General features: G+C 43.1%; 2 pseudogenes; both read right to left on the reverse strand.

The window, feature by feature from the left end:
- Positions 1–114,010: 114,010 nt before the first annotated feature.
- LOC124723448 lies at positions 114,011–114,128 on the reverse strand (annotated as a pseudogene).
- A 267,705-nt stretch (positions 114,129–381,833) lies between these two features.
- LOC124723459 lies at positions 381,834–381,951 on the reverse strand (annotated as a pseudogene).
- Positions 381,952–576,716: the final 194,765 nt, after the last annotated feature.

Genomic DNA, 576,716 nt, shown 5'->3' on the forward strand with positions numbered 1-576,716 from the left:
CTTTGATCCTCTAAGCTGGTTTGTAAATTGTTATCACACTCTGCGCAATTTACAGTCGATTCTGTCTGACATCCTGAGGCTCTGTGGCAGAAAGACCGTACCCAACATTTCGTTTTCCGAAATTTAAATCCTCCGAATATTAGGTTTCGTGACAGTTCTTGCACAACTGGTGAAGTATCCATCACTTCTCAGAATGTTTTCCAAATATTGCATCACGTGTTAAATGTGCTGCGGCTCATAAATTCATCTATCGGGCATTACGAGCGTGTTAAACATCCCTTATATCTGGCTGTGATGATGGTTTGACAGTTTGTGCGAGTATCGGTCCCTGTGTGTCAGCTTTTGATACACGCTGTGTCCCAGGTTCTCACCATTCCCCGCAACCGGCACATCTACACTGGGTAGCTGTTGGTACATTTCTGTCTCTATAGCACATTTTATATTGACACGGATACTTCCTTAAACATCTGAACAGTCAATACAGACACAAAGCTAACTGGACCAAGACACAAAACCAGATATATCAACTCCATAACGAGCTGCCGGAGACAATGGGACGAAATAAAATAAATACTCAGAAGGTATCTCTGAACAACCTTTGAAAGTTTGTCGATTTGGTTCTGGTTCATCCTGTATATAACTGCAAATAAGTTATTAAATAAAAGAAAAAGCTAGTGCTACACTGTTCATTTCTGAACGCCGATCACTGCACTCATTCACTATTCATGTTGTTCAATCTGTATATTGAGCAAGCAGTAAAGGAAACAAAAGAAAAATTCGGAGTAGGTATTAAAATTCATGGAGAAGAAATAAAAACTTTGAGGTTCGCCGATGACATTGTAATTCTGTCAGAGACAGCAAAGGACTTGGAAGAGCAGTTGAATGGAATGGACAGTGTCTTGAAAGGAGGATATAAGATGAACATCAACAAAAGCAAAACAAGGATAATGGAATGTAGTCTAATTAAGTCGGGTGATGCTGAGGGAATTAGATTAGGAAATGAGGCACCTAAAGTAGTAAAGGAGTTTTGCTATTTGGGGAGCAAAATAACTGATGATGGTCGAAGTAGAGAGGATATAAAATGTAGGCTGGCAATGGCAAGGAAAGCGTTTCTGAAGAAGAGGAATTTGTTAACATCCAGTATTGATTTAAGTGTCAGGAAGTCATTTCTGAAAGTATTCGTATGGAGTGTAGCCACGTATGGAAGTGAAACATGGACGATAAATAGTTTGGACAAGAAGAAAATAGAAGCTTTTGAAATGTGGTGCTACAGAAGAATGCTGAAGATTAGATGGGTAGATCACATAACTAATGAGGAAGTATTGAATAGGATTGGGGAGAAGAGAAGTTTGTGGCACAACTTGACCAGAAGAAGGGATCGGTTGGTAGGACATGTTCTGGGGCATCAAGGGATCACCAATTTAGTATTGGAGGGCAGCGTGGAGGGTAAAAATCGTAGAGGGAGACCAAGAGATGAATACACTAAGCAGATTCAGAAGGATGTAGGTTGCAATAGGTACTGGGAGATGAAAAAGCTTGCACAGGATAGAGTAGCATGGAGAGCTGCATCAAACCAGTCTCAGGACTGAAGACCACAACAACAACAACATTATTTGATAATGCCTGGATAACTCAGTGGGTGGAGCATTTAACCCCGAAAAGAGTTTGGGGTTCAAGTCCCAAGGAAGTTTTGAAAATCTAGTGCTACATGGTTGATCCATTTCTCAACATCAGTCGCAGCACACACACACACACACACACACACACACACACACACACACCATCAACTAACATTAGAGCTATTATGATGATGATGTTTGATTCTGTGTACTATCACTTCCCATCTCCGTGCCTGAAAAACTAACTTAGCAGTCAGCGGTGAGTAATGTGTTGAGGTGAGAAAGAGGATAAGATGTTAGTATAATAAACTATAGTGCAAAGACGTGCTGTGAATTAATAGAAGTTTTTTATAATTGTTTACATACGATGGTCGCAGATGGAATGCTGTTCAGTATTCTGCAAAATGTGGTCCTCTGAATTTACCTAAAACGGTTTCACCCAAAGATTGTCATTTAAGTTGCTCGAGCATCTCCCTGTACTGGCTGTACCGGTCTGTTATGGTTCTAATAGCGAATTCCAAAATTCCATGTCTGCTTTCATGACACCTTGACAAGCACTCGAGGCTCTGCAAAAATATTCTATAGCTGGTAGCTCTAGCGTCTTGTATGTAATTTCGCTAACAGATGCGGTGTACTTTCAAGCCTTTGCAACAAATGTAAACCATACCTTCTTAGTATTACCTTTAAATATTTAACCGAGCTAGGTGGCGCTTTGGTTAGCACACTGGAGTCGCATTCGGGAGGACGACGATTCAATCCCGTGTCCAACCATCTTGATTTGGGTTTTCCGTGAGTTCCCTAAATCGCTTCATGCAAATGCTGGGATGGTTCCTTTGACAGGGGATGGCCGACGTCCTTCTCCATCCTTCCCTAACCCGATGAGACCGATGGCCTCGCTGTTTAGTCTCTTCTCCCCAAATCAGCCCAATCCTAAATATTTAAACGACGTGACGCAATCCAGTGATTTATGCTAATTTTCTAATCATATACTGTCTCTCTATGTGTTTTTAGGCTTTAATTTCCTTCTATCCACGTTTAGCCAATAGATATGCCAAGCCGAAATTTAATTCCATTCTTTCTGCGTTTTCTTAAGGTCTTCCAATGATGATATTTACGTATTAACAACAGCATCGCCAGCGAACAGTGTTGCTGACCTTACTACATAAATCATTTGTGAGTATTGAGAACAAGAACTGAAACTGAAAAATGAGACCTACGATAAACAAAAATGAACAACAATTTTTTAGAACATTCAAGCATTCAAAGCCATCAGGGTGAGCGTTGCAAGATGTTGGTCAGAGGAGCAGAAATAACATCGTTTATGCTACAGTGCCGTGTTGCTTTTGGAAGTTTCTACTCCGGATACACTTCCCCAGTGGCCAGCTTTCGCTGCAACCAGTTGGTCGCTGCTCGGTTGCTGTCATCCGTCTACAGGAATGTGTTGTCTCCAGTTCCCACAGTCGCAACCTTGCTTTTCAGGTAAGACGGTTACAGCTTCGCAGGAGACTTTCCGGGATCTCAGCAATGGGTCGATCCCTGGATGAGGACAGGAGTGCCAAAAATGGTTCAAATGCGTCTGAGCACTATGGGACTTAACTGCTGAGGTCATCAGTCCCCTAGAACTTAGAACTACTTAAACCTAACTAACCTAAGGACATCACACACATCCACGCCCGAGGCAGGATTCGGACCTGCGACCGTAGCGGTCGCTCGGTTCCAGACTGTAGCGCCTAGAACCGCTCGGCCACTCTGGCCAGCCAGGAGTGCTAGTTAAGTGTTAGGAGGAGGAGAACGTCATGTCAGACCACACAGACTACTTACTGCAAGATCACAGTTTTAACTGTGAAAGCACTCACTAACATTTAATAGGGCGAGCACTCCAAGCCTCAGTGCTATAGAGGAACGAAACGAAGTTAGTTCTTTGTTGTTAAAGTTTCCAAAAGCTTTTGATCCTTTTAGAAGAAAATACGTTCCTGTGGGATACCAAACTATTTTTGTGACTGGAATGAAAGTATCCTGGGAGAAAGAACGAAGTACGTTATCTTGGACTGACAATTACCTACAGATACTGACGTAATGTCTGGTGCGTTACAGGAGAGTGTGACAGGACCGTTGCTGATCGTATTCCACATTAATTCCGTAGCGGATGTTATTCTTAGGGTTTTCACAGATGAAGTCCTCTATGAGTATATTCTATCCGGTACAAACTGTAGCAACATCCAATTAGATGTCGAGAGAAAGCGCAGTTTTTCTGCAAACGAGATTGTACACAAAACACTAGTGTGGCGCATACTTAGATACTGCTCAACCGTTTGGAACCCATACATGTCGGACTAACTGGGGAGAACAAAGAACGGCAGTGGCAATGATCACAGCCCTGTTTAACTGCCGAGGGAATCTAACAGACAGTGGAAAAATCTTTACTGCCAGACACTCGAAGAAGCCCAATTTAGAAAACCTGAAGGGCCTACTCTCAGGGCAGATACCAAAAACTATTGATCAGACCCTCATCTGTTTATCGCGTAGATAAAATAAGATGAACAATAGAGGCGTTAAAGCAGTTGTCCTGCTCTCACTGTCAGTGAATGCAACTGGAAGAAAGCTAATATATCGTACAACACAAAGTACCCTCTGCAACACGTTTCAGTGATCCAGTGAATATAAATATGTGTGTAGAACACACAGCAGTGCATGTACTGGCAAAATAAAGTTAAGGGTGCATCTAGGGACACGGAGTGTTAAAATGATTTAATTCTTACCTAGATCCAGTTACCGTTAAAACAAAATTGTGTTTATTTTCGCAATAGCAAGCAAATGAGTCTGGAAGAACACACCCAAACGGACGACAAGATAATGAACTTCAATTATGATTTTTGAAAGTAATTTTTAGAAAATAACGGGGGAGTGCTCCAGGAATCATGTAGGAAGGAAAAGCGCCAGTAAAATCAGAAACCTTTTTGCTTCATTTTCGAGTCAGTGTTGCATCCATTCAAGTCAGTTTCCATGCAGTATCAATGCTTAATAAGAAATGCTATATGAAGGATGGTTTTACAAAATCCAGGAGTTATAGAGGTGATAAATGCTGCCGCTGCGATAACAAAAGCAGATAAGTCAATTAAACATGGGATCTAAAATGCATACCTTAACTAGTGTGAAACACATCTTTTCAGTGCTCATAGCTCTTAAGATATGCGTTTTAGAGCTCATGTTTACTGGACATTTTTTCCTGTTTTGGTGTAAGAAACCTGTACCTAACGGTTCTCTGTGTTTTTTCTGGGACATAAAAAAAGGTTCAAATGTCTCTGAGCACTGTGGGACTTAACTTCTGAGGTCATCAGTCTCCTAGAACTTAGAACTACTTAAACCTAACTAACCTAAGGACATCACACATCAATGGCCGAGGCAGGATTCGAACCTGCGACCGTAGCGGTCGCGCAGTTCCAGACTCTGGGACATCCTCTGTACCTAAATCAGGGATGGTGCAACTCCCTGGCCGGGATTTCTGATATACGGGTTCTCTGAACTCCCCAAAGAACTTCGTATACTGGAATAATTCGCTGATCACGGATTCTCTAATTTTTGCCCAACTGAATGAAGGTTGCACCACGACTAGACACACTGAACACCGTGATTCAGTGACTGTAAAACTGGACCTATGCTTAATTACCCGTCCAGACGTCCACATTCAGGTTTTCTGTGGTTTCCCTCATTCGCTTACGAAATATACCCTGATGATTGTGTTGAAATGGATACGTTTCCTAGTCCTTTCCCATTCGTAGTTTTTACTCTGTCTCTAATGATCTCATCGTTGACAGGACATTAAACCCAACGATTCGCTGCTTGCTTCAACTGAGCAAGATGTCGGAGGAACGCTGGATTCTAAATTCCTTTCATAGAATGGCTGGTTTACACTGAGGTGACAAAAAGTCACGGGAAAACACATATACAGATGGCGATAACATCGCGTACATAACGTATCAAACGGCAGTGCGTTGGTGGTCATTTGTTCTCGGGTGATCCATGTGAAAACGTTTCCAATGTCATTATGGCCGCCCTACGCGAATTAACAGACTTTGGAGCTGGAGCTAGACGCATGGGACATTCCATTTCGGAAATCGTTAGGGAATTGAATACTCCGAGATGTACAGTGTCAACAATGTGTTGAGAATACCAAATTTCAGGCATTACCCTTGACCACGGCAACACAGTGTCGGACGGTCTTCACTAAACGACCGAGAGCAGCGGCATTTGCATAGAATTGTCAGACAAACAACAATTCGTGAAAGAACTGCAGAAATCAATGTGTCGCAGCAAAATTTTACATTAAAGGACTATGGCAGCAAACGATCGACGCCAGTGCCTTTGCTAACGGCACGACATCGCCTTCAGCGCCTCCTGGGCTCGCGACGTTATCGGTTGGACAGTAGACGGCTGGTAAACCATGGCCTGGTCAGATGAATCCCGACTGCAGTTGGTAAGAGCTGATGGCAGTGTCTGAGTGTAGTACAGACCCCACGAAGCCATGGACCCAAGTTGTCAACAAGCCACTGTGCAAGCTGGTGGTGGCTCTATAATGCCGGCCGGAGTGGCCGTGCGGTTCTAGGCGCTACAGTCTGGAGCCGAGCGACCGCTCCGGTCGCAGGTTCGAATCCTGCCTCGGGCATGGATGTGTGTGATGTCCTTAGGTTAGTTAGGTTTAATTAGTTCTGAGTTCTAGGCTACTGATGACCTCAGACGTTAAGTCGCATGGTGCTCAGAGCCATTTGAACCATTTGAAATCCATAATGGTGTAGGCTGTGTTTACCTGAAGTGGAGTAGATCCTCTGGTCCAACTGAATCGATCATTGACTGGAAGTGATTATATTCGGCTACTTAGAGACCACTGCAGCCAATCATTGACTTTATGTTCCCAAACAATGATCGAATTTTTATAGATGACAACCTGCCACGTCACCAGGCCATAACTGTTCGCGATTGGTTTGAAGAACATTCAGGACAGTTCGATTGAATGATTTGGCCACCCATCGAACATTTATGGGACATAGAGGTCAGTTCGTGCACAGAATCCAGAAGCGGCAACACTTTCGTAATTATGGACGGCTATAGAGGCACCATAGCTCAATATTTCTGCAGGGGACTTCCAACGACTTGCTGAGTCCATGTCTCGTCGAATTGCCGCACTATGCTGGACGAAAGGAGGTCTGACAAGACATTAGCAGATATGCCATCTCTTTCGTCATCTCAGTACAGAGCGACAACCCATAGCCACGTGAACCAACTTCTGAGAAGCAAATGGAGAGTTTCGATGTAATTTTTTTAGTGCTGCGTCGGGTGTTCCTCAGGACTGTTCCTTGGTGCAGGATCATTAGGTTCAGGGGTTAAAGCTACGGCAGAGTTTCGGTTTTCCATCCAGGTCGAGCTGGAGATAGAGTGATGGGGAAGAAATTTTTACCATTGGATATTCGGCTCAAGAGAACACGAAGTAACCACACAGGGGTGACTCGGCTAACACCTAAACCCCACACTTTGCGAATTCCCCTCGAGTGTCTCATCCTTGATCGGTGGTATTCACTATTACTGAAAACGTAGGATGGAAAGTCACGCTATGATTGCTGAGGAGCGAGCATTTGACAAACTTCGTAGATAAATGTGACAAATTGCGCATTAACAGCTGAAGAGAACCATTGCTGATCAATAACACTATTAGCAATAATTCAGTCGAAACACTGTGAATTACCTACGTCGGGACTAATCTAAAGTGGAATGATAGCATAAAACTGTGTGGGAAAATTATAAGCCAGGTTAACAACCATTGGAAGAACCCTAAGGAAAACATCCACGAAAGAGAACGCTTAAAAACACTTGTTCGAGCGATTGTTGAGTACCACAAGACCGTCTGAAACCCTTACCAGATAAGATTAACAAAAGAGGTAGAGAAGACCCAACAAGGAGTGCCGCATTTCGTTACATATTCGTCTAGTGTGCGCGACAGCCTTGCAGAGACGCTTATCAACCTCCACTGGTAGATGCCACAAGAGGCGTTGTACATCACGATGAGGATTTAAACTTAATAGTGATTTCATTCTAAGAAGGGTCATGTAAAATATTACTACCTCCCACACACATCTCGTGAAATGTCCACGAGTAGGAAATCAGAGAAATTAGTTCATACGGAGGTTTTCAGACCACGCATCATTCTGAAATGGAACAGAACAGGGGAGGTGAAATCATAGGGGTATGTGAAATACCATCCGTACGGTGGCTTATAATACGGATGCAGATGTTCCTCGAAGAGCTCATTTGAATAAAAAGAAATTTTACATATAATCCGTCTTGAATGCAATTTTTTTTTTTATTCATATGACTGGTATCGGTTCATTCAGAACCATCTTCAGATCTGATATTTCAGTTACAGGAGTAACCCGTCCAAATCCAGCAACTTTCACATGCTTTCACAGTAATTATATTCGCAATAGCGAGAAGATATTCTCTAAAAATTGCGAGTAAATCAGCCAGGAACCAGTCTAGACGGGCGAATGTCACAGGTGAGACTTGTCCAAATTATTTTTATGCGAACAGTAAGACAGTTATAGTCCAAGAAATATTTAGGGATGTTTAATTTTGGCTGTTCTGCGCACGGATGGAATACGTCGCGAGGGAATTGCCGAGTACATTAGCTCAGTTAGTGATTCATGAATTTAGACAGCGAAACGATGTTGGCAAAGAGTCGAACCACAGGAGCCTTCCGTGAATAAGGAACGCGAGAGTGAGATTACGGATCTCCGTGCCCCATTTGTCGATCGACGCGAACTCGTCGGTCTTTTGGCATCACCGATCTCGTCCAGTTTGACAGATCCGGTGGGGCTCTCAGAAAATACAATTTGGAATTATTCCACGAAAGGCAGGTCACATCGGCGATAACCTGTCTCTACGTTGGCTTCGCGGCCCGATTAATTATAAAACGGACAAGCGGCGCGGGCGGTCGCTTACTTTGTGACAAATCGGAAACCGCGGCGGGAGGCGGCGCCCGCCCCCGCCTGCGCCTCCTCCCACGCAGTACAGATTCGCGTGCGCCGCCTTCCCGAAAGAAAAAATGAGGAAAACCAGGCGCAGCAAATTCGGTGAGTGCGGCGCGGCGCGGCACGGCACGGCGGGGTGCGTCGGCGTCGGCGCGGAGCCGGCGGCGGGGGTAGCAGTGGGCGGGCCCGCCGACGACGCCATGCTTCCTGCCGCCCCCGCCGCCGCCGCCGCCGCAGCGCGCCAACTTCAAATGCACCGCGCGCGCCGACAGCAGCTTCACCGCGGCCGGGGGCCGGCGGACGTCGAAAGTTTACGTAACACTGGACTGAATCGTGAAATACAAAATAACCCTAGGATTTCTACACCCATAACAAAGAGAAAGAACCGTCTGTTCCAGGATCTAGGAGGGTATTTTAAGCTCGAATTATTCACACTCGATATCTTTCAAATGGTATGTGCAAGAGAAAAAGGACATTCACTACTTACGTATTTGCAAACGGCATTCCAGGCGGTTGACTAATGTCAGAGATTCGATCGTACAGAATATTTTCATAGGTATGTGACCACGCGAAGAAATTTTGAGTAACAGAACTCATCATGTAATAGTGGGCGGAGAATGTTCGTCCAGAATATCAAAATCGGCCAAGGTAACTGGATAATTAACGTATCCACTATACATAAATGATTTATCAGATAGGAGCAGTAGCACTAAAAAATTGTTCGTTGACGATGCAGTTGTCTACAGAATCCTTGCACGATCGTACAAAAATGCAGTAAGACTTGGATCAAATAATGACTTGGTGTAACAAATTGCAGCAACATTTGAATGTGCATGAGTGCAAGAAAATTCATATAAAAATAGAACTCGTTAGTATGTGAGTACGAGACTGGTGGCGAACAACTGGAGCACGTCACGTCGTATAAGGATTCTGGGGTAACGGGATAATACTAATGCAATCCGATGGTCTTGTAAAACCAGAATTAGTGAAGGTGAAAGGAAGACTTGGATTTCTCAACTGGTTCTGGAATAATACAATGCATCTGTAAGTAAATCGCACACAAGACTCTAGCGTGAGTATTGTTCCTGCGTTTGGAGGTCTCATTGAGTGGACATAACGACAGGCGTCGAGCGAAGTCATGGATGCGCTGCTAGGAACGTAATATAGCGGTTTGGTGCATAAAATGGCAATCCCTGGACTAAAGACGACATAATTCTCACGAAGGCCCGTTGGATGAATTTAGAGAACCTGCATTTGAAAGGGATTATGCGATTATCACCCTGCCGTCAGCTACATTTCATGTGGATATGGGCGTAAGACAAGACATTTGGTTAAGTGTTTCGCGGATGGGCTGCAATACAAAATCTTTAATATTGGTACAATATACCCGCCGCCATGCACTCATGCACTGTACAGTGGCTTGCGGAGTATTCTGTACGCACATAAATTTTAATGTAGGTAAATATATAGACACAAAGCTCCAACCCTTTGAATATGCGACCACTGAACAATAACTTGAACCAGTCAACCTTCAAGTATCTAGGAGACTCTGTGCGGGTTGATTTAACGTAGAATGACCATAACATTCGACGGAATAATAGAATACAGACAAACGTTAGCACTTCTCAAGCATATTGTTGTTGCCGCCTTGGTGACTTCCTGTCGGAAAGGTAACAATTCGTAATAATTGATGAGGAGTCATCGAGGGAAGCTGAAGTGATATCTAACTTTCCCCAAGGAATTGTTATAGGCCCTCTACAGTTTTTACTCTATGTAAGCGATTTCGTAGACAGTTTGAGTATCCCTCTTAGACTGTTTGCAGATGATACTGTCGTTTAACACGTAATAAAATTATCGTAAAATAAAAAGCAAATATAAGATGTGGATAGTGCTGAAAGTGGTAACTGGCTGAAGACAATAAAAAGTGCGAGGTCCCTCACATGAGTGCTAGAAGGAACTCATTATAATTCGGCAAAGCGATAAAGAACACAAATTTAGTCTGACGAGTCAGCTAAATCCCTACGGATTACTATTACAAACAACTTAAATTGGATCATCACAGAGAAAACGTGTGGAAAGGAAACCAAAGACTGCGTTTTAGTGACAGAATGCTTAGAAGATTCAACAAATCTACTAACCGTCCTCTTCTGGAGTATCACTGCGCTGTAGACCCTTACCATGTAAGATTGACGGAGAACATCGAAAAAGTATAAAGGCAGTCAGCTCGTTTTTTATTGTCGCGAAATTGGAAAGAGCGTGTCACAGATATACGCGAATTAGGATGGCAATCATTAAAACAACGGCGTATATCGTTGCGGTGAGATATTTTCACGATATTTCAATCACCAAACTTCTCCTCGAAATGCAAAAATATTTGGTTGTTGAAACCCACCTACATATGAAGAGCTGACTCTCGTAATAAAATAAGAAGAATCAGAGTTCCCGCAGAAACATTTACTTGTTCGTTTTTCCTTATTGCTATCGAGAGTGGAACGGTGGATGAAGAGTCTGAAAGAGGTATGATGAACCCTCTGCCAAGCCCTTACAGGGGTCGGACAAAAGTATATAAACACCGCGATTAATGAGTGCTTGACCATAAATTCAAATGGTAGCCAAGCCTGCAGGATGAGCTGTTGTATTCGACCACGAATGGCACCTGAGCTATGTCCACGCAAGTGTCAAACGCGGTCAAAACAGTATTTTGTGTATTTGTGAGTGCATCAGTAAACAAAGTAGCCGAAGTGTTTGGTGTTTCATGAGGCACGATACCGAAGATTTATACGACGTACAAGGAAAGTGGAAAGAAAACATCAGCCACTAAGCGTGTGGTGAGTTATAGTGACAGACGCTCGTTGAAGAGGACTTTCGCGAAAAATAAGAGGACAACAGCTGGAAAAGTCACTGCAGAACTGAATGTCGCACTCTCGAACCCTGACAGTACCAAATTAACATGCAGGGAGCTCCATAAACAGGTTATTTCAGGGCAAACTGGAATTCCAAAACACTCATCAGTGCTGCAGATGCCCGTCAGCGGAAAACGTGTTGCCGATGCCATAAAAACTGTACTGTGAAGCCATGGCAGAAATTCATTTGATCGGATGAGTCTTGTTTCACATTGTTTCCAACTTCTGTCCGAGTTTATGTCCCAGGAATGGAACATGGCAGAGGTTTGGTGATGAATTCGGCAGCCATTCTGCAAGGTCGCATTACTTCCAAGTGATCATTTGGGCTGAACAGGTCCATTCCACGGTTCAGTGTTTGTTCCCTACTGGTAATGTTGTGTTCTAATGCGACATGGCCACAGTTCATAGAGCTCTCATCGTCCAGAAGTGATTCTCTGAGCGTAAAGATTTATTGTCCCACCTCCCCTGACCACCAAAGCACCAGGTATCAGTATTATTAAGCCTTTGTGTGCTAGTATGGTGGGAAGAGAGCGTGATAGCTATCCACCTCCATCATCGTTACCTGAACGTTTTGCTATTCCGCAGGAAAAATGGTATAAGATTCTGTTGAACATCGCACAGGACCCGTATTCACCCATTCCAAGACCACAGAAAGCTATTTTCAACGCCAACCGTTTTTCTACACTGATGATGTGTTGTGTTTTGACGTTTCCATATTTTTTTCCACCCCCTGTAAGTGTGAAAACCAGAGTTGTCATGCCGATGTGGATGCTGATACAGACTGGTCTGAAGCAACTCTCCAAGTTAGTCATTTCAGTGAAACCTTCATCTCTGCATAGCTACTGCATTCTACATGAGTCTTCTTACTGTAGTCAAGCCTTCGTCTACCGCTACAGCTTCAACTGTCCTCCCTTAACACACACACACACACACACACACACACACACACACACACACACACACACATACCAATTTAACTATTTCCTTATTCCTCTCGATCTATCCTAACAGCCAATCCCTTGTTGCTGTCACTATCTGCCATAAGTTTCTTTTTTCCTCTTTTCGATTCTGTATCCCCTCATTAGTAATCTAATCCACTCATATAACCTTCAGCACCCTCCTGTGACACCAAATTTAAGAAGCTAGTATTCTCTTCTTGTCCAAACTGTTTATCGTCTATTTTTCACTTCGAGACGAATATCTTCAGAAAACATTTTCTAATACTTTACTTCCAATTCCCTGTTGAAAAATTATAGATGTAGATATAGAATTGCTCTTTTACAAAACTAATTTTTACTATAGTCTGTTTGCATTGAATATACCCTCTACTTCGGCCATCGTCGGTTACTTTACAGCCCAAACAGCAAAACTCATCTATTACTTGCAGTTTTTTTTTAAATTTTATGTTCTAATTCCCTCAGCATCGGCAGTTTTAATTCAGATATATGCCATTACCATTGCATTAATTTTGTTGATGTTCAACTTTTCTCAAGGCACTATCCCATAATTTCATCTGATCTTCCAAATCCTTTTCCATCTCTGACAGAACTACTATATCGTCGGCAAAGTTAATGTCTACTCGCTGAACTTCCGTTCCCTTTCCAGATATCACCTTAATTTTCTTTCCTGTACAGTCGATTAATAGACTGAATAACATCGCGGTTACGCTATAATCCTGTCTCACTGCCTTCTGAAATCCTGCCTTCTTTTTATGCCCAGCTACTCTTGAAAATACAGTTTGATTTCTTTATAAGTAGTAGATGACATGTCGCTTCTTATATTCTTTTCCTCTACCTTCAGAATTTTAAAGAGTGTATTCCCGTCAACTGTGTCAAAATATTTCTCGAAATGTACAAATGTTATAAATATAAGTTTGCCTTTGTTCAGTCAATGTTCTAAGATCATTTGCAGGGCCTACAGCCTCGCGTCTCCTGCATTTCTCTGGAAGCGAACTTGATCTTCCCCCATATCTAAGATATGATACCGCCTGAATACGCAATCCGAGGCCAATAAATAATTACAACAATAGTAATAATGATAATCATAATAATCATAATGACACATAATTATTCATTCTTAGATCATTTTTTTAGTTATGTGGACAAGTCACTTAGAAAAATGTATAGAGAATATAGATAATGTAACATGTTTTCATCTTATTATGTACACACAATGATAATCTTAATTTCTAACTTGTATCTCCTCACTTCTAGGGTCATGTACGGGGCAAACCCCTACGCCATTGACAAAATTACAAAGATTGTTCGGAGATATTTAATGGTATCTTGATATAATGGACCCGTGATCTCCGGTGACTCGTTTCCACAATGACTGCGTTTCGTTTTATTTCTCGCCCCATTATCTTTATGTCCGTATTGCACTCAAAATATCTGCGCACAGTTCATAGGCCGATCTTACGCCCTGTGCGTCTTATTTGGAAACAATGTTGTATCATCCAGTCATAGCAGTTAATGCTGACAACAGCAACGCCCACTTAATCTTCGCCCTCAACCTTACATTTCAGTAATACCAGGTGATGACTCTGTTTTGTTTTTCGGGCGGGGTTAGTTGCACGTGAACAGTGACACACAATAGAATGGATAGGATTACTCAAGAAGAGTATGCCAGTGGTCACGTCTTGTATGGGTTCACTACATGCGATCAAGAGCAAAACAAAGGCGCTATGCTGAGCTATTCCTGCAGCATCAATCATGCCACATCTGAGGAATGTTACATTTATAGTATTATATTTTGTACGTTTTAGTGATTGAATAGATTGAATATTACAGGTTATTTTCACTGTTGTGAAGTTTTTTTTTTACAAAAGTTAAGGCATATGGGGATACAAACCGAATAAATAGTAACTACATTATTTATCTGTAACAAACCAACGGCCTCTGCTAGTCGACTATGCCAAAAAACTCTGAAAACGTCCCCGAACAGCATCTGGCATTTTGTCGAAGGAACTCGGGTTCTCACATACACACTCTCTCTCTCTCTCTGTCACACACACACACACACACACACACAAACACACACACACACACACACACACACACACACACACACAAAGAACACTGACGCCTCTCACACTTCTTCCCACGCAAAACAGCACTTACGCAATAACTACTGCTCTTCTCCAAGCTCATTTCAACAGCTTTCTTGGTGCCCGTCGTCATCAAACTCTCAAACTAAATTAGAAACACCAGATAAGTTCTTTTTGCGAAAGACTCAGAAAACGCATAAGATGTGTTCTTCAATAAGGCAGCACGCTTCTGTCAGTGTAATTAATTTATAATTTCCTCAGTGCAATAAAATCGATTGAATATTATAAATATTAGCTGCGTTTTCAACACTTTTTTGGATATATCTTATTTTTATATTCCTTTCTTCTGCAGGAAACACATTTGCAAATACACTCCTGGAAATGGAAAAAAGAACACATTGACACCGGTGTGTCAGACCCACCATACTTGCTCCGGACACTGCGAGAGGGCTGTACAAGCAATGATCACACGCACGGCACAGCGGACACACCAGGAACCGCGGTGTTGGCCGTCGAATGGCGCTAGCTGCGCAGCATTTGTGCACCGCCGCCGTCAGTGTCAGCCAGTTTGCCGTGGCATACGGAGCTCCATCGCAGTCTTTAACACTGGTAGCATGCCGCGACAGCGTGGACGTGAACCGTATGTGCAGTTGACGGACTTTGAGCGAGGGCGTATAGTGGGCATGCGGGAGGCCGGGTGGACGTACCGCCGAATTGCTCAACACGTGGTGCGTGAGGTCTCCACAGTACATCGATGTTGTCGCCAGTGATCGGCGGAAGGTGCACGTGCCCGTAGACCTGGGACCGGACCGCAGCGACGCACGGATGCACGCCAAGACCGTAGGATCCTACGCAGTGCCGTAGGGGACCGCACCGCCACTTCCCAGCAAATTAGGGACACTGTTGCTCCTGGGGTATCGGCGAGGACCATTCGCAACCGTATCCATGAAGCTGGGCTACGGTCCCGCACACCGTTAGGCCGTCTTCCGCTCACGCCCCAACATCGTGCAGCCCGCCTCCAGTGGTGTCGCGACAGGCGTGAATGGAGGGACGAATGGAGACGTGTCGTCTTCAGCGATGAGAGTCGCTTCTGCCTTGGTGCCAATGATGGTCGTATGCGTGTTTGGAGCCGTGCAGGTGAGCGCCACAATCAGGACTGCATACGACCGAGGCACACAGGGCCAACACCCGGTATCATGGTGTGGGGAGCGATCTCCTACACTGGCCGTACACCACTGGTGATCGTCGAGGGGACACTGAATAGTGCACGGTACATCCAAACCGTCATCGAACCCATCGTTCTACCATTCCTAGACCGGCAAGGGAACTTGCTGTTCCAACAGGACAATGCACGTCCGCATGTATCCCGTGCCACCCAACGTGCTCTAGAAGGTGTAAGTCAACTACCCTGGCCAGCAAGATCTCCGGATCTGTCCCCCATTGAGCATGTTTGGGACTGGATGAAGCGTCGTCTCACGCGGTCTGCACGTCCAGCACGAACGCTGGTCCAACTGAGGCGCCAGGTGGAAATGGCATGGCAAGCCGTTCCACAGGACTACATCCAGCATCTCTACGATCGTCTCCATGGGAGAATAGCAGCCTGCATTGCTGCGAAAGGTGGATATACACTGTACTAGTGCCGACATTGTGCATGCTCTGTTGCCTGTGTCTATGTGCCTGTGGTTCTGTCAGTGTGATGATGTGATGTATCTGACCCCAGGAATGTGTCAATAAAGTTTCCCCTTCCTGGGACAATGAATTCACGGTGTTCTTATTTCAATTTCCAGGAGTGTAATTTAAAATGATACATCATACGTTTCGGACAAAGGACGCTGCTAGTACTTCTCTGTGAAACTCACTTCTACTTCTAGTTTCATAATTGTGTACACGGTTATTTAATGCTAGTTTCATAATTGTGTACACGGCTATTTATTGCTGAAAATCCCCTATGTCGCGTGCGGTATCACACACATCAGCATACAGAGGTGTGCAAAACCTTCTGATGATGTCTCACTGTCAAGTAAAAGAGCTCGATGAAACTTGGACCATACATAGAAAGAACTGCTGCAGTATAATACAGAAGGTGTCTGAAAGATATATGCGGTGAGACGAACAGAAACGGCACTTTTATTCAAAGACGGTAATTACAATTGAACTCACCGCAATTCGTGATGGCTCCCTGGAGACTACAAAATGTGGGACACGGTTCTTAATAGGCTACTTGACCACCACGGACAGCAGCGTACGTTCTGTAACGTGATCCCACGCTGGCCGTCAAGCTGGTACGGAGTTCTTACGGCAGGGAGTTCCGTTCCTCAATCAGCGCGGTTGGCAGTTGTTGGACAGTCGTTGGTCCGCTGCAATACGTATACACAGCGCATGCTAGATGGGATTCACGTCAGTTAAACGAGCAGGCCAGTCGATCCGCCGAAGATCCTCTCGTTCCAGGTGGTCCCTCACGTACGCGGTTGCGCTCTGTCGTCCATAAACATGAAGTCAGAGTAAGTTGCACCCCTGAAAAGACGCACATGTGATAGGAGTACTGTCTCACAATAACGCTGAAGAATGAGTGTACCGTGTTCAACGATTTGGTGGTCGGTAGGGATCAAGCAACATTATGCCTCCCCATACCACAACACTGTCGCCTGATAAACAAAGTAAGAGCCTACGGAATATCAGACCAGCTGTGTGGCTGGATTGAAGAGTTTTTAGCAAACAGAACACAGCATGTTGTTATCAATGGAGAGACGTCTACAGACGTTAAAGTAACCTCTGGCGTGCCACAGGGGAGTGTTACGGGACCATTGCTTTTCACAATATATATATATAAATGACCTAGTAGATAGTGTCGGAAGTTCCATGCGGCTTTTCGCGGATGATGCTGTAGTATACAGAGAAGTTGCAGCATTAGAAAATTGTAGCGAAATGCAGGAATATCTGCAGCGGATAGGTACTTGGTGCAGGGAGTGGCAACTGTCCCTTAACGTAGACAAATGTAATGTATTGCGAATACATAGAAAGAAGGATCCTTTATTGTATGATTATATGATAGCGGAACAAACACTGGTAGCAGTTACTTCTGTAAAATATCTGGGAGTATGCGTGCGGAACGATTTGAAGTGGAATGATCATATAAAATTAATTGTTGGTAAGGCGGGTACCAGGTTGAGATTCATTGGGAGAGTGCTTAGAAAATGTAGTCCATCAACAAAGTAGGTGGCTTACGAAACACTCGTTCGACCTATACTTGAGTATTGCTCATCAGTGTGGGATCCGTACCAGATCGGTTTGACGGAGGAGATAGAGAAGATCCAAAGATGAGCGGCGCGTTTCGTCACAGGGTTATTTGGTAACCGTGATAGCGTTACGGAGATGTTTAATAAACTCGAGTGGCAGACTCTGCAAGAGAGGCGCTCTGCATCGCGGTGTAGCTTGCTCGCCAGGTTTCGAGAGGGTGCGTTTCTGGATGAGGTATCGAATATATTGCTTCCCCCTACTTATACCTCCCGAGGAGATCACGAATGTAAAATTAGAGAGATTAGAGCGCGCACGGAGGCTTTCAGACAGTCGTTCTTCCCGCGAACCATACGCGACTGGAACAAGAAAGGGAGGTAATGACAGTGGCACGTAAAGTGCCCTCCGCCACACACCGTTGAGTGGCTTGCGGAGTATAAATGTAGATGTAGATGTAGACTTGGACAACCAAAACAATCATGTTAGATAACGTTCCTGGCTGCGTTACGCGCTCCCACCTCTCGCCTTATGGGTATACACACAGAATCACTACTCAGAATGAATCTCATTTCACCCGAGAAGAGCACGCGACATCATATCCTGTCGGTCCAGTGCCTATGTTCTTAGCACCATCGCGAACAATGCCGTCAGTGTGCTGGTGTCAACAGAAGACTACGTACTAGTCGTTGGGCAAAGAGACCCCTGGCATGCAGTCGCCATGCCACTGTGGAGCGTGAGACTGCGAGTCTTGCAGTGCTGTTAAATGTGGGTGGAACTGCACCGGCTGTTTGATGTGGGTCCCTTCTTGCCTGTTGCACAATGCAGCGGTCATCTGCTGCTGACGTTGATCACGGTCGACCAACGTTTCTCCTTCAGGCAGCAGTGTCTGACGCTCAAACCGCTCCCCAAGCCAGCAATGGTGTGGGCAATAACGAACTCCTCGGCTGTGCTCGACACTCTCCGTCCTTCTTCCAGTTTCCCGATGGTTCTTCTCCGTGTCAGGTCATCCAAATGCTGTCTCCAGAGAATGTTGTGATGAAGAACACCACCACAGTTAGCTGTTTGACACACACTGTCTTTTTCCCCTTCCTTCAACTGCTTCTTATTGTGGAGCCTGTCTCATTTGCGCTTTAGTCGCGCTGACCTCACTCCATGTGACGCAAAACTTCCTTTGCACCGAGCGGTTTTAGGCGCAGTCTGGAACCGCGCGAACGCTACGGTCGCAGGTTCGAATCCTGCGTGAATGTGTGTGATGTCCTTAGGTTAGTTAGGGGACTGATGACCTCAGCTGTTAAGTCCCATAGTGCTCAGAGCCATTTGAGCCATTCCTGTGCACGACTGGTAGACCTCTGGCAAACTGCTCCCACACTTTCATTTCCATAGAGTTGTTAATATGTCACTTACTTTATCTGTCTCGTCCTTACATTTTAGAGAGGATTGAACGCACGGTTCCGAAGAGACAAAATTTTAATTTATTTAACAATGTTCCTACACGTGCCTCTAATGGTAATCTTCTTTTATTGTTCGTACTGCTCATTTTTAATGCGTTTTTATTTGGTTGCTTACTTGATCGTCTGTCTGTATGGTGCAAATTTTGAAACAGATTTTAAACTAACTTCCCGCTGTGCTAGGACTTGGGATTTTAATCACAGCTCGGATCTGGATGACAACGCAATATTAACTCTCTATGTTGTCGGTCTGCTGGATAGTGCTGGGATGGGGAAGAAGCCGATTGGTAACACCTGATGTCGAAACTACCCTGCACGACCAGTTTATTGCGTGGGTGGTATTGGAATGTGTTTCAGGGACACACACGCAGACAGGCATGCCTACAAAGAGAGAAGAGCGAGGAGGAGGTGGATACTGAGAGGGGGAACACGAGATGGGCAGAAACAGAGGGAGTTAGAGATGGGAGGAGGAGTTTGGCAGAGTAAGAGGGAGGAATGGGAGAAGGACTGACAGAGTGGAGAAGGAGGGAATAGACAGACAAGGGGGACGAGGAGATGGACAGAGAGAGGGCAGAGAAGGGGCTAGGCAGAGAGACGAGGAGGAGATGTGTATAATATTGTGATGTACACATACAGGCCGAAACCACGTCATAAAGCTGAAACTGCAATATAAAGCCTATGAAAATCATACAGAGTTAATTTTGGTCACTTCCTTACTTTATATTTTAGAAAATTAATAGTGAAACCGACTGATGTATTATTAACAGCTAGGTATAATTCTAAACAGCTAGGTATAATTCTATTTCAGATCGTGTGGAAAGCCACTGAGATACATCTCCTTTTCCGACCTTTCTCTGTCCATTTCTTCGCGCTCCCTTTCTCCCTAGATCTCCTCCTCCCCCTCTCTCTGTCCATCTCCAGCTCCTCCTCTCTCTACTCTACTCCTCCTTCCCCACCCTCTGTACTATTCTAGTCGCCCCTCTTTTCCACTACCTCCGCCCACTCCCTCAATCCATCTCCTCCTCCCCTCATTCTGTGTATCAACTCCTCCCATCTCTCTGTCTTATCACCTCCTCGCCCTCTCTCTGTCCATTTACACCTTCCCCTCTCTCTGGCTATTTGGTCCTCTTTCCTTTCTCTGTCCATCTCTTCCTACCCCTCTCTCTGTCCTACATCTCTTCCACCCTCTCTCTTTGCACTTCCTCCTCCCACTTCTGCCTGTCCATTTCCTCTTACCCTACTCCATCAATCCATCTCCAACTCCCCCCTCTTTATGTCCATGACCTCCCACCCCTATGTGTGTCCGACTCCTCCCACACCATCTCTGTCCATATCATTTTCCCTCACTCACTGTCCATCTCTTCCTCGCCCTTCTTTATGCTCACCCATGCACATCCATACATATATCCCACGCCAGGAAACTCATTCCAGTACTACCTGCACAATACGCCAGTCGTGTAGAGCAGCCTAGATGTCAGAGTTTATCAATCGGTTTCACCCCCACCCCACCCCGAACAAAGAGACCGACAAGAAGAAAAAGAAAGAAAAAAAAAAACACCGTTGAAACAGGCCTTGAAGATCCAACCGTACCGACTCGCTGCCGTGTCATCCTCGGTCCTTAGGCGTCACCAGATGTGGATACAGAGGAGCATGTAGTCAGCACACTGCTCTAACAGCTGTGGTCAGTTCTTGCGACCAGTGGCGCTGCTTCTCAATAAAGTAGCTCCTCAGTTGGCCTCACAAGGGCTGGGTGCACCCAACTCGCCAACAGCACTCGGTAGAGCTGGACGGTGACGCATCCACGTGCTAGCCAAGCCCGGCAGCGCTTAACGTCGGTGATTTGACGGGAACGAGTTTTAGCACTGCGGCAACGCCGTTGTCAACCGACAAAAAAGCGAATTAATGTTGCATTGCAATCTAGTTCTGAGCTATGCTTACAATTTCGGGTCTGTACCTCATCGGGAAGTTAATTTAAAGTCAACTGCAAGATTTGTACCAAACAGACGGACCGGGCGGAACGTGTTAAAAATGAACATTTCGTTGATGTCCTGCAATGTTTCTGTCTATTCACTAACGACTTTAGATGTATTAGGTCTTTCAGAAACGACTGAAGGGACATAAAGTAGTAGCGTAATGATAATGACAACTGAGATAGTAGCCCTGTATGCGATTTACTACCCGTAAATAAAGTAAGATGGAAATGATATTGGTACCCTCCGCACATGGTACAGGTGTCGACGTAGGTTTCTTTCTGCATTACCTACGAAAAAGTAGAGCAAAACCATGTTTCTTAACACTTTGATCAGTTTCTTTTTAGCCTATCGCTGCTGGTGACCTAATGCAGAATGTTTCTGGTCCTACAACCACATCATACAATATTAAGCGCCGGGCACTGTTTCAGAAAGGGTACTGGATACAGAGCGCATCGCCTTTTTCACTGCAAATCTTTATGAGACAGCATGAGATGCCACATACATTGGTACTCAGATTTTAAAAAAGTTCTCCGGTAACAAGGTGCAGCTGGAGCAGCCAGCTGAATCCCAAGGCTGCAGGAATTCTGCTGAACTGTTTCTGATTTACTACAGAAATGAAAAACGTAGTGGCGTGTCCGTTTCACTATTGCAGGCAAATGGTAAAAGCGTTAGTCAAGCTGATGAGGGTTCCTTGACTATTCTTACCAAGAAACTCCGTACTGCATTCCTATGTGCAGTTCACTTTGGTTACCCATCGTTTCCCTGTAAACGTAATTGTGGATTATAATAACTCAACTGCGTCTGAGCTCCAGACCAGAAAATATGAAGGTAACTATAAACCCTCATACTGAAAATTATTTTTTATTGTCGTTTGGTCTACTTCACATGTCGGCATGTTACTACAAAGTGGTGTATCTTATGGTTATATAAAAAAGTTTTAGTACAAAAGGACCACAGAATAACTGATAATAGGTCGTAACAGGACATCATGGTAACTGACAGCAAAAGAATCTTTTAGACTTTTGAGTGGAAGACAGACAAAGAATACTACAAATATGTGTCCAAGGCCTCTTTCCTAGTGATTCAGTTCAATACAATCCTCTCGATTTTAAAGTTCCGTCAAAATCCCAGATTATTTTATTCGATACTATAAACGCACTAATTGGGTTTGAAATGTACATCGAACTAAGATTGTTTCTAGCGCATTTTAATAAAGCATTCCACTTCATTTTGGAAATCCCGGTTTAGTCAAACAGAATAGGTTCTAAGCGGTTTCCATAAACCACTTACAGTGAATGTCAGGCTGTTCCCACTTCCCCATTCGTCAGCAGATTTGAGCTTGTGCTCTGTTCTTAATAATCTCATCACGGGCGGGGCGTTAAACCCGAGATTGACGTCTGTTCCTTCCCTCAAATAGTTCATGAGCAATAGCTGAACGATAATCTGAATAGTTTATAAAAGATATGTGTGTCATAGAAAGGAAATTGTTTCAGTATCTGCCACTGTGAAGTCCGAATTACGACTATGCTGTCTTGTTGAATTGACCACAGTCTGTTGCCGAAAGTTCATTTCTGAGGCATTGTTCAGAGAATTTGCACATACTACGTTTGTTCCATAGCGTCTTCCGTAATCACACTGTCACAAGTGTCGTAAAAAACAACTTTTTCTCTTCAACAACGCCCGCGATAAATTCGATAGCAACATTCCAAATTTCTTCCAAATCATCTTTCGAACAATCTGCCTTCTTACAGTAAAGAAGTTACATATTTCACTATTTTAAATATAACAGTTCATCATGGATCCCGTGTACAAAAGTAACAGCAGTTTCTCGTAATACAACAGCCTACATTAAGTCTGACACGCCTTATACCCGTAAGCTCATCTCTCTGTCCCCACTTCCATATCTCTCCCATTTACTTTCTTTTTTTCCAATGTTGAGCTTTTTTCTCGTTAGAAATCATTTTCCTGTATGAATATAATTTCCATTTGAAAGAAACACTTAAATTGTCGATAGCTAATTTAGTCTCCTTGGACATGACGAATAGAAAGATCAACATGTAATGGTGTCACATACTCCCGCCGAATGGCGTAATAATGTATAATATCAGGTGTGAGGTTCTGTATCTAGAACAAAATAAGTACAAGCCACCACATGCCGTGGTCAAGATCCAAAAATCAAATACCACGAACGCCAACGACCTGAGGAACATGCTGACGAATTTTAACGCACTTTATGTGCTGGTGGGCTACACTTTTTTCGTTCTAGATATACGAGCGAACTTCAGAAAGTAAGTTACGCATGTCATCCCACGCTGGGACCATTTCGCAACAAGAGTGGCGTATTTTCACACGACAGTAGATGTTCTGGGTTTCTGCAAACACAGATCTGCTTCGGTACGGGTAAAAGTGCATCACAATATGGGAGTGAAACGTACTCTAAAGTGGAAGTGCATCGGGCAGCACGATTCTTGCGGGCAAAACGTCTAAATTTCACACAGAAACTCGGTATGACGCTGATCTCCCATAGAGTCCAGATCGTCCACCATAAGATTTCCATCTTCTCAGCTAGCCGAAAGAACATCTGTGGAAAGATAATTTCCGACGACGACAACAGATACGCAGGAGTTCTCTAATGGTTCCGTGAACAGGGAGCGGATTTCTAACGTCTAGGAACTGCACGTTTGCTAGAACGGTCCCAGCGTTGTCTACAAAGACTTGCTGTTATTGGAAGATAGTGTCACGTATCTATGTGACTTTGAAGTCAAGAGCATCGTTCCACAACAGTTACTCGGTCTGCTATAATAATGTGTAGCTTAGTTTCTGAAGTCCTCTCGTAGAACTTCACGTCTGTGATTATACTTTGTAGTATTCCGTTCAATAATATCATAGGTTAAAATTACGTGTTTATTGTCCTACAATGCTGTTGTGTCATTTTGATGAACTGGAGCACATGACCTCACTTTTGTGTCATGTTTCCTGATAATCTCAAAGAAGGAAAATTTAGTTAATCTCCAGTTGTATACAGTGCTTGTTTTAGATAAAAATCACTCTCACGCAAGAAAATTACTTCTTTCATGAAACTTAATGTAGCTTTCGTTTTCCTTTACCATCTTTCTACGTAAATGGACAGTAAAATCTTACTCATATGTCTCGCTTTTTGTTATTATGTGAGAGTATGTATATTGTCATTTTAATCTAAACTGCCTGGGTAAATAACCGGATAAATAAATCAGCAAGGAAACATATACATGGTCAAAATCGTGACCGATTAGTGCAAGCAACATGAAGCAGTTGTAGAAACAACTCTACTTCATTCTGCCAAATTTCAAATTTCTCTTGACATGGTGTCTGGGAAACTGTCAGAGATCTGTAGAAACTTGTTAAGATTTATGTGTAATCTTAAGTCAGTAAATACAAAGTGGTGTTTCGATGGTATCCAGCATAAAGTCTACAGTAAAATTTCCAAATCGAGAAATTATAGCATACGCCTAGCTTTGTGCAGAATGTTTGTGAGTCACGTTGTTTTATGTCACATCGTCACGGCTGGCCTAGTTGTTATCATATACTTGATATAAAAAAAAGCAGGGGGATACCCAATGTCTCACAGACACGGAAGTGGAATTATTCGTACCTCGTATGGCAGTGATCTTATTATGAAAAGTTTCGGTTTTGCATTAAAATGTATCTAACCCTAATTTCAACCTAACTGAAAGATTACGGGGTGTATCGAACGGCTATTTGACTTTAGACTGCCAACATCTATACCGATACTTACAACCGCTACAGCACTTTATGAGTAATGGATAGTAACCTACATTCAATTTTAGGGAATAATTGTTCTAATGTGTAAAGAGTTTTAAAGTTCTGAAAATTACCCGGATTCATGTCCACAATATTATGTTCAAAATAGTTCAAATGGCTCTGAGCACTATGAGACTTAACATTTGAGGTCATCAGTCCCCTACTTAAACCTAACTAACCTAAGGACATCACACACATCCATGCCCGATGCAGGATTCGAAACTGCGACCGCAGCGGTCGCGCGGCTCCAGACTGAAGCGCCTAGAACTGCTCGGCCACACCGGCCGGCCACAATATTAGGTACCATTAGCATATTTTAATGAGTTTCAGGACGGGTGGTTAACCATTCCTCTCACTGACGATCAACCATTTTAATTTCAATTTTTTTACGTCTACTTTTCTTTCGAGTCCTTTTGTAAGAGTTTCAGACAAAATACAGTCCTTACGTGATGCAACGTAAATTGTGAGTGCGATGCTAGTGACTCAGATGTCGTGGGCACTAAATTCAAATCTAGTGCCATCATTAGGCTCCCTTTCTTCTTACAATGCTTTATCACCTGACCGAGATCATGACTGCCTGGTCACTACAAGAGAAAGACCAAAAATATTAAATTAGACTTCATTTCGGAATAGTTTTGATCAGTTGGTGCCAGTGTCAAATTAAAGGCAGTAGAAGGCTATAGTGAGGAGCGCCAGTGATTTGTTTTTACCCGCAAGAAACGTCTGTTATAATAATGATACTATTCCAGCCTGTTTCTACATAGAGTGAACTGCCCTAGTGGACTAAGAAAAGTATATTACCTATCGTAGAAAAGTAACTAGAAGCTGAAAAGATTTTAATAGATCGACTGTTTGTTGCATATATACAAAACAACACAAACAAACAAACTGATTTTAAATGTTTCGTGACAAAATATAAGAAGAACACCCTCTTGTAGTCGAAACGGTTTGATTTATAAAAAACAATAACTAAACAGCTAATTTCGATAACGGACGACATTTTGCATTGGGACATATCACTGCATCATATTTTTTAAATGTTTATTTTTACTGTCTAAGGGGCACATATTGACTAAAGGTGATGTGTAGTTTCGATCATGCAGAGCATCATCTTCAAAACTATAAATTAAAAACAAAAATAACAGTAAGTGCATAAATAGATAAGCATGAATGCCGAGAACCTTTGAAGAATTTTTTCTCGTCCTTTCCCACTAGCCTTCTACCCATCACCCCTTGATGCACACTTTTGTCCCATACGAAATCGTTTTAATAACATTTTGTGGGCCACTAGTATCTGTCACTAAGAATCTGAGGCTGGTGTGGTGGGATTATGTAACTTCCGGATAAGTTCTCTTATTTCGAAGACTTTAACTGATCACGATTTGTGACTACTCAGGTAAAATCATAATTTCAAGATGATTCAGAAGGTTTCATCTTATATTTAGCTTCTTAAATAAGTACTATTTCTTATTTTAAACTTTGATCTGTGAATCTGAAGAGGGGCTTAATAAAAAAGAAGAAAGCAAAGAAATACAGTAGTATACAGAAATGAATGACAGATCACAGAGAAAGGCATGTTACTGCGAGAAATATCTGCACAGTGGAAAAAATGCGTGCTGCAAGGCATTGTTTCAACTTTGATTTGAAATCTTGTTATTGTTTTCCAAGCTATGCAGTTCTATAGAAAGTATATTGAAAACTGAGCCTGAAAACTTGTACAGAAGTGAAGAAAGTATTAGCTAAGTGCAGAAATTTGTACTTAGTCTTATTACTGAGAGGAAGTTGATGCAAATAACACCAATCTGTGAACGTTCATCCTATCAGTGAAATTTGGCGCGTCAAGAAATTCATTATACAGATACTTGATTTTGCACAGGGTTTCAACGAATTTCTTGATCTTGCTTTATCACATGAAACAGCAGAAAATTTTTTCTTAAATAGAATAGTATTAGAAAATTAATGTAAACATTATGTTTGCGTAGCTCACGTTATCCGTTACATATCAGCTTATTTCCTCCTGCATTTTCAGATACGCTTACTTAGAGAAGCAGAGAAGACTTGAGAGCTGAAATAAATTTTCTCTCTGCTGATATCACAGATTAGTGGTAAATTCTCCCAAATATGTTTCAGTAGCAAGTGATGAACGTGATCTCATACTGTAATTTAACTGATGCCCCCGACACGTATAAAATGTTGGATGAGCCAACTCCAAATGTAACGTTCCTTTTACCGTGTGCATTTCTTTCTCATTTTGCCTGAGCAATATGAAATGTACCAGCACGTTACATCTGTCCTCGTCACCTGTAACGTACTGGTAAATTTAACATCAGTAAATTTAACATGAGTAACTTAGTTTAAAGAGAAAGGGTTGTATCTGCTACCAGAATCCATATGTTCTTGACAAGAGATCGTTGATACTAAATAGCTAAGCTACTGCATAGGCAGTCGACTCCATATGGGTGTTATGAGTGGGAATGAGCTGTCGAGTGCAATTTTAACCCAGAATTTCACTTAGTTGAAACATTACATTGAGAGGGATAATCATTGTATAGCACTAACATTTCTTTTTCCTCTGTTTCCTTTTATTTTCCACTTATTGTTATTGTTAGTACTAGAGGCATTTAAACAATTATTTACCCATACTTTCAAAGTTTATCTTAAAGGAACAAGTGGAAAGTTATCAGTACCGCAAAAAAGTCGTCTTCCAAAAGTATAGGAGTACGCAGTGAAAAATTTATTTAAAAATTTCATTGTGTTCATGTCATTTGTGTAAGTAAACCCAATTTAATTTTGTCTCATGTTTGTAAATGTTGCGCTTGGTTGTATGGGATATTTCTCGAAGAAATTAAAAACAAAGAAAAGTAATGTTACCACAATCGAGAATAAAAATGTATGTGCATATTTCGAATGTATTTAGCTATTAAAATATCTTTTTAAAATGATACAGTTCATTTTTAACCAACAGATGGACTAATTGCAAAGACAAATACGTACATAGATACTGTATTCTTGACCAGTGACCGCGGACTGAATCTTCATGTTGTCGTTTCACTGAATACTTCTGTAGACAACTCGTCAGTCAAATATATCACTGATAACGTCCTTTTGCCAAAGCAATTGTTCTTAACGACGCGTCGTAATTCTGTAGAGAAAGCCAGAAGAGCAAGTGAGTTGGATGATTGTTAATCTAGTGTGGCACAAATAACCTGGTGAATTACCATCGACGAATGAACAGGAAAGGGAAATTTCCAGGTTTTGTGGCAAAGGGCTTTTGAGTTCATCACGCCAGCAGAAATCCTCTTTTCTTTGATAGTAAAAGTGGAAAGGAAATTGAAGAAATTTGGAAGGTACTGTTTCGTACTATCCAAATAAACACGGAGTTTTGAGATGCGCAGTTACGAGTTATTCGTGTTTGACGCAAAGGGAGATTCGTAAAAGCCGTAGAGAGCGGCTGAGTAATATACGGGACACGCGAGGGCGCACACCTGTGCGCCTCCTGCAGCCCGGAGCACTTTCTGAAAACAGTAACTCGCCGCAATTTTCTGAAATTGAACGGGCGACCCACTTAGCTGTCTGAGTTACACAGCTGTGGCATAGCGGTAAGCACGAGCAGCCTTTTATTGTACACGACGTCCAGCGCAGGCCCTATTTGACTGTTCTAAGGAGAGCCGACCAAACAACTGCACCGAGAGCAGCTCATCGGAATAAAACATACGTTCAGCTTTCACGAAAGCATCTTCAGAGAATTCATCAAACTGGCTTAGTTCTAAAATCAATTTTATGAAGTAGCAGAAGCCCTAACTTTCGTACTCATTTACGTAGTATTGGGTTAAGCCTTCGATGCATTTAAAAACATTTTTCATGTTGCTACGAAAGTATTTTAATCCTACCAAAAGTAAACTCTTGTTCGTGTCTATTACCTGGAGAACAGTAACGCAAGCACAGTAAATTAAGTTAGTGCAATAGTCTATTATAAATACTGAGCAAGACACTAAACAACTGCTATTTACAATAAAGGAAACTATCCCAACATCTTGTGTCTTCATCGTAACCCGAAAAACCTTATTTTCACGCTAAATAAATCACACAGTTCCGTTTACATACTTCAGTCTCATGACGAGAGAGGTAGTAACGCCATTGAGTATTTGCATAGTCACTTTGTTCGCAAAATGTAAAAATCCGACAACATTCACTTGAGCTAAGCGACCAGTTTTGCACTGTTTCCCATATTAGATATAGATTCAGCATGGAGCAGTTTTTTGGTCATAATGAAACTCGACTAAATCCGACAGCTCTAGCCACCTACTGACCTATTCTTACACAGTGAGTAGCTTCGGTCTCTGGAACGAACATGCCAAGAACTACCAGATAACTAAACTGCGCAAAATAGACAACATTTATGATTGTCAATTATTTGTACCGTGGAAGGTGCCAGGATTATTCACCTAACAGAATCTGCAGGCCAATATTTTCCAGTGTAAATTATTACATGTATCAAAATCTGAATTTGCCCTACCGCGTGAACTTTTCAAGGTATAATTTTGTGTAAAACTGAAGGTAGCAATACTGTTATGTTTACTTTTAGGAGTAAGCAGTAATAGCCATTCCAGAAGCAAGTTAATAAATTCTGCGGGATGTAAATATACTTCTACCTAACAATTCATTACTTTTATTTCGTGGATAAGAAAGACTAGCTGCAGTGCTAGTCTCGTACGTAGGTAGTTAAGTACTCGTGGGTAGGTAGGTAGGTAGGTGTGTGGGTAGATATTGAAAGATGATTTTCGGGAAAATCTTTAGAACAATTAAAATGCTCACAGATAAAATATTACACTTTATAAAAGATATAGTTGCACAAGCGTCTTTACCCACTGATGAATCTGATTTGTTTGAGAGTTTAACTCACAGTGGTTTTACCTTACGTCTGTCTTCTTTCAGCAAGTGAGTAGATTATCTCTCGTGTAAATGTACAAACACTCAAGAAGGGCTGAACGCCTATACTTGAAATGAAATGTGGTCTTTCGTTCACATCCCAGAAGAGAAGCAGTTTGCTTCCTCTCAGCAGCTTCTCAAGATTTTACGACAGAATTTACCATAGAGATAAACTACTCAGTTTCTGAAGGAAGACAGCCAGAAGGGAGGACTTTTTCTTAGAAAGAAATATTGGAATTTTACTCTCAAAAGAAGCAGGGACGTTGCTGGAAACACATACTGGTGCTATTATATCTTTTATGATGTGCGATATTTAATTTGTGAGTACTTAAACTACTGTAAATGCTCTCCTGGAAACCTCCTGTCAATATCTTGTAGCATTATTAACGAATAAAATGTGTTTCGTTCAATAAGTTCTTAAAATCACGACGAGGATAAAAATTATCAGCACCCTTTCACGCCTGCTACATCGCTCAATACAAGGGGAGGTACTTCACCTTCGAATAAGTTGTCATAGCAATTGCGATTTATGTTTCTAATATTATGTTTACGCTAGTTCAGCAACGCCTGTAGTATGAATCTATTTCCGCAGTTAGACATATTCTCTCCAGCAGCTCATCGAAGTATTTTCGCAGCATGATAGTTATCAAAGGGTATGCGCACAGATATATCAAGAAATTTGTGAAAGTGAAAACTGGCAGGTGTTTCAGGGAAGTCAGCATTACATATACTTCCCTAATAATATTCCGTTACAGTGCGGATACTATGTTAACCATTTTTTCTTGATATTTTGTAACGCAAAAAGTGTATCACTGTCAACTTAAAACCTGTTGTGAGTATTTACAAGTGTTGCATCATACAAGGAGTTTACTCTTCATAGCAAAATGATATGAGAAATTTGGAATGAATTATATATTATGGGAGATTAGAAATCATAGGGAATTCTTTTTAACCTGAAGGAAACAGTAAACGGAACAAACTGTGGAAAATATTTCAGAAATCTCCCATTTTCTCAGATGCACACAGTACGTGACGTGATCTCTAACACAAGTTTTTATTTGTTGCACGAAATGATGATGGTCTCCCGGCTACGCGTAGACAAGTATAGAGATTTACGCACACTCTGTCTCCCCCACTATCTTATTAACGTACGCAGTCGCTCACATCTCTACTTGACCCTAACGCTCTTGTTTGAATAATAAAGCAGGAAACACTCATTCTTGTCTGAGCAGAATCCGTTCCCGGTACTGAGAATTTTACACCACCATTTGTCAAATGTGTGTCCCATTATCAAATCCCATAAAACAAGGAAACTAATAAATAAATCTCAGTACCACACGTTCTGACAACCATCCTGTAATATAACATAATTAAGGCTTCGAAACTATTAGACACAGTAAAAAATAAAAACCAGCAATAACCAGACATTGTCAGACATAAAACTCTTATTAGAACATGTCATGTTGGTGTGCTATACTCTTAAGGCACAGTTGTAAACTAAAGGGAGCCGGTTTAACCTATCACAGATAATACTTTCCTGCAACGCATATGACACAGACCCCAACGATGCTACCGTCTATATCAAATCTATGAGCATTAAATGTCAAGTCCTGGCTTCTTAAGCGATGTCCTCCTTGGGAAGCTGCCACCGTCTTTTTCGAATTAGTGGTGTCATGGTTAATGTTTTCTACTGGTCACGCTTTACGGGCACACACGTGTAGCAACATAAGTATAGTATTGGTATTTTCAGAATTTACTGGGACTTGACATATAAAGTTCATAGATTTGTAATAGGCAGTAACATCGTTGGGTGCTGTCACATATGGGTTGCAGAAAGTACTATCTTTGGAGGATGAGAGCGGCTGCCTTTATTTTACAACTATGCCTTGAAAGAATGACACCCCAGCATTATATGTTCTAGGAAGTGTTTTATGTTTGACAGTGTCTGGTTATTGCTGGTTTTTGTTTTTTGCTGTGTCTGTTAGTTTAGAAGCCTTAATTATGTTATATTACAGGATGGTACTTTAGACGGTGCAGAATGGCATAGAAGCTTTAGGATATGTTGTACTACAGGACAACATAAACATTTTTATATGGGTTTCAGAAAGTGCAGTTTGCGATTTATTGATTGGTTTCCGTGTTTTATAGCACTTGATGGAACAACGTAATCTCGAAACACAAGGTGAAAATATCACACATTTGACGACTGGTGAGGTAAAATTCTCAGTACTGATTCATGGTGATTTAACAACATAGAATCGTTGCTGTTTCACTCCATCACTCGGCACCAGGAACCTCTTGAATGGCCTCCTTCATTATTCAGATGAAAAAAATCTGCGCTTCAAATAGCAGTTAATGACATATTTATTAAAGCGACAGTAATGTGTGCCACTGTTTCTATACGAACTCCTTATCTCATTGCAGCTAAGTAGAGTTCATTCCAACCAGACCTTCTTCATTTCCCGAAACCTTTAGCTGGTGCAGTCGATCTAAATTGGTCTCCTTCAGAACTCATTATGTCGGAAAATAGTATTAGTTTTGTACACCTGTAAATACATGTTATATTTCCTACTATCACTATTATTATTATTATTATTATTATTATTATTATTATTATTATTATTATTATTATTAGTCGCTGAGCAGATTGAATAGTAGTAGTAGCAGTAGTAGAAGTAGTAGTTGCAGCAGTACCGCTTGTATCAATGTAATTGATTATTGGTAAGTACTTTTATTCATATTAAGATTATTGTTAGCTCTTATGTAGCTATCGTATAAAAGTAAGGAATTTGTAAACCTTGGTACGATGCGAGAGAGAGTCTGAAGGCCTAATACGATCAGGTTAAATAAATAAATAAGTAAATAAAGTAAAACTGAATTGATGGGGTTTATCCGTGGATATAACAATTGGTTCTGTACCCATAATGAATCCAGACGGCTGGCTGTTATATTCACCCACAACTTCCTACTCAGTCACAGTCCTCGTTGTCACAGTAAGAGGTTGATTTATGTTGTTTTGCGCAACACAACTGTTCAAATTGTTCATACACGTTAGAAGGATGTCGATAGCTACAGCTTGACGGAGCACGGGTAATAAACACGTTACTTGTCATCTGAACACTTCCGTAACACATTCTTTGAAAGACTGATTTGGATATTCGCAACAGCTTCTTCTTCTCTGTGTAAACAATACTTGATGAATCAGAAGTTCTGAAAACCAGTCAAGTTTTTACATGGCGGTTTCTAAATTCCAATATACCTTCACCGATACTTCACAGTGAGATTTATTTTACTTTTTGCTTTCATTTCTATATATGTTAGCTAACGTAGGCATGACTGCCACATCAGTTAGCTATATAGCTTCAAGTCAGCCACCTAGAGTAGTGGCGGTCTAGCACAAGAAACAAATTTTCTAGAATACTTTTGTAAACAACTGTAGTACATCTTTGCTAACAGAAACCTTTCTTGATTAGCTAAGGAATTCTTGATTTGAGGCAGTTGTATACAGTGTGTCAGACAAGCCACACGTCACTGAATAGTCTTGGACATCTGTATTTTCTGTAGGCATGTAGCATTTGACAAGAGCGCGGAGAAATTGTCCACATCTTAGATGATCGTAAACAGCAATGTTATGGCACAAATCAAAACTAGTCTCCTCAGCTACTCTCTGAGAAACTGGTTTAGAGGTACGTGTAATGTCAGGCTATTGTGTTCAGACTTAGTCCAAGTTCCCTGTGTTGAAAGTCATCTCAGTCTAATTGGACCATGCCTCTTCAGTAACCATTCAGTAGTCTTAAAATTGTTCCTCTACTTCCACTTCTTTTCGTGAGGTACTTTTTAAATCATATTCAGTAGCATAATCGTCTTTTTATTGTTTTAATTTCAGACAAGCGCTACCTTTGGCAGTATTATAATGTTAATTATTTCATTAATATAGCTCGTCAACAATGTGTGTTCATATGCTCATGGTGTAGTTATCCATGTTGCATATGAAATTTTTATTTGTAGTTTTTGCGACAGCTAGTTTCTTCTCATGTGCGCTGTCCCCGTAAAACGGCAAGCTAAGCTGCTATTTCCAAACGTGCACAGATTTTCACACTGAAAGCTGATAAGATATGGACGTTGTAAATTTATACCATCTGTTTAATTGGGAACAAGAATAAATTAGAAACGGCGCTGATTTCCCTTTTAATAGTAGTGAACTGAAGCGATAAACGTCTTTTTTATGTCAATGATAGTTTTATACGAATGTAATGTGATCCCATGCATGTCTTTATACAATGGCAAAAGAAACAGTATGTCGCTAACTATGAGATTTGTGGCCATTATAAATTCAACAGTTACTTGGAAAATCAAACATTATTCTTAGTGCTAAATTACGAACGACACACAAAGAAGGAAGAATTATGTCACAGCCGTAGAAGTCGGAAAATTGAGGAACGTAATTATGTATAACGACGCTCAGAAAAATAATGTAAAAAGTAAGAATGAGGCATTTGAATAGAAACGGCGGCATTATACTAACGAAGTAAAGTGAAGAATTTAGCTATATGACCTTAAAGACGTGTACTAAGAAAGGATGTAAAAGAAGGATTAGCAACAGAAAGGGTAGTTTACAGAACCAATTTTTAAACACACAACGGCATCAAGTTAGGATAAATGAGAACTTGGGCAGTAAAGTTCAAAGCGAGATGAAAGAGAAGCGATTATAGTGGACGAAGTCTGATTAAGAACTGGAAAGGCCTTGAAATTAGCACATAGTCCCCGAAGACCCCTAAAGAAACGTGAATGATAACACTATAAATAGCGACGAAAGCAGAGACTTTTACATGCACATGTGTCGGAGGATTTTAGTCTGATATCTGCTGAATCAAAATCTTCTGCACTATCACTTGGTAATGGCCCAAAGGCCGGAATTTTAATTGTGAAATAAATAATTTCCCTACAGTCAACGATGAATATGATCCCGTCTACAAAAATTCTGCATGACGGGGAACGCCGATCATGAGACGTTAAAAAGCAGAGAAGTTGCTCGTATGCACAGAGATTGCCAGAGGCGTTGATTTAAAACATATTAAGGCAGTTTATGTATTAGATTATGTTCAGTAATGTTTAGGCAAAATATTGGAGAAAAGCGCGTCCGTATTTTCAGATAAGATCATCAGATACGTGGAAACCTACCCTGTCAGTTCACTTCGCTCTACATTAAACTTACATGGAAATTACCCTGAAATTAAAAATATAATTATAATAATTTGTTTCAACTGAGAGTTTCCGTAATATCTCAGATGTATCCTTTCTTTGCTCCACGCAGCGGCCTCGCAACGGCAGGAGGCAACTCATGGACATTTCCCACCATCAGATTTAGCTTTTCCGTGGTTTCTCCAGATCACTTAAGGAAATTCCCAAGCTGGGTCCTTTGCAAAAAACATTGTCGGTTACCTTTCCCAACCCGAACAAGTGCTCGGTTTCTAATGACTTCGGAACGCTCGCCTGCTTGCTTTCATCTGCTGAAATTACTGTTCTGTACAATTGTAAACGCACTTATCTGAATAAATTCGTTGCTCTGTTGGTCACACATTGCAACAATCTATGGAACACTGCTGATGCTACGTGACCGTATTCGCGCATTTCATGACATACTATTTCTTTCTGTGTTACTATCGCTTTAGCTTCAGCAAGTTTTTTTTTCTTTTGAGTATGGCAGGAGCGACATTAGAGCAATGTCGCGCTTACTGATAAAATACGCGAGTCATGTGTGAAGGTTTGAAGGAACTGCCCGCTAACTCGGCGCTTATTTCCAGAATCGTGCTGCACGCAGGTACAAACTACAGCTGCAATGCTACTTTCCTCCGCATTTATCCACGAGAACAATACGACACAGCTGCGCCAGCAGATTCTCATCTTATGAAGCATTTTCCACATAAAAGTCCAACTGAATACGCATATATACAGCGTGTGGTAACTTTGGCTATTTTCGCGAGACATTTAGTGGTTACTCCTGCTTTCTGCAGTAAAACTGTGTAATAGAAACTTATATGTTCCTTTGCTAAAAATAGTAGGCAATTCGAAACGAATATAGTGACTACAAAGGATTATAACTAATGTATAACGATATTCGATCCGAGTTGCGGGAAACATAAAAGGAAGTTCAATATTTTTACATCATTTAGAAGTGTTTTATATACCTTTCTTTGCTCACACGGACAACGTCTAAGTGATAACTCATTTCACGCCTAACATTATATAGCATATGTGAAGCCACCCACACGAACGCATCATCCACATCTACATCTACATCTACATGGATACTCTGCAAGTCATACTTAAGTGCCAGGCAGAGGGTTCATCGAACCACCTTCACAATTCTCTATTACTCCAATCTCGTGCAGCGCGCGGAAAGTGTGAACAATTATATCTTTCCGTACGAGCTCTTATTTCCCTTATTTTATCATGGTGATCGTTCCTCCCTATGTAGGTAGGATGTAGGTAGGTGTCAACAAAATATTTTTGCATTCGGAGGATAAATGTGGTGATTGGAATTTCGTGAGAAGATTCCGTCGCAACGAGAAACGCCTTTCTTTTAATGATTTCCAGCTAAAATCCTGTATCATTTCTGTGACACTCTCTCTCATGTTTCGCGATAATACAAAACGTGCTGCCTTTCTTTGAACTTTTTCGATGTACTCCGTCAGTCCTGTCTGGTAACGATCCCACAACGCGCAGCAGTATTCTAAAAGAGGACGGACAAGCATAGTGTAGGCAGTCTCCTTAGTAGGTCTGTTACATTTTCTAAGTGTCCTCCCAATAAAACGCAGCCTTTGGTTAGCCTTCCCGACAACATTTTCTATATGTTCTTTCCAATTTAAGTTGTTCGTAATTGTAATACCTAGGTATTTAGTTGAAATTACGGCGTTTAGATTAGACTGATTTATCGTGTAACCGAAGTTTAAAGAGTTCCTTTTAGCACTCATGTGGATGACCTCACACTTTTCGTTATTTAGGGTCAACTGCCACTATTCGCACCATTAAGATATTTTTTCTAAATCGTTTTGCAGTTTGTTTTGATCTTCTGATGACTTTATTAGTCGATCAACGACAGCGTCATCTGCAAACAACCGAAGACGGCTGCTCAGATTGTCTCCCAAATCGTTTATATAGATAAGGAACAGCAAAGGGCCTATAACACTACCTTGGGGAACGCCTGAAATCACTTCTGTTTTACTCGATGACTTTCCGTCAATTACTACAAACTATGACCTCTCTGACAGGAAATCGCAAATCCGGTCACGTAACTGAGACGATATTCCATAAGCACGCAATTTCACTACGAGCCGCTTGTGTGGTACAGTGTCAAAAGTCTTCTGGAAATCCAGGAATACGGAATCGATCTGAAATCCCTTGCAATAGCACTCACCACTTCATGTGAATAAAGAGCTAGTTGTGTTTGACAGGAAAGGTGTTTTCAAAACCCATGTTTACTGTGTGTCAATAGACCGTTTCCTTCGATGTAATTCATAATGTTCGAACACAATATATGTTCCAAAATCCTGCTGCATGTCGTCATAAAAGTAAATTTTGAATTCCGAAACTGTTTTCGGAATAGGAGGCAAATAAATTGGATCTTTCACATAATCCCATAACAAGAAATCCATGCGTGTCAGGTACGAAGTAGTGTCGCTATGTCCATTAAGACCGATCCAGCTGTTTGGAACACGTTGATTAAAAAAAAAAAAAAAAAAAGGTTCAAATGGCTCTGAGCACTATGCGACTTAACTTCTGAGGTCATCAGTCCCCTATAACTTAGAACTAATTAAACCTAACTCACCTAAGGACATCACACACATCCATGCCCGAGGCAGGATTCGAACCTGCGACGTAGCGGTCGCTCGGCTCCACACTGTAGCGCCTAGAACCGCACAGCCACTCCGGCCGGCTTGATTTAAAAGTGTGCAAACCTCAGTGCCCCCATTTAGGGGTGTCCCATCATGTTGAATGACGTAATCCTTGAAATCCGTGTCAAAATGTGACATCAGTCATTGCTCGAATATGTCCAGGTAAGTGTTTGTTGAAACACTTGACACAATGAAGGAAAGCGGATAGTAAGAACAAACAATTTTTGTTCTTACTTCGCAGAGAACACATTAACCTGCTGTGAGTCACACGGATGCTCAGTTACACATGTACGCTTTTCTGACTTCATATTCGAATGTTGTGCCGGCTAACCACTACACACGTAGGTTTTTCTGACTTCATATTCGGATGTTGTGACGGCTAACGATAATTCGTACGTTAGACGTAGTCTTCGTATTTCAATTCCTGTAAAATTTGAGTTGCCGGCCGATGTGGCCGAATGGTTCTAGGCGCTTCAGTCCGAAACCGCGTTGCTGCTACGGTCACAGGTTCGAATCCTGCCTCGGGCATGGATGTGTGTGATGTCCTTAGGTTAATTAGGTTTAAGTAGTTCTAAGTCTATGGGACTGATGACCTCAGATGTTAAGTGCCATAGTGCTAAGAGCCATTTCAACCATTTTGAAAAATTTGAGTTATGCAAGGTGTCATTTTCATCTTCGTTTCGAATAAAACGACGAACAGTTGTTAGCAGCATTTGTAGCTCCGTACTGGATTTGTACGTTTAAACGACAGGCTAATTATTTCAACGTTTTTACTGAGACACTTGGACGCACCGATACTTTTTCCTTCCGATCCACGGTGGTTGCACAACGATCAAAATTTTATACTTTCTTTTATAGCGTGTGTAATTCTTATCGTTGTATAGTTATTCATTAAGTAACTGTGGCCTTTCGTAAACCCTATATTAGTTCTGAATTATCCTGTATAATACCGAGTTAGCCACTATAGTCTATATATTTTCGTTTGCTCGAAAGATATTTTTGTATTTCTGAACACTTGGTGAACGATTGCTCCACATCCTTGGTGTTAGAATGATCTTTCGTATTTACTGGCCCAAGCCCTTATTATATACGCCGAGCGGTTCTATGATCTACAGTCTGGAACCGCGCGACCGCTACGGTCACAGGTTCGAATCCTGCCTCGGGCATGGATGTGTGTGATGTCCTTAGGTTAGTTAGGTTTAAGTAGTTCTAAGTTCTGGGGGACTGATGACCTCAGAAGTTAAGTCCCATAGTGCTCAGAGCCATTTGAATTTGAACCTTGTTATATACGCGCTTCATCTCTGGATTAAAGCATTGCGTAAGGACGTGCAGTGGTGGAGACAAAAATATGGAAACACAACACATAATCATGACTAGTACGGTGTAGGAAACCTGTCGGAATACAATACAGCTTCCAGTCATCTCGGAATGGATAAAAACAGGTCCTGTATGGTTTTCAACCGAATATTATGCCATTCTTTCTATGAAACAGTGACTAGTTCAGGTAATAACGATGGAACTGTCACCAACCTTCTCACCACACTAGACCATAAAGGCTCAATAATATTGACATCTGGTGACTGTGATGGACAGTGGAGACGGGAAAATCCATCCTGCTGCCCACAAAACCAGTCCTGGACGAAGAGAGTGAGTGAACAGGGGCTCTGTCCTCTTGGAACACTGCATCACCAATAGGGAAAAAAACACTGAGCCACGGAATGGAACTGTACCCGGAATGGTTACATAATCCTTGTCAGTAATGCTACCTTGCAGAATAACTGTGGGGCGTATTGAATGTCACGATATGGCAGCCTAAATCGTAACGGAAAATCTGTCGATTACCAGTCTTGGGACGTAAACTCGGAGAGAAGTTGGAAACAATGCGAAACAAGTCTCATCCTATAAAATGACATTCTTACATCGCTGCATAGTCCGGGTTTGATGGCCTCGGCCCCACGTTTTACTATTACGGGCATTAGTATCACTGATGAGTGCTTTTTGATTCCCAGCTCGCCCTGCAATGCCCTTCTTATGAAGCTCCTTTCGTGCTGTTTTGTTACTGTCAGGGTTCGCGAATGAGATATTTAGTTCTGCAGTGATTTTTACAGATTTAATCCTCTTATTTTTCATCACAGTCCTCTTCAATGAGCGTCTGTTCCGACCACTCAACACATACCTTCTTCCGCGTTGTGACTTACCGGATGATGTTTTTCCGCTTTACCAGTATGCGGTATAAATTTGTTCTGAAATGGAAATACTACATAATATTCTGTTTATACGATGACTCCCATAAGATGAAGATTGAATGATAATTAAATATAGAACTTTCTCGTCATATGGTACAGCTGTTCTCCGTGGCAGTATACTCTCTGATATAAGTGCATATTACAGTCTTTTAAGAAGATCAGAACGACTCTGTAACGTAGTGGCTGTAGTAGTGGGTTGTTGGTGTCAGATTGCTTCGTCTCTCGCAAAAAATGATGACGGGTCCCTCTTGCCCACACAAAAAGAGTATGTGATAATAATCGGCTTTCGATGTTGAATAAATAATAGTGTGATATATTACTTACTATTTTCTAGTCTGAATTTATTCTTAGTTGCAAAAAAATAAAATAAAATAAAAATAATAAAGAAGGAGATCTGATACCTTGAAACTATACGGACTACAGATTGGAAACGTAAGAATCAAATACTCGAATATAAATTATTTACTCCTTAGAGGCTTTGCTAAACATCAAGTTATTTTCAGTTCAAATGTTAAGGAAGAAAAAACTGTTTCGATTCCAGTTGTGCCTATGCAAGTTTTCTTGCAGTCCAAGTGGTTTAGAAAAGTTAATCACAGGAGGAAGATGCGTAAGGTATTGTTTTCTAACATTCAGATCACGGTTAGGTGTGAATTTTCTGTTGTTACAATCGAAATGTTTGACGTCGACTTGGAACCTGCAACACAAATATTTTCACAGTGTTTAATTCATTTGACCTGCCCATTTTCTAAGAGGGTAGAATGCGAAACGAACAGACTCTTACATCAAAGGGTACGTACTCGAGTATTCTGAAACGGCAGCTTATGGCCTAATGCTTCCACAAACGTTGGCGACGGCCAGCACAAAATGTAGCTGCGTAACGCCGATCAAATATGAAACAATATCTGCTAGCGTTACACAAATCTCTAAGTGCAGCAAATTTACGTTTTGAACAATGTGCTTGACGAATATTCGATAAAGAGAAGCCAGTGCCGTATTACTGTCGGTATCACACACACGCCATTAACAAGACCGGCATTCTACAGGAGTTGCATGATTTACGGTAAGTAATGCTGCCTCGCCCGTACGCTCTAGTACAATGTCTGTGGAACGTATGTAAAGGTTACATAACTTGTATTAGCAACTACCATTGTATCATATAAAATATATCTTGTTATTACACCTTAATACGCATTAATGATGGTAATTTATTTGCGAAATCTTTATCGTTAATGGCTCATCTTTAGTCTTACGTAAGAGCGGAAGTCTACACCGCTCACATCCAGTTTTCAGCTTAAACAGGTTTAGTGAGTATGAACTGTTCTATGGAACTTTTAAGAGAAATATTGACGAATCAAATGCAGCACTTCCAGGGTACGCCTCAATATATTTCTCGTAAGAGATTCAGTAATGGAAGTTCTCTAATCGTTTTGTGATGTAGACTTTCATGCTTATATACCACTGAAGATGGCCATATCCGATATTAATTTGGTAAATGAAGCGCAATCAAGTGTTCTTACGAGATTCCCTTTATGTAGTGAGCACAAGCTGCACTACAATGAACAGAAACGTTTTCTTTTTACGCTTGAATTACTCAAGCACTGACTGGGATCGGGTTGTGCACATTTATGTGTGGCAGCAGGTGTCTAAAGCTGTGTCTGTTTCCTCTCAGGAACCGCAGCTCTCGGTCAATTATTTTATCTCCGTTCGCTACGTAAGGCTACACAAGAGCAGTTTAAATCTGCTAAATGTATGTTCCTGAGATGTTGTAGGTTCCTGAAAACGACGACCTCTTTGCTAGAAAGTTAAAATGGAAAGCTGTTATTAATATAGAGCGTATGTACTGCAGTCCAAAACAAGGATGTAGATAGCTATTAAATTTGTAGAAGAGTCTAACACATTTATTTATAACCAAATTCGCTATTTAGCAGATTAGAACTTCGCAAAAATAATAATTAAAAAGCTGAAATATTTTTATTGTGTTATGTGGCAATATTAGCAAAACCGGGAAAATTAATTTGAGGTTCCGTCGATGGCGAGAGCAAGGAAAGTGATTTAGGGATACACGGTAAACCAAAATCTAGATGGTTGGATGGGATTTGAACCACCACTCTCCCGTATGCGAGTCCGTTGCCTTACCACTGCTCCAGTTGACTTGTCGGTAATATTTCATTGCACAAAAGAAACTAATTAGAATTAGATATGCAGTTTTAATTATGTACATTTTGTATGAATCTGTTTGTGCAGTGGAAATATTAGCGAAAAATGAATTTTATGTAAAAACGCGATGCTCGAAAGTAACACAAACATTCCCCAAAATAATAATAGAAGTAGTTGCAAAACGCTCTATTTGACTTACGTATGAGTTTTAGAGGAGTAAAATAAACGACTATAAAACTCCTTAACAATATATTTACAGAGTAGCAGTGTCTTAAAATAGAAACGCTTCTTCTTGAAAATTTCGTCCAAAATATAAACCAGTTATCGAATAATATGACTCAGTCACCTATAAATAAGTAAATCACTGTTAGTAAATTGAAGCATTTCGCATGCTAACGCTTATAGTGACCGTTATCTTTGGAACACGTAATGAACTTAGTGATAATCTAGATCTAGCGGGTAACGGCAGTCAAATATTGTGTACTATTTCCCTGAATGTTACACAAACGAGAGCTAAGTTATTTCTGAACTGTGAGTGGTGTCTGAAAATAATCTTAATAACACAGATCAGGGATTTAATTCAGTTTTAGATCAAAAAGTAATACAGTGACAATCAAGAATATTTTTCGGGGATCGATTTATTGTTAGTTCCCATCCTTTCGCTGTGTAGAACAGATTATCAGGGAAACAGAAATAATTTATTAAATACGAACTACGTACGACAATGTGCATTTAATACTTGTGAACGGCAGTAGTGTTTCAACATCTTGCTATATAATTCTCGGTGAAGCAAGTGAAATTACCTAGCAACCGGATGCATCTAATATAACGAGAGTAACATTGTGAAACGAAAATTAGCGGAAAACAGAGATATGAACGAGAAAGACTATATAGCAACAGTCATTCCTCAAATATTTTTTATCATTCAGTTCCGTACCAATCAGGAAATTCAAATGAATACAGGCAAACACAAAGAGACTATTTTGACAGTACAAACAAAACACCTCTAACCGATTGCATTGTAGGTAGTGAAGGGAGTAATGCAGAACGAAAATTAAAATTACAATATTAGAGGTAATTGAGAAATTTCCTTGTTAACGACGTCATCTCAAACAAGGTAAATGAAAGATTTGAAATCTCTATGAAGGTGTTCTCTTACACTAGGCGAACAATCGAATAGACCGACTACCTGTCGTATTCTCGTGCTGTTCCTATAATTTAGAATTGTGTAAATTAATTATTTTATGCCCTCGCCAACGTATTTTGACAATTGAGCCGTAAGTTCATCAGTAAAATACAGACCTTAGCGTCCAGTTTGTACTCCCACACAGCTACTGCCGTGGAAAATAAAATAGGCTCACTTTCGTAAATGCGAAAGTTGTCTACATGGTTCATAAGAATAGCTAACGTATTATATCGATTAATGTTGGAATTACGTAGTTACCACAGCATTGTAGTGTAAGGAAAAACAATTATGGTTCTTTTAAGTGTACGCCAATGTTCCATACTATCTCCGCAAAATGAAGAAATCCAGGATACGTAGGTAACTTTTTTCTGTTCGCGTTTTTAATTTTATTATTTTAATTTTTTGCTGGTGGGTGCTATTTGAGGTTCCATATAACAGTAATCGAACTCCGTTTAAATAGTGTAGACCTTAGGAACATGTTCTATAAATGAGTAACTTTATACATTCCCAAATGTACATACCCATCACCACAGCAAATAGTTCTGTTACACATATCTAATCATATTCCTACGAATAAGGAATGCGCACTTTTTGAAGCATTAATCATGCTACTGTAGAAGGCTGAGCCATTAAACGGAACTCAACAGGACAAAATTAATACGTTAGATGTGCAGTGAAATGCACTGGGTCGTAAGAGCCAACCAAGTGTGAGGGTTATTTTCCTGAGAGTAAAAATGCATGGACGCGCTTTCAGATTTGTGTCGTTTTCTCATAAAAATGCAACTGTATTAGTTATCTTTAGATCTGAGTCATGAAAATCTGAAACTTCCAAATGCATTTACAAGAAGGAATCATTTGAATTGACTACGACCGGTTGCTTTATAATGCTTTTTAAAATTCTCTTATTCTTCTATATTATTAAACGAATCGTTGCAGAGTCAATAAACAGCTTCTGATGTTTTAATGTCATTCGCACGTTCAACATTCACAAATAATTTCTTGCATACGATAATACTGTAAAATGTAGATGTTTTCTAGTGCCTTCACTACTTTATGGTAGGTCATTGCCGTAAATTATGTTCCAGAGCAAAACGTACATCAAACAATAATCCATAATCGTTACTTAACTGTAGACTTTCAAATAAGGATTATTGCTGAATAAACTTAGTAGCTGAAAACAGTGTACAGCTGGCTACACCGTAACATCTTAGAATCTGTGATACAGTTTATTCATCCAGTTTTCGGTATGAACTTCAGTTCCAGAACTATTCATTGTCACTCTACGCATGACATACTATCAGCGCAATATTACAAACAAGAAAAACAACTACATACTTTCTCATTTTAAGGCGTAGACGTAATGGGTGTGACTCATTTTAATGACATGCAGATATGTATGCAACACGCACCGAAGCTTCTTATGGGAAATGAGATAAAACTCTACCGCTGAACTGATCCCACGAAATACATCACTAAGAGTCGTAAGAAGTAAAGCAACTGAAAACACTGGACCTGGTGTGTTATTTACACATTCAGAGAGATAGTAAGTGAATGTACATTATTTTCGTTACAACTAGAAGTGAAGTTAGGAAAGTCAAAGAATGAAATAAGAAAGCTGTAAATATTTACTGCTACAGAACATTCTTCTCTAAGTGCACGCCATCGATTCCAATAAGTAAGAAATACATTTCTCTTTCTGCGCCACCTGGAGCTTTAGTTGTTAAAATAGTGCAAGATCCGTCAGTCTCGTCGTTCTGGCCTTCCAATTAATCAGAATTAGCTCGTAACGATAAGCATTATAGTAGATCACAGAGTCCTTTGTAAGGTGCATTACACATGTTTTACGTTACATCGCATTGCATTTCTCTGACAATAGGGTCACATATCTTAATGATGTATTGAATTGCAGACCCATTAGTTTATTCCGTATAGCAATGTGAGCATTGTGGCAAAAATAAGTCCATATCACACCTAACTGACGGAATGAAAACAAAATAAAGAGTTACTTCCCAGAGTTTATCATAATTAATGTGAAACACAATAAAATATATGCGTAACAGTTTTATACACAAAGGATATCCAGTATTTATTCCGTATCATTATCTAAATTTTCTTATTGCTAATAATAGTAGTATAGGCTCAGAAACTTTAAGTTCTTTGGCTCTGTCTATACAGAACACAGTACTTACGTTGATGTTTGTAGGAAAAGATCTCCACTTTGCGACGTCATGGCAGCACTGATAAATGAATCGCATGTAAATATTTATTTAAACCTTCGTAAAGAGTTTGGCAGTTTCTATCCAGAGTTGAAACAGTTTTTCCGACTTGACGCTAACACCAAATGGAACGATACAGAGCGCGTACGGTCGGAAAATCTGAAGCACTAAATGAATTGGAATGTAGTGAAAGTGAAAACTGTAATCATATTTCTGATCACACTGAACTTAGAATTATGAAACCATTTTAAATCTGTCTTAATAAGAACCGTTTAGATTTTTTGATTTTATAGTATAAATACTGATTCCGTATTTTTATAGAAGAGCGAGACACATCTGGTGTACTATAGAAGTTCATCATGTAAGAAACAAATAATTTACACATCTGCTGCAGAATAATGACATCCAAGAATTTATTAAACGAATCGTTGCAGAGTCAATAAACAGCTTCTGGTGTTTTAGTGTCATTCGCACGTTCAACATTCACAAATAATTTCTTGCATACGATAATACTGTAAAATGTAGATGTTTTCTAGTGCCTTCACTACTTTATGGTAGGTCATTGCCGTAAATTATGTTCCAGAGCAAAACGTGCAGTGATGAAATGTCCTGATGATTAATCTTGAAAATCGTGGCACAGATTTTCTTTTGTGTTATAGTGTACTAGAAATTGATAATGCTCTACTGAATGCTGAAACTCAGTTTACTTTTCCATATACTAAACAAAACATTAAATGTTTTAAGCAATCTCTCAAATGGAAAGCAAAGAGTAACAAAATCTTTGTACTGATATAACGGTAACAGACTATGTATGCCAGGTAAAACATCCTGTCAGCCTATGTCTTTCGCGCAGTGCTGTATTCTTTGAGATGCAACGCTAGAGCACCGCTCGCAAAAGGCAGCTACAATCGCGATCTCCCTTCCTTTTCCCAAAGTCCTAAAGTGTTCCACATTCAAACAAGGTAAACAAGAAGGAAAAAAGTCATATTTTAAAACCACCCACAGCTGATGATAAGAAATTCTTAATTTACTACCAATTTCCGTGATCTTCAGGTACCATAATATTATTATACAGCATTCTGCATGTCATCCTTCTTTATGTGGCCTCAAATAAAATAAAACTAATCATGCGTCACTGCTGACAACATTAAAATACAGTGCACAGTCAATAGTGCAATGTACTGTTATAATTAATCACGCCTTTTGGTGCGGTGAACTTTACATACGTATTATTTGGCGACATAAAAAGATTGTTCCCCTGTGGGCTGTTTTGAAATAATTTTATGGTTCTTGAAGAGTATTACATGATCATAAGCGGTAGTGAATAAAGAATTATTTTATCAGTTGCTCTATGCGGTTTGGGAACATGATTCCTTCTGTTGGTCACCACCTACACAAAGTCTATAAAAAACAAGATTCGCATTATTTAAGTATTCTTGTGTCCAACCATGTTACAATTTTCATTTCCAGGCTAGATTTGTGTGTTACTCCTCATGAGTACTACAAAAATTCTGTTAAATTTCGTTTACGCGATAAACCACACAAGTTTCAAGTTTGCCGATTCAGTTAAACATATGGGGATTACTATTCTCAACACTTTAAATTTGAACCAAGACATAGAAAATGTGGGGAATGTGAACCAAAGAAAGTACTTTATGGCGGAAACTTTAGAAGGTGCAGTAATGCTAGTAACGAGCCTACCTCCACTACGTTTGCCCGTTCTCTTCTGGAGTGTTGTTACGCTAAGGGATCTTTACTGGTCGGGAGGGAGGGAGGACGTCAAAAAAGTTCTTAGGACAGCTCGTATCTACTGCCATGAAATGAGGGAGAGAATCACGTATATGGTAATGGAGTTGGAATGGCAAACAGTAAGACGAAGGCGTTTTTAATTACTGTGAGGTCCAAGAGATTTTCACCAAATTTCTCCATCGCATGTGAAAATGCTATGTTGACCTCGATCTTTTTAGGGGGAAGTAACCATCACGGTAAAAGCTTGGACGGGAAGTTTCAGCTGCTCATTTTTCGAGAGCGTAAAGGCGCAGGAAGAGACTGAACGTGGCTCTGTGTACCCTCTGGCAAACATTATCAGTGTGAATTATAAAGCAGTCATGTAAACGTGCATGTAGATAATAACGCGGCACGTTCTGAATTACCGTAACGAAGTTCAAATGGTTCAAATGGCTCTGAGCACTATGGGACTCAACTGCCGTGGTCATAAGTCCCCTAGAACTAAGAACTAATTAAACCTAACTAACCTAAGGACATCACACACATCCATGCCCGAGGCAGGATTCGAACCTACGACCGTAGCGGTCGTGCGATTCCAGACTGTAGTGCCTTTAACCGCTCGGCCACTCCGGCCGGCCGTAACGAAGTATTTACCGCCTAAATAAGAAAATTCGTAACGTAGTTTTCTTAAAAAGCAAAACATCCTCTGTCTTCTAGGGCCTCCCGGCTTACTATCTGATGAACGAACCGTTTCATACATATTAAAGTTGGCTAACAGGAGAGTCGATTTATTTTCCCGCCAGAGTTGTGTGCCATCTTGAATTCTTTTACAAAGCCGTGGCAGTGGACTGTTCTGCGTATTCTAAAGTTATCAGGAGACAAATTGTAATGACGTGAAGCTAATGCGCCGCGCCAGTGCCTCGCAAGGAGCCGTTACCTACCTAGTAAGCGGCAGCGGCGGCGCCGGCAGACTGCGCGTAGGTTTTACTATTGTGCGCTCGCTATGATCTATGACGGAGGGGCGCGCCCGGTCTCCACGTGTGCTCTAGGCGCGTCCTGCGTCTTTGTCTCGCGCACCCTATCTTACGATCCAGCTAGCCAGCTCACGCGGTAACTTCTAATGCGCCACGCCGCTGCAGCGTACAGCCGAGCAATTCACTCTAACTTCGTGGTTCGCTCTTGTTCTGAAACTCCGCTACACGTTCACAGATACACTGAAATCCAACCTTTTTTGTCTTGTTTCAAGGCTTTAGGCAGTACTTTAGCCCATTTCAGAACAGAAACGATCGACAAAACATTCAGCTTATGGGCTCTTTGATAAAGTACACTAAAGTAATTTTTCCATGAAAATATCGAGATGGACATCTCCATCATTTCTAACTCTTCTGCAATACTTAGACAATAATAGGACTTACAAGGAGCCCTAATGTGGTCTGTAGCAAAGAATTAAAAATCCTGCATTGCATCTCATTCAATTTTAAATTATATTTGCAGAACGTAGAGGTATTATAGGTGGACAACACTTTCTACATAGCAGACTATCATTTTCATTGTCTAACAAGAATACAAAACTTCTTGAATTTTAAGCATTATAATGATTAGTAACACTGCTAAACTGAATGAAGATTACGAACACAATTTCGTGGAATGTACAGTTTAGCTGTGACTGGGTTTTAATTGAAGCCCATCATCAGATGATCAAATTAAATATTCTTTCTCTGATGCTATGAAGAGATACAGTTTGTTACTAGTATACACGAACTTTCATGAAATGTGATATTATTGATTGTGCTAGAGTACACCTTAATTTTATTTTTTATTTGTACAAACATGGTACCCGTAGTTGCTACATAAATACTTTATTAAATCTTACGCTACATATGAAAGTATTAAAATCGTTTTATTTATCGTCACATGCGTTTCGTCTTTCGCCTAAAAACGTGGTCAGTGCTTCGAATGTTGCACATTTTTACACGTGTTTTGTTTGAAAAACGAAAACAGTCTGCGTGTTATATTATTTGAGTGAGACTCTCTTATTTACTGTGTTTCTCGCTTGCGTTGTTACTTATTGCCTGGATACAGATTTCACGAGTAGTTTCGTCTTTGATACAGATTTTACTGCCCCTTCTCCATCTGCAGAGTTATGTGTCTCCTACACGTTTTCGTACACTTTTAAATACGTCTGACTTTGTAACATTCGCACATCTGTGATCTTCATACTGAATGTCTGAGCTTCAATTAGCTTTCATTTCAGATAAATTCGCTATCGTTTGTCAAAGCTGTACGTTAGAAGGCACGCCGGTCCCGAAAGTTGACTATTGCTCGATGCCAGGCGGTTCTAAGTTGCAATAAAACAGCCATATAAACGATTCCAGTAGTGTGCGTGCAGAATTCGTAACTGAAATGCTGAGTCCTTTAGTGAGTAACGTGTCTTGTATTTCGCAGTCCAGAAAAGGAGGGTCAGGCATATCTGCAGTGTCAGTTCGTGAACTTCGTGTAGGTTGATGTTTAGGTGTGTTAGGATTCCACCCCTACCGTCCCTGTACATACACTCTGCTATGGCTTCACAATATTGACTCCTTCAGGAGAATCTGTAACATTCATCTAGTGGTCACTAGACTGAAGAACGTTTTGCACTTCCGTAAGAATCATACGGAAGATCTGCATAATTCAGTAGCTTACATTTTCAGTAGACTTCCATCAGAACTGGAAAAATTGAGTGATAATAGAGTTTTCAAATCTAGGTATATACGGTTTCACGTGACACACTCATTTTCTATACAGGAGTTTCTCACAGTAACTGAGAGCTTTTCCCTGTAATGTGTTATCTATTAGTATACTCTCTCAGCATTTTTTCGTCTTTCATAGATTATTTAGTTTCCTTTACTTGTAAATTTTTTATCGGCATTCAGTAACTCGCTCCATGAACAAGTAGCTTTGCCCACAGAATCTGATATATGAAGAAAATAACGTATAAGCATCTTTTTTCTCTGAGGTAGACCAGTAGTGAACGAAAAAAGTCATCAAGAATCGCAGTAACAACGCTATGCTTTCTTCGACATAGTTCCGTACTAGGTTATATTCTGTGAGTACTTTCAATCACCGTACGCTAAAACTAAGACTTTTGCAAATAATCTGCTACGAATCACTTGCTGAGAACAGCTTAATACTGTACTACTAGTTTCACTCTTGCGCGTACTGGCAGGTTCATTTATCTGCAGAATTACGTGTAAACACTAACAAAAGCATTGAAATTATGAATAAGAAAAATATTCTGCAAACCTGTACATCCTCTAATTGTGCTTAGTACCGCACCTCCGTATGTGGAACTGTAACGGATTCTACGGCCTTACACTATTTGTCAGTAAGTGACTGTTGACAAAACCGTTTTTTTATCTGAATTGTTGTCATATCCTTGCCTTTGGGCTGTTCATTTTGAGGAAGCGAGAAGGGCTACTTCTTAACGCGGAAGCCAAGTCGCTGTTAAAATTGTTGTAATATTGTCACGGATTTGTCACCTAACGAAGAGGAAAATATGGAAAAATAGCTTCAGAAACCAACGGGTATTCAGCTCCAGTTCTTTGGCTTTGAAATATGAAAATGAATCATTTGGAGCACTCAAAACTGAATTTTAATCATTCTATAAGATATTCAGATACTTTGTCGAGGAGTCACCTCATTTGAGGGACGAATGCAGCTATCAGAAGAGAAATTATCAACTAAGGCGTACAAGAAACGGAAGCTAAACTCTGTAATGAATGAAGAAGATGGTAGTCTATTTCTCGTGGCTGTCGGTGCAAAGTACTGTGCTATGAAATAAATAGGATGTAGCGCACCTCTTTCTGTACCCGAGGGAGACGTCTGATTCAGTATGGCTGAGCAGTCATTACCGCGCTCGTAATAACCGTCTGCATTTTGTTAATAATGACGTGATTTAGAGAGAAGACTGGGCGACAGTTTCGTTGAGATAACTCATCTGATCGTTCGTGGGACTTACTCGAATTGTTGCGAAACTGACTGATCAGTGGTCATGCAGAAAGTAGTTGTGCTTCTTTTACATTTTATTAATTTACTAGAATAAAAAGAAAATACATCATTTTAATTAATGCATTTCCTGCAAGAATTTGGAACTCATGTCAAAAATCTGAAGCTTCCGCGAGTGCTTTTACTGTACTTCAGATGGAAAGAACGGAATCTAGTAGATGATAGATATGTAATGCCGTATAAAAGTAGATGTTCCTAGTGTCTTGTTCGTGGCAAGAATCTTCTATCAAGCTATAAATAGAGGGGAATATAGATGAAGGCATCTTAAAGTTATAGATACTATCATTCGGAGGAAATGATGAATTTTTTAAAGTACCAGTTCAATGACAGTTATACGATCACAGATACTTATATTTTTAGAGGCTTTAATATTTCAATGAAATGCTCCTAATTCACAGTCATGTATTTTTATGTTTCTCCTGTTTACGTTTCTGAATACGCAGAATGAAGTGAAACACAGATCCAGCCAATTTATAAAAGCTTACAGAAATTCCATATCAATTTGTGTTTCAGGTATTCATACAAATTTATACATCGGAGGGTAACAGGATCGCTATGAAATCGTCTAAAATATAGTAGTTCAGCAATCCGCGATCAGCTTTAATAACGAAATAATCGCAAGGAAAAAACAATGTTAAAAATGAGGCAGTTAGTGCTAATCATCGATTACCTCCCGGTAAGTATGTCATTGCGACCATAGAGTGGGGGAAGCTTTGACTATTTTCATTCTGGTTGGCGACATAGGCGTATTGTGTTGTAGGACCTTTAGCCGGGAGACCAGAAGGGTTATCTTGTCCAACCTGTTTCACATTAAGTCTCCTCTTTCACAACATAATGAGTAAGGACATATCAGGACTTCGATCATTATGAGAGCAATCAACTCCGACAGTGTCACACCGTTTCCGTTTTAAATAATGACATGCACTTAGGTGCGTCAGAACCACATGAAAGTTGCATACATGGCGAAGTAGGCAGCGTAATAAGTTGGACACCATCATATTCTTTACAGCCGTCTGGAGGACAATACTCTCGTCTCGTAACGGTTTTATTTTACTTCCTCATATTCCTGACAACGAATGATAAATGAACTGAAAATCTTTAGTCCTTCGCCTGAACACAATTTTAGTTCTTCTGTTTGGTTGTGAACTTTCGAAATATGCTTTCTCTCCTACCACTGACGCTAACTAAAGTAATACATATGATACTAAACCGAATTTACATATAAACATTGATTTCGATACATTATACTTACATTTCAGGGTAAGAAACCAGTTTACATTGCATAGTAACCTGCTGCTTGTACTATACATTTAACAAGCCATCATACAGGTTTATTCGTTATTTTGGAAATCATTATACTGTTATTAACATAGTTATTTTTCTAATAAGTCACGATTGTAAAATATTGATAAGAATTGTTTACAGAAGTATGGAAAAACTAGTAAAGCCGAAGTCGGATAGGATCAGTTTGGGTTCCGGAGAAATGTAGGAACACTGCGATTTATCCTAGAAGATTGGTTGAAGAAGGGTAAACATAGTTTTATAGCTTTTGCAGATTTAGAGAAAGCTTTCGACAATGTTGACCGAACTAAACTAGTTGAAAAGTGTAAGATATAAAATGCAGGAAGCGAAAGGTTGTTTAAAATGACATTTGGAAAAGGAATTAAGCTTCAGAGAGAAGAAATAAAAACTTTAAAGTTTGCCGTTGCTATTGTAATTCTGTCAAAGACGGCAAATACTTTGGAAGAACAGTTGAATGGGGTGGATACTGTCTTGATAAAAGATTGTAAGATGAACGACAACAAACGTAAACCAAAGGTACCGGAATTTAGCCGAACTGAATCAGGCGATCCCTGGGATAATTAGATTAGGCGGTAGATGAGTTTTGCTATTTAGGCAGGAAAATACTGATGATGGTCGAAGTAGAGAGGATAGAAAATGCAGAATGGCAATAAGAAGAAAAGAATTTCTGAAAAAGAGGAAATTGTTAACAACTAATATATATTTAAGTTTTGGAAAGTTTTTTCCGGAATTTTATCTGCATCGTAGACCCATGAATGGGGACTACTGGCAGTTCAGACAAGAACAGAATAGGAGTTTCTGAAACGTGCTGCTGTGGTAGAATGCAGAAGATTACATGGGTAGATCGAATAACCAACGAGAAAGTACTAAATCGAAAATAGGAAAAAGGAAATTTATGGTACAACATGATTAAAAGAAAGGTTTGGTTGACAGTGTCGCTTCAAAGAATTGTAAGATTATTATTATGGATGGAAGTGGGAACTAGTGGTGACGGAGATTGTGAAGACGGACCAAATCTAAACCACAGAAAGCATGTTGAAATGGGTGTAGGTTACAGCCGGTTTCCGTGGACACTACCGCTCCCTTTCAGTTTTATCCCATTCATCAAGTTTTAGTATTCGGCATCCTTTGTCCTGCAGTCATCGATTACAACAATTACTAGGGTTCTTCGTAAGAACTGTCAACAGACTGTGCCATTTTCGATGTTAAACTGCACAATAAATGTGTTTAACTGAGCCAGTGCTTGCCCTATTAGCTTAGTCTCAGCAAAACTTCCTTTTCACGTTGCGTTTCTTACATTCTAAGACTACTAATTTTGTTGTGTTCGGAATAGCGCGTCATTTCGTTATTGGTGCCACCTACGTCGGGATTACCACTTTTATATTTGTTGCTCCATGTCACCTATTAGATGATACACTGTTCTTAGTCTCACTAAGAGCCCCCTCCGGGAATCTTTAAGTAATGCTTCTTTGTGTGTTTCATTCATAATTTTAATCGATATCACTTTTTTCATGCCATGTTTCAAAATCAACAAAGCTGGCATTAAAGAAATGATCTTTGTGGAATGAAGTAACAATTAATTTATTCCTACTCTTTCGATTTTTTAGATAACACTTCTGCTTTTAGTAAACGATATCTGCATTGCTACGCGTACCCACTGTATGCATTACCCATAGTACCTTTCCAACTGTCTAGGGTCTACCTAGAATTCGGCTCAGAGTATATGATCCGCATCTTCCCTCCCATTCTGAGCTTTCTTCTCTAAAGAAATGAATTGGCCATTTATCTCCGCCATACGGTTCGTAGTACAGTTGTCCCTGTTCCTGAACTTTCAGTGTAATTATTTCTGCCAGCATAAGACGCTTGCGGAGAGTAAATAACGGACGAGTCATATGGCTCGTATGTCTTCACAGACGCTGACAGTTTGTGAGTAGTTAGTGGCAAATGAGGTTATCTTAAGTTGCACGCTACAGGGTCATGAAATTTTTGAGGATAAATTGAGAGGTGTGCACCTGATTGTGACTGGTAAATATCGAGAAGTGGTGGTGGTTGGGTAACAGGAGTTTGTCGTTCCTCAGCTCCACATAATTTATATCAACAACGTGACTGACAACAACGGCGATAACGGTGTCAGGCTTTCCAGAGCAGTATAATTATTTTTCTGAATAGTTAGCTTCCACAATGAAACACAGCTCATGAGGTCGTCTCTTACACCTGGCCTGGATAGACAAGTATTTTTTTATATGTCAATTTATCTACTTCAAACTGCTTAACCATGATGCAAAGCTAGAGCATAATTTGATTATTTCGATAGGTTAATATTTTGGACAAGCTGTTGAGCCCGAATCATTTATTTCAGCACCTTCGTAGGTAAAAACACAGTCGGTACTGTGCAGCAAAGCAGCAAATTCGAATTTCGAAAAGAGTGACGATATCAACTTCCTGAATTGTCAATACATTGCTTTAAAATTATTAAACGTTTGTGAGAGAGTAAAACCTTAACCATTATGTAGCAACGTTACATTTACTGTTGACTGGATCGAAAAGCGATCTCAGCGGGAAAATGTTAGTTATTTGCATTCAAAATATATATTAAATAATGGCGGAAAAGTGAACAGTGTTTATGGACTGCGTGAAGCGGTCCGGTAAGGCAGAATATGTCCTTTGCGAAAGTTAAATAGGAAAAGGTTCGCCATTAACGCCGTGGCAGATTTTGGGAACTAGCGAACTAGAGGAACGCCAGACAGACCGAAGACGACTCAGCCACATGCGCAGATTTACAATTATTGATCCATTGTCTCTTGCGACACAATTTTACGTGCGCCGACATGCTTCCCGGGCTGCTGTATACACGTGTATCCCCAAAGCCCTTCTTAAATGAAGAAGTGTCTTAGTGCTGTCATAGAATTTAAAAGTATATTTCTTCCTCACTTTCATCTTCCGAGAGTCGTTATTTAGAGATACGTTCATGTTGTGCGCGAAAGGTGGAACCCTCTATGGATTCGATTTGTACCTTAAAAAAAAAGCAAGATGACTGTTATGTGGGCACTTTATCTCTGAAATAGCTTAAGAATCCATGGCATTCATATGCGTAAAAGAGCGTAGCATGTATCTTTGTAACTGAAAAACTGGAAGCAGAAGGTGAAGTTATTTACCATTATAATGCGAATGATGAAGGTACATTGCTACGAATTACCAAATTCGACTCTAAAACAAAAAAAATTAAAACGGCATGTATGCCGGGGATAGTTATTTACGGTATAAATGAGACTATAATTAATTCGTTAGATGACATATTCTTCTATATGTCATCAAAAATGGTAGAATGCAGGTCAGCATTAAACAAACTACAATCTTATAGCTAAACGACATTCTGAACTCAATGTTCAGTCATACAGGAAGGGAATTTTGATTTTAAAGCCTGATTGACAACGCGATTATTAGCGACGGAACACTAGGCAAGGATGGGGCAGAGAAATGGGTTGTGGTCGTGTTGTCGAACCATAGCGGCAGTAGCCCGAAGCTATCTGGGAAAATCTAATACGAGATGCGCGGAAGAAAGTTTCAACTAGATAGTGTTAGTAGCCAGTAGAGACATGTTTTGTAACTGCCTATCACCTTTGACAAAGATGGCGACGGCAAGTTATTTCCAGAAGATGACAATGTTCGTGAGCGTGGATTCTAAACATCGATGAACGCCACACGATAATTCTCCCTGTTGTATTTTTATGCATAAATATTTAATTTACAAAGTTACAAAAGCCTCGCGACTACGATTGTAAATAATTTGTATCTGTGCACCATTCACTTATTTCAGCTACACAATATAACACAAGTAAAAACTATTCTGCCTTTAAGGTATGCCTGGCAAACGTTGGTACCTGTGACAAATAGCCATGCACACCAGTGTAAAAACAGTGATCATGATATAAACAGTTGCCCTGGGGAAGCAGTGCACATGAAGGTCAATAAGACAGGTTTGGTTCCGAAGACGTGCTAAATATGCGGAAGGACAACATTGCACAACCAACGTGTGTAAATAATGGTTTCCAAATGGTATGGCCGGCCGCGGTGGTCTCGCGGTTCTAGGCGCGCAGTCCGGAACCGCGCGACTGCTACGGTCGCAGGTTCGAATCCTGCCTCGGGCATGGATGTGTGTGATGTCCTTAGGTTACTTAGGTTTAAGTAGTTCTAAGTTCTAGGGGACTGATGACCACAGCTGTTAAGTCCCATAGTGCTCAGAGCCATTTGAACCATTTTGAACCAAATGGTATGCAGGGCTAATTGTCGCAGATGTTTACTTTTCGCCTCGCGTCTTGGACTTGTAGTCATGACCTCTTTAGCCCGTTATCCACGTTACGGTACGTTTGGGAAGTACTTAGTGTACCACTATCATTTCCTCCTGTCCATTTGCATTCACAAGAAGACAATGTCCGTATGAGCTCTACTTACTATGGATTTCCTGTCGTCATTCCGCAACATTTATGTGGTAGGAATTAACTTATTGAGTGATTCTTCTCTGAGATAACGCTACAGAAATTTTAACAGTAATCCTCTCCTCTCTTGCAGCGTCTGCCGCTTGAGTTTGTCAAGCATCTCCGTAATGCTCCCACGCTTACTGTGCGAACCTGCGACGAAACGCATATCTCTTCTTTCTGTTTGCTTCAGCTTCTTCAGTAGTTCTTCCTGGTTAGGATCCGAGACCGACGACCAATACTGAAGAAGCCGCTGAACGAGTGTGTGTAAGCCACTTATTTCGTGGATGAGCTCCATTTCTTCGAATTATTCCAGTGAAACTTAGCCCGGAATCTGATTTTCCCAAGACTATTCCTACGTGGTTGTTCAATTTTAGGTCGCTTCGGACGCGTAGTGCTGATATTTTACGGTTGCTACTATTTCCAGTGACTGATCGTCAATGGTGTAACCGAACAATACTTGGTCTTTCCGCCCTTTTATGCTCAACAGGTTACATTTATTTATGGAGGGAGGCAATGCCAGTGGCTGTAGTAACCGTCAAATTTCTGTGATTCTTCCTGCATTTTGACATGTTTTTTGTTATTGTAATTTTCCTATATACAGTGTGTCAAGCGCGAAATGCTTGATGGAGATTACAATAATACCTACCAAATATTTTTTTTTTTTTTTTTGTTTCTTGTCAAGTACAATAACGGGCCAACAGTGTTCTCTTGGGATACGTCGAAACTTACTGTTGCGTCTGACAATTTTGCTCTCTTAAGAATGACGGGCTCTGTTTGCTACTTAAATCTTGAAGCAAATTACAAAAGTGATCTGATAATCTCCAGACTTGTAATTTGTTCTGTAACGATTTCATAATACCACTGGGGAACCATTACAAAGGAAATTTCCAGTGAACATGAGTCCGCGAACGAGCCGTTTGCGAAATAATTGCGAATGCGTGGTTACTGGCTTCGGTGTGAAATATTGACCTAGTTAGTTCTGTATTTGAAAAGTAAACATTTCGATTAAATACGAGTTTAACTGGGATCAAATTTCGGACATGGCGTACTTTAAAAAAACAGCACCCTACTTGTTGCAATATACTTAACACTGATATCTATTGCAGGCCGGCCCTCTATAGCCGAGCGGTTCTAGGCGCTTCAGTCTGGAACCGCGCGACCGCTACGGTCGCAGATTCGAATGTTGCCTCGGGCATGGATGTGTGTGATGTCCTTAGGTTAGTTAGGTTTAAGCAGTTCTAAGTTCTAGGGGACTGATGATCTCAGATGTTAAGCCCCATAATGCTCAGAGCCATTTGAACAATTTTTGTACCACAGCCCCCAACGCTGATTATGTATGATATATGGACCCAGTAAGATGGGGACGTGATCGAAAAGTTTACGTTTCAAATGTATTTGTACTAACTAGGATATTCTTTCATACTCAAGTCACCGGCACCTCGTAAACACACACCCACAATTCTCTCGCAAATAGTCTGCTTTCGGGCCGATGTTTCTCGAATTGTGTTTGCTGCTACTACCGTTGGCTTATACTCTCACCCTGTCAGTTTTCGCTATTATAATTCGCGGTGTATACTAGCTCCCTCACTGATGAGTTTGAGTTTCCAGGCGCCCCAAATATTTAAGCTGCTTTGCGACAACACCGCGCACACACAAGAAGCATAATTCTCCAGTTCGGCTCTTAATTCGCACGCAGAGTTGGAGTGTACCTCTGCAGCAGTCGTCCCTCTGCGACGCCACCCACGTGCGGGCAGGGCAGTAATCCTACGCTCCGAGCGCAATCGTCGCCATCGGCTCTTCAACCCCGCCAGTGCGACCCTCAGCTGCTTCGCCGGCAAATCATTTTCCCACTTTTTGCGAGTTGCCTCCTGTAAAAGGACCGGGCTGACAATGGCTGCGTTCTTCCTTTGGAAAGCGGAACCGTTGTCCGCAGATGTCTCTGCCCTCGTTTGTCGGTGCTCCTTTTGAATCGGAAAGCCCGCGTGCTCGTTCGACTCGAAATTGTAAGTAGCCAGCTCCTTTATTTCTGCGCCGTATGCACGAGTAGCGGTCCGGCTAAATGGCACCGTTGTAGCGAGGCATCTCGCCGGCGAATGGCTGCGCTTCCTGTAATTAGGGCGAGGGCGATACGAGCGGGCCCCGTTAGCCGCGTGTGTGCCGCGCTTCTCACGACTCCGCCGACGAATCCCGGAGCCGTGGGGTCACATCTCCCGGGCCCCAGCTGCTGCCGCATTGTCCGCCGCAGCCTCTGCGCCCGCCGCCCAACACGCGGCTCAGCCCCACTCTCTCCGCGAGCCAAGTGATGGACAGGACGTGTCACGTAATGGGCTCAGTCACAATCGGCATCATTACTCACTAGATATCCACTGTTCGCTCGAGGCCTCCTCCAGACTTCCGGTCTTCATCTATAGGGAGAACCGAAGCTCCACCGACAGCATTCCGAGGTTTTCAGGCGTAAATGCAGTATTTCTTCACTTCCGAAAACCATTTGATCCTGTACTGCACAATCGCTTATTATCGGAAGTACGATCGTATGGAATATCAAGCGAAATTTGTGACTGGATTGAGGGTTTCATGGTATGAAGGACGCAGAAAGTTATCTTGGATGAAAAGTCATTGACAGATGGAGAAGTAATATCAGGTGTGCCTCAGGAAAGTGTATTGGGTTCAAATGGTTCAAATGGCTCTGAGCACTATGGGACTCAACTTCTGAGGTCATTAGTCCCCTAGAACTTAGATCTACTTAAACCTAAGGACATCACACACATCCATGCCCGAGGCAGGATTCGAACCTGCGACCGTAGCGGTCTCGCGGTTCCAGACTGCAGCGCCAGAACCGCACGGCCACTTCGGCCGGCAGTGTATTGGGCCGCAGGGAAGTGTTTTGTTTGGTTTGTAGGGCGCTCAACTACGCGGTCATCAGCGCCCGTACAAAGTCCCAGTTTTCTCACGGTCCGATTTTTTACGCAGTCCAACCGAGCCACTGTCACGAATGATGATGACGAGGAAGAAATGAGGAGTACAATACAAACGCCCAGTCTCCGTGAGAGAAAAATCCCCAACCCGGCGCCGGCCGCGGTGGCCGTGCGGTTCTAGGCACTTCAGTCCGGAACCGCGTGACTGCTACGGTCGCAGGTTCGAATCCTGCCTCGGGCATGGATGTGTGTGATGTCCTTAGGTTAGTTAGGTTTAAGTAGTTCTAAGTTCTAGGGGACTGATGACCTCAGATGTTGAGTCCCATAGTGCTCAGAGCCATTTGAACCACCCCAACCCGGCCGGGAATCGAACCCGGGACCACTCAAGGAAGTGTGTTGGGCCTTTTGCTGTTCATTTTGTATGTTGGTGACCTTGAAGACAATATTGATAGTAACCACAGACCTGACGCACATGGTGCGGTTGTTTACAACGAAGTACTGTATGAAAAAAAGCTGCGGAAATATTCAGTCAGATATTCTTAATATTTCAGAATAGTGCAAGAATTGGCAACATGCTATAAACATGCAGAAATGTAAAATTGTGCACTTCACGAAATGAAATAGTGATTCCCATCGAGTAATAGTGAAAATGTATTGTGAAACATGTTTCTGGGTCTGTTACCGCCTCTTACGTAGCCATCCACGTGGAATTTTTACCTTGGACAAGGAACGAAATGATGTGGGAAATTCTGTCTCTCCATCATCTCACTTCTTTTGCGTTACTTACAATTTCTCTGGACGCGAATTAAGTTTGAACTCGGATTAATTCTTCTTTCTGTTGATGTATCATTTCGACCGCCTCTGAAATAACAGCGCTGAGTTTCTGTAAAACTCCCATGACAGTATTATTTTTGGACAGCATGCTGTACCGAGCAAGTATGGAGACCCTTAGGAGCGGGCGCGATGTCGGCCGGTCGAAGTCCGAGGCGTTTGTGGTTTGTGCAGGTTGCAAACCGAGGCAGCCCCCCAACCAAACCGCAGCAGACGCTGGTATGTGCCAGAGTCAAGCCAGCACGTTGACCGAGCGAAACGATCCGTGACAAACCTACGAATCAGAAGGCAGCCATGCAGTGCATGTGATGTAGTCCGCCACGGACTCGTCGCTATGTAACACCTTGTTCTATTTATTTTTTCTAAATTACCGCAATATTTCTTTCCTCTGGCCCCACACGGTCGGAAGATGCGGTCTCGTCTGTACCACGTCCTATCTTCAGCCAGAAAGACCTAATTTTAGTTCACAAAGTTAACTGTTTGAAATCGAGATTTATTTTCTGAGGGTTTCTTAAAAATAGGACTCACTCTTTTTTGTGATTATAAGACGAGCAGCAGGTGATGAAGATTTTTGTGCAACAGTAATTCGGAAGGATGTCAGATTGACATAAATGGGACTACGTTTCTACACATACTGTTAGTAGGGGAGAGTGGGGCGAAGATTGAGATGAAGAAGAGTCTTGACATGAAGAAGAGATTTTTATTCTATTGAATATGGATGGATGGGTAGATCTTAGGGTGGATTTCGCCGTCAGGTGGGCGGACGCGGTTCAATTTTCGTTTGGGTAGGATAAATGTAAGGCTGGTGGGATGTGCTGGTACAAGCGTGGCAGAGTACCAGTGTTAGTAACGACTAGGTAACAGTGACCAAATTTGTGGAAAGTGAGAAAATGAGTAAGTGTTCAATGGTAAAGATGAGAGGTGGGGGAGATTAATATTTTCGTATGAAGTAAGAGTGAGGGGGATAGACAAATACGGAAGGCGAGGTAAAGTGTATGACATTCGCGAATTTTGAAGGAGTAAGCAGAAATCCAGGCGAAATTGCCGAAAGAGAGAATAGATTCGATTAAGGCTTTGTAGGCATGGAGTATGGTAGAGGGATGCATTTCCTATGTACGGATCATTACAAGTTTTAATAGTTTTTAGTTATGAAAATAAATTCCTGTCAGACAGAATCACACTAATTTTGACGAAGTGAGCGATTTCGTCTGGTATCGGCCATCCTCTTTTCTGCAAGGTAAATAAGTTTAAAAAGGAAAAGATAACTTATGGAGATTAAGTCAAAATCACAACAAAGAGAAATAAAGTGGTGCAATACCGTAAGGTACATGCCGTGGTTTAGAGAAATCCCAAGTAAATTAGTATACATTAGTAGGATCATGGACATAAAAGGAACAAATCACTTTAGTACAGAAAAATTATTTTTAACAAGAGCGAAAAATTAAAAGTTCTGAGCAGAATTGGTAACGGAAGACAGCTGGACAACCTTACGGAAATCAAATTTGCGGTGCTCAATGAATAGAAATGCATAAATTATTAAAGGGTCAATTTTAGTTCGCGAGGGATGCTCTCCTTTACCCCATGAACAGACTCTGAAGACCGCTCGATAGTCGACCGACCGCCGTGTCATCCTTAGCATTCATCGCTGGAGGCGGTGCGGAGGGGCATATAGAATACAGCGCACTCCCGGCCATTGTCGGAGTTTGGATGTTGGAACTCTCAATCAGGCAGCTCCTCCATTGGCATCACGAGGCTGAGTACACCCCGGTCCAGTCTTACCACCAAGAAAAATCCCTGACTCTATCGGGAATATAACCAGGGTCTCCCACATGTAGGTTTGTCGCGTTAACCACTCGCCTCAGCAGACAGACCACGCAAGTGATCCTAATTTAATATTCTTAAGACATTTTATAGACACACGATTCCACCTCTCATTTGGAGCTATATGTGAACTTCGCAAGTGCACAACGGGTCGAGTTCGCCTGCTGGCCGTGCGATCTGAACGAGAGTGCTGTCGACAAGGAAATGAACTCGGGCGAGGTGACTAGGATGCCAGACTCGGATACCCTCGGCTGGGCAGAAGCGAAGTCATCTGCATCACACTGGTCACTGAGTATGCACAGTGTTTCCTTCTAACATTGATACTTATGTATAAGATACTTCGTCTTAAATATGAACTCGTAAAGGACGTTTAAAATATTTGAAACTTAAATGCAATAAGCTTGTTATCGTACTGACATAACGTTTTACAAAATGTCTGCTTGTTACAGGCGCTTCGCTTTTCTGTCATAAAATATGATAACTGCAGGCTTTGTAATGCAGTTTTATACATTTTTTGACTGAAGAACTAAAAAATACCGCTATACAACTAAGACTTTTTTATTGACAGCATTGGTGCCCGACTGAACCTGCATGTGTTACTAGTTAAAAATAGTCAATTTTCATAGGGTAAAGGGAGTGTGTGAAAACTCTTTTATGCAGAAATTCGTTCCTTTATAACTTCTTGATCCAGGCTATATTCGTGATCTGAGTGTTGTTTTTCAGTTATCACGTAAAAGCACATCTCGCGTAGTGGGTCGTACACTGACTACAGTAACACTTTTTTTTCTTTTTTTTTTCTTTTTTTTTCATCGATCTTCTGACTTGTTTGATGTGACCCGCCACTAATTCCTCTCCTGTACCAACCTTTTCTTCTCAGAGTAGCACTTGCAACCCACGTCTTCAGTTATTGCTGGATGTATTCCAGTCTGTGTCTTCCTCTACAGTTTTTGCCCTCTACAGCTCCCTCTGGTACCATGGAAGACATTCCTTGATGTCTTAACGGATGTCGTACAATCCTGTCCCTTCTCCTTCTTGGTGTTTTCCCCATTTCCTTTCCTCTACGATTCTGCGCAAAACCTCCTCATTTCTTACCTTATAAGTCCACCTAATTTTCAACATTCGTCTGGAGTACCACATCTCAAATGCTTCGATTCTCTGCTTCTCCGGTTTTCCCACAGTCCATGTTTCAGTACCATACAGTTATGTGCTACAAACGTACATTCTCGAAATTTCTTCCTCAATTTAAGGTCTATGTTTGATACCAGTAGACTTCTCCTCCTTATTGTCAGTGCTCATCTGCTTTTGATATCTTCCTTGCTCCGTCGGTCACTGGTTAATTTTCTGCCTAGGTAGCAGAATTCCTTCACTTCACCATCAATCCTGATGTTAAGTTTCTCGCTGTTCTCATTTCTGCTACTTCTCATTGTTTTCGTCTTTCTTCGATTTACTCTCACTCATTATTCTGTACCCGTTACACTGTTCATCTCATTCAGCAGATCGCGTAATTCCTCTTCACTTTCACTCAGGATAGCAGTGTAATCAGCGAATCGTATCACTGATATCCTTTCATCTTAGATTTTAATTCCACTCCTGAACCTTTCTTTCCGTCATTGCTTCTTTGATGTGCAGATTGAAGAGTAGGGGTGAAAGACTACATTCCTGTGTTAAACCATTTTTAATCTGAGAACTTCGTTCTTGGTTGTCCACTCTTATTATTCCCTCTTGCCTCTTGTACATTTTATGTATTACCTGTCTCTCTCTATAGCTTATCCTATTTTCCTCAGAATTTCGAACATCTTGCACCATTTTATACTGTCAAACGCTTTTTTCAGGTCGACAAATCCTAAGAACGTGTCTTGATTTTTCTTTAATCTTGCTGCCATTATCAACTGCAACGTCAGAATTGCCTCTGGTGTCTTTACCTTTCCTAAAGCAAAACTGATCGTCATCTAACACATCCTCAATTTCCTTTTCCATTCTTCTGTGTATTATTCTTTTGCCTTATTTGATTGCAAGTTCTCCAAAGCTCTTTTAAATTCTGATTCTGATACTGCATCTCTTCTAAATCGACTCCCGTTTCTTTTTCTATCACATCAGATAAATCTTCCCCCTCATAGAGGCCTTCAACGTACAATTTCTACCTATTTGCTCCCTCTTCTGCACTTATCCGTGGAATTCCCGTTGCACCCTTAATGTTGCCACTGTTGCTTTTACTTTCACCGAAGGATGTTTTGTCTTTGGTATATTCTGAGCCTCCCCCCCCCCCACCCCCATGAACCATGGACCTTGCCGGTGGTGGGAAGGCTTGCGTGTGTCAGCGATACACATAGCCGTACCGTAGACGCCACCAAAACGGAGGGTCAACTGCTGAGAGGCCAGACAAACGTGTGGTTCCGGAAGAGGGACAGCAGCCTTTTCAGTAGTTGAAGGGGCAACAGTCTGGATGATTGACTGCCCTGGCCTTGTAACACTAACCAAAACGGCCTTGCTGAGCTGGTACTGCGAACGGCTGAAAGCAAGGGGAAACTACACCAGTAATTTTTCCAGAGGGCATGCAGCTTTACTGTATAGTTTAATGATGATGGCGTCGTCTTGGGTAAAATATTCCGCAGGTAAAATAGTCGCCCATTCGGATCTCCGGGCGGGGCTACTCAAGAGGACGTCGTTATTAGGAGAAGGAAAACTGGAGTTCTGTGAATCGAAGCGTGGAATGTCAGATCCCTTAATCGGGCAGGTAGGTTAGAAAATTTAAAAGCGAAATGGATAGGTTAAAGTTAGATATAGTGGGAATTAGTGACGTTCGGTGGCAGGAGGAACACGACTTCTGGTCAGGTGAATACAGGGTTATAAATACAAAATCAAATAGGGGTAATGCAGGAGTAGGTTTAATAATGAATAAAAAAATAGGAGTGCAGGTAAGCTACTACAAACAGCATAGTGATCACATTATTGTGGCAAAGATAGACACGAAGCCCATGCCTGCCACAGTAGTACAAGTTTATGTGCCAACTAGCTCCGCAGATGACAAAGAGATTGATGAAATGTATAATGAGATAAAAGCAATTATTCAGATAGTGAAGGGAAACGAAAATTTAATAGTCATGGGTCACTGGAATTCGATAATAGGAAAATGAAGAGAAGGAAATGTAGAAGATGAATATGGAATGGGGGTAAGAAACGAAAGAGGAAGCCGCCTGGTAGGATTTTGCACAGAGCATAACTTAATCATAGCTAACACTTGGTTCAAGAATCATGAAAGAATGTTGTATACATGGAAGAGGCCTGGAGATACTGGAAGGTTTCAGATACGTCATATAATGGTAAGACAGAGATTTAGGAATCTGGTTTTAAATTGTAAGACATTTCCAGGGGCAGATGTGGACTCTGACTATAATCTGTTGGCTACGAACTGTGGATTCAAACTGAAGAAACTGCAAAAATGTAGGAATTTCAGGAAATGGTTCCTCGACAAACTGACAGAACCAGAGGTTGTAGAGAGTTTCAGGGAGAGCATTAGGGAACGATTGACAAATGGTTCAAATGGCTCTGAGCACTACGGGACTTAACTTGTGAGGTCATCAGTCCGTTGAACGATCGACAGGAATGGGGGAAAGAAATACAGTAGAAGAAGAATGGGTAACTTTGAGGGATGAAATAGTGAAGGCAACAGAGGATCAAGTAGGTAAAAAGAAGAGGGCTAGTAGAAAACCTTGGGTAATAGAAGATATATTGAATTTAATTGATGAAAGGAGAAAATATAAAAATGCAGTAAATGAAGCAGGAAAAAGGAATACAAACATCTCAAAATAAGATCGACAGGAAGTGCAAAATGGCTAAGCAGGGATGGCTAGAGGACAAATGTAAGGATGCAGAGTCTTATCTCACTAGGGGTAAGATAGATACTGCCTACAGGAAAATTAAAGAGGCCTTTGGAAAAAAGAGAACCACTTGTATGAATATCAAGAGCTCAGATGGAAACCCAGTTCTAAGCAAAGAAGGGAAAGCAGAAAGGTGGAAGGAGTATATAGAGGGTCTATGCAAGGGCGATGTACTTGAGGACAATATTATACAAATGGAAGAGGATGCAGATGAACATGAAATGGGAGATATGATAATGCGTGAAGAATTTGACAGAGCACTGAAAGACCTAAGTCGAAACAAGGCCCCGGGAGTAGACAACATTCCATTAGAACTATTGACAGCCTTGGGAGAGCCAGCACTGACAAAACTCTACTATCTGGTGAGCAAGATGTATGAGGCAGGCGAAATACCCTCAGACTTCAAGAAGAATATAATAATTCCAATCCCAAATAATGCAGGTGTTGTCAGATGTGAAAATTACCGAACTATCAGTTTAATAAGTCACGGCTGCAAAATACCAATGCGAATTCTTTACAGACGAATGGAAAAACTGATAGAAGCCGACCTCGGGGAAGATCAGTTTGGATTCCGAAGAAATGTTGGAACACATGAGGCAATACTGACCCTGCGACGTATCTTAGAAGACAGATTAAAGAACGGCAAACCTACGTTTCTAGCATTTGTACACCCAGAAAAAGCTTTTGACAATGTTGACTGGAATACTCTCTTTCAAATTCTGAAGGTGGCAGGGGTAAAATACTGGAAGCGAAAGGCGATTTACAATTTGTACAGAAACCAGATGGCAATTACAAGAGTCGAGGGGTATGAAATGGAAGGGGTTGAGACAGGGTTGTAACCCATTCCCGATGTTGTTCAATCTGTATACTGAGCAAGCAGTAAAGGAAACAAACGAAAAATTTGAGTAGGAATTAAAATCCATGGAGAAGAAATAAAAACTTTGAGGTTCGCCGATGACATTGTAATTCTGTCGGAGACAGAAAAGGACCTGGAAGGGCAGTTGAATGGAATGGATAGTGTCTTGAAAGGAGGATATAAGATGAACATCAACAAAAGCAAAAAGAGGCTAATAGAATGTCGCCGAATTAAGTCGGGTGCTGCTGAGGGAATCAGATTAGTAAATTAGACACTTAAAATACTAGATGAGTTTTGCTATTTGGTGAGCAAAATAACTGATGATGGTCGAAGTAGAGAGGACATAAAATGTAGACTAGCAACGGCAAAGAAGGCGTTTCTGAAGAAGAGAAATTTGTTAACATCGAGTATAGGTTTAATTGTCAGGAAGTTATTGCTGAAAGTATTTGTATGAAGTGTAGCCATGTTCGGATGTGAAACATGGACGATAAATAGTTTGGACAAGAAGAGAATAGATGCTTTCGAAATGTGGTGCTATAGAAGAATGCTGAAGATTAGATGTGTATATCACATAGCTAATGAGGAGGTATTGAACAGAATTGGGGAGAATAGCAATTTGAGGCACAACTTGAATAGAAGAAGGGATCGGTTAATAGGGCATGTTCTCAGGCATCAAGGGATCAGCAATATAGTATTGGAGGGCAGTGTGCAGGGTAGAATCTTAGAGGGAGACCAAGAGATGAATGCGCTAAGCAGATTCAGAAGGATGTGGGTTGCAATAGGTAGTGGGAGATGAAGAAGCTTGTACAGGATAGATTAGCTCATTGGAAAGCTGCATCAAACCAATCTCTGGAGCCGCACGGGATTAGCCGAGCGGTCTAGGGCGCTGAAGTCATGGACTGTGCGGCTGGTCCCAGCGGAGGTTCAAGGCCTCCCTCGGGCATGGGTGTGTGTGTTTGTCCTTAGGCTAATTTAGGTTAAGTAGGGCGTAAGCTAAGGGACTGATGAACTTAGCAGTTAAGTTCCATAAGATTTCACACACATTTGAACATTTTTGAATCTCTGGACTGAAGACCACAGCAACAACAACATATGCTGAGTCAGTCCTTCCGATTATCATTTCTTTTTCGATTTCTTCACATTTGTCATGCAGCCATTTCGTCTTAGCTTCCCTGCACTTCCAATTTACTTCATTCCTCAGCGATTTATATCTCTATATTTCTGAGCACTGTCTAACACAAAGTAATACCAATAAAAAGGTAGATAAATTTTACTGTTAGTTAGTTAACTAACAGTTAAATAAGTGCTGAGAGCTTGCTTTAAGCGAAAAAAAAAAATAACTTTTTATGTTTTAACATACACCTGAATCGCCTACCTGCAGGCCTAATTGTTGCAGCTCGTAAATTACAAAAAATTGTGTAATGTTAAGAGTGTTAAGAGATTTAATTCTATTTTTACGTTTAATCTCTGTCGCAGTGCGTGTTAAGTGAAGATGCTCTCATAAGATAGTCATAGTGGCCGTGTGATGGGTGGAAAGGGGGGGGGATATATGTAGACTGTGGTCTGGAATTCGCGAGAAGTATTTGACGAGGTTCTCCCATGGAATTGTAGGCTCTGCAAAGAAGACAAGAGAATCTACGAGCAGGAGGCCAGGATTTGTACCGTTCAGGTTGAAGAGGATTGCGCGATATTTGAACTAGATAGGTTGAAGTGGGAAAACGACCGTGAGAGCTGAGTAAAGGTAACAAGCGCTAGGCGAAAAGGGAAAAGCTCTGAAACCTCATCTACACTTGAGCTCACAGTATCCAATAAATATGATTTGTTACCTGAAGTAGCGTTGGAAGAGCTTCATCAATCTGTAGGTCATAGCAGGGAGCAACAGACTTCTAGCGAAGAAACATTTCAAATTAGGAACAGGCTTCCAGGTGCATTGTGAAACCAAGTGCGAGTCTTAGTCTGGTGAAAGAGGACATAGTGATTCTTTGTAGGAATTGTGACAAGAAGGATCAGGTTATCATAGTAGGGGGAGCAGGGTAAGCCTGTGTGAACAAAACAAAATCAGTATTAGGGGTGACCAGGATGAGAAGTGTGAGTTTTGTGGAGGTCCTGCAGCGCTATGGCCACTGCTGTGAGTCATGTGAACAGATTTAAGCAGATTGCTGCTGACTGGAATGAAATTGTACATGAGTGCAGTGCCTGTTGCTTCAACTGGAAGATTGGGGTATACCATACACGGCCTAAACCTGAATAAAAGAGAAAAAGATAGGCTAGTTGAGATTGTTGCAGAAACTGTACTGCCCACCCCCTCCACTCCCCCCTCCTCCCACCCCCTACCCCCTCCCACTATCACACAAAGCAATTTGGCTGTGGTTACAGGTTTCATAGATGTACTTCTTTATGGTTAGAATCAGCATTCAGCCACCTTGTTATGTAAGAGGTTAAAATAACAGCAGACAAAAAACGCTTGAGAATGTACAGAAAAGTAAGGTTAGCTTGATTCATCAGGATATTAGACTACTAAGTAGTAAGGTAGAAGGCCTTCTTGTCTGTTTAGAAAATTTAGAGAACTCGGAAAAGATATACCTCCTGTGCCCATATGAGTACCAAAAAACCACAGAGATAGAGAAGCTAAATTTAAAAGTTTACGCTCCCGCATCTTACTTGTGTAGACCTAATACGGAGAAAGGGGGAGTTGTTACATAAATTAAGACACAACACAAGTTCTAAAACCTTGAGACAACTAGAAACTGTACTGTTCAGCACAAAGAGTATGTGCTTGTGAATTAATATTGAAACACAGTTCACTTTGAAATTGTATATAAATCCCTACTGGGAAATTTTGAGTTGTTTATGGGAAATTTTGATTCCTTACTGTGCTTACTGTCATACAGCAAAAAATGGCTCTCAGCACTGTGGGACATAACGTCTGAGGTCACCATTACCCTGAGACTTAGAGCTACTTAAACCTAACTAACCTAAGGACATCACACACATCCATGCCCGAGGCAGGATTCGAACCTGCGACCGTAGCAGCAGCGCAGTTCCGGACTGAAGCGCCTAGAACCGCTCGGTCACAGCTGCCGACGCTATACAGCAGCAAGCAGTTGCTAGTCTGTGGTGATTTCACCGCATATTTTCTAAAGGGTTATGATAGGAAAAATGGTCTGGAAAGCTTGCTTGGATCCTATAAGTTAATCTCAGTAATTAATTTCCAAGAAACGAGTAGATAAAGATAGTAGGTCCCTAATTGATTTGATGTAATTGCTTTGATGTAAAAAAATTCTTTCCCTATTCATGACACACATTTAGTTGAGATAAATGAGACAGCACCTAACAGTGTAGATTCTCCTCGGTGGAAATCAGTTAAAACAATTAATGAATCCAGAACAATGTTTCTAAGAATAGTTTACAAGGCATGAGCTTGGATGAAATTTATAATGATGACATAAAATTTATTCAGTTCCGTGATAAATTCATAATATTATTTCAAAATAGGTTTCTGTATATAAGCTAATCAGAAACAAAATCAAACAGCCATGTAAAAGCCATGGATCACTAGTGGCATTAAAGCATCTGGCGAAAGAATAAGGGAATTGCATATGTTGGCAACAATATGTAAAGAGCCTGTAGTAGTTACACAGTACAAATACTACTCAGAATTACTAATGAAAGTTATCAGAAACAAAGAAACATGAATATTACGTCAGAAATCAGTAACTTCAACAACATAATTAAGGCTATATGGAATGCAGTGAAGGTTGAGACAGGATAAAGGGACAAAGAACTGATAACATCACTTTTTAATTAAATGGAAGGGCTATAAATGATGAGTCGTAGCAAATGGATTAATAATCATTTCTCAGATATAGTAGAAAATAAAGGGATAAACAGTTCAAAATAAAAATCACAGCAGTTTGTTGAAAAAGAAACTCTAGTAAAATTCAATCACATGACTGTATCACCAGCTTCTCTCTCTGAAATTAAGAAAATTATGTATTCTCCCAAAAACAAAAGCTCAATTTTATTTCATGATTTTCCCAAAAAATGCTAACGATCTTTTCCCATATAGTAAGACTTGTCTTATCCGAAGTATGTTACATATCACTTACTTGATGTGTCATTGAAATATGTCATTGTTTAACCGCTTTATAAGAAAGACGATAGGAGACATATTAATGACTATCAACCTGTTTCACTAATGGCATCATTTTCCAAATTTTTTGAGTAGGTGATGTCTTCTGGAATAGTATCCTACCGGAACCACAATAATATTATCAGTAAGTCGCAGTTTGGATGTAAGAAGAGTTGCCGTACTGTGAACGTCATTTAGACATTCACTCGCCAAATTTTACTAGCATTAAATTACAAAATAGCATGCGTTGGTATTTTCTATCACCTATCTAAGGCAGCTGACTGTGTGAACGACACTATCCTTGTAGGTAAACTGAGTTTTTACGGAATCGATGTCGTAGCCAAACAATGGATAATGTCATATCTAACCATATTCATGCAGGAAGTTGTACTTAGTAATTCAACCAGTGGTATCAGGGAGATTTCTCTCGTTAGGGAATAATCACGTATGTGGTTCCCCAACGCTGTCTTAGGTTGGCTGGTTGATTGATCTGGGGGAGGGGACCAAACAGCGATGTTAACGGTCTCACAATCTTAGGTCAACCACTGTTTCTCATATACGTAAACGATCTTCTGACCAGTATACAAAATGCAGAATTTGTTCGTTTCATAGATAACGCTATTATTGTAATCAGACCAACGAAATGTAGGGCACCAGAAGAAATTATAAGCAATTTCCTTGACAGTGCAACTGACTGTTTCTCTTGGAATGGTCTCACTCTTAATCGTAAAAAAAAGAAAAAAAGTATTCATTTTTGCACGTCTGCACCATTGATAAGTGTACAGATGGTGAGTAATTATAAATATTGTGGAGAATGCAAAACTTCTGCGTGTCCATACTAGTGAGAATTTAGGCAAAAAAGTCACATTTATGAACTCTTAAAACAAGTTAGTTTGCTACACATACCTTAGAATCATTACAAATCATAGAGAGAGACAAATCAATTAGTTGACGTAATTAACATGTTTTCATTGAGTAATGTCATACAGAATAATGTTACGGGGTAACTCATCTTTAAATAAAAAAGTATTCATTGCTCAGAAACGTGGTGTAAGAATAAATAATATGTGGTGCCCACACACGATAAGCTTGTGAATATCTGTTTAAGCAGTTGGGGATTACGACTGCTGCTTCACAGTTGTTTATTCCCCCATGAAGTTTGTTGTAAGTACTCCACTGCAGTCCAAAGGAATAATGATGTACATAATTACAATAGCAGAAGGAAAAATGACATTCATTACTCCGTATTAATGTTACCTTTGGCAGAATGAGGGGAGAACAATGCTGTAACTAAAATTTTTGATCACTTACACCGTAATACAGGGTGTTGGGAAATTATTCCCGTTACATACGTCTAGGACCTGCAGAGGTGGGTGAGTACATAATATTTTGAATAGGAACCCATGGGCAGAAGCGTACTGTTTGCGTCCTACGATGGTTTCAGTTCAGTTATTAAACTCATCTAACCGTGATACAGTACCATTTTTAGGCAACAATTCGAAAGGCAACATAATGAAATGTCCATCCATCACTTAAGCACACTTGTTTGTATTAAAACTTAAGCATTCCGTGTTTGCATTAAACCAGAACAGAAAAGAATCTAGCATACTGTACGTACAGAACACTACCGATGTTACAAATGCGGTTCGATGTGGCAACCACCAACGTTGTTACAGACGCTGTACTTAAGACACATGTTGTGGTACACACTCTCCAACTCACCTGGTGTCTCTTCAATTTCTAGTGCAACGGCCGGTAGATCTTTCTCTGTCCCTACGGTAGTCTCGTAGCGAGACCGACGCCGAGTGACATCAGGTGACCGTCTGACGTAGTACACGTCATCCTATATACCCTATTGCATACCAGAACAAGCAGCTTTGAGACTTTTCTCTTTCCCTCAGCAGACATGGACGCGTCACACATCTGAACAGAAATCGTCGTAGAACGGAAACGGTACGTTTCTGGGCATGGGTTCCTATCGAAAATATTGTGTACGCACTCCCCTCTACAAGACCTAGAAGTTTTTAACGGGAATTTCCTAACACGCTTTATAAAATTTCTGAGAGGCAGCAAAGAAAAAACGGAAAATAAAATGAAATAATTTCTCCTTGACCATTTCCTTTATAAGATTTTCTATTTTTGCTGTATGTGAAAGGTAGTGGGTGGAATTACTAACTAAAAAAAACTTATAAATGTCCAGCATATAGCTATATTTACAAACCAATTTTGTGGTGTGCATGTAATAGCTCGGTCCACAACTAACTACTAATTAACTGTCTGCTCTTTTAAAATTTTTATTAAAAAGCTTTTTATTGAAAAATGTCAGTAGCAAGGGAATACTTTGTCATTTGTCCCCTAGCGAACTGGCTTTTATATATATGACCCTTATCATGTATATTTGTTGACAACGTTTTTTCACAGCGGTGGGATTGAACCATAACATGTATTTTATGGTATGACATAGATTTACTTTACTTTAATTTTCACATAATCTTCATAATTTCTCTTTTAATTTTTGATCACCACGTGGGCGTTGACGTTAGACCTACAACAATTGCCTGGGTGTTAAAAGGTGGCTTGTTAAAGTCCAAGGCTCACGGTATGACAAACCCGTTACCAGGAAATACGTCGGTTTCTCCCGTTCGAAATAAGGCACCTGCTGATATTGCACTTTTCGACTTTCTTTCAAGCAGCCACTTAATTGGACAGATAGGAAGAAGGAAGATTAGCATTTAACATCCCGCCGACTTCGAGGTCGTTAGAGACGAAGCATAAGCCCGGACTGTTCTAAGGATGGTGAAGGAAATCGGACGTTTCCTTTCAGATGTACCATCCAGGCATTTTCCTGGTGCGGTTTAGAGAAATCACTGCACACCCAAATTTGGATAGTCGGATGAATATTTGAACTGTCGTCTTCGCTAATGCGAGTCCAGTGTGCTACGTACTACTCACCTCGCTCGATGGGCTGGGAAGGAAGTGCTGGCGTGGACTGGTGTTGCCGCCGTGCGCGCCATCTCTTATTCCAGGTATACACTTCTTCACATCCTCCGAGCCTGCCTGATGCGGCTGCCTCTCTATGAACGTTGCAGTTTTCACAGACGCTTGTGTTTTTCAAGCCTGTGAGTGTATTCATGTTGTACAGTGTTTGGTATAGTGATCTGATAGAAATCTAGGTAGACCAGCTTTTATGAGTGTGGTATTTTCCGCACGTCTTACCCAAGGTGTTACATTAACAACTAACGTTCAAAGCGGTGTCTCCATCTTCATTGCAGGCATGGCATCGACCCGGTAAGGTCCGAACAATCTCACAGGCAGCGAGAATCCTTCTCACGTGGTGTTCTGCAGTCTCTATTGATGTCTCGTACATATGGCCCCACAAGAAAAGATAAAATACGCTGATGCGAACAAGGTGGCTACACTCTGGGTATGGCATCACGTAGACGCTCAACTGATAGAAGGCTGATTGAAAACTTGTCATTCTTACGACAAAGCACCGTTTCTTCCTATTCGGTAGTCCACACAATTCCTTGTCCTCTTCGTTCATTGTATAGGGGTACAAACTGTGTAGATCTAGCCTGCATACACGTGCTGTACCCCGGATAACGGTATACGAGCTAAAGCAATTGGTGGCAGCCAGAGACTTCACCGAGGTCACTCGGCTAGCATACGCGTGGACACACAAGAGCAATAGAACGATTCATACTAGAACCAGCAGACCAGAAATACCAGACCTATCTTCTGTATTTCTCAGTTTTTTTTTTTTTTTTAATTTTCATTTTGTTCGTTTTAGTTCGTTGCATCTGCTCGGGGCGGACGTCGTAAGACATCCATATAAGTTCGTTGTTGATCTGTTGACTCAGTTTTTTTTTTATTACAGAGGTTCAGTTAAATATAGAACGACATACTAGGTCAAAATGCGGATATACGAGGGCCATTCGGAAAGTAAGGTCGGATCGATCGCGAAAATGCAAATGACACCGAAAATCCGGTAAAGCTTTGCAAAGATGTGTTGGGCAGTGTCTCTAGTATACCTGTCGCTCGCGTCACGTCGCTATTTTAAGTTCTGAGCGCACAGTGAGCACGTAAAGATGCCCAGAAAACAGTGTCTCCCGCCAAGTGGGAGGGTCTGGTGAGAGATTTCGCCTGAAGCTATACAGCCCACATAACATGACGGTCATGCGAATCCTTCTTCATGACAATTATCGTCCTCACTCTGCAGGAGCAATGAAGATCCTCCTGCGACGTTTTCTATGGGAAGCGTTTGATTACCACCAATACAGCCCGAAATTGGCTCGCACTGAGTTTCGTTTCTGCTCAAATGAACCGCTGACTATGAAGATAACAATTCGGCACAGACAACGTGCTGTAGACCAACGTAGAGATTTGGCAGAAAGCACAGGTGGCGGCGTTCTATGACTAGGCATTGGAAAGTTGGTACAACGCTACAACAAATCTCAAAGTCTGAGCGGCGACTATGTAGAGGAGCACATGTTTCAAATAAAGCATTTTTGAATTTCACAGTGGTTTCCATTTCGCTACTGATCGTACCTTACTTTACGAATGGTCCTCGTATATCAAAATTATTTCTAGGCTATAAGTTTGACACAGCTGCAATTCAAGAGAAGAATGTGGATGACAAGGACAAACTGAAGCCAGAGGGGAGAATACAGGGATGTGAAGTATTAGGAGCCGCATTTCGTCATGTTTATGATTATGTTACACATACAGGGAGAATCACTTGAAACGTGCAACGCAAATATTGCAGAAATGGAAAGTGCTATTGATGGGCGGTAATCACAGAATGGATTGATAGTCAGGGGCTCGTATTGTTAGCCAATAAAAAGATTGTAATAATACTTAAAAAGAGTATTTTTGTGCAAACATTCACTTCTTTAAATGGAACAATGCTTATTCACATTAACAAACTAACAGTAGTGTAAATTAGAATGTCAGCGATATTTGTCGCAGGATTCTAAAGTGAGTCATTTACGATGTACTGTATTTTGAAAAGTTCCCACGCCGTCACTTGTACAATACATATGGTTGCACACACTAAAGAACAACACAAATGCATACACTATTTGTGCGAATTCTGACCAGTAACGAGACAATTGACCAACACAGATTGTGTCCATACTGACTACCACCAGCGGCAACAGATGCGTCCAGTCTGGCATGGAACGACTGCTTCACACGAGCTAGCATTTCAGCGTAGGTATCCGAGCAGGCTGCACCAATAAGCCATTGCATATCATCGGTTGTAGTTTGTATGTCCTCGTAGACAGCATCTTCCAGCTTTCCCCACAGAAAAAATATCTACAGGGGTCATATCTGGGGAACGGGCCGGGCAAGGTACAGGTCCTCTGCATCCAATCTAATGATTTGTATACAGTTCGTAAACACATGCTGTAGTACTTCATGCACTATGGATTGGACAGATATCATGTTGATACCACAAGTTTCTCCTAGTCTTCAGAGGAACTTCTGGCATCCGTGGAAGATGGTCTGTATGAGACTACGATACTTGTGCGCGTTCAGTGTTCTGTCAATGAAACATTGGCCTATGAGCTGATGGTTAACCATCCCACACCACACGTGTACACTCCATGGACGCTGACGTTCCACCTGACGAAGCCAACGGGGACTGTCAACAGACCAATATTGCATGTTTCTGCGGTTTACCTAGCCTCGATTGATAAATGTGTAGCCAGCCGCTGAGGCCGAGCGGTTCTAGGCGCTTCAGTCCGGAACCGAGCGAATGCTACGATCGCAGGTTCGAATCATGCCTCGGGCATGGATGTGTGTGATGTCCTTAGGTTGGTTAGGTTTAAGTAGTTCTAAGTTCTAGGGGACTGATGACCTCAGATGTTAAGTCCCATAGTGCTCAGAGCCATTTGGCCCATTGTTTGATAAATGTGTCTTCATCACTAAACAAGATATGTGATACATCTGGGGTGTCCTGTCTTAACGACTATGTGCAGAAGTTAACACGATTCTCACAATGGTTTCCATGCAGCTCTTGATGGAAAGAGATGTGGTAGGGAAGGAACTTATGTCGATGCCTGACTCATGTCACTTCCTCGTGCAATTATGTGGGAGGCAACGTGCGAGTCAGCTGCAACAAATTTTAAAAGCGCTAATTATATATTTATATCACACCTTTCGGAAGACTTATTTGGATAATCGATGGTTCAGCATAATAAATAGTATTTTTGTCTTCGGGCACAGAGTGGCTGTGATTGTCAAATCACCGTACTGACTAGTAGTAAACTGTTTTCTCACAAGTATTTCGGCTTTTATTACTTCCAATGGGTTCCGACGTTAGGCGACTCTATTTACCATCAACTGCTCCATTTTTCAGTTTGCCATCGCTACAATAACAAAATTAAGAACTGAAGAGACTGTAAGGATGAGACCTAGAATTTTTAGTCCTGGAAATGTAATTTGTCCACAGCACGCTCATAGTGACTAACGTAATGATCTAGCAAGTGACAAACAGGTTTACATGAAAATACTTCATTTTACGTGTGCATTTATTTTATACTGAAAGATCAGGTCCACTAGCATTATCACATGTTCTTCATCATTTTGCTGTACATAAAATAACACACAAGATTAAACGATCGAGGAAGAAGTTACAATCAGTTTCAAGAGAAGTCTTATTGTCATGATATTATACGGGGTAAGTATTTGTAGGTATTTCGGTAAATTTATTGTCATTCATTTCCCTCGTGGTTAGACTGAATGTAGCCTATAAACACGATGCACCCTGCTCCGTTTGCTCATAGACATTCTTTGCAACTAACAATATAAACTTCATCGAAGACGGATGACTTCTCTGATCGGCAAGGCTTAACATTGCTGACGTATCATTCATGTGAGTGAATACTTCTACATATAATTGCTCATGACAGTTCTGAATGTTCGAATGGCGTTGTGGTACGGTTTCAACAGCTTCCATAACACATTACTGATCTCTAACTCAATAACTTTAGTTGTCACTGTGGGTGTTACTCCAAAGGAGTGAGAATTTGCAGTTCATGGAATTGCTTCTCCGCTATATATTCATCTGTTTTAGTAGATATTATCTACTAGATATCATCCAGTGCTTGGTGATGTATGGCAGTTTAATGTCTAGCCGACTGCGTCACTGCACTCGTATGTAGGTGGATATGTCCATCGTGATCGGGTTCTGTAACACCGCAACATAAAGTAATTGGTACAATATAATTGAACCCTTATTTACTGCAATACACACATAAACCGTAATATCCAGTTCCGATTAGACACATACGAATCTGTCCAGGCTGCGAATGAGTCCCATAACAAAACGGCCGCTTCCAGAATTAAACACTCGTCTAGAAACTAATTACGATACCAACTTCGCGGTGCTAAGGGTAGTGACAGTTGGTATCCTCGTCGGCTTTTTACTGTAGGCAACTAATTACAGGCTCTCAGCTGCTCTCGTCAGACTGCTGCTAAGCGAGAGCTCCAGATTTCGTAGTTGACGCACTGTCGAACGTCTCCAGCGCTGATCGGCGAAGAACTGCCGCTGACTCGCATGGATATGAGTTATAAAACCGCACAGCTTCATAATCTGAGTCTATGTGATTGGCTGTTGCTGGTGGAGATAACACAGGCCCTAAACGTGTCGATGACAAGGTCTGGGGAAATAGCGCAGCCGCTGCTGGCTGTCTCCGGGGACAACCGCCGAAGCCTGCATGTAGGCTACTCCGACACGCCTCTGTGACGGAGCGGCGGACTACCGAGCAGGCTCGTTGCATGGGACACAACACATTTCGTCCAACGTATCACTGATATACTCTGTAAGTAAAACACGTGTGTACAGTTACTTGTCTGTAGCCAGCACCTGCAATACCTCCGGGACAATCATATTGAAAAACCATACAGTCACCTACAAATTCATTCAACACATTGCTCTTAAACTGCTATTGGTGTCTTTATCGCAAGGATTTTCCACGATAAAGAAATGGTATTTGAGAAACTTGTCTGTTTCATCAACTACAAATGTTGCCTCTTCTGTAAACAAGACTGATCGTAACAAAATAATGCCTGACAGTTTATGCAACAAGCGACTGACGTAAGTCCTCTAGTTATCAGTGATCAGTGAGCAAAGCTCAAACCACGACTGAGATGATACAAACAAATGAACTGCCTGCGAACTACCTTCTGTGACATGTATCAGATACTGTGGCGAAGTGTCGTGGGCTCAGAACTGGATCTTCTTCAGCTTGCAGAATGTGTTCGTTCTGAAGGTGGATCAGAGTGAATCAATGTGTACGTCATTCCAACATTTGTAGTGCTACGGATCCTTTCACAGCAACGGAGCGCTCAAGCGGAGCAATGCTTGTGTTGTGTCTGCAAATGCACTTTCGCACAGTTATGAATACTCGAGTCCCTCAATATTTGTGCTCCCAGACGTAAAAATAGCCGGCTGCTGTGACCGAGCGGTTCTAGGCGCTTCAGTCTGGAACCGCGCGACCACTACGGTCGCAGGTTCGAATCCTGCCTGGGGCATGGATGTGTGTGATGTCCTTAGGTTAGTTAGGTTTCAGTAGTTCGAAGTCCTAGGGGACTGATGACCTCAGATATTAAGTCCCATAGTGCTCAGAGCCATATGAACTTAAAAATATCTGTCTACTCACAAAACTAATTTCATGTCATAGTTGAACTGAATATTTACATGGCAACGGCCTAGTAGTAGACGCATCTGACATTCAAGTCAACCTACCCTCTACTGTACACAAATATCAATCATAATAATGTTTGTAGAAAAATCCATTTATTGCATTAGTAGAGTGACTTTTATCGGTAATATAACACTATTTAACAAAACGAATTTTAACTGTTGGTCGGATTCCGAAGCACAGTGCCGGATAACTTTTTTATAGAGGGACAGGAGTAGAGTACGATAAGAAGATAGGTTGTCACTGAGTGGTTCCGAGAAAATCGGTCGAACAATGAATGCAAGCGAAATAAACCACTGCTACTGAGTGTGAACGGAGTATACAAATACACCATGTGATCAAAAGTATCCAGACAAGTGGCTGAAAATGACTTACAAGTTCGTGGTGCCCTCCATCGGTAATGCTGGAATTCAATATGGTGTTGGCCCACCCTTAGCATTAATCATAGCTTTAATTCTCCCAGGCATACGTTCAATCAGGTGCTGGAAGGTTTCTTGGGGAATGGCAGATCATTCTCCACGGCATGCTGCACTGAGGAGAGGTATCGATGTCGGTCGGTGAGGCCTGGCACGAAGTCGGCGTTCCAAAACATCCCAAAGGTGTTCTATAGGGTTCAGGTCAGGACTATGTGCAGGCCACTCCATTACAGGGAGCCGGCCGGTGTGGCCGACCGGTTCTAGGCGCTTCAGTCTGGAACCGCGCTACCGCTACGGTCGCAGATTCGAATCCTGCCTCGGACATGGATGTGTGTGATGCCCTTAGGTTAATTAGGTTTAATTAGTTCTAAGTTCTAGGGGACTGCTGACCTCAGATGTTAAGTCCCATAGTGCTCAGAGCCATTCCATTACAGGGATGTTATAATCGTGTAACCACTCCGCCAAAGGCAGTGCATTATGAACAGGTGCTCGGTCGTGTTGAAAGATGTAATCGCCATCCCCGAATTGGTCTTCGACAGTAAGGAGCAAGAAGGTGCTTAAAACATCAATGTAGGCGTGTGTTGTGATAGTGCCACGCAAAACAACAAGGACTGCACCTTTACCGTGATTCGTCACTCCACACAACGTTTTTCCACTGTTCAATCGTCCAATGTTTACGCTCCTTACACCAAGCGAGGCGTCGATTGGCTTTTACCGGCGTGATGTGCGGCTTACGAGCAGCCGCTCGCCGGCCAGTGTTGCCGTGCGGTTCTAGGTGCTTCAGTCTAGAACCGCGTGACCGCTACGGTCGCAGGTTCGAATCCTGCCTCGGGCATGGATGTGTGTGATGTCCTTAGCTTAGTTAGGTTTAAGTAGTTCTAAGCTGTAGGGGACTGATAACCACAGATGTTAAGTCCCATAGTGCTCAGAGCCATTTGAACCATTTTTAGCAGCCGCTCTATCATGAAATCCAAGTTTTTTCACCTTCCACTTAAATTCATAGTACTTGTAGTGGATACTGACGCAGTTTGGAATTCTTCAGTGATGGCCTGGACAGATGTCTGCCTATTACACATTACGACCCTCTTCTACTGTCGGCGGTCTCTGTCAGTCAACAGACGAGGTCGGCCTGTATGCTTTTCTGCTGTACGTTTCCCTTCACGTTTCCACTTCACTATCACATCGGAAACAGTGGACCTAGGGATGTTCAGTGGTTTGGAACTCTCGCGTACAGACGTATAACACAAGTGACACCCAATGACCTGACGACGTTCGAAGTCCGTGAGTTCCGCGGAGTGCCCCATTCTGCTCTCTCACGTCTAATGACTACTGAGGTCGTCGATATATAGTACCTGGCAGTAGGTGGCATCACAATGCACCGAATAAGAAAAACGTATGTTTCTGTGGGTGTCCGGATACATTTGATCACATATTGTATCTACATCTAAAAGTACACCTGCATTCACAGCTATATTCCGCAAAGGCCTGTGAATTGAGTGGTAGATGGTACTCTTTTTTTTACCACGTATTAGACATTATGGTTTCTACCTTTTCCATTCGCGTAGGGAGAACAGTGCCTGTGTGAGCGATGTCATTAGCCTGCTCTTGTCTTCACAGTCCGTGCGAGAGGGAAACGTACGAGGATGTAGTACATTCCTAGATTCTTCACATAATACTGGTTCTTTAATCTTTGTATGCAGGATTTCGCGAGATAGTTGGCTTCTATCTTGAAACGTCCACCACTTCACGTTTTCCAAAACCTTCTTGTCGCTCACTCATGGGCCAAAGAAATCTGAGAGCATTTGTTCTTGCTTTCTGTGTATAAGTTCAGTGTTCTCTGTTATGGATCCAACACACTTGAGCAGTATTGTAGGATGCGTTTACAACTGTTTTGTAAACAACTTACCTTGTGCACTAATTGCCTAATGAAACGAAGTCCACTATCTGATTTACCTGCTACTGAAATCCCACAAATCGTCATACCTGTGTATTTGTACTAATTGACTGATTCCAACTGGAACTCTGATAATGAAGTTATAGGATACTACGTTCTTTTAGTTTCTTGATGAGTACCAGTTCACATTTCTGAACATTTAAAGCAAGTTGCCAACTTTTGCACTAATTTTAAATTTTATCAAAATCTGGCTGAATATCTGTGCTCCTGTTTTAGATAATGGTACATTACAAATAACTGTATCATCTAAAAAAGTTACTGTTAATATTGTCTGCCAGGTCATTAATATACAAAATGAGCAGCAAAGGACCCAAAACACTTCCCTGCGACGTTTGTGAACTTACTTCTACAGTTTCCAATAATCTCCATCGAAGATAACGTCCTGCATTCATCTAACAACTGTAGCCTCTGTTTAGTCACAAATTTCATTTGACAGCCCGTGTACTCGTTCGTCCAGTAATAAGTGGTGCTCTGTTACTGAGCCAAAAGGTTTGCGGAAATCAAGAAATACAAAATAACGCATAATGCCGCAGAAGACTGCCTAGCCTTTGCCCATGACATGCCATTGCAACATGTGAATGCAGAAAATCCAAAACTGGCGGTAACTTTTTTTATTTCAATTGAAGGTGGTCTCATGATAGCGTACAGTTACATTAAGGTGCTGAATGTAGGAGATGGGATATAATCGTTAAACTACGGACGGGAAATTGTGCGAGATGGGTCCCAAATACGGCAGAAACTACGACATGTTGAAAAGATGGAAAGATCGACCTCGCGACAAACACCAAGGTGAAAGTTATCTTCGATAAACGCTTTACGGAATTCTTGTAGCGTTAGATTTGTATATGCTCTCAGCCATTCAACGGCTGATGTCGATGTCTGTTACAGAGGAGTATTGGTCGAGGTGCTGGTATCGGTAGGCGGTGGATAACTCAGCTTGTTTCTGTATAGTCTTCTAGCATCAAGCGGCCGTTGACATTCATCACTAAGGATAATGAAACGAAGCCAGGAGGAAGGATAAGGGGGGGTTGGAGACTAAGTGAGCTGTTTTTCTTGGACACAGTGGTCCCTAAAGGAAAGCCACTGAGCTCTTTTCAAAATTTATTTTAACACCAAAGCATACAGTACACACATCGGTGCTTGAGTAATACAGGAAAAGAAATTCACAATTAAAAATATTTCTTTCCAATAAAGCAAAGCATATACATTATTATTTCCAGATAACAATACAATCAGAGCTCTTTCATTAGAAAACGTGAGTTCAATTAAGTGTGTGCTTGTCTTAAATATCCTGACTCAAATGAATTCTGGACCAAAACTCTTATCTTAGAAAAATTTAAGTCTACTAATTTCAGAGAGAGCCAATGACCATGCTGCAGTGGTAACACCGATTGACGGATTGTCGAGCTTGGGATGGCTGACTACTCCGGTCTTCCGAGCACTGTTGGGAAGCGGGGTGCACCCAGCCCTTGTGAGGCTAACTGAGAAGCTACTTGACTGAGAAGTAGCGGCGCATGTCACGAAAGCTGACAACGATCGGGAGAGCGGTATGCTAACTGCATGCCCCTCCACATCCGCATCCCTTTGCGCATATCGACTGAGGACGACATGGCTGTCGGACGGTAACGTTGGGCCCTCCGAGGCCTGATCGGACGGACAGTCAATTCCAGGGAGCCGTCTCAATTCCATAGCCTTGAAAATCATTTTGCAAGAATTCTTTATCTCAAACGGTCGTGACTAACCGGTAAAAGTTACAAATTAAAAGGAAAATTAACGTAACATTAAACAAGTGGCCGTTATTGACCAATACTGAGTGGATAATACAAATCGTATTGAGCAAGAACGGTCGTAACTGAACAGTTAAAGGAACAATTAGATTAAATATTTAAGAGCAAAATACCATAACGTAAGCAAGTGGCCATTACTGCCTAAGCGGATAAGTTACTTACACAATAAAACACGTGATGTTAGCAAGAGTACATACGAAGAATGGCCGCAACTGACTAGTAAAAGAAAACAGATTAATTATTTAAAAGCAAAATAACACAGCACTAAACAAGCGCGCGTTATCAATCAGCAGTTAAGCCACTTACAAAATACTAGGAATAATTTTACTGAGAGCGCTCGTGATCAATTGGCAGTATGAGTATGTGAATACGCAAATTTTCATACTTAACTGACCAGAAAGAAACATTTAAGTTCAATCGTTATAAGAAACATAACACAGTATTAACCAAGAGGCTGTATTTTAACCAACAGCTAAGCAGTCTAATCTTACAAGGTGAAACGGCTCTAATTAGGGGCTGACAAACACTAGACTATTTAAATGAATTGAGACTGGAGTATTATTTAAGCAATAAGAGCGGCCGCAATAAGTCAAAGGAGTCCAGAAACATTTAAAAGGTCACATTTCTGCAACAACGTGACCGTGCGTAATCAAGGGAAATCTGTAACCAGATAGTTAAACACAAGTTTCTGAATAGTCGCTAAACGAAAAACAAGAGAGTTAATAATGTAGAACAACCTCAAGAAAACACATAAGAGCTTTTCATACAGTTATCCAGTGGTACTCATACATGCACGCCAAACTTTAAGCAGGTCGCACACAGAGAAAGGTACTGTTCTCGTCACCTTTTCCCACTGCCATTTTCTCCACACTGTACAAGGTGATTTCAGGAGATGACAAAATCACACAGAGCACTGTAAAAGACAGAAAAATGCAATTAGATACAGAATAATTTACGTTGCACGCCCGCCACTACGCCAGATTAACGAAAGGCACTCTAATACATCTATGCTTATCATAGAAACTGCGATTCAAATCAGAGCTTTCAAAATGTCAACACTTACTTAAGCGTGGGAAAACAGCGCACACACTCAGTTTCGCTCTCCTCCGCCCACCTTTCGCCCCGTCACACAACCCAAAGCAAAACTTTAACTCATAACCAGAGAGTAAAGTTACGGCGAGTTGGGCGGAAGTCAAGGAACTCGTTTGTAAAGTTCGTGAATATACAGCCTAGTTCCTCAGGCAAGATGTACTCGATGTCAGAGCACAGCATCTATCACAACTCGGCACCAAACCCGGTGCCACAGCCACAAGTCTCGCACCAACACACTTCCTCGCTCTGCAGCATACGCTTCCGTTGACACCGTCCACCAGTCTCTGTACTGCCACCACGGGCGTGTACGCAACACCCATCCCAAAGCTGGTCCTTCGCAGGGTACGCTCCGTTGACTTCGCCGGCCCTCTCTGTCACTCTCCAGGTCTCACTTCAAACTCTCTACTCAACACCGCGGATTGCGCCTTCTGGTCTGGAGCCATACGTCAATATCTTTGCCTGTTTCAATCGACCACGGGTCAAAATCAATGGGCACGCATCAGATGTAACTGCTCTCCCAATTAAAGTTACGCATTATGACCTCTAAGTCCTATTTGATGACAGATTCGCTGTAGGTACGAGGGTTGGAACTTTAATAGTGGCAACTACTTATTTACAGCTCGTACAAAATAGATACGTGTTTCAAAGTTTTACTGACCTTCAAAGTAGTGGCCAGCATTGTGTATAGCGCGTTGCCAGCGATGTGGAAGTCGTAGGATGCTCGTAGGAGTGGCAGTTGCGTTGACAGTTCGAGCGGCGCGGTCTGTTGCCCGACGAATTTGTAGCAGTTCTGAAGTGAATGCCGTGAAGTGTTTCCTTCAGTTTAGAAATCGAGTTGAACTCACGAGGGCTTAAGTCAGGGGAGTGCAGTAGGTGGTAAAGCACTTATCAGCCCCATCAGTCAAACAAATCAGTAACAGCTTGCACAGTACGTGTCTGAGCATCGTCTTGCAAAATGATGGTCAGGTCCTGCAGAAAGTGGCATCACTTCTGTCTCTAAGCTAGTAGTAGGTAGTGTTCCAAAAATGAACAGTTCAAACCCTCGTAGATACACGAAATAATATTTCCGTTTCGTAAGATACAATCGTGCACTGAGGTGACAAAAGTCATGGGATAGCTAAATGGACAAAAATAGATGGTTGTAGTACCGCTACCTCTAGAGCCGTCCGTAATTGAGGAAGTGATACCGGTGCAGGAAGTTGTACACTAACTGACCTCTCGACTTCGTCTCATCAATGTTCGATGGCTGGCTAAATCATTCGCTCGAATTGTCTACACTGTTCTTCAGACCAATCGCGAACTGTTTTGGCCCGGTTGACATGGCGCTTTGGCATAAAAATGAAGTCCATAAATGACTGCAAATGGTCTACAAGTAGCCGAATATAACCATTTTCAGTCAATGATCGGTTCGTTGAACCACAGGACCCATTCCATTCCGCGAAAACACAGCCCACAGCATTATGGAGCCACTGCTAGCTTGCACAGTGCCTTGTAGACGGCTTGAGTTCAAATGGTTTAAATGGCTCTGAGCACTATGGGACTTAACATCTGAGGCCATCAGTCCCCTAGAACTTAGAACTACTTAAACCTAATCAACCGAAGGACGTCACACACACCCATGCCCGAGACAGGATTCGAACCTGCGACCGTAGCGGTCGCGCGGACAATTCGGGTCCATGGCTTCGTCGGGTGTGCGCCATACTCGAACCAATTAACTCTTACCAACTAAAATTGGGACTTGTCTGAATAGGCCACAGTTTTCCAGTCGTCTAGGGTACAACCTCTGCGGTCACGAGCCTAGGAGAGGAGCTGCAAGTTATAACGTGCTGTTAGCAGAGGTACTCGGATCGGTCGACTGCCGTCATAGCCAACTAACACCAAATTTCGCCGCAGTGTCCTGAGGGATACGTCCGTGGTACGTCCAACATTGATTTCAGAGGTTATTTCAAGCATTGTTGCTTATCTGTTGGCACTGGTAACTCTACGCACACGCCACTTCTCTCGGTCGTCGCCCACTGAGTTGTCTGTGGTGAGAAGTAATGCCTGAAATTCGGCATTCTCGGTACACTAGTGACTCTGCGGATCTCGGAATACTGAACTCCCTAACGATTTCCGAAATGGAACGGCCCATGCGTCTAGGTCGAAATACCATTCCACGATATACGTCTTTTAATTCTCGTCGTGAAGTCAAAATCACGTCTGAAACCGTTTCACATGAATCACCTGAGTACAAATGACAGCTCTGCCGTCCGCCACCGTAGCTGAGTGGACAGCGCGCCGGCGTGTCATGCCGGGTGGCCCAGAGTTCGATTCCCGGCTGGGTTGGAGATTTGCTCCACCCAGGGTCTGGGTGTTTGTGTCGTCTTCATCATCATCATTTAATCTTCATCGACGAGCAAGTCGCAGAAGTGGCGTCACCTCAAAAGACTTGCACCAGAGGATCAGGCCTACCAGCCGGGAGGCCCTCGCCACACGACATTTCATTTCAATACGGCTCCGCCGATGCAATACGTTGTGTTCGCCATACTATAGCCGTCTGTATATGCGCATAACGCTATCCCGTGAATTTAATCACGACAGTGTAGTGTGCATACTATTCTTATGATCACGGAACATGTGAAGAGGTTGGCCAGATAGTAAATATAACGAAAGAAGCATAATGGACGAAGAGGAGCTGAGTTTAACGCGTGTTATTTGAACTGCCGCATAAAGAAATTATCCGCTACCGGAGACAATGGTTACTCGTGGCTATTGCAGCTGTACTTTCATAAAATTTACCCGTATACTAAAGGTAAAAAAATGGTTCAACTGGCTCTGAGCACTATGGGATTTAACATCTGAGGTCATCAGTCCCCTAGAACTTAGAACTACTTAAACCTAACTAACCTAAGGACATCACACACATCCATACCTGATGCAGGATTCGTACCTGCAACCGTCGCGGTCGCGCGGTTCCAGACTGAAGCGCCTACAACCGCTCAGCCACAGCGGCCGGCTACTAAAGGTAGGTGGTCGTTAAATTACACCTACATTCAGATACATACTCAGTAAGCCACTATACGGTGCATGGCGGACGGCAACGTCTACCACTACCACTCATTCCCCCCGCAAATGGAGTGAGGGAAGAAAGACTATCGATATGCTTGCGTGCGAGCTCTAATTTCTGTTATCTCGCATGGTAACAAATCTTGCAGCATGCCTCTGAATTGCTTCGAAATCTTCCTTTAATCCCACCACCATGGGGATCCGTAACAATCGATTAGGACTCAAGAATGTGTCACACTAGTTTTCTATACGTGATCTTCTATATAGATGATATGCACTTTCCGGAATCTCACAGTAAAATGAAGTTAACCATTCCCCGTACCTCCTGCCGACCTTACGTGTTCGCTCCATTTCACATCGTTTTGCAACGTTACTGTGTCGAGCAGCACGCAACTAACACTAGGTTCGAACATTACATGATAGTTTTGCTTCCTCATCTGCATTCACTTACATTTTTCTGCTAGAAGTTCCGTCTAAGTCATCCTGTATACTCCTACGGCGATTCAACGAAGACACTATTCCGTACACTACAGCGCCATTAGAAAACAGTCGCAGACTGCTGCTCACCATATCATCAGATCGTTTGTCTACACTGGTGCGTGAAACGTCAGGACGAAAGTAACTTTCGCGTCATGTGTAAAAGTGGGTCTCCGTTTTCATTGTGTTACAGTTAAACAATAACCACCAATCAAAGTGATCCGACAGGCGGCATCGCTAAGGAAGTGGCAACTAACGTCGACATTAACCTGTGAACGTATGCTTCAGAACTGAGTAACCGGTCACCGCACGAGCTGTGGCACTCACATACGTGAGTGTGAAACTGGTGGATTTCTGGCACACGTGAGAGTGTTGCGTTAGAAGTGTCGGTGGCTTAATAGGCTCGGAGGGTTTTCGTTGATCGAAGGTAAAGGAAGACACATCCGTATGAAAACATTTTATGCACCCCCGCGATTTCTAAACCATAGTAACGATTTGGGATAGTGTCTTTTCTCTATTTTCACACTGATGCCCTCGTGGAGAAAGCAATAAATAGCCTGGCTCTCTCTATTTCTCTTCCTCTCTCCTCCTCTCTCATTTTTTTTTTTTTTTTTTTTTTTTTTTAGAATCTTACGTGGAATTACTGGTCTGTTTAGAGTCTTGACATGCAGCAGACTGGAATTATTAGGTTTTTGAGACTGACCAACTTTGGGGAGACCGTTGGAGTATGTCAGATGTTTTTACCGGCCACCCGATTCTGCTGCGACAGTTCTAGAGACGTTCAATGGAAGTCTACGGTCATTATGGCGCAAATACCCAGTTCATGCAATACTAGTTGGAGACGACTTTAAACCACCGAGTGTAGACTGGGATGTCTATGGATTCATTGCGGGGGATACAGACAGACACTCACGCGAAATACTTTTGAACACGTTTTCTAAAAACTGTCTTGTACAGTTATCTCGGAAGCCCACACGCAGTGGAAATATCTTAGGTCTCTTAGCTACAAATAGGCCTGACCTTATCGACAATGTCAGTATAGAAACGAGGATTAGCGATTGGGATATCATTACAGCAACTATGATTACGTAAGTCAATAAATCAGTCAAGAGAGCTAGGAGAGTGTATCTACTAGATAAAGCAGATAACCAGTTACTAGCAGCTCACTTAGACAGTGAACTGGCATCACTTAGTTCCAGTAATTTGGATGTAGAGGAATTATGGGCAAAGTTTAAGCAGATTTTAAATCGCGGTCTGGAGAGTTATGTGCCTAGTAAGTGGATAAATGATAGAGAAAACCCACCATGGTTTATTAACGAAATTCTGAGGATGTTAAGGAAGCAGAGGCTGTGGCACTCTCGGTTCAAAAGGAAGCTCTCAAATGCCGACAAGCGAAGGTTAGTAGAGATTCGTGCGTCTGTGAAAAGATCTATGCGTTAAGCTTTGGCCGGCTTTAACTTACGCATCCCAAAACAGACAACAGGGCCGGCCGCGGTGTCCGAGCGGTTCTAGGCGCTTCAGTCCGGAACTGCGCGACTGCTACGGTCACAGGTTCGAATCCTGCCTCGGGCATGGATTTGTGTGATGTCCTTAGGTTAGTTAGGTTTAAGTAGTTCTACGTTCTAGGGGACTGATGACCTCAGAAGTTGAGTCCCATAGTGCTCAGAGCCATTTGAAATTTTTTTTTTTTTTTTTTTTTGTACAAGATACGTCACAGAGAGGAGATACCTTCTGATTTCTGGAAGGATTACAAAGAAGTCAGATGATGACAGGTGTGAATATTACAACCGGTACGATCAGTTTAATAAGTGATGGTTGCAAAATACTGACACGAATGATTTACCGAAGAATGAAAAAAAAACTGGTAAAGATCGGTTCAAGTTCTGGAGTAATGGTGGAACACTGGAAATGGAAAGCTGTGTCAAGTCAGCCTTTGGACAGAAGACCACAACAGCTAATAAGCTGTTTGAAATGACACACACACGTAAAATCTGTAGCAGAAAGGGGGATGGAAGACTTAGGTTGTTTTGGAAGGGATCTGGGAAAGTGCAGCGCATCTTTGAAGCAACTATCACGAAGCTGGTGTGACATCTGGTCCACACATTGGAATTCTCGTCAAGCAGGCGTGACAGAAGGTATCGGACAAATTCAGAGCGATTGTGCTAGGATCATAAGACACTGTTATTACGCATACTAAAGAATAGCAGAGGGCTGACATTTTTTAGAGAAAGTTAACGTTGTTCTCGTGAAACCTTGTTTGATAAATTTAAAGAACCGAGAATGACTGGATGACAATTCTGTTGTCTCTGTTGCATAAATTACGCAGGTACCTTGAGAAAAAGTAAGAGAGGTTGGTGCGTATACGAAGACATAGGGACAACGATCTGTCTCTCCACTACTACGCGAATCTACTACTATTACTAATATGGATCTAAAAAACCTCAGCCACTCGCTTTACAGGGCTTTCGGCTTATGTATGTAGAGGCGGAAGTGTGTTACTGCACTGTGGCTACTTGAGAGAAGGGTATAGGCACTTCGATGCTTGATGACGTACAAAAGACTCTGAAAGTGCGCAGCAGACTTTCATCAACTCCCATTCGAGTACTGGACAAAGGGGAAAGTGCCCCAACATTACTCATAAGACATGTCATACACAGGGTGTATCAGTAAGAATGTGACAAAATTTAACAGGCCATAGACGATGCCAACTGAACAATCTCAGGCAGGGAACCTGAGGTCGGAGAAGCCAGCTTAAGGAGATAATACACTACTGGCCATTAAAATTGCTACACCATGAAGAAATGCAGATGATAAACGGGTATTCATTGGAGAAATATATTATACTAGAACTGACATGCGATTACATTTCCACGCAATTTGCGTGCATAGATCCTTAGAACTCAGTACCCAGAACAACTACCTCTGGCCGTAATAACGACCTTAATACGCCTGGGCATTGTGTCAAACATGGCTTGGATGGCGTGTACACGTACAGCTGCCCATGCAGCTTCAACACGATACCACAGTTTATCAAGAGTAGTGACTGGCGTATTGTGACGATCCGGTTGCTCGGACACCATTGACCAGACTTTTTCAGTTGGTGAGAGATCCGGAGAATGTGCTGGCCAGGGCAGCAGTCGAACATTTTCTGTATCCAGAAAGGCCCGTATAGGACCTGCAACATGCGGTCGCGCATTATCCTGCTGAAATGTAGGGTTTCGCAGAGAATGAATGAAGGTTAGAGTCACGGGTCGTAACACATCTGAAATGTAACGTCCACTGTTCAAAGTGCCGTCAATGCCAACAAGAGGTGACCGAGACGTGTAACCAATGTCACCCCATACCATCTAGCCGGGTGATACGCCAGTATGTTAATGACGAATACACGCTTCCAATGTGCGTTCACCGCGATGTCGCTGAACACGGATGCGACCATCATGATGCTATAAACAGAACCTGGAGTCATCCGAAAAAATGACGTTTTGCCATTCGTGCACCCAGGTTCGTCGTTGAGTACACCATCGCAGGCGTTCCTGTTTGTGATGCGGCGTCAAGGGTAACCGCAGCCATGGTCTCCATGCTGCTGCGAACGTCGTCGAACTGTTCGTGCAGATGGTCGTTGTCTTGCAAACGTCCCCATCTGTTGACTCAGGGATCGAGACGTGGCTGCACGATCCGTTACAGCCATGCCGATAAAATGCCTGTCATCTCAACTGCTAGTAATACGAGGCCGTTGGGAACCAGCACGCCGTTCCGTATTACCCTCCTGAACCCACCGCGATAGGCTACAATCCGACCTTTATCAAAGTCGTAAACGTGATGGTACGCATTTCTCCTTCTTACACGAGGCATCACAACAACGTTTCACCCGGCAACGCCGGTCAACTGTTGTTTGTGTATGAGAAATCGGTTGGAAACTTTCCTCATGTCATCACGTTATAGGTGTCGCCACCGGCGCCAACCTTGTGTGAATGCTCTTAAAAGCTAATCATTTGCATATCACAGCATCTTCTTCCTGTCGGTTAAATTTCGCGTCTGTTGCACGTTATCTTCGTGGTGTAGCAATTTTAATGGCCAGTAGTGTATCTTTGGTTAAAGAAAGGGGGCGCTTGGATTGTTCTATATCTACATACTCCACAAGCCACCGTACGGTGCGGGGCGGATGATACGTTGTACCAATACCTATCATTTCCCTTGCTGTTCCACTCACAAACAGAGCGAGGAAAAAATGACGTTCTGTGTGCCTCGGTACGAGCCCTAATTTCTCTTACCTTGTCTTCGCGGTCCTTACGCAAAATTTTCGTTGGCGCAATAGGATCATTCTGCATTCAGCTTCAAATCCGGTTCTCTAAATTTCCTCGAAAGAATGCCGCCTTTCCATCAGGGATTCCCATTTGAGTACCTGAAGCATCTCCGTTGATCGAACGTACCGGTCGGTAACAAAACTAGTATCCCGCCTCTGAACTGATTTTGTAGCCAGACACAGTCGTTTTCCTTCTCTTTGTCGTAGGTTTTATCCTCCGCTTATTCACACTTAAACACAACTGACATTTATTACACAAAGCGGAAATTTTGTCAGAACTATTCCACAGTTACTTACGCTTATCCATCGATGGCTGTACACAGCAGCATCGTCAGTGAACAATCTCATAGCGCTGCTGACCCTGTGTGATGAATCATTTGTCTATATTGAGAACACTAGAGGCCCTTTTACGCTTCCATGAGGCGCACGCAATGTTACTTTCGTTTCTATAGAATGAATTTCATATTTCTTTTTTCTCTGTGCTATTTTCAGCTTCAAAAACAGACGGTCCACGACACATTGAACGGAAGGTCTGGACCCATTCATTGACTTCACGTATGAGCAGAACTTTTTATGATTTTGTGATAGATCTTCCTCCAGGATCTGACTGTGAAAATTATTATAGATATCACTAGTTGCCCTTCTTAGGAACACACGTCTCACTATTAAATTTCCCCTATCAGTTTCTTTACAGTCTCCATTGTAGTGAGAGTATAGTGGTCTCCGTTTTCACGCCGTTCTCCAAATGAGACCTTTAAAGCAGGCTAGTTATTTACCGTCTTTCATTATTTTACTTTTAACGTACTTATCCAGAACATATTTATAAAATCTTTCAACTTATGTGTTTGCCAGATCTGAATTAAATGTTCTTAGTTGATAGTGACTCTCTAACACTAATGCTCTCGTACCATTCTTGATAACCTCTTTGCCTTTGGTGACCTTTGTTCTTGAAATAGGATCACGGTCGCCTACCCCTCTCTCACTGGTGACAATGTCGAAAACTTCGGGTCTGTCTTTTGCCTGTGGCTCGTTAGAACATTTGTTCGAAGCAGTTAACAGTAAATGTTTCCAGTATTATTTTGCAAGACTGTCCTTACCACCGATAACGTATGCGTTGTTTTGCCAGACGATATTAGGCAGATTAAAGTCAACTCCTGCTACTACTTTATGCATGACCTATATATGTGCTATCGAGTCGGGTTTAGGACGTCTTTGAATTATTTTGTGACAAATTATTCTCAGTATATTTCTCTTAATGATAAGACATTTGGAAATCCCAAAGATGAATCAAATTAACTTTTTCGACAGTCTTGCTATTTATTATCACTTTTGTCTCAGTGTGCGTTCACCGTAAATTTTTTGACGAAACCGATATTTTTAAATCTGTCTTTTCCGAAATAATTTTTTTTTTTTTTGAAAATGGGTAGGTTTCTGGCTAATCTTCAGATTCTGCGAGGATAGTAAAATAAAACTGCATTTATAAACCGTTTACCCAAAGATGAACTAACTAGTTTCATTCTTCAGGGATAGCTTCGTGAGACATTGTGTTTCATTTGTATAGACGTTGTAACGCTTTTATTTCTTGGAGCGAATATCGTATATATTTGATGATTCCCATTAGTATACTTCCAAGTAGAGTGACTAACACCTGTGCATTTCTTTCTCTAAAATATCGGTTGTGTCAAATCAGGATTTCTCTTCTTCCTGGACTATCCGAAAATAGGGAGTTTCACCTCAATAGTCGGCACATCGCGTCGCAGGTGTGACGACTATAACTAGTTGGAACGAAAAGCTGAGCAGACAGCATCATTAGCAGGATATCGCACTTGAAATGTGGGACTTGGCAGTAAAGCTGCACTCTAACGGTTTCTCCCAGAGAGAGTAACGCTACCTTCGTCAAAGTTTGCCTTCCTGGAGAGAGCAATTTCCTCAAGGCCGTTTCCCCTCTTGCTGTTTCATCGCGAAACCAGTTATTGTTGCTACTGTCATATGGTGTTCAATGCCGTCATCCTGCTCTCAAATATTACTTATTTTGGTTGAAAAAGTCGCTAAGGTTGGAATGTTAGGTGCAGTTTTTCTGTCGGGTTATAGATCTTCCTTCTGTCAAGAGGCTTCGAGAACCGATAGGTTGGAACGCCTATTTCATCTCACATCAAGAAACAGTCACCATTTGCTTACTCAAACGAAGAGCATTTTTATGATATTTACAGAAGTGCGAATAACGCACCTATGGTTCCTTAATCCTGGTCTCATATAGAAAGTGACCATCACTATTAATAGATTACAAAGAACATGAAGTATTTGATAAAGTTAATACACTATAAGAACTGAGGTCACAGCGCAGTTGAAACGGCTTTTATTATTGTGAGTGTTAGGTCCAACAAACATTGAACAAAAGCATGAAGTTCTCGGTATTACTGATTATTTCTCACTCCGATTAGTTATAAATTTTTTGAATAATCAAGCCTGTAAATGTATTTGTAAATTCATTAAAGTTGAAGAACTTAAACGTTGGAATTGAATATTTGCTGCTTACCTACTTTGTTCTGTCATTTGAATATTTTATATTATTAGGTATAAAACATGTTACACAGTACTATAAGTTTTAAGAATGTTCAAGCATTGCGATAGTAGAATACACAATTCAATAGCTTTTATTACCCGTGGGAGGTTTTAAATCAATAATCAGTAATAAATAACTATGCCTGCTGCATACTGTAAAACGCAACTCTAAATATTCCTCAGAGCTTTTCAACACCACCTACACAAAATATCTCTGAATAAATGAATTATCAGCATTTCGTCTTCTAACAAAACCAGGACCAGCATATCGCTTGAAATTTTAAATACCCATTTTTCTGAAGGAATAAAATTTTGCCAAATGCAGTGCATTTGTCGATCAGTTCCTGCAGTGCGCTCTCTAGCAGCAGCTACACCACAAAATAGACACCGAAAGGAAAAAGTAGAGGATGAAATATTTTGGCAAAATGTAAGATTTATTCTCACATGATCTACGTTTTGTGTGATGCACGAGTTTTAGTGCATACCGGTCTCGACAAACTGCAGGACATCGAAATAAAGGCTGTCTTAAAGAAGATAAAGTTTCTGAGAAAATTACTCAAAAAATATGCGAAAGACATGTAGCTTCTCTCAATACATCTAACAAGACAAACAGGGGAATCAAGCAATATTTCTGAACCGTACCTCTAATCCAAACGCCATCACAGAAGTAGAAGTTTATATACTAACTAGTTCCGCAGATGATGATGGTATTGACAGAAAATATGAAGAAATAAAAGAAATTATTGAAATAACTAAAGCAAACGAAAATTTAATTATGATAGGGGAGCAGAATTTGGTAGTAGGAAAAACACAAATAGCAGGAGAATATGGACTGGGAGAAAGGAAGCCACTTAGCATAATTTTGCACAGAGCATAGTTAATCGTTGCTAACACTTCGTTTAAATATCAGGAAAGAAGGTTGTATACGAGCAGGAGACCTGGAGACAATGGTGGGTTTAAGACTGATTAAAAAATGGTAAGACGGAGATTTCAAAACCAGAGTTTAAACTGTAAGACGTTTTCAGGGCACATGTAGTGGTTCTGGCCACAGTTTATTGCTTTGAACTGTAGAGTAAAAGTCATGGAATTTCACAAACATAGTAAATTAAGGAGATGGGGACCGGTTGAACTGAGAGAACCAGAGGTTTTTGGAAGTTTAAAAGGGAGCATTAGGCAACAATTGACTGCAACATGGGAAAGGAATACAGTAGCAGACAGTGAAGGCAGCAGAGGATCAAATAGGTAAACCGACAATACCTCTTAGATAATTTTGGATATCACAAGAGATACTGAATTTAATTGACGAAAGAAGAACACTTAATAATCCCGCAAATGAAGCAAGCGAAGGAAATAAACATGTCTTAAATATGAGATTGACAGAAAGTGCAAAATGGATAAGCAGGAATAACTAGACCACAAGTACAAGGCCTCAGAAGCACGTATACCTACGGGAGATATAATACCGCCAATAGGAAAATATAGAGATCTTGCGAGAGAAGAGAAGCAGCTGTATGAATATCAAGAGCTCAAATGGAAAACCAGTAGTAAGGAAAGAAGGCAAAGCTGAAAGATAGGATGATATATTCTGGATGACCACACTCATTAAAATTCTATACTCTTAAAAACTATGATGGTAGCAGGGGATAAATGTAGGTAGCGAAGGGTTATTTACAATTTGTATTGAAACCAGACGGCAGTTATGAATCGAAGGACGTTAAAGGGTGGCCATGTTGGAGAAGGGAGTGAGACCGGGTTGAGCCTACCCTCGGTATTATTCAGTCTGTACAAAGAGTAAGCCGGAACAGAATCAAATTTCAGAGAGAAGAAAAGAAATTGAGGTTTTTCGATGACATCGCAGTGTTGTCAGAGACGCCAAAGGACCTGGAAGAACAGTAGAAGAATGGATAGCGTCTTGAAAAGATGTTGTGTGATGAATAACAAGGAAAACAAACAAGAGTAAAGGAATGTAGATCGAATTTTTAGGTTAGAAGGTCTCGGAAAACTACAGAAATGGCTTCACTCCAAAAGGGTGCAAGGCAAACAAAGGACGAGTGTATACCTAGCAACAATCGGTATTGTAGTCGTATACTGTAGGAGCTGTGTTGGGAAAGGAACAGAGCTCCAAGGGCTAATACAAAGCACTGAAGTTCAGATCGTTTCAGGTACATAAAACTGACTAAACCCAGGGAAAAGTTCAGTCTACATTTTTACAGAGGACCTAGCCGTGTTCAGAAAGAACAGATTAAACACAGTTGGTGGTGGGGTGATTATTTCTCCTTGTAGTGAAACATAAGTAGGTATCTCTTGTGAGTTAGTATGGGTGCATGCTATACTTGATAATCGGAAAAAAATTAATAACTGGTTCCCTTTGCCGACCCCCGACCCAGATAACACAATTGCTGAAAAGTTCAAAGAAAACTTGAGTCGCATTTCAAATAGGTACCCCACTCATGCTATTGGAGTTTGTGATGACTTCAGTCCACCGTCTCCATCTTAGCGAAAATACATGTTTAAAGTCGGTAAGAGGCGTTAAACCCCATCCAGAATCGTGATGAATGCTTTCTCAGAAAATTATTTTAAACAATTATTTCAGGAGCCCAATCGAATTGCAAATGGTTGCGAAAACATACTTTTCCACTTAGCAAAAAGTTTTCCTGCGCAGAGGAATACCATAAAATCCAAATCCACCAAAATAAACGCAAAATATATCTATTTCAAAAAGCAACAAACATTGTCTCGACGCCTTCCTAAGAGACAGTCTCCACTCCTTACAGTAGGCTTATTTAAGTATATGCCAGATGTGGTTTAAATTCAAAGAAATAGTACCGAAGGCAAGTGAGAGATATATGCCAAATAAATTAATAAGAGACGGTACTGATCCCCGCGCAACACAAAGCAGGACATAACACTGTTGCAGAAGCGACGAAAAAAGCATGCCAAGTTTGAAAGAATGCAATATCCCCACGAAGCTCGAAATCCAGTGCCAGCTTCATTGCGAGATGCTTTTAATAGTTTCCACAATGAAACTCGGAGGAGAAATCTGGCAGAAAACCCAAAGGGAGCCTGGCCGTGTGTTAAATATGCTAGCGGGAACACGCAGTCAATAATTTCACTGCGCGATAGTATTGGTAATCTCACTGATGTCAGTGCTACTAAAGCAGAATTAATAACTGTTTTTCGAAATTCCTTCAGCAAAGAAACCGGGGTGCAAGCAGAGGTCACAGTTTACAGCATTTTTGCCAGAGCTGATCGGGTTCCTCTGGTTTGGAGCCGCGTGGAGAGTCTCAAGCAAGGTGTTCATCGGCTCTGTGACAGTCTTAGCTGCAGAGTTCTGGACCTGCGTTATCAGCCGGCCGTGGTGGCCGAGCGGTTCTAGGCGCTACAGTCTGGAGCCGCGCGACCGCTACGGTCGCAGGTTCGAATCCTGCCTCGGGCATGGATGTGTGTGATGTCCTTAGGTTAGTTAGGTTTAAGTAGTTCTAAGTTCTAGGGGACTGATGACCTCAGAAGTTAAGTCCCATAGTGCTCAGAGCCAATAACCTGCGTTATCGGATGGAGAGCTGTAAGTCTCCCCTTGATAGGTTAGGGGTACACTACACAAAGGAAGCAGCTACTCGGGTAGCGAAACAGTTGTGAAGTACACATGGTGTTTTCATGGGCTACGTGGTAGTTTGAGGTACTCTGATGAACACTCGACGGTCGACACACAGATAGCGAAATCAGACCGCGTTCGGAGTAAACGCACTGCGACTGACAAAATTTTATCAGTAAATTGTCGAAGTATTCGTAACTAAGTTCCCGAATTTACTGCCAGCCAGGAAATTTGTCGCACGCAAGTAATTTGAGAATAATTATTTGTGGATAACGAACTGCACGATATAGTTTGCCATATTTAAGCTTCACAGATCTTTTATATATGCCCACAGGTTCAACTGAACTAACCAAAACACATCTGGTACATGAAAGAAAATTTGTCGTAGGTAAGGACAAGCAAAATACTATAATGGTAATGCCAAAACAGACATCCGCAACGAAATTTCGAGAACATAAATTTCAGAGATCGGATAATAAACAAAAAATTCAATTCAGACGATTTTCTAACATCCCTCATGTTTGCAGATGACATGGTGTGCTAATATAAAACTGTCGCTGATTTTAGTTGGCAACCACAGGACACAGACAATGTAAAATGAAAAGTAAAGTGCACATACAACTAAATGGCAACAAAATCTGATGTGTCATATTCCTTAACGTAAAACTAACCACTATCTATGCATTTCAGGAAACAATAGAAAAAACCACAGAAGATGCACAACTGTGGTGAAACATATTTAGGTGATAACACAAAACAATAATTTGTGTACTTGCGAAACGGCGGACCCACCGTAGTTATTATTTTTCTGCAGGCACGGGAACTGAGCTCGTAACTCCGATATGATGAATTGCAAATCACGCTCTGGAGAAGTATGTGCCAAGTAAGTGGAATAAGGACGGAACAGACACGCCGTCGTTTATAATTCGGAAAATTCTGAGGAAGCAAATACTATTGCACTCTCCGTTCAAAAGGGAACGCCCAAATGACGGCAGGCAGAAGTTAACAGCGTTTCGTTCACCTGTAAAAAGATCGATGCTCGAAGCATGCATCTACCGCCGTCATACTAGCCGAGAACGCGAGAAAATACTGATCGTTTCTAAAATAGTAAATCGCGTCGAAGACTTCTATCCAGTCACTAGTTGACCATTCTGGTGTGGCAACAAATGATAGCAAAAGGTGAGCGCAAGTTTAAATTTCCCCCTTAAGAAATCGATCACGCAGGAGGATCATGCAAACATACCGTCTTTTGAGCACTGCCCGGACTCCTGTACGGAAAACACAGTAATAGGCATTCCTAGCGCAGAAAAGCAACTGAAAGATTTGTAAACAAGTAAGCCGTCAGGTCCGGATGGAATCCCAATTCAGCCAGCCGTTGTGGCCGAGCGGTTCTAGGCGCTTCAGTCTGGAACCGCGGACCGCTACGGTCGCAGGTTCGACTCCTGCCTCGGGCATGGATGTGTGTGATGTCCTTAGGTTAGTTAGGTTTAAGTAGTTCTAAGTTCTAGGGGACTGATGACCTCAGATGTTAAGTCCCATAGTGCTCAGAGCCATTTGAACCATTTGAATCCCAATTCGGTTTCACAACAAGTACTGTACAGCATTGCCCCGTTACTTAGCTTGCATTTATCGCAAATCTTTCGCTCAGAGCAAAGTCTTGAGCGACGGGAAAGCTCGCAGATGACGCCTGTATACCTATTGATACGCACTTTCGGCAACTACCTCTTAAAAATTTAAGTGCAGTGCACACAACGTCAACGAATCTGTGCGGCGCTCTTTAAACGTGAACGTGAACGAGTCCTACCACGCAGCACACATGATGGCGCTGGTCATTGCGTGTTTTGCATTCCAACAGTTAGGGTCGAACTGTACAATTAATGGTGATACCTGTTATTCTACATATTACTAATGACAGTATTTGGACATCTACATCAAAGTCTCGTGGGTTTTTCTCTAAAACTTTATGTATTTCTGTACAAAAAAGCGTTTCGTTCTTGAATATTGTTCGTTTAGAACTGATTTTTATAAGAAATTTGCATTTTTGTAAGATTTGTTAATTTTTTGTCCAGAGCATTTGATAGAGTATGTTCCAAAGGGTTTTTGTGCAAATGGTTGAACCTTGCTGTCAAGAGTTCCTACGTTCTGCTCTTGGCGAGCTGTCTTCAGAATTATACTCCCGTTATCGTAGTGTGTGATGCGATTTCCACCATCAGAGGCGTGCGCGCAGGGGTGGCACACGATCCGTCATCGGCCCTGTGCTGTACTCTGTGTGTACGTCAGACCTGCTGGTAACATCTCGCGTCTCTGCAGTACACGCTGATGCGTCAAAACAGTATGACAGCTGCCCACCGCGAGGTTGTATGCTGCCTGGTGGCACGAGACGTAGTAAGAGAAGTACGAGCGGAGCAGAGACGAATCGGGAACCATTCTAGCGACGATAATTTGCAGATATGCGGAAATCCGCCGACTTAAGCGACTTCGACAGAAGCCCAGATTGTTGTGGCCCAGTGCTTGGGAGCGAGCATCTCGGAAACGGCCAGGCTGGTCGGCTGTTATCGTGCTACTGTCGTGAGCTTCTGTGGGTATCGTCCCAGTTGTGCGACTGGATTCGTGATTTCCTGTCAGGAAGGTCGCAGTTCGTAGTAATAGACGTCAAATCATCGAGTAAAATTGAAGTGATATCAGGTGTTCCCCAGGGAAGCGTCCTGGGACCTCTACTGTTCCTGATCTATATAAATGACCTGGGTGACAATCTGAGCAGTTCTCTTAGGTTGTTCGCAGATGATGCTGTAATTTACCGTCTAGTAAGGTCATCCGAAGACCAGTATCAGTTGCAAAGCGATTTAGAAAAGATTGCTGTATGGTGTGGCAGGTGGCAGTTGACGCTGAATAACGAAACGTGTGAGGTGATCCACATGAGTTCCAAAAGAAATCCGTTGGAATTCGATTACTCGATAAATAGTACAATTCTCAAGGCTGTCAATTCAACTAAGTACCTGGGTATTAAAATTACGAACAACTTCAGTTGGAAAGACCACATAGATAATATTGTGGGGAAGGCGAGCCAAAGGTTGAGTTTCATTGGCAGGATACTTAGAAGATGCAACAAGTCCACTAAAGAGACAGCTTACACTACACTCGTTCGTCCGCTGTTAGAATATTGCTGCGCGGTGTGGGATCATTACCAGGTGGGATTGACGGAGGACATCGAAAGGGTGCAAAAAAGGTCAGCTCGTTTTGTATTATCACGTAATAGGGGAGAGAGTGTGGCAGATATGATACGTGAGTTGGGATGGAAGTCATTAAAGCAAAGACGTTTTTCGTCGCGGCGAGATCTATTTACGAAATTTCAGTCACCAACTTTCTCTTCCGAATGCAAAAATATTTTGTTGAGCCCAACCTACAGAGGTAGGAATGATCATCAAAATAAAATAAGAGAAATCAGAGCTCGAACAGAAAGGTTTAGGTGTTCGTTTTTCCCGCGCGCTGTTCGGGAGTGGAATGGTAGAGAGATAGTATGATTGTGGTTCAATGAACCCTCTGCCAAGCACTTAAATGTGAAGTGCAGAGTAATCATGTAGATGTAGATGTGGAAAGTGGCTGAAGAATGCTGAATGAGTAGGCGACAAGAAGTTGGACGACTATACCTCATAACAGAGCATAAGGATCGAAGGCTTGCCCGCCCTCTGAAATAAGATAGGCGGAGATCTGTAGTTGATCTGAAGACAAAATATCGTTCTGGCGCAAGCGCAATGTTGTGGAGCACACTATTCAGCGTACAGTGTTGAGCATGGTGTTCCGCAACAGACGACGCGTACGTGTTCCGATTTTGACACAACAGTATCGTCAGTTGTGGTTACAGTGGGTACGGGATCTTCGAGATTGGACCACGAATCAATAGAGTCGTGTCGCCTGGTCGGATGAATCCCGGTGTCCAGATACGCCGTCTGCTCAGAACACGCAGCGCAGGTCGGAGGGAGCAGTATTATGCTATAGGGCACATTCACCTGTGATCCCATGGGACCTGCGGTAGTAATCGAAGGCACCGTGACAGCTGTAGACTGAGCGAACTTTATTACGGTCCACCTGTAGCCCCTTGCGCTTGATGTCTTCCTCAACGGCGATGCCATCTTCCACCAGGATAACTGTCCGTCTTACAAGGCCAGAATCGTGCTGCAATGGTTTGAGGAGCATGATGGTGAACTCACGTTGAAGTCATACGACAACAGAGACCGCTACAAGCGGCCAACAGCGTTGTACGACAGATAAGAAATCCTATTCGAAGATGAGCAGCATGTCACACGATTAACGCACCCTCTGTGGAACAGTTTAATCCTAAAGTAACTAGATGGCTACCAAATGAAGTTAGTAGACAGTGACAGTGCACGCAAATCTAAAGAACAAATACGAGAAGACTACGAGGATATCCTGTTACTTCTGTCTATTTATAATAGGTCATCAAATGATAGGTTAAACACGAAACGCAATAAACTAATTCGGTGAAAGCCAGTGACCGTTTTTAGCAACCACGCAGCATTTTTATATTCTTCTCAACAGTTTGTGGCGAAACTGGCAGTCGGACTCTCCCGGGAGCAATTCCCAAATCACCAGTTAATTCGAACTTCCTAATTATGTTCTTCAACCTCGATATTCTTTTAATGTGTTGATAATCGCGAAGACCAGCAACACTGTTTCTGTTCTTTCGATTAGCCGACCGGGGTGGCCGATCGGTTCTAGGCGCTACAGTCTGGAACCGTGCGACCGCTACAGTCGCAGGTTCGAATCCTGCCTTGGGCATGGATATGTGTGATGTCCTCAGGTTAGTTAGGTTTAAGTAGTTCTAATTTCTAGGGGACTGTGACCTCAGAAGTTAAGTCCCATAGTGCTCAGAGCCATTTGAATTTTGTTCTTTCGATTAAACAGCTTTACGAGTAAAGCCCAGCTCACCTTGTCCGGACCCATGTTGACTGCTCACTGACGCTTTGGTTTACCCTACGTCGCCGTACCATTACCGGCGCCTAACGGTAAGTCATGACAATATCACTAGTAACTAGGGTGAAGCCTCGGTCTTAATTTATGATCAAGTTTCATGTGCCATGACCAATCATCACGAGGAGATTGGTGCATCTGAAGAGCAAACTAACGCACGTGCACTTACGTGTGTTGCTGCTTACTCTGTGGCTGCAAATTGGATACAGAGTATTCGAGAGGAATACTGTTGCGATAATGAGACACGATAAACTTGAGTTAAAAAGAAAGGAACTCTTGGATTAAAAAGAATGTAAATTTATATGTGTGTGTGAAATCTTATGGGACTTAACCGCTGAGGTCATCAGTCCCTAAGTTTACACAGTACTTAACCTAAATTATTCTAAGAACAAACACACACACCCATGCCCGAGAGAGGCCTCGAACCTCCGCCGGGACCAGCAGCACAGTCCATGACTGTAAATTTATAGACGTGTATCAAACACAGAGAATGTGTTCTGCTGAAGGAACAGGAAAAAAAGACTGCAATTGTACATCATTCTTGTGGCGAAGATTCGCTTCCAAAGACGACACACTACGCTTAATTTGCCGTAGTACCACGTAACGTTTGGAGTGGCAGAGTTATCATACACGTGACATCTTTACAATGAAACCCATAATGAAACTGACAGCGTTAAATAGAAGTTAAGCACGGTAACAGTGAGCCTGAAACAAAATTGCCCCGTTAGTTTCGCCAAGAACAATGGGTAAACGTCGTTGGCCAGAAATGCAGCTGCGTAATAAAGGCGTAATATAACCACCGTCAGAAGTACTTCATAGCTCCTTTGATGGTTTCTCGGAAATATTTCTTTTCAAGTTGACTACTTCTCTAAGGACACCGAGCAAGGAACATAGAGGTTTAAAAGTGCGGCTGAAATGGCAGGGGGGAGAGCTGTGGGTCGTCTCGCAGAGGTCTGCGAAAGGTGCTGCCATCTGGCGGTAGCAAACTGAAGCGTCGCTCCTCAAGCAGCAGGCAGCAGAGGCAGCTCACTCCGCGCGCTGCGTAGCTGGGGGCTAACTCAACGCGGCGGAGCGAACGGAAACATCACATAGCCTCCACTAATGTCCGAAACCAAGCGTGGAAATCCCAGTCCGACGCCGCAGTACGGGGAGAGTAACCTGCGATCTGACTGTACCTATCTCTATACTCCGTAAACCATTCTGCAAAGTTCATACTGAAAGGAATACTGAAACAAATTAGAATATGCTGAGCTGTGGAAACGCTGGTAAAATTTATTGCGAAACCAATTTTCCGTGCTAGCTGTTTTATTGTAGTCACACGGAGACTGGTATAACTGGTTTCGTACCACGCCGGTATATCCTCGGGTGTATTTCTGCGTAAAAATTTTTTATACGAAACTCTATAAGAATCGTACTACTGACTTACTAAGTTCAGAATTCTTAATACTAAAAATTAAAAGCATGCCACGTGAACCAGCAACAAAAGGCATGAGCAGCTATCATAAAATTACTTACAAGGTCTAATGTCCCATGTTATCGAAATGGTTCAATGTGTGTTCCCAGTTGCTATGAGGGGCAGTATTGACGCAACCACCAACGGAAGTCAAACGTAATAAAGCCAGTTATCACTGAAAATTTACATTTGGAGAATGCCAGACGTCCCTAACGCAAAAGTGTTAAAAAGTAATACTGAGTGAGGTCCAACAGGGGTTATTTTTTAAACAGACCCAAATGAAAAAATAATTAAAACAATACTGTCGGACTTACATGTGGTAAAGTGAAATCGTTGAGACTGTTGAGCTTCTGAGTATTGAGACGACATCGGAGAATAAGACACTGTGTGCCCCTCCCATTTTGATAAATCTGTATATATTTCGTCAGAAATGATAGGTGTCTTCCTAAAATGAAAGGGACATATCTACCATTTCCGATGATGTATAGGTGTTGTCAGAATGGGTGGTTATGGGAGTCTACGTTTCTTTCATTCCATGAAGTACACAGTTTTACATTTCTGAACATTTAAAGCAAATTTAAAAATTTTATTAAGTCTGACTGATGCGTCTGTGCAGTCTTTCTCAGACAGTACTTCATTATAGATAGCTATACCATTTGCAAAATGTTTTAGCGTACTACTAATAACAGTCTACCAGATCATTAATTCACAACATGAACTGCAAGGAGCAAACACACTTCTCCGGGGCACTAGGGACTTTGCCTCCGGTGACGCTGCATACAACATAATACGCTGGGTTCTTCAAACTAAAAAGTCTTCAGTCTCGTCGAAAATTTCGTTTCGTACCCCAAGTGATGGTATTTTCAATTAATTAGCGGTGGTTTGGTACAGAGTTATACGCTTTTCAGAATTCAAGAAAAACTGCATCCACCTGTTTGAATTGATCCGAGTCTTTCAGGATGTCCATATTTACATAATTAATCTATGACCCGCACTTCAGCGTTCGACAGAGGGTTCGTAGAATCACTTTCTGTTTCTCGGCCGTTCCACTCTCGAATAGCACGTGGAAAAATGAACATCCAAATCTTTCCATGCGAGCACTAATTTTTCTTCTTTTATCACGATGATCCGTTCTCCATATTGGTAACCGACTAAATAATTTGCCATCCGGAGGAGAAAGCTGGTGATTGCAGTTTCGTGAATAGATCTCACCGCAACGAGAAATGCCATTGTTTTATTGATTGCCATTCCAACTCACTTATCATGACCTATTTACATATTTCGTGACAGTACAAAATGAGCTACTATGCTTTTTAACTCATTCACTGTCCCCTGTCACTTCTATCTGGTAAATATTTCATACCTCGCAGCATTACTCTAGTTATTTAATTGAATCTACAGGATTTACGTTTTTGTGATTTATACTGTAACCGAAATTTAACGCGATTTTGTTAGTACTTATGTAGAGCACCTCATACGTTTTATTGTTCAAGGTGAGTTGCCACTTCTTGTATCAAATAGGTATCATGTCAAATGAGAAAAGCGTGAGGCGAGTTTCCTAAATTCCGATGTTTGTAGAATCCATGTTGATTGGTATGTAAGAGGTGATTCTGTTTGAGATACTTCAGTATGTTTCATCTCAGCTAAGATTCTACGTCAGATGCGCGACAAATATTTTGGACGGTAGTTATTGGAGACAGTTGTGACCTGTGATCTCTTCCAACAATTGGACAAAGCGTTTTATTCGTTGGCTTTGTGATATATTACGGTTAAAAGGGATATTATGAGCTTAGTGGAAAACTTTTCAGGCTGGCAAAGAAATTATTAAACAATACATCTATACTACGAGGCTGACATCTTGCCGAGAAGCAAAACTTCGGCTTGTTCTACTCCAAATTAGCACTTAGCGCCCTGAGCGGTGTTCAGAAATGGTGTTAAAATGCGTCCAGTCCATATCATTTACGTTGTCCATGCTTTCCCCAGACAGATCTCTACATAGTTCTTTGATAGTTCCTCAACCGATTTGCTTTCCCATCCGTGGCCCAAGGAGTTTGTGCTCTGTCTCGAATTTCGTCGTTGTCGAAGATGTTTTGAACCCGAATCTTCCTTTTCCTTCTGAATCTGAATCTGTACCACTAAAATACATCCAAAGCGAGCGATTCAGTCACATGGTAGCACACAGAATAATGAAACTGATGTCAAAGTGTTCCCCGGCAGATAACAGCTCGCCTATGATGGAGAAAGGTTTAGCACACAATATCAGCAGCAGTGTTAGGGAGCGGTGGAGTGGTGATATTCCTCCAAATCTAAATCCCAGGTTACACGAGAATCAGACTCACTCAAACATCCAATTTTAGCAATGAAGTCTGTTCAATCTCCTTAGAATTCAGAACACTATATGCTATTTCATAGTCTCAATGACAACCACAATAGAAAGAATTTGGCCACACAGTCTTTTTTTTGTATTTGAGCTTTCTTTGGGCACTGTGAATTTCTCATTTAGCTTACTTTCTATTCACTATTCCTTCACTCGATCAAAATGTTATTTCGGATATTCTGACCATAAGGCTTCTGTTTTTTTTTTTTTTTTTTTTCCTCGTGTCTTCTGGAGATGGGAATCTAAAACCTTCTCTCGAAAAGTATCTTCGTTCGTGTTCATCAGTCTTCAACTCTTTAAAATTATTTCTGATATGTTACAACTATTTGAACCAGAGAGATTTTCTTCTAGTTGACGTACTTAAAAATTCTCTTGCACAGGCAACATTCAATCGTCCGAACTAGATGTCTGTTAAATATCTGCATTTTATTGGAATTAAAATAATATGATTAAGACAAAATTTCAACAACTGTGATTCGCAATTGATATTTACATTTAAAATATTTCAACTGTCCTACCGTTATCAGATCCAAATGATTACAGAGTATGAAACCTTTGGTCACCGTTTCCATTGAGGTGACAAGCAACTTTGTTGTTTCAGATGTCGTTCTTTTAGATTTCAAATAGTGGTTGAGACAACGCATTCACCCTAAGCAAGCAATATATTGTCCACCATTTTTTTTTCATTTTTGAAACAGTCGACAAGAAATGAGTTCATATAAGAAAGCAAAGGATGAAAAAGTTTTAATGGTTTTATAACTTAATAAATGTTGCTAACTGCGTGCCAAATACAATAAACTATTAGAGTAAAAAGCACACGTAAGATAGTTTCTTTGCTAGTAGCACTAATCCACATACTACGTTTCAGAGGGAACAGTAAAAACTATCGTATGATGATGTTTGTAGTTAGCAACAAGCACTGTGTTTCAGACATCTCAATGACACGCATTAAAGAATTTTCACAAAAATGACGAAGAGAAGATAAATAGCTAATAGTTGCACTTACTGCTTCAAAAATGTTCAATACTTTTCTGTAATCTAACTAGGGTTTTGCATGTAGTTACAGCTTCGTTCGAGGAGGTACTAATGACATACGAGTAATCAGTTACTTAACAGAGTTCCCTTACGATACAGGCTTCGCTCTTCGTACCCATCAGGCAATTTATAAAAAGGGACGAATGAAGGATGAAGGTTGGGGACACGGAGCTAATTAGAAACGGAAGAGAATCCACAAGGACGGGTAAGGAAACCATTCAGCTGAAATAATTTACAGAATCCTTGCGAAACCTAAATCTCAATGTTTGAACAATGATTTGCAGCCACGTCCTTTAGAACACAAACTCATTATCTTACCCACTGGCGACCCCCTTCGTCTTAATATGGGGACTAACATATCAGAATCAGTCAAGAAACGGGTCTACGCTGTAGTTACGACGTTCTCTTCTATGACTGCACGCGGGAGAATTCATGTGGAGTTTGGAGATGTAGAAGGGATGTTCTACTGGCTGTTCTTTGGTTTGGGAGTTACGACTCGCTCGACTGGATCAGTTGATGGAGCACCTTCTGTAAAGGCAGAGCACTCGGTCCGAGTGAGGAACTGGTATAAAATTATACCTGTCACAGAAGTTGCCAATGAGCAGAGAATACGATGTGCTGGCCTTCGCTGAAACTTTCATCCACGTGGCCTATAGTTAAGCACCTTGGAGAGGGATTAAATTATAATTTAACGGAAGAAATGACTCATGAGGGCTGAAAATAATGAAATGTTCTTCGACGAGAATAGGATTTATCTTGCGTGTATTGCAAGGCATATTTTCCTTTGTCCTTTTGTGATCTGTTATAGATGCAATAAACATATGTTAAAGCAGCGTTCAATAGACAGCCACCATTCAGTGAGAACTCATGTTACATTAGTCATTTTCTTTTCATTGATAATTTGTCTCGAGATCGGAGTTTTACATATATGCCACGGGCAAAACAACACCGCCAATACTGGATAAACTTGGACGTCACCGATAAAATTTCGACGGAATTTATGAACATTCCTTGAGTATTTTTTATAAGGGACCCGTGGTATTCGGTGGTTCGGTGAAGAATATTAATTTAATTATAATTTATTTGGTTTGTTATCCCAATAACCGTCGTTTCCATGAAACTACCGTAATAGCAGTGAAAATGCCAGTAATAATCAACACAAATCACAGAGTAATGCAGTAACCCTCAGGTAGATGTGATGAGGCTGCCTTCGGTGCAGGAGTAGCTCTTCCGTTGCTTTCAGTGAACCCATACACGAGATGCATATGGACCAAGTCTTCATCCGTAAACTGCCCTACACTGCTGTGAATCACTGTTAACGTACAACTAACGCTCCCGGGAAAACAAACTCGGGGTAGAGCCAAACAGTGAATGCAAGCTGGAGTGCGAAGAGTAAGATGGAGCATTACGACCGTCAGCGGCAAGTACTATTAGTGAATGGGACGAATTTGGCTCTAAGCAAGACACACAGCGTATAACCTCGATGCCTGGACTTTTCTGGAGATATTTTTATTGCAATACATACACAAAGAGCAATGTGGGAAGAACACAAACGACATGAAGCGGCTCTACACGAGCCAGCAGGAAGTAAGCGTCCTTAATACCGAAATACACACAAAAATCTCTAAATACTCTCAGAAACTTTTTAGGTGAAGCACGGGTTCGCGCTGTATAGGCAATAAAAATTGTACATTTGCAGTTTTAAAAAAGTGTAAAGTGGTGTAGCCTTTAAGCTGGTGAGCATATTCCTGAGAGTAAGCCGCATGTTCACTAGATGGCAGCATCGTGCAGCTGCACAAACACCAGCACAGGAGCAGTATGATGATGCCCGCTACACAATAAACTTTCCCCAGGGCGAGTAGCGTTCGGTCATTTGATTTCTGCGTTGCGTTCTGCGGTGCGAGACCAATCTAGATACGTCTCAGAATGAAGGTTCAATATGTTGATCTTTATCTGTTACAGCAGATGGTCTCCGGTTGGAGATGATACCTGGCTCCACAATAACTAGCGAGAAACGAAGAAGGAGACTAATGTATGGGATTCTTATTCATCACCCAATCCAAACAAGCTGCAGACAGAGTCATGGGCCGGTAAAGTCCTGCTAGTCCTCTTCTGGGACGAAAATCATGTCATTTTCGGACCCTACATCATGTTGAGAGCTCCTATAGAACCATTTCCGGCCTGCAAAGAAAGCGAAAAGGCGTATGCTGACGGAAAAATATCACCAAGAAGGAGTTGTGCGACATAACCGGAAGTTGGCAGGCGTGTTTCTACATCTGAAAGATGATTTCTGTTCGAATTCCACGCCAATCTCATAAGAAAGGCGCAATGAGAAAGCAAATCAGGTTTGCTCGAAATACACGCTGTAACGGACGTAAGCGTTAGTTGGTATTGAGAATGGACGTCGTGAATTGATGTTAGTCAAGAATGACTTTAAGACGACAAAGATGGCATTATTAACACCTCACTGAGTTTGAACAAGGTCGTGTAATAACGCTACAAGAAGCTGGATGATCTGTGTGCTATATTGCAGAAAGACTTGGCTGGAAGGGAGCCACTGTACATGGCGAGAATGTCTGGTCGCAAGAAGTGGGACCAGGCTCCGGAAGGTTACGTCGAACTACCGAGAGAGAGGACCATCGTGTTCGGCATATAACTGTGGCGCATGGTACTGCATCTGCAACGACAATATGTGGCCGGCCGGAGTGGCAGAGTGGTTCTAGGCGCTACAGTCTGGAACCGAGCGACCGCTACGGTCGCAGGTTCGAATCCTGCCTCGGGCATGGATGTGTGTGATGTCCTTAGGTTAAAAATGGTTCAAATGGCTCTGAGCACTATGGGACTTAACTGCTGAGGTCATCAGTCCCCTAGAACTTAGAACTACTTAAACCTAACTAACCTAAAGACATCACACACTCCATGCCCGAGGTAGGATTCGAACCTGCGACTGTAGCGGTCGCGCGGTTCCAGACTGTAGCGCCTAGAACCGCTCGGCCACTCTGGTCGGCTGTCCTTAGGTTAGTTATGTTTAAGTAGTTCTAAGTTCTAGGGGACTGATGACCTCAGAAGTTAAGTCCCATAGTGCTCAGAGCCATTTGAACCATTTTTAAACAATATGTGAGGCAGTTGACACCACAGTGATACAACGAACTATTACAAAAAGGTTACTTGAAGGACAGCTCCGAGCCAGACGGCCTGTAGCGTGTATTACACTGACCCAAAACGAACACCATTTGAGACTTCACTTCCATCAAGCGAGAGTTCTTTGAAGAGCAGGGTTAGTTTTTCTGATGAAAGTTGGTTCTCCTCTGTGCCAATGATGGCCGAGTGTTGGTTAGAAGGAGACTGTTGTGGATTGGCAAGACAGCCAACCCACTATGAGAGGAAGCCGAAAGGCACGCGTTTTAGCTCACGCAGGCTGGCGTGTGCTCTGGAACAGGTCAAGGAAATGAGACTAACAAAAAACGTACGTAGCTGCTGGAATATTTAACTTTAATCCATAATTGGCGAACATCGCTCTTGACGGTACATGTTTTACAGCATCAATAGTAGCTGGCAATGGCGCCTTGCTAGGTCGTAGCAAATGACGTAGCTGAAGGCTATGCTGACTATCGTCTCGGCAAATGAGAGCGTATTTTGTCAGTGAACCATCGCTAGCAAAGTCGGCTGTACAACTGGGGCGAGTGCTAGGAAGTCTCTATAGACCTGCCGTGTGGCGGCGCTCGGTCTGCAATCACTGATAGTGGCGACACGCGGGTCCGACGTATACTAACGGACCGCGGCCGATTTAAAGGCTACCACCTAGCAAGTGTGGTGTCTGGCGGTGACACCACAGAGACCACTTGAGGGAATGCAGCCAACCTGTCTGCGTGTTAGGTGCACTGGACTTACACCTGGAGTTATGGTCTGGGGTGCGATCTGTCTGGTGATTAGACGTGTTGTGCTGCCGCTCACGAATAGCAGTCCAGGAGGTGTTTTCTAACAGGATAACGCTCGCGCACGTACCGCTGTTGTAACCAACTTGCTGTACTGAGTGTCGACATGTTGACTTGGCGTGTTAGATTACCAGATCTGTCTCTAATCGAGCACATGTGGGACACCATCGGACGAAACTCCAGCATTAACTGTCCTCGTACTGACCGACGGCAACAGGCCTCAACTGACATCCGGCACCTGTGCAACACAGTACATGCAGGTTCGTATCCTTGCATTCAACATTGTGGTGGCTACACCGGTTATTAATGTATCAGCGTTTCACATTTGCAGTGGATTATCTCGCTCTTACATTAACCTGCGATCTTGCAATGTTAACCACTTAAATATGTCACCTAGACAAATGTATTCCAAAAATTTTCTTAGCAGCACTCCGTCTGCAGGCCACAAGTGGCCCATCGGGACCATCCGACCGCCGTGTCATCCTCAGCTGAGGATGGGGATAGGAGGGGCGTGTGGTCAGCACACCACTCACTCGGTCGTTACGATGGTTTTCTTTGACCGGAGCCGCTACTATTCGGTCGAGTAGCTCCTCAATTGGCATCACGAGGCTGAGTGCACCCCGAAAAACGGCAACAGCGCATGGCGGCCCGGATGGTCACCCACCCAAGTGCCGACCACGCCCGACAGCGCTTAACTTCGGTGATCTCACGGGAACCGGTGTATCCACTGCGGCAAGGCCGTTGCCAAAATTTTCTTACTATACATTAATTATTTTCTGATGCTGCAATGTTTTTTCTGTCAATGTATACTGCTGTCTGCTGGATCTTTGTTGAAACATAACACCATGCCCCTGCAACTGCTGCGATAATTACAGACCTGATATCTGAACGTCTTCCACGCTCATAATAATCACCAAACATTCCCCAGTCGCCACCAGTAAGTATGGAGCGCTTAGATATTCGGTAGGCTGGCGATTCCTTCTCGTGAAGACGTACTCCCATACGAATTCTTTTCTATGGAGTTCAAGTGTTTTGTAAGCGCTGGAGAGCTTGCGTTGAGCGTAATGGAGATTATGGTAAATTGACACAATTCGTCCCACTAGGGTACAATAAATAATTTTCAAGTTAAAAAGTATTTAGGCTTTTCATTTGACTCGGCCTCTTAGAAATACAGAAACCTTGTTTACTATTAACTGCTAAAACCGTAAACAGAAGGACGATTACTGAGGAAGAATAGTCTGTGTACTGAGCCAAGTAGTTGCAGAAACTGGAAATAAGATTTTCGCACTGATGGGTGTTAATGCTCTTACTCTTGGTACAGGCAGTCTCTGATACCAACAACACATTTCGCACATTCAGGGCATAGGTTTGAATTTGGTAGGGATGGTGTAAAATTGAGGACGCTGCTTTTCTTAGTATACGTAACTAATCTGGTCTCCATTTATAAAATGTATTAGTGTATTCACCGATCATTTCTGAGTATTTTGGTAAAAGAGATCTGAGGTCCCCGGTGACGTTTTGTTTTATTTCTTATCCCATTTATCTTTATACCCGTATTACACCGAAAATATCAGCACATCGTTGTAAATGACGACGATCTGATACACAGCTATGTGGAAGAAGCGGCCGACGTGCACCTGGTGTAGAGTTTCACCGAATTCAATGTAAGAGCGGCAGAATGGTGCCATGCTCACCTGTTCTCGCAGCGGGGCCAACAACATCACAAACTTGTGCATCTGTCTGGGGGTTGTTGCATTACTCGCTGTTTCGTGTTTTACGTTTTGGCGATTGTATGTTACACGCTTTTCACTCTTGTGGATGTATTTTTACAGAAACAATAGTCACTGGAATAACGAAACGAATAGCTCACAATTATATTGCAACTCCGTACCAAGTCACTGGATACCACGGTTCCCTTACACCAAAATACTAGTTAAACGTGCCTAAACAACTACGCAAATTTTGTCGGCGAAATTCAGATTCATACTGTACCTGTGAGTATGAGGTTCCTTGTTTTAATTTCTGGGTATCAAATGTTACTATAGTATATGAGTGGCAATAAGTCACCTTCACCTTCTTCTAAAGAAAATCTTTGCCTGAAACTTTTCCTTCAGTACGTATTTTAAATTAAATGAGTGTTGACTCAGCCTGTTTTTTATCACTTCTGCTGTGATATGCAGAGGTTTTTTGTCACAATAATCATATAGCTCTTGCTCAAGCAATTTACTCTTCATTCAGTCATTCGCAACTAGCTGATTCCTATTTTCTATATTTGTATTTCTAGCGCTTCAAATTTATTCATTTACTGTAACTCGAGTGCTTAAGACACACCCAAAAATATTTCAAATGATATTTTTTCTGACGGAAGAAGGCAACAAGCCATTTGTTCAACACAAAGGACCGTTAAAACCCATCCCGTGATATAACCATACACGCATATTTATGTATGGTAAATTTGGAAATGAAATCTGCCGTTAGTGATCACAGTTATGAAGTCAGCTAATGGTGTTGCGTTAACGTCAATATTGTGAACAAAGAGTTCGCGACAAAACCTGGCAAGTAGTACACGGTTGTACGATCCTACGCAGCAGATTACATCGAAGTATCTTCACCTCAACAGTAAAGAAAATGTCGATACGCCAAATCTTCTATGTTATTAGGAAATGGACGGTGGGATCTAGCATCCAGGTGGAAGATTACAGAGAACGCGGCGTTACTTTCTACCAGCAATTGAAGTACGCTCTGGTGTGTGATTTAGGATTCCAACAACTGCAAACTGTATGTTATAATATCTCTTCGTGGAGACTTGCAGTGATGTTTACCGCTGCCGGCCGTATGGCCGAGCTTTTCTAGGCGCTACAGTCTGGAACCGCGCGGCCGCTACGGTCGCACGTTCGAATCCTGCTTCGGGCATGGATGTGTGTGATGTTCTTAGGTTAGTTAGGTTTAAGTAGTTCTAAGTTATAGGGGACTGATGACCTCAGAAGTTAAGTCCCATAGTGCTCAGAGCCATGTGAACCATTTTTTTGTTTACCGCTTACAACTTACATGTTTCTCACAGGCCCGTTGCCACACTAACGATATTTGTCTCTGGAAGATGTATCGAATAAACAGTGTACAAGCAACATTAAATCGCAGATCAAAGATTAGAAGAGGAAATAACTGTCGACGACGAACTGTCCAGCATGATTAAGAAACAGTCCTTTGTGGGCAGGTACATGCTTATTAAACGATCGGGGCTACAGATAAAATGTAAGGTCACCAGCTCTTCGTTAAGAAGAATGCATATCCGAGTGCGGGTCGTATAGATCCCTAAGCATTATTTGTTTTTTAGTACGTACGAACCCCTTCTCCCTCCCCCCCCCCCCCCCTCCACACACACACTTATAGCTTTTCTCACCTCTGACACTGACATGTTAATGTGAAAAGTTGCGGAGTCAGGGATTCGTGCGATATTATTCTCAATGTCTTGTCCGAAATTTGCTTCGAGCAGATAATTAGAGAACCAACTCGAGAAGGATACGTCTTACACTACCTAGGTGCAATCAGACCTGAACTTATCGAATCAGTTACCGTAGAGGAAGGTGTCTGTGGTTGTAAGGCTATGGTAGCAACTACGACTACGGGTATGGAAATCAGTGTTAAGAAAGGTATAAATACTTTTGCTTAGCTAGAAAAACCGGATACAAATTGGAGAATATCTGAGCAGTCAACAACAAATATTCAGTGCTGAGGACAAAGATGTGTAGCACAAATGGGAAAAATTGAAAAGAATCGTTCAATATTGCTAAGACATGTATGCTCTAAGACAGGTCTTAAGGGATAGAAAAGACCCACCGTAGCTTAATAGCCGCGTTAGAAATGTGCTACGTAAACAAAAAGAGCTTCATCACAGATTCACGAGAAGTCTAAACTTAGTTGACAAACTAAAGGTTAACGAAGCAGAAATGAGTTTAAGAAGAGCAATGTGAGAAGCGTTCAGTGACTCTGAAAGTAAAATTTTGCTAACGAAACTGGTTAAAAACCCTAAGAGGTATTCGTCTTACGCAAAATCAGTAAGGTGTTCGAAACCATCTATTTAGTCACTAAGTGAGTATACGGTCACCGAAGGTGAAGATAAGGGATAGAAGGCCAAAATAATGAATTTGGTCTTCGAAAATGGTTGCAGTCATCGTACTAACGGCGAAATGGCAGATACTGAGATTTCGGGAGCAACTAAGGTTACCTAGAGATTGGAAACAAGTGCACGTCATTTCCGTTTCCAAGAAAAGTCGTAGAACAGATGCACATAATTATAAGTCTATATCGTTGACGCCAATCTGTTGTAGAATTATGGAATATGTTTTAAGCTCAAGAATTACATTTTTGGATAACGAAAATCTCCTCTATAAAAATAAACGTACATACGTACCTACTCCTTGGCGCTACAGCCCATGTAGGGCCTTGGCCTCTGTGACGATCATAGCCCAGTCTTGACAATCTTCTGCTCGTTTCCTCCATCTTCTTACTCCCATCTTTCCCAGATCATTTTCCACGTCCTCTAGCCTTCGTTTCCGGGGTCTCTCCCTGCTCTTTCTGCCACCTGGGTTTCCTTTGAAGACCTTCTTGACAGATATATCCACCGACATTAGCTCTACATGGCCCAGCCATCTCATTCTGATGTACTTGATTTCCGTAACTAAGTCAGCACTACTGTACGGTTGTCCCAATTCCTCGTTTCTCCATATTCTCCACTGCCCCGCCTGAATCACAGTTCCAAAAATCTTTCTTAACGTTTTCCTCCCCCATCTTCTTCAGAAATCCTCTTCTATACACCTCAAAAAAAGTTTTATATCACCTCGGTTCCGAGCGTTCCGGAACCCGTACAGAAAATTGGAATAGAGATAAACATAAACATCATTTCCGCCCTTTTTATTGCTCATGAAAACCACACATTGCATGTTGTGCCACCGTACAGCGAGACCTTCAGAGGTGGTGGTCGAGATTGCTGTACACACCGGTACCTCTAATACCCAGCAGCACGTCCTGTTGCATTGATGCATACCTGTATTCGTCGTGGTATACTATCCACAGGTTCATCAAGGCACTGTTGGTCCAGATTGTCCTACTCCTCAACGGCGATTCGGCGTAGATACCTCAGAGTGATTGGTGGGTCATGTCGTCCATAAACAGCCCTTTTCACTCTATCCCAGGCATGTTCGATAAGGTTAATATCTGCAGAACATGCTGACAACTCTAGTCGAGCGATGTCGTCATCCTGAAGGAAGTCATTCACAAGATGTGCACGATAGGGCTGCGAATTGTCGTCAATGAAGATGAATGCCTCGCCAATATGCTGCTGATATGGTTGCACTGTCGGTCGGAGGATGGCATTCACGTATCGTACAGCCGTTACGGCGCCTTCCATGACCACCGTCGGCGAACGTCAGCTCCATACAACGCCACCCCAAAACAGCAGGGAACCTCCACCTTACTACACTCGCTGGACAGTGTGTCTAAGGCGTTCAGCGTGACCGGGTTGATTCCAAACACGTCTCCGATGATTGTCTGGTTGAAGGCGTATGCGACACTCATCGCTGAAGAGAACGTGATGCCAATCCTGAGTGGTCCATTCGGCATGTTGTCGGGTCCATCTGTACCGTGCTGCATGAAGTCGTGGTTGAAAAGTTGGAATTCACCATGGATGTCGGGAGTGAAGTTGCACATCATGCAGCCTATTGAGCACAGTTTGAGTCGTAACACGACGTCCTGTGGCATTATTTAACATGGTGGCGTTGCTGTCAGGGTTCCTCCAAGCCATAATCTGTAGGTAGAGGTCATCCACTGCAGTAGTAGCCATTGGGCAGCGTGAGCGAGGCATGTCATCGACAGTTCCTGTCTCTATGTATCTCCTTCTTGTCTGAACAACATCGCTTTGGTTTACTCCGATACGCCTGGACACTTCCCTTGTTGAGAGCCGTTTCTGGCACAAAGTAACAACGCGGACGCGATCGAACAGCGATACTGACCGTCTAGGCGTGGTTGAACTGCAGAAAGCATTCCTCCTGGTGGAATGACTGGAACTGATCGGCTGTCGCCCCCCCCCCCCCCCTTGTCTAATAGGTGCTGCTCATGCATGATTGTTTACATCTTTGAGCGGGATTAGTGGTTAGTGACATCTCTGAACAGTCAAAGGGACTGTGTCTGTGATACAATATCGCCAGTCAACATCTATCTTCAGGAGTTCTGGGAGCGGGGGTGATGCAAAACTTTTTTTGATGTGTATATTACCAAAGTTGTCCATATTTCTGAGCCATATATTACCTCCGGCCTTATGACCGTTCCCCTTCGATTTTCTGCTCATGCTACGTGACTGAAAGATCTCAATCACAACCCAGTAAGCTCTATCTACAGCAATCCTTGCTTTAATTTCTTCTTTTTTACTGTTATTCTACATAACCAGCACTCCCTCATATTGGAATTTCTCACACCTCTCGCAATTGCCACCATTCAGCTTAATATATTTTACTTTAACAAGAGTATTTTTCTTGACTGCAACGAGATACTGTGTTTTGGTGTTGTTTACTCAGAGTCCCTAATGTTCTGCCTCCTTTTCTATTCTGCCAAGTCCTCCCAACTCTTTCAGTCTTATAGACAGGACACACACATCATCGGCGTATGCTAGATTTTGGTTGATACGGTTAAACAGAGTGCCAATCTCCACGCTTCGTATCACTCTCTTCAACACGATGCTGACCTCAAATTCTTCAGAGAGTTTTCCTTCGACTTTTACTTGATATTTTGCGCTGGTGAGGATCATTGGTACCAGTGTGATTAGTTTATATGGGAAGTACATCAGGGTCTCATATGGCTTTTTCCTTTTAACATTATCATTGGCCTGTTTGGAGTCTACGAAAAGCTGATGTACTTCCGCATTGTATTCATAACATTTGTCCATTATTTGCCTTGTAGTGAAGATCTGGTCAGTTGTTGATCTGTTTCTTCCAAACACTGGAAGTCTCCAAGTACTTCTGTAAGTGGAGCAAGTCATATAGCAATGACTTTGGCTAATACGTATACGACATTGACTGAAGCGATACCATGGTAGTGCTCACAATTTGATTTGTCCTTCTTATGAATAGGAAAATTAATGGCCAAGTTCCACTCGTCTGGCATCACTTCGTTCTCCCATGTTTCATCTATCACTTGATGGAATGTCTTGTTAGACGATCTACTTCATATTCATCATTTCTGCGGAAATGTTATCATTACCTGGGGGCTTATTATTTTTTATTGCCTGTTTAACTTCCTCTGTTGTTGGTGTGAGTACAGGTACTTCATCCTGACTAACATTTTGTCGAGGTTGGTCGTTCTCTGTTTCACTTCCTTCCAGTACTTCTCCCTCTGTAGTGAGGATCTGCAGCTCACTGCAATATTCAGCCCACTGGTCTAACATCTGTTCTCCCCCTCCTATAAAATTTCCTTCTTCTTACCCCTACAGAAGACGGGACGTGATTGAAAGACTTTCTTCAGTTCCTGAATTCTCTTGTAGAATTTCCTTATTTTCGGTCGTTATATTCTTCTAGCTCCATAATCCATTTCTTCTCTGTTGTTTATTTCTTTTACAATTTATGTCTGTATCTCTCCCTTTCTTCATGAATTCTGTATTAGCTCGTGTTGCCCTTTTATCATTTTCTTTGTTACCTCACTCCTCTCTGCCACCGACTTTTTACAGTCTTCATCAAACCATGCTGCCCTTTGAACCATTTCTTTTATGCACTGCTGGCCACCGTAAATGCAACACCCTGAAGGAAGCATCCGAATCAAGTGAAATTTACACCATGGGTTTGCAGCGATGAGATATGCAACTGATTAGAATTTCAGCGAAGACGCACATCACGCGCGCCTGTGGCGCCACCTCATAGCGCCATTTAAGGCTTGGCGATTTCGACGAGTGTACGTTCGGCACGTGTGTTTACCTTGTGGTTGTTTCACAAGACGATCAGTTATGCCTCGTAGACAACAGCGAACATCGTTTGATCAAGTATCCGAGTTCGACAGAGGAATGATAGTGGCTTACCGAGATTGTGGATTATCATACAGAGAAATCGCTAGTCGTGTTGGACGAAACCAAACAACTGTAATGCGGATATGTGACCGTTCGATGCAGGAGGGTACGACGGACCGACGTGGTCGATCGCATTCACCTCGGTGCACCACTGAACATGCTGATAGGCAAATTGTGCGCATGGCAGTGACGGATCGCTCAGTGACATCCCGAACCATAGCACAGCACATTGCGTCTGTAACGCATCATCCAGTGTCTGCGCGTACCATTCGACGCCGTTTACAGCAGAGTGGTCTGTCCGCAAGACGTCCATTGCTTCGTCTACCATTGACGCATAACCACAGACGTCTCCGTCGCCAGTGGTGTGATGACAGACGGATGTGGACGGCAGAATGGAATGACGTTGTCTTTACTGACGAGGCACGCTTCTGTCTGCAGCACCACGATGGTCGGATTCGAGTGTGGAGACACCGTGGAGAGAGGATGCTGGACAGCTGCATTATGCACCGCCACGCTGGTCTTGCACCGGGTATTACGGTATGGGGCGGTATTGGATATTACTCTCGCACGCCTCTAGTACGCATTGCCGGTACTTTAAATAGCCGGCGCTACATATCCGAGGTGCTGGAGCCAGTTGTCCTTCCTTACCTTCAGGGCTCGGCCACAGCCGTATTTCAACAGGATAATGCGCGATCACACGTGGCACGCATTGTCCAAAGGTTCTTCGTCAATAACCAGATTGAATTGCTTCCCTGGCCGGCTCGCTCTCCGGATATTTCGCCGATAGAAAACATGTGGTCCATGGTTGCTCAAAGAGTGACCCAGATTACATCCCCAGCTGCCACACCAGATGATCTTTGGCAACGTGTGGAAGCTGCTTGGGCTGCTGTACCCCAGGAACACATCCAACGTCTCTTTGACTCAATGCCGAGACGTGTGGTAGCGGTGATCTCCAACAATGGTGGCTACTCTGGCTACTGATTCTGGCAGCAACCACGTCACAGACGTCTGTAAACGTAATCATTTGATACTTGGTCAACATGTTATCTACAAAATAAATTTTGTTGTGCTACCTCTCGTTTTTCTTGGTGTTGCATTTACGGTGGCCAGCAGTGTACTTAAACTACTTCTGCAGTTTCTTGTAGAAAGTACCGGAGCGAAGTGGAGTATGACGAGAGATAGAAATAGAGATGGATTACGCAAACAGAGATCTTACGAAACTCAGCTCGCTCTGTTCAAAAATGGTTCAAATGGCTCTGAGCACTATGGGACTTAACTTCTGAGGTCATCAGTACCCTAGAACTTAGAACTACTTAAACATAACCAACCTAAGGACATCACACACATCCATGCTCGAGGTAGGGTTCGAACATGCGACCGTAGCGGTCGCGCCGTTCCAGACTGAAAAGCCTAGAACCGCTCGGCCACATCGGCCGGCTAAAGAAGATGACTGACCACTTATGTTGGTGTTGTGTTAACTGATGATGGGAGTGGAGGAAAAAGGAATGAGGAATTAAACAGATTGGTGAATGTGTTAAAAGAGTATGGAGTAACTGTGAAGCTGTTCTCCCAAACTCCAGCTTCTCCAAATCAAGTCTATGGAATTCGGATGCTTAACCATAAACTGAATTTGAGTGGATGGCATGTCAGTCATTCCGAATAAAATGTTTAGTTTATTTGAAGTGTCTACAGACACATTTGTCCTACAGCAGCTGTTTTACCTTTAAGAAGCATTCAGGCGCCTCCAGGCAAAGGTTAGTCAAGTATTTTTCTTTAAATCTAAGAAAATTAATACACTGGTTTCTTCTTTTATGTGAATAAGGCTGCTTATCATTACGAAGTACGAACGACCGACACTTCTGTATCGGCTTTGACAAGTAAACAGCAACGGCGATGGTTTAAATGGAAAGCTGCCTGACGAAACTATAGTTGTTTCCGAAAAAACTTGGAAACGTACATACATTTGAAATAGTTTTCCTAAGCCCCATCTGTTGCGCCAATAGCCGTCATATGCCGTAGTTCCACATGCAAAAATCGTAACTGACCCTGAATATATGTCGTATCGGAAATGAGGTTTTATCTTTAAAGCGAAGACCTGTCTTGCTGCACGTAACGGCAGATCATGGCATGAGAACTCCTCTAGGCACTTTTTACACCGCAATAGCCGACTCAGGCAGCATTGCTTTCCAATTTTGCTACGTTCTTCGGATTCTTTTATGAAAGGTTTCAGTGTCACTATTAACAAGCACTATGTCATTGTAATTATCTTTGTAAGAGCTATTGAATGCAGTTATGAAAAGTATACAGTTCCATTAAAAAGCCGCACTTGTTTCAAAATCTCGGTTGATACCAGAATTGAGATCGTTATCCATACAATACGTTAGCTTCGCTTAGGATTCTGTCACGTGCGTAAAATTCTCGTCTTGATGTATGAAACCGTTCACGAAATAAATTGGCTGTTACGTCTTATGTCACTCATCCTCTTATATATAATGAAAAATAAAGGGCCTGTAACATTCCCTTGGGGTACACCCGAAAGTTATTTTTATGTTTGAAGACTTCTATCCGTTGAGAATGACATGCTGTGTTCTGCTTGCTAGAAACCTTCTATCAATCACACAACTGGTCTGATGTTCCGTGAGCTCTTATTTCGTTCATTAGGTTCCAGTGCGGGATTGTATGAGGTTGTTTTTTTTGTTATTTTATTTTTTATTTTTATTTTTACTTTTGTTTTTTGTTTTTTTGTTGTTTTTTTTTACCGGTAAGTAACTGAAACTAGTAAGTACACTCATTGGGTCGAGTTGGGGACGCACATAACAAAAAACATGCTTATAGTTGCAGCAAAGGGCATAAAGAAAGAGAGCAAAGTGTGAGGCTAAGGAAGCCATGAAACAAAACGTAAGGGTGGAATCCATACCACCATTAACCGGTACTACATCTTGCACCGGATGGGAAACAAAAACTGCGAAGAACTTTTCGAATTGGGGACAAAAAGAGGAAATGGGGTAAATACTGCTATAGAGTGCGAGGCGTCACGACGAAACTCTCCATCTGCTGTATCATCCAGGTATGACTTCTCGTAATGGCCAAGCTAGATCCCACGTCGTACCGTGTAGCGTTCTATCATCGTCTTGCAATTTTAGCTTCTCTTACCTGTGATGTTCCAGCTACGTGGAGGGTCGTGGGACGCACTCCACAAATAATTAAAAAAATATTGTCGATACCTTGGGTTACGGAGAATCTTGCAATGTCACTCCTGCAAATAGTTCCAAACGTCTAAAGAGTCCTTAGTGCCGTCATGAAACAAATAATGCACCCTATGTCCACGGAGCTACGTCATGGCATTAGTTTTCGTGCTTGGGTAATACGTCTCAACCGGGAATAAGATAGTCTTGGGGTCGATATGATTCGGCGTCACTAGAAGGAAGTATGTTGACATTTGCTTCACTAAGTGCCACTCTGCCGTAGAATCGCCACAGCTAAGACGGTGTTCATCGTTGTCTTGAACTCCATAGCTCGTGCACGTGGGTGAGTCTACCATATGGATACCAGGTAGCCTCGATCTGGTCACCTGCTTACCGTTGACAGTGATATACCACATCGCCGTGACGTCAGTGTCCAGTGTTACGTGGTGAATTGTCCTCCACACTACTCGCCAGTTGACGTTCTGGTGCTTCCTCTCCACGACGTTATCGGTTCGTCCACGTTGTAGGACCCACAAACCGTCTTCGCTGTCTCCAGTTTACTCGATGGTAAGGCAAGTCGTACGTAACTGAGTTCGAGGTAAAAGACCGATGTAGAAGAGTGACGAGGGGACGTTGTATATCGGCACAGATGGCAACGGAGAGGGCGGTGCTAGTTCTTCTATCAACAAACTCGTCAGACCGTCCGGACGGCGGTGCCATAGTTTGACTAACGCGCTCACAAATAGGGCGACCGCTCTGTCATGAACGTGATAAAGACCAAGCCCTCCCCGATCCGGGAGAAGGGTGAGAGTCTCATATTTGATCTTGAAAAGCATTCCTGAACTCACGAAGGACCCAAAAGCTGCCAGTATACGGTGAGCTAACTTCACCGGTATAGGTAATATCTGGGCGATGTGCGGAATGCGTGACGCTAGATGTGTGTTGACATACTGGGTCCGTTGGACGCCCGCATCTCGTGGTCGTGGGGTAGCGTTCTCGCTTCCCACGCCCGGGTTCCCGGGTTCGATTACCGGCGGAGTCAGGGATTTTCTCTGCCTCGTGATGGCTGGGTGTTGTGTGCTGTCCTTATGTTAGTTAGGTTTACGTAGTTCTAAGTTCTAGGGGACTGATGACCATAGCTGTTAAGTCCCATAGTGCTCAGAGCCATTTGAACCATTTTTTTCCGTTGGACGATATCCAGGGCTCGTAGGCTATTGTTGGCTATCCCAGTCCGAACATTTCGTAAAAGTCGTCGAAAGTTGTCGGCAGCGGTTCGTCGTATATCGTCTGTGAAATCAATACCGAGGCATTTCGAAGCATCTCTGAGCTGTAAGTGGGTGACGCTGTCCTCAGACAGTCCGACCCCGATGTTCATCGCCACCGATTTTGCGACGTTGATACGACTACAAGTGGCCATGCTGTATGTCGCTATCCAATTCAGTACGCTGGCGGTGTCGTCGCCGTTGCGGATGACGATCACCAGGTCGTCAGCGTATGCATTGGAAAGTGTGGCCTCGTAACGTCATACCCATTAGTCGCTGGCGCAGGCCGCATAGGAGTGGTTCCATGGCCACAGCGTAAAGTAAAGTGGACAGAGGGCAGCCATGGCGTATCGATCGAGAAATGATGAGGAGCTGCGTAGGTCGGCCGTTGACGATCACCTTGGACGTCGCGCCACGGAGTAGTCGCATGACGACAGTGACGAATGGCTGTGGGTACCGCATATGTTGGAGGACCGCTTCAAATAGTCGTGGTCCACGCGATCGAAAGCTTGACTGAAATCGATTGCCGCCAGCGCACCCTTCAGACGACATGCCCTCGCCAGTGAGATCAAGTCACAATATTCACTGACTGCTGTTTGAATATTATTGTCGCCTCCTAATGACGTTTGATCGGGTGAGATGACGTGTTGTAAGCTCTGGTGTATCCGCGCCGCCAACAGTCGAGAAAAGATCTTAAGTCGCATTTCAATAGCGTCAACGAGCGGTAGTCCTGCAGCCGTGAGCCACCGGGCGGTTTGTGAAAAGGAATAATCATCCCTTATACAAGGGCCGCAGGGAGCGGCACTTCCAAGGATAGTAGTTTGCGACAGATGTCCGTCCATCGAGTGGCTAATAAATATTGAAAAGTGCAGTAAATTCCTAGTGGAGGCCATCAAGACCCGGAGACTTGTTGACAGCTCCTTTTCTAATGGCGTCGATCATTTCATCTACCGTAATTTCTTCCATCAAGGCCACTTCCATTGCCAGGGTGACGGTGCCGTAAATCGTCTGAGAGACGTCTTCCGGTACTGTCGGATCAGGAGTCTGACCTGAATAGAGCTGGGAATAATGACAGTAGAACGCTGTGTTTATGTCTTGCTGCGTTGTGAGGCGATGACCGTCCTCCGTGTCGATGAAGCGTATCAGCGCTCATTGGCGTCGTTTACGTTCACGAAGTAAGTGGAACATCGACGGGTGTTCGCTCGGTATCCGATCCTGCGTCCTTGAGCGGATGACCATCCCCTCTAGCATATTAGCGATGATCTGAGCCTTAGCACGGTGGCCCGCCTTTTGTCGTTCCAGAGACGGCGCCATAGCATCGCAGTCGTGCAGTACCCTGAAGTAAATATCGAGTGTATGTCTACGCCAAGCAGCGTGGTCGCGACCATAGGTTATCAATGATCGCCTCAGTGCCGGTTTGGCGCAGTCCAACCACCAGCGGATCGTTGTGGGATATGCACGGAGGCGATTTTCACACGAATGCCACGTATCCTCAACGGCTTTGCGGCAATCCGGGTACGACAGGTGAGCAATGTTTAATTTCCACGGGCTGCGGCTTCTCCACACTTGTTGCTGCCGCAGGATGACGGCACAAATGTAAGCTGAGTGGTCCGAGAAAGATGCAGGCCACAGTTCCGCATCCTGTGTCCCAGCGGCGAGAGAGCGTGAGACATAAATCCGGTCGATGCGACTGGAAGAGTGATTCGTGAAGTGTGTGAATCCCGGTTGGTGGCCGTGAAGATGTCCCCAAGTGTCCACCATCTGTAGGTCTCGGATTAGCGTCTCGAGTTCCGGGCACGGATTATGTCGTGGGAGTTGCTCTCTGGGCGCCAGTATGCAATTGTAGTCACCTCCAAACACCAGATGGTCGTGGCGGCCTTGGAAGAGCGGGGCGATGTCTTCCGCAAAGAATCGTGAACGTTCGCGACTTTTGTCCGTCACCGGAAGGAGCGTAGATATTGATAAGGCGGACACCTAGTACTGTGAATGCCATTCCTCTTGCCCCAGGCAGAAAGAGGATATCCTCCGCCACTATCCCTTCCCGAAGAAGTACAGCGACACCGCTGCCTGTGGGGGAAGCTGGAGAGACGCAAGCATCGTACAGTTGCTGAAGAAGGGCTATCTCGATGGAAGCAGAATTTCAACATATCCTGAAGCAAGGATAACTCAGCGCGCGTCCGTATAGCGTTGATGTTTATAGTCGCAACGCGATAAGTTTGAGGTCTATCCATAGCACCCGTGTTGGCCATCAACACCCTTGTAAGGCTGTCTCGTCGCTGTAGCTGACGGTGGAAAAGGATCAACACTGGTGGGGTAAATTCCCCCGCGTGTCGTCCGACACGATCGCCAAGGAGTTTTCCTCACCGTCGTTCGTCCAGTCGCCATGAAATACCATCGGCTGTTGGTGGCTGTTTTGTGGCTGCTGCGGCACTCGGCGCAGACTCCTTCGGCGCTACAGGCCTGGAATCGGCAGCGGCTGTCTGCTTGTGATCCTGCTGTTCCGTCGGGTCGGAGGGGCTGAAGCCGCCACGACGGTGATCTGTTGGGTAGGATGTTACTGCGGCCTCTGTACTGCCGGTATCGTCGATGGAGTGTCCACAGTCCATGTCAAACGATCGCCGCCGTTTTTTGTGTTTCCTCGGGAAACGCTGTTTACAGACGTGTGTTTCAGTATCCCAATGTTGGTAGATTTCTTCAGCTGCTCCGGTGCCTGGAAGAAAAGCCACTGTCGGCACAACCCGTGGGTCAATGTCCATCCTGGCAGATGTGCTTTCTTGCAAGGTCGGTCGGTGATTATGCGTAGGAGGAGGCGCGGTTGTAGAGGCCGGATCCGGTACTGCAGAATCCATCATGGCCTCGACATCGGGGGCCGATATCGGACGAATGTGGTCAGTATCGCAAAGGTTCCCTAGAACTTAGAACTACTTAAACCTAACTACCTAAGGGCATCACACACATCCGTGCCCGAGGCAGGATTCGAACCTGCGACCGTAGCGGTCGCGCGGCTCCAGACTGTAGCGCCTAGAACCGCTCGGCCACTCCTGCAGGCTATCGGAAAGGGTTGGCGCCCGTGCTGAGCGGTACGCAGCGACCCAGTACACATCTAACTGCAAGTCTAACTGCGAGTGAGAGTGCCTCGTCGCTATCAAAGCTGGCGTATTTAAAGGAAGCACGAGCGACGTCCTGACGTCATGCTCGTTTGTAATGACCGCATTCGTTCCACTTATACTGCTGATTCATCTGTCGTACTCGCCCTTAGGTGTTCTTGCGACAGAGTTACGTGTTGTTGCGGCAGACTTACGCGAAGTTGTGAAATGCAGTACAGCTGACGCTATACCTCTGTCTTGCACTCTACTAAAGTCTCCGTCTAACACAAACCCGCGTGTTAAGCAATTCTCTCTCGCCTGCTGTGTGTAACCAGGCCATTGCCTCTGCGAGACACACATTCCGATATATGTACAACCCTCCTACGTCTGGCTCTCGGCATAGGCAACGAAACTGTGACAATATTCCACGTTTCCAACTCTTTACTATTCCGCGACACTACAGATCCCCCTCCTTTAAGAAAATTCGTCCCGAATTTTACAATTCTGGACTTACTGGTTGTGCACGCCATACTTCCTTATACTCAACAGGTATCTTACAACTACTCCTTCAACACTGTGAAACTTTTCTTTATCCGCTAATAATCTATTTACACTTAATACTGATTCCAATCTTATCATTGGTTATCTGTTTATATTACGTTCCACTATTCCCGATCAATCCAATAGGTATTTGATGTACGGTTGTTATTTCAGAATGAGACACCTTTTTCCGTATACAAAAGTAAGTTGCACAAATAAACACTAATACTAAGATTATACTAGTCGTTGACACACCAAATATAATTGTGTTTTGCTTACGTTTCTCCCGATATTGCTGCACGTGCTGCAGTAGTTGATTAACTGAGATCTGATCTTTTTCTGCGATAATCAGGCTATCTAAAGATTGTAGCACTGTGGGATCCAAGGACTCGTTAATAAACGTTAGGTACTGGCGAGGCAATATGTGTGTTGGTACCTCTGGATAATACAAGATAGGTTCAAATGGTTCAAATGGCTCTGAGCACTATGGGACTCAACTGCTGAGGTCATTAGTCCCCTAGAACTTAGAACTACTTAAACCTAACTAACCTAAGGACATCACAAACATCCATGCCCGGGGCAGGACTCGAACCTGCGACCGTAGCGGTCTTGCGGTTCCAGACTGCAGCGCCTTTAACCGCACGGCCACTTCGTCCGGCAATACAAGATAGGCTGTGTCACGTTAATCATTGTTGTACCCGAGAAAGTGCTGGTAGGTGAAAATGCTTCCCCACTATTTCACATCTACTGCCATTAATCAATAACCTACTGCCCTGCAATTCAAGCTTTGATATATCTGTCAATCTGCCATTTCTGTAACCGGTGGCAACTACGGTCGCTAGTTCGATCACAGAGTAAATCCAATGTTCCCCGATTTTCTGAAATTTCGGTCTCGGAAGTAACACCTTCTTTTCGCAATCTAAGGTTCCCATATTCCCCAAGAACAACTGCATCTCACGCGAATGATTGTGGGTTGCCACCACCTCTGCTGGACATATAAAAACACTTCCCCTGAAACAGTCTGTCAAATCTTTCGTAGACATTACCACATGAGCACTCCTTCGTATTGACACTAACAACACTTCCCGAGTTTGCAATTGATCCTCCTCTCCTCTCCAAAAGTGTAGCAGTACCTGACTGACGAAAAGTTTCCCGGGCCACATCCTGGCACGGCACCTGAAGGAAAAGGAAGCCATGTCAAGCGCTCCCTCCCTTACCACATCTAAAACACACAAATGACAAATAAAAACTGCCTAATAACAATAAACACGACATGTTCCTCTCCGAGGACACTTAGCCGGCCGCGGTGGTCTAGCGGTTCTAGGCGCTCAGACCGGAACAGCGCGAGTGCTACGGTCGCAGGTTCGAATCCTGCCTCGGTCATGGATGTGTGTGATGTCCTTAGGTTAGTTAGGTTTAAGTAGTTCTAAGTTCTAGGGGACTGATGACCAGAGATGTTAAGTCCCACAGGGCTCAGAGCCATTTTTGAGGACACTTAATCTACTTATCCCTAGACCTAAGTGCGTAAGGAACGTTCCTCTGCTGTTCTTTTAGCGTCGGGACCCTCACACCCTTTGTTATTGCTGGAGGAATCCGCGGTAACGCATCCACTGCGCCCTTAAACGGCTTAATCCTATTCACGTGAACTACTCACGATTTGGTTGGTAACTGCAACTTTACGTTCACTGGAGACACTATTTCATTGCCGGCCGCGGTGGTCTAGCGGTTCTAGGCGCGCAGTCCGGAACCGTGCGACTGCTACGGTCGCAGTTTCGAATCCTGCCTCGGGCATGGATGTCTGTGATGTCCTTAGGTTAGTTAGGTTTAAGTAGTTCTAAGTTCTAGGGGACTGATGACCACAGCAGTTGAGTCCCATAGTGCTCAGAGCCATTTGAACCAGCCACTATTTCATTTACCTGATACGGTCCAGAATATTTCGTCAAAAACTTCTTCGTTTTACCCTTCGGAACATAAGGATTAGCCAATAACACCCATTGACCAATTCTGTATTGCGGCAGTTTACCTGTTCTTTGCCCAATACTCTCTTGTTTCTCCAAAGCTTTAGTATTAGCACGCCGTACTCTTTGCCAAATCTCTCTCAATTTTTTGGCGAAATTCTTCACTGACTCATCCTGTGAACCTACCTGATGTTTGAGCACATCAAATGGTGATGGCATTTTCCGACCATAAATTACCTCTTACGGAAAGAGCCCGTTCCTGTATGAACTTTCGCGTTATATGCGCTTGTCAACAGATTTAAATACACGTCCCAATCCGTGTGTTCTGAATTTACGTAATGACTAATCATCTTAACTGACGTTCTATGAACCCGTTCTGTTCGTCCATTCGACTGAGGATGAAATGGGCTTCTCCGCAATTTCTTAACTTTCAATAAACGGCATAACTGCTTCATCAGCTCCGACATAAAGTTACTACCCTGATCTGTAATTATAGTATCAGGCACACCATACTTCAGTAACCAATTATTTACTAAGGCTTGCGTAACAGTGCTTGCCTTCTGATCTGGGATAGCTATCATTACCAGGTATCGGGAAAAATGATCTAATATTGTTAATACGTATCGATTACCCGCTTGGGTCTTGTTAAATGCCCCGATTACATCTAATCCTATGAATGTGAACGGACGATCCGCTTCAGGTAGTCTCTGTAACTGAATTATCTGATGACTTACATCTGCTCTCTGCGCACACGGTATACAATTTTGCACATACTGCTCTACATCATTGCGACGCGTCTTCCACCAAAACCTTTCAGCTACTCGTCTATCAGTCGTTCTTTTAGCACCATGACCCGACAATACATGGTCGTGCGCTTGTTTCAACACTTCTTCCCTCAGCGACTCCGGTACTACGACGCGTAGTTCGCACTTCGTCTTCCTGCAAAGCAACCCATCCCGCATTTCAAACTGCGGTTGCGTTCGGAACAATTGACACTCACTGTTAGTGGCTTGCGCCTTTATCCACTCCTTCTCACTTATGCCCACAACTTGTACAGCTGCTATTTTTCTACCAAGCGCATCTGCATTCGTATGTTTCACCCCTGGTTTGTGAATTACCTCGTAGTCAAATTCACTTAGTTTTAGTGCCCATCTCGTTAAACGACTTGAAGGATCTTTCAACCCCAACAACCACTTCAATGCTGCGTGATCTGTAATCACCTTGAACGTACGCCCATATAAATAACAGCGAAAATACGAGATACCGCAAATCACTGCTAACATTTCTTTCTCTGTAGTTGAATAATTCTTCTCTGCCTTATTTAGTTGCCTAGAAGCATAAGTCACTGGATGTTCCCGTCCATTGACCCTCTGAGAAAGAATACAACCTACAGCAATATTACTAGCATCACAAGATAGTATTAACTCTTGTTCGAAATCAGGAAGTATCAACACTGGGTCTGATGCTAGTATCTGTTTGAGCTTCTCGAATGCGTCCTGACACTGTGCTTTCTTTAACAATCTCGTTAATGGATGTGCAATTTCCGCGAACCCCTTTACATATCGTCTGTAGTAATTACATAAACCGACATATTGCTGAACTTGTTTAGTGGTCTGTGGTACTGGAAAATCACACACAGCCGACGTTAGACGAGGATCCGTTCTTACCCCATCCTGACTGATAATATGCCAAGATAAGTCACTTGCGTCTGAGCAAACTGACATTTCTCGACATTAAGCGTAAGATTTGCCGCTCTTAGCCTACTAAATACTTCGTTCATTCGTTCCACATGCTCTTCTATATTACGCGAAAAAGTAACAATATCATCGAGGTATACCATAGCAATCTTCGGTTTCAGTCCCCGAAGCACACCATCTAACAGACGCTGGAAAGTAGCAGGAGCGTTTTTTAACCCAAATGGCATTCTGCGATACTGAAAGTGACCAATGCTTGTTGTAAAGGCCGTCTTCGGTCTATCCTCGGGACTTACTTCTATCTGATGGTACCCACTCTTTAGATCTAGTGTCGAAAAATATTTACATCGACCTAGGTTGTCCAATGTTTCCGCGATGTTCGGTATTGGATACGCATCTGTTACAGTTCGTGCGTTCAAAAAACGACAGTCACAACAAAACCTATACTTTTTAGTACCGTCTAATGACTTCTTAGGAACTACCACTAGGTTGGCAGACCACGGGCTTTCACTGTTCTCTATAATACCGTCCCTTAGCTGGTGATTAATAAATTCTTCCACTAGCGGTTGTAGGTGTTTCGTTATCCTGTATGGTTTTCTATAGACCGGCGGACTATCGCCAGTCGGTATACGGTGCTGTGTAATAGAAGTTACTGGAAATGGACCTTCTGAACTAAACAAATCTAAATACTCTAATAACAAAGCTTCCATAGCTTTTCGATCACCATTCTCCAAATGACGAATCTTATCACGTAGTACAGATGCCTTGACAGTTTGCTTGACGTTATAATCACCTTGGGATTCACCTACATCCTCATCGTCGAGTATTTCCAAATTCGCTACCACTAAACCCTTTGGGAGATCCACTTCATCTGCCCCAAAATTATCTACACTGACCGGAATCATCAGTTCCCCATCTACGAGGTGTGGCTAGAAAAAAACCGGACTAGTACTGGTGAAACAGCAAAACGAATGCAATAAGGCTGAAAGTCGCGTGGCCTGTCACGTGACTCTCGCTCCGCCTACTGCTCGAGTTTCATCTGCCTCCTGCACTCAGTCTGCCCGTGGCGTCTGTTCTAAGTAGTTGACGTTTTGTCCGTGCGTCGGAAAATGTTGAGTGTACAGAAAGAACAGCGTGTTAACATCAAATTTTGTTTCAAACTAGGAAAATCTGCAAGTGAAACGTTTGTAATGTTACAACAAGTGTACGGCGATGATTGTTTATCGCGAACACAAGTGTTTGAGTGGTTTAAACGATTTAAAGATGGCCGCGAAGACACCAGTGATGACACTCGCACTGGCAGACCATTGTCAGCAAAAACTGATGCAAACATTGAAAAAATCGGTAAACTTGTTCGACAAGATCGCCGTTTAACAATCAGAGCAGTGTCTGGGTTAACAGGAGTTGACAAGGAAAGTGTTAGGCAGATTCTTCATGAAAGTTTCAACATGAACAAAGTGTGTTCAAAAATGGTTCCAAAGTGTCTCACAATTGAACAGAAGGAACGCCGAAGAATGATTTCTTCTGACATCCTGGGAAACATTGAAAGTGATCCCACCTTCTTACAAAATGTTATTATTTGCGATGAATCGTGGTTTTTTACTTACGATCCCGAAACTAAACGCCAATCGATGCATTGGAAAACTCCTGGTTCTCCACGACAAAAAAAGCACGAATGTCAAAATCGAAATTCAAGGCAATGATGATTGTTTTTTTTTGACATCAAAGGGATTGTGCACATTGATTGGGTACCAGAGGGACAAACAGTGAATCAGCATTACTACATTAGCATCCTGGCTACCCTACGTGAGCGAGTACGGAGAAAACGGAACGATTTGTGGAGAAAAAAGTCATGGATCCTTCACCAAGACAACGCCCCAGCTCACAGTGCGTTGTCAGTGAAGACGTTTTTGGCAAAACACAACATTCCAATCTTAGATCATCCACCCTACTTACCTGATTTGGCCCCCTGTGACTTTTTTCTTTTCCCTAAAGTCAAGTCAGCTTTGAAAGGAACTAGATTCGAGACTGTTGAAGCAGTAAAAGAAAAAGCGACGGGAGTAATGTATGGACTTACCGAAAATGATCTGCAGCATTGCTATGAACAGTGGAAAATTCGTATGGAGCGGTGTAGAGACCGAGGAGGAGAGTACATTGAAGGAGATAACATGAAATTGTAAATAATTGTAAATAAATGTTTTTTTTCCAGCATCAGTCCGGTTTTTTTCTAGCCGCACCTCGTATATCCGTTACGCGCGCAACGCTCCTCCTAATAAAACAATGCATTTCATCCAGTGCTTCATTGCTCTGCAGTGGCTCCACCACACATAATCTCTGCTGTGGCACATCGGTACCTACTGACAACCAAACTTCCCTGTACCCGAAGGCACTTTGACATGCGTAATCATCTATAATGCCCTTGTACGCGGTTCAGTTGGTGACATCTTAGTAACGGATGCACCTCGCGACGTAGAAACATTTACAGCTGTTGTACACATTGAAAACAAGTTTCCACTAAGTTCAACTGTACGCTGTGAAAGATTAATTTTGGCATGGTGTTTATCGAGGAAGTCCAGTCCGAGAATCACAGAATACTCTTGTCCCACAGTTGGCAACACTTCCATTTGCTCTCCGAACTCTACAGTTCTAATCTTAAAAACGAGCTGTGTTGTACCCAATGATTGCAACTCATTATTCCCTACTCCACGTAATCTATACCTAGGGGTACCTAGTCTTCTCCTGCCCACGAGGTCTAGACTAGCAACAGATACATGTGCCCCTGTACCAATCAAAAACTTACATCTGTTATTCCTTACAACGCCCATCAAGCAACAATCCGCCTCTGTACTAGTTTTCACCGTACTTCGGCTTACTGGGAATGTCTTCCGACGGACGAAACACTCCCGTTCCCGTTTAACGCTTTTTCCTATTTATTCCCGTTACCATTCTGCTTACTACGACATTCATTCGCCTTGTGACCGTAGCGTTTACGAGCATAGCACTGTGGCTGTCCGCATTGAGCCTTCACGTGACCTTTCCTCCCACAACGGTAACAATTCCTCTCCGAAGCAAAGATTCGTTTATCATTGCGAACCCTTGTTGCAATGTCTATCTCCTGCAGATACGTTGCAATACGCAGTGCTGCAGCTAAATCCTCAGGATTCTCCATCCTAACCCTACGAGAAAATTCTCCAGGAATTCCCCTGAGGAATACATGGAGGACTCTGTTTTCTGCCTCTCGTAGTAACACACGAACCGCTTCATGATTATCCGATAATTCATAGGTCTGCGAATTAATTTTCCGTATCCTATCTGAAAAAGACTCCACTGTCTCATTGACTTTCTGTATCAAACTAGCTAACTTCTCCCTAAAATATCTTGCACTATTCTGCTTACGATATCTCTGCCGTAACCCATCTGCTAATTCTTCAAACGTGCTCGCCTTACTAAGCGTCTCATGGTACTTCACGAACGTCTTGGCTTCCCCTGTAAGTCGCAAATTTGCCATATGTAACGTAGTTACGTCCGACCAGTTGCTCATTGCAGCTGTTGCCAAAACATCGTTAATGAACGCTGTGACATCCTCTGTTGTTTTACCCGAGAAAGGCGTGATCAGGTTAGCTACTGAAGGATCTATTGCAAGCGTGGACATTGCTACTGACTTGCACTCACTTGAACCCGTTCGCGACTCTTGGTCCGAACGCAAGGCCTCCATTTGCGTCATTAATTCTACATGACGTAACTTATGCTGCGCATTCTCTTCTAACATTGCTCCGTCAGAGCAGCTATACTCACTTCAGTACTAACGGATCTTGTTTCCGGCATGATTTGTGCAAATTACTAACAACTTACTCTATAGTGAATTTACTCCTCATAACAATAACTACAGTAGCTACTCAACTCCGTTGTCACAGTTGAGCACTATACACACGAAGACAAACATGACTCACAACTAAACAAAATTAATCCTTCCGCTTTGTTATTGCCCAGCGACACTCTCTACAATTGCGCGCTGTGTGACCAAACCGTCTACAAATTGAACATTCTACTGGTACAGACTTCGTGCATGGCTCCCCATGCCCCGTTAAATTACACACAGTATATCTGACTGGTACTAAGTACGGTTCCCAACTGTTTCCCTTAAACTCAGATAAATCTGCTGTTTCCGCAGGTCTCGCAAAGTGCACTCCCAACAAAGAACGTGCATCCATAGTTATTAACAAAAATCGCCTCGTACACTAACCACTACACCAAATCTGCAGGTGGTGGGCGCGAGGACTTCTGACACCAAATCTGTAGGCAGTGGGCGCGAAGACTTCTGGCACCAAATCTGTAGGCAGTGGGCGCGGTCACTTCTGCCACCAAACCTGTAGCAGTGTCGAAGAATTCAGATGCCAGATCTGCAGGCCAGTGCTGTAGTGGGCGGTTCGAACACTTCTGACACCAAATCTGTAGGTGGTCCCGGTCGCCTACGGTGGACTGGATGGCCGAGCGGTGACCTCTCCAGTTGTCAGGATGCTAGGAAATGGCTGTAGAAGCGTCAGAAACGCCAAAGAAACATTATTAATTCATAACTCCTTTATTCCTGCCGAGTACAATGTGGCTTGGTGATATCAACGACCTTCCCCGAGTCCTCGCTGACTCGTAGCGATGACACCAGATCCGGGCCGCACCAGTCTTGCTAGCGCAGCGCCGCGTGCTGTGACGTAGCAGAGGAATGCCCTTACTTCGACCGCGCGTGGCTGGCGGCGCCCGGCTCGGAGGCTGGCTCGGTGGCGGACAGCAAGCAGCTGCGCGTGAAGGCTCCTGGTGGGAGTCCCGGTGCTGTCGACACGAGAGGCGTTCTCGTAGTGCGGGGTGTACTCTATCCCACCCCGTCTTCTTCCCTGCTCCTCCTGGTGCCTCGTCCGCGGTGGACGGGCGGAACGGGCTGCAATCCCTCAGCGTCGTCGGCTCACCCGGTTGTGACGGCGGATGCTCAGGGCCTAGGCCCCGCACCATCTCAACGACGGCTCACTGATGTCAGCATTGGCGGTGAGCGAGTCTGTCGCGATGTCTGCTAATCCTGGCCAGCAGAGAGGACCAGAGCTGGTACTGTCCCCTCACGTCTGCTGCTGGATGGGCCGCCCTTACTGCAACATCTCCTTAATAAAGATTAACATGTCGATCACCGAGCTGAGCGGTACGCAGCGACCCAGTACACATCTAATTGCAAGTCTAACTGCGAGTGCGAGTTCCTTGCTGTTATCAAAGCTGGCGTATTTAAGGTGCTCCGGAAAGGCTCAAAATCATGAAAAGTTCAATTTTTACTTTTTTGCGTTTTCTGAATCTGCAGACTATTACCTTTTAATAGATATATAATTTATTCAATTCCGAAGACTACAACTATTTTTAAATTTTTTTTGAAATGTGTTCTACATGGGCGTGACCGACTGTGGCGCTGTTAAACTGCTGTCAAATGGTGTTATTATTAACGTCCGTGTTCATCAGGTACATTTTAGTGATGTGAGATAAAGTATGTGTTGTGGCTAACCTGTGATGGTTCAATATATATCGCTGGTGTGATTGTCGATTGTTTCATGTTTATTTATTTTTTTATTATTTACTCTGTCGTTATCTCGAAAATATTCGTAATTAATTCTGTTTCGTGAGTCTCTGTTTTGTTGAAGTATAATAATGAGTAAAAGTAAAGTTATTAGAAATCCTCTGAAGGCTTTTAAGAAACGGAGAAATGTTGGCATCTTTTTTTTCATACTTCTTCAACCGATGAAAATCCCCAACATAGCCTGTGTCCCAAAGAAGAAGACAGTTGGTGTAAATATAACAAAGGATTGCTAACTGGTGAAGTGTACACTCATAAGCATAGTCTGCCTCATGCAATAATGGAGGTGATAAAACCTATTTTCAGAGACTTAGCAGCACCTGAACTGTTGAAAAAGTGTAATCACGGAAAAACTCAAAACCCCAATGAAAGTGTAAATAGTGTTATATGGTCGAGAATCCCCAAGACTGTATTTGTTGGAATAGAAACACTTCACTTTGGTGTGTATGATGCTGTTGCGACTTTCAATGATGGCAACATTGTAAGGTGCAAGGTATTTAGAAATATGGGAATGAAGATAGGTTCTAACATGGTACGAGCGATGCTTGCTTTAGACAAGGAACGTCTTCGGGCTGCATACAGGGCTGTAAAGAGTCTAGAAATACAAGCAAGAGTAAACAGGAGGAGGAACAAGAGGAAGCTGGAGGAGGAGTTTGCAGAGGATGAAGATAATCAATCCTATGGACCTGGAATGCACTAAAAAGTTAATCCAATCTTTGTCGCTCGATTCCCAAAACTTTTATTTTCTCATACTAATTACATGTTTTCTAAGGATCTTCCAAACATATTTGTTTCAAACTTTCAGTAAATGTTACACAGTACCTTCTGCATAATTTAACACAGCCTTTTTCCAAAAAAACTGTATTTTTTGAATATATAAATAAAAAATTGCAAAAAAATGTTGTGAATTTTCATTACAATTGAAAAAAAAAATCATCTTTAATAACTGAACTAAAATTTTGTAAAATCCCTGTGTTAAGGTGTAGCCCATATTCCAATAAATAATCTGTAAAAAGTTCAACTTCCTACCTCAAATACTTTGTGAGGAAAGATGTAATTTATGAGCGTTATTTTAACATTGCAAGTATAGGGCTTTCCGGAGCCCCTTAAAGGAAGCACGAGCGACGTCCTGACGTCATGCTCGTTTGTAATGACCGCATTCGTTCCACTTATACTGCTGATTCATCTGTCGTACTCGCCCTTAGGTGTTCTTGCGACAGAGTTACGTGTTGTTGCGGCAGACTTACGCAAGGTTGTGAAATGCAGTACAGCTGACGCTATACCTCTGACTTGCACTCTACGAAAGTCTCCGTCTAACACAAATCCGCGTGCTAAGCAGTTCTCTCTCGCCTGCTGTGTGTAACCAGGCCATTGCCCCTGCAAGACGACACATTCCGATACGTGCAATCCTCTAACCTCTGGCTCTCGGCATAGGCAACGAAACTTTGACAATATTCCACGTTTCCAACTATTTACTATTCCGCGACACTACACTTCCTCGAGTTCAGAGTCAGATGGAGATGAGACCAATCGTCGACCCATCGACGACGTGGAACAGGAAATTGCAAACCACGACATTGAAGCCTCAACCTCAACTTCTGAATCCATGCAGAAAAACAAACGAACAGGGCGTCGTAGAAAAACGGTATCTGAAACTAACAGCTCTACCATTACGTCACCTCTTGTGTCACCTGAGAAGAGTGAAATTCTTAATACCTGGAAGGGTGGTAGCTACAGCTGGAAGACAACACCTATCAAACAACCGGGAAAAACGCCGAAGAGGAATGTGATTCACTTCACTCCAGGTCCTGCAGGTCACGGGGAAAATGCACGGGAAAGTCCACGTCAGTGCTTTCGTTTATTGTTTAGTTCAAATATGTTGGACGCAATGATTACTTACACCAACGATGAAATAGAAACACAACGTTCTCAATGCAAAGATTCGCCTAGCTTCACGAAAGAAGTAACAAATGCTGAATTCGAATCCCTGTTTGGATTGCTTGTAATGAGTGCTGCTAAAAAGGACAATCACATGCAAGTTGAAGTTCTGTTTGACACAACGAGGTCTGGAGAAAGATATCGAGCCGCAATGTCAACATCAAGATTCAAGTTTCTCATAAATTGCTTGCGATTCGATGACAAAGAAATGAGAGCAGAAAAGCGAAAGATAGACTGATTGGCCCTCTTGTCTGCCATATGGGACCCATTCCCTATAAATTGTAAAAGCAACTACAGACCAAGCCATTATGTTACTATTGACGAGTAGCTGGTTGGATTTCGAGGCCATTGTCCTTTCAAGATCTACCTTCCATCGAAACCCAATAAGTACGGGGTTAAAATGTTCATGATTCGCGATCATTCAACAAGCTACATGCTCTATGATGAAATATACACCGGCAAAACAAAGCTCCCAAGAGAAATGTCCTTTAGCGAATTCATCACTACTAAACTTGTGGAGCCTCTGAGCAATTCTAACCGTAACCTGACGTGTGACAACTGGTTCAGTAGCATACCTCTTGCAAAGACCTTACTCACCAGTCATGGAATAACTATGCTTGGGACAATAAAGAAAAATAAGCGAGAACTACTGAAGGATTTTGCAGATCCCAAGTTCATGAATAGGGGCCCCGGCTCAAGCTTCTTCTTGTTTTCCGAGGACATCACCTCAGTTTCGTTCAAAGCAACCAGGAAAAATAAAATGGTTGTTCATATTTCTACGATGCATTATGACAACAGCATAAATGAAGAAACTGGCAAACCACAAATTGTAATCAATTATAATTCTACAAAAGGAGCGGTGGATACCGTGCAGTAATATGATTTGTGGTAGGAAAACTAGACGTTGGCCTCTCTCCCTCTTCTATAACATGTTGAACATAGCTATTCACAACTCCTATGTCATCTATGTTGCCAATCTTCCGAATAACCAAAGAGCACCTACAAAGTTTGCATTCGGCATGACATTGGCTTCTAGGGGACTGATGACCATAGATGTTAAGCCCCATAGTGCTCAGAGCCATTTGAACCATTTTTTTGACATTGGCTGACGAATTGATGTTGCCTTGGATGCACATTCGACTCACACAACCAATCCCACGATTGCTCAACAGTATGATATGCTGATGCCCGAATGTGATGCAACCAGCTGATAATAGCCACCAATAACCTATCCAACAACTTAGTCGTCTTCATGCCGATAGAAAAATACGTGCATACTGTCCTTACAAAAAACGAAGAATGACAAAATCAATATTCGAAAAGTGCAATAAAAATATTTGTGGGGATCATAAACACATGCTCTGTGGAGATTGTTTGGCTTCTTTGTGAGCTCTGATATATATATATATATATATATATATATATATATATATATATATATATATATATATATATATAAACGTGTTACTTTTATTCTTACTGTATTACTCTGATTGTTACAGAGGAATCCATTGTAATGCTTATTGTTACGTAGTTATATTGTTCTTTTCTTACAGGTTTTCAAGTGATTGATGCCCAAAAGAAAGAAGGAATTTAATTGTTTGCTCTTACATTAATAAGCATCGAACCAAACCTACTTCTGAAATAGTTCTTTACCTATATCCCCACACTAGTCCTCGTTTCAACTCTACTTATTTTGAAATTTTGATATGTTATTGACTGTAAACGAGTATTACATGCATTCCGAGGCTCAAATCTACATAAACTGCTGTTATTGTTGATTATGCACATGAAAAGTGGTGGTGTTCGTCGAATCAACGAATGGGTAGCAGTGATCGTCAAAAATTCTTGGGTAGCATTCCAGGGTTAAGAACCGGGTACGTTGCAAAAGTGGACCATTTTTCGGCCATGTGGCTGACCACTCTGCCGTAAGGCTGGAGAGCCGCTATCACTACGTCCAGTGATACTTCGAAAGGGAGTTCTTTGATGCGTATCGTACAGAGGCCAAGCCCCGCGTGATCGATAAAGACCACCCCAATATGGTCATCAGAATATTTGGATTTAAGATCGTTCGCATGTGCGCGCACGAATCTGTTGTACACGCCGTCACTTGACGTAGACAACACTGCCCGTGATAGAGAGACGGATACTAGTTATGTCCGTTGCGGTTCAATTTTAACGTCGTCACGTAGAAAACGTTCCACTTCAAAAGCTCGCGGTCATGCACGATCGGGTTGAAAACTGATCTTGATGGTGGTTTGTATGAATGTGCCATGTTGCGTCGGTAGTGATGGACTCTAAACTAGCGGCGACGAAGCAGTAAACAACTACGGGCACTCGTGACCGCGCGGACGGGACGTAAACAAGACGTCCTCGCCGCAGCGCTGCGGAAAGCAGACAGATAGATTAAAACGGCGTGGCGGACCGAGACTCGAACTCGGGATCTTCGCCTGTCGTGGGAAAGTGCTCTACCATCTGAGCTACCCAAGCACGACCACGGCACCTCCTCACAGCTTTACTTCTGCGAGTACTTCGTCTCCTACCTTCCAAAGTTCACAGAAGCTCTCCTGGTAGAGCACTTGCCCATGAAAGGCACAGGCCTCGAGTTCGATTCTCGGTCCGCCACACAGTTTTAATCTGTCAGGAAGTTTCATCAAGGGATGTGTTAACTCGCCGATGAAATTCACATTTACATCGAGAGGTTTGCAGATGACAAACTATCAGTGCAATACACCATAAAGTTGGTCCTGCAAAACCATGTGATGTAAAATCACAGCAAGTAAAATATGTTCACTTTTGTAAAATATGTTCATTTTTTACAGTTTTCAATAAACAAAAACCCTCTGATGATGGCACAGAGGTGCTGAAACATGTTTGGGTACAAATAAAAAACAGTGTGTCGGCAAAAAGCCGGAACCCATGTCCTACAATTTAGCTGAATACGCGGAAAGAAACTACAAGAGCTGCAGTTCCAAAAGATGAATACAACTGCACTGTATGCGACAGAAAGCTGCGATCCTTATCTATCAGGTGATTTTTATGGATCGCCAACAATACGGCTCCAATCTCACTACTCTGAAGTTGACCGTATGGTGATGATACTCCCCCCCCCCCCTAATCAAGCATTACTTTTTTTATAATCAAGCATCTAACTGATGTGATGGTATCACACGACCCTCCACTTCCGCGCCTCTTCAACGTCTTCATCTCAGGGTATGACTTACATACAGCATCCTTATTTGTTTGTTGGATATATCCCAATGTTTGCCTTAGCCTACGGTTCTTACCCCTTACATCTCCCTCTAGTACCATGGATGTTATTCCCAGACGCCTTAACACAATTCCTGTCACTCTGTTCCTTATTCTCTTCAATGTTTCGCACATACACTGTATGACAAAGAATGTGAAGCACCCAGAAGACATGATCGGATGTCAATGTAACTTCGTACACGTACACACCATCGGCGGGTATGAAAACGATTGCAATTCTCTGTGACAAATAGAACGGTTATCAGAGTGAATTAGTGTTGTTCATGTTTAGTATTGTCAACAGACCCGGTAGAGTGTATGAATGGCGTGAACAGTGTAAGAAGGTGAGTGACCACTTGGAAGGACGCTGATTTGCCGGGTACTCGAGTGGGACTGTGTTATTTACACCTGACAGGCCTCGTTGTGGGTCTCCTGGTTGAACTGTGCAGTATCCACATTTGTGGGTCATTCTGGGGTGACAGTGACCCGATGTCGGACAGCCTGGCATCATGAGGGCAGGCACACTCGTCGCTAAGTTTCTGGTCTGCCACATCTCACCACCACTAGGGAGGATCACCGTATTGTGCACCAGGCACGTCATAAATCCTTCACACCTGTGCTGACACCCTAAACAAAGTAGTAGACTCCATGCAACATTCTGCGTCGCCCTGCAGCGCCGGACGGAAACCAGCAGCAGACGGAGGCTGACGTAGACGTGGGCTGCTACACCGCAAACGACTGCGTTTGGAGTGGTGCCATGACCAGAGAGCATGGACTGCCTATGACGACGTCACATTGTGTTCAGCGATGAATCACGGATCTTCACACCCCGGATGACCGTTGTCGGGAGTATGGTGGCGACCTGAGGAGATGTCCAATTTCGCCAATGTTTTGAGATGCACAGCGGTGTTACTTCTGGCGTCACGGTGTTGGGAGCCAAGGGGTACGTCTTCAGGTCACGGCTGGTAGTGAACCCTGACGTCACGGACATACTGCGCCGACATGCGTGACGTCCCGTGTGAAAGCATCGTGCCGGCACTTTTCCCCAGGCAATGCCCGTCCAGACATGGCACTTGTCTCTATGAACTGTCTAAGTGATGTTGAGGCACTCCCGTGGCCAGATAGATCCCAATATCTGTCGCTGATAGGACTTGCGTGGGACCAGGTCGGATGTCAATTCCGCTCTAGAGCTAATATCTGGAATATCAAGGACCAGTTACAACAATTGTGGACTGGCGTGCCTCAGGAGAGATTTTACGAAACGCTTCCCAACCGAATCTGCGCATGCATCCAAGCCAGGCGGAAGGCAACGTCGAACTGAAAAGTGGGCTCATACTTTGAAGTTCTTAGTAAATCGGGCAGATTTTGTAATTGGTACAATAACACCACAAACCCTCTCAACCCGTGAATCCTCTTTTTGTTTCGTCTTCTCCTTCCTGATGCTTCACTTTCTTGTCAGGCAGTGTATTTCTGTTCTGTTGTCTGTCTTGTCAGGCCACCTAATTTTCAGAATCTTTCTGTAGCACCACATCACAATGCTTCGATTTTATTCTTCGCCAGTTTCCCAACAGTCCGCGTTTCGCTTCCATACAATGTTGCTCTCCAGAGGAGCAGAAACGTAAATTTATACCTCAAATGATGGCCTATGTTTGGTACCAGAAGACGTCCTTTGGTCAGGAATGCCCCCTTTGCCTGTGCTTGTCACTTTTGTATGTCTTTCGTGCTTTGTCCGCCATATTCTAATTTACTTACAAGATAGCAGGACTCCTTCACTTTGTCTACTTCGTGGTCCCAATTCCGATGTTAACTTTATAAGCGCTCTCATTTCTGTTAATCCTCATTACTTTCGTCTTTCGTCGGTCTACTCTAAATTCATTTCATGCGCTGAATGGACTGTTCATCCCAATCAGTACGTTCCGTTATTCTTCCCTACTTTCAATGAAGATAGCAAAATCATTAGCGAATCTTGTTGTTGCTGAACCTATTTTTTTTATTTTCAACATTACTTCTTTTGGTTCTTCGATATACAGAATAAAAATAGGGGAGAAAGGCCGCATTCTTCCCTTACTACCTTTTCAATCCATGTACTTTGTTCTTGGCTTTCCATTGCAATTGTTCCTTCTTGGTTCCTGTACACACACTATATTGCTCTTTCCGTATAGCTGACACCCATTTTCCTGAGTGTTTCGAACATCTTCCATCGTTTTATAATATCGAAATATTTTTGCAGGTCTTCAAGTCCTATGAAAGTGTTTTGGTTTTTCATGTGTCTACTTTCATTATCAAGCGCAACGTAAGGGCTGCCTCTGTCGTGCCTTTACCATTCCTAAAGGCAAATTGATCTTCGTATACGAAATCCTATTTCTTTCCATTCTTTAGCTGGATATTCTTGTCAGCGACATGGATGCATGGGCGGTTAAGCTGATTGTGGTACTATTCTCGCAAATATATGTCCTCGCTATCTTCGGAGTTGTCTAGCAAAAATTTTTCGAAAGGCTGGTGATAAATCTCCAGTCTCACAGACACTACAAACCAGTTTGATTAGTCGTTTGGTTGCCATTCCCCCCCCCCCCCCCCAGTTATTTTATAAATTCCAAAAGAATGTTATCTATGCCTTCTGCCTCATTTGATTTCCAGACTTCCGAAGCCCTGTTAAATAATGACTCTAATAATACTCTCCTATGTTTTCTAAATCGACTTCCATTTCTTCTCGTAGAGGCATTCAGTATATTCATTTCACCAGCCAGCTCTCTCCTCTACGTCTAACAGCGGGAAGTCTACTGCACTCTTAATATTGACACTTTTAATCTCGCCGAAGGTTGTTTTGAATTTTCTCTATGCTGTATTCGTGCTTCCGACGGCAAATATCTTTTTCGATTTCGTCACATTTTTTCTGCAGCCATTTCGCTTTGGCTTCCCTGCACTTACAATTTATTTCATTCTGAAGTGATTTATATTGATGTGTTCCTGTTTTTCCTGATAATTTTTATATTTGCGAGTTTTGGTGATCAGCGTAAGTTTTATTCTATTACCCAAGGTTTCTTCGCTGTTATCTTCATTGTAGCTATATTTGTCCAACTTCTGTGGTTGCCCGTTATAGAGATATCTACTCCTCTTCAACTAAACAGATTTCTGTGGTTTTTCATTGCTACAGTATCCACAGCCTTAGAGTACTTCAAACATAGATTATCATTATTGAATACTTCAGCATCTCACTTCATTCCTCGCTGATTCTCCCTGATGATTCTCTTAAACTTCATCCTACTCTTTATCTTACTAAATTGTGGTCTGAACCTTTATCTTCTCTTAGGTAAGCCTTACAATCTCTGTCTCACCATAATGTAATCCACCTGACATCCTCACGTATCTCTGGGCTTTTTTCATGTATATCTCCTCGTCTTGCGAATTTTGGGCATTGTATTCGCTGTTACCAGCTGGAGGTCGTTGCAGAATTCTATTTGACTCTCCCCTCCCCTCTCCCCCCCCCCCCCTCATTCCTACTACGGAACACATATTCTCATGTAACACCATCTTCAGTTCCTTCCCTTAACACAGTGTTCTAGTATCCCATGACTGTTAGATATCCTCTCCCTCTACATACTGACTTACTTGTTCAATATTCCCATACATTTTCCCTATCTCTTCACCTTCTGATTGCGCGGTCGGCATGTGTGCCTCATGGAATTTTCTTGGCGTTGTCGATTCAGATGAGTAATTGTATCACTGAATCACTCAAAGTAACACACTCTTGAAGTGCCTTTCTATTCATAACGAATCTTACTCCATTTACACCATTTTCTGCTGCTACGATATTAACTTAACCCCTCTGACCGTAAGTCCCACTCTTGTTTCCATTTCACTTCACTGACTCCCAATATATACAGTACAGTCTCCCTCGAAGTATGAAGTGCCTGCTGCGGGATTCCGTTCGACTTCATGCAGCCCTCTTAACATAAATGTCACGCGTTTCCTGTTTCTTGACAATGCTTGGCAGCACACTGCAGGTTAACAACGACGCTCCTGCAGCGTTTCCGATGGGAAGTGTTCGTTCATCCTCCATACAGTTCGGACTTGTCTCTCTCTAATTTCCATCTCTTCGCTCGCGTGAACCACTGGCTATGAGGACAGCATTCTGGCACAGACAGCGAGCTGCAGGCCATCGGCTGTCTTTTATGAAGAGAATATTAGAAAGTTGGTACCACGGTGCGACAAATGTCTACGTCACAGCGACGACTATGTAAAGAAGTGGCTTTAAGTCGTAGCTAAATGTTACAAATAAAACATCTTTAATTTCCACTGTGGTTTCCATTTCGCGATCAATTTGAGCTTTTCTTATTAAAAAAAAAAAATAGTCCTCGTATCACTCACCCTATTTTCTTAAACTATTTGGATTACATTCCACGTGTCTCCTATTCAAATTTGTGTCATACGCAAATAGAAAGACATTTCAGTTTCCTGCACTACTTAGTGCAGATCATTCGTGTGCCTTAAGAAGAAATGGGGACCTAGAACAGAGCCCTTTTGGAAACCATTCACCCCCCGCCTCACTACTGAATTCTTCTGTTGTATCAAAAAAGATAACTACAATCTTTAACTTACCATTTGGTGTTACAAATTGAAGAATAAGTTGTTTTTCCTTAAGATACCCATTTCCTGAAGCCAGACCGCAAATTGTGTTCAAATGGTTCAAATGGCTCTGAGCACTATGGGACTTAACATCTGAGGTCATCAGTCGCCTAGAACTTAGAACTAATTAAACCTAACTAACATAAGGACATCACACACATCCATGTCCGAAGCAGGCTTCGAACCTGCGACCGTAGCGGTCGCGCGGTTCCAGACTGAAGCGCCTAGAGCCGCTCGGCCACACCGGCCGGCCCTCAAATTGTGATGGACGATGTACACTGACGTGAAAAAAGTCGGTATATTCACATATACAGATGGGAATATTATCGCTTACACAAGGTATATGAGGACAGTGCACTGGCGGAGCTGTCCTTTGTATTCAGATGATTTATGTGAAAACCTTTCCGACGTGATTATCGCCGCACGACGAGAACTAACAGACTTTCAGCCTGGAATGGTAGTTGAAGCTAGACGCATGGGACGTACCATTTCGTAAATCATTAGGTACTGCAGTTCAATATTCCGCGAAGCGCTGTGTCAAGAGTGTGCCGAGAATACCAAATTTCAAGCATTACCTTGCACCACGGGCAATGCAGTGACCGATAGCCTTTATTTAACGACCGAGTACAGCAGCGTTCACGTGGAGTTATCAGTGCCAACAGTCAAGCAACAGAAATAACCGCAGAAATTAATGTGGGACGTACGACGAACGCATCCGCTAGGACAGTGTGGCGAAATTTGGCGTTAAGGGGGAACAACAGGGTGACGATCGATGAAACTTGAAATTTGTTTTTATTACGGAACTCAAATTTATAAACATTAATGAATTATTCCCCAAAATATTGTGGGCGAACTCCAAAAAGTGACTATTCTGTGAGCGTTTGAAGCTGAGCGTGAACGACACGCTTCGGAGTTAGAGAAACCTTTCCGCGCTCACGCTCCCTTCGTTGCGTGTTTAGCATTTTGAGTATATCTGATATTCTGGACCGTTGTTTGGTCGATTTTACTCAAAATGTGAACGAAAGTTTCAGTAGTCTCATTTGGAGATACGCTCCAAAAATAAAATCTGGTCGAAGCGAAATTGTAAACGGTGCTACGATGTAGGCCATATTGCATTAATGCACGTGGCAGATGCCCCTCAAATCAAAATCGGCGATGAAATGAGACGATTCTGTCAAGATACAGACGCCAACGGCAATGCCCTCAGCGACGAATAGGGCTTTGAGGACGAAGATGAGGGCTTATCAAGTCAGAGAAGCAGAAAGCGGCCATCCACTAGCCAGGACGGTAGTTATTATGGACCAGTCATCGAAGATGTCCCGTAAGTTTCAAGTTTTGTCCCTTTTTTATATGAGAAATACTTGTTAAACTTTAAACACGTTTTTCTCAAAACTATGTTTTTTTGGCACGGGTGCCATTGCCACTCTACAATTTTCGTCCGATTTTAATGATTTTTGGTCTCCCTTGAAGCAAACTGAATTCTCTACAGTTCATCGCAGCCGATTTTTTTATGTTGACGTTCAGTATTTCTTTCGTTCACAAAAGAGAGGTCCAAAAACGGCCATTTTTTTCAGACATCCGTAATTTCGCTATTTTTTTTTTCATACCGGTACGATGAACTAAAATTACATCTGTAAGGATCAGGGTGATATGTTAATCTCGTGTTTCAGATAACCACAACCGGAGTTACAGCGACAACCGTCGATCTTCCTCCTTTCAGAGCCGCGTAGGAAAAATCCCAATTACACAGTGAACATAATAGTATTTTCCAATAAAACATACCAATAAAAACTCCAATGTATGCTTTATTCAGTGCAGCAAACCTCATTTGTCTACAACAGCTCACTACGGAGAACAAAATATCTCCCTGCCGTTCCCTTTAATGGGCTATGGCAGCAGACGACCGACTCTAGCGCCATTGCTAACAGTACGATATTGCCTGCAACGCCTCTGCTGCGCTCGTAACTGTATGGATTGGACCCTAGACGACTGGAAAACCGTGGCCTGGTCGGATGAGTCCCGATTTCGGTTGGTAAGAGCTGAAGGTAGGGTTCGAGTCTGGCGCAGACCCCACGAAGCCACGGACCCAACTTGTTAACAAGGCACTGCGTAAGATGGTGGTGGCCCCACAGTCGTGTGGGCTGTGTTTATATGGAATGGACTGGGGCATCTGGGCTAACTGAACCGGCTATTGACTGGAAATGCTTCTGTTCGGGTACCAGGAGACTATTTGCATCCATTGACGGACTCCGTGGTCCCAAAAAACGCCGAAATTTTTATGGATCAAAATGTACCATGTCACCGGGCCATAGTTGTAGGCGGTTGGTTTGAAGAACATTCTGGGCAATTCGAACGATTGATTTGGCCATCCGGATCGCCCGACATGAATCCCGTCAAACATTTATGGGACATAATCGAGAGATCAGTTGGTGCACAAAATCCTGCACCAATAACATTGCCGCAATCATGGACGGTTATAGACGCATTACGGCTCAGTACTTCTGCAGGCGACTTCCAACGATTTGTTGAGTCAATACCTCGTCGAACTGCTGCACTACGCCGGGCAAAAGGATGTCCGACACGATGTTAGGAGGCATCCCATGACTTCTGTCGCTTCAGTGAATACTTTGATGTTGGAGTTAAAATTTCATATTCCGTAACAAGGTAGCTACAAGGTAACTGTGGGTGAACACCATATATTATTCGCATTGCGCACTTTTGTGCAATCATTACCTTCTTTGCAAGATCTTTTGATGACACTGAAATTTTTATGGATGGCAGTGTGTCATGTCACGGGTTCTGTGCTAGCTTCCTTTTTACATCCTCCTTGCTCCGTCCATCGTGCGTAAACCTGCATCTCGCCGATGAAGACGGTTTGAAAGCTACTTCAGAAACCCACAGCTGCGTGTTGTCTGCTGGAGCGAAAAGTCGTTCTGTGGTTTTCTCTGGAGTGTCACAGCGCTCCTGGGGCCATTATAGTTCTCCTTGTATGTAAATGGTATGTGGTTGATTCTGTCCTCTTGTAAATACACTACTGGCCATTAAAATTGCAACACCGAGAAGAAATGCAGATCATAAACGGGTATTCATTTGACAAATATATTATACTAGTACTGACATGTGATTACATTTTCACGGAATTTTGGTGCATAGATCCTGAGAAATCAGTATCCAGAACAAGCACCTCTGATCGTAATAACGGCCGTGGTACGCCTGGGAATTGAGTCAAACAGGGCCTGGATGGCGTGTACAGGTACAGCGGCCCATGCAGCTTCAACACGATACCACAGTCCATCAAGAGTAGTGACTGGCGTATTGTGACGAGCCAGTTGCTCGGCCACCATTGACCAGACGTTTTCAATTGGTAAGAGATCTGGAGAATGTGCTGGCCAGGGCAGCAGTCGAACATTTTCTGTATCCAGAAAGGCCCGTACAGCACCTGCAACATCCGGTCGTGCATTATCCTGCTGAAATGTAGGGATCCAATGAAGGGTAGAGCCAAGGGTCGTAACACATCTGAAATGTAACGTCCACTGTTCAAAGTGCCGTCAATGCGAACAAGAGATGACCGAGACGTGTAACCAACGGCACCCCATACCATCACGCCGGGTGATACGCCAGTATGGCGATGACGAATACACGCTTCCACTGTGCCTTCACCGCGATGTCGCCAAACACGGATGCGACCATCATGATGCTGTAAACAGAACCTGGATTCATCCGAAAAAATGACGTTTTGTCATTCGTGCACTCAGGTTCGTCGTTGAGTACAACATCGCAGGCGTTCCTGTCTGTGATGCAGTTTCAAGGAAAACTGTAGCCACGGTCTCCGAGCTGATAGTCCATGCTGCTGCGAACGTCGTCGAACAGTTCGTGCAGATGGTTGTCGTGTTGCAAACGTCCGCATCTGTTGACTCAGGGATCGAGACGTGGCTGCACGATCCGTTACAGCCAGGCGGGTAAGATGCCTGTCATCTCGGCTGCTAGTGATACGAGGTCGTTGAGATCCAGAACGGCGTTCCATATTACCCTCCTGAACCCACCGATTCCATATCCTGCTAACAGTCATTGGATCTCGACCAACGCGAGCAGCAATGTCGCGATACGATAAACCGCAACCGCGATAGGCTACAATCCGACCTTTATCAAAGCCGGAAACGTGATGGTACGCATTTCTCCTCCTTACACGAGGCATCACAACAACGTTTCACCAGGCAACGCCGGTCAACTGCTGTTTGTGTATGAATAATCGGTTCGAAACTTTCCTCATGTCAGCACGTTGTAGGTGTCGCCACCGGCGCCAACCTTGTGTGAATGCTCTGAAACGCTAATCAATTGCATATCACATCATCTTCTTGCTGTCGTTTAAATTTCGCGTCTGTAGCACGTCATCTTCGTGGTGTAGCAATTTTAATGTCCAGTAGTGTATTTTTTCTATGCTGATGGCCTCCAGTTATGTTTAGGCGAGAAACCTAACACTTCAACTAATTGGGAAGAAATCAGACGTATTGTTAGTCCCATCGAAAATTAGTAAGTTCTGGATTCCGCGAAAAACTGCGTCCTGTTATTATCGACGATATCCCAATACCTTATCAGAAACGGGTGACGAATTTGAGTGTAACTTTCAATGAGCTCCTCAGCTGGGCCGAAAATCCTGATGTCACGTTTATGAGGAACTCAGTTTGTCACTGTGTTCCAGCAGACGTTTAGGAGTATATTTCCACAGATGCGAAATGTACATCTGTGCGATTACACGGTCCGCCGAGCCTCCACTGTTGTGATGTAATCTAATACGGTATGGAGGTTAGAACGAACCATCAATGTCTGCGCTACATCTGCAGTACTTATTGAGCTTCAAACGCCCAGTTAGGGTGTTTCCTACCAGTCTAGTTACGTAAAAAGCAGACACTAAGTCTATTTCATCAACTTCTCACTGTGCGTGCAACCCAGTACCTTAAATCAGACATAAAGTACTTGTCATTTTATCATAATCACAGCATAAGTAAGGTCTCACTTACCAACCATTCTTGCTGTGCCCATTTATGAACCAAAAGGGTTGGCAAACCCCTCCGTTTCCGCCGTCGGTCTCTGGAATAAACTACCATTCACTTTGCACAAAATTCATAGCTCTGATGCTCTCTAAGAACACTGGAGCACTTTACCCTAAAAAACTAACATATGTAGCCATCTTGTCTCTGATAAACAGTTAAGCCAATTATTTCTTCTCCTAGTTATGTTTCTATTCTCCATCAACAGGTTACCTTTTTTAGTACTTCATCACATTCCATTTCTCTCTCTCTCTCTCTCTCATATGTTGCAGCAACAACTTCCGTCCAAATTTTGCATTGCGCCGAGAGGCGGGCAGGCGATCCCCCTAAGAAATCCAACTGCCAGTTGGCCCACCACAATATAGTTCTTAATTATATCGCGCTGTGGCACAGCGCAGTACTGCTGTGTTCACTTGCACGACTGGAGCCAAGGCCCTGCCGCAGCGTAGCTGGGCAGCGTCTCTGCTCAGCCCCTAGCAGCACCGTGGCTTCGATTAAAGCCAACGGTTGGTTCCATGTGGGCCAACAGCTTCATCTACACTACTCGTCATTAAAATTGCTACACCACGAAGATGACGTGCTACAGACGCGAAATTTAACTGACAGAAGGAAGATGATGTGATATGCAAATGATTAGCTTTTCAGAGCATTCACACAAGGGTGGCGCCGGTGGCGACGCCTACAACGTGCTGACATCAGGAAAGTTTCCAACCGATTTCTCATATACAAACAGCAGTTGACCGGCGTTGCCTGGTGAAACGTTGTTGTGATGCCTCGTGTAAGGAGGAGAAATGCGTATCATCACGTTTCCGGCTTTGATAAAGGTCGGATTGTAGCCTATCGCGATTGCGGTTTATCGTATCGCGACATTGCTGCTCGCGTTGGTCGAGATCCAATGACTGTTAGCAGAATATGGAATCGGTGGGTTCTAGAGGGTAATACGGAACGCCGTGCTGGATCCCAACGGCCTCGTGTCACTAGCAGTCGAGATGACAGGCATCTTATCCGCGTGGCTGTAACGGATCGTGCAGCCACGTCTTGATCCCTGAGTCACCAGGTGGGGACGTTTGCAAGACAACAACCATCGGCACCAACAGTTCGACGACGTTCGCAGCAGCATGGACTATCAGCTCGGAGACCGTGGCTGAGCTTACCCTTGACGCTGCATCACAGACAGGAGCGCCAGCGATGGTGTACTCAGCGACGAACCTGGGTGCACGCATGGCAAAACGTCATTTTTTTCTGATGAATCCAGGTTCTGTTTACCGCATCATGACGGTCGCATCCGTGTTTGGCGACATCGCAGTGAACGCACATTGGAAGCGTGTATTCGTCATCGCCATACTGGCGAATCACCCGGCGTGATGGTATGGGGTGGAATTGGTTACACGTCTCGGTCATCTCTTGTTCGCATTGACGGCACTTTGAACAGTGGACGTAACATTTCAGATGTGTTACGACACGTGGCTCTACCCTTCTTTCGATCCCTGCGAAACCCTACATTTCAGCAGGATGATGCACGACCACATTTGCAGGTGCTGTACGGGCCTTTCTGGATACAGAAAATGTTCGACTGCTGCCCTGGCCAGCACATTCTCTACATCTCTCACCAACTGAAAACGTCTGGTCAATGGTGGCCGAACAACTGGCTCGTCACAATTCTCCAGTCACTACTCTTGATGAACTGTGGTATCGTGTTGAAGCTGCATGGGCAGCTGTACTTGTACACGCCATCCAAGCTCTGTTTGACTCAATGCCCAGACGTATCAAGGCCGTTATTACGGCCAGAGGTGGTTGTTCTGGGTACTGATTTCTCAGGTTCTATGCACCCAAACAGCATGAAAATGTAATCACATGTCAATTCTAGTATAATACACTCCTGGAAATTGAAATAAGAACACCGTGAATTCATTGTCCCAGGAAGGGGAAACTTTATTGACACATTATTGGGGTCAGATACATCACATGATCACACTGACAGAACCACAGGCACATAGACACAGGCAACAGAGCATGCACAATGTCGGCACTAGTACAGTGCATATATACCTTTCGCAGCAATGCAGGCTGCTATTCTCCCATGGAGACGATCGTAGAGATGCTGGATGTAGTCCTGTGGAACGGCTTGCCATGCCATTTCCACCTGGCGCCTCAGTTGGACCAGCGTTCGTGCTGGACGTGCAGACCGCGTGAGACGACGCTTCATCCAGTCCCAAACATGCTCAATGGGGGACAGATCCGGAGATCTTGCTGGCCAGGGTAGTTGACTTACACCTTCTAGAGCACGTTTGGTGGCATGGGATACATGTGGACGTGCAATGTCGTGTTGGAACAGCAAGTTCCCTTGCCGGTCTAGGAATGGTAGAACGATGGGTTCGATGACGGTTTGGATGTACCGTGCACTATTCAGTGTCCCCTCGACGATCACCAGTGGTGTACGGCCAGTGTAGGAGATCGCTCCCCACACCATGATGCCGGGTGTTGGCCCTGTGTGCCTCGATCGTATGCAGTCCTGATTGTGGCGCTCACCTGCACGGAGCCAAACATACATACGACCATCATTGGCATCAAGGCAGAAGCGACTCTCATCGCTGAAGACGACATGTCTCCATTCGTCCCTCCATTCACGCCTGTCGCGACACCACTGGAGGCGGGCTGCACGATGTTGGGGCGTGAGCGGAAGACGGCCTAACGGTGTGCGGGACCGTAGCCCATCTTCATGGAGACGGTTGCGAATGGTCCTCGCCGATACCCCAGGAGCAACAGTGTCCCTAATTTGCTGGGAAGTGGCGGTGCGGTCCCCTACGGCACTGCGTAGGATCCTACGGTCTTGGGGTGCATCCGTGCGTCGCTGCGGTCCGGTCCCAGGTCGACGGGCACGTGCACCTTCCGCCGACCACTGGCGACAACATCGATGTACTGTGGAGACCTCACGCCCCACGTGTTGAGCAATTCGGCGGTACGTCCACCCGGCCTCCCGCATGCCCACTATACGCCCTCGCTCAAAGTCCGTCAACTGCACATACGGTTCACGTCCACGCTGTCGCGGCATGCTACCAGTGTTAAAGACTGCGATGGAGCTCCGTATGCCACGGCAAGCTGGCTGACACTGACGGCGGCGGTGCACAAATGCTGCGCAGCTAGCGCCATTCGACGGCCAACACCGCGGTTCCTGGTGTGTCCGCTGTGCCGTGCGTGTGATCATTGCTTGTACAGCCCTCTCGCAGTGTCCGGAGCAAGTATGGTGGGTCTGACACACCGGTGTCAATGTGTTCTTTTTTCCATTTCCAGGAGTGTATATTTGTCCAATGAATACCCGTTTATCATCTGCATTTCTTCTTGGTGCAGCAATTTGAATGGCCAGTAGTGTACGTCTGGCAGCGTCATCGGCCAGATCGGCTCATCTACATACATACTCCGCAAGCCACCGTATGATGTTCCACTCACGAACAGAGCGAGGGGAGAACGACTTTCTAAATGCCTGCCTAAGAGCCCTAGTTTCTCTTATTTTGTGGTCATTAAGCGAAATGTTTGTTGGCGGCAGCAGAATCGTTCTGCAGCCAGCTTCAAATGCCGGTTCTGGTGGGCACCCCCTCGACGTCCAGGGATGTTGTGAGCCTTCGCGCCTGCCCCACTGCTGGTAGCGGCTTCCCACCCGGGTACGCCGCTGCCTGCCGGACGCGGCGTCACCAGCCGTGCTCCACTGCCGCCGGGCGTACTCACTCCAGCACGCCGCTACTGCGCCACCGCTGCCTGGGGTGACCACGCCGCCTAGACGTCGCCATCGACTTCTGTACTGAAGACTTTCAGAATAAACAACTTTCTGCTAGTTGATATCTAACAGTTCCACGCTCACCATGATACTGGTGGTACGTAACCACTATCGTTGCACACACCATACTGGGGCAGTAGCGACCATCCAGCATTTAATGGTGTCAACACGTCCAACTCCATTGCATTAGGCAATACAAGAACGTTAGTAACAAAGAGCGACGGCGGGGAACGACGATCAACAGCCTAATTTGAACGTGGTGAGTGGAAACAAACTGTTTCTTACCTTGAGAGGTGGCATGAGCCCCCTCTCAGATTTCTATCTTACTCTCAGTAATTCGATTTTTCTCTCTAATTGCATTCGGTGAGAAGTTGCTATTCCTTCACACGCGGACTTCCCAGGCAGCGTCTCTAGTCACCCGGGTGGTCCGGTGACAGGAGTGGTTCTACTGATCTTGAGAGGGAGTGAGGGAGTCGAGTGGATGCTTTCCAGACGCCGACATTGTCATAAGAGCGGGGGCGACACGCCCACAGGGGCCTGACGGAGCGGCTGGGCTGGAGATTCCGTTGTTTCGCTGAAACGTAGTGAAAACACTTTCTGGCGGGCTACCAGCGAGGCGTGGGAATGACTTGTGTTCCCAGGCAGTCGTGGCGGGCAAATTCCCGCGTTTTCTGCAAAATCGTAACTGTGATTGGCTTGCTCAGGGGATAGCTCCGTGACGTAGCAAGATCGTCGCAGAAATTGGCGCCAAGTATCTCCATTGGTGGAATAGTAGTGCTTCGGCAATAGAGTGGAATTTTCCGCCGGTTGTCGAGTTACTGATTGGATCGTTTAACCATGGCCACTGTCGTGGGGGCGGGAATGTTCTGTGTTTGGCTTTTACGGGTGCTCTTGAGTGGGGTCGGCTCTCGCCTTTCGGTCAGAGTAGGTTACAAGACTGAGCTCTCGCTGCTCTGGACAGCCTGTCTTCCGTTGCCTGTCTAATATACTTTCATTCAATTGTAACTGTTTGACGAAGTTGCTGAAGTTTCGACTTCAACCTAACTTTCCGAGTACAGTTGGCAATTGAGCGTTCTGCGTACAAGCGGCCTATGTTGTCCGTCTTGAACAGTATTGGCTAAAGTTGACTGTATCGGAGTTACTGTGTGACTACGCTTGTTAAAATCAATCACTGGACCGTCAGTGATTGTGTAGCGAGCCTTCTTCGTCTCCCTCAGAGGCGCATTTGTATTGATAGGAAGTCTTCAGAGTGGATAATTTGTTTCGGGCTGTACTCGCGACATTTCATCACCACGAAGGGACGTCGAAGCAACCAGCCATCGCCTCCGGTACGCCAGATCTTGTCCTTGCAGTTAAGAACACAGCTTGGTAATGTATGTCCGCAGCATTGGCAGATTAGGGAATTTTGCTAGGTGATAATCAGAGCTCAGCAGAGCACGGATGTTCGTCTTTTCTAACTTCGTTCTGTCTTCGGTGTTCATAGTCAGAGTTCTCACTACTGTAGCAGCGATGAATGTTAAGTTGGCTGGGTGTTTCTCTTAAGCTCTGAGTTGCAAGGAATTGGCTCCACATACCACTTCGTCATAAATGTCAGAATCTAGTTTATGGACAACTTCACCTTCACAGCATTTATTTGAGTATCCAATTTGACATACTGTAAATGTTTCACGTGTTTTGTTTATTATTTTGAGTTAAGTCATAATAAATCAAATTGTTATTTTTGGACAGAACTTTCATTTTTTGATCGGTAGAGCAACCCTTTCATTTCTCACTACGTGAATGAAACTTTCCTTTATCAAATTAATTTCTATCACATTAAATTATTGCAGGTGCCAAGCTCTTTTCTACTCCACTTGCAGCATCTATTACAGTCAGTTCGCGTTTCTTCTTAATCCATGCGCAACCGCAAAAGTCGTAGTTAGAAAAGGGGGGCTTAGAGCATCATTTCCATATGAAGATTCTAGAAGAATTTAGTGTCAAATACACTGCTAGCCCCGGCACCTCGCAATCTGTTTTTCGTGCAAAGTTGTTAATCATTACTCGTCTGAATTTGGTCTCTTAATGGAAAGTTCGACTGATGGGAGTGGAGTGAGTCACTGATTTGAGTGATTTTAGCGGACACGCGAGGGGGACAGATGACGGTTTTCGCCGAGTTCGGTATGGGCAGTGCGACATGTTTGGGCACAGTACTCCAGCAGCGATTTGTTTTAAATGTAGGAGGCATAAGGATTAGACGTGTCTGTAATAAAAGGCGTACTGGTGAAGTTCTTTTCTTTTTTTCTCATTTTTTTAAAGTACGGTCTTCACAGTGAGCGAACCAGGTATGGAGGAAGTTACCAATGAGGAGGCGGTTCAGACCTTCATCAATCAAGTGACATAAGTGCGGGCAACCAACATGGATATTCGTAATCAGTTAGATAAATTAAGTGCGCCTTGCTCGAACCCTACCGTCGGCTCTTACCAAGTGAAATCGGGACTCATCTGGCCAGCCCGCGGTTCTCCACTCGCCTATGAGCAGCCGATGTGGTCACGAGCCCAGGAGAGGCGCTGTAGGCGATGTCGTGCTGTTACCGAAGTCATTCACGTCGGTCGTCTGCTGCCATAGCCCATCAACGCCAAATTTGGCCACCGCACTACTCTACTGTTATTTCACGCAGTTTTGCTTGTCTGTTAGCACTGACACCTCAACGCAAACGCCGTTGCTCTTGGTCGTTAAGTGAAGGACGTCGGTCACTGCGTTAGTGTGGTGAATGATAACGCCTGAAATTTGGTATTTTCGGCACATTCTTGGTACTGTGGATCTCGCAATACTGAATTCCCTAACCGTTTCCAAAACAGAATGTCTTATGCGTCTAGCTCCAATTGCTATTCCGCGTTCAAGACTGTTAATTCCCATCATGCGGTGATAATCACGTCGGAAACTTTTTTCACATAAGCCATCTGAGTAAAAATGACACTTCCGCCAATGCACCAAATTTTTATATCTTGTGTACGCGATACTACAGCAATTTGTATACGTGGATATCGCTGTCCCGTGACTTTTTGTCAACTCAGTATATTTTGGTATCGTTAGTGCTAAATGTGAATACACGGATGGAGTTTCAATTTAATAGCGATTAACACCGAAAAAGTGGGAAAGGTGTTCTAGTATTCAAAATATTAAGCAAAAACGTGAACTTTCTGTTTAAATTTCTTTCACATCCAATTTAAATCAAAATAAGTGCAAGGTCAAAGCAAAATTTAGCGTTCACAGTGGGACGTTGTGTGTTACAAACTGAAACATGGAGAGATATGTAGTCTAACATTACACTCGCTGGAGGCATATTCTCAGATTAATGTCTGATTTACCTGTAGAGAATTCTTAATAAAAACACTATCTGTGAAAATAAAATGATAAACGTAAGTAGCAGTTCGTCTTCAAAAAACCCTAGAATTACTACTACATTACGATGGTGTGTAGTCTGAATCATGATCAAATATTTCGTTTTAGTCATCTGCAGACTCACCGACTTCGCAAATTATTTTCTCCAAACGTTTCTCTTTTTCGCCGCACATTTTCAGCAGGTAATCAACAAAAAACGCACGCTAAACGCATGAAACAGAGAAAACTCCAACATCATCTAGTGCCTGTGAAACAAGAAACGTAACGAAGGTTTCAAAAACAATTAATTTTTACCGCTAGTAGCATCCAGCGGCCACAGCATAACTACGGATCACGCTGACCTAACAGACGTTTACGGGAGTCTTAAATATACCTTCGACACTGTAAAATCAGCATAATTGGTCTGACGTAATATTACGTTCGCAGAAACTCTCCTTTCCCCCAAGCGCCGTAATATTACGTAGACGCACGGCAAGTGTAAGTCTTTTATAGTATGTGTGTCAAATGGCTCTGAGCACTATGGGACTTAAAATCTGTGGTCATCAGTCCCCTAGAACTTAGAACTACTTAAATCTAACTAACCTAAGGACATCACACACATCCATGCCCGAGGCAGGATTCGAACCTGCGACCGTAGCAGTCGCGCGGTTCCGGACTGAGCGCCTTAACCGCGAGACCACCGCGGCCGGCAGTATGTGTGTCGCTACGAACGTAATCCAAGATATATACGAAACGCCTGGTTATATGTAAGGGGGTCACGATGGCATTATCCTTTCCGTCATAAATAAATACACAGAAAAAGTCGGAAACGGTACTACACTCTAATGTTGTCACACTTCATACTGACCGGCCAATGCAGCAGGAGCGATACGCAGGACGTGTGTGACTGCACACACCGTCTTCGGGTAACGCAAACACTGGTTAGCCGTAAACGGTGGCCCGTAATTACATCGATTCCTTGAAAACCGCCACCGCTTTCAACTGTCCTGAACAACAGTGTGCTTAACCACCCTTTGATCTACCTCCACACTGCGCCAGCTACTTTACGGACTGTGCCGGAGAGCACTTCTAATACCGCTATCTCAGCCCCGTCCTGTTCCATTCCCGAATGCCGAGTGGTAAGACTGATCGTCAGTAAATCCCTTCATTAGCTCCGATCGCTCAGATTTTTTTGTTGTGGTCATTTCACGAGACGTATTTGGACTGAATAATATGTTACCCAACTCTTCCCGGAACGTAGTCTCTCGGAATTTCAGCAGTAAATCTCTTCACGATGCACAACACCTCTTTCGTAGCGTCTGAAATTGGCGATTGTCGAGCATCTCCGTACCGCTCTCGCGCCGACTAGACGCTCCATGAAAAAATACGCCACTCTCCATTCGATCTTTCCTATTTCTTCTATTAATTCAAGCTGGCAAGGTTCCCGCAGTGATGAGCAATACACAAGAACACCCACTTCTGACTGCATGATGTCATTACTAACCAATGAGTAATAAGTCGAATTACAATTTAAAATTTCTTAGTTAAAAGAACATTGTCAAGAATTAGAAATAAATACACACTAAACTGAGCTTATTAAACAGCTATTGTCAATTAAGCCACATCATTCTTGGGCAAATTACATTTTGTTGAGATTCTTTCAATGAATCGCAGCCTGGCATCTGATTTTCCAGTAATGTGGTCATAACACTTTAGATCGATCCGGATAGTTACTGCTAAGTATTTTAAGGCAGTAACTGTTTCCACTGATTTGTCGCCAATAATTCAGTACAGTAGTATCGGATTCATTTAGCTATTTATGCGCAGTAGGTCACATTTATTTCCACTCAGGGTCAACTGCCAGACCCTGCATCAGTCATCGACCTTTCGTAGACATTGCAGCAACTCACCAAAAATTTCTGGCTTTGCTACCTACGTGTATGCAACTGCATCGTCTGCGAACAACCTCGTCGAGCTTCCTACGTTATCGACTTGAACATTCCTAAACTCTGTTGGACCTACCACACTCCCTAAGTGTACGCCTGACATTGTCTTTACATCCGTCAATTTTGTTCCGTTTCGTGAGACGCAAGGAAGTACTGATTCCAAACTAAGTCTGCTCCGATACTGTGTAAGCTTGTCTTTTGTTCGATAAATGACAGTGTGGAACTGTGTAAAATGCGTTTTTGATATCAGGAAATTGGGCATCAACGTGGCCGTCATTTTCTTGGACGATCTAGATCTCATGGAAGAACCTCCTTGTTACGCAGTACAATAGTGACGTGTACCTCTGCTCACCACAGATCATAGTGCTATATGTCTTACCAATACTACGCGTTCCTCTTAAAAATGAACGTGAAATGTTAAATGTAAATAACAGTCTTTCGCGTCCGGAAAGATAATACTTATTAAAATACTCCCAGATATAATGCCGTGGTTGAATTACTTTCCTGGATACCCTAACGTTTTATCCCCCATGGCGGAGGATATCTTCATGAGTTACTTTTGAATGCATTATGGGAACAGCAGTGATCAATGTCTTATAAACAATTACTATTAAAAACGGTCTTGATCACGATTTATTTAACAAGGTGACCGGTTTCGACCACTACTGTGGTCATCTTCAGACCTATAAGTTGTATACAAAGCTCTAATTAGAGGGCTACATACATTAAACAAAATACATAAAGTTATAAAGCTATAAAACGTTGAATTACCATTGAGTAGGAACCTCTTTCTGTTGGAGAATCACTGCTGGAGAAACCAGTGCACGTCTTACTACATATAATGGAGGCTCCACCCACTTCTGACTGCATATTGTCATTACTAACCAATGAGTAATAAGTCGAATTACAATTTAAAATTTTTAGTTAAAAGAACATTGTCAAGAATTAGAAATAAATACACACTAAACTGAGCTTATTAAACAGCTATTGTCAATTAAGAAGCTTTAAAATATTTAAATATGTAGAAAATGGACTTCGGTTTGGCAGTACATGGGTTGCCCTCTCAAGGCCTATCAGCGAACCATTTGGAACCAGTGGTTGCTATGGTGAAGTTCGACGCCGTTGCAAAGATGAAGCAGCAGGCTTTTTTCACTGAAGTTGTTGTAAAGTCGATAGCCGAACTAGTGGTTGCCATGGTGAGGACAAACGTCGGTGCAAAGATGTGACAGCAGGCTTCTTTCCAAAACAGTATATTGGCCAAACTGGCCGTAACTTTTTAACACGTTTCAAAGAACATACTACTGGTACTGCACGTATCAAATCAATATTTGGTCAACATCTTGATGGATACAATCATTCTGAAGGTTGCATTTCTAGCAATTTGGAAATATTACATATTGTGCCAAAAGGACCACTGCTAAATACCTTAGAAGAAATTGAAATTTTTTCACTTCACAAAAGTAATCCATTATTTGTTTCAAATGAACAACTTCAGTTCAAAGACAAACATTTCTTTGAGCTTTTTGATGATCTGCTTTAGAATGTTTACTCTTCCGTCCTTTGTTTTAAAAGGTTAAAGAAAAGAAATTATATATATATATATATATATATATATATATATATATATTAATTATAAAAACTTTTAGCAAATATTTTATCTTTACATTGTAATTGTTTTTACCAAACATTATTTTATGATTGACTATCTGTTTTAGAATTTTTGCTTTTATGCTTTTAGACTGCATATTGCTATTCACATCGTTTTATTTTTGACACTGGCTCATAATTTTATAATTTTAAGTTCTTTCATTTTTATTTGCTTATATGACTGGCATATAACTTGAGGAATAGCAATGCCTTAAATGAAAAAAAGGCTCATGTAATCTACATATCAACTTCATAGATAATATTTAATATATACGGACAACTACTTCGTATCGTATTTGGGCAGCATGTAGTATACATGTCAGCTACAGATTATTGTAGCTTACTCTTTTCGTTTTAATAAAGACAAGTTGCTGCTCAATAATACATCGTCTGACGCCACAGTCTTTGCCATTCTACTTCGCAACAATTTCGCTGGAAAGAAGCCTGCTGCCACATCTTTGCACTGGCGTTTGTCCTCACCATGGCAACCACTAGTTCGACTATCGACTTTACAACAACTTCAGTGAAAAAAGCCTACTGCTTCATCTTTGCAACGGCGTCTAACTTCACCATAGCAACCAGTGGTTCCAAATGGTTCGCTGATAGGCCTTGAGAGGGCAACCCATGTACTGCCAAACCGAAGTCCATTTTCCTACATATTTAAATATTTTAACGCTTCTTAATTGACAATAGCTGTTTAATAAGCTCAGTTTAGTGTGTATTTATTTCTAATTCTTGACAATGTTCTTTTAACTAAGAAATTTTAAATTGTAATTCGACTTATTACTCATTGGTTAATGATGACATCATGCAGTCAGAAGTGGGTGGAGCCTCCATTATATATAGTAAGACGTGCACTGGTTTCTCCAGCAGTGATTCTCCAACAGAAAGAGGTTCCTACTCAATGGTAATTCAACGTTTTATAGCTTTATAACTTTATGTATTTTGTTTAATGTATGTAGCCCTCTAATTAGAGCTTTGTATACAACTTATAGGTCTGAAGATGACCACAGTAGTGGTCGAAACCGGTCACCTTGTTAAATAAATCGTGATCAAGACTGTTTTTAATAGTAATTATCTTCATGAGTGTTTGTGTCTTCTGTGAAGAACCGATTCACGCCAAGTAAAATTTCGTTTCTGCGAGTTCCTGCACTGAGTAGTGACATCACATGTTTTCAAAAGCTTGAGTGTAACTTGTCCACAGCAACCAAAACAATCAGTTGGGCAAGTTGTTGTGGCTGCCCCCTGATTTAGTCACATGCATGGCACAGACCCTCCTCTTACGATGGTTATGGCTGATACCAAAGCCATTGAATGTCTCCAGAGCAAATAACCAAAAGATTGAGGCCCTGTTATATGGGAGGTCGCGCTGTGAGATCTACTCAAGTAACCCATTGTTCATGAAGCCTATGTTTTAGGCTAGACATACTGGTGAAAGTTGTTCACTCTTAGAAAGCTTTTTCGAGTATGACGAGTCGTGTGGACTGCTCCAAGAGTGAGCTCGCCAGCAGTGTCCGAGAGTGGGCCAAAATCACGGATAGTCGTGTTCTGCGAGTTCAGACCTCTTGAGTAGACGGCAACCTCCATCTCTCGGAGCTGCTCGGCGTAGCTCTCAGACAAGAAAAACTATAACGGCATTGTCGGGAGAGCTGAAAGTACTTGGAGAGTGCTGAACGGTCATATTCCGTCCCAGATTTGAGCCTTATTCACATTTTGTACACTACCACATCTTGGTAATATATTTTGCCGTATTTATGCACACATTAAACACAAGTACCCACGAAACTGCTTGTTTCGAGCCATAAGAAGAAATCGCCCGTTTTCCCTCCTAAGCGAACAGCACGACCAGCTTGTCTAAGTAGAAATCTCTAGACTTAAACAATGCTGGGCAGCAAATAATATATAAAACGATAGAGTTATTATGTAAAATTAACACACGTAAACAAAAAAAAAATTGGCAGTGAAGTGAGCCGATCCAGTATTGAAGTGAATCTATGAATGCTACCCACTATGCCAAATCGACACTGCAACAAGCTGCCCTTCAAACGTATCCGTTATTGTTGGGACAGTTGAGACTAGTTAATGTCAGTGATGTGTCTCAAAAGAGTAATAAAGGAAGCTACCAGGAAGTGGATTCAGGACAAAATTGTGCATTTAATTAGTTTGTACGAGGAAATATCAGCATTATGGAACGTACAGTTAATGGAATACGGGAACTGAGATAAGAAGCAAAATTTGTTGGCTGAAATGCATATAGTTTTTAACATCTTCACAGAAGAAACTTACCAGAATATTCACAATTCGAGGAATCGGGCAAAATAACTTTATTACACAGATTAATTAAAATAGAGAAACAAGTGAAGTTATAAGAAAAAAGTACCACCAGAGCTGTATCTTCAGAATGTCTTTATTCCACCACACGACTAGTTTCGGCGACACACTGCCGCCAACCTCAGGCCCCGCAGACAAAACAGCCAATGCCCAAAGACAACACGATGTCGACTATAGAGTCCTGCTAGAAGCTAGCCCACGTGTGCTGGCAAAAAGGATCCCACAGTAAATGCACCAAGAAATCAAATACTGCCGGCCGCGGTGGTCTAGCGGTTCTAGGCGCTCAGTCCGGAACCGCGGGACTGCTACGGTCGCAGGTTCGAATCCTGTCTCGGGCATGGATGTGTGTGATGTCCTTAGGTTAGTTAGGTTTAAGTAGTTCTAAGTTCTAGGGGACTGATGACCACAGATGTTAAGTCCCATAGTGCTCAGAGCCATTTGAACCATTTTTTGAAATCAAATACTATTTTGGCAGTGGTGGGGCCTTAGGATGCGGCCGAAACTATCCGTGTGAGACAATAAAGACATCCTCAAGATACAGCACTGGTGGTACATTTTCTTATATATATCGTCAGCTGAAGTTCCTCACCCATGCAATAAGATGGACATCCATAAATTGAAGTGAAGTTATGTTTGAAACTAACTTACATCTTCCATGGATGAGTAAAATTTCTACCTTCTCATTGTTAGTGTACATTTTACTGACCTGAGGATTGTTGACTGAATGACCGGTATACATTTTCTTCGTGTTACTATACGTTTGCTGTCAATTCCAGCAACTGTCCGAGATACGTTACTCAGGTACCAGCGTTGTGTTCTGGTACAGAGCAGTAAAAGTCAACTTTGATTTACGTTGTTAATAACGTAATTTTTACTTGAATGTTCTTGAGAGAAGAAAATGGACTAGCAAATGAATAATACAGCCGGATACTTGAAAAAACATTCACTGCTCTTCATATCCTCGTAACGACTGACGTTACAAGAGACGCTAACACGCTGGTTAATTTCCCCCTGCCAAATAAAAAATTTCTGCTTGTTTTATATTTTCATTTTGCCTCTGGACAAAAAGTTATTTGAGGTGATCAAGGTAAATGGGACACCCTAATATTAATATTGCGATTACCGACTGTTATTGCCAGTTGGCATTTGTGCGTATAATTATCAGCTAAAATGGAGCGATACACGATGGATCAACGCATCCAAATTTAGAAAGTGCATTTCAAGTATGGTGAATGCTATGCAGAGACCATTCTAAGACTTCGTGTAATTTTTGGTAGGCTAAATGCGCCTAATGTGCCAACACTGCAGAGACTAATAAAAAAATTTCAAGATACAGGATCTACAGTGAACATCAAATCACTTGGACGTCCTCGCTCTCGTCGATCGGTAGAGAATGTCGCTCTCGTTATTGAGAGCGTCTCTAGGGTCCGATGCAGTCGATTCGCCTCAACACTCAGCAATTCCGAGAAGGAGCTTGCATCGAATATTTAACAAAAGATCTGCATTTGCATCCTCTTACGATGCAACTAACACAACAGCTGAAGCTGGCGATTGGATATCAACGAAGCTATAATTCGATAGTGATTTTCATAAGAAAATAATCTTCAGTTACGAGGCACACTTCCACCTTAATTGTTATGTGAATAAACAAAACTGCCGGATTTAAGGCACAGAGAATCCCTCCATGATCCGTGACAAGTGTGTTTGTGCACAACGAGTCGCTGTTTGGTGCGAGTTACAGCTGACGGACTAATTTGGACATAAGTTTTTGAAGACGAGACTGGAAAAGGAGTGACACAGACTGATGATTGTTACAGCCACTTATAACACAGCTTTATGGCCGCAATTGCGAGAACTGAATGTGGAACTCGTGTGGTTCCAACAGAATGAGGCAACCTACGAGACTGTCGTTGAAACAAGACGTTTGCTGAGACAAAGATACCCTGCTCGTCTCACCTCTCGCAATGGCGATCAGAATTGGCCACCTAGATCGTGTGATTTGACACCATATGACTTTTTCGTGGCGTATGTCAACTCTTGTGTTTATGTGAGCAATCCGCGGACCGTCCCTCATCTCAAGGCAAAAATTAGACGTGTCATGGGTCAAATTCAAATAGAACTAATCTCTAAAGTCGTCGAAAGATCTGTCCACAGAGCGGATGCGTGCAGACGAAGTCGTGGAGGACATTTGCCCGATATTTTGTTTCTTGTTTAATTGCATTATTGCGCACATCTCGTGGTCTTGCAGTAACATTCTCGCTTCCCACGCCCGGGTTCCCGGGTTCGATTCCCGGCGGGGTCAGGGATTTTCTCTGCCTCGTGATGGCTGGGTGATGTGTGATGTCCTTAGGTTAGTTAGGTTTAAGTAGTTCAAAGTTCTGGGGGACTGATGACCATAGATGTTAAGTCCCATAGTTCTCAGAACCATTTGAACCATTTTAATTGCATTATTTGTGTTTCACATTGACATAATAGTACTAGCAATATTCTAATAATTTGCGTGTATTATTATTAAATTAAAAACTGCGCTCTTTATGGGACACCCTATAGAATGACTGGTTAGATGTGAGAGAGGACCCGATGCTTGCCATGTTAAATAAATCGATAAATAAATAAATTCAAAGACTCCTTCCGTCAGTTTCGCCGTACCGAGCGTGTTAAAGTGATTTACAAATTTTTAATATGAGCAAATTCGGGTAGAATATTTGCGGATGAAGGAACTGCGGATGCGAATCTCATTTCTGATACAGGCGCAGACCTGCGGTTATCGGGCCTGTACGGAGGGATTGGGACAGTCGTCGTTCCCGCGAGTGGTTCGGGTGCAGTTCGCGCCCGCCACACAGGGCGCGGCGTCTTGCGGCGCAGAGGTTTTGCGCGCGCCACGTGCGTTGGTCAGGACAGCCGCCCCTCGCCAGCTGCACCAGTGACCAGCCGCTCGCTATTTTCTTTCGCCATTCTCCGCGTTAATTGTGACCGCGCAGCGCCGGGGAGGAAAAAACACCGCCGCCTGATAATTGAGCGCGTGAATGGCCGCGGGTCAGCTGCCGGCGCAGCCCCGACCTACCCCAGTTTGTCCCCCGGCGTACACAAACAATTGGCGCAGAAAGGAAAGGCGTGCGGCAAAAACGCTGGACGCGGACGCAGGCGTGGCCGTGGACGCGCCGCCCGGCTCCCAGTCGGAGTCGCTGCCGCCGCCGGCGCCGGACCGCACCACCCAGGTAACTCCTCTCACACTCTCTCTACGCATCCACTCGGATTAGGCACCAGATTCGGTACTTAGCCACGGTCTAGCGGAACCTCCACTCACTCAGAGGTCGAACGTACAATGCGACTGCGCTCTTCCGCGTGTCGTGCAGGGCTGTCGCTTCCATTTTCGGCGCAATATTTCGACGACCGATCCAGGCGTCTTCTTGAAGTGCTGATAGACTGGGTATTATGTGTACCCGCTGCCCGGACTCCAACCAGAATATTCGGTCTCACATTTCTTTCGTAACTGACTTAGACTGGCGACGACCACAGCGCCCTTTGATGTTCTTTTGTCTCAAAGAGCACGCGCTGATACTCAGTGAAACGCCAGCTCCCTCAGCGTTTACGATATCCGGTGGATGTCCTGTTCGTCGACATTTTGGTAAACCGAGAGCAGGGCCCAACGAGTTATTTAAATCGAAATTTCCGTCCCTCTTTATTATGTTAATGATGTTTTCTGACTTCTTTAGAGCGGTATAGTCCTTAGTAACGTAGTCCCAGAAACTTGGCGTTCTCACCATGATGTTGTTGTTGTTGTTGTGGTCTTCAGTCCTGAGACTGGTTTGATGCAGCTCTCCATGCTACTCTATCCTGTGCAAGCTTCTTCATCTCCCAGTACCTACCGCAACCTACATCCTTCTGAATCTGCTTAGTGTATTGATCTCTTGGTCTCCCTCTACGATTTTTACCCTGCACGGTGCCCTCCAATGCTAAATTTGTGATCCCTTGATGCCTCAAAACATGTCCTACCAACCGATCCCTTCTTCTAGTCAAGTTGTGCCACAAACTTCTCTTCCCCCCAATCCTATTCAATACCTCCTCATTAGTTACGTGATCTACCCACCGTATCTTCAGCATTCTTCTGTAGCACCACATTTCGAAAGCTTCTATTCTCTTCTTGTCCAAACTATTTATCGTCCATGTTTCACTTCCATACATGGCTGCACTCCATACAAACACTTTCAGAAACGACTTCCTGAGACTTAAATCTATACTCGATGTTAACAAATTTCTCTTCTTCAGAAACGATTTCCTTGCCATTGCCAGTCTACATTTTATATCCTCTCTACTTCGACCATCATCAGTTATTTTACTCCCTATATAGCAAAACTCCTTTGCTACTTTAAGTGTCACATTTCCTAATCTAATTCCCTCAGCATCACCCGACTTAATTTGACTACATTCCATTATCCTCGTTTTGCTTTTGTTGATGTTCATCTTATATCCTCCTTTCAAGACACTGTCCATTCCGTTCAACTGCTCTTCCAAGTCCTTTGCTGTCTCTGACAGAATTACAATGTCATCGGCGAACCTCAAAGTTTTTACTTCTTCTCCATGAATTTTAATACCTACTCCGAATTTTTCTTTTGTTTCCTTTACTGCTTGCTCAATATACAGATTGAATAACATCGGGGAGAGGCTACAACCCTGTCTCACTCCTTTCCCAACCACTGCTTCCCTTTCATGCCCCTCGACTCTTATAACTGCCATCTGGTTTCTGTACAAATTGTAAATAGCCTTTCGCTTTCTGTATTTTACCCCTGCCACCTTCAGAATTGAAAGAGAGTATTCCAGTTAACATTGTCAAAAGCTTTCTCTAAGTCTACAAATGCTAGAAACGTAGGTTTGCCTTTTCTTAATCTTTCTTCTAAGATAAGTCGTAAGGTCAGTATTGCTTCACGTGTTCCAACATTTCTACGGAATCCAAACTGATATTCCCCGAGGTCGGCTTCTACCAGTTTTTCCATTCGTCTGTAAATAATTCGCGTTAGTATTTTGCAGCTGTGACTTATTAAACTGATAGTTCGGTAATTTTCACATCTGTCAACACCTGCTTTCTTTGGGATTGGAATTATTATATTTTTCTTGAAGTCTGAGGGAATTTCGCCTGTCTCATACATCGTGCTCACCAGATGGTAGAGTTTCGTCATGACTGCCTCTCCCGCAGCCATCAGTAGTTCTAATGGAATGCTGTCTACTCCCGGGGCCTTGTTTCGACTCAGGTCTTTCAGTGCTCTGTCAAACTCTTCACGCAGTATCTTATCTCCCATTTCGTCTTCATCTACATCCTCTTCCATTTCCATAATATTGTCCTCAAGTACATCGCCCTTGTATAAACCCTCTATATACTCCTTCCACCTTTCTGCCTTCCCTTCTTTGCTTAGAACTGGGTTTCCATCTGAGCTCTTGATATTCATACAAGTGGTTCTCTTCTCTCCAAAGGTCTCTTTAATTTTCCTGTAGGCAGTATCTATCTTACCCCTAGTGAGATAAGCCTCTATATCCTTACATTTGTCCTCTAGCCATCCCTGCTTAGCCATTTTGCACTTCCTGTCGATCTCATTTTTGAAACGTTTGTATTCCCTTTTGCCTGCTTCATTTACTGTGTTTTTATATTTTCTCCTTTCATCACCGTGATACTGGTATCATTGTATTTCAGCTGATTTGCTTGCTTGTTTTAGTCGGGTGTGTTGCTGATCTTCCTTGCGCCTCTCCTCAACTGTTCTGATACTCTACACAGCGTAAGACATGACACATTCGTATGGAATGGAAAGTGCCATCCAGTGTATTGCGCCCTCTGCAACTGATATAAAAAGTGTTCTTTGTAATGTTAAAGACGTTATAGATCTCCGAAAGCCGGGTGTGTATCGAATTCCATGCGAATGTGGCATGTCTTACCTCGGGCAAACTAACAGAACAGTCGAAGGAACATGCAGAGAACATCACCGACACACCCGACTAAAGCAACAAAGCAAATCAGCTGGCGCCGGGCACTGCCTCGAATATAGTAATGAATGAGATACAATCACACCATTATTGTGGTGCAAACGCCAAGGGACAGCATAATTAGGAAATATATAGTAATAAAGATGTCAGAAAACCTAATATACAGGGATGAAGGTTTCAGGTTAAAATTACGCTTCGGTTCAAATGGCTCTGAGCGCTATGGGACTTAACTGCTGAGGTCATCAGTCCCCTAGAATTTAGAACTACTTAAACGTAACTAACCTAAGGACATCACACACATCCATGCCCGAGGCAGGATTCGAACCTGCGACCGTAGCGGTCGCGCGGTTCCAGACTGTAGCGCCTAGAACCGCTCGGCCACTCCGGCCGGCAATTACTCTTGGGGTCCGGCATTCGATCTATTAAAACCTCTCCGACCATTACATCCATCGGAGTTGGAAAACACTGAGGGAATTTGCGATTCACGCAGTATCGGTGCGTCATCTACAAAAAAAAAAAAGAGCATCAAAGGGCGCAATGGACGTCGAAAATCGAATTCGACTATAAATAGGGGCGTGAGACTAACAATAGCGGACAGTCTGGCTTGAGTCCAGGCAGCGAGTACACGTAATACCAAAACTCGAAGAACCTGAAGAAGATGGCTGGTCGGTCGTCGAAACATTATTCAGAAAATGGAATCAACAACTCGACTGAACATCCGGACGCTCGTAATTAACCAATCATGCCAAGAAAACCTGAGAGATCACATCTACTGTAACATATACTTTGGCCTGTATCCTGCGCCTGTTCGCTATCGTGAACCCCAAAGCCAGTTTCCGTTAGCTAGGGGAATGGGTCTTTCTTCAACCTCAGGATGATGTGCTGGCGATTCTCTAGTCCACCTAAACAGGTAGTAGTCAAAGCGTATTAGGATCATCGCAAGGTCGTGCAGTTTTGCCCTGAAGGCCAACGTTTTCCAGCACTTGTTGGAACGAAATTTCTAGTAGTCCTGGTAGGGGTCAGCACCTTAAGTGCTACCAGCGGGAAAGGAACTGCTCAATGAAAACGCCTACATTCCGCTCGTGATTCTGAATGGCTGAAAGTGACAGATGTTAAATAATTTCGTGGAGCGGTTCGGAAGTCCGCAGATCGGGGTGCTGGACGGTAGCCCTCGTGGGTCCTGTAGTGTGGAGTTCGTGTCGTTAACGGAAGTCAGGAATTGGTGATCCTTCGTTACTATTCAAACGAGGAGTGGGTCCAGCAAACGGAAGTGCGTTCCCGTGCGCGGGCGTGGCATTCTGCTTAGCTGTCTTACGGTTCCCTGGACTCAGATTTATTAGACATTTGCCGAAGTAATGCGATGCAGCTCAAAAGGTAATTACAAACAAGGCGCTAGCGTGACTATGTCTAGAGTATTATTCCTGAATTTGGAATCCTTATATTCAGTGACGCGCTGCTAGGATCATAAGAGATCAGAATATCCGATAAGAAAGTATAACAGAAATACTCGGGGAAAGTAACTGGGAATACTTGTAAGAAAGACGACCCAGTTTTCACGGAACCATGTTGAGTGGATTCGGGTAACCTGTATTCGAAGAAGGCCATTATGCTGCCAGCTTCGTGTATCTCGTGTAGGGCTATTGCTCTCTCGCTTAAAATTTGAGTAGAATAAGACAGAGAATTAAGGTTGGTATGATGTGGCAACTGCCGTGATTGTACAGTGACTTGCGGAGTATATATGTAGATGTAGATCTACATATTTCAAAGTTCACTCTCTCCTTTAATAATAGACTGGGAAATGCGGGGTGGCATGCTGCCATTGGAAGAAGACAGGACGATATTTGTCAACATGATGTCTGAAACTTCTGACAATCTTTGCTTGTTTGTTTTGAATCGATTGACGACAACGTGAACCTAATTTCATGAGAATACTTCATATACCTGCGCTATCTGCTAAGAACTGAAGTTATTACGAGGGCGTGCTGAAAAGTAATGGTTCGGAACTTTTATGTGGAAACTCTTAAAGCTTTTTAAATGAAACAAATGTTATTAACATTCTGCATCTTTACTCTTTATTTCCACATATTTTCAGTCCTCTGCCGCTAGAGGGCTCCTAAATGTAATATGTAACCTGGCTGTGTGCAACGTAACTACGTCGGTAATCGAATTTCTAATCGTAGAACAGTAGTTCATTTACTCATGGAGCACTCTCTCCTTCTCTTTCAAACTGCACACGAGCGCTGTGACATCTGCAATAATCCAACGTCTTGTGTTCACTGCCATGGATTATCCTCCGTACCGTCCCGACATGTCCCCATCCGATTTTCATCTGTTTCCTAAACTTAAAGAACGCCTTCGAGGACTTCATTTGATAATGGTGAAGCAGAGAAGGCAGAGGTGACGCTGTGGCTCCGTCAACAAAGTCAAACATTCTACAGTGACGGTATCAACCAATTGGTCTCTCTTCGTCGCTAGGGTGACTGCGTTGCGAAATAAATATGTAGATATGAAGAACAAAGATGTAGAATATTATAACTTTTGCTTTATTTAAAAATCTGTAACAATTTTCACATAAAAAATTCGGAGGAATTATTTTTCTGAATGTCCTCTTAATTAAATGACTTTTTGTAGACAATTATGTTGCGAGCCTCATATGTATCAATACAGTTTCCTTATTTTCCAGTGTTCGAACAAGTGGATGTATTCAAGAGCAGAATCTGAGGCATGACGTTTCATCTCATTCCTTTTTTAAAAGGAAGTATAATGAAGTAAATCCTTTTACAGGAGTTCGGTATGCTGTAGTTAGTATGACGATGTGTCCTCCCGTGAATGCGATCGTATCGGTCTGATTGCTTACCACCTTTGTCCGAAATACGCAGCAAACGCACAAGGTGTCGCGCACTGCAAATGTGCTGTAAACTGACCAGCAAGTGTGTAATGTTTTCTGCACTTCAGTGTTTGTAAGTTTAAATAGCAGGTACAGTAATAAGCTGTATCTGTTTGATCATTTCCTCGTTTCTTGTGGCATTTATTTCGAGTTTCAGTATTTTGTTCTTACAGGCAGGAAAGCAGGTTGAGGCTGGAGAGGCTAGGAAGAGGCTCTCCGGTCATATTCTCCTTACGAATTCTTGCTCACTTTCCATTTCATTTGCAGTTGCTTTCGACCAGGTAAAATCTACATCATGATGGGACCCGTTCGTTATTTTTTCATTGCAGGTTCCCACATTTGTGATGGTTTCTTCTTAGCGCTGCCCTTCGCTCACAGATCCCTCAGTTTCACTGTTTATTTATGTTATTAGATTAATCGCTGTTCATGTCTCTCAGCTTTGGTTAACTGTCGATCTACGTTAATATCTTAGGTATAGTATCTGTTTTTTTTTACACTCTGGTCGAAGATGAGCATATTGAACATCTATACTGCAGGTTTACGCGATGATGCTGCCAACTTTATGGGGTGACGGAGAAGGGAAACGTGTCGGTTCGAGATAAGGAACCCTGGTCCGGAGACGATTAAGTCAAAAGTTACGAAATGAAACTCGTTTTGCGGTAACTCAAAACTGGTTCAAATGGCTCTGAGCACTATGGGACTTAACATCTATGGTCATCAGTCCCCTAGAACTTAGAACTACTTAAACCTAATTAACCTAAGGACATCACACAACACCCAGTCATCACGAGGTGGTAACTCTGACAGTGGAATTCCACGACCTAAGTATCTCCCTCTGTTCGATGTAACAAACTGATTTATTATGTACGTAATTGCCAACGTTATAGCTTAGGTAATTGCAACCTACATGTAGGCGCACCTGAGTATGGATGGGATCGGTTGGGGACGAAATATCCTATATGTAGCTCATGCACCTATGTGATTCCAACACGACGGATTCCAATTTCACATTGCACATGTTTCTGGACGCCTATGTGAGACGTTCCCTGAACGGTGGATAACAAGAAGCGCTCCTTTTTGGTGGCCAGCTCGCTCATCTGAGCTCTGACCACAGCTACGCGTCTGGTGTCTGACACACTCGTCGAGACTAAAGAGGGCCTACCGGTAAGAATCCTCGCTCCATGATCTCCAAGCTTTTCTCTGCACTGTTGATTGATGGTGCGCTGATGGGTCATCAGCCGTGCTGTTGATTTCGTGTTTCTACACGATATTTCGACGACCAGCCCTGCCGTCTTCTTCAGGTGCTGCGAGCTGTGTTATGCTTGTTCGGCGCCTGGGCTCCAACCAACTAGAATGTGATGTATAGTATATACCTAAATAAATGGACTACCATACACACAGACTTGCTGAAACTGAGGCCTCTGTCTCATTTAGTTAGTTTTTCCGACATACTTATTTCGTTAGTCTCCTTAGTCTATCCGAGAAACTTGCCGTTTACCAGGTCGTAATTCATGTCTTGATTATGCCTGAGACAGTTCTCAGCGACTGCTGATCTGTGTGATCGTTTTATTGTTTTAGTCGTGTGTGTCGCTGATGTTCCGTGCACCTCTCCTCGACTGTTGTAATAGTCTGCTCCACGTAAGACACGCCGCATTCCCATGGAACACGCTACACGCACGCATTTCTGAGACATACATCAACTTTAACATTACAAAGAACGCTTTTCATCTTTGTTGAGAGGAGCGAAATAAATCGGATGCCATGTTTTCGTAGGAGCCTACAGATCTTTCCGGAGATAATATATCCTTGGCTTCTCTCTTTCTTTCTCGTTTTCAAAATCTACGTCAGTCATTCTTGATTTTGAGTGCAATGCCTGTTTAATTAGTCAGTCTGAATATAAACTGCTTCCGAAAACTATTCACAGATGCAGCTTCATATTTTCGTTGCGTATTGATTAATACATTAGATAACTGGCATACAATTCCATTTCAGACATTTCGGCCGCAGCCGGCCGAAGTGGCCGTGCGGTTAAAGGCGCTGCAGTCTGGAACCGCAAGCCCGCTACGGTCGCAGGTTCGAATCCTGCCTCGGGCATGGATGTTTGTGATGTCCTTAGGTTAGTTAGGTTTAACTAGTTCTAAGTTCTAGGGGACTAATGACCTCAGCAGTTGAGTCCCATAGTGCTCAGAGCCATTTGAACCATTTAGGCCGCATATCTTACGACCATCTTCCGAGTGAGCAAAGGTACTGAGGCTTCAGCACTGGCAACCGTTAATTTAAACACGAGAGTAGCGTAATTGCGCTTGCTGCCACAGAAAACATAGCGGCCAAAGATGCTGTGCGGCAGTGATGAGTTTTGTATGAACTGAATATATAGTTGGACACTTGATGGGAGTTGAGCTATCGATCCATGAATAGGAACTCAACTGTAGCGAGGTCTCTGCGAGATTATCCAGGTCGGATCGAACACCATCACAACAGTAACATGTATCCCTCGTTAAGAGACAGATGTTTTGAGAGAAGTTGCATGTATGAGATTATATGAAGGGCTTATTTCAATAGTGGTACAAGTCCATAACCTCCACTTTTCTGTCTATAATGCTTCTGAAATTAATGATCCAAACAAATAGAAAGAATGGTTCATCTCTAGCAAGAAGCAATGTGCCTGAATATTTCTGGTATCTCAACTACATATTTTTCAGCTCTCATGTAACTTTAGGACTCTGTATCTCAAGATGAACAAAAATGGACTTGTACCACTATTGAAATAAGCCCTTCATATGTATGGTGATATTAGTTTTGATTTATAGCTATGGATACAACCACGTTTTTTTTTACTTCTTTTGCACACTCGATGTATCCTTGACATGTCTTGCACAAGCACAGCTGTTATACAAAAGCCTAGTTGTTATATGCCAGAAAAACGAATTAAAAAATTTAGTACAATTTAAAACCATGTCAAAGGTTCTTGGCTAACGTGAGAATTTCAGAAAATGATCCTGTGGCGCTGATATAGCGGTAACTAAACAAATATGGGCGTTGATAAAACGGAATCATTCCTCCCAGACGATGAACACGTCTAACATGATCAAGCGAAGAAAAATAAAAATCTCTAGTCTACTTGTGATATGATCTCAACTGTCACCAAAGGACTAAATGTGCTAGTGCGTGCTGAAAAGTAACGCCTCCGAATTTTTAATGTGAAAACTGTGGTGTCACCGCCAGACACCACACTTGCTAGGTGGTAGCCTTTAAATCGGCCGCGGTCCGTAGTATACGTCGGACCCGCATGTCGCCACTATCAGTGATTGCAGACCGAGCGCCGCCACACGGCAGGTCTAGAGAGACTTCCTAGCACTCGCCCAGTTGTACAGCCGACTTTGCTAGCGATGGTTCACTGACAAATTACGCTCTCATTTGCCGAGACGATAGTTAGCATAGCCTTCAGCTACGTCATTTGCTACGACCTAGCAAAGTGCCAGTACCAGTTACTATTGATGCTGTAAAATATGTACCGTCAAGAGCGATGTTCACCATTTACGGATTAAAGTTAAGTATTCTAACAGCTATGTCCTTTTTTGCTAAAGTCTAACTTCCTTGTCCTGTACCAGACTTCACGCCAGCCTGCGTGAGCTAAAACGCGTGCCTTTCGGCTTCCTCTCATAGTGGGTTGGCTCTCTTGCCAATCCACAACAAAAACTCTTAAATCTTTTTAAATAAAACAATCGTTACTAACATTCAACATTGTCGTTTTCATGTTTACATATGCATTTCTTAACACAGTCATTCTGGCAACGAACTCATTTCTCCCAACGAAAGATCAGTTTGTTAATACCGCCACTGTTCAGTGTTTGGTTTTGTTGGCGGATCCACAACCTCACCTCCGATAGCACCGCTTCATCACTATCAAGTGAAGTCCTCGATAGTGTTCTTTAAGTTTTGGGAACAGGTGAACATCGGATGGGGCCAAGTCATGACTGTATGGAGATGATCGAGGACAGTGAGCCTAGACACGCTCGTGTGTAGTCCCGCACTGCCATGCTGAAGGAGAGGCTGCTCCATGTGTGGACGAACTCTTCGATTTCGAAACTCGGTTACAGCACGTTGTTTCTCACGCACCGACACACTTACGTTACACACCACCACGTTAAACGCTACAATTCGGAGCCCTCTAGCGGCAGAGAGCTGCAAACAAGTAAACATGAATAATAAAGTTGTAGAACGTTAACAACGTTTGTTTTATTTAAAAAGTTTTAAGATTTTTCACATGCAAAATTCGGCGGGCCCTCGTACATTGTGTGTCAGTATTTTTACTGCAAGAAATCTTTTTCGTGCGTTTAAACAAGGCTAACGTCTACAGCCCTGCTAAGCATAGTGTGTGTCCAAACAAATATCTAGATTTGTAGTCCTCAAATCAGCTTACAGAGTTTGGCAGAGAGTATTTTAAGTACGAATATCGTTTCGCCATTTCCTTTACCATCTGCGGGAAGCACACGAGAAGAACAACTGTCGGTATATTTCCGTATGTGTTGTGTCCCAAGATATTACAGCACGTAAAGAAGTAGTTTTTGATAGAAGTAGCGTTTTGAATGTTACCACCGACAGGCCTCAAATCTTGAAATGAAACAGCTGCCATACCGTATCATAAGCGTCGATTCATTGCAGGCCTATGACATTTAACTACAATTTCCTCGGATTGCTGTTTTTCTATATATGTAGAAAGAATGTTTCGAGATCGGCCTCGTTGTGCTTGCATTCGACGTTACCCACTGGGTTATTGGTATATACCGTGGGCAGTTATGGTCCTATATTGCTTCGTAGAAGAGTACCACTTATTCCACGTTTGAAAACCTGCCCCTCCCCCTTCTCCTCCCATCTTCACCCGTTTAAATCTCGGTTTTGAGTTCTCGTTGCTAGGAAATACGCGTTCCAATCACAAAGATACTCCAATATTCCGTCAGTTGGTGTTTCGTTCACTAGATGGCAGTGAATCAAACCCTTTTCGGATGTCAAGGAAAATTACACCGCCATAATTTACTACCTTCTGAATCTCATGGAGGAACGGAGTAAACTGAGACTGCGGAACCCGTACCGATTCCTTCGGACAAGATTTTCGCCTCCAAGGAGGAATTTATATGCGTGTCCCATAATTCCACATCATATTGACGTTACATTGCCTTATACTTTTACTCATCTGTCCGCTGACCCTTCTTGAGGACTGGAATGGCATACGGCTTTCTCTACTCGCTTGGGATGTTGCGTAGCTCCAATGACTTGAACTCTGCTAGAAGAAAAGCAAGTCAGTTCTCATAATCTAAAGCGAATCATAAAGGCATCTCAACAGTTCCAGTCAGCTTTCCTGCACCGAACGATTTCAGCTGATTTTCTATTCGGCTATCGCTCACAGATAGCCGTTCTTCCTACGTAAAATTCTTGAACGATGAAAGAAAGCGGGGAAATGATAAGTAACCTACGCCACATATTATAAGGCGGCGTGCGAAGTACGGATATAAATTAATCACGCTCGAAGAAGTATTTGTTATTTGGCGTCTGAAGCTAGGGTAGCCGTCTTGTGGCGCGGCCCGGCTGTACGGTAACTGTATTGGCGGGTAATACGAGCCCTCATTAGCCCGCGGCTAGCTCACTGATCGCATATCTGCCGGCTTTACTCGCCATACTGGCCACATTACCGGCCTCGTTACGGCATTACGCTCCAGCTGTCCGTCTTATTTCCGTGCTTATTACACCGAACACTATTCATGCGTTTCTCTTCCTTCGCCTTAAAACCAATTTCACATACAGGGTGACAATTACTGAAACTAAATGGAAAAAAAAACGCAAAATTAATTACAAACTACGGCGTACACACACGTTGCTCAATATGTAAAACGTCACTAGGTATATTCGGATTTAAGTTATGAAATGTTCGATACTCGCACCATCATTGGCTATGATGTGGTGCAGACGAATAGCGAAATTCTGCGTGACCCGCTGAAGTGTTGGAATCGATGCTGCCGATAACCTCCTGAATGGCTGTTTTCAGCTCAGCAATGGTTTTAGCGTTATTGCTGTACGCCTTGTCTTTAATATAACCCCACAAAAGGGAGTCCTTTGTGTTCTGATCCGAAGACTATAGCTGCCAATCGAGGTCCGTGCCAGTGGCGGTCCCCAAAGTGCTCCTCCAGGACATCAAAAACTCTCCTGCTGCGATGTAGTCGAGCTCCACCTTGCATGAACCACATCTTGTCGAAATCAGGGTCACTTTGGGTAATGGGGACGAGATCATCTTCGAAATCCTTCACGTACTGTTTGGTAGTCACCGTGCCACCAAGTAATATCGCACCGATTATTCCGTGACTGGACACTGCACACCACACAGTCACCCGTTGAGAGTGAAGAGACTTGTCGATCGCAAAATGCGGATTCTCAGTCCCCCAAATGCGCCAATTTTGCTAATTGACGAACCCGTCCAAGTGAAAGTGGGCATTGTCGCGCATGCGCATACTAATCCCCATGATGACCGCGGCCAGTCGTGCAGTTTGAACGTCCTAACGCAAACCGCTCAGAAACTATGGCGATTTCATTTCATATTGATCAGTAATCGTCACCTTGTAGTTGCGTCAGCAAGAGTGTAAGAGAGTGCTCATCTCCTACTTTTTTTTTTGTCTTTAATGATGGGTTCTCCCATTCCCTACACACTTCGTGAAAGCAAAAAGTAAACTTACCAGACAGAACGTTAGCCACAGACATCACGCTTGTATCGTGTGGCACGCCTCTAACCCTGATAATAACGTAAATTCGGCGAAGAAAATAGTTCATAATTTTCTTCAAGAATGTCATATGCACCTGAAAGCACTCTTCGATGATTAGAACCCAAAGAAATATTAAACTGCGGGGTTTTGACTGGTGTATTTCACCCACTTTTCAAAATAGTTGCAGGCATATTTATGAGAGTAAGAGAGGATGATTTAACAGGTCAGGCGATGTTAGACAGGTTAGCAGAGTGCTCGCCAAAATAGGGACGGGACCGTGCAGCCCTGGGAACGCGGCTGTTATCACCCTGAATGTTGAGAAAAGTCTGTTTCATGTTCACAGTAATCTAAATGAATGGACTCAGTTCATGATACGAAATGCACCCCGAAAAGTCACCGAACCACCTCCAGCCTGCGGACTGCGAGTTAAACACGTCGCCTCATATCATTTGATAAGAGGCAACATTGGGACTTGCCGGACCACACTACAGGGCTCCAATAAGCTACCGCCCTGTTTCTGCGTTATTTGGGCGATCGAAGATAAGCAGCTTCGTGTACCGCTATGAGCAATGGCTTTTACCAGGTACCCGACTCCAAATATCGACTGCATGCAGTTCCCTTTGCACGTTCCGTCGGAATCTTGTTGAGGTCGTCCTCTGTTCATTGACAGCAGAAAGTCAGGACTGTTGTGAAAACTTGTCACTGATGAAGAGTGACACTTATCCCTGGCTCTTGTACTTTACGAACTTTTTACGACTCCTCTTACGCCGAATTACATGGCAGCTATAGCTCCACCATTCGTTGTAAAATGTTGGACAGTTCACGCTGATACTGCTACAAATCTTGCATCATAATTCACGGTGCATCATTAGCATTACAAAACACGATAGCTCCTTTCTGCCGTTCTGTGACATATCCACGCCGAACTGTCTTCATGCGCTGATTCCTTACAATCGACTTGCGTAACTTCGTGACTCACGTCAGCGGTGAAGGGTTACACGTCATCACCTGGTACCAATCCTACATATCTACAGCACTCCGAAGTGACCAGTGTCGTAGTCTGAAGGAATGAATTATATTAATAGACAAAAGTATTCGACATCGTCTGATTATGCAATCGACGATGAGTCACTGGAATTATTCACAATAGTCAAGTATCTGGTAGTACGTCTCCAGAGCGATTTGGAGTGGATCATCCATATAAATCTAGCCATGCAAAAGTCACATGATAAACCCAGATGTGTTGGTTCAAATGGCTCTGAGCACTATGGGACTTAACTTCTGAGGTCATCAGTCCCCTAGAACTCAGAACTACTTAAACCTAACTAACCTAAGGACATCACACACATCCATGCCCGAGGCAGGATTCCAAGCTGCGACCGTAGCGGTAGCGCGTTTCCAGACTGAATGCCACCACACAAACTACAAATGGAGATGTAGATTTAGAACACTATAATTAAACATGAAACACATGAATAGGCAAGTTTTTTTCTGACCAGGTGCTGTACATGGTAACGGGTAATAATGGTCAAAATTTATATTGCTTTCTACTTTTATAATTTTAACTTAGCCTCAGGCAGCGGCGTGAGCAGTTACGTAAGTACTCCGCAGTACTTGAGGCGCTATTACGCTGGGCTAGGGACGCCACCACGGTATTGCTGAGTGAAAGACGCCAACATTCTGCCACAAACCCGCCAATGGGAGGACCGGGTGCCGTCACGTGAGGTATGCAAGAGGGTCTGAGAGGTAGCGGCCGCTACACCGGGTCGCTCTCCTGGTTGCCAGCTTCCTTATCCTCTGGACGCGTCCATCAGTCTTTCCTACTGACGGCAAAATCCTCTTTCCGGAACTTGTACGGTTCACTCCGCGACCGTAGCCAGTTTCCGTAAATATTGTACCACCTAGTGGTAGTTCTTGGGAATAAAACCCATGTTTCTCTGAATCTTAGTATTCCTCATTTTTGATGTCAGCTGTAAGTTGCTGGTTCATGGGGTTGCCTGTAGGACATGGGATTACCTGGTGGAGCTATCTCACTTGGTCGCTAACTCTTTCCTTACGGGAATCACTTACATGGGTATTTCGCAGATCTGATTTTACCCATGACACGAGAACATACCGAAAATTTTGTTTTTGGATGAGGACGGAACACCATTGCTCTCGCACCAACTTGTGACAATATACCTTCAAAGTAAGATAGTGCAACGATGGATCGGTCCTAAAGAGCGTAAGGGTCTCGCTTTGCACCATTGGCTTCCTAAGTTGCCTTATTTCATGGTATGTCTGTTTTCTTGTGGGTTTGTGAAAGAATCCGTATATACGCAGCAGCAGTGAACGCAGTAACATTACACTGGATTGCAAAAGTATGGGACGAGTTTCAATACCGCTAGATTCACTATGTCCATTGTAGATGACGAACTGGAACTGTGTTTTAAATTCTTAGCTTAGTAGATTGTATGCAGCCAGTGGAGTTTTGAATTTGATACTATTTATTATACCACTAACTAGTTTTCAAAAAATGGTTCAAATGACTCTGATCACTATGGGACGTAACATCTCAGGTCATGAGTCCCCTACACTTAGAACTACTTAAACCTAACTAACCTAAGGATATCACACACATCCATGCCCGAGGCAGGATTCGAACCTGCGACGGTAGCGGTCGCGCGGTTCCAGACTGAAGCGCCTGGAACCGCTCGGCCACCCGGGCCGGCGATGTATTGGAAAACTCCTACTGATATGTACGAAAGGCGTCGCATATAAAAGCATCTTGTATCCAGTTGCTCAGTGTTTTTCGTGATCTGAGACCCCTACTAACTGGGATCTCAAAGAACAGTGACACGATTCGTTATGAGCGTAAGAGTGTCACACTATGCTCAACAGGCCATAGTGGGAGACGTCTTAATTAAGATGTTATGTCTGACAGAGAGCCTTACCCAAGCAGTTCCAACAGATCAAGTTGCAAAACTGGTAAAAAATATGTTACTTCTTCCAAAATTCGTCTAACATACTAACAACGTTGGTAAAATTAGAGAAATACAGTCTTATACACAGGACCGTCTCCCACCGTACCATTCACGAATGGAGTAAGAATGGAAAAATGAGAAAACTCTATACCCTCCCAACTAACCACGTGGTAACTTAAAGAGAACAGATGCAGATTTATGAGCCTAAGTCTAAACATACCGAGCGAAGGTTACTTATTTCTTTGGCTTACAGTACGACTTTTCGACGACCCAAGACGCACCCTAACTTCACAATGGTAGTACTAAATGTCTATGGTTGGATGATTTGTTTGGCGTAGAGTAATTCATTATATACACATACCTTCGTTGTGAATGAACGTATTATTGAAAACCATAAAAAATCCCTAAATAGTTGCTGAGATAAGCATTCACATACAGATCGAAAAACGCGACTGCAGACTTTAATTTATAATGTGTATAGGAATTCACAAAATCCTAGATTCTCTGTGAAAATATTGCAGTTCACCATAGTACAAGCCATATACAAAATGGAATCAGTCAGCAAGAGTGAAAAAACGAACGAGATGATGCAATGACTAAGTACTGGAAAGGCATTTCGGAGGAGAAGTGTTCAGATCCATGAATTGAGACTTAACTTTATCGTGGTTTTCATAGATCACTTAAAGTGAATTCTGGAAATCTTCCTCTAACTACGATATGGCTGATTCAGTCTCTCATCCTCACCGAATGAGCTAGTACTCTTTGTCTAACGGTCTCACTATTGACAAGATTTTGAGCTCTAACGTTTATTCATCGAAAGAGAGAAAATTCAAAATTGACCTGTCCGCAAAGATTGTGGCTTTTAGTGGAAAGTACAATTACTATGGCCAATTTACTCAAAGATGAGAGTACTGTAGGCACAGGTCGCTGTGAAAAGCCACAATAATTATAAGCGCTGTTACTGACTTCTCCCCGAAATATGACTGTAGCACCTATCAGCTGTCTCGTGAGCACATCGTATTGATCCTCTGTCATAGCTGATTAATCGTGCAACCGTCTAAAATGAACAGTCCCAACACATTCGCACTTAACACGAACAAAACAAAGCAAGAAATGGCTCTTGGAATTTCTTTAAAAATAACTAGAAAGAAGGAAGGAAATTAGAGTTTGTCTCGATTTTGGCAAGACAAGGACAAAAATTACGACGGTAAAAGATAAAGAAATCAGGACCTTTTTATGTAAGAATAATCTTCAGAGCATGAAGCAAAATATGAGCTGTGACTATACGGAAAACTATCAACGTTGCGTGCGCAGCTCCGGCACGAACTTTCTTCGTATCTGGTGTTCTCCACGGCCGTGGATATCTATCTACCGTTCTTCTTTGGACGAAATTTAGCGTCAGTTGTTTACAAGCTTTCATAGTAAAGACATTGATTTTCCTTTCAGTCAACTGGAACGCACTCCAACGAACACGCTGTAAGTTTACAGTTAGAGAAAACAATGTAGTAGCACTGTCCATTAAACGTTCGTATCTGTGCGGACAATTACATATGACACACTTCTGTTCCTAAACTCAACCAGAGCTTTCGTCGTAAATTAAGAATAACGCATATCAGGAACGTCTAACTTCTTTATTCCACAGAAATGAGTCATCGTGTCCCTATACACAAAAAACTAACAAATTCCTGCACAAATATTGTGTTCCAGAAGATTTTTTTTAAAAAAAATGTTGATCCATCATGTCAGTCAGATATTAATCGTAGCTTGCTGTGCGCTGCCTATGATAACAATCATTGCATGATAAAATAGTTCTACTCATTTCATCAGATCATCGTGATGCTACGAAGGCCATCAGAAACTGTTTACACTTTGGCTTCAGGAGTATGTTGTTTTTAAGCAAGGAGAATTTTGTGCTCCTTAAGAACTGTGAGCGTTTCTACAACCTCCATACTGCGAAACAAATCTCTTCTACTACAATCTCTTTGCTTTCCATATTTAAGGAAGAGGCAATGTGGACCAAAACAAGAAAAAAACGTCCTAGTAAACATGGGCTATAAAAAGCATACTTTAAGAGCTATGATTTCGTCGTCATTGGAAGAGATGTGTTTCACAGTAGCGGAGAGGAACAACTGCTCATAGCTCTTAAGATATGCACTTTAGACCCCATGTTTAGTGGATAATTTTCTTGTTGTGGTCCATGCTATCACCTTGCAAAATATGGAACCCAAAGAGCTTGCAGTAAAAGAGATTTGTTCCACGGTAACGAAGATGAAGAAGTGCTCATTGCTCACACGGTATGTATTTTAGAGCCCATGTTTACTATACTTTTAGCCGGCCGGGGTGGCCGTGCGGTTCTAAGCGCTACAGTCTGGAACCGCGTGACCGCTACGGTCGCAGGTTCGAATCCCACCTCGGGCATGGATGTGTGTGATGTCCTTAGGTTAGTTAGGTTTAAGTAGTTCTAAGTTCTAGGGGACTAATGACCTCAGAAGTTAAGTCCCATAGTGGTCAGACCCATTTGAACCATTTTACTATACTTTTTTCCTTTGACTAATCGTTCCTCTGAATCCCTGAACAATGACCATTTCGCATAGGGCAGCCTGTAGAATGTTACCTTCATTTATGTTAGCATGCTCTTGACCAAATCCTTGCCGATTCTGATGTGTAAGAGATAAACATTCCCTTTCTGCGGATCAAAATCTCATACAAGCAGAAGAAACGCAGCGCCTACTGCTACATTCACAATTACAAATTAGTTGCGGGGCACCGCTCGAAATGTCTGCATTAAAAGGCATGTGTCGCGTCTTGTACTACATTCCTTCCAAGGGAGATGCGCTTTAGTATTAGTCAATACGGTAGGAAAAGCGTGTGGGGTTACTATAATTGATACTGATCCTTTATACAGACTACTACTTACAAGGGATTAGGCTTACGTATATATATCATTCTGTGGTCGGTAATAGGCAAGGAGTCCGTAGCCGAGCGATTAATAAAATGCATTGTTTCATAAGCGCAAGGGCTCTGGATCTAATCTCGCTGCTTGTGCTTTTTTCCTTTATTCTCATGTAAGTCTAACAAAGGATTTATTGTGACTGTCCAAATTACCAGTATTTAATGATTCTTTTGTTATTTGCATAATATTTATCCTGAAAACTAGGTAAGCAAAATATTTTTGTGAACACATTGGAAATAAAAATGGATACACAGCCGTTCTGAATCAAATCACTATATCCTTTTTATTGACATTATTGTACCTAAATTCGTGACACGTAGGGGGTACCGCAAGAATCAGCATGATACCGATCTTGGAAGCATGTAAAACACTTATTATTGTGGCATACATCACACGTTATGAACGCCGAGTTTTTGCATGAACATGGTTTTTTCGTCGTTTATACTGCGAAACGTGACAGTTTCGCGGCGTACCACGCATCTCTAATCATATCTCCGAATATTGGTGGTGACAACTGATGGGGTACGATTGATTGAATTTTTATGCATTCTTCTACGGAAGCTATCTGTCTATTGTGTTCGACGATGTACCAGCAATTTATACTCGCTTTATAAAGTTTTTCACCTGCCTGTAAAAATAAACGTAGTACATTTTGGAGGAATCACTTTAGTACTGCATGTTGGCAGACTATCTTGAAAAATTTCGTTATACAAAACCGCGTTCCTTTGCCCTTCCAAATCGAGGAGCAAACATTTGTTGGTCTGTCACGTATGGCCAGCCGGTGGTGGCCGAGCGGTTCTAGGCGCGTCAGTCTGGAACCCCGCGACCGCTACGGCCTCAGGTTCGAATCCTGCCTCGGCCATGGATGTGTGTGATGTCCTTAGGTTAGGTTTAAGTAGTTCTAAGTTCTAGGGGACTGATGACCTGAGATGTTAAGTCCCGTAGTGCTCAGAACCATTTGAACCATTTTGTCACGTATGGGTTCGAGACGTCAACTAAAAATTTCCTGTATAGTACTGTTGTCAGTTTGTTGGACTTCGAAGATTTTATCAAAAGATTTTTGTATTTGTGTGTGTGTACTCATCAGCTGCTTTTTGCACACTTGGTCCAAATGAGCTGTAAGTAGGCTGTTTAGGTTTTTATGTTGGTAACGCCACGTAGCGCTCTGTATGAAAATCACTGGCTGTGAAGTCTGTGGCTAGTTTGCATTGTTGCAATATTTGCTATTGTAGTGTTAGGCAGTTGGATGTGAACAGCGCGTAGCGTTCTACAGTTGGAGGTGAGCCGCCAGCAGTGGTGAAGGTGGGGAGAGAGACGGCGGAGTTTTGAGAGCGGATGATCTGGACGTGTGTCTATCAGAGAGAGTAAATTTGTAATACTGGATATCATGAACTGATATATATATATTATGACTTTTGAACACTATTAAGGTAAATACATTCTTTGTTCTACATCAAAATCTTTATTTGCTAACTATGCATATCAGTAGTTAGTGCCTTCAGTAGTTAGAATCTTTTATTTAGCTGGCAGTAGTGGCGCTCGCTGTATTGCAGTAGTTCAAGTAACGAAGATTTTTGTGAGGTAAGTGATTCATGAAAGGTATAGGTTATTGTTAGTCAGGGCCATTCTTTTGTAGGGATTATTGAAAGTCAGATTGCGTTGCGCTAAAAATATTGTGTGTCAGTTTAAGCACAGTCATTTATAATTTTTCTAAGGGGACGTTTCAGAGCCAGTGGCCTCTTTCAAGCAAACGAAGACCATTGGTAGTAATTTTACAGATAAGGTGACGGCATACACTGATCAGCCAAAACATTGTGGCCACTGCCCACCGCGCGCTGGTGGAGTTGCGGGCACGTGACGCGGTAACGAAATTACGTAAGTGGAGCAGACACGGGCTGGGAATCACCATAGCGACGGTATGAGCTGCAAATGGGGAAATACATTGAGGCAAGCGACTTTGACAAAGGGCCGATTATTATTAAGCAGAGCCTGTGAACGAGTGTCTCGAAAATGGCGAAGCTGGTCGAATATTCACGTGCTACTGTCGTGAGCATCTACGGAGAGAGGTAGAAGGTCAGTGAAACCACCACTAGGTGCTAAATGGTTGGACGTCCGTGACTCTTCACAAGACGACGGGTTCGGAAGCTTATCTGCTCTGTAAAGTAGGAGAGATGGTAATCTGTGGCATATCTGTCGGTGCAGCACAAGTGATCCGGAGCGCACCGTTAATCGTGCATCTTAGAGCATGGAACTCCGCAGCAGACCACTCTTGTGTTCAGACGTCGGCCCAGCGACATCGTCAGTTATGATTGCAGTGAACACTGGGCCATCGGGATTCGACCACCGATCAAAGAAACCGTGTCGATTCTTTGGGTGAAACATATTTTTGCTACACCTGGTCGCAGGTCCTCCCTACAAACACCCGCATCGAAGTGAACGGAGGCTCAAAACGCCCAGCGCCCCATGGACGCTGCCTGGTTCAAATGGTTCTAATGGCTCTAAGCACTATGGGACTTAGCACCTGAGGTCATCAGTCCCCTAGATTTAGAATTACTTAAACCTAACTAACCTTATGGCATCACACACTGTAGGGAAGCAGCCTACTCACGCCGTATAAAATTCACATCAGTCTTTCCATTGTGTGCCAGCCTAGTCCGCTGTAACTAGCTCTGACATCATAAATGTTGCGCAATACTTTAAAAATCAAGTAAATATCCTGAAACGTTTCTAGCATGTCCGGAGTAATACTAAATCAATATGTGTTGAATATCAGTTCAATAATCATTTTCGAAATTTGGACTTTTTTCTGTGAAAATTATTGGCGCAACAGAAAAGAGCTAGAAACTTAAGAATTTATATTTAGATTCCTTTTGCATAATAATTTAGTAGAAACAGTATTCTGGATCTCACAAATTAAAATTTTAGTTGAAATTCATGATTTTCTGGTTTTTGTCGTAGAAATTAAGGAAGCAAGATAGATTAAGTAGGCGAATAAATAAAGCTAGGATGTTTAAATTTAAGTAGAAGGGAGATCAGCTATAATCATAAAAATGTGAGAAGGTTCAACTGAATAACTATAAAACTATAGCTATTGCGTATCTCCAAAGAGCAACTTCAGAGCTCGTCTACTGCGTGTAGTGTAATTAAATTAATTCTCTCGCCCAAAATATTTGACTTACCCACGTCAGACTTTTATTATGATTACTTACCTGTGTGCTGATTGCACATTTAAATTGAGAGCTTCATCGGCCATCAGCAAAGGAAGCAATGATTTATTCAATAACTTAAAGTGGTGCATTACTAGCCCAGCGGCTAGTCGAGAGAGCCGATTTGATCAGGCGTTCCCTTAGCCGTCCGCACCGCGGCTTTATATATAAGAACGCTGCGCGAGAGAGGAAGGCCCCAGTTCTCTCCAGAGTCCAGACCCTGATTAGCGCACCACCTGTACCGGGAGTCGCGTCGCGTCGGTATCATTGCTATAAACAGCCTCGGATGCCGTAATAAGTTACTCGGGATATGCGTAACCATGAAATCGTTTTCGAGTGAACTGTTAATTCTGGGATGACTTTAATGATCTATCTTCAGTTTGCGTATGTCGTATTTTCACGTACCGCCACGGGACAGACATTCTACCATTATTTTGCGTGCCGTTTGATGAACATTATCATCAAATTATGGCGAGCATTCACTTAAACATTTAATTTGGACAGTTATAGTTGCATCAGCGCATTAGACTCTGAACTGCTCTGGTAGTTGGATTGTGTGGATTCTTTTTGGTCTGTGGCTTTCAGAATATAGTGAACATTATAGAGAGAATCGTTTTTGATTATGAATCCCAGACAATCTCCTAATTCCTCAGAGCTATAAACTGTAGCTATAAATGCATTTCTCAGATGAAGTGGGCACTTGGAATCCTTATTACAGGCTTCACGTTTTGCTAATCACTTTCTGGTTGCCAATATTGTAGTTAGAGAGCCAGTGTTGAGAACGGCAAACAACAGCATTAAATAAATAGTAGAAACATCAAATAACAATTATTCCACCAGCCGCCCCACAACACATCAATGCCCGAGGTAGGATTCGAACCTGCGACCGTAGCAGCAGCGCGGTTCCGGACTGAAGCGCCTAGAACCGCTCGGCCAAGGCGGCCGACGCTGGCGAGTGGGAACAGTATTATGCTATGGGAGACATTCTCCTGCGCTTGGATGAGACCTGTTGTAGTAATGGAAGACACGCAGACAGCTGCCAACCACCTCCATTCCTTCGTGCTTGATGTCTTCCCCGAAGGCGATGTCATCTTCAAGCAGTATAGTTGACCGTGTCTCCTAGCCAGAACCATGCTATTGTGGTTTGAGGAGCAATAAAGTGAACTCACGTTAATGTGTCGGCGACCAAATTCGCCTAATGTAAATCCTATGGAACCCATCTGGGTCGCCATCACCGCGTACGCAAATTAGTGGCCCGTTATTTACGCTAACTACATTACCCGTTTGTAGACATCTAATGCCACATACTTCCACAACCCTACCACAAAACTTTCGGATTCCTAATACGTACAATCAGTGCTGTATTTTGTTCCACAGACGAACAAACGAGCTATTAATCAGGTTTCCATAGAGTTTTGGCTCATCAGTGCACTGTGCAGTAGGCGAATGTGCACCTTGTGCATATCCTTTCGCTGCACAAGAGCTACCAATTTTCCGCGTTCGGCAAGAGTTCGGTTATAAGTTGACTGATATTGGCACCAAAGAACAAACATTCACAAATTAGCATCGCATGATCTATAAAAATAGTATCGCAGTTGATGCAAATGAATAAGGTACTTTTATATCTAATACCTGTTTGGTAAGTGTTAATAACAAAATCAGTGTAGTATTTTGCTATGAAGGCTCGAGTCTGCATTCAGACATTTGCTGCGGCACCATGAACATGCTGCAGTGAAGCGCTTTCCTTCTCTGGTACAAATCTGGTGATTTTTCTCTGACGAATCCGATGTCTTCGTTTGAAAAGCACGACTCACGAGTAAGAAATGACTAACGGCAGCAAGAGCCCATTCCTGCAGGTTTCTCGTCGCCACCTGCTCATGAAATTCTCGATCGCCTACGAAACGATCATAGGTCCACGAATCAAATGTTTTAAGTTGGTCATGCCTTGTTCCACCTTGTTTGATGTGCTCTTCCCATCTTTTCAAACGCGTGAAGCTCCCCTTCTACGAAGAGTGGCCAAACTCCATCCTGGATGCTCTCTCGCTAGACTGAAGACCCTAATCTTGTAATACTGCGGAACGTAATCACTGCCCATATCCGACTGCTTCTCTTCGGCCTTGTAATCGTCTGATGAAGATTAAGCGACTTCTTCACATTCTTCAAACTCATCCTCTTCATCGATGTCTTGGTGGGCAATTAGTTCGTTTTGTGTCACGAGTTGTTTCGCCGCTAGCATTTCGAAAATTCTGCGAATTATTTCTTCTCCAATTTAATGTGTTATGTTATTACTGTAGAACGTTTCGAGGTGATGACGCTGTTCTGGAGTAATAACTGTTCACTGTACACAAGTGCCGTTTTTAATCTTGCAACTTCGCTGTAAAGTGATCCGGCTTCACAATTACGTTCACGTTCCCTTAATGTCAAAGTACCAGGCACATATATTTCTAGTAAAATCAGACTTCTTGGCCCGTTGACATGTAACTACCTCGGAGGCTAACATACGAATGAAGTATTCTTCGTGTTTGTAAATGCTGTTCCCTTTCTCCCTCCACCAACCAATAGTTGCCTGTGCACACGCTGCTGTTTCTGGTCGGTCGAACCACCGCGAAATGGGGCTCATGATGGGTTGAAATGTAAACGCAGAAATACGGCTATAATGGTAAACTACAAAGGTGAAGATTATATTAACGATAAATGATTCCTCAGACACTGATAATTTGCACCATCATAATAAACATTTATTAGGATTATATGAGAGCGAAGAAAAAAAATATTAGCGGGACCACGATTCGATCCAGAGTCCTTCGTTTTGTGAAACCAAGCACTTATTTGTTTTTCGGTGTCTCATCGGGATTATTCGATTCCCTGGCCTTACAGTTTCGGCTCTCGCATTTTGCCACCTTTTCTTCCAAAGAGGGCAGTGGTTGTCTTCTGAGGCCTGGTCACGATGCCCCATTCTCGCCCTCCCAGAGCCAAGGAAGGAAAGGCGTCTTACATGATCAAGGGAGCTTTATTTGAACAAATTTATTTAGTTATTTATAAGTATATATTTTTTTGTTTTCTTTATTTTTAAAATTTTTATTTTTTGTAACCGGATCCTTCTACTGCCACCAGAAGCTTCCAAGTCGTCTTCACGCAAATTACATGGTTTCCTCAGAGGATCAATCATGTGCCGTGAATCGTCTTCAAGTGTGCCTTGTAGTACTCGGAACGCCCCAATGAGCAGGAGGATCCCCGAATAATGCGCCTAAATAATTCGACAGCCATGTTCAGTACAATGCATGGCGGCGGAACGCCTCATGCGTCGTCGTCCTGTGGAACCACAAGTCGAGAGCGCTTTCGGGCACAGCTTGCAAAACGCAGTACAGCATCACGCCCTTCAGCCATCTGACGGCGTTCGTTCTGGCGGTTGGAAAAGAAATAGTATCTCGGAGTAGGAGTTAGTCCGGCGTAACAGACTCTGTCTGTCGTTGCAACAGGAGCGCCAGCATACGTTGTATAAGATCCCAGCAGCTGCACGTCGCGGCATATGTCAAGCGATGCGCGTCTGAATCGACGACCGCGCAGTGCGGGCACAAGGGGTTCGTCCGTAAGATGGATGGAATGGAGGCGTTGGCGTGTGGCTAACTTGCCGTTCACCACTGCTACCACATGGAAGGCGCGTATGTGGGTAGGTACGGGGTGTGGACGGCCCGACACACACTGGACCAGCAAATTGTCGGGTTGTGCTGTCTGACATTGTTGCGCGGTTGTCGTGCTCGATAGATGCGATGATAGTCTCTCGTGCTCGGAGCCCTCGTCGCCAGTAGATCCTCGGTCAAGGGTCATGTAGCCGACCGGGAAATCTTGGACGTGGGCCACAGACGGAGCTATGTGGCCCACAGCGGCCGGCGCTCGAAGATCTCGAGAAGCGACGATCTGGAGCAGCGTCCCCCACAAACTGCTGGCCGAGCTCCATGCAAGTCGCGTCGTCCGTAGGTATAACTCCCGCGTGTGGTTGTGGACACGAGTCAACTCCAGGCTTCCCGCCAGTGGAGGCCTCGTCAGAGTAGTGTAGCGGACTTTGAATATGTGACTACGCTCACAAAATGTCTGTACGACGCCTGAAAACTATGGGCTATGATGACAGTTTGGGGAAGAATGTGCGCAAAATAATTAAGTTTGGACGCCAGGTAATGTTGACGTAACGCGTCCGGAGAATCATATCGGCAATGCGAAATTTGCTGTCACGAAGCAGCGCTCGGGTCCGTTGTAGTAGCTGGCGTATGTGGCTATCGCAGTTAGGCGACCTGCACTTAGAATGCGGTCCGTGTAGGAACCTCCTGGTAGGGGATCGCTGCCGGCCGCAGAGGGCCTCTCCTGACATCCATGTACGTCGTCTTGTGCATGTTGACGACGCTGCCTGATACTGCGCCGTAGCGACACAACCACTGAAGCGTCGGTTGGATTTCGCCGACCGACGGCGCCAAGAGGACCCCGTCGTCAGCGAAGGCACCACACCGGAAGGTCACGTCTCGAATGCAGATGCCTTCCAATCGTTGGCGAAGGCAGTGCAGTGCGGGCTCGAGGGCAGCCGCGAATAAGACTCCTGATAAAGGACATCCCTGTCGCACCGACCGTCAAAGAGTGATGTGTTCGGTCTGGTGGCCGCTGACCCCAATCCAGGAGCGCGCCCCGTGGGTTAAACGTAGGATCAACCTTGCCGACGCCTGCGAGAGGCCCATGCGTTGAAGCACGGCGCGAAGGAAACGGTGGTCGATACGATCAAAGGCGTGATCAAAATCGACGGCGACAAGGGCGCGTCGAATGAGGCAGGCCGCCGCCAGCACCGTGATGTCGCGGTAGGCGCCAAGTATCCTGTGGATGTATTTGTCGCCGCCTAAGGCTGTCTGGTCGGGATGCATCATGTGTCCGATTGTGACCTGAAGACGTGTGCCAAGCATACGGGCGAAAAGTTCATAAACCGCGTTCAGGGCTGCAAGAGGACGATAGTCGTGACAACGGTGAGAACCCCTTGGTTCTGGAACTGTATCATGAAGCCTTCGAGGAAATCCATGGAGACACGTCCGAATTCACTGAGGTCCCACCAGGGGACAGAAGGCGCCGCAGGATTCTTTCGGTAAGCCGTCTGGTCCCGGTCATTTTTTGGGGGCGCCACGTGCCAAGACCGCTGTTAAGTCTTTAGCAGTTATGGGAGCCAGGTGGGCGTCGCCCTTGGCCACAACTTTGGGGTTGAGCAAATCGTGCAGGATGCCTTCATACTCTCGGACGGTCCGCGGGTCCTCAGCATAAAACGTCCTGTAATGCTGGACGAATGCTGCAGCGATGGCACACTGTGTCGACGCGTCCAACCGCTGCTGTGTCTAATGATGTTATAAACTGGTGCTTGCAGCGGCGTCTCACTCTGATGACGTGATATACGGATGCCATTTCGGTGGGGATGGTATCCTGTGCTCTCGCCCGGTCTTGCGCTCCGTTAAACTGTTCCGAGGTGAGACGGAGTAGGCGAGATTTCAGACGATTAACCGCTGTCCGCCGGTCTCGTGATGGCGGCTGTGTCATTAGTTCCCTCAGCGCTGTGCAATAAAATTCTAACGCCGCCCGACACCAGCACACTCTGTCACGACCATATCCCATGGGCGTCCGTCGCAAGGCCAACTTGGCGCGGTCGAGCCGCCAATGAAAGTTAGAAGGATGGACATGTAGACTCCGGAGACAGCTGTCCCACGGAACAGCGATCTCCCGCCGCCATGCGTCCTCGTAGAGGTAGGAGACGTTCAGCGTCCATGGACAGCGGCTTCGGTATGTCTGTTGTCGGGGGAATGTGACTGAACAGATATATGCCAATGGTGAAGGCTGTCGGCCACAATTCCGCATTCCTTGTCGCGGCTGTGAGTCCTCTGGAGACGTATATCCGGTCGAGGTGGCTGGCGGAGTGGTCGGTAGAGTATGTATAGCCACGGTGGTCACCATGTAGAAGAAGCCATGTGTCTTGAAGCGCCAGATCCCACACAAGTTTCCGTAGTGCCGTGCAGGTAGAGTAGCGCAGCCTTTGTGTGCTGCATCCAGGACGCTATTGAAATCGCCGCCTATGGCGTTGTGTTCTGTATTCCCATTCAGAAGTGGAGCAATTTTGTCGAAACTAATGTTGATCCTTTCCTCGCTGCCAGGTGTCCCGGAGGGCGCGTATACATTGACAATACGGACTGCTCCCGCCGTAATGGCAAGCCTCTTGGAGATGGCAGATACGTGACGTCCGATGCCCCGATGACGTCGCGTAAGTGGATGGCGGTTCCACCGGCATCGTCGCTAGATGGGATGCCGTAGGCCATGTGCCCATGAATGTTCATTCAATTGCAGCTCCGGATGGACATCTAGGAGGAAGGTTGATATCCAGGTCCTCTTCCCGGAGCATGTCATGAAACATGTGTGTTTTGATTACAGAGTGTATATCGTTGACGTTGATCGTACCCACACGGGAGGATTGGGACATCTTAATGCGGAGTATGTAGATGCAATTGGCGGTCCCTCGGTGGTTCTGGGGCCGCTTGCGTACCCATCCTTGTGGCAGGAATATTTAACTCTGTCCTTCTGCGGGTGTTTCGGTCGGCTACGGACCCTTTGGCTGCCGGAGACCACAAATTAGTATACACGCGCGCCTAAAACTTTTAAACTCGATTTTGTCGAAAACGGGCGAGAGTTGTCCTTTTTACAAGTATGTTCAGGTCCTAGCCATGATCTACACACCCTATAATATTTATCAGATCGGTGAGGGCATCTATTACGGTCCCCTTGTTGGTAAGAAAAAGGCTGTCTTCGCTGAAGAGGCCGCTAACAAAAGCGTGTGCGGTGGTGCTCAAATATGACGCAATCGGTTCGAATGCTGGTGGTGGAAGAACGTTTCACCTTGAGTATTTGGCGGCAAGGAGAGAGAATAGGTGTTGGCGAAAATTTTCCCGATCGGCAGAATTGCATCAATGTCCCGTATTGCCCTACAGACATCAGGGCACTGTCTTTTTGCCTAACTGGAAGTGATGCTGTCAACGGTGGTCTGTCCGTCTAATGTGGACATTAAGCTCAGCGTTCACCTTGTGTTGTTCGAGTGGATTGATCTGTGTGCCAGTACCCGGTTTCGCCTTGTCTCGTAATCATATAACACAAACATTCCACCATACTATACAAATATCCATTACGAACATTGAAACTCGTCAGATACACTTAGGACAAACCTCTTACTCGCTGCAAGGGAAGAGTCACTATACGTTGAGGAAGAAACACCTTTCCGAATAGGCAGCTGAACTCCCTCCTCGGTGTTTACTAGCCGATGTTGTTCAAAACAACTTACATTTCGTGAAGATGTAATAGTTTCGTCTCCTGAATGACCGTATTTGTATGACGAAGTTTCCTGGCGAACTGAAGCAAACATTCAAAAGGATTTCATTTAAATTTTTGCCCTTCTACTTCAGCGGAGGAGGGGAAACAGAAGTGCTCCAGTATATTAAGATACAAGATCGCTTGCTCGGTCAGATACATCCCTAACTGGTACACAAAAATTTACTACGTACGTATAAAGTATTAGTAGCTCTTATTGCTTCTCCAGTAGACAGTGCTAATGTAGTAAGTGCGTCCTCTGTTATTCCATAAAGCTCGGATTCTGATTCTACGATTATTGTATCTATCTCTGTAACAGATGGTCGTCATCTCAACGTCCAAATTACTTGAGAGTTTCTGCTATTGTGACACTCTACCTCAGTATGCTGTTTCTTTTATCCCGAACAATGATACGGATACTTTTCTCTGCATGTCAAGAGAGTTGTTTGGTGGAAGAGATCAAACAGCGAGGTCATCGGTCTCATCGGATTAGGGAAGGAAGTCGGCCGTGCCCTTTCAAAGGAACCATCCCGGCATTTGCCTGGAGCGATTTAGGGAAATCACGGAAAACCTATATCAGGATGGCCGGACGCGGGATTGAACCGTCGTCCTCCCGAATGCGAGTCCAGTATGCTAACCACTGCGCCACCTCGCTCGGTCTCTGCATGTCAAGAAAAGCAATATGATCTGTGTACATAGCAAAATATTAAGTTGTGGTTAACTGCTTCAGACTAAACCGTCTGTAGTTGAATTATCATTTGCTCCAATTATTATTCCCGTAACTTATTACCTCTTTCACCTCTGGTAATGCTTTTTATTTGGAAAAAGGCAAGTTGTTGTGCGGTTCTGACTCTACGTTAAAGTATAGGCTTCCCTATAACTGGCTAACAAGGGGAGGCCGCCAATTGTGAAATTCAGATTCGATTCATACTGCGCATAATAAAAGCTCATGGCCAGAGGTGTAATGTGGCAAAGCACCAAGATGCACTTCTCAGCCGTTGTCGAGAAAATCGACAGTTAAAAGAAACCGTTGCGGTGAAATACTCTCTACGATTAATGACTTTCTACAGCGTCGTGGCGCAGCGGTAAGCGCTCGGGTTCGTAATGCGAAGGTCGCCGGATCGAATCTCGCGCCATGCAACATTTTTTTTATTATTAGTTTTTTGTAATTCAAATATATATATATATATATATATATATATATATATATATATATATATATATATATATATAAACTATTAATGAATTGCTTATGCATGTTGGTGAAGGCGGATCGCTCTCCAATTGAACCGGCTCCATTTTTCCGTTTGTTTAACAGGGTGTTCCAAAGCTCTCACGTCCGCACTGATTTTCGACAATGTTATAAGTTGCGCTAGGGACCGCATCTGCCTTCTTTCGAAGTTAGCGGGCAACTGCGATGTTATGCGGTGGCTCGTTTCGGCCCATTCAACATCTGTCCTTCAAGTGTAACAAGCGAGTAACGGAGTTTATATTTCATACCTGCCACAGCAAATTTGTGTTCGTGGGGTTTCTATTCTAATTCGAACGTTTGACTTACGCTATACGTATTCGTTTCGGAATATCGTTTCTACGTCTTCCGTTAACTATACGTGGTTAACATTATGAAGACAATTAATAACATTTGTGAAATACAACATTGTTTGCGGAAAACATAATGATGTTCGAAGTCGCCAGTTTTTCCACGACAAACGACTTTCAACAGCTTATTATATGCATAATTGTTGCAACTGATTGCCGGGAATTATATATATATATATATATATATATATATATATATATATATATATATATATTTGTGTGTGTGTGTGTGTGTGTGTGTGTATGCACACATTTGAATTACTAAAAACAAATACTAAAAAGAAAAAAAAGGGTTCATGGCGCGAGATTCGATACGGCGATCTTCGCATTACGAACCCGAGCGCTTACCGCTGCGCCACGACGCTGTAGATAATTATTAATCGTCGAGAGTTTTTCACCGCAACGGTTTCTTTTAACTGTCGATTTTCTCGACAACGGCTGAGAAGTGCATCTTGGTGCTTTGCCACATTACACCTCTGGCCATGAGCTTTTATTATGCGCAGTATGAATCGAATCTGAATTTCACAATTGGCGGCCTCCCCTTGTAAGTATATCAATTTGAATATTGGAAGAAGACAAGGGCATACCACCTCCAATAACACCATACCTTGTCAAACACTGCGGTGCACAAACCAACCTTAGGATCGACGACAGCTTTCCTCGAGAGTGACGGCCGTAGTTAGGTTGTCTAACTCAATTACTGAAAACGGAGATACACTATTAAAATTGAGTTCACCACTCTTTCTCAGTAAGGAAGCGAAGACATGGCCATGGTGCTCAGAGTTAAACAGATAGCTGTGTGATGCGAACGGTTTGCGTGAGGCAGAAGTGACCAGCCGATGGGTAGTTGTCGGGAATTGATGATTCGCATATCGCCTGGTCGCCAGCAGGATGGCTTCTAGACCGGGAGCGCGTTACACGTTACTCTACCTACTTACTGACTGCAATGGATTCCACTACCTAGCGAATTCTAACAAATGTTGCAGAAGATAAAAAAAAACATGTTATCATTGCTTGTCAAGTAGCCTGTCTCTTTGAACCGCCCTGATCTGCGACTTAGCCGAAACGCGTCAGGATTTCAGCACTCAGTACAACAGTAACTTCGTTAGATTATTTATGTTTCAGTGAACCATTTAGTGAGGTTTGCAACTGTCTATCAGACTGAGATTCGAAACCAAAACCCTGCCGCTGTCTGTCGGTATTATTCTCGACTGGACGATCCAGGCCCTACTGACGATCAGTCCTCATATGTTTAATTATTGTATCAAAATTTGACAGTTCTGATACACTGAAGCGCCAAAGGAACTGGTATAGGCCTGCGTATACAAAGTTATATAAACAGGCAAATACGTCACTGCGGTCGGCAACGCCTACATAAGACAAAAGGTGTCAGGCGCAGTTGTTAGATCGGTTACTGCTGCTACAATGGCACATTATCAAGATTTAAGTGATTTCGAACGTGTTGTTATAGTCGACGCTTGAGCGATGAGACACAGCATCTCCGAGGTAGTAATGAAGTGGGAATTTTCTCGTACGACCATTTCACGAGTGTCCGTGAATATCAGGAATCCGGTAAAATATCAAATCTCCAACATCGGTGTGGCCGAAAATAGATGCTGCAAAAGAATCGGTCACCGTCACTGAAGTGCAACGCTTTCGCAAATTGCTGCAGACTTCAATGCTGGACCATCAACAAGAGTCAGCGTGCGAACCATTCAACGAAACATCGTCGATATGGCCTTTGGGAGCTCACTCGTGTACCCTTGATGACTTTCTAGCGAATGGCTTTCTAACGAACTGAAGCAAACCTTCCAAAGAATGCTGTGGCTAAAGGAATTTTATATAAATTTTTGCACTGAAAAATCATGGGACAACACTCTTTATTGACTATTCCGATGGTGTTGTAATTACTGTACTGATGGTAGATAACCCTACGGCAACTGAGGAGGGGAAACAGACATCTTCCAGCATCTTAAAATACAAGATACAAGTCAGATACATCCCTATGTGATACACTAACATTTAGTAAATGTAATGTATTAGTAGCTCTTACTGTTCCTCCAGTAGACAGCGCTAGTATAGTAAGTGTCTCCACTGTTGTTCCATAAGGTTCGGATTCTGAACTTACTCTTATTGCATCTATTTCTGTAACAAATGGTCGTTATCTCAATTTTCAAATTACTTGAGAGCGTCTCCACTTGTAAGTGACACTCTACCTCAGTGTCCAGTTTCTTTTAGCACGAACAGTGATAGGGATGCTTTTCTTTGCATGTCACGAAAAGAAATATGATCTGTCTAGATAGCAAAATATTAAATTGTGGCTTGCAGCTTCAAATTCAAGGGTCTGTAGTTCAATTATCATTTGCTCCAATGATTATTAACCGTAACTTATCTCTTTCACGTCTCGTAACGCTTTTTATTTGGGAAAAGAGAAGTTGTATTGTCATTCTGACTTTACGTTGAAGTATAGGCTTTCCTATAACTGGGTAGGTATATCAGTTTGAAGATCGACGGAAGACAAGGGCAATAGCACCATACCTTATCAAAAACTGCGGTGCGCAAACCAACCTTAGGATTGAGGACAGCTTTCCCTGAGGGTGACGGCCTTAGTTAGGTTGTCTTACTGAATTACTAAACACGGAGTTAAACTATTAAGGTTGAGTTCGCCATTCTGTGTTAGTAAGGAAGCGAGGATGTGGAGACAGTGCTGAGAGTTAAGCAGACAGCTGTGTGATGTGAACGGTTTGCGTCAGGCAGGCGTCTGGGACTGGCGATTGGCATAACGCCCAGGGGACAACGCGATGGCTAGTGGACCCCGAGCGCCATACGCGTCACTCTGCCTACTTACGGACTGCAATGGATGCCAATACCTAGCGAATTCTAAAAACAAAAACAGGTAATTAGTGCTTGTCGTTTATCTCGTCTGTTTGAACCGGCCTAGTTTATGTCTTAAGCGAAAGGCGTCACGATTCCAGCACTCAGTACAATGGTAACTTTGTTACACTATTAATGTTCCAGTGAGCCACTCTGGGACACTGCGACTATCTTTCCGACTGAGATTCGAAACCAGAACCCTGGCGCTGGCTGTCAGAATTATTGTCGACTGTACTATCAAGGTCCTACTCACGACCTGCTCTCATATTTATAATTACTGTACCAGTATTTGAATGCTGTGATATATTGAACATGAGCAATTATTCGCTCTGTCGATGATCAGACACGTTTTACCTGTCTGACGGTGTGTATACTACCCAATCATCACTTTAACAAGTCAAGGTTGCAAAATCATGAAGCAAATTATTTACGGAAGAATAGAGAAATTGGTAGTAGCCGACACTGGAAAAGATCAGCCTGAGGCCCAGAGAAATGCTCAAATAGGGTATAAGTAGTGTATACGAATTTCGTGAATTGCAGAGAAAACGAGGAACAATTAGTCACAACACATTCACTGACTCTAGAGCTTTCACTCTGAATTACGATCATCCATGTCTACAAAATGTGCAGCTGCGTTGCACACGAAAATGATGAGGAGCAGATAACACAATGAACAATAAATTGCAACGCTATTGAAACATCCCCTTAGAAAAATTTAAAAATCACAGTGCTTGAAAACCTCTTACGTTATTTGATTTTCAAACAGCTGAGCAAAACTGAACGTACTCAGACATTTCTCTCTTTACTTATTCTGATCATCACTAAACTGACACAATTTTTTTTTTTTTTTTTTTTTTTTTTTTTTTTTTTTTTTTTTTTTTTTTTTTGGCGCAACGCAAACTGACTTTCAATAATCCCTACAAATGAAAGGCCCTGACTAACAATAACCTATACATTTCATGAATCACTTACCTCACAAAAATCTTCATTACTCGAACTACTGCAATACAGCGAGCACCAATACTGCCAGCTAAATAAAAGATTCTAATTACTGAAGGCACTAACTACTGATAGGCATAGTTGGCAAATGAAAGATTTTGGTAGAGAACAAACAATGTATTTACCTTAATAGAGTTCAAAAGTCGTAATATACATATCTACCAATTCATGACATCCATCTTTACACATTTCCATTTCTGGCGGACACACATCCATATCGTTCGCTTATAGCAACCTCTCAAAACTCTGGCATCTCTCTCACCACATTCACCACTGCTGGAAGCACACCGCCGGCCGGTGTGGCCGAGCGGTTCTAGGCGCTTCAGTCTGTAACCGCGTGACCGTTACGGTCGCAGGTTCGAATCCTGCCTCGGGCATGGATGTGTGTGATGTCCTTCGGTTGGTTAGGTTTAAGTAGTTCTAAGTTCTAGGGGACTGATGACCTCAGATGTTAAGTCCCATAGTGCTCAGAGCCATTTGAACCATTTTTTTGGGAGCACACCTCCAACTGCCCAATGCTACGCGCTGTTCACATCCAACTGCCCAACCCAACACTTCATAAGCGAATATTTTGAGTCCAACCAGCCACAGACTGCACACAGCACAGTCCGCGATTTTCATACAGAGCGCTACGTGGCGTTACCAACATAAAAACCTAAACAGCCTACTTACACTATCATCAGGAAAGGTCTGTGTATAAGCTCTTTATGACGATCTTCGTGTCTGACAAAAACGTACAAAGCCCGTAGTAGTGCTGTACACATATGTCGCGAATGGCATTGTAGGAAAACTAAAATAAAGTGCAGCACGTCACCGGACAACAGCTTCCCACAAGCAGAGACGTTAAAGCAGCTGCAGAGCCGTCGTCAGCCTAGATTTCCGTCTCACCTCTGAGCCATGTCTCCTACGGATGAGGACAGCAATCGTGCTGGAGGGCAGAGACGCCTGCTGATGGTCCTATCGCAAGCCGTCAAACAACTGGTGGACGGCAGCGGGTCGTCTACTAAGCAGATACTGGCCTCGCTGGAGCAGAAGAACACCTCGACTTCCAAAATGGTGAGCTCCTCGTTAGCTAAACTGTGCCTTAATGAGTCGCGGCGTGAAGTGCACATCTGAGGCTAGGGGGATGCTTTTGCGCTGGTGGACGAGGCACGGGTATTGCATACCCTGAAGAGGGGCTCTCACGACGGAACGCTGACGGTCCGCAGCGGACGCTACAAGCTAGCGGCACGCAGCGACGGCCCCGAGCTGTGCGGTCTTAGGCGCCTCCGTCGCCGCAGCTGCAGCAAGAGGCGTCGCGTCAACTGCTGCACGCGGCGTTAAGTGTAGTAGGAGTAGGAACAGTTGCCGGGGGCGGCGTCGGCGTTCCTGCCGACGCGGGAGGCGAAGCTGCCGCCTAAGCTGGCGACGGTCGTGCAGGAGGCGCCGCCGACGCTGCAGCAGCGGTTCGGAGGCGGCGTCCCTGGACAGCGGAGACACGAAGCAAGCCTGGCGCCTGCCTCTGCAGCCAGCGACGCAGCAGAACTACACTGAAGCGCCAAAGGAACTGCTACAGACATGCGTATTCAAATACAGAGATATGTCAACAGCCAGAACAAGGCGCTGCGGTCGGCAACGCCTATAAAAGGCAAGTGTATGGCGCAATTGTAGGCTCGGTTACTGCTGCTGAAATGGCAGGTTATCAGGAGTTAAGTGATTTCGAACGTGGTGTTATAGTCGGCGCACGAGCAAAGGGACACAGCATCTCCGAGGTAGCGATGAAGTGGGGATTTTCCCGTACGACGATTTCACGTGTGTACCGTGAATATCAGGAATCCGGTAAAACATCAAACCTCCGACATCGCTGCTGATGGAAAAATGTCGTGCAAGAACAGGACCAACGACGACTGAAGACAATCGTTTAGCGTAACAGAAGTGGAACCCTTCCGCAAATTGTTGCAGATTTCAATGCTGGGCCATCAACAAGTGCAGGGTACGAACCATTTAACGAAACATCGTCGATATGGGCTTTCGGAGGAGACGAAGGCCCACTTGTGTAACCTTGTTGCAACGCTTTACGCCTCGCCTGGCCCGTTAACACCGACATTGGACTGTTGTTGACTGGAAACATGTTGTCTGGTCGGACGAGTCTCGCTTCAAATTGTATTCAGCGGATGGACGTGCACGGAATGGAGACAACCTCATGAATCCATTGATCCTACGTGTCAGCAGGGGACTGTTCAAGCTGGGGGAGACTCTGTAATGGCGTGGGACGTGTGCATTTGAAGTGACATGGAACCCCTGATGCGTCTAGATATAACTCTGACAGGTGACACGTACATAAGCATCCTGTCTGATCAATCTGCATCCATTCGTGTCCACTGTGCGTTCCGACGGACTTCGGCAATTCCAGCAGTACAATGCGACACCACACACGGACAGAATTGCTACAGAGTGACTCCAGGAAAATTCTTCTGAGTTTAAACACTTCGCTGGCCGCCAAACTCCTCTGACATGAGCATTACTAAGCATGTCTAGGATGCCTTGCAACGTGTTGTTCAGAAGAGATCTCCACACCCTCGTACTCTTACGGATTTATGGACGGCTCTGTAGGATTTATGGTGTCAATTTCCTCCAACACTGCTTCAGACATTAGTCGTGTGACGTGTTGCGGCACTTCTGCGTGGGGACCTACACGATATTAGGCAGGTGTACCAGTTTCTGTGGTTCTTCATGTAAATCTGTCGTTATCTCCCATTAGAATTCCCTGTAGCACAAATTTGAAGTGTCAACAAAATTTTAAATATGAAAGTATTATTTTTACTTACCTGTCTAAAACACACTGCTGTCAGCAGTATCTACAGAAAAAATAGTGGCATCACATCATTTCACAAAAAAACATTGAAAACCATGTTGAAAACCCAAAACTCAGAGGCACACTCTAAGGAATGTGCCTTCTGTCCTATTGGCACTAGGAAACATCCAGTTTTCGCAATGACTTTTTTTAAAGAGCGTTACTATTTGTACCTCTATTACCACTTTCTCTCTGGTAAGAATGAAAAAAATTTTAATTGCATGCTATTAAGCTGATATCCGGTTTTGGATTAGCACTTCCTTTCCCGTACTGTTTTTGAAGTGGATGGAGTAGCTTCAAGACGGATCAACCTGCTTCGTACCGATATTGCGTAGCAGAAGGCGCTTCACATCAGTGTCATGAGGCAAAGGGTGCTTCGTTCTGAAGTTGGTTGGTGGAGGGAACTTCGGACCAGTGTTACACCTCAGAGGGTGTTTACTGATATTGCGTGACAGAGGGCATCATTCATCAGTGTTGAGTGGCAGGAGGTGCTTCGTATCAATGTTGCGTAGCATACCTGGCTCCTTGCCAATGTTACGAGGGCGTGATGAAAAGTAATGCCTCCGAATTTTTTTACGTGAAATCTGCTCAAGCTTTTAAAATAGAACAAAAGTTATTAACTTTCCACCTCCGTATTCTTCACGTTTACAAATCTATTTCTTAACATAGTCACCATGGCGACGAACACATTTCTCCCAACGGGACACCAATTTGATGATACCGTCACTTTGGGTTATTTGTGTTGACCGAGCTACAGCCTCATCTCTGCTTGCACCGCTTCAACAATAGCAAAGTGAAGTCCTCGAAGGTGTTCATTCAGTTTTGGAAACAGATGAAAATCGGATGGTCCATGTCGGGACTGTACGGAGGATGATCGATGAAGGTGAAGAGCCGGATTGTTTCAGATGTCCCACTGCTCGTGTTTTGTCTGGTATCCATGTTAAAGGAGAGGGCGCTCCATGTGTAGACGAACTATTAAAATTTGAAACTCAATTACCGCACGTTATTTCTCACGCAGCGACGTACTTACGTTTCACACCACCACGTTAGTCGCTACGGTCCTCAACCCTCTAGCGGCAGAACTCTGAAAATATGTGGACATGAAAAATAGATATCTAGAATGTCAATAATGTTTGTTTTATTTACGGTGCAGTCATGGACTGTGCGGCTGGTCCCGGCGGAGATTCGAGCCCTCCCTGGGACATGGGTGTGTGTGTGTGTTTGTCCTTAGGATAATTTAAGTTAAGTAATGTGTAAGCTTAGGGACTAATGACCTTAGCAGTTAAGTCCCATAAGATTTCACACACATTTGAACATTTTTTTGTTTTATTTAAAAAGCTTTAAGAGTTTTCCTATAAGAAATTCGGAGACATTATCTTCCACCACGCCCGCGTACACGGCAGAGAGGGCTCATTACTACTCCAAGAGGCAGTGCTCACAAGGTTGTAACATAATTTGGGGCATTGGTGCAATCATAGTGATCGGTAAAGTTTTCGCCACCACTTTCTCCTTGCCAGCGAAATACTGGCGCTGAAACTTTCTGCCTCCATCAGCATTCGAGCCGAATACGTCAGAGATGAGCAGCACCACACAGGACTCTTTTAGCGAACTCGTCGATCAGGAGGACCTTTTTCTTACTAAGCAGAAGCTATATCAAGAAACAATACCAATTATAGTAACCCTACACATTAATTTCAAATATATTCAAATGATAACGTAATGACTAATTTTAGTCTGTATCTCCACTGGCGGGAATGTAGCAAACAGTCGATGAATGTCTTTTAGTGCGGAGGTTTCGAACAGTGCACCTGGCTACGTTGTAGACGTTAATATAGCAATAGATGTTTCTTCCGCTTGAATGAGACTGTGACCTGCAAAAAGGGAATATTTACATCTTACACATCAGAATCACAAGGACTTTGTCGAACCGCTGCTAACATAAATGGAGGTGAACATCTGCGATCAAGCAGTAATGGCCACTGTTCAGAGATTGACAGGAATATCCTTTCAAAACAAAAAGTCTAGTAAACACGGGCTCTAAAATGCACACCTTAAGAGCTTTGAGCACTTCTTCATCTTCGATACCGTGGAACAAGTTTCTTCTACCGCATGCTCTTAGCGTTCCATATTTGCGAAGCTGCAGGGCTCTAAAAACATACATTAAGAGCTATGAGCACTTGTTCATTTCCGCTACTGTGAAACACATATCTTTCACTGAACACGAACTCACAGCTCATTTTGGAGTCCATGTTTACTAGACAATTTTTTCTTGTTTTTTCCACACAACCTCCTCCCAGTATTTGGAAAGCATAGAGCTTTCAGTAGAAGAGATTTCTTTCGTATTATCGAAGTTGTAGAAGTGCTCTTAGCTCTTAAGGAGCACAAACTTCTGCCGGCCGGTGTGGCCGAGCGGTTCTAGGGGCTTCAGTTTGGAACCGCACGACCGATACGGTCGCAGGATCGAATCCTGCCTGGGGCATGGATGTGTGTGATGTCCATAGGTTAGTTAGGTTTAAGTAGTTCTAAGTTCTAGGAGACTGATGGCCTCAGATGTTAAGCCCCATAGTGCTCAGAGCCATTTGAACATTATTTTTTGAACCTGATACCCGTTATTTTTAAATTCTTATATCTGTATAAGCATCCAATACCGCGTAGCACGGACTAGCATAGTGTTGGCGGTCTCTTTAGTAGACGTCTTGCATCTTTTAAGAGGTCTGCCAATAAAATGCCGTCTTTGATTCACCTTCCCTACAATATTCTTCGAGTGATCGTTCCAATTTAAGTTATTCGTTGGCTAATTGTAGCCGCCAGGTATTCAACTAGTTTGACAGCCTACAGATTTCTGTGATTTATCGTGTAACTGAAAGTCAACAGATTCCTTTTAGTACTCATGTGGATGACCTGGCACTTTTAATTATTGAGAATCAGTTAACAGTTATCGCATCCTACAGAATATCTTATCTAAATCATTTGGCAATTGGTTTTTTACCTTATGATGACTTCACTGGACGGCAAACGGAAGCATCATCTCCAAACAATATGAGAGAGCTGATCAAACTGTCCCCTAAATCCTTTTTTTATATTCTAGGAAAGGCGAGGCGCTTGTAACACTTCCTTGGGAAATGACAGATATAACTTCTGTTTTACTCGATGATGTCTGTCTATTACTATGAACTGTGTGACCTTCCTCCCAGGAAATCAGAAATCCAATCACAGTACTGAAATTTGCTTAGAAGTCGTCTATGAGGAAAGGTGTCACCAAAACCTTCTGTAAATCGAGAAATATGGAATCATTTTGAGATCTCTTGTCGACAGCACTCATTACTTTGTATGAATAAAGAGCTAGTTGTTTGCACAAGAACGAGATTTTCTGAATCCAAGCTGACTGTGTGTCAGTATATGATTTTCTTCGAGATAATTCGTGTAACATACTATATGTTGTAATATCCTATTACAGATCGACGACAGTTAAATGTGCCTGTAATGAAGCGGATTACTCTTTTTATCTTTCTTGAATACTGATGTGACCTGTACTACTTTACAGTCTTTAGGTACTGATCTTTCGTCGAGCGAGCGGTTGTATATGATTGTGTGGTGATGCGTACTGTAAGACCTTCGGTACACGCACCATCAGATTATTTGACTTGTCGCTCTAACGAAGTAGGCGAGTGTCAGCAATATGTCTCGTGGTCTTATCGTGGCGTGTTTATCTTCTGCCATTTAGGTCTGACGATAGCAATGCCACTTCCACGCTTAGTGTAGCAGATTGACGGTGACCAACTTTAAACAGAACTTGATTAATTTTCAAACACATTTATTGAAATAATAACAAGCATAAAAATAACTTAACTTGGTTCTGGGTGCTATTTACAATTGACATTCTGAAGTTCCTTTGGTCTTGGTACGTTAATCTTATTCTCACATATCTCTGATACTTGACAAAGTGTCTATTCATTTATCTTCATGGCTATGTACAGGAATATGGTACTCTTGTTAGGCGCAGACTGAAACTTGACTACAGACTAATGCAGACAAATGCAGACTAACTACTCGGAGGTCTGTACACTCGTTATAATACCTCACGCGTTCAGGTATCACTGCGCGAGTGTGATCCGCGAGGAGAAAAGGTTCTACGTTAGCAGCAATCTCATTGGCTGCGTTACATATTAATACGCGGATCGGCGGAAGCAGAATTTGGTCCGTCTCTAAGACAGCGCCATCTCGTAATGCGGAGACGGACGAGCGCTGCGCCTGCGCTGTTGTGCTTAGCGAGGCGCGCTCTAGTGGGAAAGTTGTGTACGCGCTGACTATGCGGAACTATGTACACAACAGATTGTTAAGTATGGAGCTATTGCACCGGCATACTCTGAAAGGAACCGAATTGGTATTAAATCTGTTACGATGACGACAAACGAATCGTCACCATTGTGAATGACTGGTGGCCAATGCTAAATAGAAACATACAGATCTCTTCTTTGCATATACAGCAGGTTTGTTAGTGAAGTCGATAAGGAGCTGGCTACATGGTCTGGGTCCACAACGACTAAAATAATTACAAGTCGTTGGTAAAAAATAATATATTGTACTTAACTGGTGGTACAAGAGCTTTCATAGTCAGGAGGGATATAATTACAAACAGAGAGCTATAGGTGCATCATATAGGCCATACTTTAAATAAGCGCCTTGTTATGGGTTACTTCCTATCAGCTGAAGGCTATACTATTTTCCTACTTGACGTCCCGAGCAAAAGTGGCCGAGCGCACCCTAGAGGCTTATTGCAAGCCGTGGAGCGGCGCTAGTCTCGACTCGCAGGTCCAGCGATACTAAAACGGTCCGGGGTCGATAACTGCAACCCCTAACAAGTGTGGTATCGAACGTTGAGACCACAAAATCTGGACCGGAAGACTTGCTTTTATTAAGTGATTTAGGTTGCTTCGCTATTCCGAGGATATCTGTTTCTAAGTTACTCATGTTGGCAGCTGTTCTTTCTCCGAATTCTGGAATATTTACGTCTTCTTTACTGAAACAAACTGAAAACCGTGTTTAGTAATTGCTGTTTACTTTCGCTGTCACATTACCATTGGTATTGGACAGTGAAGGTATTGATTGTGTATTGCCACTGGTGTACTTTACATACGACCAGAATCTCTTTGAATTTTCTGTCAGATTTCGAGACAGTTTCATTGTGGAAACTATTGAAAACATCACACACTGAAGTCCATCCAAAATCTGGAGCTTCTGTAGAGCATCGCCAGTCTTGGAGATTTCACGTTCCTTTGAATTTGGTGTGCATTACCGCTGCAGCAGCACCAGTGTTCTGACCTGTCCTGTGTACTATGGGGAATCAGTTCTGTCTCTTATTAATTTATTTAAAATAGTTCAAATGGCTCTGAGCACTATGGGACTTAACATCTGAGGTCATAAGTCCCCTAGAACTTAGAACTACTTAAACCTAATTAACCTAAGGACATCACACACATCCATGCCCTAGGCAGGATTCGAACCTGCGACCGTAGCGGTCGCGGGGTCCAGACTGTAGCGCCTACAACCGCTCGGCCACCCCGGCCGGCTCCAGAAGAGTGACGAATATCTTTTACGTTTTCCTTCTGCCATCCCTGAGGATTGAAAATGAGTCGGAAGTAAAGATAAATTTGCTCGAAAGAAGCACGAACGAAAAAGTAATAAATCAATTGCTACGTAACCACCACAGACTAAACGAACCATGTTTTGGGGAATGTGAGATTTTACAGAGGGAAGTTATGACATTCACTTTTGTGTCCACCGCTGGAAACAGAAGATTGAAATCCTTCTAGGAGCTCGTACAATTAAAATGGAACTGACCTCTGATTCTACAGATTTTTTTTTTTTTGACGTTTGCATATAACAGGCGAAAATACGTTTGTGGAGATATCGATGTATCTTATTGTTCAGATTTTTCTAAATTTTTACGCAATACCATTTCGTTTTTCCGGTTTATTATTAATTCTGTTGTAAACGGCTGACCCATCTCTCAAACTATATAGGATAGACAAAGAGACTGCCCCTGTCTGGCATTCATCTGAAGATCTATGTTAAAAGTCAATGACCTATTTGAAATGTTTAGATACTGAAATTAGCACAACTCTAAAAGACTCTTACTGTACTGATCATCAAAGGAAGAATTACAACAGAAACGTACCGTGTTCTATGAAAGTGGATGAGGTCTGTGGGGTTTTATAAACATAGGTATGTGGAAATGTAAGCCGTGTTTTTGGTTTTATTTAGTGCTCTATGTGCCTGAAAATGGACTGTGCATTTTCATCAGGCACCCTGTGTAACATCTCTGTCTAACTTCAGTGGCACACACTATAACAACACGTGTCTTTAGTTGCTCCGAAAAACATGGAAAAAAGCATAATATTTCTCTGTGGCGGTAATACAAATAGGTGGCGTAATATTTGAGTTAATAGTGTTTCCTGGAGCAGCTGAAGATGACGAACTAACATGACATGGTGTATGTGGAGAAACGGCAACAAACTTAGAAATTGTGCAATGAATTTAAAAGTAAGTGAATAAAGAAACCCGCCTGAAGCAGGCAATATTTCGCCGAAATTAATTTGGGGAATTAAATAAACAAAACCTGTTTGTATTAAGGTGGACCCACGATGCTACTCGTATATTGTTGTAGGAGACACGGAGCAGCAAATAAAAAAAAGCACAAGCTGCAGTGATTGTAAACTGTTTTTGTTTCAAAACAAACAACTGCATGCCGAATCAACTTTGATTTCGTTACCATGGTGAACAATAATTTCTCGTCTATGCAGAGTTTAGCACTGTTTACAGATCATGACTGGCTGTGGTAGATGGAACTTTGTAATTAAATAGCCGGCCGTAGTGGCCGAGCGGTTCTAGGCGTAACAGTCTGGAACCGCGCGACCGCTACGGTCGCAGGTTCGAATCCTGCCTTGGGCATGGATGTGTGTGATGTCCTTAGGTTAGTTAGGTTTAAGTAGTTCTAAGTCCTAGGGGACTGATGACCTCAGATGTTATGTCCCATAGTTCTCAGAGCCATTTGAACCTTTTTTTTTTTTTGTAATTAAAATACTCATCAGTCTTGATCACAAGGATTTATTAATAACTAAAAAATCACATGTCAAAATGGTAATCTGTTTCGGTTTGATCAAAAATCATCTTCAGGCCATGCCTCATTAGGTGGTGGCCAGGGACGACGGCAAGTGTCGGAGGGCACCAGAGGGGGAGGCAAATAAAAGTGGTCCGGAGAACACAGTTCCGTGGTGCAAAGAAACACAGCAGAGGTCAGGAAGTACAGCAGATGCTGCTCGGGCCACGACCAGACTGCAAGTCCAGTTTGAGTATGATCGACGTGATGTGCCAGTCTCTTGCGACAGGCGTCGGATTGATTTGGTAGCACTATGAAGCACTTTCTCGTGAACTACAGCCACATTTTCGGGTGGTGCGGACATGTTTCGGAATGGTTTCTTTTATTTGTTCAAAACAAATCCCGGCTGACGTCATTTTCGGACTAAGCCACGCATGGCACTCTTTGCTGGCACCTTGACACCATTAAACTTCTCAGGAAGCAACTGACCACACAGTTTGCATGACTTTGTTGTTAAGTAACTTCCACAACGATCACCCACTGCCCCACTCTGAGTGCCTTCGTCCCCTTTGCACTGCTCCACTCACACTAGTTCTAGGGGACTGATGACCATAGATGTTAAGTCCCATAGTGCTCAGAGCTATTTGAACTCAGCCACTCACACTGAAACAGCCCGCACTACGCTCTGAACAGGTGTGAATCACGTGGCGTACGTACACGTGGTGTGCGCGTCAACGGGTGTGGTTATACGCATACATTCACGTCGAATCGCAGCCACTTGTCCGAGCAACTTTTATTTGCCACACTCTGTGTAACTTTATAAATTTTAAGAACGTGAAGGTGTACTCAGAGAGCCGAATGAAAGAACACAACTGGCCATTAGAATTGCTGCACCAAGAAGAAATGCAGATGATAAACGGGTATTCATTGGACAAATATATTATACTAAAATTGACATGTGATTACATTTTCATGGTGTTTGGGTGCATAGAACCTGAGAAATCAGTACCCAGAACAACCACCTCTGGCCGTAATAACGGCCTTGATACGCATGGACATTGTGTCAAACAGAGCTTGGATGGCGTCTACAGGTACAGCTGCCCATGCAGCTTCAACACCATACCACAGTTCATCAAGAGTAGTCACTGGCGTATTGTGACGAGCCAGTTGCTCGGCTAGCATTCACCAAACGTTTTCAGTTGGTGAGAGATTTGGAGACCGTGCTGGCCAGGGCAGCAGTCGAACATTTTCTGTATCCAGGAAGGCCCGTACAGGACCTGCAACATGCGGTCGTGCATTATCCTGCTGAAATATAGGGTTTCGCAGGGATCGAATGAAGTGTAGAGCCACGGGTCGTAACACATCTGAAATGTAACGTCCACTGTTCAAAGTGCCGTCAATGCGAACAAGAGGTGACCGAGGCGTGTTACCAATGGCACCTAATACCATCACGCTGGGTGATACGCCAGTATGGTCATGATGAATAAACGCTTCCAATGTGCGATCACTGCGGTGTCGCCAAACACGGATCGACCATCATGATGCTCTTATCAGAACCTGGATTCATCCGAAAAAATGACGTTTTGCCATTCTTGCACCCAGGCTCGTCGTTGAGTACACAATCACAGGCGCTCCTGTCTGTTATGCAGCGTCAAGGGTAACCGCAGCCATGGTCTCCGTGCTGATAGTCCATGCTGCTGCAAACGTCCTCCAACTGTTCGTGCAGATGGTTGTTGTCTTGCAGACGTCCCTATCTGTTGACTCAGGGATCGAGACGTGGCTGCACGATGCGTTACAGCGATGCGGATAAGATGCCTGTCATCTCGACTGCTGGTGATACGAGGCCGTTGGGATCCAGCACGGCGTTCCGTATTACCCTGCTGAAACCACAGATTCCATATTCTGTTAACAGTCATTGGATCTCGACCAACGCGAGCAGCAATGTCGCGATACGATAAACCGCTATCGTGATAGCCTACAGTCCGACCTTTATCAAAGTCGGAAACGTGATGGTACGCATTTCTCCTCCTTATACGAGGCATCACAACAACGTTTCACCAGGCAACGCCGTTCAACAGCTGTTTGTGTGATGTCAGCACGTTGTTGGTGTCGCCACCTGCGCCAACCTTGTGTGAATGCTCTGGAAACTGATCATTTGCACATCACAGCATCTTCTTCCTGTCGGTTAAATTTCGCGTCTGTAGCACGTCATCTTCGTGGTGTAGCAATTTTAATGGCCAGCAGTGTACAATTCAGTTCTATTTATTAGCACAAATTTTGTACCTGGTCTCTTAAAACACTAAAACAGGTCGCACACGTTCAGTAATCATGGTAATAAACAATGGTTTACGAGCTTCACAAGGCTAGTATGTATGTCAGGTCAGCCTGCCCGGCTAGCCGCGCTGTCTAACGCACCGCTTTCCAAACAGGAAGGCGTGCCTGTCCCCGGCACGAATCCGCCCGGCGGATTAGTGTCGAGGTCCGGTGTGCCTGCCAACCCGTGGACGGTTTTTAAGGCGGTTTTTCCATCTGCCTCGGCGAATGCGGGCGGGTTCCCGTTTTTCCGCCTCAGTTAGATTATGTCGGAGATTGCTGCGAAAACACTGTCTCCACGTACGTGTACACCATAATTACTCTACCATGCAAACATTGGGGTTACACTCGTCTCGAATGAGACGTTCTCGGGGTGGTCCACGGGGGGCCGAAACGTACAATAACCCTGGGTTGGTGTGGGGCGGCGGTGGGGTGAGTGGACTGCTGTAGCCTGTTGTTGGGTTGTGAACCACTGAGGGCTACGGCGGGGACGAAGCCTCTCCGTTGATTCTAGGTCCCCAGTTCAATACATACATGGTCGAACGACGTGTCTGGCAGTGCAGTATTAAATTACCTACACAAACTTTAGCATCATCGGCGGAATCGGACACTGTTATCTAGATGAGCGCACGAGTATTGGCCGTTCGGAGTTGTACGGTTCCACGGCCACACCGCGGGCAGCGTGAACACTGTGCGACTTGGGAACACAATCTGGCGGCATAGGCAACTGGAAAAGTGATCACGTTTTCCTCGGCCCGTTGTGTTTGTGTATCTTAACTGAGATTGACGAACCCTATTTATCTTCTTAATTTGTCCGTTTTCAAGCGCTAGACGCGTGTGACATTGTATTTCGGAAATTGTTAGGGAATTCAATATTCCGAGATCCTCAGCGTCAAGAGTGTGATGAGAACACAAAATGTCGTGTATTATCTCTTACAATGGACAACGCAGTAGCCTACGGCACTTACTTAACGAGCGAGAAGAACGACGTTTGCGTAGAGTTGTCAGTGCCAACAGGCAAGCAACACTGCTTGACATAACCGCAGAAACCAATATTGGACTTCCGACGAATGCATTCGTTAGGACAGTGCGTCGGTATTTTGCGTTAATGGGCTGTGGCTGCTGACAACCGACGCGAGTGTCTTTTGCTATTTTTATTGTAGCTATGAATGAACTGTTTTCTCCTATTCTTTCTCCACACGTTTGTTGAGGCTCCTCCCGTTTTTAATCTTTTAATGCAATTGGAGCGGTACTGCATTGATACCGCTCTTCGTAAAATACTTCCAGACTAGGGATGGCGCCATTCTGTAATATAGCTGATGTCCAATGACGAGCCACCGACCGAGCGAGGTGGTTCAGTGGTTAGCACACTGGACTCTCAAATCACTGCAGGCAAATGTTGGGATGATCCCTTTGAAAGGGCACGGCCGATTTCTTTCCCCATGTTTTCCCAATCTGAGCTTGTGCTGCGTCTCTAATGACCTAGTTGTCGACGGGACGTTAAACACTAATCTCTTCCTCCTCTTCCACCGACGACAGTTAAAGACTATCATGTGGACCAGATGTGGCAAGTCCTGCACGCTGTATATTCATGCATCTCATATAATAGGCCGCGCCGCGTAAGAAAAGATACATTACTATCTCAACAATGCTGTACCAGTTATGTCACGTATTTGTTGCTCGTTTCTTTCGGGTATTGTTATTAAAATAGAACTGATCGCTTTTCCCATTTTCTATAATAACACAATATTTCAAAGCAATGCAAATTTTACGAAAAAAAAGACTCGTTCTTTAAAAAAGATATATTTCAAAGCGAAAAATTTTAGCCCTGCTGCAATGGCTAACTGATATCGATATTTTTACCAGGTTATCAGTAACAAATAAAAACACCTGTTATAACCGAGATCAAACAAATATCGAAAAATACCGAATATTCGGAACTAAAATACCGGTTTCGGTTTTAAAAGCTGTCGATCGTCCGTCACGTCTACATGACTACTCTGCAATTCACACTTCAGTGCTTGGCAGAAGGATCATCGAACCACTTCCACACTATGTCTCTGCCGTTCCACTCTCGAACAGTGCAGATCTTCAGCGTTTTGTATCTCAGTGGCTGAATGTTTTATTGCACGCCGGCACCTCATGTTGCTGCAAAGTGCCGTTGCGCGCACAGTGTGTAGCCGTGGGCGGCGGGGGGGGGGGGGGGGGGGGGGGCATGCAGCCACGCTGCACAGAGAAAACAAGCCGCAGTGTCCCGTTACGAGCGGGAGATGAGATGCCCTCTACTGAACATCACTGACAATGCAGGTTTACTTTTATGTTCACACATCACGTGGCATGTAGCGGTTTCTTGTGATCAAACAAATATTGACAAACATTTTCCAATCAAAATCACTTTTGACCACTTAATTAACACTGACTCCTTCCGCTTTACATTGATGTCACATCTGTGATAAATTCTACCAGTTAAATCAAGCAATATGGTTTCAGAGACCTTTTCATGTCTCAAACACCTATGATGTATGTATGCCGGCTGAAGCGACGGACTAAAGGCCAGGATCCGAACCGTGGTCTCTTGCTCCCTTTTTCTACTTAATTTTGTTCGTTATTTCTGTCATTAGTTGGTCTATGCGGACGTCACATGACACCCCTTCATGTGAAGCGTTGAATACTTCACTCAGTTTTTTTTAATACCTTTCGAATCCCGACCTTGGTAAAACTTTTCATTCGTCGCTTCTATCTGCATATATACGTTCTACCAGTTACGAAATCCATACTCGTCTGTAGTGTATTTGTAAGCTGAGTCGAAAGCAGAGAAGGTTTTCCACATGTTTGCAGCCCTTTATAGATGTTAAGCCTCCCTGGGTAATCAATAACTGTAATTAGCGTTCTCTAACTAAATCAGATTTTCCTTTTAAAACTGAAAATGTCGAAGTAAATAAACTGTGAAAAACCTCAAGGAAACAGCAGGCCGTTTGTTTTTTTAGCAGTTTCGTTCTCAGAAACAGAATGTTCAGACGACCGAAAAAGAGTAACTTGTACGAATGGCGAGAAAGCTTAAATATGTATTGAATTTGGCGTTGGGATATTTAATACTTGAGTGTTAACTGTTCGAGGGCGTTCTCTTGCCTTTTAATAAGTAATCGCTTTAATAACTCATTCCTGTGAACTTGATTACTTTTTTACGTTTTTTTCTTTTATCCGTAACATTCAAATAACCGTGACTCAACCATTTCAAATATTAAATATTTCTTATGACGCACACTGTAGTTATGTAAGTAGAGGAGAACAGTACAAGCTTGAATTTCGTGACTAGGAAAGGCGGCAATTACACACTCACCGCCCTCCTACCACAGAGTGAAACTCGTTCTACAAACATCTTTAAACAGAATGTTAAGAACACCCCACAAAAATTAGCCACGAGGACACATCAGGTTAATACTGTGTAACAGCGCATATAACTTTGCTTATGACATCGGTTCGACTAGCAAGATAGTTCACAAGTTCGTTCATGTAGGTCGTATTCACCTGAAGCCAACCGTCGGTCATTAGATCCCGCGGAACTGCCAAACTACGAGGAAGTCGTTTTCTACGTTTCATCCGCTCTTGAAAATACTCCCAGGCAGTCACTGTAGGATTAAGACTGGGCCATTTAGCTGACCAGACGAGTATGATAGTGTCAAGGTGTTACTCAAAGCAGGAGCGTATGTGTGCAACAATATGAACACGGCTGTTGTTACCTTGGAAGGTGGGAGTGTTCGTAGCATACTCATCACGATGATGTAGAACAGAGGGCGAGCCTTGATCATCAATAATCTTGAAATAAAGAGCCCACGTGATGGTACGAAAACATCACAAATCTACATCTAATCTGAACCATCGAATAATTTGGAAGGAAGCAATATCGTCGGATGTCACTACACGTGTCCAGTCAACTACAGTCCAGTTTCTGAGTTTTCTGGTCAACTGAAGACATGCCGATTTATGAGTCCCTGTAAGCACTGGCCTCTTGCAAGGTTCTTCTCTCTGACAGTTCTTTTCGTGCAGTTCCCTGGACAGTTTTCTGTCGATAACTGGTTGAAATGGACTTGCATTCACGAGCAGCAGTAATTCCTGACAGTCTTGACTCTTACCGTCATCGACTATAATTGACACTCGCCTCCGATCATTGTCTGTTAGGATCATTGTAAGAACACCATTCTTACGTTCTGTTATATGGCTGCACGTGGTACAGGTTGGACAGTCCGAGTTGATACAACAGCAAATTGGACGTTTATATTCACAGAGTACTTATGGGCACTCTCAAACACGACAGCTACTGTCTCTAATTCTGTCACGTCGACCTGTCTTGCAACTCTGATTTCATACAATCGACCAGCATATCCACACCACTTCACTGCCACGATTTACGTTAGCGGAGCAGGGTAACATGACCGCCTGATATGATTTCTGCACCATCTACAGATCTCCGAAGTAACCAGTATGCTCTTTTAAGGAGGTAACTATTATACTGTCTAGTCAGGTTACTTAAGTTACATATTCGTATCACTAGTTAAACAATCCATTGATTGTATTTAAATGTTCGAGTCTTTTTACAATATTAATAGGAAATGGCATATCTCTCTTCCCACAAAGAGTCCCAGTGTTTCAATTGCCGGCCGCGGTGGTCTAGCGGTTCTAGGCGGGCAGTCCGGAACCGCGCGACTGCTACGGTCGCAGGTTCGAATCCTGCCCCGGGCATGGATTGTGTGATGTCCTTAGGTTAGTTAGGTTTAAGTAGTTCTAAGTTCTAGGGGACTGATGACCTAAGCAGTTGAGTCCCATAGTGCTCAGAGCCATTTGAACCATTTTTTTTTTTGTTTCAATTACTGAAACGCTTTTCTACGGATACCAGATTTAACAGTGTAAGTAGTAAATACAACGCGAATCCGACCATCTGCCGCAATTCGCATCGTTTTTTTTTTTCAAGTACTGTAGTCAGTATACTATCTGATCGAAAGTATCCGGACGCCTGTTAGTAAACATTAATATGAGGTGTGTCCACCTTTCACCTTAATGATGGCTTGAACTCTGCTAGCGACGCTTTCAATGAGGTTCTTGAATGTCTGTGGAGGAATGGCAGTCCGTTCTTTCTCAAGAGGCGAAACCAAAAAAGGTAGTGATGTTGCTCGTAGGGATCTGGAGCGAATTCGACATTCTAACTCATCCCAAAGGTGTTTCATCGGTTTCAGGTAGGGATTGTGGGCAAGCTAGTCCATTTCAGGTGTGTTATTATCCATAAACCATCGTCCCATAGATGTTTTTTTATGACAGCGTGCGTTGCCATGCTGATACAAACAATCATCCTGTTCGAGTTGTAGGCAGTATATAGTTCTGTAAAATGTCTTACATCCATCCGTATTTAACGTTTCCTTAAGCGCAATAAGGGAACCACACCCGAACCAAGGAAATCACCCACATAACGTTACATCGCCTTTTGCGTTCAAAAAAAATGGTTCAAATGGCTCTGAGTACTATGGGACTTAACAGCTGTGGTCATCAGTCCTCTAGAACTTAGAACTACTTAAACCTAACTAACCTAAGGACATCACACACATCCATGCCCGAGGCAGGATTCGAACCTGCGACCGTAGCAGTCGCGCGGTTCCGGACTGCGCGCCTAGAACCGCGAGACCACCGCGGCCGGCTGTTGCGTTCTTGACCGTTGCCACTATGCAGGATGGTAGTTAACGTAACCCAGGCATTCGCCCAACCCAAAACCTTCCATCGAACTGCCACAGACTGCAGAGAGATTCATCACTCTAAAGCAGTTTCCAGCCATCTAACGTCCAGTGACTTCGCTCTTTACACCTCATTAAGTAGCATTTAGAACTGACTACAGAAATGGGTGGATTATGAGATTCTTTTTACCTCCTCATTCAGTCACTGCGCTAGCTACTGGTACCACTCTGGAACTCACGAGTGACTCGTTCCGCTGATTTCGTGCGATTCTTTGCAACCTGCTTAATCTTGGTTTAGTAATGATTGTTCCTTTGCGTTTCCACTTCACAAGCGCAACGCTGAACTGAGAAGCTTTAGAAAGATTTAAACGTCTCTGATGGATTTGTTACTCAGGTGAGATACAATGACTAGTACACGTACGAAGCCACTGGGCTCATTTGAACCACCAATACTGCTGTTACTTCTTTCCTACTGACAACACAATGCTTTCCGCCTCCTTTTCAAGTTGCGGGTCCACTGTCGTGACATCTACTGGTCAATCATGCATTACCTAGGGGTGTGCGGATACTTCTCATCAGATAGTGTAGTTTCGGCACTTAATATTAAAGTTATGGACACGTATTTCAAGCGTGTCATTTAATACTGTCTTTCTTTGCGTTACACAAACTGAAAAGTTGATTCCTTTTACGATTAATATCTTGACGTAGTGACGACATCTGACCACTACTGCCCGTCCCACTAATCCGCTTCTCTATTGTTATTATTTAGTTAGATCTTTCACGGGTCACTTTCACGATGTATCGAAAGGAGGTGAAACAAGTTAATTTTTAAGATTATTAACTTAATTTGTATTTAAATATGTCTGCTTTCCGACAATTTATAGATGAGTTACGCAACCGAAAATAATAATTAATTTCAAATAAGTGTAGGTGCAACAGTGCGTGTTACCATAACCAGTAAAGCAAAATAATGAGCATGATTAGGTTCAGTGAAATCCGTAATGGTATGTAATTGACAATGTCAGTAAAAATGTGTTCCCTAGAAACTCCACCTTTTAGACGAAATACACAGCTGTATACTAGGTAACTGTATAATCAGTAAATCGTTGCAAAATGCAAGACGACCATCGAAAGCATCATTCGTTTGGAGAAAATACTGATAGCTCATAATCTACATAAACAAAAATACTGAAATGCACTTAAACAGGCAAAAAGGCTCGATACTGTTTACTTAAACCAACAATTATCATTCACTGGTATCATCTAAAACTTCAGATATCTAGAGATATATGCCTGGGTATTTTAAGGTTGAAGGAGATTATAAATTCAGTTCTCGTGGTGGCAGATGTTTCTCTGAAATTTGTGGAAGAACAATAAAGAACTGACATTCGTCAACCAGGGGGGTCACTTACAACAGGTACCGGCTTGCTGATAGTACAATATCATTAATGAGTTTGGTTGCTTACCAACAAAGTTTGCCATAAGACAGAACAGTTATTTACAAAGTACTAGTTCCGTTAGTGGTTTGTTTAGTTAGAGCGAGACTCTAGGAAACAGGGAACGAATTCAAAAAATGGCTCTGAACACTATGGGACTTAACTGCTGTGGTCATCAGTTCCCTAGAACTTAGAACTACTTAAACCTAACTAACCTAAGGACATCACACACATCCATGCCCGAGGCGGGATTCCAACCTGCGACCGTAGCGGTAGCGCGTTTCCAGACTGAAGCGCCTAGAACCACTCGGCCACTCTAGCCGGATTTGTGAATGCCACCACACAAACTACAAATGGAGATGTAGATTTAGAACACTATAATTAAACACGAAACACATGAATAGGGAAGTTTTTTTCTGACCAGATGCTGTACATGGTAACGGGTAATAATGGTCAAAATTTATATTGCTTTCTACTTTTATAATTTTAACTTAGCCTCAGGCAGCGGCGTGAGCAGTTACGTAAGTACTCCGCAGTACTTGAGGCGCTATTACGCTGGGCTAGGGACGCCACCACGGTATTGCTGAGTGAAAGACGCCAACATTCTGCCACAAACCCGCCAATGGGAGGACCGGGTGCCGTCACGTGAGGTACGCAAGAGGGTCGGAGAGGTAGCGGCCGCTACACCGGGTCGCTCTCCTGGTTGCCAGCTTCCTTATCCTCTGGACGCGTCCATCAGTCTTTCCTACTGACGGCGAAATCCTCTTTCCGGAACTTGTACGGTTCACTCCGCGACCGTAGCCAGTTTCCGTAAATATTGTACCACCTAGTGGCAGTTCTTGGGAATAAAACCCATGTTTCTCTGAATCTTAGTATTCCTCATTTTTGATGTCAGCTGTAAGTTGCTGGTTCATGGGGTTGCCTGTAGGACATGGGGTTACCTGGTGGAGCTATCTCACTTGGTCGCTAACTCTTTCCTTACGGGAATCACTTACATGGGTATTTCGCAGATCTGATTTTATCCATGACACGAGAACATACCGAAAATTTTGTTTTTGGATGAGGACGGAACACCATTGCTCTCGCACCAACTTGTGACAGTATACCTTCAAAGTAAGATAGTGCAACGATGGATCGGTCCTAAAGAGCGTAAGGGTCTCGCTTTGCACCATTGGCTTCCTAAGTTGCCTTATTTCATGGTATGTCTGTTTTTTTGTGGGTTTGTGAAAGAATCCGTATATACGCAGCAGCAGTGAACGCAGTAACATTACACTGGATTGCAACAGTATGGGACGAGTTTTAATACCGTTAGATTCACTATGTCCATTGTAGATGACGAACTGGAACTGTGTTTTAAATTCTTAGCTTAGTAGATTGTATGCAGCCAGTGGAGTTTTGAATTTGATACTATTTATTATACCACTAACTAGTTTTCAAAAAATGGTTCAAATGGCTCTGATCACTATGGGACGTAACATCTCAGGTCATGAGTCCCCTACACTTAGAACAACTTAAACCTAACTAACATAAGGACATCACACACAGCCATGCCCGAGGCAGGGTTCGAACCTGCGACCGTAGCAGCAGCGCGGTTCCGGACTGAAGCACCTAGAGCCGCTCGGCCACAGCGGCCGACTAAATAGTTATCTGGCCACTTCAGGCTCATTATCAGATAGAGGTGTTAGAGGAACAATATTTTCTGAACCATGTGTAGCTAGACGTGGTGGCATTTCATTCCGCCCCCCCCCCCTTCAAAAAGAAAAAAAAAACAAAAAAAACAACACAGGATTCAGATGAACATGGCTGTCTTATAGTGAACGAACACGTTTGTCGTGCTTCTGGTGGAGGATGCACTGAAAACTTTCGTAAGATAAACGAAAACTTTGATCCTAAATGTAATTCTAAAAAGCACCTCAAGGCTGTACGTATGTGCGTATTAAAGCTATATCCTTGTAAAATCGGATTGTCCTTTTCAAAATGAAGACGGTGCGTTACTGTGCGTAAGTTAAAATTCACGCAAAAATTTCTGCCTCCTTTCATTTAGAAAATTTAGTCTTGCGCAGCCGGATGAATCTTTTTGAAATATCCTTAAATTTATGAAAGCATCACGCATGTCGTTGTTACTTTACGTTACGAAGCATAAGGAGTTTGCAAACACGTGGCACACACACACGGTACCTCGTACCACTTGAGTTACTCATTTTCAGTCAGTGCTCCATATCTCATAACATCATGTGTCGTCTGCATGGTTTTCTCCCTGCAGATTTATGACACTTCTAGCGGTCTCCCCCCCCCCCCCCCCCCCACTAGTTTACTACGTGGGTGTGCTGAAAAGTAATGCCTCCGAAGTAATTACTCTTAAAGCTTTTTAAATAAAACAAACGTTACTAACATCCTACATTTTTTCTTTATGTCTACATATTTATTTCTCGACATAGTCACACTGGCAACAAACACATTTCTGCCAACGAGAGACCAGTTTTTTGATACCGTCGCTGTAAACCGATTGACTTTGTTGACGGAGAGACAATCCGACCTCTGCTCACACTGCTTCATCACTATCAAAGTGAAGTCCTCGAAGGAGTTCTTTAAGTTCTGGAAACAGATGATAGATGACTGTGAACACAAGGCGTCGGATTTTTGCAGATATCGCCGCTCTCGTGTCATGCTGAAGGAGGTTGTGTTCCATGTGCGAACGAACTCGATTGCAGAACACTGGCCGGCCGCGGTGGCCGAGCGGTTCTAGGCGCTTCAGTCCGTAAAAACGCGGCTGCTACGGTCGCAGGTTCGAATCCTGCCTCGGGCGTGGATGTGTGTGATGTCCTTAGGTTAGTTAGGTTTAAGTAGTTCTAAGTTTAGGGGACTGATGACCTCAGCTGTTAAGTCCCCCCAGCCCGCATCTCGTGGTCGTGCGGTAGCGTTCTCGCTTCCCACGCCCGGGTTCCCGGGTTCGATTCCCGGCGGGGTCAGGGATTTTCTCTGCCTCGTGATGGCTGGGTGTTGTGTGCTGTCCTTAGGTTAGTTAGGTTTAAGTAGTTCTAAGTTCTAGGGGACTGATGACCATAGATGTTAAGTCCCATAGTGCTTAGAGTCATTTGAACCATTTGCAGAACATTGTTTCTCACGAACTGTCATAGTTAAGGTACACATAGCTATGTTACACGCTGCAATTGGGGCCGATCTAGTCGCATAGGACTGTAGACATGAAGAATATAGATGCGAATGTTAATTAGATTTGTTTTACTTAAAAGCTTGAAGAGTTTTCACATAAAAGGTTCGGAGGCATTACTTTTCAGGACGCCCTTGTAAAATCGTTTCAACCACTGTCTATCGCTAGTACAAATTATGTCTGACTGTAATCTATTGTAAGCAGTTGTTGAGCTCCAGACTCCACAGAAGCACTCCATCGCTCCCCGGCCCGCAGGCGCGCCCTGCAAATATTCCCTGTGTGTCGCGGTGGGGCATTGTAGAGGAATTTGCCGCCTGGCTACCTGGCTGGAGGGGACGCTCCCTTGTTCTGAAGGAGCATCTCTTTGCCGGCTCGCTTCGCCCCGGTCTCTCCGGCTGCTTAGATGTGGAGACACTGCCTAACGACTGCACTTCCTCTCAGTTGATGCGGTTATGAACAAGTAATCCGCACTCTTAGATACATTAAATGTATTCGCAATTGCGAATATGTACAACCGTCGGCTGTGCCGGACCGGAACTGGGACAGGGATTTCGAGCTTATCGCGAGCGCTCACCATACCGTTTGGCTATTCGCCCACGACTTACAGACAAACACAAACTTTCATGTGTCATCAACCATGTGCCTATAACCTTACTCGTACATCCATTATTATGTCCGCGCGGTAGCCGAGCGGTCTCAGGCGCCTTGTCACGGTCCGCGCGGTTACCCCCGTCGGAGGTTCGAGTCCTGCCTCGGGCATGGGTGTGTGTGTTGTCCTTAGAAAATGGCTCTGAGCACTATGGGACTCAACTTCTGAGGTCATTAGACCCCTAGAACTAGTTAAACCTAACTAATCTAAGTACATCACACACATCCATGCCCGAGGCAGGATTCGAACCTGCGACCGTAGCAGTCGCGCAGTTCCGGACTATAGCACCTCGAACCGCTTGGCCACCGCGGCCGGCTGTTGTTCTTAGAGTAAGTTAGTTTAAGTTAGATTAAGCAGTGTGTAAGCTTAGGGAGCGATGACCTCAGCAGTTTGGTCCCATAAGACCTTACCACAAATTTCCATATTTTTCCATCCATTATGTATATTTCCGTACAGGGGAGACATTTTACTTGAATGTCTCTTGCCCGGAGTCGGCGGATAAATACCATATTGCAGTGCCTGTGTTATTCCGAATTACGGCGTGACGTTCCTTCAGATAAGCGGGAAATCCGGGTTCGAGTCGCGGTCCGACACAGATTTCCATTGTCATCATTCCATTATACAGCTCATGTAGACGCTGCATCAACATTGCATCGTAATTCGGAATAACACAGACACTGCAATATCGCACTTTTGTTAGATGTCGGTCTGCCACATTTCGTAGCCTCTGCGTTGCTTTCCGGTTTTCTGTCTAAACCTGCTCTATTTGATTGGTTGATTGGTTTTTAGGGTAAAGGGACCGAACAGCATGGTCATCAGTCTCTTTGTGCTGTAGTACAACAGACAATCGTTGATTGGCAAGATGAGGCGCTACACAAGACTTTCCTTAATTGCTCCGATAATAAGTACACCGCGCCCAGGAGGTTTTACGCTAATACTGTGAAAAACGGCCGACAGCCTTTATAAATTGTAGAGAGTTCACGAACTTCTTCAGGTGTTTCATACCCAGCTGCAGCCACTCATCGATGAGTACGTGACGTACAGCTACCCCAGTTTCCGGATGTCTATGGCTACGATCCATCCCCAGTCCCAAATCGTCCGAGGCGTTGATAACGGATGATTTATCGCGCCACTCCAGTTGCGCTATGGTGATTCAGTGTTTGCGAATCCAGGAATGTATGCGTGCAGCCTCCTGAACGTCTGTAGTCATATGGGAAGTCAGAAGGGTCCACAGCATGAAAAAGTATAAGAAATGGCAACGCTTAAGACAGGATGAGGGGGTAAACATCCTAGGTGATGTTAACGATAATCTGAAGCGGTTCTAGGCGCTTCAGTCCGGAAAGACGCGACCGCTACGGTCGCAGGTTCGAATCCTGCCTCGGGCATGGATGTGTGTGATGTCCTTGGGTTAGTTAGGTTTAAGAAGTTCTAAGTTCTAGGGGACTAGTGACCTCAGATGTTAAGTACCATAGTGCTCAGAGCCATTTGAACCATTTTTTGATAACCTGAACGCATGGGCTCAAATGACGGCACGAAAAAGTCCCTCAAAACGTCAGAGAACTACCCGTAGGCCGAGCTATTCCCTCCACACTTTGATCGAGTGAGGTGGCGCAGGCCGAAGTGGCCGTGCGGTTAAAGGCGCAGTAGTCTGGAACCGCAAGACCGCTACGGTCGCAGGTTCGAATCCTGCCTCGGGCATGGATGTTTGTGATGTCCTTAGGTTAGTTAGGTTTACCTAGTTCTAAGTTCTAGGGGACTAATGACCTCAGCAGTTGAGTCCCATAGTGCTCAGAGCCATTTTTTCGAGGTGGCGAAGTGGTTAAACCTCTCGCATTCAGAGGACGACGCTTCAAATCCTCTACCGGCCACCCAGATGTAGCTTTTCCGTGATCGCTCGAGGCAAATACCGCGATGTTTCTTTTGTAAAGGGCGAGCTGGTTACACTCCCCATCCATTCGTAATCCGAGCTTGTGCTCCATCTCTAATGACCGCCCTCTTTAATCACCTCGTTGTCGACATGACGTTAAACTGTGCTCTTCCTTTCTTTCCGCACATCGGGTTTTAAACGCCTGATTGGACCGTCGGCGCACTCTAATACTTACACGAACAGAAAATAGGCAAAATCGCGACTCATCAGTCCCCACTAAAAGCTAGGAAGCTAGTGTCCATTTTCTGTGTTTTTTGGCTCATTGAAAACGTACAGGTTTAAGTGCCGTTGGAAGCGATGGTCTGGTACTAGGTATTAGACTGCAGATCTTCATTGCATGCAGTAACTTTAGCGGTTTTCACTGCAAGCTGCTATACATGAATTTTTAACGACTGAAAGTAGCAATTCTCATTTGGTTTGAAACTGATTGTTGTTGACAAGGCATGACACTCATCTCTGGCCCTTGTTTGTTAGTATCTTATTACAACAAATTTTCTTGCACTGTGTTACATAGCTATATGTGGAACACTATGCCTTTTAGACGTGTTTTAAAATCCGGGTTGATAAACAAATCAGGCCATTATGTCCACGGTGTGACGATAAGCACGTTAAATTCTTCCCGTCGTTAGATCATACCACCACGTGGACTCTGTTTTTGTGTGTTGGTTCCATTCATGCTGGGACACAAACCTGATTGGATCAGTACAAACGACTGGCAAGTATATATTGCTTCAGTGCCACGGCTTAAATCAGCGGCAGAGGGACGCCTGACCACCTCGTGTCAATTCTGTACTATATATAGCAATATGAAAGGTCTAGTGCAGTCTTCTAAGGGTGACAAATATTTTGCCAGGGGAGCTTGCTATCATTATGTAAAGAGGCTATATTTAATACAATGACATTCGCACTTCAGTTCTTTAGTATCAAGATGAGTGTACCAGCAGCCACAAACTGGACGAGGCAACGCGCTGGCTGAGGTACTCGACTGTCTTGAGAGAGAAACGCGATTCAAATCCACGTCTGGTCGCATATTTTGACATTTTCCGTGATTTTCCTATACGGGTTATATTAATTCTCGGAGGTGTCGTTTGGAAGAAATGACACGGTGAAGGCCCTCTTCCACCTTGTCCTATCCCGTCTTTAACGACTTCATCGTCGACTGGAAGTTAAACCCTGTCTTACTTCCTTTCCTGTGTACGCAAAGCCATGGAACAGTTTCACTCTCAAATAGAGCTTCGGTTGCGTACCACTAAGCTAGTTGGCGTAGTTGTTAAAATGGTGGACACGCATGTGAGAGGAACTGGATTAATATACCATAAGGAGATGGTGATTCAGAAACCACCTGGACTCGAATCTGGAATGTTACCTTCCGTGGATAATGCTCTTAACGACCGAGCTATCCAAACACGACTCGCATCGTCAAGGTGAGGAGTCTTTCAGCTTCAGGTACCTCCCACGAAAGGCAAGGTTCTGGGTTCAAGCCCCGGTATACAGTTATAATATGTCTGAATGTTTCAAAACAGAGTACACTCCGTTGCAGAGCCAAAGATTCGAAATGCTTATTTAGGTTTTCCACTGTTTTCCTAAGTCGCTTAAAGCAAAATTCGGGATGCTCCCTTTAAGGAGGTAGCGGCCAATCGCCTTCCGTCGCTCTGTGAATTCGACGCATGATATTCGCCTTTAATTATTTCTCAAAGGGTGATACGTATACTGTTAATCTTTATTTTTTGTTTGTTTGTGTGTCTCATTAAGTTCCTGTAAACCCTGGCAACAACTTGCGCTGCGTTTCCAGTAGAATGAGGAAAAGTCTCAATTACGACAGAATTTAATGGGAACACTTCCCAGTAGTTCTAACAGAGAAATGCTAGGAAACGGAGGTCCTGCGTACTAATGACGATATGACTGGTGCCCTTAACCGTTTCTGCAAGTGGGTGTCTGGAAATCTTTGATCGGAAAGCGGAGTATCCAGTTAGATGTCAGGAAAACATCGGCATACTGTCAAACGTGGCTTCTAGCCTTCAACGTAGAGAAATGCAAAATTGGTGCACCTCCTGAATGGAAAAACACTTTATCCTTTGGTTACTGTGTCACTGAATCACAACTAAAGCGTCTTTTCATAAAAATAATTAGGTGTAGCGATGTGTACACGTAGGAAGTGGAACGATCACACAGATTCAGATGCAGAAAAAAGCAAACAGACGGCATTGACTCAGTGGCAGCAATTGCACTTCCCTTACACAACAGATTACATAAAGGCACGTGTACCGTCCACCTTAATTTCTATTCGAATATATGTGACGTGTATCGAGTGAGGCTAATAAGTTAACCGAGCGCATGCGAGGAAGAACAGTGCGGATGATGACAAGTTCGTGTCACTGCTGGGAGGGTGTAACTGGCGGACATTGGAAGAAAGACGCTGCAGGTCTGGTAAAAACCTGCTTCTAAAACTTCGAGAAAAGTCTTTCAGGGTAAAAACTACGAACATTCTTAAACAGCTTACGTATGTGTCCCGTAGAGGTGGTGTGGATAAACATCTCGCACAGCTCTTCTCATGATCCACCAGTAAAGAATCTGTGTCCTCTGTCGCTCACATCATAGTAAATCCCACTGTCTACACGAAAATATAGATGCGCGATCAAGAAACATAACGGAGATGTGCTAAGCACAATCTACAGGAGAATAAGCCACTAAAATTGTGACGTATGTTTCAGTATGCAGTGCAGATTGGCATCAGGAGTTTCATAAGTGAATGTAGCGTTGCTTTGCGAATAGTTTCTAGTTGAAATGAAGCGACTGAATTTTATATCTGGATCTATGTTGAGGCATACTTAATCACATCCCTTTATTCTGAAATTAGACGTGTACGCACTGAGTAGGTGCTAGCGGGTCGGAAATGCAAAGGGAAAGTTTCGCCGTACAGCATGCAAAATGCGGCATGTTCCTCCGGTCCTGATTCAGCACTTGGAGGTACCTTCGTTGGGCCGTGGGTTCAGGTTTTTTGATCCGCAAGTGTCCGTGGTGATTACGACTGGGGGCGGGCAGTGCATTAGCAGCTTTTTAACCGCGGGGACTGCAGAGCGCGGGGTGTCGTAACTCTGAGAGGGCGCGCTAAGACAGCGCAGGCTTAATCCTTGTGAGTGGCTCCTCCCTCACCGGCTCTACTTTTTTGTTGTAGGCAGCAGCCATTTCCCTGTCAAAATTCTTCATTTCCTCTGTTTCACCCTTCATTTTTCTTTTTCCTCGCCGCAAGGTACTGTCGGAGAAAAAGGCGTCGAATGACCCTGTAATACTATGTGAGGATATACGATAATTTTCTAAGAAACACACGCACCATTACACCCACTCCCCTACTTCCCATATTCGAGTTCAATAGTGCAATATTATAAAATACCCTGTCCCATCCTTCCACAAGTTATTTTTTCACGATTTTCGTAAACCGTCTGAAGCGAATGCAGGGTTGGTAGTTTCAACGATAATACCGTCTTTCTGCAAAAGAAATCGTGTTACATCTCTTTATGCCATTTAACATTAATATTAACCTTCCATCTTTCACAATGATAAAGTACTACATTTCGGCTACTATATGCGATTGCAATCTTTCTCGGCGTATTCCAATGATGAATTTTTCTCATCTTCTGTCATAGATGAAGGGTACGAAACTCATCGAAACGTTGCGACGAGACGACGCCACCACTCGGCTGATAACCCGACGAGAATTCATCATTTCGGCTACTAAACACTTCGTCTTTCAGTCTCATTTTATTTAATTCTCTCATACAACAACGGCATTTTTCCTTGATACATTCTCGCGAAATATTTTCTCTTAATATCCGAATCGTAGCTCTATTCACTGCGAGAAGCCGTTTTCGGTCGTCCTCATATCATTTACTGATTTATCTCTGACGCTGAAATATAATTAGGCGGCCAAGAAAATAAGATACCCATTCTTTATTCGAGAGGTGTGTGCTTTAAATTCCTGTCCGTCTGTCCAGATCTACACCCGCAAACATAGTACTGTAGAGTGCGTATTTTTCTTGTGCAGGCATTAAAGCCATGTTGCACTAATTCAGTAGGTGTTTTACGCTTATCGTTAGATTTCAAACTTAAGACTGCATGTTTTTAAATTAACTCTGATCACGTTAGCATAATTTTCAGCTAGTGTTACGTTAATATATTAGTGTACTGCTGGTGAGTATATTATGTTAGACTCAGAATATAGAAAATCGCGAAGTCACCGAAATTTATAATGGAGTTTAATGGTATCACAGGATTTCTAGTATGAACCACGTCACACAAATCCCTAGATTCAGAAGATTCAGTTGTACCAAAAGGGACTCAACAAAGGTTTTGTCATGAGTACCCAATAAGCAGTCTGATTTGCTTTGACGAAACTAAGGAACTGTAATTCCTTTGTGAGAAGTACTACTCACGAAATCCTGTTAAGCTGAACCTCAGAATGTGCATTGCCTGTACGGGGAGGTAAGTTCGGTTGCACTAACAATGTATTCTGAATGTGAAGACATAATGGACTACACATACGATCATCGTCTCATTCATTTAACTGTACGTTATTCCAACAATCATGATGGCTGTCAAGTGTTAAGCACCGTTCCTAGAAATTATGGGCTAGTGTCTTAACCACTCTGCCACCTCACGCTTAACAGATGCGTGAATCAATGTACTCCACACTGGTTAAGATTCACACTAATGGGCTTGCTTCACAAGCTGGAAGATTGGCAAGTACTACATCGTCCAGTTGCCTAACAGTGGAGTGGTTAAACCTGCTGTGGACGTAATTGGTGAGCACTTAGAAATCCTCGCACGGGACGTGCTAGGAGTCACGAAGATCTCTGTACTTCCATTAAAATAACTTGCTGACTGATTTTACTGCGAGTCGAATGGTATGAGTAGCTGCAAGCCAATTTCAGCTCCTTCTCGAGCGGCACATATTCGCCGCGTTGTTTCATTTGTAGGTAAGCTCATCGGATAAAATAGCACTCACCCCCATTTCTTAAGGTGGAAAAACTAGAGTCCACGAATCAGCACTGTATTAGAAGACATCATTTGTGCGAAACTCAGCTTGCCCTTTTCTCACATATTATACTGCGAATAATGGGTGAAGAGCAACAGGAAGATTCCATAGTTCTAGATTTTCGAAAAGCTTTCGATACAGTGCACAACTGCAGACTGTTAACGAAGGTATGAGCATATGGAATAGATTCCCAGATATGTGAGTGGCTCGAAACGTCTGGAGTAATGTAATCCAGTCCGTTGTCTTCGACGAGGAGTGTTCGTCGGAGACAAGGGTATCATCAGGAGTGCCCCATGGAAGTGTGATAGGACCGCTATTGTTTTCTATATACATAAATAATCTAGCGGACAGGGCGGGCACCAGTTTGCGGATTGTTTGCTGATAATGCCGTGGTGTACGGGAAGGTGTAATCATTGAGTGACTAGATGGATACAAATGGTTCAAGTGGCTCTGAGCACTATGGGACTTAACATCTGAGGTCATCAGTTCCCTACAACTTAGAACTACTTAAACCTAACTAACCTAAGAACACCACACACATCCATGCCCGAGGCAGGATTCGAACCTGCGACCGTAGCGGTCACGCGGTTCCAGACTGAAGCGCCTAAAACAGCACGGCCACACCGGCCGGCTTAGAAGTATGCAGTGACTTAGACGACATTTGTAGTTGGTGTCATGACTAGTAGCTAGCTCTGAATGTAGAAAAATCTGAGTTAATGCAGATGAGTTGGAAAAGAAACCCATAATGTTCGAATGCACCATTGGTAGTGTGCTGTTTGACAAAGTGGCGTAGTTTAAATATCTGGACGTGACGTTATTAAGTGGTATGAAATGGGACGAGCTTGTGAGTATTTTGGTAGGGAAGGCGAATGTTCGTCTTTGGTTTATTGGGAGAATTCTGCGAAAGTGTGGTTGATCTGTAAAGCAGACAGCATATGGGACGCTGGTGCGACCTAATCTTGAGTTCTGCTGGGGTATTTGGGATCCGCACATTGCCGAATTAAAGGAATTCAGAGGAGGGCTGCTAGATTTGTTACCGGTAGGTTCGAACACGCAAGTATTAAGGGGTGGGAATCCCTGGAAGGAAGGCGACTTTCTTTTCGAGGAACACTACTGAGAAAATTTAGAGAACCTAGATTTGAAGCTGGCTACAGAACTATTCTACTGCCTCCAACGTATATTTCGCGTAAGGGACACGAAGATACGAAAAATTAGGGCTCATACGGAGACGTATAGACAGTCGCTTTTCCCTCCCTCTGTTTGCGACTGGAACAGGAAAGGAAATGACTAGAAGTGGTACAGCGTACCGTCTGCTACGCACCGTACGATGGCTTGTGAAGTATGTATTTAGATGTAGATGTAGATGTGGATGTAAAGAGGTACAATGGTCGCACCAGGGCGCTGTAAGGTGTAGAACTGATACCAGGCTGCCACGTGAGCTTCCTCCGCTGATGTACGTCAGGGCAGTGATCTGGTGTGCATGTGTTAGTTGGCTACATGGGATCAGGCAGCAAGTAGTGCCGTCGTAGAGACGTGACTGAATGGCAGAACGGACGTGCCATGTTCACACCGTGAATTAAGTTGCCCGATTTATCGGTTTATAAACGTGGAAGTTGTGACGGGTACTGCATGCGATGGACATTTGGACTCTGGTATCTCATAAAATGCCATTGTTCACAGCGGCACACCAAACAGCACGTCTTCAGTGGGCCAAACAACACAGAAAGTGTACTGTAGCTGAGTTGGGGCGAAGTATGGTCCGACGAGCCGCTATTTTCTACATCCACATCTACATCTACATTTATACTCCGCAAGCCACCCAACGGTGTGTGGCGGAGGGCACTTTACGTGCCACTGTCATTACCTCCCTTTCCTGTTCCAGTCGCGTATGGTTCGCGGGAAGAACGACTGCCGGAAAGCCTCCGTGCGCGCTCGAATCTCTCTAATTTTACATTCGTGATCACCTCGGGAGGTATAAGTAGGGGGAAGCAATATATTCGATACCTCATCCAGAAACGCACCCTCTCGAAACCTGGCGAGCAAGCTACACCGCGATGCAGAGCGCCTCTCTTGCAGAGTCTGCCACTTGAGTTTGTTAAACATCTCCGTAACGCTATCACGGTTACCAAATAACCCTGTGACGAAACGCGCCGCTCTTCTTTGGATCTTCTCTATCTCCTCCGTCAACCCGATCTGGTACGGATCCCACACTGATGAGCAATACTCAAGTATAGGTCGAACGAGTGTTTTGTAAGCCACCTCCTTTGTTGATGGACTACATTTTCTAAGGACTCTCCCAATGAATCTCAACCTGGTACCCGCCTTACCAACAATTAATTTTATATGATCATTCCACTTCAAATCGTTCCGCACGCATACTCCCAGATATTTTACAGAAGTAACTGCTACCAGTGTTTGTTCCGCTATCATATAATCATACAATAAAGGATCCTTCTTTCCATGTATTCGCAATACATTACATTTGTCTATGTTAAGGGTCAGTTGCCACTCCCTGCACCAAGTGCCTATCCGCTGCAGATCTTCCTGCATTTCGCTACAATTTTCTAATGCTGCAACTTCTCTGTATACTACAGCATCATCCGCGAAAAGCCGCATGGGACTTCCGACACTATCTACTAGGTCATTTATATATATTGTGAAAAGCAATGGTCCCATAACACTCCCCTGTGGCACGCCAGAGGTTACTTTAACGTCTGTAGACGTCTCTCCATTGATAACAACATGCTGTGTTCTGTTTGCTAAAAACTCTTCAATCCAGCCACACAACTGGTCTGATGTTCCGTAGGCTCTTACTTTGTTTATCAGGCGACAGTACGGAACGCCTTCCGGAAGTCAAGAAAAATAGCATCTACCTGGGAGCCTGTATCTAATATTTTCTGGGTCTCATGAACAAATAAAGCGAGTTGGGTCTCACACGATCGCTGTTTCCGGAATCCATGTTGATTCCTACATAGTAGATTCTGGGTTTCCAAAAACGACATGATACTCGAGCAAAAGACATGTTCTAAAATTCTACAACAGACGACGTCAGAGATATAGGTCTATAGTTTTGCGCATCTGCTCCTTCCTGATGATGCGAGGCGTCGGGTGCACCGACTACCCAGTGAGACATTTGACCCGCACGCTGTGAAGAGCACAGCATAGGCCAAAGTTGATTCTGTGACGTTTTAGAGCTGGTTTTATAGCACGACTTGTACTCACTCGTTCAAGTTACCATATAAATGAAGTAGAGTATTTCTTTCAACATTATTAGTGACCGGGGTTTGCTCTTTCTTCTACATCCTCGCGATGAGTGTGCTATGGACAGTCTCGTCTTACAGTACAACAGCCGTGTTGACTGCGCTGCACGCAGACGTTCCTGCTTTGAATAACACTCGAGAAACCTATTCCAACACGACTGGCGCGCTAAATCACCCGGTTTTAATGCCATAGATAATTTTTGGGACTTTCTAAAACATCGGGGACACGTATTAGTCCAAATCTCCGCAGTTGTTTACCTCTTTGAGATTTAATCGTCAATGAATGACTCCAGCTGGATACGGCGTACCTGAACAAACATGTGGACTCTCCTCCTCGGCGAAATGAAGCCAGTTTCAAGGCTAGAAGCTGTGTCGCCTGAGGGTGACTACTTTTTGTACTTAAAGACTTGTCTAGAGTTGCTTGTGGCACGCCACAACACTGCTTCCCGCCACAGCCATCTGTTCAACAAGAAGTTACTTCTTTCGAGCTATAGTGGTGGTGCCAAACTCACAATTTTTGCTTCCAAAACTGGACACGCTTATATAGCTGGCTTAAAGGCATAACCGATTTTCAAAGATGCGCGGTGAAACTCGGGAAGTAGTTTCTGGAGTTGTCAGTGAATTCAAAGGAGCCTGACACGTCGAAAATAGATCTTTAAAAACCATCCATTTCCTCCTAGACAAAATTCCGTTGATTTGAAGGTGCCAAGATACCAAGATACTTCACCAAATAAAGAACGTCGTTTGCTCCTACGTGTTCGCATAACACCAGTTTCCTCAAAGTTTGGATTTTTAACTTTTTTGCCTCCACACATTTCAATGTTCATTTCAGAGTTTTCATTTGCACACTACCAGCGCAGATGCTTACAAAGACTGACTTGAGTAAGACATCGGGTGAAGTTTATTTTCCCAGTCTATGGATTTACCTCTGCGATTAGAGATGTGGTAACTCTCCTAAACACAAGCATACTGCTGTCCAGTATTTTGTGATAACAAATCGTGCTGAAAGCTACTTTTTTTAATGTTACAATATGGAGACTTCTCGGTTCAGCCTGTGGCGTAGGCAGTGACCACGAATCGTATTGGCTCGCGTTTCGTAGGTTGTTATCAAACTCCAACAGAACGTAATGCGTTTTATTCGCAAAGCTTTATGTCACAAAACTAACCCATTGTGAAGTCAGACATAGGCTGAGGCTGTTGTCCTGCCATCCGCTACTTAGGATATAACGTCACGTCGATCCGTTACTTGAGTTGGCATGTTTCTACTTTTCAAAGGAGTGTGCTCTGCGATTCCTATTTTCAACTAGTTGAAACTGTTTGTCAGACCGGGACTCGAAGTCGGGGCCACGCTTTTTACTGGCAGGATACAGTATCCATTAATTCAAAGTTCTGTTTTAAGTTGTCACAAATACGCGTTACTTCGTACGTTAGTACGTCTGCCTCAGCATGTGTTTTCTCCATCACAATAGCGCTTTTCTGTCACGCTATGAAATGTGACGGGGTTTTTCCCATAAACGCTGCCGCCGGGTGCAGCCGTTTACATTCGCTCGTATCAGGGACTGCAGAGGTATCGCTATAAGGAAACTAACACACTTGTCCGTTATTACGGGGGTGTAACACCTCACGTTATTGTCCATTAGTGCTGATCACGCCGCAGCCTAATGGATTAGTCCTTCCAGCACTGGCGGCCCCTGGCTCCATCTAAAACAGCGTATTTGCCGCTAGCGTGCTGTACACTTAAATGGACTCCATACACGTTGCCCACGTTGTAGCTCGGTATACTTGTTACGTTCGCGCTACGGATGTACTATACTGCTCTCGGTTCGAGATATTGGCTTTTGTAGGATTCCAATTTCCACTTGGGAAAATTCGATTCGACCCTTTCCGTGTTAGAATGTTAGAAGCATTCTGCTGCTACAATGCGTTTGTGATGATTATCGAATCTTTCGAACCTGACGTATTTCCGGCGAGGGCAAATTGTCGCAGTCCACTTGTTTGGTGCATTCATAACAACAGAAGCAGCAGCAGCAATATGTCTATAAGACCGATGTGCTTAACTATAAGTATATCCCGATGACGTCAGTTTCCTCCAGGATGGCATTGTCCTATCTTGTCATAGCTTCTCTAGAGACCGAACAACATTTCGGTAAGCGCGGATCATGTAAAACCCAGTATACTCTGTGTATTCGTGAAACCAAGAAGGTGGTAAATAGAGGAGCTCAGGCTGACGCTGTGTTTCGTGACATTCAGGAAGCCTTCGATAAAGGCTCTCAGCACTATGGGACTTAACTTCTGAGGTCATCAGTCCCCTAGAACGTAGAACTACTTAAACCTAACTAACCTAAGGACAACACACACATCGATGCCCGAGACAAGATTCGAACCTGCGACCGTAGCGGTCGCGCGGTTCCAGACTGTAGCACCTAGAACCGCTCGGCCACACGGGCCGGCCTTCGACAAAGCTCATATGGTAAATAAAATTCGTGCATGCGGTATATCCGAAAGGGTATGAGATTGGATTAAAGACTTCCTAGCGAAGAGAACTCTGTGTGTCTTTTTTAACATGAAAGTGCGGCCAGATGCCAAGGTAGCATGTGGTGTATCGCAAGTTAGCGACACAGGGACTTGGTGATATGTATAAGGGGCAGTGAAATGAAAAAGTGGCAGAGGGACAAGAAATAAGTAAACAGCTTGTTATTTCAAAAGTAATCTCCATAACTCTTAATAAATCATCGCAGTGTGAGTCACGATGATCAGTTCCGTCATGGTAAAATGTTTGCGGTTCCCTACAGAACCGTGATTGTACCCACTCTTGTAGCTCTTCGCCCGAAGCAAATCTACATCCTCGAATGTCTATCTTCAAAGCAACAAAAATATAGAAATCGCATGGGGAGGGATCGGAACTGTTAGAGGTTGTGTAAGGCCTTCCTACTACGAGAAACTTCTGCAGCGTTGTCGAAACAACCCGGGCAAGCTCACGTGTTGCACACCCTCCATGCAGTTCCGATCTTTTCCCATGCGATTTCCATATTTTTGTTGACCTGAAGGAAGAAGTTAGTGGCCGTCGATTTGTTCTGCCGAAGATGTGAACGTCTGGGCACAATCGTCGTTCTGTAGGCAACTGGAAACATTTCCCAAGAAAGCACTGACCACCTATGCTCACAGTGTGATAAATTTATTAAGAGTTGTGGCGATTACTTTAGATTTAATAAACAATTTACTCATTTTTTTCCATCTGTCTCGTTTTCGTTTGAGTAACGGTTATATAAAAGGCCTGGCGGACAAAGTCAGTCACCCTTAGACTGTTGACAGACGCTTTTATGTACAAGAAGGCGATAACTGTAGACATTTATCACTGATTAAATAGGAAGTTGCAGGTGAGCAACGTTCGGTACAAAGATTGTCAGCCGTCCTTAATATAAATAAATGGAATAAAATAGGCGAAATATTCGATACTGTTTGGCTACACTGTTGCCGGTCAGTCATTAGAATCAGTCTCAAGCTTCGAGTACTTACAGGTTTCTGTTCGGACTGATTTAAGCAGGAACGACAAAAAAAAGAAAAAAAAGTGGCTGTGGGCAGACATATGTTGAACTCAGGTTATGTAACTGGTCGCTTACAAAGCACTTATTCAATCAGTTTTCGAGCGCTGTTCGCCAGACTGGGGCCATTATCAATTGGTACTCACGGAAACATTCAAAGAAGAACAGCACGATTCGTAACAGATTTGTTTAGTTAGCGTCACACTGACAGAAATGCTCAACCAGCTGCAGTGGGAGACGTTACAGGAAAGACGTGCATCACTGATGGTCTTACCAACCTCGAAGAGCACACACTCCAAAATGAAACACTAAACATATTAATGCTCCAACATATACTACCCATAATGACAACCAACATAACATTTGGGCTTTTACAGAAGGCTATGATCTGTCTAAGACATCGGACTATGTAAATCACATTTTCTTCTGGAGAAACTTACACCTCCTCGCTTTCGAGTTACAATACGCAATGGTTCATTTCATACTTGACTGATAGGAAGTAAAGGGTTATTTTAAATATCTCATGCAGCTCTCATGATGAATTTGTTCTGAGTAAAATGGAGAAACTTACACCTCCTCGCTTTCGAGTTACAATACGCAATGGTTCATTTCATACTTGACTGATAGGAAGTAAAGGGTTATTTTAAATATCTCATGCAGCTCTCATGATGAATTTGTTCTGAGTAAAATGGTTCAAATGGCTGTGAGCACTATAGCACTCAACTGCTGTGGTCATCAGTCCCCTAGAACTTAGAACTACTTAAACCTACCTAACCTAAGGACATCACACACATCCATGCCCGAGGCAGGATTCGAACCTGCGACCGTAGCAGTCGCACGGTTCCAGACTGCGCGCCTAGAACCGCGAGACCACCGCGGCCGGCTGTTCTGAGTAAAGATGTATACATGTGGTGAGTGACGTAAGACGTAACACCTCTTTTATTTCGTGAACGGTTACACATATCGAAAAGCGGTTTTCGGCATATGTTAGAGCGTCGAGGGGCGCGTATTTTTTTGTTCAGTTAATGTTTTTTTGTGCTGGTATCAACAGAGATATTGAAGCAAGAACTTTTTTTGAATGGATTCGTATACTTTTTATAGCCGCATTCGAAAGCTCTTGAGAAGACAATTACAGTGATATAGCATTTGTTAATGTTGACGTTGAAACCTGGCTTAAAAATATTCGAGAAATGCCCTAGAATTAAGCCGGCCGGTGTGGCCGTGCGGTTCTAGGCGCTTCAGTCTGGAACCACGTGACCGCTACGGTCGCAGGTTCAAATCCTGCCTCGGGCATGGATGTGTGTGATGTCCTTAGGTTAGTTAGGTTTAAGTAGTCCTACGTTCTAGGGGACTGATGACCACAGATGTTAAGTCCCATAGTGCTCAGAGTCATTTGAACCATTTTTTTTTTTTTTTTTTTTTGCCCTAGAATTTGAGAGGACGGTCGCCGGAATGGGCATTGGCGGTGCAAACACCGCCAAGCAGAGCTCTCGTGCTACGCTGCATCAGAATATCAACACATCTGCCTGTTTACTTCTCTGCCCTGCAGGCCGTTCATTTCTGCTTCTTGCAGACATGTACAGCAATGAGCAGATGTTGTATGTACTACTTTTATGTGGTGAATATAAAAGAAATGCCGTAAGAACAGTACAGTGGTATAGGGATATCTATCCTGATCGGCAATGTCCGACACGCCATGCAACTGTAAGAATTATTAAGACGGACAGACTTCTTGAACATGAAAAAGAGGACAGGAAAGAAGACTGCAACTGACAGAGGATACGAAGAAGTTGTTCTGGCTATGACACTAATGATTCCGCACGGTGGTACGAGACATATTGCCAAGGAATGTGGAATTAGCCAGACGAATGCCATTCGCATCTTGCATCGACAGAGTTTCCATCACTATCATCTGTCACTACATCGGGCACTGGCCGACCGTGATTTCGAACGTCGCACAGAAATTTGTCGGTTTGCCTTTCAGCAACTGAAAGAATACCCTACGTTTCTCCAAAGTGTGCTCTTTACCGAAGAAGCAATGTTTACTAACCACGCTATTGTAAACTTGCATGAGATGCGCTACTGGGCAGCCAAAAATCCACGCTGGTTTCGTCAGGCGTAACAGCAACTGCGGTGGAGCGTAAACGCACGGTGTGGCATCATAGGAAATTACATTGTGAGACCTCACTTCATTTTAAGCATTCTAAATGGACATTCTGCCGGTTCTTCTAGAAGAGGTACCACTGGATATTCGACAGTGTATGTGGCTGAAACACGACGGTTGTCCAGCTCACTCGTCCCGCGTTGCAACGCAAATACTGAATGAGAACTGTCCTGGACATTGGATAGGACGAAATTCTGTTGGCAAATGGCCTGCGAGGTTCCCCAGTTTGACTCCTCTCAATTTCTTTCTTTGGGGAGCACTCAAAGATGCAGTCTATGACGAAGCCCCAACTACGGCAGACAATATCTGTCGTCAAATCGCCATTGCATGCTCTACCATATCACCCACTGTAATTGCATTTGTTCATCGTTCACTCGAACGGCGATTACAAATGTGCCTTTCAGTCCACGGTCAGTAGTTTGAACACACGCTTAAATTAAGGATAAAGCTATTTTTCTGGAAGACAAAATTTATGTTATGTGATCTGAGTGGTTACCAAATCATTATTAGTAAACTGTTTACTTCATCTACGTACGTACCAAATTGCTTTGCAATCTCAAGTAAGTCGACAGCGTGTCTCATACGTAGCTGGTAACATTGTCATTACGCGCGTAGATACAGCATGAAACGACATTTCGTTACGAAGAATATTTATTTTGCGGTCTATAGGCCGTCACCAAATTATTTTAATAAAATGTCTAGTTCAATGAATGTAACAAATGTGATTTGATTTAGAGCATTGCGGATAGAGACAGTTGATCGACAGCATGCATTTTACCTCTAAGAAACACACAGCCACGTGTAGGAAAAGAGAGGTCAAATCTTCCTTCTAACATTTACATATTTAACACAGTAGTTGCTTTTTGTAGCGTATACGATCTCTTTATTTTTGAAGAACAAATAGCTGATTTCTCTATTTTAGCTCACGTAAATTTGGGAGGATACACAAATGTGAAATAGATTTCCTAAGCCCTTTGTGATACACTAGATTCCAGCCTTGTCGTATTTCCACATACAACATTCATAGGTGAACCTGCATGTAGATCGTAAGTAGGTTCAAGTGGATCTACGGCTTTACTCTCGTAGTGCTGGTCTGCCTTACGATACACAACTACGCAGGCTGATCCGAGATGCCTGCTTGGCAGTGTTTACACCGCAAATGCCGTTTCCGGCCACTGTGCTCTCACATTCTAAGAGATTTTTCGAAATTTTTTACGATAGGTTTCAACATCAACATTAACAAATGCTATATCACAGTAACTGTTTACTCAAGAGCTGTCAAATGCAGTTATAAAAAGTACACGGTTAAATTTAAAAATCGTACTTACTTCAGTATCTCAGTATATACTATCGCTGAAAACATTAACCAGATGAAAACATACGCACACTCTATGCTCCAACATTTGCCGAATACCGCGTTTCGATATGGGTAACCGTTCACGAAATGAAAGGTGTGACATCGCAACGTCACGGCACAGGTAACCTGCGATCTCTTAAGTTACCACTCACGCAGACGCGAATGCATCCTGCCCGCATCTCGTGGTCGTGCGGTAGCGTTCTCGCTTCCCACGCCCGGGTTCCTGGGTTCGGTTCCCGGCGGGGTCAGGGATTTTCTCTGCCTCGTGATGGCTGGGTGTTGTGTGCTGTCCTTAGGTTAGTTAGGTTTAAGTAGTTCTAAGTTCTAGGGGACTTATGACCACAGCAGTTGAGTCCCATAGTGCTCAGAGCCATTTGAACCATTTTTTTCGAATGCATCCTAGTGCCGTTTTTCAACGGGACAACGCTCGTCCACATACGGCACGTGTGTCTATGAACTGTATGAGTGATGTTTAGGTTCTTCTATTGGCAGCAACGTCCCCAGCTCTGTTTCCGATAGAACATGTGAGGGACCGGCTCGGATGTCAACTGCGTCCCAGTGCTAGTATCCGGGATATCAGGGATCAGCTACAACAGTTGTGGGCCCGTGTGCCTCAGGAGAGGTTGCAACGGCTTACACACCCTCTGCATCCGAGACAGTGCAAGCAGGGCAGAGGGAGTGCTACCTCAAACTGATAAATGGGCTCATATTGTAAGTAGACTGTTTAGGTTTTTATGTTGGTAACGCCACGTAGTGCTCTGTATGAAAATCATTGACTGTGCTGTGTGCAGTCTGTGGCTGGTTTGCATTGTTGGAATGTTCGCTATTGTAGTGTTGGGCAGCTAGATGTGAACAGCGCGTAGCGTTGTTCAGTTGGAGGTGAGCCGCCAGCAGTAGTGGATGTGGGGAGAGAGATGGCAGAGTTTTGAGAGCGGACGATCTGGACGTGTGTCCGTCAGAAAGAGGAAATTTGTGAAGATGGATGTCATGAATATATATACAGGGTGTTACAAAACGGTACGGCCAAACTTTCAGGAAACATTCCTCACACACAATAACGAAAAGATGTTATGTGGACACGTGTCCGGAAACGCTTAATTTCCATGTTAGAGCTCATTTTAGTTTCGTCAGTATGTACTGTACTTCCTTTTCACAATCAACATGTGTGGGCTGACGAGAATCCGCACGCAATTGTGCTATCACGTCATCAACACAGATTTTCTGTGAACGTTTGGGCAGGCATTGTTGGTGATGTCTTGATTGGGCCCCATGTTCTCCCACCTACGCTCAATGGAGCACGTTATCATGATTTCATACGGGATACTCTACCTGTGCTGCTAGAACATGTGTCTTTACAAGTACGACACAACATGTGATTCATGCACGATGGAGCTCCTGCACATTTCAGTCGAAGTGTTCGTACGCTTCGCAACAACAGATTCGGTGACCGATGGATTGGTAGAGGCGGACCAATTCCATGGCCTCCACGCTCTCCTGACCTCACCCCTCTTGACTTTCATTTATGAGGGCATTTGAAAGCTCTTGTCTACGCAACCCCGGTACCAAATGTAGAGACTCTTCGTGTTCGTATTGTGGACGGCTGTGATACAATACGCCATTCTCCAGGGCTGCATCAGCGCATCAGGGATTCCATACGACGGAGAGTGGATGCATGTATCCTCGCCAACAGAGGACATTTTGAACATATCCTGTAACAAAGTGTTTGAAGTCACGCTGGTACGTTCTGTTGCTGTGTGTTTCCATTCCATTATTAATGTGATTTGAAGAGAAGTAATAAAATGAGCTCTAACATGGAAAGTAAGGGTTTCCGGACACATGTCCACATAACATATTTTCTTTCTTTGTGTGTGAGGAATGTTTCCTGAAAGTTTGGCCGTACGTTTTTGTAACACCCTGTATATATATATATATATATATATATATATATATATATATATATGACTTTTGAACACTATTAAGGTAAATGCATTGTTTGTTCTCTACCAAAATCTTTTATTTCCTAACTATGCCTATCAGTAGTTAGTGCCTTCAGTAGTTAGAATCTTTTATTTAGCTGGCAGTAGTATTGCAGTAGTTCGAGTAACGAAGATTTTTATGAGGTAAGTGATTCACGAAAGGTATAGGTTATTGTTAGTCAGGGCCATTCTTTTGTAGGGATTATTGGAAGTCAGATTGCGTTGCGCTAAAAATATTGTGTGTCAGTTTAGTGTTGATCAGAATAAGTAAAGAGAGAGATGTCTGAGTACGTTCAGTTTTGCTCAGCTGTTTGAAAATCAAATAACGTAGAGGTTTTCCAGCACAGTCATTTATAAATTTTTCTAAGGGGACGTTACAATACGTACAAATTCTTTGCGAATTTGACTCGATTTCCTTATCACTGACATACCATCACACTCGCTGTGATCACGTGAACTTTCATTTCGTTTCCCCTTTCCCTTCTTGATGTTTCACTTTTTTATGAAACTGATTCTTCAGAGTTCTTGGGTGTGCGTATTGATTAGAACTAGAATTGTACATCACGCATTGTAGATCTTTTGGAACGCTTGAGTTCAGCAACATTTGCTGTATCTGCTCTTGCTGACTTTTGTGATGAAATCATTAGTAAATTACATTACTTAGCATACTTACATTCATTGATGTGATTTGGAATAATTTTCCAGGTTAATTCCAAGCATAGGAACAAAAGGATAACATACCGATCCCCGAACTTAAAGTAGGTAGTTTTAAAGAATTACACACTAACAAGAGCCTCACAATAGATTTTCTCTCCTACTTTTTTCTGCGTGGAGTGTATTTCTCTTGTGTTAATCAATAAGAGTGGTTACTTATGAAATACAATCAGACATTCATTTCGGCCATGGGTTCAAACACACAAGACATTTCACGACTGATCTGATGACGATCCTCCCTGACCCTCACAACTTCGTCTGTTGCGTATCGTATGTGTTCGTTACTGGGTAAAAAGTATTCCTCGAAATTCGAAGTACCGTTTGGTTACTGCCTGAAACTTCTCGTTACTCGCATGTTGTCTTCACCGCACGAAGCTCGTGCCCGATTCGGCCGCGTCGGTAGTTTTCGTATTCCTCAAACTAGTTACCCTCAGCAGACTCGGAGTAACGGAAACGTTTCGTTACTCGTCTTACTTCTTTTTCGCTGGTTAGCGCCAGCTCGGTAGTTTTCGTATTCAGACAGTTTCATATTTTCAGCGGAGGAAATCTTCAGTGATACGAAGTACAGAATAAATTTCTTTCACTAGCCATGTTCTCTATGCGACATCCAATTCTTGTCCGACTCGGGCGGAATAAGCAGTATTCATAATACTCCGGCTCCATCTTTCCATACGTTACAGGTCCCGCCGTACGGAAAATCGCTGGCCTTTCGATATTTCACAGCGTTAAATTGTGCTTTTAACAGGGCTAAGACAAGTGACTGGAAAAAAGGAATCGCTGTCTGGTGACCGTGTGTAGCCGTGCCTTGCCACTGCAGAGGCGCCGGCCGGAGGGGCCGAGCGGTTCTAGGCGCTACAGTCTGGAACCGCGAAACCGCTCCGGTCGAAGGTTCGAATCCTGCCTCGGGCATGGATGTGTGTAATGTCCGTAGGTTAGTTAGGTTTAAGTAGTTCTAAGTTCTAGGGGATTGATGACCTCAGAAGTTAAGTCCCATAGTGCTCAGAGCCTTTTGAACCACTGCAGAGGCACACGGCAAGTGCAGCAGAATTGCAGTGTCGACCTATAATGACCTGTGTCAAGGTGGCTATTCAGTTCGGCGTGTACGCATATGAATACGGGTTCAACTCAAGCAAATTCATCTCTAACGATTAGTGATAATACAGCCATGATGATTCTTCTTCAGTATGTAGAAGACAAAGATCTGTTCAGGAGAGAGATACCTATGAAATGAAAGAGCACAGCTATGCGCAGAGCTTGGTCGGTGGGCAAAAAAGTACACTACTGGCCATTAAAATTGCTACACCGCGAAGATGATGTGCTACAGACGCGAAATTTAACCGACAGGAAGAGATGCTTTGATATGCAAATGATTAGCTTTTCAGAGCATTCACACAAGGTTGGCGCCGGTGGCGACACCGACAACGTGCTGACACGAGGAAAGTTTCCAAGCGATTTCTCATACACAAACACCAGTTGACCGGCGTTGGCTGGTGAAACGTTGCTGTGATGCCTCGTGTAAGGAGGAGAAATGCGTACCGTTTCCGACTTTGATAAAGGTCGGATTGTAGCCTATCGCGATTGCGGTTTATCGTATTGCGACATTTTTCTCGCGTTGGTCGAGGTACAATGACTATTAGCAGTATATGGAATTGGTGGGTTCAGAGGGGTAATATGGAACGACATGCTGGATCCAAACGGCCTCGTATCACTAGCAGTCGAGATGACGGGCATCTTATCCGCATGGCTGCACCGGATCGTGCAGCTACGTCTCGATCCCTGAGTCAACAGATGGGGACGTTTGTAAGACAACAACCATCTGCACGAACAGTTCGACGACGTTTGCAGCAGCATCGACTATCAGCTCGAAGACCATGGCTGCGGTTACCCTTGACACTGCATCACAGACAGGAACGCCTGCGATGGTGTACGCAACGACGAACCTGGGTGCTCGAATGGCGAAACGTCATTTTTTCGGATGAATCATGATGGTCGCATCCGTGTTTGGCGTCATCGCGGTGAACGCACATTTGAAACGTGTAATCGTCATCGCCATACTGGCATATCACCCGGCATGATGGTATGGGGTGCCATTGGTTACACGTCTCGGTCAGCTCCTGTTCGCATTGACGGCAATTTGAACAGTGGACGTTACCTTTCAGATGTGTTACGAGCCGTGGCTCTACCCTTCATTCGGTCCCTGCGAAACTCTACATTTCAGCAGCATAATGCACGACGGCATGTTGCAAGTCCTGTACTGGCCTTTCTGGATACAGAAAATGTTCGACTGTTGCCCTGGTCAGCACATTCTCCAGATCGCTCACCAATTGAAAACGTCTGCTCAATGGTGGCCGAGCAACTGGCTCGTCACAATACGCCAGTCACTGTTCTTGTTGAACTGTGGTATCGTGTTGAAGCTGCATGGGCAGCTGTACCTGTACACGCCATCCAGGCTCTGTTTGACTCAATGCCCAGGCCTATCAAGGCCGTTATTACGGCCAGATGTGGTTGTTCTGCGTACTGATTTCTCAGGATCTATGCACCCAAATTGCGTGAAAATGTAATCACATGTCAGTTCTAGTATAATATATTTGTCCAATCAATACCCCTTTGTCATCTGCATTTCTTCTTGGTGTAGCAATTTCAATGGCCAGTAGTATATTTAGGTGTAATAGTTACTCCAGTAACGACGTTCAGTGAGTAGAGTAACTAGTACGGAATACATAACTGATCAGAATTATACGGACACCTGTTAGTGGACATTAACATGGAGTGCGTAGACCATTCGCATTTGTCACTGCTTGAACTTTGCTGGGGACACTTTCAGTGAGGTAAGTAAATGCCTGTGGAGAAATGGCAGCTCATTCTCCGTCAGGAGGCAAAACCAGAGAAGGTAGTGATGTTGGACGCTTTAGTCTGGAGCAAAGTCGACGTTCTGACTCGCCCCAAAGGTGTTCCATCGGGTTCAGGTCCGGATTCTGCGCAGGATGTTCCATTTCAAGAATGCTGTCGTAGACCAGTCACTGCCTCACAGATACTGCTTTATGACAGTGTGCACTGTCATGATTATATAAACAACCGATGGCAGTTAACGGTCTCCAGGCATTCGCCTAACCCAAACCCTTCCACCGGATTGCTACAGAGTCTAACGTGATTCACCAATTAAAAGTCATTCGTTTCAAGTCATACACTGTCCAGTGACTTCGTTCTTTGCACCACCTCAAGCAGCACTTAGCATTGACTACAGAAATGGGTGTTTCACGAGGACATGCTCGAACATTGTACCCCATTCTTTTTACTCCCTACTCAGTCCTCTAGCTTGTCTGCTGGTTCTACTTAGGAACTCAAGAGCGATTAGTTCCACATTTCTTGCGATTTGTTACATCTTTCCGCAATACTTGACGGCCCCTGTCCCTCAGCACATGAGAGTTGCCTGGTCTTGGTATAATTATGGTTTTTCCTTCGCGTTTTCTCTTCACAGTCACATCTACAGCAATCGACATGGGCAGTTTTGGAAGGAGCACAGAAAGGCAGTCTTTGTCAGTCAGGGAGCAGTTTCGGTGTGCTGTGGTGGTGTTATTCACTGCACCATGGCCCAGTGACTTCATTGGAAAACTGGAAGGAGGACTGAGTGTGGCGAGTGTTGACCAGGAGTTTGGTATTGCTCACAGCATTGTTTCACGTGCGGCTTCAATTGCAAGCCCGGTTAACACCATTGCAAGGCATGAAATCGCGCGTTCACAGTGGCACGGTGAGTGCATGGGGTGGTCTTCTTGTCTTATGAACAGTATGTTGTGTTCCTTTCACACCCGCACATCGACGGCATCGTGTGCGATGGTGTCAAGAGCATATGAACTGTACAAACGAATAGTGGGGTCATCCTCGTCCCCGATGAGAGTAGTGGACGTACCCTCATATGACGAGACGTAGGAACATGAAATGCACACAAGAACATTGTCAGACATGATCCTGTTGGTAGTCCAAGTGTTACGGTGTAATGTTGCATGCATATAGAGATCTCCAAATCTGTGGCAACTGTACACTCACAGGTAATGTTATTGTGACACACTCACAACAAAATTCTCCTCGCCTTCTTTGTGACCGTCGGATCCTCACCTCGTAGCATCTAACGGTAAATTATACATTGCGTAGGGATATCAAGATACTTCCGACCAAACAACTTATATTGTAACGGGTATGTATCTCGACAATACCGAATAGGTACAGTACAAAATGTAATCGTTTCTGCCACTGCCTATATGCCGTATAATGGCACCCTATCGGGGAAAGTAGGATGAATACTGAGGAAACACCGAGTAGGAGCTGTCTTTTGCCCACCAAATAAAACGCGAGCATTATTGGGAAGTGACAAAGACGATCTTGGTTTGCGGAAGGCCGGCATATACCAGATTCCGTGTCAATGTGGGAAGACTGCGCACCATTGAAGATCGTTGCCGAGAACTTTGGGTGCGGCTGATCCCGGCGGAGGTTCGAGTCCTCCCTCGGGCATGGGTGTGTGTGTTTGTCCTTAGGGTAATTTAGGTTAAGTAGTGTGTAAGCTTAGGGACTGATGACCTTAGCAGTTAAGTCCCATAAGATTTCACAAACATTTGAACATTTGAGAACTTCGGAGGCACACTTGACTTGGGTACCTAAACAAGTCGGCGGACACAGAGCACTGTTTGTCCGAAAATTACTAAATGAACTACCAACATATCAGGGTCTTGGCACAGAAATCTAAATAGTGAGACAGCACCGTTAGAGAGGCTATCGAAATTCGTACCTGGGACAGACTCATCAACCGAGATTGCGGCTACTACCTCAGAAGGGCATGGGAACCAGCACTGAGTGTAATTAAAAAGGCGCCCAACAAAGGAAACAAATGGGCGACCAGGGCGGACGAGGCAATTACAGCGCCGCCACCACAGACGCAGAAGCCAGCGTCTCAGCGACCGTCGACGAGGGGAGGGGATTTAAGACGGCCGTCCGCCCTCAGGAGCTCAGTTCGTCAGCGCACCTGACGATGGCGACATGTCTGATCGCCGAAATATTGTGCCCGTTGGATACTATGGACCGGCAGTACACCCGTGGACTGTACGAGCAAGGTCACGAATATTTGAACTGGTGTACCCTCTTGAGCTTCTAGTCTTCTGTCTCAAGAAATTCTTCCTGCTCTTGTCTTCTTCCTAATTGCATGAACTCTATTTTGTCTCGATTCACATCGAGCCCTACCTTCTGTGCATGATTGTCCATTTTCTGGTACATTCCTTTCCATTTCTGCTTTGATTCACTTAGTAGTACTATGTCATACGCATATGCGAGACAATTGAAGTTACCGTCCATCTCTACTCCAGCCCACTCCTGTTGCCTACACTCTTTTATTACTTCTTCTAAGGTGACATTGAACAAAACACATGAGAGAGCATCCCCTTGTTTGAGGTCTGTCTCAGTCTCGGATGTTTCTTATGTGGCTCCTCGGAAACGTACTGCTGCCGTTGACCCTTCCATACAAGCTTGCACCATTCTCACTAGCTTCCCAGGGATTCTGAAGTCACGCATTGCATTGTATAGCCTCTTCTTTTGGTTGCTGTCATATGCACTTTGAAAATCAACGAAGAAGCTGTAGATATCTTTATCATATTCCCAGTGTTTTTCAAACAATTGTCTTAGTGTGAAAATGTGATCTATTGTCGATCGGTTTGGTGAAAGCCAACTTGGTACTCCTGTATGTTGTTCTCTATGAATGGTTGCAATTTTCTGAGGGTAATGATGGACAGCACCTTATACGTTACATTCAACAAGCTGAGTCCTCTGTAGTTAACACATTCCATTTTGCTTCCCTTCTTCCATATTGGACATATTATAGCCAACTTCCATTATTCTGGCAGCGTCTCCCTCTCCCATATCAACTGGATCAGTTTATATATTTCTAAGTGTAAGCTCTCACCTCCCTCCTTCATTAATTCTGATGTTATTCTGTCCTCCCCTGAGGCTTCGTTGTTTCTGAGGCCTTTGATAGCGATCTTCACGTCTTCTTCACTAACTTACCATTCTTCTTCATCTTTCGTTTCCTCCGTAGTGTTTTCAGGTAATATCTCATCTAGGTCTGGGCGGTTCAACAGCTCTGAGAAGTAGTCTTTCCACCTTTCTACAATTCTTTTCTTATCGTTTATCAAGTTGCCGTTCTTATCTCTAATGAAAAAAGTTGGGCTCTGAAATCCACGTTTCCTATTTTTATGTGTATTGGAAGAATACAACCATTCCCATCATAAATCGCAGTTCTTCCTGTGTTTCTACAAACACTGTTCGTTTATCTTCATACTTCATTGTCTTTATTCTTACTTCTCCTGTTATTATGCTTCTTGCTTTCCCAGATGCTTTATCTTTTTCTTTCTCAGTAAAAGTGTTGAAAATCGTTGTGACAAATAAAGTCCCTGCCGAACAACTCTTCCAATACCTTCTCATATGTTTCCTCACCGACAATTTCTCGTGGTACTTTTTTCGATTTGCGTGTAACTCTTTTATCATTCTTCTATTCTTCCGCTCTATATCAACATCTTTCAAGGACTGCAGGAAGATACCCAGTAAGCTTTATGAAACGCTTTTTCATAGTCAACAAATCGAATGTATATATATTCTTGTCCACTTTTAGCATCCATCACGTCCACGCACCTAGTCTGGTTGCCACATTATGTACCGGAACTCAACGCTTCATAAAAACATCTTTAATGCTGTTCGCGTTACGCTCTTGTGATAAGTGGCTTCTGGGCAACAAGAAGATCATGTAAAGCGAACCCTATCGCCTCTCGAAGGATGACTCTGCCACAGATCTATGAATGTGATCTGAATCAGATGCCCGAAGCAGTGACTGACAGTGTTATCCAACAACTCCTTGCCGCAATTCAGGCGTCTCCATAAGTTAATGTGGTTGTCTTACAAGAATACATTTTCGATTCGTACTCCACTGATTCTCCATTTCCACTTCAAAATAGCTCTTCCGAAATGACTCAGATTAAACCCCTGAACTTATCTAACTTAACAATAATTCCCATGTGCACTAAATGAATTGTGTGTCCTCGATGTCTTTCACTGCGGTTTGCGTGAATAAAGCCTCCTATCGTGGATAGGAAGAAATTTTACTGAATCAGCGATATCAGCCATTCTGAAAGAAGATACTACATGTTTCTCAAGCATTGTGCTTGCTCGTATTCAAGGTATACTAGAAATTCTTTTACTTCTAGAAAATTTTGGGGCAGATTACACATACAATAACATAAAGAATGTCCACACGAGCTTATGATGTCCGAAAACCCTCCTTTTTTAAAATGTTTTTGAAATCATTTTTAATGAAGAACTCAAAACAAAAATTCATAATAAATTTCCAAAATTTCCTGCTGTGCTTCTACACAGCCATGCACTTGTTGGATTCTTTAGAACACCCCACGACACAGCCGAAAGCGATCACGACCTTCAATGACACTGTGATGAAATGCCTCTGAACTGCGAATGTCGTTTTGATTGCCTAGATACTCGAAGAACTAAGCTCGGAAAATGATGTAGGTCATAGAACGGCTCATCCCATATCATTCCAACTGTAATGGTAGATATCATTCAGTATACCTCGAACGATGGGAGTGAAAAATGCTAATGTTATTTCATCCTTTAAACGTATGCTCCCTGTTATTTACGGGAACACATCCCACATCAAATAGGAAAGATTGTTCTCCAGTGATCCATACTCAGAATGCGAACGACTTTGCACACATTACGATCCCCCTACCAGGATCGTCTCTGGTCCCACGTAGAGTCCGTTCTCTCTTACCACGCCTACCAGAGAATCATGGTCTACATAGATTCAGCGTTCGTAGTGGAGCCGATCCCATCTCATCAATGGGACTATACACAGCAGCCAATATTGGAAGATTTGCCTGTCTTATGTCGCGCCTTGATAAACCTCTGTAAACTCACGTATATTACAACTGAGTAACCGGCGTTGCCTGGGTATTTATTTATTCCAGTCTTCTATTAGTCCATATCCTCCTTCCAGGTCTCAGTCCATATCCTCATTCACTCCCTCTCTGTCCATCTTCTCCATCCCCTCCCTCCCCCGCCCACCCTCTCTCTCTCCATTTCCTCCAGCCATCACCACTGTCCATCGCCTCCTGCCCCTCTCTCTACCCATCTCTTCCCCTCCCTTCTCTCACCGTGTAATATATGCTCACCCCAATAGGAAGCTCGTGATTCTTACCTCCATAGTATTTTTTTCCAGAGTGTAACTAATAAGTGTACCGCAATTGGTTGAAATCCTTCCAGGAGTTTAGGATGAGCTTTTTATCCGCGGCTTTGTCCGTCACACGTGTCAAATACTCGTATACTTCACAAATATTTAACATTTACCACACGTATAGTATACAGATTTCACCTCTGACTATAGCGAATTTCGACCTGCAGAGTTATGTTTTACGCAGCTCAATGTTTATGCCATTCTGTCTCTTGACCTGAGATCAAAAGTATCGGGACACCCCCGAAAACAGACGTTTTTCATATTAGGTGCATTGTGCTGCCACCTACCGCCAAGTACTCCTTATCAGCAACCTCAGCAGTCATTAGACATCGTGAAAGAGCAGAATAGTGCGCTCCGCGGAACTTACGGACTTCGACAGTTGCTGACAGCTGTCCAGCGAGCACGCATGTATGTAATAATTGTTACAAGACCAGTTAAAAGTGCTGCTATATTTTCTAACACGAAGGTTACTCGATTGAAGTCGACCTGTGTATCGTTGAAACTGGTACCCTAGAAATAAACCTAAATATCGGCGATTGGTATTGTTTCATGGACTTCGAACGTGATCAGGTGACTGGGTGTCATTTGTGTCATACGTCTGTACCTGAGATTTCCACACTCCTAAACATTTTGTGGAAATTTTGTCGCAAATCTCTAAGTACTCTCGTTCTCAAATATAGTATGGTTGAAATCTGTCCAGTGGTTTAGGAGGAGATGCGGAAGAGAGATACATACATATACACTACTGTCCATCGTTTTGGGTGGTCATGGTGTTATGGTGCATGGAGGTATAATTTTGCATAGGCATACTGACCTCCAGATGTTTAATCACAGTACACTGACGGATCAACGTTGTGTGAGACAGTATTCCTGCTCCATACGCTTATTTTCGAGGCGTGCGTACGGTCATGTCTTCATTTTTATGGATGACAATCCACGACCGCATCGAGCATCGCAGGTGGAGAAGCTCTTGGAACGAGAGCATCTTCGGCGAATGGACTCGTCTGCCAAGTACCGTAACTCAAATCCTTTCGAATACTCGTGTGGTACGTTGGATAGACGTACTGCAGCATGTTCACATTGCAAACGGTGCCACCAACGTCCTGGCGTCAACGGAACACTACGTACCGGTCGTGAGGCAAGCAGACCACCCGATGCAGTCACCGTGACACTGTGATACGTGAGATTGCGTGCCTTGCAGTCTTGTTAAACGGGGTAGCTATTGCATCCGCTGTTTGACGTGGGTCGGTTTTTTGCATGCTGCACAATGTAGCGACCATCTGCTGCTGTAACTGACCAATCATTCCCCAACCTAGCAGTTACCTACCGTTCTGGCGGAGGAATGGAACGCCCTACCACCAAACTTGTAGCCAGCATGAGAACACGTTGCAGGCAATGCATTGCCTTCCATGGTGACCACACACCCTATCAAGGACCATGCCCCTCTATTTGTAATGTCGCGGTGACTTGTAATGATTGTCTCCGAATAAAAGTGTCGCTTCCCATCGTCTCACTGCGTATTTCTTTCAGTTACCTTCTGCGCTATGCAGTAGCAGTTCTTTCTATGTATGGTCCAAGTTTCATCGATCTATATTACTTGGCAGTGGCACATCACTCGAAAGTTACTTTCGTCCTTAAGGGGGGTAGGACGTCAAACGGGCCGACGTGGAGCAGGAGAGGCATCACAGGACATTTTAATGTCCAGTGTCTATACTTTTACAAATAAATTCATAAAACTTTGTCAGCATCACCAGGAAGGATTCAGGATTTACAGTCATTGCAGTGGAAGTTCGAAAACATAACAAAATAAATGTTTTTTTCGTGTGAAATTTCATCATTTTTTCACTTACTAATGGCTGCATTTGTTGCTATAGGTACACTTTTCTTCACAAGTTAGAGAGAGTCTTCGATGAATTTTGCACAGCATACATACCATACTTACAGTTGTATGAAACTCTAGAATTTATTTAATTTATGATAAAACGAATGATCTGTCTATTTTAAACTTCATGTTTAGAAAAAACACAAATTTTGTAGTTCATTTTTACCACAGTTTGTAATAGATTTGGAAAATTCTAGAGTTTCATACACCTTTAAGTATGGTTTGTATGCTGTACAAAATTCATCGAACCATCTCTCTTACTTATGAAGAAAAGTGTACCTATAGCAACAAATGCTGCCATTAGTAAGTGAAAAAATGATGAAATTTTACATGTAAAAAAAATTACTTCGTTATGTTTTCGAACTTCCACTGCTATGAGTGTGAATTCTGAATCCTTCCTGGTCATGCTGACACAGTTTTATGATTTTATTTGTAAAAGTATAGACAGTGGAAATTAAAATGTCCTGAGGTGCCTCTCCTGCTCCAAGTCGGCCCGTTTGACGTCCTACCCCCCTTATGTTTTTCCCACCAGTGTAATTCTCCACACAAACATATCACATCTGTAGCAGAAGTATAAATGTGGTGCAAGCTTTGCTGGCACAAACGATTTCCAACTTCGCTACCAGTTCCAAGACGGCATAGTATTCCGCATTTTCACCTCATCTGAAGGTCATCGAGCCTACATGAGAAGTGAGCCTTATCACCTCTTTACTGAAAGTGTGTCCCACCAGGTCTCTGAACGGAGTGCCACCAAATGTTTGATGGAAGTGAGAGAGAATCATTGGTAGACGGTAAGCTCCCCGCTCTGCTCGGAAGCACTTCTTGAGAATCGCAATCCATCCTCTCACGCTACCTAATTTTGATGTTATTTTTCAGTATTTGCTTATGCTCCTGTTTTCTTGTATCAAACACTCTTCTATCGATCATAAGCTATTACTTCACTTTTACATACTTTAATCGTAATGACTGGTGTATTACTCTTAACTATCTCTATTTTATGATTTGCAGAGAAATTATATGGCGCAAACTTCAGGTAGCATCGTTAAGAGTCGCTGCTACTCGCGAAAGCCCATCTGTCCGTGTTCTGGTCATCTGGTTGGCCAACTGCCGAGAATCTGCTTCGTCTTGATCTACAAGATTTACTGCTCACCAGCGACATCAGCATTCAGAGACCCACAACAGGGAATTCTAGTCTCTAATATCTGTACTTTATCTTAATAGTTTCGCGGGAGGACTGTGTCGTTACAGTAGGCAGAGAGAGTAAAGAAGAGTGGGAAGATAAATGCTGCTGCTGGACGTGTTTGAACCAATAATAAGAAAATGTTGTGAGAAAGTGTGAAGGAATATTAAAAGGTTTAAGAGCGACGTGTGAATTGCGAGAGAAAACAAGGATGGAAAAGGAACCAGATGCTGGATGACCTCTCAGTGGCTGCAGTTATAAGAAACATGAAGTGGGAAACGATCGACGGTAAAAAACGGAGACAGTAGTGGACCTGTTTACATAACATTTAAACTACGATGAAGAAGTATGGTATTGGGTCATCTAATAAGGTAAATATATAACCTTTGTACTCAGATTGATCTTCATGTGTGACCTTGAGAACCCATACATAATATAAAAGCGGATGTACGTATACACTACTGCCCACTAAAATTACTACACCAAGAAGAAATGCAGATGATAAACGGGTATTCATTGGACAAATATATTATACTAGAACTGACATGTGATTACATTTTCACGCAGTTTGGGTGCATAGATACTGAGAAATCAGTACCCAGAACAACCACATCTGGCCGTAATAACGGCCTTGATACGCCTGGGCATTGAGTCAAACAGAGCTTGGATGGCGTGTACAGCTACAGCTGCCCATGCAGCTTCAACACGATACCACAGCTCACCAAGAATAGTGACTGGCGTGTTGTGACGAGCCAGTTGCTCGGCCACCATTGACCAGACGTTTTCAAGTGGTGAGCGATCTGGAGAATGTGCTGACCAGGGCAACAGTCGAACATTTTCTGTATCTAGAAAGGCCCATACAGGACCTGCAACATGCGGTCGTGCATTATCCTGTTGAAAGGTACGGTTTCGCAGGGATCGAATGAGGGGTAGAGCCACGGGTCGTAACACATCTGAAAGGTAACGTCCACTGTTCAAAGTGCTGTCAATGCGAACAAGAGGTGATCGAGACGTGTAACCAATAGCACCCCATACCACCACACCGGGTGATACGCCAGAATGGTGATGACGAATACACGCTTCCAATGTACATTCATCCGACGTCGCCAAACACGGATGCGACCATGATGATTCTGTAAACAGAACCTGGAGTCATCCGAAAAAATGACGTTTTGCCCTTCGTACACCCAGGTTCGTAGATGAGTACATTATCGCAGGCGCTCCTGTCTGTGATGCAGCGTCAATGGTAATCGCAACCATGGTCTCCGAGCTGATAGTCCATGCTGCTGCAAACGTCGTCGAACTGTTCGTGCAGATGGTTATTGTCTTGCCAACGTCCCCATCTCTTGACTCAGGGATCGAGACGTGGCTGCACGATTCGTTACAGCCGTGCGGATAAGATACCTGTCATCTCGACTGCTAGTGATACGAGGCCGTTGCGGTCTAGCACGGGGTTCCATATTACCCCTCTGAACCTACCAATTCCATATACTGCTAATAGTCATTGTACCTCGACCAACGCGAGAAAAATGTTGCGATACGATAAACCGCAATCGCGATAGGCTACAACTCGACCTTTATCAAAGTCGGAAACGTGATGGTATGCATTTCTCCTCCTTACACGAGGCATCACAACAACGTTTCACCAGGCAACGCCGGTCAACTGGTGTTTGTGTATGAGAAATCGGTTGGAAACTTTCCTCATGTTAGCACGTTGTAGGTGTCGCCACCGGCGCCAACCTTATGTGAATGCTCTGAAAAGCTAATCATTTGCATATCACAGCATCTTCTTTCTGTCGGTTAAATTTCGCGTCTGTAGCACGTCATGTTTGTCGTGTAGCAATTTTAATGGCCAGTAGTGTACATTACATGACCTTACTTCTCGTTGGTTCAGTCCGTACGCCCTTAGCACCACCGTAAACGGTGTCACCAACGTCCTGGTGTGAGATGAACACTACGCACTGGTCGTGAGGCAAGGAGACCACCCGATGCAGTCACCGTGACACTGTGATGCGTGAGATTGCGTGCCTTGCAGTCGTGTTAAACGGGGTTGCTATTGCAGCCGCTACCTGACCTGGGTCGCTTTTTGCATGCTGCACGGTGTGGCGACCATCTGCTGCTGTAATTGGCCGTGGTCGACCACCTCCTCTGCTTCAGGCAGCAGCGCTTGTTGCTCGGAACTCTTCCAATGCCCGTGAAACCACGCTGTAAGCAGTTTCAAATGCCTGGGCTACACGCGTCATCCTACGTCCTTCTTCCAGTTTCCCTGACCGAGTGAGACAATGTAGTCGTTAGTATGCTGGACTCGGAAGGACGACGGTTCAAACCCGCCTCCGGCCATCTTGCTTTACGTTTTCCGTGATTTCCCAAAATCACTTAAGGCAAATACCGGGATGGTTCCTTCGAAAGGGGACGGCAGATTTCCTCCCCAATCCGACCTTGTGCTCCGTCTCTAATGACCTCGTTGTCGACGGAACGTTAAACGCTAATCTCCTCCTCCTTCTCCAGTTTCTCGATGATTCTTCCCCGTGCGAAGTCATCGAGGTGTTGTCTCTGGGCCATGTTGTAATGAAGAACACCATCACAGTGCACCGTAACTGCTCCCTGAGTGACACACACTATCTTTTTCCCATCCTTCAACTTCCTCCTCTTGTGGATCCAGCACCATTTCGCGCTATAGTGACGCTGATCTCATGTCATGTGACGTCTAGCTTTCAGTGCACAACTGAGAGGCCTCTATCAACATGTTCCCGTACTTTCATTTATTTCCACCTATTTGTTACTTTATCTATCTCGTCCTTCAGCTTACAGACCAGTACACTATGTGACATATGAGTCTTACCGAAAACGTAACAAACGATCTGGCGTTTATAATAAAGTGCTAAAATTTTGCCAAAAGGGTTATTTATGTAGATTTAATCAACTGAAATGTATATAATAACATGCCTCCTGATACCGGGCCATAATGCATGCACTTGTCGATAATTTTTAAATGAGACTATTACTGGCTGGTCCGTCGTTCCAAAGCTACAGTTTGTTGTATTTTTACTTATTTATCTTTTTATCGTTAGAACTAGTTTCGTGGTCGATCCCCATTCTGAAGCGTGATTGCATAGCACGCAATTTAGTTTGACTGTGAGCATCGATGATTCCAGAGTCCATCCTGATGGCTTGGCTTACAGCAGAAATGATTGCTTGAGATCGGAGTTGCCACCGTGTACCTTGTCGCCGAGAACGAAAGATAAATAAAGAAAATAAAAACAATATGTAGTCTATTTCTAAAACAAATAATACGTAAATACTAATGTAGGGGTCGTATTTTCAGCCAGCTCGTTGTGTGTCTGCTGTTGCGTGTAGCGGCCGGCTCAATCTTAAGCAGATGTACTTAATATCAGAATCGTGCAGTATTCAGGACTACTACCTTTTCATTGTCAATGTATCGCCGTTGTGCAATATGCAACTCCAACAAAACATTTTCCCAGCCTTTTGTATACCGCTACAGATCCTCCGTTTCTAGGAGAAAGCCACTACTATTCTCGTATTAATAATGGTGCTGCACCACCTACGGCTTTCTATTTTACTTCCTGCGTGTACGAAGTCTTCGAGTTTCTCTGCAATCGGTATCATATACGTTTATTTGCGTTCCATAATATTTTCAGGTAGTTTCGATCTCCTTCACTATAACTGCCACTACACGCATTGAACGTTCATGGTAGAATATCTTCAGATCTACAGAAATGTCCGATGTAAATAAGTCTCCGTAGGAACATAACATCATGAAGTGAAGAATGCGTGATTGAGCAGATTTACTATTATGGCTCACATTACTCGATTATCACAGAAAATTAATTTTAAGAGTTACTAAATTCAGGGCCGGCCGTGGTGGCCGTGCGGTTCTAGGCGCTGCAGTCCGGAACCGCGTGACTGCTACGGTCGCAGGTTCGAATCCGGCCTCGGGCATGGATGTGTGTGATGTCCTTAGGTTAGTTAGGTTTAATTAGTTCTAAGTTCTAGGGGACTGATGACCTAAGATGTTAAGTCCCATAGTGCTCAGAGCCATTTGAACCATTTGAACTAAATTCACTGGTTGGATTCCACATTGAAACGTGTAGGCTAGATCTACACCTGTCTACAATTACATCTGTATTCATCAAAAAAATGGTTCAAATGGCTCTGAGCACTATGGGACTTAACTTCTGAGGCCATCAGTCTGCTAGAACTTAGAACTACTTCTGCCTAACTAACCTAAGGACATCACACACATCCATGCCCGAGGCAGGATTCGAACTTGCGACCGTAGCGGTCGCGCGGTTCCAGACTGTAGCACCTAGAACCGCTTGGCCACTCCGGCCGACTACTATCGTCACTTTGTTCGCGGGAAGAATGATTGTAAGCCACCTTGCGACCCCAGATCTCACTAACTATAGCTTCAAGGCCTTTTCGCGAGACATACGCAGGAAGAAACTATTATATACTGCTTGACTCTTCTAGGAAAGTACGCTCTAGGAAATTCCATCAATAAACCACACCATACTGATCAACGCATCTTTCGGAGTTTGATGAGCCTCTCCATGAGGCTTTCGCCCCTACTAAACGAACCAGTGCTGAAACGCATTTTTCTTCGTTGAATCTTCTGTATTTCTATTACGAAACCTGTCTCGCAAGGTTCCCAGACTGACAGACAATTTTCAAGTATCGGTCGGAGAAGAGTTTTGTAAGCTACTCCATTCGTGATCGGACTACTGTTCCTGGAGTTTCTTCCAATAAATCTGATTGTGCTATTTGTCTTTGCCCCGATTAGTTTTATGTATGTGTTGCACTTTAAATAACTATGTACACATACGCCCGCTTATTTATACGTTCGTTTATGTCTAGAGTCAGTCCTAGCACCAAGCGTCCGTCCTCTTCAGGTCTTCCTGCATTTCGCTATAAATTTCTAGCCTTGCGACTTTTCTGCGAAGATGTTGTGAAAAGTAATGCGTGCGAATTTTTTATTCTGTTCTCAGTATCGGTTGAGGTATTACATGTCATGCATACTACGTTCCGCCCGAGCTGATGCAAGTTGCAACAATCTGCCACTAGAGGTCTCTGTATTGTAACGTGCAAGGAGACGCCCGTAAATTACGTTAGCTTAAAACGGAGGGGGGAGGCGGGGTTGTGGTAATGCAAAATCTCACCAAATCTCATTTAAATGCGTAGACAATGAAAATCTAATGTCACCTTCATAATTCAGAGACTAGACATTCTTATAACGGATAACATTTTGTTTTATAAAATTAATCTCGAGCATAAGCGATATTAGCCGGCCAGTGTGGCCTTCTACACGTTTCGCGGTTAATGTAGTACAGCAACCTGTACGTACGATCCGGCCGGCCGCTGTGGTAAAGCGGTTCTAGGCACTTCAGTCCGGAACCGCCCTGCTGCTACGATCGCAGGTTCGAATCCTGCCTGAACCGCCCTGCTGCTACGATCGCAGGTTCGAATCCTGCCTCTAGCATGGATATATGTGATGCCTTTAGGTTAGTTAGGTTTAAGTAGTTCTAAGTCTAGGGAACTGATGACCTCAGATGTGAAGTCCCATTGTGCTTAGAGCCATTTGAACTATTTTTGTACGTACGATCCGTTGGTCTGGTGCTCCCATGTCCTTCAGGCCAATGATTCGACGTTCCTTAGACTCCGAATAGTTGCAATGTGCTATACATCAATGTCCTCTTTTAATGCCGTGTTGTGATATTCACCTAAGAAGTTCCAGTAATTTTAGATAACCCAGTAGCCCATATTGATGGTTATTAGGCTTTTTCTGTACTGAACCCAAACAAGCATAAGCATCAAATTCCAACCTATATGTCACATAGCCACGGATAGACTGGAGTATTGGTTTGGTAGCGGTCGTCCAAGATGTTCAAGATTTAGACTTCCATTTATCTACAAACATCTCGCGAGATGACCATAATGATGAAACATGAGAAACTCAAGCTCATACTCAGTTTCACCAACAGTGGTTTTTGCCACCCCCAGACACAGCAAACTAGACTGCGGAGTATAGATGAGATGTAAGAGAAGTCGTAGTTTAGAGAAGAAGTTTTTTCCCGCGGGACGCTGCCGGCGTCGCGGTCGGCAGCTCCAGCCACACGTGTCGGTGGAGCGCCGACCGCTCGTGTGAGGCGAAGCAGACCGCGACACCTGTTGCGAGCACACTTGTTGCGCGCCGATCTGCCACGCGACACAGGTAGGCAAACACACGATACGGCCAGTCTCTGGCGCCTCGTATGCTGGTCGGCGCTGTTCATCGAGATGCGGGCTCCCATAGGTCTCCGAACACCACATCCGACTACTCCGCTGTGTCAGATATACTTCTACAAACTGGGGGGATAGATACCGCAGCGTTTAAACGAGAAATGTGTCGTTAAAAACTAAACTCCGGAAGTACATCTTTTTCAGTTTTTAACGAAATGAGGCTGGTCGCGGATGCTGCCGCTGTAAATACTAGAGCGTGCTAACAGAAATGCCTCCGCATTTTTTGTGTGAAAACTCCTGAAGATTGTTTAATAAAATGAACGTTGTTAACAGTGTACATCTTTATTCTTCACGTCTGCATATTAATTTCTCCACATAGTCACTCTGGTGATGAACACATTTCTCCCAACGACGGAACACTTTTGTTGATACCGTCAACGTACAATGACAGACTTTGTTGACGGAGCCACCTTTGCTTGCACCGCTTCGGCCGGTATTACACTATCAAATTTCTTTGTCCAATATCTTTGTCCAATATCTTTGTCAAAGATATTTGATAGTGTAATAGGGACTTTGTCAAATGTCGTCCAATATTTGATCAAATCTAGGGCCTCGCTGTATATTTGATCAAAGAAATCGCTTGTCTTCTGTTCGCTGCAATGTGACATGTTACCACATAGAGCGCTAGCATCGCTGCATTCTGTCGTCTGTAGTGTTTTTATAAACATTGCCGGTAAATACAATTGGTGTGCGCCGACAACTACAAAATTAATAGAGATGTCTGAAGCTGATGCGCTTAACAACGTGAGGCACCCTGAATACAAAAATAGATTACGAAGATTGGAGACCTGACCTGACCTGACCTAACCTAACCTAACATAACATAACCCTCTCCTGTAGCAAGGAATCGGAGTGCTACAGTGAGCCTGTCTTCTGAGGATGTAGCAGTTCTTAAGTGAATATTGTGCTTTGTGATATGAGGATACACTTCATTCAGCACATACAGAAATGTATGCTCATCCGTTCTTAAGTAATTGATGTACGACTTGACGTCTTCCACTGTAAGCTCACGTAACAAGTTTTGTTGAATGCTTCTATCGTGTCGTCGTAAAACCCACGGCTTCATCCAGATTTGATTAGTTTTTCGTTCCATAGATCCGTGCTGAGGAGATCCTCGTGGATGTGTAAAATGTCGATTTTTTTTAAGCTGAAATAACAATACTAATAGTATGAATAAATACATCATTTGTTTCTATTAAAAATTTCGCCAATGGAGTAGAAGGAGTTGGCCAGTAGTAAGTCTTTCAGGCTCCTTTTAAACTGATCCTTATTTCTAACTAAATTTTTTATGTTTGCTGGCAAATTATTGAAGATGAGTGTTCCTGAGTAGTGGACCCCTTTTTGAACTAAAGTAAGTGCTTTTAAGTCCTTGTGCAGATCATTTTTGTTCCTGGTATTCTATGTATGAACTGAGTTGTTTGTTGGAAAAAGAGATATATTATTTACGACAAATTTCATTAAGAAGTAGCCGGCCGAAGTGGCCGTGCGGTTAAAGGCGCTGCAGTCTGGAACCGCAAGACCGCTACGGTCGCAGGTTCGAATCCTGCCTCGGGCATGGATGTTTGTGATGCCCTTAGGTTAGTTAGGTTTAACTAGTTCTAAGTTCTAGGGGACTAATGACCTCAGCAGTTGAGTCCCATAGTGCTCAGAGCCATTTGAACCATTTTTTCATTAAGAAGTAAATATACTGAGAGGCAGTAGTTAGTATACCCAGTTCTCTGAAGAGGCTTCTGCAGGACGTCCGTGAATTTACTCCACAAATAATACGTATTACAAGCTTTTGGACTCTGAAAACTTTTGTTTGACTTGAAGATTTACCCCAAAATATTATCCCATATGACATTATGGAATGAAAGTAGGTAAAGTATGCAAGCTTTTTCATTTTGATGTTGCCTATGTCTGCTAACACTCGAATTGCAAATACAGATTTGTTAAGGCCCTTTCTGCACTTCTGTGGTGTGCTCCTCCAAACTGAATTTATTATCAAGTTGTAATCCCAGGAATTTAAGACTGTCAACCTCGTATGTATGGTTCCTGTTTTTCCCCCACTTCTTTTCCGCTTGTGCACACAATGCAATTGCGGTACGAGCAACTGCTGCGGTTAATAACAAGTTGTTGTCGGCCATCTTGAACTTTGACGAAAAATTTGATGGCAGTGTAATACCCCTTCTAGCGCTACGTCAAAGATCTTTGTCAAATATATTGGACGGAATATTTGATCACATCTTTGATCAAATCTTTGACAAAGAAATTTGATTGTGTAATACCGGCCTTCATCACTGTCAAAGTGAATTCCTCGGAGGCGTTCTTTAAGGTCTGGAAACAGGTAAAAACCCGATGGGGTCAAGTCGGGACTTTATAGAGAATGGACGACGATAGTGAACTCAAGGCGACGGATTTTTGCAGACGTCACAACGCCCGTATGTGGCCTGGATATGTCATACTGAAGGAGAGAGTGTTACAGAAGGGGTATGCCGCGAGCAGATCACAGGATTGTCCGACTGGCTTTGACGAACATATGGACGTTAACAGCTGAAATCCACGCAGAGGCTGCAGGCTGAGTGTCACCAGAGACTGTCGGCGACAGATTACTGGAAGCTGGGTTCAGATATCTAGTTTACTACTCACAGCATATTACATGCCAACTGAGACTCGCATGGTATAGAGCCAATCAACTGCGACTCTGACAAGGAAACATCACCAAGCTGACGTCTAACATACGTTCAAGATATCAGCTCCAGAAATTAATTCCTCCTGAAAATCAGGTCCATAATTCTAATAGCTCGCATTTATGACCGTCTGAAAGTACAGTTTTTAAACTTCGCGGGCACCCGCTGTTTGTCACTCTCTTCGCCCCACTGCTGCCACTTAATGCCCGAGCGCGAAGTACTGTGTAGTGGAGTAACGACCACAGCCGTCCTATTTATGGAATGTTGAAGGCGACGGTATAGGACGTGGGTGGTGGATACATCCGCCCGACGTGAATTGAAATCTCGGTCGAAAACACGTGTCTTTGTATGCAAAAACTAGTAAGTAATATGAGTACCTGTGTAATACAGGGTGATTCAAAAAGAATACCACAACTTTAGGAATTTAAAACTCTGCAATGACAAAAGGCAGAGCTAAGCACTATCTGTCGGCCAATTAAGGGACCTATAAAGTTTCATTTAGTTGTACATTTGTTCGCTTGAGGCGCTGTTGACTAGGCGTCAGCGTCAGTTGATGCTAAGATGGCGACCGCTCAACAGAAAGCTTTTTGTGTTATTGAGTACGGCAGAAGTGAATCGACGACAGTTGTTCAGCGTGCATTTCGAACGAAGTATGGTGTTAAACCTCCTGATAGGTGGTGTATTAAACGTTGGTATAAACAGTTTACAGAGAATGGGTGTTTGTGCAAAGGGAAAAGTTCTGGACGGCCGAGAACGAGTGATGAAAATGTAGCACGCATCCAGCAAGCATTTATTCGCAGCCCAGGAAAATCGACTTGCAGAGCTAGCAGAGAGCTGCAAATTCCACAATCAACTGTATGGAGAGTCCTACGAAAAAGTTTAGTTATGAAACCTTATCGTCTGAAATTGGTTCAAGCACTGTCTGTAGCTGATAAGATTAAAAGAATCGATTTCTGTGATTTTATCCTTGCTCAAATGGGAACAGATGAATCTTTCGTTTCAAAGATTGTGTTTAGTGATGAAGCAACTTTCCACACTAACGGGAAAGTCAACCGTCACAATGTCTGTATATGAGGCACTGAGAATCCGCGGGAAACAACGCAGTATGAACGTGACTCGTCTAAGGTGAACGTTTTCTGTGCCATTTCAGCCAATAAAGTTTTTGGTCCCTTTTTCTTCGAAGGTGCTACTGTAACTGGACTACAGTATCTGGAGATGTTAACGAATTGGCTGTTCCCTCAGCTCGAACAAGAAGCACAACAATTCATATTTCAGCAGGATGGAGCGCCACCACATTGGCACTTATCTGTCCGTAACTACCTGAACGTCAACTACCCGAGGCGATGGATCGGCCGCCAGGCAGCCCGTGACAGAGCACTTCATCACTGGCCTCCAAGAAGCCCTGATCTTACCCCCTGCGATTTTTTCTTATGGGGGTATGTTAAGGATATGATGTTTCGGCCACCTCTCCCAGCCACCATTGATGATTTGAAACGAGAAATAACAGCAGCTACCCAAACTGTTACGCTTGATATGCTACAGAGAGTGTGGAACGAGTTGGAGTATCGGGTTGATATTGCTCGAGTGTCTGGAGGGGGCCATATTGAACATCTCTGAACTTTTTTTGAGTGAAAAAAAACCTTTTTAAATACTCTTTGTAATGATGTATAACAGAAGTTTATATTATGTTTCTTTCATTAAATACACATTTTTAAACTTGTGGTATTCTTTTTGAATCACCCTGTATGTCAACCTATTCCACATATATATTCAGTATTATTTTAACATTATTCTCGTATTGATATAATGCAGTTATTTATTCGTCTCAAAATGAAAATGAATAAACCGAAGCAACTACAGAGTTATTATGAAATTAAGTTTAATGATTTTCGATTTATAATTTAATTACGTTGAAGAATAATACATCTCCTGCAAGTGTTCTTGATTTTAACAGTGCTGGCTTTAAAATCCGAAGAAAATAACGCACAACAATGATGTTAATGATGCAATAGCGCTACGCCACTTCTTTAATGACACACTAATTAGTTTCATTCATTCACACTGCATTTGTGAATCACAACGCAAGAACGTTGACAGCCATCAGATCCCCGGTACCATTTACGAGTTAGACACTGCGCAGTTTCACAGAATGTGCAAAGCGTGTTATCAATCTCAAACTCCAAATGATATTTCTCAAACCTTTTACTCACTACGCTATACTGTACTTCGCGCTCCCGCGTTAGACAGCTGCAGTGGGGCGGCGTTAGTGACAAACAACCGGTGCACGCGGAGATTTAAAAGCTGTACGTTCAGAAGGTCATAGCTGCGAAATGTTAGGGCTATGGAATACATATTCCACTGGAATCGATTGGTTCAAATGGCTCTGAGCACTATGGGACTCAACTTCTGAGGTCATTAGTCCCATTGAACTTAGAACTAGTTAAACCTAACTAACCTAAGGACATCACACACATCCATGCCCGAGGCAGGATTCGAACCTGCGACCGTAGCGGTCCCGCGGTTCCAGACTGCAGCGCCTAGAACCGCACGGCCACTTCGGCCGGCCTGGAATCGATTGCTTTGGCTGATACTTGCAAGCGTGCTATTTTCTCCTTAAAATATGGTGTCATATTTGTGATGTTCCCTCGTGAGTGGCATTCTGTGATTTTAATATCACTTCTTCTTTCGGCGGTCAGATCAACGCCACCGTGTTCGTAGACCAGCCGGCGAAAGGCTACAGAAAGCAGAGATCATGGTTCAAGTGGCTCTGAGCACTATGGGACTCAACATCTGAGGTCATCAGTCCCCTATAACTTAGAACTACTTAAACCTAACTAACCTAAGGACATCACACACATCCATGCCCGAGGCAGGATTCGAACCTGCGACCGTAGCGGTCACGCGGTTCCACACTGAAGCGCTTAGAACCGCACGGCCACACCGGCCGGCAGCAGAGATCATCTCCACAGTGTGCGGAACTACTGGATATGACAACAGGACTGTTTGGTAACTGTTGTAGGGAGGCTAAATGCTCACCATTATGTCCCCAGAATGGCTAACCTCTTTATGATACACTTCATGACAAAGGGTACCAAATGTCATATTCCCACAGGAATGTAAATCTAACACAGGAGTTTTCTGAGCACCTCTGTGGCACTCTCGGCTTACTGAGCACCCATCCTGCTTCAGATCTTCTCCATCTCCTCTACTACTCCCGACAGGTAAGGTTTCCAGAATGACGAGGCGCTGCTTAAAAATCAGTCGAACAAAGGTTCTGTAAGCTAACTACCTTGTCGATAAATTATAGCTCCTTAGGATTCCTCTAGTGCATTCCAGAATAGCATCTGCTTTTCTTACGATTAGTTCCATTTAGACGTTTCATTTGAAGTTGTTCCGTACGGGTAGGCTACTCCTAGATATTTACGATTGTTGCTGTTTCCAGACATTTATCAGCGGCCCTCTAAACGCACAATAGGTCATTATTTTGCTTGTGTGAAATAAGTTGCATTTCTCATACTGAAGCTCTACTGTCTGTCTCCTGCTCTTCAGATGTTCCTGAATTTCGCTACAGTTTTCTAGCTCTGCGACTCTCTTCTACTCACAGACAGCCTCACGGACTCTTCGACGCTGTGCACCAGATCATTTATTTACGGGTAGCACTCCATTCTCCTACTCCTCAAGTCGATTTTACGTCTGATGATTTAGCCCTGTTAAGAAAGGCGCGTTGAGTTCTGTTTGCTAGGAAAATTTAGAATTTTGTGTTGCGGACTATGTGACCAAACTCTTGAGGTCCCTAGGCTTAACGTTACTTAATCTAACTTAAACTAAGCCGGCCGCAGTGGTCGTGCGGTTCTAGGCGCTCCAGTCCGGAGCCGCGCTACTGCTACGGTCGCAGGTTCGAATCCTGCCTCGGGCATGGATGTGTGTGATGTCCTTAGGTTAGTTAGGTTTAATTAGTTCTAAGTTCTAGGGGACTGATGAGCACAGCAGTTGAGTCCCATAGTGCTCAGAGCCATTTGAACCATTTTAACTTAAACTAACTTACGGGAAGGACCGCACACAATCCCATACCCGAAGGAGGACTCGAACCCCCGACGCGGGAGGGGGGGGGGGGGGGGGCTCGTGAACCGTGACAAGGCGCGGCTCTGCTAGAAAGTCCTGAGTCTACTCACAGGGCTTGTCCGATATGAAAAACCTTCAGGCAATCAAAGAACACGACATCTAATTTTATCTTTAAATATTAATGTCTGTAAGTGCTCTTAGCAGTTCTCTCTCTCGTTCATAATTTGTTGTACAAAGGTATGGTTTCTGTTTCATTGAACAGCAAATTTTTTTTCCTTCTGTCAAATTTCTAAATTGTAAAGATAAAATTTCTTTTCTGTATTATCATCAGATCACGAAACTGAACAGTCTTGCGAGAGGGATTTGCGTATTGGTAACCGTTTATTGGTAGCAAAAACGCTTGATAAACCTCTACTAGCTGCTCTAGAATGTACATGCAAATTGTGTCTTCGTTCGGAATCCACCAGTTTCTCAATGTGTTGGTGATGAAGTGTCTCCTGCCAGTTAAGGTGTGGAAACGAAGCTCTGAAACGAAATCATCATCCAAGAGAGTGAAGATCCTGGTACGTCCAGTGGCTGTTCAACGTGATCTTACATGGTCCTACTGTATTGGATGGAGAGTAGAGACTACGCCAGCAAAACAATCAAATTATTAATTAGAAATTCCATATGTAACCCCAGACAACAGAGAGTTATGAGACATTTGCGTGACTAGTCGCCACCTCGTATATGGAAATAACGAGTGAAGAAACCTTTCTTTTTCTCAACATGTCTGGTCGTGGTCATGTGGGTAACACAGTAAATGTTTGTGAAAATTTCTGCACATCGAAAGAAAGGCACAAACGAATCGAAACGCTCAGAGATGAGTGCAAGAGTGGCTGTTTCTAATGATGATCTACTTTCACACAGTTGTTTCGACCTGACGCCAGCAGCAAATTCTTTGGAAAGATTAAGCGTCACTGGCGGGGAATCCCAATAAACTAGATGTAATACGAAGCTTGTAAAACTGTTCAAATACCGGAAAATTGCCGAAAATAGCATTACTTGATAGAATATCAACGTCGTGACTAGAGCCCAGATCTTTTCAACCGCGATTCTCCGTGTGAGCGGTAGCTTCCCATCATTTTAACTACGGGAAGTTTAATAACTACCTAAAATGCAGAAATCTCTGAAAATTAGTAGAATATAGAGTGTAGTTCGAACTTACGACATTCAAGGTGTGAGCCCCAATAGGTGGGAGTAAATGAAACAATTTCGTAACTGCCAAAATAACGGATACTTTCCGAAAAGTAGGAAAAACTGTACCTACAGATAGGAAAATTGCGCAGGTCGCACCAGTGTTTAAGAAGGGTAGTACGAGTAATCCATCGAACTACAGACCTATATCATTGACGTCGGTTTGCAGTAGGGTTTTGGAGCATATACTGTATTCAAACATTATGAATCACCTCGAAGGGAACGATCTATTGATACGTAATCAGCATGGTTTCAGAAAACAACGCAGGTAGCTCTTTATTCGCACGAAATAATGGCCGCTATCGTCAGGGGATCTCAAGCTGATTCCGTATTTCTAGATTTCCGGAATGCTTTTGACAGCGTTCCTCACAAGCGACTTCTAATCAAGCTGCGGGCCTATGGGGTATCGTCTCAGTTGTGCGACTGGATTCGTGATTTCCTGTCAGGAAGGTCGCAGTTCATAGTAATAGACGGCAAATCATCGAGTAAAACTGAAGTTGTTCGCAGATGATGCTGTAATTTACCGTCTAGTAAGGTCATCCAAAGACCAGTATCAGTTGCAAAGCGATTTAGAAAAGATTGCTGTATGGTGTGGCAGGTGGCAGTTGACGCTAAATAACGAAAAGTGTGAGGTGATCCACATGAGTTCCAAAAGAAATCCTTTGGAATTCGAATACTCGATAAATAGTACAATTCTCAAGGCTGTCAATTCAACTAAGTACCTGGGTGTAAAAATTACGAACAACTTCAGTTGGAAAGACCACATAAATAATATTGTGGGGAAGGCGAGCCAAAGGTTGCGTTTCATTGGCAGGACACTTAGAAGATGCAACAGTTCCACTAAAGAGACAGCTTACACTACACTCGTTCGTCCTCTGTTAGAATATTGCTGCGCGGTGTGGGATCCTTACCAGGTGGGATTGACGGAGAACATCGAAAGGGTGCAAAAAATGGCAACTCGTTTTGTATTATCACGTAATATGGGAGAGAGTGTTGCAGACATGATACGCGAGTTGGGATGGGAGTCATTAAAGCAAGCACGTTTTTCGTCGCGGCGAGATCTATTTACGAAATTTCAGTCACCAACTTTCTCTTCCGAATGCGAAAATATTTTGTTGAGCCCAACCTACATAGGTAGGAATGATCATCAAAATAAAATAAGAGAAATGAGAGCTCGAACAGAAAGGTTTGGGTGTTCGTTTTTCCCACGCGCTGTTCGGGAGTGGAATGGTAGGGAGATAGTATGATTGTGGTTCGATGAACCCTCTGCCAAGCACTTAAATGTGAATTGCAGAGTAATCCTGTAGATGTAGATGTAGAGTAGACTTGCGAAATTTAAAAAGTACTTACGTCAAAACTGAGAACTGGAAGTTCTCAGGCTGTGGGGGTATGGCTGCCGTTTTAACATTCGACAATTACAAAGCCTTTCCCAAAAACTAGAAATAATTACCAGTGTCGGAGATCAAATCCACAACCTCCCAGGCACAAATATTTGTGTGTGGATTTTTTCTTTTGTTTTTCCCATTCTCTACACCAAGTTACAGAGCAGGCTCAGGTTGTTACTCCAACCCATTATGGAGAAGCTATGCTTTTCTTTTTTCAGCCAAATACTTGTGGAGCTGGTAGTAGGCAAAGGAGTTCCCGAATGAATAAGTTGAAACGGGGCAAATTATTGGCCTACGAGAAATGATGTTGGGTTTACACGCGTGGTTTGCACCTCTAGATACACGGCTGGCAATCAAAAGTGCAACACTATGAAGGTGCCATACAAAAGTAAATACGAGGGTAAAAAGTAAAAAGAGGTACAAAGTAAATAGGAGGATTGCCCAGAAAGTAATGCAGCGCATTTTTTTCTTCAACTATTCTTTGTTGAACATAAGGAGAATTACACACGAAAGAATAGTGTTTTATCTACACACTCTATTTTTCCACGTAATCTCAATCCCATTCTATGGCCTTCCTCCAGCTCGACACAAGGGCGTGTGTGCCCTTCGGTACCAACCTTTCTCCTGGTGGCGGAGCCAGTGCTTGACTGTGTGAATCACCTCCTCATCGTCCTCAAAATGTCTTGACGGATGTAGCGCCAACTGGCGAGTCGCAATGCTTCTGCCTCGCGAATGACAACATCAGTTCGCTGCAATATGTCATGTGTGACAACCAGGATGATCTCCCTGACCGCTGCAAATCGTGGAGCTCCGCCTTCGATGACCTCACGCTCCGTGCCCAGCGACTAACTGTACTTCTATCGACAGCAGATGCTCCATAGACTTTGCACAAGCGTTTGCGAATATTCCCCACAGTTTCGGTCTCTGCAGTGAGAAATTCAATGACGGCACGTTACTTGTAACGTACATCACCTACAGATGCCATTTTGAAACTGTCCTGCAGCTACGCTATCTGTCGGAAATGACGGTAACTTGGAGCGCTCACTCAAGAGATTTCAAATAATACATATGTAACGTTTCGCATTCGTAGCATTGTTTTCGGCTGAGAAAAAAAATGTAGTTCATCACTTTCTGGGTAGCCCTCGTAGTAGCAACACCATCTACATTCTGAATGTATGGAAAGATAACGCAGCGGTCTGGTTACTCCGATATCGCATACAGCTTCAGTTGTTTCTGAGGAGATCGTGTTACATCTCGTAAAAGAAGGAGAAAAATCTTCCTCTACTTGTTGGAACTCGACAGTGGTAAGTGATAGGATTAAAGCGTATCGAAACTGTGGTTTATCATTCCTCGATACTGCTGCTCGCACCGGTTGGGTGCCCTCGACTGCTGTGTGAACGTGGAAGCTATATGTTCAGGAGGGCCACCAGTGTAGAAGCCACTGTCGGAGACTGGACAACGTAGCAGGACCACTGCCGCGTCCCGTTCTCGTGTCGGTACAGCTCCGTGCTAGCCATGTACTCGAGGTCTCTCAGCAAATGAAGGGGCAAAAATTACACTTTCCAACGCATTATAGCGAACACAGGCGTCAGCGTGCAGGGTGTTTCCCTCTCCAAGTGGCCCTACATAGAATTTACGAGCCACCTGTGAGTCCAAAATATGGCAGTTGATAATGTTTATCGGGATAACGGACAAGCATAAGAAGTTATGATGTCAGACGTAATCGAATACTACATGCGATTTCATCTCCTACGTGTTGACCCCAATCTGAACCGAAACCGCTACATCAGGGAGGTTTCAGAGCCCAAGCCTTCCACATGCCACATTGCAGTACGACAGGGCCTCGCCCCATGTGGTGAGGAATTTGCTTGGCATCTGCAGGGATCGACAGGCACCGCTGCTTTCGTGACGTGGGTGGGATGTGGTTGCTCGCTACGGGCTGTCCCCTCTCCTCATGCTTTGTCTACTCGCTTCACGTGAGATCTCCGGCCCTTCTTTAATTGCATACCATGATGTGTACGTGGGACCTCACACTATATAGCTTCGTAATCCAAATCATCTGTTCATTGCTAGGTACCTAAGTGAAGTTGTCGTATTATAAAGAATATCTTCAAGATATTCAAAGGGTTCGATGCGTTTATGACTATAAGAACCCCGTACCTTATATTGAACGCCTAATGCAAACAAGAAACTCTCAGGAAACGTAAAACGACGTCTAATTTTTGCGATACTCCTCAAAAGATTTACCATGTAACATCAGGAACATTATCAGGTTCTTTGCCGATGGCGCTGTTGTCTGCGGAAAAGCATCGTCGTTGAACGACCATAAGAAAGTGAAGAGAGACTTGGACAGAATTTACACTCAGTGTAATGAATGCCAGCCTTCCTTAAATGTGGATAAATGAGAGATAATACGCCCAAACAAGAAAGAACGCAATAATATCCGATTTGAAAATTATTGGTGAATTTCTGGAACTCTATTCATGTGCAGTCCTAAAGCATGGGTTGCACACCGACCGGTGCAGCGCTGCGAAGCGGCATCAAGAATGCGCTGACCCGCTCGCCAATGGAAAGAGCGGACAGCGCAACACCTCCAGGAACATAGAGTTCATCTCCTCCTGTCAACGCTGATTTAACCAGCCGGCCATCTATGGCCGGCCAGTTCGATCGCAGTCTTCGAAAGCATCAGTACTGAGTAATAGGAACCTGACACTTGGCCTGTGCTCTGCAAGTTGTTGTTGTTGTTGTTGTTGTTGTCTTCAGTCCTGAGACTGGTTTGATGCAGCTCTCCATGCTACTCTACCCTGTGCAAGCTTCTTCATCTCCCAGTACCTACTGCAGCCTACATCCTTCTGAATCTGCTTAGTGTATTCATCTCTTGGTCTCCCTCTACGATTTTTACCCTCCAATACTAAATTGGTGATCCCTTGATGCCTCAGAACATGTCCTACAAACCGATCCCTTCTTCTAGTCAAGTTGTGCCACAAACTTCTCTTCTCCCCAATCCTAGTCAATACTTCCTCATTAGTTATGTGATCTACCCATCTGATCTTCAGCATCCTTCTGTAGCACCACATTTCAAAAGCTTCTATTCTCTTCTTGTCCAAACTATTTATCGTCCATGTTTCACTTCCATACATGGCTACACTCCATACAAATACTTTCAGAAATGACTTCCTGACGTTTAAATCTATACTCGATGCTAACAAATTTCTCTTCTTCAGAAACGCTTTCCTTGCAATTGCCAGTCTACATTTTATATCCTCTCTACTTCGACCCGAATAGCAAAACTCCTTTACTACTTTAAGCGTCTCATTTCCTAATCTAATTCCTGCAGCATCACCCGACTTAATTCAACTACATTCCATTATCCTCGTTTTGCTTTTGTTGATGTTCATCTTATATCCTCCTTTCAAGACACTATCCATTCCGTTCAACTGCTCTTCCACGTCCTTTGCTGTCTCTGACAGAATTACAATGTCATCGGCGAACCTCAAAGTTTTTATTTATTCTCCATGGATTTTAATACCTACCCCGAATTTTTCTATTGTTTCCTTAACTGCTTGCTCAATATACAGATTAAATATTATCGGGGAGAGACTACAACCCTGTCTCACTCCCTTCCCAACCACTGCTTCCCTTTCATGCCCCTCGACTCTTATAACTGCAATCTGCTTTCTCTACAAATTGTAAATAGCCTTTCGCTCCCTGTATTTTACCCCTGCCACCTTCAGAATTTGAAAGAGAGTATTCCAGTCAACGTTGTCAAAAGCTTTCTCTAAGTCCGGAAATGCTAGAAACGTAGGTTTGCCCTTCCTTAATCTAGCTCCTAAGATAAGTCATAGGGTTAGTATTGCCTCACGTGTTCCAACATTTCTACGGAATCCAAACTGATCTTCCCCGAGGTCGGCTTCTTTCAGTTTTTCCATTCGTATGTATTTCACTAGCAGTGCACCCTTTTGTGGCTGAAAAATGTTAATATGTAATGGGAAACGGGAACCTATGTGCCACTGATATCCGTGAACTGTCTGCCTTCCTGAATAAGGAAGGTGTTCAGGATTGCTTCTTTAGGTTCATGCCTAGATATCTGTGGTTACGATCCATCTGGAAAACATTTTAATTATTTCTGAGCTTCTAGTGATGATCTTCATCTTTTATATTCTCCATCGCCATTAATAAGGCGAAATACTAGAGACTCGCGAAGCTATTGGCGTTTTTATATCTCTCCGGCGCCAGTTCAGCGACAAGTGCCTACAAGTGGCAAATTTGGTATCCCGTGATCGAGGGGGGAATTATGGAAGATAGAACAGAGCGGGAACTAGAAGTATGGCTCTGAGCACTATGGGACTTAACTGGATGTTACAGAATGTGTTAGAAATGATAATTATAGCTGCAGGAAACATTCGGCTGTAACAAATGGTTCAAATGGCTCTGAGCACTATGGGACTTAACTGCTGAGGTCATCAGTCCCCTAGAACTTAGAACTACTTAAACCTAACCAACCTAAGGACATCACACATATTTATGCCCAAGGCAGAATTCGAACCTGCGACCGTAGCGGTCGTGCGGTTCCAGACTGTAGCGCCTAGAACCGCTCGGCCACTCCGGCCGGTGGAACTGGAAGTAGCAGACACAAACATGTTGCGTGAAACAAATCTGGAACTGATATGTACACGGAGAAAATGTCTTCGTGAATCATATGTGACGCTTCACAGAGTGATGTCAATTCCTTAGTGACTGTTGAAAACTGAAACCCTGTTACGTTTTTAGTATCATCTGGACCATGGGAGGCAGCGATTACATCAGTTGCATTTATATATGTAGACCGATAATTTTAGATCAGCATTAGCACCCCACGAGCCATCGTACTTCTTGTGATACACTGTTCTAGCGCTATTTGTCAATCTTCCTGTTCTATACGTGGATGATAAGTGACAAGAACGAATGTCGGTACTTAAGCCAGAATCCTTCAAATTTTTCTGTCAAAAACGTTTAATGAAATTTAAGTTGGAACAAACAATATTTTTCTCCAGTCATAGACCAACGAATAGTCTTGAAATCTGATGTGTTACGGCCGAGCCGGCCGGAGTGGCCGAGCGGTTCTAGGCGCTACATTCTGGAACCGCACGACCGCTACGGTCGCAGGTTCGAATTCTGCCTTGGGCATAAATATGTGTGATGTCCTTAGGTTGGTTAGGTTTAAGTAGTTCTAAGTTCTAGGGGACTGATGACCTCAGCAGTTAAGTCCCTTAGTGCTCAGAGCCATTTGAACCATTTGTTACAGCCGAATGTTTCCTGCAGCTATAATTATCATTTCTAACACATTCTGTAACATCCAGTTAGACTTATTCGACATAAAGGTAGAACATTCATGGGAAGTGGGTTCAAGTAAGCAAGTCTGTGAAACAAAAATAAACTCACGGTTTTTCTGTGAATCGCAGATTCTGTCTTCAATGCAACACGGCTTTCGACCTACTTTATTCATGTTCAACGGTGGTAAGTGTTGTGTATGTCTCGTATAATTATTATTAGAACGTAGCAAGATGATAGTGCCAGTAAGTCCGAATACACCGGGACATAGATCTTTTTTGATTTGTATTACTGTAGACAAAATATACGTTCGACACTAGTTGATAGGTATCCATTAAAAACTACAATTCAGTAGGAGCCTAGTAGCTTTCTGTGTCCTACACCAAAATGTGACGTATTACGGGATCCATACGTTACGTATAATGGACGTGTGACATCTACAGACTTCGGAGAAGGAAAGTTAAATTATTATTATTTCCATTTAGTCACATTATCTCATTAGAAAGACTTATCTGTTGATTATGAACATTGTAAGGGCTTGCACAGAATTCAGATTTCTTAGATCTTTGTTTGGGAGCACTGATGTTGTAAAGAGAAAGTAGAAGACGAAATGAACTAAGGCCGTGCAAAAATTATAAGGTATCTATTAGATCAAATCCGTAGAAATTTACGTTAAGAAAGGAATTCATTTGATAAATATTGAGGGAGTAATAAGTAGGGAACGTCAACAAAAACCAAAAGAGATAACCATAAAATCAGGAGACAGATGTAATGAGGGGAAGCTGCAGACTACTGCAGTTGGAGAAATAGCCAAATACGAACGTAAAAGAAATCACGGAAATGAAAGACAAAATAAAACGAATTTGACTACAACATATGCACATCTTAAGTAATGGAGGAGAAAATGCGACCTGTAAAATGATATGGAATTGTGTCTCTTCTGAAAGAGAAGATGGGAGAGATAGAGGGGACAATGTGAGCAGGCAAGAGTGCGGCAACGATGTAGATCTGGATTACATACCCTTTTGGTGTAATGGATGCGGGAGACGACGAGTGCTCTTAAACCCTTCTAAAAATCATGGAGCATTTTGATGGACCGGAGCCACCAAGTAGGGTAAACGAAATGTTCCACAGAATTGCAATTTCACCGAAACAGTAAAAGAACGGTTGTTTCTGATCGTCGCTTATAATGGGCCTCACATTAAATTATCGTTAATAATGGTAATAATTTTGTGTGGTATAGAAAAACAGAACTACATTTAAGAGGACATTGTACACCACTAAAAATTTATGATAAAATGATCGAGAAGCTATTTGCTCAATATCGCCGATGTTCACGCGAGAACACTGAACCTAAGAGCAGCAGGTAATTATAGACAATGAAACCACTACTGGACGTTTGAATAATTTATCTTTGATCAGCTGACGTGACTCCGGGAGTTGTTAAGGCGTATACGCAATGTATCATAATTAATAGTGGGAACTGCCACGGGAGAGTGTACACGATGATAGAAGCGAAAAAGGCCTATCAAACACGGGTCTGCAGACGAGCCGTTTGCGAGGTAATTGCGAATGTGTGGTCACGAGCTGCCACTGATTCCAGTATGTGGCTTACGTCAGATTCGAGCTGAGGTGAATGGGGACTTTAATGGAATAGCTTAGATTTCAAGTACACTGCCTGACAAAAAAGTATCAGACATCATCGGATGTCAATATAACTTAGTGAACGTATCTCGCATGAACGTACATGATTAATTCTCTACGACAGGTTAAACGGCCACCAGAGTGCATTAGTATTGTTTGCGTTTAGTGTTGTTACCGGGCCTGGTAACGTGAATAAGGGACCTGGTCGTCGTCAGATGTCGAGTAACCGACCTGAAGGACACGGAGATGTTTCGAACTCGTATCAAACGGGGTTATCACTACCTGACAGAGTTTGAAGGGGGACACGTTATAGGTCTCCATCTGGCCAGTTGTTCGAATTGTGCAATATCCAGATTTGGAGCGCAGTCGGATATAATAGTGGCCCGATACTAGATTGCATGGGAGCGTGAGGGAAGCCATACTCGTCCTCAAGATTTCCGTTGACCACGTCTCACCACCACAAAAGAGGATCACCATTTTCTGCCCCAAGCGCATCGTAATCCCTTCATCTGCCATCCGACAACAAGTAATGGCCTCCCTTAACATTTTATTTCATCCCACGCCATTGGTCAGAGGCAGCATCAGGCGGACAGAGAATTAGCGTGCAATGCGCAGGCTGCCGTTAACACTACAAAGAAATGACTACGTTTAGAGTGCTACCGGACCAGGAATTATGGGACGATGATGAATGTCGTCGCACTGTTTTTAGCGATGAATCGTGAATCTGTGTTCCGCGGATGACAGCCGTCGGTGAATATGGCGGCGCCTGGGAAGACGTCCATTCTAGAAGTGTTTTGGAGAGGCACATCGGTGTTACACCTGGCGTTACGCTGACCATCCAGGATATCAAGGACCAGTTACATCGGTTGTGGACGAGCTTGCCCCAAGAGTGGATACAACATCCTTATGACTCCCTTCCTAATTGTATCAGTACATACATCTAAACCAGAGGAGGATCAACGCCATTCTGTTAAATGGTTCCGTACTGACAACTCGTTTGTAAATTTGACTCTATTTTGTAATCGTTGAAATAACATCACATTCCTTCCCTGTCTCTGAAGTTTCAGTTTGTTTCCTTCTTCTTTTCTGGATGCTTCACTTTTATGTCAGGCTGTGTATGTTTGTACTAAGTAAAAATTTATTTCATACTGGTGGCTCCTAACCAGACATTCGCAATTATCATGCAAACGGCTCCTTTCTGAACTTACGCGTACTAGAACGTTTTCGTTTCTATTATCGTATACTTTTACCCTGTCAGTTTTGTTCTGTATAACAGCATTAAGTAGGTAAATGTGTGTTTTCTTTCAATTGCTTATGGTTGTTTTACTGGTGGCTTACCAATGTCTGCTGAGTTGATAAAAGATAAATTATTGTATGTCCAGTAGCGTTTTCATAAAATACACATAGAGATCTCGCAGCGTTTGGATATTGTTCACGAGTTCCGCAGGATGCAGCGGTTGTCCAAATCCCCAGATGGACATCCAGATTTTGGTTTTCAGTAGTTTCCCTAAATTGCTTAAGGCAAACGCCGGAATGGTTCCTTCCCGAACTCCAGCTTGTGCTGCATCTCTAATGACCTCGACGTCGATGGGACCTTGAATCGTAATATACGATCTTTCTTTTGTTTTAACGTTCTTCACACTCACCCCACTCCCCCCTTCATAGTCAATCTACATTTGTATCAGCGTCTTTGTGTGGCCCGTTTGTAAATAAGAAACACACGCATTGCCGGTAGGAAACAATGATTAAAAAGAAATGTTCAAATGTGTGTGAAATCTTATGGGATTTAACTGCTAAGGTCATGAGTCGCTAAGCTTACACACTATTTAACCTAAATTATCCTAAGGACAAACACACACACCCATGCCCGAGGGTGGACTCGAACCTCCGCCAGGACCAGCCGCACAGTCCATGACTGCAGCGCCCTAGACCACTCGGCTAATCCTGCGCGGCGAAACAATGATTAAATAAATTGCGACAGGGTGTGATTAGAACACAGTGGGGCGTGTTATAATGTGTTCGTTTAGTAGGTGCCAGTCCGTCACCGAGCTGCTCACCCAACTCCAGGGGCAAACAGAACAGGAACTATCCTGAAAGCCATGGCTCAAAGGAATCAGAGAGCTGCAGTGTTTCTGAGAACAGCTGCAAGATTATTCGGTCATATTTTGTGGTTGTCCACTTTCTATCAATGTTCTTATCTTTGAGTCTCATATGGAATCAGCCATGTAACAATTTATTGGGATATGAAACGCAGTCATCTGATTGGCTCAGTTATAGGTATAGTAGGTAGCAGACTTCGGTTCATTGGCAGGAGATTGGGAAAATGCAGTCCATGTACAAAGCAGACTGCTTACAACACACTTGTACATCGTCTCCTAGGTACCTTTATCAGATAGAACTTAGAGGAAACAAAGAACGATAGCACGAATGTTCACAGGTTTGATTGCCACACGAGGTAGTGTAATGGAGATGCTGCAAAAAGTGAATTGGCAGGCGCCTGAAGATAGATGCATAACATCCCGTGAAAACTTAATTCCAGCGTTACAGGAAGTAGCTTTAAAAGATGAATCTAGGAATATACTACGATCTCCTACGTATCGCACTCGTACTGATTGTAAAGACAAAATTACAGCTCGCACAGAAGCTTTTAAGCAATTGTTCTTCCCCTGCTCCGTACGAAAATGGAACAAGGAACAAGCCCTAATACGTGGCATAATTGGAGGTAATCTCTTCCGTAAACATCACAGTGGTTCGCAGAGTATAGATATATATGTAGATAACAATGTACCTCATTAATCGTTCTGGAGTGGTCCCTAGCCTTTGCAGGCAATAGTAGTGAACAGAAGTTTAATGCACCCTAGCCAGAGAAATATGGTTGAGTTTGTACAAGCGTTGTCGACGAATGGCAAATATTTATATCCGTGGCATGCTTTAATGTGGTTCAAAATGGTTCAAATGGCTCTGAGCACTATGGGACTTAACTTCTGAGGTCATCAGTCCCCTAGAACTTAGAACTACTTAAACCTAACTAACCTAAGGACATCACACACATCCATGCCCGAGGCAGGATTCGAACCTGCGACCTTAGCGGTTGCGCGGTTCTAGACTGTAGCGCTTAGAACCGCTCGGCCACCCCGGCCGGCTGCTTTAATGTGTCAGGGAGTTTCATTACTTGCGATTCGAATGTTAAAACTGGTAAAACGTAGTCTTCTCTGAAGCACCTTCCGCTACACATCGTGACGTTTCTTGCCGAGTATAGAGGTAGATGTATATGTGCTGTGCAGTTTCATTCTCCTGAAGGGTAAACGCCGCGTACCATATGCAATCATTAAACTGTGAAAGCTGCTAATTGCCAGATCTCTTGTCGCAGGAATGTTTTGGTGGCAAAGCATTCTGGAGAATTTGTGTGAAGTCTGGAAGATATTGAGAGGCTACTGGTAGAATGTGCTCGGAGCGGTAGGTAGACATAAATCTCGGTTGGAATTTCCAGTCTGACACACAGTTCTAATCTTTTTCCACTAATGAGCCATAAATTCGCCTGAAGAACCTGACGGACACCATCAGAGCAACCGTATACAATGTCCGGCGTTTTGACTCACAAAATACCAGTGTTACTCGCAACACTTCTGCAGCAACACAGGGACAGTTATAGATGAGATTGGCAAATATTTGGACTGCACTCTTTAGCAGCAGCAAACGGTTCTATTCAGACAGCTTTCCAGAAAGCGATACTTGGCAACTGACAGTCTGAATCGACCTTGAGCAGGTTATCACCAACCTAAAATTATGTAAATTTCTATGCAAAGACTTCGGTGCGCTTTTTCGGAAGACTCGGAATACTCTCTTCTTGTGAACTGGGATTTCGGGTGTTTGGAGATTCAGAAATTAGTTTCTATTTTGTCAAGCAGACGAAAAATACAAGAACTTCTACGGTCCTTACGTAAGTACTGCCAAGTGTATACTGCCAATATCAGGGCCAGCTGACAGCTGACAGCATGTATGATGAATGGCAGTTCGGAATGTTACCGGTTTGAAAGACGAACGAAAGAGTATGAAAGAAATGTTAGCAAATCCTAACTGGCAGACATTCGAAGGAAGAAGACGCCGTACATCTCATGAGAACCTGCTTGGAAAACTTCAAGAACTGTCTTTCAGGGCAGAAGAACCTTGAAAAACTGTCTCTCAAACTAGAAACTACCCATATTCTTCAGATCCCTATACACCTATCCCGTAGGATGAAATTAGACACTTGAACCGTAGATCTGGTATCCCCTGCCATAAACTTCATTGTGTTCGCAGCGAATATAGGTATAGATTTCGAAGAAAGACAGAGGAACTACTCTCCGGCTCACTTACGCCCACCCACGACAAGCGCACCTTGAATTTACAACTACGAGGCAGAAAAAAAATGAAATAAGGAGGGTTAGTGATTTCAGTGTCGTCAATGTCGAAGTCATTAGAAACACAGCCCAAAATGAGACGGGGAAAGGTGAATCACAAAAACATCCGTTCCTTGTTTAAGGACAATTAGCAACATTCGCTTCAATCACTTCAGAAAATCCATCGGTACTACAGAGTGCCTTACTGGGATTTGAACTGCGCTAGTCCGAAATATTATTCAAATATACTGCCTCAAGGAGAGAGGAAGAGAGAGAGAGAGAGAGGGGGGGGGGGGGGGGGAGCGAAATAGCGAAAGATTTTTTGTTTTGTTTTTCTGGGTAAAGGAGGACTTAAAGAAATTTTGGAACCGTGTAACTGAAAATGCTTTCATTCTTAGTAAACGTTGGCTCCTATATTTGGGGAAACTTATCTGTGTAAATGGTTGAGTTGAGAGCGTCTACATCAGCAAATTTAGTTTCAAATATGAGTAGAGCAGAGTGGGCACTGAGCGTATTGTTGCTTTTGTGTTGTTGTTGGAAGACAGGACAATAAGAAGCCTGGTGCCGGAATGACACATACTTCCCAAAGAGGCTACCAACCTCAGCATTCTAATTCGTTGGAAGTATATGTGAGAAGCATTAAAGAGCTGTAGCAGGTAAATTTCTAACACTGTTAAGCTGATCTGTGCTGTTTAAAAAACAAATGTTGTTCCGTAATCTATTATAGGAGAGTGCTAAATGACCGTTTCAAAATCGTGACGATCAATTGATTTCCCCAGCTTTCTGCAGCTGAGCCATTGGGCAATCTCTAATGATCCCATTGTTGACAGAACCAAACTTTAATATTACTTCTGTCGATAATCATCATTATCATCTTATAACTTTCATAATTGGCTATGCAGTTCGCTCCAACTTTTCTACGACTAGTCCCTTTGGGGAGAAAGCTCCCTTTAGTAGACCTTTTGTCTTCCATTCGCACCAATTGTTTTTCTGTTCCCCTTCTCCTATTAAAATATCAAAAAACGTGCATTCGTCGTACCTAGTTCGTGGGTTGCCAAATGTTGAGATACGCCATTTAAGTTCGCTTGTTGAAATGTACGCGATAGAACTTCTTTCTAATAATGAATTTGAGCTAAAAATTAATGTCATTTCTTTCTTCTCGCGACGATTTTTGTAAATTTGACGACAGTCTAATGGGAGCCTGTCGACATCAAAGCTATTACGCACACGCAGCTGTATTTTAAGAAGGCGGAGTAGGTTGCCGTTAAGTGTAGCCGTTTTGCTAATTTAAGGCTGGAAACAGAAGACCAATAACGGCTCGCATCGCTTCGGCACAAGTTCCCCCTTTCGCCGGCGCCTTTTATTCCAAAGTTTACGCTTCGTTTGAGTGAAAAAGTGTAGCGCCAACTCGGGAGAAGAAGCACATACAAGTGGCGCTTTGATTGGTAGCGGGCTCGGCCTTTATTTACAGCGGAAGACGCGGCAGCTGATGCTCGCCAACCCTTCTGTGGGGGAGGCGCCACCGCCACCGCCACCACGACGCTTTCTTCTTTTTATTCCCTCCCCACTTCATGCCGAAGCGGGTCAATAACCTACGAGGTCGCGACTCATTGCTGCCCACCCGCCCCGTGGCCGGAAGCTACTCACATCACGCCGCGCCTCACGTTTCATTTACATCTTTCCTCGCGGACGCGTTTCACTCGATCACATCTACCTCGGTCGTCCTATGCTAAGGTGCCTCTGTTGCCGTACAGAATCACCTTGCTTTGTTTATTTGCTTCTTTATTTGATCATTTCAGCCGTATATGCTCTACGGTCAGACAAAATTTCGGATGTTATTCGGGAATATATTCTGAGTATTTTGGGGGTAATGGATCCGTGATCCCTCGTGACTCGTTGCAGAGTAATGATATAATCGTAATTTATTAGATTTGTGGCCGTAATTACCTTCGTTTCTGTGAAAATACCCACGCAACAGTGCAAAAGGGTGTAATACGCAACCGCCAAAACGCATCCATGAAACACTGTTGTAAAGACATTTGATATATACTATTACACCAGGACGCTGCTGCTTCATGAAGCTTTATTCAAGAGATGTACAGTTAGGCGACAAGCTTATTTCGGCTGTATTGTCATTTTCAAGCGATTTTCATATCTCATCGTTGACGGTGCAGTTGTCAAATATTTCTGCTTATTGTACTTGTAGTGCAGATTGAGTTGCTTTTGTTTATATATTTTTTTCCCAATAGTAGATGTTGTTGCTGAAATTTTCGTTTTCTATAAATCTGACAGCTTTACTTGAAGTACATGAGCGATGTTAATTTCAAAAATATCACTCAAAATTAGCATCTACTTTTGAGAAAAAATATATGCAAACAAAAACTGCTCAATCCGTGTTACAGATACATTATGCAGAAATATTTGACCACTAAAACGTCAACGATGAGATATGGAAATCGCTTGAGAATGACAATGCAGTCGAAATTAGCTTATCTCCTAACTGGACAACTCTTGAATAAAGCTCCATAAAATAGCAGCATCCTGCTATAACAATCCGTATAAAATGTTTTTCACGCGACTGCTACGGTCGCAGCTTCGAATCCTGCCTCGGGCATGGATGTGTGTGATGTCCTTAGGTTAGTTAGGTTTAAGTAGTTCTAAGTTCTAGGGGACTGATGACCACAGCTGTTAAGTCCCATAGTGCTCAGAGCCATAATATGTTTTTACAAGGTATACACTATGCTGCAGGCCATGAGACATACAAAATGGAACACTGTGTTATGCAAGAATGCGCCACGTACAGATGCAAAAGTCTTGTGCTTGGCCTCGCTACGATAACAGCTCAGAATTGCGTGGTTGTGCCGCACTTCCTTTGCTTTTAGTAAACCTCACACGAGACGCATATCCGCCAACTCTTTATCTGTAAACATACCCACAATTCTGTGTATCACTGTTAACGTTCAACTAACACTTTCGGGAAAAAAACACCCAAGTGGAACCCAAAAGTACTGAATGCAACCTCGAGGCCGAAGAGTTTATTGGGCGTTACTGTTGTCAACTGCAAGTACGATATAGTTAGTGAATGAAATAAGTTTGCATCCGAACAAGGGATGCAATGTGTACCATCGACAGTTCACTGTTGTGCTGTTAATTTCAGTGCAGTACAGATGGAAAGATAAAATGGGATAAGAAATCAAGCGAAGTGCAATTAATCTGTAACGAGCCTCCGAAATACTCGAAAATATCCCTGAACAACTGATCCATTACATTCCAGGCGTGCAGACGAAGACACTCAGTTTCTGCAAGTGATAATTTAGTCGTATACTCTTCGGCCACCTTCCGGGTGAACTCACACCGAAGCCACACGAGGGACACGTCACTGCGCTTGCGGTCAGAGATGTTGTTCGGCGGCAAAGAACCGTATGTGAACTGAATCTGTGGTTAGGCGCTGGGATAGCGATGCAGCAGTAGGAGCTCCACTGCAGAGGCGTCCTTGTCACTTGATCAAAGAAAGCGCCCGATTCCATCCTTTGTCCAGGCTGAAACCGTTATCTGCCCACCCGAAATCTAATGCATCAGTCAATATGCCGTGAAAATACTATTATGGACCTCGATGAACAAAATCTGAAATAATAATGGCGATGTTGAAGTTCATCCGGTATTTTCACTGAACCTCTCTTTATTTCCTAAATCATATTCATTGACCGCATACTTCCGTAGAACCCGATGAACTTCTTTCACTCGTGTGTCTTCCAGTCTTGCTGGTCGGTCAACATCTTAGCGGCTACTTTTTCTTTTTTTAATGTGACCTTCGAATCTTATCTTTATTGTGGTTGATTTCTTTTCAAACTTTTCATTCAAATCCTTGTTTGATCTCAGCTGAAATGTAAACTCATCTGCTGTTACTATTTTCGCCCTCAGAACCTTTCTTAGGGCTTTCCTTTTCTTCTCTGCATTTCAGTTAGTTCATTTATGGCATTTATCTCTGGTGCATATAACATTAATATTTTGCTACGGTACTCTACTGCCTGAATTTGGTGTGATAAGAAAGGGGGGGGGGGGTTGGTTGTTTGGGGAAGGAGACCAGACAGCGAGGTCATCGGTCTCATCGGATTAGGGAAGGACGGGGAAGGAAGTCGGCCGTGCCCTTTGAAAGGAACCATCCCGGCATTTGCCTGGAGCGATTTAGGGAAATCACGGAAAACCTAAATCAGGATAAGAAAGGGACTTACATTTGTAAGTGTTCTCTGCGGCTCTTTCTTGGACTATTGTCTTCTCACTGTTGTTGGGCGTGATGCTAGGGCAAGCAAATTTGCCAAAATCCAAATGGTTACTGTCTGTTTTTGCTGTGCGAATGATGAAATTTGTTAGACCGCGCCGACGGCTTATCTTATCTGTCCATCACACTCTTCTTGCATCAGTGTTTAGGCTCGAGTTATTACTTAACACAATTTATGGTCACATACATACAGATGATGTAGTTAGTAACTTGCTGTCCTTGCGCAGAATGTATCATTGCCTAACGGTGCACTCATTGTAATGTGGAGGTCAGGACACGTTAAAGCCATAACCAAAAATGTAAACAAAAATGCAACAGATTACCTTGTTACTGTTCATAATACAAAATTTACTCTTGAACACTATCTACAGTCATTTAGAGTTGTTATTCCGATTAAAAATTACAAATATTGGTTCCGTGGTGACCAATTTACACCTTTCTGTTATATGTTCTCACCCTAGAGACTGAAGCAGGTCTACTTTCAGTAATGGATCACAAAGATGACAATGACTCGTAATTTATCAAAAGCGAAAGAAATACTTGCATATATAAAAACGAAATTGCAACTGAATGAATGCAGTACTTAAACTGTTTGTTAAAGGTTTCTGTTGTAAAATTAATTAAACATGGGTTTTTAAATATTATCTGAACAATTCATTTATTCTGGCCATCAGGCCTACAAACTGTGTAACAGGAACTAAACTGTAGCATGATGACCAGTTCCTGTATGTCTCAAGCTACAACTACTGTTTTTGTTGAATGTCTGACGAGTGACTGCGGTAGTATCCTTTGTATGAGTTCATATAATTAATTGCGAATAGTGTGAGGAAGTATTATTTACTACCACAGCAGTCTTATAACTTTTAAATGGCTCAACAGGGATTATACAATGTTCGTGAAGTAACACTGGAAGTTGTTATTATAGTCGCTTTCTAAGCTAATACTGTCCATTACAAATGCGTAGTTTTACCCCTGTGTATGGTAGTACATGCCACTGCAGCATAAAATCAGCAAATACTTTCCTTTTCTTTTGTTTATTTATTGGCTTTCGGTACGTGTCCATATAACCATGCAAATAGTGGAACGTCAGTTATGTAGATAGGGACGTGAGAACAACACGACATCCAGACCCCGAGCGGAGAAAATTGTCGACCCGTCCGGGAATCGAACCCAGAAGTAAATACCTGACAACAGAGACTAGTCTTGTAGAGGCAAGTCGGAGTACTAAGTTTCTATACTGTACCTGCGCTTCTATACAGTACCTGTAACTATTCTGTGCTTCCGCGACCAACATTTGTGCATGTGGCCTTAAATGTAGGTGAAAAGTGACTTGATATGCCGCTGATTTTATTTGCGTCTGATACGATTCGATAACTGTAGACACTCTGTATGATTCTGACCACAATATTAGTTCGTGAGATAGGAACGCTTACAGCTACGAGAAGATGAGTGCTTCAGCAAACGGTCCGTTCATTGTTTCTCTGAGCTCTAGACCACCCACTAGGACACAGCAAACGTTCCTGTCTGGAGAACGACTGTGGCAGTGTGGAGTAATTGTACCAGAGGCACTATCAGAAAACAACTAGTCGATGTGAACCTGTCCCTCCTAGAAGGAACTCTCTCACATCCAAAAGCAAGTACCCACACACGGAAATCCAGCTGCAAAAGTGTATCTCGGAGAGTCTGTTTAGAGGACGTACAAAGTGACACCAAGAATACCTGTTGCAAGTCAAACCCCATAGGCAGGAGAACGTACCAAAGACAAACTAATGAGAGTACAGCGTGCGACAGAGAACAGCACGGGAGGAGAACACTGTTCGGTTGGAGCGCTGCAATAGATCACTTTGCCACAGAGTGCTGTTTTGTTGAAGTTTTGAAAGAGTCAAGATGGATGCTGTTTTGAGACGGCAGCCCCGCGACTGTCGCCTTTTCCAGTTCCAGACTGCTGCTGTCAGCAGCGAGCCTTCCATGCTCCTGGTCTCCATCTAGCGGAGAACACGCGCCGTGCTTCGTTGGACACCGGTGAACTCGCTGCTACTCCTCCTACAGGCGCATTATGGTTTTGTTTAGACTTGTCCCGCTGTAGACCATAATTTGCAATCCTACATAACATGTTTCTAAAATGTTACCCAAGTAGAATGTTCCTGGGAGAACCTCGCACCTTGGGAGATGTATTGTCGGTAAATTTAAATTGCTTTCCACTTTTCTCTTTAGCCGGTATTCGTTATATTTCTTTCGAATTATTAATTATCGAATTATTTATAGATATAAAGATGCCTCCACCACCCGTGTCCGGTATACTATTGAGACATCTCCATAGTAAGTTTTCCTGCTCTTCACTTCTAGCTTCAGGCAGCTCTCTGTTGCTATTACTATGTGGGTATTATTGCCGATTACAAGCGAGACTAGGTCTGGGAGTTTCCCATGGGGGCTCCGACAGTTAACTAACCAATAATAGGGCTCCCCTCTCCGATATCAGATCGTAATATTGCATCGCAAATATGGAGTATTCTCCATCCTGTATATATCGGGTGATCAAAAAGTCAGTATAAATTTGAAAACTGAATAAATCAGGGAATAATGTAGATAGAGAGGTACAAATTGACACAAATGCTTGGAATGACATGGGGTTTTATTAGAACCAAAAAAATACAGACGTTCAAAAAACGTCCGACAGATGGCGCTTCATCTGATCAGAATAGCAGTAATTAGCATAACAAAGAAAGACAAAGCAAAGATGATGTTCTTTACAGGAAATCCTCAATATGTCCACCATCATTCCTCAACAATAGCTGTAATCGAGGAATAATGTTGTGAACAACACTGTAAAGCATGTCTGGGGTTATGGTGAGGCATTGGCATCGGATGTCTTACAGCATCGCTAGAGATGCTACTTCAGGTAATCCCAAAGCCAATAATAGCACGGACCGGCCCCTGCCAGTGCCGTAACACAGTGTGGACAAAGAGTGCAGAAGAGCGTGCCCGCACATTGATGAGTCCGAGGCCACCTTTTGCAGGAGGCAGTGTTAGAGTGTTGTAGTGGACTTTGAAAAGTGCCCCTGCTGACACGAAATATCCAAAGGCTGATTGGATACGGCGGCCAAGGAGTAACGGCATTGGGAGGATCTGGGCGACGTGTACCAGTTTAGGGGCGACATAGATGTTGACATAGGACACACGTTGGAATTGGTTTAAGTTACGGTGCACTTGACCGCGGACATGGTGCCGAATCGACTGCAAAAGCCGCTGGTAAGCCAGGGCCACTGTGCGGTGTGTGGAGCTCGTAAATTCGATACCCGAGTAACGAAGGGTGGCACTGACTGGGAGTGGGGTCGGCACCATAGCCGGGAGGCCGCGCCCAATGTGCATCATAGTCGATTTACGGACATTAAGAATGCTACCAGAAAGACGTCCATACTGGTGGATCCTTTGGATGGCGTCATTGAGTTCCGTGGAGGAGCAGGTGAGAAAGAGGAGATCGTCCGCATAAGCCCTACAGTGAAAGGTGTGGTCACGCAAAGTGAGGCCCTGCAGTCTAGAGGTAAGTCCAGTGATGAGGGGCTCAAGTGCAATGGCATATAGTAAAATAGACATAGGGCATCCTTGACGCACAGAGCGGCGTATAGGAATCGATCCTACAAGCCTCCCATTGACTTGTACCATCGAGACCGCGGGAAGTAGTAACCGGCGAATGGCATCGACAAAAAGCAATGGGAACCCCATACGTGTCGCCACCATGAGGAGGAATGGGTGTCGAACGCGATCAAAGGCACTCGTGAAATCGACGGATACCAGTGCTTCACGAAGGCGACAAACCGACGCCAGTGCAATGAGGTCACGGCATTCTCCTAGGGCTGTTTGTAAGGTGGTCCCACAACCACGTGCAGTCTGCTCAGGTGGAAGGACCGTAGGTAAGACGGTGCGTATGCGCGCTGCTAAGAGGCGTGCGTAGATTTTATAGTCTGCATTCAGTAGTGTAAGGGGGCGATATGCAGAGACATGAGACCCTCCCTTCGGTTTAGGCACAGGTAGGAGAATGCCAGTGACGAATTCAGGTGGAATTGGGAAGGACGGAGTAAAGAGTTCCTGAATCATTTCCGTCCAGCGAGGAAGCATTAACGTGGTGAACGCCCGGTAAAGCTCCACTGGGAGACCATCTGGTCCGGGTTATTTGTTGTTGGCCCCTTTGTTGATCGCATCTACCATCTCTTCTGCGGTGATTGCAGACATCATGGACGTTGACTCCGCTACGGTGAGGGTCCGATCAGGGGAAGGACGGAGATCAATAGGAATGGGCGTCGCCATCGGTTCATCATCATAAAATTGGCGATAATGTTCAGCAAAGGCGGACACGACTGCCGCCTGTGTTGTGTGGTGAACACCATCGGAGGTCGTGATGTTGGGGACGAAAAGCCGACGTCGACGACTATGGTCGGATGCGGCATGGATTGTGGATGGGGTTTCGTCGTTGAGGAGGTCTTGTCGTAGGGAACGCACCACAACACCATGCAGTCGTGCACGTTGAAGAGAGAGGAGACAAGCTTTAGTACGTTGTCGTTCCCTGTGGGTGTCAGGTGATGGAGGGAGCGCATCGAGCTCACGGAGGACGGCGTAGTGAAAATTTGTGGTGTCTCGATGCCATGCTGCTGCTTCCTTGCCACATTGTATGAAGGCCTTTCTGATCGCAGGTTTGGCACATTTGAGCCACCAATGGAACGTCGATGTGTACTGCGGAAGGCGTCTTTCGCAAGACGCCCATGTAGTGGCAATACATTGTCGGCAGTGTGGATCATTAAGGAGGGAGGTATTAAGCTTCCAGTAACCTCAGCTGCGCCACACTGACTGAGGTGGCAGAGCCAGGGAGCAAATGACGGCGCAATGGTCCGAAAATGCAAGGGGCCATCGTTCAGCTTGGGCGACTTCATTGCCGAGGTGAGCAGAGACATAAAACAGGTCCAGTCTGCTCGCAGAATGTGCTGTATAATGGGTAAAACCGGGGGTATTGCCATGAATTTTCTCCCAAACGTCCACTAGATGAAAATCTTCGATTAAGGTGAGCAGCGCCGGGCATGGCGAATAACCAGGTACTTGGTCCTGCGGATGGAGGACACAGTTGAAATCGCCTCCCATGATAAGGCGATCATAGCGTCCAGAAAACAGGGGCGCCACGTCACGTCCGAAGAAAGTGGACCGCTGCCGACGGTTCGTGGAGCCAGACGGAGCGTAGATATTGATGACGCGCGTGTCGAATATGGTAACAGCCATGCCTCTTCCACAGGGAAGGATTGTCGTGTCCGTGAGTGGGATTCCTTCGCGTATGTAGAAAGTCACTCCACGCCCTGATTGATCACATGTGGACGTGTATGAGTCGTAGCCGTAGACTGGTGGTAGTGTGGCAACGCGTACTTCCTGAAGAAGGGCGACGTCGACGTCAGAGGCCCGAAGCATGTCACATAGGAGTTGCAGCTTGGGTGCAGTGCCGATCATGTTGATGTTCAGTGTGGCAAACCGGTATGTTTGTTTCAGTGGTGGTGGACGCGCATCTACCATCACCAAGGGAAGTAAGAGGAGGGCACCGACAGGAAGTCCCGTCCCATCAGCTGCAATGCCTCGCTTTTGATGTTAGCAGGCAGCCTCGTCCGGCGGAGGCAACTCATCCGGAACCATCTGAGCTACCCAAGCACGACTCACGCCCCGTCCTCACAGCTTCATTTCTGCCACTACCTCGTCTCCTACCTTCCAAACTTTACAGAAGCTCTCCTGCGAACCTTGCAGAACCAGCACTCCTGAAAGAAAGGATATTGTGGAGACATGGCACTGCTATTGTTGTTTGACTGCTCAGTAGAAAATCGGCTTCTTTGTCGTTCTGTTTCCCCTCTGGATCACTGGTAGAATCTTCTCGCCTGCCTTGTTCTGCGTCTTAAGGACGGTAGAACAGAGCACCAATGAATTTTAAAAACTTATGACTGGTGAACAAATACACTGAAGAGCCAAAGGAAATTGTACAGCTGCCTAATATTGTGCAGGCCCCCACGAGCACGACGTGGTATGGACTCCACTACTCTCTGAAGTAGCGCTCGAGGGATCTGACACCACGAACCCTGCAGGGCTGTCCATAAATCTGTAAGAGTACGAGGGGGTGGAGATCTCTTTTAAACAGCACGTTGCGAGGCATCCAAGATACACTATGTGATCGAAAGCATCCGGACACCCGCTACAACATACGTATTTCGTATTAGGTGCATTGTGTTGCCACCTACTGCCAGGCACTCCGTATCAGCGACCTCAGTAGTCATTAGACATCTTGAGAGAGCAGATTGGCGCGCTCCGCGGAACTCACGGACTTCGAACGTGATCTGGCTTTTGGGTGTCACTTGTGACATACGTCTGTACGCGAGATTTCCACACTCCTAAACATCCCTAGGTCCACTGTTTCCGATGTGACAGTGAAGTGGAAACGTGAAGGAACACGTACAGCACAAAAGCGCACAGGCCGACCTCTTCTGTTGACTGACAGAGGCCGCCGACAGTTGAAGAGGGTCGTAAAGTGTAACAGGCAGACATCTATCCAGACCAGCACACAGGGATTCCAAACTGCATCAGGATCCACTGCAAGTACTATGACAGTTAGGCGGGAGGTGAGAAAACTTAGATTTCATGGTGGAGCGGCTGCTCATAAGCCACACATCACGTTGGTAAATGCGAAACGACACCTCGCTTGGTGTAAGGACCGTAAACATTGGGCAACTGAACAGTGGAAAAACGTTGTGTGGAGTGACGAATCACGGTACACAATACGGCGATCCGATGGTATGGCGTGGGTGTGGCGAATGCCTGGTGAACGTCATCTGCCAGCGTTTGTAATGCCAACAGTAAAATTCGGAGGCGGTGGTGTTATGCTGTGGTCGTGTTTTTCATGGAGGGGGCTTATATCCCTTATTGTTTAGCGTGGCACTATCACAGCACAGGCATACATTGATGTTTTAAGCACATTCTTGCTTCCCACTGTTGAAGAGCAATTCGGGGATGGCGATTGCATCTTTCAACACGATCGATTGCTTGTTCATAATGTACGGCCTGTGGCGGAGTGGTTACACGACAATAAAATCCCTGTAATGGACTGGCCAGCACAGAGTCCTGATGTGAATCCTATAGAACACCTTTGGGATGTTTGGAACGCCGAATTAGTTCCAGGTCTCACCGACCGACATCGATACCCCTCCTCAGTACAGTATCTGTGAAGAATGGGCTGCCATTCCACAAGAAAACTTCCAGCACCTGACTGAACGTATGCCTGCGAGAGTGGAAGCTGTCGCCAAGGCTAAGGGTGGGCCAACACCATACTGAATTACAGCATTACCGATGGGGTGCACCACGAACGTTTAAGTCATTTTCAGCCAAGTGTCCGGATACTTTTGATCACATAGTGTATGCTCTATAACGTTCATGTATGGGGAGTTTAGTGGCCAGCGGAAGTGTTTAAACTCAGACGAGTGTACACACAATTGCAAACGTTTACAAAAAAATTTATTGCTGACAACCCTTACAAAATAATGAAACGAAAAAGTTTATCGCTTACTACACTTTTGCTATTCATGCAGTAAAACTGCCGCATTAAGCATGATGTTTTAACGTATTACTTGTTTACAACTGTATTTGCCACATATTTTGTAAACGGGATTCGCATATAAAATTGAATACACTGGCAAAATTATGTCACTGTATAACACAATGTTCAGAAGGTATGACGTCAGAAACACTGGGGGTGATCGCATGAAGAGAGAAGGCTAGAGGAGATGGGAGGACAGAAAGGGAGAAGGATGAGATGGATAGCGGGGGAGGAGAAAATATGCGGACAAAGGGAAGAGGAGGAGGAGGAGGAGGAGGTGGACAGTGAGAGGGGGAGGAAAGGCTGGGCGGAGAAAGGAAACAGGAAGAGATAGTCAGAGATAGTCAGTGATGGGGGGGGGGGGGGGGGCTGGGGAAGAGGAGATGGGCTGACAGAGAGAGAAGGAGGGAATGGATAGGATAGAGATATGGAGAGGAGGCAATGGACAGAGAGACAGAGAGAGGAGGAAGGACAGCACGGACAGAAAGGGGAAGGATGAGATGGACAGAGGGAGACGAGCAGATAGACGGGGTCGAGTTAGCTCTGTAGTTCCTCTGTGTTTGTAGGAGGCGGCCGCGGTGGTCTCGCGGTTCTAGGCGCGCAGTCCGGAACCGTGCGACTGCTACGGTCGCAGGTTCGAATCCTGCCACGGGCATGGATGTCTGTGATGTCCTTAGGTTAGTTAGGTTTAAGTAGTTCTAAGTTCTAGGGGACTGATGACCACAGCAGTTGCGTCCCATAGTGCTCAGAGCCATTTGAGCCATTTTGTTTGTAGGAACGTTGTATGATCAGCGTCCTCCGTAACAGGAAAATTTATGGTACAGCCATTTAGAGGAATGTGTCTAACCAGGTGTCTTATCGTCATGGTTAACACATGCAATCTAACTAGTCCAACTGTGTTTTTACACATTTCGTAATTAGACATTTTGCTTTTTCTGATCAAAAACTTCTTCCGTTTCTCATTCTATATCCACCACTGTTTATCCTCTCTTTGTAATTCCTATAGTCATCTGCAGATTCTCCTATGATCTCTACATTTTCATTAACTTCCTCCATTAGCTGTCACGTGCTATCACACTCCGATTTTGTTACGTGTTGCTTGCTATCACTCCCTGCATTCGTTACATTTTCAGCTTGTTCTGAATTTGACAGTGTGTTCCTTTTTAAGTCTCCCTCGTCCGTAGGTAGTCATCCATTCCGTTCCTTGCTTTGCTTTCTTCTTAGCCAATTCCAGAAACTCTACTCCTTATCTCTATTATCATTCGTTGAAATGGCTCTGAGCACTATGCGACTTAACTTCTGAGGTCATCAGTCGCCTAGAACTTAGAACTACTTAAACCTAACTAACCTAAAGACATCACGCACATCCATGCCCGAGGCAGGATTCGAACCTGCGACCGCAGCGGTCGCTTGGTTGCAGACTGTAGCGCCTAAAACCGCTCGTCCACAGGGCCGGCCCTGACTCTGGTCTTTTCCTTTTTCGCACCAGTTAGCTGTATGAGAGGCATCTTTATATCTTTTGAGCCTTTTTTGCTCTTCATTTTGAGGAATAGCTTGCTACCTTGCTTGGCTTGGGTGCTTTCAATGTCTGATTTTTTAGCGGCCGTGTGAGTGACTGGAACAGTAGCTGCCACACTAGTGAAAGACCGGACTATTTCGTTTTTGCATTTTATTTTTCAGTTGTTGTATGCTCAAAGGCATGACCAAACGCCCAGGAAGAATTCGTCACGTACAGAGGAATAAAATGTTTTGGCCGGCCGCGGTGGCCGTGCGGTTCTAGCGCTGCAGTCCGGAACTGCGGGGCTGCTACGGTCGCAGGTTCGAATCCTGCCTCGGGCATGGGTGTGTGTGATGTCCTTAGGTTAGTTAGGTTTAAGTAGTTCTAAGTTCTAGGGGACTTATGACCTAAGATGTTGAGTCCCATAGTGCTCAGAGCCATTTGAACCATTTTTGAATAAAATGTTTTACATGTACATGGATCCGGAAACGCTTCATTCCCGCGTTAGAACTCATTTTCTACTTCTCTTCATAATCACATTAGTCGTGATAAACAAATAGAAACAGATCGTATTAATATTACATGAAAAGCTTTGTTATGCTTGGTTTGAATGTACAATAAGTTGTAATTCCAGTATTTGTTGTTCCACAGCAACGAAGGTAGCGTTGATGTGTGACTCACTTCATTGTTTGTGTTGACATGCGAATAACCTCTTTGCTCAACTAGGGCTGCGCTCGTAGCATCAGCTGTTTAAGTGTTAATCGCGGGCTTGGTTTCCATTGCAGTACAATGGAAGCCTACTCAAATGCGAAGTTAGTAGATGCCCATTTTCTGTACGGATTATTAGATGGTGATTGCCATGGCGCTCAATGTTTGTATTGGGAGAGGTTTCTAGAACACGATGCCCCGACAGGAGGATCTTTGAAGCAACTGATCGTCGTGTTAGGGAGCATAGGACGTTTAAGCCTACTACTCGCGACAGGGGAAAGCCTAGAAAGAACGAGGATACCACAAATGGACGAGAAACTTCTTCGTGCAGTTGACGGGGACCTGGTGGTAGCGCAAGACAATTAGCTGCAAAAAGTAACGTTGAACACAGCATTGTCTGGAGATTGCTTCTAAAGAACAGATTCCGTGACAGATGGGTGGGTTGGATGTGGGAAATTCATTGGCCTCCACGCTCTCCAGACTTAAGTCCACAAGTATTTTATGTCTAGGGCATTTGAAAATTCTTGTCTACGGATCCCCTGTACAAGAAATACAGAGTCTGCGGCCCCGTATTTTGGAACACTGTGAAATAAGCATTTCTCTGTGGGCACATCAGCGCATCGGGGATTCACTGTGATGGTTTGCTGATGCAGATATCGTTGCTAACGGAGGGAATTTTGAACGTTTCATTTAAGAAAGTGTTTCGTACTACGCTGATACGTTTTTTTACTGTGTGAATCCCATTAAGAATGTGTTGAAGAGTTGCAGAAACTGAACTCTAACATGGGAACAAAGCGTTTCCGGAACAACGTCTATGTAACGTATTTTCTTCCTCTTGTGTGACGGTATTTGTGAAAGTTTGACTAGACGCATTTGTTACACCCTGTATACCCAGTCAGCTTTGCGTGTGATATTTCTAGAACGCATTACATTAATAACTTTCGTGGTTACGCGGAATCCTTCATCAGTATAATTTATTATATGCTAAAGTTCGCCTGACTCTACATTACTAGTTGGTGAAAACTAGAAAGTTTTTGTTTTTGCGGAGGGCTTATTGCACTCTACGAGGGGCTTTTAGCATTATCCAGATTTCAAATTCCATGGATAAAATGCCTAGGCGTTGTTGTGGAATCTCTTTGCCTTTTGGTACTCATATATATGTGCAATGTCATGACAAAGGCCAAGGTCTACTCGTAAAAGCGGTTTTCGAAGCATAAGCCATGGACCCAGAACTAATTTTCGCCTTCCGATCAGATATTCGCCAGTGTTCGCCATTCAGCCACAGTTAAGTTTGAACCGGACAAACCGTGCGTATCGCTAGATAAATCTTTGTAAGTACTGTTTGCGGCTGTCACAGTGTCGTCATGGTCTGGGGCGCTACCGACTATTTTTTCAGTGGCAGTTAATTCAAACTGAGTGGCGCTTTGATAGCGTGAAACTTCACTGGGTCCGATAACGCTACACTACCACTCGCAAAATACGCCAGTTAGAGAAATGAAAAGCACTATTCATGACAGACAATAAATAAACAGCTGCAGATCACTTCCAAAAAGAGGCACGACATGAAACGATTGAACTAGAGCATAATACACCAAATATAACTTAGAAAAGTACTAATTGGCAGTATTTGACCAAGATAGACAGTTACCGTTGGCCGCGCGGTTTGAGGCGCCATATCACGGATTGCACCGCCCCTTGCGCCGGAGGTTCGAGTTTTTCCTCGGGAATGGGTGTGTGTTGTTCTTAGCATAAGTTAGTTTAAGTAACTTTAAGTAGTGTGCAAGTCTAGGGACCGATGACCTCAGCAGTTTGGTCCCTTAGGAATTCACAAACATTTTAACATTTACTTACTCTTCACGTCTTTGTAGAAGCACGCAAAATAGTGACAAAACTATGCGCTGTATACAAGCTAGATTCAAAATGGTTCAAATGGCTCTGAGCACTATGGGACTTAACATCTGAGGTCATCAGTCCCCTAGAACTTAGAACTACTTAAACCTAACTAACCTAAGGACATCGCACACATCCATGCCCGAGGCAGGATTCGAACCTGCGACCGTAGTGGTTGCGCGATTCCAGACTGAAGCGCCTAGAACCGCTCGGCCACACTGGCCGGCATACAAGCAAGGCACAGCTGCTACTGGTAGTTTCTCGCTGCTCTGCGACTGGACTCCTACTGCGCCTACAAAGAATACACAGCAATCGCAGAAATGTTGTATGAAAATTCTCTTCATACAGTAATGTTTGAAAACATTCCAGTTGCAACAACATAAACTCAGATTAGTCGGATTTAAAAAAAAAAAAAAAGAAAAAAAAAAGAAAGGGGAAGAACTGAAACTGGGCACATTATGTTGCACCTTCCCGGGGCTAATATGAGTCTAGTAACAATTTGTTTTTACAAAGCATGCTATATCACGTAAGTTATATTTATAAGTTGAGACCTATAAATTTATAAAGGTAGGGTTGACGGCTTTTGGAAAACTGTGCACTTACGTACAAAATATTGGTTCAAAATTTTGTGCTGTTTAAAATGCTGTCATTAATTAAGGAACATTGAATTGACACGCTACGAAGTGACATCTCCACAAGACGCCAATGACAGCGCTAGGTGAAAGGTAATAGTCAACCAGGTGGACTCTGTCCTAAGGCGCGACAGATGATAAAGAGTAAAAGTTTATATCACACATATAGTACGCGAAGTTTAATGGAGATAAAACATTATTAGACCTACTACATAATATTTTTATGGATTTCGAAATGTAGTTAACAGGTAACCAAATTTTTCGTACTTTTGTGTGTAGGGGGCGGGGACGGAAGAGGGATTCAATTTTTATTTCACCAGGGAGGCCGACCTAGAAAGTTTCTCCTGTGTATTCGCTTGCTATTGCGAATGTTACCTTACCTTAAGTGTTGGTAGACGCAGTGTAACACTCACAGAATGGAATAGCCCAGATGCATACAATAATAACATGACAGACACACCACCTGTTGCGGTAACAGCGCCCAGGTACATCAGAGAAGGAATCCCAGGTGCGGCATTAGGAAACGGAGTGCTGATCGATACAAAGGTGACAATGTTTCGGAAAGCTTCTGAAATAGCGGTAGAGCACTGGTGTAGAAAAGACCTGACATTTTACAACAAATCCAAGAAGCACTTCTCGTACACGTCATGTCTGAGTCGTAGTGTAAGATTACGTCCTATCATGACGTGCGGGATTTTAATTGTAATTTTTAATTAAATATCTTAATTTGACCATGTATATCTGTAGATAAAGGTCTCAGTGAACTCCGTTTTATTATACACGCATGTAATCAAATTCATAATAAGGAAATGTAACGAACGTTAAAGAGATTAACTAATGTCTTGATAGTTTGGATAGGGGATGGGCAATGTGATTGAACAGAACGCGTATCTGCCCAAAACATTTACATTCGTGTAAGTCGCACCCTGAATGCCGAAGGCTACTGCATGGAAATAAAAAATACTACAGAAGGATGTGCATGTGCATCTACTGTCAGAGTTGAAAGCATGTGCAAACAAGTCTTCAGAATGAATATTAAAGTTACTGAACATCGTTACCAATGATTCTGTTCTCCCTACACTTCTCATCGCTGTTGTGGCTGCATCTCACCATACTCAAAATATACAGGCGGCTGCTGGCGTGGCTGCGGAACCACTCACTGACTCCATACCACGAACTCCCTCGCTCTCTGCGTCTGAGTTCATCTCAGCCGATGAGAAACTCTCGGCCGAGACGAGCCTTGGAGACGTCGTCCAGCAGTGAAGTCTGCCCGTCGAGAAGCCTGCTAGAAGTCCACTGCCTGAGAAAGAGTCCACCCCAGAAGACTCCGGCCTAATAACAAGTCTCCGCAGTTCGCTTCCAACAAGGAAAACTCTGTTCTCTGCATTTTTGAACATCACATAATTTTTGATTGGCTGAATACTAAATCTTGTGAGTGTTCAACCGTAAGAATTTGTCTTACAAGACGCTGGTCTCTCTCTTTTAGTCGCATCTCAGGTTGAAAAACTTGAGAGGCTCAGCGCTCCAAAAAGTGTCCAACTCACGCCCTCTGTCTGTCTACGGTTATGCTCTGGCCCATATTGAAGAACCTCTGTAAGCGTAGTTGCACTCCTGACCCCCACTTCTAAATTATTTATGTGAACCAATGGTAGCCATTGTTACGTGGCTTAAACGTACAGTTTTGGTGAACCAATGGTAGCCATTTTTACGTGGCCTCAGACATACAGTTTTGATGTTACCTGCACGAGGTGTAGACGCCTCGCAACCTTCAAAGGAGTCGTGATCTTTCTGTTCCACTGCTACTTGCTAAGATGCTATTTTAACAGCCCGTGTTTTTTGGCGGATTCTGATTGGCTGCTCTTCTCTCCACAATGGCAGTTGTTCCGGGACTTTGCTGTCTAATGGCACGCATTCTGTGATCACACAGCTTACGAGAAACGGACTGCCGCCCCGCACATTTTGGAGATATACCTTGCATTATGTGGCTTCAGATACTTGGAGCCAGGGCAGCTTCCTTTCAAAACACATGCTGGCCCTATGCTGTACCTGCCTGCTGTTTTCCGTCGCACAGAGGCAACCGGCAGTTCTGCGAATGAGGGGTGGGAGAGTGTCTCCATGCAGTTTGTGGCCCTACCGCGCTTCCGTTGTTCTCCACAGAGGCCAAGCTGCTTTCACAGTGATTTCTCGTTTAGCTACTCATGCAGTTTAACATAGCAAATTTCAATCTACGTAGTACTCTTTGGTTCAAAATGGTTCTAATGGCTCTGAGCACTATGGGACTTAACATCTGAGGTCATCAGTCCCCTAGAACTTAGAACTACTTAAACCTAACTAACCTAAGGACATCACACACATCCATGCCCGAGGCAGGATTCGAACCTGCGACCGTAGCAGTTGCGCGGTTCCGGACTGAGAGCCTAGAACCGCTCGGCCACCGCGGCCCGATTTGACTCTTTCTCACGGGGTTTTACATAAGTTAAAAGACAGTTTGGTAAAAACTGTCATGCAACAAAAGAAAAAGGAAAATCATATCTGAAGTTTATTGCGAGATTTCCAGTCCAGTACATTTACATGCAAGCTTGAAAACCTTACCTTATTTCATTTTACCCATTATTTTGTTTAACCAGTTTTGTGTTGTAGTGATAAACTTGCAAGTCTAAATTTTTGGATTAGATACTATGATTTTATTATACTTCAGTCTTATTGTAATGTGGGTGTTAATTATTAAACCAGTTAGTGTTGTCATGCAACGAAATCTGGTCAGTATACTTCGAGCAAGTCGTTCAGTATAATATTTCTCTATTTGAACATTCATTCTCTAACGACAACCTGACAGTGTGTGGTTGAAGGTACTTTGGGTGCCACTATAATTTCCCCCTTTGCTGCAACATCGTAAATGAGGTGCACGAAGACCTCTGTCTGAGCTGAGATTTATCTCATTTAAATTCATTATTATCTGAAGAGCTATGCACGGATTACTAATCAAGATGTCCTAAGAAGAATGGGAAAGGAAAAAGAATTAATTAAAATTATTAAAGTAAGGAAGCTACAATATTTAGGCCATGTTATTAGGGGAGTAAATTACAAAATATTGCAAATAATACTAGAAGGGAAAATTTGTGGGAAGAGAACGAGGGGTAGAAGACGGACATCCTGGATTGACAATTTAAAAAATTGGTACAACTGTTCAACGTCAGAACTCCTTAGATCAGCCAAATCAAGATCAGAAATTGCCATGATGACAGCCAACCTTCTTAGAGGAGACGGCACATGAAGAAGAAGAGATGCACGGAAGGTAGTAATATGTTACCTGAGCCTTCTTTGACCATACGCTCTTGGAATACTGTAAAGTGACTTTAATGTCACTACACGTCATCTTACAATTGCAGCTCGATCTCACCATAGTATTGCAGGTGTAGGCTGAAGTGGCTGCAGAATCGGTCATTGGAGGAAGCGACGACCCTCACCAGAGGCTAAGTGCAGATCGGAGAAATATTATTCTAAGTCTCCAAAGCACCAGCTCAGGCAGCGCAACAGGCTGGCATAGTCGACAGAGACTCTCAATTTGGAAGTCTGATGGAGGAGGCTCCTCCAGATCAAGTGATTTCTAATCGAATGTTAATTATACGGAAACCTTGCATTGCTGCGTTTTGCATCTCGTACAAAATTCAGATTGGTTGGGCTCTGTATCCTCCAAGGCCTGATCACTAAAAATTCTCCTTAGAAAACACGAATCACTTTTCTCTACCTGGTAATTAATAACATCCGTCCTATCATCTTCCACAGAAAAATGTCATTTCATTCTTTCTCTCTCTCTCTCTCCCTCTGTAACCAATGAGGCGGCCTTTGATTTCACCATCACGTTTCTCTCTCTATCCTGTAAATTTTACGTTAGTCAGTGCTGGTGGTACATACATTGTGTAAACATTTGTTTTTTCTTTTCCGTAGTTAGTAAGTTCAGCATTTTCAAACTGTCGGACGCCAATCCACCTTCGAGAGGTTGACATCTAGTGCTTTCTGGAGAAACAGTCAACTTTCTACTTATGGGGATAATAGTGTAATAGTGCCTTCTGCTAAAAAAAAAAAAAAAAAAAAAAAAAAGTTCCCTTAGAACTAGTTAAACCTAACTAACCTAAGAACATCACACACACCCATGCCCGAGGCAGGATTCGAACCTGCGACCGTAGCGGTCTCGCGGTTCCAGTCTGCAGCGCCTAGAACCGCACGGCCACTTCGGCCGGCCTTCTGCGAAAAAGCGAACCTTCTCAGACCACTCCCAGGTTGTAAAATCTGTTCACCAGGAATTTTCTCGACGAGAGATCCCATCTTGATTCTTCAGAATAAAGCTGGATGTCCCAGCGTGGAACTATGAAAACATTGCTGACGCCTGAGGGCTATTGAGCTTCACCTTTCCTTCGCAGGCTTTCTACATCTACATCTACATGGATACTCTGCAAATCTCACTTAAGTGCCTGGCAGCGGGTTCATCGAACCACTTTCACAATAACTCTCTGTTATACTAATCTCGTACAGCGCGCGGAAGCCATTTGAACCATTTGAACTAAGTGTATCGAAATTGTGCTTCAGACATCTTGGACTCTCTCTACACGTTGTTGAGTGGAATCGTGTTTATACTGACTATTTTTTTTTACTCGAAATAGGTTACTCTTTTCTGCAGCAACTTCGTAATTTTTACGTGTTCATTACGAAACATTCAAAATATTGGTTTTTGACGTGTCCTCTTCTAGAAGTGAAACGGGGCTGGCAGGAAGTGAAGAGGAGGAGAGGAAAGAATCGTACGGTGTCGTTGACTTGAAGACCTCGAGGAGTACGTTTAGCAGCTTAAATCGACAGATTTTTCTCCCTTCATCTCTTCCATTTCTCTCGAACATTTCCAAGTCGAGCGCAGCGCTTAAACTCCCCATCCCGAAAACATAGCCGGCCGCAGTGGCCGTGCGGTTCTAGGCGCTACAGTCTGGAACCGAGCGGCCGCTACGGTCGCAGGTTCGAATCCTGCCTCGGGCATGGATGTGTGTGATGTCCTTAGGTTAGTTAGGTTTAATTAGTTCTAAGTTCTAGGTGACTGATGACCTCAGAAGTTAAGTCGCATAGTGCTCAGAGCCATTTTAAAACGAAAACATATTACGATCAACAGTGTCACATGTCATTCCATGATACGCTGCCGAGGGATATGGGAATTGAATCCTGGACATTGGTGTCCTTTACACCGCTGTCTCTCACCATTGTGGCCGTCAAATATTAGTGACGAAAATTTCCTCCACTACCAGAACTCGAATCGATTGCCACCGGCAGGCGTGCGGTAGCGACATCGGCTCCGACAGCGAAGGGAAGATGATCAGACGGCAGCGGAGCAGGGAATACAGCTGGTTGGCTGGCGCTTCTGAGAAGGGCTGGCCAGCCCTATTAGTACGCCCTCGTTAGACGCTGCCTAGTAAGTGGAAATAATTTGGACGGGTTTGCGCCTGCCTCTCCAGATACGTATCGGCTAAGTCAGCGTGTAAGTGGTTTCTCAGTAAAGTATTTGTACGCACAAAGGAACCAAGGTTCGGAGCTCTTGCTATCGCAAGATAGAAAAAGCTTCATGTAGTAGGTCGAAGGATGTGATGTGATTATGTGGCCGTTTTCCGTCTCGTCAGCACACGTGTCAGAAGATGATTGGTACGGGTGAGGCTTGTTAACATCTACTTTCTCTTTTCATTGGGACGAGGTAGAAAACCGGTAAAACAAATTAGTGAGTTAACTTGTCGGAAAATTAACATTTCCTGAGTGTGTTTAGCTACCTTAGTCAGACACCTATGTCCCAGAAATCCGTCGTCGATCCATGCGCCCGCAACAAGCTTCCCAGCAAATTTGTAGTTACTTCCTTCTCCCCGCGTTCGTAACCCTAGGAAACACGTTCAAAAACATTTCCGTTCGATTTTAATTCGTTTATTGTCGCATTCAGATGTGAGATAGTTTCATTCCGTGATGAAATTACATTGTGTATCAGTCAGATGCTAGCTTTTTGCACGACTTCTATAAAAATGAAACTTTCCAGTTCATTCAGATCGCGGATAACATAATAATTTTAACGACCACGACATAAAAGGCCCAAGGCTTCGGTTACTGGGTGCTTCAATTAATTCTGTCACTTCTAGCTCAGTAAGGAAGTGCCCGGCCTGGGGTTCAGGCCCCGGTTGGTGCTAGGATTTCTCTCTCACTTATTGCTTTTTCGTCTTTACTAAGTAACGTGATATCTATCTCTTGCGATGTTTTGTGTATGTAGAAGATCTGGGTGAAGGTCTAGTCAGGGCTGTAATTATCACATGGCAACGGGACTTGATATTTTAATGCGTTAGTACGGAACTGTTTTACACTAAAAAAAAAGAAGTTTTCAGTTTAGGCCACTTGGTGCAAATCTGGCGCCGTGAATGCAAGAAAGACGTACACAAATGTTCCCTCACCTAATGGATTAGGAACGGTATGTGGGAAGAAAAGGTCAAACGAGTGAGAAAGGCATAATGCTGATTTTATTATTAACCACCGCTTACACGGTTTGTTCAGTATGAGCACCGGTGGCTTCGACGAGATTCAGTACATCTCCAGATTTGTACCTGGTGACAAAAATTGGAGGTATATTTTCCGGTGTAAATCTGTTCCGCATTAACGCATTAGCGTTTTACCAAGTTTCGCTGCCATAAGATAATTACAGTCCACACTGGATCTTTGTAATTGTAACCACCCTGTAGATTTCTGAATATTTTTTTTTTCCTGGTTTGATTTTCAGTCAAAGCTTCCAAATAATTTTGTATAGATTATTTTTAGTGTAAGATAAAGTTGTCATCAAACCGAAAGTTGGTTTGAACACCGCAGTGCTATACTGGGCATGGTCCGACTGGATGCAGTATCCCCTTGCCCTTCCTCAAACCTCTCAAGTGGCTTATCTATCCAGTTGTAGGAGATCTACAGTTCAACGTGCACTATAAACCACATTGTAACTCGCCGTTTTTCTCATTAACATACAATGCCAGAGGTGAAAGAAGAACTGATAAAAGTCATAGAACTGACTCGTGATGAATCCCAGATCTTGGCAGCCGGCCGATGTGGCCGAGCGGTTCTAGGCGCTTGTCTGGAACCGCACGACCGCTCCGGTCGCAGGTTCAAATCCTGCCTCGGACATGGATATGTGTGATGTCCTTAGGTTAGTTAGGTTTAAGTAGTTCTAAGTTCTAGGGGACTGATGACCTCAGATGTTAAGTACGATAGTGCTCAGAGCCATTTGATTCATTTTTAGATCTTTGCAGCCGTAATCTGTCAGTTAAACGATGGCCTACCAAGCGTCAAACACAGGAAACGTCAAGAAATAAAAGAGATATATGCCCCTAAGATGAGTTCAGATAACAGAATATGTTTAATGCATCCGGTATGGTACCAAACGACATGTGCGAATTACAGGATGGTCCATCTGGAATGGTACTACACATTTCCTACCCCATTCCGACCTTGCGTTCGGTCACTAATGGCCTCGTCGTCGACGAGAGCTTAAATTCTAGTCTTCTTCCTTCCTTCACAATGGGAAGACAATAGCAAACATTATGCCTACTGCTGGCACCAGCAGTTGTTGGCGAACCTTTGACGATACTGGTAAGATAAACCACCAAACAAATGACGGCCAAAGATACCGAGACGCGTGCCAGCAAGCAATGCGTAAAGAGGTAGCCGCCTAAACCTTCGCCAATTTGTATTATGTGTGCTGTGGGGCCGTTGACATCATACTTGCTGTATTACTGTGTTATTCATCGCGAACAAGTCGCAACCCGTAACACGCCCTAGAAATGACTGTGTGAACCGGTTCTCAGGTGTTGGGGAGGAGGGTTGGGGAGGGAGTGGGGGATACAAGCGAGCACCATTTCTAATACGGCAGCGCGTAGTAAAACACTGTGATGTTGAAATTAAATATCGAATTGAGCACAGATTTGCTTTACAAGAAAATGAGTGATATATTTGCTCCTCGCGGTCAGTCACCTTGACGACCGATAACATAGATACTCGGTGCCATTGAGTCGAAGGAAAGAGTCGGTTGAGCGGTGTTTCGAATTTCCTCGATGCGGCAGAACGGTACAGTGGCGAAGAATTTGTGCACCGGAACTAACGTAACGGTACCTAGGGAAGGCGGCAGATGCGCGGCTGCACGCTTGACTCTGCCGGCCCGAGAAATGGGAGCGCCGCACAGCGATACCGGAAGTGGCAAGGGAAGGGAAGGCGAACGAAGGCGCGGGAAGGCGAGGGTCGGTGGGCTGAGGGCGGGGGGCGGGGCGGCGCGGGGGCCCAAGGGCGGCTGGGGAAGGGCGGCAAGGGCGGCCCCCGCCCAGTGACACAAAATGGCGGCGCGCACCGGGTCAGCGGGGCCCATTCGACTCCAGCCGGCGCTGGCGCTGCCGACACCTCTAACCCCGGCTACGTCACGCTACGACTCGCCGCCACCGCGCCGCGTCCACTCTCAAGCCCGTTGAGAGAAGCTACGAATTTGAGCTCTGTGCGGCATTCGTCGACAGTAGCACGGTAAATGCGACGTTTTGGCAAGCTGACTATAACACCAGATTTGTATTCGTAGTTCATTTTGTAGAGAGAGACATTCGCTTGTCTCTGAGAGCGACACCGCTGCATCCACAGCCTGCCCCGACCACCCTACAAAGCTGCGTCCAGTGTGATTGCGGGGGGAGGGGGGGGGAGGGAGGGGAGAGGAGGGAGGGTCGCAGGGGCTGCGTGACAGTTGGAACGATAGTCAGTCGTTTCATACACTGTAGCTCATTGCTGTAACTCCGTAACCTGTATTGACGCTCCGCGCGTCTTTAGGCCATTGTTTGGAAAACATTACCATTGTCATCTTGTCGTATGCCACCTGAGGCACCCATCGCCGTTTTCTTCTGGCCAAACATTCCCAGTCTCTTGGCTTGAAATTCAGCTGTTTTCTAACTCAACTCTGACTGCCTCTCACATTCTATCGCTTTTTGTGAGATATCTCATTTTTGAGGCTGAGTGAAGTTCTGTGTCGATTATTTATAACCACCAATTCACCTCCATATAATAGCTTTGGAACCTCTGTCATTTTATAAAATGTCACCCTAATTTGTTGAGGTATTGTTTCTGTAGTGCATGTTCTTTCACATATGTTCAGTTCTGATTTACAGTTCCTTATTTTCTTCACTTCATGGATTTGGCTTTAAAACCGCTAATTGTCTGCAGAAGCATTCGTGAATCTATTTTACCACCAGGTAAATTTGGGGTCATGTGTTTTCATTTCTGCTCGTCTGTGTACCACGTGTTGCTATACTGAAATATTTTACGTTCGACTTGTTCCAATGTTAGAACATATCATACTGTTTCGTATCTTTTACGATACATGGTGATCTCCATGAAAGTGAAGTGGATGAAAATCGATTTAAAATGTTGATGTCAGTTTGAGTATGTTTCTGACATGTCACTCTGTCCTTCAGACTCGAATGTAATCAACATTTTTTCTGGGGCAAAATTCTATAACCATTGTTCTGACCATCACATATAACTAATCAACGTAAAATAATTCGTTAGTAATATAGATGAATGGTTGTCTAAAGTTGAACTTCTAAACGCATTGCAACCTTTAAAAATTAAGAGATATGCAATTCGAGACAGTGTTGGGTACAACGACTTAAACCGAGGTAAGTATCTCCGTTTCATAGGGGAACCGGTGCGTATGAAGCCAAAAGCATACCGTTTCCGTAGGCAGATATATAATTCCGACAGTGACAAGTTACGAATACAGCCTCAAAATGTGATGTGCTATATCGTTTTGAGGAACAATTGCCCTTTTACGTTACAATACTTGTGTTACTCCATACGAGGGTTTTTTCACCAACTTCATCATCGTCTAATTCGTACCCACTGATTTTAATCGATTACCACATACGTATTTAATTATAACAATATCCGGAGAACCTGCTAGCACTACAGAGAAGCTTGCGACTATGGTAATCCAAGAGATCTCTTCATCACAGTTTCAATATGTTCCAGGATTCATTCAAAAGCAATTTAATTTAACCGTGGTCGTTTGGATTAATTCCATGAGCTCCCAGTCATCGCCGTTTATACATAAATGGACAAATCAGTCGAGTACCTCCCACATGAGATGAATCTCGTTTGCAATCTGATACATTTCGCAACAAAATTTCTGACACAGCACTCATTTAAATTTTTTTGTTCATCTCAATACCTCAAACGAAAGAAAGATTTAAGTGAATAGTTTGCTACCACTTCTGGTGTGATAATACACCTTTTACTGTGGGCAAGCCATATACCTGAATAATGTATTGTTGGTCACCTTCATACGATCTCCTCAAACACTTTCCCTCAAAATCACGTTTTTTTTTAACACTAGTTAGATTCGGACGACGTTATGAGGTATTTTCATAAGGCATTTGACATGCTTCTTCAAACTTCAGCCGTGTTGTCCTTCCTTTCATCTCAGTCTTATGTTTCCACTGGCATCTGGCAAAGAATTTCCAGGGTACGCCTACCATCATCTGCAGACTCTTGCCGCACGAATACGAGATGCCTTAGAGGCGGTGACTGATAAGATGTTGGCAAAAACATGGAGAGAAATTGAGTAGCGCCAAGGTGTACTACAGGTAACAAATGGGGTACATGTGAAAGTGTAGGCATTAAAAAATGTCTGAGTTAATCTAAACTTTGTAATAAATCACGTAGCTGTTGCATAGTTACCTACAGATAAATTTTTGTAATCAGGAAAAGACTTTATGCTCATTCTCCATGCTTTGGTAAATAACTCAGCAACTTTACAGATGAATGATGGGATTCCTACTCCCCGATTCGTGTACGGTTCGATTTCTTCGAACAAAGCGCTATACTTGTCAATTAGGTTGTAATTTTATTCAAGTTGCGTTTTAAATGAAGTTACTGATCATACCCATGTGTGTTAAGTGATTAAGCACGGCCACGTACTGAAGGTATGAAATCGGAAGACATGCGTCATTAACAGCTAGAGTAAAAGTAGGCCAATTTTACTTAGCTTCGTGGAAGAGCTCCGGCATCGCGTCTTAACGATTGGTAGCTCAATCAGTTTCTCATGAGCAAGACTAAACGATACGAGCGCCAATCAGCACTGTGTTCAGATTCCACCGTAAACTACACAACATCCCACGCTATCGGGGCGCAACGCCACAGAATACCTCGAGAAAATTATTACTATTACGAAACTGCTCAACTCACCTGTAGGATTTCGAACCAGTCAGTGAATTTAATGTTTAATTTTCATTAAAACTGAGTTATAGCTACAAGAAATCAAGAAAACTGAAAAACTGTCAACAGATAGTAGCTCCAGTGGAATGATTAACACAGAATTTGGACTGACCGCAATGTTTTTTTTTTTTTTTATTCTTTATGACGCATTTCCAGCATAACCATCATATGAGAAAGAAGCAATCCGTTATGAGCTAATGCATAAACTGGTTAGCACGGAACATCATGACAATATTAATAGATACCAAAATAAAAGCAAGGTTATATTCAATAAACAGGGTTTTCCAGGACGAATGATCAATACTCAGGAAGGTGACAGCAACGATTTTCGAAGCAAACCAGTCTAGTAAACATGAGCTATAAAATTCATACCTTAAGAATTGCGAGCAGTTGCTCAGTAGAGGAGATGTGTTTCACACTAGTGAAGAGGAACACGAGTGCTTATATCGCTTACGGTATGCTCTTTAGAGACCATGTTTACTAGATTTTTTTGTTTTTGTCCGTACTACCACCACCTCTCAAAATATGGAAAGCAAAGAACTTGCGGTAAGAGAGATCCGCTTCACATTTTCGAAGATGAAAGGAGGTTTAGGTATGCATTTTATAGCCCATCTGTACTAGGCTTTTTTGCCTCGAATGGCCATTCCTGTCATACCCCTGAATATTGACCATTCGTCCTGGGACACCTTGCATAGCTAGTCACCAGCTGTACTGAACACCACTGTAATGTTCAGAACAGCTCTTGACAAAATATTTAGATCTGATAAAGAAACGGCCCAAGCCCGTCATTAGGAATAACAAACATATGACATCTAGAAAAATTCGGTGCATGACTGCTAATGAATGATCGCCTACGTTTATAAGGATTTCCTATTTTGTGTATTGGTATAATTAAGAAGAAGCAAATACGCAGTAAAGGATTCACATCTACACAAATACATCGCAAGCAATGCATAACGCAGGGTAGTGATGACCGGTATTAGCCACTTCCTGTTCGACTCCGTCTGCGAATGGAGCGAGATTTAAGGCACTATTTTGATGCTTCTGCATGAGCTGTGATATTTTTTCCCTTCAGATATATTCGAAACTAAAAATTACTATTTTTTTTTTGCACAATTTGTATCCAAATTGTGCAGAGCTAGATGGAGAAATATGAAATGGAAGTAGTTCAACATGGACGATCTGAAGTTTGAAAGGTAGGAGAGAGATACAGTTGGAGATGAAGTTCTGAGGGTGGGTCATGAGTCGTGGCCAGATAACTGAGGCGGGACGGCAATTGCCCGCTAAAGGCAAAAGTCCCAGGTTTGTGTCCTGTCCGGCGCGAAGTTTCAAAGTGTCTCAGAGCGGAATGCTCAAAATCTACAAATATACCCCGTATGCTCTGCAGTATATTTCGGAGAGTAGTTCACATCAACGTGAGCGACTTTCTGTCCTATTCCAGTCGCGTATGAAGCAAAGTGCACGCCCCGTAATATCGCTTTTCTTATTCTCGTCGTCCCCGAAGAGGGATACGCTGCAGGCAGTAGAGTTGTTTCACAGCGTAGTTCTCCTACTGTCACATGTACCGATGAATCAGGATATTACTGGAGTAAAAGAGGAGGGGAAGTGTGCTCCCTGGAGAGATAAATGACTGCTCTCCTTCTAACACTGCCTCTCTAAATTTACAGAACAACTTGGCCTTTCTTCCAGCTCTATTTAATGATCAAGCCTTTTTTTTAGCGGACCCGCAGCATGCATGAGGTCGAAGTACGACATATTTTATTTTTGGTACGGGTTTCTGCTACACTATTGATTAATTTGCTCGTAATGATTACAAAGTTACGGGCTCGTCGTGTAACTTTGTAATCACTACGAGTAAATAAATCAATAGTGCAGCAGAAACCTGAACCAAAAGTAAAACCATTTTATAAGTCATACGAAACTGTTACCACCCAGAAGCGGGTCTCTAAATTCTATCAGCCCCTGGTATTTCGGCCTACTGGATACGGAAACCGAATACTGAAGCGTCTTCTTTGGCGTTTCCATGAGAGGTGCACTACACTCCCGCAGAATCCGTCCAACAAATTTAAGTCTTCCGTTCGCCCTCTGTAAAATTGATTGCTCAATATCATTCATTCCGATTTCAGAGTAATGCATTTTCTACACTAATGAAGACAGAAACTTGGGTTGTGTATTAACTTATGTGTAGGACTAAAAGTTTTTATTTTCAAAAACCATACGATTGTACAAGGGCTGCTATTCACGTGCATACATACAACTTTGGGAAACTTCTTGCAAGTAAGTTTACGATCAAAGTTTTCAGTATGCTCTCCAGTGGGCCTACGACATACATGCAGATGATATTCACACTCGTACGTATACTTTTGCGAGCATGTCTGCAGCTACTGCATTCTCTGCTCCTTTCATGTGGCGTCACAGTACACCGAAAGTTGATGGAAGTGGAAGCACATGCGCCAAGTGTTTCACGAATCTCCACGCTTACCTATATATCAGGCGACCTTGGACGCCAGTGGTCCAATGCGAGATCCATACACCACATATAGCAAACCATCGTTGGGGTGGATTATTTTTAAGAAATACTGTATGGGTGTCAGTGAGGTGGTATCTCATCTGTTGAAACATTAAATCTTACAGCGTAGTCTAGCAATTATGGAAATCGCCCGATCTCCGACACGTCCAGGTACATGATTCCTGTAACCTTGTGAACGAGCGAGCTAACTACGGGAGACTCCTACCAGCAACAACATCAGCAGAAAACTTGCAGTTGGCGCCAAACTTTCAGTTTCGATTAAAAATTTAAAATCCATCTCAAGTTTCTACTTCCATTCAGGTAGAAGATACAGTACTGTGAAGTATGATAACTATTTTTGAGGCCGCGGTGGTCTCGCGGTTCTAGGCGCGCAGTCCGGAACCGCGCGACTGCTGCGGTCGCAGGTTCGAATCCTGCCTCGGGCATGGATGTGTGTGATGTCCTTAGGTTAGTTAGGTTTAAGTAGTTCTCAGTTCTAGGGGACTGATGACCACAGCTGTTAAGTCCCATAGTGCTCAGAGCCAGCCAATATTTTTGAAACGCCCTGTATTACGCCTAATCTGGTGCGGGTGAGAAGACAAGAGAAAGTAAAACGACTCCTAACTCCTAATCTAGCAGCATTCGTACTTTATGCTCCTTTCAGTAGGGAATGACACGTCTAGCAACGATTAACGAGAAGCTATCGGCTATTGGCCTACGCTCATGTCGTCATGAGTGATAGCATGGATGTCTAAGCTTCCATGGACGTTAAGTCTCGTCAGTGAACAGCATGGCTATCTGTTCTGGCGCTTTCGTGCTCACACCGACGAACTATGCGGCATGTGCTCTGTTTCGTCTCTAGGCCGATCACTCCACGGCGCTAGTAATACATGTATCGCCCTGGAACCGGTAGTCATTTGTACCCGTACAAATTGCACAGAGTGTAACAAGATGTTTGGAAAATCATACTCGTGGTGGACGATGTACATAATGCAGTGAGCTCTTATTCGGGAGGAGCAGTGATCGAATCCCCGGACAGTCATCTAGATGTTGATTTTCCTGGCTTTTCTTAGATTAATTAACACAAATGACTGTGTAGCTTTGCTAAAATCGACACCCCTGATTTCCCTTTTCATCCTTATCCTTAGTAACAGTGGATTCTGACGGAAGCCAACATTTTTTTTTTTTTTTTTTTTTTTTTTTTTTTTTTTTTTTTTGAGTACCAGTGTCTTTCGCATGAAACCACCGATGCTATTGCAAGACAGTGACATCTAGTGGCTGATTAACGTACTTCTAGAAATGTTGTGCATTATAGCAATCACAGCGTTCAAACCAACTGTCGACACGGAGATTGTGCTGTATTTTTAGGAGATCGTTTGTACTACTGCTGTTATCCGTGGTTTTGGAATGATTTGTTTCGAAGGGAAACCACTGGAGAAGTAAGTAGTTTTTGTATTAATTTATTAAATTTTAGGCCCATGTTTGAGTGTTATCTAGAACTATAATTTGTTTTAGACATTACATGTTCATGGAAGTTTCGATACGTTGGATTTTGTGTAGGAAAAATGCCAAATTACTTTCAAATATATCTCATGAAGTGACGGGTGGTTGAAAATTTTGTGTCCCAGTGGTTGCAAATTGAAACAACACCTTCAAAATAATTGAGTGTTTACTTTTTGCCAACTACTTCTTGTTTTCATTGCTTATTATGAAGATAAAGGTGAATTTTGTGAAAAATTGTGCTCCTTCTACACGGCCTCGTTTTCAACTCTAATCTGTTTGCAGTCCTTTTCGAAGGAAATAAGAAAAAATGAAACTTTTTATCTATATTATCTCTGAATATTAGTGCCCTTTTGAAGTTCAGGATAAATGTATGTGTGGCTCACCTCGGTTGTTCTGTTCGTCCGCAAGTATTTTACCTATTTACTTTCACCATTCTCAGTATTGTACTGTTGGTTTCATTGACAGAAGCGTTAGTGTTAGCTCTAGCAAAAGCTCTCTGCATTTGTACAGAATGTTTGGTGTAGAGTAGGACAGCCCTATTATTTAATTAATGTTCAAGGTACTGAACCAAGGTTTTCGAGAAATAATATTACATAATAGGTCTACCTAACATGGTGTATGGTTAATCATTTCAGCTTTATTAACTACCGAGCTACTGAAGTAGATCCAGTTCAGTGTCAAAATTTACTTTTCTTTTCGAAGTTCAGAACAGGTGGCTAAGAAGGAAGTTTGGAATTTAACGTGCTCTTTGATGTCGAGTTTATTAGAATTGTTGAAATACAAACCAAAATTGTTGCCCGGCCAGATATGTGCTGGAAGCTGGTTTCCGTTTCACATACTGCTTGAGCAACTCCTGGACACCACATCAGTGCCACATTTCTCAACTTAGCATCAGAGAAAGCTGAAAAAGTGAATATTTAGATTAATTTTCTTTTGTAAAGGATCTACGTTTATTCAGAATATTCTCAGTGACAGGTACAGCACACACAAAATAACGCGCGTGATTCAACATACTGTTTTATCAAATTTTTAATTTTCTTTCTCTCACTGTGCAGTATAGTAACACGAAAGGCTTCGTGCTATGTCCTTGATTCATTTAGCTTTATTGTTATTTTTTTATTATAGAGATTAAGTTAGCCGACGATCTGGGAGATTCTGTGAGCAGTGATTTGAACTCTTAGTTATAAGAATTGCTATTTATACTAATGACCTGAGCCCTTGTGAATTACTATCCTCAGTTTCTGATATTTACACACTACGTACTTTAACTAAATGTAATTATCTATCTAGATTTACAATGTTCTTGCGACTATAAATCTTGGTCCTTATTGTCAAATAAGAGTAAGTCTAGTTGGAAAAAAGGAAGAGGTACTCTCATAGACGCACACTAGCACTGCACTTCTATTTACCTGCCTTATAACCACTGTACTACGCTACAGAATACTTTGGTTCTTAAAAGTCGATTAATCAATTTTCTCAAAAAGAAGCCATACCCGATTAATTAACGGGTGTCTCCCTAATTTACATACACGGTAATTTATATGCAACGTAGTCGTTGCACATTTATAATAGAACACTATATCGAAACAAATTATGGTACGAAAGAGGAGGATTATTTTGTAGCATGATAAACACATTTTTTTTTATTTTCCGAAATTCTGAAGCAAATACTTTTTCCCGAAAGCATTGTATGTTTCGTGACATCATTGGACAGCTGATAAAATCTTAAAAATAATGTAACACGTGATAGATTTCAGAGTAGTGCTTGTCTCAGACGAAACCTAGGCATCCGGCGTAGCGCAGTTTCAACTCCCTATCCTTGCAAACATCGCTTATCACTGCGCTGAGCAAGTAGATATTGGCCTCAAATCTACAACACTTTTCCAAAATGTTTCACAGCAAATATTAACAAGCGTTATGCCAGTTTCCCTTCATTTGGACAAATAACTAACATCAGTAAAGTAAAATGTTCTACACGGGCATAAAACAAAAGCTAAACAGGATTACATATAATAGGCGTCAAGGGTTAGGAAAAATAATTATTACATCCTCACATTGAACTACGAAGATAGAACGATCGTTTCACACGATCCTGAATCAAGAAATGACAGTACTAATTATTTACACGTAGTTGAGAAATTTGAATGAAACATTTGAGTTTTAAGTGTATTACATAAAACTGAGAAATTTGAATTGAGTATTTGAGTGAAAAGAGGCAGTAGGGTGAAAATGGCATGTGTGGTGTTAGTTTGGGTCACCGAGCTGCCATCTGCACTAAAGCTTCTCTGGTGTTGTGCATCAGGCTTAGTTGCCATCTGTAAGCGAAACTGAAACGAGCTATATTACGGTCAATTCTTTTTTGTTGGCGTCCTGTTTAAAAAATGGCTCTGAGCACTATGGGACTCAACTTCTGAGGTCATTAGTCCCCTAGAACTTAGAACTAGTTAAACCTAACTAACCTAAGGACACCACACACATCCATGCCCGAGGCAGGATTCGAACCTGCGACCGTAGCGGTCTCGCGGTTCCAGACTGCAGCGCCTAGAACCGCACGGCCACTTCGGCCAGCAGTCCTGTTTAAATATGCATGTGAAATCACTATACAGAATACTGGTTTAGGTCTCATTTAGACCAAACGAATTTAATACACGCGTGAAAATAAAAAATAATACACACACACACACACACACACACACACACACACACGCACGCACGCACGCACGCATAAGCATTTCATGTGTACTGTTCACAATGAAAGCCGTGATGTGTCTGACAAACTCCATCACGTCGCTGCTCCTTCGCGGAATGTCACACGCCTTTTGTATTCTCCTTCGCATGTTACTTACGTAAAAAATCTCTTCTTCATAAATTAATGATCCAGTGAATTTAATCTGGCGCTCTGTCTACGGGAGCCAGGAAAGTAACTATCTGTGTGAAGTATAACGCACAGATCAGGGCCTATCTACCACTTATTCCAATATCTGCGCTAAAGAAACGTCCGGGTGGTAAAAATATTATTCTCCTGTCAGTGTTGATGGTAGCTCAGGAAGCCCTGTGAGATATTCATTGACAATCCTACACATGACATCGACGCCGTATTTTTATTAGAACCCTCGGCACGCGTTCTCTGAGAGCCTATTGCAGCCGACTCGTGCGTGCGATCACAGTTCAGACGGTACTTTGGTCAAGAGGATTTTCCCACAAAAATTCTACCCTTTGTCTGATGACTTAAAGTGAATAATGGTTACAAATGAGTCCACAGCCACTAAAAGACAACATTTTAACACACTGGCTGTAGCTGGATGAAGTAAAATTTCCTTTTACTTTGTTTCCATTGTTGTAGTATAAGTCGCGGAGAAATTTTAAAATGTATGTGTAAATATAGCCCTTCTGAATGTCCATACTGCGCTTAGAGTCCAAGAACGTGGTTGGCCACATTACCAGACTTTACAGTCAAAAGCGTAACAACAAGTTCAAGCCGGCCCGGAGTGGCCGCACGGTTAGAGGCGCCATGTCACGGATCAAATTCAAATGGCTCCAAGCACTATGGGACTTAACATCTGAGGTCATCAGTCTCCTAGACTTAGAACTACTTAAACCTAACTAACCTAAGGACATCACACACATCCATGCCCGAGGCAGGATTCGAGCCTGCGACCGTAGCAGTAGCGCGGTACCGGACTGAAGCGCCTAGAACCACTCCTTCACAGCGGCCGGCTGCCACGGATCCCGCGGCCCTTTCCGCCGGAGGCGTGTGTTGTTCGTAGCATAAGTTAGTTTAAGCAGTGTGTAAGTCTAGGGACCGATGACCTCAGCAGTTTGGTCCCTGAGGAATTCACACACATTTGAACAAAAAAATGTTCAAATGTGTGTGAATTCCTATGGGACCAAACTGCTGAGGTCATCGTTCCCTAGACTTACACACTGCTTAAACTAACTTATGCTGAGAACAACACACATACCCATGCTCGAGGGAGGACTCGAACCTCCGGCGGGAGGGGGCGCGCAGTCCGTGACATGGCGCCCTAAACTGCTCGGCCGCTCCGCGCAGCACACATTTGAACAGCTGAACAAGTTCAACTAGTACAGAAGTTAACTGGCGTACCGCTTAGAACTGTATACACTTGTAGTCATATCATTGAATGTGAAGTTCTATAACGTGGAAAGTCACAACTACATGATTATTCCGCAATTCACACTTAAGTGTTCGTCAGAGACAGCATAAAACCTCTGTCAGAGTGTTTCTCCACCTTGCCGCTCTCGCCGCGCGGGATAGCCGCGCAGTCCGGGGCGCCTTGTCACGGTCCGTGCGGCTCCCCCCAACTGAGGTTCGAGTCCTCCCTCGGGCATGGGTGTGTGTGTTGTCCATAGTGTAACTTAGTTTAAGTTAGATTAAATAGAGTGTAGGCTTAGGGACCGATGACCTCTGCAGTTTGATCCCATAAGACCATATCACACATTTCCAATTTTTATTTCCACTCTCGAGCACGACGAGGAAAATTTGAAACCTAAATCATTCTGAAAGATCTCTGATTTCTTGTATTTTATTATGATTGTTATTTCTCCTTACGTAGGTGGGGGTCGACAAAATATTTCGGTCTTTGGAGGAGAATTGGTGATTGGTATTTTGTGAAAAGATCTCGCCACAACGAATAACACCTTTGTTTTAATGATTGCCACCGGAACTGATTTATCATATCCGGACACCGTCTCCCTTATTTGGCGTTGATACCTTTCCCCTGTCAATCCTAGGATCCAGAGTTACTCTAGAAGACGACGAACAAGAGTAACGTACACAGTCTCTTTAGTAGATTTGTCGCCCTTCTAAGTGTTTTGCCAATAAAACTCAGTACTTGCTTCGTCTTTCACACATTTTCTATGTGTTTTTTGCAGTTGAAGTTGTTAGTAACTATAATTAATAGGTATTTAGTTGAATCAACAACATTAAATTTGCTCGATTTTCGTGTAACCGAAAGTTAAAGTACTTGTTTTGCAAATCAAACTGCCTTTTCCTGCTGCTTGCAGTTTGATTTGCAAAACAAGTATTGATATACTTGCTGAGGAAGATGGCCACTCCAACAAACGTGAAAGTTAAAGTCTCTTTTTTGTGTTGACATGCCGCATTTCACACTTTTTTATGATTCGGAGTAAATTGCTGCTTTTCGTCTCGACACATTGCCTACATCAGTTTGTAATCCAGTCAGAGTGAGGTGCTCAGATTGTCTAGGAATCTGTCGTAACACTAATCGTTGTGTGGCTTGATGTTGTCCTGGACACTGACCATAGTCGACTCATTTCAAATAGCTGTACTTGAGCATGCATTTGAAAAGGCTTCTCAGCAGAAACTCAACAATAATGGAAACAAAGTATCGGGCAGTTTTACTTGTTCCAGTGACAGCCACAGAGGTAAAATTACGTAATACAGATTTACAGTGAAGACCCAGAATTTCGCTCTGTGTTGGTTTCGCCCGGTAGCAGAGCTTATACAATCTCAGAGCAAAAGTATCAGTACACCCGTATGTAATGTGAAACTGACCACCGGATATCACGAGAGACGGACATACCAGTACAAAAGGAGGCAGGGAGGACTGTGTTGTCAGAAGAGAAGCAGTAACGGCAGGATGAGTCACTTAGGAGAGGCCAGTGACTGCTAACGTGGACTAGTCACTGGATGTCGCGTGAGTAACAGATATATTAGTGACATTATAGACTTTCTAAACACGCCCAAATCGACTGTTGATGATGTGACTGTGAAGTGGAAACGCGAAGGAAGAACTACAGCTGAACCAAGACAGGTCAAACCTTATGTACTCACAGACAGGGACCGTTGATCATTGTGGAGGGTGGTTGTACACTCCTGGAAATGGAAAAAAGAACACATTGACACCGGTGTGTCAGACCCAACATACTTGCTCCGGACACTGCGAGAGGGCTGTACAAGCAATGATCACACGCACGGCACAGCGGACACACCAGGAACCGCGGTGTTGGCCGTCGAATGGCGCTAGCTGCGCAGCATTTGTGCACCGCCGCCGTCAGTGTCAGCCAGTTTGCCGTGGCATACGGAGCTCCATCGCAGTCTTTAACACTGGTAGCATGCCGCGACAGCGTGGACGTGAACCGTATGTGCAGTTGACGGTCTTTGAGCGAGGGCGTATAGTGGGCATGCGGGAGGCCGGGTGGACGTACCGCCGAATTGCTCAACACGTGGGGCGTGATGTCTCCACAGTACATCGATGTTGTCGCCAGTGGTCGGCGGAAGGTGCACGTGCCCGTCGACCTGGGACCGGACCGCAGCGACGCACGGATGCACGCCAAGACCGTGGGATCCTACGCAGTGCCGTAGGGGACCGCACCGCCACTTCCCAGCAAATTAGGGACACTGTTGCTCCTGGGGTATCGGCGAGGACCATTCGCAACCGTCTCCATGAAGCTGGGCTACGGTCCCGCACACCGTTAGGCCGTCTTCCGCTCACGCCCCAACATCGTGCAGCCCGCCTCCAGTGGTGTCGCGACAGGCGTGAATGGAGGGACGAATGGAGACGTGTCGTCTTCAGCGATGAGAGTCGCTTCTGCCTTGGTGCCAATGATGGTCGTATGTGTGTTTGGCGCCGTGCAGGTGAGCGCCACAATCAGGACTGCATACGACCGAGGTACACAGGGCCAACACCTGGCATCATGGTGTGGGGAGCGATCTCCTACACTGGCCGTACACCACTGGTGATCGTCGAGGGGACACTGAATAGTGCACGGTACATCCAAACCGTCATCGAACCCATCGTTCTACCATTCCTAGACCGGCAAGGGAACTTGCTGTTCCAACAGGACAATGCACGTCCGCATGTATCCCGTGCCACCCAACGTGCTCTAGAAGGTGTAAGTCCCTGCATTGCTGCGAAAGGTGGATATACACTGTACTAGTGCCGACATTGTGCATGCTCTGTTGCCTGTGTCTATGTGCCTGTGGTTCTGTCAGTGTGATCATGTGATGTATCTGACCCCAGGAATGTGTCAATAAAGTTTCCCCTTCCTGGGACAATGAATTCACGGTGTTCTTATTTCAATTTCCAGGAGTGTATATTGCATCATGAAATCAGCGGAAGGAATCATTACTGAGTTCCAAAGTGCTACCAGCAGTCCAGTCAGCACAATGATTGTGCAGAGGGAGTTAAAACGAACTGGGTAGCTCCTTATAAGCCACACATTTCCGTAGGCAGTGCTATGCGACGCTTGAAGTACTGTACAGAGTAACGGCACTGACTGTAACCGAATGATTTGTAGTGATTAATCACGCTATACCGATTAGTGATCCGATGGAAGAGTTTGTGTTTGGCGAATATCTGGGGAACGTTACCTGATATCATGCACAGTGACAATAGTGAAGTGCGGAGCAGATGGTGTTAAGATGTTGTTTGGTTAGGATGAGATCCCCTTATTACTCTAAAGAAAACGCTAAATGCGGAAGAATATGAATATATTTTACAGCACTCAGTACTGCTTACAGTAGGGGGACAATTCGAAGACGATGACATTATGTGTCAACATGACAATACACCGTGTTATAAAGCAGCATCCGTGAGACAACGGATTGTGGACAATAACATTCCTGAATTGGACTGGTCTGCCGAGAGTTCCACCCTGAACCCAATGGAATAGCTTCGGGATGAGCTAGAACGTCGACTTTGCTCCACAGCCCAGTGTCTAACACCAACATCTTGTCTGATGGTTGCCATTCCTCCACAGACATTCAGATACCTCACTGTTGTACCCATCAGAACTCAAGCCGTCATACAGTCTAAGGATGTACAGGGTGATTATAATTAAAGTTAAACTTTCAATAAGCTGTAGAAATAACACCACTGGTCAGAATGACTTCAATATTATCCAAGAAGGGGGAAAACGTATGGCTGAAGAAAAATATGTAGCGTGAAAATTGATCAATAGATGGCGCTGAATGTGTCAGAACACGTAAATGAAAACGCATATTTTTTTCGAAGAGACAGGTGGTCCCGGTCCTGTTACCAGTACCGTCACTGGCGAACGCTGTGAGTGTCTTTGCCGCAGCCGGCCGCGGTGGCCGTGAGGCTCTAGGCGCTGCAGTCCGGAACCGCGGGACTGCTACGGTCGCAGGTTCGAATCCTGCCTCGGGCATGTATGTGTGTGATGTCCGTAGGTTAGTCAGGTATAAGTAGTTCTAAGTTCTAGGGGACTGATGACCTCAGCAGTTAAGTCCCATAGTGCTCAGAGCCATTTTTATTTTCCGCAACCACGTCATTTTAGCTCTCCAACAGCGTGGATGTGTGGATGGGATCGTTTTTATGCAAGATGGCGCACCTCCCCACATTGCAAATCCAGTTAAGCAGCTGCTGCAGCGCCATTTCGGAAATGCTAGACTTCTCAACCGCCATTTCCCTACAGCCTGGCTGTCCCGATCACCTGATCTTAATCCGTGTGACTGTGGGGCTATCTGAAAGATGTGTTCAGTGTTCCGATTGCAGACTTAGTTCCATTGAGGGCACGCATTGCGCAACACATTCTGAACGTGACCCCGTAAACACTTCGATCAGTTGTAGAAGATGCTGTGTCTCGATTTCAACTTCTTGTAGAAAACGGTGGACAGCATGCTGAACATTCTTTGCGAAAGTCACACGGAAATTAATAATTCGATTTGATTCTGACTGCGGCTTTTTAATGCGGTTTTTTGCCTCAGGACAATTAAAAACCACTGTGAGTTATGCTTTTTATGCAGTTTTTTGGCCTCAGGACAATTAAAAACCGATTTTTCCCATCCGATGTAATATGACCTTGCCGTGGTGGATGGGCTTACCTAACTAACAGTATCACACCCGTACACCCATGCACACTGAGTAGCACAGTTTGTTTAGCGTCAAACGTACACTTAAGCTTTGTTGTATTGGTAGTCGACCACTATTAAATTATGATGCTTACAGCGCCATCTATTGCTACATTCTGGAACTATTTATTTTTCTTCTGCCATACGTTTTCCCCCTTCTCCGATAATATTCCGTTGCAATTCAACGTCATTCTGACCAGTGAATGAAATGGCTCTGAGCACTATGGGACTTAACATCTATGGTCATCAGTCCCCTAGAACTACTTAAACCTAACTAACCTACGGACATCACAGAACACCCAGCCATCACGAGGCGGAGAAAATCGCTGACCCCGCCGGGAATCGAACCCGGGAACCCGGGCGTGGGAAGCGAGAACGCTACCGCACGACCACGAGATGCGGGCGGAGAAAAACATCATCCACTAAGTCACAACGCAGACGAAAGTGTATGTTCAGTGGTTGTGACAAATGGCCAATGAAGAGGATTACGACGAAAAATAAGAGAACGATAGCAACAAAAGTTGCTGCAGGAATGAATGTTGGACTCTCGAACCCTGTCAGCAGTCCTCGTGGTGCAGAAGCAATACTATTTGGACTATAGCTCGATGGAAGAACGTCATTTGGTCGGGTGAGTCTTGTCTCACACTGTTTCCAATGTATGGTCGAGTTTCCGTCCCAAGAGTCAAACCTGACGGAGGTTCGATGGTGATTTAGGCAACCACATCGTGGTATTCCACGGGCCTCATGGTCACTGCGAAATTTCATTACTGCTAAGGATTATGTGACAATTCTGGCTATCAGGTCCATCCCAAGGTTCAGTGTTTGCTCCCGTTGACGCCGTTTTCCAAGACAACAGGGTCCCTGTTGAGACAGCTCCCATTTCCAAAACTGGTTTTATAAGCATGAGAATAAATTTTCACATCTCCCCTGGCCACTACATTCATCTGGTCTCAATGTTATTGAGCCACTGTGGTCTACTTTGGGGAGAAGGGTGAGCGATCGCTACCCATCTCCATCATCTTAGCTAAACTTGCCGCTATTTTCTTCAAACCATACAGGATCTGTAATTTATTCATTCCGAGACGACTGGAGACTGTTTTGAAAGTCAATAGTTTTCCGATAAGTATCATATTAGACATGGTAATGTGTTATGTTTTTGGTGTTTCCACCCTGTGTACACGTGAAACGGACGGAAATGTTTCATACGCAGCACGCACGTCGCTACTGTAAAACAGAGAGACATAGCCATTATCCTTCATGTCTTCGCTAACGATTGCAACAAATGCTCCTCGCCATTAGCACCATTCGCCAATAGTCGCTCCTGGCGACTAAAACCGACGGGTGCCACAAATGCACCACACAAGTAAATTGTTTTTTGCTGATTAATCGCAATGCTGTTTATAACGCCTCATCTTCTACTGGGCCATCAATCGCTGTATCCATTAACAGAACAAACTTCAGATGATTCTACAGAAAACTTCTATGCAATATGACTCTCTTTCCGCCGGCCAGAGTGGCCGAGCGGTTCTAGGCGCTACAGTCTGGAAGCGCGCGGCCGCTACGGTCGCAGGTTCGAATCCTGCCTCGGGCATGGATGTGTGTGCTGTCCTTAGGTTAGTTAGGTTTAAGTAGTTCTAAGTTCTAGGCGACTGATGACCTCAGAAGTTAAGGCGCATAGTGCTCAGAACCATTTGACTCTCTGTCTCCCTCTCTATCTCTCTCGCCACCTATTCTGTAACATACTTAATATCTACAAATTAGTGGTTTTCATAAAATGACAGCGAGCAAAGAGGCAAGCAGTTTTCCGTAAGATTCTACTCCGCAACGGTTTTAGTTATAGAGTTAAAAAAGCAATGGTAGATTACAAAATTAACCGATGTATTTTCTGTTTGCATTTAATAGTTCGTGGACAAAGTAAAGTCATATAGTGAATGTTCACAGCGAAACGTTTTCCAAAGAATATCTGGAAGCTGTGTCTCAAGCTTTGCCAACATAGCGTAGGAATTGGAGACGAATCAGCTGTGTGTTAGCAGACTTCGGTCAGAGATTTAGCATGGCTTTTTTTTAAAAAAAAAAAGTTACCTTTTGGATATTAACAAATTAACATACTCTGTGTCACAGTTCCATTGTAGACGTAATTCCACATACGGAGACACAATCAGAAAGAAGCACAGCAAACACGTTGTGAAAAAGATTGCATCAAATTATTATAAATCATCTGAAAGAACAGCTTCACAGCATACATCTAGTTAAAACTGTAGCGAGATGTCACATTTAAAGAAATAAAATTTGAAAAATCGTAAGTTACTTTCGCGGGCTCATATATTTATGTGTTTCAAACAACAGATTTCGTACTGTTCCAACAGCGACCTCTCTCTGTAGAGTAAACTAGATCTCGGCTGCTCGCTGACGATGTTAGAGCTAACACCCGACGCCTCTTTCCCCTCCAGTCAAGAAATTACGCATCCTCATTCTCCGGTGTCTGAAAAGATAAGTGCCATTTCTCAAACTATTGTAAAATTTCGTGATTTATAAAACACTTTAGTGCGTCCCTTGTTTGAGGTGAAAAATGATTCTCTGTTTAAAAGTAGATTAAAAAGGCTTTCTCAAAGTTTTTCATTTTCTCGTGATTTATGCGGCGTCTGCTTCTTAAAGGGACAAAAACGTCGCGAGTGAGGGGCTATTACAGACTGCTGGGAACGCAGATAATTTAAGGAGCGAGGCGAACTGGGGGAAAAACGGCGTCTCGCGCTGCCTACCAAATCGAAAAGAATAAAAGACATCTGGTCCGCGACCGTCTCTCCGACGATCTCTTATCTATGGACTGCGTCATCCGTTCGCGCCACGGAGCACGTACGCCAATACATCGGCAGTAAAGAACGCATTACGAAACCATCAAGCCCGTTGCCAGTCAATGGGAACTCTTCAGCAAAAAGGCAGCAGCGACGAATGTAAAAACGTGGTCTCGAGGGACATCAGTGAAATATGGTGACGAAAGACCGAATCAGCCTTTGTTTCGTGACCTCGGAAATTAACCGGCTCCGTTGTAGCGGGATATCGTGGCTGCGTCATAAGTAAGGGGTCGTGGTTGTGAATCACGCAGTATCGTCGGTGTGAAGGTTAAACGTGCCTTTACACTGTGTCAGATTTCGCAAACTGTGGCAATAATGACAGACGTGGTGAAATATTTACGTCTTCAAAACCAATTTGACACTACTGAACGACTACATAGCCGAAAGACAAATATCTAAAAAGATCTAGTAAATGAAGCTTATCTTTAACGGATAATAACACAAGGTGTCTTTATGTCTCTGGTATCTTAGACAGTGGCCACTGCCCACTAACATAGTCCACAAGGCCTTTTCATAAAGGTTCAAATGGCTCTGAGCACAATCGTACTTAACATCTGAGGTCATCAGTCCCCTAGAACTTAGAACTACTTAAACCTAACTAATCTAAGGACGTCACACACATCCATGTCCGAGGCAGGATTCGAACCTGCGACCGCAGTGGTCGCGCGCTTCCAGACTGTAGCGCCTAGAACCGCTCGGCCACTCCGGCCAGCCATAACACAGGCCCCGAGAACACGGGAGAAGGTTTCTTCGAGTTTATAGTGCTTATTGTGAGCTGCAGGTGGCGAGATATGCAACTCTTTCAGGCTGTATGCGCTTTACATGTTCCATTTCCGGATGAGGAAACTTTTTCATTTCACCCATCTCTTCTTTCAAAGACCCGATTCGTAGTGGTAGATTAGGTTAAATGAGTGCTCCTCCTTTGGTTGGTCCACTACCTGTCTACGGAGTTCATAGGTCCAGTCCACCATTCCCCAGCGTCGTAACCAATCATATGCTTGGTTATTCATATCGGAGAAAGAAGCTTTATTTTCCACGATAACGTACTATAAGCTCAATGAGTGGCACTTATTCACAGTTATTTTGTACTTAGGAATTTTCGAAACGACTGTGCAGTACGAATACTCTTACGAAATTCGTGATAAATAATTTATTACAGTTAGGGGTACTCAAAAGCGGTAAATTATGATGTGGAAATTTTTGCCATCATCTATCTAAAATGAGTCACATATAGTAAAGTTACGTTTAAAATCAAACTAAAAATACTTGTATTTGAAAAAAAAATTTCTATTTTGTACCTAATTCTTTTTAAATTTTATTTCTGAACTACAAGCACACATACTTACCAAACGTGAGTGTTTTCCGCGCTCATCTATAGGGTGTTTAAAAGTCAATGCCCCATACGCTTAAAGGAGATGGTACACTTCAAATCCAGACAAAAAGATCTAAGAATAAACTTATCGAGATATTATTTATTCTGTGCTACGGCAGCCATCAGTTTACTGACATTGCAGATGTTGATGTGTTTACCATCGATTCTAGCATGTCGTTCGGAGCTCCTATTCCAGTATCACAAACTCGTCTGGACGCACCTGGTTGCCCTCGAATTTGGTCACAAGTATGGGACACACTGTCCTGTAATGTGTGCACGTTGTCCGTGGGAGTGGTACACACTATTGCTGTTAAATGCTCCATAGCCAGAATTTTGAAAGGTTAACGTCGGTTTAGCGGGGAAGCCATGCTAGCGGACCATCTCGGCCAATCCATCGGTCATGAAAACTTTGTTAGCTACTGTTATGCGAATCGTAGAAAATAAGATACCATCTCGCACCATAGTGCATAAACTACGTTGTTGTTAAGCTCATTGATTATGGATATCGTAGAATTATTTGAATATAAATCTAGTGACTGAGACAAGTCCCTCGTGAAGTATTTGATTATTTCCACAAACAAGTTATCGAGTCTTCTCAGGCTCATCTACAGAAGTATTTTTTCTTTGTTTGACGATAGCTTTCTTCAATACCGCGTATATTTTTTTCGCTTAGAAATTATTGATAAACAGTACTTGTCAATGTGTATGGTAAAGGCGCACGGCCTTCTGAGTCTGTCACCCATAATTAACGCCCACAACCTGATACATAAACGAACATATTATCTTGTTACAGTGATTGCCCAGGGCTTGGACCGGTCCACCAGCCACTATTGTTGTAATTCATTATTACACTCCCCGTGTATCCCAATTCATCCGTAGATAAAATAGATACCCTGAACTGCAGATATTTAGCTCTCAACAAGCCTACCTCTGAATGGAACGACAGATGTAACTGCTGTTATCGTCATCAGCTCAATATTTGGTGGAATGAGTACTTCAACAGTAACATAGCCATAAAAACTTAGCAATCAACTTCGACAGAAAGACAGCCTACACCGCTGAGTGAAAGTAAGGTAAGTTAGTCTACATCTCAAAGGCTATTTTCCCTGGTTTATGATTGTACGACTTTTTTTTGCATTTTACCAATATTATTTCCTGAAAGAATATGGGACTCATTTTTTTTAATACTAACATGTTATGTCCATAGCGAGTGTGCACAAAAATGGATTATCTAATACTGGGCCTATGCAAACTAAGCTCTTATTTTTCTTTCCTGAGGTTTTAAGTTTGTGCTTGTTACATCCTCTCGTTTTATGAATCTATTGTACGTGGGAAATTGATGTTATTGTCTCTCTAACTCTTCCTTAGTCTTCCTAACGAGCATTTCCCTACCAAGGATGTACTTAATGGTGCCTCCAAGAGTGTTAATTATGTATCTGTCTGGGGTCCTTACTAAGTCGGAATGACTGAGGACATTGAAAACTGGTCCAAGACGAGCTACGCGCTTTGTGACAGGACTGTTTGCTCAAAATGAACCTCTAAAATCGATGATTATTGAGCAATATAGCGAGATCTGTGAGTTGAAGTATTGTGAATTGTGTAAAGAAACATATGAAAGGTGTTCAATAAGTAATGCAACATAGTTTTTTTCTGCAGCCAGCTTGGTTTTGTACAGGATTCGAATGCACCATATTGGTCCCCACTATTTTTCAATATAATCTCCGTTCAATGCGACAGCCTTGGGCCACTTTACTGGGAGGGTATGTATGCCCGTATGGTACACTTCTACTGGTCGACGTCTGAGACGTACAGATGGAAATCGGAAGGAGAGAAATCCGGGCTGTAAGATGGTTTACGCGACCTTACTGCGATGACTCACCGTGCTTTTGTTCACTGACGGGGCTCCAAAAACATTCTGCAAGCGCTTGTGAGCATCTGTGATGCTCTGGTTTTCGGCCAAAAGGATCTCAATGACAGCTGTTTGCTTCGTATGTGAATGCAGGCTTTCCCGGTGTATACCGCTGATGAAATCTTCTCGGGATTCCATCCGGGTAGATGCGTCGAAAATCCGCGACGTTTCGGTGAGTGTCATTCTCATCATCTTCTGGCGAAGCTTCTCATCACTTCGCCAGAAGATGATGAGAATGACACTCATCGAAACATCGCGGATTTTCGACGCAGCTACCCGGATGGAAGCCCAAGAAGATTTCATTAGCTGTCTGCTTGTAATGCACTTCCGTTACAGACGGCATTTTGAAGACTACTTATAGCGTCGCCAGCTGTCGAAACTTCATGAAACGGTAGGGCCTGAAGCGGGAATATTCCACCATGTCCCACAACAAATTACGCATTTTTCCAACGGAAATTGGCCGAGGAAAAAAAAGTGTGTTTCATTACTTATTGGACGCCCCTCGAATATGTCATTCCATTTTGGAACTTATCATGCAAGAATCGTAGCGGTAAAGTTGAACCTACTGCAGTTGCAAAAATATTCCGTCTTACCACATTCAAGGTTTGTCTGTCTCCTTCGGTATCAGACTACAAAATGGCTCTGAGCACTATGGGACTTAACATCTATGGTCATCAGTCCCCTAGAACTTAGAACTACTTAAACCTAACTAATCTAAGGACATGACACACATCCATGCCCGAGGCAGGATTCGAACCTGCGACCGTAGCAGTCGCGCGGCTGCGGACTGAGCGCCTAGAACCGCTAGACCACCGCGGCCGGCTATCAGACTACAGAATGAGAAGAAGGTGAGTACAATATAATACTGACACTCAGCTACGGTATACGCCTTATTGCGACTTTTAGCATGTACGATATGTTCTTACTGCTAACGACTGTGATTGCATGTACACCGCTTTTCTCTTTTCCTGTTTCTATTTTTCAGGTTTTATTCGTAGATATGTGTCGTAACCGACAGAATGAACATAAATAGAGTAACTCGCGGAAAGACTTTCGTTTGCAAATCCTGCCTGCATATGACGTTGTTTTGTAAATGGTGTGCCACTGTGTGTACATTTCAGCGCAGAACAAAGCGGTCTTTTTGATTTAATGAAGGTGACTTTGACAGCGCGCGCTGCTAATTAGCTTATTTGGTTGGAGCGGCGCGACGCGCGGGACGTGTGACACGGAGGGCAAGACTACCTGCGAGCCGCCTCTGCCGCCCCCGCGTCGCGTTTTACGCTTTCTTTCCATTAGGTGCTCTCCCGCGCTCTCCTCAAGTTTTCTCATCTCGAGTTTTTCACCCTCCCTGACGCCGCCTCCCCTCCCACAAAACCAGTCATCATTCTTTTTTCTCATTAAGGAGACTTGTTTCTTTCTTGGCAATTCCCTATCTTTCCGAGTGTTACTTCTCAGTGGCTATATTAAAACGCCTCGCCTCCTCCCTCGCTGTCAAGTTTGTTTGTCCGTCAGGCGGCCAAGTGCACGCAGACTTTTCGCGCCGTCAGGTACTGCCATAGTCATACCCAGAATTCTCTTACAAACCGCCGGTAGGATTGCAATATCCCTGGCTGTCTTTACATATCATTATTATTTTCATACAAAGTAATCTCCACTCAGTATGAAACACCCACAAAAACTGCCAGAAAGCTATAGAGTAATTTCATTATATGGAAGATTATGGACTTCCTCAGTCTGCACTTTACTCATGTTGATTATTGATACAACATACACGATCGGTTTCAGAACATACATTATCATATTTATCTGGGAAGCCAGTCATTTCTATAGCGATTCAATGAAATACGTCCACGCGTGGGTAGCCGAAAACCTTCGGAATATTGTTTTACCACTTAATCACGTAAACAAAACCACGTAACATTCTGCAAAAACGTTTTTGGTTTTCATCACGTACGAAACCCAAGCTGACCGACCGTGGAGTGTACCTGAGCTTTGGTTGGTCCGTTCACGGCACTCTGGATTTCGCAAATGCTGTAAAACAAAATTTTTCTCAAAATATTATGCGATTTTACCCACGCATTAAAGTAGAGCGGAAAGTTGTAATCGGTTATCGGCTATCCATGCATGGGCATATTTCCTTGAACCACTGTAGATGTGACTAATTTTCCAGATATGTTTGATAATGTAATGTGTACTCTGGAATCAGTTACTTGTGTTGTATGAATAATCAACATCAGTACTGTGCAACCTGAGGAAGTCCATAATCCTTCACATAGTAAAATACACAGCGGCTGTCTATGTCTGTGATGCCGTCGTCAACAACGACGAAGATTAAAAAATATATGGTTCAACATTTTCTTTCAGTTATTGTTTTCGGTTTTCACATAATGCTCTATGTGACGACAAGCTGTATTTATTTATTTATCTATTCCACTACACACATGATTATACTTGTTATATGATCAGTGATGAAATGTACTTTAAAATACATGACTGAAGGACATAGAATAAAATGAGATGAAATACAGAACATAATAAGATAATAAACAGAACAGAACTTCGCAGTATACAAATTGCGTAACTTTTATTACCATATTCTGTCGTCCACACTGGCGACTCATTCGAGGCAGGACGGTAAAGTGTTAAAGAAGTCAGTCATCAGTAACATACCTTCTTAAAGAATGTAGTTCTCATTTATTTTGATGGCTGTTCGCAGTTGACACAACTACAAGCAGGTATTTGACATTGTTAGGGAATGTTACGAAATGGGAGAGTCTTGAAGGCGATCAGTACCTGGAGCAGATATTAGTTGCTGGCCATCAACATAGATAAATATAATATAATGAGCGTGAGGAGACGAAAAGATCCGATATCATGGGCCTATGCGATGAATGGTGAGTTGATCTAATCAGTGAATGCCGTCAAGTATTTAGGAGCATCTATAGGGAGAGACTTAAGGGGTATGGCAGGCATATGCCAGACTTAAATTTGTTGGAAGAATCCTAAGGAAGTATAAGTCACACCAGACGTCCACGGCGGTATGAAAAGAGAAATCTGGGCTTGTACAGAGCGGTGGCTCTCTTCAAGTGAGGAGTGATAGGTGATTGGGACAGTTCTTCTCACTTGCCGAGATCGAAACGTTTGGAGATCCTGCGGCGTTTTCAAAAGTGTGACTGAAGAACGATCCGATTCTCTCAGGAGTAGGCAGGGGGGAGATCGATAAGAGGTGAATGAGGGGAGGGAACTGGCAGCTGCGAGGAGAGGCCACGATCAGATACTTTCGTTTCGACTGTCAAAAATAAACTCACTCCGCTGTCAGTTGATGAAAGGAAGTTTCGTAAAGACTGTTGAAGCACTGGGGAAATTCGTGTCCAAGAGGAATGCTCCAGGATGCTTGTCAAGTCAAGTGCTGGGCCTAATCTCACACTAAGCGACATAGTGCTATGTGGAACACACAGCACTGGTAGTCAAGCTCAACGGTAAGGTTCGATGACTGGCCACTAATGATGCAAAGCCGGTCGTTGTGACCGAGCGGTTCTAGACGCTTCAATCTGGAGCCGAGCGACCGCTACGGTCGCAGGTTCGAATCCTGCCTCGGGCATGGATGTGTGTGATGTACTTAGGTTAGTTAGGTTTAAGTAGCTCTAAGTTCTAGGGGACTGATGACCTTAAATGTTAAGTTCCATAGTGCTTAGAACCACTTGAACCATTTTAATGATTAAAGGGCAACCTGAAAGCTGTTAGCGGGTTACACCGTGTGTAGGCCGGTGACTCGAACGCGAAACCATCCCTTCCGCGGACTAAGCTATGCAGGCACGACTCACGACCTATTACTACCACAGGTAAAGCGGTATGAGCGGTACGATGATTGTCCACGAAAGGCGAGAGTGCGGATTCGAGTCGCGATCCACTCCACTAAAGTGTCGAAGGTTCCCTCTGGAAGGCACATCTTTCTTTAAACGCATCTATTCTTTGAAAAGCTTACAGCTAAAGTTATAAACATTTTGCAGCTACCTAAAGCAACGTGATACCATATAATGTACAGACTGCCAGCCATCACTACTCACGTCAATGTGAGTTCTCGCGACTAACAAACAGGCTATTGCTTTTTCAGTGTTACTATTTTCTTATTTCATAGTTCCGCAGCTGTTGACGTTGCATAAGACGTCGTGACTTCTATCAAATTTATCAAGATTAGCAAAAGTGAGACTCTTTTCTCATGGTAGAAACACTGACTTTTCTAGACAACCTGTGATGACGAGACGACTGTAGAATTAATTGTCAATTCCCCCGACTCTTTTACAGGGGCGCATTTAATTCGACAACGTGATTCGAAGGAGAGCCTCATTCTCGAGGCACTCCACGACTGTTGAGAGATGTTCATTGTGATGTCAGTGTCATGGAAGCAAGTAACTGTGACGAATTTCGGCGTCCTTAGATATGAAATCACGCTATAGTTAAACTTCTCTTTCTACTTCGCTTTCATACGCTACATTTATACTATTATATAAACATTAAAAAACAACTAATGATATTATCACTTCTAAGATTTTATGTTCGGGAAGATTAAGTGTAGAGCTGGTTTAAGCGAATTCTAGAACTTTAGCCAATCAAAATCACGACCACTAGGTTCGATTCTAATCACTCTTTCTACACCAAGCGCCTAACATCTATTTCATTTCGTTGTCATACATCGACTTTCGTTAATATTCTTGTTGGACTTATCATCTCAGAGCGTAGTTGAAAAAACATAGACTCCGGCTCTTTTTAATCCACACGAGATCGAATGATAGCGTCCCATACAGAACCTGGTTTGAAGTATGGTATCCGATACCGCCTCGTAAATCCTAATTCTACACTTTTGAGCAGCAATGTCCTCTGAGTGTGATAGCGGTTGAGATGGTTCATACGTCCTGGTTTGTTAAGTATGCACCGTGTTTGCTTAGGGTTTATTGAACCTGCTGTTGATGATCCAATGGGTGATTCTGGCGACAGTGCAGGCCGGAAGGGACATGTTATTTATTTACTTTGACGTATGCAACTAAGGGTCGGGAACAGTTTGAAGAACGATTCAACCGATTGTGGTTAAGCTCCCTTCTTAATCTGTTGTAATAACTCACACCGTCCATATTAATAAACTTCACATTATAACGTACTGAAGCTTTATAATATACTCTACCCTTAGATCCACTGCTTCGCTCACATCATTATCGAGAATGTGACACCACTGTGCGTTGGAATTTCTATTCCAGTTAATTAACGTATTCGTGCACTTAATCACACCAACAACAACGTACCGTTTCTAATGACATGCTCGTCGATAGGATGTTAAATCTTTATCTCTCTTTCTTGCTTTTTACTAACAACACTCAACAAAAAATTTAAACGCAGTTCAAATGCTTGTCTTGAGGCCTCAGTTCAAATGGCTCTGAGCACTATGGGACTTATCAGCTATGGTCATCAGTCCCCTAGAATTTAGAACTACTTGAACCTAACTAACCTAAGGACAGCACACAACACCCAGCCATCAGGAGGCAGAGAAAATCCTTGACCGCGCCGGGAATCGAACCCGGGAACCCGGGCGTGGGAAGCGAGAACGCTACCGCACGACCACGAGATGCGGGCGGCCTCAGCTACTCCAAGTTTTATATTGTCAGTGGGTTTCAGCAGCTCTTATGTTGGTGGTGCTTCCAACTGAGATTCAGTGTAAGAGCTGTAGTAAAAATGGTCAACCATATCTCTGTCGCATGGATCACGATAAATCTTAACTCCACTGAAACACGGTGTACTCATTCCATCACACACATAACGCATTACAGAGTCCGTTGACACAATATCGTGACGGAAAAGTGACCATTAAAGCAGAACAGTGGCAATGGTGAATGGGCGAAAGAGACCTTGAAGCAAACAAAGTCCTTTCAACTTTTCAATTAAAATAAAGTCCACTATTATTGAAATCGGTACATAAAAGCTGTTTTAATCTGTTTATTCAGATTCTGCGATGCAGTAAAATATTATTTTCGTAACTTAGTCCTATCATAAATGTTGTCTTTCATTGGAATCGAGCCGTCATTGGAAAATATGGTTTCACGATTGTCTCGTAGTTTCGCGTTCACGAATTTGGGAATTCTTAGGTTATGTACACGTTGCACATACAGTCTAATTATCATCTCAAACTTTTCTTCGAGAGTATAATATCGTTCAATTACAATTCATTATAGCCTATGAGCGCTGTGGGATTGTCACCTCAGCGGTGGTTGCATCTTCCCCAAACCACTTATGAATCTATCCCATATTCACTCGCATGGGTCCACTCTGAGTAGGCCTGTAGTCAATATGAAACATGGGGGAGGAATCTCGCGATCACCGCTAGCTGCCACCTCAAGAAAGTCGGCCCAAGCCTCAAAGTTCTCTCTTGCGCCGACACCCAGCTGGCTAGAGCTGTAATATTCGGGGTTCGCAATCGCAGTGCGATTTCTGAGGCAATCACTTGTTGGTCCCACGAGGACAAGCTGGAGGCACGCCCAGCTGAAACCCGGACAACGAATAAATAAATTACTTACGGTCCGTGAAAGATTTAATATTTTCTTTGAACCCTCGCTAAGGATGGCCACACGTTGTCTACCTTGACACGGCACAGGCTGCACCAGTAGTGGCTTTGTTGTCAAGAGATATTCTGTATTCACTCTTCGTAACCAAATAGAAACAATATCATTTGTTGGCAACAGCAGAAACAGTTGGGTACGAACGGCAGTATTCATAAAGGAAAAGGTAGGGTAAATGGTTAGAGCACTGACGTGGAGATGACTGGATACGGAGAACCAGCTGAAGTGGAGAAAACAATCTCTGTCGAAGGGATTAATCTAAAGTGATTCATAAAAAGAGTAACGGGATGAATATTTCAGCCCCGCTGTTCCCCGATAATAAACTAGTGTCTGTCTATATTCTGTCACAAATGGAAATACAAATCAACAGGTGACATTTTCTAAACTAGTGTCTTGAAAGGATTCTTTTTAGAACTCCACTCTACATCTACATCATATTCTGCAAGCCACCTAATGGTGTGTGGCGGAGGGTACTGTCGGTACCACTATCTGATCCCTCCAACCCTGTTACACTTGTGAATAGTAAGAATGATTGTCGGTAAGCCTCTGTATTGACACTAATTTCTCGAATTTTCTCGTCGTGGTCAATACGCGAGATTTATGGGGAGGGGGGAAGGAATATGTTGTTTGACTCTTCCTGAAAAGTGCTGTCCCGAAATTTCAATATTAAATCTCTCCGTGATACATAACATCTCTATTGTAACGTCTGCCAGTGGAGTTTGTTTATTATCTCCGTAACACTCTCTCGCCTGCTAAACGATACCGTTACGAAGCGCGCCGCTCTTCAATGGATCTTCTCTATCTCCTCTATCAGCTGTACCTGATAGGGATCCCAGAGAGATGAGCAATACTCAAGAATCTGGCGGACAAGCGCCTTATAAGCCACTTATTTATTTTTATTTATTTATTGTTCTGTGGGACCAAATTAAGGAGAGGTCTCCATGGTCATGGAACGAGTCAATACATGAAATTATAACACGATATTAGAAACAGATAAAATGAAATATAAAAAAAACATATTCAGGTGACAAGTCGTAAATTTAAATAAAGAAAATCAACACTGTAACATTGGAATTTACTTAATTTTTTAGCTCTTCCAGGAGCTCCTCGACAGAATAGAAGGAGTGAGCCATGAGGAAACTCTTCAGTTTAGACTTAAAAAGGTTTGGTCTACTGCTAAGATTTTTGAGTTCTTGTGGTAGCTTATTGAAAATGGATGCAGCAGAATACTGCACTCCTTTCTGCACAAGAGTCAAGTAAGTGCATTCCACATGCAGATTGGATTTCTGCCTAGTATTAACCGAGTGAAAGCTGCTAACTCTTGGGAATAGGCTAATATTGCTAACAACAAACGACATCAAAGAAAATATATACTGTGAGGGCAATGTCAGAATTCCCAGACTATTGAATAGGGGTCGACAAGAGGTTCTCGAACTTACAGCACATATAGCTCGAACAGCCCGTTTTTGAGCCAAAAATACCCTTTTTGAATCAGAAGAATTACCCCAAAAAATAATACTATATGACATAAGCGTATGAAAATATGCGAAGTAGACTACTTTGGTGTTGAAGTGTCACTTGTTTCAGATATTGTTCTAATGGTAAGTAAAGCAGCATTTAGTATCTCAACAAGATCCTGAACATGAGCTTTCCACAACAGCTTACTATCTATCCGAACGCCTAGGAACTTGAACTTTTCCGTCTCGTTTATAATATGCCCATTCTGTCTGATCAAAATATCGGTTCTTGTTGAATTGTGAGTTAGAAACTGTAAAAACTGAGTCTTACTGTGATTTAGCATAAAATTATTTTCCACAAGCCACGAACTTATTTCATGAACTACATTATTTGATACTGTTTCAATATTACACACAAGATCCTTCACTATCAAGCTGGTGTCATCAGCAAACAAAAATATTTTTGAATCACATGTAATACTAGAAGGCATATCATTTATATAAATAAGAAACAGCAGTGGCCCCAGCACCGACCCTTGGGGAACGCCCCACTTAACAGTGCCCCATTGGGACTGAACATCACTACCACTCTCAATATTGCGGAGAATTACCTTCTGCTTTCTGTTCTTAAAGCAAGAGGCGAACCAATTGTAAGCTACTCCCCTTACTCCATAATGGCTCTTCGTGGATGAGCTGTATTTCCTTAAGATTCTTCCAATGAATCTGAGTCTTGTGTCTGCTTTTCCCACTATCTGTTTTATATGGTCATTCCACTTAAGGTCGCTCTGGATAGTTACGCCTAGATATTTTTCGGCAGACGCTGTCTCCAGCTGTTTGTCATCAGTAGTGTTGCTGTAGAGTAGAGGATTTCTTTTCCTATGTATGCGCAATATGTCACATTTATTTACGTTCAGGATCAACTGCCAGAATCTGCAGCATTCATCAATTCTCTGCAGGTCGTTCTGCAAATCTGCAAATTCTTACTATCTTCTGGCGTTGCTACTTTGGTATAAACAACTGTATCATCTGCGAATAGCCTTAAAGAGCATCCGACGCTTTCTACTAGGTCATTGATGTATACTGTGAACAGCAATCGTCTTATCACACTTCCTGTGGTACTCCCGATATTACCTTTACATCCGTCGATTTAGTTCCTTTAAGAGTGACGTGTTGAGATCTATCTGCAAGGAAGTCTTGAATCCAATCACAGGTCTGCTCCGATACTCCGCAGATTATCGTTGTTAGGTTAGGTTAGCTTAGTGTTGTTTAACGACCCGTCGACAAGGAAGGAAATCGGCCGTGCCCTTTCAAAGGAACCATCCCGGCATTTGCCTGAAACGATTTAGGGAAATCACGGAAAACCTAAATCAGGATGGCCGGAGACGGGATTGAACCGTCGTCCTCCCGAATGCGAGTCCAGTGTGCCAACCACTGCGCAACCTCGCTCGGTGGATCGTCGTTGTCCACTGCACTGTGGATTTCATAGAGGAACAGAGCGAGCTCAGTTTCGCAGGTTCTCTGTTTGCGGAATCAATGTTGATTTTTATTGAGGAGCTGCTCATTTTCCAAGAACGTCATAATTCTTGAGCATAAAACATGTTCCATAATTCTGCAACAGACCGACGTCAACGATATAGGTCTATAATTGTGTGGAACTGTCTTACGGCGTTTCTTAAAAACGGGAATGACCTGCTCTTGTTTCCAGTCGTTAGGTACCTTTCGTTGCTCAAGCGATCTACGATAAATTGCTGCTAGAAGGATTCCTGCAAAAAGAGAGAAGTAAGAGAACACAATAACTATGTTGGAGTCTTAGCTGGAGTCACACTTCCTATCACGTACTTACTGTTCATTGCAAGAAATTCTCACAGCAAAATATATTTCTCCGGTGGTAGGTATTTTTTTAATGTCAGAGAAGTATTTTAATTTCTTTTGTCTAATTGGTCCATTTAAATATTTAATGGATAAATACACATCAGCTAGAGTGTAGTAGGTTTGAATATTTATGCGAAGTAGGAATTGGAGAGTAGGACGCAGTTTTTTTTTTTTTTTTTACTCTAACGCTGTTATAATGGTGTATTTACTCCACAAATACATATTTACTTAGTCGTATTGAGACATAGCATGACGAAGAGTACATACAAGAAAAAAATAGCAGATAAGCATAGTGTGAGAGACCCCAGACTTCATGTTAAAGTTTAAAGCCGTCTCCTGTTTTCTCAGAAAATTCAAACACCTATTAGACTTCCAGTACGAATACTAAGCTCCGGAAATAATGTACTATTCTGATCCAGTACCTGTGAAAATCTCATATAAATTAATGTTTTCTGGGACGTTTCGCCACGCAGTCAGATAAATAAACCAGCTTAGAGTTTTGACGTGGGTGAACCCGAGAGAAAGAGAGTTTTACAATCCGACGATGTCCATTTCAGTAAAGACAGAAGACTGCCTCGAACTGTAAAAGAAACAAACCTAGAGTTCCAGTGGCCTCACTTTTAGGAACATTTGCAGAAATCTTCGACGTGATTCGGCGAAACCACGCGAAACCTAAAAAACTTTAATTAAAATACCCAGTTATTGGGATGTCTGCACGAAAATTTTGAAGCAACAATCCATCTACAGACTGTCCAGCAATGTACTGTACTTTTATACCACAGCAACTACATTCTGTTAATGAACCCCAGCATCTTGTGTATTGTAAGTGTGAGGTTGGTATATCATATTGACTACAGTGTTAATGTTCTTCAAAATAAGCTATGGTGCTTGGAAATCGATTCCAACCAAGTAAATGAAAACAATAAAAACAGTTGACTAGCAGAACAGCAGTAAGTGATTAGCTTTTACTCTCCATAAAAAAATATTGTTGAGCTGTAGTCCGCAATTTAGATTTCTATGGAAGTAAGGCCACATAGCCCAATAGTCCATCCTTTTGTCGCACAAGTACGTAAAAGGAGTAGTATTATGAATGCCATATTATTACTACTTTGCGTAATTCATGTGACTTTCTGTAGCTGTGACACCCTGGCCAGTGTGTAGTAAACGTAAGCTGCTCGTATCTCTGGAAACCTGATTCGTACGGTGTTACTGTGGAAAGCTGCGAGGATAACAGCACGTTCTGCGAGGAGCAAACTGTCCCTTTTCAAAATCATATCATTGGAGCAGTGGCAGAGTCTAGTGATGGGGCAGCAGATAATGAAATCAATTTTAAAAGAAAATACCCAGTTTAATTTGTCGGGTTTTTCCAGCGAAGAGGGTGCCGAACTCTTATTATTATTCCTAAAAGGGGTCCGCCGAACGGGGATGCGCCTCTCCGAATTGAAATCGCAGGGGCATGTTTGTTCGCGCTCTGCGTCTTCCAGAGCGGAAGTGCTGCGCCTTATACATCACTGCTCGACCTTGGCCGTTGTTACGTACATTAAAATAAACGCACCTGCAACATACTAATTCATGTTGTAACAGTCGTTGAAACGAATTTTTACAGTACAAGCTGTGCCAGTTATAATCGTCCGCTAACCCCGTGGGAAACAGTTACCCGACTGTTGCACATCGACTGAAAGTAGCTGCATTACCCTTTCGGTCAGAACATATTTGCGCCTATCACATATGGAACTTCTTAATCGGATGATCGGTCGTATTTATGATTAATTCGTACAGACTGTTCATTTGTTTCCCGTTATTTCAGGGCTAAGACGGTTCAATTACGATAGCCATCAAACGTCCACAGGCCGGCAATAATGGGTTTTTTGTGGCCGGCCGCCAGCCGCCGCCCGCCGCCCGCCGTCCGCACAGAGCAAGAGATTTTCTTGTAGGAGCAGATGGTACACCGGCGGTCGTTCACCTGGAGGGGAACAGATGTTCTCCAGCAATCACGATCAGTAATTACCCCAACAATATTTGACATCAAGAACAGCGCTGCCGGCCCGCGCGACAGCCGTCAAAGTCGTACACCAAAACGAATTACCCGAAAGGTTTCGCGAAAGCACTGCTGTCCACTATGGATATTCGTCTCTTTTTTCCCTAGAAGTCGACAGAGCATCTGATATCGACTAACAAAACGCTATTCACAATCGGAATGCAGTCTTTAATAAAGCAATACATAAGTAATGACACGCTTATTGACGATCAGTCGCCTGATAAAACAGTGGCATAAAGTAGTTCTGTCCATTATCTTTGTACTCCGGTCGAAAGCATCGTTCGCAGTATTCTCGGACTATAATTTCCTAGAGCGTATGTACTTCTTGTCTACCTATGAGGTTACGTGAAGCTCTGAATTCCACACTGCGCCGGGAAACTGTTCACAGTCGAGAGGGACTGAATCCGAATCTCTGTCCGGCTACCAGGATTCAAAATTTCTGTATTTTCCTTAAATTCTTCCAGATGATGGCTACAGTACCTCCTTTGTATACGCAAAGTCTAATTTCTTCTTCTATGGAAAGAACGTCACTTTAACCAAGACAAAGTGGTTGAAAAATTTTATTTGCTACCCGCTTCAAACACACCAGACATTAAAAGTCAAGCCAGCATACTTAATATAGATAGAAATATATTATTATTATTATTATTATTATTATGCGTATGGACCCTGATGGACAACGCAATGCTTTTTTGTACGTTTCTAATCTTTCGTACTGTTGGGTATTGTCCTTTCCTCAGTCCACATGGTTCGCTTTCATTTTTAATGGCGTTTTACAGTTTTAGTACCCAACAGTTTACAGTTTACCTTAAGCGATTGTCACTATCTAGGCTTTCGTGAGGTTCTCTTTAACTTGTCGGATTCGTGGTATATTCTATAACTTTCTGATGTATTATGACATACATTGTACAATTAAAGAATATACCATCGACCCAAAAATTTGAAAAGGCTCACGAGGAAACCCAGAAAGAAACAGTGGAAGTAGTAGACAGAAATATGTTAGATCAGAAGGTAAGGTGTTAAGTAAGACAGCGAGAGAGTGATACATTTATATAGTATAGAATATATTCTCTGGGGTTTTCTCAGTCATAACAAATAAATGGTTCAAATGGCTCTGAGCACTATGGGACTCAACTGCTGAGGTCATTAGTCCCCTAGAACTTAGAACTAGTTAAACCTAAGGACATCACAAACATCCATGCCCGAGGCAGGATTCGAACCTGCGACCGTAGCGATAACAAATAAAGATGATGTGGCTTCGCAGCTATGACAGTCATGTAGTGTGTATCACAAATCGAGAAGTGTGACTGAAACCATCTGAATACAATAGCTGTGATACTGTATCATATTCAATTGATGATGGTATAGTACTACCGCACACGGTGTGTTTTATTACTGATGACATAGTATTATCTACGTTTGGGATGCTGGGCTGATTTTTTATGTTAAGTGTGCTGTGCGATGAAATCAACAACTTTTTTCCACGACGAGGTGAAATTACGTGTATACGTCAGCGCAAGTGTTGCACCACACCGATATGTCGTCTAGGTGTGTTTCTACTGTGGCTCTTCTTGTACCAATTAGAACTTTACTACTAACGTTGTTGGTAAAAATACACACAATTACCATGAGCACTACCTACGGCTAGAACGCCACCGTCATAAGGATTAAGAGCATTACCTTCGGGCAGAATGCCACAGTCATATGGATTACATTTTAGCCAAAGTGAAAGCATCAGTACGGATCATGAGTGGCATCAGTGCAACAGTAGAGTGAACATCCATGATGCCCTGAATGGTAATCTCAACCAGTGATCCCGTGTGCATCAACATGTTGCGAACAGAAGGCTTGTCAAACAGGGGAGTTGCTCGACTTATGCACCTCAGTGCTGTGGTGTGCACATGGAGTCAGTTCCAGTGGACAGTGGCTGAGGATTTACACCGCACAGGTCGCCCACGTTCGTTAGGTGCACAGGGTGATCGATATCTACGACTTTTGAGTAAAAGGATCCGTGGGCTGAGTGCTCCACAACTGTATTCGACTTTCTTAGACGTTTTCATGATGCGTATCTCAGTTCCGAACGGCCACGGCAATACCATCACGGCGTATACTACTGCACTGTGTACTTTCTGTCTGTCTGTGGCTCCAAACACTATGGGACTGAACATCTGAGGTCATCAGTCCCCTAGACTTAGAACTACATAAACCTAACTAACCTAAGGACATCACACACATCCATGCCCGAGGCAGGATTCGAACCTGCGACCGCAGCAGCAGCACGGTTCCGGACTGAAGCGCCTTGAACCGCTCGGCCATATCGGCCGTCTGTTTACTTCCTAACAGATGGTCAAGAAAACATGCAGAATGGACGCCCCAGGATTGGTGTCGTGTGTTGCTTACGGTCGAAATTATGATCTGTTTGTATCCTGAAATCGCAGTTAACGTGTTTGTAGACAAACGGGTCATGTCGAATACCTACAACACTGTGTCCTACATGTGCAACGAGGCGGTGTTGGAATGATGTTCCGAGGTGGCATTACATGTGGCCACCGTACACCTCTAGTGGTTCTTGTGGACAATATCACGACCCTACGGGGTATGGATAAGATTCTGCAGCCAATAGTAGAACCGTATCGCAAACGTTTTGGTGATAATTTGATCTTGATGGATGATAAATCGCGTGCTCACCGTGCTGTTCTCGCGAATACGTTCCTTCAACATGCTAGGATCAAGAGAATGGAGTGGCCTGCCTGTCCCCGGTCATGAACTAAATCTAACATATGTGAGATCGATTGAAACGAGCTGTTTTGGACGTCGACAATGACCATGTACTCTGCAGAATCGCCGTTGAACGAGATAATTTGAACCAGGTCTGACATGAATATCTCATCGATGGTATGCCATGACGAATTCAAGCCTGCACCCGCGCAAGGGGACGTTCCACCATGTATTCACGTTCCTCAGGACTGCTGTGAAACAGACAATTTTTTTTAACTGGGTGATCTATACACATTGAAAATGATTGTATGTGCATGCCTCATAGACAGATTTTGTGAGCACTCTCTGGCTGTCTTACTTAAGATCTTACCTTTTGACTGAACATATTTCCGTCTACTTCGAAATAAAAGGATGATGCAAAACTCTTATTGATGTTCGTATGTACAGAGTGAACCAGAATTCCACGGACAAAGTTTCAGAGGTTGTTCGTGGATACCTTCTAAGTATTTTGAAATGAGGGGCTCACGGTGTCAGGCGGCTCGTTACAGAGTTATTGCATTACGTTTGGTTTTTCGCCCTATTAATTTTGTATCTGTGTAAGACTGAAAATAGTGCATAGCAGTCCAAATGTCAACGGTGTGCGCTGTGGGTCTCGTTTCTATTCGCTCACGGTACCTTCTGTTAACATCAGTGATGCTCTCCTTACCTCGTTGCCCTCAATTTTGCCTTCCGTGTTCTTCGGTTCTGTCTAGCGTCTTTAAACTGGTGTCTTCTGCTCGTGTTTGTTCACATATGCTGTCTTGATGGTCTGACAGCTTGCCATTTACAAAGAATTTACATTACTCACTGTACTGTCTTTGTAAATGTCAAGCTGTAAAACCAACGAGACAGAATATGTGAACCAACACGAATAGAAGAAACAAATTTAAAGACGCTGCCTTTTCAGTACATATGGCATAGTTTTCCATTACAAAATAACAAAATCACTTCGTAATGGCATAGAAAGCTGAGTCTAGCTGTGACCCAATAAAATTATTACAGCAAAAGTGGGAAGTACCACTTTCTTTTAATTTTGCAGAATTATTCTGCCAGAATGGAGTGAACACGCTGTAATAAAAGTGTACTCATTTCGTCTGAGGGTTATTACAATGCTCTGTGTTGTATGTTTTACGTTTTTCTGATTGCATATTATAAGCCATTTCACTGTTGTGAACATATTTTCATGGAAAAAAGGTGATTGTGGTAACAAACCGAATAAATCTTAACTACATTATTACTGTGTAACCAGTGGCCAGTGACTGTAGCTCCCTTATACCAAAATATTCAGAAGGGCACGCTGAACAACCTCTGAAAGTTTGTTCATGGAGTACTGGTTCACCCTGTATACACAAAGTCGTCAGATGCAGTTTATCTGGTGTTTCGGCAGATATTTTTTATTGCGTTTCCTCCATGTGTAGATGAAGTCAACATGTATAGACGGAGTCAGGCCAAACAAGTACTGCTCATCGCATCTTTCATGCTAGGCCCACTGTCGGTGGAAAGCGACGTTTAGTTTCCCGTTACAAACAAAATATTTTTAAAGGCGAATTTTACGTGCCCATTCAATACAGCAATCCCAAATTAGTCTAGTGTGGTATCTGTTTTATCGACATGTATTGACAGGGACTGTAAAACATGACGAAAATCAATACTCCATCAGTGACAGCACCGTCTGTCGTGCAGCATCGCTGCTCAGTTTCCGCTGGAGTATTGGTTGTTCTTGGTGTTTTACAGCCCCTGTTAATACATATCGATAAAACGAATATCGCACTTGTTAGTACTGGGGCAAGGTAAGTTTCAGCACAGAGTCGTGCAATTTGCTCCTCTACATCTACGTCTACATCTACATACATACCCCGCTAGCCACCAATCGGTGTGTGGCGGAGGGCACAATTCGCGCCAAAGTCATATTTCCCCCCTCTGTTCCACTAGCTGATCGCGCGAGGGAAAAACTACTGTCTGAACGCCTCAGTACGAGCTCTAATTTCCCTTATCTTTGAATGGTGATCATTGCGCGATTTGAAAGTTGGTGGTAATAATATATGCTCTACATCCTCGGCGAAGATCCGATTTCGGAATTTAGTGAGCACTCCCTTCCGTTTAATGCGTCGTCTATCTGCAAGTGTGCCCCTCTTCAAACTTTCTATGAGATTTGTAACGCTCTCGCGATAGCCAAATGTACCAGTCACGAATCTTGCCGCTCTCCTTTGGACCTTCTCAATCCCTTGAATCAGACCCAAATGGTAAGGGTCCCATACAAACGAACAATACTCTAAGACTGGACGAACAAACGTATTGTAAGCAATTTCCTTTGTTGAAGAACTGCATCGCTTCAGGATTATACCAATACACCGCAATCTAGAGTTCGCCTTGCCTGTTACTTGTGTAATCTGATCATTCTATTTGAGATCGTTTCGAATAGTCACACCCAGATACTTGACGGATGTTATTGATTCCAGAGATTGGACATTTATTTTGTGCTCCTACATTAATGGGAATTTTCGCTTTGTTATACGCAGTAGGTTACACTTATTAATATTGACAGGTAACTGCCAGTCATTACACCACGCATTTATTTTCTGCAAATCCTCATTGATTTGTTCACAGCTTTCGTGTGATACTATTTTCCTGTAGACTACAGCATCATCGGCAAACAGTCTAATGCCGCTGTCAATACCATGAACCAGATCGTTGATGTAAATCGTAAAAAGCAGCTGAGCAGTAAGGAGCAGCTAAGACAAAGGGGCTCATTGTTCTCCTTATACCAACCAGCAAACTGGCCACTTGTCCTAGCGTTGTTATGTAAACAAAACAAGTATGGCACACTTAAATTAGGTTTATATAAGTGTAATTTTTGACCCTAATGGAAACAGATCGTTCATTTGTGCTTTTTCAGTTTGCCACCTCCCCCTTCCTCCTCTCGGAGTAGCCCAAGTGAGCTCCTCCTAATGTAAACAATAACATCACTGTTGTGATTATGCAAGTGTAATTTACGATCCTAATGTAAACAAGCTATACATCAATGCTCTTATGATTTATTTATTCAAGTCCCATATGTTCATCCACCTGACTTCTTTAAAGTTGCTGTACATGCCATCCCTCTCCCTACCTCCCTATGCAACACTCATTTATGTCAATGACTAAGTATCAGGCTGAATTACTTCGACTACTATGATTTATAACACAAAAATGACGTCAGACACATTGACAGTACAGCAAATGCGGGAAAGTCAAATGGATATTATCATATTGGCTAACTTACTACTGACCGCCCTGGCAATTTGATGCTGGTGGTCCAATGTGTGACTACCTCACGTTGCTACTTACAGTTTTGGAGCAAACTGTTCCGATTTTCTTGCAGTTCCTGGTCAGTTTTCTCCCCCTATTCAAAATACCCACTTTCTTAAATCGTTCTGCTGAACACAAACAAATACGAGACCAATTAGCACAGTTCGTTTTGAAACTAATACACTCTTACTAGATACCAAAGCTATTTATGTAGGAACGTTCCACTGTAAGGAATTTATCTTTACAACATTAATATGTTAAATGTAATGGCATACACACCGTTATGTCACTGTCAGGCTGCCTTAGAGAGGTGTGGCAATATACGATTATAGAAGACTTGCAAATAATGACAGGATATCTAAAAGTATCCTAGCAGGGACGTTTCTACAGACATGTATGTGCATATACATAAAAAATCGCTAAATTACGCTAATATTCCAGACTTGTACCCCTACCGCTAGTGGGGTAGCAATAGGAGAGCTATGAACTTTATTTAAAACAAGTAAAAATGCCGCTACCATTGTCTTTAGCGCACTGCGCTTGAGTCTTCACGACGGCCATCGCTTCACATCAAGGACGCCGCTGGCCGACCGTCGTCAGTAGCACCCACGTCTAAAATAACAGAATTAAAGCCCCTAATTCCACATATGCATGTCAGCGTCGGACGTACGGATCGACGGTAAATTGCATGACCTGTCGGTACTTACGTGTGCGCTGGCAAGCACTCTGTAAAGAAGATTTGCGCAGTGGAACCATGTGAAGCTAGTTTAAACTCTAAAACTTTTATAGCTTTAATATTTCCAGACATCAAGAGTTTTTAACATTCCATCACCCTGACATTTATCCATAGTAAGACATGCAGAATAACTATTTTTGTGTCAGCTATACAATATTTAAATGAGTAACAATGGCTACAGCAGTGTCGTTGTAGTACCGTACTGCACGTAGCCAGGGACGTTCTGGCTTCAATCACTGTCACGTGTAATTCTCTCAATATTCATCTTTTCTCAATACACCGCAATGCGTATTAAACACGGATCCCCAGCTCAAAGCTCCACACACGCACTTTGGTTGCGAACTTTAAAAACACACAGAAACTCCTGTCAGTACCGACACAGGGAATACAACGACCACCACCAACGTAATGCGTCTCTGATACAGATGCTAGTTGGGCCTTCACCCGTTGATGACACATATCTTTTGTTACCCTCGACCGTCCAAAAATACTTATTTTATAAACAAGCCGATTACTTATATTTCGTTTCAAAGACGGGATGTCTGCTACTAACATTCAACAACCATCCCTGTTCTATTCGCTCAAGGTGCGTGGAAAGAATATCGATCAGTAAGCCTCTATATTAGCTCGCATTTCTTCTTGTAGTCATTTTGTAAGACATATGTGAGGGAAAGCAATATGTTTTCAGGTGTTTTTATAAACAGTAAACCACTTTCCGATGTACAAAACCTCTCTTGTAGCGTCTGCCGCTAGAGTTCAGTTAGCACGCTGCATTGACTAAATGATCCCTTGACGAAAAAAATCTTCATTGAAACTTGTCTACATCTTTTGTTAATCTGACCTGGTAATGGCCCCAAGCTGACGAACAGTACTTATAATTCAGTCCCACGTGTGCTTTGTAAGCTACCTCCGTCGTGGATGGATTACATTTCCTTATGATTCCTCCAACGAACCTCAGCTTGACATCTGTTTTTCCTACTACTTGTACTGATTTCACATCAGATCACTCCAGATTATTACTTACAGATATTTTACGGTTGGAACGGGTTATAATGATTTGTTGTCAATACTGTGATACAACAGCAGCATCTCTTTTTAAGTATGTATACACAGTACGTTACATACATTTACTTTCAGCTCCAACTATCACTCACTGCCACAATCGTCAATCCGTTGCAGGCCGTCCTACAAATCGCTACAGCCTCCTGGTGTTGCAACGCTCCTATATGGAGCTTCATCATCTGCGAACAGCGCACATCCAAACACAATTCTGCAACCCACTACATAATGCATGGGGGGGAGGGGGCAGAGGGACATCATAACAGTATTACCGGTAGCTCCCAACACCATCCTCTCGAACTTTATATTGGTGTAGCTGCTTCACACTTAGTCACGACCAACGAGTTAACACGATTTTATCGGTATAGTGTTTGCAAACCACTTCTTTCGTGGATGAATTACATTTCATTAAGATTTTTCACAGCCAGGCCTCAGCTGTTGCAGTCTGTAACCATTCCACTTCAGGTCGCTCTGGATACTTACTCCTGAGTATTTTACGGTAGTTCCTGTTTCCAGCAACAGTTTAATAGAATAGTACTGGATTTAGTTCTTCTCTTATATACGTAAAATATGTTCAAGACCTGTGGATAATGATATTTGTGGGAACATTAACAGTTTAGGGTGTTTTTTTCGTAATACCTGTGAAATACAAAGATGTACAATTTCCAGTCCACCACATACTCTGAGACACAATAAGGCAGTAATAGACCTCCCAGTTCTGTTATTTAAACGACTGATGTGATAAACTAATTTCATGAAGACTTTAGTTTTAGTAGAAATTTTGTTTCATAGCAGAAATATAAGGAAAGATATTTTCGTCATTCTCCAGAACAAGGTTTAAATTGGCCTGACAAACCTGTTAAGTGCAGAAGAAGAAAAAGTCTTAGATAAACGAGTTCTGAGTTTATCTTCGAGCGTGATGTCCCCATTCACGTTCGTAGAACCATATATTAACCATCTTCGATGCTATGGGGTAATAAAAGATGGGTTTAATCAGCGGGAGAAAGCCAGCTAGCATCTCTAACAGGAGCCAACGATCTTGGCAGTGGTCGCTACGGTCCCTATGTAATTACGGTAGAGGAGTTTAATCTTTTTTTTTTTTGTATTCGCAACCAGAGTGGACGTGTAGAGATCTAAGTGGTGGAACCTTGTTTCCTATGTGTTCCACAAAAGGTGTGTTGAGAAAGATGAATTTTAAGGGAATCACACATTACAGTGTTCGAAGCAAGAACACCCCTAGCTGTGATCAGGGCGCTACCGCAGTGACATTTGTATAGCCATCATTACTTGCTTAAATACGTTACAGCCAATGTATAGATGGCTACTGTATAGGTCTTGCTATATAAGACTAAATGTCAGGGTGACGGCATAATTCCAAATCTTTGGAAATATTAAAGATATAAAATTTTTACAGTCTAAGACTACCTACACACGATGTCGACTGTGCACGTATTGATATCTGTAGGGTGTGTGCCACTGTCTAGGCAAGTAGCGGCAGGTCGTACAATGGTTCATCTGTCTATACATCCGCTACTGACATGTATATGCAGAAGTGGGGGCTTTAATTCCGGTATTTCAGGCATGGGTGCTGCTGGCGACCGTTGGCCAGCGGCATCTCAGTTGTGAAGTGACGGCTGTCCTGAAGACTTAAGCACGCTGCAGCAGCGGGTCTCGCAGAGGTGTGTGGTACCATGGTACGCCCGGTCCCTTTAAAAAAAAAAAATAATAAATGACAAAGCTCTCTTCTTCCTATCCCAGTGGTGATAGCAGCAGAGCCTTGTGACATTAGTGTAATTTAGCAATGTTTTGGGTTTATGTACATTCATGTCCGTAGGAACTTTCATTCTCAGATCTTTTTGGATTATTCTCGCATCTATTGTAATATTATAGTGTCTGATGACTCTAAGGGAGCCTGATAGTGATGTCATGGTGTGTAGGCCATTGTTTTTAACACTTTAATAACGCAGGGACAAATTCCTCAAAGAAGTATTGTATTTAGACGTGGTTAGTAGTACAAATACATTAGTTACAATAATGCACTGTGTTCATGTTAAATATTATAGGGGTCATATTTGCGTGTGTCTTTTGGTGACAATCTAGGAAAGCAGCTATTTTGAATATTGGGAGAAAAATGACCGAAAATTTTAATAAAACTGTAACAGTTTGTCCCACAAATGTAAATAGCAATGGGTGTCAATACCGATATGCCTGAGTAGTTATGAAGTCATTAAGTTACAGCAATTCAGCGAAGGAGGTGACGCCCAATTTAATTTCCCACATCCACTGTCATGTCAAAGTGTTTGAGATGTTGTATATTTATCATAAATCACAGTAATTAAGACAATTAACGCCAACGCAACAATTATACACCGTCCAATTACCCTGTGAAGACAGGGATGAGTGGAGGGGGAAGGGAAGGGATATGTAGAAACTTGAAAGGGATTATGTGAATATAAATACGGGACTTAAATAAATACATGATAAGTGCACTGGGGCATAGTTTGAATGGCTGCAAATGGGTTAAAGTAACAGAACATAACCACATCCAGTCAATGAGCGGTTCAGTTGGACCCTGTAAACATAGTCTAGACCATTTTGCAGCCACCACCAGCTTGCACAGTGCCCTGTTGACAGCCTACATCCATTGTTTCATGGGGTCTGCCCCTCACTGAAACCTACAATATCACTTACCAACTGAAATCGGAACTCATCTGTCCAGATCATAGTTTTACAGTCGTCTAGCGTCCAACCGATATGGTGACGATCCCAGGAGAGGCGTTGCAGGCGACCTCGTGCTGTTAACAAAGGCACTCATGTCGGTCGTCTGCTGCCATTAACGCTATCCTAACGGATACGTTCATCGCATGTCTCACATTGATTTTATTGGTCATTTCACCCTGTGTTTTTGTCTGTTAGCACTGACAACTCTACTCAAATGGCACTGCTCTCACTCGTTAAGTGAAGGCTGTCAGCCATTGCGTTGTCCATGGTGAGAGGTAATGCTTAAAATTTGGCATTTTCAGCATACGCTTGACACTGTGGATATCGGAATATTGAATTTACTAACGATTTCCGAAAATGAATGTTCCGTGCATCTAACTCCAACATCCATTCCGCGTTTGAAGTCCGTTAAATCCCGTTGTGGGGCCATAGTTACGTCGCAAACAACGTCACATGAATCAACTGAGTACCAACGACAGTCTCGCCAACACTTTGTGTACCCGATGCAAGCACCATCTTTTGGTATGTGTATATTGCTACCCCATGACTTTTATCACCTCCATATACACTGATCAACCAGAACATTATGACCATCTACTTCACTGCCGGTATGTCCACCTTTGGCACGGATAACCGCGGTGATGCGTCGTGTCATGGACGCAGTGAGGTCTTGGTAGGTCGCTGGAGGAAGCTGCCACAACATCTGCTCATGCAAGTCAGCTAATTCCTTTAAATTCCGGGGAGGGAGGCGATGAGCTCTGACGCCACATACAATTACATCTCAGATGTGTTCGAACGGGCTCAGATCTGGCGAGTTGGGGGGGGCAGCACATCATTTGGAACTCGCTACTGTGTTCCTCTAACCACTCCATAAAACACCTGGCCTTGTGACATGGCGCATTATCATGTTGAAAAATGCCACTGCCATCGGGAAACATGATCGTCATGAAGGGGTGTGCGTGGTCTGCAACCAGTGTGCGATACGCCTTGGCTGTCGTCGTGCCTTGCACGAGCTCTACTGGACCCGTGGATGCCTACGTTAGTGTTCAGCAGAGCATAATGGAACCGTCACCAGGTTGTCTCCGTCCCGCAATACAGGTGTCAAGGAGCTGTTCCCCAGCAAGGTGGCGGATTTGTGCCCTCCCGTCGGCATGATGAAGAAGCCATCCGGATTCATCAGACCATGCAACGCTCTTACCACTGCGCCAACGTGCAGTGCCAATGGTCACGTGCCCATTTCAGTCGTAGTTGCCGATGGCGTGGTGTTAACATTAGCACATACACAGATCGTCGGCTGCGGAGGTCCACCGTTGGGAGTGTTCGGTACACTGTGTGTTCATACACACTCGTACTCTGCCAAGCATTAAAATCTGATGTTAGTTACGCCACAGATCGCCGCCTCTCCTATTTTCCCAGTCAGCCCAGCCTACGACGTCCGACATCCGTAATGAGAGGTGGGCAACCAACTCCACAACGGCTGGACATGGTTTCACCTTGAAGTGGCCGAGCGGTTCTAGGCGCTACAGTCTGGAACCGCGCGACCGCTACGGTCGCAGGTTCGAATCCTACCTGGGGCATGGATGTGTGTGATGTCCTTAGGTTAGTTAGGTTTAAGTAGTTCTAAGTTCTAGGGAACTGATGACCTCAGAAGTTGAGTCCCATAGTGCTCAGAGCCATGGCTTCATATTGCTTTCGCTACATGTTAAAGACTCTCACCACAGCACTCCTCAAACACCCGAAAAGTCTTGCAGCCTCCGAAATAATCGACAGAGCCTCCGGGCCATCACAATCTGTCCTCGGTCAAACTCACATAGACCGAGCGTCCTCCCCATTCTACACGTGGAGAGTACGCAACAGTTTCAATGCACACGGTGACAATTATTGAACTATACGAGAAATGGCTCTGAGCGCTATGGGACTTAACATTTATGGTCATCAGTCCCCTAGAACTTAGAACTACTTAAACCTAACTAACCTAAGGACATCACACAACACCCAGTCATCACGAGGCAGAGAAAATCCCTGACCCCGCCGGAAATCGAACCCGGGAACCCGGGCGCGGGAAGCGAGAACGCTACCGCACGACCACGAGCTCTGGACTATATGAAAAAAACGTGAATTACTTACAAACTGCTGCGTGTACATACTTTATTCAACATGTAAATGTCACTACAGATATTCGGATTTAAGTTATGACATGTTCGATATGCCTGCCATCACTGGCGATGATGTGGCGTAGACAAATAGCGAAATTCTGCATGGTCTGCTGAAGTGTCGGAACATCGATGCTGCCGATGAGCTGCTGAACGGCTGTTTTCGGCTCAGCAATGGTTTTGGGGTTACTGCTGTACACCCTGTCTTAGATACAGACCACAAAAAGGGGTCGCATGTGTTCATACCGCAGAATATGGCGGCTAATCGAGGCTCACGCCAGGGGCCTCGGGGTACCCCAGAGTCGGATTGCGGTTCCGAAAGTGCTTCTCCAGGACATCAAACACTCTCCTGCTTCGATGTCTTGTATGAACCACATCTTGTCGAAAACTGGGTCACTTTGGATAATGGGGATGAAATCCAAAACCTCCACGTACCGATCTGTAGTCACCGTGCCATCAAGGAATATCGCACCGATTATTCCATGACTGGACATTGCGCACCACACAGTCGGCAGTTGAGGTTGAAGAAACTTCTCGATCGCGAAATGCGGATTCTCATTCCCCAAATGCTCCATTTTGCTTATTGAAGAACCCATCCAAATGAAAGTGGCTTAGTCGCTAAGAGAGCGCATCCGCATACTAATTCCCAACATTCCCCGCGGCCAACTGTGCAGTTTGGACGCCCTAATGCAAACCGTTCAAAAGTTATGGCAATTTTGTTTCATATAGTTCAGTAATTGTCACCCCGTATTTGTGACATATAGGTAAAAGAGACGTCTTATGACCTGTATTTGCAAACGCTGCAATCGAGACAGGTGCGGATGTTCCAGGTGCGACAAGACTACGGGTTTTCCGACTCTTACTGGGACGTGAACACGTTGCTTTTGGCTGTGTAAATGCCTGTTCGATAGGTGTTGCGTAGATGACAATACCTGTGCACACTGGCTTATATATTGATACAGAGAAAAAGCGGTTCCAAACTCTGCAAAAGTGTGGAAGGATGGAAAGAAGCTTAAGATTTAACGTCGCGCCGACGGTGAAGTCACTGTAGTTCAGTTCTCGGGAGGGGGTTACAGTTTGTGACTCCCATCCCCCCCCCCCTCCAATATAAACTGGTGTCACCTCCAGTTTTATCATGACACAGATGTCTAGGATTGAAATAATAATAACAATAAACCATACAAATAATAAACATTTGTTTACATCAGAGCTTAATACATCTCTTTAGCATGCCCAAAATATTTTCATACACAGATGCATACACTTTCCATCGGTAAAAACTAATTATCTAAACCAGAACAAAGGTTCTAAAACATCGAAACATTTCCATCGAGTACCACTGGCATCACAACAAGTTTTTGCGAATACCGTTTGTCAAGCATCCAGAAGGTCTGTACACTTCCATTTGAGTCCAAATTTTTCATAAATGTACTTACCTTTTCCCCGCGCACCAATGACGGCGTCATTTACACCACTAGAAGAGGCGGCATGCAGTCAGAGGTTCCTGGGCTACCACACTACCGACCCCTGTAGCCTCTGTGACTTTCGTCGGTTCTGGAGCTGCTACACGTCTGCTCAACGACTTCAGCAGACTGTCGCGTATAAGTTCCACGATACCGGTCAGCAGTCTCCTTGGCACGCCAGTTTCTTCTCGACGACGGTATAGTCGATGAAGATGAATTTGTGTGGCTCGCGTCCTGATGAAAGATATTTGGTACTGGAATCACTTGGGCGGCTTTCACATCAGGTGTATAAGGGCAAACTGTCTCGAGTAGATGATTGCAACGAGGGAATGTGTAGCTTGATGCTAGCCTCTTGATGTCGGTGATAGAGAGAAGTGAGAGGACTAAAACCTTTGTCGGCAGTCAGTCCCCTCGCCTCCTCCTCTAAAATGGCACCAAGGGGCCTCTGAGCTTAACGTTCTCATCCGACAGACACTTGCCCGCACTCCACGGGGCACTGCGAAGAAATTTGAAAATTGATTCAGGGCCCTGGCGTCTAACAACGCTATATACACTTGCCCAATTTGTGAAGCTCTTTCTCTTCAATAAATTATCTACTTTTTCTGGACTTGTAATTGTTTCTTTGTCTGTACACGTATATTACGTCTACCGATTTCCATACCATTCGGATAATTCCTTCGTGGTGCGTCGTTTTTTTTTCCTTTTTGTCTTACAAGGGGAGGCCGCCAATTGTGAAATTCAGATTCGATTCATACTGCGCATAATAAAAGCTCATGGCCAGACGTGTAATGTGGCGAAGCACCAAGATGCACTTCTCAGCCGTTGTCGAGAAAATTGACCGTTAAAAGAAACTGTTGCGATGAAATACTCTCTACGATTAATAATTTTCTACAGCGTCGTGGGGCAGCGGTAAGCGCTCGGGTTCGTAATCCGAAGGTCGTCGGATCGAATCTCGCACCCCGCAATTTTTTTATTATTAGTTTTTTGTAATTCAATATATATATATATATATATATATATATATATATATATATATATATATATATATATATATATATATAAAGTATTAATGAATTGCTGATGCATGTTGGTGAAGGCGGATCGGTCTCCAATTGTACCGCCTCCATTTTTCCGTTTTTTTTAACAGGGTGTACCAAAGCTCTCCCGTCCGCACTGATTTTCGACAATGTTATAAGTTGCGCTAGGGACCGCATCTACCTTCTTTCGAAGTTAGCAGACAACTACGCTGTTATGCGGCGGCTCGTTTCGGCCCATTCAACATCTGTCATTCAAGTGCAACGAGCGAGTAACGGAGTTTATATTTCATACCTGCCACAGCAAATTTGTGTTCGTGGGGTCTCTATTCTAATTCGAACGTTTGACTTACGCTATACGTGTTCGTTTCGTAATATCGTTTCTACGTCTTCCGTTAACTATATGTGGTTAACATTATGAGGACAATTAATAACATTTGTGAAATAGAACTTTGTTTGCGGAAAACATAATGATGTTCGAAGTCGCCAGTTTTTCCACGACAAACGACTTTCAACAACTTATTATATGCATCATTGTTGCCGCTGATTGCCGGGAATTATATATATATATATATATATATATATATATATATATATATATATATATATTTGAATTATGAAAAACAAATACTAAAAAAAAAAGGGTTGCATAGGGCGAGATTTGATCCGGCGACCTTCGGATTACCAAACCGAGCGCTTACCGCTGCGCCACGACACTGTACAGAACTATTAATCGTAGAGAGTATTTCACGGCAACGGTTTCTTTTTTTAGCTGTCGATTTTCTCGACAACGGCTGAGAAGTGCATCTTGGTGCTTTGCCACATTACACCTCTGGCCATGAGCTTTTATTATGCGCAGTATGAATCGAATCTGAATTTCACAATTGGCGGCCTCCGCTTGTTAGAGTGTAAATCTCGTACGTACCATTACTTATGTCGGTTTGTAACGCATGTAAAAATAATTGGTTGACACAGGTAACCCAATTTACATCATTTGAAATTTGTCTATAAGTGTCAACAGCGTTTAGTTAGTGCACTGAGCGACTCAATTATGTAGGCGCGCCGCTGCAGCCGCGGCGGTAACCTTCATAACTCGTCGGATTATGTTACACTGCTCTCTCTAGCCCAACCGCTGCCTGCATCGACCCAGCAAATAGACAGTCCTCCATCCCGCAGGTGACACTTCTGCGTTCTCTTTACGCCGTGTTTCTTAAGAAAAAGTGCTTTCATCACGTTGTGGAAATACACTAAGGTGTCAAAAGTCTTCGGATAGCCATATGCACGTATGAAGGGCTAATTTCAGTAGTGGTACGAGTCCATTTTTGTTCATTCTGAGATACAGAGTCCTAAAGTTAAATGAGCGCTGAAAGTCTGCAGTTGAGATACCAGAAATATTCCAGTATACAGGGTGATTCAAAAAGAATACCACAACTTTAGGAATTTAAAACTCTGCAACGACAAAAGGCAGAGCTAAGCATTATCTGTCGGCGAATTAAGGGAGCTATAAAGTTTCATTTAGCTGTACATTTGTTCGCCATTTCAGCCAATAAAGTTTTTGGTCCCTTTTTCTTCGAAGGTGCTACTGTAACTGGACTACAGTATCTGGAGATGTTAGAGAATTGGCTGTTCCCTCAGCTCGAACAAGAAGCACAATAATTCATATTTCAGCAGGATGGAGCGCCACCACATTGGCACTTATCTGTCCGTAACTACCTGAACGTCAACTATCCGAGGCGATGGATCGGCCGCCAGGCAGCCCGTGACAGAGCACTTCATCACTGGCCTCCAAGAAGCCCTGATCTTACCCCCCTGCGATTTTTTCTTATGGGGGTATGTTAAGGATATGGTGTTTCGGTCACCTCTCCCAGCCACCATTGATGATTTGAAACGAGAAATAACAGCAGCTATCCAAACTGTTACGCCTGATATGCTACAGAGAGTGTGGAACGAGTTGGAGCATCGGGTTGATATTGCTCGTGTGTCTGGCGGGGGCCATATTGAACATCTCTGAACTTGTTTTTGAGTGAAAAAAAAACCTTTTTAAATACTCTTTGTAATGATGTATAACAGAAGGTTATATTACGTTTCTTTCATTAAATACACATTTTTAAAGTTGTGGTATTCTTTTTGAATCACCCTGTATATACTTGAATATTTATGGTATCTCAACTGCAAATTTTCCAGTGCTCATTTAACTTTAGGACTCTGCATTTCAGAATGAACGAAAATGGACTTGTACCACTATTGAAATAAGCCCTTCATATACAAATGGCGGTAGTATCGCGCTTTCACGGTATCAAGGGCAGAGAGGAAGCTGTCCTTTGTACTAAAGTGATTCGTGTGAAAAGGTTCCGACGTGATTATGTCCGCACGATGGGAGCTAACCCACTTCGAACGCGGAATAGTTGTTGGAGCTACACGGATGGGACATTCCGTTTCGGAAATTGTTAGGTAACTCAATATCCTGAGATCCACAGTCTGATGGACCTGCCGAGAAAACCAAATTTCACGCAATATCTCTCAACACGAACAGCGCAGTTGCCGACGGCCTTAAGTTAACGATAGAGCACAGCGGCATTTGCGTAGTGTTGTCAGTGCTAACAGACAAGCAGCGCTGCGTTAAATAATCACAGAAACCAATGTGGGACGTGCGAAGAACGCATCCGTGGGGACAGTGCGTCGAAATTTGGCGTTAATGAGACAAGGCAGCAGACGCACAGCACGACATCGACTGCAGTCGTTCTCCGGGGTTCGTGACCGTAATTGTTGATCCCTATATCAAAACTATGGTCTGGTCGGATGGGTCCCGATTTCAGTTAGTAAGAGCTGATGGTAGGATTCAAGTGTGGCTCAGACCCCCACGACGCCATGGACCTAAGCTGTTAACGAGGAATTGGTGCAAGCTGGTGGCTAATCCGTAATGGTGTGGGCTGTGTTTACATAGAATGGATTGGGTCCTCTGGTCCAACTGAACCGATCGTTGACCGGAAATGATTATGTTCGGCTACGTGGAGACCACTTGTATCCATTCACAGATTTTATGTTTCCAAACAACGATATCGTGTCACCGGCCACAATTGTTCGCGAGTGGTTTGAAGAACATTCTGGACAGTTCGAATGAATGATTTTACCACTCGAATCGCTAGACATGAATCCCATCGAACATTTATGGAACACAATCTGGAGATCACTTCGCGCAGGACATCCTGCTCCGGCAACACTTTCGCAATTATGGACGGCTATAGAGGCAACATGACTCAATATTTCTGCAGGGAACTTCCAACGACTTGTTGAGTCCATGCCACGTCTAGATGGTGCACTACGCCGGGAAAAAGAAGATCCGACAAGATATTAGGAGGTATCACATAAGATTTGTCACTTCATTCTATATAAGGAACGATCAAAACGATTTCGTTTGGGGGCTTTGGTGCAGCGTATATATGCAACGAACCGAGACTCCGATTTGGGTATCTAAACATGGACATGTAGGCAAGGGATTAGGGAGGTATTTGTGTCCATCCGACGAGCTTGCGGTAAATGCGGAAACGTGAACTATGGCGACTTAATTACTGGATGGCCTCAAACAGGGCCAACGTGCTGCAATTATTTTCTTGGCTGCCGAAGTACAAGCACCAATTGACGTCCTTCGAAAAATGAAGACTGTGTATGGGGCAGCATGCCTGTCGGGAACCACCGTTGTGGAATGGTGCGCGAAGGGGTGCTGGTGCTTCCTGATGAAGTAAGCCCTCATACCGCGAATGTCGCAACGCAGAAATTGCGCCAGTTCAAATGGCAGGCACCAGAGTCCTCCTCTCTCCCCATGAGATTATGATGCCTTAAAAATGGCCTAGAAAGGTTGGCGATTTCCGTCGGACGAGGATGCACAGCAGACAGTTGCGGACTTCTCCACGCAGCAGGGCACCGTGTTTTACCAAATGGTTAAATTCGACCTTGTACGTCGATAGGATGATCGCTTCCTTGCTGACGGCGGTTTGGCCTGACTGGTATACCGATTCTGAACCGAACGGCCTTCGAACGGTAACTTTTCGATCACTCCTTCAAGGGTGTTGTCATCTTGCATTGTTACTTTGCCTATGTATAAAAACGTGTATAAACACGCCGGACAAAAAAATCGGTCATTCCCGGGCGACATGAGGCTAATACCCTGTAACACTGCCTCTACGTGTGACAATGGCATCAGTTTAGTGAGGAAAGGGGCCCACGGGTTTTTTCAGGTAAGCCTCATCCAGGTGAAGTAACTGATTGTTAATTAGATCCCATAGAGCTACCAAATTTCTAGGATGTGGATTGTTACGTTTCACCCACTGATCCCAATAATTTCAGACCTTTCCTATAGGAATGATATCGGCTGATTTTGCAAGCCATTCATGACGCGAAAGGTGCCCGTAATGCTCTTCATATCAGGAACGTATGCACGTATCCCTGGAAACACGGGTATTGTCAACTTGTACGACAGGAGTGCCTAAATATATTCGATTTGTATGAGAAAGAGAAACACTTGACCGTCGAAAATGTTAAAATAAATTTCCTGGTTCATGTTCGTGGTAATCGAAATGAGTGGACCAAGTCGCGAACGAAAAAAAAAAAAAGAAAAACGTCTCAGAACCACCTCTGGCCTACGTGGGTTAATCGCTTCGTTGTGCAATATGCTGTGCTGCTTGGCCCAATGAAGACGAGGAGCTTCATACGCTGCCGTGCGAGGTATGGAAATGTCGTGTGGCTAGGGCCTCCCGTCGGGTAGACCGTTCGCCTGGTGCAGGTCTTTCGATTTGACGCCACTTCGGCGACCTGCGCGTCGATGGGGATGAAATGATGATGATTAGGACAACAGATGACACAGTGGTTAACTCACTGGATTCGCATTCGGGAGGAGGACGGTTCGAATCCCCATCCAGTCATCCTGATTAAGTTAAGGATTTCCGCGACTTCCAAAAATCACATAAAGCGAATGTCGGCACGGCGCCTTCCCGGTAGGAGCTCGTGCTCTCTCTCTCTCTCTCTCTCTCTCTCTCTCTCTCTCTCTCTCTAATGCCTCCTTTGTCGACGGGATGTTAAACTCTAACCTTCCTTCTTCCTTTATATGCTGCAGTGCACAATGGACTTCGGAATGATTGTTCGGAAATCTGCATCTACATACACATTCTGCAAGGCATACTATGATACACGGCGGAGGGTATCTTGAATGACTACTATGTTTTTCCTTTCCTGTTCCAAACGCAAATGGACTGTCTAAATGACTTCGTGGGACCACTAATTTTTCTTGTCTTGCATTCGTGGTCTTTCTACGAAATTTTCGTTGGTGGCACTAGAATCAGCTGCATATGCCGGTTCTCTAAGTTTTCTGAATAGTGCTTCGCGGAAAGAGCGTCGTCTTCCCTCCAGTGAGTCCCATTTGAGTTCACGAAACATTTGCGTAATACTCGCGTGCTGATCGAACGTACCGTTAAGAAATCTTGCAGCACGCCTCTGTACAACTTCTGTGTCTTCCTTTAGTCTGACCTGGTGGGGATCTCAAAAATCGAGCAGTAGTCAAAATTGGGTTGGACTGGTGCTCCGTACGCAATCTTATACACTTTTTTTAAAATTCTCCCAATAAATGAAAGTCGACCATTCGCATTCCCTATTACCATCCTTACGTGCTAGTTCCATTTCATACTGCTTTCCAACGTTGTAAGTGAAGATGGACTTGTATTCACTGCCACAGCTGTTTCTGTTGGGTTTGAAACCGTATGTCATTGACAGTTCGTATCCCTCGACTCCCGTGTCTTTAGGTTACGATCTCTTTATGACGGCTACTCTTGCGAACTTCTACATGACTGTGAGGTGTGCACCAATCCTCGTAGTAACGACGGACAGCCCGCGTTTATCCACCAACTATAGGACAACTGGATTCACCGTGTGAAACACAGCAGCACCTTTCTGCCATCGTGTCCCGTCTCCACGTCGACGCATCTTACTGGTGTGGATATGATCAAGTGGCTGGCACATACACTACACTTTACTGCCAGGCCTTAAATCGGCGGTGGAGTGTTACATGACTGCGCGGTGCCAACTCTACTCTCTTTAAGCTCCCCGAAGCGACCAGTGTGCTCATGTAACACAGAAAGCTTCCTATATGGCGAAATTATAGGTGCAAATGATGGTTATCAGCAAAATAAAACCGAAAACCTATGCGTTATCACTGGTAACATTGATTATGTGCACATATTGCTCCCACGAAATCTCTCTGACAGCTAGTAAACCCTCATAATTACGTCCTCTGGAGAGTCACTAACTTTTGTTCGTCGACTCATTCCGACAGAAAACATTTCTACGTTGTTGATAACTTATGCCTTTGTTTTGCACGCTCTGATGTCACAGAGAGTGTAATCACTCAGGTGACCGGAGTCGTTTTGCGATGGAGTACAAGAACTAGTAAGCATTCAGTATTACCGGAGATCTAGTAAGCTTCTGTAGTGGTAGCTTGATATGTGTTTTACTGATGCTATTGCTCGAAGTCACAAGCGCGTGAGATAAAATTTTATCATCCCAAAATATCTGCGCCAGGTGATTTTATCAATTCAGCAATTCTGAACATACTTTATTTTACCTTCATTTTGGAAATTATTAACATGAATTAACAGTAAAATGTCTTTGTACGTTATTCAATTAGGTGCATTTAATTTCTCGGACATGCCCGTAATGTTTTGTATCTGTTACCCAAATCAGTCTCTTGACGTTTTCAGATACTGACTGATTCCATTGTCGCTCAGGGAATGAAAAAAAATTGTGGAAATTTTGCACATTGACATTCAGATGCTCGACAATTTGCCGCTGCAACATAGCTTGTCCTGTTGGCATACTGGAATGTGTGACATACAACAATACCTAGAGTACGGGAGGTCCCTGCGACGGATCCGAGGTTTGGAAGTTCTCGTTAATGGACCTCGTGGCAGTGAAAACTGCGAGGACAACGCAACTAATTGAATCCCCTCCGCAGCGAGCGGCTGCGTCCTATGTGTGGCCACGCAGTCCCTAAATCGACATTTTGGAGCAGCTTTTGGTCGGCTCCAGCTGGTGGGTCTGCGATGCTTGTCCGTGACAACTCAATTAGCAGCAGCCGTATACAACCGCCGACCCCACATTCTTCCAGATAACCCCTCATCTGCGCCGTTGCGGGTGGCGTGTCAACGCTGCTAACTCGTTCTGCCCAGCAGAAACGAAAATATGGACGTGAATTAATGGATGACATAGGGTAATTTAGAAAACGAAGTAGTCAGTGACGGGAATAAGAATATGATCAGTGACATGTGTCACGGAAAACAAGTTGATCACAAGAGCTTTTCATTCTTGTACGGAGAACACGGAATATGAAAAAGACGAATTTTAGTGTTAATGCTCTGCTGACGTCTACTGAGAACTAGCTGGTCATCGTTCGGAATTGAAGCTCTAACAATAGCCGTGTTACGTGGTTAAATTGTTTCAAGTCCGCCTATTATGTAAACAACTATTTTTAACGCTAAAACGTGTTTCGACAGCATTATCAGTGGGTAGATTTACTCAGGTCTTATTTTCTACAATGTTGGGGTCTGTAGAACCTTCTTTACACCATAATATGGATTGCTATAATCAATTTTCGCGCTATGTTTCCTCAACAGCATGCTTGTCTGTTGTAGAAATACACACGCTACATGTTTGTATTGAAAGACATTTGCAAGTTAAAAGTTGGTCTGTAGGCCATGCCCATAGCAGCCACATAAAAATTAGGTTCTGTGAAGGCTAAGGTTCTAACGAGCGAATGTTCTTCCGTAAAAACATGTATAGTGTTCCATGTATGTATTTCAGCAAAAGATCAGAGTGCCGAAGAGAACAGGTACCACTAAAATAAATGTAAGTAAACTCAAAATAACACACAACAGAAATATGTCCATGCAAAAAGCGAGTTTCTGCAAGCCAAACTCATAGTAACACACTTTCGTTGCAAATGGTAATCCATATGTTAATGTAAAAAATGCCCTACAAAACCTAAGATTCTAGAGAGTATTACCTGAATAACAACAAGCACTAGCTCGAATTCGTCGATGACCTGGAAAGAAATCGACCGAAGCCTTGATGAAAGATTCATCTCTGAATTCATCTCAAGTGACTTAGGAAATTAGGGAAAAACAAAATACAGCTTCGTGAACGGGGAACCGAACTTTGTCCTATATCTAAATACAAAAATGGTTCAAATGGCTCTGAGCACTATGGGACTTAACAGCTGAGGTCATCAGTTCCCTAGAACTTAGAACTACTTAAACCTAACTAACCTAAGGACACCACACACATCCATGCCCGAGGCAGGATTCGAACCTGCGACCGTAGCGGTCGCGCGGTTCCAGACTGAAGCTCCTATCGGCCACTCCGGCCGGCTATATCTAAATACACTGTGCAACAAAATTCAAGGATTACTTTTTAGAAAACTCGTAATTCCCACCCATTCCCATTCCCAAGCTCAAAGGTGCTTAAAACGTTCCTCTGTAATGGTGCGAAGGTGTGGCGCCCTGCCATGTCACCCCACAGTTCGACGACGCTTTAAACAGCAACGTGTCGACACATATACAAAAAAGAGCCACAACTCAGGAGTTCACGAGACGTGTAAGGTGGGTTCATGATGTCACACTGGCACCGACTTTACCACAATTCTGCCCGACGCCACCGTGGACGTGTCACACAATGGGAAGGTCGTCACAATCCCTCTTACCCACATTTCGCCCTTCTTTCGACGGCTCTGCGATGGCTGTTAGGACGGCGGCAACAGCGCTGAAATCACTCCGTTTTATTTTCAGTTGCCGAGGATAACATTCCAGACACACCTGTCGCTCAGAATCGGCACGAAAAGGCCTCGAGGGGTGGCATAAAGAAGCTCAAAGAAACAGTCCCTTTCCCTGGGGTGTTGATTCCCACACATTTCGCGATCGAAAGATACAGTTCGCAGTGTGATGAACAACTGGGTGACGTTCTTGACAAACTTTGACACTGCTGAGACCCCTAGTCGTTTCAGCTCTTCTACAAGGACATTATAGGGCTACATCCCCATTAAACGTTGTCTGACCGCTTTGGAGCGCAGCGCCACCGCAGTTTATAGTCTCGCACACAGGTTACTACCACTAGTGACCGTTCAACATCATTCGATGAAATCTGAACGTAATCAGAAGCAGGAAAGGGTGCTCACGCTTTTTCATCCTTAGTATTTCGCATCCTCCAGTAGTGTGATCACAGGGGCCTGCGCCATTGACACATGCGTGGGTAAAACGGCAAAGAATCCTTCTAAGACCCTCCCCGCCCCTCCCTTCCAGTTCGGAAAAAGCTTCGGTGCCACCCACCCGCCTTTTTTGGCCATCGTAAAAAGGTACCTATGTAATAGAACCCAAAATGTGAGTCCCAGGCGTCTACAGGTAGGCTACGGTGCTGCTGTTTCGCCACTGCACGGCTGCTCTTGCGCCTGACAGTAGGCGAGCCGGAATCGAAGTGTGTCGAAGGGGTTGCCGGTCTGCAAGCGTCTAGAATTTCGTCAAAGGTTGCGCCTCCACATGTACATTTTTAAAAGTCTCAATAAAAGTGGGCAGGTGCTACCGAGGGTTTTGCCAAACTGGGAAGTCTTAGAAAAGACCCTTTGCCGACTATTAGCAAAAGAGATTAACTGTGACCATTTAACCTTCATGAAAGAATTGGATTTAGTGGGCAATGTTTGGGAAAGAAAGAAAGGAGGTTGATAGGCCTAAGCGTCCCATCGATGACCAGGTTATTAGAGATGAAGCAGAAGGTTGGGGAAGAAAAACGACTTGGCCCTTTCAAACGAAAGGTCCCATGAGTTGCCTCCATCTATGTAAGGAAATAACGCAAACCTTAAATCGGGATGACCAGCTAGTGATTTGAACCACCATGTGTTAACTTCATAAAATGAAAATAATGGTTATCTCTAACGAAAAATATTTGAAGCAAAGGCATGTGCGACTCCAAAAATAGTATTATCATGCATCTATTCCCAATCAGAAGGTGTTTTGTGTTACGAACTGTATGCCTGGGACGTGTCCACCATTTGCAGCAAGTGTCGCTACTGTACGAGAATGCCTCTCTGCACTCTGCTGATTCCACTGAAGAACTGTCCTGGAGCCTGGCTGGAAAGCAGTCCCTACCCGCCTTATTCAACTAATCGTGTGTCGTCAAACATTTACATATCTCGCGCCTTATCGAGCTACAATCAAGAAAATGTCACTGTGGTCGAAAGGGCAATTTTAACTATTATTGGCGAAATTTTTATCCCGGAGCCAGAAGCTTCAAAGAGACTTCAAATCCAAAAACTAAATGAGCGTCATCATACTCTTTTATACTGCGAAACAGAATTAAAGGATCACTTTTGCGAAACGTAGTAATTCTCACCCATTGCGTTGCTTAAGTTCGACATTTGGTTTAAAGGTTTCTTATGAATGACTGAGAAAAACGTCCAAACGTACTGCCGCTCAGAATCGGCCGAAAAGGCTGCAAGGATTGGCATAAAGGGGGTTAATAAAACCACGCCTTTTCCTGTAGCGTTGACTCCCACACATTTCGTGGTCTAAAACGACTATTAGCAGTGCGATGAGCAACGTTGTTCACACCCTTCAACTCTCCTGAAACTCTCGGGCGTTTTAACCTTCCTCTGAGGACATTGTGGGGTTGCAACCCCATCGAACGTTATCGCACCCGTTTGGAACGCAGCAGTTAATGGTGCTTACGGGTTTTCAGCGCTCCTATGTTGTGTCCTCCTGTGGCGTGGTCATGGGGGGATGAGACACTGACAAAAAAAAAAAAAAAAAAAAAAAAAGTCGAAGGGTCCTTTAAGTCAAAAGGAAAAACTCTCGGTGGCACCCTCCCACCATTACAGAGAATTTTAAAAATGTACCTGTGCAAGGAGAAGCCGTGACGAAGTGCTAGGTGTTTGCTGACCAGCAACCCCTTCGACACTCTCCGATTCTGGCTGGCCTACTGTCCCGAGCCAGAGCAGCCGTTTAGCAGCAGCGTTGCCTGCCCGCAGGCGCCTCGGACTCTCGTCATGGGTTCTGTACATTTTTAAAGTATTATTAATACGAATCTGCCCAAAATTGCACGCATTAGTGAGATATTGCACACTTTAGCTCTCTATACGGCCTGTCTCTATGTGAACTCCTGTGTCCTATCCATGAAGCATTTCACAACTACCATAAAATATGTGAATTTGGCAGTGTAAGTAGAGGCTAAAGAAAATCCAATTGACAAATTGTGCAATGACACTTACAAATCAATCAAATTGTGTATTCAGCAAAAAAATACAAATGATGTCAGCATAAGAAGAAAAATGTAATTTTTAACTTTTGACCTATGGGCCACTAAACTGAGAAGACTGAAGAAGAAAAATTAAGATTTTATTACATATTTTCGATTTGCAAGTGATTGGCTCGATAAGAGAAGAAGCAAACAGCTGAACTGTCTAGGTGTCCAGCACGTTTGGAATTAAGACCTAACGCAACTTCCCCTTAACAAAGTGGTCACGTTAGCATTTATTTAACTAGCCAGTATAGTTTGCAGTACACTTTAATTGTGATAGTAATTTAGGTAACAGATAATTTTTAATGTAAAATATGAATCTGGCTGTAGATGCTGCATAGAACTACGTTCCTGGAATCTAATCATAAATTGATAACCAAATGTAGCTACATAAGTGAGAGTAAATAAGATAATTTTTTGGAAATACAAGAAAATATCAAGCGAATTTCGTACTGTAATTCTAAACCACTCAAAGAAACAAATCGACGATCTAGCCAGTTCTAAATGTATTCTACAATGTTGCCGATTCTCCGTTAAAAAAGCAACAAGAAGAATACGACTGCACACCCGGTGTGTTTCGTGACCTGGCTAACACCTAGGAAGGTGGCTATTCGATGAAATGTTAGCGCCAGTTGCCATCGCACTGACTGGGGACCGAAATACCTAAACTATAGGATGCGTTTTATTCAAATTTCTGTGATTATAATTAGATCTAATTCATAGTTACGAATAGTATCCAGATGCACCGACTGCAACTAGAATAACACAAGTAAAGAACAGGGGAATTCTTTGGCGGTTCTCCTCTTCAGAAGTTGTTTTAGCAATTTTTGTTTTACATCCTTAAGCGTACTGCAAACAAAGAGCTTTCACCAATAGCAATTCACTGTTTTTCTACATTAACAGACTCTGTTAGCATTATCATTAAATAAAATCATTTTGGAAATTTTACTCTTAATAACAGTTTTCCTTACTGATCTTTTCATTGGCACCACCTGTAACACATAATAACACAAATGAAAAGACAACATAATACTGATTACAAAATGTGGACGCCCACAAAGACATTTCATATGTTGTGAATAACACATAGTTTGAAATCAGGAAAGCAAACTGTGCAAGGAAATCTTCCACAATGGCCAATAAATAGGACTCAAAAAGCCATGAAGAAAATGAAACAAGTGAATCAGTGCAGGGAGTCTTATTCTTGTTAATTGCTCCCCTCTTCTGCCCAAATGGTACTTATAGCCCCAGACAATTATTCAATTATCTATTCGCATCTATCCACAGCTTGTGAAACAATTCTCAGAGGACGTATAAAGAACGTTTTATTGTTAATTTAGATCTGTACTCAGTAATGTATGCTGAACTGGAAAAATCCCAAATATATACCAACGTTGATTTATCATTTCTTCTTGTGTGAGCGGTAAGATTTTTATGGTATCCACTGTTTCATTTTTGTCTTGCTTACTTCTTTTAGTGCACTCCAATTGTAAAAATTGTTTTGTATCGTATCAGTCCTTTGTTCATCCTCTGTTACATCGTACTTGGGTACGACTAAAAATAATGTCCATGATGAATTTTCAAAACCAATTGTAATATAACATTTCCTGTGTTTGGGTGGCTGAAGGACAGGATCCGAAAGCCAGTAAATAAGAAATAAAAATTAGTGGAGGGCAAGTTCAGAAGGGAGAAGTATCAACGACTACGAAATGATGACGAGGGCTAGATAGATATTCAGTCCTGAATGGAGAAAAATGTCCAACTCACCCAGGAATGGAACCCGCAGCCGCATGATCAACAGTCAGCAACGCTAACTACAAGACCACCAGTTGCTGGCAGCTCCCTGCAGGTGGTCCATTTTGCAAGTATTTTATTTACTGGCTGTTTCACACAAACGATGCCTCTGAGCTATTAGAAGTGGTGTGGAAGTACTGCAAGAACTCAATATTCTACGCGCGGGTGTGGATTTACACCAGCAGTTTCCCGAAACTATATCTTTGCTGCACTTTCCGATGAAATTTCATGATGCAAGTCGGTGGCTATGTGGAGACCGGTAGTGGTATGTGTTTCTGGTTTAGTAGTACGAATTTCGAACTTAGCTTCAGAGATGACAGTGATACAAAACTGATGACTTGATAACCCTCGCCTCACAAGACTGCTGAGGCTTATCTAAAACGTTTCGTTAGTACCAAAGTGAAGGTAGTTGTCCGGGGTCAAAAATGGTTCAATGACTCTGAGCACTATGTGACTTAACATCTGTGGTCATCAGTCCCCTAGAAATTAGAACTACTTAAACCTAACTAACCTAAGGACATCACAGACATCCATGCCCGAGGCAGGATTCGAACCTGCGACCGTAGCGGTCACGCGGTTCCAGACTGAAGCGCCTAGAACCGCACAGCCACACCGGCCGGCTGTTCGGGTTCCGCCTATAAATTTTCCCAGTAATTATTATTGCATCGGATAGCGAGATCAAAGGCTGCAACGCACCGGGATTGTAATGATAACAGGAGTGAGTACCGTATATCCTCAAGTAACCAAAATAAGTGTCTAAAATAACTCGAAGAGATCTTTAGTGAGGTGTATTTATCATTTTGTGCCCCAGCTAGGAATGATTTCAACATGGGAATGCTTACGGAATGCAATGAATTACGTTTGCTCCCGAAATTAGCGTTTTCGACGGCGTTAGATTCAGCCGTGTGTACCATAGTATTTAACGTAACCGTCTGTTCTAAGAATTACACCACGATAATTGTCGTATGAATGTTCTGACAGCTAGAGGCGTCGTTAGTGTGAGACAACAACGAAATAAACTAACATCAAAATGCACCAACTGTGAGGAGTTGCATAGAAACTGCATCCCAAGCTTACCTACCTGAATCTCTTCGAGTTACTTTGTTTTTCCTGTGTCTTAAGCTCTCTGAAAGCTGAAAAACTCATTCATCAGGTTGTAATTGCTATGAGTACATGATACTGTACGTGCCTTCGGTTTTTATAGACTGAATGACAGTTCTGCTTAAGTATAACGTCTTCGACACATCATCGTCAGCGTTTTGCATTCCTTTTTCCGTATTCTCATCCCTACTGCTTCTCTTTTCACGTTATCTCAAGCTGTAATCGAACTTGCATTGTACTCCTTCACTTCTTTCATTTTTTCCACGGTTTTATGAGTCCTATGTATCGGCCGTTGCGTAAGATTTCCTTGCACTGTTACCTTTTCTGATTTGAAGATGTGTGTTCCTCAATATGACATTTGTTAGTATTCACATTCTTTAGTCGGTGTTACTTTGTCTTTTCTTTGGTGTTATTAAGTCTTAGAGGTGGTGCCAATGAAATGATTCTTAAAGAAAACTGTTAAGTGTGTAACATTAAAAAGAATGTTATTTACTCATAATGTTAATACTATCTTGTGATGCTAAAAAGCGAATCGCTTCCAGCGAAATCTCTGCTTTTGTTTGCAGGACGTTTGAAGTCGGAAACCCAAAAACGTTACGACTGCTATTCAAGAGGAGGACTCCCCAAATAATTCCCCCTTCGGTGTTCGAGTTGCAGTCGGTGCATCTGGCTATTACTCGTAAGTACACTTTGAACTCAAATTATAGTTACAGAAATGCTAATCAAGCGCATTGGCCTCTACTTTAGACATTTCGGTTCCCAGTCCATGGGGTGGTAGCTGGCGCTAATGCGTGTTCGCAGTGCGAGCTTCCTAACTGCTAGCCAACTCAAAAAAAAAAAAATCAGGTGAGCAGTCGTATTCTCCTGTCATTTGGGTAATGGAGAAGTGGCAACATTGTACAACATGTTTGGCGGCTTTGATGCCATCGATTTACTTCCTGGGGTGCTTCAGAATTATCCAGCAAAACTCCCTTGATATTTTCAATAAATTATCAGATTCCAGAATGAGATTTTCACTCTGCAGCGGAGTGTGCGCTGATATGAAACTTCCTGGCAGATCAAAACTGTGTGCCCGACCGAGACTCGAACTCGGGACCTTTGCCTTTCGCGGGCAAGTGCTCTACCATCTGAGCTACCGAAGCACGACTCAGGCCCGGTACTCACAGCTTTTCTTCTGCCAGTATATCGTCTCCTACCTTCCAAACTGTACGGAAGCTCTCCTGCGAACCTTGTAGAACTAGCACTCCTGAAAGAAAGGATACTACGGAGACATGGCTTAGCCACAGCCTGGGGGATGTTTCCAGAATCCTTCATTAAATCCACAGAGACCAAAATATTACAAATTTTAGACTTTTTCCGTATCACGCTCCATTTTGTAACGCTTAAATGACCTTCCTCATCAGGATTAGCTATGTCACATTCAATAAGTTACCCCAAGAACAATTCTAGAACCACAAATAAAAAATGATGATTGATAAATATACTAGCAGCAGTCTGCGTGACAACACATCAAATAAAATCTCCGACAACTTATAGATCACAACGTCCTTGGCTACACAATTATTTGAGACGAAATGCGGTTAAAAAATGTTATAAGAGGAGTGTGCTCGATACCCGCTGACGAGCCAAAACTTTATGACCACCTTCTTAATAGCTTATTTGTCGGTCTCTGGAACAAAATACATCACTGATCCTGTGTATCAGGGATTCGTCAGTTTGTTGGTACGTTAGTGAAGGTATATGGCAGTAGACGTCTACACACAGGTCGTGTAATTTGTGTAAATAACGGGCCGCTGATTTGCGTACGTGGTTATGGCACCCGATAGCGACCCATATGGGTTCCATAGGATTTACGTCAAGCGAATTCATTCCCCGAGACATCAACATGAGTTCGCTATAAAGCTCCTCAAACCACTGTAACACGGTTCTGGCTCCGAGACACGGAGAACTGTACTGCTGAAGCTTGACATCGCCGTCGGGACGGACATCAAACATGAAGGGATACAGATGGTTCACCAGAAGAGCCAACACGTTTCCATTGATCGACGGTCGAATTCCGATGGTTCCGAGCCCACTGCAGTCGTAACTGACGATGTCGGTGTGTCAACATGTGAACACGTACAGGTGGTCTGCTCCGGAGCTTCATGTTCAACAACGCACGATGAACAGTGTGCTCGGAAACACTTTTGCGCTCACCGGCAGTGTGCTCTACTGATAGAAATGCCACAGATCACCATCTACCCTGCTTTATAGAATAGACAAGCTTCCGAACTCCATGTTCAGTGAAGAGTCGTGGACGTCCAACCATGTAGCGCCTAGTGGTACATTCACTGTCCGTCTACCTCTTTCCGTAGACGCTCACGATAATACCACGTGAACATTCGACCAGCTTCGCCGTTTTCTAGATACTCGTTCACAGGCTCTACGTAATAATAATCTGTCCTTTGTCAAAGTCGTTTATCTCAATGGACTTCCCCATTTGCAGCCCATATCTTCGCTAGTGTGATCTCCTGTCCGTGTCTGCTCCGCTTGCAAACTTTTGTTACAGCATCACGTGTCCCGAACGCTACCAGGCTACATCCAACGCCGCGGTGGACAGTAGTCATAATGTTTTGGCTGTTCAGTCTACAACGCCAGTGCAGCTCAATTGGAAAGCAACACTTCCTGCAGAAATATTCGCTTCCTACTTTGTTGTCAGTTCGTGCACATGGCCGTTACGTAATTTCATTTCAGTTATTACAAAATCAAGCGGAAATTACACATTGGGTAGCTTTAGACAGCTGGTAAATGGTAATCCCGGAGAACGAGGAAATGAATATTATAAACAGGGTGTTATCCACCTCCATGTAGTCAGAATTCTCATCCCTAACACCAAAATCATAAGCGAGCTATATGAGCAATTTGTTCGTTTGTTGGAATGATTCTAGCTCTTTATCTATAAAGTATGGGCTCAGTTCACACTTCAGGTAACGATTTTTAACAAACACGAACATACCCGCTCCGCCTCTGGAACACAAACTGAACAACACAGAACTACTGTAGTGTTCCAAATCCTCGTTAAACATTATCACCCTTCGATACTGCCTGCAGGAGTGTCGGTGCAGGCTGGACCATGAGACAGACTTCGGAAGTCGCAACAAGTAAACATTTTGTCACAAGTAAACTTTCTTACTAATCGTCTTGTGGGGTTACGGAGCACTTATTTGTTATTGTTTCGAACTCGAGTTGAAAATAATAGTGCTGGACTGAAATATGAACTCATATCTCCCTTTCGCAGTATCTGACCCTTTAGGAAGATGTAGCTCCATCGTTCCGCTTTTTTATCGACGTTCCAAACTCCTCAAGATCTCCAAGAAAACTACTTCTCTGGGGTCGAATCCTGGTCCGACACAAAACCTTTCTTCATGTCATATCAAAGCTGAAACTGGCGTCCACTGACCTACAGGCGAAAAGTAATCGTGATTTCTTACGACTCTCCGTGCAGTGACAACAGAAAGGATTGGTGCCAGTTTTGACTACCAGTGAGAAACAGAACATTTCATTGTATCATTTCAGGTCCAAAAATCCCACTCCAAGTGGTGAAACAGATTTCAGTAGTTAACTCCTCTTCGTGTGCAGTCGACAACGATGATATGAGTGAGGTTTGATTCTCAGACAGCATAGAACTTTTTCGTCACGTTACTTCCAGTTCAAATATGCGCACACTCACTACTGCTGAAATAAACCGATATTTAACGTATATTCGTGGGCAGAAAAAGACAGCGATAGTATCGGGAATAGTTCGAGTAGTCGGAAATTTTTTTACTGTGGTAAGATGGATTTCCGCGAACAACATATTATGAATACCGATTAGTGGGGAATAAGCGAACGCTTGAAATTTGATTTTAAGGTCACTTTTGTAAGTTTTTCCTGAATAACTCGAAAGCCGTGGGCTCCAGAGAAAACGTATCCCAGTACAAAATTTGACAACATTAAATTTCCGGCAGAAAGATCCTGTTTCTTTTTTTTCTGTAGGACTAATAGTTAGCGCGTAGCGAGCGGGATTATATGAAAATATCGTGAGTGGTTTTTGAAGGTCAGATATAATATTGCGGGTTGCATAAAATAACGTCAGTGCGGGTAACTGACTCACCCTCTGTTTAGGCGTACCAGGCAAAATCTAATCATGATGATCGAGTGTGGATCTGGATCCGGCTGCTTACGACTCCGTGCCCTGTGTCACTCCGTCGGTGTGTAAAATAGCTGATACCCTCCAGAAAATACCCAAAGCAGCGATTACAATCCGAAAGTGAAGAAGAACTTTGGCATATCGTCCACAGCGTTGCACTGGGTGTTGTGTGCTGTCCTTAGGTTAGTTAGGTTTAAGTAGTTCTAAGTTCTAGGGGACTGATGACCACAGATGTTAAGTCCCATAGTGCTCAGAGCCATCTGAACCACAGTGTTGCACGCTTTAACCCACTTAAAGCGACGAACGTTGAAAATATAATCCTGACTAATCTGAAACCAGCTAAAGCCTACATTAACAGATCATATTTCGTGTTGTGTAATTTCCTCAAAACTGACTGCTATGGGAGGGACTCGGGTTCGATTCCCGGGACTGCCAGGAGTATTTCCTTATGGGAAGACAGGAATGGGGGTGCCCTCAATTTTGTGATACCAACTGAGGAGATACTTGAGTGAGAAGTAATGGTTCCAGTGTCTGGGAAACTAACAACGGCCGGGAGAGCGGTATGCTGAGTCCGTACGGCACCCAAATGACGTCATTTTCAGAGGACGACAGGCTACCGCCCGCAACGGATTTGCCCTTCAAGTCTAGTGCTCGCATCTGGATTAATGGGCAAGCTGTAAACTTATCAAGTGATTGGTCTCAGAACTTCCTTGCAGAGACAACCCATCATGTCGTTCTTAACGCAACAAAATTGACAGATGTTAAGCTAATTTCAGGAACACCCCAAGGGAGTGTTTAGATTCCTATTGTTTACGAGTTATATTACTCATCTAGTGCACAGCATTGGAGATTTGTCGAGGCTATTCGTGGACAATGCTACTGTCTACAGAACGATTGCTATGCGGGAATGCTGTAGCCAGTTGCAGAGTATCGGCGATTGGCGTATGCACTGGCAGTTGACCATAAACATAAATGGAGTCCCAGGAGCTTTGGTCAGTATCCCAGAATAACAGGAATGGTAATGCGAAGGAAAAACTTGCAACAAACACGGGCTCTAAAATGCGTACCTTTAGCGCTATGAGTACTTTTTCATCTACGCTACGGCAAAACACATCTCTTCTACTGAAAAAAGTGCTCATAGCTCTTAAGGTATGCGTCTTAGTGCCCATGTTTGCTAGATAATTTTCCATCGGTTTCGGCCACACTACCTACTTCCAACAAATGAAAAGCAAAGAGCTTGCAGTATAAGAGATTTGTTTCACAGTATCGAAAATGAAGAAGTGCTCCCAGATCTTGAGGTATGCATTTTAGAGCCCATGTTTACTAGACTTGTTTGTTTACTAGACTAGACTTGTTTGCTTCAAATGATCGACCATGCTCCTGTTACACCATGTACAGGCGAAGAGATAACTGCTCTTCGATTACACTTTTTAGGACAAATACTTGGGAATTGCAATCGTCGTAAAAGACATAGGAATAACCATCTAGATCGAAATAAAGGAAAATGATTACATCAAACAAGTAATAGGAAAAGCAGATGACAGAATCTTTACGAGGTGTAATTCATCTACGAAAGTAGTGGCTTCCAAAACACTTGTTTGACAAGTTATTGAGTGTTGTTCAACAGACTGTGACCCTTAAAAAGTTGTTGGAATGGAAGTGATACAGAAGATTCAAAACACAGCGATGCGTTTCGTCTCGGGATCGTTTATTCGGCACTATAGCGTTATGGAGAGGTTCAACAAACTATAGAAACAAATGCTACAATAGCGGCTTCGTGCATCACGGATACGACTACTGTCGAGATTCCGAGAGCTTACGTCCCAAGAAGAGATAGGAAACATCTTACTTCCTCCCACATGAAACTCGCGAAGAATAACCATGACGACGTAATCAGATAAATTAAAGTTCGTATGGTGTTTTGCAACAATCCTTTCCACCCATCAGTTGTGAATGGAACAAGGAAGGGGAAGATGGTAAAAGTATTAAGGTGGCTTGCGGAGTAGAGATGTAAATATAATCACAAAAACTAGCAATATCTAGGCTCTGTGCTTCAAAGTCTCTGTACACTAGGCCGAAGCCAAACTACGAAAGAGAAAGTATTTTAGTGTGTCAACATCAAAGACGTAATTTTGCAGCAGAAAGTCAATGGGGACACTCGAAAGATGCAAATGAGACGTGATACGTTTGTGCATTCAATTAAAGAGGTACAAGGGCTTGTCTCCAGTACTACTAAAATTATAAGAAATGGAAACGACAGAGAAGCACAAAGTGGTACATTCGAGAAATTAACTAAGCGAACTATACGAAAGGCCGGATACTGTCTAAGGCATCCGTTGCATCACAAGTACTGTGGCCAATCACTGGACGATCCTTCGAAACGTGTTACTACTCGTTCTGCAGCTGCAAACACCCACTGACTCCTACTATGAATAGAAAACGTCGCTTGGAGTAGGAGAAACAAAGTTGTCATTGGTCTGTGTAGCAGTGGAAGAAGGTTTCCACGGATTAATGAGTCGTAGTAGACGATACAGCACTTGGATGGACATCTATTCATCTGGTGAACGCCTGGCGAACTGCGTGTGTCGTGGAGAAAGTTAAACATGTTGTATGTGGTATGGCGACATGGAACTGTATTTTCTGCTTTTAGTTGGGATCATTAGATTTTCTAGACAAAAAGGCAGTACCTTCAGCAAACAGAATTCGTATTACTTGCAAAATAGTTACTTTCTGTGGTATCCACATAGACTGAAGTAGTGGAGATACCCAAAAAAATAGTGATCACTGCCACTGCCACCGAGAAAGGTGAGGGTGGTACCATGCTGCCATCCGGCCATCCAGAGTTTCGATTCCGCTGATGTCCCCAGTCACACCAGGAGAATGGTGGAACGTTTCTTCTTAAAAGGAATGGCTTAGTTTTTTTTTCCTTTCCTTATGCACTCGAGCTGATCAAAATGCGTGGGCTAGGAAGTTCCCTAATGGTTCCGCTACCTAAGTCGGATTCTTTAAAATTCTCTGTGGTGTGAACATCTTCCCTTTCCGAAATCTGTGTGCTGTGTCTTAAGCATAATCGTATCGCCGATAAACCTGCCAACTGATGTGTGTGTGTGTGTGTGTGTGTGTGTGTGTGTGTGTGTGTGTGTGTATGTTTCTCCCAGAATGTCGTCGACTTTATAATTTAATACAGCTTATTATTTTTATTTTGTATGGCTTATCCAGAGATGATAATAATGAGGATTGTAATGTTTTATACTTCCTGTCCGATTTTTAATTTCCCTGAGTACAGATTTAGCGTGACAAATGGCGGTACATTCATTGCGACTCTCATGTTCAATTCGTCGGACTATAGGTACCGGTGATAAAGGAAGACAAATCTCATCCCGAACAGGCCATGAAGGCCCAACGGTACTGACCGGTTGCCTTGTCATCCTCAACTCATAGGCGTCACTGGATGCGGATATGGAGGGGCATGTGGTCAGCACACCGCTCTCCCGGCCGTATGTCAGTTTCCGAGACCGCAGCCGCTACTTTTCAATCAAGTAGCTCCTCAGTTTGCCTCACGAGGGCTGAGTGCAGCCCGCTTGCCAACAGCGCTCGGCAGACCGGATGGTCACCCATCCAAGTGCTAGCCCAGCCCCACAGCGCTTAACTTCGGTGATCTGGCGGGAACCGGTGTTACCACTGCGGCAAGGCCGTTGGCAAAGAAAGACAAAGGAAGGAAGATTAGAGTTTACCATCCAGTCAACGAGAAGATCATCAAAGATGGAGTACAAGCTCAGACTGAGTGGACAAAACTGGCCGTGCACTTAACATAGTAGTCGTCCTGGCATTCTCTTGAAGTGATTTACGGAAATTATGGAAAAGTTAAATGTTAATGGCTAGACAAGGAAATGAACCCCAGTCCACCCGCTCAAGAGTTCATTTTCCTTAACCACAGTGCCATCACGCACAGCAACAACAGGAGCTTAGAGGGTGCGCAGTAATGTTGACCCACATTTGGGTCTTCAGCTTATATCTCCTTCCGGCTATGCTTATCTGGGCTGTCATAGCCTCCCCTTGAGAGCTTAATGAAAATATCGGTGGACGATAGTCGATTTCTTTCCTCATCCTTCACAAATCTGAACGTGTGTTCCATCTCTGATGACCCTGTCGTTGACGCGACGTTAATCCCTGGCCCTGCCTCCTTTCTTCCTGTATGGTTGGTGTTGCTGATGACCGTGAGAAAGTGGAGGCAGAATCTCAACCCGGTTTGGCATTTACCCTCTTTCTTTAGACCAGTACCAGGAGAATCGCCATATACAACATCCCAGTCGTATACCAGTGATTTCCACCAGCAGCAACCGATAAATCTTTCTGGAAGGATCTGGAGTGTTGCCCAAGATACTCGCAAGTAAACAACTATGTTTACCTTATTTGCAGGCCAAATACGATTTACGAAAATTTCTTGTAACTACAGGACTCGATACAGCTTTTGAAAATATTGTCTGTTACACAGTCTCTGAAAGCAAGAAGTTATTAGGTACAAAATAAAGAGAGATGAAATAAAAACTCATAGTTTCCCAAATGTGTGAGAGTCAATAAACGTCTTGGAAGAGCAGAGCGACGGAATTGATTGCGTCTTGAGCATAGTTATACGATAAAGGTAAACTAAAGTAAAACACGGATAATGGGAGTAGGCGGATGAAGTCGAGTGATGTTGAAGGAATGAGATTAGGAAAATATAGGCTAAAATTAATAGACGAATGTTGCTGACTGGGCGGCGAGATAACTAGCTATAACAAGATTAAAGAGAATATAACGTAGAGACTGGCAATAGCAAAGAATGATTTCCCAAACAAGGAAAAAAAATGTTCAAATGTGTGTGAAATCTTATGGGACTTAACTGCTAAGGTCATCATCTCACACACTGCTCAACCCAAATTATCCTAAGGACAAACACACACACCCATGCCCGAGGGAGGACTCGAACCTCCGCCGGGACCAGCGCACAGTCCATGACTGCAGCGCCCTAGACCGCTCGGCTAATCCCGCGCGGCAAAAAAGGAAAAAAAAAACTGTTAATTTCGAAGATATATTTAAAGTCTTTTCTGATGGTGTGTATTTCACCGGCAGAAGCTTCTGTATTACAGCGTTACAGAAGAATGAGGAAGATTAGATGGGTAAATCGGATAACTAATGAAGAGGTACTCAGTGGAAGTCAGAAGAGTAGAAATTTATGGTACTACTTGACTAAAAGAAGGATAAGAGGACAAATCTTGAAGTATAAAGTAGTTCAGTTGGTAATGAAGGGTAAAATGGAGCAGTAGCTATGCGGAAGTTGTGAAAGGGAACCAAGGGTTGAGCACAGTATGCAAGTTAAGTTCGCAGTAGAGTTCAAGTGACTTGGATGGAGTACGCTAGTAGATCGTCCCGGAAGCTCCATGAAGCTATTCGTGGATGCTGCTGTTGTGTTTATAGAAGTCGCGGGGGTGCAAGGATTAGCAGTCGATCCTCATCGTAAACAAATGTACCGCGAGTAAACGATTGCTTAGGAACTGCTGAAGACAGTCACATCCATTAAATATCTCGGAGTATAAGTACAGTGACGTTTACAGTGGTTCGGCCACATAAAATTAATCGTAAAAGGTAGCTTACAAATCTCTCCTTTGACCGATACTTGAGTTTACCAAACGGGACTGATAGAGGAACCAGAGAAGATTCGAAGAAGGACAGCGAGTTTCGTCACAGGTTGGTTTAGTAGGCGCGAAAGCGTCAGGAAGATGCGTGTCCGGTTCCAGTGGCAGATGTTGCAAGAGCGGCGCTGTCCATCACACAGTGGTTTACAGTTAAAATTCCGAGAGCGTGCGTTCCTAGAAGTCAGATTATGTATTGCTTCTTCCAATTTTTATCTCGCGGGAAGACAATGAAGGTTATATTCGAAAGAATCGAGCTCAAACAGCGTTCTTCGCGCACACCATTCGCTACTGGAACGGGAAAATTGGGAGGGAGAAGAAGAGTGCGTGTGGTACTTACAGTAACCTCCGAAACATATCGTAAGGAAACCTGCGGGTATAACTGTAGATGTACACTACTGGCCATTAAAATTGCTACACCAAGAAGAAATGCAGAAGATAAACGGGTATTCATTGGACAAATATATTATACTAGAACTGACATGTGATTACATTTTCACGCAATTTGGGTGCACAGATCCTGAGAAATCAGTACCCAGAACAACCACATCTGGCCGTAATAACGGCCTTGATACGTCTGGGCGCTGAGTCAAACAGAGCTTGGATGGCATGTACAGGTACAGCTGCCAACGCAGCTTCAACACGATACCACAGTTCATCAAGAGTTGTGACTGGCGTATTGTGACGAGCCAGCTGATCGGCCACCATTGACCAGACGTTTCCAACTGGTGAGGGATCTCGAAAATGTCCTGGCCAGGGCAGCAGTCGAACATTTTCAGTATCCAGAAAGGCCCGTACAGGACCTGCAACATGCGGTCGTGCATTATCCTGCTGAAATGTAGGGTTTGGTTGGTTGGTTGGTTGGTTTTGGGAAGGAGACCAGACAGCGAGGTCATCGGTCTCATCGGATTAGGGAAGGACGGGGAAGGAAGTCGGCCGTGCCCTTTGAAAGGAACCATCCCGGCATTTGCCTGGAGCGATTTAGGGAAATCACGGAAAACCTAAATCAGGATGGCCGGACGCGGGATTGAACCGTCGTCCTCCCGAATGCGAGTCCAGTGTCTAACCACTGCGCCACCTCGCTCGGTGAAATGTAGGGTTTCGCAGGGATCGAATGAAGGGTAGAGCCACGGGTCATAATACATCTGAAATGTAACGTCCACTGTTCAAAGTGCCGTCAATGCGAACAAGAGATGACCGAGACGTGTAACCGATGGCACCCCATACCATCACGCCGGGTGATACGCCAGTATGGCGATGACGAATACACGCTTCCAACGTGCGTTCACCGCGATGTCGCCAAACACGGATGCGACCATCATGATGCTGTAAACGGAACTTGGATTCATTCGAAAAAATGATGTGTTACCATTCGTGCATCCAGGTTCGTCGTTGAGTACACCATCGCAGGCGCTCCTGTCTGTGATGCAGCATCAAGGTTAACCGCAGCCACTCACAGAGCTGATAGTCCGTGTTGCTGCAAACGTCGTCGAACTGTTCATGCAGATGGTTGTTGTCTTGCAAACGTCCCGATCTGTTGACTCAGAGATCGAGACGTGGCTGCACGATCCATCACAGCCATGCGGATAAGATTCCTGTCATCTCGACTACTAGTCATAGGAGGCCGTTGGGATCCAGCACGGTGTTCCGTATTACCCTCCTGTACCCACCGGTTGCATATTCTGCTAACAGTCATTGGATCTCGCCCAACGCGAGCAGCAATTTCGCGATACGATAAACCGCAATCGCGATAGGCTATCATCCTACCTTGATCAAAGTCGTAAACGTGATGGTACGCATTTCTCCTCCTTACACGAGGCATCACAACAACGTTTCACGAGGCAACGCCGGTCAACTGCTGTTTGTGTATGAGAAATCGATCGGAAACTTTCCTCATGTCAGCACGTTGTAGGTGTCGCCACCGGCGCTAACCTTGTGTGAACGCTCTAAAAAGCTAATCATTTGCATATCACAGCATCTTCTTCCTGTCGGTTAAATTTCACGTCTTTAGCAAGTTATCTTCGTGGTGTAGCAATTTTAATGTGCAGTAGTGTGTATGTTTCATCAAATCAGTGTTCACAGACCACCAGAAGAACGACCAGGCTTCGAACTGACTGCCTTGGAGCCGAGTCCTAGCACACGAGGCAGGTCCTCCGCCTCTGGCGATGGGTATCGAGCGGCAACCGAAAATGTGAAAAGAGTGCGTGGGCGGCAGTTGCGTGGCGTGGCGGGCAGGCAGGATGCAGCCGGCCGAGGTCAATGCGCCGTGGACCAGCTGGCGCCGTGGGAACCGGGATGGACATCCTCACAAAGACAATGCGACCTTCTCGTGCGGTGCCGTTATGTGCCGCAGCAACAGCTGCACACGCGTCGCTTCCCAACTTTCATCTCCGAACCAGGGACCACCCCCCTCTGACGGGCCCCACGAGGTTCCGTTCGACTTAACGGCCTCTGTCGTAATGTATGCCCCCGGGGACAAATTATTAGCCAACGTTCGCAGCACCTTGTAGTGGGGTGGCGCTCCGGTTAAATCAAAACGAATGTATCGTGTCTTGTCAGTCCCGTGCTGTTTTCCACAGCGAGCTACCGCCGCTGGACGACTGTCAGCAAATTCAGAAAGACTCGGACATTTCTACTTGCTGTAATGAATGACAGACTTCTTTAAATCTATATAATTTTAATATGATACCATTATCATATGACTGCATTAATAATGAGCCACAATTTGAATCGGCTAGTGCGTACAAACAAACACATGGATGTAGCAATTTTTAGGGATATGGAATGGAACGATCACATAGGTTCAATCGAAAATAAAACAAAAGTGTAGACTTCGTTTCATTGGCAGGATACAGGGAAAATGCAACCATTCTGTGAAAGTGATTGCTTTGCAAAACGCAAGTGCATTCCACCCTAGAAAATTGCTCAAGTGTATGGGACGCATCCCGAATACAACGGACAGGGCGTACTGAAGGCATGCAAAGAGCGAAAACGTGAATGGTCACAGTTTTGTTTGATCCTCGGGGAATCATCACTGAGAAGCTGAAAAACGCTTGAAAATACGCGCCAAATATCCCGCGAAAGCTTACTCAATAGGTTTCAAGGAACAGTCTTAAGCGAGGAATGTAGGATTATACGCACCGTGCCCATAGTGATCGCGAAAATAAGATTAGACTAATTATAACTCGGGTAGCGGCATTCAGTCAATCACTGTGTAACGTGTCGGTCCGAAGGAAGCACGGTTACCTCCTTTTTGTAAATTCTGGTACCTGATGAGAATATTTTTGTAGCGTATTCAGCTGAGAGCCGGACCGTGTTAAATACTTAATACTGCTTTTAATAATCAACAAACCTTCGCCACATACCTTTTTGTTCATTGTCGTGTGTTCCATTTGTATTGTGATTTAGTTTCCTTTTGTTTTGTTGTTTAAGACTAGAATGAGGGATCAAATGGTTCAAATGGCTCTGAGCACTATGGGACTCAACTGCTGTGGTCATAAGTCCCCTAGAACTTAGAACTACTTAAACCTAACTAACCTAAGGACAGCACACAACACCCAGCCATCACGAGGCAGAGAAAATCCCTGACCCCGCCGGGAATCGAACCCGGGAACCCGGGCGTGGGAAGCGAGAACGCTACCGCACGACCACGAGATGCGGGCTAGAATGAGGGAAGTTGTTTTATTAACACTTTTGTCAAACAATAATCAAGTAAATATCTCATGTACAACCGTTTATTTAAAACATTGTTTTAGCACGGAATGGTACACCCCGTCCCAACAAATCTGGTGCTTCTACTTTGCAAAATGGCTTCACATTATTATTACAAATTTAGGCATTTACCTCCTTGATGATAACATAGAAACCAAATCCAACTTCTTAATTTACTACCTTATTTAATTATTATTTATACAAGTCATAAAAGTGAAGCGTTATCGATGGAACGGGAAGAAAGCCTAATCCATGATACAATAGGGACTAGTATCCTCTGTCAATTATTTCAGTGGTTGGCAGAGTATAGATGTCAATGTAGATTTAGATAAGATATGTTACTCTAATTCAGGATTGGAAAACGGGGTAGCGTTTCCTTGTCTGCTATCTACTCAGTGTCTTTGTAGCTCTCCACCCAGACATGGAACTGTCGCGGCAGCATTTCCGACCCAACAGTTGATTTCCTTTGAAAAGAACAGGAGACGACGAGCTGCGACCCATGTCATAGTCATCATAACAACGTAGCTCGGTTTCTTCAAGCAGGCCACCGAATGGCGAACAGTGCAGGTATGACGGGGTCACAAAAAACCGCCATTGTGTTTGGGAGTCCCGAAGGTCGCGTAGTTAATAACGCGGCCTTGTCCTTAGGAAACTCTGGCGATGTAAGAGCAGTGGCGTATCTCGCCAGGAACTTCAAACTATCGTCGCGACGCTGTAAATAGTGTTCCAGCAGCGTGTTTATAGGCTCGAACCCGACATAAGACGCAAGGAAGTGTCAGTGATGATGGCGTTCCGTCCAAATCAGCATCCGACAGGAAGCTAATAAGGGAACGATCAATTAGAACCAGAACGTCATCTGTATCGACGGATGGTACGCAGAACACTAGAGTAATTCTACCCTTATTTATTTTGTTACTCTCAGCTCTTCTTGGAGCATGGATTCTCGGTTGTATGTGAGGATCTCCGTGATACACATGTCGCATTCTCAGTGTTTCCAACTACACGTCATCGAGTTTATCCGAGATTCTTGAGGCTATTAATCGAACCCCTGCCGAACCTAGCGTCCGTTCCTCAAACTTTCTCTGTCTCTTCCGTTAATCTAACTTGGTAAGTGTCCCACGACGCGGAATACCCTAAAAGTTGGTCGAACAAGGTTTTTAACGAGTTCTGTTGTATATGAAAAACATTACTTTAGGATTCTTCTAAAAATTATGAATGTGGAACATACAAGTGGTCATTCCTCCGCAGATCCTCCGAACACAGACTCCGAAATATTTTACAGTTGTCACTGATTCCAGGAACCGATCGCCGAGCACCTAGTCGAACGATATACTGCCATCTCGGTTATTTACATGCTTTACATTACTTTCATTTGTGTTGAGGGTTTGCACCAGGTGGTGATCCCCTTATAGTTCGCCCACGTTTCGTAACAAATTTCTAACCACGTCATATAGCTGTACACAATTTCGTTGTTTGTGAAAAGTTTTAGACATTATTTGTCAGATCGGTTACACGCAGCCTGAACAGTACCGATTGTGTCTTATTACTTTAAGGAACCCCAGACGTTGTTTTCAGTTTTGATGATTCCTGTCCATTACGAACGGCGTAGTTCATTCCTTCATCAAGGTAATACTCAGTCCTATCGCATGTTTTGGTTGTTGTAGCCTTCAGTCAAGAGGCTGGTTTGATGCAAGTCTCCGTACTGGTCTAACCTGTGCAAGCTCTCATCATCTCTTCATAACTGCTCCGATCTACATCCATTTGGATCTTCTCCTCTAGTCAAGTCTAGGTCTCTTTCCAGAATTTGAATCTCAACCGTCCTCCCTGCATATTTCCCTCTATTACCAAATTTACAATTCGTTGGAGTCTTAGGAATTACCCTTACAACATAGTCCTTCTTTTCTCATGCTGGGCCATTAATTTCATTTGTTTAACATTTGTCATCTTCATTAGTTATCTGATCTACCCATCTAATCTGCAGCATTCGTCTGTAACACTACTTTTCAAAAGCTTTTGTAATCTTCCTGTCTGAACTGTTTCTCACACACGTTTCATTTACACGTAAGAAGGCACTACAGACGAATACCTTCATGAAAGACTTCCTAGCATTTAAATTCACATTCGATTTTAACAAATTTCAGAAACTCTTTTCTTGGTATTGACAGTCTGCAGTTTATATTCTTTCTACTTCTGCTGCTCAAATAGCAAAACTCATCTACTACTTCCCATGTCTCATTCCCTGATCTAATACCATCTACATCGACTCCTTTTATTCGACAAAATTCCATTACCATTGTTTACCACTATAATCTCGTTTCAAGACACTATCGATTCTGTTGAACTGCTGCTCTAGATCCTTTACCGTGTCTGATAGAAATCAGATGTTATCGAAAAGCCTCAGAGTTTTTGTGTGTATTTCTATTTTTTTCAAAATTCACGTTAGTTTTCTTTACTGTTTTCTCAACTTGAATTTCGCACGACCCATGTTAGCGGAAACTGTACTGGTTGGAATGCGGTGTGGGGAGCGGTAGCGTGGATCATTCTATTCGACATGTTTAATTATATTTAAGGTCAGAAAATGTTGGAAGAGTATACAAGAGTTGGATGTCAAAAACATTGAACGATTGTTTTGTGGACAACTTTTTCCATCCTTCTCGTACAGGGTCCTGACCTGTGCTGTCTTTTAAGTACTGTCATGTTTGCTGAAACAGGGATTGGTAACCATCACCGACCGGCCATCTTGATTGTCGTTTTCAGTAGTTTCCCTTACTCACTTGCCTTAGGTACTGGTACGGTTCCTTTGAAAAGGGCACGGTGAACTTTCTTCCCCATCCTTCGACGATCCGCCTCTAGTAACCCTGTCGTCGATCGGACGTTAAACCATAATCTTCCTTTCCTTCGGCCGGGCAGATTCGATCCCTTGTGGCTGACTTCCCGATTTTGCAAGCTAAGATGCTGTGAGTTGCACTAATCGATTGTGTCAAAGGAAAATTATACGTGAAATTAAAGCTAAAAATCAATGTGTCCCGTATAATTTACTAGCCATTGAAATTGCAGCAACAGGAAGTGTAGGAAATAAAGAAATTTTATTGAATGTGAGTACATAGTTTACTAAAAAGAATAGGTGAATAAATCTGTAGGTAATTTCGGAGTGTTCAGGATGCGTAGTGTAGTGCACAGATCTATCATTTCTGGCAGCAACAACGGCTCCAACACGGATGGGCATCAAGCGGAACTAAGCTTTGAAGTTAGACACATATGGGTAAGTCATTCCAGTTTTATGGCAGTGTTCATCGATTGTAGTGGATGGTGAGTAGTGTCGTGGCGGTCTCCCTGCAACAGACGTTTTAAATGGGTGACAGATCTGAAAGAAACTGGTCACCATGGCAACAATCGAATAGCCCCCCCTGTATCGAGGTAGGTCGGGACAACTCGAATAACACACAGTCTTGCGTTGTCGTGTTGAAAGGAAATGTCACGGAGAGATAAGATAGGGCACAGCCAACGACCTTAACACACCTGCAGCCCAAATTATCTGTATGCGCTGTGTACCTAACCGTACCTATGGACAAGGTGGTGGGCCTGTATGACGATGACGAAAGCGATACGGTAACGCTCGTTCTCCTCAGTTGCTCCAAAAACGGATACGTACGTCTTGACACTGTATGCAGGTAGGGACAACTCTGAAAACAAGATGCTGTGACACTCCAGTGTCCAGTATTGTCGTTGTCTACGCGGCTCTTCTGTCGCGTCAAGGAATCGTCAACTACGGTCCTATACTTCAGGCATCATCGCAGAGTGAGTCTGGTTGCTTGCCTTGTTGCAAAGAAGCTCCAACTACGTGACAAGGCTGTACGACCCTGTACGGTAGTTCGATGTCTGTCCTCTCGGGCACTAATCGCTTAGACTGAGCGAGGTGGCGCAGTGGTTAGACACTGGACTCGCATTCGGGAGGACGACGGTTCAATCCCGCGTCCAGCCATCCCGATTTAGGTTTTCCGTGATTTCCCTAAATCATTCCAGGCAAATGCCGGGATGGTTCCTCTGAAAGGGCACGGCCGACCTCCTTCCCTAATCCGATGAGACCGATGATCACGCTGTCTGGTCTCCTTCACCAACCAACCAACCAAGTAATCGCTTAGGGCCTCTGATATCCTACATGGCGTTGAGTACGGCCTTCCTGAACCCATCGACTCCATATCTGCGTAGCAGTCATGGGATCCTAACCAGCGAGAGCAGCAATATGGCAGAACGATAAGCCGCAGTCTGGACGGTGAAGAATCGTGCTGTTGTCAAATTCCGACACGTGCTAATAGACTACCATCCTATTACACGAGACACAGCTCGATATTCTCATAAACAACTAAGATTCGAATGCGATTTCTGTATGAGAAACTCACCGCATAATCTTTCCATGTATATAGAATATAGTTGCCGTTGCTTCTGTTTACTTTGTGTGCTTGAGTTGCAGTGTTAATCATTTGCATATCCGAGCACGCAGTACACTTAACGGCAATTTGACGTTTATTACGTGCTACCTTCATAACTTGCAGTTTTCATGGCCAACAGAGTATTATCTCGGTGGAGCTGTGAGAGAGGAGGAGGAATGTGAGCCAGTACGTAGCCTTCTCCTGTACACGCGGTCCACTCGCTGAGCGCAGTGGGTCAGACGCCAGCTGCCCGGCTGGTCGCGGGCGCCATCTGTGTGGCCCCGCCGCCAAAAAACGCCCAGCGCCCAGCTCGGGGCCCGCTATTTGAATAGCGACGGCCCCTCCTGCTCACATATTTGAATGGTCATAATGAGCTTTCATTTCGGGAGACACGAATAAAAAGGCTTAAGCAGCTGCCCAGCACAAAGGAAAGAGTTTTATTTTCGGACGGTTTTCATTAGCGGCTTCGGGGCTAGCGCCGGCCGCGTCCACTCCGCGGGCACAGTCGATCGCCCTTCAAACGCATTCCGCTTAGCGCCGACCGCTATTTATTTAGCGTATGGCACCAGAGAGCACCCAGGTTCGCATAATAAACCTCAAGGATCACAAAGCGGTCACATTTCTTGCGTATTCGGTTGCATTTGGAATCGTACTCAACAAGTGTTAATTTTGGTCACAGTACGAACGTAAAGGGCGCTCCACTGCCATCTGGTAGATGGTTTGTCTACTGAGACTGGTATGGCTGTCCTCATTCACCGGTATGACGCGCGTCTGCCGTGGTTTGTTTCTTTTTTGCTGAGGCTGGCCCATATTTTTGTCGAAGTCCGGGGTTATTGATACAGGAAAGGCTGTTGGGACAGATCGTGGAGGAAGCTTCGAGCTTTGATAACCAGGATTTTGTGCACAAAGTGACCTCTCGATTACATCCCATAAATGTTCAGTGGAATTCATGTCGGGCGATCTGGGTGGCCAAATCGTTGGCTCGAACTGCTTGGAATGTTCTTGAAACCAGTAGCGAACAAATGCGCCCTGCTGACACGACGTGTTGTCATCTACAATAATTCCATCGTCATTTAGGAACATGACGTCCGTGAATGGATAATGGACTTAAAGTACCCGAACATAACCATTTCCAGTCAATGATCGGCCCAGTTTCATCAGAGGACCCATTCCATTCCGTGTAAACACAGTCCACGCCAGTATGGAGCCACCACTAGCTTGCACAGTGTCCTGTTCACAATTTGGGTCCATGGCGTCGTGGGGTCTGCGCCACACTCGAACCCTATCATCAGCTCTTACCAACTGAAATCGGGACTCATCTGACCAGGCTACGGTTTCCCAATCGCCTAGGAGCCAACCGACATGGTCACGAGACCAGGTGAGGTGCTTCAGGCGATGTCGTGCTGTTAGCAAAGGCACTCACATCGGCCGTCTGCTGCCATAAGCCATTAACGCCAAATTTCGCCGCACTGTCCTAGCGGATACGTTTGTCGTCGGTCCCACGTTGATTTCTGCGGTTATTTCACTCGGTGTTGCTTTCTGTTTCCACTGACACCTTCATGCAAACGACGCTGCTCTCGGTCGTTAAGTAAAGGCCGTCCGTCACTGCGTTGTCCGTGGACCGGGCGAGGTGGCGCAGTGGTTAGACACTGGACTCGCATTCGGAAGGACGACGGTTCAATCCCGCGTCCGGCCATCCTCATTTAGGTTTTCCGTGATTTCCCTAAATCACTCCAGGCAAATGCCGGGATGGTTCCTCTGAAAGGGCACGGCCGACTTCCTTCCCCATCCTTCCCTAATCCGATGAGACCGATGACCACGCTGTCTGGTCTCCTTCCCCAAACCAACCAACCAACCAACTTGTCCGTGGCGAGAGGCAATGCCTGAAATTGGGATTCGCTGAACAGTCTTGACACTGTGGATCTCGGAATGTTGAATTGCCTAACGATTTCCGAAATGGAAAGTCCCATACGTCCAGTTGCAACAACCATTTCGCCTTTCAAGTCTGTTCATTCCCATCGTGCGATCAGCATCAAGTCGGAAACCTTTTCGCACGAATCACCTGAGTACAAACGGCAGCCCTACCACTGAACTGCCATTTACGCGATACTACCGCCACCTGTATATGTGCAGATCGCCATCCCAGAACTTTTGTCACCCCAGGGAAGTACGCGCTTTTGGGATATCGGGTCAGCTTTTTGAACGGGTTCAGAACTGTGCAGCAGACAGAACTCAGCAGAGCCTTCTTCGTTTCGCAAAATTTTAACGAAAGGTTACATATAGATAAGTTGGTTGGTATCGTCGGTTGCTCCTTAAGGCTTATGGCGATTAAACTGCCGTAGACAGAAAAATCACAGCGCCAGAAAATTAGAGAAAAGTGCAGGAAAAACTGGATGCTGGTAACGATACCTCGATGCAGGGACTGTTATAAACAAATACGAGTACTGTGCGAGTTGACCAGCATATAGTCAAACACTAGTTCGTATCTAAAAACGCCGGAAACTGTTACTTAATGCAAATAAAGATAAAGTTTACTCTGTTTAATAACAGCTCTTTTCGAGATTAATTAACCATTTTCATGTGACTGTGGACCACATCGAAACCAAAATAATGGCCAAGCAGACGTAAAGTGTTGCGCAGAAGTATATGGACAGATCCATTGTTGCTCAATTGCGGGATTGATAAGCGATCATGTAAAACAGTTACAACCGTAAAATATCCGAGAACGACGTAAAGTGGTATTATCACATGTAACTAGTGTAGGAAAAGCAGATGCCAGACTGAGATTCAATGGAATAATTTACAGAAATTTACGTTTGTTTTCAAAACAGGAAGCTTAGAAAAGCCAATTCTTCAGCACAGCCGGCCGGTGTGGCCGTGCGGTTAAAGGCGCTTCAGTCTGGAACTGCGTGACCGCTACGGTCGCAGGTTCGAATCCTGCTTCGGGCATGGATGTGTGTGATGTCCTTAGGTTAGTTAGGTTTCAGTAGTTCTAAGTTCTAGGGGACTGATGACCACAGCCGTTAAGTCCCATAGTGATCAGAGCCATTTGAACCAATCTTCAGCACAACATATCAGGTTGGGGCCCTTGTAAAGTAGTACTGATAGAGATGGAGAAAATACAAAGAAGAGCAGCGAGTTCCGTGCTGGTTTCGTTTAGTAAGTGCGTTAGCGTAACAGAGTCGCTCATCAAACTCCAGATACAAACGCTAAAGAAAGAAGTTGTCAATCATGGATTTGTTTACAGTTAAAATTCTGAGAGCATACGGTCCAAAATGATATAACAGCATATTAGCCTCTCCTATACCCATTACATCTCATGAAGAGACTACGACGAAAAAGATAGGCACATTTGTTTATTATGGAGGTTTCAGACAGCCGTGCCACTCTCGAATGGAACATAAACAATAGGAAATGGTATGAGTACCCTCTGATACACACTGTAATGTTGTCTGCGAAACATAGATTTACCTGAATGCAGAGTTTCGATTGAATAAAAGAATGTGAGACGTTCGAATGATGTCAATGGATGTAAAGACGAAACGTCTTGTTTGTCTAGAGGCCAAGATGTACAGCACAAGTTAGACTGGACGAAATCTGGAAACAGAATCGCCATTCGCTTGCTTGGAAAAAGAATCCTGACCTTTACCTGAAGCGTCTAAAACAAAGCACGGGGAATTCCAACCCGGAGGGCTGCACGAGATTTAGACATCACTCCTCCTGAATTCAGTTCCAGTTATCACATACGAGGTTATCCGCACTAATTCTGATTATTTAGATTTTACATTACTACCTGTTGACTAACCATTTAACTATGGCAGTAGGGTTTGCAACACTTTCAGTACATTGTATACAACTAAAACTTTTTACTGCTGCTATTATTATCATTGTTGCTGTTTTTCAAACGATTTTTCACTCGCTTGGTTTGAAAAATCATGTGCTTTCTACTACTGATTCCGCGAAATGCCGCGGAATTACGCTTGACACAGGACGTGTTAGGAGTTAGAACTAAATAAACAATTGTTGTGAAATGGTATATCGGATATGGAATGAGGTGGAGCAATGGTAAGACACTGCTTTCATATTCAACTGGAAGTTGGCCCCATTCCTTGCCTGATCATTTATATTTATTGCTAAGTCTTACACCGACTGAGGCACAATGACAACACCGCCATGATAAACTGTGTAGAATAGTTTTGTTAATAGATGTATCAACCAAAAGCTCTTCTTCGGAGAAATGTTAATCATTGCAATATACAATATTCTGAAGAAAGTTCGTAATATGGACTGAATTTACAGAACTCCGAACTTAGGCTGAAGGTCATAATGAGGGAACAGTCAAAGTTTAATATTCACTCGTAAGTAGAACAAAATGACATAGTGAAGGTCGACCGCCGATATCTGGCTTCTGGTCGTCCTCAATGCAGAGGCCAAGCGCTGGTAATGGTGAAAGCAGACACTGGTGGCGCCCTCACACGGCGGTTTGGCTCAGCGTCGTACTTAGAAAAGGTTCCGATCGCACCCTAAATACTCAGGCCGTGAAGAGATACTAGAGACACTGTTTACTGTCATGTGGCCTTTAGAGGCAAACGGGTCCGTGGAGCCAGCTGCCTCTGCTGGGGCTCGCACTGCCGCCTGGTGTCCATTGATTGAAGCTCTGTCATCTGCTAATGTAACCCCTTCGAGGTTAGGCCACTGGTACACCATTGGTGAGCGAAGGATTGTCAGTCTGTGGGGTTTACAACCTGTATGGAGTACGTAGGTTTTACGCGGTTTCCTTAAATCGCTTAAATCAAGTCCCAGGAGGGTTCGTTTGGAAAGAGCACTGCCAGTTTCTCTTACCAGTTTTACCCATGTCCATGTGATCAATTCCTAATGATCACGTCGTCGAAGGGATACTAAATCCTAAACTTCCTTTTACGATAGGATGGATGTAAGCAATCAGTGTGAGTGTGCTGCTATGAGGTCGCCGACTCTAAGCAACGTCTAAATATCGCGTGTGTACCTAGTCTTTTCCATTGGATCGCTTTTCAGTTAATGTTAGGGCTTCAACAATTCATCACTCATTAGTGGAGATTTTCTACCTTCTCCTCAACCTAAATGGTCTTGCTTACTTTCAGAACTCCTTTAGGAGGGATCACTTCAACATGAAGTAAGACGATATGCAAACACTGGATACCTAGGACTTTGGATTAGTCATAATAGACCTGTTAAGTGACCACGTTGCCCTGTAAACAGACCTTTTGTTCTGACGGATGGGCGATATTTTTTAACCATTTATATAGTGTTAATATCCAGTACAATATCGTTTTGCTACGTATGTAACTGTGTGAATGGTGTGTGTGTGTGTGTGTGTGCGTGTGTGTGTGTGTGTGTGTGTGTGTGTGTGTGTGTGTGTGTGTGTGTGAGCGCATCTCTCTGAGAAGGGGCATTGGATTCTTTGGGGGGGTGGGGTGAAGGGGAGGAGTTAGGCACATCAGTAGGAGGTCTTCTTTATGGCAGTGAATAAGTAGGATGTGCTGTTGGGACAGAGCTTGCTTTCAGTACTTATTTTGTGCTTGAGTTCTTTGAATTCTTTCATCATTAGTTTGACACGATCTGTACATGTCGAGCCGGCCGAAGTGGCCGTACGGTTATAGGCACTGCAGTCTGGAACCGCGAGACCGCTACGGTCGCAGGTTCGAATCCTGCCTCGGGCATGGATGTGTCTGATGTCTTTAGGTTAGTTAGGTTTAAGTAGTTCTAAGTTCTAGGGGACTAATGACCTCAGAAGTTGAGTCCCATAGTGCTCAGCGCCATTTTAACCATCTTGTACATGTTGGCCGATCGGGAGCCAGACTGGTCCCTGGGGACTCAGGTGTGGAATCCTTGCCCAGTTTGACCACTGTTTGTTACAATTACTCCTTGTTAACATATACACGAACAAGAAAGCTATAATTACACATTAACATGATTAACAAAACCCAAAGTGAAATGAACTGCCAGTTATAAACATTGAAACATATTTAAGCCAGAGCTAGGTTCATTTGACAAAGCCCACAAGGAACACGTGACACTGGGGTGACCGTTATCTCAACAAGTCATTCTCGAGAAAATATAACCACGGATGAGTGTGCCGTGAACGCCCCGATCGTGCCAGAGACGTACGAAATTCACCTGAAAATTACAAAGTCTGCTCTATCATAGACGAGCCCTCGAATACCTGATCAGGTGTTGAATCACAGAACTTAATCGCGTTTAAAAGCAATGCGCAAAGAAGCAGTTAATTGCTCTCTTTCCCCGGTTCACCGTGCTCCCAGACGTACTCACCATAGTCGGTGAGTTGTAGAGTCGAGTCTTGCATGCGGCCGGGACCGCTGGCCACCGCTTCTCATCTGCTGCTGACCCTCACAAATGCACGTCTGCCATCTACCGTATCCAGAAAGTCAGGGTCTCCTTATCCACATCTCTGTCCAGAGTGTCTGTTTCTCTTCGTGTTCACGTGTCCAAAAACCAAGTGGTGGCTTCCGTGTTTCCATGTTTTCTCTCTGCTCTAAAAAAAACTCGGCAGAAGGTACTTAACCTATCAGAAAGCTTCACTAAATACTGCCCAATCATACTTTTGAAAAAATAAAACGTTGGTCGAACGCTTCACCTAGAAAATGTTTTATAAGGTATCCAAGAAGAATATAATAATTCCAATCCCAAAGAAAGCAGGTGTTGACAGATGTGAAAATTACCGAACTATCAGTTTAATAAGTCACAGCTGCAAAATACTAACGCGAATTCTGTACAGACGAATGGAAAAACTGGTAGAAGCGGACCTCGGGGAAGATCAGTTTGGATTCCGCAGAAATGTTGGAACACGTGAGGCAATACTAACCTTACGACTTATCTTAGAAGAAAGATTAAGGAAAGGCAAACCTACGTTTTTAGCATTTGTAGACTTAGAGAAAGCTTTTGACAATGTTAACTGGAATACTCTCTTTCAAATTCTGAAGGTGGTAGGGGTAAAATACAGGGAGCGAAAGGCTACTTACAATTTGTACAGAAACCAGATGGCAGTTATAAGAGTCGAGGGACATGAAAGGGAAGCAGTGGTTGGGAAGTGAGTGAGACAGGGTTGTAGCCTCTCCCCGATGTTATTCAATCTGTATATTGAGCAAGCAGTAAAGGAAACAAAAGAAAAATTCGGAGTAGGTATTAAAATCCATGGAGAAGCAGTAAAAACTTTGACGTTCGCCGATGACATTGTAATTCTGTCAGAGACAGCGAAGGACTTGGAAGAGCAGTTGAACGGAATGGACAGTGTCTTGAAAGGAGGATATAAGATGAACATCAACAAAAGCAAAACGAGGATAATGAAATGTAGTCAAATTAAATCGGGTGATGCTGAGGGAATTAGATTAGGAAATGAGACACTTAAAGTAGTAAAGGAGTTTTGCTATTTAGGGAGTAAAATAACTGATGATGGTCGAAGTAGAGAGGATATAAAATGTAGACTGGCAATGGCAAGGAAATCGTTTCTGAAGAAGAGAAATTTGTTAACGTCGAGTATAGACTTAAGTGTCAGGAAGTCGTTTCTGAAAGTATTTGTATGGAGTGTAGCCATGTATGGAAGTGAAACATGGACGATAACTAGTTTGGACAAGAAGAGAATAGAAGCTTTCGAAATGTGGTGCTACAGAAGAATGCTGAAGATTAGATGGGTAGATCAAATGACTAATGAGGAGGTGTTGAATAGGATTGGGGAGAAGAGAAGTTTGTGGCACAACTTGACTAGAAGAAGGGATCGGTTGGTAGGACATGTTTTGAAGCATCAAGGGATCACAAATTTAGCATTGGAGGGCAGCGTGGAGGGTAAAAATCGTAGAGGGAGACCAAGAGATGAATACACTAAGCAGATTCAGAAGGATGTAGGTTGCAGTAGGTACTGGGAGATGAAGAAGCCTGCACAGGATAGAGTAGCATGGAGAGCTGCATCAAACCAGTCTCAGGACTGAAGACCACAACAACAACAACAAGTTATCCAATGAGATGCATTCCAACAACACAATTCTGAGAAAACTAAGCTCCATACTTCCACTTTTCAGATATCTATTTTTATTAAACGACGTCCTAAAGACACATTGACAGATATTTTTTATGTCATCCCATGAGCTACCTTACCACTTTGTGTGAGAGAGAAATTCTCACTACTAATGGAGTGGTGCCCTACTCTGGCACTAACTCTCCCACAAGGTCAGAAAAACAACCTTTCAACAATAAACAGCTGCAGAGCTTCCCATGAGAAAGCAGTGATAAATATCCCTCGGTGAGCCTGGTACCCACTAGTTTTCTAGGAAAAGCTTTACTGGCAAAAACAATATTCTACCTAGCTGTTCTCTGAGCAGAGAGACTGGCTTTAAAACTAATTTATTTTGGTCTGAGCAAAAGCGCAACGTGTTTCATTATACTAGGCTTTTTAGCCAGAGTCCCGAACCGGACAGCACGTTGCGGCAATTTGTGGCATCTTGACTGCATACGCCTCGCCGCCACCAAGGCGGACAATACGGAACTCGTGAATGCCAACCTGGCGGTCAGCGCCCGAGTATTCTTCCCCTGCTCCAACTATCCTAGTCTTCAGAACCTGTGTGCTCTCATCCAAACTCTGTCACATTTGTACAACACAAGAAGCACGGGACACGCACCTTACTACATAGGGTGAGAGAAATTAAGAAATGTAACCAGATCGATCAGTGCGATCACTATTATCACCCACATTCTCTGCATCAGATATTCGTCAATCAGTAGAAACATGGTACGGCTTACGATAAATTTAAACAATGGCAATAGTACATGAGGCGTATTAGTCCACCTCACGACCGACATGTTTCAAACTTCTGTGGCATTGCCTTTTAAGACAGTTCACAGTCCTCTGAGATGTACTCACGATGCAGCTTGCCACTGTTTACAGCTAACGATCGGTTGTCGAAGATGGAGCATTTCTCGTTACTAGAATTTATAAAAATCGGCAGGATGTGCTGCTCGGAAACACAAAAAAATTAACAGAGAAAAATTTTACAACAGAAATCATCCTATTCGAAAGAAATTTATCGCTACAGATAGAAACTTACAAAATACCTTATATACACATCAAAAAAAGTTTTGCATCACCCCGATTCCCAGAACTCCTGAAGATAGACGTTCACTGTGGATATTACATCACAGACACAATGCCTTTGACTGTTCAGGGATGTCACTAAACCCGTCCAAAGATGTAAACAACCGTGCATGTGCAGCGCCTATAAGACGGAGGGGGTCTGACAGCCGATCAGTTCGTCATTCCACCAGGAAGCAGGCACACGGCTCGTGTTGTCTATAGTTCAATCATGCCTAGATAGTCAATACCGTTGTTCGATCGCGTCCGCATTATTACTTTGTGCCAGGAAGGGCTCTCAACAAGGAGAGTGTCCAGTGGTCTGAGAGTAAACCAAAGCGATGTTGTTCGGACATGAAGGAGATACAGAGAGACAGGAACTGCCGATGACATGCCTCGCTCAGGCTGCCCAAGGGCTACTACTGCAGTGGATGACAGCTACCTACGGATTATTGCTCGGAGGAACCCTGGTAGCAACGCCACCATGTTGAATAATGCTTTTCGTGCAGCCACAGCACGTCGTGTTATGACTCAAACTGTGCGCAATAGGCTTCATGATGCGCAGCTTCACTCCCGACGTCTATGGCGAGATCCATTTTTGCATCCACGACACCATGCAGCGCGGTACAGATGGGCCTAACAATTTGCCGAATGGACCAATCATAATTGGCATCACGTCCTCTTCACCGATGAGTGTCGCATATGCGTTCAACCAGACAGTCGTCGGGTGAACGCCTTAGACACACTGTCCAGCGAGTGCAGCAAGGTGGAGGTTCCTTGCTGTTTTGGGATGGCATTATGTGGGTCCGACGTATGCCGCTGGTGGTTATGAAAGGCGCCGTTACTGCTGTACAATACGTGAATGCCATCCTCCGACCGATAGAGCAAACCATATCGGCAGCATATTTGCGAGGCATTCGTCTTCATGGACGACAATTCGCGCCCCCATTGTGCACATCTTGTGAATGACGTCCTTCAGGATAACGACATCGCTCGACTAGAGTGGCCAGCATGTTCTGTAGACATGAGCCCTATCGAACATGCCTGGGATAGATTGAAACTCTGCTGATTATGGACGACGTGTCACACCAACCACTCTGAGGGATCTACGTCGAATCGCCGTTGCGGAATGGGACAATCTGGACCAACAGTGCTTTGATCAACTTGCGGATAATATGCCACGACGAATACAGGCATGAATCACTGCAATAGGACGTGCTACTGTGTAGTAGAGGTACCGGTGTGTACAGCAATCTGGACCGTGACCTCTGGAGGTCTCGCTGTACGGTGGTACAACACGCAATGTGTGGTTTTCATGAGTAATAAAAAGGGCGGAAATGATGTTTAGGTTGATCTCTATTCCAAATATCTGTACGGCTTCCGTAACTCTCGGAACCGAGGTGATGTAAGACTTTTTTTGACGTGTGTAGAACTATGCAAAGGTCTTCACAAAGAATTTTTCGCAGAGAAAAATTCGACGAGATGGTGTGGCAGGTTCATCAACAAGCACACATAAACTTGCCTACTATATGCGCATAGAGTGTTGAGAGTAATTTAATTCTCCTGTGTGATGAACGTAAGCAGACAGTGAGGCTAGAGATCAGTTCTTTCGCAATACTGCAGTACCTAAATTTCTACAGTTTATACTGTTCACGGATGAAGCCCTTTTTAATCGTTATGGCGTTCTCAACTGCCGCAGTAGCCATGCATGAAGTGGTGAAAATTCATACACGTTCGTCTCCAATCAGCAGCAAAGGTTCTCCGTCAACTTACAGACTAGAACTGTATAACACCAGCTAACCGGACTTCATTTGGCGCCACCCTTGTTTCCAGTGTGGGAGGAAGTGATATGTTTCTTCACTCGCACTGAAATGTATACTATCGGAAATTTATTTTTAATATGTACAATTTTGCTTATCTTTCTGTATATAATGATTTTCTTCTTTCTTATTTGGACTTGTGTTTCTATAACCCCGAATCATTACTCCTTTCTAGGATGTCATCCAGATTTTAAAAAATCCAGCATACATCACATGTTACGCGCGGCATATGTCTACAGTGAAGAGCCCAAGAAACTGATACATCTGCCTAATATCGTATAGGGCCCCCGCGAGCCCGCAGAAGCGCTGAAGTAATGCTGGAGGGAACTGATACCATTAATCTTGCAGGCCTGTCCCTAAATCCGTAAGATTACGAGAGGGTGGAGCTCTCTTCTGAACAACACGTGGCAAGGCATCCCAGATATGCTCAATAACGTTCATATGTGGGGAGTTTGGTGGCCAGCGGAAGTGTTTAAACGCAGAAGAGTTTTCCTGGAGGCACTCTGTAGCAATTCTGGACGTGCGGGGTGTCGCATTGCCTTGCTGGAATTGCCCAAGCCCGTCGGAATGAACAACGGACATGAATGGATACTGGTGATCAGACAGGATGCTTACGTACGTGTCACCTCTCAGAATCGTATTTAGACGTATCAGGGGTCCCATATCACTCCAATTGCACATGCCCCACGCCATTACAGAGCCTCTCTACCAGCTTGAATAGTCCCCTGCTCACATGCAGGGCCCATGTATTCATGAGGTTGTCTCCATACTCGTACACGTCCATCTGCTCGATACAATTTGTAACCAGGCTAGTCCTACCAGGAAACATGTTTCCAGTCATCAACAGTCCAATGTCGGTGTTGATGGGCCCAGGCGAGGCGTAAAGCTTTGTGTAGTGCATTCATCAAGGGTACATGAGTGGGCCTTTGACTCCGAAAGCCCATATCGATGATGTTTCGTGGAATGGTTGACACGCTGACACTTCTTGATGGCCCAGCACTGAAATCTGCAACAATTTGCGGAAGGGTTTCACTTCTGTCACGTTGAACGATTCTCTTCAGTCGTCATTGGTTCCGTTTTTGAAGGATATTTTTCGGGCCGCAGCGATGTCGGAGATTTGATGTTTTACTGGATTCCTGATATTCACGGTACACTCGTGAAATGATCGTACGGGAAAATCCCCACTTCATCGCTACCTCTGAGATGCTGAGTCCCATCGCTCGTGTGTCGACTATAACACCACGTCAGCCTCACTTAAATCTTGATAACTTGCCATTGTAGCAGCAGTAACCGATCTGACAAACTGGGCCAGACACTTATTGTCTTATACAGGCATTGCCGACCGTAGCGCCGTATTCTGCCTGTTTACACATCTCTGTATTTGAATACGCATGCCTATACCAGTTTCTTTGGCGCTTTAAAAGAGCATACTGGTCGCTTCGGATGATGTGGAACTTCTACCAGTCAGCATGCGACCCTTCACCGCTGTCCTAAGTCATGGCGGTCAAGTGGCGTCTATGTGCCAGTCAGTTTTTTGTAATCAGCGTAGTAAGAAGCGCCGACATGGAGATGACAGGAGACCAGCAGCTATGACCACACCGTGAATGAAATCGCTCGATTTTTGCTGGTGTGTCAACACGGACTGCCCCACGTGTCGACAATGAATGGTGTGCGACTCACATCCATATATCACGGCATTAGAGCACTAGTGGTAAAAATGTCCTGACCGACAAGACCCAGAGACCAGTATTACGCCTTGTCGCGAACAATCGGTTTGCTGTCGTCAGTGAACGCAGGTACGTCTCAATGAGTTTCCGAGCGCGCGTCACCAACAGAACTATATGCAATGGACAATTGGAGAAGGCCATTGCTCACAGCGGCATGTACAGCTGCTTGTCTTTCATGGGCCCAACAGCACAGAAACTGCGTAGTGGGTAACTGGAAGCATGTAGTGTCTCGCGACGAGTCAAGATTTTGATCTTTCCAAATGATGTAAGACCTGGATTGCGCCGATGGCCCACGGGGCCTTCTTCAGGCCGGAGTTGCTTCTGTGACGTTTTAGCGTGATTTTCTTACTGTGACTTGGGCCCACTGAGTCAGGTTACCGCGAAAGTGGACCAGATTTTTTTCTATTTCAGCGTTCTCGGCGGCCTAGTGTTACCGCTCCTTCTACATCTACATGATAAGTATGTTATCGGCAGTCCTGACCCCCAGTATGACGACACCCATGTTCACAGTACTTTATGCAAACGTTCCTGGCATGAAAAATTTTTCCGGTGTTCTTCCTCGAGTCATTAATAACTTCCGTTAGTGAATAGCTAGTCATTTATAGGTACAAATTTCGTATTCACTAGTTCAAATATGTCGTGTAGAGATTAATTACTACGTATATTGAACTTGTAACTGTACGCGTGAGCTCAACTCTAAAGCATACGGTCTGTCATGAGACTGTGTCGTCAGGATTGTTCAAAATATCTGCAAAAATCGCATATCTTTCCTACAACTATTCTCCTTATGTTAACTCACTTTGGAACGGTTCATAGACTGATGAACAATACGCGTATTCAGCATGTGATTTGCACCACAAGCTGTTAGCTTATTGTGTATATTATAATTTACATTACCTCCCTAATTAACAATAATCTATCGAATTTTTAACATGCGTGGGTTGGCAAAAAGGATGTCGGACTGCCAAAGTACTAAGACATTATTTGTCGCTACGCGTTAGTGCGTTCAAAAAATGGTTCAAATGGCTCTGAGCACTATGGGACTTAACATCTGAGGTCATCAGTCCCCTAGAACTTAGAACTACTTAAACCTAACTAACCTAAGGACATCACACACATCCATGCCCGAGGTAGGATTCGAACCTGCGACCGTAGCTGTCGCACGGTTCCAGACTGTAGCGCCTAGAACCGCTCGGCCACACCAGCCGGCCGTTAGTGCGTTAAATTTTTTTTTTTTTTTTCAAAGTGTGTCATTACTGTATAACAAGTTCCACCAAAATTGATCGATTTTATGGCAATGGACGAGCAGTGTCCTATTTCGTAAGACATCGCGTATACAGTGTGACATGAAATGAACGAGACAGCTGCTGTATACTTATGTAGTTAATAACCATGTTCAAATGGTGGAGGTCGCTTTCTAAGCAACAGCTCGTCTGCATTTGTTGATTCCAGTGCTCTGAACCTCACCATTTATACCTGACTGCGGATTGAAAGAAGTCTGCGGAAAACTGTCCACTGCGTCTGCGTTGAACAATTTTCAGGAAATTTGTCACGGCCTAAGAATACTGGTCATATTCGTAAAAATTTTACATAGTAACACACAGCGACAGTAACGCCATCAGCGTCATTTCTTTAGTGCCGCACATGCGTGTCTATTTCTCACAATAGTTCCCTCGCTTGGTCACATGAACGACATACCTGGAAGTGTTGTAGATCTGGCTTTCTCCACCTATGCCACATCATGCAGAAAATTCCATTTTTAAACAGTTTAGAGTACTATTGCACTGGCATTTCTTAACAATGAGCTACCTCGACGATGGTCGTAAGTGACTTTCGGATCTGGTGATTTACCAGTGCCCTGCAAGGCCCCCTGATGTCACGGTATGTGAAAGACTGTCTATGAGCCGCCCCTTACAACTGAGAAGGCGCATAGCAAGAGCAGAGAATCCAGTAACTTGCAAAAGTATGGGACTAGTTTGATTGTCGTCTGGATGTTCGTCGTGCATCTGACGCAGCGAACATCGACCATTTGTTAGAGGTAAATGTGAACTTTGATCGTAAACGTAACTTTAGAAAGTATCTCATGGTTATATAGGCATGCACGTAAAAGTTACATTCTTGTAAAGTCGGATGTTGCCTTTGAAAATAAAACTCTTTCGATAAAATTAACTCCAAGTTTGTTTCTTCACTGATCTGTGAGTTCGCATAGATCTTTTCCAAACACTCTACATTTTACCGTGAAAGATAATGTGGGGTTCAGTACATATTTTCGCTGCACATAAATAGCTATAGTAAAACAAAAAAATTTTTAACTTCGGTAAATTCCTATGGGACCAAACGGCTGAGATCATCGGTTTCTAGGCTTACACACTGCTTAATCTAAATTAAACTAACTTACGCTAAGGACAACACACCCACCCGTGCCCGAGGCAGGACTGGAACCTCCGAAGGGGCAGAGGCGCGAACCGTGGCAAGGCGCGTAAGACCGTGCGGCTACCCCGCTCGGCAACGATAGTACTAGCAGCGAATTCCAAGATAAATAATATTTAGCTGCTTTTTCTTCTTCAATGGGTACCTCAGTTCTAGGAAAACAATGCTACAATACTTTGATAGTCACTTTTTGGTGCGTGGCGGAGGGTACTTCTCGTGCCATTGTCAACCTCCCACGTCTTTCCTGCTGCGAATGGAACGTGCCAAGAACGATTGTTGCTACGTATACGCGCAATCTCGAATCTCTCTAACCTTGCCTTCATGGTCTTTCCACGAAATATACATAGGAGGGAGATTAGTCTACTCTTCTAGCACTATACGGTTTCCTGCTACGGTCGCAGATTCGAATCTTGCCTCGGGCATGGATGTGTGTGATGTCCTTAGGTTAGTTAGGTTTAAGTAGTTCTAAGTTCTAGGGCACTGACGACCTCAGACGTTAAGTCCAATAGTGCTTAGAGCCATTTGAACCATTATTTATACGGTTTCGGAAATTTCACAGTAAGCCACATTGTGATATCTGTCTTGTAGCGTCTGACACCTGCGTTGTGTAATTATATCCACAACGCCTTCACGCTCTCTAATCGAATCTGTGACGAAACGCACTTATCTTCTTTCAATTTTGTCATTTCATCTATCAGTCATAGTTGGTAACGGTCCTAAGTGACGAGGAATACTCCACTATCAATCGATCGAGTGTTTTGTAAGCTACATACGTCGTGAGTGGACTTCACTTCTTCAGCATTGATCGAATGAATCTCAATCTGGCATCTGCCGTTGATAGGATCATATTTGTGTATTCGTTTCATTTCAGATCGCTACGTAAGGATAATCCGAGATATTTAATAGTTGTTACTGCTGCCAGTGACAGTCCGGCTATAGTGTAATCATGGAATAACGAAATGTGTTGGTTTTTTTATGTATAATACGTTACATTTGTCTATGTTGAGGATCAACCACCAATAGCTACACCAAGCGTCTGCCCTCTCCAGGTCTTCCTACATTTACCAGCAATTTTCTAGCGTTGCAACCTTTATTTATACAGGGAATAATAGTTGTAGTCCAACACATCAGCCGTCGGTTCTGTGCTGAACAGTCCGCAGCTCGTGGTCTCGCGGTCGCATTCTCGCTTCCCGAGCATTGGGTCCCGGGTTCGATTCCCGGCGGGGTCAGGGATTTTCACCTGCCTCGAGATGACTGGGTGTTTGTGTTGTCCTCATCATTTCATCATCATTCACGGAAGTGGCAGGGTTGGACTGAGCAAGGTTGGGAATTTGTACAGGCGCTGATAACCGCGCAGATGAGCGCCCCACAAACCAAACATCATCATCATCTGTGCTGAACTAGGACAGCGCATGAGCACGTCGCGTGTTGCAGGTACGCCACCACAGGCCCTCGAGGCATCGAAAAAGGTCACCTGGCCCGACCAATCTCTGCACGCGTTAACACGCGGTGGTAGCAGGTTGCGCGTACGCAGAAAACCACACAAAGCGATGTGCCCACTGACTGTCAGTGGACAGGTCGCGCATGTGGCTTATATCTACACGGCTATGAAATGAGGACCACGATATGGCGGCCACCGTCGCTCGCCGACGGACGACGTATCAACCAATCGTCTTGTGCACTCTGAGGGATAGTAGAGATTTCTCACCACGTCTCTGTCGAAACTTCAGAATGATTTAATAGAAACTCCACGGTAGTGTGTTTTCTTTCACATCCCACTCTCCCCCTCCCCGAGAGGTCGCCTGATTTTAATCGTATTGAACACGCATGGGACGTTCTGTGCTTCCCCAGGATGTAGTTGTCTGTAGGAGGGTAGCAACGCCACGAGACTGTAGAGTAGCACGGGAAGACCTGTAGAGAACATAAGATCAGTGCAGGGGTAGGTAATTCATCGTGAACGTAGTTAGTGTAACGTATTGCGCACAGAGAGAAGAAGAAATCCACTTCCGTTCGATTACAATTTTGCAAATAAATCGCTGGAAACTGTGGCTACTGTAAAATACTTGAAAGCAGCTACCCGGGGTGACATAATGTGGAATGACCACAAAATAAAGTATAGGAAAGGTAGATGCCAGGCTGAAATTCATTGGAAAATTTTTAAGGATAATTCATCTAACAAGGGAACCTCCCCATCGCACCCCCCTCAGATTTAGTTATAAGTTGGCACAGTAGATAGGCCTTGAAAAACTGAACACAGATCAATCCAGAAAACAAGAAAAAGTTGCGTGGAAGTATGAAAAGAATAAGCAAAGTATACAAACTGAGTAGTCCATGTGCTAGATAGGCAACATCTAGGACAATATGAACCCAGGAGCGTCGTGGTCCCGTGGTTAGCGTGAGGAGCTGCTGAGCGAGGGGTGCTTGGTTCAAGTCTCCCCTCGCGTGAAAAATTTAATTTTTTATTTTAAGACAATTATTATCTGTCCGTCTGATGGAGGTAACTGCGCCGTAGTATGGGGACGTTGTATGAAAACGTTAAATACATATGTTTTGACAGAGCACAGGAAAACTGTGCGACTGTGAAACTGTTGCATTTATTTGTTGCAGTTTATGTGACAAACTCGTATGATTTCATCACTTTTTTGGGAGTGATTATCACATCCACAAGAAAACCTAAATCGGGCAAGGTAGAAGAATTTTTTTACCCATTCGCCAAGTGTACAAGTTGGGTGGGTCGACAACATATTCCTGTCATGTGACGCACATGCCGTCACCAGTGTCGTATAGAATATATCAGACGTGTTTTCCTGTGGAGGAATCGGTTGACCTATGACCTTGCGATCAAATGTTTTCGGTTCCCATTGGAGAGGCACGTCCTTTCGTCTACTAATCGCACGGTTTTGCGGTGCGGTCGCAAAACACAGACACTAAACTTATTACAGTGAACAGAGACGTCAATGAACGAACGGACAGATCATAACTTTGCGAAAATAAAGTAAGTAAATTTTTCACTCGAGGGAAGACTTGAACCAAGGACTTCACGTTCCGCAGCTTCTCACACTAACCACGGGACCGTGGCGCTCCTGAGCTCACCGTATCCTTGATGTTGCATATCTTGCGCATGGGCTGCTCAGTTTGTATATTTTGCTTATTTTTTTCATAGTTCCACACAACTTCTTCGTGTTTTCTCGATTGATCTGTGTTCAATTTTTCAAGGCCTGTTCACTAGGCCAACTTATAACTAAATCTGAGGGGGGTGCGATGGGGAGGTTCCCTTGTAAGAAAGAAGTGACTACAAAACACTCGTTTGCCCGATTATTGAGTATTACTCGTCAGTCCGGCAACCTGACACGTAGGATTAATAAACGGGCACAGAAGATCCAATGGAAAGCGGAGCGTTTCTTCACGTGATATTTTAGGAGGCGCGAGCGTTACCGGAATGCACAACCTCTCCAGTTTCTCGCAACATGCAGGAACGACTGCATCACCACGAGGTCTTACGTGAACGTCGAAACTTCTGATGATGAAGCATTCACTTCAAAATATGTCTCGGAAACAAAAATCTAAACACCTAAACACAGACAGTCGACGGACTTTAATTCATAAAATATACGTCAGTTACAGTGATTACTTACTTATTCTCATTCCATTTTTATCTTCGCTTGTTGTACTTACTTCGGTTATGGTCAATTTTTGGAAGTTGATAGAGGAACAGGTTATTTATTTATTGAAAAGGTTCCTGTCAGTACATGATGTTCCAAAATCGTACTTCAAGGAAAAGAAACGTCAAGAAGCGTATGAGCAAGTACGTAATGTACTTTGATCGGCATCTGCACCTACGTCTGCACTCTATAAAGCAGTGTGTAGTGCACTGCAGATAGTATTTCCAATTGTACCTCTATTAAGTTTTCATCCTACTCCTTCTTTTGTGGAGCACTGGAAGAATGATTGCTGCAATTCGTCTAATTTTGTTATCGGCGTTCCTATGGGAGCGATGCGTAGGGGGTTGTACTAGACTCCTATACTTCTCATTTTATACATTTTAATGAAACATAGTAATTGGGGTTTCGTGGGCTTGTTGGTGTCTGTCTTCTGCCAGTTCAGGTTCTTCAGAACTTCAGTGACGCAGTACCATGGCCGGCCGGTATGGCCGTGCGCTTCTAGGCGCTTCAGTCTGGAACCCCGTGACCGCTACGGTCGCAGGTTCGAATCCTGCCTCGGGCATGGATGTGTGTGATGTTCTTAGGTTAGTTAGGTTTAAGTAGTTCTAAGTTCTAGGGGACTGATGACCACAGATGTTAAGTCTCATAGTGCTCAGAGCCATTTGAACCATTTTTGAACCGCAATCCCATGGATCAAAATTCCTATGGCCATTCGTGCTGCTTTTGCTTGTATACCTTCAAAATCGCCCGATAGTCTTATTTCGTATGAGTCCTATGCAACTGAGCAGTATTCTAGGATGGATCGCACCAGCGATTCGTGATCAAGCTCCACTGCATTTTCGCATTATCCTACCACTGAAACGAAGTCTGTCATGTCTTTTACCTGCAACTGACCCAGTGAGATCATTTCGTTTCATATCCCCCACGTATTGACAAATTCTGATCGTAACTCATTGATATCTGTCACAGGGTCCAATACTTCTACGTTTAGTGAAGTGCATTTTTCATTTGTAACCATCCAAACAAAGTTGGCAAGCTTTGCACCTGTTTGAAATCTTATCAAAATATGACTGAATATTTATGCAACTTTTTTCGGACAATACTTCATCGTCGACGTGGGCAACATCTGCAAAAAGTCTAACACTAAATATTGTCTGCGAGGTCATTAATATACAGCAAAAAAATGGTTCAAATGGCTCTGAGCACTATGGGACTTAACTTCTGAGGTCATCAGTCCCCTATAACTTAGAACTACTTAAACCTAACTAACCTAAGGACATCACACACATCCATGCCCGAGGCAGGATTCGAACCTGCGAACGTAGCGGCCGCGCAGTTCCAGACTGTAGCGCCTAGAACCGCTCGGCCACACCGGCCGGCATACAGCAAACAGCAAGCGTCCTAAGACACTTCCCTGGGACATGCTACGTGTTCTCGTTGGATGAAGTAATAATTATCAGATTTATTTAATTGTCGCCGGCCGGTGTGGTCGTGCGCTTCTAGGCGCTTCAGTCTGGAACCCCGTGACCGCTACGGTCGCAGGTTCGAATCCTGCCTCGGGCATGGATGTGTGTGATGTTCTTAGGTTAGTTAGGTTTAAGTAGTTCTAAGTTCTAGGGGACTGATGACCACAGATGTTAAGTCCCATAGTGCTCAGAGCCATTTGAACCATTTAATTGTCTTGTCAGAAGGAAATAACATACAACATAGATATGCACATCTTAGCTAAGGGCTAAATATATACACTACACTACAGACCTTAATAAACTGCAATCCGGGAGTTAACAAACCGTAGTGCACTGATCGTAGCTGTTGCTATGTCCTCCACGATGCACGAATCTAGACATAAACGACACTTCGAGAAGTTGGCTGAGATCTGCTAAGCCTCGCATTCACAGAACACGAAATCCACAGAAACTTCATCTGTGGAGAGACGTTTTACTCCTTGTGACAGTAGAAAGGAGTCGGTTGAGTAACCTAAGGTAGTCCATTGCCATGAGGTTTTTTTCCTCCAAGTATCATACACAACAGAACATGCTAGTTCTAAAATGACATGTTGTAGTCTCGTCTGCTGTGGTGGTGCTGCCAATGTCTCACTTGTCTTGTAGTAACTCTTTCTGGATTTCGTTCGTGAATGTGCTTGTTTGTAAGTAAACGGAAAACGAACTCCAGATGTTATTGCACTGTTCTTCCCTTTTCTGGCTAGTACTTCTTGTTGAAAGTCAGCAGCAGCAATTCTAGCAAGATAATACAGCTTCTTCACAGCGGTGTGTCGTAGGTGGCCTGCAATTATGCGCTACCTCTTGCTGACAGCTACATCCATTCGTGTGATCGACACTATACACGGCATGCGTATTTAGCTACAGACAAGAACAAAGCAGCCGCAGAGATCCTCACGGCTTCTGGTTGACCTCCCAAACCTGTTCCGTCAATTTCAGAATAACATGATTTCACGAAGCAACTTTCAGTTTACTGTTCAGCCGAAGAAGTTACGACTAAAGCTCATTCAAAGAAATAATACTAAAAACGTATTTCTGTAAACAATGTGAAATGCCTTTAGCAGGTTGATGAACGTTATAAGAATCGGTTTCAGCTTTTCGGAAGAAGTGGATTAGACAGAAAAGGTAATTCGTGATAAAGTGGGTGGGCCACCTCTGATACCAGATACTGAATCTAGACAGATTGGAGAGACAAGGGTGTGCTGGTGTACCTGAATGTCTCCTCCAAAGATTTATCCAACAGGTCTGCAGAGAAAAACCCTTTGGTAGAAGCTGCAGTCACTTCAATATTTGTTTCGAATGTTCAGAGTAACAGTTGAAGGTTCGTGCAGGTTTGTAAAAGTTAACCCGTTTTCGAACAGGGGATACGGAAGCCATGAAAATTGGCCTTAACTGCCGACACTGTGTATCGCTAGGAGAAGGAGCAGTTGGTTCCGCCATAAGCACATGCCGCCTAGCGCTTATTTACGCTAGGCGTCTGCTCATCGCCCTAAATGATCAAGGATGGTGGACTTTCGGACCACTTAGGACGTCGATGGGCAGCGAATCACGGATCTATGCATGAGGATGCGTTCCGAACTGATGCACCGTGAGGCGTGCGCCTCCGTTCTCCGAGGCTTACCGCCTACACCCTAAACTAGTCGTTTTTTTCCATTGGCGTCCACTTACCGAAGCAAAAAATGCACTGATATGAAGAGGAAATTGTAGCGAAATTGTAATAAAGAATATGCGTGAATACACAGTATGTTTCAAAAAGTTTCATCCTATCTCACACGAACTTATCTTCTACACACATAAAGATAGAAGCTCAACGTGAATTTTAACTTACTCCTAAAAACTAAAGGTTTGCCTGTCCGACAGTTATAGGCTGGCAGTTCATATGGTTGGCGGTACTGGTGCTGCGGGCTCTCTCGCTCGCTTTCTCGTTTATTGCTGAACGTGCGTCGAGTCGAGATGGCGACAAGACAGCAACAAAAGGCTTTTCAACAGGAGGACACATCATCCAGTCCCACAATGATATTATTGGGAACAGTAACTAAATGAAGGCACTTCTATTTCGCACTTCTAATTAATCTGGAGAGGAATACATTCTGTTAAAGATTGCAGATGCTTAATTTCAGCAGTGTTGTCTCGAGGATTATTTCTTTTGTTGGCCTAGTGTTAATAATGGTCGAGTTTTTATGAGTTTCTTGAATAATATGCAAGCTCTCTTTTTTCCTGTTTATTTAATCTACGAAAAATCTCCTCATCTACATTTGACATAGACGAGACATTCCATTTTCGTCATAATAACAGTGAAATCAAACTGAAGTAAGAAACAAACCTAACAACCAATAACTGTCCACAGCTAATCATTATCTAGCCCCGAATTACAAGGACGCTAACCACATTCCTTTCTCTCACTTCGTTATATGCATGCCGACTCGCCTATTCTTCCGAAATCAAAGATACTCTTGAGTCAAAGATAGGCATGAAAGAAGTTACATTCGTATGAGTATACAATTTGAACTAATGGTTTCCAAGAATTTAAAGCTAATTTATAGTCTCTTCACCAGCGCCGGGGGGTGGGGGGGGGAGGAGGAGGAGCTGTGGTCACTGCGCCACTGTACTCACATTCGGAAGGACGGGTGTGCGATTCCCGTCCGGCCGCATAGGTTTCGATAATTTCTCTTAAGCGCAGCACCACCTCGCACCGCGACAACGAGTGCTTATAGGGTACCCAGTAATGTTGATTCGCATTCGGGACTACGGTTCAAATCCCCTTCCGGCAATGCTTATTAAGATTTTCCGTGGTTTCCGCTGATGGCTTAACGCAAATACCGGGATTTTCTTCCCCATCATTCCCTAGTCGGAATCTGCGCTCCACCTCTACTGACCTCGTCGTGGAGAAGAAGTTAAGCCTTAACATTTCTTAATGTTCCATCTACGACTACATTGCTATAGACGGAGCAGAAATTAAGATTGGAAAAGGATAGGGAAGGAAATCGGACGTCTCCTTTTCAAGAGGAGCGTCTCACCATTCAACTTAATCGCTTTAAGAAAATCATGAAACACTTTAATTTATAGAGGCGAAAGGAAATTTGAACCCTTCTCATTCCGAATGCGATTCCAGTGTAGTAAGCAGTGTGTTCAAAGTGTGAATGTGTGTGAAATCTTATGGGACTTAACTGCTAAGGTCATCAGTCCCTAAGCTTACACACTACTTAACCTAAATTGTCCTAAGGACAAACACACACACCCATGCCTGAGGGAGGACTCGAACCTCCGCCGGGACCAGCAGCACAGTCCGTGACTGCAGCGCCCGCTCGGCTAATACCGCGCGGCTGTATTCGAAGCATCAGACGGGTTTCTCGATATACACTTTCAATGTTACCACTTAATATAATTATTATCTTCTTTTTGCCTTCTTTCCGAAGCTAGAAAGTGCTTTCACATTCTGTCTACAGCTAATGGGAAAATATGGAAGGACAGTTGAAACAGCACCTAGCAGAACAATGTGGATTGGCTGTGTACCTCTCCTCCGGATGACCAGAGGACTACGCCTTCTCCTTTCGGCAGAGCTTCAGGAGTTAGGGGGAGTCACTGCAGGGATCTCGGCTTGCAGGTTCCTCTGTTACTTAACGCTGGCTCCAAGGACCATGGATCACAATCGACGTCTACTGCTCCACATGCAAAAACTCACAGTCAGAAGAGAGAAAGTTAATAGACAGGAGAAGATGGCTTGACTATTACAATTACTGATGTCGTTACCATAATGAGCATCAAACATAAAATCGTCAGTAGAAACATGACTTCCATTGTGTTTAATGAAATTTACGTGAGAAAATGAGATACGCTAATCCGGTAATGGACTGATGCCTCTCAAGAATAACAGCAATAGAAATCACTTTAATTCTACTCCACTAAGACTGTTTCAGTAAGTGCTGGATTATGCCATCGAAAAACTCAAGGAATGCTAATTGGTTCCTCATATTTCATGTCCATAGCCCTTCCTAGGATCTAATTTCACTGTTGAGCAAGAAAATTATGGCCATCGGTGGACCGCAATGCAGATGCAATTCTGCGTTGTATGGATTCGACAAGTGCTTGGTAGGTTTCTCGGGGTATGTGGCACCAGGTACCAACACGCATTTCTCATAAATTACGTGCCTGTGCTTTGTGGGCGCGATGTTTGAGCCCGATAACGTCCCGAATGTTTTCCATTTAGTTCATAACAGGCATAGTTGGTGGCAAATATATCACTGTGAGTCCATTATCATGCACGAACTACTTTAGCACGATTATGGTATTGTGTCACCGACAGATATCCTGCTGCCAAATGTCATCGCCGCTGGGGAAGACATCCAGGTTGGAGGAATGCACGTGGTCCATAATAATGTTTACTAGTCCACAGCTGTTACAGTGGCTTCGATTATTACCACAGCTCCCATACATGCCCAGGCAATACAGTAATACTGCCTCCACTGGCCTGCGTGTGTGGCCCAGTGGCAAATAGTTCCACTGGTAAAAAAAGTTCATACAATAAGCACAGCGTGCAAATTCGTGTGGGGTTCCTATACTCACTGTGGTTAATACATCTGTTGGATCTTCGTTGGACGAGTACTTAAAGGAAGCCAGAAGCTCCGTGAACTGAATCTGTCCCATCCTCGCCGATGCAGATGGTGCACGAATCTCTGCCCCTCCCAAGTTCTACTACTCTCTTCGTTTTCTTGATCGTTACGCCTTCCGAACCGTTTAGCTTCCCCACTCGTATGCTGTACTACGTACCATATAAACACGTGCATTACCATCACCAGTCGTATGTCTTCCGAAAATTGGAATCCCAATAACCCACTGAACCCCAACTTTGGGATCCCGCGCCGCCATCCGCCATCCCCTCCCACATCCCTTACGTCTCCATACTCGCCATGCCCTCACCCGGCGTGACCTGAACCGCCATCTCTCCCAGATTATGAGCTTATTCCTGAGATCTACTCCTAAGCTGTACAAGCCAGTCAGCTACAACTCTTCCTGCCCCTTCGACTCAAAATGATGGCTCCAACCCAGTATGAAATCCTACCAGCCTTTCACGGCCTACGCACTGTCTCTTGACCGTTCCCAATAGTCATCTCAAATCGTTTTTCATATTAGTTTCTCTGCAGTCCTATCAGAAATCAAATCCCTCTCCCAAGAAATGTTACCATGAGCCCATAGTAAATCATCCTGATAAGCTTTAAGACAATGCAAGCTCAAAAAGCTTGAAATCACCGTTTTCATTCCTACAAATGTGTTTTTTATAAATTGTCAGTTGTTTTATTCTGTGGATGAAGTTCGGCAACAGGAGCGCTGCCACTCCGCTTCCTACTGAACGACTTTAAAAAAAATCGGAAAAAAAGTTAACTTGCTGTGGTCCTGAATGCTGTACTTTCGTGTTAGTTGCTTTATGTTTTTCAGTTTTTTCCACAGTTTATAGGCACCAGTGAAGATTATGTAGTTTCCTGCTTTTTACCCCATAGCAGATGGGCAAAGCCAGGAGTATGTAGGAGAACCCACACTAAACGAAACAGTTATTCGTTTCTACGAGAAGCTGTCTCTGTGGCGTCAATGATGCGTCAGTGGTCGATGGAGAAGTTCTAGGATTCTAAAGCCATTGGTGAAAGAACTTTAACAGCGAAAATCGTGCGCTCAGTAGGAAAAACAGTGTCCACGAAAAATACCTGAACACTAAATTATATGGCAAAATTCCGGCTAAAAGACAAATTTCAATTTTCACCTCTTGAATGGGCAGAAAAATTTAATCTACAACGTAAGACAAGCTGATATTACATTAGACCTCGAAAGGGCTGTCCGAGTGAATCCAAACGACGGCAGAGCAGTGTGCAAGTAATAAGAGATTAACAACGTAGAGATAAGATTTAGACATTGGTCCAGCAGGGGAGTCCGTTGTTTTAGTAGTCTCAGGCAGCGAAGAGGAGTCAGACCTAACGAAAGGGTCAAAGTAAGTGTCAATATGCAGAGGGAGCAGTAAGAAAATGAGTTCGGACAGGGCAAAGAGGGCTGTGCTTATTACCAAGACTATTAGACATGCTGTTGGACTGTGTTATATGTGAGTGGAGCTAATCAAAACTCTGAGATATGTTTGGTCGTATAGCTTGCGCTGGTGGTGCCATATGGACCACGAGGATTCCACTTGGCCAGGCCGTTTGCAGAACTCTCGAAGTCAGAGATCAAAATGCTTCTGAAATTCTGGTGTGATGAGCACTTGTCCGTTTGTGAAAGCTTAGACACGAGCTCGCAGCGTACAAAATACTGAATCATCGTTGTCGTTCACCATTATCGCATACGCTTTGTCGAGGTTAGTCTCCGAAGTTGATATTCCCGTCTCAGGAAAGTCACGTTTGTTAGCAACAGAAGCACCCAGAATCTATGTGTCTCAGTTTCTGGCAACGGACATTTGACAAAGCCACGAGGTCACTAGACAAAAATTATTCGTGTGTGAGTGAAGCTTCAGTTTCCGTGGTCATCTTAAATAAAGCGTTAGTGCGTACATGACAGCGTCGTCATGTTTACAAAAACAATATTTCACCCAGTATTGTTAAGTGACCTAGATAGGGATGATGAAAGAGCATCAGACAAAAATATTACGTGAATACCGTGTAAACCGCCTCTAGAATTGATAATGAGCTTAGTTCGGTGAGGAAGAGCATACCAAAGTCTCGTCAACTTGACCGGATCCAATTGAAACCTCTCACTAATGATGAAATTCTGTAGAACTGCCAGATTCAGGGGGTGATGACTGCTACATTTCACCAATTGTTACAAACAGTGCCAAACATTTCTGAGGGATTAAGGTAGGGAGATATTGCGGATCAGTCTACGTGAGATAGAGTGCCTCATTGTTTGTCAAAATAGGAACGTATTGGTGCATCCGTATGAACACGGTTGTTGTCATAGCGAAACACAGCAATGTCGGTAGTATACTCCTTATGGAGATGTCGAAGAAATGGCAGTACTTGAATACCGAAATGCTGTAATAATCATCCTGGTTCGCATTCACGGTAACCTGAATGAGTAGAAACAAAGCTATGGCGCAAAGAAAGGAAGCCCAAAACATGACAGAACCACCTCCTGCTTGAACTACAGGCTCCATACACTGCGAATTAAAAGCCTCCTTTAGCCGTCGGTTTATCAAGCAGGCGCAGATCCAAGGGAAAGGGGGAGAACGACCTCCCCACTCCAAAAGCAAAGCCACTAACTAATATCTGTTGTACTAAAATAATTATGATTATGTAAAACACATATTTTACCCTTAATCTTATTGAAGGCCGAGGCACTTGTAGCACGTTAGATGTCAGTGTGGCTGTAAGCTATATTTGGAGGAGGAGGGACAACAAAAGATGGAGACCTCAAAAATCGGACTTTCGGTCCGCCCCTGGTCATAGGTCATCTACTGTCCTGTTCTGCATTTTCTGGCCCACTGAAGACGTGCAGAATTCTGTGTCTCTGTGAGAAATGGCCACGTGCCAGATAGCCAATCCCAAATTTCCACTGAATACATTTCATTCGCAAAATTTACTTTAAACTGGCTGAGACGGAACTGCATTCGTTGATGAAAATAATTACAATCGATTCTGAAAACCACTGCCATTGAAAAGGCATGAGAGTCGTCTCTGGTTCCTGCAGGCTGGGATCTTCATATGTCGTGATGTCGTGTTACATGGCTGTGAGTGCCAGACACATTGGAGAGTCCACGTGGATACACCAGCAAATCGGGAAAATTCATTCACGGTGTTGTCATAGGCAAATAAAACCACGATATCTGCTTCTGTCATTCTGTCACTTCTCCACGTTGACCCTGCGTGCTAATTCCATACGACCGACTGAGACATACACATCATTTCACGGCCATGACTTACGTCATAGGTCAAGGCGCACATGATCCTCTCGCACCCGTTCTGAGCCATCCTTGTGCTCTACAGTGACCAGCATGGTCTTTTAAGGGGTTGATTAATACTATGACTGCGGGCTGGGGTGGCCGAGCGATTCTAGACGCTTCAGTTTGGAACCGCGCCACCGCTTCGCTCGCAGGTTCGAATCCTGCTTCGGGCATGGGTGTACGTGATGTCCTTAGGTTAGTTAGGTTTAAGTAGTTTTAAGTTCTAGAGGACTGATGACCTCAGATGTCTAGTCCCATAGTGCTCAGAGCCATTTGAACCAGCCAGTACTATGACTAGTAAGTTTATTTCCATGTATAAAATACATCATCCTGATCAAAGGAGACTTGTAACAGTAGCCAAGCACCATCTGAGCTATGAACACGAGCCTTCTGACTTCTACACACATCAAAAAAAGATTTTGCAGCACTTCGGTTCCGAGAGTTCCGGAACCAGTACAGAAAATTGGAAAAGAGATCAACATAAACATCATTTCTGCCCTTTTTATTGCTCATGAAAACCACTCATTGCATATTGTACCACCATACAGCGAGACCTTCCGAGATCACGGTCCAGGTTGCTGCACACATCGGTACCTCTAACACCCAGCAGCACGTCCTCTTGCATTGATTCGTGCCTGTATTCGTCGTGGCATACTATCCACAACTTCATCAACGCACTGTTAGTCCATATTTTCCCACTCCTCACTCCTCAACGGCGATTCGGCGAAGAGCCGGCCGCGGTGGTCTAGCGGTTCTAGGCGCTCAGTCAGGAACCGCGCGACTGCTACGGTCGCACGTTCGAATCCTGCCTCGGGCATGGATGTGTGTGATGTCCTTATGTTTAAGAAGTTCTAAGTTCTAGGGGACTTATGACCACAGATGTTGAGTCCCATAGTGCTCAGAGCCATTTGAATCATTCATTTTTCGGCGAAGATCCCTCAAAGTGGTTGGTGGGTCACGTCGTCCATCATCAGCAATGTTTCAATCTATCCAAGGCATGTTCGATGGGGCTCATGTCGGGGGAACATGCTGGCCAGTCTAGTCGAGCGATGTCGTTACCCCGAAGGAAGTCATTCATAAGATGTGCACGATGGGGACGCGAATTGTCGTCCACGAAGACAAATGCCACGCCAATATGCTGCCGATATGGTTGCTCTATCGGTCAGAGGATGGCATTCACGTATCGTACAGCCGTTAGGGCGCCTTCCAGGACCACCAGCGGCGTACGTCGGCCTCACATAATGCCACCCCAAAACAGGAGGGAATCTCCACTTTGCTACACTCGCTGGACAGTGTGTCTAAGGCGTTCAGCCTGACCGGGTTGCCTCCAAACACGTCTCCGACGATTGTCTGGTTGAAGGCATATGCGACACTCATCGGTGAAGAGGACGTGATGCCAATCCTGAGTGGTCCCTTCGGCATGTTGTTCGGCCCATCTGTACCGCGCTGCATCGTGTCGTGTTTGCAAAAATGGACCTCGCCATGGAAGTAGGGAGTGAAGTTGCGCACCATGCAGCCTACTGCGCACAGTTTGAGTCATAACACGCAACCTGTGGCTGCACGAAAAGCATTATTCAACACTGTGGCGTTGCTGTCAGGTTTCCTCCGAGCCGTAATCTGTAGGTAGCCGTCATCCACTGCAGTAGTAGCCCGTGGGCGGCCTGAGCGAGGCATGTTATCGACAGTTCCTGTCCCTCTGCATGTCCTCCATGTCCGAACAACATCGCTTTGGTTCACTCCGAGACGCCTGAACACTTCCCTTGTTGAGAGCTCTTCCTGGCACAAAGTAACAATGCGGACGCGATCGAACCGCGTGTTGAACTACAGACAACTCGAGCCGTGTACCTCCTTTTTTGAGTAATGACTGGAACTGATCGGCTCGGACCCCCTCCGTCTAATAGGCGCTGCTCATTCATGGTTGTTTACATCTCTGGGCGGGTTTAGTGACATCTCTGAACAATAAAAGGGATTGTGTCTGTGGTACAATATCCACAGTCGACGTCTATCTTCAGGAGTTCTGGGAACCGGGGTGATGCAAAACTTTTTTTCATGTGTGTATTAGGATTTGCATCGGCTGGGCTACTGACAAGCAGCTCGTTCCGCTAAGAACTCAATTAAGAGCCGCCTGAAACGGATCTAACGATATAAATAGGATGGCCTTCTAAAATGAGTCTCGTGGTTTGGGCTTGTCAAAAATCATTAAAGAAATACTGCACAGAAAAAGTGATTCAGTAGCTACTGAATTAAAATCTAGGCGCCGGCCGGGTTGGCCGAGTGATTCTAGGCGCTACAGCCTGGAACCGCGCGACCGCTACGGTCGCAGGTTCGAATCCTGCCTCGGGCATGGATGTGTGTGATGTCCTTAGGTTAGTTAGGTTTAAGTAGTTCTAAGTTCTAGGGGACTGATGACCTCAGAAGTTAAGTCCCATAGTGCTCAGAGCCATTGGAACCATTTTTTTTAAAGCTAGGCCCAAGTGAATCTAAGTTTATTATAATCACTCTAGACCAGCACGGGTAAAAAAAAAATAACGTTAACATGTATCTCAACTGGGCACACGACAAAAGCAACATTCAGTTCGATCAAATAAATGAAGTACACTTCAAGTGCTGATTAACTTGGCAAACTACACGCAAATGGAATTGAGGACTTCACAAATATTTAACATCTTCAGTTTAATGGTGTGAAACGTGGCCTATCGTGGACACATTGCGATTGCTACTTAGTACCAAACGGTGGAAAGAAAACAAAACACTTAACTGCTCCTGATCGTGGATGAGCCCTCATGAATTTAATTAAGTGTCAAAAAAATGCGTAACGTAACTCCTCCATAACCAGCAGATGCCACGAGGTAATCACACTGTAATCGATGTGAAAGAATACAGGGTCTACTCAATACTTCCTGTCTAGACCCTGTTCTGCACAGAAACTGCGCTACTAAACAGAATCACCCAATAAGAATCGAGTGCCAAATGCCCTTTCCTCTCTCTGTTCTTTCACCAAACAAGTTCTCCAGTCAGTCGAATTCCTGCCAACACCATTTCTAGGGCATTCTAAGTCGATGTACTTCATCACTAATGTTTTGTTTAGTACGGCAGTCTGTGGTTTTCCTGCGTACAAAATTTCCTGAACATCAGCTCCTAGTCTTCCACTCTCGACCATTGTTTAAGAATTACTGATGAGTCTCTGAGTTGTATTGATGTGGCCGAAGTAATTTTTCGGTTCTTTGACCAGGGCCATATAGCCCGGAAGAGTCAGCAGCAGCTTGGCATCTGGTCGTGATAGTCTACATTTTATGATTTTTTAAGAATGCTCAATAACAATATCTTTCGTCTATTGGTGGAAGAAATCCTCACGTATTCATGGCAGGCATCTTGACACAACTCGCTTTCACCAGGAGACAGGGCTCCTCAGAATCATCTCCTTTCTTTTAGATAATATCTCTGTGGGAACTCGGCTCTAGTTTGGCATACTGCTAGTTCCCTAGACCGAGGCTCGCTAGCAACATTTACTATTTCACATGCAAAAGTTACCAATCAGATAAGAGAAGGCTAATAGATTGGAAAATACGGCTTTACCTTTCGACTCACAGTTTTCATTATTATAATTAGTAGCCAGTATAAACTGAGTTGTAGAAACGTACTGTGATTGCTATTAATGAGGATATGAGATGTCAGGATGGGTACGGACTGACGCCTCTCACAGTGACCGAAACTTTGATCTTGTAATCAACATGTGAAAACGTATTTTCAGAGAAATGTTATACACATGGAACGCTGAATCTGGCAGCTGCTTAGGTAGTCTCACGAGGGCCGGTACACCGATGTCAAAAAATGGCAAAATGAGGTGAATGGCCTCGGGGCTACCACTGTCTGGTAAATTAGTAATGGAAAACGTAACTCTCTACTAAACATTTGCATTATAGTGTTGCTGGGCAATGATAGTGACGTGTTGGTGACTCCAGCACATACCTACATACCAGGTGAACCCCAGTGCAACTGAAAAAATTTTGAAAGTTACTCGGGAATATTCTCTGAGTATTTTGGACAAGAGCCACTTTGTTTCCGCTGGAGTGATGCAGAGTGTGGTGTCACCGCCAGACACCACACTTGCTAGGTGGTAGCCTTTAAATCGGCCGCGGTCCGGTAGTATACGTCGGACCCGCGTGTCGCCACTGTCAGTGATAGCAGACCGAGCGCCACCACACGGCAGGTCTAGAGAGACGTACTAGCACTCGCAACAGCTGTACAGCGGACTTTGCTAGCGATGCTACAATGAAGAAGACTCTCTCATTTGCCGTGAAGATAGTTAGCATAGCCTTCAGCTAAGTCAATTGCTACGACCTAGCAAGGCGCCATCACCAAGTTATATTGAGATGATAATACTGTATCAACAAGACCAATGTTCACCAATTGTGGATTAAAGTTAAGTATTCCAGCAGCTACGTACTTTTCTTTATAGCATTCATTACGTATCCTGTTTCAGACCTCACGCCAGCCTGCGTGAGTTTAAGCGCGTGCCTTTCGGCTTCCTCTCATTGTGTCTAGGCTGTCTTGTCTAGACACAACACAGAGCAATTGCATTTCATTCGATTTGTTGTACCCATTTATCTCTGAATCTGTATTTCACTGAAAATATTTTCATAACAGTGCAAATGGCGACGGTATAAGTAGTGTCTTCTTTGCAAATAAACTTATTCCACTCACTCACTACACAAGAGTAATGCTCACTTCACTCTTTACCCTCAAGCTTAGATTGAGTACTGCTAGGGTCAATATCGGATGTGTTCTTCTGGCAGCGTTAGCTATATGTTAACAGTAATACATAGCAGTGTTGATAGGTTTAGTGATAAAGAGTTGGCCGATATGCAAGTCGTATGACGGTCCACTGAACACGGATAGAACTGTGATAAATGTGAACGTGTGTCGTCTGAGAGTAGTTACATTCCTCTGAATTTTGTACGTTTTAGTGATTGCATATTACAGACGTCTTCATCCGTGTAAACACATTTTTACAAAAACAAGGGCAACTCAGAAAACAAACTCCAGTAAATTATGATTGCACTATTGCTCTGTAACGAGCCACGGGGAACAACGAGTGCCTTATACCAATATACTCAGAAAATATTCCTAAACGTTCTCCAAGTTTTGTCGACGGAGTTCAGGTTAAAAACGTATTCATCTACGTGAGTGAATCGACTAAAAATTCTGTTTCAACGAAGTAGTAATTTTTGGAGGAAATCTACGTAAATCTTCCCATCCCCAATTAATAGTCTGTAAGCAAATGATAAATGTATTACAAAAATATTTGGAGCAGAGGTACAGACAAGGCAATAATGCTCACTGCTGTCCATAGGGTTACCTGAAGGGATAGAAGCTATACAACGAAAATGTTATCAAGCTTTCCTGCTGGACTGCATGCACGGGGAGTAGCAAAATGGAGGAAAATGATCTTCTGTGGTTGTTTCAGTGACTGCAATACAGGTCTGTTGGTTGATGTGATACAGGCCCAAAAGACCACGTGATGCCAACCGTCCGCCGTGTCACCCGGCGTCATCCGGATGCGGTATGGAGGGGCGCGGCGTCAGCCTGGAGTCGTCGACTGTCCAGATCTTGGAGCCAGCTCCTTATCTGGCATCACGAGCCTGATAAGACGGCCTTCCGGTTCTCCCACCAAGAAAAAGTCCCTGGCAGCACTTGGAATTGAACCAGTGACGTTATCGTAACAGTCAGACGCACTTGCCACTTAGCAACGGAAGTAGACTGACAGGAGCCTGGACCACGTTTTTATTTAGTCGGAGAGGGGCAAATGTTAGAGAATTTATTTCATAACACTTTGCCCAAGTGCGTGTCTCGTATACTGTCAGGGATTCAGGGATTTTTACCTGACTCGAAATGACTGGGTGTTGTTATGTCGTCCTCCTCATCATCATTCATCCCCATTACTGTCGGAGGAAGGCAATGGCAAACCACCTCCGCTAGGAACTTGCATAGTACGGCGGAACGGGTCTCCCGCATCGATCCCTACGCTCTGTCAAGGAGTATGGGACCTCATCATCAACTTGAAGAGAACATTACTGTTTGCTTCTGCCTTCAGCAATAAGTCTGCTTTGGTGTGCACCATTGCGCAGAGGGTGCTGGGCCGGCTGTAGTGGCCGTGCGTTTCTAGGCGCTACAGTCTGGAGCCGAGCGACCGCTACTGTAGCGGGTTCGAATCCTGCCTCGGGCATGGATGTGTGTGATGTCCTTAGGTTACTTAGGTTTAAGTAGTTCTAAGTTCTAGGCGACTGATGACCTCAGAAGTTGAGTCGCATAGTGCTCAGAGCCATTTGAGCCATTTAGAGGGTGTTGGAGTGTGCGAGAGAGACAGAGGGAGTCGCTGTTTGGACAGCTCGCACTCGATAGCAGGCCGCACTGGTGCAGCGCGTTTATTGTGTAGAATGAAATTGTATTACTTCTAGTACGAGGGCCATTCGGAAAGTAAGGTACTATCGGTCGCGAAATGGAAACCACTGTGAAATTCAAAAATGTTTTAATTGAAACAGTTAGCTAGCCTTTCCATCTTATTCTCTACATAGTCGCCGCTCAAACTTAGAAATTTGTTATAGCGTTGTACCAACTTTCCAATCCCTATTCATAGAAGTCCACCGCCTGTGCTTTCTGCCAAATCTCTACGATGGTCTGCAGCTCGTTGTCTGTGCCAAATTGTTGTCTTCATACTCAGCGGTTCATTTGAGCAGAAACGTGGGAGCCAATTTCGGGCTGTATTCTTGGTGATAAAACACTTCCCATCGAAAACGTAGCAGGAGCATCTTCATTGCCCCTGCAGAGTGCGGACGATAATTGTCATGAAGAAGGATTCGCATGACAGTCATGTTATGTGGGCTGTATAGCCTCAGACGAAATCTCTCACCAGACCCTCCGAATTGGCGGGAGACACTGTTTTCTAGGTATCTTTAAGTGCTCACTGTGCGCTCAGAACTTAAAAGAGGGACGTGACGCGATCTACGGGCATACTAGACACACTGCCCAACACATCTCTGCAAAGCTTAATCGGATTTTCAGTGTCGGGAATTCCGCAATCGATCGGACCTTACTTTGTGAATGGCCCTCGTATATTACTAGCACGTGGCCTTTAAAGAAATTCGTGACTGTAAGACCGATGTTTTGTACGAATGAGACACTCCCGTTAAAGTAAACATAGTCTTTTTCCGTATTTCACGACTTCCTGAACCTGGCAGAGGAGGATCAGAAATTTTATGCAGCGATAGGATAATGGGAAGAGCTCACGTGTGGAATAGTTTAATGCTGCACTTCTTCTCCAAATATTGGCTGTGACCATTTCTTCCACCGCTTGGATTCGAACCGAATACTGGCGATGCGAGCGTCGTCGCCTAGTCGGGTACGGGGACATTTTCCGGAAGGTACCTGTTGACTGCGACAGTCCAGTGGCGGAAGGGCAGGCAGGTCGTGCGAAGTGGCCGCTGTGGGAATCCGAGGGCATTTAATGTAATGTGGGAGGAGGGAGGCAAGTTTGTCGGTCCCCCTCCTACTCACCTGTAGCCGGGCGGCTAGCACAAAAAACGCGCCTAGCGCTGGTAAGGGTCCGCCGGCGTGCCCTTGGACACGAAGGTTCTTGAACCCGGAGTCAGTCGGACCGGCGCAGCCTCCGCAGCACGTCCACGGCCTGGTCGTCACTGCCGCAGCCAGCAGGTAAGGCGCGCTCTCCCACCGCCGGAGGCAAACCCGTCGGGCGGGTTTCATCCGAGGATCTAATGGTGCGCTCCAAGTGTGGCAGTGCGGGAGTGGACGCGTGTGCGAGTGCGTGCGTGTGGCGAGCGCTGGCGAAATGTCGCTTCTGCGGGGGCGTCGGTGTCTTTGTGAAGCGCGCCAGGCTCAGAGGTACGTGTGCGGCGACTCGGGGGGAGCACGCCGCTCTCAACCACGTCTCCCTAGGCAATCCGCAGGCCTCGCGACACCGCCACCTACGGCCGCGATTCGCTTCACAGCCAGTAGCATCTTTCTCGCACTGATATGCAGCAGCTGACAGCGACTGGAGCTTGTGATTGGGTGTCACTCTTAAATTTGGCTATTCCCACACAAAATCTTGGCACTCTGCCATTACAAATTCGCCAGTTTGGTCCTCCCTTCGATATGTCGGTCGCTAGCTGACTTATGTAATTGCCTTATTATATCTTTGTTTTAAATAATATTTCAGTTCTTAGTTCTACACATGTTTGGAAAATAAATTTGGTTGCGGAAAATCGAGCTTCTGCAAAAAAAAAAAAAAAGAATATATCTTTTTTTGTGGAGGCACGTTTTGACACCTCTCTCCGTTGTTTACCTACTTATTTCTAAATGTGCGTCATCAGCGTCTTAATGTGAGGGAGGCATTTGTTGGGGGGAAGGTGGGTGTAGGTGGAGGTGGGAGGGGGGGGGGGGGGACAGCTCTCTATATTGATCGCAGCATCTCATGTTTAATCATCTTATTTCTTCCTGGTGTTCTCTGTCCATTTCAGCTCAATCTAATTTCTCGCATTTGTCTTTCTTCTAACTGTGACACTTTTATCACCAATAGTCAGTGATAAACGGTCTGAAACGAGACCGATGAGCTGTTTGGGCGTAAGATTTCCAATTTAACAATTTGGTCCTTAAAACAACCTTGCTCCCGATAGCAACTTTTTTAATTGCCTTGACAATATCTTCAATAGCGACCAACGTAAATTTTCAACTTAAAATAATAAACTGTAATAATACTAATAGTATATCCAGTGTGAGGTACATGCTCAAAAGGTATTCTACTTCACTGGAAATTGGCGTAGTTCTGGATGCACTCATAATTTCCGCTCTTCGCAAAAGTAACTATTGCTAGCTGCGCGGAAATTTGAAGGTCAAGACAGTTTTGAAAAAAAAAAAAAAAATCACTTGGAAGTGAGTGAATTCAGTGAAATTACGATCTGTTATGGTTCATATTTTTACTTTCCAAACATACGCTACATTTGCAACAGAATGCGAGTTACTTTTCCGTCTTCGTTCCTACTATAGGCTTTCAGTAAGCTGGATCCGTGATAAAAGTTACGGTGGATGTACAGTATCCCATCAAGGTACCAATGACACTTTTTTCTGTCTTTCTCAAATGACGCATTAGATAGAATAGGTTTAGTGTAACTAAATTTTCAGTATCTCGTAAGTCTGTAAACGAGCTTTTAAGTCTACTCCTTGCAGCACTAGCCCACGAGAGGAACATGTGATACCGGCTACATCGATGGCAGAAACTGGACACATATGCTGATTAAATTTTAATTAGCACACGTGTTCACTTGCGGCACTGAAGTTTTATGTTGATACCTTGCCTAGGAAACGATGAATTACGATGTGTGCCACATCGCCCCACTAGGCTTTTCAATAGCCACTACAGGTCGAATAAAAAGCGGCCAGGATTAGATAACGTTTTTCTATGCCAGTCTAGGGGCGGAGCTAGGGACGCCTCGCTAGTGCTAGCTGGGGTTCGAACCCCGTCCCGTTCCCGGGCGACCAGTTGTACAGCTTACGCCTCAAAGAGGCACGCACTTTTCTACGCGCCACGAGCACGCTCTGACAGCGCATGCGCGGCTGCAATGGCGCCCTACTCGTGTGTACGTTCGACAGAGAGAGGGGGGGGGGAGGAGGAAGGGAGAGAGCATGTATCCTCGGGCGCTTTCTTTTTCTCCGCTTCTCCGTTATTTTCCAGTCAGCTGTAATTCTGAGGCCAGTTTTAAAAACAACCGTGCATCTTCTCCGATGTTCGTTTAAAATGATGCGCCGTTTCGCTGTGGGAAGTTGTTTGGATTTTGAGTAGAGACATGCGTTTTTATCGTAGGGATGACATGGACGGGAAATATTAACGACGGCCGCAGCGAAAGCAGCTGGCTTCAATGTGTCGAGCTCAGCTTACAACAGCGTCCGCTGACGTGGGATTCCCAACCAATCTGCTCTTCATTGACTAGCTCTCGTGACAAGGGCGGCTGTCTGGCGCTTCACTCTGGAACCAACGCCAAAGTGTAGGCGTTTGAATGAAAATCTAGGGCAAACACAGCAAAAGTCAACGGTTGGACGAAAAAAAGAAGAAAAAGTAAACAAAAGAAAAAAATAGAATTAGACCTAATAAAAATTGTACGCACACCCAGTTGAGGGATTTAACACGAAAGAAACGTGTAAAGGCATGTCGTATTAATTTTTGGTGCGTGCAGAGAGCGCAGTACATGGTCGGTCCGCAGAACGTGGAGTCCACAGATCGATGCCCGCTGTCCGAATAACTGATGGAAACATGGCCGACGCGCGGCCCAATTCAATAGTCACTACGCCCACACCCTCCCACCCCATTGCTTCACTATTTATTTCGCGCGAAACCCTTTTTTTTCCTCCTTCTTCTCAATTTCTTTTTTATCTTCTTTCTTCTTTTTTCGAAGTTTCTGAGTTGATTCTCCGCTATAATTACACGCGCTTTTGAATAATTTTATGCAATATATTGAACTTTGAGACTGTTTAATACTATGAGCGAAGTGAAGATGGTCTGTTCACAATCAAAGCGTTAATCCTCCCAACATTTTTTCAGTGCAACTGTTATAGGATGAGGCAGCTCAATAAATAAAAATCATAATTGAAAATCAAAACAAGACATAAAGCAGCAGTTTCTGAGCTCTGTCAGCGTCATAATGGCGAGAATGTTTCGTATGTAAATCCGTAATTGATGACTTCGCTTATTGCCTGTTTCATTATCACTTCGCCATTAAAAAAAAAGAAAACAAGCAAAATATGTTCACTGAATTGCAATACTCGCTGAAGAGCAAACTTTAACATAAAAATTTATTCGCCAAGATTTAGCAATAAAATGAATAGAGGCCAGTGCAACCGTTGGTAGATGAGAATACGTGGTACCGATTTTTTCAAACAAATAACGAGTGTTTGGTGTCCACTAGAACACTGATTGTGCTTCCTAACATCACAAGAAATCTCAGAACTAAACAAACTGGTGACAGTATTAGTCGCAGACGAAGAATACATCGGAATAAATTTAATTTGTACTTGTAAAAAACAGTAGTGCACATCTTAAAAATGGTAGAAGCCAATCAGAAGTCCCTCTACTCAGTGTCTGTTGTAATTAAAAATTATGTAGTTCTGTACTGAAAAGTTACTCAAGAATGAATAAAAGTTCCCCAATAACCTGATCACATTTCAGTACTTAAAAACAGCGCTTCATATAATGATTTCCTTCTCAGATTCGAGTAAAACTTAATTTTATTTATGAAACGAATCACCTCTGCGTTTCTCAGTAGTTTTGTGAAACTGCTGTTAAACAGTCAAGTCTCTGCTGAGGATTTACCGACGATTGATACAGATTAGTAGTCTGTAAATGTTAACACAGCAGAGAGTTTTGTGTCAAAACTGCAGGAAATGGCACGCTATATTCCGGAAAGCACGGAAAAATTCTGGCAGCTGCAGCACTATCATCCCCTACTTATCCGTAATTTAAGGCTGTGGACTAAGCAGAGTAAAAAGTGCAAGATCTTTCGTTAAACGTAAATTTCGAATATTCTCCTGGAAACAACAGTTCCATAGATATACATTATGCGCAGCACCCTTCTCAAGCAGATTCTCGTGGAAATCAGTTGCAACCTGGCTTCATCACTGCAGCGTGAAAAATTGGCTGATTCGAACTAAAACGAGTGCTTGGGAATAGGCTGTGTTCCCGAAACCAGTAGAGAACAAAGAAATAAAATAATTAAAGAAAGTGTATACTTGTAACTCTCAATTACAGGGAAATACTTAACCACGTATATCACAATACCATTTACAAAATAATGGGGAAGATCATGGAAATCCGACACTCCTGCGTTATTTTCGTAACATTCTCCTGGAATGTTGATAACGTCATGTGGTAACATACTATACCAAAGTTTCTTCAGGTGTGTAACACTGCTGGCGTAAAGTAACTTTAATGTATTGTCTTCTCCCCTGCCCCTACAATTCTTTAGAAAAGGACGTAAATGAAATTCGTCATCTGAGTAGAAAGGAAGGGAGCTGATGAGAGTATAATGGAGTTAACAAATGGCTCCAGTAGTATTAAATACCCTAATCTAGAAGCATTTTATGGAACTCGACTATGAGCGAGTAAACCTACGAACTTCAACTTTCGACTCATTGTGAGGGATAAATTTCTTAAATAGACGCCGAAAAATTTATCGAAAAATCTAATTTCAGGAAGTTAAGTAGGTTTATAATCCTACAAACACGGCACGTCTCGAAGGTTGTTCGGCTAGCATATCTAGAGCTTAGCAGCACGTTGACAACCGCGTGTAAATATCTTTTTCATGACGGATCAGCCTCCTGACAAAAATAAATTTTAGTATTTTTTCCATTGTAAAACGTGTTACAGCACATCTTTGCCACCTTCATTCAGCGTTTTCATTTACAATATTCTTGCTGCATCGGATGAGGATGATTGTTTAAGAAATGTTTACGGGAGAAGCGTAATTTCAACATTTAGGGATTTTGCTATACTAAACAGTGGTGCTTTCCTTATGTTTTTAGAATTGGGTTAAATTTTAATTCTGTTTTTTTCTCTGACTAGCGCAGTTGCTGTGTTGATTTACATTTGCATCTCAGGGCAACTGCTCTATAGCACTGATAACTGCACTCTGAATTCAAAGGCAAAAGAAACAAGAATTTCATTTCAGCTTCGAGTACACGAAATTCTCTAGGGCTCTGGCACGAGTGGATGTACCAGTGACTGTGCATTCTCTTGAAAGCAGTCGTACAGATAGCAACACTAGTCTTCTGTTCTCTCTTCCCTTTTGTCGTAGCAAACTATGTATTACTCTACATTTTCTCGGCGAGGATGAAGAAATCATTCGTACGCGCTTACAAAAATTTTTAAAGGCGGGATTCAGAAAGAAGAGATTCAAAAGTAAAGTTTTAAGTTCTGTCATTGATCGTCCTTTTTCTTCGCTAGACATTCCTTTTTATCATCATGAAGCAGTACTTTTTGTTTTGGGTAAAATACTAGTGTGATTAAACCTGTTTGGTAATATTTTAAATCTCCTTTCCTAATGTCGTACGTGCACTTCTTTTTGGAATAATCTGTTACCTTTCACAAACTGTCATCGCTTACCTCTAACTCCCTGAAGAAAAACGGCTCGGCGTGACTTCATTGTAAAGTAGAGTGGATTTTATTTATATTCCTCTCTCTGAGGCTCTGAGTACACACGAAACCTCACATTGACGACTCAAGTCGTAAATATTTAGCGCTACGACCCCACTGCATTACTGCTATCCGACTATTGATTTCTGTGAAACGGAATTTTAAATCCGTTCTTAACGACAACTTTTGGCCGTATACCTCAATGCTTAAGCAGACATAGGATTTTATCGAATAGGCCGCCCTCACAATGCGTTCAGGAGCGTTCTGCTTACAAAGACAAATGCATGCTACGAGCACTTGGAGAGAGAGAGAGAGAGAGACACAGAGTGAGAGAGATAGAGAGAGAGAGAGAGAGAGAGAGAGAGAGAGACGGACAGAGAGCAATATTTCTCAGCATATAACTTTCATAAACATATGTCGAAGGTCTTTATTACACTACAAATATTCACCGATTTCTTTTAGTCTACTGTGCAAAATCGTCGATGGGGTCAGCTACGATTCCACAGAGACTCTTATAAAAAACTTTTTCCACTCTTAAAAATATGCAGAACACTGCAACTGCATTAAGTAAAAATCATCGTAATAATTCGTCGTTTGGCAGTAGCTGAATTAACACTGCAGTACGAAATGCTGCGAACGAAACTTGGGTAACGTAAAATGTTATGAAAACTCCTTATCATTGATGGAAGTCTACTCGTTACAGAAACTTAAAAGGAATAACCGCTAGATACAGGCATATCTATTCGTCTACAGTTTCATATGTGACACGGAGTAATAGAGTTAATTTGGATGTCAGCTGGACGAGAAGTTGGTAACTGTTGACAACGGACTGAAATTTACGCCGTAAACAGTGCACTTAAAGAATTGTGCCTCACCTTTGATCTTCCTGAGAAAACCGCAGTTCATCTCCTGAGCTCCCGACGCTGTAATTTCCTCTGATAAACGCTGCAAACGCAGTGAAAAAGAGAAAGAGGAACGTAAGGCGTGGGGACGAAGATAAATGAAACCAGATTAGACCAAGATAAAGGCCGAAGGACTCACCACCTCGCCACCGTTTCTAAGTCCTGTTCAAACGTTTACCCGTCTTTCGCATTTATTCTTAACTTTCAGTTCGATAGTGAGGATCTTTTATGTTCGTCTTCACTTGTTGTTGGTGTTTATTCCTGGAAAGAGTGTCTTTCTTTTGTCGTTATTCTGTCTTTTCACTAAGTTAAGAGAGCATCAAATATCACTGGAGATATTCGTAACTTTGTAATAGATGCTCCAGTTTAGTTTGTCAGGTAATCACTTTAGATTCAGAGTCGTAGATTTCGTAGTTTGTAAAGCATTTATTTCTCTCTATCAAGTCAAGAAACTTTATCCCAATATTTAGTTTATGAAAAATAACTTTTCCCTGGCTTTCCTAAATCATTTGAAACCAACAGCCTTGCGTTATCCCTTAAATAAGTTTTGGACCTATTCTCTCCCTTGCTCTTATGATAACTGAAATGATCGCTATGAGGCGAAACAGATATTAAATTATTTAGAGAAAAATGTAGATCATGGTATATTTATGAACAGATTTTATTGTCTCGAGGCATAGAGAGATAACGCAAAGGGAAACCTTTACGGAAATATGAATAATTTGGTGGAAACATAATAAAATATATAGTCATGGGCAACAAACTATGCTTATTAAACAAAAAAGTCTGTTAGCTACTGTTCTTACACGCAAGTTATAGCTGGCCACCCGTACTGACAACTCCCATCAAACAGAGGACGCAAGTAAAAATTACATACACGTACAGACCAAAATTGCACTTTAGTTCATACACTAGAAAATAACAGCACTCCGCCTTCTAATCAGTTTCCAATACGATTTTAGAATACTAAAGCGTTTCGTTTGCAGTACCCTTCTTACCTTTACAAACAGAAATTAAAATTTGTTCCTTAGTTTTCTCACAAATAGAAACGGTTCAGTTGAATTCAAAACCTAAGCGGAAACGGACCAATACTTACAAAATATAATGAATAAAACAGTTATAGATAATTTTATCAGAAATTAAGACGGAAGCATGCCTAAGTGGCTGTTGTGCTAGCAAAAGAGAGCTGTTATTTATTTCGAATCACAAGGGACCATCACAAGATAGTAGTTAACGTTTTACACAATGTCTTCTGCATTCGTTTTTTGACACAGGGATATGGGTTCGTAGCGGCAATTTCGACCTGCTGTGGTTTAAATTTTGTACTGTAGATACTGAATGAGAAGTGATCCTGTCCGATGGTGAAATATTCAAGTTCGAGACCGATAATGATTCTGTTATGTTATAATAACTCCATTACATAATGCAGGTCGGAACTGTCTTTGTTTCCTGAAAGATAACACTCGTCCTTACACAGAGCTTCAGTCTGATAATAAACATTTCAACATTGGTAGTATTCAAGTCATTTAATTAAGCTTTTACAATATCGTCAGCAGAAACAAAACAAGTATTAGTTTATACTGTTTGCGTCTGTGATGAACGTACAACTTTCAAAACTTCAAGTATTGTGTCAAGAAATTCGATTCTCAGTTTAGTCGACAGAGAGCCCGTCACCACACAGTGAAAACTAATTTTTACGATGCTAATACTAGTCAAAATGCAAGCATTACTTTAGCTACAAGGTAACAGTTTGATTTTCTTCGTGGAGCACAGACTCATTGTCACTTAAGACATTTGCCTATTTCTAAATGTTAATGCCCCACTACCCCTCTCTCCCAATTGTGTAGTTATTTCTCGCTTTCAACCGCAGAAGTTTTACTGAGTGACATCAAAACACATTACGAACAGATATTTTTTCGGTTTCTTCGTTGCTCATCAGCAACAAATTTCAAGAAGAATTAAAACAATCCAATAAAATTTCATGTGAGGGAAAGATCTGAAAAAAATGGCTCGGTAGTGCCTCGCGGACCAAGGAGAGAAGCAGTAGCCACATTCCGTTCAAATACCGGACATGACTGTTTGGCCTCGCTTCTGCGTAATATATCCATTATGCCGTCTGCAGATTGTGTTTTGTGTCACAATATTGGTTCTATTGTGAACAAACAAAGAACATTTAAAAGAGTATACAAAATTAAGTGATTGTTATTAAGACTTAACAACGTTGCGTTGGAAGCAAGACGGTAAATGCCAATACGTGCCAGAACATTGAAATAATAATAATAATAATCCAAGAGATTTCGCAATGAGACAAAATGCAGCTGTATATGAAAATAGATGAAACAATAAGTAGCTACAACAAGTAGCTATAAATTTCTGTTAGGTGAAAACTTTTAAAGAATTTTGACTAATAACGCTTTGTGGCGGCTCTCGTAAAATTTTCACCTTACGTTTATCTTCATAGTTATTTATTTTTTACTATCCTCGGGGCGATAGAACGCTAAAGCTGAATATGAATACTACATGATATGAAATAGTCAACGTTTATAAAATATGTCACTGAGATTGTGAAAATATATTTTTTCCATGGGTTAAATCAATGTTATGAAATATAAAAAGATACGAAAAATGACGTTCAAATAATGCTCTTCTTTTATGAACATGCATCTTGTTGGGTAATAAACTAACGAACGGGGTGACCTGTTTACAGACTAAGTGTTTGTTACACAAAAAAAAACTGCTCGCTCACGGGAATGTCATCGAGCTAGTTTGTCGGGATTTTATTTGGGCGTTACCTTTGATAGCGGAGTGTTGAGAATTTTCGGCCAACGGCTCCTTAATGAGGTACTGTCGGCGCGCTATCGATCGTGCGCACAATGACGCGTGAATGTCACAAGACGCGGCTGTAATGTTCTCACTAATTTGTCGCGGAATGACCCGGAGCGGCTGTGTTGCAACGCCGCCTCCCAGCCGCACCAGCCGCGGGCAAAATGCAGCCGGCCGGCCACTGGCTCGTACGTGGAAAGAAATGGAGACGCCTACTATTAGAGTACATTAAGCCGCGCTCCTTAAAGAGATTGTCAGAGATTTCATCTGACGCGGAGATGGTGCTCCTTACAAAGAACTGCAGCTGTGGACGAGCGAGGTTAATTTATGGGCTGAGATCTACGATCGTGCGGTCCGAGTGTCGGAAATAAATTTCGTTAGGTTGCACGTACAGGAAAACAATTGATAGGATCAGCTTATTTGCATGGGCTTCGATGCCTGAAAATTTAAATATCCGCCACTTCCGCTGTTGTGCAATTCTTCCGTACGTTTCCTTCCGCTCAACTCCACGGCAAAGAAAGAAATAAGAAACAGATCTCTCAACAGTGTTGAAGAAATCGCGGTATACTGCCGCTTAGCTTCATATTTTATGAAATAAATTATTATGCTTATCAACGAAACGTTTAACGGAACATTTATTTGTCGAATACATACAACAATTACCGTGCATTAAAAAACATTTAGACATAGTGCAGGTTAAGGTCAGTGATTTTCACTCATACACCAGCAATGGAATTCCAGTATTTCCTGTCTCCACTCTTTTTATACGTGGTAGACAGTAACGTTACAGCAGCAAGCCGCTCGAGCGATGAAGCGCTTTTGCTATTCAAGTATTACGTTCCTAACACTGCCATAATCGTACCCCGTGTGAGATGTGGAAAAAGACTAAGATGTACGTTTTACCGTGGTCGTTTGCTTTCCAAGCTATAAAGCAACCGTTTTTGCAGAGATACTTAAATTTAGGTCTAATTCTCAAGAATGTTACTTTCCGTAAGACCGTCAGTACAATATTACATAGCTTGCCATAGTTATTTTCGTGTTATGCATCCTCATTGGCATGTTCATCCGCTGTAGAAACACAGAAGCAGTGCATATATATACTGAACCACACTTGCAACGTGACTCATCAGCCAAGCAACCATCAGCAATATAAACATTGGGTCATGTGAAGTTAGAAATTTTAATTTGAGAGTGTGGTTCAGTAGAAAGATGTACTGTATCTCTACATGTATTGCTACAGCAGATGAGCATGCTGATGAAGACAACTACCACGAATATAACTATGGCTAGCTACAGAATAATGTACAGAAGGTCATACAGGAACTAACCCAATAGAGAATTAAAACTAAGAAAAAGTACCCACTGATAGTGGCACAAATAGGGTGAAACGTATTTCATCATTTAAAAAGAATAGTTTTAGCATAACAGGAGGATCTAAATTTCCAGTAATGTATATCTTATTTAACTACAGTGAATTGAAATGACTGAACAGTACTTAAAGAACTTCTTAGCCGATATTCTTCAGCAGAGTAGAAGCAGTTGTCCGAGAGAAAGTTACGTTCGCGATGTTAGTTACATGTTCCATAGATCATTTGAACTATTCCTTCATCGAAATTGTGTGGAACGAGTCGGTTCACAGGATATATATTCATGATTAACATCGATAAACACGTTATCATTTGATTCCTACACTTAAAAACAATTTTTTCCTACACTTAAAAACAATTTTTTTCTCTTTTACTGGCTACCAGTTGTTAAGTATTATTACACGTATAAAATGTTTAATATAGGCTTGCCGGTAATCATTCCATTAGGGAAAGATTGAAATCAAACACAGTGGACAGTACTTACAGTGAGTTTGAAAAATATATCTTAAGACTATATGTCTATGTATCACATTTTAATTGTTACACTTTATCATAACTGCCCCAAGGAGAGCATTGTTTTTTTTCTGGGGGGGGGGGGGGGCGATTTGGGAGTTAGCGCGGGTGGAGGGTAAGTAAGAATATTCTTAGATTCTACTGCGAAAACAAGATCATCGAACATTCTAAGTACGTGTTGATGAGAGATTACGTTCCTTCCTTCACCATTATCTGTAAGATTTCGCAGAAATTCTATTACTCTCCCGCCAGTGACTTCAAGTAGATCAAGTCAAATGATATCAGAGCCTCTTTCTTTTCTTGCGGCGGTACATAACAGTAGTGTTTCGATAGCCACGCGGACGTGTTGTCTGCGGTGATCGGTATTGCATCTAAGGACTGACTGCACTAAGAAGACCGAAATTATATGTTTGTAAAAAGCAATCGTAAGATTCAGAAACCAGTGGCTCAGTTTTTTCTTAGGCTAGGGCAGTCATGGCGAAGTTAAAACATCACTGCGCGGGATAAGTTAAAGACACTGAAAGTGCTTTAATTACGTATCATAACGGACTCAAAAGCGTACATTATTATTACGGAAATAACAGTGTTGCAATATTTACAAGAGGCGTTCGATGACAGCGAGGAAGGCCGTTTCATTTGCCGTCTACCGCCAATCATTAGTGCCTTCCCACACGTAAGCGCCCTCACCTTCTTTCCTCCGAGATCGGCCTGCGCCGACGACGCCCGTAATAAACCCTTCTCGAATGAAAGAAACATTAATTAGAAATTCAAACTTCAAAAATTAGACTCTCCTTTCAAGTGGTCGGCGGGAGTTTATTTTCGTACTCATCAGTTCCGCTCCATCGCATTTGCGTCTTATTTATAGATGTGCCGCGAATATTAGCCGAATTCTAAATGATTCGCAAATGTAGTTGGCTCGACGTCCCTGGCTGCCTGCCCCCTGGCCCCGCCCCGCATCCACCTCCACCTCCGCCTCCGCTGGCAGCTCCTCAGAAAGTTATTAGTACCAATTGGAGGAGCTTCCCGGTGTCCGAGCTCGCACGCTTCATTTGTTCAGAACCATTAGGGGCAGAATTGTTTTTAGATTTCAGAGAGAGAGAGAGAGAGAGAGAGAAAAGAAACCCAAGAACGCTGGCTGCGCTCTCCAAAAATCCCATTGAAACTTATTTTAGAAGATCCAATCACCCTTTAATAATTTTCTTTGTGTCCGGGAATGGAAATGAATTTGGCGCCCTCTCTATCTCACCTTTTTTGCTCCTCCCCAGCTTTCGGTGCTCTCGCCTTCCCCTCATTTCTAGCGTCTGCAGAAGCTAATGCGTCTCCTGCGGACTCAGCCTCCTTTCCGTAAATTACGTGTCCACTTCCACATTTCACTTACAAGTAACGACACCGGACATGGCCGAAGCTTTAACATATAGGAAAAAACTTGTCTTACGACGCTGTACTGTGTAGTATGGTTGTTTTATTTAGAACGCTTTCTACATCTACATGATTATTCTTCAGTTCTCACTAAAGTGTTTGACAAAGAGTGCACTTTCAGGACATTTCTTTATCGTTTCAGTCTCGAATAGCATGTAGCCGAAATGTATATCTAAATATTTCCGTGCCAACTCAGGTTTATTTTATTTTATTACGATATCCATTTCTCTTATGCAGGTGTGAGTCAACAAAAAGAAAGTTGATAAATAAAATTTTGTTAAAAACATCCCACCGAAACAAAAACGTCTTTCTCTTAATGATTCCCGCCTCAGTTCGGTCATCGTATATGTGACATCCTCTCCCTTATTTTGTGATAATACAAACGAACTACCCTTCCTTTGAGCTTTTTCGATCTTCTGCTTCAGTCTCGTCTGGTAAGGTATCCAAACTACGCAGCAGTATCCTAGAAGAGGACGGAGAAGGGTAGTGCAGGCAGTTCGCTCAAAGATTTGTTGCATCTTCCAAGTGCTCTGCAGTAAAGCGCAGTTTTTGATTAGCGTTCCCCATATTTTCTGTACGATGCTGCCAATTTAAGATTTCGGAACTGTAGCTCCTTGGAACCTATTTGAATGGGCAACACGTAAATTCGTATGATTTATAGTACAACGGAAATTTAATAGAAGTATTTTAGTACTTCAATCGCCGTTTGGCATGTGTAGAAAGCAGTTCTGATCGTAGCTCGCGGCGAAACGGAAGAATGTAAAGGAAAGCAAGGTTGTCGTCATACAAAGAATACAAGCTATGTCTGCAACATTCCGGTTGAAATTCTTATAAGTTAATTCTGCTGGTTAGGCATCGCCATCCTGTGAACGTCATAAATAATTTATCCATCATGCCAACAGTCTTCAATAAATAATTGTTAAACTGATATACTCGTACATATTGAAGATTCATATAGGTCCGTTGCATAAATGAAAAAGGTCTTGTCAATCGTGTCTCCGTTTTGGTACCGTACATGAAATCTGCTTTCCTGTGTTTTTTACAAGTGAGAACAGCCGTGCTACGACTGAAAACATACGAGATAAGTATCTTGTCAATTGTCTTGTTTATTCTTCTTTATCACTCCTTATTTTTTCATCTTGTTTATCTTTATTGCTTTTCTTGCTTCGTCTTCCTGTACGGCCAAAGTGAAAAACGGCTGCGTTTTCATTGTGTCGTAATATTGGCGTGTCTTGGTGCATTACAGTCTGTAAATTGAATTGAATTTTTATTTAATGATAATAAATAGGAGAGTAAAATCTGCGACGTTCCTAATTAACGACAATTAATCGATGTAGGCTGTGACATGAAAGGTGCGTCGTCCTGTTACCTTCATTTATTTCGTTCCAAATCATTTCATGGCTTCATTTCCTAAGCGACCTGCTCAATTTATCTGACAAACATCTACTCAGAACGCTCTGCTGCAAGTTCTTCAGTGATTCGGAGAGATAAGTTTCAACGATAGTTTTCCAGAGAAATGTAGTGTTTCAATTTATCCAGTCGGCTGACAACGGCGTACCCAGCGAGGAGCAGTGGAGGCAGCTCCCCCACTCCTCCTCCTCCCACCCACCCCTCCCACGCGCCAAAAAAATTTGGAACAGTTTGAGGACGGGAGTATTCTTAAATTTGGTGTGGAATCTGTTCTAATGTATTCAGAACAGCTGGCATTTTCTTATAGTACGTTTATCAGCAGTTCAAATAATAACTTTACCAAAGAACATTTAGTCAGCTCAGTGAAATTCCAGTTTCATAGTTTTACAAAGTTTTGTAGTGTACACTGCAGCGGCATACATTACAGAGAATTCAGAGCGATTATCTTCGATTCTGCAGTTCAAAAGCAGATAAAATAATGAGAAAAGCAGAACCAGTTGAAGGCGGCAATAAAAAAATTCCTCAAAACGAATACTCTCTGATGTCGATATTGTAACAACCAGTTGTGTAACTATGGCAGCTTAATGACTTTTTCATGTTAGCAGAATAGCTGCGATAACATTCTCAGCTACAGCTTACAAGAAAATGAATTGAACTGATGTGTCTGGATATGAAATTTCCGCCAACGCAATAATTAAAGGCTTTATCCATAATCTTCGAAATGGTCTCGTTAATACTGTCAGGGTGGCTGTAGTCGTCCCCTTCAGAGACGAAAAATGGATAAAAGAACTTTTTGTCTTATGTAAAATTGAGCCGGCCGGTGTGACCGAGCGGTTCTAGGCGCTTCAGTCTGGAACCGCGCGACCGCTACCGTCGCAGGTTCAAATCCTGCCTCGGGCATGGATGTGTGTGATGTCCTTAGGTTAGTTAGGTGTAAGTAGTTCTAAGTTCTAGGGGACTGATGACCTCAGGTGTTAAATCCCATAGTGCTCAGAGCCATTTTTTTTTTTTTTTTTTTTGTAAAACTCAGTGTTTACAATTTTACGAAAATTTTTCGTTACGTGAAGAAAGATCAGTTTAATATGACTGCATAGATGTTTACGAATTCCATGAAATTCCACTGTAAACATGTAAGCTGTTATCAATATAATCTTCGAGCTTGACTAGTGGTGTGTCCTGCATGTTGGTTACGTACAGCGTCTTCATTATTTCCGAGTGATTCACATCAGTTAAGCAAACGATTAATAAAGATATTTAGAATATCAAGTAGTTAAGCAATGACTATCTAAAACTGTCGTGACATTCCAAGTAATTGTTAAATCACTAAAAAGAAGAGCATTTGAACAATCAGTCAGAAGAAATCTGCATAATTCCGCTAATTCAAACACGAATTACCTACTTTAAAGTCACTGCAATAAGTGTTACAAAAATGTAGCATTTACGTCGCGCGTAATTTACTTAGGTAGAGCCTAGCGCCAGAGCCAATGTGTTCGAAAAATTCAGTAGATTTCAGCCGTTTACAGCTAAGGAGTCATCGACTAAAGTTGGGTGATGAATTCCTAAAAGCTGCGTGCGGTCGTCGCCTTGTGTCAACAATCCACATGGGCGGTAAAACATGATAGCCGGCGTACTGCATACTGTGCCCCAGAATTGAAGTCAATGCAGCTTAAGCTGTGTTTGTTTGCATTACGTAAATTTTGGGGTGTCTTCGAAAGAAGTCTTTTCTTTTACATCTGTTATTCCTTGTGAATGTTCAGTTGATTATGACACCAGAGCCCGCCACAAACCACTTCATTCTGACTTACATTATTCCTTCGCTGCTCAAACGGCATTAGCCTAATGTTTTCGTCGAACGCTCTCGCTATGTTTACTCTATCAAATACGGAAAAAGAGAATGACAAATTGATTGAACAGCGTCAAATTGATTTCCGCATTACTCATAATTCATCACTCCCCTAAAGACACGAAACGATTTTTTGTTGACTTACTCGCAGCCTGACATTAGGTGCCGCAGACAGAACGTGGATAAATCATAATACGATGAGGAAAGAAACGCAACAGAAACGTGGAAGAAGGTGCCGAGGTGGCACAAAAATGCAAAGCTGGGCTAAAAATGTAACCTACCAATTACTAGCGAGAAAGACTCTTCATCTTGATCCCAAAAGCAAGTCTGCATTTACCCAAATATTGGGTAGATATCCCCGTTAATCTCCACAGAAGGAGTCACGTAATTGGCAACAGCCTTATCAACGAACTACACACTGGGCCACAACATTCTGTCATGTAGTTAATGCTAAAAACGCTTACATCAATCTAGACACCGAAATTAGTATAATTTTTGAAATGGAAAAGTATACTTTTTTCCGCACTAATTTTACCGATTCTTTAGCGTTGTACTTCAGTCTGAGATCCTTGCCCACTAGTATTAATAGGAGAGATAAGGAAGATCCAATGAATAGCGACACGTTTACTGATTGAATCCTTTAGTAAGCGCGAGACCGCTACGGAGAGTCCAGTACCAGATGTTATAAGAGAGGCGTTGTGTGTCGCGGAAAGGATTGCTGTTGAATTTCCGGGAAGATGACTCGGGCAAGATATTACTTCGTCCCACATATGCCTCGAGGAATGACTTTGACGATAAAATTGCATTAATTAATTAATTAGAGCTCATACGGAAGCTTATCGTCAGTCGTTCTTCTCACACAGCATTCGAAACTGGAACACGGAAGGGTAAAAGTGACGGCAACCTCCGTCACACATTGAAATGTGGCCGGAATCCGCTCTTGTGGAGTAAACACCACCCGCCACACGGACCTCTCATGGTTAAAGGCAGTACATACAGGTATTTTTAGCAGTTTTACTATTCTCCTTGTGATTCGCTAAACGTAAAGTTCGCTTCCAAGCTCAAAAATAGTACCTGGCTCTGAACCTATTTTGTAAAAAGCAGATACAAGAGAATATTCGTAGTCTCGTGCTATCTTAATGACGAGTGACCCTGTCGTCATTGTCCCGAAAGAGGTTGTTTAAGTAGCTATGCCGGAATACAGCCGCCTTCCTTTCAATTTTGGCATATATCTGAGACTTTTTATGAGACTTTGATCGTCAACATTAAATATCGTTGTTTCACTGTATTCGTCTTTTCTAAAACTTTCTAACATACTTAAAATGTATTGCAATATAAATATAGTGTCAACGTACACAGAACATTTATATAGATCAGCATTTGTCCTGAGCTAAAAACACACTTGTGGTGGTCAAAGTCTTAAAATAGTATGAACGATCTCAGGAATAGGCGTGTGTGTTTCTATTTAATGGTTCAAATGGCTCTAAGCACTATGGGACTTAACATCTGTGGTCATCAGTCCCCTAGAACTTAGAACTACTTAAACCTAACTAACCTAAGGACATCACACACATCCATGCCCGAGGCAGGATTCGAACCTGCGACCGTAGCGGTCACGTGGTTCCAGACTGAAGCGCCTAGAACCGCACGTCCACACCGGGCGGCGTTTCTATTTAAAAACATATCCTGCCCTTTTTTAATATAGGTGGGGCCCTCAATAAGTAATGGAGCTTTATCTCTTGGCCAGTTTCGGTTAAAAAAATGGGGAATTTGTTGTGGGACATCGTGGAATATTCTCGGTTCGGCTCCTATAGTTTCATGAAGTTTCAATAGGTGGCGGCGCTATACACAGCCTTGAAAATGGCGTCTGTAACGGAGGTGTGTTCCAAGCAGACAGCTGTCATTGAGTTTCTTTCGGCGGAAAACCAGAGCATCGCAATTATTCGTAGGCCCTTGCAGACTGTCTGCGGAGACCTGGTAGTGAAAAAAAAAGCACGGCGAGTCGTTGGGCGAGGTGTCCGTCCTCCCCAATGGTGCACCTATCAACTCCGGATTCTGTTGTGGTATCTTCAGGAAACTGAAGGAACGACTTCAGGTTGTTCCTCGCCACAAATATGTAAACGAACTTCTCCTTCTCGTAGATGAAGCAAGGCCTCACACAAGAGGAGCTCACAAAATTTCATCGGACTGTTCTTCCTCATCCACCCTACAGCCCGGACCTCGTACTTTCCGACTGCCATCTGTCTGGGCTAGTGAAGCATGCACAACGTATACGGATGATGGGGAGGCGATTGATGCAATACAACTTTGGCTGCGACGTCGACCGGTGAAGTAGTACCATGCGGGCAAACAGGCCCTCTGAGAAAGACAGCGTAACGCCGTAGCACTGAACGGAGATTATGTTGAAAAATAGCATTTTGTATCCAATAAAGTGGGGAATAATACGGCGACTAGAATCGTGAATGAAACCAATCCTCTCAGAAAAACGTGTTGTACTACTTACTAAACGGCCCTCGTAGTTTGCGCTGAGCCGATGCGCTTTTTTCATTCTCGATGTAGAACCTCACATCTGTGATTGCAGGATATTATGTCATTCGACAAGAAAATGCTACACCAGTACATGTTTATCTTGTCGCGAAGTGCGGACAAACGGAAGCATACAATTCAGTGTTTGTCTGATGTTCTGTTATAATACCCATGACACCGAAATTAGCTAATCGCAAATCTAATTTGCTAAAAGTTGCCTGGCGAGAGGGAAATGACTTACTTGGAGAAATTTAATGCTGTTGTGGCTCCAACCATGGGAAAGATATTTTCACCTATCTTTCTACATTGCATGGTAACGTAACTTCATACACGTACACATAATCGGTGCTTACGTGTATGAAGTTGCAGTTCTCCATGGCAAATAGAACGGCCAACAGTGTTTTTAATGTTGTCACCAGGGCTTATAGGCTATATGAGGGCGTGAACAGCCTCAGATCACTATGATGGATATGGATATCCTAAGTACTCGTGTGACACAGCGTTATCAGCACCTAACAGAATTTGAAACGGGCTTCATTGTGTGTCTCCATTTGGCACAATGCTCGACTTGTGCAATGTCCAGATTCGTGAAGCATTCTGATCTGACAGTGGATCGATTTTCGACAGTTGAGAATGTTAGGGTAGGCATACTCGTCTGAAGGTTCCCGTCGACCACGTCTGACCACCGCGATGCAGCATCGCCGTATTGTGCACCGAGCACATCTTAGCCCCTCCACATCTGCGACGGCCATCCAGAAACAGGTAATCACTGGTCGGACACTAGCAGCAGGCGGACATCCTAAGGCGGCCTTCAGCACAAACAGCCGCGTTTGGAGTGGTGCCGTGACCGGCATGGATGTACTGCTGAGGAATAACGTCAACAATGAACTGCGTCTCTGCACTAGCCCAGATGATCTTCGTCGGCGAATGTGGCGGCGACCTGGGAAGAGCTCCCATTCTTCGGATGTTTTGGAGAGGCACAATGGATTTTACTCCTGGCGTCATGGCGTGGGGAATCATCAGGCATGACTACTGTCCAAGTCTCTTTATGACTGACGGATTTCTGACTTCAGAACGGTACGTCGCGGACATCCTGCCTCCTCTTGTGTTACCTTTCGTGTGACGGTATCGTGGCGCCATTTTTCAATATGAGAATGTTGGTACACACAAGGCACATACCTGTCTTAACTGTCTGCTTGATGCTGAAGTATTCCTTTGGCCAGATAGAATTTATATGGATGAGCTCAGAGATCAGCTCCGTATCCAGGATATGAAGGGGCAGTTCCAGCAGTTGTGGAGCAGATTGCTTCAGGAGAGGACACACCGACCTCCTCAGCCGAAGCATCCAGGCCAGAGGGCGTGCGGCGCAGACTGGTAAGTGGGCCAAGCTTTTTGTAAATTCGACTCGTTACTGTAGTCACTGAAGTAACCCGACATAACGTCTTAAACAGTGAAATTTAATTTCGTTTCTTTTTTCCCCTCATAGACGCTCCACTTTTTTGTCAGGTTGTGTATTCTGTCGTTGGCTCCATTGGGGTCTAGGTACATCAATTCAAAACCGCTGGAAAACCGTAATTGCATAATTTGAAAGATCATACAATATTTTCACTAATAAAAGAAGCGCCGCGCAGGATTAGCCGCGCGGTCTAAGGCGCTGCTGTCATGGACTGTGCGGCTGATCCTGGCGGAGGTTCGAGTCCTCCCTCGGGCATGGGTGTGTGTGTGTTTGTCCTTAGGATAATTTAGGTTAAGTAGTGTGTAAGCTTAGGGACTGATGACCTTAGCAGTTAAGTCCCATAAGATTTCACACACATTTGAAAATTTTTTTGAATAAAAGAAGCGTTTATAATTTCTGCATAGCTTCGACATGGGACTGTGTGTTACCTCCGACATCTTGGTCCCGACAGAGGTTCCCTGGATATTAGTTGCGGTTGATGTGGCACGTGTCATCGTACTCTTGCACGGGCATTCTGGACGAAGACTACTCATTTCATTTTTGAAAAACTTATGCTGCATCACTAACTAGGGGAGGCCGCCAATTGTGAAATTCAGATTCGATTCATACTGTGCATAATAAAAGCTCATGGCCAGAGGTGTAATGTGGCAAAGCACCAAGATGCACTTCTCAGCCGTTGTCGAGAAAATCGACAGTTAAAAGAAACCGTTGCGGTGAAATACTCTCTACGCTTAACAATTTTCTGCAGCGTCGTGGCGCAGCGGTAAGCGCTCGGGTTCGTAATCCGAAGGTCGCCGGATCGAATCTCGCGCCATGGAACTTTTTTTTTATTATTTGTTTTTTTTTGTAATTCAAATGTATACACACACACACACACACACATATATATATATATATATATATATATATATATATATGTGTGTGTGTGTGTGTGTGTATACATTTGAATTACACACACACATATATATATATATATATATATACATATATATATATATATATATATATATGTGTATATATATATATATATATATATATATATATATATGTGTGTGTGTGTGTGTGTGTGTGTGTGTATATATATACTTGAAATAAATCCAATCCATCGTCCACCACCAATTGTCTTCTCCGATTTTTGCCGATATGATACGATACGCGTGGTATGCATCAAACCTGACGAACGATAGAACAATTTTTCAGAATGTCAATCAGGTGTTTCCCAACAGATAATTTACAAAACAATTGTTCTTGTAAAAACGCATCGTTTATCAGATGTGCTCGATGTCGTGCTGTTTTCTGCTTTCCATGTTTCTATGATAACTATCACTCTGGTTCGTGCAATACTCCAGCTACTTCTGGTCACTAATTGTTAATTATGTGCGAGTGTATACCGAACTTTTCAATAAATTGTATCCACTTGAATATTATTTGTGATATTTCAAGTTTTATTTTTCCACGACAAACGACTTTCAACAACTTATTATAGCATAATTGTTGCAACTGATTGCCGGGAATTATATATATATATATATATATATATATATATAATTTGAATTACAAAAAAACAAGTAATAAAAAAGTTGCATGGCGCGAGATTCGATCTGGCGACCTTCGGATTACGAACCCGAGCACTTACCGCTGCGCCACGACGCTGTAGAAAACCATCAATCGTAGAGAGTATTTCACCGCAACGGTTTCTTTTAACTGTCGATTTTCTCGACAACGGCTGAGAAGTGCATCTTGGTGCTTTGCCACATTACACCTCTGGCCATGAGCTTTTATTATGCGCAGTATGAGTCGAATCTGAATTTCACAATTGGCGGCCTCCCCTTGTAAGTACGGTTCATCACATTAGATCATTCATGGTTTAAAACACGGTTTTACCCACTAATTATACATAGTCACATCCGAAACCTTGTTAGCCCGAAGAAGGACTCGAGCCTCCGATGGGGGGAGCCGCGTGGACCGTGACAAGACGCCTCAGACCGCACGTGGTAGCACCCGTCGGAGCTTCTAGTCCTCCATCGGGCATGTGTGTGTGTGTGTGTGTGTGTGTGTGTGCGTGTGTGTGTCGTCCTTAGCTTAAGTTAGTTTAAGTTAGATTAAGTAGTGTGTAAGCTTAGGGACCGATGACCTCAGCAGTTTGATCCCATAAGACGATACCACATATTTCCAAAAATAAAAAACCTTGTTCATGACAGTTCATCTCTACATACTCTGGTTACGTCTGTGTGGCCAAGGCTACACCTGTCATCTTAGTGAAGTAACTGGTCTGTAAAAAAAGGGATAAATCTTTTCGTTGACTTCAGGGGAAGATGAAGCTTCGGATGAAATCTAGAATCACGCGATTTTAATATCGTCTATAGTTCTGTGGTATGTTACCCACAAGAGAAGTCATTATGTAACAGCAGGATTACTTCCTACTGCTGAAATATTTAAATCTACGAGCGTTCAGCGGCTGTATGTTTTATTTATTATCACCTCCGATCTTATATATTAGACTAAATATTTCTTTGCAGTGCTTGCATTTTAATCTAATATCTGGAAACAAGTACTTTTTACGCCTGAGCTATACTAAGCGTTCTGATAGTTGATTGAATGCACACGTTTTGGGGTCAAGGGATCAAATACCGGTGTATTACTGCAGTAGTCATCGTAGGTGTCTGTTCGGTCAGAATGACGGAAAGAATTGGGAGAATTCGAAAGAGCAATTCTTGCAGACGCCAGAAACTTGGGACTTACCGTCGATTATTTCTCAGTTATACGTGCCTAGGTCCACAGCTATAGATGTTATTGTGAAGTAGGAGCCACTGATTCCATTGTTAGATAAAGGAAATCAAGGGATAGAGATCATGAAATTTTAAGGCGTACTTCGTGGAACACTCGTGAGACGCTGTTGTCAGCCACTATAGATAAGTTCCCTTGCAGCTTGGGAGCAGTGACCTAGGGAGTCGACAGTTGGCCCAGTGGTAAGAAACTCGACTCGCACTACAGGGACAGTGGTTCAAATCTCCATCGGCCATCTAGGTTTAGGTTCCAATCGATTTCCCTAAATCACTTAAGGCAATTGCAGAAGCGTCAGCATAGAGACCACGATTTCATCATAGCGAGTATGGTTACTAGAGATAATAAATCAGTCAAGAAGGCTAGAAGAGTGACCACGATTTCATCATAGCGAGTATGGTTACTAGAGTTAATAAATCAGTCAAGAAGGCTAGAAGAGTATTTCTGCTAGAAAGAGTAGGATGGACTTAGAGAAATTACGGCCAAGGTGTACATCGTGGTCTGGAGCAGTACGTGCCGAGTAACTGGATTAAGGACGGAAAAGAAAGAAATTCGGAAAATGCTAAGGAAGCAAAGCCTGTTGCACTGTCAGTTCAAAAGAGAACGCCCAAGTGAGGACACGTAAAGTTAATGAGTCTCTAAAAAGATCGACGCCAGAAGAATACAAAAAATACCACCTTCATACCTTATGGTCCTATGTAAAATAGCCAAGCGGGTCCAGGGATTCGTTAAACACTCTGGGGTAACAGTAGAAGACAGCGAAAGAAAAATCAAACCTTTAAATTTCTCATTTAAGAAATTGTTCACGCAGGAGAATCGGACAAACGCGCCGTCATTTGATCACCACAGAGACTTCAGTAAGGAGGAAATAGTAATAAGCATCCCTGACGCAGAGAAATAACTGAAAGAGTTGAAAGCAAACACGTTGCCACGTCCGAAAGGAATCCCAGTTCGGTTTTACAAAGAGTATCAATGACATTGGCCTCTTACTTAGTTTGCATTTATCGCGAAACTCTCGCCCATCGCGACGTCCCAAGCGACTAGAAAAAAGAGCAGATGATTCTTGAATTTAAAAAGGGTAAATGAACGGACCAATATCGTTCATGTCGGTTTGCTACAGAATCCTTTAACATATTTTCATTTCGAATATAATAAATTTCCGTAAGACGGAAAAGCTTCTGTCCACGAATCAGAATGAATTTAGAAAGCATCGCTAATGCGGAACTGAGTTTGCCTTTTCTCACATCATACTCTTGCAAACCATGGATGAAAGGCAACAAGCAGATTTCATGTTTATAGATTTCCGAAAAGCATTTGACACCGTGCCCCACTGCAGACTGTTTACGAAGGTTCGAGCATACGGAATAGGTTGCCAGATATGTGAGCGGCTTGAAGACTTCTTAAGTAACAGAAAGCAGTACGTTATCATCGATTACGAGAGTTCATCAGAGACAAGAGTATCGTCAGGTGTGCCAAAGGGAAGTGTGACAGGACCCCTGTTATTTTCTCTCTACATAAATGATCTGGCGGAGAGGTTGGGCAATAATCTGTGGCCGTTCGCTGATGATGCTATGGTGTACGGAAATGTGTCACCGTTGAGTGACTGTAGGAAGATACAAGATGACTTATACAACATTTCTAGTTGGTGTGGAGAATGGCAGCTGGCTCTCAAAATGGTTCAAATGGCTCTGAGCACTATGGGACTTAACATCCGAGGTCATCAGTCCCCTATAACTTAGAACTACTTAAACCTAACTAACCTAAGGACGTCACACACATCCATGCCCGAGGCAGGATTCGAAACTGCGACCGTAGCAGTCGCGCGGTTCCGGACTGCGCGCCTAGAACCGCTAGACCACCGCGGCCGGCTGCAGCTGGCTCTATATGTAGAAAAATGTAATTTAATGGAGATAAATAGGGAAAACAATCTTGTAATATTATTAGTGTACTGCTTGACACAGTCACGTCGTTTAAATATCTGGGTGTAACGCTGCAGATGTGAAATGGAAAAGTTATACATGGACTGTTGTAGGGAGGTGAATGGTGGACTTCGGTTTATAGGGAGTCTTTAGGAAAGTATGGTTCATCTGTGAAGGAGACTGCATATACGACAATAATCCGACCTATTCTTGAGTACTGCTCGAGTGTTTGGGATCCATACGTGGTCGGATTGAACGAAGACTTCGAAGTAACTCAGAGATGGGCTGCTAGGTTCGTAACACCTAGGTTCGAGCAGCACCCAAGTATTACTGAGATGCTTCGGGAACTCAAATGGGCATCCCTGTAGGGAACGCGACGTTCTTTTCGAGGAGTGCAACTGAGGAAATTTAGAGAACCGGCATTTGAACCTGATTGCAGAACGATTCAACTGCTGCTAACATTCATTTCACGGAAGGACCACAAGATAAGGTAAGGGAAATTATGATTGATACGGAGGCATATAGATAGTCGTTTTCCATAGCTCTGTTTGCGATTGGAACATGAAAGGAAATGACTAGTAATGGTATAAGGTACTCTCTGCCATGCACCTTCGGTGGCTTACGGAGTATGTATGTACATGTATCTGTACCTTTAAAAACAACATGGCTGATAGTTTTCCCCATCATTCCCCAATCCAAATTTGTGTTCCATCGTTAATCACCAAGTTGTCGACGGGATGTTAGATCCATAAACTCGGTTCCTTGGGTGCAGCGCCAGTGACTGAACGACCGGTCTCTTGTCAAGGTTGTGTCGCTATCCAAATGCCACTGATTACAAGAACGTCGCTTAGAGAACTCACAAGGGCATCTGTAGAGTGGTGGAAGAACGTCTTGAGCCTCCCACCGTACTTGAGGCCGAATGTCTGGCTAACGGTATATACCTGTGTTGACGTGACAATGAAATTTAGCAGATGTGACGTTGTTTGTCTTGGACTCGGTCGGTTAGGCTCCATCGATGACAAAATGGACTTAACTGTGTGTGAAGACACATCAGACACTGTCATTGTGCCCACAGCGTGACAAAAGTACTTTTATGATAATCATTTTGCCCACAACATCGTTGCTTGTTGATACTTAGGAAAAACTGGTTGACTATTCCAGAGCTGCACCGCATCCAACATTTAGGAGAAAAATCCGAGTGTTAGTTGTGTGCCAAGTCAAATCATCTCACTAAATAAAAGCATGGAAACCCGTTCCACCTTCTAGTATTAGAACTTAGTGGAAACTTCTCCGATAGGTCGAAACCTATAATAGCAGCAAAAAATTGTTCCTACTGATATTGTATGCAGGGTGAGTCAGGAGGAATGTTACATGTTTTGAAGGTTGATGCTATTGGTGCTTCTGAACAAAAAACTTCAAACGAACATACACCCTTTTCTTAACCGTATCCGACATATAGCTGTGTGAAAATCACGGACGTCAGTCACATGTCGTTTGTCACCATGTCTCCCTCGTTGCTAGCGTCAAAAGGAGTGAAACATGCTATGGGACGCAGCACATCCTTCTTCCTAATCGTAATAAGAGTAGAACTGACAATATGCCGCAGGCAGGGATCACTTCGGCCGCCATTTCGCATTGCCCTTCAGATCAGTATGACTGATTGGCATGATCTTATTAAATGTGGTCTGTAGACCTACAGAAACTAATACATGGCGTAGAACGCTTAAAGCAGTTACATTGAATCTGAAGACGGTTGTTGTTTTCTCCAAGTGTATTTTCCTTCCTTCAACTGTCGTCGTTCTAGACACCTTTGGTTGATCTAAAATCGTTCTATTAAGTTGACAAATTATAGAATAATAAACAAAAAATCAGTAATTCCAAAATTTTTGTTCGCAAATAGGTATTTCCGGAAAATATAAAAGTAAAGTCTATCGTTTCTTCCTGTAGGCTGTTGCAGTAAATCATCTTCATCCACGTCAAACATACTTTTATGCTGTGATCACCCACGTGAGGGAATTATTTAATCAAATATGAGTTCTCATATGCTGAATCAGACAAGAAGCTGTCTCTTGAGATCATCTGGATCTTGCGTTTTATCATGACAGACTTGCGAATGCAAAAATTATGTCGTCCGGTATTGTAATAGTTTTAATTGTGCTTGTGGTACGTAAAGTCGCGAGTTTTGCGAAGAACACACATTTTATAGATCGATTAAAAATGCGGAAGTTATAAACAATACTCCTCCTGCGCTGTATACGATGTTTCATTGTACAGCGCAAAATTTTGGTCTTAAGTACATGCAGCTGGTGACTCGGGTTTATCTTCTATACCCCTTTCGATGAAGCTTCACACTTATTTTGTGACCATCAATTTTTGTTAAGAATCTTCGACAAGTTAATGAACATTTAAGTTCCGTTGTTGGAAAATATTTGTGTATATTTTATATATGCAATGTATGTTCTAAATCTGACAATATACGACGTATAGTTGGTAGATCTTCTAGATTTTAGGTGTCATATGGAGGTACGTACATTGAGGATTATCAGGTAGAGTGTAGTTCCGGTACAGTGGAAAATAAAGTATGAATTCTGGCACAACACCATATTTGGCTAGATTATCTCACATTGACTTGATATCCGTCTTGAAGGAGGTCTCGCAGGAGTAGAAAGAGCTTCTGCAGCGTTCTCAATCGACACCACAGGAAAACTGAGCCTCATTCCCTTAACAAATAATAATAATAGTCTAATAACAATAACAAAAGCGAAGCTACTCTCAGACGAAATTTCCTTGATGTCACAGATCTGCAGCAACTCATATCCAACTGGGACACGGATGTCACCCGAACTAACTTTCGGATGCTACATGACGCTCAGGAATCGACTTTGTGCAGCATTAATTAAGGCGACATGGATCTACCACGAATGTCTCTGACAGCTACGCAAGACGGACTACACCGTCTTTTGTTCGAAGAAGTGGGTAGCAGATATCCAAACCTAAAGTAGTTCTATGAAATACCACAGGGACACCGGCGGATGAACCTCAGTGCACATCTGCAGGTCGGTCAAATTTAACAGTTATCCAATAATTCCTTGTAGTTGCTGTGTACGCTTCTTTGGGGTCCTCAACTATCGGCTGCTGTATTAACAAACTCTGCAAAATAATTTTCGACCAGCTCATATCAGGACACATAAATTTAGAGTTAAAAGTCATAGTTTTGAGAAATGGCTCCTGCTGCGGTACTTTCACAATAAGATAAGGAGAATGCATGTCTCGGTTATTTTAAAATGTCTGTGACCTGCGTCAGTTAGGATAACAGTGGCTAAATTTATGTTGCACGAAAAGGCTAAGTAAATGAAAAACAAGGGTTAAAAGCTGGAGTTGTTTGTCTCTGTTACCAAGTAATTTTTATTTGGTCTCTTTCTTCAGTGCATACGCTTTCTTTCCTTCTGATGTACATTACAATTGAAGAAAGTGCGTCTCGAAATTTGTTTTGCTTTCCTTGTCAGGTATTAACGTGTAATGGATAGTGCAGTTTTCACTACGGCATGAGCGGTTGTCTATTCGGAAGCGTCGTATTAACTGAACTTTCTACCGTAAACATGAGTGCGGCAGTAACTGCCGTTACGAGAACACGTACGGGCGTGGCGAGATATATAATTTACCAGGACATCTTCTGGAGTTAACGTGCAACGGTTAACTGCGAGGCCGGCCGTTGTGGCCGAGCGGTTCTAGGCGCTTCAGTCCGGAACCGCGCGACTGCTACGGTCGCAGGTTCGAATCCTGCCTCGGGCATGGGTGTGTGCGATGTACTTAGGTTAGTTACGTTTAAGTAGTTCTAAGTTCCAGGGGACCGATGACCTCAGATGTTAAGTCCCATAGTGCTCAGAGCCATTTGAACCATTTTTTTTAACTGCGAGTATTGCATACGTCTCAGGTTATAGCTAGCAGCTAGTCGTAATTATGAGCAGGACGATGTGCAGAAGGAAAGCATAGGCTTTGCTATATAAGATCAACGGATGTCATGATATGAGAAAAAAGACTGTCTTAAGACCTCAAAAATATTTCAGAGAAACACATTTAAGAGATAACTGAAACTTCCGCGACAGATGTATAAAACTTTTGTTACTGAGGTTTACACAGCCCGGTTTGTAGGTATCAGCCCCATCTTCAGGTGTAGCTTTAAGGAAGTTTCAGTTATGAACAATGTACATAACAGTTGTGCATATCCCGCAAACATAAATTTATGACGTTTGAGGGAGGTAATAGAGTAGGCTATGCTATTGTCTTGAAGCATAACAAGACGTCTCTCAGAGTATAAAACAGACAGTTTTTATTTGCATTTAATAATTGAAAAGAAATTGTGTACACGATGGCCACACAAATGAAGACAGATCGTAATTTTCTCCATTGCGTGTATAAGAACGGTAAAAAGAATCCCGAATCATATCTTTAATTCCATACGAACAAAGATCAACTCAGGTACAATTAAAATTACTTTAGGCTTCGCGTTTTCGGATTATGGTCTTAGCATCAGACACAGCGTATGATACACATGCAGTGCAATCTCAAGCAGTATTCTCAGTTCTTAAGATGAACAACGTTGTTAACACTGCATTGCGAAATCCTTCCAGATTCATATCACCGCCATTAAAAGACAGCAGTCTTAACGGTGTAGTAAGAGACTTATTCATATCAAGATCTGGGTTTTGCAAGCAATACAGCCGTGCAACTTAAGCGTTCTCAAAGCTCCCAAGAAGTATCGAAATTGCTTGATTTGTTATTTCACGTTGTGCTTAACATTACGTTTAGCCTCACGATTGGGTCTTGTTGCTGAAGCGCGGAGGCTAGCGTTTGACTAAGTTAAATTTTGTTAATATCGTAGTTTAACAAAACTTGTCGTATATGTCGAAGTAATCAAAAGGTGTAGGAATTCAGATCTAGTACGCCGTGTTATTTTTACAAGGTACTGTTGCCCTCTTAACACCACAACTGCCTTCGGTTTTCATGTACAAGGGCGGGAACATTTATATATCGTAGGAAAAAGTAAAATATCAGGTATTTAGTGTGGAGCGCAGAGACGAGTGTGACGTGAAATGTATGCAGGCAGATGGCAGCACAATCATAAGCGAGCTGTCGGAAGGATGTGAAGGAATTGATAAAGGAGTTGAGGGTCAATGAATAATGAAGTAGGATGGCAGTAGGCAAAGACTGGTCACGGAGTCAGCGAGATCCACCGTGTGAACTCCTCACCGTTGGAAATGTCCCTTCAGCAGCGACATTCCAGAGGAAATTTCCAGTCCGCGAGAAACTTAAACTGAAAATAACGAACTGAGGAAGTTAACAGAGTCATCTGTTCAGGACATTTGAAATCCTATGATGTCTATGAAGGCTGACGAAAAAAATAAATGAATTCAGAGCGATGTGTGGAACTACAGACGGGACGGTTTCCAGCAAAACAAGAAACGATCCACAAATTAAATTCTATGAAGTGATGGCAGTGCCTCTGCAGTTATATGGTTGTAATAATTTGGCGCTGAACCGAAAGGAGGAGAAAGCTACTGAAGTAACGTAAGTGATATTCCAGAAAAAAAATGGTTCAAATCGCTCTGAGCAATATGGGACTCAACTTCTGAGGTCATCAGTCCCCCAGAACTTAGAACTGCTTAAACCTAACTAACCTAAGGACGTCACACACATCCATGCCCGAGGCAGGATTCGAACCTGCGACCGTAGCGGTCTCGCGGTTCCAGACTGTAGCGCCTAGAATCGCACGGCCACTCCGGCAGGCATTCCAGAAAAGAACAACTGGTTAATCCTTAGAGATGAGATAAGAAACGAAAATGTCAGACAGTAAATAATAATGTATCATATAAAGAAACAGCAATCGGTCCGAGCAGTTATTACGAGAAATGGAAGACAAAAGGCTTTGCTCCACAAACCGACTAGCCGTACAGATATCGGATGCTGAAGAAAGCAATGAGAGTAAGAGGTTGAATTTGTAATAGAAGAAATCGAACTGCATGTTCCATCGTGGAGATAACAATGATGAAGGATTCTGAAAATATTCTCAGGATTGTCAAATAATCGTGATGTATGTGCTTTAAAAGCTTTAAAAAAGTTTGTCGGTAACTGCTGCTAATAGATGCCACAAGGTACAGCGTCATCAAACTGTCGTGCTAGAGCACCATGCAAATCGGAGCCTACTGCACTCAGTCACAACATTCATCACGTACTGTTTGTATCAGGTCTCGTTCTGAAATTGTTAGAGACAATGAACCTACAAGAAGTAAGTTTCTGGAGGTCGGTCACCCTGATATTGCAGTTTACTGTTGGAGTAACAGTAACGAGATCATTTGCCGTAATGATATTTGCAGAGCAATGAATAAACCTGCTGCGTTATCAGATTCAGTCGTAGCAACAAGAATGTCCTACAGGGAGGTAAAAAATGGAGGTGAAATCTTATGGGACTTAACTGCTAGGGTCCTCAGTCCCTAAGCTACATAATCTAAATTATCCTAAGGACAAACACACACCCATGCCCGAGTGAGGACTCGAACCTGCGCCGGGACCAGCCGCAGAGTACATTACTGTAGTGCTCTAGACCGCTCGGATAATTCCGCACGGCTACAGGGAAGTAACACCAAGCTCAGGCAAGAGTTGAGTCTTCTGTTCTAGCCGTATCATATAGAATATAACTAAAACGAGTCTTCCATGTCATTCCACAGACGAAATATGCTGACCGTGGGAAATGTTAGTCACCCCTTTGAAAGAATGAAATGGTCGCTTTGTAGCGCTATGGATGGGGTAGGCCAAGTGATCCTCCACCGCTGAAATAAGTCAGGGCAGAGACGTTGGTTGTATCGAATCAGCGAGTTCAGACGGGCCGACGTGGAAACGTAACAAAATGGCAGAAAAAAACACCGTGTTTGGACGTGCCCGTGACCTCACCGTGACTGAACTTGTCTGATGTGTCGGTGTATGAACGCCGGCTGTCCAGCGCGTCTAGACTCTAGAGTGAATGGAGTGTTATTCGCAGCTATGTATCACGGTATAAGAGAAGAGGCCGAAAAAGTCATGACCAACTGGGACCAGAAATGAGCATCACGCCTTATAAATGATAAACAGTTTCAAACCTGAAAATAAATTCTGCTGTCGGTAATGGCGGGCTTCTCTCAACATCGCGAGGGAAATTCGATGTGAAAGACATTTGGAGTCGGGTACCTCGCGAAAGACTGCTCACAGCGGCAAATGGAACTGTACGCCTTCAGTGGGTTAGAAGACACAGAAATAGACTGTGGTCGACTGGAGGCACGTAGAGAGGTCCAGCGAGTCGCAGTTTTACTATTTTTTCAAATTATGAGTCACTAACGACTTAATAATGCATCTAACTCCATTTGTGGAGGGTGTAGTTCAGGCCGGAGGTGTTTCTGTGATGTTTTGTGCGTGTTTTTCGTAGCATGACTTGAGCCCACCGTTTCATATTTTCGTGAACGTGAACCTGGTTGTTGAAATAAATATTGAGAGTGACTACGTGCTGTTCTTTCTTCTACATCTTCATGATGAGTAAGGATACCAAAGCCCTCCATGATGACAACAACCGTGATAGCAGAATTGCAGGCATACATTCCTGGTTTGACGAACATACAACCACCACATCTTGTCTAGATGATTCGATAAATCACCCGATCTTAATCCCGTAGAAAATTTCTGGGAGTTTTTGGAACAGCTCGTGAAACGTCGTAATCGACATCCCCGATATCTGATAGCTCTGGTGATGTAAGATTCAATGAGTGGCTACAGCTGGATATCGTACACCTTAACAAACGCGTGTGCCGTCTTTCTCGCCGAAATGAGGCCATTACCAATGTTAGCGGCGGAGTTACACGGTGTTAGCGCCAAGTATCTTGGGGTTACTATATTTTATTCTGCTGTTCTAGTTGTTGTAATTTGTTAGTACAACGAAAAACCAGTCCAAAGTTGCGAATTTCACTTTTTCTTGTTCACTCGATAAATAGTTCCGGGCCGGACACCATTTTCAAATGATCGTAACATAGTCAAAATGGTATTTCCGAAAATGTAAAAACCAAGTCAGAAATGTGCATACAGTTACAGCGCACAAGATAACTTGTATACGCTGTAACTGCTCCTTTGCACATATTTGACATGGTTCTTACGTTTTCGGATATACCATTTTTGACTATGTTACGATGATTTGAATATGGATCCCGGCCCGAAACTAGTCATCGAGTGGAAAAAAAGTGAAATTTGCAACTTTGGACTGGTTTTTCGTAGTACTAATTAACAGAAGTTGCTGAGCCACAGCTATTCCAGCATTCTGGAAGTTCGATGCAGTTTGTTGTCTGTCCTACAAGATTGTTATGAAATTCATTCGCAAATTGCGAACACGGCTATACAACTGCTATTCCATTTACTAGAAACATACAAAAATTTATGCCGAACCTGTATTTCCAGCTTATCGCGAGCTGCCGCCTTAACAACTTAAGCTAACCAAACACTCCTCCAGGACCGACCAAAATTTCCGTATGTCCTAGTGTTTACAACCCAAAGTGCTAGAAGGTAATCTATGTGACTCCTACATGGGGAGAGACATTGTTTTTCTCGTCAGGCTGCCTTGGTTTGGCATAAAATACAGTAGTGCCATCTGTCTGTTTAGTTCGACGCACTGTTCCTTCGGACATGGGCAACTATACGTCACTTGTTCACTGCAAATCTTAAGTACTGGGACAAAATATGTGAATTGGTGGTAGTTTACATTGATCTACTGCAAAATTAGACTTCAGAGAGCTAGCAGTCTTCTTATTATGAATGCTTGACAATCAGTGATGGCAAACGATAGCAAACTAAGAAGTACCTGAATATAGAATACTGCTTGCTGAATAAGTACAGGTAATATTCGAGTGAGATACCAACATGGTCCACGTAACACAAGGGTCCGCTGTTGTAGTGGTAGCTACACAAATTCGGATGGACTTTGGCTTGAGACTTTTCTAGTTTTACTGAATCGTAGCACAGTTGATGGCACGTATATTCGTTGTTGGATATCACGGGCTCGTCTCTGCCGACAAATCGTTGCTGCCGTACGTGGCGGATGATAATCCGTCGCCATCTTATTGAAAGACCTCACTAAAAGACGTACAGTATGCTCATCAGCTAACATTTGTTCCTACATTCGTGAATTTGGATGCTTGGACACTGTTTAACACGTTTAGTGGTTAGCAGTAGCTCCACTTGAGCTGTGCCGATTTCTGGAACGATTCGATTCTGACTTGCTGGTTTTGAAATGTTTCACTGCTCTCGTTCACTATTATTTGCGATATGCAGACCATTAGACCACTAAATGAAGGACAACTTTCTGAATTATTACAGCAAACCTGAAAGGTTTGCAATAAGCGCAGACAACCGAATTGCGTCGTCATCCAGTAGAGAATTGTACGGAGTAGTAGAAAATAAAATCAAGAGGGCCGATACGATTTTGAGGCAAACAATTACCTGCAAAGTTTTCCTCGTAAATGGGCAGTTTTCTCTCATATCACGAACGAAACAGGCTTACAAGACTTCGTAGAGCAATCTGGAAGTAGACTTACAACGGAATTTTTATCAGGCTACCAAACTCCTGTTCAAAAGTATCAATAAAATGTCGTTAAGGTATCGGTCCAACCCTCCTCAGTGACGTCAGTATGAACCATATAACACAGGCACATGGAAGTTTCGATCTACGTCTGCTCATCTCCATTTTTATTGATGGTGAAATCCGGGAACATATTTTTGGGGACTTCGTAAAATATAATTTGAAGACAGTTACAATGGAATACTCTGGAACAGGTACCCTTCCTGCTGGAGACTGGGACTGATGGCGTAATCTTCATGCCCAACAGCACAAGTCTGTAAGGAAACGAAACAACCTCTTTAGGTAGCCTGCGCTGTCCTCAACACAGCCACAGCAAGTGACTGCAAGCAGTGATCACATGATTGTCAACACTGGTGGCTTAGTGATGGAATTAAGCTAGGTATTTTAAATGTAGCTTTCCCAAATACTGACTGCTGGTGTAATCTATAAAGAAGTGGAGGTTATCTTACAAACAATCAGAGTAAATTATTTCTCAGATTATGGAATTTTTTTAGACTTATCAGCCAGACGTAATGATACCTAGAAGGGATGATGAAATGTTCCATACTCGTAGTCAAAGGAAATTGTATCAGCAATGCTCCTACATAACTAGGAAAAAAATCAGATTTCTTGAAGCCATGTACTATTATTGTACAGTTACTATTAATACTGCCACAATATGAAAAATTGGTCAATAGATTTATGTTTCATTCAAATATCGCTATGTTAGCAGACATTATGAAAATTATGCAGAACGTTAGGAGAACCACACTAATTCAATTCGTAAGAAAAACTTTTCTTCCGGTGGTCTGAGAATTTTCTTTTATGTTATCTACTGAAGATCTCACTAGACTTATTCATGATATTAGTTACATCGCCTACCATCGCTTGAACTTTTCATTAGTAATATAACTGTTAGGCATCACCGTTCCCTCCACATCTTCAATGGTATTTAAATAAGTACACGGACACTGGACCGTGTTTAAGGATCTGAAACTATACCAGGAATGTGTCTTCAAGAATTACAGAATTTGTTAGTTTTCTTGCTGAAGTTTTCGTATTCATACAACAATTCATTAGTGCAAGTTTTCATTACAGAATGAAACACACATATTGCATACGTCCCACAAAATTTTATTTAATTTTACTCGATCTATTTTTCGGCTTCAAATTCACTCAGTTTTAATGAGAGCATTGTTCGAAATGACAGAGATGGTAATCCTTACCGTGCTTCATTGTTTTTATTTTACTAGTTTAGAGACTTTATACGAAACTAAAATCGTATGTTTCTCTGCTATAATTTGAAATTATAGCGTAGTATTAAACGTTCAGTCAGTAGAGGCGCGATAGAGTACAGCAGAAGATAGTAATGCGACGTTAATCATGAACCTTGAACACACATTAGCTGCCTTCTGTTTATGTCTTCACTCAGACAGTCAGTCAGCGAAGTGCCGGAATGGTGGCGATATTTCACTAAAATTTGCTGCTGCGGCGCCAAATTCTCATCGACTTCATCTGTCCTCTCTTTCACCACAAATTACACGTTCAGGGAGGCTGTAGCTATTCACGTCGATCTATTAAGCCGAAAAAGATTGGCCGATTACGGTCCACCGCCTGAGACAACATTCCCTGTTATTTTAAAATTATGGAAGTAAAACAGTTTTTTATTTAGCTACTGCAAGGAGGAGTCCGTGTTGACTCCGTAGATTACGTACATAATTGGAACGGAAGGGGTAAGCAAATGTTGACGTTAAGGTCACTGCCACCCTCACGCCGTCCTCAAAATCATTTCTTCCCGAACTACGAATGCTTTCGCCTACATACTGAGTCCTTCCGAAGAAAAACACCCTCCACTGCAGATCGCGTTAATGTCTCCATACAAATATTATGGCCTCAGCTGCTTTCTCCATTTAAAACTCTTGCTTCATCTTTGTATCTAATTTGTCGACAAAATACAATGAAATATGTTCAGTACTGAAGACTGAAGAGCTCTTTTTCCAAACAAAATACGTACGTACACTTGACGTCAGGTTTTATTAATAACCTGGATAATATGGATACAGCCTGCGAACTGATTAAATGCACCATACTGAGAGTATAACTCGAATTCTCCGCGCTCCACGTTGGCAAACACTACAAAATAGCCTGACGCATTTAAAAGACGAAGCAGATTTCGCCCTATACTTTTTCATAACGAAACAGCTTCCTTGCATATAGCGATTAAGTCTTCTGCAATGTTTGAGAGATCAAACTTGATGTAAATGTATTGCGAGTTTATTCTGCTGATATTGCTTATCCGGCCGCAGTTGCCGAGCGGTTCTAGGCGCTTCAGTCAGGAACCGCGCGACCGCTGCGGTCGTAGGTTCGAATCCTGCCTCGGGCATGGATGTGTGTGGTGTCCTCAGGTTAGTTAGGTTTAAGTAGTTCTAAGTTCTAGGGACCTGATGACCTCAGATATTAAGTCCCATAGTGCTCAGAGTCATTTGAACCATTTTTGATATTCCTTAAATCAGTGACCATATTAGCCTGTGTAAACATTGTTTTCAACGAATTTAAACTAATTGGTGTCATGAACGATGAGCTTTTTTCTCTATGCGCATCTTCGTCATATCATCTAGTAAATGGAAATCTTTCCGTTTGCTTCTTAAGTGATTCTGAATTCCTAAATTTCTAATCGCAGCTTCCTCTGTAAAGGAAAATATTTCTAAAAATTATTTCCATTGACCTACGGAATAAATACTGATTGCTTGTATTTAAATCTGACTTAATCATCATGCTGAGTACAATATTTGACCCATAAACATTTACATTGTACCCGTACTATTGTGGGTTTTAAACTATTCTGCACCGGTTCTATACCGAAAGACAAAATTTTGGGAAGGATTAAGGAAAAATAATTGAATCTACACCTACGTCTACATGGATACTCGGCAAATCTCTTTAAGTGGCTGGCAGAGGGTTCATCGAACCACCTTCACATTTCTCTATAATTCCAATCTCGTACAACGCGCGGAAAGAACGAACACCTATATCTTAACGTACGACCTCTGGTTTCCCTTATTTTATCATGGTAATCGTTTCTATCCATGTAGATCGACGTCAAAAAAATATTTTCGCATTCGGAGAAGAAAGTGGGCGATTGCAATTTCGTGATAAGATTCCTCCGCAACGAAAAACACATTTGTTTTAATGATGTACATTCCAAACCCTATATCATTCCAGTAGCACTCTCTCCCCCATTTCGCGATAATACAAAACGTGCTGCCCTTCTTTGAACTTTTTCGATGTACTCCGTCAATCCTATCTGGTAAGGATCCCACACCGCGCAGCAGTATTCTAAAAGAGTGCGGGCAAGCGTAGTGCAGGCGGTCTCCTTAGTAGATCTGTTGCATTTCCGAAGTGTCCTGCCACTTTCCAAAAAGCCAGAAGCTTCTGGAAAACGTGTTGTTTGAGGATGAGAAATATTATGACATTTAAGGAGAGCTGGTAATTTTTTCTCGTCATTTACTTCACCAACTGCTCAGCCTTTCAGTAGCGGCGTTTGATACACTTCAGTCTTCCAACGAGCTCGACATGTTTTTTACGAAAAGATCGTAAGTTTTCTCGCAACACTCAGTTTTGTACCTGATTACCGCCGACACCACTACATCATTTTTAAAACTTTTAACGCTGCAGGTGACATAGTTAGACGATGCACTTCATCATTACAATGAGAGGTAGTTCTAAAGCTTATTGACAACGTCATTCATCTTGGGAGAAATGTAACGAACTGTTTGTCCCGAAGAAAATTTATGATCTCACAGTATTTGTAATTTTCAGTGGGTATAAAAATTGATCTAATAGCAATGTCATAAGTTTGTGGAAGTGTGTCGCAGACGGGCTGTATTCGTTATACGCTATTCGTTTGGCCTTTAATGTCTTCTGGCGACTGATATTAATTTTACGGGAACACCTTTTAACGTGATTAATATCGGACAAACGATGACGATTAAATCGACCACTGATATTTACTTAGGGACGATTTAATTCCGCCTCACCATCCACTGATGGGAGTGCCGTTGTTTTTCTTTGCTTTCTGTATGCATTCTTTGCGACACAAGCTTCAGTTCATAAAGCGATTTTCTGTTTCACGCGATAACGAGGGTACCAGGAAACCTCACAAATAAAACACAGTTTACGTAATTATATTGAAAATTAATAATGTCGGTTGCGAAGAACAACGTCTACGGTGACTAGGCAGAAATGGCAGATAGGGAGTGTGTGAAGGGCACTGAAGAAAAAATATACAAAGTTCTTCACTGCGAAATGGTTTCAGCTATTACCAGTTTCTATCAACGTTTAAACTTCCCATGTATATAACAGAGAAATAAAGTAGCGAACCGGTTTTTTTTCATTTTGTTGTGGCTTGTTGCTAAAACTGGCTCATTGACTTCATTTTTTACTTAACTGCTGGAAACACAATTTTGTTTCAAATAGACTAAAACTTAGCTGGAAAAAAATTTTACTGTAGAACAGAAGATGAAAACTGTGCAATCTTGCGATACTGCCAATCAGTCAGAGCAATGATTCTGTTCGTTACATGGCAACATTGTGATATGACTGAATTTTAATGCGTATTTTCGTCAGTGTTCTTCTCAGAAAAAGTTTTATCATATTTATGGGATTTCTGGATGAGTAAAATGGTTCAAATGGCTCTGAGCACTATGGGACTTAACATCTATGGTCATCAGTCCCCTAGAACTTAGAACTACTTAAAGCTAACTAACCTAAGGACATCACACACATCCATGCCCGAGGCAAGCACACAACACCCAGTCATCACGAGGCAGAGAAAATCCCTGACCCCGCCAGGAATCGAACCCGGGAACCCGGGTGTGGGAAGCGAGAACGCTACCGCACGACCACGAGCTGCGGACTCTGGATGATAGCGGTCTCGCTTACACTCGACGAATATTTAGTGCAGTGCTACAAGTATTTATCAATATTGGCATTCTGCTGTAAGAATCACTCTTTTTACAGGTTGCATTTTTCTTCAGTACATTATAATTGATGCGTCGTGATTCAGGAAAATGCAAAATTTTTGCAACCGCTGTAGGAAGTTATCTCGATCCGACCTATCTTTTTTAAACAGAGACTGCGTTAAATAAATTAAGCGATAACTCTGTTACTACCTCCTACCTAAATGTCATATCATACCTAGATGTAATTCCGAGATGAATTAATATTTAGCAAGTTCTATAAATATATATCATCGCTCAAACACACTGCCTGAAATTACACGTTAACATTTCTTTTGTTCACATAGCCCACAGACTTATATAAAGTCACACATTGATAAAATGATCAAGAAACTCATTTCAGTTGCCTTTAAGCTTACGAGTGTATGCTGAAAAGTAACGCCTCCGAATTTTTTTATGTGAAAGCTCTTAAAGCTTTTAAAATAAAACAAACGCTATAAACATTCTATATCTTTATTCTTCATGTCTACATGTTTATTTGTCAACACAGTCACCCTGCCAACGAACGCATTTCTCCCAACGAAAGTTCACTTTGCTGATATCGTCACTGTAGAATGTTTGACTCTGTTGGCAGAGTAACAACCTTACCTTCGCTTGTAGTATTTCATCTTTATCAAATTAAAGCGCTCGAACGTGTTCTTTTAGTCTTGGTAACAGATGATATGACGAACAAATACACCAAGGTTATCACTGCGACATAGTTTTACAACTATTATCAGTTTTCATCATCGTTTAAACTTCCCTTGTATCGAGGAGAGCCGGCCGCGGTGTCCGAGCTGTTCTAGGCGCTTCAGTCTGGCACCGCGCGACTGCTACGGTCGCAGGTTCGAATCCTGCCTCGGGCATGGATGTGTGTGATGTCCTTAGGTTAGTTAGATTTAAGTAGTTCTAAGTTCTAGGGGACTGATGACCTCAGATGTTAAGTCCCATAGTGCTCAGAGCCATTTGAACCATTTTTTTTTTATCGAGGAGAGACATAAAGTAGCAAACAGTTTTTTTTTTCCTTTTATCGTGGTTTATTTTTCAAACTGCATTCATTGACTTCATTTTTTTACTTAAATACTGGAAAGACGATTATGTTTCGAATAGAGTTACATTTATCTGAAAAAAGATTACTGACAAACAGAAGATGAAAATTGCGTATTCTTGCGGTACTGCTAATCAGTCAGAGCAATTAGTCTGTTCGTTAAATGACAGCATTGTGATATGACTGAATTTTAAAGCGTATTTTCGTCTGTATTTTTCTCAGAAAAAGTTTTATTATATTTATCATTATGGCTGCTCCTAGCGACACAAATTGAGATACCTTCTGGTGCTTGGCATGCAGAAGACGATCACATGAACCGAAGAAAACTGACTTGGCAACGTATTTCCGAGCGAGCAACTATTGTGATGGCAAAACGTTACGTAACAGTTAAGTTTCCTGAAATAAATATCAAAATCGTTTATAGGTCACAAAAAATGGCCTTCGACAGCGCCGTAATTCTTAGAACCCAACAAGTTCGATATGCTCAGCTGCTTCTATATAAATGCAAATTCCTGTCAGAGCGATGCTGCCCTTAATTCGTGCATTTGCTTTTAATTTCTACACGCACTTTTCAGATTAAAACTGACTAATCGTAAAACACAAGCAAAGCTCGGAAGTTTCTCCAGTTCAAAATTTCTGCCTGATGTGTAAGAGTCCGTTGTTGACGACAACTATCGAGCTTATCTTTTTATAAAGCCTTCAGAAAAACTGATGGCGCCATTGTTCTGCTTGGAGGAGGTTTGTTCGCATTAATGAAAGCTTGCTTCCACAGTCATGCCGACGAAGTACCGACGCGATATCGACTCGTTTATAAATTATGCATCCGAGTAATGGACATAATAATAGCTTGCACACGGCCCCGCCTTCTCGCTAACATCTCTCTTCTTTCCGTCGAGAATTTTCCATTAAATTTTGTTAGTATTCACACGTTTCAGCCGGGACGCCAGTGGTTTATTTCAAAAGGGTACAAAGTATTTCACGCGAGACAATCACAGCAGGAAAAACGCTTGAGTAAGAACCTGATTATTATGAGAGTAGAAACTTTCATTGACAAGAAAACACTCCTGTGTCAAGTGCTGAGATATTAAGAAGTTACGTGCTTGCCACGCAGAAAGAGGAAAGGGGGAGGCGAGACGAATTTGGAATGTAGTTGGCTACGGATCGACAAAATGAAGTCGACATCTCTTCGTTTATAGAATAAGGAAGAACATTTCTTTTCTTTACGAAAAAGACAGCAGAAGATCCGTACTACACTAAACGACAAACGTTGGAATGTACAGTATGTCCATAATTAAGGGGCTCCGGAACGCCCTATACTTGCAATGTTAAAATAACGCTTATAAATTACATCTTTCCTCACAAAGTATTTGAGGTAGGAAGTTGAACTTTTTACAGATTATTTATTGGAATATGGGCTACAACTTAACACAGGGATTTTACAAAATTTTAGTTCAGTTATTAAAGATGTTTTTTTTTCAGTTGTAATGAAAATTCACAACATTTCTTTGCAATTTTTTATTTATATATTCAAAAATATACAGTTTTTTGGAAAAAGGCTGTGTTAAATTATGCAGAAGGTACTGTGTAACATTTACTGAAAGTTTGAAACAAATATGTTTGGAAGATCCTTAGAAAATATGTAATTAGTATGAGAAAATAAAAGTTTTGGGAATCGAGCGACAAAGATTGGATTAACTTTTTAGTGCATTCCAGATCCATAGGATGGATTATCTTCATCCTCTGCAAACTCCTCCTCCAGCGTCCTCTTTTTCCTCCTCCTGTTCACTCTTGCTTGGATTTCTAGACTCTTTACAGCCCTGTCTGCAGCCCGAAGGCTTTCCTTGTCTAAAGCAAGCATCGCTCGTTGTTGTGTTCGTAGATTTTGCTACCATTTTCTTCAGTTGCAGTTACTGCAACACTGTTCCAATAGGTGGTCATGTATGAACACTTATCACATTTCAGTTGTATTTCACTAGCAAGTCCTACGTGCTTTATTATGGAGAGTTCCAGACCAACTTCACTACAATGAATACATCTTACACAGTTTGAAAAAATTCCTTTGAGAACCGACATATCAAATATTTCATTCACATCCGATTCGCCCATAAAACATTCATAGTTTTCACTCATTGAACCAAGCTTCTTCTGTGAAATATTTTCTTTCCCACTTTGACTGCTATGGGCAGGTGTACTTGAGAGGTTAGGTTCACTCACTTGGTTATCGTCTTTATTGTTAACAGTAATAACACATACCTTTGGCTTTCCAACATTTCTCCTTTTCTTAAAAGCCTTCAGAGGATTTCTAATAACTGTACTTTTACTAATTATTATACTTCAACAAAACAGACTCAAGAAACAGAATTAATTACGAATATTTTCGAGATAACGACAGAGTAAATAAACATGAAACAATCGACAATCACACCAGCGATATATATTGAACCATCACAGGTTAGCCACAACACATCACTAAAATGTACCTGATGAACACGGACGTTAATAATAACACCATTTGACAGCAGTTTAACAGCGCCACAGTGGGTCACGCCCATGTAGAACACATTTCAAAAACAATTTAAAAATAGTTGTAGTCTTCGGAATTGAATAAATTATATATCTATTAAAAGGTAATAGTCTGCAGATTCAGAAAACGCAAAAAAGTAAAAATTGAACTTTTCATGATTTTGAGCCTTTCCGGAGCCCCTTAAAGTTCCAGTTTCAAAACGCTGTAGAAAGGGAACCACTGCCCAGAAACAGGTTAAATTAGAACGCCATATTATTGACGCAGGGGGAAATGTCATGGAACAAACAAAGTAACAAAACATTCGTCAATATATAGCGCTGTAAGTGTCTTAACTTAAATGGTAGCGGCTACAAATGACAGACGAATCGCAGTACGTCGGCTATGGTTTGAGTTGCACGTTGCACCATCCGTGTTGTTCAGTGTGCATGACTGCACATGTTCGTTAGTCAACAATTGTGGCACTGTTATTTAGGTAAGCCCATCCACCACGGAAAAGTCTCATCACATCTTATGGGAAAAATCGGTTTTTAAATGTCCAGTGGCCAAAAAACGAATAAAAATCAAAATGGCATTGTTTTTAATTGTTGTGAGACTGGCGCAAGACATGTTCAATATGCTGTCCACCAACTTCTGGCACAAGCTGAAATCGAGAAACAGCATTTAGATTAGAGTATCTCTGGGGTCACGTTCAGCGTGCATTGCGCGATGCGTGCGTTTAGTTCAGCAATGTTCGTAACTGGATTACTGCACGCATCTTTCACATAACCACACAGCCAGAAGTCATAAGGGCTAAGATCAGGCTGTAGGAAAATGACGGCTGATAACTGTAGCATTTCCGAAATGCATCTGCAGCAGCCGCATCACTGACTGTGCAATGTGCGGAGGACCGCCATCTTGCATAAAAGTGATCCTACCCACACGTCCACACTGTTGAAGGGTTGGAATAACGATGATGCGCGAAGGAGTCTCATAGTGTTCACCAGCGAGCAGGACCTACAGGATTCATCTCGTCGAAAAAACACCCCCCCACGATAAACGGTGGCGTCAACCCGCACCACGCTGTCACCTTTGCAAAACTAAGTGGTGACGGTTGATGTGAGTGCGAATTTTCCGTTGCCCATATTCTGTAATTCTATGTATTTACATGTCCTTGAAAGTAGAAATGGGTTTCTTCTGTCTACAGAATGTTCCATGGTAATTCTTTGTGCACTTCCATGCAAGCAAGAAAATCCGAGCAAACGTTTGTCTTGCTAGGAGGTCAGCAGGAAGTAACTCCTGAACGGGTGTGATTTTGTATGGATAGCCATGCAGGATGTTTCGTAGTATTTTGTGCATCACGTTCGCAGGTGTGTACAGCGTTCGGACATCTCCCCGTTCTCTACGTGTTTGCACATCACCAATCAGCCCCTCGTGCAGCGCTGCGGCCAAATTTTTGACAAACGTCGGATCAACTGCTTTTCTCCCTCTGCCACACAGAGCTTCGAAAGAACCCGTCTTTTCCAATTTTGTAATTATTTTCTCCAGGCCCTTAGCAGACACCAGATGGTTGCCTTTTTTCACACCCTTAAGTGTCCGGATTTCTGCAGAGCTACTGGCTCACAGTCCCCGTTCTACCAGCGGCGGGAGAGGCTACATGGCAACAGTCATGTTGGAACTGAGGGACGGCCGCGTGCGTCTGTTGGTGCGAATATTCTGACACTTACAGGGCCATCTATTGGCCAATTTTTTTAAAATTTATATATTTATTTACTACTTTTTATTTTTGAAATTAATTTATTCAGTTTTTTTATTTTTTGTTCCATGACGTTTCCCCCAGCTCCAATAACATTCAGTTCAAATTTGAAGATATTCTTGGCCGTGGTTCATTTTCTACAGTGTTCTGAAACTGGAGCGTTAATTGCAGTCACCCTGTATTATGTTTATTGGCTGTGAGACTTATAGAGAAGTTGTTGCGGCAAGAAGTGGAACATCTAGTAGATGTCTAGAGAATAAACATCCGATATCTATTTTCGGCCTCAAATGATCGCATAATCGAAATCATGATGATCAGACTTAGATCTCAGCCAAATTCCAATCTCATTATCACTTCGGTTGGTGTGAAAGGCGAAGTATGCCATCAAAGTAATGGGGAGACCGACGTATTCGAGCCGGCCGGGCTGGCCGAGCGGTTCTAGACGCTTCAGGCAGGAACCGCGCGGCCGCTAGGGTCGCAAGTTCAAGTCCTGCCTCGGGCATGGATGTGTGTGATGTCCTTAGGTTAGTCAGGTTTAAGTAGTTCTAAGTTCTAGGGGACTGATGACCTCAGATGTTAAGCCCCACAGTGCTCAGAGCCATTTGAACGTATTCGAGAACGATGTTACGCAAGCATGTCACAATCAAAATCGTGAAACATGGAAATAAGTATAATGACACGCAACGATACTATAAGATGATACACAATACTCAATACATCAGATCAGGATTTATTCATGTACTATGTATGTCTCCTGCGGTTTGTCTAAATAATTTTTGGCGAATAGTGGGATGGCTTCTTTAAATGGACGCTGCCAATTTTTGTCAGGCATTGGTCCCGTCCTATCTTTTTCTTCGATTCAAATTATCTCATCGTCGACGGCCCGTTAAACCCTGGCCTTCTTGGTTTGCCGTAATAGACGAAGTTAGCTCTTGTCTGCTTTTCACGTCGTTGTAGCAGTCTGCATGAGTATCACCATATCTTTCGCACAAATGTTTCACTTATTAACTACCTTGATTATTCCGGAACACAATATTTTTGAGATGTATCTGGAATGGATTTTGCTAAACGAATAATGAGGACTTAACATAAAAAAGAAAAGCCCGACCAGTGATAATTTGAGCTCAGCAAGTAAGACTTTTCAGATTTTATGACGCAAACCGCGAAGAAATTGTTACAAATAACCTCGTTAAAATCGAATAATACGTGAGTGATCTAGGAACTGGGACAAATCATACTGTAATCTACCAGTTCTCCGTGATCTATAAACTGTGACGTGTTGTGTAACACTTAAAACTGTATGTAGAGACATAATGCGTAAAGATTCGCGAAAAAAGGAAGAGAACTGTTTAGTGTCTTTTGGGGAGAAAACATATTTGTACAAATTTGACAGCATTGCTTCCATTTGGGTAAGAACTTAACTGAAGTGGGGACATCATGCCTGTACCAGAATTTCCACGTTGATGACAGGTCGTGTATTAATTCGAAACAGAATGTTCGGACATTGTATGAAACACATGTATGTTTGACCTAGTTTATTCATTCCATTCGCGACTGCTGGATAATTTCGTATTTGTGGCGAGTCTGTCAAGATAACCGCTAAATGTGAGAAGCATTGTACTTGCTCTGCAATGATACGACATATTACACTTTTTTTCTAATGGACTTGTGAGACGTTTGTGTGTTTGTGTGTGTGTGTGTGTGTGTGTGTGTGTGTGTGTGCGCGCGCGCGCGCGCGCGCGCCCGTATACACGTGTGGGTGCATCTATTTGTGTTGCTAAGTATTTGCTTTTACTTATTTCCATAACCTAGACAATAATTAGCTCTTAGTGAGTGATTTTGTTTAATGATGGGAGAGCAACACAAATGTAAACACGTGTGGACAACTCTTCGGATTTGAAACTAGATTACAGCACGCTGTTTCTCAGGCACCGACATAGTTACGTCACAGACAGCCATGTTACACGCTACAATTCGGAGTCCTCTAGCGGAAGAGGGATGCAAATATGTAGACATTATGAATGAAGATGTAGAATGTTAATAACGTTTGTTTTGTTTATAAAGCTGTAAGAGTTTTCACACAAAAAATTCGGAGGTACTATTTTTCAGCACGCCCTCGTACAAATTCCCCTAGTTGTGTTCAACTCGAGTCACAAATTTCAGCCTACGTTACGTAATTCCACTTCTTTGATCTCTTTTGGCGTAATTCAGTAAAATCGAATAGCAAAAATATTGACTTCGTTAGAGACAGAACACAAGGACATGAACGGGGAACGAAATCGGCTGTCTCTAAAAGAGAAATTAGGTGTGGAATTTTGTTCGAAATCGTCTTCAACGGTACTGGCAAGCTACAGCCTCATACCAACGCATTGTAATATCTAGGCAATAATAAATTCACTTTCAGATGAACCGTGTTACATTCCACCAGAATAACAGAATATCATGTAGACATTATTATCACGTAGACTTGAAGTGCTTTTGAAGATTTGAAGTCAATCTTCGTTTTCTGGCGCAAAAGCCACTCGCAGTCTGTCGCCAGATACCACAGATTATCGAGTTATCAGGATTCTACGACTGCAAATTTTTGTAACTGTAGCATTCATACGCGCAGTTAAACAAATCTCTATACCTACAATGAATTGACAATATTTTCATTCGACAAGTACTCATAAACTCACAAACATGTGAAGTACACCGTACTAGACTAATAGAAGTTAATACTTTCTCTTTAAAAGCAGTGGATTTTATGGATTGAGTAATACGAAAATTATTAGCTGGGGCACCAGATCTTTATTGGTATCATTGTACTGAATCCGTGTTTCTACTAATCGGCTTCGTAATTTTCTTTCTAACTAATCACTAGCCGGCAGCTGTGGCCGAGCGGTTCTAGGCGCTTCAGTCCGGAACCGCGCTGCTGCTACGGTCGCAGGTTCCAACCCTGCCTCGGGCATGGATGTGTGTGATGTCCGTAGGCTAGTTAGGTTTAAGTAGTTCCAAGTCTAGAGGACTGATGACCTCAGATGTTAAGTCCCATAGTGCTTAGAGCCATTTGAATCATTTGAACTAATCACTATTATTACTTTATTCCAAAAATTTTATGCGAAGATATAAAATCTAAAACCTGGGCCCTCTGAAGCCTTTATTGCGAGCAACAATAAGCTTTTGGATTAGTGTCTTAAGAAATGCATAGTCATATAGGAAAATCTTATTAGTCCACATTTGAAATAAGTGTGACATATAATTCCGAAAGCTGCAAGCATTGCAATAACTGCGCTATGAATAACTTCATTTAACAACAGGAACTTTCGATTGGTGTCTGTAATAAAGAGTTTCTTTTTCCTCGTTGTTTGTCGGGGAGCATAGTTAAGGTATAATATTTATAATCTTAATACAAAGCTGCAGTCGGTAACTGAACTCGAGGATCGGTGAATTTCGGCTACGTAAAAACGTCAAATAGTTAGTAGAATATTCGTATAATTTTACTTGCAGTGAAAGTGAGTTTCCAAAGTCCTCTGATCTTTCCCATTAGACCATTAAAATAAATGCTCCTGGAATTTAATGCGAACAATGTATGTATCAGTACACGGAAAGATAATTGTGCGATATACTTTGGAAGCACAGTGTGTAAATCCGATTACAATCCAACTGAACTTTATGATCAAAGCACAGCATTGCATGAAGACCAAAATCTGACGATGTGAATCACGGCGCAGAGGAAGTTGGCAACATTTTAAATGTTGACAATAAGTGGAAAAGCGAGGTTATTAGTTAAGATACTTGAGGATATAAACTCATAAAAAACGGTGTAATGATGGGCCTCCATTTGACCTCTGCATGATCCGCTGATTCAGTATTGGAAAAGAGGTGATCACAGACTAAATCATAAGAGACTAGTTTAAGACTATTTCATTTATAATAGCTGTACGGAGACAGAAGACTCAGAAAAACGAAGGTGATGTGAAAACAGTTGACAGAACAGTGATTTTTAAACACTGTCAACAGCCTGAAAATGTGGTCTGTGTAATCACATACACATTGATACAGACATTATCGAAAAGGTACGTAAATCCGGTGACAGAAGCAGTTTGAAGCCTGCCATTCTATAACTTAACAAATAGCGTCTTTCTGGCGCAGTTTCAAACACTATGGCACAGGCTCGTGAAGACAGTACGACATTAACGCCACACAAATTTCTACATTGTCATTTTTACTATGGTAACTCTGTGATGAACAACTGTGGCTCATATACCTATCTGTTTTTCACAAAATATGCCTCATTAATGCAAAAGGGTATTAAAAAATAGTAAAAAATAGGTAATAACGGAAAATGTACATTCCGGATCTGTATACAGTCCGTTCACACTCGGTAGTCTCCTGGCGTGAACCTTTTAAGCACATCTGAAAAGTTGCCTGTCTGCATGTAGCCTATATACTCGCATATCAGCTGGAATAGGGAATAATAATTATGGAGATTTGGATGCGGTACTGCATTGACGCAGAGGAAAGATAATATATTTGTTTACGATTTTTATCCAGGTTTACGCCTCAGTTATAAGTCATTCACAAGCAGAGCGCAGCACAGAGTCTTGTATGGAGAGTCACCCAAAGAGGTAGAAATGATTCCACCTGTGTCACAGGAAAATGTGATGAATTACTTTACATTACATATTAACGAATTAAATCCTAGTATTAGTTGCAACCGCACATTTATCATAAATGACATGATTATCTATGAAGAAATATTAGCCAATAAAATTGTAGGAAGTTCAGAAGATACTGACAAAATTTTCGCCCGCTGTAAAAAACTGGTAACTAGTTCTACACGGAAGCATTACCTTTCACACAATACGAAAAGTGAAAATGTAGCAGCTCTCGACCGTGTGATTGATGAGTCACAACTGGACTCAGGTATATCATAGAAATACTTGGATATAACGATATGTAGAAATATGAAGTGGAATTATTATACAGGCTCAGGTGAAGGTAAAGAAATGGCAGGCTTCCATACTATGTAATCATACTAGGAAACTGCAGTTTTCTGCAAAAAGGCCTACGTGGATGCGAGTCCATATGTACGTGTACCTTGTATAATATGTACATACGGCTCTAATTGGAACGCTGGATAAATATTTTATTAGATACGCTTGTTGTCAAGACTTCGATTGTGAAGTCAAAGAAAGAGACCAATCAAAAGTGTAATTAATGAATTATTAGATTTCGAATCGAGTATAGATTGTAGGTATGCGTATACACTATGTGTTCAAAAGTATCCGGACCCCTGGCTAAAAATGACTTACAAGTTCGTTGCGCCCTTCATCGGTAATGCTGGAAATCAGTATGGTGCTGGCCCATCCTTAGCCTTGATGACAGCTTCCACTCTCGCAGGCATACGTTCAGTCAGGTGCTGGAAGGTTTCTTGGGGAATCGCAGCCCATTCTTCACGGAGTGGTGCACTAGGGAGAGGTATCGATGTCGGTCGGTGAGGCCTGGTACGAAGTCGGCGTTCCAAAACATCCCAAAGGTGTTCTATAGGATTCAGGGCAGGACTCATTGCAAGTCAGTCCATTACAGGGATGTTGTTGTCGTGTAACCACTCCGCCACAGGCCGTGCATTATAAACAGGTGCTCAATCGTGTTGAAAGATGCAATCGCCATCCCCGAACTGCTCTTCAACAGTGGGAAGCAAGAAGGTGCTTAAAACATCAATGTAGGTCTGTGTTGTAATAGTGGCACGCAAAACAACTAGAGGTGCAAGCCCCCTCCATGAAAAACACGACCACACCATAACATCACCGAATCCGCATTTTAATGTTAGCACTACACACGCTGGCAGATGACGTTCACCGGATATTCCCCATACCCACACCCTGCCATCGGATCGCCACATTGTGTACCGTGATTCGTCACTCCATACAACGTTTTTCCACTTTTCAGTCGCCACTGTTTATGTTCCTTACACCTAGCGAGGCATCGTTTGGCATTTACCGGTGTGATGTGTGGCTTATGAGCAGCCGCTCAACCATGAAATCCAAATTTTCTCACCTCCCGCCTAACTGTCATAGTACTTGCAGTGGATCCTGATGCAGTTTGGAATTCCTGTGTGATGGTCTGGATAGATGTGTACCTATTACACATTACGTCGACTCTGAGCACTATGGAACTTAACATCTGAGGTCATCAGGCCCCTAGAACTACTTAAACCTAACTAAGCTAAGGACATCACACACATCCATGCCCGAGGCAGGATTCGAACCTGCGACCGTAGCGGCCGCGTGGTTCCAGACTGAAGCGCCTAGAACCGCTCGGCCACACCGGCCGGCTGCACATTACCACCCTCTTCAGCTGTCAGCGGTCTCTGTCAGTCAACAATCGAGGTCGACCTGTACGCTTTTGTGCTGTACGTGTCCCTTCACGTTTCCACTTCACTATCACATCGGAAACAGTGGACCTAGGGATGTTTAGGAGTGCGGAAATCTCACGTACAGACGTATGACACAAGTGACACCCAATCACGTGACCACCTTCGTGAGTTCCTCGGATCGCTCCACTCTGCTCTCTGAGGATGTCTAATGACTACTGATGTCGCCGATATGGAGTACCTGGCGGTACGTGGCAGCACAATGCACCTAATATGATCAACGTATGTTTTTGGGGGTGTTCGGATACTTTTGATCACATAGTGTATACGGAAAACACTTCAGAGTGGAATCTGCAATAATGGAAACAAAATAAAGGTAAATTACACTTCATTCAGTGACAGCCTCTAAGGTAAAATATTATCATCCACATAACTTGAAAAAGAGTTTTGCGGCATAAATCAGAATACTGTTCAAGTTTCTCGGAACACGAGGAAATAAAAGATGTCCAGGAAACTCCTGTGCCTCGAACCAAAATGGTACAGATCGTAGACACTCAAAAGAAGGCTTCCAAATTCACGAGAAAGGCGATTTTTAGGGAAGAAACTGCGTATATTTTTCAAAAAGTCAAGTACCGTTCCGGCATGGGAATAAGCAGTTCCAATTACCACGCTGTATCCGCGCAAGGAATTGAAAGAAATCCTCATCCATGGACTAAGCAAAATACGTACCCTCAGTCGAAAACGTGAGAATATAGACGAATATAAGCGTCTTACGTGGAGAATATATGTCATAGTGCGTTGAAAATCACATCACGTGGTTCTTTTTGTTAGGTGTTCACTTAGAGCGTCGCTTTCGTAGCTTCACTTTTTCCATGAACGCCAACCCTTCCTTTTTATGTTAACATCGAACAATTTTCTAGAGCAGCCGAACTGCTTTGTTATGGTGTCACGTCCCTTATTTCTGATTTCTGAAAAAGCAATAAGCGTTTACATTTGCATCTCGTAACTAAGAGAGTTGGTGGCTGACCACGGCATGTTTACAGTCCCTGAAAAACCGCATCTACGCATTTTATGTTACATTAAATGGCAAGTTTAATATTTAGGATTGTGATGTTGAAAGACTTACATGATCAAACTTTAGCATTACGTAATACCCGATACACCATTTGACAAACCAGACACCAAGGAAAGGAATTAAGGAAACGGATTTTATTTGTCGCAATATAAATTAAAATTTTGAACGTCTACTGTTACCGTGAACGTTGCTCTTCTCGTCGGACTGAGGTTTGCAACGAGCAGCCTGATCAGTAGGGTGAGGAGACCATCATCCATCACAAGCCCTCAGCTGTTAACTTATACATTCAAAAGTAATTGTTGAGGAGAACCAAGATTTCCAGCATAAAATCTGCAGAAGTTAGGAAATGCAGCTCCATAATCGAATATGAGATGTAGAAAAAGGGAGAAAGATTTTCAGACAGTTTTGTTTTTAACTTGGCTGGTTAACAGAAAAATGGTTGTTGATCCGCTTTGTACTGTGCAAGGTGATCTGGCTATATACAGGATACAACCCAAATCCCCCAACAAAATTACGGATGTTATGAAGGGATGTTTCCAGAGTATTTTGGTATTGGGGACTCGTGCTCTACGGTGTCTCGTTACAGCGTAATAATGGAATTATGACTTATTCGGTTTGCTAATCTATTTACCTTTTTTTCTCTAAAAATACGTACACAATACTGAAAAATCTTGTTATATGCAATAAGTAATCGTAAAATAAACGAAAATAACAGGAAGGTTCAAGACTGGGATTAAAATTCGTGGAATTCGTGGTGAGAGGATATCAATGATAAGATTAGCTGATGACATTCATATCCTCAGTGAAAGGAAGAAGAATTACCCGATCTGTGGAATGGAATGAACAGTCTAGTGAGTACAGACCATGGACTGAGAATAAGTCGAAGAAAGACGAAAGTAATGAGAAGCAGAAACTTAACATACGCATTGTTGATAATGAAGTGGACGAAATTAACGAATGTAGTTACCTAGGTAGTAAAATGATTCATGATGGACGGAGCAAGGAGGACATAAAAATCAAACTGCCTAGCAGCGACAAAAATGGCATTCCTGGCCGTCGACTAGTATCAAAGAAAGGCCTTAATTTGAGAAAGAGATTTCTCAAAACGTACGTATGGAGCACAGCATAGATTGTGGGCATGGATTGTGGGCATACCGGAATAAAAGAGAATCGAATTATTCGATATGCAGTACTAAAGAAGAATGTAAAAAAATTAAAAGGATTGATAAGGCAATGAGTGAGGAGGTTCTCCGCAGAATCGGCGAGGAAAGGAATATACGGAAAACACTGACAAGAATAATAGACAGAATCGCAGAACATCTGTTCAGACATCAGGGAATAACTTCCATGGCACTAGAGAGAGCCTTAGAGGGTAAAAACAGTAAAGGAAGAGAGTGACTGGAATACATCTAGCGAATAATCGAGGACGTTGGTTGGAACTGCTACACTGAGATGAAAAGGTTGGCACAGCAGAGGAATTCGTGGCGGGCCACGTCAAACCAGTCAGTAGTCTGATGACCCAAAAAACAAACACAGAGTAATGCAGCAACCCTCAGGAGAAGTCCAAGACTTTTATTACACTGTGTTCAATCTGTCCTGTTAGTGTATAGAAGAGTAGATATCAAATGGAAGAACTCGTCCCTCACAGGTATTGTTCAACTTGTCGACCACCATCATCAGGCCACGTGTACAGCGACTGTGTAAGTACAACTAACACTGCCGGGAAAACAAACCCGAGACAGAACCGAACAGTACTGAATGCAAGCTTGAGGCGAATAGTGAATTGGGCGTTACTGTTGTCAACAGCAAATACCGCGAATGAATGGAACAGCTTTGTTTAAGAACAAGACACACAGCGCATTTGTACTATTGCCCAGATATTTTCAGTGCAGTAGAGGAAAAGAAGATAAAGGGGGGAAAGAAATCAGTCGAAACACAATTTCTCAGTAACGAGTGACCAGAGAAATTTTGTCGCTTCGATTAAGGCACATCGTCCATAATTAGGAGGCTTAAAGAATATGCTAACAATGTCGTAATACCCATGTACAACACATTACTTCTCTATACAGGAGTGATTCGTGCAACTTGCCTTGTATAACCTAGCAAATCAATAATGAATCAACTCTGCATCAACATCAGCCCATCCATAGACTATGATAGCGTCAGCTTCTTAGCGTCCATATCATGTTGCTGCGAAGAAACCGAAGCAACATGAGGCTTTAACGACTTGTCGAAGACGCGCACCTTACGGATGGAGCATAAACTCAGAGAAAACAAAAATGACGGAACGAAATTCGGGGTGTTATTCTGAAAGGTGCTATATCGTCATTGCCTTAATCGGTTTAGTGAAATCATGGAAATCCTAACTCTGGATGACGGGGCGAGGATTTTAATGTCTGTGAAGCGCGAGGTTACAGCGCGCCATTCTAGGTTTAGAGAGCTGAGGACGTGGCGAATGAATTTATTATCCCTGCTGACGACTTTTGATTAAAAAATACTACAACGAGAAATTTTCCGCAGATAAGTAACTCTAGCTTTGTCCATCGACAAAACGAGTCCTGTTATCACGTCCAAAGACAATACTGTTTAGTGTACCTCGCCCGCTTTCGTAAAAGAGTGATCTACTTTCATTGTCTTTGATAATCACTATTAATTAATTTCAGTCTCTGTCATTGGATGTGCTTCCTTCTGTGTAGAGAAACAAAATGCTGCGGTGTACACTACCACAATAGTTTTCGGATCACTTATCATAGAAGGGAAAGATAAGCAGCGAAATACCAGTGTGGTAAGTAAGCTACATCCGCATCCACGATTAAAAATCTCGTAATTATTTGAGAAACAGGTGACAGTTTCTCTACCTATCTTTTAGGTAAAAATGCACTTATCATCCGCGTGCTCGCCGATCCTCCAAAAGTTTTTTCGGTGACTGCAATCTAGCTCTGGAATGTGGTTCTGGAGTGTCTGCAAAACATCCATGAACGGCTACCATAATCGCTTCAACTGAAACATTGTAACTAAGGAGTTAACAACAAGCTCCAAATAGTTTTAATATATTATACAGCACTCGAAATGTTTACAAATGCTGCGCAGAACGTAACCTAATGTCTAGTAACAATAACTGTAGCAAATATCGGCAAACTGCTTATGGCTGTCTCTAGCGCGTACTCCTTTGTGCGATACTAAAATTGATCGCTAGACCAAAACCAATTATGAGTTCCTGCGTACACTATTCTCTAGGTACAGCACACTCTCCCCTACTGTTTCTTTTCGATGTGTCGGTGAACACTATTTTCATTTCGTTATAATTAATTTTCAGTCCTGCTTTGAAACTCACTGCATTTGTCATTCCTTTCGTTGTTAAAGTTTCTGTACAGTAGAGCCAAACAGTAAAATGTCATATTCAAGGCTGGTCATAATGTTGTGTTTATAAATCCTTACACGTATTCTGCGGAAAAAAAAATCACTACTAAGGCTGTCCAAGTCGACTATTGGTGATGAGATCGTGAAGTGGAAAGGGGAAGGAACAGCCATGGCTAAACCAAAACCGGGCACACCTTATACTTTGTTCAGCGACCATCAAGTATTGAAGATAGTGACTGTAAAAAAATCATATGAAATCAGAGGCAGGAAACACTCGTGAATTCCCAAGCTCTACCAGCAGTCCAGCTAGAACAGTGAATGTGCGTGGTTAAAAAGAATGGAGTACAATGCTATAGAAGCTACTCGTAAGTCACACATTTCCGCAGTCAGTGCTAACCGATGCTTAAGGTGGTGTAAAGAGGACAGTGGACGTCTGGAAAGACTGATTTGGAGTGATGACTCATGCTGTACTCTGTAGCGATCCGATGGAAGGGCTTGTGTTCGTGGACTGCCTGGAGAACTTTATTTGCCATTATGTGTAGGTCAACAGTGAATTACGATGGAGGTGGTGCTACGATATGGGAGAGTTATTTTCTGGTTAGGGTGGTGTCCCCTCATTATACTTAAGGAAATACTAAATGTGAAAGTACATGAACACGCTTTACAGCATTGCATACTACGTACAGAAGAGGAGACGATGACTGCTCAGCATGAAAATACAGCCTGTCACAAAGCAGCATCTGTGATGCAACGGTTCGTGGGCAATAACATTGCTGAAATGGACTGACCTGCTCAGAGTCCCGAAATGAGCCCAACGGAACACTTATGGGAACGTCGACTTGGCTCCACGTCCTAGCGTCCAACATCACTACTTCCTCCGACGTCGGCTGCGAAGGAAGAATGGGCTGCCATTCCTCCATTGTCATTCATATACGTCATTGAAAGTGTCCACCAGCAGAGTTCAAGCAATCCTAGAGGCGAAGCGCGGACATATCTCACAGTAATGGCCAGTAATAAGTGTCCGGATACTTTTAATCTTATAGCGTTTACTGTCTGTCCCAAGCCCTTAGGGTTGAAATTACACAGATGACAGGGAATGATAATGACGTTTGCTACCGTGAGTCAGTAGTTAATATTTCGAGGTCTTGAGTGAGCAGTGCATACGAGTAACCTGTTTGTAAACCGCAACAGTTGCCTTCGCAGCGAATTTGGTGGCGCTACCGTCAAAAGCAATGCTCACTCGTCTGAGATGTGTCGATGGAATTAACTCTGTCTACAGTTCGTGAATAGTCGAAGAAAGTGAATAATTATTTATTACAGAAGCCTGCAAACATGCATTTAATGTATGATGCAGCATGGTATAGTGTCCAGAAAGCTGAAAGGACATGCAAGAAATGTTTCGCAACAGGCGCCATACTAATTAGAAGAAATCTGTCGCCCTGGACGTAAACTGCCGAACAACTGGGCCGAGTAAGCTTCTCGACCAAGAATTGTTCGTACAGGGGCGGTGCTGGATCATGTGTGTGAAGAGTCACCAATAATCATCCTTCAGCTTGCTCATTATATATAAGAATTCGTTGTGGTGTCCCTTCATCTGTGGAACGTCAATTACACATCTGTCACGAACAACGATTGCAACCCGTAGGACCAAATAATTTCGAATTTCGAGCTCACTTCCGTCATGCCGAACGTGCTACAGTTTGCATTGCTCACGGATAAGGCTCCTTGCAACATTAGTGGTGTTTTCATCTGCTGCAACAGCTGTATTTCCCGCGATGTAAATCCGAACGCGATTCTCCTCTCCGACTATCAGCAACGATTCTGTATAATTGTTTGGGCCGGAATTATGCACCGACTAACAGGATCTTATTCCAACCATCCTGTTTGAATGGTGCATGTTTCCTGATATTCATCCAAGACGTGTTGTTGTTCTTGTTTACTGTAACTCTTGTTGTAGGGAAGAGAATGTGGTTTCAACACGACGGTGCACAATTCCATTAATGTCCGTGCGAACTTGAACAACAGATATGCGCCTGCCAGATCTCACTCCTATAGATTTTTACCTACTGGGCCCAATGAAGTCATTGGTGTATGAAATCGCAGTTGAAACTACGTCGCAATCTCGTTGGTAAGTTCCCAACTGGCTGTGTCATTCTGCAGCAAACAACAGTGATATCCTGCATTCGGACTGGCCGGGGTCGTACCATACTGTTGCTACATGAATAAGACTTTGCTGTAAGATATAACTTATGTATGCCAATAAAAGTGTAAGTGCCGGGATGATTCTTTTAAAGGACATGGCCATCTTTCTTCCCCAATGTGAGCTTGTGCTCCGTTTCCAATGACCTTGGCGTCGATGATAACACCAGCATGGAGTAGGGTTCTGCAATTATTCTCTAGATACCATCAAGTTTACAAGAAATTCTGCTATTGAATCCATATTATAGCATGTGCAAGATAAAGGAATCCCAGCCGTACTGGATGAGATGCGAGTGGATCAGAGAGAGAACAAAAGTTCATCCAACTTTTTTCGGCGGTTGGTTCCAGGTGAAGACTATACTGTAGACGAAACTCCTTAATATATCCTTGAGAGGATACAGCAAGGGAAGATATTAAAAAAGCCGTCAATTCCCAATGTCAAAAATAAGTCTCTAGCAGACCAGCATAGGAACAAAGCTCATGAAATCTTACATGTATAAAACTGGTAAAATGAAACGAAGGAGGGTAGTCCAGAAGTGACTGTGGCCAGCAGACCTAAAATGCATGATTACATGCAACGGCGTGCATTTCGGTAATATACAAGTTTAGTTTCACGGAGCAACATGAGGCGGAAATATATCTGTGTTGAGACTGCACGACGTGTATGTGAGAGGGAAGCAGGAACCGGTAACAGCAGTTCTTCCATGTTATATTCATGAACGCAGATGGGGAGAATGACTGTCCTTACAAGTATGTGGTCCAGTTTCTATAATTTTATAACTTTGAACTTCGGGCGGCGTGTATGTTGGGGTTTCCAGCACCCGCTGCGAGGTCGAATTCTCGTAACTTTTATGTTGTATCTTGAGGTTACGGACATTGTACCCTCGGAAAACCGGAAGCATAATTTCAAGCATAAACATATAGATATCGAGAAGAGTAACAAAGACATGTAGGATGCGACAAAATCTAATGACCAAGTACTACTGGAAATTAATTAGGAAAGGCGTTATGGTAAAGAGAATAAACAAACCAATTGACACTTCACTTGCTCTAATAGCTGCCAGAAGAAGGAATTATTCAAGGGTAAATATCAGCGGGTAGATCGAAGCCATAATCAATACAATACGTGGTCACTATGGCATCTTGCCGGTGGTCTGCTATCGACAATATTAAGCATTTCTTTATCGGTCTCATGTTTCCCAAATAAATGTCTCTCAAAACGCATTAATTTTCTTCTCCGCCAATTCTCACTCTCTTACAGAATTTTGCGATGTTAGGGGACGGCGAAGTAACCAGTCTTTCTCAGAATATTGGCAGTTCATACGCCAGGTCCGTCAAATACTTGAGAAATACTGTAGCAAGAAGTTCATCTTATCGCTCTTAACAATCACGACAAACGAAGAACGAACGTGTTAGAAATGCTACAGTATTACAAACGATCTCAATTAGTTATGACAAGGTGAAGTATTAGATGCCTAAAGCCGAGCATTATCACTATTAATATGGAAATAATTGAAATCAGCGAGGTTCGTTTGCAAATTTTCGATGCAGTTAGAATTTGACAGTAGATTTGCAGCAAAATACAGAGCTTATGTGTTAAACTCGATTATACTGTTCTCCCCGGATGGTGGCAGGCATATCTTACTTTATATGACTATTCCATAGAGAGTATAGCAGCGTCCACTGTGATGCGAATCAGCGCTGCCCGTAATTATTTTCCAACTCCACTCTCCCTGATGCAGTGCACAAGGATAGCTAGCTATCTCTGTAACCCTTTATGTACCAGTTGTTCCATTACGTCACCGTATCTAACCGCCTCTCTCTACTTCCAGCTTCGCAGTCTCTAGCTGCCGTTTCTTCAGCTTATTCAGAACTCATTCATTTCACTTCCCTGTATCGGCGGCTATCTGCTATCCTCGTAATGTTCACTTTCGTTACAACTATGTCCTTACCACTGAAGTTAATAGCCTTGTTTCTTATTGAATTATTCGATGCTCTTTTCAGAAAACCTGCATGCAAGTGAATAAGAGGCACAATTTAGTGTTATACTTGACCATGTTCCTCATACGATGATAATTTTTTGTGATTAAAAAATATTTAGTTTGAACTGAAGTTTGCATTATTTAAACGTACGTAGTTTGAAGTAAAAACTAAGTGTTTGTCATAAAAAACTAGAGACAGCTGATAGTCGGTGAATGTCATTAGTAAAAGGAAAATGATTCACTAGGGAACTTCTTATTACAGAATCAAATTCCTTCGTATGACGCACCTCTTACGAATCTCCATTTCTTAAGACAACAGGCGCTCCATTCTAGTGATATGTGATCAGGTACTAAAAGGTCCAAAGCAAATGTACACTATTTGGACAAGTTTATTTTTCCATGTAAGTTTGTTCCACAGATGATCAACAGAAATCACTGTGATGATGTGTAGTGAAGATGCTACGCACTGCCTGAAGATTTCGCACTGGGGACATAATATCTTCGGTGACAGCTTCATAGCCATTAGGCCACATACAGGCAGTGTCTCACTCAGGCAGCATTATTTTTTGACTACCATCTGAAAGGAGACAAGTATTACTAGCACTGATACGTAAGCTCCCCTTGTTGGTTCAAAATGGTTCAAATGGCTCTGAGCACTATGGAACTTAACATCTGAGGTCATCAGTCCCCTAGAACTTAGAACGACTTAAACCTAACTAACCTAAGGACGTCACACACATCGATGCCCGAGGCAGGATTCGAACCTGCGACCGTAGCAGTCGCGTGGTTCCGGAGTTGAAGCGCCTAGAACCGCTCGGTCACCGCGGCCGGCCCGCTTGTGTGGAATGGTACCGTTACATAAAGCAGGTCAAGGCTGTAGAAAAAAAAATTGAAAAAGTGGTAAAAATGTGTTACGCATTGTAATCAGTGATGATTAAGCTGTGTGTTATACCACAGTTGTGACACAAACACCAAATACAATTCTGCAGCATGTGTTTGGCATCATGCGGATAATGCCCATGGTGTTTAAGGGGCCATGGGAGAAACCAACACGCCGTTTCAGTTTGTGTCCCACTCAAGTGAACAATGGTACATCTAAGCGTGATGCATTTGACAGCAGAATGTAAATACGTGAAATTGCAACCAGTCACTTTTTTGGAATAGTTGTGTATTCATTATGCTTGAAATAGCTATGTAACTTCTGGAAATCCATCTGAAGATGAGCCCGAAAGGTATCGAAAACTGGTTCATGGAATGAAAAAATATCTATTTAAAAAAACAAAAAGAGGGTGATTGGTGGCAGTTTTATGTATTTGCATTGAAAAAACAGCCACGAGTTCTAAAACATCTGAATGGATAGGCTTAATTTGACAACAGTTTTATGTCATAAATTGTGATGATTTACTCTCTACCCGTAATATCAATAGAAACTGTGTGTGAATCTAAAAATACCAAATCCGGAGCACGAATGCCAACAATCCCATCCAAGTATCGACGAAAGATCTCACGTCGCTTCATTATCTACGTGTTTCTAGAATACTAACCAAGGCTTCAGTTACCATTATCTGGACCACAGCCCCATCTGCAGTGATTGTGGTTCCTGCATGCTGAGGACTGATCCGGCCTCGCGTTGCCCAAACGTGGATCCAGTCAGCAGCCGCAGAGCGACAGTAAGTTATGCGGCTGTGAAAGCACCTCCTCTTTCAACTTCGTACGTGCGAATGGCGGGAAATCATTTTCTACTCTCTCTGGGTGTACCATGGTTCTCATGTATGCAGGTTATCCAAAATTACGAGGGAACTAAAAAAACTAAGTCACACATTATTGTGGCACCGTAAGTAAGTTTTATTGAATGCTACACTACACTTCAAAATGTCACAGATGCATGACACTATTTTTCAACACAGTCACCAATGCTCTGTTTAAAACTGTCGGAACGTGCTACCAACCGTTCATTTCTTCGGCGACGGAAATCCGCTCCTTGGTCAAAGGGCAATTCAAGAACTTCTCTATGAACGTCCTCATAGCTGGAAAATATCTTTCCTCACAGATGTTTTTTTGGCTTGCCGAAAAGATGGAACTCGCATGGTGCAAGCTCTTCTTTCCTTCCATATCAGCATCATTCGCGTTTGTGCAGCCTTGGTCAAATTGTTGGCAGCGTTTGATTACCAGTGGGCGCGACATTGAATTTTGTCCAGATACGGCCAGGAATCTACGTACAAGTTGGGCGTTTTGCCGATAAGACTCGTACCGTTCTGGGCGTGTGATTAATTATTCGCCGGCCGAAGTGGCCGTGCGGTTCTAGGCGCTGCAGTCCGGAACCGCGAGACCGCTACGGTCGCAGGTTCGAATCCTGCCTCGGGCGTGGATGTGTGTGATGTCCTTAGGTTCGTTAGGTTTAACTAGTTCTAGGTTCTAGGGGACTAATGACCTCAGAAGTTGAGTCCCATAGTGCTCAGAGCCATTTGAACCAAGTAATTATTCTGAGAAAAACACAGGACACGCTACAGAAAGCGATTTCGAGCGACATTATATTTGGCAACGAATACCACTTCGAGCAAACGTTCATGCAGCAGAGGTTTCCTCATGTTCGGCTGTTCCATGCTCGTTCTCGATAATTCACACATTCGTCGCAGTTGCACCATCTTGTCATCGCTGAGACGTTTCATGTCTCGCTTTCGGTTGAAGCCAATCTTCGCAACCCACCATATCAGTATAAACGTGCGAAGTAATCAGACGAAATTATCTGTAACACCACAGTAAATAGTCGAGAACGCACGATGTATCGGAATTAAGCTGCATTTAACACCAGCTGCATATTTTCTACAACCTTCCGAGTCGGGTCGGTTGGGTTTCCAACTGAAACGTTAGAGCGAATTTCCCGGTGTCCCCGGAATATGGCGAATTGCAGATAAATAACGTAATGCGGTATAGTTTGAGACGGTGCGCAGCAGCAGTGCGCCAACAAACTGCTGATCGCTGACCCCTGGCAGGAGCAGTAGCGAAATAAAATGGAGCGCATAATTTATGAAGGCCGTGGCGGCAGCAGCGAGAGCGCCGCCGTGCGGGGGCGGGCAGGGCGGGGGCGGGCCGGCTGGCCAAGACGCTCCCCGCGCGCCCCTTCTCCACCCCCTCCCCCTCCCCCTGCCGCCCCCCAACCGGCGACCGGCAGCTCCCCTCCTCGCCTCCCCCCCCCTTCCACTCCCCGCACGGCGGCACTTTTTCATACGCATTGCGCATCGATCAATATATAATGTTTTCTTTTTTCTGTCTTGGCAGTTTCTCAGCGTGCTCCTTCCCACTTCACCCCGTGGTAACGCCTGACACGCAGCATCAACTCTGTCAATAAAACTGTCATTTTTCCCCCCCAAAGAAGCCGTTAATTTCATTTATAATGGCAACCAAACGGATTATCACACGTCTCGCAAAATAATCGGCAGCTATTTGTAAGGTAATGAGCGGCTACATTAGGGTGTCCACAATACCTAGCAATATTTTGGCTACATCTCCTGTTGATCAGCATTATATTGACCAAACACGGTTCACATGATTTCAAAACATCACTAGTCGCGCGACATTTATAGTTTCCTTTAAAAGCAAACTACGTCGCGTGCATCTGATGGTGGTGACAGCTGATATGCTCTCCGCATTTAGCTTCGAAGAATTTAGCCGAAACTGGTTACAGAAATAAAATAAAACGGTGTAACCTAGACTTTTGTTTCGCGACACAAATTGTAGTAAATAGCAGTTTCGTTAGCGATTTGATTAAGAGGGGCCAGTGACAATTCTTATGCTTAGTTATGGCTGTTCCGTCTCCTCAGATCCTTCCTATATTTCTTCGTAGACACTGCCCCCAGTTTTTCTCTACACACAGCGCTGTGACGACATTCACAAGTGTAGATTCGACGATTTTCACGCAACCGCACATACATAAGAACACTATGTAACACAACGACAAAACCACACGCTCGCGAACGGTATAGTGTCTTGGGAATACATGTGCATGACGTAAGATGACGAAAATTGTTAGAGCAAAATAAAGGACAAGCATTTTTTTAGGAGAAACTGTGTGGTTTGACTGCAGGTACAAAGATACACAGCTAATTTCTTTGAATAAAGAAACGGTGCATTATAAAGTTCCTATCATCAACTCTGTATAAGATGTCGGAAAATTATGCTTCATAAGAAATACATAGAAGCAATAAGCCGTTCGTATCAAGGTGTGGAGGCAAGGGTGAAATTCAGAGGTGAACAGACTGCAAAATTAGAATATTAAACAGATTTCATGAAGGGTCTGCTTATGCTCGATCCTTTTTAAGATTTATAGAAATGAACTTCTAAAACAATGGCGATGGTTGTGCGGGAAAATGGGGCTGAAGATTCTTCTTCTTCAAATGGTTCAAATGGCACTGAGCACTATGCAACTTAACTTCTGAGATCATCAGTCCCCTTGAACTTAGAACTACTTAAACCTAACTAACCTAAGGACGTCACACACATCCATGCCCGAGGCAGGATTCGAACCTGCAACCGTAGCGGTCGCTCGGTACCAGACTGTAGCGCCTAGAACCGCTCGGCCACCCCGGCCGGCTCTTCTTCTTCTTCTTTAGTGTATCTGTCTTATGACAGGTTTCAAGTGGAGGGTCTTCATCGAATCCTGTTCTGAGCATCTTTCTTCGCCTGTTTGCATGTTCGTCCTCCTCTAAAGTCCTTCGTCATTCCAATCTCTTCGTTCATATTCCTCTCATTCCTTTCACTTTTTTCTCTATAATCCTTTGTTGTAGACCATTCTTACCAGCTGAGACGGGACAACAAGTAAATGGGACTGGTAACAGATTAAAGATGTAATTGGCAGTATAATGAAAGTTAAATAGAGCTGGGCGTAACATGTATCCAGGCTTACGACGGTGAATGGCTCAAGGAAGTTCGTTGGATACCAAGAGACGCGAGAAGACGACGTAAGTGAGAGTACGTAGGTACAACTAATGGGCAGATGAGAGCAGAGTGCACGCTGGAGCAACACCGTAATGGGTAGAGAAGTATGTGGAGGCCTTCCAGTTCCTGTCAAATGGGTGCTGATCTGTCGTCAGGAGTAAGGTGCGAGTTGGCATGCAGCGATGACGGACTGTGTTGTTTATTGATGTGCATTCTTGTATTCTTGCACTGAACGCTGCTCACCCATCTTCCGGAGTTTCCAAGGTGCAGCGCTTGTTTGTGTTGCCGTTCTTCGTAAGAATATAGTTCTTGTGAAATAGAGGAAAGAAATCTCATGCAAGCCATCGCTGTGTTTTGTTCGTGACAGTTTTGTCCATTACAAGCGCTGCTACTTAAGTGCCTAGTTGCATGGATTTTTACACATTTCCGATAATGTGATTTCACAAAATGCTGCTCGTTAGAATAGAGTACCTGTGCCATTTTTTAACATATCTCTATGTCTATTGCACCGTAGTTCTCTTTTCAGGTTTAAATTTCTCTGCTTTTTGTGGAGAGACTGGAAAGATGTGTGAAAATCATTTTCCTCGTATACATAATCCGTTCCTTTTCTTCGTATTTGAAGTTGTGCTTTGATAGCATGTGCTGTGCATACTGCTTTCTGATACTTATGTACTGGCTAGTACTCATTTCACTATTATCATCATTACCTTCATCATGTCGGGCCAGGGTATCTAGTGTCTGGAAATTACCAGGTCAGGGGATCGAATCCCGGTCCGACCACAAATTTTTCAGTCCGCGTTTAACCTACTCTTCACCTCTCAGTATTGTGAAGATTCTCCAGGAACGACACGTGGTTCAGATTCCACGCTAAAATGCAGGTTCCCTTTCCCTGGTAGAATTACTAGAGTAGGTTACGGGCACGCTAGTGGCCAACTTAAACTTTGTGTTCTGCCTTACGGAAGGTCTTGTCATGGGGGAAGCCTCATCAGAGAGGTCCACCGCATGAGCGTCTAGGGAAGTGATTCCAGTGGTGGTTTCCCATTGCCTTCCACTGATGATGAAATGATAATGAGTACAACACAACACCCAGTCCCTGAGCGGAGAAAATCTCCGACCCAACTGGGAATCGAACCCGGGCCCCTTGGCGTGACAGACCGCCGCCCTGACCACTCAGCTATCGGGGCAGACCCAAGTTGCTAAACTGGTGTCCAATTCAAATACGTGGACTAGGTAGATGAGCCACATGAAAGTGATTGATTGTTGTCATCATCATTTACTGAACCATTTCTTATTTATTACGCCCTCGAATGTCTTGAACAAACTCGTTGACTTCAGTCATCCAACTTCCTTGGTTCATCGATTAGCGGTGTCTTCTGTATTCTGGTTCCATTCAATCTTTCCATAAATTGCTGTTGCTTCTACACCACTGTTAGGAAAAATTGAAAGACCGAGATATGTGATCGCAATGAAATTTCCTCCACTGGTGAGGGACACTGCAGCGCAGCTCGTCGTCTAGTGGCTAGCGTTGCTGCCTCTGGATCACGGGGTCCCGGGTTCTATTCCCGGCTGGGCTGGGTATTTTCTCTGCCCTGGGACTTAGTGTTTGGTTGTCCTCATTATTTCATCGTCATCTGTGTACCGGGGTGGCGGCAGGAAGGGCATCCGGCCACCCCTTAAATTAACCATGCTAGATCCTACCTTAACCATGCCGACCCTGCCGTTGGACAAAGGCACACGGAAAAGAAGAAGATTAGGGACAGTAAACAAATGATCAGCATTATAGACCGATAGATGCACTGTGACTGTCATAATTCAGTACGGAGTAGCGCCGTCGTCACGTACTGCAATCAGAGCTTCTATACGTCATCAAAGGGGGCCTGAATATGATGCTGGCGAAAAATCTGCCACTATAAGCAGGTCCACAAAGTATCGGCTGTGTCCGCAGGAGGACCTCAACGAACATGTTGCCGACCGACCACATCGTAGACACGTTCGACACGTCAGGCGAACGAGCGGGCCAGGAAAGCAGTGGTGCCCGACGTTCTTCGAAGAAGGCTTGCACATTCCTCCCTACATGTTGCCGGGCGCTATCATGCTGAAATATGGTATGTGAAACAGACTGCAGGAGTCTGCTGCGGCAAAGCGGACAAGATGGCGATCAACTCACGTTGTGTCGGCCAGTACCCTCTCGGCGCTGTGTATGACCCTCTTCTCTCCACTAGTTCGACATACGCCTCACTGCTGAAGCAGCTTGCCCCCTACGAGCCGCGATGGAAAGACAGATCCACCTCCCACAAACCAGTCATTTTCCCCCGTTCGACTGCACTCACATACCGATATGTAATGTCGGCGAGGCATACTGGCGCTTGGTCACAAGTTTCCACTTCGTATGACTACTCCGGGCCGACAGAGCGTTACGTAGCAACGATCCGTCCGGTCACACAAAAGAGGTCTCCTGCTGGGCCTACGTGGACGCCACGTCTCTGCGTTTAAAACACTTATTTTAGTACGCTGTTCTACGCGTCCTCTCATAGTAGCATGTTGCCAACCATTGTTTCTGACTGTCTCACTTTTTACAAACAGTCGCGCACGTACTTTTGTTTTGTCACTCGGGTTAAAAATATTTAGTTTTTATTTTATATTTTCATTTCTGTTCCTAGCTAGCAATGTTTATTCCACCTGTCTTCTGGGGGCTTCTACATCTGCACTGGTTAGACTACATCTGCTAGTTCCCTTCTGTCAGTCCTTCATATCAGTAAACCAATGGCACAGTCAGTAATTTGTTTATCGTCTCTTGCTTCAAATCTTCAAAAAATGTTCAAATGTGTGTGAAATCTTATGGGACCTAACAGCTAAGGTCATCAGTCCCTAAGCTTACACACTACTTAAACTAAATTATCCTAAGGACAAACACACACACCCATGTCCGACGGAGGACTCGAACTTCCGCCGGGACCAGCCGCACAGTCCATGACTGCAGCGTCTGAGACCGCTCGGTTAATCCCGCGCGGCTTCAAATCTTCCCTTGATTGTATTAGAGATACACTAAAATTTTTGGAGCTTGCTTACTGATGCCGTCAACGGATGTGTAAATGATGTTGCTACCTTGGTATACAAATTTATTGTAGAACAAGTGCACAGTAAAGACATTTTCCTTAACGTCTGTTTCTCGAAAGCTTACTTTGAAGTTTTGTTACGTTCCTAGGGCGTCAGGGGATTAAAAACCACAGATGGTTCAAGAACTTAACCTCTCTATTTTAAAATTGTTCTTTTTCTTGTGCGCAAAATACATGACAGTACTGAGAACCGTCAGAATGCTTCGTTTATAGCAAGAACAAATCTCTATATGGACTTAATGGGGAATAATCGGGTTGGTGGAATTACAGCGAACTCGAAAATTCCTTATTTCTGCCCTGTTTGGTGTAAGATAACTTTCAGTCGTCTGTGAAATATAAAGGAATAAAACGTTAAATAACTTTTTTAAAAAAATGGTAAATGGCTCTGAGCACTATGGGACTTAACATATATGGTCATCAGTCCCCTAGAACTTAGAACTACTTAAACCTAACTAACCTAAGGACATCACACAACACCCAGTAATAACTTTTAAAGGGGAACTAAACATAAATGTTACCAAGTAGGATTACAAAAACCTGTGAAATTCCAGTACAGTGCCGTAGTCAGACTGATTTGCAAGAAAGATCGGAAATCGAACTAATCGAGTAATTAGCGCCAGGTGCGACAAGAAAGCTATGGTCTAAGAACGATGCAGTATGTCTGGTACGAAACGAGACGTGGCTGTATGACTGATTGTATTAATATATGTAACTTAGCAATTTACTAATTTTATTAGCTTCTTTTTGAGTTAATTATTTTATTTACTTATCATGTGAAGGTTACGTCTCCAAACACATAGTGGGTTAGGGTACTACGTATAGTTGCTTGATAAGTGGCACATCATTTTAAATATGTAAAACGATATTTAGCAAATGATAAATACATCACTGCACTGAACTGGCGTACCAAAACTATTCTTAGCTATTATACCGGCCCAAACCGCGAACCTTATTTTTACAAATAACATACATGCAGGCTGTCTCACCTATGGGTAGTCAGGCTCAATTTGTATTATGTTTCGGCAGATATCTGCAATTTCGTTTTTGCAATGTATAGCTGGAGTCGGCACAAACAAATAATGGTTATCAATTCTTTAATGTGACTCCCAGTTTTGACAGAAAACATCGCTTTGTTTCGCGTTACGAGCAAAATGATTTTTACATCGGTATTTTACGTACCCGTTCGACTGAGGGGACCCAGATTAGTCTAGTGCCATATTCGTTTTATCGATCTGTATTAACAGGCACAATAAAACACTAAGAATAACCAATACTCCAGATAAAATTTTCTCGTGCTTATAGCCGCATCCAATGGTTTAAAATCCACGAGCTTTCGGTCGAGTTCTCCTCGGCCATTGTCAAGTTTTGACTGTCGAATGATTGCTGCTGCCGTCCTTATATAGCCGCCCTGTCTTCTGTGACGTCACCAGTGACCACTTGACAATGGTCGAAGAGAACTCGGCCGAAAGCTCGTGGATTTTAAACCACTGGACGCGGCTGGAAGCCTGAGAAAATTTTATTTGTATATATCGTCTGGAGACTGTGCATCCGTGTATAAAGCAGTACTCCAGCAGGGACAGCACAGCCCAGGCCCGCGCTGACTGCTCAGTCGCTGCTGCAGGGGTACTGGCTTTTCTTTTGTTTTACTCTCCTTGTTCATACACTTCGATAAACCAAATATCGCTCTAGACCAATTTGGGGCAGCTCGATCGAATGGCCGCGTAAAATACCGCTTTAAAAATCATTTTGCAAAAAATGGGAACCAAACTGCTCTTTCGCGCGACCCTGGGCGTCGTGCGAAACATTTGATGAGCAGCACTTGTTTCGGCTGACTCCAACTACACATTGCAAGAACTAAATTACAAATACCTACTGAACCACAGAAAAAATTTGCCTGAAGACTCTTACGAGAGACGCCATACATATACATTGTGGTCCATTGATGGTGACCGGGCCAAATATCTCACGAAATAAGCGTCAAACGAAAAAAGTACAAAGAACGAAACTCGTCTAGATTGAAGGGGGAACCTGCCTCGGGCATGGGTGTGTGTGATGTCCTTAGGTTAGTTAGGTTTAAGTAGTTCTAAGTTCTAGGGGACTGATGACCCCAGCAGTTAAGTCCCATAGTGCCATAGTGCTCAGAGCCATCTGAACCATTTGAAGAGGGAAACCAGATGACGCTATGGTTGGCCCGCGAGATGGCGCTGCCATAGGTCAAACGGATATCAACTGCTTTTTTAAAAATAGGAATCCCCATTTTTATTACATATTCGTGTAGTACATAAAGAAATATGAATGTTTTAGTCGGACCACTTTTTTCGCTTTGTGATAGAGGGTGCTGTAATAGTCACAAACGTATAAGTACGTGGTATCACGTAACATTCCGCGAGTGCGCATGGTATTTGCTTCGTGATACATTACCCGTGTTAAAGTGGACTGTTTACCAATTGCGGAAAAGGTCGATATCGTGTTGATGTATGGCTATTGTGATCAAAATGCCAACGGGCGTGTGCTGTGTATGCTGCTCGGTATCCTGGACGACATCATCCAAGTGTTCGCCGGATAGTTACGTTATTTAAGGAAACAGGAAGTGTTCAGCCACGTGTGAAACGTCAACCACGACCTGCAACAAATGATGATGCCCAAGTAGGTGTTTTAGCTGCTGTCGCGGCTCATCCGCACGTCAGTAGCAGACAAATTGCGCGAGAATCGGGAATCTCAAAAACGTCGGTGTTGAGAATGCTACATCAACATCGATTGCACCCGTAACATATTTCTATGCACCAGGAATTGCATGGCGACAACTTTGAACGTCGTGTACAATTCTGCCACTAGGCACAAGAGAAATTACGGGACGATGACAGATTTTTTGCAGGCGTTCTATTTAGCGGCGAAGCGTCATTCACCAACAGCGGTATCGTAAACCGGCACAATATGCAGTATTAGGCAACGGAAAAATTCACGACGGCTGCGACAAGTGGAACATCAGCGACCTTGGCGGGTTAATGTATGGTGCGGCATTATGGGAGGAAGGATAATTGGCCCCCATTTTATCGATGGCAATCTATATGGTGCAAAGTATGCTGATTTCCTATTTAATGTTCTACCGATGTTACTACAAGATGTTTCACTGCATGACAGAATGGCGATGTACTTCCAACATGATGGATGTCCGGCACGTAGCTCGCTTGCGGTTGAAGCGGTACTGAATAGTATATTTCATGACAGGTGGATTGGTCGTCGAAGCACCATACCATGGCCCGCACGTTCACCGGATCTGACGTCCCCGGATTTCTTTCTGTGGGGAAATTTGAAGGCTATTTGCTATCGTGATCCACCGACAACCCCTGACAACATGCGTCAGCGCATGGTCAATGCATATGGGAACATTACGGAAGGCGAACTACTCGCTGTTGAGAGGAATGTCGTTACATGTATTGCCAAATGCATTGAGGCTGACGGACATCATTTTGAGCATTTATTGTATTAATGTGGTATTTACAGGTAGTCACGCTGTAACAGCATGTGTTCTCAGAAATGATAAATACACAAAGGTACATATATCACAATGGAACAAACGAAATAAAATGTTGAAACGTACCTTCGTTCTGTATGTTAATTTAAAAAACCTACCTGTTACCAACTGTTTGTCTAAAATTGTGAGCCACATGTTTTTGACTATTACAGCGCCATGTATCAAAAAGCGAAAAATGTGGTCCAACTAAAACATTCTTATTTCTTTACGTACTACACGAATATGTAATAAAAAATGGGGGTTCCTATTTTTAAAAAACGCAGTTGATATCCGTTTGACCTATGGCAGCGCCATCTAGCGGGCCAACCATAGCGCCATCTGGTTTCCCCCTTCAAGCTAGACGAGTTTCATTCTTTGTAGTTTTTTCGTTTGACGCTTATTTCGTGAGATATTTGGCCCGGTCACGATCAATGGACCACCCTGTATATCTGTGTACATCTTCATATCTATGAGCGCGACGGCACTTACAGTTATTTCAGTACGGATGCACTTTACGTCCGAACTCCTGTAGAATTCAGGGTGATCTGCCAGCAGGGGGAGAATAGACAGGGGCGCTGCTTGCGTTCGACAGGATAGGAATTTGCGTCGGATGGGAAGCGTGCCGTGATAGCCGACGCTGTAGAGGTAATCGCTAGCATTTAACGGGAAATTCGGGCTCGAGTCCCGGTCCTGTACAAATTTTCCCCTGTGATCTTTGAATGCATTTCAAAGCCGGAATGCGGCTCAACTCAAAGTGCTCATTCTTTCCTGGCTGCATAAGAAAATCTATCCCGTATCTACTTGGAGTTTTCAAATACAGCACTTTGGTTAAATGAATGAAATTGGAAAATTTATTATTATAAAATAAATACACAATGATTACATCAGTACATAGATGTTGTGAAAATCAAATGTCATTCCCGTCGTACCCGTATGCCCAACGTAGTGTTTAGTTAAGACTGCTGGTTCCTGTGGCTCCAGTATAGGATATACAGACTTGTTCGTAACTTGATGTCTCACGTCAGACTGTTGTCATGTTGTCTTCCTGTTGTGTAAGAGCGCTCACAGGCTCTGCAGTTCCCAGACTCACAAAAATGACTTCGTCCAGTAATATGAGTGTATCAAAGGTAGGTGAGATGCTGATGTCAGAATATTGCACATTGTCTTATCAGCTATGCGGTAGTCCTATAATAATGATGCTACAGCTAGTCGATATTGCTTCAGGTGTCACTCAAATTGAAATCAGTTTCGCGGTTCACATGCTCATTTTAACTGATTTGCAAGAAATTTCTTTTGAGCAGCGGCATATCGAAGATCGATTATACATTAAACATAGTGTATGTGACAGTATCACTTCGTTTGGCCGACGTCACTCCATTTCCAGCGACACTAGTCACCATAATCGCCGTCGTCGTCGTCGTCGTCGCCGTCGTCGTCATCATCATCATAATTATCATCATCATCATCATCATCATCTGTGCGTGTCTCCAACAGTATACTAGCGGTTGTAGTATGTGAGACTCTTCAAGTTTGTTCTATCCATTGTAGGTGGATGGTTTTACGAGGTGCATTCAAGTTCTAAGGCCTCCGATTTTTTTTCTCCGGACTGGAAAGAGATAGAAACATGCGCATTGTTTTAAAATGAGGCCACGTTCATTGTCAATACGTCCCAGAGATGGCAGCACCGTACGACAGATGGAATTTTACCGCCAGCGGCGAGAATGAGAACTGTTTTAAATACTTAAAATGGCGACGTTTTCCTTACTTGAACAGTGTGCAATCATTCGTTTTCTGAATTTGCGTGGTGTGAAACCAATTGAAATGTGGTGATGGAGTTATGGATGTGTCGAAAGTGCGTTCGTGGGTGCGACAGTTTAATGAAGGCAGAACATCGTGTGACAACAAACCGAAACAACTTTGGACTCGCACAAGCCGGTCTGACGACATGATCGAGATAGTGGAGAGAATTGTTTTGGGGGATCGCGGAATGGCTGTTGAACAGATCTCCTCCAGAGTTGGCATTTCTGTGGGTTCTGTGCACAAAATCCTGCATGACGACCTGAAAATGCGAAAAGTGTCATCCAGGTGGGTGCCACGAATGCTGACGGACGACCACATGGCTGCCCGTGTGGCATGTTGCCAAGCAATGTTGACGCGCAACGACAGCATGAATGGGACTTTCTTTTCGTCGGTTGTGACAATGGATGAGACGTGGATTCCATTTTTCAATCCAGAAACAAAGTGCCAGTCAGCTCAATGGAAGCACACAGATTCACCGCCACCAAAAAAATTTCGGGTAACCACCAGTGCTGCAAAAATGATGGTGTCCATGTTCTGGGACAGCGAGGGCGTAATCCTTACCCATTGCGTTCCAAAGGGCACTACGGTAACAGGTGCATCCTACGAAAATGTTTTGAAGAACAAATTCCTTCCTGCACTGCAATAAAAACGTCCGGGAAGGGCTGTGCGTGTGCTGTTTCACCAAGTCAACGCACCCTCACATCGAGCTAACGTTACGCAACAGTTTCTTCGTGATAACAACTTTGAAGTGATTCCTCATGCTCCCTACTCACCTGACCTGGCTCCTAGTGACTTTGGGCTTTTTCCAACAATGAAAGACACTCTCCGTGGCCGCACATTCACCAGCCTTGCTGCTATTGCCTCAGCGATTTTCCAGTGGTCAAAACAGACTCCTAAAGAAGCCTTCGCCGCTGCCATGGAACCATGGCGTCAGCGTTGTGAAAAATGTATACGTCTGCAGGGCGATTACGTCGAGAAGTAACGCCAGTTTCATCGATTTCGGGTGAGTAGTTAATTAGAAAAAAATTCGGAGGCCTTAGAACTTGAATGCACCTCGTAATACGCTATTATCATCGGTATATCTTTTCTAGATGTTTTCACATTTGTTTCGGCATACTCTACTACATGCATGAGGCTCCTCTCCAAGTGAAGCTGCTGATGAATATCTTCTACTTCGTCTTTCCTGCTGTCCTAAAGGTAACAGTCTTGGAACTTCATTTCATTCGCCTGCAGGGGGCTATTAGTTGGTCCGCTCAAAGATTCTGTTTCTAGTACGTATGGCAATACCAGGACAAGGGGCACTTTTCTTAGCCTTGCCTAAGAATGTTGTGGACAAGCTCTGTCAGTGGGGTACGAAGTTCTTCTCTAGAACACTACTGCCATCCTTGTTTCTATGTAGGGAGTTCAGATGTCATCCCAAGCTAAGACTATTGCGCCACTGGAGAGGCAGATTGTCAGAAGCGAGTACACGTCCCGCTTTTCCTGCAGAGCTCTGCTGCGACAGGGATAACGGGTGCATCACACTGTGGCAAGAAAATGGCACGGCGGTTATAAATATACTCCAAAGCTGAAGTACGCGAGACAGCACAATTCTTGTGGGCAAAATGTTTAAATTGCACACAGATTCACTGTTAAATTCTGGTGTTATATGCACGAAACGCAATGCCGCATCCAGCCGTAGATAAATAGTGCCAACAATTTGACAAAGGCCGCACAAATGTGTGTGCTGCTCATCCGCTATACAGTTCAGGTCCTGCAAAATGAGATTTTCATCTTTTCGGTAAGCCGAAAGAATGTCGATGGAGAAAGGTATTTTCCAACAATGGGGATGTTCACAGAGAGGTTCCCGAATGTCTTCGTAACTAAGGAGCGGATTTCTATCGCCTGGAAATTGAACGATTGATGAAAAGTTCCGACCGTTGTGCACAGATTCGTGGTGACTGTCTTGAAAAAGGTAACATTTATGTGTGTCGCTTTGAAGAGTAGTGCAGAATTCAGTAAAATAACTTGGCCTGTCATAATAATGTGCAACTTACTTTCTGAAGCCGCCTCGAACATTCAAACAATTGGCGCTATACTGCTTTACTGTTACTTGTACGTCACTTTTGGTCCGTATACCCATATGTTAAACTATAATGCCTTCACACCAAAAGAGAAACTCCATACAGACAGCATACGCAACTGAGCTTATTTTTAAATACTATTCCCGGACTCTCACGAAATGATTTCTGCCTGTCACTTTAACTTCTGCAGTGAATCCTCTCGTGAAAGGTTTGAGATACGGTGATATATTTGAAGACGGCAACTTAACCAGATTCAGATTCTCGATAAAGATATTTCTTTGTTTTATGAGCTCCTTGCGCCCAACGTCGAGGTCTGATGTCCAGGTAGGCTACAGCTCCAAATACGAGGTTGTTTACTGTTCGTACATTCTTACTGACTTAGTTAGGTTTAAGTAGTTCTAAGTTCTAGGGGACTGATGACCTCAGATGTTAAGTCCCATAGTGCTCAGAGCCATCTGAACCATCTGTCCCCAATTGTGTTCAGTGCTTCCTCATTAATTACGTGACCTACTCATGTTATCTTCTGTTATCTGTAGTGCCAAATTCCGAAAGCTTCTATTCTCTCTTTGTCATAACTGTTTATCGTTCATGTTTCACTTCCATTCATGGCTATGCTCCAGACAAACACTTTCAGAAAAGACTTTCTAACACTTAAATCTATATTCGATGTTAACAAATTTCTCTTCCTTAGAAATGCTGCATATGCCGTTGCCAGCCTGCATTTTATATCCACTCTACTTCGGCCATCTTTAGTTATTTTTCTGTCAAATAGCAAAACTTACATACAACTTTAAGTGTGTCGTATCCTAATCTAATTCCATTAGCATCGTTTGATTTAATTCGACTTCATTGCATTATTCTTTTGTTGATATTCATCTTATATGCTCGTTTCAAGACAATGTCCATTCTGTTCAGCTGTTCTTCCAAGTCCTTTGCTGTGTCTGACAGAATTACAATGTCATCAACAAACTTCAAAGTTTTCATTTCTATTCCTTGAACTTTAATTCCTACTCCAAATTTTTCTTTGGTTTCATTTATTGTTTGTGCAGTGTAGAGACTGAACAGCATCGGGAATAGGCTACAATCCTGACTCACTCCCTTCTCAATCACTGCTTCCCTTTCATACCCGTCGACTCTTATAACTGCCGTCCGGTTTCTGTACAAGTTGTAAACAGCCTTTCACTCCCTGTATTTTACCCCTGCTACCTTCAGAATTGCAAAGAGAGTATTCCAGTCAACATCGTCAAATACCTAGCAGCCTTTAATATGTCACAGTCTTCTTAACTCATATAGTGTTTACAGTCAATGCTAAAGCAACATTAAACTGCTATTGTTATTACTATAAGACAACGGTCTTGCTGCACTGGCAACACTGGTTCCCGTCAGATCACCGAAGTTAAGCGCCGTCGGTCTGGGCTAGCACTTGGATGGGTGACCGTCTGGTCTGCGAGTGCTGTTAGCAAGCGGGGTGCTTTCAGCCCATGTGAGGCAAACTGAGGAGCTACTTGCCTGAGAAGTAGCGGCTGCGGTCACGAAAACTGACAACGGTCGGGAGAGCGGTGTGCTTACCACATGCCCTCCGTAACCGCATCTAGTGACGCCCTTGGGCTGAGAGGATGACACGACGGCCGGTCGGTACCGTTGGGAATTCCAAGGCCTGTTCGGACGGCGCGTTATTACTATATCTATTAGAGAAACTACTTCCGTAGTTACTGAATTTTTCTATTTAGCTCCACAATTATTATTTATACAACTGTCGTTACAATCTACAGCCAGAGATTGATTTGATGCAGCTCTCCACTCTAGTCTATGCAGAGCAAGTCTCTTCATAGCTGTATAACTATTGCCACTTCTCTCTATTTGAAGAATGTTTACCCCTACACTTTTCGTCATTACCAAACTGCCGAATCTTTAATGCCTCAGGGTGTGTGCCGTCAATCCATCCCTTCTTTCAGTCAAATTATGCCATAAATTTTCTCTCTGCCCGTTTGATTGGGTACCTCTTCGTTAGTTGTCCGGTGTACCCATGTAATACAGCTTTCTTCTGTAGCATAACTTTTTCAAAAGCTTCTATTCTCTTTCATATAACTCCAGGCTTCAGACAATAACTTCCTAACGCTTGAATTTGTGTTAGATGTTAACGTATTTTTGCATAGTTGTTTTAGCAGCTACCTTCACTATTTAATCTCTCAAAACTACCCATTTACCCACTATCGTATTTCTGTAGACTATTTCTGTCAGTCTTTGACTAATGTTTCCTTAGAAATTCTCAAAAATCGCGAGTTGTTTCAGCTTATTTATTTCCCTTATGACAATTCTTGTTGTTATAATCACTACTGTCTATCCCTGTCGTAAAGATATAAAACAGATATCGGTTTAAACTAATCGACTTTTGCATATCGCGAAAAAGATTGTCGCTGCTACAGGATTCCACAGAAACAATCAGTTGTTCTCTTCTGCATCTACGTATATCCCACGATTACCGCTGAAGAGAACACGCCGGGGGCTACCTCATACCAATAGTAGAGATTTTCACTGCTATTCCATTTGCGTACGGAGCGTAAAAAAATAAGTGTATATACGCCTTGGTGCTATACTCTCTCATATGCATTCTCATTACCCCTGAACAAAATATATGAAGGACGCCGTAAAAACAACAGAGAGTCTTGTATGAAAACCGGTCTGCCCAACTGGATTTCGAGATAGTAACGCTACCTTTCTTCCAAAAATTCGCGTTTATACTGATATTTATTTTCCTCAACAGATGTACCACTCACTCGCAGATACCTGCCAACAAACCTTTAGTCTTTCATGCTCCTTCTCTTCTGTTAATTTCACATGTTGCCCCACAAGATTTCGTAACATTACTGAATTCCATAAACGATGTAATACGATCAAGAAGTTCATCACTAATCTTATAATCAGCTACTGACGAGCTCTTTCTCCTTGTAATGGTTTTTATCTTGCAATTATACACGTATAAAGAAAACCACCATCCATTAAATCAAGTTAAAATGTGCGTAATAAGTTTACGGTTTACTTTCAGCGTCGGATTCGGCTAAAATTCCAAGATTTCGATGATGGAAGCAGCCATCATAAACCCGAAATATAATTCAAATTTGACGTGGAAAGAAAACCGAGAACTTCTGCTCAAGGACTCCGTTACGAAGAACTCTGTAGCCAAGTGAAAACGTTGTGTAAATCTTTCCACATTTTCTTATGCTTGTCCAACGACAATACTTCTCTGTAAACAACGGCATCGCTAGAGAACGGTCTGAGAGTGTTTAACATTTATTATTACTGTTAAACACTGCATTCAGTCGGGAGAATCAATCGTGTGGACAATTTGTTCCTTTTACGAAAGATTGCAAATTCCAGATGTGTACGAAGCCTTTTTGGACGATTTAACACAGACTCAGTGATTGCAGGCTCTCTTCGACCCAGCTGAAACTTCCCCACTAATTACAGGGCCAACGTGATCATCAAATGATTCAGAAAAAACTCATTCGTTCATTCACTCCAGAACAAAAAAGTCACAAACCTTATTTATGAAGGAAATAGTGTATTCAATCCATCTCCATTACATGTCCAGATCTCCTGTGATTCCACGTCTTAATTATTTTCCGTTTACAGTCTCTTTCTCTTCAAACAAACCGCTAGCGGTACAAATGTTAATTGGCTCGCTTTAGCGAGAAGAAAAGCAAAATATGTATCTCTCAGAAACACGTCAATTCCTCAACAGATACTCCAGAAGCTATCCTCGTTACCACTCTAACAACCATGGAGAATGCATATATGCATCTCTGTTATTTCAAAGAATAAACGCACTAGAAAATACTTTGGCGTCGTCGAGCTGTCGCCGCATATGTTACGAGAAAATCAGATCAGATACTTTTCCAAAGTGAATGAATGTGGATGGTTTGATTGACAATGATTAACTGGTGCGTGGTAGAGGGTATTTTTTGTGGGGACATTACAAGTGCTGCTGACATATTAAATTGGTAAAAAAACCAGGCTAAAAATTAGTCACCTCTAACCTTAATAATGCCCTCAATTTACGAGCTTCATCAGGTATGACATATCCAGCTAACGTAGGCCAGTCGAAATGTGACCAGGAACTGAATGAGTGGGCCAAAGTCACCATACGAAAAACTCTCGCCAATCATCAAAGAACCACCTCTGGCTTGAACTTCACCCTCCACATACTGCGCGTTAAACGCTTCGATGGGACGTTTGGAGAACTCGACGGCTTGCTTCATTTGAAAAGCGACAAACTCGCGTCTCGTTCGATCGCAGTACGCGCTTTAAATCAGATATGCCCAATTTCCGTTTTGTCTCGCCTATTAAAGATGGGCACTTTCATGTACTACTGTGAGAAATGGCTTTATTGCAATGTACCCGATTCTTCCCAGTGTTCGCTCGGAACCTGCTTGAGACTGATCCACAATGTCAGCAAGTAGCAGTTCCTCTCGGACTGTAAGTGACTGTCACTGACCAGGCGTCGTACTCCTCTCTGGTCTACATCTGTATCTACATACATACTTCGCAAGCCATGGCGTAGGGTACCACGTACCACTATCAGTCATTTCCTTTCCTGTTCCACTCGCAAACAGGGCAAGGGAAAACCGACTAACAAATCCTCCGCACCAGGCTCATTTTCTCTCATCTTATCTTCGTGCTCCTTACGCGAAATGTACGTTGGCAGAAGTAGAATCGTTCTGCAGTAGGTCACAAATGTTGGATCCTTAAATTTCGGCAGTAGTGCTTCGCAAAAAGAGCGTCGTCTTTCCTCCATGGATTCCTATTTGACTTCACGTAGCATCTCCGTAATACTTGAATGCTGGTCGAACCTCCAGGTAACAAATCTGGAAGCACGCCTCTGAATTGATTCGAAATCTTCCTATAAGCCAATCTGGTGGCTATCCGAAACACTCAAGTAGAATTCAAGAATGGGTCGTACTAGCGTTCTATTGGCGGTATCATGAACCACACTTTTCTAAAATTCTAACAATAAACCAGAGTCGACCGTTCGCCTTGCCTACTACAGTCCTTGTATGTTCGTTTCATTTCATATATCTTTGCAACGTTACGTCTAGATACAGCATGTAATCGACATAGTTATGTCAGGCAGTACACTACTAATGTATTCGAACATTACAGGATTGCTTCTCCTACTCCTTTGCATTACCTTACATTCTTCCACATTTAGAACTAGCTGCCATTCATTACACCAACTAGAAATTCTGTGTAAGTCAGTTTGTATCCTCTTACAACCACTCGACGTCAACACCTTCCCGTATACCACAGCATTAGCAGCAAACAGCCGCAGATGCTGCCAATCCTCCCTGTCAGATCGTTTACGTAGGCCAATACAGGTATAAGACACCGAAGTTCAAGAAGGTGTAATCCGTACTGTGACGCATAATTGACCATTAAACACCATTCTGTTTCAGCTTTTTTGTATTCGGGGGCACGGTTTTATTAGTTATTTCTTTTAGGTTTTTAGAGCTCCAGGGAAGTGGAAGTTTGTGAAAATAACTTGACTCCACGCAAAGGAGAGGCAGGTGCTCTACAACCGGGTATAATTTTTCTGTGTCAACTGGTGCTGGTATTTGATGGGGCTCCAATGTCCTGTGATGCTCTATAGATTTACATTACTATTTGCCTCTTTGATAAACATGGCCGTCCGTTGCTTCCTAAAGATCGTGAGGTCGAGGCTGCCTTGTGCAGATGTTTCAAAAGTACGTTCTCCTCATATCAACCAATAGCATAAGGGGAATATTTTGTTTTCTGTATTGAGGGCATTGTGTAGAATTTTACTGAGGACTTAGATGTTCACGAATTTCCACGAAATTTCAGATTTTTCAAGTGGCTCTGCCATATGCATGACGAGTTTGTTTAATATGACCATTTCCCCAGCTATTTGTTTCTGGTTGTCGTTATTGTACGTCCCAGTTCTTTTCTCTTTTTTTATCCCTGAATAATCGACAGAATGTCCCTAATTATAGTAACTAAGACTGTTAATAATTTTTGCTCCTGCTAGTATGACATATTTTCTGGTTGTTTGTCTCCATGTCTCTAGTACTCTATTACTGGTAATAAAATCATTTGTATATTCTTTGTAGGCTTCTCAGATAGTTAAATTTCCGAAGAATTCATTTTGTGTACACTAATTTTAGCTGGAAGTCGCCATTTTTGGCACACAGAGTATTCGATAATGTGCTACTTTAGTTTAATAAACATTTGTTTCCGCTGGATTCGTACCAGTCCTGCCCTATGGCCTAAATGCTCAGTACCAGGTGTGGAAGTATGAAACCGGAATTTGGCTGCAATAAGTACACGTTTGTTGTTGAAACTGATAAACGATATTTTATTCAAAATAATCTCCGACGCTATTCATACATTTCTCCCACCTCTCCGGCAGGCTACGAATGCCACGCCAAAAAATCTGTTCTTCTTTTGAAGCGAACCAGTCAGCGAGCTATTTTCGTACATTTTCATACGAATCGAAGCGTTGTTCAGCGAGAGCGGGTCCCAATGATGCAAATACAAAATGGTTCAAATGGCTCTGAGCACTATGGGACTTAACATCTGTGGTCATCAGTCCCCTAGAACTTAGAACTACTTAAACCTAACTAACCTAAGGACATCACACACATCCATGCCGGAGGCAGGATTCGAACCTGCGACCGTAGCGGTCGCACGGTTCCAGACTGTAGCGCCTAGAACCGCACGGCCACACGAGCCGGCGATGCAAATACATGTTAATAAGACGGAGCCTGGAGATTAAGCTGCATGCCCTTGTACTTCCCAACTGAACTCCTTGATCGTTTCCCTGACACGTTTTTCTGCGTGTGATGGGTCGTTATCATGGAGCAATGTGTCTTCGTGTTGCCTTTTCCCATATTCCACTCGTTTTTCACTTAACGCTCGATTTAAATCGAGCATTTGCTGTTCGTCGAGATCGATGTTAACGGTTTCACCAGGTTTTAGCAGCTCATAACAGATGCCATCCTTCTCACTCCACCAAACACAGAGCACTATCTTCTTTCCAAAGCGATTTGGTCTGGCAGTGGATGTCGATGGTTTGCCTGGATTCACCCATGATTTACGATGCTTAGGATCCATTTTTCGTCACCTGTCACTATCCGATGGAGAAACTACTTTCTTTTGTATCTGGCGAGCAGCATTTCACAAGTGGTCTTTCGAGTTGCTTGCTGTCTTTCATTCAGTTCATGCGGAACCAATTTTCCCACTTTCTGCACCTTTTCCATAGCGTTCAACCGAAGAGACACGGCTTTCTGCGTCAAATTCAATTGTTCCGCGAGTTCCTGTTGAGTTTGAGTGTCATCTTCATCCAGTGAGGCCTGCAGTTCGTTGTCTTCGAACGTTTTCGCTGGTTTCCCGGGCTCGTCATTTCTCGCGTCAAAATAATCGCTTCTGAATTTTTTGAACCACTCGAAACACTGTGTTTTCCCAAGAGCATGTTTGCCGAAAGCATCGACATGCATTTGATGCGGCTCTGCACCAGTTCTCCTCAGATGATAACAGAAGAACAATGCTATCCGCAAATCGTAGTTAGTAGGCAGAAAACTCGACACGTTTACGGGTTTGAAACAGATACCGATTTACGGAACTTGGGTTACTGTGTGTCAGCCGTTACAGGAAGCAGATGGCGCTGCAGGCGCGGTCTCACGAGCCGTACGCTGGCAGCTAGCACCATCTATGGGGAAATTCCGGTTTCATACTTCTGCACCTGGTATTACTCGTTGTTAACCTCTAGGGTATGGGTGCATACGGTAAAGATACTGTAGAACGCATATGTTAAGTATGGAGTACGCACAAAAACGTGCATCAGTTTATATGCTATGGCACATACAGCCATGGCTCAAGGGAATGAAATATAAACGATACCAAAAATTGTTGAATGTCTTATGAGTGTAAGTACACTGACTTTAAAAAAATTAGAGCACCTATAAGAAATGGTCAGAAGTCAATGCAGCTTCGAACAACGAGACACCATCGGCAGGTATGTAAATGATTAGAACTGCAGTACTCCGTTGGAGGTAGAAGGGCAACCAGTGGCCATTACCAGGTATGGTAGAGTGTCTATGGGGCGTAAACAGCGTCAGACGATCAATGATCACCGTTAAGGACACGGAAATGACGCCTACGCGATTGATACATCGTTATCAGAGCCTGAGAGAGCTCGAAAGTGGCCACGTTGTGGGTCTAGCTTTTGCCGGCTGATTGAAATACGCAATTTCCAGATTTGTGGGGCATTCGGATATGACGACGTTAGACTGCATGGGAACATGAGGGGAGGCTCACTTGTCGTCCAAATTCTCATCGGCCCTGTGTGGCCACCAATGGGAGGATCGTCTTATGGGGCATCAGGCACACCCCAACCCCTTCACATCAGCACCTGCTACACGAGAACAAGTTATGGACTACCTGAAACATTCTGTGTCATCATACACGATTGGTCGAGGACAAGCAGAAGGGGATTATCGTCCCATGCACAGGCAGCCTTCAACAGTACAACACAAACCACAGCGTCTGGAGTGGTGCCCTGACCGGGAATCACGGATAAATGGCATCGCATTGGGTTCAGCGATGTATAGCCGTTCTGTTATATCCTGGATGACCGGAGTTGGTGGTTATGGCCGGCGACCTGGGGAGAAGTTCCGCTCTTCCAGTGTCTTAGAGAGGCACATCGGTGATACTCCTAGCGTCAGCGTGTGGCGAGCCATTGGGTATGACTTCAGGGCACGGCTAATACTGATTGAGGGAACTGTGTCGGCACAACAGTATTCCACGGACATCCTGCGTCGTCATATGTGGCATCTTATACCACAGTATCGTTGTGCTATTTTTGAACAGCTTAGTGCTCGTCCACAAATGGCACGTGTCTCTATGAACTGTCCATCTGATGTCGAGGTACTTCTGCGGTCAGAAGATCCCCAGATCTGACCTCGATAAACATGTATACTACCAGTTCGGACGTCAATTCTGTCAGATGCCAGTATCCGGAATTCCTAGGCCCAGTTACTAAATCTGTTGGTCATCTTCACTTAGGAGAGAATACAACGGTTTTGACACCGTTCCCAGCCGAATCAGTGCGTGCATCCAGATCAGAGAGAGTAAGAGGTCAAACTAGTAAGTGGGGTCATGTGCCTAGTTCTTTGTAAATGTGACTCGGGTTTATAAACATCTACATCATTGACACCTCGTGGAAATCGGGTTTTCTGCCGAATATCAGCGTCTTCCAAACACGATATTTCGACGTCATTACTTGACGTCTTCATCAGGTGTGACCTGAGACCAGTCTCAGGTCACACCGTATGAAGACGTCAAGTAATGACGTCGAAATATCGTGTTTGGAAGACGCTGATATCCGGCAGAAAACACGATTTCCACGAGATGTCATCAAATCGCCGGGAAAGTCTAAGAAATTACATCTACATCATTACTAAACAAGCCACCTAACGGAGTCTGGCGAAGGCTCCTTCTGATACCACTAACTCATCCCTGCTTCCCTGATCCAGTCGTGAATGGCGCACGGGAAGAATGTTTGTGTTGTGGACTGGCAAGACAGCCAATCCACAGTGACGGGTAACCGAAAGGCACGCGCTTAAACTCACGCAGGCTGGCGTGAGGTCTGAAACAGGATACGTAATGAATGCTATAAAGAAAAGTACGTAGCTGCTGGAATACTTAACTTCAATCCACAATTGGTGAACATTGGTCTTGTTAATGTACATGCTTCATTAGATACATAGCAAAGGATAAATGGCGCCTTGCTTGGTCGTAGCAATTGACTTAGCTGAAGGCTATGCTAACTATCGTCTCGGCAAATGAGAGCGTAATTCTCAGTGAACCTTTCCTAGCAAAGTCGGCTGTACAACTGGGGCGAGTGCTAGTACGTCTCTCTAGACCTGCCGTATTGTGGCGCTCGGTCTGCTATCACTGACAGTGGCGACACGCGGGTCCGACGTATACTAATGGACCGCGGCCGATTTAAAGGCTACCACCTAGCAAGTGTGCTGTCTGGTGGTGACACCACAGTTTGGCTCTGTACTAGCCCTAATATCTTGAATTTTCTCGTCGTGGTCGTTCCACGAGATGTAGGGGAGGGGGGGGAGGGGGAGTAATATATTGCCCGGCTCTTCCCTAAAAGTGCTTCAAAAATGGTTCAAATGGCTCTGAGCACTATGGGACTAAACATCTGTGGTCATAAGTCCCCTAGAACTTAGAACTACTTAAACCTAACTAACCTAAGGACATCACACACATCCATGCCCGAGGCAGGATTCGAACCTGCGACCGTAGCAGTCGCGCGGTTCCGGACTGAGCGCCTAGAACCGCTAGACCACCGCGGCCGGCCTAATAGTGCTCTCTCCTACTGTTAACAGTAAACCTCTCCGTAGTGCACAACACCTCTCTTTTAACTGAAGTTATTTGAGCGTCTCTGTAGCGTTCTCGCGCTGACTAAACGATCCTGTGACGAATCGTGCTGCTCTCCAATGAATCTTCTCTATCTCTTCTATCAGTTCTGTCTGGTATGAAGATCCCAGAAAGATTAACAATACTCAAGAACCGCTCGAACAAGCGCCTTGTGAGCCATTGCCTTCATCTATGAGCTACATTTCCTTAAGATGCTTCCTATAAATCCGTTTGGCACCTGCTTTCCTACTACTTGTTTTATGTGGCCGCTCTGGGTAGTTACTCCTATATATTTTACGGTAGATGCTGTTTGACATAATCTCACATATCATCCTGTAGAGGTCAGAGTGTACGACATGTTCGGAGGGTAATGGAGTCTGACTCCTAGTGGGAAGAAAGGGCTTCAACTCCCCAGCCAGGGCCCGGTTGCAGTAGTGTGGTGGGTGGGTACAAGATTGTCTGAGGTCCAGCCATAAAAATAGGTACTTCAGTCATACATTTGTTCTGTGCGAAAATACATCAGTAGTGGTGATTAGCACCTCCAAGACGTTTAGCACCCCAAGGTGTTTAGATCAGCAGGCAGCCTCTCGTCACCGCCAGCGTGAGGCGTCACCTCGGTCCAGCCGGCGGTAGGCGATCTGTGTGGTCAGCGCCGCAGTAGGGCGATGGTGACTCAGAGAACAAGCGCCTTGTGAGCCATTGCCTTCATCTATGAGCTACATTTCCTTAAGATGCTTCCTATAAATCCGTTTGGCACCTGCTTTCCTACTACTTGTTTTATGTGGTCGCTCTGGGTAGTTACTCCTATATATTTTACGGTAGATGCTGTTTGACATAATCTCACATATCATCCTGTAGAGGTCAGAGTGTGCGACATGTTCGGAGGGTAGTGGAGTCTGACTCCTAGTGGGGAGAAAGGGCTTCAACTCTCCAGCCAGGGCCCGGTTGCAGTAGTGTGGTGGGTGGGTACAAGATTGTCTGAGGTCCAGCCATAAAAATAGGAACTTCAGTCATACATTTGTTCTGTGCGAAAATACATCAGTAGTGGTGATTAGCACCTCCAAGACGTTTAGCACCCCAAGGTGTTTAGATCAGCAGGCAGCCTCTCGTCACCGCCAGCGTGGGGCGTCACCTCGGTCCAGCCGGCGGTAGGCGATCTGTGTGGTCAGCGCCGCAGTAGGGCGATGGTGACTCAGACCCGAGGCAGGCGCCGTGCGGCGGCTGGAGAAGGCAGCTGCGCCGACTGGTACTGCCATCAAAGGCTCCAAAGACTGCGGACCCCAGCGTGGGCAGCTGCAGCTCATGGTGGTGAAGTCTGCCAACATCGACTCAAAGGAAGACCTCGGAGCTTGTTGGTGACGTCACGTCAGCTAGGCACGGCGAACGCCAGGTCTGTTGCAGGCACAAACGCCTGGGAGTGCTTATCACTATAAATCTCCTATTTTTGGACAAAATGTATGGTATTGTTTTGGATTCTGCAGTTTTATTTAAATGAAAGATTTTCTTACTATCGTAAAGCTACAAATGAAGATCATAGTTCTGTATTACTGAATCCTGTCGAAACAAACTTAGATCAATATGAGAAGATGCTTTGCCCCATTGCAAGCTTCGGAAATTTTACATTCAAGTAACTATATTTACTTGATCCATTTTGCTATCGGAACTTACCCCAACCCCCTTACAATTAACACGTTTCTTTTATTTATTTACTTTCGTTTGACATCGTCACTGGAAATGTGAACCAGTTTACATGTGTAAATGTCCAACTGTTGCCAGTCATTAGATTACAGTCGTTTTCAACGAAAGGAATTCTAAACAGAAAACAAAATAGCTTCATACATCGAAAATACTGCTGAGCTTAAAGTTTTTTAAACATGCACATTAGAAAAGATAAATATTCCCCTCTTGCAACTGAAAGGAGAAAGTTTATAAGAAAAAAATTTTATTTGATAAAACAAGTATCTCTCTTTTGCCTCTTCTTCTGTTCCCCACCCGCCGGCCGCGGTGGTCTAGCGGTTCTAGGCGCGCAGTCCGGAACCGCGCGACTGCTACGGTCGCAGGTTCGAATCCTGCCTCGGGCATGGATGTGTGTGATGTACTTAGGTTAGTTAGGTTTAACTAGTTCTAAGTTCTAGGGGACTAATGACCTCAGCAGTTGAGTCCCATAGTGCTCAGAGCCATTTGTCCCCCACCCCCTCCCCCAACCTGTACAATCGCAAGATATTTCATTAACATTCTGCTACTCACCCCATAGTCAACCAAGATACCTAAAGAAGAGCACCAATATGTTCACAGTTTCTTGTAAAAGCAACTCAGAACAAACGTAACTTCCTCAGATTTACAAATGAGGTAAAGTAGCACGAATTCTGTTGCTGCGGGACCATGAAGTTGTTTTTGTATGTCAATTCTTAAAACAGGTGGAAATTTAAGTTCAGGAGTACACTATTTGTTAAGAAGTGTAATGAACTGCACAATTAATTGATTGCAGAAATCTCTCAGAACAATGCGTGTTGGTCAACTACCGCCAATAGTTTCACATTTTCCCGTGTCAGGGATGGAGACACCACCATTATGAGTATGCCTGCAACAGACCTGGCGTTCGCTGTGCCTAGCTGACGTGATGTCACGAACAAGCGCCGAGGCCTTCCTTCGAGTCGGTGTTGAGTCTGCTCACACAGAGGATCAAACAGTAACAGAACAGTGCGTGGCGGCTGGTGGATGGAAGTGACCCACCAAGTGCCAAGTCGGCTGAAAGACACCAAACCTGCAGCTTTGGACTTAGCCCCGCTAGTAGATCGTCATCTAATGAAGACTTCTTTTGATGGCGACAGCTCGATGACATATATCTTAAAGATGTGTGGCATATTCTTCGCCTTGTAGCTGGGTCCTGACTCATGCTACATGTCTAAAATGAATAATATTTACAAGAAGTCAGTCCGTCATTTTTCTGAAACGGTAGCAGTTCTCTCTTCCAAGTTACAACAGAGTCGAGGCGCAGAGTGTGGCCGTTGGTCAATCTTGACGTCACCGCCTCAGTCCTTACGTTTTATCAGCAATTTCACAGCGCTGGCTGTATTTTAATGCTATAGTAACTTCGCCTTTCAGGAGCTCTAGGTGCCAACTTCTACAACGTCAGCGTAGTCTCAATACAGCTTCTTACGCAAGAACCCCTATCTGCCGTGTTGCTGTGCTATCTCGTGTCATCCTTGTTATAGCATCGCCTGCTGAGACGTCACAGAGTCCTGTTGCTATGCCAAGTGCGGCCGTCGCGCAACACGCCTCCCCTCTTTGGAAGATCCACTCCACAGTATCACACTTAATAACAATTCTGCAAAGACGCAGCATACATTTTATGGCTTCACAAATATGTACAATACATTCAGTTTTCCTTATCCTAGCCTAGCGTAAACCACAAGGCGCATTGGCTCATTACTTAACTATTACTTGCTATGGTTAATCCAGTCGATAGGTAACAGCTCAGGTGGGTGGCTCGTTTTTCAACTCAATTAGATACAGGTTGCACAAAGCAGAGTCGGAACCACAATGGAAACAGAAATTGGAACACTGCCCTGTGCTACCGGCTAATCCAATGCCGTTTTATATGCAGGAGTATTTGCTGCACAGTGGCAATTAGCTCATCCCTCTTTGCTTACAAATAGCTTTTACTGCTCGGAATCATCACGTAACAATATAGAGAACGAACTGACAAAATAACATGGCAAAACTGTTTCTTCCTGACAAATCTGCTTAATATTTCGTCTTTTAAAAGGAAATGGTCCTAATCAATTGATCTCTCATGCTTGGCATTTCTTCCCGTTTGTCTAGTGGCTTCTTAACGCGCTGTTTTGGTACATCCCTCGGTACCTTGTCTTTGCAAGAAGAGTTTACTCTATATTTTCCCAAGAAATTCATTCCGAAAACTATATTGACTATACTAACAGATAGCCTGGTCCTAATGCTAATTGGAGGCTGCATACTTTTTACACTGCTACGTTTTCATGTATCTTGCAATATCACATCACATAAATTGATTCATAATAAGTTTACACTCAGTCTAATTGGTTTATCCTTCATGACAGGAGAACCTCGCGATAATGCGCCATTGCCAACAGTGGAACCAATGTCCGCCTCTCCCCTCCCCCTCCGCCACCAGTTTCACCATACGTTGGCAAAGATCAGTTTTTGCATGATGCTTCCCCTTATTCCTCTACATATTACACAGCAATTATTAACAATTTTATGAACCTCTTACATCTCAGGTACCCATCCATAAAAGGATTTAGCATTGTGAGCCTGGTCAGTAGTATTACAAGCGCTTATCCTGTCTATTTTCTGCACCCACCCTCCTTCTGAGGGAACTGTTGTGGACTGGCAAGACAGCCGATCCACAGTGACGGGTAACCGAAAGGCACGCGCTTAAACTCACGCAGGCTGGCGTGAGGTCTGAAGCAGGATACGTAATGATTGCTATAAAGAAAAGTACGTAGCTGCTGGAATACTTAACTTTAATCCACAATTGGTGAACATTTTTCGTGTTACTGTACATGCTTCATTAGATACATAGCAAAGGATAAATGGCGCCTTGCTAGGTCGTAGCAATTGACTTAGCTGAAGGCTATGCTAACTATCGTCTCGGCAAATGAGAGCGTAATTCTCAGTGAACCTTTCCTAGCGAAGTCGGCTGTACAACTGGGGCGAGTGCTAGTACGTCTCTCTAGACCTGCCGTGTTGTGGCGCTCGGTCTGCTATCACTGACAGTGGCGACACGCGGGTCCGACGTATACTAATGGACCGCGGCCGATTTAAAGGCTACCACCTAGCAAGAGTGGTGTCTGGCGGTGACACCACAGGAACACCGCCCTAATATGTGGCGACGAATCTGCAGTCTCTCTCAACAAATTTGTCTACACCACTCCCTTATCCACAACATTTACTACATAATTAGCATCTGTAGCTTCAGGCGTATCCCTTTTAGTATCTACAAATAATTACCATCTGTAGCTAAACTCAACAGGGTACAAAAATTTATTGGCACATGTACTTTTCCGTACGTGTCCATCCGGGATTACACCTGACCACTTGACGCGGGCTCCACGGCCTTTGTATAGCAACCGTCAACCTCCAATGACGTATATGTTACGGCAGCTAAATGAATATCACACACGTTGCTACTCACACACTCATTTACCTCCGCACAGCACTCATTCATTTCGTCTTACACTACAGCTGAATCTGACTATGAATTCTCATAGGACATTCGAGATGCTAATCCCACGGTACTTTCCTTAACTTCTGCAATCTGACTACCTTCTGCATCAGTTAAAGTCCCAACATTAACTTCTTTCTCGTGGACATAATTTTCACATGGATCAACAATCTACTGCCTCCATCTAGCCCACCACTGTTCACACCTTTTCCGTTCCATCTTCATAAAACAATCAACATGATTAAGTTGGCGAACAGTAGTTGAACATAGTGTGGGAGCAGGTGAACTGAACTAAGTCCTGTTCCCTCTTACAGCCTTCAGTTGCTTATGCATATTCGCGTTGTCTGCCCTCAGCTGACTTAACTGAACTGCCAAAGCTTGCGACATCTTCTCAAGTGGAATCCCAGTGTTTCCGACTCAGACACTTCGGAACCTCTTTTCAGAGCACAAAAAACAAACAGGAGAATAAAATTGGATGACAAAAAGGACAATGAAACGTACCACTGTCGTAAAACTTCTTGCTGCAACTTGATTTCTCCACCTAAGTGGGTACTCATGATTACTACTTTAAACACTTGCCCACAACAAGACGCTTGCTCAAACTGAACAGGGGCAAATTAACACACATGGTTTTAGGTTTGTAAGTGCAGATATTTCTACTGGTGACACAGGACAGTGTACCGAACAATATTACATTATTTACTTCATTTGAAGATTAATAATTTTAACTGTTATGAATAGTATGTTTTTACGTTGGTTAGTACCTCCAAGCACATGCGACAAGAGCAAGCCATTAACGCTGATTTGCTTGTAGACAGAAGGTCAGATGTTGAAGTGCATGTATGCAAACCAGCTAATCTATACTCACACGTGTAGTCCACTTAGTGGTGTAGTTACAACTCCTCAAAAACATTCGTTAGCAAATTGTAAAGGTACAAAAATGGTTCAAATGGCTCTGAGCACTATGGGACTTAACTGCAGTGGTCATCAGTCCCCTAGAACTTAGAACTACTTAAACCTAACTAACCTAAGAACATCACACACATCCATGCCCGAGGCAGGATTCGAACCTGCGACCGTAGCGGTCGCGCGGCTCCAGAGTGTAGCGCCTAGAACCGCTCGGCCACTCCGGCCGGCCTGTAAAGGTACCAGTGATCACAATATCCATACCAATACCCCTAATACCTCGTATAATTTAACATGGTAGAAGACCCACTGACACACCTCACGATGCATGCATGGCATGGGTGGGAAAATACTCTTTTCTTAACCTACTGTGACCCTGACTCTGCCCGTTGCGGATGCTGACGTCTTCCTTGCTACAGCTGTCTATGGCAGGCACACTTCTGACACCACTTTTAGAGGTAGGGGATGTGTGACCCAGTACTCGATTTGTAAATAAAGAAGTTACAGTACGGTGACCTTCCGAGGCAGCGATTTGAAATTTCGTCTCCTTAAAACGTTATTTCAACGATTTTCTGCGCATTTTAAAAGTGAGAATACAACATTTATATTGGTAAAAATAAGATCCATCGTATCACATCTCAAAATCTGCGGTTTTGATATTTTTTTCGTCACCGGTACTGGTACGGAGAGACAGTGTTATTTTTTATTTTTATTTTTTTTTTTTTTTTTGTCATCAGTCTACTGACTGGTTTGATGCGGCCCGCCACGAATTCCTTTCCTGTGCTAACGTCTCCATCTCAGAGTAGCACTTGTAACCTACGTCCTCAATTATTTGCTTGACGTATTCCAATCTCTGTCTTCCTCTACAGTTTTTGCCCTCTACAGCTCCCTCTAGTACCATGGAAGTAATTCCCTCATGTCTTAGCAGATGTCCTATCATCCTGTCCCTTCTCCTTATCAGTGTTTTCCTCATATTCCTTTCCTCTCCGATTCTGCGTAGAACCTCCTCATTCCTTACCTTATCAGTCCACCTAATTTTCAACATTCGTCTATAGCACCACATCTCAAATGCTTCGATTCTCTTCTGTTCCGGTTTTCCCACAGTCCATGTTTCACTACCATACAATGCTGTACTCCAGACGTACATCCTCAGAAATTTCTTCCTCAAATTAAGGCCGGTATTTGATATTAGTAGACTTCTCTTGGCCAGAAATGCCTTTTTTGCCATAGCGAGTCTGCTTTTGATGTCCTCCTTGCTCCGTCCGTCATTGGTTATTTTACTACCTAGGTAGCAGAATTTCTTAACTTCATTGACTTCGTGACCATCAATTCTGATGTTAAGTTTCTCGCTGTTCTCATTTCTACTACTTCTCATTACCTTCATCTTTCTCCGATTTACTCTCAAACCATACTGTGTACTCATTAGACTGTTCATTCCGTTCAGCAGATCATTTAATTCTTCTTCACTTTCACTCAGGATAGCAATGTCATCAGCGAATCGTATCATTGATATCCTTTCACCTTGTATTTTAATTCCACTCCTGAACCTTTCTTTTATTTCCATCATTGCTTCTTCGATGTACAGATTGAAGAGTAGGGGCGAAAGGCTACAGCTTTGTCTTATACCCTTCTTAATACGAGCACTTCGTTCTTGATCGTCCACTCTTATTATTCCCTCTTGGTTGTTGTACATATTGTATATGACCCGCCTCTCCCTATAGCTTACCCCTTAGCCGGTGTACATCGCCTCAAATGAAGCAGTGGTGTGACCTCTTTGGTGGGCAGTGCAGCCCAGGTGATAATGCCCAGGGCATGGTCGCAGTAGTGCTGTGAGTGGGTGCGAGGTGGTTGTCCGACGTCCGTTCACGAAACCTGCAGTTTCAACCACACATTTACTCTGTGCCAAAATAAATCAGTCACGGTGATACTAAGTGGTAGTCAGCCGCCCCAGGGCACAGGCTGGTTTCGGACTGCGAAGCGTGCAGGCAGCCACTTGTCACAGACAGTGTGCGGTATCGCCACCGTCCAGCCGACACCAGGCGAAGCTACGTGGTCAGCGGCCCACTGGTGTGGCGCTGACTCGGACCAGAAGCCGGGCGCCGAAGAAGGCAGCCGCGGCGGCTGGTGCTTCGTACAGGAGGCATCACAGTGTGCAGAGCCAAACTGTGGTCCCCAGTGATAGCGGCGGCAGCTCATAGTCATGACGTTTGATTGTACAGGATGTCAGTCAGTAAGGCAGTTAAGAAGTCTAGGCACACAATGTACTCCAACGTAGGTCGCTTTCCGTGGATGGAAATGATTTAGCAGGTGGTCCGCCGTTGGGCAGGCACAAAGTCAACAGGATTTGGACTTAGCGTAGGTAGCAGATCCACAGCTAGTGAAGACCGCATCTGGTTGCAGCAGCTCGATGGCCAATTTCTTAAGGATGACATAGTTTCGCCCCCTGGCTGGCCACTGGTGCCGACTGATACTGCCTGTATAAAATGGATAATGTTTATACGAATTGCATTTGTCATTGTTTCTCAAACGGTTGCAACTCTCTTTGGAAATTGGAAATTTGTGGCAAGTTCCTATGGGACCAAACTGCTGAGGTCATCGGTGTCTAGGCTTACACACTACTTAATCTAACTTACGCTAAGGACAACACACACACCCATGCCCGAGGGAGGACTCGAACCTCCGTCAGAGGGAGCCGCGCGAACCGTGGCAAGGTGCCTGAGACCGCACGGCTACCCCGAGCGGCGGGCTCTCTTTGCTACGTCACAACAGAAAGAAGCGCAAGGCGAGGCCGTTGGTCAACCATGGCATCACTGCCTCAGATTTTCCTTTATGTCAGCTATTTCGCAGTCCTGGCTTTGCTTTAAGGGCATAGTAATATCGCTTGACAGGAGCCCTTGGTTCTAACTCCTAAAGTGTTAGCTTAGTCGGAATACATCTTCTTACGCAAGAACACCTATCACTGTTACTAAGGATTCGTGTGTACGAGTACTCCTTATCATTAAGTCAGGCGCTGAGACGGTCGCAGGGTCCTTATGTTGCTCCAGGCGGGGTCTTGGTGCAACGCTCTGAACACTTAAATTTTCATTTCGGTTCGTCCTCCACCTCCGGGTGCTTCTCTTTTTTTTTTTTTTTTTTTTTTTTTTCAAGAAGTGTATTATAAACTAGCTGCAATATTTACAATACGTAAATTTCTTTAGTCACAAATTGTTACAGGCTGCGATGTAAAAACAGTGTTGAATGTAGCGGTACGATCATGCCCATAGCCCTAAGTAAGACTTATGGATTATATCCCGTGACTCGAACCCGGACTTCCTTCGTTGGTCTAACCCGCTGTTTACCTTTAACTCCTTTCTATTACCGCACAGTATATTTGTTGAGGGCTCCGGTTTAACCACCACTGTGTAGAGACATAGCATTTATCTTGACAGGATTAAAGTCGTTTGATCCTAATTCTTCCGGGGCAATATATAGCGGCGACAAGTTGTTATTCGTACCTCGACAGTCCTATGTGGCACTTGCATGCCCTTTCCAATAATCGTTTAACACATCTATAATGGTACTATCCTAATCAGAGCCAGAGAACTGAAGTAGATTCTCTAATTCGATTCTGTTATTTCATTGCCTCTGAAGCTTTCAGAGATGAATGAACCTAGCGCTTTTAGAGTGTGAGTGCAGCAATCACAGGAATTGGGTTTACGAGCCCGTACTGGCGAGCGGAAAGTGTGTGTACTATTGCGACTGGTTTTGCCCAGACGTTTGACAGGTATTTTTGGGAACCAGCAGATTATTCAGCTAGAAGTCAACGAGCTCATTCCAGTTTTAAAAAGTGTGTAATTACAAAACGGCACACATTCTTCTTAATATGTTAAGAAGTAAGGCTATTAAAATAAGGATGATAAATTAAGTAGAACCAGCTTGTAGAATATCACCCATTTTTTTAATATAACGGATGATTCAGATAACGTAATTCTGACTGCCGTGCTTGAGCTCCAGGTTTGATTCCCAGCCGGGTTGGAGATTTTATCCGTTCGGGGATTGGGTGTTTTGTTGTGCTCATCATCTTTTCATCGTCATCGGTACACAAGTCGCCGAGCTGGCGTCAGATAAAAAGACTTGCACCAGGAGGCCGAACAACACCAGATGCGGTCTCCAGGACAATAATCCCATTCGCTCATTTCTATTTTCACTGAGATAAATAGCGAAATAGTCTTAATTAAATGTCTTACAGTCTCTTTTCGTAGGTTCAAATCGAACTGTAGTGTTTTCCAGTGCTAGTGTCGTCTCTCTAAGGCTACGGCCTCACGTACGTTTTTCCCAGCGGGATTCGAGCTGGCGAAAACGTGGCAGGAATTCCACCAAGTGTGGCGGCCACACAGAGCAGGAAAAACTGCAGGTTAATGTCAGTCAGACGGCCAAGTACAGGTGACAGAGAAGCAATGTCGAGAGAGCAGTAATGGATACTGTTTCCTTAGGTAACAATGTTTTTTACTTGTTCATCGTCGTCATCGAAACGAAAGATAGCAGAATAAGTGGTTGAGACACCCTAAACTGAGAGACAGGTTAATAAACGGAAAGTTCGTTCTCCTAAAAAAAGGAACTAAAGGGATATCCAGATAATTTTTAAAGTAGTACCGAATGTCAGTTAATTGATTCGAAAAACCGTTCTCTATGGTGGAAAGTAACATTTCTAAAACAAATACAGTGCTGGGGGACTGTGCTGGTGGATATACTGATCTTTATGAGTAAGACTGCACTAACTGTGAAAATTTCGCCTGGAAATCGAGTTCGTATGTTTGGTTGAATTTATTGAACACTAGAATCTGGGATAGTAAAAACATTTCATCAGGATCTGTGTTCTGGGGAGATCGTCCTACGTTATTTTTAATTACACAGAGAATTTCCTGTTTTAATGATTCTTGAATATATTTCCTTTCTTTCGACTCTCTCGCAGGCGTTGAAACAGGCGCAACCAAAGGTGAAGCTGAAACATTTGACGATGGCGCACTGATTCCTATTATCCTGCTAACACTTTATCTGTACTGCAGTGCTTAAAACTAACGGAACGTTCTACATAAATTTTTAATATGTGTCAATAACTCACTCTATTAATTGAAACCATGGCTGCAGAGAGGTCATTTGCTTGCTATAGAGATAAGGCTTCTTATTCTTTGACGCATCTCCAAAACGCCGTCCTGTATTTTTATGTTCTCAGATAGCTATCATTTATGCTTTCCAACGTTTCTGTACCTCCTTATCTAACATAAACTTTGTATACATTATAATCCGAGGATTATAATTTTTAAATAATATTCAGGTACCTAGGCTCAGGGAATTCACTCTGTTCACGTCACTTCGAGATTTTACGTGTTCTATTGGACAGATTACTTGCGATACGGGAGTGGTTCTGTAGAAGACGCTCAGAAAAGAGTTCATGAAACAAGCAGCGACTGAATACTGGATGCAAACCAGTCATAAGTTGTAGTCGGGAGCGCGCCATAAACGGAACGCCACGTGAAGAATCGCTAGGGTGGCCATTCAGGCAACTGGATTTACAACAGAAAAATAGGCGCGATGCATTTTTCTGCGTGCGACCTTGGAAATGCGCCTCGCCTCTACAGTGGCCACATGAATTCCAGCGCTATGTGCCACCTCCACTTAAACGCTGCAGTTCTATTTCTGCCGAGTTTTTTCCAGCTCAAATTTTGTTGGAAAAAACGCACGTGGGGCCGCAGACTAAACGAGAGGAAGTCATCGGGTTTCACTCTTAAAATCCGAATAGTTGTTTCGGAGATATTACTATATTTTGAACTAAGGATTTATCTGTTTTGAACATGAAACAACATAACAACACAGATTTCTGCTAAGATAATAATATGCGCAGATTCGTGTTGTTATATGGGAGATTCGTGCTGTTATACGGAACAGGAGCGCCACACTAATGGAGCGCTCTAGCTTGGCTTACCAAAGCGGAACAGTGGACAGAAATTTAATTTTAAACTGATACTAATCACTCCTGGCTACATGTGGCCGGACCGACATACCGCCAGCCGCTGGAGCCCAGCGGTTCTAGGCTCTTCAGTCCGGAACCGCGCTGCTGCTACGGTCGCAGGTTAGAATCCTGCCTCGGGCATGGATGTCTTTAGATTAGTTAGGTTTAAGTAGTTCTATGTCTAGGGGACTAATGACCTCAGATGTTAAGTCCCATAGTGATTAGAGTCATTTGAACCGACATATCAGTTGAAGAACAAAGGACACGAAATCCATGGATGATTCATTATTTAACTATGGTAACAGTCGTGCTTTTGTCAGAGACCTGACAGAAAGGTGTAACTCCAAAATTGAGTGTATTGTCAAACCAGAGAATTGAGGAAGACTGTTGAATAATAACTTCGCGTCATGAGTTTAATCTCAAGAGACAAACGTGGGGTGTTCAGTAAATAAGGGAACACATTTTTTTCTGAAATTAGGTTGGTTTTTTAAATGATACCAGTACACCATATTGTTGCTCACTCTTTTGGCTACAGTACCGTACTTTTCAACGTAGTCTCCGTTCAATGTGACGACCTTACGTCAAATTAATTGGAGGGCCTGTATGCCCATCATCACGAATTGCTTCCCACGGAGTGCATCCTTTATTGGGCCAAAAATATGGAAGTAGACAGGCGGGAGTTCCGGGCTGTAGGGAAGTAGAGGAAGAATGGTCGAATAAAATTTTGTGAGCTTCTCTCTGGTGAGAGCACTTTTGTGAGACATTACGTTGTCATCGAGAAGGAGAAGTCCGTTGTTCTTTTTGTGGCGATGAACACGCGGAAGTCGTTTCTTCAGTTTCCTGAGGGTAGCGCAACAATCTTAAAGAGTTGATCATTGCACCGTGAGGGAGGACATCAAACAGCATAACCCCTTCGGAGTCCTAGAAAACAGCTGCCATGATTTTATCGGCTGAGGATGTGGCATTGAACTTTTTCTCGGAGGAGTAGTGTTGTGGTGTCATTCCGTGTATTGCCGTTTTATTTCCGGTTCTAAGCGATGAACCCATGTTTCATCGCCTGTGACCATGTTCGACAAAGAATTGTCATAAACAACTCCGTAACGCACAAGCAATTCTGCACAAATGGTCCTTCGTTGCTATTTATGGTCTGCTGTTAGGCTTCAAGGAACCCAGGGGTCACACACGTTTACGTACTCCAGCTGGGGGGCGAGTATGTCAGCATTACAAACAGAGACGTGCAGTTGAGCGGAGAGGTGTTTCATTGTGACATGTCGATCACCAGGAATGAGAGTGTCAGCACGATCCAACATCCCAGATGTCGAAGCTGCTTGCGGCCGGGTGGCTTGCGGGAAATCGGTAAAGTTTGCGCGACCTAGTTGCGATGATGACAGACGCCTCGCTGATCGACTCTCTGTGCTTTTGTTCACTGCTAGGTATCCGTAGACATTCTGCAAGCACCTGTGAATATCTCCGATGTTCTGGTTTTCCGCCAAAACAAACTCATAGACAGTTCTCTGCTTGGAACGAACCTCCGTTACAGATGCCGTTCTGATGGCTACGTGTAGCATTGCCATCTATCAGAACTTGATCAAACTATAGTTGATGAAGCGCGAATATTCCAACATGTCCCATAACAAACTTCCCATGCCTGGAATCTAAATTGGTCGATAAAACAATGTGTTGCATCAGTTACTGAATGCCCCTAGAATATTGCAAAACTGCATCAGTAATAACAACAAACACGAATATTCCAACATGTCCCATAACAAACTTCCGGTGCCTGGAATCTAAATTGGTCGAGAAAACTATGTGTTGCATCAGTTACTGAATGCCCCTAGAATATTGCAAAACTGCATCAGTAATAACAACAAACACGAATATTCCAACATGTCCCATAACAAACTTCCCATTCCTGGAATCTAAATTGGTCGAGAAAACAATGTGTTGCATCAGTTACTGAATGCCCCTAGAATATTGCAAAACTGCATCAGTAATAACAACAAACACGAAACTACAAAAAATGTTTTCATAAAGACTTCCTACAATTTCCATGTCTATTGGCTATTGGAATACACGTTTGCAGTCGCTGGTTGAAGGTCGTCGGGTCAGCAGCTCGTGGTCTTGCGGTCGCGTTCACGCTTCCCGAGCACTGGGTCCCGAGTTCCATTCCCGGAGTGAGTCAGGGATTTTCACCTGCCTCGAGATGCCTGGGTGTTTGTGTTGTCCTCATCATTTCATCATCATTCCTGAAAGTGGCGAGACTGGACTGAGCAAAGGTTGGGAATTTGTACGGGCGCTGATAACCGCGCATTTGAGTGCACCACAAACCAAACATCATCATTATCACAAGGTCGTCGGGACAGAGTGGAGACATTCTTCGGTATTAGTGCCACAACAATGCGATATTTTAAATCAACTTCTTAGAATTTACCCCAGAGAAAAATTTCAGTGGCAGGTCAACTGATAAAGCCTTCACTCCCTATCCACCTACCAGGAAAGAGCAGGGTGAGCGCTTTCCTAGCCACAAGCGAGTAGTGAACCGGACAGTTATCGTGTTGGTATCAAGTACATCTACGTGCTTCAAATGGTACTTCCTCTTGGACAGAAGATAGCACTTCGCTAAGAACTTGTGTATATCTTTTACCCATTAAGGTGTCTTCAATTAAGTAAAGACCAATCACGTAGTCTCCAGTAACCCCGCAGCAAATTTTCGCCCTCCACTGCCTCTGATGATCAATATGCCTCAGGCAGTGCACTTTTCCATCGGCCAAGTACTGCATATTTCTTACATTCAGCACGCCATGGCTATTAAACGCAGCTTAATCGGTAAAGAGAAGTTTTGGAGAACGAATCTACTTACGTGATGCCCCGTTAGACCCGAATGTGAGAATTCCGTGCGTCTTCTGCAGTCCCGCTGGTGAAGTGACACTTGACATGGATAGAACCTGTTTGCGTGCAAAATGCGAGCAACTCCTGGCAGACTCATTGCAGAGGCACTCTCAGTTTCTCTGTAGCTAAGATGTGGGTCATGAGCAACAGCTGCCAGAACGTCTATTCTGTTCACTCAGCTCCTTGGAAGCTTGTTACTTAACCCCTGTGTATATTCCTGTGCTATTGCAATTTTTTGCACTTTTACTGAATTGTCGTTTTTCTTTAACGCCGTCTGTGGAAATACAATTGAACTGATACAAATGAACTGTCTATTTCGTGTTCCTTTTGCATTCCCCTAGAGGAAGCACCATTTCTTTTTATTCGTGAAAGACGTACACTTTTTGAAATCAACAAGCACTAGCCATCGGTGGACGACGCAGACAGATGAAAACTATGTATCCCCTGTGCCCCTTTTGTAGCAGTATCGTGGCGGTGCTACATCGTTTCCTCCTTTTCAGACGTGAGGAACAGGGTGGTTACAATAGAACTTCCACTACTTGATAGGGGCCTTTGGAAAATGAACGATGGTAGGATATGGAAATTTTGTGGAAACATTCGTAAGGACACGCGGAAGAAAAATAACGAATAAGTCATTGGGAGAAACTCATTTCAATTTCCACACAGGAGGGTAACATTTTTTAATTACGCACAATGTTTCAGATTTGAAACGTTACTCAGTGTGGCGACCATCTTCATCCACGGAAGTCTGGAACCGCACTAGAGATACAATTTCATAATTGTTCACAGCACTTTTCGAACTGTGGCACGTGGACTGTTCAGCTGTCGTGACACAGCTTGTGCACTGCTAGAATTTCACAAATTGCGTCCAGCTCTCTCAGCCATTCCAAAAGTAACTTCCTCAACAATTTGTCATGAAACTGGCTGTCAGCCTCTACCATGAGCAATTTCAAAATAGCCAGATAATTCGAACTTCCGAATCATGTTCTTCAACCTCAGAGTGGAAAGAGTGCCTTTTCGTATTCCCTTAATGTATCGACACTCCCGATGAGCATGTTGTTTTTTTTTTTCTTTTTTTTTTTCAAAACAGCTTTACGAGTAAGGCCCGGCCTCGTCCAGACCTATGTTTACTGGCTGTAAATGTGATGCACACTGATGCTTACGTCGTCGTACAAGTACTGGTGCCTATCGGTAAGTCATGACACTAACACCACTAACAATGGCAATCTTGTAGCGCAAAGTCTGAACGTCATCCTATAACGTTTGGTATCCATTCCGTCTACACTGGCTCGAGTAGCGAAAATTTAATTATAACCACCCTGTATTCCCCTGGTTGGGTAACAACGAATTTCCGCATAAGACAGCAACCTTTTTTCATTTCAAAACAGATTATTCCGAAAAAATAAATATATTTTGTAGACTGGCATGCCGTTGCATTCGTCTCTTTTAGAACTGTGATATAAGCAAGGGTAATTACTACAGTTCCATTTGAGAAAGCGAAGTTGATAACCATAGCCCTGCAATTAATATAGTTTTGAAAAGTGACTATATGTCGTTTAGTGAGAATGTTCTCGTAATTCATCTTGGTGAAAACAGAATTACTTTATTCTGAAAGGTTCATGAAGTACTTGACGTGAACAACTAAGCATAATCGCCATGTATACTATATACGAAGTCCACTGACAAAAGCACAGTGGTTAGTGCACTGGACTCACTTTTGAGAGGACGACGATTCAGTTCCCTTTCGACCATCTAGATTTAGGTTTTCCGTGGTTTTGGCTCCAGACAAATGAGGGAATGTTTTCTTTGAAACGAGCGCGGATGATTTACTCCACTATCCTTTAGTAATCCGATGTTGTACTTCGTTTTTAATGACCTAACTGTAGACGGGACGTTACAGTTCCTTCCTTCGACACAAAATTTCTACCGCTGTTCTGTGATACTTACAGAGTCCTTTGCTACAAGGGACCCGTGGTCTCTGCTGGCACATCGTAGAGTAATTGCATTTCGTTTCATTCCTTATCCGCATTTATCTTTTTGTAGATACTGCACAGATAACTCCTGCTCGATAGTAAAGTTTCGTTGGTATGCGCTGTGTGTCTTATTTGTAAACAAACTTGTTGCTTTTATTCATATTATTCGCTGAAGCCAACAGTAATTTCCATATTATCATTCGCTCTCAAACTTGCATTCAGTTCTACTTGGTGTTATGTAGGGTTTGTTTCCCCGGCAGTGTTTGTTAACGTTAACAGTCGCTGTACAATTGGCTGTAATCATGGTAATTGACATTTTGAACTCTATCCGTCATGTATCAGTACTGTATTTGTGACGAACAGTAAAGTATACTAAAAGTACAGATGGAACACACTGTGACAAAACTGTACGTCTTTTCTCCGAGTATTGTTGCATTACTCTTTGTTTTGTGTTATATGTTTTGGTGATTGCATAATATAAGCTGCTTCACTGTTGTACAGACATGTTAGCGGAAATGAAGATATATGAGACGACAAGCCAAATAAATTATTTATATTATTACTCTGTAAGGAGTCACCAGAGACCACGAGTTCCTTATACTAAAATTCTCTGAAAATATCTCTGAACAACCTCCGAAATATTGCTGGTGGCGCTATAATTCACGCCGTATAAGTAGACTGTATCTGAAATGAAGGGAAAAACGGAATAATTACTGATGTGTGATATTATTTTATACACGGGCGATATTACTGCTATTAAGAAACGTAAGACTACGCTCAACGGTTCACCTACAAATTAGAACAGACTGCAAAAGACTACGCCGGTCATAGTTGTCTCTCACACTCAATTGAACAAATGCTTCGTAAACTACAGCAAGGACACAAATATAGAAATACAACGCTTCGAACGCATATGTGGTGCAATCAGCAGGCTACAAAATAATAATACTAGAGAAGATACAAGAGCTAAAATTATAATATAATGCCGGTGACGTTTACGACATGGGTACTCTTGAAGAGCAACTTGCACGATATCCAAGAAGCCGAAATGAAAATTTTAAAAAATATGGAAAGAGGCTCTACGTTGTATGCAATTCGGTATCATGAGATACGAACAGAATTACATGTTAACAAAATATGAACAGAAATGGAAGAAAATAGGAGTAAATGGGAAGCCCATACCAACAGTATGGACCGCAGAAGACTGCCTAACCCAGAGTGTAGACGTAAAGGACGAAGAGACGACGGAAGAGCTCGGAAAAGATGAGAATAACTCTCCGGATGAGGCCACACCGTGACGTGAAGAAGCAGAAGAAGAATGTGCAAAGCCACCTGAAGAGTGGATGGCCCTCACACTTTCTGGCATCTGACTTAGCAGCTATTACACGTGGATACAGAGTAGAACCGTATGCGGTGTCATATACAGACACCAAACAAAGGGCGACCCGTCCTTTATTTTAAACAGAAGTAAATTCCCTGACAAACACCGAACTAACGAGATACCTGGAAGTTCCACAACAAATTTCTGCTGTACGATAGCAGCAATTCACTTTCTTGAGTTATAACAAGGGCTAGCAGGGCAAGCAGCCAATAAAAGTTGTCATACATCAACGAATTTGATCTACCTCTTCATTTACCGTTATTAATGCTCATACGACCGCCTGCCAACTGGCGTTAGTTGTAGAAGTAGTGTCGTGTTTACCTACACGCATGGCCACTTAGTCTCGTAGCAGGCAATTTCCCAACACAGCCCCTGGGAGCAGGCTCTCTACGTCTATATCTATAACCCGCAAGCCATTTCGCAGCGTATCGCAGAGGCTTTATTTAGCAATACTAGAACTCTTATCAATAACCATTTTATGGATGTGATACCGCCTCATGATATGTTAAACTATCGACATTTAGTCTAATGAAAGCTGCCTGCAATAGTAGCCGAAAAGTTGGTAGTTCTATCACATCATGACGTGGTCCCACGCTCAGAAGGACCTTACTGAAATGGACTCAGGCCGCGAAAGCGACTGTGCCTAATTCCAAACGTGTTTAGCACTGGGTAAAACTGCTAGTACATATTTTAATGACCAATAATAATTACCTCAGGTGTATAATTACATATTTATTGTGCTGCGACACGTTTCGTTCTTAGAACATCTTCAGTTTGCCGGGCTGTGCTAAAGTCGTGATATAAATGGTCTGATCGTCCTATGTAATTTTAAAGACAAAATTCAGAAACAATGATCAGAATTATTCTGCCGATCGCCTGACGGAAGTACGTTGAGCAGGCACGGCATGGTACGTTCAGTTGCCCCGATCCTTAAGGCTCCCTTCGTTATACAATATATACTACGAGCGCTGAGAGCCAAAAGAAATGCAGGAAGGATCGATGGCTGATCTCGGGACTGGTAGACGACCCTGAACGTTAATAAATAAGTATATCGTATTGCTAAAAAAAAAAAGTGAATAGATCCACTACTGTTTAACTACAATATTTGAAAAAGATCACTGGAATCATTAACTGCCATAAAATCCCTAGGAGTAACCATACGAAACAATCTAAAGTGGAATGACCATGTGAAACTGATTGTAAAAAAAAGATAGACCAGGCTGAGATTCACTGGAAGAATCTTAAGGAAATGTAATTCATTCACGAAACAACTGTTCGACCGATTCTTGAGTACTGTTCATCGGTCAAGGACCGTTACCAAGAAGGATTAATAGAAGAGGTAGAAAAGATACAACGGAGATTGCCACGTTCCATGGCGGGGTCGTTTAGTCAGCGCGACAGCCTTACGAGATGCTCAACATCAAACTACATCTACATCTACGTGATTGCTCTGCTATTCACAATTAAGTTCCTGGCAGAGGGTTCAATGAACCACCTTCAAGCTGTCACTCTACTGTTCCACTCTCGAACGGCGCGTGGGAAAAACGAGCACTTAATTTTTCTGTGCGAGACCTGATTTCTCTTATTTTATCGTGATGATCATTTATCCCTGTATAGGTGGGTGCCAACAGAATATTTCCGTAATCGGAGGAGAAAACTGATGATTGAAATTTAATGAGAAGATCCCGTCGCGACGAAAACCGCCTTTGTTTTAATGATTGCCACTCCAATTCATGTATCATGTCTGTGGTACTATCTCCCCTATTTCGCGATGGTACAAAAGGAACGTTTTCGATGTCATCCGTCAGTCCCACCTGATGCGGATTCCACACCGCACAGCAATACTCCAGAACAGGGCGGACACGCGTGGTGTAAGCAGTCTCTTTAGTAGATCTGTTGCACCTTCTAAGTGTTCTGCCACGGAATCGCAGTCTTTGGTTTGCTCTACCCACAACGTTATCTATGTGATCGTTCCAGTTTAGGTTATTTGTAATTGTAATCCCTAAGTATTTAGTTGAATTTACAGCCTTCGGATTTGTGTGACTTACCGCGTAATCGAAATTTAGCCGATTTCTTTTAGTACTCATATGAATAACTTCACACTTTTCTTTATTCAGGGTCAATTGCCCATTTTCGCATCATACAGATATTTGATCTAAATCATTTTGCAATTCGTTTTGCTCATCTGATGACTTTACAAGATGGTAAATTATTATTATTTTTTAGAGTTCGCTGGTTTTTAAAGTGCACGCCGGCAAGCAGATTCAGGTATCCTCCTTTATGTGAGTAAAGTGTGACAATACAACTTCAGCCAGAGTGAGATAAACAGTCATCTAGTTCCCGTCGCGTATGGTTGATAATATGTTAAGTGACAAAATAATATTAACGGCCAAATAAGTTTAAGCTATAATATTAAGTGCTTTGTAAGAAGTTTACCGATCAGAAACATCTGCAAATAAAATTCTCTAATTTGTTCTGTCCCTAATGACCCACATGCACAACGGCATGGCACCGTAAAAACCAAGAACAACTACATGTGGTACCAACGTCAGCAAGCTCGAAACTCGTTATTCCTACCACTTCCAATCGATGCATTGCTTTACTGTATCTTTACCTACTTGAAGATTAAGTTTGGAGACAATTTTGACACTTTTGTCGACTGTAAGCCTGAAGGTAAATGGACCTCACTGGAAACATGAACAACAATTTAAGTGAGTCAACATATTCACCGTACTTGCATTTAGCCAACACGACAAAATCATAAAAAGTAACTGGTTGTAGCATTGCTTGATGACATCAAAAGATAAAGTTTTATTACACTATAACAGTTTTATCACTAAGAAAACTCAGCAGTTGATTTTTATTGCCATTAAACTCATGTAGCTTGACTACATGCTCCTCTAACCTGTCGGTAATAGTGTTGTAGTAGCTTTGTCCAGATGTATTTGTAAATCAACATGCAAACCTTTAAATCATTTCTCCAATCCGACATACGCGAAATTTTGTTTGGATTTTCTGTATGAATAGTTTAGTTGTCTGATAGCCTTCTGGTTTCTCTCACGTTCGCCGCACTACCGGTCCCTAGACCATCTCCAAGTGGAAAACGATTATTATCTGATTTTGTAGGAGCTTAAGGCAATGCGATGAGCTTGTTTCAGCATCCTCTGAACTAGTTCGAGGAAAGAGAATGATAGGGCGTTTTCGAATACCTCTCAGTGCTGCACAACCTCTCTTCCCTCACTTCATTGCCAAGACTTACAGAGTAATAGAACTGTAACAATGTCCTCGAGCTTATAATTCAGTCGGTATTACACACTTTATAAAAACGGACGACAACGAGCAGGACAGGCCGAAGTTGGCATAACATGTACAACAACTGTTCAGTTTTCCTCGGCAAATCAATTCGGTAAATGTGAGATACAAAGGAAGTTTAAGCCCGAGAAGTCTGAATACATATTTAATGTGTGAATTCTCTTGATGCCGTATTTAGTAATTCAGCAACAGTTCTGTTTTTTCGGGTTCAGTATGTTCGAGTCTTCAGCGTTCATTATCACGAGAATCGGTAATTGGTATAAAACAGTCCGCGTCTGTTATTAATGCGTCGGTGTCATTTATTAATGTGCAGATAGAAGGTAAACGTGAATTTCTGTTTGGATCTTATTGATTCTCTGGAAAGAGGTTGCAGCCAGTAGGACGCAGTCGGCCTTTCCTTTCTCGATTGATCTGTCTGTTAATGTTAATTTGTCAACGCGATATTTCTGCGCTCCCAGTCTGCGCACAAATTTTTGCACATTCCATCGTACTAAAGGAAACGTTGTTGTGCGATGGAAGAATTTAATCAGAATTAAAGTCAAAGGATAGAGTACAAGGGCGATTCCCGAACTGTAGCGCCAGAGACACGTCGTGGGTTGTTCAGCAATAACCGAAAACTAATCAATTAGTTATTCCCATGAAGAGAGAAACGTGAAGACGTTTCTGTGTAGCTACAATCGTTAAATATGAAACACCATTAATGCACCTATAACGTGACAAATTTTCATCAGTGACACAGAAGCTTTTAAAAGTTGTAAATTAATATAATTCTGCAACCATTAACCTGCGTGCTGTTTAGAACACACAACGCAACAATAAACAATGACATAGCGTAGTAGTTCTGACACGGTATTCTCTCTCTCTCTCTCTCTCTCTCTCTCTCTCTCTCTCTCACACACACACACACACACACACACACACACACACACACACACTTAATTCATTTTTGATAGACATTTTTGTGAGTATCGGCACCTCATATCGAACTGCGAGGGAACGATTAGCACTGTCCTAGTATCATAAAATCTTGAGTCAAAGAGTTGAATATTGAACTGAATATTGAACTTCGAAAACGCGTCTCGTCTGTGGTAAACCCTCAGCTGAACCTTTTGCCTAAGAATAGGTTTTAGCTAACTCAGATGTGAAGGAGATTAAATAAACTTGATATTTTATGCGTATTGGACACAGGTGAGTTGTGGAATCTTTGTAAGAATACCATGGTAAAGACGAAACTGACAACAAAGAATCATGTTATTTGCTGAACAGATATCTCCTCATTCAAAAAATTGTTCAAATGGCTCTGAGCACTATGGGACTTAACATCTGACGTCATAAGTCCCCTAGAACTTAGAACTACTTAAACCTAACTAACCTAAGGACATCACACACATCCATGCCCGAGGCGGGATTCGAACCTGCGACCGTAGCGGTCGCGCGGTTCCAGACTGAAGCGCCTAGAATCGATCGTCCACACCGGCCGGCTATATCGCCTCGTGTTTAAGGGTATACGGAACGCCCTATGCTTACAATGTTAAATTGAGCTAAAAGTTAGGAACATTTTCTCATTTGTTATTTGGACGATACTCTTGATTTTTTCACAGAACGCAGAGATATGTTCTACTTTTATGCTGAATTATTTATTTTGAAAAAATAATGTATAGTTTTTCAGATATTTTATTTTTTATAAATGTTAAAAAAGTTATACATTTTAACAAGTATTTTAAAATTACATCCATTAATACAAAATAATTCCACATATCTTTTAATTCAGATATATTAGAAGGTCTTAAGGAACAACTACAGAAAATTTCATCTTTCTACTATAAATAGGCCCTGAGAAAATGTACCTTATACACAAAAAACTTAAGTTACGGGAAATTAGCTTCAAAGTTTTTACTTCAGTACAAGCCTGCTCCATAGCTTGTATCATCAGAATCGTCCAACAGCTTCCCCTTCATGGCTCTGCTATGCTGTCTAGCCATCTTTCAATATGCTTTTATGGCATTATCTGAAGACCTGAGCCGTTCCTTGTCCAAACAAAGCATAGCTGTGGCAGTTCGTAGTCCTACACAGGGCCCCAACTTCTGCAGAACTTTGCACTTTGTTATATTGCCCTGATTGAATGATGAAACAGCATCATAAACGCCAAAGTGAAGTGTGTTTATACCCACAGCCACAGTTTTAGGTAGTCTATTCCATATCACATGGTTCACACACTCATTTGGATTTTGAGTCCGGCCATGAAGACATTTCTTTAGTAGACTAGTATCTGCGAGGTCTCGGAATATTGGTTTTATATCATCCATTATGGCAAGTGGCAGGTGATGAGGGTGATTTTATTGTTTCTTAGTTACCTTGCCTGTGTTGTACTTGCACCAACTATCGTCTCCTTTTGGACATAGCCCATGTTGGGGATTCTCATTGTTTGAAGTTGTATGAAAAAACAGAGCCCAGACTGCTCTTCTCATTAATTCTGCATCTGCTGTATTCTGTCTTATTGTTAGACCATAGCACTTCTGAATATGATCTATTGTAGCATCTGTCAGTCTATTTTTCCCATCTAAAGTTTTTCCATCGCTCAATTTCTTGCCTTTCATGCTAGCCTTGAGCCGTTGAAATCTTGATCCCATCCTTTTCTGAACATGGCCAACACACTCCAGTTTGGAAATTTTCACATCGTTACCATAGGATCTCAGTTCCTCAATTTCTTTGAAAGCCTTTGAGTCACCATCTCCAAGATAATTTATGTATCTAACGTTGTACCATTTTATTGAGCTTTGATAAATACTTCTTACACCAGCAACTTCCATACCACCACTTGACCCATAGTAATTTGCCATGCACTCCTCTTCATGTTCATTTTTCATTTTCTCCTTGCATCTGCAATGCTTGGAAAGTATTGCCACATCAACTACCTTACCAGTGTCCACACTTGTAGCTGTTACTACACCATTCAGAGATGTGTGGCCTCTCTTCTGCCAGCTTCCATCAAAAGCTATGGACAAGTCTCTGCTATTATTATTTTCAACAACTGCTTCCTCAACAGCATCTTTCATGTTTTCCTGTGCCACATCTTCTACAGCAGAGCCTATTACAATTAAGTGTTCGTTAAATTTTGAAGGTGGAGGAGGGAGGTTCATCACACCACACAACATGGCACCTGCAGCCCTGCCCTTTCCTAACACCGTAATCCAAAACCAGTCTAATGTTTATATCGTATAGTTTACCTGTATCTGCGGTAACATGTGAGGAATTGAAGAAAGTAACACTGTGTTTGCAATAACTGCACATCAACTCTAATTCACAAGCAAGTCCTACATGTAAGTTTGTTTTCAATGAAACACCACATTTTCCACATTGTTTGCAGCACACATTGTTCATCAAAACGTCTGATAATAAAGAGACGTTAATTACCTCATATTTTGTAGTCCCAGTATTTAGTTTCTTGTATTCTTCTTCAATTCCAGCTAGTTTTCTTCTTGAAGCACTTTCCGGTGTAGTGTCAGCAGCATCACTCAATGTATCACTGCCAGTGTTGAGGTTAGTCGCTACTGGGACATCAGATACTGATGAAGATGAATCAGACGAATTTTTAGTACACTTTACTTTCTTGCGCCAATGTACACGCTTTCTAAATACCTTCAGACTAGGTCTTGGCATGTTGAAGGAAAGAAAACTCAATGACTTCTCCACATACGACTTTCACAACAATGACATGGATGTACTCACAAAGGAAACAATACAAATGGTGCAGAATCTATTGTCAACTGTCTAGCAGTGTAGCCAACAGAAAAGCTAACTCTCTTGTGCTCAATTATACCTCTGGAAAGACTGTCTATATCAGGTATATTTCGCGTCTCATATACAAGGTGCGGAACATCGTGTGTCGAAATTATTTTAAAAAATTATTTAAAATAGTTCTATTAACGTCATTCAAATATTTTATACATGGTATTAAATGGGAGAGTCTAAAGTTTTCGAAAATGCATTTACCCAAAAATCGATTTTTTCATCGAAAAACTCATTCCGTATACCCTTAAGCATATCATCAGTTGCTAGAATAAATTTTTTTCGTTTTATTTCTGTGTTTATGAAATAACAGGTAGCATACTGCGTACTGATACTTTTTGTACGTTGAAGAGAAGAAAAGCTTAGCTAAATATTTTCATATAAAGACATATTATAAAAGAATCAACAACTTACAGTTTTATTCGTAAGGAATTGGGCAACGATGTTCCTCTTATGTTTCCTTATCTTTTTGAATAGAAGAGCTTCGGTTCGCAATATTCCATCTCTTGGTTAACACATGTAAAGAAACGAAAGTCTGACCAAGGTATAATTAGGATAAAAGAATTTAGAGATCCGAAAATCGTCTTCATCCGACACTGGTTTTTTTTTACATATTTATTCGTCCATTTCATAGTTTATGAAAATCATTAAAAATAAATTCTTCGAGGAAATTAAGAATGATCAATGAAACAGGGACTACAATCTAACTTCAAAGCTACTATTATTTAATCCATGATTTAAAGAAATCGCTGCAGAATTTTGCGAATCACTCAGACATAAGATGAATCTCTGTTATACTATAGCAAATTGTACCCAAGATAGATATAATAAGCGTTATTGTGATACTTAAGCCATGCTTGTGTGTCCACTACGCACACATTTGCACGTGTGCGTTTCTGAACGTCGCGTGTCTCCGAGCGTGTATTTGCATTTTGAGTTTAACCACACTTGTCACACTTTTAATTCGTCTGACCTAAGTATGAGACTCACAAGGGAACCTCCCCATCACACCCCACTCAGATTTAGTTATAAGTTGGCACAGTGGATAGGCCTTGAAAAACTGAACACAGGTCAATCGAGACAACAGGAAGAAGTTGTGTGGAACTATGACAAAAAAGCAAAATACACAAACAGAGTAGTGCTTGCGCAAGATAAGCAACATCTTGCCCGGCCGGGGTGGCCGAGCGTTTCTCGGCGCTACAGTCTGGATCCGCGCGACTGCTACGGTCGCAGGTTCGAATCCTGCCTCGGGCATGGATGTGTGTGATGTCTTTAGGTTAGTTAGGTTTAAGTAGTTCTAAGTTCTAGGGGACTGATGACCACAGATGTTAAGTCCCATAGTGCTCAGAGCCATTTGAACGAACATCATGGTAGTGTATGCTCGCGAGCGCCGTGGTCCCGTGGTTAGCGTGAGCACCGCCGGAGCGGGAGATCCTTGGGTCAAGTCTTACCTCGAGTGAAAATTTTAATTTCTTTATCTTCGCAAAGTTAGATCTGTCCGTTTGTTCATTGACGTCTTTGTTCACTGTAATAAGTGTAGTGTCTGTGTTTTGCGACCACACCACGAAACCGTGGGATTAGTGGACGAAAGGACGTGCCTCTCCAATGAGAACCGAAAATATTTGATCACAAGGTCATAGGTCAACCGATTCCTCCACAGGAAAACACGTCTGATATATTCTATACGACACTGGTGACGGCACGTGCTTCACATGGCAGGAATATGTTGTCGCCCCACCTAGCTTGTACACTTGGCGAATGGGTAAAAAGATTCTTCTACCTTGCCCGATTTAGGTTTTCTTGTGGATGTGATAATCACTCCCAAAAAAGTGATGAAAACATAAGAGTTTGTCACATAAACTGCAACAAATCAATGCAACAGTTTCACAGTCGCACAGTTTTCCTTGTGCTCTGTCAAAACATATGTTTTTAACGTTTTCAAATTTTTCCGTGTGTAGACCGTCAAATCCTGCATATGTCCAAGCAAATCTGAACATGTCCTGGAATTTTGGAGAGCGAAGTTAATTATGTGTGAGTGCCTGAACTTTGATAATTGTCTGAAAACAAAAAATTAAACTTTTCACTCAAGGGCAGGCTTGAACCAAAGACCTCTCGGTCCGCAGGTGCTCACGCTAACCACGGGACCACGGCGCTCCTGAGTTCAATCTGTCCTTGATGTTGCCTATCCTCCCCATGGATTACTCAGTTTGTATATTTTGCTTATTTTTTTCATAGTTCCACACAACTTCTTCCCGTTTTCTCGATTGATCAGTGTTCAGTTTTTCAAGGCCTATCCACTGTGCCAACCTATAACTAAATCTGAGAGGGGTGCGATGGGGAGGTTCCCTTGTCAGTAACCTCAGAAAGGGACATTCGTGAGTTTCATATTCTGCAATGTTCTGTCTCTCACAGCTGAAGGCAAGACCGCTGAATGCGCTGTATGAGTGCCTCAGCTACACAACGCGATTTGCAAACAGTACGCTTCTGTCTCAGTTTACTAGGGTTTTCGTGTTATACCGCCCAACTGAGCCTATTAAACCCTGTCAAACTGAGACAGACGCGTCCTGTTTGCAAATCACGTTGTGTAGCTGAGGCACTCATACAGCGCATTCGGCGGTCTTGCCTTCAGCTGTAAGAGACAGAACATTGCAGAATATGCAACTCACGGATGTCCCTTTCTGAGGTTACTGAGTCTCATACTTAGGCTGACGAATTAGAAATGTGACAAGTGTGATTAAATTCAAAATACAAAATACACACTCGGAGACACGCGACATTCAGAAATGCATACGCACAAATGTGTGTGTAGTGTATACACAAGCATTCCGTAAGTATTAGAATATCGCTTATTTTATCTATCTTGGGGACATTTGTTATAGTATAACAGAGATTGTACTCCTGAGTGTTGTTAAAATTGGCGAATTAGTACGCCGAGAGAGGGGTATGCTGACCCTACTCCACTCCTTACTGCATCCGATGACGCCATTGGCACGGGGAGACATGGCGGTCGTCGATTATTGTCTCTATCATTAACTAAACTTGGTTGAATACAGTTCTATAGTTAGCCGGCCGCTTTGACCGAGCGGTTCTAAGCGCTTCAGACCGGAACCGCGCTGTTGCTACGGTCGCAGGTTCGAATCTTGCCTCGGGCATGGATGTGTGTGATGTCCCTAGGCTAGTTAGGTTTCAGTAGTTCTAAGTCTAGGGGACTGATGACCTCAGATGTTAAGTCCCATAGTGCTTCCAGCCATTTGAACGAAGTTCTACGGTTTTGTTTTTGGCCTGCTACCCTCCCATAAACGATCTACCTTATGTTCTCATATTCTGCCTGCCTCTGGTAGTCTGTCCTTCAACTACGCTCTGAGCTACAGTTTTCAGTAACGCATCCTATATTATAATGTGCCCATTAGTTCCATCCTTTTGATTTATTATGGTCTTTACGAGTCTTATTTTCTCGTTGCAAGACGTTTTCACTCCATACTCTATAACTCTCCGTGCTTCATAAGCCTCCGGCAACATCAAATTTCGAAGTTTCTGATCGTTTCATTTCTGTATTCTCCATTGTCCACGGTTAATATCCATGAAGATTGTGCTCTACACATAGCTTTTCGTGTATTTTTCTGATTTCATGTTTAATATTTAAGGTTGTTAACAGCCTCTTCATAGAAAGCCATTTGACTCTATAAAATCCTTACAACTACTTCTTCCTTGCATCTTCCTTCTTTATTGCTATGATTCGAGCCGGTAATGTTCCGAGGAGCCAAATGTTACGTCCTCGTTGCTAATGATAAATGGGTGGAAGGTGTCCAAATGGATCTGTCGCCGTAGGAATCTGGAGAGTCAAGCAAAAGATTGACACAAGTGCACTTTCAATAAACAAATTGTACTGAACTTGTGGGTGAAGAGATGCTTCAATGTTGAGAACGTGTGGCACATACGGATAGCTATAAGCAGAGGCCCGACGCAGGCGTGCGTCTAAGTACTCCCACTGAATGTTTGCCGGTAGATCATGCTATCAACAATCCACTGTAGCACTCGGCACCAACTAACAACCACAAGTAATCTGGTGCCCACTCATAGCACCGTCCTAGTGGTCTTCAGTGTTGTGCAACCTACAGATTCTGTTCTTCATTTATGGCGATGTTCAAAACGCCACTCGCGGCTGCCGCAGGAATCTTCAAGGCACCGCCTCCGGCAGCGTCGACAGGCTATGGTACTACATTTACCTGATGTACTTCTGAGATTTTAAAATGTAGCCATTTAAATGAATACCGCAGTTATAAGTCACTTCTTTGACTACTCTGTGATATTGCCACAATATTTCATAAGTATTCTTTTACAAAATGAATTGGACGTTTTTGATGCCCTCTGGCTGGGATGGGATGAAGACGTGCAACAGAATTACGCATCTGCTCCAACTACTAGCTTGCTCATCGAGCTAACAGCAGACGTAAGACCAGATTGAACTTAGCTGGAAGACACGTCCTGACATGCCCGTCTGGGGAAGAGGATTTGCCACTCTCAGTAAAGCTACAGACGTGCTGGTGCATACTTGTTTTGTCTACCTTTCTTTAACAGACAGGAGAGTAAAGTGATGTTGCATGAGTTCAGGAATGTCTGTGATGTCTGATCTCCAGTCTAGCTAGAATTATCAGTCAGCCATATTTTCCTTGATTATTATTTCAAACTTAATTCTGCTAGTATAGCTGTGTTTTAACAATATACTACAAAACAAAGATTTTATTATTGTTTTAGATTTTATGTTATTGGTTGTGTATGTATATGAGATTGAGACAATGAGTGTAAGGTTAAATAAGAACTTATTCGTTCTTGAGTTTATACAACGTGTGCTAGAGAAAGCCTTACAAAATCTTAGGGGCGGTTTACCGCTCACCAAAAAGTAGAAAAAGATCAACTTGTGTCCTAATTTTTTGTTTTGTTTTTTGTTATCAATGAAAGTTAACCTTAAAGTCCGACAACAGAATTTTACAAAAAGCACTTTAGATTAATTTTGTTAGAAAACAGAGTGACGTTATCGGTTCAAGTTAATCTGATGGTCCACTTACTGTATCCTCGATGGCGCTTTGTTGCTATGGAGACGTATTTTCATTAACCGCTTTTGTACATTTGCGGTTATTCTGTCTTCTATGTTTCATGTGCGTCGTATCAGTGACAATCATTTCCTTAGCTGGCAGATACATCATTTGTGCACGGCCAAGCGTACGTTAATGGACTTGACACTGTAGAGTTGTATGAAAAAGCAGTACCACACATATAAGTGGTGAGTCGCCTAATCTTTTCTGGTGTTTATTATCGCGATGCTGATACGAGATCAGTAGCACCACAAACGCTCGTATGAATAGAAAGATTAAGTCCTGAAACCTATCGAGAAAGATCCAAGCATCAGCATGTAACACATCTAGTACTACCATTTAAAGAGTTCATAACGTGTAGTTCATTTGTCTGTACCTTCATCGACAAATGCAGTATGTTTCGCCTGCCGCCCGCTGAACATGGGAGTCCTTTTGTCGATGGGTTACCACACAAACTGCTTATCAGTTCTTTGCACCTTTAATCTTGTTCGACGATGAAATAACATTTGGACGAAATGGAATAACAGTTTCCACAACCAGATCATGGAAATCCTCGCGATGCATTCTGTATAGACACCAGCAGTAATCTGAGATTAATGTGTAGCTGGAAATGCAGGTGACTCTAGTAGATCCACATGTTCTCCCAGAACGACTTACAGGTGCCGTCTACAAAGAACTTCGTTCAGAACACGCTTCCAGACTTGCTACCGGATATGCCCTTGCAAAAATAGGAAACATGTGGCTTATGCATCATGGGGCTCTAGCCCGTTTCAGTCACACTGTTCGATATGTACTTAATGATATCGACCGTGAAAAATAGGCAGTTGCTAGAGTAACCACCCTGTATGTCAGATATAGATTCCATCAAATACCTCTGACTTCGATTAGGTAACGCCGTACACTCAAGGAGCTCCACACAAAAGCAAATACTGCTTTACGTGTTTTAGATAACGCAGTAAGTCAGAGGAAATGTGTGTTTTGTGCATATCGACACCAAAACAGGTAATATATTACAACTGAGTCATACTGGGGCATACTTCTTCCACAGAAAGATAAACCGCCGAAGCTTCAGAATAAGGCACTGTGATTAATACTCAGTCTTTATGATAAGTAATGAAAAATTATATTCTAGTACTACTGACAACATGACTCGTGCATGTGATGTTATTTATATGTATTTGACGATTCTGGTGCTGATTCCGCATTTAACATTTGACGATGCCACTACGGCTGCAGTACATTAGGACTTTCCAGAATGAGATTTTCACTCTGCAGCGGAGTGTGCGCTGATATGAAACTTCCTGGCAGATTAAAACTGTGTGCCCGACCGAAACTCGAACTCGGGACCTATGCCTTTCGCGGGCAAGTGCTCTACCAACTGAGCTACCGAAGCACGACTCACGGCCGGTACTCACAGCTTTACTTCTGCCAGTACCTCGTCTCCTACCTTCCAAACTTTACAGAAGCTCTCCTGCGAACCTTGCAGAAATAGCACTCCTGAAAGAAAGGATATTGCAGAGACATGGCTTAGCCACAGCCTGGAGGATGTTTCCAGAATGAGATTTTCACTCTGCAGCGGAGTGTGCGCTGATATGAAACTTCCTTGCAGATTAAAACTGTGTGCCCGACCGAGACTCGAACTCGGGACGTATGCCTTTCGCGGGCAAGTGCTCTACCAACTGAGCTACCGAAGCACGACTCACGGCCGGTACTCACAGCTTTACTTCTGCCAGTACCTCGTCTCCTACCTTCCAAACTTTACAGAAGCTCTCCTGCGAACCTTGCAGAACTAGCACTCCTGAAAGAAAGGATATTGCAGAGACTTGGCTTAGCCACAGCCTGGGGGATGTTTCCAGAATGAGATTTTCACTCTGCAGCGGAGTGTGCGCTGATATGAAACTTCCTGGCGGATTAAAACTGTGTGCCCGACCGAGACTCGAACTCGGGACGTATGCCTTTCGCGAGCAAGTGCTCTACCAACTGAGCTACCGAAGCACGACTCACGGCCGGTACTCACAGCTTTACTTCTGCCAGTACCTCGTCTCCTACCTTCCAAACTTTACAGAAGCTCTCCTGCGAACCTTGCAGAACTAGCACTCCTGAAAGAAAGGATATTGCGGAGACATGGCTTAGCCACAGCCTGGGGGATGTTTCCAGAATGAGATTTTCACTCTGTAGCGGAGTGTGCGCTGATATGAAACTTCCTGGCAGATTAAAACTGTGTGCCCGACCTAGACTCTGCCAGGAAGTTTCATTAGGACTTTGTTTTTATGAAACAGATCTGATGATGGTCATTAAAGACCGAAACCGGAAATCTGTTAACAAAAAGTATGTGAACATAGACGTAAATTAAAGGAAACTTATTTCATATACGGGTCACTGTCTTTTCGCGACGATGTCGTAGCTTGTGAAAAATTATATTGTCTGGCAAAAAAAGTTATAAACCCAGAAGGGGACGTGTAAACTAAACAAAAATTCACAGCTAGAGAGGATACGTGATTTCATTTCGGTGATTAGAAAATCGAGTCAGATTTACAAATAACTTGGCATAACGAAACGACAAACTAGCATCATTTGCACACACTCTGGCCTAGATGCATGCACAGATTCGGCTGTCATAAAATCGTTGCGTCTTCTCCTGAGGCAAGCTGGTCCACATATGTTGTAACTAGTCCTTGATACTCGGGATGCTGGCGCTGATCACACATATATTTTATGGATAATATATCTGGGGATCTTCTTTGTTACCGGAGAAGGGTATCTCAGTATCACGCAGAAGTTCATAGGAAAACGTGTCATATGTGGAGGAGCGCTGACCTCTCGGAAAATGCCACCACGACACTATCACATGAGAGGTATCCCGTGAGGGCGCTGCATGTTTGTGACGTACCGTTTGTGCCAGCAGAGGTCCCTCAGTCACTACTAGCGGTGAACTGAATGTCTCCCCACACCACGACACCACGAGTAACACCGTTGGAGCTCTCAAAAACGTTGGAAGAATGGGATCTCTCCCCAGGTCGCTGTCACTTCCGCCGACAGTGGTCATCCGGGGTAGAGCAGAACCACGATTCATGGCTGAACCCAATGGGATGCTATTTATCAGCAGTTCATGCTTTCCGGTCACTGCACCACTCGAAGCCCAGTGGTTGTGTTGTAGCGTTGACGCCAGCCTACGCACGGGACTTCAGTTTCCTAGTGCGGCTGCTGCTAGACCCGATCATTGGTGTGCGATGACACAGAGTACTGCAGCGAGGAATTACATGTTATCGGATGGCAGATGCAGAGGTGAGGGATTTAGTATATGCTTGGTGCACAGTATGGTGATCCTGTGGTCGACAGAAACTTTGACGCACAGTATGTCTACCATGCAGTCCAACCTCGGGCCACTGCCACATCCGAATGTTGCACAATTCTGGTTATTGCCCGATTCGACCAGGTGGCCAAATGGAGACGCACATTGACACCCCTTTCAAACTCTGTTAAGTGCTGCTAACGCAGTCTCACAAGAGTATGCGTCATCTGCGTGTGATCACATAACATGTGTCGTTGTTCACGTCACTTTTACATCTTACCAGACCTGCTAACGACACTAAACAGGAGCACACTGTTGGCCGTTCTACGCCTTACAGAGAATTACAACCCTAAACATGTAATACTCGCCGATGGTGTGTACGCATACGAAGTTACATTGACATCTGATATGTTCTGGATGCTTCACTTTTGTCAGGTAGCATAATATCGTAATGATCTAAAAGTTCATTCATTCTCGAAGCGGATCTCTCCACAACAGAAAATTTCTACAAAAAACGACCTTCCTCGGCTAGCATACAGATTTCTTAGCAATTCACCTATGGCTTTCCGTGAGTGCCATAAGTGTAAATTATTACTTCTCAATTATTACTGGGAAATATCAAATTGTAAAGGATACAGCAATCAGTCGGAAACAATGCTTATTGTAAATCCGTATTGCGATCGCTGTATGGACTTCTTCAGTGCTATAAGACATACAGAGAACCAATTACCATAAGGTAACAAGCACTTCTGATTATATGTACAGTTGTATAAGTTTTAAATGTGAGTCACTCATAAAATACATAGCAGTAAATGTAAGTTAAAACATTGAAACCACTTATATATACACGTAGTCCCAACTGGACTATTGATGTAAAAGATTTTGTTCAGACTGACGCCGGTGTTTACAGTTATAACACGGCTGGCTTAAGTGTACAGAATACTAATCTACAGCGCCCTCTTCAGACGTATTATTCGTTGACAATATATACCAATTTCATTTTACAATAATTAGGTTTTATCATTTTATTTATTATTTTACACTGTATAAAAACTTACGTACAAGAAGCAAATAATTATGTTCTAACGAAACAGAGTGAATAATGTTTTACAATTACACACCCATGATGGTTCAAATGGCTCTGAGCCCTATGGGACTCAACTTCTGAGGTCATTAGTCCCCTAGAACTTAGAACTAGTTAAACCTAACTAACCGAAGGACATCACACACGTCCATGCCCGAGGCAGGATTCGAACCTGCGACCGTAGCGATCTCGCGGTTCCAAACTGCAGCGCTTAGAACCGCACGGCCACTTCGGCCGGCACACACCCATGATGGTAATTGTGTGCAGATACCAGTGGCATCGGTTACTGCTACACATTTTACAACTGAAAATAGTTCAAAAGGTACACAAGGTCTTGTTCAAAAGACTTAAATTAATAACACTTTTTAAATTTTTGGAATAACGTTTTTTCAATTTTTTATTAACTTAGATCCTTTGAACAAGATGTTTCGTATTTTTGAGCTATGTAGGTTGTAACGTGTGCAGCGGTAATCGATGCCACTGAAGTTCACACCATTACCACCGCGTATGTATAACTGTAAAACATTAGCCACTGTTTTAGTTACTACTGCCTTACTCGTTTCTATAAAGCGTAAAATAATAAATAAAATGATAAAACGTACAAATTGTAAAGTAAAGCCGATACATGTTGTCAACGTATCACACGTGTAAAGAAGGCACTGTAGATTAGTATGACGCACGCGCGGAAGCCAGCTGTGTTTTAACAGTAAACAGTGGCCTCATTGTGAGCTCAGTTCTTGAGATGATTAGTCCAGTTGGGACTACGTGAATATATGAGACGGTTTAGAAAAAAATGGTTCAAATGGCTCTGAGCACTATGGGACTTAACAGCTGAGGTCATTAGTCCCCTAGAACTTAGAACTACTTAAACCTAACTAACCTAAGGACATCACACACATCCATGCCCGAGGCAGGATTCGAACCTGCGACCGTAGCGGTCGCGCGGTTCCAGACTGAAGTGCCTAAAACCGCTCGGCCACACCGGCCGGCGACGGTTTAGAGTTTTAACTTACATTTACTAGTGTGTATTTTAACATTAACTCACATTTAAAGCTTGTACAACTGTACGTATAAGAGGCATGCATGTTATCTTATTATAACTGGCTCTTTACATGTCTTACAGCACTAGAGATGGACACTTAGTGACTGAAATCTGAATTTGCAATGAACATTACTTGCGACTGATTGCTGTGAGCCTTTTGTGAACGCTCACCTATTTATCAACTATAGAAAATGATAAGCCATTGTAAAAGTATAATTCGTAAATATGTTGATTTCTCCATATCAAACACATACAGTATAACAAATTAGAGAATGCTGAGCTTATGTAAGGGCCTACCGACAGGCCGAGGGAAGTAAGAGGAGAGAGAGATATATAGTAACCTATATTACTATAACAAGACAACTCTTTGTTTAATATTGTTACCAAAACCCTCGAAAAGTTCTTGATCAATTTACTTCAAATGCTTACACGATACTCTAAGACATTTGGACGGACATAGGCTGCAGTCATTTCAATATGTATGAAATAAAAATAAAGATATAAAACATAATAAGGAAGAGCTGCTGGCAAAAATCTCGAAAAGATCTTGACCGACTTACTTGAGAATTTTGCACACTGCTGTAATAAACATTCAGGTGGACATGAGTTACATATCTTTCTTAAACAACAATGTACAGGTGGTCTGATTAAACCAACTGCAAGAAATATGACGCTGTTTGCCACTCGGCTATGAAACCGTGTGATTTCCTATTGATTCTCGCAGCTATGAGAGCAAAACATTTAAAACATTAGACAAATTGTTTCTCACCTCGTATATTCTTTCTTCTTATATACAATTGTAAACAAAAATTCTTTACAGAGTGGTACTGTTTTGGTTTTTTTCCCTCGCACTCCGTTTCAACAGAAACCGGGGAAGTTGTATTTATGGCTCATCGTCATACAATTACAGAATTTGAATCTTCGAAACTTTGTAATCCTAGTCTTTTGCAGTTTAAAATAATGCGAAAAAATGTCACTGAAGCTACTGTCCTTATAGATCCAACAGCTGGAGATGTCTCATACGAGATGTCTCATACCCGGTATACTAATGATCCAAACCGACTTACCTTTTCATTTTAAAGAATTTCAATTCCAATCAAGGTTTCGTTAACAATAACAACAAATAAGACTCAGGGTCAGAGACAGGGAGAGAGATGTACACACAGAGAGAAAGGAAGGCGGGGGGGGGGGGGGAGGGCAGAGAGAAGGAGGAGGAGGAGGAGATTAGGACTTATAGCCATTCAGAAGCATTGCTGGGTTCGCTAGTAGTATAATTACACATTACGGTTGCTTGAACGGTGTAGATGTTAATGTATGATACCCACCCACTTCTAGAAAACAGTCAAATAAATATTTTTTACGACTGACTGCTGTACCATTTGCTACCTGAAATAAGTGAACACTATAATTGTAATATTTAGATTAAGGTTCAGTCTTGATCACGTTATGTCTGTTTTAATGAGTAACCGGTTTCGGTTTTTTCTATAAAACCATCATCAGACCCATTGGCTCCCTTGGGTTGGTAGGTGGAGCTCTCCTTGCTGCTGTACAGTCAACTGACTATAATTGTAACTGGTCAGGTGCCACCTTTCCTCTGAGGTTCTTGACTGTAAAAATCAGGCAGACATCTCAGGCATTCCCACAAAACAGAGGGCACGGGGTCAACCACGTTAAGATTGTAGCCGTGCCTCATAGCCCCAAATCTTCGGTCTTAGCAGACACGGCAAATATTGTATTAGACGAATAAACTGGGGTGCCCACTGGTACCGAGTAAATACATGGAAAAAGTTAAACGTATTCATACATAGAGAGTCCACCGCAACTCCCTGTAACACTGCACAATACAGTTACGTTCACAAAATAATTTTCTGTATCATGGACCGGACTTTGGAAAGGTCTTCCTCGGAATGTCATAGAAACTAAACTCCTTTCCTACTTTAAATGACAGCCAACGGTCCACCTTCCATCTCAATAACTTTCTCGCCCACACTGTGGTTGTGCTCTCACGGTAGTGAAATCGTTCACCCTCCCACTACGCCTTTCCCTCCCTTTGTCTACGGAACCCTCTACTGAATCAGTTTATCGATTTGGTTTCCATTTCTTAGAAGTTGTCGTTACTGTCATTTCACTCTTCTCCTCTGTCATTATTCCTCCTGTTTCTGTTCATATTAAACACTGTTTCGTAGGTACTAAACTATATTATTGTTATTCTTAATCAATGTTGCCATTACTATTATGCGCTCTTATTGTTTGTCATTTATCCTCATAACAACATCTCAGTACGTAACTGAACCACAAGTACGGAAAGAAACTGAAAATGTTCTCCAATTTTTGTTGCCATGTGTAGTTCCTTTACTGATTTAAGTCTTCTACAGATATCACTGCACTTTGTACCAGTAAGCCTAACAGAGAATATATCTGTCAAGCGGTTGGTCGGAAACTTATTCCACGTTAAAGTCGCTTATCAGCTGCTTGATTCCAAACCACGAAAATTAGACATTCCATTTACAGCGTATGGGGGTTCAACTCTATAACGATGATGTAGACAGTTGTGTAATCCTAATGATCTATATATTACGCCGTGTATAATCTATGGTAGGTTGTTGCTGTGGTCTTCAGTCGGTCTAAACGCTACTGTATCCAGTGTAAGTCTCTTCCCCTCGGCATGGTCTATCCAACATACAGTTGAACTTGCTTACTACAGTCAGGGTTTAGTCTCCCACTACAACTTTTACCCCTCCCCTCACACTTCCCTCCATCATCAACCATCAGATTCCCTAATTTCTCAGGATGTGTGCAATTGTGTCCCAAATTCCATTTCTCTCCAGTTCGATTCAGAACCACTTCATGGGTAATCCGATATACAAACGTAATCTTCAGTATTCTTCTGTGACACCACATTTCAAAACTTTCTATTTTCATCTTTTCTCGACGATTTATCGACCGTTTTTTACTTCAACGTAATGCAGTATCCCAGACAAATATATCCAGAAAAGATTTTCTAACACAAAATTATACTTACGTTAAAACGTCTCTTTTTTAGACACTCAGTTCTTGCTGTTGCCAGTCAGCACTTTGTACCCTCTCTATTTCGGCCATCGTCAGTTATTTTTCTACACAAACAGCAGAAGTCATGTAATACTTTTAGCATCTCATTTCGTAGTTTAATTCCCTCAACATGACACGATTTGGTTACACTTCTCTACATTCGACTATCCTTGTCTTATTTTTGTTGATGTTCAACTTATAATATCAAGAGTCTATCCATTCCGTTTGACTGATCTTCCCAGTCCTCTGTTACGTCTGACAGAATTATGTCGTCATCGATCAAGCTGAGAGTTTTTATTCTTGTCCTGGAACTTACCTTCTCTATCCGAATTTCCCCCTTGTTTTCTTTAGTGCTGCTTCTATGTACAAACTGAATAACATCGGACTTAAGTAACAACCTTTTCTCACTCACTTTTCAACCACTGTTTCCCTTTTAAGTCCTTCGAAACTTATAACCACAGTCGAGTTTTCGTACAAATTATAGAAAATATTTCTTTCCCTGTGTCTTAGCCATATGAAATGGGCAATGAATGGAGACGTGATGAAGACACCCCATCGGTCTGCCGGTAGAACATGATCCTGTTAATATGGGACAAAGTTTTAGTTTTAATCATAGGAAATTTCTGCAGCTTTCTTCACTCCATTTTTTGCAAGACACTTCATTACAGAGTTCATTACGTATTTTGGTAAGCTGACAGAGTGAAAATGCTGACTTTATGGCAGCCACATAAGAGCCATATTTGAAAAAGAATTTCGTTTCTCGCTCCAAAAGTATAGACTTGAGGTCAAAAAAACATTCCGGAAAAGTTATGTGTGGAACATAGCTCAGTCTGGTGCCAAACTTGGAATATGGCTAACACCGAAATGGAATGATCTGGTGCCATTGAAATGTAGAATTGCAGAACCCTGTTGAACATTACATAAATTGACTGAGTAAAGAGTAGGGACGTCCAGCAACGAGTTAACGCGAAAAATTTGTAATAAATAACGCAGTGAGTCGCAGGGATAGGGGGCACATATGGAACGTATAGCTGAAGAGAGAGTGGAAGCGAAAAAGCGCAGAGGCCGGCCTAAATGTGAGTATATAAGGCAAATCGTTGATGCATTATTTAACACTGAAGGGAAGTGGACGGCTGAAAGGAAAGAGGAATGCAGGACTGAATCAAAGCAGCCTTAATGTTGACTACCTATACAGCCCCGCAGGCCGCAATGCTAACAGTCTAAGACATTTCGCAAACGGATTCTGTATGATATGAGACGACTGAAAATATAATGCGTTTTCTAAACAAGCTTTTTCATGCTGACTTCAAAACTGTTCTCAGTTTTCTTCTACCACGTACAGCTTTTTCGTAATGGGACAAAGTTTAACTTTTAGCCATAGGAGTTTTGTTGGAACAGCAAGCTAGATAGACGATGACGCCCTGCTTTTTAGGCGAAGGCGGTAGACAGGCAAACAAAAAGAAGAGGGGTGAAGAGATTTTGTCCAGTTGTAAACATTTTGTGCCTGCGACTACAAAAATTTTGATCGAACACTTGTACATCCAGCGAAAAACCGTTGAGAGCTGGAATTTTTGCCGATCCTTCGGGTCTGTTATTGAAATATCAACATTGAAGTTACAAGAATATTGTCTAAACCATGTTGGAATATTTCGAGGCGTTGGATTTCATCATGAATGAAAAAGTCCACATCCTACACTCTCAGATTGATTATTTTTCTGACAATCTGGGACATTACAGTGAAGAGCAAGTAATTCCGCACCAAACAGAATGTTATGGACAAGGAGAAAAGATACCAGAAAAGATGGAATGAAAGTGTGATGGCAGACTGCTGTCCGATGTTGAAGTGGGACAGGAAAGACGGTTCGATGAACCCTCTGCCAGGCGCTTAAGTGTGATTTGCAGAGTATCTATGTAGATGTAAAGATGATTTTGAGAGGAAATCAACAAAAAACGAAAGTTTGAAAATTAAATGTTCATAATGTTGCTAGTGTGCTGGTACTTTTAGTACAAGTCTAAAAAACTAAAACAATAATTTTTAAAATATAAACCTTCGTTGAAATTTTAATATTTGTGCGTCAATTACTTAGATCTTTAAATTATGAAATTAACGTTTGTGAAAAATACAGGCATGACAGAACAAAATGAGACTAATTTCCAGATTCAACATTACGGACTGATTGCAGAATACCTACTTTTGAGAAATCGTCTGACAAAAATTTCGAAAAGCTAGGCTTGTGTTATCTATGAGTAAACATTATTTGATAAAAATTGTGGAAACATTCAGTCAGATCTTGATAAAATATCAGCTTGGCATCTGGGAACTAGCTCTTGAAGTATGGAAATGTAAGGCTGTGCACTCACGACACGTAAAAATAAATCAGTACTGGATCATCTTACAGAAACATGTAGAAGCGAAACATAACGTGTGTGCAATTAAATAGTCTCTGCCGTAAACAAAGAAAATGAAACATATCAATTTCTTGGTAGTACACCGAGAAATTACAATTTCTCTATGAAGAAAAAATTTCGATACGGAAGGTTGTGGTAGGAAAGGCGAAAGGTCGACTTCGGTTTATTGGGAGAATTCTGGTAAAGTGTGGTTCATCTGTAAGGGAGACTGCGTATAGGATGCTAGTGGGACCTATTCTTGAGTACTGCTGGAGTGTTTCGGATACGCAGTAGGTCGGATTAAAGGAAGACATTGAAGCACTTCAGAGTCGGGCTGCTAGATTTATTACTGGTAGATTCGAACAGCACACAGTGTTACGGAGATGCTTCGGTAACTCAAATGGGAATCCCTGGAGGGAGGGCAACGTTCTTTTAGAGGAACAATATTGAGAAAATTTGGAGAACCGGCATTTGTAGCTGACTGCAGAACGATTCTTTTGCCTTCAACATACATTGCGCGTAAGGACAAGATAAATACAAGAAATGATGGCTCATACGGCGTCGTTTTTCCCTGGTTCTATTTGCGAGTGGAACAGGAAAGGAAATGACTAGCAGTGGTACGCGGCAACCTCCGCCACGCGCCGTAACGTGGACTGCAGAGTATCGATGTAGATGTAGACTTTTTGGCAATAATATTCGAATATTATAGTGAACGACGAATGTGTAGAAAGAAAGATAGTATCTATGCCACAACTTGTTCGATTCTGGGGAGATAGTACCAATGACGTAGACTGGCAGATGTTTTAGAAAAGCTGTCTCGTTACACATATAAATATCCTTGGATCACATTAAGGAAAAATGTTTTTCTATGCGTCTTCCTAACTCTCCCGTTGCCTGTGGAGGTGAAACTTAATAAAAGTACAAGGATTTTTAAGACTAGTAAAAGCGGAAAAGGCAACGGTCTGTGATGGAGTTTTGCATTGACTACTCCACGGAATTACCTCCTTTCCTACTTCACATTTACCGAGAGTCACTTGCACAACCAGTAGTTTCGTGTTACTGCATAAGTGCGCAGTTCACTCCTGTTCAAGGAATGGGCAAAATATTGTATGTACAGAATTACGGACCAATATTTCTGACGTCCGTCTCTTGTGGAATATTCTGAGCTGAAACATTACAACAGTTCTGTAGTACAACGAGCTGCACTCAAAGCATCAGCACGGATTCAAAAAATGCAATTCGTGTGAGACACAGTTTGCTTTATTCATACATGACACCTTGCAAACAATAGATCCAGGTGAACAGATAGATTCCATCAGCCTAGAGTTCCTAAAGGTGTTTGATGTTGTGCCACATTGTCGACAACGATACGATCATATGAATTATCTTCGTAAATACGAGATCGAGCTGAAAAGTAAAAATGGCTCTGAGCACTATGGGACTTAACATCTGAGGTCATCAGTCCCCTAGGCTTAGAACTACTTAAACCTAACTAACCTAAGGACATCACACACATCCAAGCCCGAGTCGGGATTCGACCGTAGCAGCAGCGCGGTTTCGGACTGAAGCGCCTAGAACCACTCGGGCACAACGACCGGCGCTGAAAAGTAGCGCCTCCGCATTTTTATATGAAATATCTTAAAGCTTTTTAAATAAAACAAGTGTTATTAACATTCCACATACTTATTCTTCATGTCTACATATTTGCAGTCTCCTGCCGCTAGAGGGCTCCGAATTGCGTCGCGTAACATGTCACTGTGTAACATAACTACGTAGGTGAGTGAGAAACAGCGTGATATTATCGAGTTTCTGGTTCGAAGAGTTCGACCACACATGGAGCACCCTCTCCTTCAGCATGGCAGTGCCAGACCACACACGACTGCTGTGACATCGGCAAAATTTCGATGGCTTCGGTTCACAGTAACCGATCACCTAACATACAGTCCCGGCATGACCCCATCCGACTTTCATCTGCTTCCAGAAATGAAAAACCGTCTTCGAGGACTTCACTTTGATAGTATGAAACTGTCCAACCAGAGGTGAGGTTGTGGGTTCGTCAGCAAAATCAAACATTTTACAGTGACGGTATCAACAACCTGTCTTTTGAGAAATGTGTTCGTCGACAGGGTTCCTATATTGGGAATAACTGTGTAGATACAAAGAGTAAAGATGTCAAATGTTAATAACGTTAGTGTGATTTGAAAAGTTTTAAGAGTTTTCACATTCAAAATTCGGAGGCAGTACTTTTCAGCCTGCCGTCGTATGTGACTGACTAGAGGAGTATTTAACTGACAGAACTAGGTTTAAGTGTTGTAGGAAAGTTCTACAAGAATTCGTTGTGTTATACTGGACAGCACAAGATCTACAGAACCGAAAGCAGTTTCGGGTGTGATCCAAAGAAACGTAAGATGAAAGCTAAAAGTTTTCAGTGTAAATGAAAAGTTTGAGAGATATTATCATCACCATTATAAGAATGATCGTAGACGTTACTGTTGTGTACAAGGAAGTATCGTCGCTGAACGCTGCTGAGGAATAGCAGAAAGATTTGCGTAAAATTTCTACTGAAAATAATGAATGGCAGTTTTCTTTAAATGTGGGTAAATGTAAGATAAAGACAAAGAACTGGATAGTATTTGATTAAAAGAGCGCTACTGAAGTTTTTGAGCACGTTATATAGTATGTTTTAGGGTTAATACTATGAAGCGATACGAAGTGGGACCGTCATTCAAACTTATTATAAGGGAAAGTGAACAAAAAAAATGGTTCAAATGGCTCTGAGCACTATGGGACTTAACATCTGTGGTCATCAGTCCCCTAGAACTTAGAACTGCTTAAACCTAACTAACCTAAGGACATCACACACATCCATGCCCGAGGCAGGATTCGAACCTGCGACCGTAGCATTCGCGCGGTTCCGGATTTAGCGCCTTAACCGCTAGACCACCGCGGCCGGCGAACGTGAACAGGAGGCTGTGACTTGTTGGTAGGGTTTTGGGAAAATGTTACACTTCTGTAGAGGAAATCGCATACAAGACGCCAGTGCGACCAATTGTAGGCTATTGTTCCAGTGTTGGGAGTCCTTGTCACGTAGGCACGACAACAAACGTATGAATTCAGAGAGGTGCAGCTAGAATCGTAGCGCGTCGGTATAGACTATACGAAATTCTCGAGGAACTTGAGTGGGAATCTTTGGAATAAAGACGCCGTTTTTCTTGCACTAGACTTATTTTTACCTCGCCGAATACGCCAGTGGACTAGTAAATGAAATCAGAAATATTTACACGTTGGGCCCTCCGCCATTTACTGCGCTGTACACATATGAACGTGTATAGAACTAGTCAACAACTTTTTGAGTGAACAGTTATAATGTGTAAGTGCTCAGTCAGTCTGTCAGACATAATGTAACTGCATTTTATGTACTGTTATTTATGTCATGATTTTTGAGAAAAGGTGGCCACGTTCCGTTAGTGGATATCGTTTTTACGCGTCCTTCCATTTCAGTCTGCAAGCGAAACAGCCATATGTTTTATATACAGATCACACTTCGGAGAAATACTTAATCACATCACCACTGAATATAAGAAGAGAATTCGCAGATCATCTCCAAAACACAACAGCTAGTGCCGATTTTTTATGTCTCATTCCATGTTATTTATCATAGGACGCTAACGGTCCAGTTGTGACATGCCCAGACTCAAAATCATTTGGATCCGTCCAGGCTTTAGTCTATTAGCTACGACATTATTCTCTATCGATTGGGGGAGCATTTCTTTCCTTGAGAGCGGGCTATTTTGTCTCGACGCAAATGCGCAAAGAGATATTCTAGCAGGCCGCAGTGCGTGACGTCGCCGCCCCCGCAGAAGCCGTTCTTTCTGTTTTACTTTTAAGAGCCACTTCAAAGTTTGCCATTGCGCTGCTGGCCGTCTACTCGAGAACTCCCTGACCGCTTCTTCAAAATTTTCTCTTTTTTGGGACTGTAACTATTTTTCTTTGTAGTTTACTTACTGTAAAGAGAATTTCTGCTAACGGGTCGCTCTCAGAGTCTGGCTTTTCTCGCGAGCGCACGAATAATTGCAGCTGAATTACGTGGTCCTAAATCAATGATAACAAAACTCGTATAAATACGAGGGTGAGCTACAGTACATCTGCTCATCCGAATCCCGTGACGTCTTACAGAACTTGATCTATCGAGAAGTCCTTCATGCACGTGTCATTTGACATTTTAGAGAGACACGTGATCTGGTCTATTGTGCTCTCTTCTGCGTTTAATGATATTCCAGAAGTGTTCTAAGTGAACGCTGAAAAGATTTCTTTAAAAACATTATTAAAAGATCTCATTCCCATCGTCAGGTACCTATACTCATGCATAGACGGGACTAATTGTCTTCAGTCTAACGATATAACACATACTAAGGTTGGTCCCCTGATCATTAGCTGACAGAAGTTAAGGGAATTATAGTTGATATGAGTCTGTACGATCTGTTATAAGTGTGTTTTTGTCTTCGTGGTCGCTAGCGGCAAGTAAAACGGCTGAAAAATATTCGCTGGTTCTGTCCTGAAATAGAGACCTAGTGAGATGGCACATCTACTGCGCCGGCCGCGGTGGTCTAGCGGTTCTAGGCCCGCAGTCCGGAACCGCGCGATTGCTACGGTCGCAGGTTCGAATCCTGCCTCGGGCATGGATGTGTGTAATGTCCTTAGGTTAGTTAGGTTTAAGTAGTTCTAAGTTCTAGGGGACTGATGACCACAGCAGTTGAGTCCCATAGTGCTCAGAGCCATTTGAACCATTTGAGCCATCTACTGCAGATACGTTATGTGCACCGAAAGCCACATTATGGTACGTGGCAAAGGGTAATTTGTGTAGCGTATTCATTTCCCCTTTTCTTTCCCAGCCTCCAATTATGCGAGGGCATAACGGTTGTTGGTAAGCGTCTGTGTGAGCTCTAATCTCTCCAATGTTTCCTTCATGATCTTCTCGTGAACCATATGTAGGAGGAAGCAATACATTGGTTGACTCTTCTAGGAAGTAAACTCTCGGCATTTTAACAGAAAACCATTCCTTGGAGCAAAATGCCTCTGTTGCAGAGTCGGCTACTGGAGTTGGTCGACAATCACCTTGACCCCTCTGCGCTTAGTAAACAAACGGTCACAAAGGCGCTGCTCTTCTTTGGATCATCTCTATTATCTCTATGATAACTATCTGGTTCGGATCCCAGACTGTCGAACAGTACTACAGAATCGGTCGAACTTACGTTTTCTAAGTAGCCTCCCTTGTATGTGGACTACAATGCCCGTGAATGCTTCCAATGAATCGCATTCTGGCATCTGTCTTCACTGTAATAAATTTTATATGGTCTTCCCACATCAAATCGGCCCCTCTGCATGCTCCCAGATATTTACTCAAAGTGACTGATTCCAGTTTTGGTTCTGCAATCGCGTAATCATGCAGTAATGGGTCATTTATAGCCCTGGGTTCGGTGATGGGCGGCGCTGGGGTGGGTGGACTGCTGTGGCCTGTTCGGATGTTGAAATGTGTGTGAATTCCTAAGGGACCAAACTGCTGAGGTCATCGGTCCCTACACTTACGCACTACTTAAACTAAGTTATGTTAAGAACAACACACACACCCATGCCCGAGGGACGACTCGAGTGTACGGCGGAAGAGGCCGCGCAATCCGTGACATGGCGCCTCAAACCACGCGGCCACATCGCGCGTCTGTGGCCTGTTGTGGGGTTGTGGGACTACGGCGGGACGAAGCCTCTCCGTCGTTTCTAGGTCCCCGGTTTAAATACACAATACACAATACAATGGGTGATTTCACCTGATAATGAACAATACGTTACATTTTTTGTGTTATGGTTACGCTTCCAGTCACTGGACCAAGTTTCGGTCCTCTGCACGGCTTCCCCCATTTGGCTACAATTTTCCAGCGTTGGGACTTCTCTGTGGTCCACTGGTAAGACACTGGACAAACATTTAAGAGAACTACGCTTTATTTACACTTACAGGATTCTAGATTTAGGTTGTCCACTGTTTCCGTAAATCGCTTGAGGCAAATGCCAGGTGGTTCCATTCAGAAGTACACGGTCAATTTCCTTCCCTAATCCGAGCTCTGCTACGCCCCTAATGACCTTTTTGCCGACGGAACGTTACACCCTCATCTTTCTTCTTGTCTTTGCCCGTTATGGTTATTTTACAGCACTCAGTTGTTACTTTTGTCACTTGTTACAGCTTTCAATAGAGGTCCTCCAGTAATAGTCAATATTTGTCGTCAGGACGCTGCAGTTATAATTACTGGACTTGGACTGGCTACAGTTGTACATCTCTTTGCGGACATATATTCCCTGAATTTATTTATGTCTCACTTGTTCCTAGAGTATAGTTTCTAATATTCTTCACTAATACCTCATACAAATTTCAAGAATTGGAAACAATATTTCCAACATGGCTCCTCAAAGGAGGACTATACATATAGGAAGTTCGTTATTGTGTGTATGGAAAATATTCGACAAAAAGAGAAGGGAAGTTATAAACATGCAATCCTATGTAATTTCAATAGCTTTGTAACATTAACAACGCTTAACGACGCCGAAATTAAATTTTTTCGACTACTTTGTACTCCATATTTAGCAAATTTTCCACAAAAAGTTCACATAATGCTATAGCAAACTTTATATTACTGCAGAGGCTCGACAAAAATATGGAAACACCAAAACAAAATACAATACATAACCATGCGCAATACTGTGTAAGAAAACCGTTGGTACTCGAAACAGCTTCTCGTCGTCTCGGAACAGATGAACACAGGTCATGTTAGGTTTTCAAGGGAATCTTGCACAATTCTCCCTGCAAAATAGTGGCAAGTTCGGATAACGATGATGGAGGTGAATAATATTGAGATATGATGATTTTAGCGACGAGGAGAGATGTGAAACTTCATCGTCGTCCTCACAAAACCAGTCCTGGACATCGAAAAAGTTCAAAGAAAGGCGTAATGTTCTGTATTATCGCGAAATATGGGAGAGAGTGCCACAGAAATGCTACGGGATTTGGGCTGGACATCATTAAAGGAAAGGCGTTTTTCGTTGCGACGGGATCTTCTCACGAAATTCCAATTACCAACTTTCTCCTCCGAATGCGAAAATATCTTGTTGGCACCGAACTACATAGGAAGGAACGATCATCATGACAAAATAAGGGAAGTCAGAGCTCGTAAGGAAAGATATAGGTGTTCATTCTCTCCGCGCGCTATACGAGATTGGAATAATAGAGAACTGTGAAGGTGGTTCGATGAACCCTTTGCCAAGCGCTTAAATGCGATTTGCAGAGTATCCATGTAGATGCAGATGTAGATGTAGATGCGAGCAGAGTGCCTGTCGTTATGGAAGAAAGCGTATCCATTGGGGACCAAACTTTGTACTATGGCATGGACCTGATCAGCCAAAACGGTTCCTAATCCGTGGCAGTAATGCGGCCTTGCAGTGTAACTATTAGCCCATGGAATACCACAACATGGCTGCCCAAATCGTCATCGAACCTGTGCCACGTTTCACTCTTTGAACGTAAACTGGGCCAGAGGTTAGAAACAGTGTGAAGCAAGACTCATCCGACCAAATGACTTTCTTCCATAGCTCCATAGCCTAAGTTTTATGGCTTCGGCAGCACGTTTTCCAGTTACGGGCATTTATGTCACTGATGAGTGGTTTTGGAATTCCAGTCTGCCCTGCAATTACTACCTTGTGGAGCTACCTTGGTGTTGTTTAGTTGCTGACAGGGTTAGCGAGTGCGACATTCATTTCTGCAGTGACTTTTTCAGGTGTCGTCCTCTTGATTTTCGGCACCGACCTCTTCAGTGGCCGTCTGTGACAATCACACTTTCGTGCGCGTTGTGATTTAGCAGACGATGTTTTTTTCGCTTTCCCTGTGTGCACTTTGGCTCCATTGGTTACGGAAGCAGCTCCCATTCGAGCTTCAGAAATTTACTCGCGCTCCATTTACTTCTGACATAAAGCACTCACGGCCTTACAGAACACTGTTACGACCACGACTGAAACTTGCGACGTATTAAGGACAATGGACAGGCGCCGCTCGTGGTCAAATACAACAGTGCAATTTGCAGGCTTGACTAGCATCTGAATTTCTGCTCAAGCATGCATTCCTCGCGGTGTCTCCATATTTTTGTCAAAGCCGTGTTTATTCCTCTTTTTAAAGAGTTATCGATTACGCTAGTCTGCATTTTAAAACTTTTTGTCAGATGATTTGTTGAAAGTAGGTGATCTTGATTCAATTTTTTACACTGATTTTAGGAATAACTACCGTTTTTGTCTATCACGTCAGATTTGTACATAAAATAAGAAGTAATGTTTTGATGATTTTCACTTCTGAGCCTACAAATATATTCTAACACCATTTCACACAAGGTGAGCTTTTAATCAAAGCACATTTGAAAATAAAATACATTTAAAAAACACTTCTCAGAACTCCCCTAATTTGTTTCTTGACTACCATGTATAGAAACAAGAAGTCAGCAGTGTTCTATAAAATTTAATTTCTCTTCTTTGACTTCCTTGCAGATCCTTATATGTGATGACTGTCCCTTTACAACATCGAGCAGTAGTCGGCCAACACAGCTGCTGTCCAGTGCCACTGGTGCCTCCACTAAATATTTCAGTGAAAACGTTCACTCTGCTCTTCGATATAATGTCCCAAATTTCCGGAAAGTAGTCGATATGCGAGAGTACAAAGTGGAATTTTACACTCATTTAACAACCTATCTTCTTGAAATTTTGCAACGTTTTTCAACAATAGCCTTTTAATTGGGATCTTTGTTATTCCATAGGAAGGTCTCAGTAACTGATCGGAAGGCGGTTATGCACCTTCTTCTCCTTTCTTCATTGTCTTCTCAGAATCTTCATCCTTCTCCAGTTTCTTTGTTTGAGGACTAAAAAAGAATTCCAGCTTTGAATTTGTCTCGTATGGTGAAAGGAAATCTCTTGGAAAGGTACTTGATGCAGGGTCATTCTATGGTAGAGTGTTTACGGCTTACTTCATAAAGCCCAATTTTATTTGAAGAGGTGGAAACAAGACTCTCTCTCTCTCTTTTTTTTTTTTTTCTACAAGCGGTTCGTGCAGGACACTTTAGTTACAGACACAAAATTTCTCCTCTCTGACCAAACTCTCAAATTACAATGACTTCGCCTTACCCGAGTGTCGCATTCGCATGAAAAGCAAGGCTTTTTTGCGAATCTTTCCGAACAATAGCGGCAAACTGTCTCTGGCGCCCATCCCTTGTGCCGCTCACCAAGTTTCATTTTAAAGTAAACATAGTAAGCTTCTTACACAAAGTATCTCTAGCCACAGTGTAGTTCCCAAAAATGTAACAGAAAATATTTAGGATCTTCACACACTTGCGTGTTGACGTAGTAGTAACTATCAACAATAGGCGAAGTGTTTTATTAATACTGTCTTAAATATGCAGATTAATCACAATATAGCACTGGTAATCCAAGCCTGAGAGACAAGCAATACTTTTAGGGACACACAACAATAACTAGCATCAACAGGTGTAACAACCTAAAGGTATACAGGGTCGTACTGAGGAATTTCCCTCCAACAATACGCATAAACTACTGGCGCAGCAATATATCTTTGAAGTCAAATAGCGGCGGAACTGCACGTGATGGGAAAAACTGAAAACAGATTTGGAATCAGCGTAAAACGTTGAGGTAGAATCACATATTAGTTTTCAGACTAGTGTTACCATTGAAAAACGGCACTTTTTCACTTATAAAACATTTTTACTTAAGGATTTCGACTGATAAAAGATTGCTCGCGTTACTCACACATAAAAGTAGTCGCTCATTCTCGTATAATCATTTATCGGAAGTTTTAGTTCGATATCCGTAAACTTAAATGAAAATGTAATGGTTACGTTAATTGGGACAATATGATACATAGTGCCATTAGGTCGTTTCCCGAGTCAAGCATTTTCTCACAACTGTATTACGTGGATCCAATTCCTTTCCAGAACAATTGTAGGTTCTAATCCCTTCGTCCATAAATTTTACTTAACTCCTATTTTCTCGTTTTTAATAATGCTGAAGCCGCGTGTTTTTCCTGAGTAATGATCATCTCTACTTAACTCAATGCGTTGCTGGAACTCAGCTGCCGATTTCCATCTGTTGTGCTTCGGCGTAGTTACTAGACCTATCGTGATAAGAAAATAACGTGTCGTTAGACTAGTGACATGCACATCGCAGCTTTCCGGCTACTCGAGTGGTCCAGACCGTAATTCTAGCGTGTCCGCGTATACCGTCTGTATCTGTTGCAGAGGGTGCTAGTGCTACGAGCAGCTGGAGCCGTTGGTTTGTGTCCCTAGTTACGCGGTGTTGAGCCAGGTCGTATTACTCGAGCCAGTACAAGCTGGCTTTCAGGAGGTAGCGCAAATATTTGAGGAGCAGCTACAGTAAGCAGTCGCTGTCCAATTGTCAATAGCTATGCGGTTACAGCACTTTGAGTGTTAACGGGCGAGAGAATGGTGCAAAAACTCGACGTTGTCACAGTAGACCATAGCCGAGCAATCACTGGTAGCAGTTGCAACTGTCACTCGTCAAGAGGTGCAGGATATCGCCGCTTAGTTCAAAGACTGAGGAGACCTTTAAAATACTGAAATGTAACATATTTCAGGCAAATAAATGATAAATCTCTGGAAACAGCACCAACCGCAAGAAGCCATTAATTATCTGTCCGCAGAGACCGTAAGTGGAAATACATACGTAATTAACTGCACTAAAAAAAGTCACTCCTAGAAAAAGAGTCCAAATGTTTCTTCTGGTGTGCCATATTCAGCTGAAGAAACTCATTGATGTTTAGATCCCGAACGGAAACCATATTGGGAAGATGCTGATTGCTACGTTTCAGCCGCTATTGCAAACAAACGCAGACATTTGGTGTGGGATTCAGATGGAGTAATTTAGCGGGCTAGTAGAGTTGTGATACGGTAACCCTGTGACCACAGCTGTTTTCATTTTAGAGGAGGACAGTGTCCACAGTACATTCTTCAAGTAGGTCAAAGAAGAAGTTGTGGCAAGCCGGCCGGTGTGGCCGTGCGGTTCTAGGCGCTTCAGTGTGGAACCGCGTGACCGCTACGGTTGCAGCTTCGAATCCTGCCTCGGGCATGGATGTATGTGATGTCCTTAGGTTAGTTAGGTTTAAGTAGTTCTAAGTTCTAGGGGACTGATGATCACAGATGTTAAGTCCCATAGTGCTCAGAGCCATTTGAACTATTTGAACCAAGAAGTTGTGGCAACCCCCTGTCGCTGAGAAAGTAGAAATAACATCCTGGTTCGTGGTCAAGGTAACGTGAATGAGTGGGTTTAAGTCATGGTACCGGGAACATCTCCAAAACCTCACAAAACTACACACTCCACACACTGCAGTTAAGACGCCTCGCTGGATCCTCGCTGCAATCGACGCCTTGCAGCATTTGGAAAGAGGCACAACGCGACTTCTTGGACCACATCATTCATGTGTACTATTTGGCCCGTTAAAGACTTGCAGCTTTATATACTGCAGGAAATAAAGGCTTTTTGTGAGGCATTCGACTCGAAGTGACCATTGCATGCAGTCCCTTTCGCAGTGTTCGCACGAAAACTGGTTGAGACTATCATTCGTAAGGCGTAACACTCGCCTAGGGTTCCTATACGTCAGGATGTTTTTACGAGCACTGTTGTTACTGCACGTTAAATGGCTGCAATTCGTGCACCAGGGCCTGTAGACATGACGGACAGTCCAGTTTGAAACACTAACAAGTCGGGTAATTTCATTCAAAATTCGACAATGGCTACGTCCAAATACGGTGCCTTTCTGTCACGTTTCCACGTTGACCCATTTCATTGCTCTGATACCACACAACGAATTCTCACACACACCTCTTCATTATCATGCCTCGCACCAACGGTAGAGAGTCAGACTGTAGTTCCCCACAAAAGGAGTAGCTCACAAAATCTTGATCGTTCGATTCTCGGGTTGTTACTCATTACTACAGGATTCTTACCAGGCAAGGCTAAGTAGAGCAGAAAGTCCAAAGAAGAGCGGCACGTTTCATCGCTGGTTCGTTTACTGAACGATAGAACTCAACTCCAGACGTTACAAGAGAGGTGTTTTTATTGTTAAAAATCCGGGGCTTCCCAGCGAAACGTCTGCGGGGTAATCGAAACATGTGAGCCCGCCTACATGTTGCCAAGGTTGTTTCGCTGGGAAGCCTTTACACATACTTCACTCAGTCCCGATCCCTCCCCGTGTGACTTTCATATTTTTGGAGCCCTTAAGAAAGACATTCGTGGTCGTCGAATTGCTTCGGACGAAGAGGTGCACGAATAAGTACAACCATGCTTCCGGATACAGCCGCAAACATTTTTTCCATGAAGATACTGATCTTCTTCTCTTATACTGGATAAATTTACTGACCGTTATTGAGATTTCCTTTGAAATAATACGCAGTTTACTTCCTTTTTTCCGTCTGTCTCGTTTCCATTTGACTGCACCCTATATTTCTAAAAATCTATAACGAAACTTGTTAATATTATATCTTCCTCCAATAATTTATTCTGATGCCTCTGACATGGAATGCAAATTAGTTTTATAATATGCGAGCTAATATTATTCCACTCTTGACGAAGTTCTTCCTTCAACTGTCCCTTGATAGTTATCGCCGCTTCCTCAGAAGGCTGAAAAGAGAAATTTTATGTTTGCCAAATATACCGCGGCGTACAGCCGGCGATATCGTCCACCGTTACCAGAATGAGAATAGTTTAGAGTGTTTATGACAGGAAAGCCTACCACGCCTCTAGGATGACAGAGAAAGATGACTCGACATACGGAAGGGAAAAGGAAATGTCCGCTTGAGCGCGGCGGAATTACTACAACGAAGTCCACCCAGAAACCACTTCATCACGAAAGCTACGACGGAAGAGTAACCAAGAGAACACCGTTGATCAGCCAGGAGGAAATAAAACAAAGGACTGAATTCACCGAAAGCTACATGATAAAGGATGCAGAGTGTTTGAAAGTTGTCATCTCTCCAGATGAAAGCAATAAAAGTCAGTTTCTTCCCCGGCTCGTAGGCTATGTAAATAATGGTGACATTTTCACTACTGCAATGCGTACAGGAGGTAATTTTTGTGTGATGGGATTCTTGTTTTTCGGTTGATGCTGAAGAGTTGAAATTAGTCGGTAGTACTAATATAATAGAAGAGTATCTGAATATTTTATAATAATGTTTCCTCAAGACTGCGAACAAATCAGGTAACAAATTTGTTAAGTTTTACCCGGAACTTGAGCTCAAACCGTACATACAATGAAAAGGACAAGTGGACTAATAGGATGGGTCTGTACGAGCGAGAACGCTCAAAAATGTTTGAGAGGAAAAAAACTCACCAACACGTCATAAAACATCAGAAATACCAAACCAACAAATACGTTGATTCCAACATAAATTGTTTTTGTTTCGTATTGCATGGAGTTCGAAAATTAAATGGGCGCCATTTATATTTGATTCCTACCATTTTTGTTTTTTAAGTTTTCTTAATTTATAATTTTTATTTTTGGGCTAAAAACAGATAGAAGACGACGAAAACAATGAATTTTCAATGTTTTCTGAACTTCTAAACAGCTTCTCGTGTGTTTCCGTTCACTCTTTCGTTAATGCCTAAATATTTTATACCTGATTGTTTTTAGCAGATCTGTATCTGAAATAAATAATAGTAGCTCCGTCATAAGTTGCTTAGAAAGATATATATTTTCTATTTCTTGATGGTGACTAGTTTCGGACACCTGTGTCCATTTTCAAAACCATCGCACAAAGAAAATTAGCGTTAGCATGACAATTTCATACAAACGAGGTACATATTCGTAATAAAGTTATAGTGCACTAATACACGTGAAAGGTACTGAAATTTTTCATTTGTTCCAATTTATATGTTGGCTTGCTAGTTGCATACCGTGCTGCATGTGTGACAAATACAGGCGATAGCCAATGCACGGAAAAATGCCCCTGCGGACATATTTTTCACCTGCAGTATGCTGTAAGTTCTTATATCTCTATCTGTCTGGCTGCAAGTTTCTCAAGGCTGAAGATATACAACACTGAGGTTTTACACATTCTTAAAATTATCCAATACATCTACATCTACATAGATACTCCGCAAGCCACCGTACGCTAGTACTCCTAGTTATTTCATTTCCTGTTCCACGTGCAAATAGAGAGAGAGAAAAGCTACTGTCTATATGCCTCCATATGAGTCCTATTTTCTCGTATCTCATCTTAGTGGTACTTATGCAAAATGTGCTATGGCGGCAATAGAATCATTCGGCAGTCAGCTTCAAATGCCGGTTTTCTAAATTTTCTCAATAGTGTTCTTCGAAAAGAACGTCGCTTTGCCTCCAGGGATTCTCATTTGAGTTCCCGGAGCATCTCTGTGACACTTAAGTGTTGTTCGAACCTACCGGTAACAAATCTAACAGCCCGTCTCTGAATTGCTTCAGTGTCCTCCTTCAATCCGACCTGGTGCGGATCCCAAACACTCGAGCAGCGTTCAAGAATAGGTCGCACCAGCGTCCTATATGCGGTCTCCTTTACAGATGATGTCGGCCATTCGCCTTCGTTACCGCAGACCTCACATGCTCCTCCCTGTTCATATTGCTTTGCAGCACTACGCCCAGATACTGAAAGGACGTGTCAAACTGTACACTGTTAATGCTGTATCCGAACATTACAGGTATACTTTTCCTACTAATCCGCATTAACTTACATTTTCCCACATTCAGAGCTAGCTGCCATTCATCACACCAGCTAGAAATTTTGTCTAAGTCATATTGTATCTTCCTACAGTCATTCAACTTCGACACCTTAAATATTTTCTCCATACCGACGTTGACGGTGACGGTCGACAGTTATGTTCCACACTGCAAACTTTACGATAACACTCCATGGGTTTCCTTTGTTTTCTTTCCTACGGAAAAAAATAGATTGTGAAAACAGATTTTGTTAAAGTCTTATTGTGTAAAGGGAAGACTAAAGTCGCTTCGTCTACATTCATACAAGCAGTCAATTAACTTTAAATTAATCTACCTTCTACAGAACTGTAAATCCTAAGTAGTGACTGTGTTAGGTTGGAACAAGGCATTCCCTACGTTACCAATACGAAAAATAACAATACAGAGCATGTTCTCAATCATAACATGTTGTTTACCTGTAAAATAAAGTGAATGTGAGTTTTATATAGATGTCCAGTTCTAAACAGGCAGAAAGTATGCCAAAGTAAGAGTTTGCTCATCTCTCTCCAATTCAGAGAATGTCTTTTTACACATAAAGACTGTTTTAGCCACATGCTGAAAATAAGAGACATAAAATTCACGTAAATCAGCGCTTTACAGTCACTTTCGACATCTTACAACAAATAATATACGATTATGATTATAGGAAATTTAGACTTGAAAGAGTAGTCAGGGAAGTAGATCGCCAAAACTATGCTCAGCTATCCTACGATAATTTGTCAGATCCTTAAAGAAGGAATATGTGTTAATCGAAAGTATCTAAATCATGTGATAACGCTGTACTGTAGATGAACAACAACGAATGGAGAATTTAATACAACAAATTTGAAAGTAGATCTGAAAATCAATTCTGGCAAAGCTAAAACCGTTTATAATAGTCACAGCCAAAAGTAATGTGTGGAAATTAACAAAGAAATTACAGGAGCAACTGATGATCTTTTATTTTTATAGCAGTTGGAGACAGAAACAGAAGAGCAAAAGCAGCCTGGAGTGCTTTTGTTAGCATAAACATAAAGTTCATAACTAAGCTTCAGTAATGCGATAAGCGGGATGGAAAATCATTGTGTGTTACTAGTTTTGGTATACCGGTATATCGGTGAGAATACAATTGCAATAGTAAGAACTGCTCTGTCTGAAATGCTTATCGTTCACTTTTCACTTCCGTACAAAGCTGTGATCCAGATAAACACGCACAGAAAAGCCTTCCTAACACTTAAGTTTATATTAGATGTTAACAGATTCTTCGTTTGTAGAAATTATTTTTTTCTGTGGCAAGTCCGCATTTTACATGCTTCCTATTTTGGCCACCATATAGCAAAATAGCAAAACGCATCTACTGCGTTTAGGGTCTTATTGCCGAACGTAATTCCCTTAACATCATCCGATCTAATTCGACTACATTCCAGTACCCATATTTTACTTTTGTTGATGTTCATCTTACAACTCATTTTAAAGTTACTATCCAGTCCATTCATCTCTTCTCCATGACGTTTGCTCTCTCCGATGGAATTACAGTATCATCACCAAACTTCGGAGTTTCTATTTCTTCTGCCTACCTTTTCGAATTTAACCTTGATTTCCTTTACTGATGCTGACTCTACAGATTGAATAACATTGTCCCACTTCCTTCTAAACTACCATTCCCTTCCATGTCCTTCGACGCTTGCAACCGTAGTCCGATCCTGTACAAGTTGAAGATGACCTTCATCTTGTCACTGCTACCCTTACAATTTCAAGTAATGCATTGTAATTGATACTGGTCAACGTTTATAACTGTAATGAAACTGAGATACAAATGCGCAAGACGTGTAGCGTAACCGTGCGAACGGATAGCATACGAAACAAAGACGTTCCCTGATGGAGTTCAGTATACGAAAATGACTAAGACATGACATAATGGACTGTATTTTTTAAAAATTTTATTAGCTTTCGCGATGTGCCCATAAAACCATCTCAACAGTGGAAAGGCGATACGACAGTGTGCTCCGAAAATTAAAGACATTCGTTAGGGTCAAGCAGTACCCGAGTACTATCTTACAAAGGCTTAGACTTATGTGACACCACGCAGGCAAGTTTCGTGTCAGTTACGACTATAAGAAAATGAAGACAACTCTACACCCACTCTTCGAACGGAGAAAATCTCCGATCTGACCGGGAAACGAACCTGCGGTCCTTTCGGTTAGCTGTCTGGCATGCTGACCTGGCAGCTGTAATGGAATATAGATAGGTCATCTCAAATATATGAAGAAAGAGCAAGGATTCTTGGGGTTGGTTGTCGTAATGTGTTAAGAACTCTTCTAGCCTTTATCCGGAAGTGAATGTGAATGGCCAATGACGATGATACTAGTTTTACCGCGCTCTAAGCATTTTCCCATTCAGAATCTAACGGTGACTACCTTTGACCACATAATCAGTGTTAACTCTTAATTTTACTGCTGGTGAAAAATTAAGTTATTACGAATTGAGACCCAAAAGCTTCGCTCGATAGAATTCTCTATATGGTGGGGGCCAGAACTCCGTCCTGGATCTTTATTTGTCGTCTCACTAGCTCAGCTACGTCAGAACGCCTTACAGCCCGACACCTCTCTCCTGCTATTCGATCCTCCCATATAATCTCTCGCATTTCTTTCCGGGACAATATTCCTGGGAAATGAGAAGCCGCGTCACGACAGTCCATGGCTTGTTTCCAGATTACACATATTAAACGAATTGCTGGACCGGAACGCGAATCATAATTATTGATTTTTGCCGATAAAACTTTCGCAGAACTGATCACTCCGATGTCTAGTAATGAAATGTAATGGGTATCACTGCTTTGAGTGACTGTTTTGCAATCAGACACTCATTATTGTAAGGTTACACGACTGAGGAACAATCACTTGAAGCAGACACATTTATTAAATATCTGGGAGTAATCTTAAGGAACAGTTTAAAGTGTAATGGCCACATAAAACTAACTGGATGTAATGCAGATGCAAGACTGGAATACACTGGAAGACCTCTCGGAAAATTTAGTCAGTACGCGAAGAAGGTAGCTTACAAAACTCTCGCTCGACCAATACTTGAATATTACTTGTCTCTACCGGATAGGATTGATAGAGGAAACAGAGAATGCCTAAAGAAGACCAGCGCGTTTCGTCACAGGTCCGCTTAGTAAGCATGAAAGGGTCTCGCAGATGCTCATCCAACTCCATTGACAGACGTTTCAGCAGAGGCATTGTACACCACGGTGTGTTTACTGTTTCAGTCACTAGGGTGTACGTTTCTAGAAAAGTAAACCAATAATTGCCTCTAACTGCATATATCTCTGGAAGAGACGACGAAGGTGAAATTACAGAGATTTAGACCCACGCGGAAGCTTACCAATAATCGTTGTTACCGCAGACTATTGGCAATTGGTACAGGAGGTGGGGGGGAGGAGTGAATATAGTTTTAGATGTAGAAAGCGCGAAACGCAAAGACTCATAGCTAACTGTAGTGCCACATACAGTTTTATCTCCCAGGAAGTCACTCATCGCTATGTACCTAAACATTCTTTCAGACTTCAATGAACTTCTAATAAAAGTTGTGGGTCTTTTTAGGTTCCATTTCTCCATTTTAAAAGGTGATGGAAGGATGCCTCCGTGATTACTTTCTGCAGTGAAGAAGTTTCTTGTAACTGGCTTTTCCTGGTCAAAATACATCGGGCCCTGGCGATGACGACGGAGGGAGCGTTTTAAACTGACGAGCCAAGCAGGTACAGGTTTCTGCCTACAGTTTTTCCTTACCATCTTCTCAAATATTTACGGATGACCCTTACAAACAGTTCTCCGAAATTCTCATTACAGATTACGAGTCTTGAAATAGGAATCGAATAAGGATATACAACAAGGAAAAAATGCAGCTGCCTCGTATCGGTAAAACAAAAAGGGGAGTCACATCAACACACAGCTGATACGACTGTTTTCTCTCGCACTTCCGGAATTTCTTAAACTAGAAAATCATCTTTCAAGGAGACCACACGGTAATCGTATTTATGTAATTTTTTTGTATTTATGGGATGTGAAGTTCAGAATTCAAACATCAGTTCACCGAAATATTCGATACAACTCTCGAAAATTGTCGAGAAAATCGATTTTAAAGTTTTCCGAGTATCTTTAATTCGCTGAAGCTGAAACGCGTTTTCGATGGGTGACGTGGCTCTGTGGTAGAATTATTGCCTGCACTGTGGGTGGCACGGGTTCGCTTCCCCCCACCACCCGATGCAAATTTTTAGAGGAAGGTGCGTGTTCCACGAGAATTTCTGTGAAGCGTAGACTACACAAATACGAAAACATCGGTAGTTCTCCAGACTGGTAGTAGCTGAACTGCTGATTCGAGTCTCGATTTGGTCTTTTTTTCGCTCAGTTCGAATACCTAAGTGAATTTATCGAATATGTGCTAACTAACACATATCTATCATATTATAAGAAAAATGCAAGTTTTTTTTATTTCTAATAACAATTTGCACACGAAATTTCAGATATAATTGCAAATATAGATTCTTAATTACCGATCATTTTCAAAACGTTCTTAATAATGGTTGTGAAAAATAAAAAATTACAACTCAATTATTTTTCATCTTGATATATTTTACGCTTCACGAAAATTGTCGTAGAACATGAACCATCGTTTAAAAATTCGCATCGCCTGGAAATAGAACCCGGCACACCCAAGGAAAGGCGACCATTCTATCACAGAGCCACGTGGTTCAACGAAAAATCGTCTCCTCTTTACTGATTGAAAGACGTTCAGAAAACGTCAAGCTAGATTTTCTCGAGAATGTTTGAGAGTTGCAGGGAATTTCTCTGGGGGAATATTTGGTTATGATCTTCACATGCCACAAATATAAAAAATTACTAAAATCCGGTCCCTTTGTGGTCTCCTTGCGAACTAAATCCGATGACTGCTCCTCGCAATCTGCCTGCACTTCTGTTGGGAACGGTCGCAGAGAGTGACTTCTGTCTGCCTTGATGTACCACACGGTTGAGCACGCAGCTCTTCCGACGCTTTTACTGCAATAGAAGTGATGCTGTTACGCTTTGAATGTAATTTTGCTTTTATATTAACGAGGCAACCAAGCTCTCTATCAACATGATACCATTATCAAAACATTGTCTGTTCAGCGTCCACTAAAATACCTGGGAGGTGGATAAAGTTCGCAGTCATGCACAAGGATCGCACTCGAACCCCGACGATTCCTCACTCTTCAAGGACCTGCTGTCACTGTAATAGCGCAGAGTTTGGTGTAGATCTGTCAACCGCTCGGTATGGTTTGTATCAGCCGTCTATGTAATCCTCTCATCACAAACAAGCAACTGTTTCCATTTGTCTTACTACACTAGAGAAACGAGTCGTGGACACTTAGTTTCCTGAAGACAGTAACCTGCCCCAGTGGCTATCGTTACTTTCATTAGAATACCTCTTAGTTTTGTATGCTTCACTGTTGCTCGGTTGCGGATGTGTAGCCATCTTCAAGTGCCTGGAGTACAAACCAAACGTAACATCGTTAAAATACAAATGTAAAGCAGTCGTTAGCTGTTTAGTCGACAGAATAATAATTTAAAAATTAAATCAAAATAATAGAGAACTTGCATAGGGTAAATGCTCAAACGAACGTGCTTGGGATACTTACTAGCGTTGCTTATATAATAGGGTGGCCTAGTACAAAATTAAGTACAAGCACAATTAAAACGTTGTAGGCGTACAATAAGGGATAATATGTTATAATGAAATATTTTACTACATTACCGCACTTAACTCGAGACCACGTATTTCCTAAACAGCTCTACGTGTCGTAAAAACAATATTAAAGACATCTCTGTTCACCTACGACAGTGACACAATACACGAATGAACGGCAGGAAGGGAAAGAAGGTTTCGCTTTTGTTTATTCTATGTGTACGGTTCGAAGAGAGGTCGTATTTACGTTGATGGTGTCGTAATTACAAGTTGTTATAATAGAAATGAAATGTGATAACAGTTTTGTGATAATTCAGTTTCACACAGTTTAGCTGAACAAACACAAAACTAGTCTGTGGAAAGCTTCCCATCTTCCTCCTTAGGTCGGCAACACTGAAGGAACACCCGGATTAAAGGATGAAACATTATAAATAAACATAATAGTTTTCGTAGCTATTATTATTTTAGGTCGTGTGATATGTTACAATAGATATAAGATAAGTATACATGCGGTCTCCTGTTTTCCTTATTAACAGTAGCATCTTTGAACGAATGTCCGGGTGAAAACGAAACAATAAGACTTCAGACAATTGAGATTTGTTACACAGTCGAAACTTTGCAGCAGCAAAGAACTCAAAATAAAAGGATATGCAAATTAAAGTGACAGATTATTGTTCAGAAAATTTGTTTTAGTACTAAATCCGTTGAACCAAAAATACTTGCTTTTATTTTCAGAACCACCTTTACATCTACATCTACATGGATGCTCTGTAAATCACATTTAAGTGGCTGGCAGAGGGTTCATCGAACCACCTTCACAATTCTCTGTTATTCCTATCTCGTATAGCGCACGGAAAAACCGAACACCTATATCTTTCCGTGCGAGCTCTGATTTTCCTTATTTTATTATGGTGATCGTTGTTGCTTATGTAGGTCGGCTTCAACAAAATATTTTCGCATTCGGAAGGGAAAGTTGGTGATTTTAATTTCGTGAGAAGATTCCGCCAAAACGAAAACCGCCTTTATTTTAATGATTCCACCCCAAATCCTGCATCATTTCAATGACATTCTCTTCCATATTTCGCTACAATACAAAATGTGCTGCCATTCTTTGAACTTTCTCGATGTAATCCGCCAGTTCTATCTGATAAGGGTCACACATCGCGCAGCAGTATTCTAAAAGAGGGCGGATAAGCGTAGTGTAGGCAGTCTCTTTGGTAGATCTGCTGCATTTTCTAAGTGTCCTGCCAATAAAATGCAGTCTCTCGTTAGGCTTTCCCACACATTTTCTATGTGTACATTCCAATTTGAGTTGTTCGTAATTTTATTCTTAGGTTTATAGTTGAATTTACGGCCTTTAGATTAGACTGATTTATCGTGTAATCGCAGTTTAAGGGATTCCTTACAGTACTCATATGGATGACCTCACACTTTTCGTTAGTTATGGTCAATTGAGAATTTTCTCACCATACCGATATCTTTTCTAAACCTTTTTACTATTTGTTTTGATTTTTTGATGACTTAACTAGTCAATAAACGACAGCGACATCTGCAAATAACCTAAGATGACTACTCGGATTGTCTTCCAAATCGTTTATACAGATAAAGAACAGTAAAGGGCCTATGACACTACCTTA

The sequence above is a fragment of the Schistocerca piceifrons genome, chromosome X (genome assembly GCF_021461385.2).
Source record: "Schistocerca piceifrons isolate TAMUIC-IGC-003096 chromosome X, iqSchPice1.1, whole genome shotgun sequence".
NCBI lineage: Eukaryota > Metazoa > Arthropoda > Insecta > Orthoptera > Acrididae > Schistocerca > Schistocerca piceifrons.